The 475,230-nt window shown below is 43.6% G+C and overlaps 1 protein-coding gene and 2 pseudogenes across 2 annotated transcripts; all 3 read right to left on the reverse strand.

Moving 5' to 3' along the window:
• Window positions 1-241: 241 nt before the first annotated feature.
• PLXDC1 (plexin domain containing 1) lies at window positions 242-424,575 on the reverse strand. Of its 2 annotated transcripts, XM_089657329.1 has the most exons (13): window positions 424,326-424,575; window positions 257,014-257,177; window positions 208,753-208,896; window positions 206,860-206,929; window positions 206,633-206,755; window positions 176,899-177,017; window positions 115,962-116,061; window positions 96,362-96,457; window positions 40,401-40,482; window positions 36,729-36,789; window positions 36,415-36,535; window positions 13,905-14,059; window positions 242-2,920 (listed from the first exon to the last, which is right to left on the reverse strand). In XM_089657329.1, exons 1-13 carry the CDS (start codon window positions 424,408-424,410, stop codon window positions 2,801-2,803), a joined length of 1,440 nt encoding a protein of 479 aa, XP_089513455.1. In that variant the 5' UTR covers window positions 424,411-424,575; the 3' UTR covers window positions 242-2,800. The 2 variants fall into 2 exon arrangements, with proteins under 2 accessions (XP_089513455.1, XP_089513456.1); XM_089657330.1 differs by lacking the exon at window positions 13,905-14,059.
• Window positions 399,530-402,475, reverse strand: LOC149441453 (uncharacterized; annotated as a pseudogene).
• Window positions 403,320-405,551, reverse strand: LOC149441454 (uncharacterized; annotated as a pseudogene).
• Window positions 424,576-475,230: the final 50,655 nt, after the last annotated feature.

A 475,230-nucleotide genomic window follows, 5' to 3' on the forward strand; every position in this document is an offset into this window, starting at 1 on the left:
CCTCTCCCCCATTTTCTTATACCTTTTGTATGTCAGCATCTCCAACCACACAACCTCACCAGAGATAAATACCTTAACCAAATCGAAAGACACAGCTCTGATAAGTTAGATCAGGGATACTTTCCCTTCTTCCTTTTTTTAAGTCCTCGTGCTCCTGTCTACAGCTCTTTTTTTTTTTACACCTCCTTTCAGTAGACTCAGGACCCCCACATGCCCAGTAATAATGGAGGCATACACTTGGTTTTAATTGTACAGTTTTTATTGTATGTGGACTTAAAGCCATTTCATGACAACACAAATCTCTGTAATTTAATTGCAGTTTGTTCTTTCAAAAAATCAATAAAAACCTATTGGAAATGAGAAATTTGACAATATCACCCTTGTATGCATACAGTAAACACATAATCATTGAAATAGCTTCCCATTATTTTCCTGTCAAACTGAAAGTGATGATTATTATTTGTACTTGCACTGCTAGTATGATAATTTATAAAGACTTCCTTGTCTCCTGTATGTTGCTGAGTGCATTGCACTTGTGTGCCAACCATGAAACCATATCAACAAAAAATCTCCCAAAAAAATCTATGCATTACATGCAAGGTCAGTGCAATGTTAAATCGCTTACATCCCCTCCCCTCCAAAAAAATAAAATGAAATATTGTAGCTTACAAGGCTCTAGTTAAGGTAGATGCATCCATTTATTTTTTTCCTTTATTATCACCTAGTAATCCTGTGAATGACACACTTCCTGTCCTAGGGTTGTTACTGAACCTATGGAGGGAGCCTGGTTGTCACGGTGGGAGGGGATTAGATTTGTAAATTACAAAAGGAGGATACCAGTCAATTCAGCTTACAGAAAGTGACAAGGACATTGTTTTTCTAGCAAGATCTTAAAGTATTTTTTTGTACTTGTTAAAAATATTGTTAGTCTAAAAAAAAAAGCAGCCACCACATCCAAGGACTGGTAAGCTGTAATATATTACATATTTGGTTTTGGGTTTAGCTATCCTTTAAAATCAAAATATGGTAATTACACCATGTTGCCACTGTGCTCTTCTAGCAATGCTTACTACAATAGTAGTGAATGGTATCTGTAAAGTATATTGTAAAGTATCTGTAAGCTTGAACACAGACTGTGTATACATGTCTACTCACACTGTATGTATCCACTCATACAGTTTGTGGTCTTACTGCATGAGTCTGTGCTCACTAGGTATTTGTTTGCTCTGATTGTAGGTATCTACTCTTGCCGTACATGTCAGTTTTGACTGCAAATACTGTATTTTTGCTATAACTGTGTGTCTGTGTGCTCCATTTCTGTCTGTTCTAACTGTATGTTTATTTTGTTTATGGCCGTGTGTGCTCCCATTTCCTGTGTGCGTTAAATGAAGGCTGCCCACAGCCAACACTTCCCAAGCATGCGATTATGCCAGAGTCTCTGTACACCAGTGAGGGCACTGGATGACCCAAAAAAGTAAAGATAATGCAAGACTGCTAAGAAGAGTGTGTGGGAGAGAGGGAGAACAAAAAGGTGCTGAACGAGTCATGGGGGATTGTATGGAAGAATTCTCCAGGACTGCTATCAGGATATGGATAGATGATCTGAAAAGGATATCTTGGAGGGGCAAGTGAACAGCAAAGCTGGCCAGAGATGGATCAACATTTTTGTGATGGATGATCTGCTTCTGTACAAACTCCCTGCTGGAAAAATTTCCTCTTGATCAGCACTGCAGGCTATAGTCTGCAGTTCTGATCAATGTATTGTGGCAGAAAGAAGTCTCCCCGCTGTCAAAATACAATGACACAGCAAGAGGATTCCCCTATCCACTTTGAATGTGTGGATGGGGGAATTGGGTCAGTTTTTTTTGTTCATCTGACTACTAATCTAGCACATGGATTTAGAACATTTTCACTGAAGGTGTAAAGCTTAGTGTATACAAGAACCCTCCAGTGATTGGCAAAAAATGGGAAGCGCACTTCTCTCTATTTTATACAAGATAAAAATGATTTTACATTGCATAGTTATGCAGGTTTTGGTTGACTTTTCTTCTGTATTGTCATTTAATGATATTCATTGTAAGGGCTCTTTCACATGCCTGAAAAATTGACAGGTGAACCTGATCAGAAGCTCCATGTAGCTCTATAGACAAGCAGATAACGAACTTGTGTCAGCCTACCTCTAGGCATGTCCAGACTGCGTCATTTTCCATTCTTCTGGACCTACTTTTAATTTGACATTTCAGAGGTAGCCTGATGTAAATGGACATCGGAATCCATTTACATCCAGCCGCCCATAGAGTTATCTCAGGTTCACTCATCCATCAGTTTAGCTCCGATTCAGGAGGGGATCTACTCATGGATCCCCTGCTGATTGGAGCAGACCCCATTCTGTGTGAAAGAGCCCCTAGTCCCCATCACAGATTGTCTGATATATAATTATATATTTATATATAGCTGTTACAAATATGCTGTGATTTCTGTTGATTGTGTTGAAAGATTCAGGCAGAAAGTTACATTATAATGCTTTGATGATCAGAAGCTCTTAAACTGTAATCTCAATCAATGACATTGTTTTGTGGATTGTGACACTTATAAATGGTAGACTGCTTGTTCAGAGAACTTTGTAATCTTTTCATGTAACAAATACTAATAAAAAGCAACATTCTACAGGTGATGTGTAGGAAAGAGTCTTCTTCATGCAGATTTTAAAAATTGAGTGGTGTTATTTTCCAGCTTGTCTATAACGAGAATAGGGAGGATCCAGCCTTCCATCTTTTCCACCTTCAAATAGTTCAAGGTTTCATGGTTTTGTCTCCAAGAAGTCATCTTTATCAAGTCCTGGGGTAGGGTCAACCACAGTGTATACACCAGGACTGCCATGACTGGTGAATTTCATGACTGCCCACTGCTGGCGATGATACTGCAAACATAAGGTTTAAAGTTTTGCATTATTTCTTCAAAATATTTGCATGTTTTATATTTATAAATCATTTAGCAAGATCAATGCAATTAAAATTGAAGTACAGAAAATGCCCCAGATCCTTGGCCAACATTTGTGGATTGTTCTACTAGTTTTCTTGGATCCAAACTTGTAACGTTAGGGTGGCCCTCAGGGACATTGTGATTGATGATATCTGAGGTGACATACTGTACCTCTCGTGCAATGTCACAGATTGCTAATCAGTCAAAACTGCACATGGTAGAAGTAATGTGTGCCTTGAATGAATAGAACTAATGCAACTATAGGGCTAAAGGTGCCAATTAAAATTTTTTCACTTGCAATGTGCCCATGAACTTGCTGGGGGAATAGCCCACTTAAGGAAGAGTTAATTTGCTGCTACTGCCTCAGTTCCCCCTCCCTCCTGTTACATCATAGTCCTCTCCTCTTCTGGGACTAATAATAATCTAAATACTGTTCAAATGAACCAGCTCCTCTGCCCCTCACCTCCCTTCATAGCCTTTTATACAGCTTTCAGGGAGGAGCAAAATGGAATCCCAAAGAATGTAACTTGAGTGACAGTTGCGAGTTAAATAGGGCTGCTGAAATCACATCCAAGATGGATGCGCCCAACCTTTTGCAGATGTACGCAAGGGAGGCTTTTGTAAGTAAATACCATGCATAAAATATGTTCAATGCTCGTATAATCGTATTAAAATGATCATTATTGAAATGAATTATCTGGCGATAGTGTCACTTTTAAGAGAATTAACATGCAACCTTTTTATGCCTTAACCAAAGAGACAGCAATATTTAGATAAGGTTGGAGTTGGACATGACATTGGAAGATTGTAGTCTGTCCTCTTAGAAGTGCGCTTCTTGCACGCCCTTGAGGGTGTGCAGCTGTGCAATCTCTGACTGATCGGGGTATCGGGTCACTGTGATTGGCCCTGGTACTACAGTATCTCACAGAAGTGAGTACACCCCTCATATTTTTGTACATATTTTATTATGTCTTTTCATGTGACAACACTGAAGAAATGACACTTTGCTACAATGTAAAATAGTGAGTGTACAGCTTGTATAACAGTGTAAATTTGCTGTCCCCTCAAAATAACTCAACACACAGCCATTAATGTCTAAACCACTGGCGACAAAAGTGAGTACACCCCTAAGTTAAAATGTCCAAACTGGGCCCAAAAGTGTCAATATTTTGTGTGACCACCATTATTTTCCAGCACTGCATTAACCCTCTTGGGCATGGAGTTCACCAGAGCTTCACAGGTTGCCACTGGAGTCCCCTTCCACTCCTCCGTGACAACATCACGGAGCTGGTGGATATTAGAGACCTTGCACTCCTCCACCTTCTGTTTGAGGATGCCCCACAGATGCTCAATAGGGTTTAGGTCCGGAGACATGCTTGGCCAGTCCGTCACCTTTACTATCAGCTTCTTTAGCAAGGCAGTGGTCGTCTTGGAGGTGTGTTTGGGGTCGTTATCATGTTGGAATACTGCCCTGTGGCCCAGTCTTCGAAGAGAGGGGATCATGCTCTGCTTCAGTATGTCACAATACATGTTGGCATTCATGGTTCCCTCAATGAACTGGAGCTCCACAGTGTCGGCAGTACTCATGCAGCTCCAGACCATGACACTCCCAACACCATTCTTGACTGAAGGCAAGACACACTTGTCTTTGTACTCCTTACCTGGTTGCTGCCACACATGCTTGACACCATCTGAACCAAATACGTTTATCTTGGTCTCATCAGACCACAGGACATGGTTCCAGTAATCCATGTCCTTAGTCTGCTTGTCTTCAGCAAACATTTGTTTGTAGGCTTTCTTGTGCATCATCTTTAGAAGAAGCTTCCGTCTGGGATGACAGCCATGCAGACCAATTGGATGCAGTGTGCGGCGTATGGTCTGACCACTGACAGGCTGACCCCCCACCCCTTCAACCTCTGCAGCAATGCTGGCAGCACTCATACATTAATTTTCCAAAGACAACCTCTGGGTATGACGCTGAGCACAAGCACTCAACTTCTTTGGTCGACCGTGGCGAGGCCTGTTCTGAGTGGAACCTGTCCTGTTAAACCACTGTATGGTCTTGGCCACCGTGCTGCAGCTCAGTTTCAGGGTCTTGGCAATCTTCCTATAGCCTAGGCCATCTTTATGTAGAGCAACAATTCTTTTTTTCAGATCCTCAGAGAGTTCTTTGCCATGAGGTGCCATGTTGAACTTCCAGTGACAATTATGAGAGAGTGAGAGCGATAACACCAAATTTAACACGCCTGCTCCCCATTCACACCTGAGACCTTGTAACACTTATGAGTCACATGACACCGGGGAGGGAAAATTGCTAATTGGGCCCAGTTTGGACATTTTCACTTAGGGGTGTACTCACTTTTGTTGCCAGTGGTTTAGACATGAATGGCTGTGTATTGAGTTATTTTGAGGGGACGGCAAATTTAAACTGTTATACAAGCTGTACACTCACTACTTTACATGTAGCAAAGTGTAATTTCTTCAGCGTTGTCACATGAAAAGATAGAATAAAATATTTACAAAAATGTGAGGGGTGTACTCACTTCTGTGAGATACTGTATATGATCACTGTGATTGAAAAGTCTCAAACAGGGGCTGTCATTCATGATGCCATTGCTTACTACTGTGATCTCTGTGATTGGTGACAGTGATCACATGGTACAGGGCCAATCACAGCAGCCCTATACCGCGTTATAGCTGTGGCCAATCACCATAATCACAAAAATAACATTGTGAATGGGTGCCAAACACAGTTAAAGATAGATTGCTTATGCAGTGATCATCCCGGTATAAGCAATCACAGTGTAAAAAAAAGTCCTGATGACCCCCAAAGAGCAGTACAGTGTCACTATGGTGACACTACACTGTTATGCTGACAGTATGTGGAAAGAAACGTATAAAAAAATATAATTTTTTTACATACTGTTACCAGAGCAAGTGCAGTGTCACTATCCTGACATTATATTGCTGTGGTGTTAATCATGGACAATGGCTGGCTGCTCTGATATCACTGTATGTCAGTGCTGCCAGCCATTGTCTCTGATCACTGCCACAGCAGTACAGTGTCACCAGACTAGTGCTGCAAGTTAGTATCCCTAATCACTGCCACCCGCTCACACCGTCCCTAATCACCACTGCACCAGTCACAGTGTCCCTGATAACAACCACACCAGTCATATTGTCCCTAATCACCACCACACTGCTCATATTGTCCCTAATCACCACCACACTGCTCATATTGTCCCTAATTAACGCCACATCACTCAGATTGCCCATGATCACTGATACACCAATCACAATGTCCCTGATTACTGCCACACTAATCACAGTGTTCCTGATCACCACCACATCAATCACAATGTCCCTGATTTTGCCACACCAATTACTGTGTCCCCGATGACCGTCACATCAGTCCCAGTGTCCTTGATCACCGTTACACCAGTCATGTTGTCCCTGATCACTGCCACACCATTTATATTGTCCTTGTTCATTGCCAGACCAGTTACAGTGTCCCTGATCATGGCCACACCACTCAAATTGTCCCTGATCATTGCCACATCTGTCCCAATGTTGCCAGAAAAGTGTATGCCAGCAAGAGTGTTTCTTACCATTGCCACACCAGCCGCAGTGTCACTGCACCAGTATAAGCTGGCATAGGTGTCCCTGATTGTTGCCACACCAGCCCCAGTGTCACCAGATTTGTGTAGGTCAGCAGAAGTGTTCCTGATTGCTCCCACGCTAGTCTCCATTGTTAACAGACCTGTGTAATCCAGCAACAGTGTTCCTGATCGCTGCATGTACACTTGTGCAGTGCGGCCTCTGTCTGCCACCTGTATTAACCCTGGCCTGTTTATTGACTACGTTTCAGTTTGGACCAATCCTTTGCCTGTTTTCTAACCATGTATCTGCCTGCGGCCTGAACTGACCTGCATATCCCACTAAGTACATTCCTGTGAAACACCAATCCCAAACATCCCCTGCAGACAACTGTACTCCTGCAACCACAGGAATTCTTGAGCAATTGAGCACCACTCTGCATGTTTAACCCCCCCCCCATCCTTCCCAGCTCAGATCCCCGCTCAATCCTGTGCCCCTCCGAGGATAAATTCCCTGCCCCCCAACCCAAATTTCCCTTCTAGCACAATAACCCCCCCAATCATCCCTCATTCCACAAATTCCCATTCCCCCCCCCCCCAAGTTTCCCCTCCTAGCACAAACACAAATACCCCCAAATCATCTCTACTAGCACAACAGTCACCCCCCCCCAAAAAAAAAAATCCCTGTTTAGCACAGATTTCCTCCCTATCATATTTCCTTCTCTAACACAAACCCTCCAAATCCCCCCTATATATATATATATATATATATATATATATATATATATATATATAAAGATAAACTGGGGGCGGGTCAGAAAGTGATGGAAGGGAAAGGTAACATGCTATGTCGTGACACCAAAGAAATGTAGCAGAACACATTTTGGCCTAATTTTATGAAGAAATTTTATTTATTTGCAAAATTTTAAAACAAAGACTAAGAACATTTTTTATAATTTTTTTATTTACGTAGCAAAAAATAAAAAGAACCCAGTGGTGATTAAATACCATAAAAAGAAAGTTATATCTGCATAACATAAAATAATACAAAAAAAACCTCATTTGGGTACAGTGTGGCATGTCTGAGTAATTTTCATTGAGAATGTGATAGCGCTAAAAACTGAAAAAAAGGCTGGACAGGAAGGGGGTCAAAGTGTCTGCTCATGAGGTGATTAAATAAGTTTTCAGACTTCAAGGAGAAATCACTTGCTCCCTCACTGATAGCAAATTGGGGGTGCCACACTTGGAACCACTGTCACTTGCTTAACAGAACAGTCATGGAGCTTCAAGGCTACTACCACCACTTAAAGGGTAACTCCACTTTCATGAGGGAAAAAAGCAAATAAAAAAGAAAATTACCATTGTATATAGAATTGCTACACAAGCCATATAGTAAGTCAATGTTCTTTAAAAATTACCTTTCCTTTTCAATCTGCAGCATTGTAATTTTTTTAATGCAATACAGCCACCTGGAGGTAATCTATACACAGATAGTATACAGAACACCCCCAAAATGTCATTTTCTGCTCATGTGATTGGCTCACTGATTTTCCCAGAAGTCTGCATAAAGATACAAGTCAGCTTTGGGGCATCGTCTGCAACAAAAATGCAATTTCTGGTGAGATACTCCCAAAGGGAAGTCAAGTCTATGGGATTCAAAAGTCACTCCCATTCACATTTGCACATGGACACAGACACACAAACTGTTATTACTTTAGAATAACAAAAGGTAGGAATCTGTAACAAAGTTTGTTAAAATCCCTGAGAGGATTTTTTTTTCCTCAACAAAAGTGGAGTTACTAAGTTGCTTGGTCTTCTTTGGCCATCCTCTAAAACCTTTTATTTTTTGATGAGATACTCTTGATACTACCCAAATTTAAAACCAATGTGTTTCTAAAGACAGGATGAAACATGAGACGAAAGCTTAGCAGCTTTTACATAATGTTTATTGTAAGATATGCTTTTTTTGCTTTTCATCTTGTATTTATTATAGATAATATATTCAGGATATTTTATGATGTACAGTAGTATCATTTTTCCTAGGTTTTATGAAGATGGTTATATTTGTATACAATATTTTGTTTAGTTTTATTAGTTCTGAAATTCTTAGGAAATGTAAATGCACAGAAGCGGTTGTCATAATTCATGTTGTGTGCAGTCTGGTGACTTTTGGAACACGGGAGCAGAGTTTTCAATGTGCAGCACATTCAATCAACCAAAATGTTAAGATCACTGACAGGTAAAGGGAATAACTGATTATCTTGTTACAATGGCATCTGAAAGTTGTTGGGATAAATTAGGCAGCAAATAAACATATTGTCCTTGAAGCTGATGTGTTGAAAGCAGAAAAATGGGCATCAACAGCTGGTTGAGTATGGAGCTGCATAGCCGCAGACCAGTCAAAGTGCCCATGCTGGCCCATGTCCACAACCAAAAGTACCTACAATGGGCATGTGAGCATCAGAACTGGACCACAGATCAACAGAAGAAGATGGTCTGGTCTGATAAATCATGTTTTATTTTACAGGTACGCTGGTCTTCACAGCCCAGTGCTGACTAATTTTAAGAGTGCATGCAGCAGAATGAGACACAGGTTGCTGCAGCTCTCTAACCATCCACTGGGTGGCAGGAAAAATAGCAAAAATAACATAAAGAGAACACCTGACCTTCCTAGTATAACAAAGTTTTATTGTAAAAAGTGTATTAAAAACTTCATCCAATGCACTCACATGAAGTATAGAGTAAGTGGGCACATCAAATTGTTATTGACCGCACACAAAGATCACTGGAATAACAGGTAAGGGGCTGAGGCAAGGGGCACCCAGAATAGTTGTTACGATGATGCATTTTGGAAGTGTGACCTTCTTTATCAAGTCTCTCACAATGAGGTGACTTGATGAAGGAAGCCACACCTCTGAAAAGTGTAGTCATAGAAACCATTCTAGGTGTCCCCTTCCAGAGCCATATAGTTTATGAAGCTGGACAGCGAATGTGGCCATCCAGGAGAGGAGGTCAATAACACTCTGATGTGCCCACTTACTACTTCATGTGAGTGCATTGGATGAAGTTTTTAATATGCTTTTTATATTAAAACTGTGTTACACTAGGGTGGTCTTTTTGTTGTTGTTTGTGCACCATTCCTATACGTGCCTCCTGTGCAGGGCACAACTACTCACTAAAAACTGATCTGACTTTCCTACTGTGAGGAGTATTGATGAGCAAATCAGATGTAATTTGATTCATTCAGAGTTTGGTATTCAATCAAAAAAGTTGATTAAGGTGACTTTTGATGTGCATCGCAATAAAGTGGGTGGGAGGTGAATTTTGTGGCCCATTGGAGGGCTGCTGGAAAAGTTGTATAGCATAGGAAACATCACTGCTATGAGAGATGCTGCAGCAATGCAAAAAAAAAAGTGCACAGTGAGGGATGGGGTCTTTTCATATGGCTTTGAGGACGACATGGAAAATACCTTTCAGTTACAAGCTATGGGGATGCATTAACCTCCCTGGCGGTATTCCCGAGTGTAGCTCGGGGTAAAGTTTTAGTACCACAAGCGGTAACCCCGAGCTACACTCGGGAATACTATGCGGCGCTGCTCCACGATCCCTCGATCACTTACCTTGTCCTGTGCTCCCGCGATGTCCCTCCTGCAGTGTCCCCAGCAATGTAATCCGGCGGATGCCGGCATCTGTCTTCTGGGTTCCGTCCCCTGTGAGCGTCGGGACGTATGGGGGACGGAACGGCGGGAAATTAAAAAATGACAAAAAGTGACATTCACTAAAATCAAATAGTATAACATTACTGTATCAAACCATTTCACATATATTTTGTCCCTAGTGCTTTGTCCTGTGCCCTGCCTACATTTTTAGTGTTCTTTCTGCCTGGAAACTGAGAAACGTCCATGCCATCCAAAAAGCGTCCCTTTAGGTCAAAAGCGATTTTAGACCAGCTAGAGAACAGCGATTGTAAATCAGAACCACTTGCAGAATTGAGTGATGATTCGTGGGGAAATTCGTCATCAGACACTGAAAACGATTTCGCGACTTTACTCAGTGATGTGCGAACTTGGCGCTATATTTCAAATTTCAATGTTTTTGGTTTGATTATATTATTGAATTAAATGTATTATTATATTATTATTTTTATGATTATTTATTAAATTATAATTTATGATTTTGTGTTTCAAATTTTATCATGCCCGGGATGTTTACTAGACTCTTGTTCAGACAGATTTCAGTGAGTTATTGCTAAAAATTACAGGCCTACAATAAAAAAAAAACATATTTCCATGCAAAAAAATGGTACTGCTTTCAGCACCAAAAATCTGAAATAATCATACCGCCAGGGAGGTTAAAGCAGAACTTCACCCAAAAGAGGAAGTTCAGCTTGTTTACATCCTACTCACTTCCACTGCCACATTTGGCACTTTTTGGGGGCAAGGGGGAGCAGGTACTTGGCTTTGACAGGTATACACTCCCACTTCCGGGTCAAATGCGCCATGGCAATCTGAGCGCGGAAGTTCGCACCCACCCCCCTTCCCCCGCAGCTTGTGCAGCTAAGTGCCCTTATATTAAAAACCAGCAGCTACAGTATTTGTAAGTAAATTATAAGTAAGCAGCTACAGTATTTGTAGCTGCTTACTTATAATTTTTTGGGGGGAGCCTGGACCTCCACCTTAACCTTTTTGCTGCCAGTGCCTTTTATTTATTTTTTCTACAAACATGTAAAATGCACAATTTAGGCCTGAGGTTTATTTAAAAACAGCAAAACATTTAATATTTTCATAAACCGGAGACCCGGGACAATAGAATGCTGGTAGTTGAGTAAAAAGATACCAATCATGTCAATCCTTAAATTGTGCATGCCCATGAAACAATAGCAAACTCAGGAACTCAAAATTGTCAATAGACGATGCTTTAAAGGCTCTTACAAGTTATCAGTTTGGAGATAACCGTGAATGATGGCCCTAGAATTATTGCTTTCACTCTAGCATGTGCGGAGATACCTAACATGTGTGAAACAATCGTAGGTGCACTTGACATGTAAACTTATGTTAGTATATGCATGGACATGGAAGCAGGGACTTTAGACAACCTTGTGACATTCAGCATTAACGTTTTCTACCTAGCTGGTCAGAACTAGTCCTTAAAGGAGCTTATTCCCCGTTTTCACAGCTCTACTCACTGCTTCACAGCTTTACTGAGAAGAAACCTTTTTGTATTTGGATGTTAAATGTCTTTCCTTCAGATGTAAAGCGTGACCCCTTGCTTTTTGTAATGACCCTAAAGTGAATAACCCTACACCCAATTCACTATATTACCACGTATGTACGAGAGGTGTTTAAGTCAAACCAGGACTTTTAATTTTATAGGTATAAAAGGGATGCTAGCATGGTGGTACTGCATGCAGTAGTAAGTAGCAAGTGTGTCCCATCACTGATAGGCGGCGCACATGTTGCAAGCCAGTCCAGAGACAGTTTATCAAGATGGCAGAGAACAGTGTTAGTGCGTGCATGGAACAGCGTGTGGTGATGAAGTTTCTTGATGAAGTGAACGAATGGTGCAAATGTTTCAAAGATGGCTATACGTCTGATGATCCCAGCCGTGGTGGCTCCCAGTCCACATCAGTCATTCCTGTGAACATTCAGCATGTGGAATGCCTGATCCTGGATAATCGATGCATAACCAGTCGTGAAATTGTACAAGAGATAAATCTTTCTGTGGGAACAGTGAACACAATCATTCACAAATGTCCTAGGATGGTTCAGGCATACTGACAAATCTTTCTATGCTGTAGCTTTCCAGGCATTAGTTAAACACTGGGATAAGTGTATAAATGTAGCAGGGGAGTATGTTGGAAAATAGATCCAGTTTCCACTCCTTGAAATTTGTTCTTTTAATATATAAACTTAAAAGTTACAGTTTGACTTGAACACTCCTCATGGGGACTCTCATAGTGATCATACACTCCCCATTCTTAATCACCTCTTTTTAAAAGAGAATAAATTCAGTTCCTCTTTCCTCAATGTGGAGCTCCTCCATGCCTCTTATTAGTTTGGTTGCCCTTCTCTGTACTTTCTCCAGTTCCCTAATATCCTTTTGAGGAACTGGAGCCTAAAACTGAACATTGTGATTGACGTTGGATCTACTTGGGGATAATGTCAAGTGATTTGGAGGGCCTGTTAGCAAAGGAAAGGAAAGAAACAGGTTAAAAAGACCCTCTTGTTGGAGGGCTTCAGATCCACATCTACCACTTCTGGGGTACCTGGAACCAGGAGGGGGACCCCTGTCTACCTATCATTTGGGGCAAGAGGGCTCTCTGGACCTGGAGAGATATATTACTACACCCAAGGCTGATGTCAGTGTTTAAGAGGGATGATCTATGTGTTCTCTGGATCTACATGCCTGGCTGGTCATCTGGATAAAATTACACACATGCGCATTTAAAATGTGCGGTCGGTGAGTGCGCATTTTTTCTGTTTGATTGCAGTCACCCATGAGGAGGAGGCCTTCACATGTTTGATTATTTTATTGTGAAAGGACTTTATGAACTATCTCACTTTTATCCATTTAATTACATTACAGCGCTGCACTATATATTTTATGTTTCTGTTATGAGGTCCAGTGATTCCTTGGAGTGTTTCAGCAGCCGATTTTTTGAGCGCTCGCTTTACTTTTAATTTATTTTAGGAGAAAAAGATGCTGTGAGCAATGGGCTAGTCAGATGCTAAATCCTAAAGAAAAGAAGTCACATGGAAGAAGAGACAAAAGGGGAAGGAAGTAAAATAAATGATGACTGTGAGGAGACAAGCTACAGGTGGAGTGTAACTTCAGAAGCAGATGTTATAGAGAAGTGGAAGATAAATGAACAGAGCAAAAGAGGAGGCAATAGGCAAAAAAGAAAAAGTTGACATGCATTTAACAATTCTTCTATCTCTACACCAAACACCCAAATCTTTCCCTCTACTTCTCAGCTTTCTATCAGTCTCAGTTTGTTTACACAGGCTATCTCCCTTTAGTCTAACATGAGTGCTGCTGCTAGACACATCCACCTTGCCAACCATCAGTTCATTTCTTGCAGTTATTTGCTTTTATATTGCTCCATTTTAGATTGTAAGCTCTCAGGAGTAGAGGCCTAATGATCTTATATTAAATTGTATTGTAACTGTACTGGCTTTCTTTACTTTGTAAAGTGCTGAGAAACAGTTGGTGCTATGTAAATCCTGTATAGTAATAAATCTCCATAGCACTAAACTGAAAGTGCCCATCTCTTTTCTAGATAATCAAAACATGACAAGGACTTTAGATGCTAGAAATAACTCTCACCTCCATACAACAGTGTTTTCCTTGTCTGCCTTTTTGATGGTTTATATAGATCACTACCAGAATTATGATGGTAATAAGCAGCACTGCCAGGATGATACCCACAACTGTACCAGAATGCACATGGGATCCACTTGGTTTTGGAGGCTCCTGCGGCTCTAAAACATTTGGAACAAAACACATAATCACATCATTATTCTACTAGAAGTCAAATGTTTTTGTGATTTCTTGTGAACTTACCGTCTTCTGCATACTGTGTCAGTTTAATCTATAAAAAAAATCAGATGGTCCTGCAAACATTTAATTCATAGTTCCACAGAACAATCCAAATGAAGTATATGATTGGGAATTGATACTGAAAATTTAAACGAAATGTGGAGCTGTTGGCCATCGCAACCAATCATTATCCAGCTGTCATGTTACCCTTTCAGGTGAAAAAATTAAAGCTAAAACATTTGTAGTGTAGGTTTTTAATAGGTATTGATTTACAACAAACTTATTGATAGTTTTATGTTATCAATTATGTATAAATCACTTTCATCTATAAACAACTGTCTAATGTATATTGAGACATCTGATCTCATTATTCTGTGGAAAGTTAGGAACATCTCTCTCTCTGTTCTGTGGTGTGGCTCAAACTGGTTTTTAACTAGTCTTGGGCTGCTGTATATATGGCTGGAAGACAAAAGGCTATTGAGTTGGATTCAGAACTGAAGAAGAAGAGTGTGAATCAAGTGGACTATCGCCTCCAGGAACTTCAAATGAAGTTGTGAACTCCTCTGGATTAAACACGCTGTATTTATCTACTTTATCATCTGCAATACAACTTTAAACCAAGCTAAGTAAAATTCCTTTTATTGTTATACTTTTGAGTTGTCTGAAATTATTGTATCATATCCACATATCTGAAAGGTTAAGCATAGGAACTTTGAAGTAACTAACTCTTTATTATAATATTATTGGAGTCTGGATTACGCTAGGAACTTTTAAGTAATAAAGTATAACTCTTTATTATAACATTATTGGAGTCTGGATTATGCTTAGCCCTTATGCTCTTCAGTGCTAGAGTCCTATGTGTTCCAATATACAGTACATATGTACGGTACATGAATTATGTAGGCAGGTCAAACCAGGAGCATACTGGTAGACCAATTGGTTTCAGACCAAATTAGTCCAAGAGCTTTTTTAACCACTTGCCTACTGAGCACTTTCACCCCCTTCCTCCCCAGGCCAATTTTCAGCTTTCAGCGGTGTCGCACTTTGAATGACAATTGCGCAGTCATGCAATACTGCACCCATATGAAATTTTTATCATTTTTACACAGATAGAGATTTCTTTTGGTGGTATTTAATCACCACTGGGTTTTTTATTTTTTGTTAAACAAACCAAACACAACTGAAAATTTTTTCTTAGTTTCTGTTATAAAATTTTGTAATTGAGTAATTTTTCTCCTTCACTGATGTGTGCTAATGAAGTTGCAGTGATGGACACTGATAGGCTGCACTGATGGGCACTGATGAGGAGGCACTGATGGGCATTGACAGGAATCACTGGTGGGCATTGACAGACATAATTGATGAGCACTGAAAGGCAGTACTCATATATGGCACTGATAGGTGGCACCGACTAGCACTGATAGGAGGCACTGACTGGCACAGATAGTTGGCACTGAAAGGCAGCTCAGATGGGCACTGATATGTGGCATTGATGTGCACTGGTAGGCACTGATATGTGACATTGATGGGCACTGACAGGTGGCATTGATGGATATTGACAGGTGGCACTGATGGGGCATTCCTCAGTCCCCTCTGAGGAATGCCGATTACCAGCTCTCCTCACCTCACGAGCTGTAAGCGTGAGGAGAGGAATGCCGATAACCAGTATTTCCTTATTTATATGCAGTCAGCTGTGATTGGACACAGCTGATCACATGACCGAGCCAAAGTCATCGGCTCTTTCCGCTGATTGGTGATCCACTGTGTCCCAGGGACACAGCGCACCACTGATCACCGTGCTGCGTGCCCCCGGGGAACCACCTTGCGTCTGTCATTTCCTTATATGGCAGGCGAGAGGCGGTTAAATGTATAAATAGATTTTTTCTTCATTAAGGATGACGTATCACATCTGGATGAAATAACTTTTTGTAGTTTAGAATTTCAACTGTTGAACATCAGATTAGAATATAACCTGATTCTAGATGACATCCATCAGTGTGAGTGCAAATGAGAAAGTCTAAGGCCCCATTCACAACTGTGATTAGTGACAGACTCCCTGTAGGAGACTCAGCAGGGTTTATGCAAACTGCTGAGACCAGGAAGCACAATAGTAAGCAATAACAGGCTCACAATGTCCACAGTGATTACCTGCAGATGATTGTTTGCATCTAGGGCTTATCATCAGCACATGCACATGTCTGATTACAAGTAAATGAGCATGAATGGCTGTGAACTTCCTACCCACTTCCAGCCTGTTCACTGAATCTCCAACAGAAATTTGATGTTTTTTTTAACTTCCTCATTGGAGCTTCCTTTTTAAATTGTTACCTGGCTGTGCAGGTATAATCCTATTCATACCCCACTGTGCTGCTGAGACCTATGGCGTTCTCTCTTAGTCTCTGCAATGTGCATGCTCTCTTTTTGCACCATAAATTGACCAGATTTTAGGGGGCTGCCCTGGGAAAATGTCCTTGGTTAAAAGACAGTGTCTCTGATATCTTCTTAGCTTTAATAAAGGTGTCCCTGACGGGGTAATCCATTTTAGCAATATTTCTGTGACTGGCTTGGAGGAGGGAGAGGAGGGGTGTGTCTGCTAACACTTGTTTCTGGGATTATATTAATGATGTTATGTTGCTATTATGTGGTCTGGTCTGCCTGGTTCCTCTCCTCTTGGCTTGTGTAACTTTTTTGTGGGAGGTAATGAGGTGGATTATTTGTCACCTTGCCCGTGTTTGTGATAGTGACCTGCAGAGTACACTTGGGTTTGGAGCTGGTAAATCAACACTGCATTGGAATACAGGGCCGGAACAAGGAGGTGGGTGTCCCCATAGCAAGCTGCTTGGTATGGGGGGACTCAGCAGGAGGGAGGGGTCAGGAGCGCTAGCAGTGGACCCAAGAAGAGGACGATTGGTGCTGCTCTGTGCAAAATCATTACACAGAGCAGGTAAGTATACCACGTTTTTATTGTGTGTTTTTTAAAATCTGTCTTTAATATCACTTTAATATCCATAAATCTCTCACCAAAATATTAATTGTGTTATGCCAGCCAGGAAGGCCCTATGCACTCCCCCCCGCCAGAAGAACACAATAGTGCTTCAGGAGACATTCTCCCAGCAAAACTGACTGGAAACACCCGCGGTGGAAGGAAAGAAAATTGACTCATCAATGAGTTGCTTTAGTCAGCTACAATCTTTATCAGAGAAGCACTGGTTCCTCCTCATAATTAGAGAATTTGAAGCAGATAGTAAGTCCTTGTCTTCATTTCTAGTGAAATGAGTACCTATTTCAAAAGATCAACTGTAATATAGTGAATTTGTTCCTCAAGTAAAAGAAACATGGCTAAATAAAAAGTCCATGATAGGAATGTGTAGATGTGGACATTTCAACTTGTGATTTTGTAGAAAGGGGAAATATTTTTTATAATAGTACGGGTACTAAGATATTCAGTGAGATACTTTAGTAACTGTGAAACCACATATATACTGTGTATAACAAAAAGACAGCTAAAGATTAGATTTGAAGAAAATCTTATGTATATTAAGAAAGAGAATTTTTCAATCCAATTGCAGAGCATATATAACGGAAACATGTTGGTAAAACAGTAAGAATTAAGATAATGGGATCTATAAGCTCACTATTTCACAACAGAGGAAGGATTTTTATAGAGGAGGCTGCATGGATATATATTCAATACCACGCAACCTAATGGTATTAATACATATCTCAAATTGCACTGTTTTATGTAGGGAATGAATAAGAATTAAAAAATCAACGGCAGTTTGTGAGCCAACTTTGGTTATATTTGGAAAGGGACAATTATTTGTGTGCTTTAATTATTGTTGCACTTGTACTGTATATATTGACCTGTCTTCCTTTAAGGGGAGGAAAAAGAAAGTTGAAAGCATGTATATCCTTATTTAATGAATTAATGTAGCCAATAGGCTTCACCCTGAAGAAGTCTTGTGATGTAAAGTAAGGTTACTATTAGTCCCCCTTTTTCGGGGACCTTCCCAGCTGTAAGGAGTCAGTTCCCAGGAAACGGGCATCCCCCAGGAGTCTGGCAGTGTAGACTGAATTTTGAAGATGTGCAGGTGCCAACCTGAAATTAGTACTGCTGGTACAGCCTGAGTGTACATGACAGGTTTGGGCTGGGCTGCATGGGCTGCACCAGCATTTTCAAATTCCCAAATCATTCCTCTATTGTTGATGCTCAAGGCATTTTGTCTGTCTTCCTTAAATGTCTTACCTCTTGTTCCAAACATTTGTGACTTACTGTTTCAGGCAGATTTCATTTTAAAAATCTGGTATACCTAATGTAAAGACAAAACACTATGGGGGTTATTTACTAAAACTGAAGAGTACAAACTCTGGTGTAGCTCTACAAAGAAACCAGTCAACTTCCAGGTTTTATTGTCAAAGTGTCACTGAATAATCTAAAGTTAGAAGCTGATTGGCTACCATGAACAACTGCACTAGATTCTGAGTGCACCTGTTTTAGTAAATCTACACTATTGTGCTTCCATGGGGGCAGAGTGATCATACAGCTGCCTGATTTTATGGAAATGGGGTGTTTTCTGAAAGCAGTAGGCCTGTGTACGACCTAGTAAATTAGGTTCCTTTCCTCAAGAAAAGAAATCCAGAGAGGAATAAATAGGCGGTTTCCTGTGGCAAATTTTGGTTGTAGCAAAACAGCTCTAACAGTGAGAGGGGCTTAAAAATTGAGCCTACGTGCAGAGTACAAGGGTCAGATGTATCTAATCAGGGGTGAGCAGTGGATAATGCACAAAGTACAGGGGTCAGAAGTATACAGGTGCTGTGACGGAACATGGCGCACGACCACCGCCCTTCTCACCAACTCCTGACCGAAGGACCAGCTGATCTCACACCACACTGTCACTTGTGTAACAATGCCACTCTCAGCTGAGCCCTGCACAAAGATTTTCCAGCTCGCGGGACCACAATCTATGTGCCAGCAGCCTGAGAGCGATTGTTACTGGGTCAGGTTAATTACACAATTAACCCTTCACACTGCCATCACCACCTTTTTACAGAGAAGGAGGAAACTCACAAATCTTAGCAGTAACACTATGATATTAGCATAAGCGTCTGCAACACAATGTCACCACAGAAAGATGTATTCAGAGGATTATCACATACAGTAGCACTCTTCAGAGACAGGGATTCTTTAGTTTGCATTAAAAGCTTTAGAGACAGTTCAACACTTTTCAGAAAATAGGATTTATTACTAAAATTGTCAAAATGGTGCAATTAAAATATTTACAGAAAAGATGTAACAAATAAATAAAGAGAGCAATAAAACAACAGAGAAATAAAAGAAAGATGTTTCAGAAGGCAGAATACTTGCAAAAGTCCTTGGTTTGAGCAGAGTCCAATCGTCTGAACAAAAGGTTGCCTTTGCTCTCAAGATGGTTCCTGATCGATGTTAAAAAGGAGAGCTACCTTTTCTCAAGGCTGTCAGTCTTTTTCTATTATCTCAAAGGGGTGTCTCCTGAGAACAAATAGCCAATCACTCCATTTGGGGATGGGTGTTAGGCGGTGACCAAGGTTAGGACCAAATCCCTACCAAGTTCATACTATGGTCAATAACCTTAAATAGGTACAGGTAGCATCCTAGCAACTGGCAGATTAATATTTAGATTTATGTTCAGAATGCATAGATACCAATCTTAGCATATCCTGCCACTCCTGGATAAAAGAAATTGCTTTCTACCCTCTTGTAGGCACTACAAAGGGATGTAAGGTGGCATGTGACTCATATTAAAATGACCTATCCGAATATATACTTCATATCAATGTGCCCAGTTCCTGCTGAAGTTTATGAATTTGTATAAAAAATGACTCATGTGGAATGTACGTTTTATGGCACGGTCTGCTCTAATGGCCTACAGGTCATAACTAACTGAGTTATTGTTTTACGACTGGGCAGAGGAAAGTGGTTTTCAAGCAGACCTTCTGGAACCAGACTAATTAGCGGTTACAGCCATGGAGCTCATGTAGCTGTGTTTATTTAGGACGATATGCACTTTTGAACTCAGTTCACTTACAGACTCACATTCCATTCAAAAGGGAGGAGGGAGAACAGGAGAGAACATGGAAGGGACCTAACAAGATGGCTGTCAGTGTCCATATCTCTATGCGCACAATTGTCACAGGTGCATATCAATAAATTAGAATATTATCAAAAAGATTATTTATTTCAGTAATTCAAGTCAAAAAGTTAAACTCATATATCATATAGATTCATTACACACAGAGTAATATATTTCAAGCATTTCTTTCTTTTAATTTTGATGATTATTATTGTTATTATTATACAGGATTTATATAGTGCCAACAGTTTGCTCCGCGCTTTACAATATAGCGGGAGACAAAACAGCAACAATACAGTTCAATACAAGAGCTATTGGCGGGCCCTGCTCCTTGGAGCTTACAATCTATGGCTTACAGCTAATGAAAAATAAAAATTCAGTATCTCCAAAAATGAGAATACTGTGAAAAAGTTAAATATTGTAGACTCATTGGTGTCACACTCTAATCAGCTAATTAACTCAAAACACCTGTAAAGGTTTCCTGAGCCTGTAAATGGTCTCTCAGTCTGGTTCAGTAGGTTACACAATCATGGGGAAGACTGCTGACTTGACAGTTGTCCAGAAGACAGTCATTGACACCCTCCACAAGGTGGGTAAGTCACAAAAGGTCATTGTTAAAGAATCTGGCTGTTCACAGAGTTCTGTATCCAAGCATATTAATGGAAAGTTGAGGGGAAGGAAAAAGTGTGGTAGAAAAAGGAGCACAATCAACAGGGATAACTGCAGCCTTGAGAGGATTGTGAAGCAAAGGCCACTCAAGAATTTGGGGAGTTTCACAAGGAATGGACTACTGCTGGTGTCAGTGCTTCAAGAGCCACAACACACAGACGTATCCAGGACATGGGCTACAACTGCGCATATCAAGCCACTCCTGAACCAGAGAAAATGTCAAAAGCGTCTTACCTGGGCTAAGGAGAAAAGGGACTGGACTGTTGCTCAATGATCCAAAGTAAACTGGAGGAAAAGAGGCACATAATCCAAATTGCATGAGGTCCAGTGTGAAGTTTCCAGAGTCAGTGACGATTTGGGGAGCCATGTTATCTGCTGGTGTTGGTCCACTGTGTTTTATCAAGTCCAAAGTCATCACAGTCCTCTACCAGGACATTCTAGAGCACTTCATGCTGCCCTCTTCTGACCCGCTTTATGGAGATGCTGATTTAATTTTCCAGCAGGACTTCGCACCTGCCCACACTGCCAAAAGTACCAATGCCTGGTTTAATGATCATGGTATCACTGTGCTTGATTGGCCAGCAAACTCGCTTGACCTAAACCCCATAGAGAATCTGTGGGGTATTGTCAAGAGGAAGATGAGAGACACCAGACCCAACAATCCAGATGAGCTGAAGGCCGCTATCAAAGTAACCTGGGCTTGCATACCACCTCAGCAGTACCACAGGCTGATCGCCTCCATGCCATGCCACATTGATGCAGTAATTCATGCAAAAGGAGCCCCGACCAAGTATTGAGTGCATACTATACTGTACATGGACATATTTTTCAGTAAGCCAACATTTCTGTATTAAAAATATTTTTTTTATTTATGTAAAATTCTAATATTCTGAGATACTGAGTTTTGGGTCTTCACTAGCTGTAAGCCATAATCAAAATTAAAAGAAAGAAATGCTTAAAATATATCTCTGCGTATAATGAAACTATATATTATATGAGTTTCACTTTTTTTTATTAAATTACTGAAATAAATGAACTTTTTTGATAATATTCTAATTTATTGAGATGCACCTATATATATCTCAGTGTACAGCATCCACTATAGTTCATTTCACCACCATGCGCTATGGATAGCACAGCAGTACCAATTGAAATATCAAGAGAAAACGAGCGCTAGATCTATGTGAAAGGAGCAGCTGGCATGAAAGGTAATAACCTCAAAAACCTTCTGTAACACACAAATATCATACATCATGCAGCGCTTAAATGGATCAACAATGTCCTTAATGAATATCAGTATAGCGTCTTTGTTTAAAAGAAGAAACAGGTATTCCACAATATTACAGATAGGTGAAGAATCGTGATGATATAATAGATAATAGTATGGTGACTTCGGTGGTAAATACAGTGGGGCAAAAAAGTATTTAGTCAGCCACCAATTGTGCAAGTTCTCCCACTTAAAAAGATGAGAGAGGCCTGTAATTGGCATCATAGGTAGACCTCAACTATGAGAGACAAAATGAGAAAACAAATCCAGACAATCACATTGGCTGATTTGGAAAGAATTTATTTGCAAATTATGGTGAAAAATAAGTATTTGGTCACCTACAAACAAGCAAGATTTCTGGCTCTCACAGACCTGTACCTTCTTCTTTAAGAGGCTCCTCTGTCCTGCACTCATTACCTGTATCAATGGCACCTGTTTGAACTTGTTATCAGTCTAAAAGACACCTGTCCACAACCTCAAACAGTCACACTCCAAACTCCACTATGGTGAAGACCACAGAGCTGTCAAAGGACACCAGAAACAAAATTGTAGACCTGCACCAGGCTGGGAAGACTGAATCTGCAATAGGCAAGCAGCTTGGCGTGAACAAATCAACTGTGGGAGCAATAATTAGAAAATGTAAGACATACAAGACCACTGATAATCTCCCTCGATCTGGGGCTCCACGCAAGATCTCACCCCGTGGGGTCAAAATGATCACAAGAACGGTGAGCAAAAATCCCAGGACCACACGGGGGGACCTAGTGAATGACCTGCAGAGAGCTGGGACCAACGTAACAAAGGCTACCATCAGTAACACACTACGCCGCCAGGGACTCAGATCCTGCAGTACCAGACGTGTCCCCCTGCTTAAGCCAGTACATGTCCAGGCCGTCTGAAGTTTGCTAGAGAGCATTTGGATGATCCAGAAGAGGATTGGGAGAATGTCATATGGTCAGAAGAAACCAAAATAGAACTGTTTGGTAGAAACAGTTGCATCCAAAGAACACCATACCTACTGTGAAGCATGGGGGTGGCAACATCATGCTTTGGGGCTGATCCATGTACAGGACAGAATGAATGGGGCCATGTATCATGAGATTTTGAGTGCAAACCTCCTTCCATCAGCAAGGGCATTGAAGATGAAACATGGCTGGGTCTTCCAACATGACAATGATCCCAAACATACCACCCGGGCAACGAAGAAGTGGCTTTGTAAGAAGCATTTCAAGGTCCTGGAGTGGCCTAGCCAGTCTCCAGATCTCAACCCCATAGAAAACCTTTGGACGGAGTTGAAAGTCCGTGTTGCCCAGCGACAGCCCCAAAACATCACTGCTCTAGAGGAGATCTGCATGGAGGAATGGGCCAACATACCAGCAACAGTGTGTGCCAACCTTGTGAAGACTTGCAGGAAATGTTTGACCTCTGTCATTGCCAACAAAGGATATATAACAAAGTATTGAGATGAACTTTTGATATTGACCAAATACTTATTTTCCACCATAATTTGCAAATAAATTCTTTCCAAATCAGCCAATGTGATTGTCTGGATTTGTTTTCTCATTTTGTCTCTCATAGTTCAGGTCTACCTATGATGCCAATTACAGGCCTATCTTTTTAAGTGGCAGAACTTGCCCAATTGGTGGCTGACTAAATACTTTTTTGCCCCACTGTACAAGTGATGCGATCCAAATCCACCAGGGGGAGCCGGCAGTCAAGGTGTCATCCAAGATCCACAGCTCAAAATCACAAATGTGTGTGATGTAGATGGAATCTCCCAGAGGGTGCCAGTGGTTAGCATATCATCCCAAGGGCTCTTAAAAAGGTGGGCTCAAAGAAAAAAGAGCCCAAGCACAAAAAGTTCCATAGTGCAACACTGCTTTATTTAAATTGTGTATAAAATATATAATATAGTAACACTTACACTTTAAATAGCCTATTGGCACCTGGCCAGGTGCAGTATCCACGTGGTAGAGTCACAGAGAGCAACTTCCTGACATGTTTCGTGCGATAGCACGTTATCAAAGGAAGCTGGCTGCTCTCAGTGACATTTCTTATATAGTGTGGGCGGCGCATGCGCATTAGGTCATCGTGACGTCATCGTCGTCCGTTCGCGCATGCGCAGATCGTCCGCGCGGCGGACATTTTAAAGGAGCCTAAAATTACATTGACTTCTATGGAGGACATAAATGTTCCATGGAAGAAGCATGGAAACTCCCTCTCATCTACTTCTTTACAAAACAACCACTGATTGTTGAATACTCACACAGTGGAATGAACATATATATCATTATTTCAACGTCAGAGATTGTTTAAATCTCGTCATCTAAATGTCAGGGGGATTATGTCCTATTATATTATAAATATAGTTATTAATTTGTGTGTATAGTATAGTGGTGGACCTACAAGTCCCAATTCACTGGAGAAACCTATGGCATGCGCAGACCCACAAATATAATAAATGTATAGCTACCAGAATGACAAATAATAATCATTAAAAGTAATTCTAAAAAATGTAATTGTATAGCAATAAATTAATAATATGATAAAAAATCTGATAAAAAATCATGAATATCTAAAATTCAAAAAATGTAAAAAATTATAGATACCCAGACAATTTTAAATATACCAATATATAAATAATGAATATAAAAAATGATGATAATAAAAAGCTCTCTAAATATACATAACACAGCATGATAATTAAAAAATGCAGAATATATAGTCAAGACCATATTAGTTATGTAAAAACTGTTCATTGTTGTATATCACCGCTATGTTCAGCAACATCGGAAAGGGAAACAGTTTTTTTTTTATACATAAGTGTATAAATAAGAACTAAAAATAATATAATCAAATAATAATGATCACTGAAATATAAAAACTATATGACGCTTGTGAGTAAATCACCTTACTGTCATAATGGATGTTTAAAAATAGTAATATAATAAAATTTTATAAAATTCATAACCATAGACCTTTAATTTAAAACAAGTTGTTCCCATGACTAATGTAATTAATTATAGAATGAAGAGAATCAACTGGTATCAATATAACAGTTGATATCTAATTCAACATTCAAGCCAAGTGGTGCCGAGGTACGCAGCAGATATATCCATTTAGTTTCAAGCCTCGACACTGCACGACGTTTAAAAATACCTCTCCAATGACTATTTACAATGTCAATCCCAAAAAATTTCAGACAATGTGGATTTTTCCTATGGGCTTCCTTAAAATGCATCGATACTGAGTGATCTTTATACCTTTTTTTATATTGGTTAGATGTTCCCTAAGTCTGTCCCGCAACCTTCTTGTGGTTCTACCAATATATTGTTTCCCACAATCGCACTCAAGAAGATACACTACATGAGTGCTGTAACACGTATTAATCCCTGGATATCATATGTTTTACCGGTAGTATTGGAATAGAAACTCTTAACTGGTTTTTTGTGTGTTCCATTAAAAATGCACAGCATACATTGATTGCAGGGGTAGAAACCTTTATGTGTGAAACTGAAGGAGAGATTTTTGGGTGGGTTAACAATGTTCGGTGCTAGGATATTTCTTAGCGGAGGGGCTTTCCTGAATGTAATTTCTGGATGACTCGGTAATGATTCACCCAGTACAGGGTCATTCCTAAGAATGGACCAGTTCTTTTTGATGATTCTTGATACCATCCTGTGTTGCACCGAGTAGTTTGTGATAAAGGGACAGAATCTATCGTTATTGCATAGGCATAGGCTCACTAACGTCACGCATTGGGGAGTACATAGATTTTTTTTTGCAACTGTTGGTTATCAGTACTTCAGCATTCCTAAAGGATACCAAACAGATTTTATTGGACATAAAAAATATTACTTTACAATACCCTACTTATTTAGTGATGGCTGACGTAGCGTCACTATATAGTAATATAAGACACGCGGACGGTTTAGCTGTAGTGGACCTTTACTTAAATAAAGCAGAGGATATCTCAATATTACAAAAAAATTTCATTCTAGAACTCCTGGATTTTGCCATGACACACAATTATTTTTGGTTCGGTGACGAATATTATTTACAAACCACTGGCATTGCTATGGGGGCAAAATTTGCCCCCAGCCTAGCCAATTTGTTCATGGCCAATTGGGAGGAAGAGATTATTTACTCTAGAGATTGGCCAGACCTCATTTTCTATAAACGCTATATAGATGATATTTTACTCCTGTGGAAAGGTGACGAATTTACGTTAGCAAACTTTTTTAACACTTTAAACTATAATAATCTCAATATTAAACTTATGTATGAATACAGCTATAATGAAATAAACTTTTTAGATCTAACACTTTTTAGAGAGGGGACGAGTATTTTAACTAAAAGTTTCTTTAAGATCACTGATAGAAACAGCTTTATCCCAAAAACCAGTTGCCATCATCCCAGATGGCTAAATGGGATCCCCAAGGGACAGTTTTTACGCATTTGCAGAAATTGCGATAAATTAGAAGATTATACTGCCAGACATTAACATTCTCAAATCACAATTCGCTGAGAAAGGTTATAATACTGACATTTTAGACAAGGAGATTGAAGAAGTTGGTAATTTGAATAGAGAGAACCTTCTTGGTCCTGGAATTAAACGCAATAACTATATATTCTGCATTTTTTAATTATCATGCTGTGTTATGTATATTTAGAGAGCTTTTTATTATCATCATTTTTTATATTCATTATTTATATATTGGTATATTTAAAATTGTCTGGGTATCTATAATTTTTTACATTTTTTGAATTTTAGATATTCATGATTTTTTATCAGATTTTTTATCATATTATTAATTTATTGCTATACAATTACATTTTTTAGAATTACTTTTAATGATTATTATTTGTCATTCTGGTAGCTATATATTTATTATATTTGTGGGTCTGCGCATGCCATAGGTTTCTCCAGTGAATTGGGACTTGTAGGTCCACCACTATACTATACACACAAATTAATAACTATATTTATAATATAATAGGACATAATCCCCCTGACATTTAGATGACGAGATTTAAACAATCTCTGACGTTGAAATAATGATATATATGTTCATTCCACTGTGTGAGTATTCAACAATCAGTGGTTGTTTTGTAAAGAAGTAGATGAGAGGGAGTTTCCATGCTTCTTCCATGGAACATTTATGTCCTCCATAGAAGTCAATGTAATTTTAGGCTCCTTTAAAATGTCCGCCGCGCGGACGATCTGCGCATGCGCGAACGGACGACGATGACGTCACGATGACCTAATGCGCATGCGCCGCCCACACTATTTAAGAAATGTCACTGAGAGCAGCCAGCTTCCTTTGATAACGTGCTATCGCACGAAACATGTCAGGAAGTTGCTCTCTGTGACTCGACCACGTGGATACTGCACCTGGCCAGGTGCCAATAGGCTATTTAAAGTGTAAGTGTTACTATATTATATATTTTATACACAATTTAAATAAAGCAGTGTTGCACTATGGAACTTTTTGTGCTTGGGCTCTTTTTTCTTTGAGCCCACCTTTTTAAGAGCCCTTGGGATGATATGCTAACCACTGGCACCCTCTGGGAGATTCCATCTACATCACACACATTTGTGATTTTGAGCTGTGGATCTTGGATGACACCTTGACTGCCGGCTCCCCCTGGTGGATTTGGTTCGCATCACTCGTATATACTGGCTGAATACTAATACTAATATTCCTGGTGGTGTTTAACAACGGATCCGAGCTCTAGATGTCCAACCTTAGATGACCTCATTCCATCAATTATATGCGCGATATTAAGCGCTATCTGGTTAGTGCATTCTACAGCTATATTTACCACCAAAGTCACCATACTATTATCTATTATATCATCACGATTCTTCACCTATCTGTAATATTGTGGAATACCTGTTTCTTCTTTTAAACAAAGACGCTATACTGATATTCATTAAGGACATTGTTGATCCATTTAAGCGCTGCATGGTGTATGATATTTGTGAGCACAGCAGTACCACCTACTATATATACATGCAGTTACATTGCATACACACCATACACAATGTATACATACTGTATTCTCTGCATACATATTATACACACTGCATACACACCTTGCATACTGTATACACATTATACTTAGTTACTGGGATATGCATATACAGTGCACTACATACAAATTATATACATACTTATGTAAACATACACTCCTGTCACCTGTGTCAGCTGCTAGCAGCCCATTTCAGGGCTCCGAATACTAGCAGAAACTGCAGCTCAGGAAAATAGCACTCCTCTACTCCATTTGACAGCCATAGGTCACCCAGACAATTTCTCTCTCATGTTTGCATCTTCTCTGCTATCTCATGAGGCACCTCCTCCAGATCCCTGCAGTAAACCTAAACAGGCATATTTTTAGATGTGTCCGCTCTTTGCTCTTCCCTGTCAGCTGGTAGACATGGAAGATTGGGCTGTGCTGGCTGTTAGACACTGACATATCTCCAATGTGTGCAGTGAGCAAGAGCACAGTGGGCGCCATCGTTCTTGGGGTTAATGTGCCCTGGAAGATATACCACTGGAAATGGGCCCACTTTGCACCTATGTGCTGGCAGATCTGGGTAATGCCTGCACAGCAATGACAGTGGTCTGATGAAGAAAGAAGTACAACCTAATTTTCACAAGCTATTTTCCTGTCACTGGAGTGTGCTATATAATCTGCAAATTAGAGATTACAGTATGTTGACATGGGGTCTAAGAGTCATCTGCAATTGTTGGAAAATCTGTACAAATATGTTTTTGGTGAAGCCAATAAAGTGCTGTGATTCTTTGATGCATAAATGGAGTTTATGGATGACGGGTATCCCTGCATAATGGTAGAGTTGTTGATACATAACAGAAAAATAAGAGAAAAATCTTTTGTTCTACCATACCTGTTGAGGATAAACCAGTATTTATGGACCTGGATGACATGAGAATGGAAACCCTTTGCAACTCCCTGACAGGCCTTGCCTTGCAGCATGCCATCTCTGCTGTCTGTTTGCCAGACGTTGCGGGTATGGACCAAGAATATGAGTAAAGCACATGAGTCGATCCTCACTGATGATTCAGCTTTGAAACTAAAAAAGTCAGAACTCTGTTGCCTTAAACTACTGTTGATGGGTGTGTGGATATCATGTATCTCCGTACATATCCAGAATGAGTCTCCTGTTTGTGCATTTGTGGATGACTCTGGCTAAAATGTTGGTCGGCTAAAAACAGTGCAGAAAAAACTTGCTTTTTGATGGAAAATGTCTCTTTGGTACCTCCCTGAACATCTTTTTAAGGATGTCAAGAGAAAGAGAAAGAAGAGTACTCTTTTGCCCCAGCAAAAGTCTCAGGCTGGAAAACCTCCTACATCTGAAGATCAGCAAAGTTTCTTTTGTTTCTCCCACACCTTTAAGTCCAAGCCCAGTACTTAGCATATTCACCAAGGTGCTAGTCCTCTTCTAGCCTTGCTATGATGACAGTCATCCTCATTGTGGGATACCTGGACAACTGCCCACTGTGGCAACAGTCAGCACTGAGTTTATCAGTCAATATCTAACAAACTGTTCAAACTTTACAGTGGTCAAATTGGATCCTGATTATCCAGAAGTCAGCATTGAAAACAATGTATCCCTTGGAGTATCCAGGTCTCTAGATACCACTCAGTCCAAGGTATTTCTTCCACAAGACAAACTCCTAACTCTGTGCTCCCATGTTCAGACTCTGCAGTCTAGGTGGTGTCCAACTCTCAACTTTTGCATGAAGGTTCTGGGCTTGATGGCAGCTTTCTTTGAGGTGGTTTTGTTTGCCCAATCCCATTCCAGACCATTGAAAAACAACATCCTAACTGAGTGGGACAATAAGGTACAATTTCTGGATTAATTGATTCATCAGACATTCAGGACCAAGTTGCCTCTGGCCGGATGGCTCACAGATTCAGCCCTGGAGTCATGGATATCCTCCCTTCTATCAATCTAGAAGATTCACACAATGGATGCCAGCCTGGCAGGCTGAAGAGGAGTCCTGGACATCCTTTGACACAGCAAATTAGTCACAGGAGAAAGTTCACCTCCTGAACAACATAATGGAGCTCAGAAATATATAGTTATCTCTTCAATGCTGGACTTCGGGATTGCAAGCTCATCTGAACAAGATTTGGTCAGACAATATCACAGCAATGGCGTACATCAAAGATCAGGGAGGAAACAGATGTCTTGTAACTCAAAGAGAAGCTGACCAGATTCTAGATTAGTTGGTACTTTACGTTCTAGCCCTGTCAGCCGTGCACATTCCAGGCATGGAAAATTGGAAGTTTGGACCCAGCAGAATGGTCTCTTTCCTGGAGGGGTTTCAGTACCTTTGTCATGGTGGAGAACACTGGACGTGGACCTACTGCCTTCCGGATGTAACAAGAAACTGAGAAAGTTTGTCTCCAGAACCAGGGATCCTCTAACCATGGCAGTTGAATGCTCTGGTGCAAAAGGAAACAGCAGGGCACCAGATCAGTGTGAATTAAAACAGTAGACATTTATTCAAGAGGCACTTACATGTAAAATACTCCACAGTCAGTATCCTGATTCAGTGCAGTTAGCAAAGATTGCTCTCTCTCCAAAGTTGTGAAGCCAATAATCGCTGTAGGGAGTGAGGAGAGACCCGCTGGGGATGGAGGTACACGGCATCCCTCCGTGCGCTCCAGCCAAATGGCTGGGGTGTCTGACAGGTGTCATGAATGACAAGTGGGCGGGTCGCAATGCTTTTCCGAGGCTCCACCTCCTTTTTTAAGCATTGAATGCTCTGGTGACTGCATGGGATCAGTTTAACTTGATCTACACCTATCCATCGATGAAAATCCTTTCTCTTCTGTTCCATATGATTGAGATAGAGAGCATTCCTGTGATTCTCATTGTGCTGAACTAGCCTAGACAGATGTGGCACTTGGACCCCATCAGACTCCTGGGAAACGCTCCATGGGACACTGCCATATTAGTTCAGTCTTTTGTTGGAAGGATCATTTTACCATCCTGCTTCATGTTTGCTGGCTTTAACAACATGGCCTAAGTCCTAAAGGATACGGACCTATATGATTTAGTGATTACCACCTTCTGAACAGCTAGGAAATCTACCTTTCACAAGGTCTACTATTGCACTTGGAAAGCATACAATCAGCACTTTGAGTAATATCAAAGGCCATATCTTGGCTCTAGTGATTCTTTTTCAAAGACTACTTACTCTCATTCCTTGGTGAAAGCCTTTGTACAGGGTGTTGAGCACAAACATTCCACATGCTTATTTACCTTTGACTCCCATGGGATTTCAACCTGGCTCCATGGTCTTTCAAAACAAAAACACCCTCTGAATCTGTCAAAGATATTATTACCTGTCAACATTCTCCCACAAGGTTGACTTCCTCATTGCCATCACCTCTGCAAGGCAAGATTCTAAGTTATTTAAAAAATGGCCCGCGCTAAGGTCACAAATAGACTAAATAAACTGTACAATCTTTAAAGTGATAACACTCAGCAAAATACAAATACAATATTAATATTCAGTCCCAACATGTGAATAATTGGTGCAACGGTGCTGTATCTTTAACTGTGATACTCTATACTGAAATGACAAGTGCTTCATTGTGTTCACACTGGTGCCCCACACAGATGTAAACTCACCGTCATTTCATGACCATCTATCTCTAGGTAAGTCACACTCACTTTTTGGGACTATCCCAGTTTGCAATCCGGACCTGATGGCCGATATTCCTTTGCCTTATAACTGTGGTTTCTCGTAGTAACCAATAACTTTCCACTAGATCTGCCTCCTCCACAGGCAGTATTTCATATTTTCAGCATAAATCAAAACAAAACCAGACATCCCATAGTGTAAAACTGTATAAATCTTTAATATGGGGTCAAACTTCATTCAGGAAGGTTTTGATCTAGCAATGACTAACAAATTTTTCTGGTATGACGGCTAATACTTTAATCAAATAAAAGGAGTGTCCATGGGGGCTAAGTATGCCCCCAGTGTGGCCAATGCGTTCCTCAATAAATGGGAGGAAGAAGAGATCTATGGAAGGATATGGCCTCACTTATACCTTTACCAGAGGTATATCGATGACATCTTGGAGATATGGGCAGGTAACAAAGACTCACTGGACCAATTTATTTCCCACATTAATGGTAACAAATATGGGATTAAGTTTACTGTTAATATTCAATCCAGATTTTCTTGACCTCACCCTATTCAAACATAATAATACACTAGGGACCAGAACACTTTTCAAAAACACAGATAGGAATGGTTATATACCTGTTAAAAGTTGTCATCACCCTCAGTGGAAAAAGGCCATACCTAAAGGACAGTTTATGAGGATTAAAAGAAATTGCCTGTTACAGGAAGATTATGTTAAACAAACTGATGTCCTCATAGAGAGATTCCAACAAAAATGCTATCCTGTAGATGAATTTAGAATAGTAAGAGAAAAAGTAGGTACCCTGGATAGATCCATTCTACTCCAAGAAAAATGTAGACCATCCACAAATAAAGGAGAACTAGCCTACATCACAGGGTTTAACTAACAGTGCAATGCTGTGGAGCGAAGCTTTAATAAACACTGGCCTATCCTATGTAAGGATCCCACATTAAAAACTATACTCCCCAGAAAACCATCATTCATCTATAGGAGATCACCTGGGTTGAGGACGAAGTTGGTACATAATATTCCAAATCCCCCTAAAAAAACTCTTTTTCATTTTTTCAAGAAGCAGGTTTTTTTTAGATGTGGAAAATGTGAACCATGCAAAACCACTCAAAAAATGCCTAGAAAGATTAAAACGTTTATGTCCCATCAATCTTATAACATCAAACCCTTTATCACTTGTCAGACTAAACATGTAACCTATATGTTGATCTGTACATGTGGCTATCATTATATAGGGAGAACAACCCGTAAATTTACAAAGAGGATCAGTGAAGATATTAGAAATATAAAAAAAGGTTACCCTAAGCACAGTGTATCCAACCATTTCAGATTGGCACACAATAAAGACCCCTCTCAATTATCCTTCCTTGCCATAGATAAAGTAGATAGACATTGGCAAGGATCACACATGACTAGAGAAATTTAAAAAATGAAACCCAATGGATTTATGAACTCCAAACATTAGCGCCAGAAGGGTTAAATGTGGAAATTGATGAAAATTGTTTTCTGATGAATTTCTAAAGAAAGTATACTTACCACTGAATATTGAGGTCTTTTGATGCTTATAAATAAAATTAATTGTATTAAATTTTATAAAAAATATAATTTTTTTCAGTTTATAGATAATTTATATTATTGGGGTATTTTACAATTATTTTGATCGCCATGGACATATATATATGTAACGTAGGCATATAGTGATATTTACAGCAAATATAGTATTTTGTACCTTTAATATATGGGGGTAATTCCCCCCCATAGTGTCATGGTTTAATATGGTAATTATATCCACTATAATGACATTATGGATAGAGTTACATTTAGAATGTTTATATTTTATATTTATTTCAATTTTGGTATTTAATATTAATTATTTTATACAGATTTTTTCTGAGATTAATATACATAATGTTTCATAATAAAATATTCAAAGTTATTTCTGAATGCAGAGACGCAGCAGGGATAATTTTTTAAAATAAATTTAAAAATGTTTTTGAATCTTGCTGTTTATAAATGCACTTACCCTATTTGTGAGCATTAACATGCATTAGGGAACCTTCCCCTTTAAGAACACCTTGCAGTGACCTTTTTCAAAATGATATTATATATATTTATATATATATATATATATATATATATATATATATATATATATATAAAAATAATAAAATTGTTGTTTATGTATGTTTATGATTTATGTAGGCACTGGCTGTATTCAGCAATGTTGCAGTCATTGATAGCAAAAAAAAAAAAAAAGGGCCACAGCTGCAATATAATTGGAAATTCAATTGGTGATTGAAGAGTATAAATACCCTCTTCAATATGGTGGATTTTGTACTTCCGAGGATGATCTATTGGTTGAAACTAGTTGAGGGCTTATGACACAACTTCTGCTGATGTCACTTCCGAGATTTGGAACACATGCTGGAATGCGGTGGCCATCTTAATTTCCATTCATAATATACAAAGCTGAATACATCTAGTGCCAGGAAAGGCACTTTTTTGTGAGTGGCATTTCTATTGTTTGACCCCATATTAAAGTTTTATAGAGTTTTACACTATGGGATGTCAGGTTTTGTTTTGATTTATGCTGAAAATATGAAATACTGCCTTTGGAGGAGAGGAGTTGCCTAACATTGATGCAGATCTAGTGGAAAGTTATTGGTTACTACCAGCAACCACGGTTATAAGGGCAAAGGAATATCGGCCATCAAGCCCGGATTGCATACTGGGACAGTCCCATAAAGCGAGTGTGACTTACCTAGAGATAGGTGGTCATGAAATGACAGTGTGTTTACATCTATGTGGGGCACCAGTGTGAACGCAGTGAAGCACTTGTCATTTCAGTATGGAGTATCACCGTTAAAGATACAGCACCATTGCACCAATTATTCACATGTTGGGACCGAATATTAATATTGTATTTTGCTGAGTGTTATCACTTTAACCACTAGCCTACAGGGCACTTATACCCCCTTCCTGCCCAGGCCAATTTCCAGCCTTCAGCGCTGTCACACTTTGAATGACAATTGCGCGGTCATGCAACACTGTACCCATATGAAATTTTTATCATTTTTTTGAGACAGAGCTTTCTTTTGGTGGTATTTAATCACCTCTGGGATTTTTATTTTTTCTTAAACAAACCAAAAATCACTGAAAATTTTGAAAAAAAAAGTTTTTTTCTTAGTTTTTGTTATACAATTTTGTAAATACATGATTTTTTTATTCTTCACTGATGTGCGCTAATGAGGTTGCAGTGATGGGCACTGATAGGCTACACTGATAGGTGGCACTGATGAGGAGGCACTGGTAGGTTGCACTGATGGGCATTGAAAGGCAGCACTGATACATGACACTGATATATGGCACTGACTGGCACTGTTAGGTGGCACTGATGCACACTGATAGGTGACACTGACTGGCACTGATTGGCATTGATAGGTGGCACTGACTGGCACTGATGGGTGACATTGAAAGGCAGCTCAGATGGGCACTGATATGTGGCATTGATGTGCACTAGTATGCACTGATATGTGGCATTGATGTGGCACTGATGGGAACAGACTGCTGGCACTGATGGACACTGACAGGTGGCACTTCCAGGGCCACACTGATCATCATTGCCCTGAAGATCAGTGTACATGTCCCCTCTGCGAAAAGCCGATTACCGGCTCTCCTCTTGAGCTGTCAGTGTGACAGCTCGAGAGGAGAGAAATGCCGATAACCGGCATTTCCGTGTTTACATGTGATCAGCTGTGATTGGACACAGCTGATCACATGACCGAGCCAACATCTTCGGCTCTTTCCGTGATCCGCTGTGTCCGAGGGACACAGCGCACCGGCAATCGCAGCGCTGCGCGCTCCCTGAGAAAGAATAGGTCACTCTCAGGAGCTCAGTGAATTTAAGCATGGTACCGTGATAGGATGCCACCTGTGCAATAAGTCCATCTGTGAATTTTCAGTGCTACTAAATATTTCACGGTCAGCTGTTAGTGGTATTATAACAAAGTGGAAGCAACTGGGAACAACAGCAATTCAGTCTCAAAGTGGTAGACCACGTAAAATGACAGAATGGGGTCAGCGCATGCTGAAGTGCACAGTGCTCAGAAGTCACCAACTGTCTGCAGAGGAAATAGCTACAGACCTCCAAACATTGTGTGGCCTTCAGATGAGCACAACAGGGTGTAGAGAGCTTCATGGAATGGGTTTCTATGGCCACGCAGCTGCATTCAAGCCTTATATTGCCAAGTGTCGAATGCAGTAGTGTAAAGCACGCCCTATTGAACCCTATGGACTAAGACTGGGATGCCATTAAAGTTCATGTGCGTGTAAAGGCAGGCATTCCAATACTTTGGACAATATAGTGTGTATATGTATGTGTGTGTGTATGTGTATATATATATATATATATAATATTTTTACGGATAAACTTTAAAGTAAAATAGGTATTCATGCTTGAAAATTGCTGATGTAATTATGCAAATTAGCAAGTGCAGTTCATGTTGTTTGGATGCTACAACCACAAGTCTAGATGCACAGTAATTACCTTCTGTGGTGAGGCTCATGGACACCGTTGGAGTTGACAAAGTGTCATTTGTTCTTGGAGGTTTGGAGGTATCAGCCACAGTGTAGGAATTGGTGTACTCATCACAGGATAAGTTTTGGGACTTTAAATTAGTTGAACAAAAAAAAAGTAGTAATATATTAGATTGTAATTATAATGCAACATTCTCTTGTACTTTTTTCCTTTTACTTATTCTTATAATATTCTATTTTTATACTTATTTTTTGTGTTGGTATACTAATATTGTATATGGTTTTTTTTATTCATAATTATACAGTGATGAATCTACCACTCACTTCTTGATCACATTCATAAGTTAGCCAGTCCTGCCGGTGTCGATCAAAGCCACTGGAGCACCTGAAGATATAAACACATGTCAGTTAGATATTGTGACAAATAAAATGAGGTTGCCTTTGTCTCTGTAGGGCAGCTATGTTCCTACATACAGTTGGGCCATGGGGAATGAACAGAGCCATCCTCTAACCAGGAAGTCAGATCAAGGCAGTATTTAAGTACTCTGGAGATTTGAAGGAGGTGGATGAAATCAATAGAAGGTACTTGTTTGAGTGAAGAATACATATTTGAACAGATTTTTATTATAAACTAGAGTTTAGTATCACTTTGTGCACCTAACTCTCCAAAAGTGCAATAACTGGGAAGCTACTCAGATATAATGCAGCATTATGCTAAGCCTATTAGCTACACTAACAAAAAATATATATAAGCTAAAAATTATATATATATATTCTTATATCACCATGCTAAATGTGAGATAATGTACATCAATAACATAATATAACTCAAGCCGTGACTGGAGCTGCTATTTTAAATAAATATAAATTAAAGAAACTTAAATAAGTGTAAAACCACCATAAGCTGTGCTCACTAATGAAATGCAATCCTCAAATAAGTGTGAAATATAAAACAATAAAATTCATATATAAATAATACATTTAGCAAACAATAAAAAATAAATAACACTTCCACCAAAATAGTGCAAAAAGTGAAAACAAATCAGTTCATATCATAAAGTAAAGTCCAAATCTTTCTTTCAAGAAATATCCACATCTCTGATGTACTCAACACCACATCAAAGTGCAAACGCACCAGATGCAGGTGATTAATCAGCATTGAATCAGACACCAATAGATGTGGAGATTAATTAAACCAGATCGGCTCAGATGTAATAATTGTCACTCGTCAAATGGTTAATCCAGCTCAGACTCCATCAAGGTAAGTATTATTCAAATTCTATATGTGGGTAAATAAAGAACACTCGCCATTGCATAATGCCGTTTAAAAATTTATTGCCAACAGATACCCCCCCCCTTAGTCTAAAACTCACATTGTATAAAAGTACAAAAAGCATTCAGTAATAGGTGTAGCTGCAGTGAAACAGCTAGCTGATTTAGTGTGGGTCTCACCACCCGCTCTGTAGATTACAAGACTTGTAATAGCGGTCAAATGCTCCAGCCACGTGGTCGCGGCGTACATTGTGACGTCACTGCTGATCACGCGTTTTGTCATACGACTTCCTCTGAGGGTGTGATCACCATGACCTTCAGTCTTATATAAAGCCACTCCCAATACCATAGGTAAACCAATTAATCTTCTACTGCCATCTTGTGATAGAATATATGATGGCATATACTCAATAAGTCCTATCTACATGGACAAATACTAGAAGATAAGCGTATTAAGCTCAATAATGCCATCATGTGGACAGACAACAAAGTGGTTGTCTTATAACCCAAAATACATCACAAAGAGGGACACCATCATAAATACATCATAATATATTCAACTATAGACAAAAAATCATATACATATAAAAAAATAATTTCAATATAAATAAATGAAAAAAAATAATCACTGATAAAAAAAATTTAAATCTAATTCTACATTTAAACCATTGGGAGTCAGAGCATCAGTGAGGTAAATCTACCTCGTTTCACACTTTGAGAGTTCTCTGACTCTGTTGGACCCTCGCCACATCCGGGGAATAGTGTCCATTCCCCAAAATTTGATACAGGAAGGATCTCGATTATGATGTTTTCTAAAGTGCATAGATACATTATATTTATAACTTTTCAATATATTATTCAGATGTTCCTGGATCCTAATCCTTAGATGTCTTTTGGTGTGGCCTATATAAATCAGGCCACAAGGGCATTCCAGAGCATAAACTACATGTGGTTTCACATGTGATAAAGGTAGATATATCAAATCCCTTTCCATTGGACCTAGATGAAAATTTAGTAAGTCCCTTATACCTATTCATTACTGTCCTGCAAGCTGAACATTTTCTACACAAGTAAAAACCTTTTTTATCCCAAAACATTTCAAGTTTTTTGGAAGGATCCAAAATCTTTTTACCACTATATCCCCAAATGTAGGGGCTTTTCTATAGATAAATGTGGGTTTATCAGGTATCAAAGGTCCAAGTAATCTATCTATTTTTAATATGTGCCAATGCCTACTAAATATGTTTCTACTTCTTGTATAGCAGAATCTGTTTATGACCATGGTTGAAGACATAACAGTCTTCCCATTCCGCCATAAACAGATTGGCTATACTCGACGCAAAACGTGCGCGCATAGCTACTCCTCTTTTTTGAAAGAAGAATTCTCTGTGGTACCAAAAGTATTTATGAGAGAGACAAAACTCCAAAAAGCTATTCAGAAATCTCTTTTGAGTGTACGGGATGTCCTCTCTCCTACTTAAAGCCCAATTAAGGGCTAACGTTGCATCTTCATGTTGAATGATAGTATATAACGAGGAGACATCAGCTGTCACCAAAAACACTTCAGGGTAATCAGCTAACTTAATCTTCTCTAGATAATCTAATAAATGTTTAGTATCACACAGATAAGCTTTAGTAGAGCAAATACTAGTTTGTAAAAACACGTCAAGGTATTGTCCCAGTCTAGCTGAAACTGAGCCAATACCATTGACTATTGGTCTCGCAGGTGGGTTACAATGATCCTTATGAATTTTAGGTAAAGTGTAAATAATCAATATCCTACTAGAGCTTGGAAATAAATAATTTCTCTCTTTTTTATTTAGGACCCGAGTTTGATATCCAGAGTTGATCAATAACTTTAATTTTTCTCTATAGCTAATAGTAGGATCTTTATAAAGTTTAACATATGTGGCTGAATCAGACAGCATCTCTAATAACTGATTATGGTAAAAAGGTTTATTTAGAACTACCCCCCTCCCTTATCTGCTGGACCTATGATGATATCTTTAAGTTTCATTAAAGATTCTATCACTTCTTGTATATATCTCGGATTAACACTCTTTTTAAGTGCCATGGATGCTAAATCCCTTAAAACTAAATTCTTAAAGACATCTATGTGTTGATTGGATGGGATGGTAGGATTGAAAAGAGATCTGTTCTTTAGACCACTATTCACACCATCCCACTGAATCTCTACACTAGATTGTTTATTGATGCCTACTCCCAAAAAATATTTTTTCAGAAATCACGGTTTTGGTGGATATTTCTTGAAAGAAAGATTTGGACTGTATGATTTTTTTCACTTTTTGCACTATTTTGGTGGAAGTGTTGTTTATTGTTTATTTGCTAAATGTATTATTTATATTTATGTATGAATTGTATTGTTTTATATTTCACACTTATTTGAGGATTGCATTTTATTAGTGAGCGCTGTTTATGGTGGTTTTACACTTACATTAGCTACACTAATTATAAAATGCTACCACTTTTTTAACTCTTTAAATAGCTATTGGAAGCTTTCATTAAAAACTTTTTATTTAAAAAAAATAAAACAGCCTCCAAATTGATGCTTATTGTTCAGTTAGACAGATACTGTACATCTTCTAAATAACTGCTTGGACAACATCAAAGATTCAGTAGTCAACAGGTATATGTGGCTTCCAAGCTGCTGGTTGGGATCAGGGATTTAGAATAGTTTGATATACACAAGCCATACATGCTTACCTTTGTAGTACATGACACCAGCTGCAGTTGAAAGAAGGAACAGAGTTCACACATTGCTCACAAGTGGACTGCTGTACGCATGCTGAAAAGAAGAATAGGACACTTACTATTGTCATCAGCCAGCACTCCCTACTAGGGCAAAGCAGCAATGCATTGTATATGCTTCCCTTTGCCTCCTTCCACTTCAATCACCATTGGGAACAAGGAGGACAGGTCTTGTGTACTCTCTAATTTGCTGTGTTTGGAGCCCATTCAGGGCCCAGGACTCCCTCCTCGCTCCCCCAAGCCCATCTGACTGATCGCTAAGCATCAGTGCAGTCATATGTGAGAAAGAGGAATGAATAAGTGGCTCTCTGTAGAAAAATGTAGATTGTCACTTTTCTTCCAAAAAGAGCAGCGGGGGGAATGAAGAGAAGGTCAGGATAATTAGCAGTGAGGATCAGAATTAAGTTACCTTTTTCCATTTCCTTGCACGTTTATAACAAAAACTTAAATAGAGAAAAGTGATGGACTTTAATAAAACATTAAAATCATATTGATAGTTATAGGTAACACACATCAAACACACAATATTTCTCTTCCCAGTCATGCCCATCTGGCAGGAAACCACTTCTAATGCTATACATTAACAGCCACTAATAGCTAGTCAATAAGGATGAGTGAAATTGGGTTGGTTCGAGGCAAGTTCAGTAAGCACTACAGAAGTTTGGGTGCCAAATCCCAACCCCATTGAAATCAAGGGATGCCGAAAGATGAAAAAAAAGAGTAGCCATTTTGTAGGCTTATAAGCAAGTGATTATCAAACAAATAGCTTGGTGGGTTAGGCACTGCCCTGGGAATTGTGCCAAGGAAAAAAGAACATCTGTTTGGTGGGGAGCAGCATTTTAATAACATTTAACTTTTTCCTGTCCGCCCATAGACTATAGATGGCAAAGGGGAAGCTTTGCTGATGCGGGCTAACGTACCTGTACATCAGCGGCTCCTACGCAGCTCACAGAGCGAGCATCTGGAAGCCCAGTGATCAGTATATCGCCTGAACACAGCGGATCATATTACCGATGTGTCTGGGCAATCACATGGTGTTTTGTGTCCAATCAGAGCAATCACATAGTAAACATAGCAAAGTGAAACTAAAGATAGCTTCTCTCTGCTCTCACTGTGACAGTAGAGAGAAGTGATCCTGTAGCCTGTTAGTGTACAGCAGCCTATCAGGCTACTTGTACACTTACAGACTGCAGTGCAAGCCACTCCGGTGTCCCTGGTCACTGCCCCTGTGTCCCTGATCACTGCCCCAGTGTAGGGACAATAAACAATGCAACCAGCCCTGTCCCCTGTCCTAGTGTATATAAAAATACCACCATATAACATACCAATGTCCTGATCACCACCATATGCCATACCAACACCTTGATCACCGCCATACTAGCACCTGATCTACACCATACCAGCACTCTGATCACCACCATATCCCATACCAGCATCCTGATTTCCACCATACCTCATACAAGCATCTTGATCACCCCATACCAGTGTCCTGATCACCACCATACCCCATACCAGCGTTCTGATCATCACCATACCTCATACCAGTGTCCTGATCACCATCATACCCCATTCCAGTATCCTGATTACCACCATACCAGTATCCTGATTACCGCCATACCCCATACCAGCACCCTGATCACTGCCATACCCCATACCAGGGTTCAGATCATCCCATATGCCATAGCAGCGTGCTGATCACCGCCATACCCCATACCAGCTTCCTGATCACCCTCATACCTCATACCAGTGTCCTAATCTCTGCCATACCCCATATCAGCATCCTAATCACTGCCATATGTCATACCAGTGTCCTGCATTTTAGGGTCTCAACTGCTCAATTTTCAGATATACACTATATTGCCAAAAGTATTGTAACAACCCTCCAAATCATTGGATTCAGTTATTCCAATCACCTCCATGGACAGAGGTGTATAAAATCAAGCACCTAAGCATGCAGACTACTTCTACAAACATTTGTGAAAGACTGGATCACTCTCAGGAGCTCAATGAATTCAAGCACGGTACCAGGATAGGTAGCCACCTGTGCAATAAGTCCATCTGTGAAATTTCCTTGCTACTAAATATTCCATGGTCAACTGTTAGTGGTATTATAACAAAGTGGAAGCAGCCTAATCTGTCAGGACATGGAGAAGTTTTGATCTCTCGGGTAGAGGACATAATCAGAGAGGCAAACTCTAGGGAACGCCATGTTCTCTAGAGGCAGGTTAAAGCTTTGTAGGAGAAGGCTATTGATATAGGAAACCTCCTCAGGCATAACAACTTGCAGATCCTGGGCCTTGCAGAGAAGGGTTCCCAGCCTATTGAATTTGCTGAGAAGTTCCTAACCATGGTACTGGGCTTCGAAGACCTCCTCACCCTCCAGAACAGTTTAACAAGTTTTCACTTTTTGAGTCTTCCAATTGCACCATGAGGGATTACTTGGTCTCTTGTCTGGCTCCTTCCACCGGACACTGTTTTTGCCGTGACTAGTTTTGTTTAGGGTCAAGGCCCCTGCTCTGCTGGCCTCTTGGTTCTGAGTCAGGCTGAGCATGGTCAGGGTAAGCACAGTTGCATTTGGGATATATTGTTTGCATGTTTTTTCTGTTCTTGTGTGTTGGCTCACACTATTTTTGCTGTCCCTTGATTCAACCCTTCCCTCCAAATTTTCGCCATGGCATTGCTAAGGTTTTAAACAGTTAAGATTCTAACATGGAATGTCTGTGGGTTGAACTCCAAATTTAAGAGAGCACGCCTGTTTCAATATCTAAAACCACATACCCCCATATCATTTTACTACAAGAGACGCACCTAATGGGCAGTAAACTCCTAGCGTTAAAAAAAACCCTTTAATCCGAGAATGTTTTCATACTACTTATTCTACATTCTTTAGAGGGGTCTCAGTTCTTATTAGTAAGTCGCTCCCCTGTACAGTGGAAGCAGTGCATATGGACCCTCAGGGAAAATATATAATTGTGGTGTTGATGCTATGGCACCAGCACTATGTTATAGCTGTGTTGTATGTTCCCCCTCCTTTCTCGGACTCCCTCCTATATACTGTGCTGGAGAAAGTAACCATATTCCCCTGCTAAACTGTTAATAATGGGTGACTTTAATGCTATTTTATCCCCAGATTTAGATAGACCTATGCCCGGACAGCCTGCTTCAGGCTACCTGGTGTCCAAGGCACCATCAGCAGACCTTTTATGGAAATTTGGAGATGGCGGCATCTCTCCTCTAGAGCCTATTCACATTTCTCTACATCACCCCGGGTGTCATCCCACAGACTTGGCCTTTTCCAACCCCATGCTGCTGGTGAAAATCCAGGATGCATGCCAGGTATCTCCCTAATGGTCTTTTCAACCACTTGTCCATGGAGTTAACCTTACAGGGTTGATGCTACATATTAGTTCCTTGTGGCACCTACCAGACCAATGGGTCTCACACCCTGACATTTCTGATAAGCTGCCCTCCCCTTTAAGGCATACACGGGGGTGCAATATGTTTCAGCCATTGACGCAGTCCACAATGAGCAGGCTTCTTGCACCTAAGCTCTCCAGGATGGAACTCGATTTGCTGTTCAGGCTGATGAAAATGCTACAGCTGCCACATGATTTTGATGTCCTCATATCCACCAGGCAAGAACTCCATCTACAGGTGTCTTAGGTCATGAGGCTTGATCTTAATAAGTGTAAACAAACCTTTTTTGAGCAAGGGGATGGAAACTGGAAGTTTTTAGCCATGTTATCTCAGCATGACATGCCCCTCACTATCATCCCTGAGATCAAAGCTGAAGATGGGTCGGTAATCACCTCCTCAGAAGGCATTCTGCAGGAGCTCAGGAAGTACTATAGCCACCTATATTCTTCCTCCTTGCCTTTTAGATTCTTACCCTTCCTGCATGTATCCTCTTCTCAATTCAGTAGGCTTGGGCTGGCTTTCAGATAAGGAAGAAGAATTTTTGGTACACCCCATTACAACTGAGGAGGTCTTTGCCATCATTAACTCCTTCTGTCATTAACTCCTTAATTCAGGGGGTTGAACATAAATATCAAGTTCAAATTTTAGGAACTGCAACCATTTTTATACACAGTACCCTACATTTTTAGGGGCTCAAATGTAATTGGACAAATGAATATCATAAATAAAATGTTCATTTTTAATATTTTGTTGAGAATCCTTTACTGGCAATGACTGCCTGAAGTCTGGAACCCATGGAAATTACCAAAGACTGCGTTTCCTCCTTTCTGATGCTTTGCCAGGCTCTAACTGCAGCTGTCTTTGGTTGTTCTTTGTGGGTCTTTCTGCCTTTAGTTTTGCCTTCAGCAAGTGAAATGCATGCTCAATTGGGTTGAGATCAGGTGATTGACTCAGCCATTGCAGAATATTCTATATCAAAATTGCAGCACTAAAAACACAAATGGCAATATATCTGACATAAAATGCAATGTAAAGTGACAAGTGATATTTAAAGCGCTGAATATGAGCGCAATAAAGTGACAGTAGTGCATCTTAAAATAGACGAGTAACAGTGACATAAACGCACATCATAAAGGTATAGCAGTTCACGATGAACTTTTCCTTATAGGTGCTTATAACATCCAGTGTATGGGGATATTGGTCGCTTCTCACTGGAATTGCATAAATAAGGTGCTCGTGACTTCTGTGGATAAGAAAAAGAGGTGTGCTAGCACTCACCAGACGCACAATCAAATTGCGCATGTAAATGACATTCAGAAGGGCACTAGTGGTCATCTAGGAACCGGTAGGGATAAGGCACTTCTCAGGTACTCAGTACACCCTGGAAACGGACTCCAGATCTCTCAGTGGGACCCTCACAGCACACTGGGACAGCTCCTTGGTAAAACCTACACCCGACTTCATAGCAGGTCAGCAACACTGGATATCCACCTTTAAGCAGCTTCCGGAATAAGCCACCAATAAAAGCTAAGATGGTGTAGTATATTTTATTAAGCCAATGGTATAGCAGCTTAAAATATTATTGCAGCTGTTATCAGATATTTGCAGTAAATACAGCTGCTTAGTCCAGTATATGTAAAGAATATATGCAGAGTTGCAAAATTATATCAGCAATGCAATAGATTTATGCTGGAAATAGCAGAGATTCCACTAGAAAAAAAAACCTAGTGAACCTGGCAGCATGTGATGTCAGCGCAGCAAGCTCCTCTCTGACTCGTTTCGTGCACCAGCACATTTCTAGTGGAATTGTTTATGATGTGCGTTTATGTCATTGTTACTCGTCTATTTTAAGACGACGCACTACTGTCACTTTATTGCGCTCATATTCAGCGCTTTTAATATCACTTGTCACTTTACATTGCATTTTAAGTCAGATATGTTGTCATTTATTTGTGTTTTTAGCGCTGCAATTTTGATATCAATGATTTAGAGGTTTTTTCCTTTTGCAAGCTGCTTTTATTTATTTATTTTGTCTAAACAGCGCTCGCTTGATTATCATTTTAGATTGCAGAATTTTCCACTTCTTTTCATTCAAAAGCTCCTGGGTTGCTGTTGCAGTGTGTTTTGGATCATTGTCCATCTGTACTGTGGAGTGCCGTCCATTCCACTTTGCTGCATTTGGCTGAAAGTGGGCTGACAGTATATCTCTAAACATTGCAGAATTCATCCGGCTGCTTCTGTCTTCTGTCACATCATCAATAAACATCAATGACCCAGTGCCACTGGAATCCATGCATGCCCATGCCATCACACTGCCTCCACCATATTTTACAGATGACATTGTGCGCTTTGGATCATGAGCTGTTCCAAGCCTTCTCCACACTTTTTTTTCTTCCCGTCATTCTGGTACAGATTCATCTTAGTTTCAGCCGTCCAAAGAATGCTTTTCCAGAACTGGTCTGGCTTTTTTAGATGTTTTTTGGTAAAGTCTAACCTAGCTTTTCTATTCTTCAGGCATATGAATGGATTTCACCTTGTGATGGACCCTCTGTATTTGCTCTCCTGGAGTCTTCTCTTGATTGTAGACATTGACTGATATGCCCACCTCCTGGATAGTGTCCTTCACTTGTCTTGATGTTGTGAAAGGGTTTTTCTTTACCATAGAGAGAATTCTGCGATCTGAATTCGAGAATTCTGAAGACCACTGTTGTCTTCAGTGGACGTCCATGCCTTTTTATGTTGCTGAGCTCACCAGTGCGTTTTTCTTTCCTCAGAATGTACCAAACTGTTGATTTGGCCACTCCTAATGTTGCTGCTATCTCTCTGATGGATTTTTTTTTTCATATTGAAGCCTTACAATGGCCTGTTTCACTTGCATGAAAAGCTTCTTTGAACGCATATAGGTTCACAGCAATAGATTCCAAATGTAAATATCACACTTAGAATCAACTCCAGACCTTTTAGCTGCATAACTGATGACGAAATAACGAAGGAGTAGCCTACACCTGGCCATGAAACAGCTTTTGATTCAATTGTCCAGTTACTTTTGGTCCCTTGAAAAAGGGGATGAGCTGTAATTCCTAAACCCTTCCTCCAATTTGGATGTACGTACCCACAAATTAAACCTGAGTGTGGGCACTTTCAGCCCATATCCATTATATAACTATAGCTTGAATATGTTTTGGTAAATACCAGAAAAAAACTAAAATTGTGCCTGTGTCCAAATATATATGGACCTAACTGTATGTAGACTCTTCACCGGTATACATGTCTCTCACTTTAACCAGGGTACCAGAGTAGTGGCCTCCCTTGATATCGAAAAAGCCTTCAATACAGTAGAGTGGTTATACTTATGGGAGGTTCTCGGGAGAATGGGTTTTCCTCTCTGCTTTATAAAATGGCTACGTACATTCTACAAGCACCCCACTGCATTCATCAAACTGGGAGGTTGCTTATCTCGGCTGTTTGTGCTATACAGAGGAACTCAGCAGGGCTGCCCACTGCGCTTTTTGCCATCGCCATGGAATCTGTGGTGAAGGGCCCTCACATCTCCCCCAAAATCAAGTGCCTTAAAATTTGTCTGGCTTTGGTGGCGACCGGAGCAGCCGCATAGTTCGGAGCTCCGGCGCCAGCATTCTAATCCGCTGCCATCCGTGCAGCTGGGGACTCCAGCGGGGCTGCAGAGGCTCTGGGCAGCATCCCCTGTGTCTGGGTGTCGGGCTCCGGGCAATATTGCCTCCGTCCGTTGTGGAGGATATCCGCGGCCGCCTGATCCGGGCTCCGTCGCCTCGGACCTTCATCCGCAGTTATTCAGGCGGCGGTAGATCATCGGAGGGCATTGGAGGCGCCCTCTACATCCCCTAGATCAGATAGGAGGAGTGCCGTGGTATATTGCCGCCCCCCGTTGCGGCGGACGTTTGCGGCCTAGTGCGGCCTACTCTGTCCTAGATCTCATCCCAAATGGGCCGCAGTGAGTACAGGAGGCAGGGGGGCAGACGGTTACTGGCCATCGGGTCCCCCTCATTGTCCCAGGAGCTACCTCCCTCTGTAGTCTCGGCCTCCGCTGTGCTTGGATACCTGCTGAGGCCTATATACCACCTCCCGGAGGGGTGCTGGGGCTCCCTTTGTCTGGCCTAGATGACCTTGGGATCACTATCAGGGGACGTTTGTTCTGCACGGGCCCTTGTCCCTCTCAGGCCCGAGGGTGGGAGCTGGAGCTGACATCTAATCTTTGAGTTTTATCACTAATGTCTACCACGGCCTATGTCTATTCTACACCTTCACGGTTACTAATTATTTTTACAATATAAAGTTTCTGCGGATAAGCCTGACAGCCTCTATGTAACTATAACCCTAAACCTGTTTTGGGCGTTATAGGTCTCCTGGGGTTATTTTCTTCCTTGGCTATCCAATTTTCAGTTGATCACCCCCAGGGGACTTCCTGTATGCCGTCCACCAAGAAAAAAGGGGACAAGCTCAAAAGTCCCTTACAACATACCTACTTAAAACACACGAGATTTGCAGCACGTCTCCAGAACGAACATCCCCGTCTGAGCCTACGCAGGATACCACAGCTCACCCATTAGCTCTGATCAGTGAATGTACACAGCAACTCACAAAGGGGGACTTGGAATCTTGTTTGGAAACTATGTATACTAAACTAGCAGCTAAATTCCAATCAGAACTTCATAAGAGCACTAACGTCCTATCCCAGAAAATAGCCTCATTGGGCTCCAGGACCAACCGCTTGGAAACCAAACATGATGAACTCAGCTTGGCTTATAGTGAACTGTCCAGAGATCACGACCAATTACAGACGGCCTTTTCACAATTACAGGCACAGGTGGAGGATCTTGATAATCGCAATCGCAGAAATAACTTGCGAGTCATGGGTATCCTGGAGTCTGTGTCTGACCTTTCACAAGCTATAACCAAATTATTCCAATCACTCCTTCCGGATCGCAACCCTGGGTCCTTCGCTTATGAGCGTATCCATAGAGCCCTACGCCCTAAACCTCCTAATGATAAACCACCTAGGGACATTCTATGTATGAAGGATTTCCTGACCAAAGAAGACATACTTAGAGCTGCTCGTAATACCCCAACGATCACCTTCGAAGGTTCAGTTTTACAAATTTGTCCAGATGTCTCACCAGCTGGAAAAACGTAGAAAAATTTGAGAAATTACAGCTGCCCTTTTCTCGGCTCGGATCCGCTATAAATGGGGCTTCCCCTTTTAAGTTGATAGTCCCACATAATGGCAGCACATACAGTTGCAAGAAAAAGTATGTGAACCCCTTGGGATTACGTGGAGTTTTGCATGAATTGGGCATAAAATGTGCTCTGAACGTCATCTAAGTCACAACAATAAAAGAACACAGTCTGCTGAACATAATACTACACAAACATTAGATGTTGCCATGGTTTAATTGCACATAACATGTAAAAATTCACAGTGCAGGGAGGAAAAAGTATGTGAGGCCCTAGCTTAATGACTTCTCCCAGAGCTAATTGGAGCCAGGAGTGAACCAACCTTGACTCCAATCAGTGTGATGATATTGGGTGTGTTGCTGACAGCTGTCCTGCCCTTAAAAAACACACACCTGTTTTGGGTTTACTGGTTTCAAGAAGCACTGTCTGATGTGAACCATGCCTCGCAGAAAAGAGCTCTCAGAAGACCTACGATCAAGAATTGTTGACTTGCATGAAGCTGGAAAGGGTTACAAAAGTATCTCCAAAAGCCTTGATGTTCATGTGTCCACGGTAAGACAGACTGTCTACAAATGGAGAAAGTTTAGCACTGTTGCTACTCTCCCTAGGCATGGTCGTCCTGTAAAAATGACTGCAAGAGCACAGTGCAGAATGCTGCATGAGGTAAAGAAGAATCCTAGAGTGTCAGCTAAAGACCTACAGAAATCTCTGGCATATGCTAACATTATTGTTGACACATCTACAATAAGGAAAACATTAAACAAGAATGGAGTACATGGGAGGACACCACGAAGGAAGCCATTGCTGTCCAAAAAGAATATTGCAGCACGTTTGAAGTTTGCAAAAGAGCACCTGGATGTTCCACAGCACTACTGGCAAAATATACTGTGGACAGATGAAACCAAGATTGAGTTGTTTGGGAAGAACACACAACACTATGCATGGAGAAAAAAAGGCACAGCACACCAACATCAAAACCTCATCCCCACTGTAAAACATGGCGGAGGGAGCATCATTGTTTGGGGCTGCTTTGCTGCCTCAGGGCCTGGACGGATTGTTGTCATTGATGGGAAAATGAATTCAAGAGTTTATCAAGATATTTTGCAGGAAAACGTATGACCATCTGTCCGCCAACTGAAGCTCCGCAGAGGATGGGTGATGCAACAGGACAATGACCCAAAGCATACAAGTAATTCAACAAAACAATGGCCGCAACAGCACAGAATACGCCTTCTGGAGTGGCCCAGTCAGAGTCCTGACCTCAACCCGATTGAAATGCTGTGGCATGACCTTAAGAGAGCGATTCACACCAGACATCCCAAGAATATTGCTACACTGAAACAGTTTTGTGAAGAGGAGTGGTCCAAAATTACTCCAGATCGTTGTGCAGGTCTGATCTGCAACTACAGGAAACCTTTGGTTGAGGTTATTGCTGCCAAAGGAGGGTCAACCAGTTGTTAAGTCCAAAGGTTCACATACTTTTTCCTCCCTGCACTGTGAATGTTTACATGTTATGTGCAATTAAACCATGGCAACATCTAATGTTTGTGTAATATTATGTTCAGCAGACTGTGTTCTTCTATTGTTGTGACTTAGATGACGTTCAGAGCACATTTTATGCCCAATTCATGCAAAACTCCACGTAATCCCAAGGGGTTCACATACTTTTTCTTGCAACTGTATATAGCCACATTCCTTTTCTGAAGACAGAGAAATCTTGGCCAAATTGGGCCTGGCGGACGCCCCATCTCCTCAACGTCCACCTTCTACCCCTCGGGTCTCTCCTATCTGGCATACTCCATCTCCACGAAGAGATAGGAGAGTCCGTCAAGAACCGGGTTGAAAAGATTTTGTTCACCTGCATGTCACCCATTGTTTTGATAAGTTCTCTGAAAGATGCTGCAAATGGGTATATGTTTATATATCATTAATTCTGATCTAATATATAGCTATTTAGACCTATAAAAATTCAATACGGGTCTTTGGGGCCCTTTTCTTTTTATTGCCACCCCTATGTTTATGGAGGTTTCTGACAGATGACCCCATTCTGCAATCTAGCCTGGTCGGAGATGTCGCCGCCTTGATGAGGAATGGCATCTCCACTTCCTGGGCTTTTGGGTGGTGGGATTTGGGCAGTTTGGCCCTTTTTGATAATATAATTTTCTATTTTCTCAGAGAAAGCTTTTTGGTCCATCTGCTCTTCAGTATATTATAACTGAGACGGATACCGAGATACAGGGATTTCACTCATTTTGTTTCCCACACATCGTTAGGATGTGAATTTTGGTGGTCCCTGTTCAGAGGTTTCTATATTTCTGATAACTATGTTTGCTCTCCCATAGCAATCTGGATGTGTTAAAGTTTAACAAGGGTCTTCGGACCCTCTTAACACCGCCCATTAGTTTATGGTTTCAAAACTCTTGAACACATTACTCCACCCTGTCTCCGGCATGGCCGGAGGTGCCACCGCCTGATTGTGGCGACTCCGTTTTCCGTGTTTTACGGAAACAGGGTCTGGGCCCATTTGGCCCTTTTGATGTTTGAAATTTTTGTTATTTCAGGTTTGGCAAATTGCCCACCTGATCCATTTCTCTTACCTATCCCCTTAATTGTAGGAGCTATTATGGCTCCCTCTCTATTACTTCTTATATTTTCTTTTTTTAAAACTTTAGTACATGATGTTGGTTTTGTGCCGGCCTGGGGATGTCGCAACGCCCATATTGGGGTCTGGGTATCCCCCAGATTGGTACTATTGTTTATAACTAAATCTGATATGGATTTACAGATTCTTATCTCTAGTCTAATAATCCTAGGAGATGTCGTTTCCATTTTTATTTTTATGTTGATAGCTATAATGTTTGCATATTATGGGAATTCAATGTATTTCACATAATGTCCAGGGTTTCAACTCACCAAATAAGCGCAAAACAGCCTTCCTCCAATATAGAAGACTAGGAGCTAAAATCGTTTTACTACAGGAAACCCATTTTGCTGCCGCAAAACATCCGACATATTTTCACAAATCCTATAAGCAGGGGTATTATACCTTATATTCCTCTAAATGTAGAGGAGTAGCTATTTTTCTACATAACTCATTCCCCTTTGAGGTTCAACATGTGTATCGTGATCCGGATAGTAGGTTTATCATTCTTAAAGGCACCCTCTTGGGTCGTGAACTCACGATTGCTAATCTTTATGCACCGAATTCAGCACAAGCCTCCTTTTCTAAATTTTTTTATATTTTGGATAGGTTTTTGTCCCCTCATCTACTGGTGGGAGGCGATTTTAACCTAGTAGCAAACCCTCTTTTGGACCGAAGCTCTTCCTCACAATCCTCCCCAGGCTTTCCCAAAATCCCTTACCAAAAAATTGGATACCCTCCAGCTGGTTGACACTTGGATTTACCCTCTGGTTTACCCAGCTGGTTTACCCTCCAGCTGGTTGACACATAATGCGGGAGCCAGAGTTTATTCATTTTATTCCCACCCACATGACTCTTATGCTAGATTAGATTATATCTATTGTACCTCTATTTTATTAGCTAACTCTAGGAAAGCTTGCATTCACTTGAGCCACTGGCCAGATCACAATATTATAGCCTTATCAATCACGTTTATAGGATTGGCACCTACCCCCTACTCTTGGAGACTTAATGACTCGATGCTTACGGATATTGACTCTCGCCAAGAGTTGGTTGCTTCCATTCGGGAATACTTTCAGTCTAACTCTACCCCTGATATATCTCCAGCCACATTATGGGTAGCTCATAAGGCGGTCCTACGTGGACGCCTTATCTCTATGGCATCTTCCAGAAATAGAAAACGATGGCAGCAAATTCTACAACTTACCCGAGAATTAGAAGCACATTATAGAAGTCACATTGGTAATCCATCGCTTCTTAACAAACAGTATCTCAAAAGCATTTAGAATTGCATACCCTACTTTCCCAAAATACTGAAAGCTCTCCGTTGGTCGAAGGCCTCGTTCTTGTTGCACAGTAACTCCGCATTCACTATGTTTGCAAGGAAACTGAATCACTCTCTATGCCCCCCGCATATTTATAAGCTGTGCACTAACTCGGGCAATATTTCATCTCTGCCCCAAGAGGTTTTGGGTATTTTTGAAAAGTTTTTTATTCTAACCTTTTAGCTCCTCCATTGTTGAATTCTGTTCCACCTTCCGATTCATGGTTGGATTCTATACCCCTCCCTGCTCTCACACCCTCTCAGATAGCTTCTCTTAATGCCCCTTGTACCCTAGAGTAACTTGTGCGATCAGCGCGCTAAAAAGTTCTACTGAGCCGGGTCCTGACGGATTCACTGCTAGTTCTTATAAACACTTTGCCCCAACTTTGGCTCCCCATTTGATAACTTTATTTAATGATGTCTTGCGATGTGGTAAGTTCCCAGAGGAGATGCTGTTAGCTAATATGTCTTTAATACCCAAACCACAGAGAGACCACCATTTACCACAAAACTAAAGACCAATCTCAGTAATATTGATTTGAAAATATTTAGCCGCATTTTGGCAAACAGGCTGGCCCCTATTATCTCCTCTTTGGTCTCTCTGGACCAATCGGATTTTATTCCAGACAGATTTATTACTGATAACATTCGCCTTACACTAAATGTTATTCAAGATGCTAATTTACACTCCAAAGAGGTTCTGTTGCTCAGCCAGAACAAAGACAAGGCCTTTGACAGTGTTCATTGGCCCTATTTGTTTTCCTTGTTACAGAAAATGGGCTTCAGTGATGAGTTTTTGGCTGGTATACACGCCCTATACGTGTCAGGGACCATTGCGACGCATGGGTCTACACATGCGTAGGCGTCTGTCAAGACATGCAGGTAGCAGGGCACTAGGACCCAGGCGCACCTGTCGTCTTGACAGTACTAGGCAGGCACTGGGACCTAGGCGGCGCCTGTCAAGTGCAGGGCGGGCTACTTAAACTAGCCCTGCACAGGCACTTGTTGCCGAATGGTCTTTTGTATCCTGTTGCCTGTGTTGTGAGTACTCTGATCTGGATTGTCTGACCTTGTTGCCTTCTCCTGTCCTGACCCCTTGGCTTGCCTGACTCTGCTCCTGGATGTTCCCTTATAGATCTGATCTTTTGGTATTGACCCTGCGTGTAACCTGACTATCCTTTGCCTATCGTCTTGTGCCTCACCGACCCGCTAGTTACCGACCCGGCTTGTTTGACTCTGACTTTGCTCATCCGTCCATCCATCCGTCAGGGATCCCTGGGCTCCCTCACATCAGACTCTTAACCCGCTGGAGCCCTTGGCAGACTCCTCTACCTCTGGTAGAGATACCTAGCAGCTGCGACCTGGTCCAGGAGCGCTCCAAGTCCATCCCCACCATCAGGGGCCCTGGTGAACAAGTGCTCTGGTACTTAGACTCCGCACTCTGGGGAGGCTCTATCAGGGGACTGATAGAGGTACTGTCAGGCGGTCTGTTACAATACGATTCTCCTAAAATGAGAATAAGGCTTCCTGGTTGTAATTCTGATTTTTTTTTTTACATTGGGTAGAGGCACCCGTCAGGGCTGTCCTCTATCACTCCTTTTTGTTTGCGCTGGTGTTGGAACCCTTGGCAATAGCAATTAGATCACATTCGGATATCTCTGGCTATCCATTATTAGTTTCACATTTCAAAATATGCATGTATGCTGATGATGTTATGGTTTTCCTTACTAATCCGTTAACTTCATTGCCTAATTTATGTGCTGTACTGAACGACTTTGCTATAGCGTCAGGTCTCACTGTTAATTTTACCAAATCGGCGATTATGCCTGTAAATGTTCCTGATTCCCTAGGTGCATCTCTCCATAGTTTGTTTCCATTTCGTTGGGTTACGGATCGGATTTCCTATTTGGCTATCTATCTCACCCCTAGATACCAGGATATATTTGCTGTTAATTATCCACCATGTATATCACATCTCTCTACTCTATTAAAGAGTTGACATGGTTACCCTATTTCCTTTCTAGGTAGAATCACAGCGGTTAAAATTAATATTTTTCCTAAACTACTTTATCTTTTTCGAGCACTTCCAGTCCCAGTCTCAAACGTTTTTGGATCATTTTCAGCGGACTATTTACAACTTTATCTGGGGTAATAAACGTCCACGTTTTACCTCATCGGTTTTGTACCGCTCTCAACGGATGGGAGGTCTCGGGCTTCCCAATTTTTGGCTATATTATCTCTCAGCTCGCTTTGCGCAGTTATCACAATGGGCAACAATTAACCCTCAGATCCCGTGGATCAAATTTGAATCTCAATCTATACGCCCATTTTACTTACCGGGTATTCTGTGGTCCAAAATTTCCCCTCGATCACTTACTTTTCATAACTCCATAGTGACTCATTCACTGACACTTTGGTCCCAATACAAATTTAAATTAAACCTGGTCTCTTCTGTCCCCCCAGGTGCCTCATTTTTTGGTGAACCTACTTTTACTGTAGCCTTCTCCTCTCCTTAAGCGTTTCGTCGGTGTTATGATCACTTTCATTAGATTATCTGACTTTCAAAGAGGAGGATCTTATATTACTTTTGATATGCTCTACGCGTGTTTTGATGTTCCTCTTCGTGAATACCACCATTACCGACAGATTAGACATTTTTTTTAAATCACATTTTAGCCTTATACCCTCTTCTCAGATTTCATTTTTTGAACGTATCAGCCGTGACTCTCCTGGGGGTGGGGGTCTTATTTCTGATCTTTATCACCAATTTTTGATCTGTTCCTCGCCTACACCTCCTTTATATAGACAAAAATAGGAGGAGGATAGCGGTATCATTTTTTCAGATGAGAACTGGGATTCCATGGTGGATAACATATGTAAGTGTTCTAGATCTCTTTCAGTTCGAGAGACTGCCCTTAAGGTTTTAACCAGATGGTATTATACCCCATCAAGACTACATGTATTGTTCCCACAAACATCCCCTTTATGTTTCCGGGGCTGTGGCCTCACAGGTACCTTGGTTCACATATTTTGAGACTGCCCGACCATATCTCTGATTTGGCGCAAGTTATCTGAGGTGGCTACCTCATTGGTGGGTATCCCAGTGCAATTGTCTATACAGACCTGTTTATTGGGGGCTCATAACACAGGGGTCTCTAATGACATTATGAGATTGATACATACTATTTGTATTGAAACTTTGTGGGCTATTGCCTCACATTGGAAGTCCAACACTGTACCCTTAGCCTCCGTTTTGCATAGAGTTGATGCTGTGATGCTCATGGAGCGTATTCATTATACCCTATTGGATAAGATGCGCTTATTTGATAAAAAATGGGAATCTTGGAAGGATTATAGACATTTATTACATGTTTAATTACATCCCAAGTGAGGATTGACTGGTATATACTGCTGACAGAAGTAACATTTAGCCTACTTAATCGTTCACACATTTCATGTACTTGCAATCTACTTTTTTTTCTATTTCCTCTCTTTCTTATATTAATATAATTTTATGTATTGGACTTTTCAAAAGTGCCTTGTTTTTGCTGTTAATATCATTTGAAACTGTACTGTTTTACAGTCTATTTTGCAAAATAAAAACGTTTGTAAACAGAAAAAAAAAATTGTCTCTCTTTACAGAGAGAGTGGCCCTGTACGCTAATGACCTGCTCTTTTTTTTTTTTGTCACTGACCCAACTTTGCAAATCGCTTTCCAGGTTCTCAACACTTTCTCTGAGGTTATGGACCAAGTCACAACTCTTCCCAATAGACCCCGGGGCATGGGCCCTTGCCCCTCCTGATGTCTCAATGCTACAGATTTTGTTGATTTGAACTTGATGCCAATTCAAGTCACAGGGAAATTTGCCATTTATTGTTATTAGGTCACATTAATCTTCTTAAATTGAAGATAATACCTAAATTTACTTACCTATTTATACACTCTCCCCAGCGGACACCCAAAATGTTTTTTGCCAAACTTAACCAGTTGCTATCCTTTCTGTGGGGTCCTTGCTCGCCACATTACAAGTCATTCACTTTAATGAGGCACTCTTCACAGGGGGGTTAGGCTATGCTGGACTGCTATAAATACTACCTGGTCTCACAATTCGTTACCGCCCATTGGTGGCTCTGCCCTGACACATCTAACACTGCCACGGCCCTAGAGGTAGTGGTGATGTCCTCCCTAGAGGCCCTTCAATCCATTCTTTTTCAGGGTGCAAGGGCTCATTCCCCCTAACTCCACTTATGCTTACCACCCTCATGGCCTGGAGGGTGGGACTAGGCTTTGAATCTCGCAGTCCACAGACAGTTGCCCTGAATATTGCCCTTTGGCTCAACCCTACTTGGACTACAAAAAAAAAATTATTTCCCACCAGTAGACCAATGCAGACTGCTTTCTTTCTCCACAATTCATATCAATTACAATGTTCCCACTTTGCACTTTTTCAGATACTGGCAATCAGAGTGGATTTGATTTAAATCAAACTGATTTAAATCACGATTTAAATCACTAGTCAGTAAGGCTTGATTTAAATCATAGTTTTCCACATAAAGACTAATTCTTGCTGGTATAACTTTAATATGCAAGTAGATGAAGATTTTTAGAATAACAACTTTTCATATTAGTTTTTTTTTATCCCCAGTTTAATAGGTTAATCATTCATATTTGGACAACTTTTCTGTTGTACTTAGGAAGGAGAAAAATAATCATTACCTTAATAATAACAATTTAAATAGATTTATTCAACTGAAACAATAACATTACAGCATATGTTATTTGCTTAAACAAACATCCATGTTTGTTAACTAATTTCTCTAAACAAAATACCGTATTTTTCACTCCATAAGACGCACTTTTTTCCCCCAAAAAAGGGGAAATGTCAGTGCGTCTTATGGAGCAAATATGGAGTGGCTGGTCTGGTATTTCCACCGCCGCCGTGTCAGAATACCAGGCCAGCTGCTCAGCTCTGCAGCGGGACCTTACCTGTTCCTCTATCCAACGGCGCGCTGTCTTCCCGGCTTCTGTAGTGTGGGCGTTCGGCTTGACAGCCAGGTGCCAAGTGCGCATACACAAGAAGCGGTGCTCTTTGTGAATGGTAAGGCTGCACCTGGGACACATGACAGGTCCCAGAAGCCGTTGGACCAATCACAAAGTGCAGTGCTTCTCGCTCATGCGCACTGGGCACCCGGCTGTCAAGCCGAGCGCCCACACTACAGAAGCCGGGAAGACAGCGCACGGATGGATAGAGGTACAGGTAAGGTCCCACTGCAGAGCGGACACTAATTAAAGAACAACTCCGCGAAAGTAAGAGCGGGTACCTGTCAAATTCAGGTACCCGCCCCCCCCCTCCCCAAAGGTCAGCAGTCATCTCCTGTACTGTCCACAGTCTCTGGTCATCCATGTACTGTCCACAGTCCCTGCTCATCCCTTGTACTATGTCCGCAGTCTCTGGTCATCTCCTGTACTGTGTCTGCAGTCTCTGGTCATCCCCTGTACTGTGTCCGCATTCTCTTGGTCATCCCCTGTACTGTCCTCAGTCTCTGGTCATCCCTGTACTGTCCGCAGTCTCTGGTCATCTCCTGTACTGTGTCCGCAGTCTCTGGTCATCTCCTGTACTGTGTCTGCAGTCTCTGGTCATCTCCTGTACTGTGTCCGCAGTCTCTGGTCATCTCCTGTACTATGTCCGCAGTCTCTGGTCATCTCCTGTACTATGCCTGCAGTCCATTGGTTCCGAATATTTATTTTCCTGTTTTCTGCCTCTAAAACCTAGGTGTGTCTTATGGTCAGGTGCGTCTTATGGAGCGAAAAATACGGTATATATATTTTAAGAGACTTAGACTGTCAGCCCCTTCCTCCTCACACTTAGTTTCACTTTCTTCTTGTGCAGATCTATTCCACTCCAAACAATCAGAAAAATATTGTTTCTAGTCTATTCACTGAACTTGAAACTTAGCACTGAAGGAGTTGATTCTGTATTCATAGGTTTGTAGAAGTTAGGATTAAGGTCTTTTTCTTAACTCTGTTCATGTTATTACATTTTTGCTGTGAAGAAGAGGCATATGATCTCCGCTGAGTCAAATTCAGTTTTGAGAACTGAAAAAGTAAACCAAGCATCTGTGATAATATCTTGTAGGCAGAGAAACTGCCCAATAATCTTACAAAAACCTCTGGAAGAGCATGACATTGTGAATGGCTTAATGGAATTTATTTACCAAAAAAATTAAACATATACAGCCTTATTCTACAAAATTAAAAAACTAATCTTTATTTCATGATGGAATAACCTTTGGATGGTAATATATTTTCCTCAAAAGCATTTTATTTAAAAAAATCTGATTTAAATAAAAAAAATCCAATTTTAAATTAAAAAAATCCGATATAAATAAAAAAAATCCAATTTTTAAAAAAAAAATCATTGATTTTTATCCACCCTGCTGGCAATTATCCCATGCCTTTGTTAGCAAATTTTTTTGCTCCCGTTTAACCTTCTCTATTTTAGACTGAGGAGGTCCTTCGGATGGAATGCTCTGTTAAACCTATGTCTATACTCTATAATCACCTGTGCATGGTCGCCTTCACTTACTTGACCCTACTTTGGTGAAGATTGCTGGCTGAAATACCTGGCCTCAATGACTGGTCTTAGAGCTGGGACTTTCCCTTTAACCACTTCAGTACTGGGTAGTTTTACCCCCTTGTTGCCCAGGTCAATTTTCAGCTTTCAGTGCTCTCACGTCATGAATGGCAATTGCTCAGTCATGCAGCACGTACCATATGAAATTTTTTATAATTTTTGAGATAGGTGGAGCTTTTATTTGGTGGTATTCAATCACCACTGGGTTTTTAATTCTTTTGCGATATAAGCGGAAAAACACAAAAACATTTTGAAAAAGAAAAACACGTTTTTCTTAGCTTCTATTTTAAACTTTTGCAATTAAGTAGTTTTTCTTGATAAAATTAGGCCAAAATTTATACTGATACATTTCTTTTGTATAAATAACACAAGTGTATATTATTTAGTCTGGGTGTAAGTTAGTCTACAAGCTATTGTACGTATCATTGAAAATTGATCAATCCTGCACTGACTGCTATCTAATTTCATTCTAAATTGCCAGGACAGTATAGATACCCCCTAAATGACCCTTTTTGGAAAGTACACAGTCCAGGGTATTTAGTAAGAGGCATGATGAGTTTTTTGAAGTTGTAATTTTTTCCCACAGTTTTTTGGAAAATGAAGCAACAAAATTTGGGGGTTTTTTTTCACAAAATTGTAATATTATCAATTTATTTATCTTACATGGCACAGGCATACTTGCAATTGCACCCCTAAATACATTTTGCTACTCCCCCTGAGTATGTTGATATAACACATGTGAGGCTTTTTCACAGCCTAGCGACATAGGGAGACCCGACATCCAAGGAACACCTTCAGGTGTTCTAGGGACATAAATTACACATCAAATTTCCAGACTACATATCACACTTTTGAACATGTTCGTTTTTGTTTTGGTTTTTTTGGGGGTTTTTTCCCACAAAATGTGGAAAGAACATGAATTATTATTATTATTTTTTTTTTTTACAGTTTTCAACTTATAAAATATTTCTAACACACAGCATGGACATAGCAAGAATTACACCCCAAAATACATTCTACTACTTGTCCAGAGTATGGCAATACCACATGTGTGATACTTTTCACAGCATAGCCACATAGAGCCCCAACATCCAAGGAGCTCCTTCAGGTGTTCTAGGGACATAAATTACACATTACATTTCCAGACTACCTATCACACTTTTGAAAGTCCTGGAGTACCAGGAAAATGAAAACCCCTACAAAATGACCACATTTTGGAAAGCAAACACCCCAATGTATATGCTATGAGGCATAATGAGTCTTTTGAACATGCCATTATTTTTCCACCCATTTTTGGAAAATGTGGAAAGAAAACAAGGAATTATTTTCTTTACACAAAGTTGTCAATTTATAAGATATTTCTAACACACAGCATGGACATACCAAGAATTACACCCTAAAATACATTTTGATACGGCTCTTGAGTATGGTAATACCACTTGTGTGAGACCTGTGGTTTTAGAAGAGCACTTGTCCACAGAGGAGATCATGGGTCCAAGAAGCAAGCAGCAACAGCCAAAGGGATCATCCAGGCAACAGATAGGAATATGTTTGATAAACAGGAAAGGGTCAGTACAGGCAGCAGGAAGAGATATGGTCAGCACAGCCAAAGTATTGGTCCAGGCAGCAGACAGCAACATGGTCCATTAAAATTCCTGGATCATTACAGGCAGCAGGCAGAGATATAATCAGCACAGCCAAAGTATTGGTCTGGGCAGCAGGCATGAACATCAGGATTAGAGCCTTGATCAGGTATGACCTGGGCACAGGGGTAGAGGCTTCTTCTCACCCCCTTCTCATCTCTTCAAAGCCTCCGGACTCCAGACCCTGAATTACAAAACCCTGAGAAAAAACAAACTGGTTTTTCTCTACACGGAACACTACTCTGAACCCCCTAACACAGGGCTTAAAATTTCAAGTCCTGAGCTACTAGCCAGGCCTTAGAGTTACTTGCCACCAACAAACACACACAGACACCTGTACACACAAACAGACATGTACAAACACATACACAGAAACATGTACACGCATTAACGGACACATACACACATACAGACACATGTATACACACAGGCACATACAGACACGCATACACACAGATACATGTACATACACAGAAATACACACGCACAGACACATGTACGTACATACACACAAACACACACACATGTACATGCACACAGACACATGTACACACACATACATGTACATACACGCAGACACATGTACAGATACACACATGTACATACACACAGACACTTACAATTGTACATGCACACACAAACACACATGTACACGTACACCCCCCCCCCAAAAAAAGTTGCAGTACTTCATTGTTCACTCACAGATCCGGGTACTTCACTCTAGGGGGAGGCAGAGAGCACAGCACACACTCCTTGCTTTGCTTTCACTGCGCTCAGCGATTGAGCAGTCTGACGGCTCCCAGTGCCAATGACGGATCCGGCCTGAGCTCCGAGCCTGCTCAGCAAGACGGCCCTGGGGGACACACTCACCTCCACCATAATTTCCACTCACCATTGGCGAGCAGGCAAGTGGAAATGTCAAGCCCTGCCCTAACATATATGAGACCCCTGTTTTATCTTGAATCCCACTACTACAGTAGCAGGGCAAAAGATCAGTCTAAGTGGCAGGCAAAAAACATGGTAGATTTCAGGCCAAGGTTAGTGCACGTAGAGGCATTGTTGACAAACAGTCCAGGGCCAGTTCAGTTGGAAGGCAGAAACATGGTTTAGAAACAATCCAGATGACAGGCAGAGGCTCTGTCGATAAACAGGCCAGGGTCAGTTCAGGTGGAAGGCAGAAACCTGGTTTACAAACAATCCAGATGGCTGGCTGAGGCATCAGTGATAAGCAGGCCAGGGTCAGTTAAGGTGGAAGGCAGCGGAATGGTCAATTGAAGAAGCAAGAAAATGATCAGCACAATTATTAGAAATGGCAGGCTATTAGAAATATGTGCACTATACCTAATATTTTAGTGACGTGTGGTACCATTGGAAGCTCTCGGATGGTGCAGAGGGACATTGAGGACAATAAAAACTAGTGTCTCTCCTCTGCTGCATACCTGACATTTTTTTGCCACCTTCAGCCTGTTTTTGTGGGTGGAATGTTCTTTCTGTGAGCAGACATCATGAGCAACATTTTACAATCAGAGGAAGGAAATACATTTGAGGAAGGTAGCGGGTCTTTCCGTTGACTTTTGTTAGGTGACATACGCATCCTGGATACACTCAGGCTTTTGGATAGGACCGCATCCTCCATAAATTTCCACTTAAACAGGTCATACACATCTCTTATCCCTCCACTTAATGGCCAACACTTCCTTGTTCCTCAGACTCGCTGATCCCCCCCCCCCCCCCGTTTGGAGCCTTGTGGTCATCAGACTTTGTGGGAAGCCCTTCTTGTTTTTTTGGGTGGTACTGCAGGCCAAGGTTTCCTGGAGGTACAGGTGGCAGAAAAGGGGCAGATTTGTGTAGAAGTTATCAGGTGAACGTGATGCCCCTATTTGAACACTGGAAATGCCAAATCCCAGACATTTTTCCACTTGTGCCAATGTAGGTTGGACACTCAGGCAGCTGGAGCTGGGAATCTTTACCTTCAAACTCATGGAAGGCATGCATCTATCCTGTGGCTTGTTCACACAGCTTGTTGAGCTTCAGTCCATACCTGCCCCTTTTACTGGGAATGTATTGCTTGATTCCCAACCAGCCAATGAAGTGGACAAGGGAATCGTCCACACAGATGTTTTGGTCAGGGACATAAAATTCAGCAAATCTCTAATTAGTGGATGAATTTTGTATAGTTTACACTGCTAGGTTGCACTGATGGCTGTGGTGACAAGTACACTGATAGGCTGCACTGGTGGCTGCAGTATCAGGTACACTGATAGATTGCACTGATGGGTGCAGTGACAGGTACACTGATAGTTTGTACTGAAGGATGCGCTTGACAGATACACTCATGGTTGCTGTGACAGGCTTTACAGTGATCAAGGCACGGTACAGAAGGGGTTAAATCGGTAACTCACTGTTCCCAGGTTCTCCTTCTTACACAAGATCTGTGTGTGAGGAGAAGAAGCCGGTAACAAGTTACCGGTCTTAGTTTACATTTGTTATCTCCTGTGATTGGACACATGGGCGATCACATGTCAAGAGAGTCAATGGCTCTTTACCCTGATTGGTAATACACTGTGTCCGGGCATGATATCATGTGACGTCCACCCAGAGAGAAGGTCCCGCTCGGCCATCAATCTGTTAAAGGTAAGGCAGGAACTCTTTAACCTCTTCCATACAGGGCACTTTTACCCCCTTCCTGCCCAGGCCAATTTTCAGATTTCAGTCCTGTCACACTTTGAATGACAATTGCGCGGACATACAACACTGTATCCAAACTAAAATTTTATAATTTTCTTCACAACTAGAGCTTTCTTTTGGTGGTATTGTAATCACCTCTGGAGTTTTTATTTTTTGCTAAATTAACAAAAAAAGACAAAAAAAGACAAAAACTTTGAAAAAAGTTTTTCTGTTTGTTATAAAAGTTTGCAAATAAATAATTGTTCTTCATAAATTTAGGCCAAGATGTATTCTGCTACATTTCTTTGGTAAAAATATCCCAAATTAGTATTTATTATTTAATCTGTAGAAAAGTTATAGAGTTCACAAACTATGGGATATACAGTATCTGAAAATTGATCAATCCTGAAGTACTGACAACCAATGTAATTTCTTGAGGTCGAAGAATGTCAGAACAGTACAGATCCCCCAAATGACCCCTTTATTGCAAAGTAGACAGTCCGACGTATTTCATAACAGGCATGGCAAGTTTTTTGAAGTTGTAATTTTTTGGTTATTTTTCGGAAAATGAAGAAATTAAAAAAAATAATTTTCACTATTTTTTTTTTTTTTTTACATACTGTCACCAGTGCAGTACAGCGTCATCATATAAGTGGCATGGCGGTGATCAGGGACACTGACTGGTGACCGTACGAAAAAAAAAAATTTGTTTTCAATTTTTTTAAGATTTTTTTTTTTCATATTGTACTATTACCAAAGTAGCATAATGTTACCGTAGTAACATTGTACTACTTTGGGGAAGTGATCAGTATTTTTTTTTTCTTTTACACAATTTGCTTATAGCAAAGCATTACTTTGCTATAAGCAAGCATTTACCTGAATAAAATCAATTCATTCAGGGTTTGTTTTTTTTTTTTTTGTGTGTGATTAGCTGTGATGGCATGAAAGGAAGCCATCCATTGTATACAACTGTCATTTGACCTGCTGTGATTGGTCACATGGTACTGACAACGGGGCCGGTACACAGATCTGTCAACGACCATGTCCGAGGTACACGGCCAGTGACAGATCGCGCGGCGCTGTGGGCATGCGCACTGAGAGTTCCGGAGAGGACGCCATATGGCGTCCACTCAGAGGGACAAGCTGTTTGCCTGGCCGCCATCTGGCTATAGGCTGGGCGGCAATTGGTTAAACAACTAGTCTCTCTCAGGGATAAACTTTTTCAATTTAAGATAGTTCACAGAGCTTATTTCAACCACTACAGTGGATCCGAATACCCCTCAAAACTGCTAGAGATGCTCTCAACCCCTGGGGGTTTTACTCGTGTCTTCTGGATATGCCCTGCCATTGCCCAATACTGGGAGTCAGTAGTTCGGATTATCCACTCGGTCTCGGGCATAGCCTTCCCTCCTCCCCACATGTATGCTGCATACTGGGCCTAGTTGAGGATATAGCCAACACAGTGGCCGAATGGATATTATTGGGGCTTGTCTTATCCTACACAAGGAAAGCTATCACCAGGGGTTTTTTTCTGCTGTTCTGGCACCTCCACCAGAGACAGTGTGGGAGGCACTGGGAGCAAAGCCCACTGCATCATCAGAGTGATCATATGGTGGAGCAGGTGGGTGAAGCAGGTGGGTAGGAGGACGGAGCAGGCTGGTGGGCAGAGCAGGCAGGTGGGTGGGCGATACAGCTTAACTCCTGCAACAGCCTGAGAGAGTGGAAGGCGAAGTGATCTGCACTCTGCTACACCTCTCCCTGACCAGAAGCTTGTTTTGGTGCCACTATGCCAGTGAAGTTGCTGTGTAGAAGTGTGGAGCAGATCGACCGTGTGGGAGACAAGTCTCTGTGGTATATGAACTGCCAATGCTGATGATTGGGAATTTGCCTGTGACTGTTTCTTTGCTGGATTGGGCTGTTTGCTGAATGGAGGCTGTCTCTTGTTGGATATGGGGCTGTCTGTGTGCTGGATATGGGGCTGTCTGTGTGCCGGCTGTGGAGCTGTCTGTGTGCCGGCTGTGGGGCTGTCTGTGTGCCGGGCTGTGGGGCTGTCTGTGTGCCGGCTGTGGGGCTGTCTCTTTTCTAGATATGAGGCCATCTCTTTGCTGGATATGAGGCCATCTCTTTGCTGGATATAGAGCGGTCTCTTGCTAGACATGGGGCTGTCTGTTGTTTGATATTGGCCTGTCTCTTTGCTGGATAAGGGGATATCTCTTGCTAGATATAGGGCTGTCTCTTGAAGGATATGGGACTGTCTGTTTGCTGGACTGGGCTGGATTGGCTGCTGGATTGTTTGCGGTATGTTGCTGCTGGAATCTGTTTGTTGTATGGGGATGTCTCTTGCTGGATATGGGCCTGTTTCTTTGCTGGAAATGAGCCTGTCTCTTTGCGTAATATGGGGATGTCTCTTGCTGGATATGGGGATGTCTCTTTGCTGGCTATGGGCTTCATGATAAGTCTACAGCTTTGATGTCTGATACTTCTTGCTAAAGTGGTGATTGTCCATATTTAATAATGATTGGAATGAGGGAGGGGTGTTTTTTGAAGCCCTGTTTGGTCTCCAAGATTACGGCGTGAGTCTCACAAACACACACACACAAACACAGGTATTGCAGTTTTAAAGTGGTTGTAAACCCTCACATATACCCAGTGAAACAGGCGCAGACTGGGACAAAAAATAGGCCCGGGCATTTTGGACTGAGCAGCCCCAAGCCCGGGGACCCTTCATAGTTCTGCCACTGATGTCAGTAGGTTTTTATTACATTTTTTTACAATTTAAAATTTTATTATTTTTTATAGGAAAGAAAGGGAAAAAAAGGAGGGAAGGAAGGAGGGAAAAAAAGAAGGAAAAGAAGGAAGGACAAAGGAAGGAGGGAAAGAAGGAAAGAGGGGAAAAAAGGATAGCGGGACGGAAAGAAGGAGGGATGGAAAGAAGGAGGGATGAAAAGAAGGAGGGAAGGAGGGAAAGAAAGACGGAAAGCAGGAAGGAGGGAAATAGGAGACAGAGAGAGAAGGAAGGAAGAAAAGAAAGGAGGGGGAAAAAAAGGAGGGAAAGAAGGAAAGCGGAAAGAAGGGAAAGAGAGTGATGGGAAAAAAAGAAGGAAGGAGGGAAAGAAAGAGGGGGGAAAAAGGAGGATAAGAATGAAAAGGGAAAGAAGGAAAAAGAGGGAAAGAAAAAAAAAGGAAGGGAAACAGGAGAGAGAGAGAGAGAGAGAGAAGGAAGGAACAAAAGGAGAGAAAGAAAGAAGGGGGGAGAGAAGACATAATGCTGGTGGGGAGTGTGGGCAGAACCAACACAGGAGGAGAGGGTGGGAGGAGGAGGGGCAGAGAACCAGCTTTCTCTCTCCTCTCCTGGAAGGAGGGAAAGGAGGGAGGGAAAGAAGGAGGGAGGGAAATAAATAAATAAGGAAGCAGGGAAATAGGAGACAGAGAGAGAGGTAAAGAGGGAAGGAGGTAAAGAAGAAAGGAGAGAAACAAAGAAGGAGGGAAGGAAGGAGGGAAAGAAGCAAGTAAAGAAATAAGGAAGGAGGAAAAGAAGGAAGGAGGGAAATAGGAGACAGAGAGAAGGAAGGAGGGAAACAAAGTAGGAAAGTTAGAAGGAGGAAGGGAAAGGAGGAGAGAAGGAAAGAAGGAAGCAGGAAAAGAAAGAAATAAGGAAGGAGGGAAAGACGGAAGGAGGGAAATAGGAGACAGAGAGAGGGAAGGAGGGAAAGAAGGAAGGAAAGAAAGAGGGACAGAAAGAAGGAAGAATGGAAAGGAGGGGAAAAAAAGAAGGAAGGAAGGAGGGAAAGAAGGAAGGAGGGAAATAGGAGACAGAGAGGGAAAGAGGGAAGGAAGGAAAGAAAGGAGGGAGGGAAAGAAGGAAGGAGGAAAATAAAGAGGGATGGAAAGAAAGAGGGACAGAAAGAAGGAAGAATGGGAAGGAAGGAGGGAAAGAAGGAAGGAAATATAGAAAGAGGGAAAGAAAGAAGGAAGGAGGGAAATAGGAGACAGAGAGAGAAAGAAATAGAGTCGGAAGGAAGGAGGGAAGGAAAGAAAGGAGGCAGGGAAGGAAGGAGGGACAGAAAAAAAGAGGGACAGAAAGAAGGAAAAATGGAAAGAGAGGGAAAGAAAGGAGGGGAAAAAATGAAGGGGGGGAAGAAAGGAGGGAAAGATGGAAACATGTAGGGAAAGAATGAAAGAGGGAAAGGAAGGAGGGAAATAGGAGACAGAGAGAAACACAGAGGGAAGGAAGGGAAACAAAGAAGGAAGGAGGGCAAAGGAGGGAGGGAAAAAAAAGGAGTGGAAAGAAGTAGGAGGGAAAGAAAGGGGGACAGAAAGAAGGAAGAATGGAAAGAGAGAGAGAAGGAAGGAGGGAAAGATGGAAACACGTAGGGAAAGAATGAAAGAAGGAAGGAAGGAGGGAAATAGGAGACAGAGAGAAAAACACGGAGGGAAAGGAAGGAAGGGAAACAAAGGAGGAAAAGAAGAAAGGAGGGCAAAAAAGGAGGGAAAGAAGGAGTGAGGGGAAAAAAAGGAGTGGAGGAAGGAAGGAAAGAAGGAAGGAGGGGAAAAGGAGGGAAAGAGAGGGACATAATGAAGGAAAAATGGAAAGGAAGAAGGCAAACAAAGGAGGAAAGGAAGGAGGGAAAGAAAAGGAAGGAGGGAAAGATGGAAACATGGAGGACAAGAAAGAAAGAGGGAAAGAAAGACAGAAGGAAGGAGGGAAAGAAGGAAACATGGAGGGAAAGAAAGGTGGAAAGAAGGAAGTAGGGGAAAATAAGAGGGAGGGGAAAAAAGGAGGGAAAGAAACGAAGGAAATAAAGAAAGAGGGGAAGGAGAGGAAAAAAGAGGGAAAGAAGGAAGAATGGAAAGAAAGAGGGAAAGAAGCAAGAAGGCAAAGAAAGGAGGGAAAGAAGGAAGAAGGCAAAGAAAGGAGGGAAACAAGGAAAGAGGGAAAGAAGGAAGAAGGCAAAGAAAGGAGGGAAGGAAGGAAGGAAAGAAGAAAGAAAGAAGGGGGGAGAGAACACACAAGGCTGGTGGGGAGTGTGGGCAGGGCAGACACAGGAGAGGGCAGGAGGAGGAAGGGCAGAGTACCAGCTTTCTCTCTCCTCTCTCGTCTGTGGTGGGTGGGGAACTGTCTATGCTGACAGATCCCCCGCAGCAGCAGGGAGGGGGGAACCTGGCGGCAGTGCTGCAGGAGATGAGGAGGGGGGTGGCCACGGGGGAGCATACAGGAGCACATGGCATGCAGGAGATGGAAAGGAGGGGCGGCTGGGCGGCACATAGAGGAACCGAGAAATACACAGATCGGTTCCTCTGTGTCGTCCGGCCTCCCGTCTTATCCAGGTGGCAAATGCCCGGTGTGCCCTATGGCCAGTCCAGGCCTGCAGTGAAGTGACTGGTCTCAGGTAATACACAGAGAGTAAACAAATCCTCCTATATACATTTTTCATTGTTTATTTGGGGTCTTCTGTTTTCTACATCCCTTCAAAAGGTTTGAATTTAGATAAAAATCCTTCTTAATCTGTCAGTATCACAGAGGAGGGGGTGGGGAGCTGCTCTTTTAAACTGTGTGAGAGCTGATTGGAGGAAGGAACAAATCCCCCTCCACACACTGCATTGTGAGTAGATAAGCTGTGTGCTGAGCTCTTGGGTGTCGGGAGCATCAGAGAGAAATTTATTTATGACAGGTACTATAGCACCGTCAATTTACACAGCACTTTACATATATTGTAGTGCATTCACATCAGTCCCTAACCCTTGAGTTTACAATCTAAAGTCCCTAACTAACATTCATACATACACATATTAGAGCAAATTACCCTACCATCATGTCTTTTGGAGTGTGGGAGGAAACCGAAGTACCTGGAGGAAACCCACGCAGGTACAGGGAGAACATGCAAACTCTGTGCAGGTAATGTCATGGTTAGAATACGAAGCAATGGCCCTAGTGCCACCAGACAGAAGTGTAACCACTTAGCCATTGTGCCACTCTGAGCTTTGGCAAAAGACAAGCAAACACTACAGATCTACAGTATGTGCTTTGTTCAGATTTCATGGTTGAGGTTTACAACCACTTCATGTTTAGTTTTTTTCTTTATTTTTGTTTAGGGTTTTCTTTTTGTAACCTGCAAGGTGTGCAGCTGGTGCCACAGGGTCCGCACAGGTGTTGGCCCCTGCATGGGCAATTTTTGTACTATTCAAATTTTCAATAAAAGGAATTTTAAAAGTGTAACATTAAAAATGCTAAATTCCTTTGAATAACTTCTAAAACTATAGTACACCTGCACTCTAATGTCAATGTAATGAGCCCCAGCTGCTGTCCAAAAACTATCCCCCTGATATTCAAAGTACAATGAATTAATGTTGAAGTACTAAAATGTTAAAAATAAGCAATATTACTACAACCTAAATATAATAATTAATAAACTACATACCTCTATAAAGTGTCACTGTGCTTATTAAATGGATCTTCTACTGTATATTTATAAAAAAAAAGTGCTATAATGCCATTTCTATTTAAAGTGAATCAGCAAGTATGGTTCCTCCAATCATAAAAACATAAAAACTGAAGCACTCACTGAATATATTGACTCCTTAAACTAATAATAGGGTCCAGTTACACTTGTTTTTATATCTATAATTACTGCTCCTTATTTTTTTTTTTCTTCCACAAACTCCACACTGGTTTATCAGGTAGATTGGCCCCTTAATATGAGTAAATAGCACTATGTTAGTTATGTTGTATAATGTCCAGAAATGCCAGACAAAATGCATACAGGACAGAGACAGAAAAGAGCTTCCATTGTGTACAACCATTTATTAAAACTTGAGCGGGGGTCAGCAACCAGTAGATTGTGGTCTACCAGTAGACTTCGGACAGGTGACTGGTAGATCATGGTTAGGGCTTGCTGAGCTGCCATCCCAGAGCATCAGAGTGCAATGCTGAAGGACTACTTGTAAAGTTGTAGCTGTAGTAGGGAGCAAGAGCCACATAAGTTGATGTCTCCTCTGTAGTGCTGGCTCCTACACCCTGTCATGGTTTGGTGGGTGTAGCACCTTGTCAAGCATGACCCATTCAAGGCAGCGGTGTGTTGCTTTCTCACCACCTACTTTAATCCCTTGGACCCCGCAGAAGCATGCAGTTGAGGGGCACTTGCAGAGTGGCCCCATTTACTTGAATGGGTCTCGAAAAACAACAGGAGGTGTATTTCTGGCTGCGGAATGTGTACACCTTTGGTTGCTGCCTCAGCAGCTAAAGGGGGTAGGGATTAGGGGTGGTACAACTGTGAATCAACCACAGGGTTTTACCACCTCCCAACTTTACATGTGAACGGGCCCTAAGAGTACCACTAGCGGATGCAACTAAGGTATCACTCACAAGTGCAGCAGGCACTGCTGCTCCTCTTGAAAGCAATACAAGTGTGTTTGATAGGTGGTGAGGAGGTGATATGTTGCCTCCTCACCACCTGATTTAAACCCATGATTGCCGTGCAATACATGCAATAGTGACACGGTAGTACTGCAATTAGACACTTAAATCAGGTGTGAGGAGGTGACACTGGACGACACTGTGCCCGGTGATCTTTAACTTCTTCCATGTTGTACAGGTAGATCTCCACCTCTTTAAGGTTGCCTACCCCTGAACTAGAGCATACTTAAAATCAAATCACGCACATGGTCCTGTGCTGTCCCAACACCCAAGATAACCTTAATTGTTTGAAAGAAATCTTGCGAGCCAAAAAATATAAAAATTCCTGTTGTTGGATCGCAAACCTCTAGCACATAACTACCAATGTGAAAAACGTAAAATAAAGATAAATAAAGTATTGCGCTCACAACCCTTCAATCAATACATATAAACAATTAAAAAATGTGTATTGATAAACATGAATACTTGTACTTGTGAATCTATTTGAATCCACTCAAATAAACAATATGCATAAGACAGTGAAAAAGTGAACTAATAAATGAAATAAAGAATATATGAAAAAAATATAATTATATATAATAACGTCCCACAAAAAAGTGACTTTGTGCTGGGGAAATCTTCAATATCATAAAATCGGTGACTGCTTGTGCCTCCTCCCTCAAGTGAAGATATGCGCTCACCTCATAGATAGCCTGCAATTAGGCTATTAAAGCTTGCGGTTCACCTCCTTTGGAACCTACTTGATTAAGAACTCCTGTTTGTGAGATATCCATGGAATGCGACATGTACTATGGAAAAAATCTCCTCTCATGGGGTGCCACTCTAATATCTTCCTGTCTCCATCCGGTTCTCCATAAACAAGAAAAATCCTGACATGGTGCTTTATCGTTTTAAAAGTTTTAATTTGCTGACAGGTGGCACTCACATATATTCGTATAGTGGTAGTACAACTATTGTTCCAGACCGCCGCTGACTGTCGGAGCTGTGCGCTCGTGGTCCGGCAACCGGACTGACTCCCTCCGAGTGACGTATACAGTCCCACCCCTACGCGTTACGCCACTGGTCACGTGGCTTCATCAGGGGGACTTCATCAAAGTGAATCAAATCCCCCTGATGAAGCCACGTGACCAGTGGCGTAACGCGTAGGGGTGGGACTGTATACGTCACTCGGAGGGAGTCAGTCCGGTTGCCGGACCACGAGCGCACAGCTCCGACAGTCAGCGGCGGTCTGGAACAATAGTTGTACTACCACTATACGAATATATGTGAGTGCCACCTGTCAGCAAATTAAAACTTTTAAAACGATAAAGCACCATGTCAGGATTTTTCTTGTTTATGGAGAACCGGATGGAGACAGGAAGATATTAGAGTGGCACCCCATGAGAGGAGATTTTTTCCATAGTACATGTCGCATTCCATGGATATCTCACAAACAGGAGTTCTTAATCAAGTAGGTTCCAAAGGAGGTGAACCGCAAGCTTTAATAGCCTAATTGCAGGCTATCTATGAGGTGAGCGCATATCTTCACTTGAGGGAGGAGGCACAAGCAGTCACCGATTTTATGATATTGAAGATTTCCCCAGCACAAAGTCACTTTTTTGTGGGACGTTATTATATATAATTATATTTTTTTCATATATTCTTTATTTCATTTATTAGTTCACTTTTTCACTGTCTTATGCATATTGTTTATTTGAGTGGATTCAAATAGATTCACAAGTACAATATTCATGTTTATCAATACACATTTTTTAATTGTTTATATGTATTGATTGAAGGGTTGTGAGCGCAATACTTTATTTATCTTTATTTTACCCAAGATAACCTGCCTAATACTGTTGTCGAATATCACCTCTCTGAAGTGCTTGCATGCGCTCCAAAAACTGGAAGTGATATTACAAGCCAAAACCCTCCAATGCGTTTCACCATCCAGGAAATCATCAGGAGCTCATGACCACTCCTGGTAAAGTCCTGCATGATTTAACATGTTGTCATGGTTTTATGAACTATAAATGGATTAAATTGGCATTCATTTATCATCATTTCATTATATTTATTATATAAATATATATACAGTTGTGCTAAAAAGTTTGCATACCCTTGAGCAAGCAAAACCCATTTCTTTTATTTCTTATGGGATTAATATTCAACTGTAGGCCATACCAAAGTGGCACAATCATAAAACGGAACATGACAACAAGTAAACAAAATGACACCTGTTCAAAAATGTGCATACCTTTCGTTCTTAATACTGTCTATTGCCCCCTTTAGCATCAATGACAGCATGCAATCTTTTTTTAATAGTTGTCTATGAGGCCCCACATTTTTGCAGGTAGTACAGCTGCCCATTTGTCTTGGCAAAATGCCTCCAGGTCATAAGTCTTTGGTTGTGTTATGGAGGGTAGGCAGGGCAGAACACACCGAGCAGATGGCAAATGCACAAAGCTTTATTGAGACAAAAAATGACAGGCACTCAATGGGGAGATTGCAGGGAGGGTGACCTTGCCAATAGGGGGACAGCAAGGAGGGGCTAAAACACTTGTAGTCCAGTACCATGGGCAAAGGAAAAAGTCTCTGTAGCAGATTGTAATCCAACAGGGGTGGTAGGGGGTCATGACAGGAACAGTTCAGGTAAAACAGGGGAAAGCATACGCTCACTGATCCGACAGGGTGCCTGGTCTCCCAGGGATACGAAAGTAGGACACAGGTACCTGTTGGGGTCTGGAATAGGCGAGTGGTCTCTTTGTTTGGGCTGGGGGTCTCGGGCAGGCTGGCTTGTGCAGTTTCCCCCTAGGCCAGGGTCTCAGGCAGCTGGCAGGCGATCCCCCCCCCCTAGACTGGGGTCTTAGGCAGCTGGCAGGCAATCTCCCCCATGGTGGGGTCTCAGACAGCTGGCAGGCAATCTCCCTCTGGACTGGGGTCTCAGGCAGGGCTTGGGTGTGGTCTCCCCCTTGGCTAGGGGTCTTGGCAGAATCTAGCCATGATGGTCCCACCCAGCTGGGCTCCCTCGATGGCTGCGCAGCAGAGAAGATTACCGGAGCGCCCAGCATCAGTCTCTTAAGCTGATGCAGGACGCTCTCCAGTCATCCTGGCAACTGGGGTGGGCTGGAGCTGGCATGCCTCGTCGCCTGGCAATGAGGCACACCCCCTGGACACGGGCCACACTTCTCAGGAGCGCGACCTTTGTCCAGCGACATCCGCAAGCGCGGCACTTCCTGTGCCCGTGCTGCAGATGACAGGGTTGGGGTGGCGTCAGTCTGACGCCGCATCCCAGAACATCCCTGCAGGAGGTTCGCACCTCTCCGCAGAGAGGTGTGAACCTCGCTACCTTCTCCTCTCCGGCCGCGCCGGAGGAGGAGAAGATAGTGGCAGGGGTGGTGAAAGCCGCACCTCTCATCCTGCGCGGCAGGATGAGAGGTGGAGGGGGGTCATTTGACAACGGGGAGAGAAATAGGCTGGAGACGGGATAACAGTGAGGGGGCCAAGGTGACAATGGCTTTTGGGGAGATCAAGAGGACCTGGCGGAGGAAATAGTTTAATGGAATTTGGGGACATTTAGCAAGGTGGCAGGGAGGAGGAAACTACGTTAATTGAATTTGGGCCATTTGGCAGGATGACACGGAGGCCATACAGTAATTAAATCTGGGGACGTTTGGCACAAAGAATTAAAGAGAGGATTAAGCAGAAATTAATAATTGGCAGGGCCCCTATACCGTGACAGGTTGTCTTGCATGAACCTTACATTTGAGATCTCCCCAGAGTGGCTTGATGATATTAAAGTTAGGAGACTGTGATAGGTGCTCTAGAACCTTCACTTTTTTGCTTGGGTGTCATGTTAGCCTGCAGTTTCTTAGCGGGTGTCTTCTCTTATTCCTTGTCTGCTACAGACACAACATCTTCTTTGGGTTGGGGTACCAGAGAGGACATCCGGTAAATGCTTCTAATGCATCCTGCTCACTGCATCTGGATTTGGGGTTTGGGCCACAGCACCTTGTGAATACAAAAGGACCGTGATGATCTCTTCCTGAAATTTTAGTAAGGATCAACTACACCCAGTTGCTTTGTAAATTACAAACTCATTATATACATCTAATTGAAATAAATAGACACTTTTTTCTACCAGTGTCTGACTCTGCGGGAAACTAAATACCATGTTAAGGTTATAGGCGTAAATACAGAGAGGCTTCACAACAATGCTAGATGCCATGAAAATTTGGACCGTCGTGTCTGCATGAATGGAAGACAGAATGAAAACACCTTGTTTGTCCTTCCACTTCACTGTGAGCAATTCATTATTTTACTAGCAGCTTTCTCCCCCTTTCTAAGCCAGGTGTTTACAAGCCATTGAGGGAAGCCTGGGCAATTAGGTTGCATGGTGCCACAGCAGCCAATTCCAAGATTGCATAAGTGTCTAAATAGTGGCATGTTTGTATAGAGGTTGCCCATGTACAAGTGGTACCCTTTGTGGAACAAAGACAAAACCAAGTCCCATACTATCTTGCCACTTCTCCCTATGCAGTCTGGGCAGTCAGGAGGCTCTACTTCACTCTTTTCCCTCATAAACTCTAAAATAAATATGTATAGCCTGTTGCCTTCTCACAGAGCTTATATGAGTGTGACACCAGATCTGGCAGACTTGCTGGGGAGATACTGCTAAATTGCAAGGTGGCCAGTAAAATGTATGAGGGACACGTCTGCGCAGATATCTTGTTGGGTCATATACGTACAGTGAAGGAAATAAGTATTTGATGCCCTGCTGATTTTGAATGTTTGCCCACTCTCAAAGAAATGATCAGTCTAAAAATTGAATGGTATGTGTATTGTAACACTGAGAGACAGAAGAGCAACAAAATATTCTAAAGAAATGCATGTCTAACAAATTATGTACTTATTTGCATGTTCATGAGGGGAGATAAGTATTTGATCCCCTATCATTCAGCAGGATTTCTGGCTACCAGGTGCCTTTCATACAGGTAACAAGCTGAGATTAGAAGCAGTCTCTTAAAGGGAGTGCTGCTAATCTCATTTTGTTACCTGTATAAAAGACACCTGTCCACAGGAGCAATCAAACAGTCAGATTCCAAACTCCCCACTATGGCAAAGACCAAAAAGCTGTCCAAGGAGATCAGGGACAAGATTGTAGACCTACACAAGGCTGGACTGAGCTACAAAACTATCACCAAGCAGCTTGGTGAGAAGGTGACAACAGTTGGTGCAATCATTCGCAAATGGAAGAAACACAAAACAACTCTCAGTCTCCCTAGATCTGGTGGACCATGCAAGATCTCACCTCAAGGAGTGTCAATGATCATGAGAACAGTGAGGAATAATCCCAGAACTACATGTGAGAATCTTGTCAATGATCTCCAGGCAGCTGGGACCACAGTCACTGAAATTCTGCAGTACCCCCAAGGTCCCTCTGCTCAAGAAAGCACATGCCCAGGCCCATCTGAGGTTTGCCACTGAACAACTGAATGATGCATAGGAGGACTGGTTGAAAGTGTTGTGGTCAGATGAGACCAAAATCGAGCTCTTTGGCATCAACTCAACTCGCTGTGTTTGGAGGAGGAGGAATGCTGCCCATGAACCCAAGGACACCATCCCAGCTGTCAAACATGGTGGTGGAAACATGCTGCTTTGGGGGTGTTTTTCTGCTAAGGGGACAGGACAACTGCACCGTATCAAAGGGACAATGGACAGGGCAATGTACCATCAAATCTTGGGTGAGAACCTTCTTCCCTCAGACAGGGCATTGAAAATGGGTCGTGGATGTGTGTTCCAGCATGACAATGACCCAAAACACATGGCCAAGGCAACAAAGGAGTGGCTCAAGAAGAAGCACATTAAGGTCCTGGTGTGGCATAGATAGTCTCCAGACCTTAATCCGATTGAAAATCTGTGGAGGGAGCTGAAAGTTCGAGTTGCCAAACATCAACCACCAAACCTTAATGACTTGGAGAGGATCTGCCAAGAGGACTGGGTCAAAATCTCTCCTGAGATGAGTGCAATCCTGGTGGCCAACTACAGGAAACATCTGACCTCTGTGATTGCCAACAAGGGATTTGCCACCAAGTACTAAGTCATGTTTTGTGAAGGGGATCAAATACTTATTTCCCTCATGAACATGAAAATCAGTGCCAAATTGTTAGACATGCATTTCTTTTGAATTTTTTGTTGCTGTTATGTCTCTCAGTGTTACAATACACCTACCATTCGATTTATAGACTGGTCATTTCTTTGTGAGTGGGCAAACATTCAAAATCAGCGGGGGATCTAATACTTATTTAATTCACTGTATCTGCAAATTTCTCAGTGAGGTATTATTATTATTATAATTATACAGTATTTATATAGCGCAGGGTGGATAAAAATCAATGATTTTTTAAAAAAAATTTAAAAAATCAGATTTTTTTTATTTAAATTGGATTTTTTTTATTTAAATTGGATTTTTTTGAATAAAATGCTTTTTGAGGAAAATATATTACCATCCAAAGGTTATTCCATCATGAAATAAAGATTAGTTTTTTAATTTTGTAGAATAAGGCTGTATATGTTTAAATGTTTTGGTAAATAAATTCCATTAATCCATTCACAATGTCATGCTCTTCCAGAGGTTTTTGTAAGATTATTGAGCAGTTTCTCTGCCTACAAGATATTATCACAGATGCTTGGTTTACTTTTGCAGTTCTCAAAACTGAATTTGACTCAGCGGAGATTACATGCCTCTTCTTCACAGCAAAAAATGTTATAACATGAACAGAGTTAAGAAAAAGACCTTAATCCTAACTTCTACAAACCTATGGATACAGAATCAACCCCTTCAGTGCTAAGTTTCAAGAAGTTCAGTGAATAGAATAGAAACAATATTTTTCTGATTGTTTGGAGTGGAATAGATCTGCATTAGGAGAAAGTGAAACTAAGTGTGAGGAGGAAGGGGCTGACAGTCTAAGTTTCTTAAAATATATATATTTTGTTTAGCCAAATTAGTTAACAAACATGGATGTTTGTTTAAGCAAATAACATATGCTGTAATGTTATTGTTTCAGTTGAATAAATCTATTTAAATTGTTATTATTAAGGTAATGATTATTTTTCTCCTTCCTAAGTACAACAGAAAAGTTGTCCAAATATGAATGATTACGCTATTATACTGGGGATAAAAAAACTAATATGAAAAGTTGTTATTCTAAAAATCTTCATCTACTTGCATATTAAAGTTATACCAGCAAGAATTAGTCTTTATGTAGAAAACTATGATTTAAATCAAGCCTTACTGACTAGTGATTTAAATCAGTTTGATTTAAATCAAATCCACCCTGATATAGCGCCAAAAAGTTTGCTCAGCGCTGTACATTAGTGAGTACAGTACATGAGACAATACAGTAACAATACAATACACGAGGGGTTCGAGGGCCCTGCTCCTTGGAGCTTACAATCTAGGAGGGAGGGGATAGTGGTACAGGAGGAAATGGCTGTGGGGGATGGAGTGGTAGGAGTGGAGGAGATCGGCTGTTAGGTGTGGACAGGGTAGGCTTCTTTGAAGAGATGGGTTTTCAGGGTGCGCCTAAAGGTGAGGAGGGTAGATGACAGTCTGATGGATTGGGGTAGTGAGTTCCAGAGGATGGGGGAAGACCTGGAAAAATCCTGGAGTCGGGCATGGGAGGAGGAGACCAGGGAACTCGAGAGTAGGAGGTCTTGTGAGGAGCAAAGAGTATGTGTTGGTTGGTATTTGGATATCAGGTTGGTGAGGTAGTTTGGAGCAGTATTATGAATAGCTTTGTACGTCACTGTTAGTAGTTTGAATTTTATGCGTTGGGCAATCGGAAGCCAGTGGAGGGAATGACAAAGTGGGGTGGCGGATACGGAGCGGTTGGTAAGGTGGATGAGTCTGGCTGCTGAGTTCAGGATAGACTGAAGCGGGGAGAGTCTGTGATGAGGTAAGCCGGTGAGGAGGGAATTGCAGTAGTCGAGTCGTGAGATAATAAGGGAGTGAATGAGTTGTTTAGTAGTGTTTGGGGTTAGGAACTAACATATTTTGGAGATGTTGCGGAGGTGGAGCCTGCATGAATTTGCCAGCGATTGGACATGGGCTGGAAGGACAGATTGGAGTCTAGAGTGGCACCTAGAACTTTTGCTTGCGGGGTGGGACTGATGGTGGCGTTATTGGTCGTGACGGAGAGGTTGGGGGGGGGCACGGGCTGGGGGGAAAACTAGGTATGTGACAATTGTGTGAAATAGAGGCATGGATGCTGCACATGATAGCCATCGTGTTATGCCTCAGCCATTTTGTCTCTCCTCCTTCCTCCCTTTTGAAATGGAATTTATAGCTGCAAGTTGAACGGACTTAAAAAAAAAGGCCTCTGATGGATGAAGCTCCAGGGCTGTAAACCACTAGTCTGGTGCAGGAGGACTGCTTTGAAAACCACTTTCCTCTACCCGATCGTAAAATAATAACTCAGTCAGTTATGACCTGTTAGGCCATTAAAGCTCTAGGATACAGAGCGTGCCATAAAACGTACATTCCACATGTAACAATTAATAAAGTTCAGCAGGAACTGGGCACATTAATATTAGGTACAGTTGTGTTCAAAATAATAGCAGTGTGTTGAAAAAAGTGAATAAAGCTCAAAATCCTTCTATTTCCATACACACAAATGCATTGGAAACATTACACATTCTATTCCAAATCAAAACATGAAGAAAAATATATCACGTTTGTGTTGTTTCTCTAAAAAAATTGAAGAAAAGTGAATATTAGACTGTTCAAAAAGCAGTGTTTGTATTCTTTACAAACTCAAACATTCATTATATAAACTGAAAAATGTTTGAAGATTTTGCTTTCCTTTGAATCACTTAATTAATATTTAGTTGTATAACCATTGTTTCTGAGAACTGCTGTACATCTGTGTTGCATGGAGTCAACCAACTTCTGGCACCTGTGAACAGGTATTCCAGCCCAGGATGATTGGACTACATTCCACAGTTCTTCTCTATTTCTTGGTTTTGCCTCAAAAACTGCATTTTTGATGTCACCCCACAAGTTTTCTATTGGATTAAGATCCGGGGATTGGGCTGGCCCCATAACGTCAATCTTGTTGGTCTGGAACCAAGAATTTGCACGTTTACTGGTGTGTTTGGGGTCGTTGTCTTGTTGTAACACCCATTTCAAGGGCATTTCCTCTTCAGCATAAGCTCTTCAAGTATTCTGATGTATTCAAACTGATCCATGATCCCTGGTATGCGATAAATAGGCCCAACACCGTAGTATGAGAAACATCCCCATATCATGATGCTTGCGCAACCATGCTTGAATTCAGTGTTTGGGGGTCGTTTGACAAACTGTCTTCGGCCACTAGACCCAAAAAGAACAATCTTACTTTCATCAGTCCACAAAATGTTGCGCCATTTCTCTTTAGGCTAGTCAATGTGCTCTTTGGCAAATTGTAACCTCTTCAGCACACTTTAGACCTTCTTTGATCTTCCTGGAGCTGATTGTTGGCTGAGTCCTTGCCATTTTGGCTATTCTTCTATCCATTTGAATGGTAGTTTTTTTCGCTTTCTTCCATGTCTTTCAGGTTTTGGTTGCCATTTTAAAGCATTTGCGATCATTTTAGCTGAGCAGCCTATCATTTTCTGCACTTCTTTATGTTTTCCCCTCTCCAATCAACTTTTTAATCAAGGTACACTGTTCTTCTAAAGAATGTATGGAATGACCCATTTTCCTCAGAATTTCAGAGAGAAATGCACTGTAACCAGCATGTACAACATTTTCTGCCTTCCTTCCTTAAATAAGGGTAATAATTGCCACCTGTTTTTCAAAGAATGAATCACCTCACTAATAGAACTCTACACTGCTATTATTTTGAACATGCCCCTTTCAATTAGTGATTCAATTACACAGAATCAGCAGCATGCATGTCATGACTGTTGGGTCTGTTGGATTTATATTACTCTACTACACCTGCTAGTACATTATTTGCCATGTAGAAATATAATTTCTACCAAAAACAGTGATTGATCAGGTTAGTGATGTCTGACTGCTATTATTTTGAACACAACAGTATATATTTGGATAGATCATTTTAATGTGAGTCAAGCAAGGACTTACATGACTATATTACCATGTAGGATAGGTAAGAAAGCAGTATCTTCCCTCCTGGGTGACAAGGGTATGCTGTGTTTGGTATCCCTGGGTTTGAAATATAATTTTGAATATTAATCTGCCAGTTGCTAGGATGCCACCTGTACCTATTGGAGGTTATTAACCTTAGTAGTAAGGCAACTTGGTCATAACCTTGGTTACCTCCTAGCACCCATCCCCAAACCGGATGATTGGTCATTTTTTCTCAGGCAACACCCCTTTAATATGATAGAAAAAGACTGACAGGCTGGAGAAAAGACAGCTTTCGTTTAACATTAATCAGGAAACATCTAATGGACTTGAGAGCCAAGGCAATATTTTTGTTCAAACAATAGACTCTGCTTAAACCAAGGACATTGCAAGTATTCTGCCTTCTGAACTCCTTTCTTTTATTTCTCTGTTTTATTGTTCTCTTTACAGTGGGGCAAAAAAGTATTTAGTCAGCCACCAATTGTGCAAGTTCTCTCACTTAAAATGATGAGAGAGGCCTGTAATTGACATCATAGGTAGACCTCAACTATGAGAGACAAAATGAGAAAAAAAATCCAGACAATCACATTGGCTGATTTGGAAAGAATTTATTTGCAAATTATGGTGGAAAATAAGTATTTGGTCAATATCAAAAGTTCATCTCAATACTTTGTTATATATCCTTTGTTGGCAATGACAGAGGTCAAACGTTTCCTGTAAGTCTTCACAAGGTTGGCACACACTGTTGCTGGTATGTTGGCCCATTCCTCTATGCAGATCTCCTCTAGAGCAGTGATGTTTTGGGGCTGTCGCTGGGCAACACGGACTTTCAACTCCCTCCAAAGGTTTTGTATGGGGTTGAGATCTGGAGACTGGCTAGGCCACTCCAGGACTTTGAAATGCTTCTTACGAAGCCACTCCTTCGTTGCTCGGGCGGTATGTTTGGGATCATTGTCATGTTGGAAGACCCAGCCACGTTTCATCTTCAATGCCCTTGCTGATGGAAGGAGGTTTGCACTCAAAATTTCATGATACATGGCCCCATTAATTCTGTCCTGTACATGGATCAGTCGTCCTGGTCCCTTTGCGGAGAAACAGCCCCAAAGCATGATGTTGCCACCCCCATGCTTCACAGTAGGAATGGTGTTCTTTGGATGCAACTCAGCATTCCCTCCTCCAAACACGACGAGTTGTGTTTCTACCAAACAGTTCTATTTTGGTTTCATCTGACCATATGACATTCTCCCAATCCTCCTCTGGATCATCCAAATGCTCTCTAGCAAACTTCAGACGGGCCCGGACATGTACTGGCTTAAGCAGGGGGACACATCGGGCACTACAGGATCTGAGTCCCTGGCAGTGTAGTGTGTTACTGATGGTAGCCTTTGTTACGTTGGTCCCAGCTCTCTGCAGGTCATTCACTAGGTCCCCCCGTGTGGTCCTGGGATTTTTGCTCACCGTTCTTGTGATCATTTTGACCCCACGGGGTGAGATCTTGCGTAGAGCCCCAGATGGAGGGAGATTATCAGTGGTCTTGTATGTCTTCCATTTTCTAATTATTGCTCCCACAGTTGATTTGTTCACACCAAGCTGCTTGCCTATTGCAGATTCAGTCTTCCCAGCCTGGTGCAGGTCTACAATTTTGTTTCTGGTGTCCTTCGACAGCTCTTTGGTCTTCACCATAGTGGAGTTTGGAGTGTACCTGTTTGAGGTTGTGGACAGGTGTCTTTTATACTGATAACAAGTTCAAACAGGTGCCATTGATAAAGGTAATGAGTGCAGGACAGAGAAGCCTCTTAAGGAAGAAGGTACAGGTCTGTGAGAGCCAATAATCTTGCTTGTTTGTAGGTGACCAAATACTTATTTTCCACCATAATTTGCAAATAAATTCTTTCCAAATCAGCCAATGTGATTGTCTGGATTTTTTTTCTCATTTAGTCTCTCATAGTTGAGGTCTCCCTATGATGCCAATTACAGACCTCTCTCATCTTTTTAAGTGGGAGAACTTGCACAATTGGTGGCTGACTAAATACTTTTTTGCCCCACTGTATATCTTTGTAACATCTTTTTCTGTAAATATTTTAATTGCACCATTTTGACCTTTTTAGCAATAAATCCTATTTTGAAAAGTATTGAAATTGTCTCTAAAGCTTTTAATGCAAACTAAAGAATCCCTGTCTCTGGAAGAGTGCTACTGTATGTAATAATCATCTGAATATACTTGTCTGTGGTGACAGTGTGTGTTACAGACGTTTATGCTAATATCATAGTGTTACTGCTAAGATTTGTGCATTTCCTCCTTCTCTGTAAAAAGGTGGTGGTGGCAGTGTGAAGGGTTAATTGTGTAATTAACCTGACCCAGTAACAATCGCTATCAGGCTGCTGGTACTTAGATTGTCGTTCTGCGAGCTGGAAAATCTTTGTGCAGGGTGCAGCTGAGGTGGCATTGTTATGCAAGTGACAGCGCGGTGCGAGATCAGCTGGTCCTTTGGTCACGAGTTGGTGAGAAGGACAGTGGTCGTGCGCCGCATTACATTACAACGTAGTTTATGAGGGGCCGGATGTTGTAGAGCTGATCATATTCAGGGTCACCCTGAGGACAACAGAGTGTTTTTTATCACTAAAATGCATGAAACACGTTACCCTCTCATATCAATACCTTACCATTGCAGCACAGAACACTGGCATATGATGAATTGGGTCTATGGACCAATTTGATTACAATTTATTCTTTTTTGAAATGCCCATATTAAGGGATAAGCCCCAAAAAGTTTTAACTTCGGAAACCATGATAGGTTTCCACAAAAATGGCCTGGAAAAGTTGAATTTGAGTGTGCAGCGATGTATTGTGCATATAAATTTCTTTTGCCCACAATCAAATTACACAAGTATTCAGGATTTGCAAGCACATGTGGAAGGACACTATGTGCGCTTTGGCCCAGTGTTCGAAATCTTGGTAGCTGCAGGACAGTACTTGTGCTAGCCACCGCACCAGCTTGGACTGCACTTATGGGACTCACCACGTCACCAAGTGATACTGCAGTGCTGGTGTGTAAAATGCCAGAATGTACTAAGCCGTTGGTGCTTGCCAGGTCACCAAAAGGTATTGTGGCACTAGTACTTGGACCCTGCTGCATATGAGGCAATTTATGCATTCCTAACACTCCAGCTACATGGGGTCGATTACACTTGAACGTAAGAGGGACCTTTTCTTCATTATCTGTGCTTCCTGACAGGGTGCAGCTGCTCTCTTCAGGTTTGTATTTTGAGGCACATTCTATCAGTGAGGCTTCCCTTTCGCTCTCATCTGACATGCTCAGAATCCTGTAGGTCTCTTCACTAGTGTACCTTTTTTGGGACATTTTTGGCACTACATTTACAGGTACCGAGTGCGACTCATGAGAAAAAGAGCTCCTGGCTGTCAGGGACTGCTTGAGCTGCTACAAATAAAATTCACCTGCTACTGCTAGCAGAGATCAGGCCTGATCTTTATAACACTGCGGTTTTGTGTGCAATGTATCAAGTGACAGCGATCTACTGACACTGTACTTGGGGGGGGGGTGATCAACAACCTATAGTGCGAGTGCGATAGTGTGCGGGCAGTCTAACGCTAACTGGCCCTGGCTGGGAGGGACACTAACTGATCCTGATGCTAGTGCTATCTGATGTTTCTAGTGGCAGTAATACAGTGATCAGTGAAAAATAATGTACACTGACACTGTACTAATGGCACTGGCTGGATGACACTGGGGTCACAGGAATCAAAGGGTTAATGAGGGCTATCGAGGGGTTAACCAATTGTTGCCTGCCTGCCAGCAATGTACTGTGGCAGCCGCTACAGGCAAACCAATATACCCCTAATATTTCTGGGTTCAAGTGCACGTGCTGATCCCCATGGTCATTTGCTGCAGGAGCAGTTTATCAGCGGGTCCCACCCAATAATTTTTGCTCAGGACATTGATATTTTCCTGCAATAAATGAAAAATAAGACATACGCCTGTATTTGTAAATAAAGGCACAGGATCTAGCTGGTTCTTCTCTTCCTGGGCCCTTTTTGGTCCAGGAAGAGAAGAGAGACATATCACATTGTTAGTAATAGCACACTGCACCCACACATCTAACAAAGGCACATTTAACCAACTGAAGACTGCAATATGTATATTTACAGTGGTATACTGGGATGATGCCTGCAGCTAATGCATCATCGCATATTGTTTTCTTACAGGAAGCGATCGGCTTTTATGTAAAAGCCATCCGAGTGGCTAATTATCTGCTAGATTGCCTTTGCAGGCTGTGGGAGAGGTTGTCCCCACACCCCCCTCTGTAGGTGCCCCTCTGGGATCTCATCCCACTAGAGAACCCAGAACTGAAGTCGGCATTTAAACCAGTTTACCATATAGCCATTGCAGGACTGGAAGGTCTTCAATGAGCTCTGTGGTATAGGGAATTTGAAGCGACAAGTACTGTCATCACTTTCCCTTTCCCCAGATGTAAGCAGTGCCATTTTTAAATCTTGAAAGCAGTTGATCACACTAATCTTGGTGTTATCAAATGCTTTTAAGAGAAGATGACATCTAGGCCCTGATTTATTAATGTGCCTAGGTGCATTTCCGTGGGCTAACATCTACTCTTCAATAGCGACCATCTACTTTTAGACGGCAAAGACATTTACTAAGGAAACAGTCAACAAGTAGACGTGAAATCGAATTTACTAACCATGCACAATCCAGGAATCAGTCTAAGAAAGCAGACTTGCTAAGAAGCACGTCTAACACAACGAAAAATCACTGCAGAAACATGTTCACATTGAAATTTGCTTTCACAAATATCGGGACTTCACTTTAAACAATATCTTACATTTCACAAAAATGTTTAAATGTGTAAAAAATAGTTTTTTAAAGGAATTCATGACAGTCCAGAACTAGACGCTTTTCCAGCGTCTATGCGCAGATATAAATGTGCATGTGCAGAGCACATTTTAGCCATCTGCCGCTTTCTTTTTAGATGCTGTTTAATAGTAAATCTCAGTGTGGAGTCCTCTGACAGACGGCACTCGATCACATCTACTGTGTTTAACAAACAGCACTATTTGTAGCTAGGCATATCTTTATGTATTCTAATTTGATTTCCTTAGTTCTATTGATTCTGTTTTTGTTTCTTATCCTTTATAATTATTTCTGTAATGGTTTTACATATTTTGAAGGTCTAGATAATATATATTTTGACAGCGGAATCTAAAAATAAATGTTGGCAATTAAAAAAACTTTTAAAAAACGGTGTGGGGTCCCCCCTCCCATCCATACCAAGCCCTTCGGGTCTGGTATGGTTCTTAAGGGGTAACCCCACGCCAAAATTAAAAAAAAAAATGGCGTGGAAGTTTCCCCTCTAAATCCATACCAGACCCGAAGGGCTTGGTGTGGATAGGAGGGGGGACCTATTTATTTATTATGGTGCCGGTTTTTAAATGTAATTCTCTCTTTTTTTTTTTTTTTCTTCACTATAGATCAGAAATTCAGATGTCACTTCCCACAGCTAAAAGAGTTTTTTTCTTTTGAGTTTATATCCCTAAAGGAACAATGTTTACCTTTAGTTTATTAAAAGATACAAAGTTTTCTGTAACTTTGGGGAAAGTGATAAGCTTGTGAACTATAGTGAAGAAAAAAATAGAGGCTGGCATTTGCATTTAAAAATCAGCACTGACAAACACTTTGTATTGAAAAAAAAATTATTAACAATTGTGTAAACCGAGGCATTATTTTCAATGGATTTTCATTCGTAAACTGAAAATTACGTTAACCAAGGTGTTGGTAAACCGAAGTAAGCCTGTATTAGTATTGCAATCCTTTGTATTGGGATACATAGAACCAACATGTATCTGAATTGGCAACATAGTACAACATATGTGTCACATTTGAGATATCTGGCTAGTTACACTGACCTTGCCCAGGGACTTAGGGTTGAATCACACCACAGAAATACAGGCTGGATTAGTGTTCAACAGTTCAGTGGATAAGTGGTTAGCACTGCTGCCTCACAGCACTAGGGTTGTCAGTTTGATGCCCAACCACGGCAATGACGTTGCATGATCTCCCTGGGCGGCTACCCTAACATAGATGTGCTGGTGGCAGCATCTTTGCTTTCTGTCTAAATGATCCCTAGAATGTGAATTAGAATGAAGCCTTGTCTGTTCAAACACCTTTTAAAGCTGCAACTTATGTGAATGTCAAACCATGGGATGAGATAAGGGCCTGGACTAATGATTGATTTGATAATGCTGGTTTGCACTCCGCCCCCTTATGGGTAGGATTTGGCAAGCCAAGAGCTGAGAGAGAGAGAGAAAAGGATCTAAAAAAAAAATTAATAAAATAATGGCATGGAGTCCCCCTCCAAATGCATAACAGACCCTTATCCGAGCATGCAGATACTGCATGCCTTCAAAGATTTATTTCCTTTGTTGAATTGCCTGCTTTGTTCACACTAGATGCTATTTAAAATTGTGCTTTTTGTTGGCAATTTCACTGTGTTTTCTGTAGATTTACCAATGAGTTACAGTCAGATCTATAAATATTGGGACATCGACACACATTTTTGGCTCTATACACCACCACAATGGATTTGAAATCAAGCGAACAAGATGTGCTTTAACTGCAGACTGTCAGCTTTAATTTGAGGGTATTTACATCCAAATCAGGTGAACGGTGTAGGAATTACAACAGTTTGCATATGTGCCTCCCACTTGTTAAGGGACCAAAAGTAATGGGACAGTTGGCTTCTCAGCTGTTCCATGGCTAGTTGTGTGTTATTCCCTCATTATCCCAATTACAATGAGCAGATAAAAGGTCCAGAGTTCATTTCAAGTGTGCTATTTGCATTTGGAATCTGTTGCTGTCAACTCTCAAGATGAGATCCAAAGAGCTGTCACTATCAGTGAAGCAAGCCATCATTAGGCTGAAAAAACAAAACAAACCCATCAGAGAGATAGCAAAAACATTAGGCGTGGCCAAAACAACTGTTTGGAACATTCTTAAAAAGAAGGAATGCACCGGAGAGTTCAGCGACACCAAAAGACCCGGAAGACCACGGAAAACAACTGTGGTGGATGACCGAAGAATTCTTTCCCTGGTGAAGAAAACACCCTTCACAACAGTTGGCCAGATCAAGAACACTGTCCAAAAGGTAGGTGTATGTGTGTCAAAGTCAACAATCAAGAGAAGACTTCACCAGAGTGAATACAGAGGGTTCACCACAAGATGTAAACCATTGGTGAGCCTCAAAAACAGGAAGGCCAGATTAGAGTTTGCCAAACATCATCTAAAAAAGCCTTCACAGTTCTGGAACAACATCCTATGGATAGATGAGACCGAGATCAACTTGTACCAGAGTGATGGGAAGAGAAGAGTATGGAGAAGGAAAGGAACTGCTCATGATTCTAAGCATACCACCTCATCAGTGAAGCATGGCGGTGGTAGTGTCATGGCGTGGGCATGTATGGCTGCCAATGGACACTGGTTCTCTTGTATTTATTGATGATGTGACTGCTGATAAAAGCAGCAGGATGAATTCTGAAGTGTTTCGGGCAATATTATCTGCTCATATTCAGCCAAATGCTTCAGAACTCATTGGACGCCGCTTCACAGTGCAGATGGACAATGACCCAAAGCATACTGCAAAAGCAACCAAAGAGTTTTTTAAGGGAAAAGTGGAATGTTATGCAATGGCCAAGTCAATCACCTGACCTGAATCCGATTGAGTATGCATTTCACTTGCTGAAGACAAAACTGAAAGGAAAATGCCCCAAGAACAAGCAGGAACTAAAGACAGTTGCAGTAGAGGCCTGGCAGAGCATCACCAGGGATGAAACCCAGCGTCTGGTGATGTCTATGCGTTCCAGACTTCAGGCTGTAATTGACTGCAAAGGATTTGCAACCAAGTATTAAAAAGTGAGAGTTTGATTTATGATTATTATTCTATCCTATTACTTTTGGTCCCTTAACAAGTGGGAGGCACATATGCAAACTTTTGTAATTCCTACACCATTCACCTGATTTGGATGTAAATACCCTCAAATTAAAGCTGACAGTCTGCAGTTAAAGCACATTTTGTTTGTTTCATTTCAAATCCATTGTGGTGGTGTATAGAGCCAAAAATGTTAGAATTGTGTAGATGTCCCCATATTTATGGACCTGACTGTATTGTGTTTTCAATTGTGTTTTGCATTGTGATTTCTATTCTAGTCTATATGTGAAATCGCTACAAAATGCCGAAAAAGTTAGACAAGAACTACTTTTGAAATTGTGCTGCAGCAAATCGCTTATGTTAAGACACTCACATCCACATTCATTAGATCCGATATCAGGTACAATTTCAGTTCCCAAATCGCACCTGAAATCGCACATCCTGGATGCGACTTGGCATGCGATTTCCATACCCTGCGACTTGCAAATCGCATGACAAATTGCACCTGATGTGACCGGGGGCTAACACCACAGTCACATCTAATCCGATTTGGAAATTGGGCAACTTACAGTGAAGTTGCACAATTTCAAAATCAGATTGGATGTGAATGGAGCCTATAGTGGACAATAGGGTGCGACTTGGCCTATGATTTGCAAGTCGCCTGGCATGCAAATTGCATGCCAAATTGCACCCGATGTGACCTGGGGGCCACCCCGGTCACATCAAAGTGGATTTTGAAGTGGTGCAACTTACACTACGGTCACATCATGTGACTTACAGTGAAGTCGCATGATTTCAAAGTCGAGGGACATGCTGATTTAAAGTGCGATTTGCAAGACATCTGACACAGATCTCTGCAAATCACATAAAAAGTAGTGTATTCATTGCTTTAGAATTTGTTGCGGCTCCAACCAAGTTTGCACCACACCAATATGAACGCTCTAATAGCGGTCATATTGAGTGTGACTTGGCATGTGATTTGCATGACATGCGACTTGCAAATCGTATGCCAAGTCGCACTCTATTGTCTGCTATTAGAGCGGTCACATGGGTGCGTTTCCGACACTGATTTCTAAAGTAGTACATGTACTACTTTTGTGGCGATTTGCATAGATATCTGTGTCAGATGTCTTGCAAATCGCAAGGAAATTGGCATCTTCACTGTAAGTCGCACGATTTCTGAATCAGCTTTGATGTGACCGGGGTCTAAGGCCTTTTTATGTTTGATATCCTGAGTGTTTTTCTGATTTATGGGAAATCCCGCATACTAGCAAAAGTGAATTGACATTTTCAGTATTGCATGCGTGGTTATGTGACTGCCTTAACTCATGCGATAATCTGGAGTGAATTGTGCCCATAGTGCCAATAAATATTGCCATGGAGTTCCCCTTCACATCCCTGTTCAATGTTCTGTTGTATGCTGCAAAGGTACTCTTCACTGTGGCTTTCTTTCTGACTGATTTATGGGGCTTGTATACCAAGGGTTAACGCAGGTGGGAAGAGGATTCATCAGGTGCAAACACTTTCTCTGACCAAATGAATGACAGTGGTGGGTGTGGCCTATATTATATGAAGAGTTGCAGTAGTGGGTGACTCTCGCCTTGTAATAGGCCAGGTTATTTTCACCAAGTCCTTGCCTGTGGTGGTTTGGGGAGGAAGAGATATTGTGGTGAATTGCCCCAGACCACACTCACGCTGTGTTTTGATGTGGGCTGTAAATGTTTTGAATTTTTTTCCTTCTAAAGTGTGTTTGTGTGTTATTGTACAATGATTGTGTGTTTATTGTCTTTGCATTGTAATCCTAACACGTCAATTGCTCTGCTCTTCCAGATCTGCACTTGGCTATAGTTTCCTTGCTTATTTAGACTGAAATGCAGTTTTCATACAAACCTGATGAGAAATGTATGTGTGGGTGATTTGGGGAGGTGAGAGGTGTTTGTTATTTTGGCACGTATATTTTTATATTGATATTTTGATCTGAAGCCTGTTTTGTGGATCGATATGCCCTACTAAGTGATTCATATTTCCTGCTGTAACCTGTGAAAGCACAGTTCATTAGAAGTATAGTCTTTTAGATTGTAAGCTCTTATGAGCAGGACCATTCTATTTTAGCAACATAAATCCTGCTTTTATTTTCCCACCAAGAAATTGACTACCTACTTGTTGCTGCTGTTCAAAAAAAATGTGGAATATGTATTTGATCAATAAACGTTTGGACTATGTTTATTTTTGGGAGGGGTTATTTCATGTTCAGGTTCAATATACTAGCACACCGAACATTTATATTTCATGAGCTATATAATATGCCCAAATTTACCTTGTTAGAGTGCACATATGCAAGTATGTCCAAACTAACAAACCAAAAGCCCCCTATTGCATCACAAGACCATGTTATGTTCCAATGAATAGGTCGTGTTCATTGTGCAGCTAGCTATTCTTTTATTACAATCCTCTTAACAGTAATAAATTAGGCCCCCGATTTATGTTGACTTTGGGCCTTTACTGGCAAACATATATTCACCAATGCCAAATACACAATAGAGCTGCAAACATATATTCACCAATGCCAAATACACAATAGAGCTGCAAACATATATTCACCAATGCCATATACACAGTAGAGCTGCAAACATATATTCACCAATGTCATATACACAGTAGAGCTGCAAACATATATTCACCAATGCCATATACACACTATACCTGCAAGCATATATTCACCAATGTCATATACACACACAGTAGACCTGCAAACATATATTCACCAATGTCATATACACAGTAGAGCTGCAAACATATATTCACCAATGCCATATACACACTATACCTGCAAGCATATATTCACCAATGTCATATACACACACAGTAGACCTGCAAACATATATTCACCAATGTCATATACACAGTAGACCTGCAAACATATATTCACCAATGTCTTATACACAGTAGACCTGTAAACATATATTTACCAATGTCATATACACAGTAGAGCTGCAAACATATATTCACCAATAACATAAAATTAGTGCAGCGCTAAAAGTAGTGATATTAAGAAAGATATAAGTCCACTGAAAAGTCTTGGTATTGGACGTGTCCAGTGACAAATGAGGATTCAAAATTGGTGATCCGTGTGGAAACGGCTGAAAAACGCACTCACCAGAAGCAAGACACATAAACGCAGTGTGCATCTAGAGCTCATGGATCCTCAATCCAGAAGGGGATAGAGCTGGTCCAGTTACAGGAATGGTGGATCCCTCCTCTGTGGATGCAGCAACAGATCCTCCTCTCCCCAATAAGGTGTAGGATTCCAAGATCAGGATTCTGCAAGCAAAAGCTCCTGTAAAAGCCTTCTTTCTGTAGACATTCAAAAGCATGCCCAGATAATGAATCGAAGATTTGGTAAGCATGCACATACAAGATGGTGGCACACAGCAATAGTTTCAGGGCTTTTGAATGTCTACAGAAAGAAGGCTTTTACAGGAGCTTTTGCTTGCAGAATCCTGATCTTGGAATCCTACACCTTATTGGGGAGAGGAGGATCTGTTGCTGCATCCACAGAGGAGGGATCCACCATTCCTGTAACTGGACCAGCTTTATCCCCTTCTGGATTGAGGATCCATGAGCTCTAGATGCACACTGCGTTTATGTGTCTTGCTTCTGGTGAGTGCGTTTTTCAGCCGTTTCCACACGGATCACCAATTTTGAATCCTCATTTGTCACTGGACACGTCCAATACCAAGACTTTTCAGTGGACTTATATCTTTCTTAATATCACTACTTTTAGCGCTGCACTAATTTTATGTTATTCCATTTTAAGTACATATTGGTTGCTTAGAGTGCTTAGCCGCTTTCAGGACTAGCGCTCACTGTTGTGTTTTTCTATATATTCACCAATGTCATATACACAGTAGACCTGCAAACATATATTCACCGATGCCAAATCCACAATAGAACAGCAAACATGTATTTGCGAATGTCATATACACAATGGAACCGCATGGAAAATTGCTATGGTGCACAAATAAATGCCAAGATGGCTGTTGGAGGAGGCGCTAGAGCAGCTGTCAAACCAGAAATACGTCATCACGTTTGCGGAAGGATGTTTGCACACACCCGGAAGTGGTAGTGGGGAGTGTTAGTGCATGGGAGTGTAGTTAGGAGAGTTTAGTGGTAATTTGCAAGTCTATTTTTTGGCTTTGTGAATTGTTCTTTTGTGAAATTCCGAACCACATCTGGACATGGCGAGATCGCTGTTCTCGACCAAGGAGCTGATCCTCATTTGCAGGGGAAACTTAATTATTGTATTTTCAGTTGAAAACATGTCCATTTCCTAGATACATTGAGGTACATAGCAGAAGTTTAAGGTATTCCATAGAAGAAGTTATTGTTCTTCCTAACTATACAGGTGGAACAGACACAAGCATACACCCAGGGCCACTGTTAGATATCATGGGGCCTCGTACAGCATGCCTGACAGCCCCCCACCGTCAGAGAAAATATCCAAATTATATTTATGGTAAAAATACACTAAAAACATTATTAATGGACATAATCCCAACGATATTCCTGTGAAATCTAAATGATAAAACTGTACTGAGTTCATAAATAAAGCTGTGTGTGTAATTGAGATCTTGGAGCTCATTCACATGGTTGCTGTGGCCTGTAGAGTGTGAATCAGTGGTTTGTTTTTGTGGCTGTCACCGTTTGCAGGTAACCTATGTTACACTATGGAAATGCTGCAGGTCCTAATTTGACAAGCATATGGGTGCAGGTGTACAGCCCTGAACACAGACAGTGAGCATTCAGGGCCACTTCCCCACACCTGCACACCTGTCAGATTAAAACCTGTGTTCATACAGCTGCTGTGTCCCCATAGTGTAACAGGTGGCTCCAGCCACATGAACAACCCACTCATTCATGCTGTACAGGCCAGAGGACCTGTGCGAATGTGGCATTTTTTCCTTTGGCATTTTTTCCTTTTTTTTTCCTCAGCTAATTACTTTCAATGGGCTGGCTAACGTGTGGGAACATGCAAAAATACTGCAGGCATATTATTTTAAAAGTGTGTTGCACCTAACCGCACAGTAGTGTGCTGCCATGCGTTTTGGTGGCTGTGAATGCGTCTGTGTTTACTAGACGTGTGGAGGTACAATTAGGATTCAGCATGGTACCTGCGCACATCTGCAGTGAGCATTGCATTTCTTTGCTGTGCAGGAAAATGCATGCTCTTGCATGCATTTCTGCACCACAAATGGTGTGAAGAAGTCCTAAGGGCCAGTTCATACTATAGAAACAATCTAGATGTGTTCCAGATGCGTTTTTTGCATGCACTTTTTTGATGCATGTTCCAGTGCAATTTGGTTGCATTTTTGGTGTGTTCCAGTGCATTTTGGATGCATTTTTTGACGTGTTCCAGTGCATTTTTTATGCATTCCAGTTAATTTTTTCCCCTCTCTTTTTCTTCAATTTAATTAGGGACATGTGCATTTTTAGTGCATTCCAGGGCATTTTACCACATTCCAGTACAGTTCTATGCATAAACAATGCAGCCTGTTAGACTTTTGGCAGCACCTGCAACGCACTGGAACTGCAAGCGCTGATGTGAACTATGACATTGACAACCATATAACCTTCTTTTTGTGCATTTTGGATACCTGTAATGAAGTTAAACGCCTGCCAGGCATTTGAGGAGCAGCACCATAGACTTGAATGGGAGGCTTCAACTCCTCCTGACTCAACATGAGGCGCTAATTTTGCCACAACACAACACTAATTCTTCAGTGTGCTGCCATGTGCAGAATTTTCATAGGTGTTTGAGAAGCATTAAAAACATTACATTCCTTGTTACAACAATAAAAGTGATAAAAAAAATTTGAAGAATCATTTTTTTTTTAAAAGTGCCCTGTTTGCTCTCGCGCAAAGGCGAACTACGTAAATAGCTATTGCACCACACGTGTGAGGTATTGCCATGAACGTCAGAATGAGAGCAATAAATCTAGCACCAGACCTTCTCTTTAACTCTCCACTGGTAACCTGTAAAGGCTTTTAAAACATCGCAATGGAGATTTTTAAACACTGTAGCTTGGCTCTATTCCGTGAGCATGTACATAAGTATCTATTTACTTGGCGTAACACCATCTTTTATATTTTATAAAAAAAAAATAGGTGTTATATTGTTTTTGTTCATTAAAATTTATTTAAAAAATTTTTCAAAAAAATTTTAGGTAAAAGAACTGCTGCGCAAATACACTGACATAAAAAATTGCAAAACCCACAATTTTATTCTCTAGGGCCTCTGCTAAAAAATATATCATATTTGGGGGTTCTAAGTAATTTTCTAGACAAATTTTTACATTTACACAAAAAGCATCAGAAAAGGCCTGGTCTTCACACTTGTTTCTTTTCTAGACTAAAGTAAGCGTAACTTTTTTTTGTACTACACATATTTGAACTCTGATTTTTGTTTTGAATTCAACATTGCAGATGAAACTAAAATTGAATTCTTTGGCCTCGACACTAAACACTATGTAATCCGTGCACGCTTGCACATTGTGGCAAGTGCTCCTGCAATTTTTGTAATTTATCATCAATAAACATGTATTAAGCTTGTATGTACAATTACAGTAAACCTGGTATAAAACCATATGTTTTGGTACTGCAGGTACATTTCCAGTCAATAACAGCACCATAATCCAGTTGAAATGTCTTTGGTCCTTTCGTAACATGTCATTGCTTTTGCACAGAATTGTGTTACTTACACCACTGGTGGTGCATGATTGAGTTTATAAGTACATATGGATAGAAAATGGATTGAGGAAAAATATAGGTGAATAAAATAAACAGGATTCAGCTATTTGCAAAAGTAGACTTTGTTTCATTTTGTTTGGTTTACATTACTTGGAAGAGGGGTGAATTCCACAGCTGTCTGATTCTGAATCTTGGTAAGATCCAGTTGAACCCGATGATACTCATAGATAGTCCGTCGTTGTGATTCTGCGGAAAGGATGAAATATCAAAGTAGATTTAAAAATAAACAATTTTTTTTTTATGTTTTACATTGCAAAAATAGTGCTAACATGATTTGCAATTTACTTACTCATAAGCCATTATTAAGTTTTTGTCACTTTTTTCACATGCGCTGAATCAAATGTGGAGGATACTTTCCACCACATTGTATTCCAACTCAGTCACTATAATCTTTCCTGTATTGCTCTTTTTTTGGGCATTCTTTATTTGTGTGCCAAATCAAAAGTGTGGAGCACCTAATTCGAAAACAAAGCAAGGTCAAGACAGTTAAAATGTATGTATAGCTAAAACCTTTTTTTTTTGGCCAGAGTAGGGAAGGTTTAAAACCCCTGCCAGTGAATAAGGGAAAGCTCTGGTGACTTCCATCACCCTTTATTGCTTAAGCTCAAGCAACCTTCTTTCAAACATTGGAAGATAAGTCACTTGTAAATGATACAACACTTGCAGCATGCATTCTGTGGCTCTTGTTTTGCACTATTGCCTATTTTGGGGTTGATTTACTAAAACTGGAGAGTGTAAAATCTGGTACAACTTTAGTTTTGTTCAGTTAAGCTTTGACAAAAAAAATCCTGGAAGCTGATTGGTTTGTATGTAGAGCTGCACCAGATTTTCTGTTAGTGCGGTCAGCAAGCGGCTCATAGCAAAAAGTGACCAATATTGTTTTTTTTCTCAAAATTGTCGGGTTTTTTTTTGTTTTTTTTTAGAGCGCAAAAAATAAAAACCACACAGGCGATCAAATACCACCGAAAGAAAGCTCAATTTGTGGTAAAAAAGGACGTAAATTTCATTTGGGTGCAGGGTTGCATGACCGCGCAATTGGCAGTTAAAGTAACGCAGCGCAGTAACACAAAAAATGGCCTGGTCAGGTGGGGGGGGGGGGTAAATTCTCAGGAGGGCAAGTGGTTAAATGAGATGAAGAAAAAAAAGAATAGAAAAGACTCACCGGAACACATCAACACATCATACATGGTGTGTACAAAAACACATCCGGAATGCAGAAATTGTAGTGTTAACCAGCCTTATGTCTATAACCTGTAGCCACTATTTTGGGGCTTTCCATGAATACTTCTTTGTTTTTGTCTTATCAATAACACATTTATTGTATTCATTTAATATCCAAAAGTATAACAATTCTAAAAACATTCTAAAATGATGGGTAGCTCTGGCAAACGCATAAAGTATCTGTCATGTATCAGTTAACTCTACCGAGTCCAAAAACTTAGAAGAAATAAATCTTTCTGAATGTTTTACTTCAGCAAATAAAAACAAGGAGCAGGGCCCTCAAATCCCTCTTGTGTTGAACTGCATTGTTGCTGTATTGTCTCCCGTTATATTGTAAAGCGCTGAGCAAACTGTTGGCGCTATATAAATCCTGTATAATAATAATATATAAAACCTCACTTATGTATACTGTAACTTCATAAATGCTGTCATGAAAGACGTTTGTATGTGGGAAATCAGCAAACAGTGTGGCTGAGGTGAGATGGTTTTCTACTGTTAAGGAAGAGTGAGAGGCCAAGTTGTTCCTGTCCTATTCTCAGCTCTGAAACATGAGACAATGACCTCAGTTTATCAAAGTAGTTGAAAATATTTACATAAATTGTGTTTACATAGTTGGTATGGTTGAATAAAGACACCCATTTCAGTGTGTGTGTGTGTGTGTGTATTTATGTCTCTACCATTTCCCATATCCCTGTATACTGCATTCATTAGGATGGTCCTATGAAAGTTTTTTTTTTTAAATTATCCACACTCACATCTGACACCACCAACTGTAGAGTGGAGTTCCACATCCTTTCCACTCTAACAGTAAAGAACCCCTTACATAGTTTAAATACTTGCCCTCCAGAGGATTTACCCCCCTTAATGACCAGGCCTCTTTTTGCTACTCGGCGCTGCATTAATTCAACTGATAATTGCGCAGTCATGCAATGCTGTACCCAAACAAAATGTATCTCCTTTTTTTTCACAGAAATAGAGCTTTCTTTTGGTGGTATTTGATCACCCGTGTGCTTTTTATTTTTCGCACTATAAACAAAAAAAGACCAAAAATTTTGAAGAAAAACAATATTTTTTACTTTCGGCTATTAAAAAAATATATATAGTAAACTCAAAGTTAGTTATAAATTTAGGGCAAAATATATTCTGCTACATGTTTTTGGTAAAAAAAATCCCCAATAAGTGTATATTGATTGCTTTGTGTGAAAGTTATAGCGTCTACAAACTATGGTATAGATAATGGAATTTACACCCTTTTTTTTGCTATACAGCGCTGCACTAGTTTAACTGCGCGGTCATGCAATACGGTACATAAATGAAATTTATGTCCTTTTTTCACACAAATAAAACTTTCTTTTGGTGGTATTTGATCACCTGTGCACTTTTTATTTTTGGCGCTATAAACAAAAACATTTTTGAAGAAAAAGTAAAAAAAAAAAAACTATTTTCTCATTTCGGTCATAAAAAATAATAAAAAAAACTAAAATTTCGTCATAAATTTAGGTCAAAATGTATTCTGCTACATGTTTTTGGTTAAAAAAAATCCCAAGAAGTGTTTATTGATTGCTTTGTGTGAAAGTTATAGCATCTACAAACTATGGTGTAGATAATGGAATTTACAAAGCTTTTACTTTCTGACTGCCCATCACATTTCTTGAGGTGCTAAAATACCAGGACAGTACAAACACCCCCAAATGACCCCTTTTCGGAAAGTAGACACCCTAAGCTATCTCCTGAAAGGCATATTAAGTCCATGGAAGATTTATTTTTTTTCCACAAGTTTCTGGAAAATGACAAACTTTTTTTTTTTTTCTACACAAAGTTGTCATTTAAATGATGTATTTCTCGCACAAGCCATGGGTATATGTGGAATTACACTCCAAAATACATTCTGCTACTTCTACGGAGTATAGGGATTCCACATGTAGCAATTGTACATACAAATATGGATGTGAACATCCATTTTGGTAAAGACCCTCCATCTTGTATCATTTCTCACTCCAAGTCAGCTTCCCTCATCCCTCTCTGTTGAGTGACACGTGGTCTTTGTGTGCTGGGTTAAGGAGTGCACAGGACACAGCTGGATATCCTTCATGGTTGTAAACCCAATTAGCTGATTCCAGTGTGTCTGGCAAACTCTTGCTCTGAAGCTGATCGTAAAGCTATAAACCCGTCAGTCAGTGGACTTCAAACGCATTCTGAAATAGCAGTAAAACCTGCATCCCATGTGAAAACACTTTTTCATACAATTTTTTGTAATTTCTCGTAGGTAATACATACCATAAAACAAGACATATATATTCAGAGGTAATTTTAATACAAAATCACCTGATACCTTACACCCCTAGATTACATCTACCCGAGAGCAGAAAGTGATATCTCCTTAACCGTCCCAGCCAGATATGTCATATGTGATGTCTGGACTTTCAGAATATCGTTCTGCATATTATCCTGCCAGTGGATAGGATGCCACATGTACCAAGGGAAGGTTATTGACCCTGGTATAACTTGGGAGGGATTTTGGTTCTAGTCTGGGTCTCCGCCTAAACCTCCCCCTCCCTAAATGAGGCGATTGGCTCTTGGCTTCAGTAGACGCCCCCTGCTGGAGTACTACAAAATAGGCTGTCAGGCCTGGAGAAGTAAGATGAAGAATTCTCGCTTTTTAACATCAGGAACCAACTTGGGAGAACGGTACCCTTTTGTTTAGGACCTTGATCTGCTTAAACAAAGCTGACGGCAAGTATTCTACCTCTCTAAACTTCTTTCTGTTATCTCTCTGTTGTGGTATTGCTCTCTGTATTTATTTACAGTCAGGTCCATAAATATTGGGACATCGACACAATTCTAACATTTTTGGCTCTATACACCACCACAATGAATTTGAAATGAAACAAAAAAGATGTGCTTTAACTGTAGACTGTCAGCTTTATTGTGAGGGTATTTACATCCAAATCAGGTGAACGGTGTAGGAATTACAACAGTTTTTATATGTGCCTCCCACTTGTTAAGGGACCAAAAGTAATGGGACAATTGGTTTCTCAGCTGTTCCATGGCCAGGTGTGTGTTATTCCCTCATTATCCCAATTACAATGAGCAAAGGTCCAGAGTTCATTTCAAGTGTGCTATTTCTCACCGAAGTCTCTCACCAAGGCTAATAAAAAGAATAACTAAAAAATAATTGTAATAAATATTTAAAAGTAAAAATATGAGTGTGAAAAATTAATAAAATGGATAAAATAACTACTGACACCATCCACCCCCCCCCCCAAAAAAAAGCATTTTGAATAAAAATATAAAATGTAAAAAAATATAATTGTAAAAAAAAATAAAGTACTGACACTGTACACTGCCTTACTGACATGATCCACTACTCCAACCTCCTCCTACCCACTGCACCGTCCCCCCAGAAGCACTAAGATGACACGTATTTAAAAGAACATTTCAAAAAATAGTAAAGAAAATAATAAAAACAAAAATTACTAACACTGTCAATTGCGCTACTGTCACCAGTTATTGCTCTCTCAAGCATTTAAAAAAAATTTGTAAAAATAAAATATAAATAAAAACCAACTGACAAAATCCCCTGCTCTGCTGACACCATCCGTCTACTACCCCACTTACACTGTCTAATGCCCCCCAAAATAATTTTGAAAAAAAAATAGAAATAAAGAAATAATAAAAATAGAACTACTGACATGTACCTGATGGTGGAACCTGAGATGTAGAGGAGGGCCTCCCTTGCGGCTCTGGCTCAAGGGCCCTAGTAATGTGACAGAGGTGCATGAGTGCCTGATGGGATTTCCGTGGAAATGATGTGCGTCAGGAATGCAGGAGCGGCTGGAGGATGGCACACTGGCAGAGGTGCAGGATTGTTTAGGCAGCCGGTGCTCTGGCAGATGTAGGTGCAGGACATTGGCTGGGAAAGCCGGTAGAAGCAGGATCAGTGTAAGCAAGGTCACGTGGTCCAGTCCAGCAACAAGCGGGCAGAATAGGCAAGCAGAAGAATAGTCCAGAGGGCAGGCAGAGGTCGAGGCAGGTGGAGTTCTAATGAGGTCAATGACAGGATCAGCAATAGCAAAACAGATAGCAGGATACACAGGAGCACAGGGTTCACACCAAACGGCATTGAGGCAGAGTCCCATCTCAGTTTAAATAGCCCGCCTGGTGCCAAAGTGCATTCGCGAATATGCACCCGCACGCACTCTCACGCACAACCATGTGTGCACACCCGCCAACCGGCCGTGAACGGAGCCAACAGGAGAGAAATCATGGGGTCTAAACAGACCCCTGACACCTCCTCTTGAGACAGGGAAAGGGACTGAAGGACAGAGATTCCCCAGGCCCTTTCTTTGTAGCCTCAGGTGAACAGAAGATAAATGGACAGTAGTGTATGGATGCAGGAAGGAAGAAAAGAAGGAAGGGGAGGGAATGCATGGAGGAAGGAAGAAAAGGGAGGAAAGGAAGAGTGGAGGGAGGGGATGGAGAAAGGATGGAAGGAAGAAAAGGGAGGAGGGAATGGATGGAGGAAGGAAGGAGGGAAACAAAGGAAAGAATGTGAGGGAGAGGAGGGAGGGAAGAAGGAAGGGAGAAAGGAAGGAAAAAAGGGAGGGAGGGAATGGATGGAGGGAGGAAGGAAAGGAGAGAGGGAATGGATGGATGGAGGAAGGGAGGAGGGGAAGGATGGGGATGGAAAAAGAAAGAAAAGAAGGGAGGAAGGATGGAAGGAAGGAGATAAAGAAAAGGAAGAAAGTGGATGGAGGAAGAGAAGGAAGGAAAGAATGAAGGAAGAAAGAAAGGGGATGGAGGAAGGAAGAGAAGGAAATAGATGGAGGAAGGAATAAATAGAGGAAGGAAGGGGAGAGGGAATGGAAGGGAGGGGAGAGATGGAAGGCGGGGAGGGGATGGAGGAAGGAAAGGGAGGGAGGAAGAAAGGAAGGGAAGGAGAAAAGGCAGGAAATGGATAAATGAAGGAATGGAGGCAAGGGAGGAAGGAAAGGAAGGGAGGGAGGGGATGGAGGAATGAATAAAGGAAGGAAAAAAAGAAGGGAGGGGAGAGAAGGAATGGAGGAAAGGGAGGCAAGGAAGGGGGCAGGGAGGAAGAAAAAAAAGGGAGGGAGAAAGGGAATGAATGGAGGAAGGAAAGAATGTGAGGGAGGGAGGGAAGAAGAAAGGAAAGAAAGAAAAAAAAGGAAGGAAGGGAAGGGAGAAAAGGCAGGGAATGGATGGATGGAGGAAGGGAGGTGAGGAGGGGATAAAGGAAGGAAGGAAATGGAAGAAGGAAGGAAGTAACGGGAGGGAGGGAATGTACAGTATGGCGGAAGGAAGGGAGGGAATGGATGCAGAAAGGGAAGGAAGGGGAGGGAGTGGATGGAGTAAGGAAGAAAAGAAGGGAGGGGGGCAAATTAATGGAGGAAAGAAGGAAAGATAAGGGAGGGAGGAAGGGAAGGGAATGGATGAAGGAAGGAAGGAAGGAAGGGAGGGGACGAAATAGATGGAGAAAAGAAAAGGGAGGGAATGGATGGAGAAAGGAAGGAAGGGGAAGAAGGAAAGATGGAAGGGAGGTAGTGGATGGAGGAAGGAAGGGGAAGGAGGAAAGATGGAGTGTGTGGATGGAGGAAGGGAGGCAATGGATGAAGAAAGGAAGGAAAGAAAGGAAGCTAAGTGAGGGAGAAGGGAAGGGAGAAAAATTAGGGAATGGATGAAGGAAGGAAGGAAGGGAGGGGAAGAAATAGATGGAGAAAAGGAAAGAAGAAAAAGGAGGGAATGGACGGAGGAAGGAAGAAAAGGAGAAAGTGAAGAAAGGAGGGGGAGGGAATGGAGGAAGGAAAGGGGGAGATGGAGGGAGTGAGGAAGAAAGGAAAGGAAGTCAAGGGAGAAAATGGAGGGTGGAAGGAAGGAAGAAAAAGGAGGTAGGGGAGGAAGGAAAGATGGAAGAGAGGGAGTGGATGGAGGAAGGAAGAAAAGAGGGAGGGAGAGAAGGAAGATAGGAAGGAAGACAATGAAGGGAGGAAATGGATGGAAGAAGGAAGGAGAGGGAATGGAAGGAAGGAAGAAAGGAAAGGAAAGAGAAAAAAAGGGAGGGAATGGACGGAGGAAAGAAGAAAATGGAAGGAGGGAATGGATGGAGGAAGGAAGGGGATGGAAGGAGAGGGAATGGATGGAGGAAGGAAGGGGATGGAAGGAGAGGGAATGGATGGAGGAAGGAAGGGAGGGAATTGATGAAGGAAGAAAAGGAGAAAGGGAAGAAGGGAGGACGGAAGAAAGAAAAGGAATAAGGAACAAAAAGAGGGAAGGGAGGAAGGAAGGCAGAAAAGGAAGGGAGGGAACTGATAAAGGAAGGAAGAAAAGGAGGAAGGGGAGGGAAAGAAGTAAAGGAAGAGAAGGGAAGGGAGGAAGAAAGGAAAGAGAGGGGAGTGAGGGGATGGAGCTAGAAAAGGAGGGGAGAGAGGGAGGGAAGGAAGGAGGGGGAGGGGATGGATGGAGGAAGGAAGGAAATGAATGGAGGAAGGAAGGAAAGTGAGGGAGGGGAGGGAGTGGATGGAGGAAGAGAAGGAAAGAAAAAAAGGAGTGAGGGAATGGATGAAGGAACAAAAAAAGGAAGCAAGCTTTCTGACTGCCCATCACATTTCTTGAGGTGCTAAAATACCAGAATAGTACAAACACCCTCAAATGACCCCTTTTCAGAAATTAGACACCCTAAGCTATCTGCTGAGAGGCATATTGAGTCCATGGAAGATTTATTTTTTTCCACAAGTTTTTGGAAAATGACAAAAACATTTTTTTTTTTTACACAAAGTAGTCATTTAAATGATTTATTTCTCGCACAAGCCATGGGTATATGTGGAATTACATCCCAAAATACATTCTGCTACTTCTACTGAGTATGGGGATACCACATGTGTGAGACTTTTTGGGAGCCTAGCCACATACAGGAGCCTGAAATCCAATGACCACTTTGAAAGCCTGAAGGTGCGTAACTTCCTCATTACACTTCCTCACTACCTATCACAGTTTTGAAGGCCCTGACATGCCAGGATAGCCCCAAACCCACCCCCCCAAATGGCCCATTTCTGGAAAGTAGACACCCCAAGGAATTTAAATAGAGGCAAGATAAGTATTTTGCAGATCTCATTTTTTCTCACAAGGTTTTAAAATATTAAAAAAATTAGAAAAAATGTTTTTGTTTTTTTCTTCATTTTCCAAAAACTTGTGGCAACAAATGAGATCTGAAAAATACTTACCGTGGTTTTTATCAAATTCCTTGGGGCGTCTACTTTCCAAAAAGGGGTAATTTGGGGGGGTTAATTGCTATCCTGGCATTTCATGGCCTCCGAAACTGCGATAGGTAGTCTGGAAGTGTAATGAGGAAATAAAGCCCTTTAAAAGCCTGAAGGTGCTTATTGGATTTTGGGGTCCTGTACTTGGCTAGACTGCCAAAAAGTCTCTCACATGTGGTACCCCCATACTCGGGAGAAGTAGCAAAATGTATTTTGGGGAGTAATTCCACATATAACCATGGCATGTGTGAGCAGTAAATCATTTAAGTGACAATTTTGTGTAAAAAAATATATATATATTTATTTTTGTCATTTTCCAAAAACTTGTGGTAAAAAAATAAATTCTTCTATTGATTCAACATTCCTCTCTGCAAATAGTTTGGGGTGACTACTTTCCAAAAAAGGGTCATTTTGGGGGGTGGATGCGTTTTATGCCCAGCATTAGAAGTTTATGCCACACGTTATTCACTCTTCTAACCACCTGAAGACCAAGCCTTTTTGTTCACATGAAAAAAATCTGTATTTTTTGCTAGGAAATTAATTTAAACCCCCAAACATTATATTTTTTTTAAAGCAGACACCCTAGTGAATAAAATGGTGGGTACTACAATTTTTTATGGCACATAGTAGTCGCGCAGCGATTCTTCAAAAGCAATTTTTTTAAAAAAAATACACTTTTTTTACTTTTAATGCACAAAAACACAATATATTGGCCAATTGTTTGGTAAAATATAAAAGATAATGGTATGCCGAGTAAATAGATACCAAACATGACATGCTTTAAAACTGCGCATGCCCTGTTCAATGGCGACTTTAAAAGCCACCATTTTAGATTTATAGAGGAGGTCTAGTGTTAGAATTACTGCCCTTGATCTGACGTTCACGGCAATACCTCACATGCATGGTGCAACCGCTGTTTACATAACGGCACAGGGTCAAGGCTTGTCACCTATCACAACCCCCTGATGAAGCCACGTGATTGAAGGCGTAACGCATAGGGGAGGGGCTATGTCATCACTCGGAGAGGAGCTGCACAACACGATAGACGGCAGGTGTATGACTCAGAGGCCAGCAGAGGATTTCCAATGGGATATTGCGTTACTTAAACCTGTGTAATGTGAGTTTAATACTTGGATGGTGGGAATAAAAAGTTTTAAAGGGTAAAGCACTATGTCCTCTATTTCTTCCTGCATGCGGAGCAACACAAGGAGAGGATAATTAGGAGGTCTGGGATAACAAAAGGAGTGTGTAATCCCTGAGGGGATAATCAGCCACCAGAGGATACATCCATTACTCCTAAAGGAAGGATCTCCCTCTTTCACCAGCAAAAGTATATGTCTAGCAGGTTCCAGGGAAAGTGAACCGAAAGCGTGTATAGCCTAATTGCAGGCATCAAAGGAGGTGAGCGCACATCTTCACTATTTGAAGGATTCACAAAAGTCACAAATTGAAGAACAACAAGCACCAAGTCACTATATATAAACAATTGTTTATTCAATGGGACTATTATTTTGATGATATTTGGATTCATACTAATCACTATTAATTATTTATGAGAATTTGGTTATTTTTATTTATGGGGGATAATCTAAATGCGTTTTAGTTGAGGGTTATTAGTTGGTTTAATATTTTTTTATTATATTAAATGAGGGTATTATGAATATAAATGAAATTGATGGTATTAGTAAGTACATCATGTCACTAATAGATGATTTATGAGCACTTGGTAAAAAAAATTTTAGAGGAGTATTTCATGTGGAATTATTTTGATATTTATTAGGAGGAGATTGATTAGTTGAAACTATCTATTTAAATATTTTTTGGTATTTACACACTTTTATTAGTTATTTGTATCATAATTTGAATTAATTTAATGGTAATAATTTAATTATTATTTATTGAGAAGTATTTAGGAGCGCAACATATATTTGAAGTGATGAAATGCTTGTAGCTTCTGAATTCTTAGACTATAGAGATGATTGGCACCATTCTGGTCTTCAATCAGCTCTATTGTCAGCTGGCAGAAACACCGGCTGCATTCTCAGGTTCCCCTGATGGCACAGGACTGCCCGAGAAGGCTGTGGAAGGAAGTGTGGGAGGGGGGACATCATCTCCCACTGCTTGTAAAAGCAATCTTGCAGCTAATTAGCCACTAGGATTGCTTTTACATGAAAGCCGATCACCGGTTGAAAAAAACGACACCAGGATGATGCCTGCAGCTGTAGGCATCATCCTTGTATAACCATTCAAATCCAGTGATGTACCAGTACATCGCTGGTCCTTGTTGGTTATATATGCTATGTTTTTTTTTTTTTTGTATGCAGCCAGTGGACTGAATGAAAAAATGAGAAGAAATCTCTGCCAGAAAAAGTGTGTGGTATGCCCACCATTAGAATATACCGCCCTGCATCCACCCACTTCTAATGGTGGGCACACATTAGGTCACACTGCCACAAGTGCCAGTTCCAAGATTGAATAAATGTCTAAATAGTGGCACGCTTGAATAAAAATTGTCCACGTATAAGTGGTACCCCATATGGAGAAATGATGACACCAAGTCCCAAACTATCTTGCCACTGCTCCCCATGTAGATTGGGCATCTGGGCGGGCTCCACTTGACTATCTTTTCCCTCGTAAATCCAAAACTTATAAGTATAGCCTGTTGTCCTCTCACAGGTCTTCTACATCTTGATCCCATATCTGGCACGCTTGCAGGGGAGAAATTGTTTGAATGCAAGGCGGCCAGAAAAATTAATAAGGGACTCATCAACGCAGATGTTTTGCTGGGGTGTATAGACATCTGCTAATTTTAGGTTAAGGTGATTTGCGAGGGGCTGAATTTTGTGGAGCTGGTCAAATTCAGGGTTACCCCGAGGATGACAGAGTGTATTGTCGCTGAAATGCATAAAACACATTATACTCTCATATCTATGTCTGGCCATAGCAGCAGAGAACACGGCATATGATGAATCGGGTCTGCGGACCAATACAACCGCAATTCATTTCTTTTAGTAATGCCCATGTTGAGGGTTAGGCCCAAAAAAAATGTAAATTTGAAAACCGTAATGAGTTTCCATGCGAATGGTCTGGCAAAGTTTTGAATTTGGGTTGGCGGCAATAAATTGTTGTGCATATAAAGTGCTTTGATCCACAATCAACGCATACAGATATTCCATGAAAAACAGCTCCAAAAATCAAGGAGGTATGTGAAAGACCAAGATGTACTAGACCGCTGGTACTCGACAGTTCACCAAAAGGTAGAGCGGCACTAGTACTGGCACTTTGCTGCATATGAGAGTCATCAAGTGCTGACCTGATCAAAGATATTGACCCGTTCAGACACTATACTAGCAATGGAGGTTTATTGTACATGAGCGTGCTCCTGACAATCAAGGGGTTAAATGTGATGACTGGTGTAGTGACGGGCAATCTGACGCTATCTGGGAGGGGTGTGAAAACCACGGGAGCGCGAATCACGTATATATATATATATATATATATGTGTGATTTTGCGTACCCATACCGCCCTGTAGCAGTATTTCTGCTGTAGGGTGGTCAGGAAGCAGTTACAGAACTTGTGTTACGGCGCTGCGTTACTTTAACTGACAATTGAGCGGTCATGCAACACTGCACCCAAATTAAATGTACATCCTTTTTTTCACACAAATTGAGTTTTCTTTCGGTGGTATTTGATCACCTGTGCATTTTTAATTTGTTGCGCTATAAAAAAAACGCTGACAATTTTGAGAAAAAAAAACAATATTTTGGACTTTTTGCTATAAAATATGTCCAGTAAAAAAAAATCAAAATTCATTCTGCGACATGTCTTTGCTAAAACAAAAATCCCAATACGTGTAAATTAATTGGTTTACGTGAAACTTATAGCGTTTCCAAATGGCGGGAAAGATACTGGGATTTTTAATTTTTTTTTATCCTAATAATGGTGGCGATCAGCGACTTATGGCAGGACTGCGGGACTGCGGCGGACATTTTGACACTGGGAGGGAACTGACTTGGGGTCACTGACATCCCCAGTGACACCAATACAGTGATCAGTGAAAAAAAAAAACACACTGACACTGTACTAATGGCACTGGGGAGGAAGGGGTTAACATTTTTTTTCACTGAAAGGGTTAGGGGAGTGTTTTACTAGGGGGCGGGGGTGTGTGCTGGACAGGGGCAGGCTGATCGGGAGAGAGAAACTCTCTTCTCTCCCTCTTCAGCTTGTCAGGGAACTGACAGATAGCAGGGCTGTGTGTAAACAATGCAGCCCTGCTCTCTGTCAGCGATCACCGCTAATCCCGGGGAAACGGCCGGCAGCCACCGGCCGTGACCCGGTGGCTGACACCCGCTGCTGACACCTGCGGGACATGTAGGGCGGGCGCGTGCCTCGCGCACGCCCCCTCCCTGTTTTGCAAAACTATGTTTTAAAACGTGGTTTTGCCCAGCCGTGCCGCCCTGCTACCGTTTTAAGGCGGTGGCTGGGAGGCAAGTGGTTAAAGAAGTAGTTTTTCATGTATAAATCAAGGTTGCCTTTAAAACCACGCCAAATGTAATATTTATTATGTATGTTAAAATGTATATTTATACTATATAAATAGGCATGATGGTAACCACACCCTGAGCTACATTGAATTATTTTTTTTCAGAAAAGGAGGAAGGGAATAAGCGAGGAAGGAAGAGAGGTGAGGGAATGGAGGAAGGAAGCGGAGGGAGAAAAGGGAGGGAAGGAAGGGAGAAAAGGGAGGGAATGGATGGAGGAGGGAAGGAAGGGAGGGGAGGGTGGAAGGAAAGAAGGAAGGGAGGGAGTGGATGGAGGAAGAAAGGAAGAAAGACAAGGGAGGGAAGGAATGGATAGAGTTAGGAAGGAAGGAAAAAGAAGGAAGACAGACAAGGGAGGTAGGGAATGGATGGAGGAAGATAAAAAGGAAAGACGAAAAGGGAGGGAACTGATGGGAGGAAGGAAGGATGAAAGGAAGAAAACGGAGAGAGGGAATGGATGGAGGATAGAAGGAAGGAACAAAGGGAAGGAGGGAATTGATGGAGGGAATGGATGGAAGGAAATGAGGGGAGGGAGGAAAGAAGGAAGGGAGGGGATGAAGGAAGGAAAGAAGAAAAGGGACGGAGGGAATGGATGAAGGAAGGGAGGAAGGAAGGGAAGGGAGAGAATGGATGGAGGAAGGAAGAAAGAAGAGGGAGGGAGGGAGGAAGGGAGGGAGTAGATGGAGGAAGGAAGGAAGACAAAGGAGGGGGGATGGAGGGAAGGAAGGAAAGAATAAAGGAAGGACTCACATGGATGATTCCTGGCTTACTGGTACATTCAGAAGCATCACACAGCTTCTGGCTGCTCAACACAATTTCCTGCCTACACATCTTTCTCAGAAGCTGCACAGACTGGAGAGTGGGCGGGGACAGGGGGAGGCAGAGCAGATCCAGGCTCTCTCCTCTGCCATTGTGGGCACTGTCAGAGAAGACAGGGCTTCAGAGACCTGGGGGGGGGGGGGGAACACACAGGGGGGCCCAGAAGGGAAATCGATGCACAGTCAGTGATGATCTGTGCAGTGGTGGGGGCAGTTACAAGCACTGATTTCCCTGTATGGATTTCAATGAAGCAGCTGGAAGTCGTTTCTCCTCCTCTCCCTCCCACGGCTTTCAGCTGCTTCATTGAAAGCCATACAGGGAGATCAGTGCTTGTAACTGTCCCCACCGCTGCACTGATCATCCCCGACTTTGCTCCTGATACATCTCATCCATGGGTGCAGTTTGTTCACAGCACAGTGAGCCTCCCCAACCCTTGGGATCCATGTGCAGTGAACATCCTGCACCCATGGATGATATGCCACTGGTCCCCACCCACAGTCTGAAACCTGTCCTGCTATGGGAGGAAACCCTCCCTTTGATTTGTCCTATTCCCATTTTTCCCATTCCTGTTGCTCTTGCCTACAGAATATGACAGATGCTATGTTGAGATGTTATTGTTTTGTGACACAAACATTATGATATATATTGTATATATACTGTCACGTACCTGCTCGAGTCTAAGTGGACAAGAGGGTTACCCTACACCTCTTTTCCTGTTTGCCCTGGGAATAATGACAGGGTATAACAGGTCACAGAGTGGCATTGGTACTTGTAGGAGATGGTTCAGGATATCTTGTAAGCAGATTAAAAACTGGAGCAGGCCAGCTAGCAGTAGGAAGATACTGGATCTCAGATGTGTGGTCAAATGAGCAGAGGTCAGCAACAGTCAGCAGGAGTGCAAAGTCAGGAACCAGGAGCAGAGTCAGAGCTAGGCCAAGGTCAGTATTAAGCGAGCAGAAGAAGTACTGGAATAGCAGGCAGGAAGAAAGGTCAGGTCATAAGCCAGAGTCAGCAACAGAGGTTCAGGAACAAGCAGGATGAACAACCAGAGTCAGAATACGATGAGCACAGGATCAGGTCACAAGCAGAAACAGCTGACGACCACTTAGCACTAAACCTGAGTCCTGTAAGGCTTTAAATAGGTCACTAGGCGCCAAAGTCCATCAAACAAGCAGACTCATGCTCATGTGTACAACGGTAATGAGCATGCACACGTGCCCATATAGATGCACGCAGGGTCCTAATGTTGTGTCCAGTTCTATAGACTGTTCTGCGTGCATGCACAGTCCTTTGAGCATAGGCGTAAAGATGTGGATTCTGAGGAAGCAAGCTATTCACAAAACAAGCAAACTTGAAATGCCACACAGAAACTACTTCCATATACTTAATGTATTTCTGTGTATGAGCCACAAAAAAACTAATCTTTTTGAATCATATTTTGTGCAATAAAGATTGTGAAAGTTTTATTCATGTATATGTGCATGATCTCTTTGTTGCACATTTAAAGTCACATACTCCTTTTTTCCCTGTGCATTATGGGTGGGAGGAATTACACTGTTTACATTGAGGGATGGTGTTCAAACAGATATAAGTAATCATAGGAGGATTTCACTATTATTATACTCTGTGGCTAGTATATGGAGTAGCTTTTCAATGGTTCAAAGAAACATATCTTGAGTCCAGACCAGGGTTGCCCTCCAGTCATAGCCAGCGCCAGGGTTCTGAACTATGAGCAGTCAAAGATTGCCAGGATCAGCACATGTTAAATGCATAAAACAGCAGAGTACACCATACAGGAGCAAAGGGGACGTGTTTCTCACTGACAGGCTCTGGCCTCCATGAACAAGATGGGTCCCCATTCTCAAACCTAATTCCTACCATGTTACTGAAGCCTTTTAAATTTTCGGTTTGGGGCAGACTTAGAGGCCAGCAATAGCAAGGTTTCTCTTGCAAATGCCAACCAAACCTAAATCGCATTGCCGTTCCTCAAGATTGTTCGCGGAGACCAGTGCCTGCCAGTGAAAGACACCTCCTCTTCTCCGGACCTAACAAGTGACAATAAAGGCAATCCTGGTCTGCTCATAAATCAGACCATTGGCCACAGCTAGAGTCACCCTAGCCTGAACTCCTAATACATTCCTTTGGACCAATAGATGCAACTCCATATACTATTCTATATTTGTGTACTCACAACCCCTTTGATCCATTCATTCTTTCATTGCATTTTACTATTAGTAGCATGGGACTAGTAGAATACAAGATGGAGCTATAAGATCTTGTAACAGATGCACAAATGTTTATTGAAATGCTATTTTCAATAAAAAGTACACACACGACATAACTTACAATGTTCCTGCTAAATCTAAAAGATACAATAATGTATCACCACACAGCAAATTGCAATGCACAAATGTGTTGTAATACACCGCAACACATATGGTTGAATAAATTGAATAAATGTAATTTTAAAAAAAGAAGAAATCAAGCACTGTGATGTATTATAACACATCGCAGTGAATGTGCACAATGAACACCAGTGCACTCCCGTTATGTGCGCAATATTGCATATCCGTATAGGTAAAGGACACACAGTGAGCGCTCTCAAAGAAACAGCAGCTGAACATCCAGGATAAACGCATGTAAAAATCCTCAGTAAAACATATACATATAAAAATGCAGCGCTGTAAAATGATCAAATCATGCAAATCAACACAATAATAGTCCTGAAAAGGTGCTCATTAATTCCCAGTGCCAATGGAAAGAATGCAAACTAACCAGAAGCGCATTTAAAATACGCATGTGTGTAAGAAATCCTGGAAATTCCCCTCTCTCCCTCTGGTCAGAAAATGGATATGTGCTGAAATGGATGACGATAACGCCCTCTAGTGGGAAAACAAAATCCTGCAGGTCAGGAAGCTCCCAGGATAGGATATTCCTCTTCAATGGAACCAGGGCTGGGACTGAAATCACTCTGTGGCTGTGAAATTGGGAGAAAGACCCCTCACAGAGAACACAGAGAGATACTCATAGTGTAGTATATTACTTCAATTTATTTAAAAAAAACAATTAAAACATATAATCAGGTGGCAAGTGAAAGTGACCCACTGACCCTATAGGAGGAGCCTGTGGACGTCGTTGACACTACGCCGCCGGTGCCATGTGGAGGCCCGGCGGCCACCTATAGTTTTAAGAGGGTCAGTGGGTCACTTTCACTTGCCACCTGATTATATGTTTTACTTGTTTTTTTTAAATAAATTGAAGTAATATACTACACTATGAGTATCTCTCTGTGTTCTCTGTGAGGGGTCTTTCTCCCAATTTCACAGTCACAGAGTGATTTCAATCCCAGCCCTGGTTCCATTGAAGAGGAATATCCTATTCTGGGAGCTTCCTGACCTGCAGGATTTCGTTTTCCCACTAGAGGGCGTTATCGTCATCCATTTCTGCACATACTTATTTTCTGACCAGAGGGAGAGAGGGGAATCTCCAGGATTTCTTACACACATGCGTATTTTAAATGTGCTTTTGGTTAGTTTGCATTCTTTCCATTGGCACTGGGAATTAATGAGCACCTTTTCAGGACTATTATGGTGTTGATTTGCATGATTTGATCATTTTACAGGGCTGCATTTTTATATGTAAATATTGCATATCCATTGGTGTCAATTGACCCTTAGGGTGTTGGTGCCCTGCAGTGAACTTCTGTCATGTGATATGCAGTGCTTTTGTTTAAGAATTTATGGAGAATACCAGAGGAAGGAAGTTACAAAGCTACAGGTCCATCCAGTTCAAACTACACTCACCATCTACTTTATAAGGTACAGCTTGCTTGTACCAGGTTGGACTCCCTTTTGCTTTCAGAATTGCCTTAATTCATCATGGCATAGTCTCAACAAGGTGTCAACAAGGTTTTGGAAACATTCCTCAAAGATTGTGGTCCATATTGACATGATAGCATCATGCAGTTGCTGCAGATTTGTTGGCTGTACAGCCATGATGCGAATCTCTTGTTCCACCACATCCCAAAGGTGCTCTATTGGACTTTGATATAGTGACTGTGGAGGGCATTGGAGTACAGTGAACTCATTGTCATGTTCAAGAAACCAGTTTGAGATGATTTGAGCTTTGTGACATAACCTGCTGGAAGTAGCCATCAGAAGATGGGTACACCGGCACCCTGTGTGGTCTTCTGCTGCTGTAGACAATCTGCTTCAAGGTTTGATGTGTTGTGCATTCACAGATGGTATTCTGCATACCTTGGTTGTAACAAATGGTTATTTGAGTTACTGTTGCCTGTCTATCATCTCGAACCAGTCTGCCCATTCTCCTCTGACCTCTGACATCAACAAGGCATTTTTGTCCACACACCTGCAACTCACTGGATTTTTTCTCTTTTTTGGACCATTCTCTGTAAACCCTAGAGATGGTTGTGTGTGAAAATCCCAGTAGATCAGCAATTTTTGAAATACTCAGTCCAACCCATCTAGCACCAAAAACCATGCCACATTCAAAGTAATTAAAATCCCCTTTCTTCCCCATTCTGATTCTCAGTTTGAACCTCAGCAAGTCGTCTTCACCATGTCTAGATGCCTAAATGCATTGGGTAGCTGCCATGTGATTGGCTGATTAGAAATTTGTGTTACCAAGCAATTGAACAGGTGTACCTAATAAAGTGGCTGGTGAGTGTATATATTGCGTAGTCAGTCAGGTTGAGAAGACAGAAGTCCATGTAGTTCAACCAATAGAAAAAAAAATACATACAGTAGATCAAATAGAAAACCTCCATATACGGGACCCTATACACACAGTCGATCCAGAAAAAGGCAAAAAAAAAACCCACTGTACTTTTGAAAATACTTTTTGGCTGTTATGCTGATATAAGGTCTTCAGGATTTCCTGAGTCAAAAGATCAATGAAGTATGAAATTCTGGATTTTTTACTTCGGACTGAACAAGCTTGTTCCTGTTGTGTGACTCTCTGTGAGACTGCTAAGCAACTGATATTTTTAAAAGGCTGTCAGCAATGGCAGTCCTAATATAAGGCTCAGTGCAGGTTTACATGAAAGAATTGGATATATTACTAGGACTTTTTAATATATGTACTGCTGATGTCAGGGATTTGTATGTTTGAACATGTTATCCTGTGTTTTATTTTGTTGTCTTCCAAATAGTTGCAAAATATTAAGGGTTATGTGGCTCTAAACTTATGTAGAGCCATATCAGTTGCTTCACCTTTAGTTTTGCTAAAATATGCATTCATAGTTGGACATTGGCTTTCTTATTATCCCGTGTTGTTCAGTGCTGTTCACTAACTGTTATTATATATCTTAGCCATTGAGTTTCTGGCAGACAAAATTTATTAATATCCCACCAAAATAGGCATGTCTGGAAGTGATCTTGATTAAAATATAATTCCATATGCTAATGATATGGTGCTATACCTAGCCTACAGTCCATTATACCTGATGGATCCTGGCTGTTTTTTCTAATCTTGAAGAAACCAGAATTAATGTGGCCCTTATCAGTGTATTTTTGGCTGTCTGTGTACCTTCAAGGAAATATTCCTTCACTTCCTGTGCAACAAAAAATCCCCCAAAGTGAAGGAATTTCCCATCTTAGACATTTTAAACAGGTGCCCTATTGGATGATTTCAACTTACGTCTTGTTCTGAGGATATCTCCAAAATGTTGGATTTCCCCTTGCTTTTTTTGGTTACATAGACAGACAAAGAGAGCAGTGAAGGGTCGCAGTGGGTCTAACCCTTCCCTACTCTTCAAAATTTAAAAAAAAACAAAAAAACAAGCATTATACCGTCCTCCATATTTCTGGTCTCACCTGCAGCGTCTGACAAGGGGTTAAGAACCACAAATGCATCGGAAAGACCCGCCTTAACAGGATGCTGAGCAGGACTGATGTTTTGTACTGGCAGAGGAATCTGTAACAAATCACACACATGCTCAGTTCCCAGACAAATGTGAGATACAGGGAATATAATTATATGTAAAATGAGAACACTCTTCATTAGCCACATTTGGCACAAGGGAAATATTCAAAGCAAATACTGTTTTCATTTTAATTATACAGTGCCTTCAAAAAGTTTTCATACCCCTTGAAATTTTCCACATTTTGTCATGTTACAACCAAAAACGTAAATATATTTTATTGGGATTTTATGTGATAGACCAACACAAAGTGGTACATAATTGTGAAGTGGAAGGAAAATGATAAATGGTTTTCTACATTTTTTACAAATAAATCTCTGAAAAGTGTGGGGTGCATTTGTATTCAGCCCCCTTTACTCTGATACCCCTAACTAAAATCTAGTGGAACCAATTGCCTTCAGAAGTCACCTAATTGGTAAATAGAGTCCACCTGTGTGTAATTTAATCTCCGTATGAATACAGCTGTTCTGTGAAGCTTTCAGAGTTTTTTTTCAGAGAACATTAGTGAACAAACAGCATCATGAAGGCCAAGGAACACACCAGACAGGTTAGGGATAAAGTTGTGCAGTTTAAAGCAGGGTTAGGGTATTACAAAATATCCCAAGCTTTGAACATCAAACAGAGCACTGTTTAATACAGCAATGGGCAAACTACGGCCCGCGGGCTGTATACGGCCCGCCGGACCTTTTAATCCGGCCCGCGGAGCTAGGCTCCCGCTAGGCTCCTCTCACAGTCCGCCCTGAAGACCGGTGTAGCATGAAAATCTGTCTCCTATGAGGATGTCCCCCTCGACGTATCTGCGCATGTGCCGGAGATCGCCGATCGGCTGCTAATGCCTGAAACTGGCACATGCGCAGATACGTAGAGGGGGACAGATCCTCATAGGAGACAGATTTTCATGCTACACCGGAACGGCGCGGGAACACGGCGAGAGGAACGCGCGGAGCAAAGGTAAGTGAATTGACACAGGGGGGACTTGGGAACTTAATAGGGGGGATGAATTACTATAGGGGGGATGAATTACTATATGGGGGATGAATTACTATAGGGGGGATGAATTACTATATGGGGGATGAATTACTATGGGGGATGAATTACTATATGGGGGATGAATTACTGTAGGGGGGATGAATTACTATAGGGGGGATGAATTACTATATGGGGGATGAATTACTATGGGGGATGAATTACTATATGGGGGATTAATTACTATATGGGGGGTGAATTACTATGGGGGATGAATTACTATATGGGGGATGAATTACTATGGGGGATGAATTACTATGGGGGATGAATTACTATATGGGGGATTAATTACTATGCTTACTATGGGGGAATATTACTATACTTACTATAGATGACACATACACATCATTCATCTAATCTTGGTCCGGCCCCCGGGTCCAATATATGAACCCATTGCGGCCCTCAAGTCAAAAAGTTTGCCCACCCCTGGTTTAATACATCATTCGAAAATGGAAAGCATATGACACAACTGCAAACCTACCAAGACATGGCTGTCCACCTAAACTGACAGGCCGGGCAAGGAGAGCATTAACCACTTCAATAGTGGGCACTTTTACCCCCTTCCTGCCCAGGCCAATTTTCAGCTTTTAGTGCTTTCGCACTTTGAATGACAATTGTCATGCAATACTGTGCCCATAAAAAAAGTATAATTTTTTCACAAAAATACAGCTTTCTTTTGGTGGTATTTAATCACCACTGAGTTTTTTTATTTTTTGCTAAATAAACAAAAAAACCCTGAAACTTTTGAAAAAAACACCTAATTTTTCTTTGTTTCTGTTATAAAAGTTTGCAAATAAATAACATTTCTTCATAAATTTAGGTCAAAATGTATTCTGCTACATTTCTTTGGTGAAAATACCCCAAATTAGTGTATATTATTTAATCTGTAGGAAGGTTATAGAGTCCACAAACCATGGTATATATATACAGTTGCAAGAAAAAGTATGTGAACCCCTTGGGATTACGTGGAGTTTTGCATGAATTGGGCATAAAATGTGCTCTGAACGTCATCTAAGTCACAACAATAGAAGAACACAGTCTGCTGAACATAATACTACACAAACATTAGATGTTTCCATGGTTTAATTGCACATAACATGTAAACATTCACAGTGCAGGGAGGAAAAAGTATGTGAACCTTTGGACTTAATAACTGGTTGACCCTCCTTTGGCAGCAATAACCTCAACCAAACGTTTCCTGTAGTTGCAGATTAGACCTGCACAACGATCTGGAGTAATTTTGGACCACTCCTCTTCACAAAACTGTTTTAGTGTAGCAATATTCTTGGGATGTCTGGTGTGAATCGCTCTCTTAAGGTCATGCCACAGCATTTCAATCGGGTTGAGGTCAGGACTCTGACTGGGCCACTCCAGAAGGCGTATTCTGTGCTGTTGCAGCCATTGTTTTGTTGAATTACTTGTATGCTTTGGGTCATTGTCCTGTTGCATCACCCATCCTCTGCGGAGCTTCAGTTGGCGGACAGATGGTCATACGGTTTCCTGCAAAATGTCTTGATAAACTCTGGAATTCATTTTCCCATCAATGACAACAATCCGTCCAGGCCCTGAGGCAGCAAAGCAGCCCCAAACCATTATGCCCCCTCCGCCATGTTTTACAGTGGGGATGAGGTTTTGATGTTGGTGTGCTGTGCCTTTTTTTCTCCACACATAGTGTTGTGTGTTCTTCCCAAACAACTCAATCTTGGTTTCATCTGTCCACAGTATATTTTGCCAGTAGTGCTGTGGAACATCCAGGTGCTCTTTTGCAAACTTCAAACGTGCTGCAATATTATTTTTGGACAGCAATGGCTTCCTCTGTGGTGTCCTCCCACGTACTCCATTTTTGTTTAATGTTTTCCTTATTGTAGATGTGTCAATAAAAATGTTAGCATGTGCCAGAGATTTCTGTAGGTCTTTAGCTGACACTCTGGGATTCTTCTTTACCTCATGCAGCATTCTGCGCTGTGCTCTTGCAGTCATTTTTACAGGACGACTACACCTAGGGAGAGTAGCAACAGTGCTAAACTTTCTCCATTTGTAGACAGTCTGTCTTACCGTGGACACATGAACATCAAGGCTTTTGGAGATACTTTTGTAACCCTTTCCAGCTTCATGCAAGTCAACAATTCTTGATCGTAGGTCTTCTGAGAGCTCTTTTCTGCGAGGCATGGTTCACATCAGACAGTGCTTCTTGAAACCAGTAAAACCAAAACAGGTGTGTGTTTTTAAGGGCAGGACAGCTGTCAGCAACACATCCAATATCATCACACTGATTGGAGTCAAGGTTGGCTCACTCCTGGCTCCAATTAGCTCTGGGAGAAGTCATTAAGCTAGGGCCTCACATACTTTTTCCTCCCTGCACTGTGAATGTTTACATGTTATGTGCAATTAAACCATGGCAACATCTAATGTTTTGTAGTATTATGTTCAGCAGACTGTGTTCTTCTATTGTTGTGACTTAGATGACGTTCAGAGCACATTTTATGCCCAATTCATGCAAAACTCCACGTAATCCCAAGGGGTTCACATACTTTTTCTTGCAACTGTATCTGACAATCGATCAATCCTGATGTACTGACGGCCAATCTCATTTCTTGAGGCCCGAAAACGCCAGGATAGTACAAATACCCCCCAAATTACCCATTTTTGGAAAATAGACAGTCCAAGGTATTTAGTAAGAGGTATGGTGAGTTTTTGGGAAGTTGTAATTTTTTGTTACAATTTTTTGTAAAATGTAACAATTGAGTACTGTCTGTGATACTTTTTTTATTTGCACTAACATACAATTGTGAGGACAAGTTTTCGGGGAATGCCCCGTTCTTCAGGTCCAAGCAGTACTGATCACAATGTATTAGCAGAATGTTAAGGGATGTATGGGATAGGAAGAAGAAAAAAAAAGAGAACAGCGATAAGACACAGCAAAAGCAAAGTCTGGGGGGGGGGGGGGGGGGGAGACAACACTCACAGAGGCAGTCATGCTTGAGGTTGAGGTGATCCCAATATTTTAGTTCTTAAAGGAAATTTCAAATCCATTCAGGAAAGAAAAACTTTTGAACTAAGAATGATAATTCTATTTGACACAAGAGATAACGGCCTGAATTTGGACATGGGATTCCTCACTGATTATCCAACATTTTTATGACTATCACCTCAACCTCAAGCCTGACTGCCTGTTAGTGTTGTCTCCCCCCCCCCTCTCCCCAGACTTTGCTTTTGCTGTGTCTTATCTCTGTTCTTTTTTTTCTTTTTTTTTTCCTCTTCCCATCCCATACATCCCCTAACATTCTGCGAATACATTGTGATCAGTACTGCTTGGACCTGAAGAAGGGGACATTCCCCGAAAGCTTGTCCTCAAAATTGTATACTAGTGCAAATAAAAAAAGTATCACGGACAGTACTCAATTGTTTCTGTCGCAATTGCACTAATACGGCTACAATCACCTCTTGTAAAATGTAAATATGTAAAAAAAAAAAAAAAATCTAATTTTTTTTTTAAACATATTGTCACCAGTCCAGTACAGCGTTATTATATAACTGGTTTGGCGGTGATCAGGAACACGGACTAGTGACAGTATGTAAAAAAAAAATAAAAATAATAATTACATTTTTATTTTTTTAATATTTTTTATTACTTTAGTTTTAATTTTTTTTACTATTTTGTTTTTCAACACACTGTGACCAAAGCAATACAATGTTATCATAGTAACATTGAACTACTTTAGGCAAGTGATCAGGATTTTGTTTTGTCTTTTACACATTATGATTGCTAATACCAATATATTTCATTGATATTTGCAATAATTTATACTGAAAGAGACTGATTTATTCAGTCTTTTGTTGTGATTAGCTGTGATTGGGCAAAGCTCATCACATGATACAGTTGGGCTATGATTGGCCCTGTCTGTACCATGTGACTGCTGTGACCAATCACAGCTAACAACACAATTGTATACAATGAATGGCATGACATGAAGCCATCCATTGTATACAATTAACATGTGATCTGTTGTGACTGGTCACAGTGGTTACATGACACTGGCAATGGGCTGGCTGGTGTAGTGATATGACAATGGCTGTGTCCCACGTACACACAGCCAGTGACAGATCTCTCAGCTGCGTGGCCCCATGGCTGCGTGAGCAGTTCCTTTTGACAGGACGTCATATGACGCGCAGTCACAGGGAGGAGTTTCCTGCCCGGCCATCAATCTGCTATAGGCCAGGTGGGAAGGTGTTAATCAGAGAAGCAGCCAAGAGGCCCATGGTAACTCTGGAGGAGCTGCAGAGATCCACAGCTCAGGTGGGAGAATCTGTCCTCAGGACAACTATTAGTCGTGCACTCCACAAATCTGCCATTATGGAAGAGTGGCAAGAAGAAAGCCATTGTTGAAAGAAAGCCATATGAAGTCCCATTTGCAGTTTGCGAGAAGCCATGTGGGGGATACAGCAAACATGTGGAAGAAGGTGCTCTGGTCAGATGAGACCAAAATGTAACTTTTTGACCTAAAAGCAAAATGCTATGTGTGGCAGAAAACTAACACTGCACATCACCCTGAACACACCATCCCCACCGTGAAACATGGTGGTGGCAGAATCATGTTGTGGGGATGCTTTTCTTCAGCTGTGGCAGGGAAGCTGGTCAGAGTTTATGGGAAGATGGATATAGCCAAATACAGGCCAATCTTAGAAGAAAACCTGTTGGAGTCTGCAAAAGACTTGAGACTGGGGCAGAGGTTCACCTTCCAGCAGGACAATGACCCTAAACAGACAGCCAGAGCTACAATGGAATGGTTTAGATGAGACCATATTCATGTGTTAGAATAGCCCAGTGAAAGTCCAGACCTAAAATCAGTTGAGAATTTGTGGCAAGACTTGAAAATTGCTGTTCACAGACGCTCTCCATCCAATCTGACAGAGCTTGAGCTATTTTGCAAAGGATGGGCAAAATTTCACTCTCGATGTGCAAAGCTGGTAGAGACATCTCCAAAAAGACTTGCAGCTGTAATTGCAGCGAAAGGTGTTTCTACAAAGTATTGACTCCGGGGCTGAATACAAATGCACACCACACTTTTCAGATATTTATTTGTAAAAAATTTTGAAAACCATTTATTATTTTCCTTCCACTTCACAATTATGTGCCACTTTGTGTTGGTCAATCACATAAAATCCCCAAAAAAATACATCTACGTTTTTGGTTGTAACATGACAAAATGTGGAAAATTTCAAGGTGTATGAATACTTTTTCAAGGCACTGTAAATGCATTCTGGTTTGATCACTCACTTGAAGTTGTACCTAGCATATTTGACACCAAGGCAGATTATATTTTAACCCCTCCATTATACTCTATGTAAAAATAATTTACAGTAATAATCATGAACTTAAGCTAATACTAATTCCTAATAATAGCCAGAAAAGAAAATGGAGAAAGTGTTTTTTTTCTTCATTGGAATGCTGTAAAAGTGGCAGTAGGGATGAGCGAATGTGTCTGGATTTGGTTCATGAATCTTGCTTGGAGTTACAAGTTTGCAAACTTTGCATTAGCTCTGTTAAAGACAATGGGCTCCTTTCACTAAAGCAGATCACATGTGGTTTTTAGGTGCCCAGACACTATTTCCCTAAATATCGCATGCGATCCTGAAATTGTCAATTCTCTATGCCGTTTTGTGGTATTTACTGCAAAATGCTCGGTATATACCACATAAAGGTTTAAAGTCAATTCACAATGGAAATAAATTATTAAATGCATGAGCTAAATAAGTAGTGGTTCAGGCATATGGTATTTAAGCACTTGCCCTCCAGAGGGTTTACCCCCCCCCCCCCCCTTCCTGACCAGGCCATTTTTTGTGATACGGCGCTGAGTTACTTTAACTGAAAATTATGCAGTCATGCAATGCGGCACCCAAATGAATCTTACGTCTTTTTTTCCCCACAAATAGAGCTTTCTTTTGGTATTTGATTGCCTCTGTGTTTTCTATTTTTTGCATAATAAACAAAAAAAGACTGACAATTTTGAAAAAAAACCTGTATTTTTTACTTTTTGCTATCAAACATGTCCAGTAAAAAAAATTAAAAAATCAAATTTCGTCATAAATTTAGGCCAAAATGTATTCTGCTACATGTCTTTGCTAAAAAAAAATCCCAATAAATGTAAATTAATTGGTTCACGTGAAAGTTATAGAATTTACAAATGGCGGTATATATACTGGAATTTTTTTTTGTTTTGTACTAGTAATGGCAGCGATCAGCGGCGGGCATTCTGACACTGGGGGGAACTGACTTGGTGTCCCTGACAACCCCAGAGACACTAATACAGTGATCAATGCTAATAAAAAGCACTGACACTGTACTAATGGCACTGGGCAGGTAGGGGTTAACATGTGGGGCTATCAAAGGGTTAACTGTGCTGTTTCACTGTGTGCTTTACACTGTAAGCACACTGCTTTGTATGGCTCTACTATGCAGAGTAGTGTGCAGGAGCTGAGAGGGGAGAGATCTTTGTTGTTTATCCCATCGGTGATACTCGGTGATCGCTGGGTGCCGGCAGGGAATCACCGGCCGGGACCCAGGGATTGACACCAGAGGCCACGAATGACAGCACAGGTAGGGGGTGCCACCTACCCGGAACTGCAATATCACGTATATATACACAAGATTTTGCACACCCGTATAGCCCTATAGCAGTATTTCTGCTATAGGGCAGCACAGAAGCCATTAAGGAATTAAAAAATATAATAGCCAATTAGGACTAGTCTGTTTGGATCATTGCTTTCAACAGTAATGGATAGAAACCTAAATATGTAAAAACACAGAATCATTGCGGTTGATTTACTTAAAGTCTAACTAAAGGCAACGTTTTTTTAGTTTTGGACAGAGTGGAGATGGATTAGAACCCATGTTATGCTGTCATTGCTAAGATTCACCCTAGCAGGGGACACAGACTGACTTCCATCATCCAATCCAATCTAGTGCAAGCAAAAATGCAGCTTTTTAAAATTTTCCTTGCATTTATCCTTTGTAAAGTGAAGCTTTACCTCATTTAACCTCCTTGGCGGTATTCCCGAGTGTAGCTCGGGGTAACATTACTGTACCAAAAGCGGTAACCCCGAGCTACACTCGGGAATACCATGCGGCACTGCTCCGGCATGTGTTCTTCACTTACCTTACCCTGCGCTCCCACGATGTGTCCCCTGCAGCGTCCCCGGCCATCTCCTCCGGCCGATGTCGGCATCCGGCTTCTGTGTCCTATCCCTGTGACGTCGGGACGTACGGGCGCGGCCGGCGGCGGGAAATTTAAAAATTTTAAAAAATGTCATTTTTTTTTTTTTACATTTTACACAGTAAAACAATGCTGTTTCAACCTATTTCACATACATATTGTCCCTAGTGCTTTGTCCTGCGCCCTGCCTGCATTTTGTCTGTTCTTTCTGCCTGGAAACTGAGAAATGTCCATGGCGTCCAAAAAGTGTCCCTTTAGGTCAAAAGCGGTTTAGATCAGCTAGAGAACAGCGATAGTAAATCAGAACCACTTGCAGAATTGAGTGATAATGATTCGTGGGGGAAATTCGTCATCAGAAACTGAAAACGATTTTGCGACTGAGCTCAGCAATGTGCGAACTTGGCGCTCTATTTCACATTTCAGTGTTTTTGGTTTGATTATATTATTGAATTAAAGTTTTGATTATTTTTATATTATTTTTATGATTATTTATTAAATTATAATTTATGATTTTGTGTTTCAAATTTTATCATACCCGGGATGTTTACTAGACTCTTGTTCGGACAGATTTCAGTGAGTTTTTCCTAAAAATTACAGCCTACAATAAAAAAAATACATATTTCCATGCAAAAAAATGGTACCGCTTTCAGCACCAAAAATCTGAAATAATCATACCGCCAGGGAGGTTAATAAGCTCTGGAGCAACTTGCAAATTACACAGTCCATGTAAAGTAGAACTATAGGAAAAATCTTTTTCATTTTGGATAGAGTAATGGAGGGTTAGAACCCGTCAGTTTTTTTGCCATCTGTTTCCCATAGGGGAGATTTCCCTTACCTTCCTGATCCATAGCTAAACGGGGAGGAAGAGGAAATCTAAAAGGAATTCCTTGAGGATCCCTAGGTTATCAGAACCAGTGTCCCCACTAGAAGATTTCCCCTCTATTACTTTTCTGGGGACAACCCAAAATTGGGGCTTTTCTTTTCTTTTCACTGTCAATGATAATAGTAAATAGGACACTTAGAGAGAGTAAATCTCCCTAATGGGAAAAGACAGCAGTAAAAACCTAATAGGTGTTCTAATACCTCTCCATCCTATCCAAAAAAAAATCCTTTAGTGATACTTTAGGTAAATACAAAATATCTTTCTAAATATCAAATATTAAATGAAAATAGTATAAAAAAAAAAAATCACACACCTATATAAATACCCTTTTTGATACTATTTCCGTTCAATATTTGACATTTAGAAAGATATTTTGTATTTACCTAATTTAACATAGTTGTTTTTGATACAGCATGTCCTGTGAAAGCAGCTTCCGTTTGACTTGTATTCCAGTCACCTTTTTTTCTTTTGTATTAATACATATGCTGCAGGGACCGCACTGACTTAGTGAGTTGGCATATTTCTACAGTTTAAACCATTTTACCTCATTATTAGTAATAAAAACTGAAATGGGTTCTACTCCTTCTCCACTGTATCATCCCACTAGATATCGTATGAGATAAAATACTGCATGGTTTCATGAGAAAAATATGACATATTTCGGAAAAATACTGCATATGATATCTTGGAAGTGCTTTTTTAGTGAATGGCAAAAAATCCTTTGAAAAAAGCTAAGCAGTATTTTACTACATTTCCTAAAGTGGTAGATACCGCTTCGTGAATGGAGCTCTATAAATGGGAAGGCGGGAAAAGAGAGGAGGTGAATCTTGTCATTTAATTCTGATAATTTTGGAGACCTAATAAGCATAATTCTATATAATTATAGCAGACCTCAAAATTTCAAGTCCTGAGCTACTAGCCAGGCCTTAAGAGTTACTTACCACCACTTACTTGTCCCACCCAACCCCTACTATGCCCCACCTCTATTTCCACTCCTAAACAAGCCCTTGTAAATTATGTCATGACAAAGAGAAGGCAAATTTATTAAATACCTTCTTCAGCTCTGTGTATACTAAGGAGCATGGGGGAGCTCTTGTCTATAATGGGCATGGTATTGACACAGCTCCAGATGATCCACATTGGCTCACAATTGATATGATCCAGGTGAATAGAGCACCTCGACCGGATGCAATACACACACTGGTCCTTAAAGAATTGAGCTAATTTCAAAGCCATTGTTTCTAATTTTTAGGGATTCTTTAATGACTGGCATAGTACAACTGATTCGCCTATTTAAAAAGGGGTCAAAATCTTTACCAAGTAATTATAGAACTGTTAGTTTAACTTCTATAGTTGGGAAGATACTTGAGAGTTTAATAAAAGGCCACGTGAGTTCTTGCTTGAAAAAATATTTTAAGCAACAGACTACAAGGATTCATGAAAGACAGAAGTTGTCAAACAAATCTGATTTCTTTTTATGAGGAGGTGAGCAAAACCTTGGGCAGAGGGGTGGCTGTGGACGTGGTATACTTGCATAGAGGGGTGGCTGTGGACATAGAATACTTGGACAGAGGGGTGGCTGTGGATGTGGTATACTTAGACTTTGCAAAAGTGTTTGACACAGTTCCCCACACACGACTAATGTGTAAGATAAAGGCTACAGGCTTGGACAAATCTGTATGTAAATGGATAGAAAAGTGGCTAAAAGATCGTATTAAGAGAGTAGTGGTTACTGATTCATACTCTGAATGGTCTAGGGTTGTCAGTGGTGTACCCCAAGGTTCAGTGTTGGGACCCTTACTTTAATATATTTATAAATGATATAGGGTCTAGGATTAAAAATCCCATTTCAGTCTTTGCAGATGACACCAAGCTGTGCAGTGGAATAACGTCCTTACAGGATGTCTACAACTTACAAGCCGACCTCAATGTACTGTGTAATTGGGCAAAGGAGGTTTAATGTTGACGAATGTAAGGTTATGCACTTGGGGGTTAAGAATATGCATGCATCATACATACTAGGGAGGGGGGTACAACTGGGGGAATCAATGGTGGAGAAGAATCTGGGGGTTCTGGTAGCTTAATAATGGCATGCAATGCCAAGCTGCGGTTTCTAAAGCGAGCAAAATCCTCTCTTGTATTAAAAGAGGTATAGACTCCAGAGAGAGAGATATCATATTACCCCTGTACAAATCATTAGTAACACCTCATCTGTAATATGCAGTTCAATTTTGGGCACCAATTCACAAAAGAACATTGGGGAACTGGAGAAAGTACAGAGAAGGGCAACCAAACTGATAAGAGGCATGGAGGAGCTCAGCTATGAGGAAAAAGTAGAGGAACTGAATTTATTCTCTCTTGAGAAGAGGAGATTAAGGGGGGATAGGATCAACATGTATAAATACATCTGTGGATCATATAGTGAACTCAATGTAGAGTTATTCACCCTGAGGTCCTCACAGAGGACAAGGGGGCACTCTTTACATCTGAAGGAAAGGAAATTTAATCTCCAAACACGGAAAGGTTTCTTCACAGTAAGAGCTGTGGAAGCTGTGAAAATGTGGAATAGACTCCCTCAAGATTTGGTTCTGGCCAGCTCAGTGGATTGCTTTAAAAAAGGCCTGGATTCTTTCTTGGATACACAGAATTTAATTGATTACTAACATTTATAGGGATCCAGGGAATATCCAATTGTCTCTCAGGGGATAATGAAGGATTGTTTTCCCCTGCAGGAGCAAATTGGAGCATGCTTTGCTATTTTTTTGCCTTCCACTGGATCAACAGTGGGTGTAGAATTGTAACTTTTTTTATATGGTTGAACTGGATGGACTTTTGTCTTTTTTCAGCCAGACTAACTATGTTACTATGTAACTATGACATTACACCATTAAAGGTACAAAAATAAATATTAACAACTTTAACAATATTGACATAAAGCAATGTAAACTTAAAAGGAAAACAAACAAGTGCTTTACATCAATAGGGAAGCAAAATGATGCACAGAGCGGAGCTCAGTGGTGTGACACATGGTGCAGGGAAGAAATAAATGGAAAGGAAAGGAAAGGAAGGGAATGAAGGATGGGTAAAGAGGCAAGAAAGGGCAGAAAGAAGAGAAATGAAGGAAGGGGAGGGAGGGAAGGAAAGGAAAGGAGGGAAGGAAAGGGATGGAAGAAAGGAAAGGTAGGGTAGGGAGGGAATACAGGAAAGAAGAGAAGGATAGGTAAAGAAGCAAAAAAGGACAGAAAAAAAGAGGAAGGAGGAAAGGAAGGGGAAGATGGGGGGGGGGAGAAAATGAAGAGAAGGAAGGGGAGGGAAGGAAGGAAGAATGGAAAGAAAGGAAAGGTACAGAAAGGAGAGGAAGGAAGGCTGGAACGGAGAGGAGAAAGGGAAGAGATGAAGAAGAGGATGGATGGAAGGAATGAAGGGAGAGGAGAAAGGGAAGAGAGGAAGGAGGAAGGAAGGGAATGAAAAGAAGCGAAGAAAGGGAATGGTGGGAAGGGAAAGAAAGAAGGAAAGGGAAGGGAGGAAAGGGAAAGAAGGAAGGAAGGAGAGGGAAGCAAGGAATGAAAGAAAAGGAATGGGAGGGAAGGATGGAAGGAAAGAAAGGAAGGAGAGGAAGGATGGAAAGAAAGGAAAGGAACAGAAAGGAGAGGTGAAGAAGAGGAGGTAGGGAAGGAAGGGGAGTGAAGGAGAGGAAGAAAGGAAAGGCACAGAAAGGTGAGGAAGTAAGAGGAAGGAAGGAATGAAAGAGAAAAGGAAGGAAAGGGAAGGAGGGAAGAAATGGAAGAGAGGAAGGAAAGAAAGGGAAGGAAGGGAAGATAAGGAAGGGAATGAAAGAGGAAGGGGATGGAGGGAAGGAAGAGGAGGGAAGGAAGGAGAGGAAGGATGGAAAGAAGGGAAAGGCACAGAAAGGAGAGGAAAGGAAGGAAGGAAGGATGGAAGGAAGGAAGGTAGAGGAGAAAGGGAAGAGATGAAGAAAAAGATGGAAGGAAGAAATGAAGGGAGAGGAGAAAGGGTACAGAGGAAGGAAGAAAGGAAGTAAAGAAGGGAATGAAAGAGGAAAGGAAGGGGAGGGAGGGAACAAAGGAAGGAATGAAAGAGGAAGGGAAGATGAAAAAGAAAGGAAGGAAGAAATGGAAGAGAGGAAGGAAGGAAAGAAAGGGAGGGAAGATAAGGAATGGAATGGAGGGAAGGAAGAGGAGGGAAAGAAGGGAAAGGCACAGAAAGGAGAGGAAAGGATGGAAGGAAGAAGAGGTAAGGAAGGGAGAGGAGAAAGGGAAGAGATGAAGAAGAAGATGGAAGGAAGAAAGGAGAGGGAAGGAAGAAATGAAGGGAGAGGAGAAAGGGAAGAGAGGAAGGAAGGGAATGAAAGAGGAAAGGAAGGGAATGTAAGGAAATAAAATAAGAAGGAAGGGTAGGGAGGGAAGAAAGGAAAGGAAGGAAGGGAATGAAGGATGGGTAAAGAGGCAAGAAAGGGCAGAAAAAAGAGAAATGAAGGAAGGGGAGGGAGGGAAGGAAAGTAAAGGAAAGAAAGGAGGGAAAGAAGAAAGGGAGATGAGGAAGGGAAGGATGGAATGAGAGTAAGGGAAGGAGAGGAAGGAAGAAAGGAAGGGGAGGGAAGGAAGGAATGAAAGAGGGAAAGAAGGAATGGGAAAGGAAGGAAAGAGAAGGTAGGGATACAAGGAAGGGAAGGAACGGTACAAAGGCAAGAAAGGACAGAAGGAAAGGAGGAAGGAAGGGGAAAGAGAGAAGGAAGAAAGGAAGGGAACAAAAAAGGGAAGGAATGAAAGAGGAAAGGGAAGGGAGGAAAGTGAAGGAAGGTAGGGAATAAAAGAGGGAAGTAATGAAAGGGGGAAGGAAGGAAGGTTAGGGAGGGAAGGAATAAAAGAAGGAAGGGAATGATGGGTAAAGAGGCAAGAAAGGGCAGAAAAAAGGAGGAATGAAGGAAGGGGAGGGAGAGAAGGAAAGGAAGGATAGAAGTAAGAAAGGGAGAGGAGGAAGGGAAGGAAGGAAGCAAGGATGGAATGAGAGGCAGGGAAGGAATAAAAGAGGGAAAGGAAAGAAGGAAAGAGAAGGTAGGCAGGGATGAAAGGAAGGGAGGGAAGAAATGGTACAGGAGAGAAAAGGAATGAAGGGCAGGGAGGGAAGAAAGGAAGGAAGGAGAGGAAGGAAGAAAGAGGAGGAAAGGAAGGAGGGGGAGAGGGAAGGAAGAAGGAAAGGGATGGAAAGAAGGAAGAGGAAGGGAAGGAGGTAAGGAAGGAAGAAGAGGAGGAAGGGAGGGAAAGAAGATATGAAGGAAGGGAAGGTAAGAAATAAAGGAAAGGCACAGAAAGGCGAGTTAGCAAGAGGAGTGAGGGAAGGAATGAAGGAAGGATGGGTAAAGAGGCAAGAAAGGACGGAAAAAGGAGAAAGGAAGGAAGAGGAGGGAAGGAAGAAAAATAGAGGAGGGAAGGAAGCAAGGATGGAATGAGAGTAAGGGAAGGAAGGAGAGGAAGGATGGGAAAGGAAAGGAAAGGAAAGGAAGAGGGAAAGAAGGAAAGTGAAGGGAGGGAAGGAATGAAGGGTAGAGAGAGATGGAATGAAGAAAAGGAAGTAAGAGGAGTGAAGGAAGGAAGCAGAGGAAAGGAACAAAGGATGGAAAAGGAAGGAAGAAAAGGGAGGATGGGGAGGGAAGGAAAGAAGAAAGGGAATGAAGGAAGAGAAGGGACAGAAGGAAGCAAAGGGACAGAAGGAAGTGGAAGAAAAGGAGAGGGGGAAGGGAAAGGAGGGAATGAAGGGTAGGGAGGGAAGAAAGGAAAGAAGCATAGAAAGGAAGGAAGGGTAGGGAGGCAAGGAAAGGAAGGAAGAGAGGAAAGGGAGAGGAGGAAATGAAAGAAGGGGACGGAGGAAGGGAAGGAGAGGAATGCAGGAGAAGCAGGGAAGGAAGGAGAGGGAAGGTAAGGAATGAAAGAGGAAAGGAAGGAGAGGGAAGGAAAGAAATAGTAGGAAGGAAAGAAAGAGAGGAGGGAAGAAAAAGAAAAGGAAGAAGGAAGAAAAGCAAAGGAGCTAGGAAGAACGGAAGAAAGGAGAGGAAGGAAGGAAAGGCACAGAAAGGAGAGTAAAAGGAGTGAAGGAAGCGGAAGGAAGGAGAGGGAAGGAAAGGAAATAAGGGGATGAGGAAGGAAGGGAATGAAAGAGGAATGGAAGGAAGGGAATGAAAGAGGGAAGTAATGAAAGAGTAATGAAAGAAAGGGGAGGGAGGGAAGGAAATATAGCAAGGGGAAGGAAGGAAGGAAGGGAATGAAAGAGGGAAGGAAGGAAAAAAAGGAGAGGAGGAAGGGAACGAAAGAAAAGTCACAGAAAAGAGTATGCAAGAGGAGTGAAGGCAAGAAGGAAGGAAACAGAAGGAATGAAGAAAAAAAGGAGGGAAGGGAAGGAAGAAAATGGAGGAAAGGAAAGGAAAGGTAGGGAGGCAAGAAAGGAAAGAAGGATGGAAAGGAGGAAGGAAACAGAAGGAAGGAAGGGGAGGGAGGGAAGGGAAGGAAAGATAGGGAGAGAAGGAAGGAAGGAAATGAAAGAGGGAGGGAATGAAAGAGGGAAGGAATGAAAGAAGAAAGAAAGGAAAGAGAGAGAAGGAAGGAAGGAGAGAAGAAAGGAAGGAAGAAAAGGAAAGGAGAAAGGGAAGGAAGGGGAGGGAAGGAAAGAAAGAAAAAAGAGTAAGCAAGATTAGTGAATGAAGGAAGGAAACAGAAGGAATGAAGGAGAAGGAAGGAAAAGAAGGGAAGGAAGGAAATGGAGGAAAAGAAAGGATGGATGGAAAGGAGGAAGGAATGACGGGTAGGGAAGCAAGGAAAGGAAAGAAGGAAGAAAGGGAGAGGAGGAAGGGAAGAGAGAAAGGAGAGGAAAGGAAAAGAAATGAAGGAAGAGAGGAAAGGGAGAGAGGAAAGGAAAGGCCTTTCAACTGCTTGGCCTGGTATAGATTTCTTTTTATAGTGTATGTCAATCTAAATCTAATTGTTTGTGGACCACTTCCAATGCATGTGAAAATTTTCTCTCTTTATACTATATATATATATATATATATATATATATATATTGTGACGATCTGTCACGATATAAAAAGGATATTTCACCTGAGATTCTCAACAAGGCAGGCTGAGGGGCTCCAGGGTACTTGTTTGATGCAGGAGAAAGTGGCTTTTCACTTTCATCATGTCTTTGTAAAGTCCATTTTGGGACCTGGAGTCTGGAGATTTCAAAGTGATTTGGGAGGGATGAAATCTCCAATCCTGGGACCAGGTTTTGGGAATGGCCACGAAACTGATTGGGCAGGTGTGCCTGGCTCTCTTCTAGAGTCAGGACCAGGGTTCTGGGCTCCACCCCGGCAGACAGGAGGTCATTGCCCTGGAGTCAGGAGAGCTCCACCTAGGAGAGGTGGAAGCCAGAGCAGCAAGGGGCTGCTGGCTGTGTGCAAGTGGCTGATAGCTGTGTGCAAAAAGCCATATTTTGGAAGGAGGCTGTGTGCATTTAAGGAGTCCAACTGCTGTGTGCTGGGACTAGCTAGTGGTCTGGGAGACCCATATAAATAGAGGTACTGCTAACCAGCAGGGCTGATAAAGAGAGCCAGGATGATGAATATTTTGTTTGTATTGATGGTGGATACCCCTGCGTCGGAAACCTGTTATGTGGAACTTTCTTTTAAATAGGGCAAAAACAGACTTTAAAAAAGAAGCAAGTGAGTGACTGTGTGCTTAAAAAGCTCTACCCTTGGTGCTAGTTCCCACAATATATATATATATATATATGTGTGTGTATATATATATATATATATATATATATATATATATATATATACACACACACACGCACCCCAAAACACAGTGCATACCTAGTGATCTTGCCAGCTCCCTCAAAACCCTCTTACAGAAGCAAATCCATGCTAGTGTAGTCAGTTTGCGTCTGATTCTCACCTAGGAGTCACAGGATGCTGTGCCAATGCATTGTGTGAAACATCTCCTAGAATATGTGACAATCAGCAGAAGCTGACAATCATTACAAGGATTCTCTGCCACTACCTCTTGAAGCCCGGGAATACAGCTTTAGAAAGTGGTCATGTGTGTACAGAAGGAAAAATGGTGAAACTCTCTGCACTCAGGATCCATGTGATGCTATCAGAGTGCTGAGAGCTCCCATATTGTTTATTCATGTGTTGAAGCGCAGACTGCTCCCTAATTCACCTGCACCCAGCGAAATCAGAGTGGGAATAACTAGACTTGGAGTAGATGAGATTGTTTAAAGGAAAAGGGTATTTAGTATTTATTTTTACATTTTTATTAGCATGGATTGCCTAATAATAGTATATTACATATGTAGAGATCTCCTAGATTGTAAGCTCCAAGGAGCAGGGCCCTCGAACTCCTCGTGTATTGTATTGTTACTGTGCGGTCTCGTGTACTGTCTCCCATTATAATGTACAGCGCTGAGCAAACTGTTGGTGCTATATAAATACTGTATAATAATAATAGAGATGGTATACCAACAGCCCCCGGCAGGTGACACAGGTTTACCTCAGTCACAGAATCTAAGCACCAAAGTTCTTGATGATAGAGATGGGCCAGGAGACAAAACGGCCTTCAAAGCTCTTAAGTGTGGACTGGTACCATGTTGTGGATCTCAGGATTGTCCCACACCGGAGAAAGTGAGGACATAAAAGCTACAATATGGAGACTGTAGGCTAGGGAATCATCAAGAAAATTGTTAGGTCCAGGCAGGCCTTAGAGGCAGAGAGCATGCAAGAGAGAAGTCAGGTCCAGGCAGGGGTTGTGGTAGGTGGAAAACAAGAGGGTAGTCAAGTCAATCTGCATCAGGAATGGTCAGTCAACTTGTGGGTAAGTATTATAACTCTTTGTAGTAAGAAGTAGGTGGTGAGAAGACACAAAACCAGCCACTTCCAGGGCTGACCTTTGGGTCAGAGGTCACACCCAGCCGTCTTTCAGGGGATTTCAGAAGTCCCTTTCTGTCTCCTCATCCTGCTTATGTCTTTCTTCTAGCAGCCCTCTGGCAGAGAGTTCCCCTGATGTATACTACAGTCTTAACTATGTTTATATCACTACCCATTCCCTTCTCATACCCTTCTCCGCTAGGTCTTGGAATACATTTACAAATATATGTAAAAATATACGTTAAAATGGCTTTTTTTATATTTTAAAGAAAAATCAGAAGAATATATTTAAAAAATATATATATATATTTTTAAATATATGTTTTTTAAAATATATTCAGGTTTTTTTTACATAGAAAAAAGTAATTTTAACATATATTTTTACATATATTTGTAAATGCCTTCCACAAATGTAGATTTGTATTTTTAAAGACATACAGTATATTTTAAATGTATTTTTAAAAATATTTTTCATATATTTTGTAATAAAACGCATTTCAACATGAGATATACAGTTGCAAGAAAAAGTATGTGAACCCCTTGGGATTATGTGGAGTTTTGCATGAATTGGGCATAAAATGTGCTCTGAACGTCATCTAAGTCACAACAATAGAAGAACACAGTCTGCTGAACATAATACTACACAAACATTAGATGTTGCCATGGTTTAATTGCACATAACATGTAAACATTCACAGTGCAGGGAGGAAAAAGTATGTGAACCTTTGGACTTAATAACTGGTTGACCCTCCTTTGGCAGCAATAACCTCAACCAAACGTTTCCTGTAGTTGCAGATCAGACCTGCACAACGATCTGGAGTAATTTTGGACCACTCCTCTTCACAAAACTGTTTCAGTGTAGCAATATTCTTGGGATGTCTGGTGTGAATCGCTCTCTTAAGGTCATGCCACAGCATTTCAATCGGGTTGAGGTCAGGACTCTGACTGGGCCACTCCAGAAGGCGTATTCTGTGCTGTTGCAGCCATTGTTCTGTTGAATTACTTGTATGCTTTGGGTCATTGTCCTGTTGCATCACCCATCCTCTGCGGAGCTTCAGTTGGTGGACAGATGGTCGTACGTTTTCCTGAAAAATGTCTTGATAAACTCTGGAATTCATTTTCCCATCAATGACAACAATCTGTCCAGGCCCTGAGGCAGCAAAGCAGCCCCAAACCATGATGCTCCCTCCGCCATGTTTTACAGTGGGGATGAGGTTTTGATGTTGGTGTGCTGTGCCTTTTTTTCTCCACACATAGTGTTGTGTGTTCTTCCCAAACAACTCAATCTTGGTTTCATCTGTCCACAGTATATTTTGCCAGTAGTGCTGTGGAACATCCAGGTGCTCTTTTGCAAACTTCAAACGTGCTGCAATATTCTTTTTGGACAGCAATGGCTTCCTCCGTGGTGTCCTCCCATGTACTCCATTCTTGTTTAATGTTTTCCTTATTGTAGATGTGTTAACAAAAATGTTAGCATGTGCCAGAGATTTCTGTAGGTCTTTAGCTGACACTCTGGGATTCTTCTTTACCTCATGCAGCATTCTGCGCTGTGCTCTTGCAGTCATTTTTACAGGACGACTACACCTAGGGAGAGTAGCAACAGTGCTAAACTTTCTCCATTTGTAGACAGTCTGTCTTACCGTGGACACATGAACATCAAGGCTTTTGGAGATACTTTTGTAACCCTTTCCAGCTTCATGCAAGTCAACAATTCTTTTTCGTAGGTCTTCTGAGAGCTCTTTCTGCGAGGCATGGTTCACATCAGACAGTGCTTCTTGAAACCAGTAAACCCAAAACAGGTGTGTGTTTTTTAAGGGCAGGACAGCTGTCAGCAACACATCCAATATCACCACACTGATTGGAGTCAAGGTTGGCTCACTCCTGGCTCCAATTAGCTCTGGGGGAAGTCATTAAGCTAGGGACTCACATACTTTTTCCTCCCTGCACTGTGAATGTTTACATGTTATGTGCAATTAAACCATGGCAACATCTAATGTTTGTGTAGTATTATGTTCAGCAGACTGTGTTCTTCTATTGTTGTGACTTAGATGACGTTCAGAGCACATTTTATGCCCAATTCATGCAAAACTCCACGTAATCCCAAGGGGTTCACATACTTTTTCTTGCAACTGTATATATATATATTGAATATGGCCAAAATTGTAGCATTTCAAATATATGGCAATATATTTGGGAAGAATATTTTTAAAATATATTTCAAATATATTTTTCTTCCATGTGAGTTAGTAGATCACAGGCTCAGCAGTAGCATGCAGTGCCAAGCTACAGCAAGCAAAGCTAGCAGACTATATAATATAAACGGTATCTATTTGAGAGCTAAAACTAGAATTCCTCCGCTTTACAAACTCTAGTTCGGCCCCATCTTCAGTATGCCATTCAGTTCTGGTCATCATTGCTCAGGAAAAATGTGCTGGAACTGGAGTTCAGCAAATTAGGGGATTGGAGGACCTCAGTTAGGAGGAACAACTACAAGCATTAATGTAGCACTATAAACCAAACTTTTTTTTTTTTTGCATTTTGGATACACGAAGGGACTGTTATAACCCCTGTCAGAATTATTTTCACCATCTCCCCTGTCAGAATTATTTTCACCATCTGTGTCCCTTTACTGAGTTTTCCATTCACTTCTTGTTCCATAGCAAAACAGTAAGTGAGAGTAAATCTCTGCAAATTAAGGGAATTCCTTGGGGACCCGCAGGTCACCAGAACTAGTGACCCCATTGGAAGATTTCCCCTCTATTACTTTGGTGGGGATTTTCTTTTACTTTCACTTTCAATGATAATGGTAAGCAGGGCAAATAGAGAGGGTGAATCTCTCTAATGGGGACACAGCAATAAAAACAGACAAGCATTCTAATTCTCCACTCTATTCCAAAAAACAAAATAAATACTTTAGTTATACCTTAAACTTAGGCAGGTCAGAGATTATGTGATTTTCTTTCCATGGTTGCAGGAAAGAAAATTGCACAATTTGCTCCCTCCCGCAGAGCTATTGTGTTCTCCTGGCGGGCAGGGGGGGTGGGCAATATCGTCCCTGCCGTGAGAACACAGTGATTATTGCTAGAGGCTAACTGCATGCTAGAAATCCAACATGCTGGTTGCAACCAAGTCGATCGATGGATCAACTTGGGTACAATTAGTCTGCCCACGCTGAAACAGCCGAGATTATCCCCGGACACCCGGTTCAGCCATGTGAGGGGGTTGTGGTCGGTGACGATGGTGAACTCCCGGCCGTACAGGTAGGGCTGTAGTTTCTTTAGGGCCCAGACTATGGCCAGACACTCCTTCTCCACTGTAGCATAGGCAACTTCCCGGTCTAGTAGTTTGCGGCTGAGGAAGGCAACGGGGTGTTCCTCCCCAGCCTCGTTGACTTGGCTGAGGACAGCCCCTAGACCGTAGGTGGAGGCATCTGTCTGTACGAGGAAGCGTCTGTTGTGGTCAGGGGCGGCCAGGACGGGGTTTCTTGCCAGGGCGGATTTGAGGTCACAGAAGGCGGATTCACAGGCCGAGGTCCAGGTCACCATCCGGGGACTGTTCTTCCGGGTCAGGTCGGTCAGGGGCTGGGCCATGGAGCTGAAATTAGGTACAAATTTACGGTAATAGCCGGCAGTGCCGAGGAAGGCCATCACTTGCTTCTTGGTCTGGGGAGTGGGCCAGTCATAAATGGCCTGAACCTTGGCTGGCTCAGGTTTCAGTGTCCCCCCCCCTACTCGGTGCCCGAGGTACTGTACCTCCGCCATTCCCAACTGGCACTTGTCTGGTCTCAGTGTCAGCCCGGCCCTACAGATGCGGTCTAGGATGGCCCCCACGTGGGTCAGGTGCTCCTCCCACGAGTTGCTAAAGATCGCTATGTCATCTAGGTAAGCGCACGCGAACTCTTGGCATCCCTCCAGTAGCTGGTCCACGACCCGCTGAAAGGTGGCGGGGGCGTTTTTCATGCCGAAGGGCATGACGAGGAATTCATACAGGCCGAACGGGGTAATGAAGGTGGAGCGCTCAACACCCTCTTTTGTGAGGGTGATTTGCCAGTAGCCCTTGCTGAGGTCTAGGGTGCTCACGTAGCGGGCCCCGGCCAGACGGTCCAGCAGGTCGTCTATGCGGGGCATGGGGTAGGCGTCACTGACAGTGTAGTCATTCAACCTCCGGTAATCCACGCAAAAGCGGGTGGTCCCATCCTTCTTTGGCATGAGCACCACCGGGGAGGCCCAAGGACTGCGGGAGGGTCGGATGATACCCAGCTGGAGCATCTCGGAGAGTTCTGCTCGGATGGCCGCCTTCACAGATTCGGGGACTCTGTATGGGGCCTGCTGGATGGGTTTCTGACTGTGGGTCTCCACGTGGTGGAGGGCTAACCCGGTGCGACCTGGGGTGGCCGAGAAGGCGACGGCCCGGTCCGCTATCACGGCCCGCATCTGGGCCGTCTGGCGGGGGTTCAGCCGAGCCCCCGTTGGAATCTGATTTAGGGGAGTGGTGACTTTGGTGGCTTGCAGGAGATCGGGCAGGGCTCCCTCATCTGCTCCGCCCGTGGAGGCGGGGCAGACAGCGAGCACGGGCAGAGCCCGGTCATGGTACTCTTTCAACATGTTGATGTGGACCGTGCGCTGTTGGCGGTTGCGGGCGTCAAGACCAATGACGTAACTAGTCTCGTCTATCTTGCGGAGGACCTTGTAGGGTCCTTCCCAGATGTGCTGGAGCTTATTCTGGGGGTTGGGGACGATCTTGAGCACCTGCTGCCCTTCAGTGAACTCGCGGCCGCGTGCCTTGCGGTCGTACCAGACCTTCTGACGTGTCTGGGCTGCCTGGAGGTGGCCGTGGGCCATGGTGGCCAGGCGGGTCAGCCTTTCCCGTAGCTCGAGAATGTAGGGAACGACGGGGGTACCCGTGTCCTCTATCTGCCCTTCCCAATGTTCCCGGAGCAGGGATAGGGGACCGCGGACCTTCCGTCCGTACAGGAGTTCGAAGGGGGAGAACCCCGTTGACTCTTGCGGTACCTCCCGATATGCAAACAGCAGGTGTGGAAGGAGCTTCTCCCAGTCCGCCTCCCCATCAACGAAGGACCTCAGCATGCTCTTCAGTGTGCCATTGAAGCGCTCGCAGAGGCCATTGGTTTGGGGGTGATAGGGAGTGGTCCGGATCGCCCTTACCCCGCACGTGCGCCAGAGGGATTGGACCACCTCGGACATGAACTGGGTACCCTGGTCCGTCAGGATCTCGCTGGGGAAACCCACCCGGGAGAAAACGGTGACTAGGGCCTCGGCTACTTTGGGGGCGGAGATGCTGGACAGGGGGACAGCCTCGGGGTAGCGGGTAGCGTAATCCACTACCGTGAGGATGTACCGCTTGCCGGCCTTACTGGGCCGGGCCAGGGGCCCCAGGATGTCTACAGCTACCCGCTGAAAGGGCTCATCAATGATGGGTAAGGGGCGGAGCAGTGCCTTGGGGTGGTCCCCTGGGCGTCCCCTCCTCTGACAGATGTCACAGGTCTGACAGAAGTGGGCTACGTCCTGGGTGATACCTGGCCAGTAGAAGGCTTGGGTCAGCCGCAGCCCCGTTTTCCTCTTACCCAGGTGGCCAGCTACTGGAATGTCGTGGGCTATCTGGAGTAGTGGGAACCGGAACTGTCTGGGCACTATCAGTTGTGTGGGGCTAGCAGAGGGTTGACCCGGGCGGCTTGGGCCTGCTGTGCGGTACAACAACCCCTGCTCCCACCAAAGCTGGCCCCCATCTCCCTCCTGCCGCCCTGCGGCGGCCTGGGTCCTAAACTTAGCCAAGGTGGGGTCTGTGGCTACCTCCCGCTTAAAGGTCTCCCGATCCCAGGTCAGGGGAAGGTCTGAGTCAGGTAGGGGTTCACTCACCAAGTCCATGCTGGGGAAAGGTCCTGTGGTGGCTTCGTCTGTAGGAGGACCTCGACCTGCTTGGCGCCGGGTCACCGCCCCGACATACTGGCATCGTAGCTCCCCTAAGTCATTGCCGAGTAGGACAGGGCCGGGTTGGATGGCTTCCGGCAGGATCACTCGGGGATCAGCGATGGTCAGGAAGGCCCCCGTATCACGAAAACTGGTGGCGGGATGTCCATCTACCCGCACGGCCTGCAGGTGGCGTTGTTTCTGGGTGGAGTATGTAGCCCCCGGGGGGTGGACACTGTAAACCCCCCAGGGTTGGTTGGCGTCTGGGGGGCCCATCCATTCGCTGGGAGGCGGGGGCAGTGGTTCTTCTGTGGGATGAAGTTCCAGGTAGTGAACCGGACGGGTAGAACGCCGGCTTCGAGAGGTGGGGCAGTTAGCTTGGAGGTGCCCTGGCTGGTTGCATCCATAGCAGCGGCGCTCCATGGGGGGCCCCGTGAACCGAGCTCTGGGGGGTGGCCCTGCGGGATTGGCAGTGGTAGGTGGGGGGCCCGTTTTGGCAGAGGTGGTGGGGGGCGGGGCCCTTGACGGTTCAGGGGCCTGCCGTTTCCAGTGTGGCTTGATGGCCAGGATCTCATCAGCCAGGGCAGCGGCCTTTGCAAGGGTGGTAGGGGCTTTCTCTCTTACCCATCCGCGCACCTCCGCCGGGCATTGGTTGTAGAATTGCTCCTTTAAAAATGCTTGAATGATTTCTTCTGCGGTGCGGGCCTGTTCCCCCTCTAGCCACCTCCGACAGCACTGCGACATCTTGTGCGCATACATCCTATAGGACGGTTCTGCATGGCAGGGAAGGTCACGGAAGCGCGCCCGGTGCACTTCTGGGGTCACCGCATAATATTCCAACACAGTCTGTTTGACCCGGGCGTAATCCCGGCCATCCACATAGTCCAGAGTGCGGTAGGCCGCAGCTGCACCCCCTTCTAACAGACCCACGAGGTGCCGTATCCAATCCGTGCTTGGCACCTCCATGAGCTGGCACTGCTGCTCAAAGTCCTGAAAGAACCCCTCCACATCCCCGACGGCTTCGTTGAAGGGTTTAAAGTCTTTGCGGCTGACCCGGGGAGGGGGGTATCCCGCGGCCCTGGGGCTGGACAGGCAGCTTGGGTCACGGTGGCTCCCTTGGCTCTCTCTTTCATGCGCCCTCCGGATAGCCTCTCGCTTGTCCTCTGCTGTGGCATCTGACCCCAGGAGGGCGATCTCTTCCTCCACCCGAGTAAGCCAGGGGCTCTTGGGCCCTGGATCCTTGCGTGCTGGGGAGGCTGGGGTTGATCTGCTTTTTCCTGGGGCGTCCTGGGGGTCCGCCTCCTCAATGGCAGTGATCAGATTCTCTTTGGCTAGGCCCCTCCAGGAAAGGGCCAGCTCCTCAGCCCTCTCCTGCAGACATGCCACAGTCCACTTCCTGTATTCGCTGTGCCGGGTCTGTTCCTGCATCCGCTGGCTTTCGCTGTCTGTCATCTCCTCAGTGTCCTGATCCCACCGCTGCCAACCAGTATGTGACGGAGGAAAGGCAGGACAGAACACACAGAGAGGATGACAGATGCACAAAGCTTTATTGAGACAAACAGATGGCAGTCCTTCAATACGGGGGTGGCAGACAGGGTGGATTTGCCACTCAATGGTAACGAGGGTCCCCACCCACTTATAGTCCACTAGGAGAGCCAAGGGGGTGTCCCTGTAACAGGGGTAGTCCGACACAGGAGAGGGGTGCGAGGAGTCACCACCGTAACAGTTCAGGTAGCAGTGAGGAAGCAGGTACTCACAGAGAACAAGGGGTTCAGTCCAGGCTGGGGATAGATCCAGGCAGATTCACGGGGACAGCAGAAGATTCCTCCACAGTGCAGGGATTGCAGGCAACACAGACAGTCCAGGAGATGAGGAGGAGGACGGGGGATGAGAGGAGCTGGCGCTCAGCACAGCCTTCCCTCACACACCCAGCCAGGAGAACACCCAGGGGGGTTTCCTTGCTCTCTCTTAAGTATTGAGCTGGTAACCTGATACTTCCTGTCGGGTTACCATGGCAATGGTCAAAGTTGGACGAGAAGTGGTTTACCCAAAACTGTGTATGGGGTCTTTATTGTCAGAGCGGGCATCTTAGCAAAAGGATATGGGAAATGGTATTAACATAAACACACACATACACCCACACAGGTTGAACTGGATGGACTAATGTCCTAATTCAACCTTATCAACTATGTAACTATGTACTAATCATCTTTTCTGAGAAATATTTAGCATCTCCACCATAAACCCTACATCATTTTTGATGCTGCAACCAGTACATTATATCCAACTTCACTTCAGTGGAGCTTTACTCATAACAACTTGATAAAAATATTCTTTAGCAAGGAACATACATTCCACATTAATAATTATGCTACCAAAATGAGTGTGTGCTGTATATTGCCTCCAGCATTGCTCCTGTTTCTTCATGCTGGAGGCAACCTTCTAAATCATAAAGCAGTACTAAACACATTGATATCATAATTTCAAAAAACAGCTACATTCCTGGAATGCCAGGATTGCTGTCACGTTTGCCATTTGATGGTCTGCCAAATTGTCAAACCATCAAATGGCTGGTGTCATAATTGGTCACATGTGCAGAATCTTGGCAGTTGCAGATCAAACAGAAGCAGCTTCTTTGGTTGTAAAGGATAGGATGGTTTAATTCAGCTTTAAGCCAGGTTCATAGGGGATCATGGGGCCCTATACGGTGTCCACTATACGGTGTGGAACACCGCATTTAATTTGCGCAAGAATCGTACCCCATTCCTGAGCAAATTACATGCAAATGTCTGTGCTGTCCGATTTGAGCCATACATTTTGTATGGCTCAAATGGCATTGCATCCGCATCAAAAAGGTGCAGGACCCTTTTTTAAATCCGCACCTGAATCGCATCATATGGGTGTTCTCACCCATGCGATGCGATTTCTGGCAATTGTATTGTGTTTTACGATCTGCTTTAGGGTGTCATTAATTTATCATTGACTCCCGCACCAGATTGCATGAACGTGATGCGATTGTAATGCAGTGCGAGACACGCACAGGATTCGCAGCGTTTCCCACACCGCATTGGTGTGAACCCAGGCTGTGTCAACAGATTGGCATCTACAAATTCTGCAGGGCCTAAAAATATAGAACAATTGTGCATGTGCAGAGCAGGGTTAGACATTGTATTACTGGATGTTAACCAGTATAGATCAGTGGCCACTAAATGGTGGAAAGCAGTCCAGAAACGGACTGAGGGACAGTCCTGTCCGGACCTCAGCCACGCCACTGCCACCACTGGGTCCCCTCCCCCCAGCCTTCACCCAGCCACTGACGCCATCTCCACAGTGGGCAGGGCGCAAGGAGCTGCAGATCGGGACCAAGGGGTGGGACCTGCCCAAGCCACCATGTCAACCACCCAGCCCGCCAACATGAAAAGACTCCAGGCCCCCACCTCGAGCCTCAGAGAGCAGACGTCTCCACACACCAACAAGCCGGGCAATCACCAGCTCCCGCCCCCCAGTCCCGACCCGCAGCCCCCCACACCCTGCCCACCGCAAGGGCGACAGCGGCGGCTGAGCAGGAGGCCACAGCACTGCCACGGTCCAGAACAGACTACTCCCTCGGTGGGTGGGGAGTGAGGAGTTGCAGATTGGGCCCGAGGGGCAGGAGCCAGCAACCACCCAGCCAGTCAACATACAAAGACCTCCGTTCTCTGCAGCTCGAGACGGAAAGCAGATGCCCCCCCCATACCAGCAAGCCAGGCAATCGCCCACCTGCCAACACAACAACCTAGGCAGCTCCTGCCCCCCACACCCCGCCCACCATGAAGACGACACCGGGCCATAGGCCCAGGAGAGGACACCCCAGAAGGATTAGTATCTCTGCCCTGCCTAAGGTACCATAGGACTCTACAGGGGAAGTCTTGCATTAAAACGGTCTCTGTGTTGTGTTAAAGGGCACTATGTTGTTAGGGGTGCTGTGTTGTGTTAGCGGCGTTGTGTTGTGTTAGGGGTGCTGTGTGTTTTATGGGTACTATGTTATGTTAGGAGCGCTGTGTTATGTGAGGGGTGCTGTGTTGTGAGGGGCGCTGTGATGTGTTAGGTGCAGGGGCGGACTGACCATTCGAGCACTCGGGCACTGCCCGAGGGCCCAGGGTCAGTAGGGGGCCCCATGAAATGCCCCTGGTACCTTTTTTATAGGCTTTTTTGAGTGTGGGCAAGGACATAGGGGCCCCATGATCCCCTATTGCCTAGGGGCCCCATGAGTTGTCAGTCCGCCCCTGGTTAGGGGTGCTGTGTGCTTTAGGGGTGCTGTGTTATGTTAGGGGCCCTGTGTTAGGGGCGCTGTGTTGTGTTAAAGGGTGCTGTGTTGTATTAAAGGGTGCTGTGTTATTAGGGGTGCTGTGTGTTTTAGGGGCGCTGTGTTGTGTTAAGGGATGCTGTGTTGTGTTAGGGGTGCTGTGTTATGTTAGGGGCGCTGTGTTGTGTTAAAGGGTGCTGTTAAGGGTGCTGTGTGTTTTAGGGGCACTGTGGTGTGTTGGGAGGCACTGTGTTGTGTTAGGGACGGTGTGTTATGTTAAGGGTTGCTGTGTTATGTTAAGGGGCACTGTGTTGTGTTAGGGGCACTGTGTTGTGTTAAAGGGTGCTGTGTTGTGTTAAGAGACGCTGTGATTTGTTAAGGGGGACTGCGATGTAAAGGGGGGCAGTGAAGTGAAGGGGAAAAGAGGACACTATGGGATTTCTTTAAAGAAGGGACTGTGATGTAGAGGGGACTACAGTGTGAAAGGTACGCTAAAGATCATAATGTACCAGGGGAATGTGATGTGTGATATTGCTAACAAGATTCAGACCTCTGCTGGAAGGAAATTTTGCTGACCGGACCTCCGTAACTATTAGTTCAAGACCCCTGGTATAGACACTTATTTTTAATGTTTTACATAACTGTTATGTTTCACATGACAGTCTTATGCCTTTAAGTGTTCTTTGTATTTTGTCTCTCCTCCTCTCCTTCCTTTGGTTTAGTTCATGCTGTATAGATAGCTCCACCCCTTTGTTCATGTTTCCAGTAATGCACCTTAGCTTCAAGCCTCATGTCTCATGGAGTAGATCACATTATGATCTTTTGACCTATCCGATGTTCATTGTTGTAAGATTCTCTCAGTTTATGGAATAAACTTCATAAGATCTTCAAGGTGTCGTCTGGATCGAGTCACTGCTTTATTTATACAAATAAGATTGGAATTATTGCTATCTCATCACAACCGTAAATTAGAGATCACACTTTCATCGCTTAGATTGGAGAGACAGAATAGTCAAAAGATCTGTGAAATGTCTTTGTAGGATCCTTGCTAGCATTGGATACACAGTGAGATGTTATATGGACACTAGAAATAGCAGCTAGCAGACAGTGAAGCCATCTCTACACAAGCCTGTACATGTCTGCAAGTATATCTCAGCATAACACTCATCAGTGTCAGTACAAATTATTGATGTGAATGTTTTACAACTGCAAGTTTATTCACTGCATCTGTATGCATTAGCACATGGCTTTGTCTGTGAAATCTTATGAGAAAGTGAAAGAAAACTTTTCTGCAACACTTGCCTAGGAAACCAGAGCTCAACCACAGAAAAAGTGATACATTTCAGTGTTGATTGGAAGAACTTTTCCTGTCAACCCCTCTCCTTGCTAACATGATGTTTCAGGAAAGTAATATACAGTCTGGGTAAACTAATATACAACCAGAATCAGAATTTCTTCCAGATCAGGAATTAAATCCTGAATCAGACAAAAGAGAAAAACGCTTAAAAAAAACAACCTGGAAGGTGCAAGAGAATATTAATGCTGGCAAGGAAGAACTGCTGTCTAATAATAATGACTTCTGGTCTAATACTGTTAAATGCATGTCTGCTCTCTCCCAACAATCTCATGAGCCAATACAACTAGAGGGTGCTATCCAGCAATTGAATGTTGCTTATGAGAATTATCAAAGACTGTGTTAAATACATTGATCTCTTAAAGCATTGGAAGAATTAATGAGTTTTGAGGAGCTCAAACTTGAAAGAGACAATCTAGTGGTGTGAACAAAGACAAAGGCAGAAGTGAGAATAACACAGCTCCATGAATCCAGATCTTATTGCTCTGTATCTACTAGACGCTTCTCAAGATCTTCCAAATTTCTACAATCAAGGTCTTCTACACTCAGTCAACAACTAAGAAAAGCCCATGCTGTTGCTGAAGCTTCTAAAATTCAGGCAGCTTTCGCCCAAAAGAAAGCAGAAATGGAGGCTCAGGCCGCAGATAAGAAAGCAGAAATGGAGGCTCAGGACACACATACGAAAGCAGAAATGAAGGCTCAGGCCGCAGAAATGGAGGCTCAGGCCGCACATCAGAAAGCAGAGAATGAAGCTGAAGCCACACGCCAAATGGCAGAAATTTAAGTTTTGAAAAAAATCTTGTGAGCATGCCACAGCCATGGCAAGGTTCTTAGAACAAGCCGCTAGTGAAAACAAAAGAGACAACAGTTCCAGGCACTCAGTTGTATCTTATGTCTCAGATTCTTCACACACCTCTCCAGAACGTCAACTCCCTGTCACAGCAGCCAACATACTCAATCAAGGTTTCTTCTCTGCACCTACTGTAACTCAAGACAATTTCCCCTTATATCCTCCAATACATCAGACTGCAGCATCTCAGCTAGTCGCAGACACTGGTATGTATTTAATAGACCATTAACCTTACTTTGGCACCAACAGAGTACCTCCTAGCAAACGCACTACTCTACAAACCAACATGCCAATTGACTTTAAGCCAGTACCGGCATTGAATGCCTTAGCAGCAACATATGTTCCCAAGTCACTCCATGTAAGTCCACCAACCATCACAACCAACTCTGTTCCACCTGCAGTCATGCACCCAAAATCTGAAAACACGGACATGTCACAGTTTGCTAAATACATGCTCCACAGAGAGCTTGTTAACCTCCCTGGCGGTATGATTATTTCAGATTTTTGGTGCTGAAAGCGGTACCATTATTTTGCATAAAAATATGTAGTTTTTTTATTGTAGGCCTGTGATTTTTAGGAATAACTCACTGAAATCTGTCCGAACAAGAGTCTAGTAAACATTCCGGATATGATAAATCATAAATTATAATTTAATAAATAATCAAAAAAAATTATAATATAATAATAAATTTAATTCAATAATATAATCAAACCAAAAACACTGAAATTTGAAATATAGTGCCAAGTTCGCACATCGCTGAGCAAAGTTGCAGAATCGTTTTTAGTGTCTGATGACGAATTTCCCCACAAATCATTATCACTCAATTCTACAAGTGGTTCTGATTTACTATCGCTGTTCTCTAGCTGGTCTAAAACCAATTTTGACCTAAAGGGACGCTTTTTGGACGCCATGGACTTTTCCCAATTTCCAGGCAGAAAGACCAGTCAAAATGCAGGCAGGGCACAGGACAAAGCACTAGGGACAAAATGTATGTGAAATGCTTTGAAACAGCAATTTTTTGCTATGTAATAATCGTTTTTAAAAAAAAATTAAATTTTTTAAAACTTTCAAATTTGCCACCGGTTCCGGCGCCCGTATGTCCCGACGTTACAGGGACCGGATCACTGAAGCCGGATGCCGGCATCGGCCGAAGGAGATGGCCGAGGACACTGCAGGGAACACATCGTGGGAGCGAAGGACAAGGTAAGCGCTGCAGGGAATCCCTGAGCAACGCCGCATGGTAAGCCCGAGTGTAGCTCGGGGTTACCGCTTGTGGTACTGAAATTTTACCCCAAGCTACACTCGGGAATACCGCCAGGGGGGTTAAGACAGGCCTCACCAAGTTTGATGACAAGCCTGAAAATTTCAGAGGCTGGAAATCCACCTTTAAGGCCACAATGAGTGCCCTAGATATCAATGCCACCTTTGAATTAGATCTGCTCATCAGATGGCTAGGTCCCCAGTCTACTGAATGCATCAAGAGGCTCAAAGCAGTTCATATTAACAATCCTGCTTAAGGCCTTAATGCTGCTTGGGGCAGACTTGAACATACTTTTGGCAGCCCAGAGCCATTGAAGAAGCTTTATTCAAAAGGTTGCAAAGCTTTGCAAGGATTTCTTTTAGCAACAATCTAAAGTTTCAGGAACTCAGCGATGTTCTATTAGAGTGTCAGGAATGGACTGGCCAGCAATAGTGGGACTCACCTGCCTTATGAGCTGCAGTACCAGGGCTGGCCAGCGGGTGCTCCCAGCAATCAGAGACTCAACCTTGCAGCCAGTCAAACACCTGGAACTAATTTTACTGGTGTATTTAAGGGACATTCAGACCTGCAGACTCTGCCTTGGTGTTGTGTTTCTCCTGGGCCCTGTTTCCTGTTCCTGTTCCTGTCTGATTCTCTGCTGACCCTGCTCTGATCCCTGGCTTGTCTGACCATTCTCCTGCTCCTGATCCCTGGCTTGTCTGACCATTCTCCTCTGCCTGACCCTCTGTACCACGCTGCCCGCTACCTGCTGAACCTGGCTTGTGACCCCGACCATTCTCCGCTTGCTCCCCCTGTACCTACCTGCCCGATTGATATTGACCCGGCCTGCCTGACGACGCTTGCATTGTATGTACTGTTATCTGTGGGTGGTTGGTTTGGTTTGTTTGCACTGTGTTATGTTTTAGTATTGCACTGCGTTTATGTTTGTATTGTTAGTGTTAATAAATTACATTGTTTATAACATATCTGAAGCCTGCGTTTCCCTGCGTCAGTCACATACCTCTGGTCATACCCGGGAGCCCTGACATAGAGCTTCAACTTGCTAAGGCTGACATCAACTTACCTGGTCTCAGTTACCTTGACACCTCTCATGGCATCAAATCTATTGTTCTCAAGCTACCATATAGAATTCAAGAAAGATGGGCAGTGCTTGGATCAAAGTATAAGGAAGAACATAGAGTTGCCTTTCCTGCTTTTTCCTACTTCTGCAAGTTCATCAAAAGAATTGCAGACACTAAGAATGTCCCAAGTTTCTCATATGGGGACTGTAACTCTCCCAGTACACTCTCTCCAAGATCTACAAACACACGTATGTCGCAGAGACCATAGAGGTCCAGGGTTAGTAAAAAAGACTAATGTTCTACCTGTGCCTGCTACAGTTCTTGAAAAGACTGATCAAAACAAGAAAATTGAGGACCCAAATCGCCAATGTCCAATACATAACAAACCACATCAACTTAAGAAATGTATCGGCTTCAGAATGAAAACTCTCCAAGAATGTAAGGAACTTTTGAAGAAATTTGGGGTTTGCTACAAATGCTGTGCCTCCACAGAACACTTTGCGAAGGACTGTAAAATGATCATCAAATGTATAGCGTGTGACAGTGATGACCATGTGCAAGCTCTTCATCAATAATCGCACAACTCTACTACGCTCACAATCTTCCTGAGGCAAAGCAAGGCGGGGAGCGCCCAGATCAAGCAGCACCTACCACCTCAGTGTTCTCTACATGCACAGAGATTTGTGGAGAAGGATTCTGTGACAAATCCTGTGCAAAGATATGCTTGGTACGTGTATACCCCAAAGGTCAACCTGAAAAGGCCATAAGACTGTATACTATTCTGGATGATCAGAGTAACAGATCTATTGCAAGAACAAAGTTGTTTGAACTTTTGAACATAACTGCAGATGCTCTGTCTTATACCCTAAGCCAGTGTTTCTCAACTCCAGTCCTCATGGACCCCCAACAGGTCATGTTTTCAGGATTTCCCTCAGATGAAACAGCTGTGGTAATTACTAAGGCAGTGAAACTGATCAAATGACCTGTGCAAAATAATGGAAATCCTGAAAACATGACCTGTTGGGGGTCCATGAGGACTGGAGTTGAGAAACACTGCCCTAGGCACTTGTGCCGGCACTACAGAAGTCTTAGGTAGGAGAGCCAGTGATCTTGTTGTTGCTCCTCTGAATGACAATGTGGAAATATCTTTGCCCACTATCACTGAGTGCAACCAGATTCCAAACATCAAAGAGGAGATCCCTACTCCTGAAGCTGCCTTTCACAATTCTCACTTAAAGGACATAGCCGACCAAATACCAGCCCTCGACGAAAGGGCCGATATCCTGCTGTTACTCGGTCGAGACATCCTAAGGGTGCATAAAGTTCGTCATCAAATCAACGGTCCACACAATGCACCATATGCTCAGTGTCTGGATCTAGGATGAGTCATCATAGGCAATGTCTGACTAGACAAGGACAGAAGGTCGTACTCAGTCTCTTCCTTTAAAACACATGTCCTGTCAAATGGGCAAACAACTTGTTCTGCACAACTACCACATAAATATATTGTGAAAGAAAGGCTGTTTGAAAAAGGAGCACAACAGCACATCATACAAGACAATAAGAAAGCTCTTAATCTCTGGAATGACAACATTGGCAACACATTGTTCGAGGTAACCACTAAAGACAATGAGCTGGCAGCCACCATAGAAGACAAAGAATTCTTGAAAACCATGAGTAAAGAGTTCTACCAAGTTGATTCCAACAGTTGGGTAGCACCTCTACCATTTCGTACCCAAAGAAAGAGACTACCAAACAACAGAGTACACGCAGAATCATGGTTTGTTTTTTTAAATCACAGTTTGAACCTGAAGCCTGAGATGAAAAAGCACTTTGTGGACTTTTTGCAGAAGGTGTTTGAGAGAGATCAAGCTGAGCCTGCACTTTGTCTTACGGAAGGAGAAGAATGTTGGTACCTACCATACTTTGGTGTCTACCATCCTCGCAAGCCTGATCAGATTAGGGTGGTTTTTGACTCAAGTGCTCATCATGAAGGCATCTCCGTCAATGACAATCTTCTCACTGGGCCTAATCTGAACAAAAATCTTATAGGAGTTTTACTTCACTTCAGACAAGAGCCAATTGCTGTTATTGCTGACATTCAGCAGATGTTCCACTGTTTCATTGTCTGTGAAGACTACAGAAACTTCCGATGGTACCGCAATAATGATGTCAATAGTGAAGTCACAGACTACTGGATGAAAGTACATGTTTTCGGTAACAGTCCTTCTCCTGCAGTAGCAATTTATGAACTAAAGAAAACAGCTCAACGGGGTAAGAAAGAATATGGATCTGATGCAAGACAGTTAGTTGAAAGGAATGTAGACGACAGACTCAAGTCTCTACCCAAGGAAGAAGAAGTTATTGACCTTCTTACTAGAACCCAGAACATGCTTGCCACTGCAAACCTCAGAGTTCACAAAATCATCTCTAACAGCAAGAAGGTCATGATAGCCTTTCCTTCTGATGACCATGCTGTCAGTGTGAAGAAACTCCAACTAGGATCTGACCTTTCTGTTACACAACGCAGTCTGGGATTGCTTTGGAATGTTAAACAAGACACATTCACATTTCAAGCATCAGCCTGTGACAAGTCCTTCACAAAGCGAGGAGTTACACCACTCCTCTCTCACCATTCAGGGTAAGATACTGCTGAGACAACTTACTTCTGAAAGGTTTGACTGAGATACCCCCTTACCCAATGAGAAACAACAAATGTGGGAATCCTGAAAACAGTCTCTAAAAGCATTAGAACAACTCCAGATACCACTCTCTTACACCCAAGCATCCTTAAAGAATGCCACCAGAAGAGAGATTCATGTCTTCTCCGATACATCCAACGAAGCCATTGCTGCAGTGGCTTATCTTCGAGCTACAGATCCCAGCGGTGAAGTGGGTGTAGGATTTATCATGGGCAAGACCAAGCTCACACCAAAACCTGCACATACTATTCCAAGGCTCGAACTATGTGCAGCTGTGTTAGCTGTGGAAATTGCTGAGCTTATAGAACTTGAAACAGATGTTGAAATAGGCTCCTTTGACTTTTATACAGACAGCAAAATAGTGCTAGGATATATACACAATCGCACAAGACAGTTGTACGTGTATGTCAGCAAGTGGAACGCATAAGGAAGTTCTCTACGCCTGAACAATGGCACTATGTTCCCACTAGCCTCAACCCTGCTGACCTACTACTATCTACTATTGCATTTCTGGACACATCTTGGCTATATCCACCATGAAAGAAGGTTCTGCACACCTTTATTTCAGGCCTATAAAGGAACTAGTACTTCTTTTGCCCAAAGAGGAAGACAAGTCATCAACTTGATTTAAAGGGAGGTAAGAAGGAATGGTGCTAAAGTAAGTGGTGAATCCTCCTGCGCTGCTCTACCTGCTTAGGTTTGAAACAGCTGCTAACATCCAATCCTCACCTTTTGATGGATAAATGGATATAATTATTGTAACAATGATGTATAATATATATTATGACCCTTTCATATAGTACAAAACCGCTTCCAAAGTACTTGATATTATTATAAAATCAACCAAGCTAATATCAGTGACATTTGAAGGTGATTGGTGCAGTATAAATCTAGCATAAATAACCATGTGATACTTGTGTTTGCATGGTATATATCCATTTAGATTCAATTTTACTTAGTGTACAGACTTTTTGGCTCCCTTGCCAGTGTTTCGTATAGCATTCAATGCCCCAAAATTGTAGTTCTGATGGGTCTGGTTGTGATATGTTGCAAAGTGTTTGGACACACTATGCTTGGGGATCCCTTTATTGATATTTTGAATATTTTCCCTTAATTGCTTCCACAATGGTCTTTTGAGCAGATAGATTAGCATTTTTAAAAGATAAAGAAAATTATCAGAACTTAATGGATGAACCCACCATTATTATGGATTTTAACAGTCAATACAAAAAAGTAGAACAAATCTTTAGGAGGCATTGGCCAATTTTAAAAACGGATTTGGTGTTAGAAAAAATAATATCACAGCAACCTAAAGTCGTATATAGAAAGGCACCTACGTTAAGAGATAAACTGGTTAAAAATGCAGTGAATCCACCTATTAGAGAAAAAAGATCACGTTTTTAGATGCAGAAGGTTTTTATCCATGTAGAAAGTGTTATGCATGCAAAGCCACTAAAGGACATAACAAGAAAAGGCTCACCTTTAAATCAAGAAGTAGTGGAGAGGAATTTAAAATTAAGCAATTTATAACATGCAGGACTGAAGGAGTTGTGCATGGTTTGCAATGTACAGTTGCAAGAAAAAGTATGTGAACCCCTTGGGATTACGTGGAGTTTTGCATGAATTGGGCATAAAATGTGCTCTGAACATCATCTAAGTCACAACAATAGAAGAACACAGTCTGCTGAACATAATACTACACAAACATTAGATGTTGCCATGGTTTAATTGCACATAACATGTAAACATTCACAGTGCAGGGAGGAAAAAGTATGTGAACCTTTGGACTTAATAACTGTTAACCCTCCTTTGGCAGTAATAACCTCAACCAAACGTTTCCTGTAGTTGCAGATCAGACCTGCACAACGATCTGAAGTAATTTTGGACCACTCCTCTTCACAAAACGGTTTCAGTGTAGCAATATTCTTAGGATGTCTGGTGTGAATCGCTCTCTTAAGGTCATGCCACAGCATTGCAATCGGGTTGAGGTCAGAACTCTGACTGGGCCACTCCAGAAGGCGTATTCTGTGCTGTTGCAGCCATTGTTTTGTTGAATTACTTGTATGCTTTGGGTCATTGTCCTGTTGCATCACCCATCCTCTGCGGAGCTTCAGTTGGCGGACAGATGGTCGTACGGTTCCCTGCAAAATGTCTTGATAAACTCTGGAATTAATTTTTCCATCAATGACAACAATCCGTCCAGGCCCTGAGGCAGCAAAGCATCCCCAAACCATGATGCTCCCTCCGCCATGTTTTACAGTGGGGATGAGGTTTTGATGTTGGTGTGCTGTGCCTTTTTTTCTCCACACATAGTGTTGTGTGTTCTTCCCAAACAACTCAATCTTGGTTTCATCTGTCCACAGTATATTTTGCCAGTAGTGCTGTGGAACATCCAGGTGCTCTTTTGCAAACTTCAAACATGCTGCAATATTATTTTTGGACAGCAATGGCTTCCTCCGTGGTGTCCTCCCATGTACTCTATTCTTGTTTAATGTTTTCCTTATTGTAGATGTGTCAACAAAAATGTTGACGTAGATGACGTTCAGAGCACATTTTATGCCCAATTCATGCAAAACTCCACGTAATCCCAAGGGGTTCACATACTTTTTCTTGCAACTGTAAATGCGGATTTCAGTATATTGGACGCACCAAAAGACCATTGTGGAAGCGATTAAGGGAACATATTCAAAATATCAATAAAGGGTTCCACAAACATAGTGTGTCCAAACACTTTGCAACATATCACAACCAGGACCCATCAGAACTACTGCATCAGGTAAAGAAGAATCCCAGAGTGTCAGCTAAAGACCTACAGAAATCTCTGGCACATGCTAACATTTTTGTTAGCTTTACTTAGCGTTTTGTACAGGGTATTGTACAGAAAGAAGGTGCATACATACTTGAAGTACCTGCTATAACAAGACAGATAGGTACCTTGAGAAAATACCACATTTCCATGATTAAAGTGATTGTAAAGGAATTTTTTTCCTTTAAAATAACAAACATGTTATACTTGCCTCCTCTCCTCAGGTCCCTAGCTGGTACTTATGGCCCCTCCCCTTTCTGAAAGCCCCCATAGCAAGCTTGCTTTTGAGTCACGCTGTGTGTCCAAGCTGTGATTGACATGAGCCAATGGCTCCCACTGCTGCCTCAATGACCAGTAAGGAGAGAGAGTGGAGAGAGCTGCTGCTTTTGGGAACAGGGCTGGATCAAGATCAGACTCAGGTAAGTATAAGCGGGGGGCTGAGGAAGAACTGCATATAGAGGGTTTTTTTTTACCCTAATGCAGCTAATGCTAATGCAAGGTAAAAAAAAAACCTTCTGCCTTTAGAACCACTTTAACCTCCCTAGGTATTCCCGAGTGTAGCTCAGGGTAAAGTTTTAGCACCAGAAGCGGTAACCCTGAGCCACACTCGGGATTACCCTGCAGCATTGCTCCGGGATCCCTTCTGCACTTACCTTGTCCTTCGCTCCCGCGATGTCCCCCCCGCAGCGTCCCCGGCCATCTCCTCCGGCCGATGGTGGCATCTGTCTTTCGGGTTCCGTTCCCTGCGACGTTGGGACGTACGGGGGACGGAACCAGCGGTAAAATTTAAAAATGTCAAAAAAGTGACATTTACTAAATACACTAAAATCACATAGTATAACATTACTGTTTCAAACCATTTCACATACATTTTGTCCCTAGTGCTTTGTCCTGTGCCCTGCCTGCATTTTTACTGTTCTTTCTGCCTGGAAACTGAGAAATGTCCATGGCGTCCAAAAAGCGTCCCTTTAGGTCAAAAGCAGTTATAGACCAGCTAGAGAACAGCGATAGTAAATTAGAACCACTTGCAGAATTGAGTGATAATGATATGTGGAGAAATTAGTCATCAGACACTGAAAACAATTTTGCGACTAAGATCAGTGATGTGCGAACTTGGCGCTCTATTTCAAATTTCAGTGTTTATGGTTTGATTATATTATTGAATTAAATTTATTATTACTATATTATTTTTTATGATTATTAAATTATAATTTATGATTTCATGTTTCAAATTTTAACATATCCGGGATGTTTTCTAGACTCTTGTTTGGACAGATTTCAGTGAGTTACTCCTAAAAATTACAGGCCTACAATAAAAAAATGACATATTTCCATGCAAAAAAATGTACCGCTTTGAGCACAGAAATACTGACATAATCAGACCGCTAAGGAGGTTAAGGTGGTGCATGTGATCCTTGGCAAATTTTCCTGTCATCATGTTTATGAGCTATTACAATTTGAGTTTGTTAATCTAATCTTTCACTTTAATCACTCATAACAGATGAAAGAACAGAGAATGTTATGTAGTTTATAAACCTTATGTTGTTTTCAGATATTCTGTATTTAGAAAGTACTGAAAAATGCTCATAAAACGCTTCTGGGGAGATAACACGTCTGGAACCAACTATCATTTCCAATATGAACGTTAATTAGACATAACCTGATTAGTCAAGGGATCCAAACAAAAGCTCAAAAACAGCAAATTACATGTTTTTATACACCCCCACTCAAGGGAGGAAGACAGACTGCTGGCATTAATACTAGTGGACAAATCTTTGCTGTATAAAAGAACTCTAAAATGCCACTACCGAAGAGCACATGCGTGGGTGGCTACATACCCCACTACATACCACTCTCCCTTCTTTTGGGATCGATAGGCTCATCTGAAGTCAGTGGTGACTGCTCCAGGTGGCTCCCGTGGCCTGAATCACAGGGCAGGAGGAGGAGGAAAGATGGTGCCCAGCACCGGCTCTCATGTTTCTGGAGCTGCTGATAAAGAAAAACCTTTACCTCATTGGAGCAAACTTAAAGCTCAAGGTCCTGGAAGCTATACAGCTGGCCCCTCTACCAGCTCCTCAACAGTGATTGAGCCGCACATGTCTCCATGCCCTGTTCCCAGCCCGGCTAAATACCAGTCCCAGGCTTCAACCTTGTTGCCATTATTCCCATGCCTCCTCTGCCCTGGACAGGAAGATGTCGGACATATTCCTTAGTCAAACCAGCAGCCAGGACCCTAACCTGGATAGTCTGGTCCCTTCCCCTGCATCCCAACCTGCTCCTCCACAATATTCAGGGGATTCAGTACTTATTGCTCGTTTTGCTGATTTACTACAGCAGGAGCTGGAAAAAGCCACGACTAAATTGGCATCTGAGCTGAAACAAGATTTTCAAGAACTGGGACATCGGTTAGACAGCACTGAATATAAACATGATGACACAGTCCATCGAATAGACCAAAATTCTAACATGATTAATGAATTGCAGGATCGTTTGGAAGAAGCATAGTTTAAATTTGAAGATTTTGAAAATAGAGCCAGGTGCAACAATTTTCTTATACAGGGCCTTCCTGAAGCGGTGAAGGATGTCTCCTTTATTGCACGATCTCTAATGCTGTCTGTGATACCAGATATAGATTATATCCACATGGAGGTAGACCACATCCATAGAGCTCTGGTCCCTTTAAAACTGGATGGACCTCCCAGTGATGTTATCGTGAAACATAATTTTTTTAAAGTGAAGGATGCGATATGCCAGAGAACATCCTGATCTAGAAATTGACGGCTATAAAATCCATATTTTTGCAGATAACTCCCAAGCTACTATCCAAAGGAAACAAATTTACCTACAATGGCAAATCTTATCTTCTCCACATTTCCTGAGGGTTAAAAGGTCCTACTACAGTTGGGTTTCCTATCTCATAGCCCTGCATCTCAACGTCAATCCAGATCTAGAGGTCCCCCCCTCCACTTTCATCTTTTTGGTCACCTTCATCAGCAAAGAAGCCAGCTAAGTCTCATCGTGTGACATGAAAACTTGCCCTTTTCCACCAATGGTTCCTACTTCCTGGCAATGGCCTCTCTGAGGTCCCGATCCTGGGACACTGACCACTGCATTTGTCTGTTTTTTAGTTTTCTTGCTTAAAGTAACCTGAACTGGGTGGACTTAGTTCTTTAGTCATTGTTTTGCTGCATAGGCTTGGGGATTAACCTGGCCTCTGTCAGTCATTTCAGTTTGGGTTTATGGTTTCTATTATATACTTTGTTTGACGTGTTTTTTTTTATATTGCCTTGGGGCCTACCCCTTTATTTGTATGTTTTTGTTAGGGGAGGGGTCTATGCACTCTCCCTCATTGAAGGACTCTTTCTTTGGTAAAGAATCCTTTCCTTCTAGAACTATGGTTCTGGATGGTTCTTATAAGTATTATAAACAACTATTAATAGTGCAGCGCTATAACTTTGTAAAATACTTATACACATATATGTAAACATGCAATATTTGTGATGCCCCTATCATGGGGTTTTTTCTGTGTCCACTCTCGGTGCTGTGAGAAATACTATACAGTGAAGTCCACACACTATATCGGACTCTTGAATGACTCTTTTGTGCATGTGCTCCACACTAAGTGCAAACAAACGGGGTGTCAATCCACAGTGACAGGGGTGCCCCCTCACCTTCCTGCCCAGGCCCCTCAGGACCAATGAATCAAATGATGCCTTATTATTCCTCCACAGACCGTCAGATCCTCCTCAGCAGTAATGGTGGGACCCTTTCTTTAGAAATGGAATTTAGAACCTCTCCAAATACGTTCCATTTCAGTAGGTGTAAAACCGCTTTTTCACCACGCTATGGGTGTACTGCATGCATGGATTCTGATAAGGTGTACCAAAATGGTGCCTACGTCAGACGTGACGTCACGGCGTCAGCTGCGTCACCGCTACGACTCCTCCCACGAACGTATCTACGCCTTACATCACGACTGGACCACGTGACTTCGTCAGGATATACCATCTTATAAGTATATTACTCTGCATTTTGATATGGTATTGTTGGATGCTGGGCAGTCCTTGGTATCATTATCTTCTTTCTGCTCCTTTTCTCATGTTCTTTTTTTTCTTTTTTACTGAGGGTCCACCAAGGTTCTTGTCGGCTTCCCAGGATGCTGGATTCTTCTGGTCAGTGGGTGAGTTTATATGTCTATCATGATGTTTTCTCGTTTCCATATCCAGGATGACAAAAAGTACCATCCGACTGCTTTCCCACTTTCCCATAATGTGCAAGGGTTGGGATCACCCTCGAAATTTATTAAAGTCTTCACATACTATAGGTCTTTAGGAGCGGACATTATAGTATTACAGGAAACACATTTTGCCTCTTCCTTTACCCCCCGTTTCCTTCACAAAGACTTCCCTGCTTGTTATTTCATAACGCTCCCATCAAAAAAAGGGGAGTGGCACTCTGTCCATTCAGACAACTATCTTTTATAGACACAAAGGTGATTAAAGATAAAGAAGGGCATTATCTATTGGTGAAAGGACATCTAGGAGACAATTTGGTTACCTTTCTGGTTTACTTTGCCCCCCATACAAACGAAGTGGCTTTTTTTCACTTGCTAATTCATTCTTTGGCTCTTGAATTTGAGGGGGGTATTATCTTGGAGGGAGCCTAATTTAGCTCTAGACCATGTTCTGGACAAATCTTATGTTGCCACGCTCCGGTCTAACCCTAAACAGAGCAGGAAATTCACCCATTATATGACTACAATCTGGTTGATGCCATTTTTCCAGCCCCATCAGCGTTATTCCCGCATTGATCATGTGTTTCTCCTTTCAGGACTCCTACCAAATTTACATTCGGCCAAAATCGTCCCTACGCCCTGGTTGGATTACGACATTGTGTTGCTGCCATTTTTAAACTTAATGGCTAAACTAGCTAAGCCACACTGCGACTAAATGAGTCCCTTCTTAGCAACGACTCTTATTGACTAGGCATTCTCACCCATTTGAAAACATACTTTGATATCACTAAAGCAGAGGCCACCTCCGTAGAAATTAATTGGGCTGCACACAAGGCCTCCGTCAGGGGTTTTCTAATCCCATTGTTCTCTAGATTAAAAAAGGCTTGGGATGAGGCAATCTCCTCCAAAACTGTGGTATATTGAAAAAAGCCCATTTGGAGCTCAACCTCTCCCTCACTGCTAAAGCTGAAAAAAGGTTGTGTTGGACCAACCACAAGTTTTCTACTTGGCGGGATAGACCTGGTTCCTTATTATCGGGGGGGGGTCATCTCTCCCAGGACCCTCAAAAGGTTCTTGCTGAATTTCATGCCATCTATACTACTTTGTATAGCACAACTCAGAACACTGCCCCCTTCTCTATTTGAAATCTGCCTCTATGGTCCCTTGAAGACGCTCGTAAGGATCTGATGAAATTGCCCTTTTCATGTTTGGAAGTTCAGAAAGTCATGCAGGCGTTATTTTCTAATAAATTGGCCGGCCCTGTTGGTCTCCCTAATATCTATTATAAAAGATCTTCTGGTCCCACACATGACCCTTTATTTTAATGCACTAAGGGACAGCAGTTGTCTACCTTTAGACAAAAATAAGGCATACATTAGTGTTCTTCCCAAACCCAACAAGGATGCAACTGATGTGCTTATTTATCGTCCAATATCACTTATTAACTGTAAGCTCAAAATTCTCACTAAGCTTTTAGCTTTACGTCTTAATACCTTTCTGGGACAATATATTCGTAAGGACCAATCGGGTTTTATCACTGGATGTCAAACCCTTGACCAGATACGATGCTCTTTTGCTTTGATTTCTGCGGAATCTATTTGGGATGCCCCTCTTTCTAGAGATCCCTTTGCTCCTTTCCCTTGATTTACATAAGGCCATTTATAGCTTGAATTGGGACTATTTACTACTTTAGAAAAGTTGGGATTTGGTTCAGTGTTTCTTTCCTCATTAAAGATTTTATATAGCTCCCCATCTGCCCAGGTCTCTATTAGGGGCAATCGGTCCTCTCCTTTTCCTATTTGTTGAGGTACTAGGCAAGATTGCCCTCTTTCCCCTTTGCTTTTTGCTCTGGCAATCGAAACTCTAGCGGTGGCGCTCCGTTCACATCCTAGAATACATGGCATTCAATGTGGTCAACAGGAACATAAATGTGCCCTTTTTGCTGATGATGTCCTCATGTTTATTACCTCCCCTGTTGAAACTCTACCCAACTTAATGTCTTTAATGCAACAATTCTTTTAGCTCTCTGGGCTTTCATTGAATTTCCAAAAAACAACAGCCCTCAAAGTATCTCTATCTCCCTCTGTGGTGCAAACTTTGTGGACTACTTATAATTTCCAGTGGGCCCAGCACTCTCTCTGTTGATACTCTTTACAAGGCTAACTATCCCCCTCTGTTTAGGAGACTTATGGAAGATCTCCATCCCTGGGGGGGATTACTCTCTGTCATGGTTTGGCAGAGTCAATTCCATCAAAATGACCCATTTACCTAAAATACTCTTCCAATAGCTGTCCTGTGAGGCGATCTGCAGCATCTACAAGCTGACATCCTTCGTTTTGTTTGGGATAATAGAAGATCCAGGATGAATAAACCAACACTTTATGCTTCAAAGCCCAGAGGTGGGATTAGCCTACCTAATCTACTGTATATCCCTACTACCAAGCGGTAGTTGCCCAGTTTGCATATACTACGGCTAGGGGGGCTACTCCCCTTTTGGGTTTTCTTTGAAGCTCTCTCCTGCTGTCCTTTAGCCTTTGGATCATTACCTTGGCTTCCTATTCATCGATGCCCGTCTATTTTTTAGAGATAGAGTATGTCATCTGACTTCCTTGTCCTCACCACACACACCATTAGCACCTGTCTTTTGCAACCCTGAGTTCCATTCAGGGCTAACACAGACCTTGTTTAAATGGTGGATTAATAAGGGATTCCTGGTGATTTATTTGAATGGGAATCAGTTGTATGGCACAATTTAAGGGTAAATTGCAACTGCCCCTTAGAGAGACCTTTCGATATAATCAAATTGCATCATTCATTTGGTAAAAACTCAAATGATTGATCGACCCCTTCACTCTAACTTTGTTTGAGTTATCTTACCAGTCACGGAACGCTCCAAGGGGAAGAATATCTGCGGTATACACATCTCTAACATCTTCTATGACGCAATGATGGGAACAGGACTTGAACCTCACACTTGATTTGACTGAATGGCAAGATATAGCCTATGCTCTGTCTAAAATATTGATTACTATAGCTTTGATAGAAGCTAATTATAAAGCGATTCTACGTTGGTAACTTGTTCCCATGTGAGTCGCAAAAATGCATCTGTTTGCGTTGCCTCATTGTTTCCGATGCTGTGGCCAACTGGGAACAATGTACCATATCTGGTGGCAATGCCCTGTGGTCACTAGATTCTGGATTCGGATTTTCAATTTTATTTACTCGATGATGGGCGTAAATATCCATAGATCTCCAGAACTGGCGCTTTTTCAGATATTTTCAGAGACGGTGCCCAAAAAGTCGGCAAAGCTAATCTCATATATGTTTTTGGCAGCAAGTACTGGAAACAGTCGGTGGTCCCGCTTGACTATGTCAAGGCTAAATTAAACTGGATTATGGTCGATGATAGACTTACCTGCATTCTCCATACTAACACTGGGAAGAACCTGGGATCCGTGGATCCGCAACATAACGATGGCTTAAATGTTTTGAGCCGACCCTCCTTTTATTTACGTTCTTGTTTTTGGATTTCCTTTCCTCTCTCCTTTTTTATTGTTCACTCTCTCTGGGGTTTTTCTTTTTTTTTCTCTTTTTTCCCTTGAGTCCTTATATGGCTTGGGATCCATTCATACCCTCAGGGTGGTTAATGTTAGCAACCGCCTGGCGGTACCACTAGCAGCCCACAGGACAGGATTCCCCAGAGCACGGAGTCTAAGCCCCAGCCTGCTTGTTCACCAAGGCCCCTGATGGTGGGGATGGACTTGGAGCAGACTGGAACAAGGTCGCGGCCTCTGAGTACACCCGTCTGCGGTAGAGGAATCCGCCGGGGGTCTGTGCAGGTGGAGAGCCTGACGTGAAGAGTCAGAAGGCGGAAGCAGGGATGGCTGGATCCGTGCCAGATGGATGGACGGATGAGCGTGGTCAGACAGGCCAGGTCGGTAACAGAGAGGTCAGCGTAGTACAAGGCAGCAGGCAGAAGAATAGTCAGGTCACTCGCCGGGGTCGGTACCAGTAGTTCAGATCAGGTAGGGGTATCCACAAGAGAGGTCAAACTTAGCCAGGGGTCAGAGCAGGAGAAGTCAGCAGAGGTCAGGTCCAGGCAGGTCAGCAACGAATCTTCAAACAACAGGATACAGGTACACAGGGATAAGACCATACGGCAATGTGTGTAGGTGCAGGGCAGGTTTCAATAGTGCGCCCTACCCTGCCATTGGTGTCAGGCGAGCAGCCGCGATCGCAAGTGCGCATGCGCGGCCGCCGCTGTCCTTGTCCTAGTGTCCGCCGGCTAGAATGGATCGGCGCTCTGCGCATGTGCGGAGCCATTTCGTAGCCGCGATCCCTGACATTGCCCCCCCCCTTCGGCATCCTCCGGATGCCCAACCGATCTCTCCTCCGTGGGTGGCCACGATAAAACTCCCGGACCAGTCTAAGGGCATGAACATTTTGGGCCGGTTCCCATGAGTTCTCTTCGGGACCATAGCCCTTCCACTTGATCAGGAACTGTGTCTGGCCGCCTCTCTTCCTGCAGTCAATGATTGTCTCAACCTCGAATTCCTCCTGTTCATTGATGGTTATAGGTTCCGGCAGCCTGGACCTTCGGTCCGGGAAGGGATCTGGCATTGCTGGCTTCAGTAGCGACACATGAAACACTGGGTGAATCTTGAAGGTTCCTGGGAGTACCAACTCGTATGCCACCTCATTGATTCTCCATTTCACCCAGAATGGGCCCATGAATTTCGGCCCCAGCTTTTTCGAAGGACAAGACAACCTCAAATTGGTAGTGGCTAACCAGACCTGATCCCCTGGTTGCAAGCTTAGCTACCCTCTTCTCTTCCTGTCGAATGCTCTCTTACTGTCCTCCTGGGCCTTCGTAATGGCTTCTTGAAGTACCTTGTTATTGGCTGAGAAAAAATCCAGCATATTCTGTGTAGCTGGAACCGGGCTTTCCGGAATCAGGTCAGTTAAAAATGTGGGGTGAAACCCGTAATTGGCAAAGAATGGGGATTGCCCCGTAGCAGAATGATTTGCGTTATTATACGCGAACTCCGCCAATGGCAAGAGTGCCAGCCAGTCGTCTTGAAGAAAATACGTGTAGCACCTCAAGTACTGCTCCAGCGTCTGGTTTGTCCTTTCTGTCTGCCCATTCGTCTGTGGGTGGTAGGCCGATGAAAGGGACAGCTTGATCCCCAGGACTTCACATAATGCTCTCCAGACTCTTGAGGTAAATTGGACCCCCCGGTCCGAGACGATGTCTTCTGGAATCCCATGAAGCTTGACTACTTCTTTTACGAAGATCTGCGCTGTTTCCATAGCCGAAGGCGTACTCTTTAGTGTAAAAAAATGGGCCATTTTTGATAATCGATCAACGATTACAAAAATCGCTGAATGGCCTTGGGATGGTGGAAGCTCCACAATAAAGTCCATCGAGATCATCTGCCATGGTCGATCAGGTATGGGTAATGGTCGTAATAAGCCCCAGGCCTTACTTCTGGTGGGCTTATTCCGCTGACACGTGGCGCATGTCTTTACTTAATGTTCACAATCTCTTGCCATGTTTGGCCACCAACATGTCCGCTGGAGTAGTTCCAAGGTTTTTGCAGTTCCAAAATGGCCTGCCAAAGGGTGATCGTGACAGTGCCCCAGAACTAGGGTTCGGACCTCCTCAGGTACCACAATTTGCCCTTCTTTCCAGAAGAGACCCTCCTTGCTCTGTAGAGATACCCCGGGTGGGCTTGGCATTCCCATGGATGCAGTCTGTAGTCTAGAGCGTAGTTCTGTTTGGAGAGCGAGAAAGTTTCCCGTGGACAGGATAGTGTCGGGTTTGGAGATTCCTTCTGGGTTCTCAAACATATATGTGATAGAGCGTCGGGCTTTGTATTCTTGGACCCGGGTCTGTACGTGATGTGGAACACGAATCTGGAGAAGAAGAGTGCCCATCTTGCTTGGCGTGGTCTCAGACGTTTGGCGGTCCTCAAGTATTCCAGATTTTTATGGTCCTTGAAAATAAGGATTGGATGTGTTGCGCCTTCCAGCAGATACCTCCACTCCTCCAGGGCTGTTTTAATAGCCAGGAGTTCCCGGTCTCCGATGTCATAGTTTCTCTCTGCCGGCGTCAGTTTCCTTGAGAAGAAGGCCACTGGGTGCATCAGTTCCTTGGCACCTTTTCTCTGGGATAGAATGGCCCCTACCGCGTTCTCCGAAGCATCCACTTCCAGGATATAAGGCAGAGAGGAGTCAGGGTGACTAAGAATCGGGCCAGAAGTGAATAGTTCCTTTAAAGTCTCGAAGGCTGCTTGAGCCTCGGGTGTCCACAGGAAACGGGTCCCCTGCTTGGTGATCTGGGTAATGGGAGACACAAGGCCCGAAAAGTTCTTAATGAACTTTTGGTAAAAGTTTGCAAATCCAATAAAGAGTTGTACGCCTTTCTTGTCCGTAGGTACCGGCCATTCTAAAAACGCCGATACCTTTTGGGGATCCATCGCAACCCCCGTGGTGGAGAGAATCAGCCCCAAAAAGGTAATGCTGCGCTGCTCAAAGCTGCACTTGTCAGCTTTAGCATACAACCCATGTTTATCGCAACCGTTCCAATACGCTTTTGACATGACCCCTATGGTCATCAAGAGAAGAGGAGAAAATCAGAATGTCGTCCAAATAAATCACCACAAAGACGTTCAGATAGTCTCGGAACACGTCATTAATAAAGTGTTGGAATGTTGCCGGGGCATTGCACAGTCCGAAGGGCATGACAAGGTACTCGAAGTGCCCAAAACGCGTGCAGAAGGCCGTCTTCCACTCGTCTCCCTCCCTTATGCGAACCAAGTTATACACGCCCCTTAAATTTAGCTTGGTGAATACGACTGCTGTCTTTAGTCTTTGGAGTTGTTCTGGAACCAAGGGAAGGGGGTAACGATTTTTATGGTAATTTTATTTAGGTCGATTCAGGGCCTTAGAGACTTATCTTTTTTTTCCATGAAAAAGATTCCTGCTCCGGCCGGTGATGTGGAGGGGCGGATAAACCCCTTCTGGAGGCTATTGTCTAGGTATTCCTTGAGGACCCCCAATTCCCGCTCTGATACGGGAAATATTCATCCGAAAGGGATCTCAGATCCTGGTAGGAGGTCGATGGGGCAGTCATAGGTTCGGTGAGGAGGGAGAGTGTCAGCCCCCAGATTACTAAATACGTCCAAGTAGTCGTGGTAGGCCGGGGGAATGACCTGGATGAGCTCGGTGTCCCCGTCAATACACAGGAGAGATTGGGGAGCCAGGGTGGTCGGGGCATGACAATGATCCTGGCAGTAGGATGATGGGAACTGGATAGATCCTGTTTCCCAATCAATCTGGGGATTGTGTGCCCGTAACCAAGGGAGTCCCAGGATTACTGGGAACAGGGGGGATGCAATGGCATCCAAACGGAGGAACTCCCGATGATGGTTAGCCACCGTGGTACACATAGGTGGGGTTTCCCGGTCCACTAGCCCTGACTTGATGCGTGACCCATCAGCCAAGAAGATATTAAGCCCCCATTCCTTGGTTTGGAGGGGGATCCTCTGTTGGCTGGCAAATTCTAAATCTACGAAACAACTACATGCCCCGGAGTCAATAATTGCGGTTGCTGACACGGTCCTCCCAGGCAGCTAAAAGGAGATGGGAATGGCTAGGTAATTAGCATGGGTACCACATCTAGAAGATACAGTTGAAAAGACGGCATCACGCTTACCCTGTTTCGCTAGAACGTACCATGTGACCTACCTCCCCGCAGTAGAGACATAAGTTGAGTGCCCGTCGCCTTTGGTGTTCCTCCACTGATAGTGCTGGTCGTGCCAACCCGAGCTGCGTTGGTTCGGGCATCTCCTCAGGTATCGAGTTCCGGCTTCCTCCTGGTGGAGTCTGGACGGGAGTACGGGGAAGTACCCATGTGGGTCTCTGCCCTGGGTTAGACCTCTCTGATCTGCGTTTCCGCAGTCTGCGGTCAATCTGTATGGCCAGGGTGATGAGATCCTCCAAGGAGTCAGGTAGACCCACCCTGGCTAGCTCATCCTTAAGGGACTCCGACAGACCCATGCGGAACTGGTTTCGTAAAGCGGCATCATTCCATTTGGTGTCCCCCATCCAGCGTCTGAACTCGGCTGTGTACTCTTCCACTGCCCGGCGTCCCTGCTGGAGGAAGTACAGGGCCGATTCTGCGGAAGCTGTCCGCTGCGGATCATGGTATGGTACTGCCATTGCATCAAAGAAGTTGGTCACGATCTCCAGGTGAGGATCATGGTTCTCCATTAGCTGGAGAGGCTCGTCCTGGAGTAAGGAGACAACAAACCCCACCTTCACCGATTCCGTAGAGAAAGTCCGGGGCTGCAGGCTAAAGTACAGCTGACAGGCAATCCGGAAGGCCCTGAATTTAACTCGATTCCCGCTGAAGCGTTCTGGTAATGGCACACGAGGTTCCAGCGGGGGCAACGTAACTACTGCCCGGTCGGGCGGTTCGGAGGGTTCTCTGGTTGCCAAAGGAGCACCCGAGCCCTGGGATGGGGATGCTGGTGCGGCCAATGTCTGGATCCGGTCCCCTAGATGTATGTAACCCTCCTGCAGCATTTTGACGGCTTGCGTAAGTGCCGTCAACTGCTGACATATGTCTCCGAGTGGGGATGGCCCTCTTCCAGGCTCCGTCATGGCCGTATGGTTCTGTTAGCAACCGCCTGGCGGTACCTCTAGTAGCCCACAGGACAGGATTCCCCAGAGCGCGGAGTCTAAGCCCCAGCCTGCTTGTTCACCAGGGCCCCTGATGGTGGGGATGGACTTGGAGCAGACTGGAACCAGGTCGCGGCCTCTGAGCACACCCGTCTGCGGTAGAGGAATCCGCCGGGGGTCTGTGCAGGTGGAGAGGGGAAAGAACAAAAAGAGGGCGCACAGGCCTAGTGCATTACCATAAAAAATGTTTAATAAAAAATAAAGTAGGTGTTGTACTCACAAACGACAATATAGTCAAGGCACATCATAGAAGAACAGCTGGATCAACACCGCGCTGAGTAACAGTCCACAATAGGGAGTTTAGACATCCAAAAGGCTGACGCGTTTCGAGGACTTCCTCTTCCTCAGAGCCACTCTGAGGAAGAGGCAAGTCCTCTGTGGCTCTGAGGAAGAGGCAAGTCCTCGAAACGCGTCAGCCTTTTGGATGTCTAAACTCCCTATTGTGGACTGTTACTCAGCGCGGTGTTGATCCAGCTGTTCTTCTATGATGTGCCTTGACTATATTGTCGTTTGTGAGTACAACACCTACTTTATTTTTTATTAAACATTTTTTATGGTAATGCACTAGGCCTGTGCGCCCTCTTTTTGTTCTTTCCCCATTCAGTATATTTGGATTCCCCCGGTCCATTTGAGGGCAGCAAGGTGTGCATGTTCCAGGACATTCTTAATGTGGTTGTAGCATCGAGTCCATCCCCAAGCGCAGGAGCATTTGTGTTTGCTGGTTCTTTGTGCAGGTGGAGAGCCTGACGTGAAGAGGCAGAAGGCGGAAGCAGGGATGGCTGGATCCGTGCCGGATGGATGGATGAGCGTGGTCACACGGGCCAGGTCAGTAACAGAGAGGTCAGCGTAGTACAAGGCAGCAGGCAGAAGAATAGTCAGGTCACCCGCCGGGGTCGGTACCAGTAGTTCAGATCAGGTAGGGGTATCCACAAGAGAGGTCAAACTTAGCCAGGGGTCAGAGCAGGAGAAGTCAGCAGAGGTCAGGTCCAGGCAGGTCAGCAACGAATCTTCAAACAACAGGATACAGGTACACAGGGATAAGACCATACGGCAATGTGTGTAGGTGCAGGGCAGGTTTAAATAGTGCGCCCTGCCATTGGTGCCAGGTGAGCGGCCGTGAGTGCGCATGCGCGGCCGATGCCGTCCAGGTCCTAGCCGGCTAGAATGGATCGGCGCTCTGCCATTCGTAGCCGCAATCCCTGACAGTTATGCAGTGTTTTTTCATTCCTCCCCATTTCCCTTTGCCTTGCCCTCTCCCCCTTTTCCCTTCCCTCCCACAATTGTTATCTCCCTGTACAATTGTTATTACGTTATCATGTGCTTATGTAATGTTGATGACATGTGATGTTTTGTTGCTAGTTGGGTTCCCTTTATCTTTGTGTTTTTGTAAGCTGGTCTAGAATTCTTCCTCCATCATTGTCTATCATTACCTTTAGTGACTATTTGACTTAGGCCTGAGACCATAATAATTTCCTGTTTGCTTATTTGATTATGTATCTCTTTTTGTTGGTCACTTGAAGATGGATTCCCGTTCCCATGTAATGTGTCTAGGTAATGTGTAGATATTAACTGATTTACGTTTCCATCCTGTCTTAGTGAATGCAAATACAAAATTAACTTGTGAAAATGTGTAATTATTTTCTTAATGAAGGTAGCATTGAGTTCCTTTTTCAGAATAGTATGATCGGAGGGATGTTCATAAAAAAAAATTTTCTTGTACGTTTATGGACCTCAAATATGCATTTCAGATCTTCCATTTCATAGATTCATGATATAAATCTCCTACACAGTTTGTCTGCTTACTTCTCAAATCATCTACAGTGGGGATCGAAAGTTTGGGCACCCCAGCTAAAAATTTGTATTATTGTGCATAAAGAAGCCAAGGAAAGATGGAAAAATCTCCAAAAGGCATCAAATTACAGATTAGACATTCTTATAATATGTCAACAAAAGTTAGATTTTATTTCCATCATTTACACTTTCAAAAAACCAGAAAACAAAAAAATGGCGTCTGCAAAAGTTTGGGCACCCTGCAGAATTTATAGCATGCACTGCCCCCCTTTGCCAAGCTGAGACCTGCCAGTGTCATGGATTGTTCTCAATCATCGTCTGGGAAGACCAGGTGATGTCAATCTCAAAGGTTTTAAATGCCCAGACTCATCTGACCTTGCCCCAACAATCAGCACCATGGGTTCTTCTAAGCAGTTGTCTAGAAAACTGAAACTGAAAATAGTTGACGCTCACAAAGCTGGAGAAGGCTATAAGAAGATAGCAAAGTGTTTTCAGATGTCAATATCCTCTGTTCGGAATGTAATTAAGAAATGGCAGTCATCAGGAACAGTGGAAGTTAAAGCAAGATCTGGAAGACCAAGAAAAATATCAGACAGAACAGCTCGCAGGATTGTGAGAAAAACAATTCAAAACCCAAGTTTAACTGCACGATCCCTCCAGAAAGATCTGGCAGACACTGGAGTTGTGGTACACTATTCCACTATAAAGAGATACTTGTACAAATATGGTCTTCATGGAAGAGTCATCAGAAGAAAACCTCTTCTACGTCCTCACCACAAAAATCATCGTTTGAACTTTGCAAATGAACATATAGACAAGCCTGATGCATTTTGGAAACAAGTTCTGTGGACCGATGAGGTTAAAATTGAAGTTTTTGGCCGGAATGAGCAAAGGTACGTTTGGAGAAGAAGGGGCACAGAATTTAATGAAAAGAACCTCTGTCCAACTGTTAAGCATGGGGTTGGATCAATCATGCTTTGGGGTTGTGTTGCAGCCAGTGGCACAGGGAACATCTCACGAGTAGAAGGAAAAATGGATTCAATAAAATTTCAGCAAATTTTGGATGGTAACTTGATGCCATCTGTGAAAAAGCTGAAGTTAAAGAGAGGATGGCTTCTACAAATGGATAATGATCCTAAACACACCTCGAAATCCACGGAGGATTACATCAAGAGGCGTAAACTGAAGGTTTTGCCATGGCCTTCACAATCTCCTGACCTCAACATAATTGAAAATCTATGGATAGACCTTAAAAGAGCAGTGCGTGACAGACAGCCCAGAAATCTCAAAGAACTGGAAGACTTTTGTAAGGAAGAATGGGCAAAGATACCTCAAACAAGAATTGAAAGACTCTTGGCTGGCTACAAAAAGCATTTACAAGCTGTGATACTTGCCAAAGGGGGCAGTACAAGATATTAACTCTGCAGGGTGCCCAAACTTTTGCAGACGCCATTTATTTGTTTTCGGTTATTTTGAAAGTGTAAATGATGGAAATAAAATCTAACTTTTGTTGACATATTATAAGAATGTCTAATCTGTAATTTGATGCCTTTTGGAGATTTTTCCATCTTTCCTTGGCTTCTTTATGCACATTAATACAAATTTTTAGCTGGGGTACCCAAACTTTCGATCCCCACTGTATATTATGGAAACTCCTACATAAACTAAGGAACTGCTAAAACTGTATCTCTCTAAATCAGAGTTTGTCAACTAGGGTTCCTCCAGAGGTTGCTAGGGGTTCCTTGAGTAGTGAGTAATTTCTGTCCATGACACCACTGATCTTTTTAACTATCTGTAAGACGGTAATTTTTCACAATGACGACAAGTGTAAGAAGCATTCTTCCCACTGACCATCACACTAATGTATTATGAGTTCTAGATATTGTCTTTTTTAGCAGGGGTTCCCTAAGACCAGAAAGTTATTTCGAAGGGTTCCTCTGTGCTGAAACAGTTGAGAAAGCCTGCTAAATAGTCTAAATAGTGTGGATGGGTGTTTTTCTGTACTCTCTTTTGATATTTTATTAAACTTTTAAGACAAAACAGTGTGATACTACAAAAAAGCTTACAGACTACAGTGGGGCAAAAAAGTATTTAGTCAGCCACCAATTGTGCAAGTTCTCTCACTTAAAAAGATGAGAGAGGCCTGTAATTGACATCATAGGTAGACCTCAACTATGAGAGACAAAATGAGAAAAAAAATTCAGACAATCACATTGGCTGGTTTGGAAAGAATTTATTTGCAAATTATGGTGGAAAATAAGTATTTGGTCAATATCAAAAGTTCATCTCAATACTTTGTTATATATCCTTTGTTGGCAATGACAGAGGTCAAACGTTTCCTGTAAGTCTTCACAAGGTTGGCACACACTGTTGCTGGTATGTTGGCCCATTCCTCTATGCAGATCTCCTCTAGAGCAGTGATGTTTTGGGGCTGTCGCTGGGCAACACGGACTTTCAACTCCCTCCAAAGGTTTTGTATGGGGTTGAGATCCAGAGACTGGCTAGGCCACTCCAGGACTTTGAAATGCTTCTTACGAAGCCACTCCTTCGTTGCCCGGGCGGTATGTTTGGGATCATTGTCATGTTGGAAGACCCAGCCACGTTTCATCTTCAATGCCCTTGCGGATGGAAGGAGGTTTGCACTCAAAATTTCTCGATACATGGCCCCATTCATTCTGTCCTGTACATGGATCAGTCGTCCTGGTCCCTTTGCGGAGAAACAGCCCCAAAGCATGATGTTGCCACCCCCATGCTTCACAGTAGGAATGGTGTTCTTTGGATGCAACTCAGCATTCTCTCCTCCAAACACGACGAGTTGTGTTTCTACCAAACAGTTCTATTTTGGTTTCATCTGACCATATGACATTCTCCCAATCCTCTTCTGGATCATCCAAATGCTCTCTAGCAAACTTCAGACGGGCCCGGACATGTACTGGCTTAAGCAGGGGGACACGTCGGGCACTACAGGATCTGAGTCCCTGGCGGCGTAGTGTGTTACTGATGGTAGCCTTTGTTACGTTGGTCCCAGATCTCTGCAGGTCATTCACTAGGTCCCCCCGTGTGGTCCTGGGATTTTTGCTCACCGTTCTTGTGATCATTTTGACCCCACGAGGTGAGATCTTGCGTAGAGCCCCAGATGGAGGGAGATTATCAGTGGTCTTGTATGTCTTCCATTTTCTAATTATTGCTCCCACAGTTGATTTGTTCACACCAAGCTGCTTGCCTATTGCAGATTCAGTCTTCCCAGCCTGGTGCAGGTCTACAATTTTGTTTCTGGTGTCCTTCGACAGCTCTTTGGTCTTCACCACAGTGGAGTTTGGAGTGTACCTGTTTGAGGTTGTGGACAGGTGTATTTTATACTGATAACAAGTTCAAACAGGTGCCATTGATAAAGGTAATGAGTGCAGGACAGAGAAGCCTCTTAACGAAGAAGGTACAGGTCTGTGAGAGCCAATAATCTTGCTTGTTTGTAGGTGACCAAATACTTATTTTCCACCATAATTTGCAAATAAATTCTTTCCAAATCAGCCAATGTGATTGTCTGGATTTTTTTTCTCATTTAGTCTCTTAGTTGAGGTCTCCCTATGATGCCAATTACAGGCCTCTCTCATCTTTTTAAGTGGGAGAACTTGCACAATTGGTGGCTGACTAAATACTTTTTTGCCCCACTGTATATTATGAAACTGTTATGCTACTGGCCAATTTGTACAAAGCCGAGAGCTTTAGTTTTACTTTTTTTCAAGAGTAAACTTTTCTATAGCTTTTAGATCTGTTGTGGCTGTGTCTCCCACTGTTCACTTCAGGCCTTTTTTACTGGATAAAAAAATTGTGTGCTACAGCCAAAACTAAAGTATTTTTTTTTAAATTGTAATGTATGAGACTGGGGTGCTGCTGCTGTATTTAAGCCAAGCAATAATGTAAAGGTAAAAAAACAAAAAAAAAGCAAAATATGTGTTGCAAGAACACAGTGTTGCTGATGCTGTATGTGGGAATTGTACTGTTTTGTAATACCACAGGCAGCTTAAAGGCATATCCCAAGCATGTAATTTTAAGAATTGGTGTTTTTCCCTTTTTTTTAATCCTTGCCTATTAGCAGTTAAAATGTTCAAAAGTGGTTATCAAGATTCACCTCCCAAAGACTTCAACATGGTTTAGTTTTTAGTTCAGACTTTTAAATTTTTTTTTATCTAGGATTTGTCAAACAGCCTACAAACAGTGCAGGGACAAGGCCATCCAGCACCTAGGGCGAACATGCCAAGCTGCGCACCCCCCCCCCCATCCCCAATGACCAACTATCTCAGACACATGATCATTATACCTGCAAATAGAGTGCAGAGGTCAGGATTTGATAAATTACAATGTACTGGGGTCAGGAGCAAAACTATTATATAGAATACATCAGGAGAGGAAAACGTACAAAGTGCAGGGGTAAGGTGTATGAAATATATAATGTGAGTCAAGAGTGGACAGACTACAGACTGCAGAGACCAGGCATATATACACCCTCATCACTCACATATATACATTAGAATATATACCTTTTCATTATAAAGGTTTAAGAGGAGGAGAGGGGGGCAACCTGAATACAGGTGTAAAATGTAACGACTTCTGCCTAACTGGGAGGGCTACACACAAATCAAATTTCAGCCAGTCCTGGCTGAACAAGAAGAATTTTGATCTGTGTTTACCTAACTTTACTGTTATCCTTGCCTCAGCAGGCTCCCTGCAGTGCTGTGACTGGTCCTCTGCAACTTCTGTGTAAGTTGTGACTGGTTGTGGTCACATTCCAGCCTCCTCATCATACCATATTGGGTCAATGTCCCCATATGATATGTGATGATGTCAAGGCTTAGGGAGGAGGAGATGAGCACTGGATCTGGCTGGAGTATGGAATCAGGGAATCAGGTAAGTGAAAGAAGTCCCCCCCCCCCCTTCCACTGCACTGCAAAAGTGGACTTCTTTCCTTTCTTGTAGTTGGGCTGTGTTAAGCCATGCCATGCTTTGCTGTTTATGCTCTTTTTTTAAATAAGTTAGTTATTATAGGGACTTTTTAGGTTCTACATAGATTTAATCCACATATACACTATATCTTATTAAAAAGAACAATTTTCTCTAGCGTGTATATGGATGAAATCTTTGTAGGTAGCAGGTTTAAAGCACAGTATGGAATGCAGAACAGTCGGGACTTACAAGTGGAGAGGATGCATTCTGCCATCCATGTTCTAACATCTTCACTCTTCCAGCATTGGGGAGAGCTCTGGTATGTGCTGAGCAGGAACCAATGATCAGTGCTGCAGTTCTCTTCCTGCTCTGCCTACCCATCTGTCACTGGGACGGCAACAACCCTGATCAACGGGGGCAGACTGACAGCAGCTCAAGGAGAGAGCCCAAGAGACAGCGAGTTGTTTTTTTTTCTAGAAAGGGGCATGGCTGCTGCCGCAAATAGGTTGCAGGCATGTTAGGGTGCATCCATTCAGTTTTTGGCCAGGCAACACTGGGTATACTTTGTCACAAATAGATCATTTTATGGACAGGCCTTTCTGCTCACAACCTGGTGCCCCCTCCCACATGGGGCCCAGAGCACTTGTCCCTCCTGCTCACCCCTTGTCCCCGCAAACCTGGGCACATTCACTCATCCCTAATCAATTTGAATTTTAATTGCTGGAAGCAATTACAGTCAAACCCGCATGAATTATGTGTTTTCATCTAATATTTAGCCTTTGTAATTCAGTGTAATTTACTTTTACACTGTTTACTCATCCATGAAAAGGAAAAACAGAGAGCAAGCACAAGAGTTGTTCAAGTTGCACATGGGGTTACAATACTACCACCAATTCTTCAGGGCTGAATTTCACCTTTTTTTAACTCTAGACCACCCCAACAACTGCTGTTGACCCCCCCCTTCCCAAACACAACACATATAGAGTCAGTACTATACTGACATGTAGTAACTGGAAACATCTACAGTATGTAGAGACGTACTCAATTCCATACTGAAGCAAACAGAAACATTACAGAAACAGAATCACAGAAAAATTGACAAGATGGATACACTTTTTATGAACATAAAAAAGAAGCAACAAATAGGGCCTCCTGAAAAAAAAAATGTAAAAGAGGTATTATACAAACCTGTCCCATGTCCTTTAACTCCCTTGCAGACCTGTGTTGGCCAAAGAATCTTCAGCATCTGTTACACTTCCAGGTGTATTGTTCTTCCTATTCTCTGTAGTTTTAGCTGTACTTGTCTGTTAATTCACCGGATTTATTTACTTGTCAACATAGTAATTCACCGGATTTATTCAATTGTCAATATAGTTAACATAGCTTAAAAGTTTTATTTAAATATATAAAAAAATATATACTTATTTATATATATATATATATATATATGTATGTGTGTATATATATATATAAATAAATCCGGTGAAATAACAAACAAGTACCGTTTTAGCCACCGGTAGTGATGTACTGTTGGGCCTGGCAGGTGAATCCACCTAGGGACCAGGCATCTGATACCCCCCAATAGTGTGTCAAACACTGATGTGTACAATAGAAGCTTGTAGGGATATTTATTTTTTCCTGACAGATGATTTAACAAGAAGTTGCATAAAGACTTTTTTTTAATTCACACACCCAAGCTTCCATTATATAGGGTTGATATTGGTGCCTCTGATACTCAGAACATGACCCTGGAACAGATGGAGGCTTGGTATAACATATTCCACCAACAAGTCTTTGAAGCTGCAGTATATAGAATATGTAATAGCCAAAAAAAAAATGCATGAAACAATCCATGCATATCGCATGCTGCAACAGTGCATTCGCCACTTATGCTAATATAAAAGATATGAAATGTAATACAATTATTTATTTAAATATTGTATTGAGCATATTAAATAAATATTTAATTTACCATAACTTGTTCACAGTAGACCTCAGACATAGCAGCCCACCATAAGTACAGCTTGTAGAAAACTAACTCATTCAGACACACTCAGTCTCACAGCCACCCAGGAAAGGTCTCAAGTTTGAGTTTCAGGCAGGTATTCATTTGGACATTAACAGGATGCCACAGCACTGCCATTAATAATGTCCAAATCAATCAGACAAGGCAACAGGTCTAGATAGTAGGGTTGCACCGATTCGATATTGATACTGAGCATTTGCACAAATTGTACTTGTGCAAATGCTCCGATATCTAAAACTGATAAAATGAATGGGCTCGTATCACACAGCAAAGAACTGCATGTAATTTGAACAGGAATGTGAATAGCTCAAATTGTACTGCAAATTGCACCACACCTGCAGGGAAACCACACATGATTCGGACAGAAATCGCACCAAATTCCTGTTCAAATAGTATGTAATTCTTTGCCATTTGATTTGAGCCCATTCATTTTGTATGGGCTCAAATCACACCATAAAAGGTACTGGTACTTGGTATCAGTGAATGCTTGAGTACAAGTATCGGTACAAAAACTGGTATTGGTGGATTCCTACTAGATGGTAGTCCATATTCCAACTGTGGCGTTCTTCTTTGTATCTGATGGGGTGGGCTTGGTAGCCACAAATTGCACAGGAGGTGTTTTTTTCTTATGTTCACTTAAAACTACCTTTGGATTTATAGCATTTTGAGTGATTCCTATCTATGGGACATTTTTTACTGGGTCGCCTCTGCAATACTTTTTCTTTTAAATGAAAATACCTACAAATAAGACACTGGCACAATACATGCTTCTGCAGGGAAACATAATTTCAAGTAGCTCTTACCTCTTTGTAACCAAACACAATTCTTCCATCATTGTATAGGGCAGCTTGAAAAGTGAACCCTCCAGCATCTTCTCTCTCATGAAGGCGTACTTTGTCCCACTGAATCACAAATGAGGTCCCTGAACAATAGACAGTACTGAAAATATTCCTGCTTGATATACTCAAAAAGGTGCATTCAGCATGTCAGGTTATAGTTTATGTTCACTAAAACTAACATATCAGTTCTAAGTAGGCTTGAATTGTCTACTGATATTTCTTAATTTTTCTTGGAACTGCAGAGCAAATATTTCCCAGTTAGTGCTTCTGTGTCTTACAACCATTGCTGGCTGTATGAAGGGAAAGCAAGAGCATCTTACACTACTTGATGTCTTCAACATAATGGTAATTAGTAATATAGGCTCAGGCTGTAGTTGGGGGGAGATATTATGTCCCTGGCATGTGAATGGAATGGAATGCCTCTCTTTATAGAGTAACTCCACTTATCTTGAGAAAAAAAATTTACATTATAGAGATTTTAACAAACATTATAACAGATTCCTACCTTTTTTCTTAGGAAAATACAGTGCCTTGAAAAAGTATTCATACCCCTTGAAATATTCCACATTTTGTCATGTTACAACTGAAAACATAAATGTATTTTATTGGGATTTTATGTGATAGACCAACACAAAGTGGCACATAACTGTGAAGTGGAAGGAAAATAATGGTTTTCAACATTTTTTACAAATAAATATCTGAAAAGTGTGGTGTGCATTTGTATTCAGCCCCCGAGTCAATATTTTGTAGAACCACCTTTTGCTGCAATTCTAGCTGCAAGTCTTTTTGGATATGTCTCTACCAGCTTTGCACATCTAGAGAGTGACATTTTTGCCCATTCTGCTTTGCAAAATAGCTCAAGCTCTGTCAGATTGGATGGAGAGCATCTGTCAACAGCAGTTTTTTTTATTTTTAGCTTCTTTTAGAGCTACTACTACAAGAAGGGGAGCCTGGAGACCCACCATATGAGAGCCTGCAGTTGGGAATCCATGTGTCATTTGATTACCTTAGCGTTATTTGACCACCCAGAGTGAGGGCCAACACCTTCTGGTGAGTGGGAAATGTGTTTATTACTCACAAGTGGTGGAGAAGAACCTATTGGATCTATGTGACACCCTCCTATGGTACTCTTATTCATTTACAATTTTTGGACTTTACCATACCCTGTATTAGATTCATTATTACATGTGGTGTTGGGAGAGCACTTTATATATATTTGTATTTCAACTTTCATGTTATATGACACTTATTTATATGTTATTTCATTGAGCAAGAGCCTGTCTATTTATGGTTTTGGTATTTAGAGTGTGTATTCACTTAATAGGGGAAGCTGCCACTACTGCCTTTTTTGGCAGAACTTATAGCTTTATTTTAGTATTCGTACAAGGATACAGAGGCACCATGATATTGTGTTTTTTTTAATTAATATTTATCAGTAGTAACACTAGGGGAAGTTGATCCAGGGAATATCTGATTGCCCCCCGGAGGATCAGGAAGTAATTTTTTCCCCCACTGGACCAAATTGGATCATGTTTTAGTGTTTTTTTGCCTTCCTCTGGATCAACTGTGAGTATAGGATTGTGTATATGGGGGTTTTCAATATAATTGTTTTCTGTATTGGTTGAACCAGATGGACTAGGGTCTTTTTTCAACCTCACTTACTATGTACCCATGTGTCAGGGATCCCGGGTCCTCGGCGGCGCGCGCATGCGCAGACCGCCGATCCGTCCCAGCCGGCGAGCGCAGAGTCCTCGGCGATCGTGGCGGCCGCACATGCGCAGTAGCGATCGCGGCCGCACCAATGGGAGAGCAGGGCGCTCTAATTAAAGCTGCCCTGTGCATCTCCAAGTTGCCGCAAGGTCTTGTTCCTGTCCTGTAAGTACGCTTCCTTGTTGCCAAACTCTGCCTGTTCTGTTTATGCTGACCTTCTCCTGCTCTGACCCCGGCTCGTCCCTGACCATCCTTCTGCCTGACCCTCTGTACCGCGCTGCCCGCTACCTGCTGAACCTGGCTTGTGACCCTGACCATTCTCCGCTTACTCCCCCTGTACCACGCTGCCCACACAATACCGACCCGGCTAGTCTGACCTCGCCTACTCCTGATAGTTGCCTGTCCATCCCGCTCGGATCGGGATCTGTCATCCCATCCATCCAGTTCGGATCGGGATCTGTCATCCCATCCATCCCGCTCGGATCGGGATCTGTCGTCCCCTTCACAGCAGGCTCAACCCGGGCACATACCCTCAGCGGGACCCCTCTGCCACCGCCGGGGGTGCCCAGGGACGCGACCTGGTTTCAGTCTTGCACCAAGTCCATCCCCACCATCAGGGGCCCTGGTGAAAAGGCAGACTGGGACTTAGACTCCGCGTCCTGGGAAACCCCGTGCCGTGGACCACTAGAGATCCCGTTGGGCGGAGCCTGACACCATGTAAGTTTCACACATAGGGAAGTGCCAAGACCATATAAGGACTAAAATGTGGAGCCCAGTAAACAACCTAACAGGGCTAGAGGCTGTAGAGATGGAAATCCACAAAGGGGAACAGAAGTACCCGCAGTGATGAGCTTTTAGTTCAACCTCCTTCAGCATTAAGCAGTTGGCCTATACAGGTTCGAAGAGAGGCAAAAAATAGATCAATTGCCCCCTCGGTGTGCAGCTTCAGAGAGATCAACTGAAGCCAATGTCAGACTAAAAGCATATAATCTGTCATGTAGATTTAAACAATGACCATATAAAGGTCCAGGAAAAAGGCTTATCATTTGCTCCCACTGATTGAGAATTGTTGAAATGGATGAAGAAAATGAAAATTTAGCATTAGGAAAGGAGCATAAAGATAAGGAAAAAAATGCCTATCTTCACCTATTGTAAGGATGTTGAAAGTCTCAGACTCTTGGAGTCCTTACAAAATGAGAACGATGGTGGAGCGATAGAGGTATTGGGACCATTCAGTGAAATGAAGCCAAAGAATGATCATAGTCCTCACTTTTCTCATGGAGGAAATACTCTTGTTTGTTAAACTGGTTGGGGACAATATAAATCAGTTATGGGAGAGAGTAAAGGAAAATTGTTGGGGTAAGAGCACATCTAACTTGCCATTTAAAGAGAGAAAAGCAGTGGAAGAACTAAGAGCCAATAAAGAACTGGTGATAAAACCTGTGGATGAGGGCAGGAATACAGTATAGTACCAATAGACAACCTGTTTCATTTAAAAATGTTTTACAGAAAAGGGTTGATGGACCACCCCTGAGCCAAAGTGCTGCTATATCATTATTAGATACAACAAGGAATTCTCAAAATTTCATTTTATTGTACATACTTGTCAACATAAAATCATTTGTATAAAAAGTAATGCATCAATACTCTGGTCTTAGAATAACATGTTTCTTGTATCCCCGAGATTCAGGTACATTACAATGACTGTGCATATAGAACATTGCAATAAACTTTATTTTCAGCCACAAATCCCCCAACACATTTCAAATGATTTTCACACTCTTCATCAGGGGGTAACAGGGGTATCTATATCAAGAAAAAGGAACATGTAATAATGGACAAATATAAAAATGTTGCTGAACAAAACCTATGTGTTTCAGGAAGTCTCAAACTTGCAAAACAACTCAGCGTTGTAGAGGAAAATACCAGTTAATACAGCTTCAAAAGTTGAAATAAAGACACCTGTAACAACAACAATATAAATATATAATGGTATAGAATAAAAAGTAATTAAAAAAATCCAGTCTTGACGTCCACTTGTAAAACATTCTGCTCTCACTCCCAACTTCTCATGAAGAAATGCCTCCTTGGTCCTAGCAAAGAGGTAATGGCAGCAAAGGGAAGGAAGATTCCAAATATACAGTTGTGTTCAAAATAATAGCAGTGTGTTGAAAAAAGTGAATAAAGCTCAAAATCCTTCTAATAGCTTTTATTTCCATACACACAAATGCATTGGGAATACTACACATTCTATTCCAAATCAAAACATGAAGAAAAATATATCAAATTTGTGTTGTTCCTCTAAAAAAAATGAAGAAAAGTGAATATTAGACTTCAAAAAATAGCAGTGTTTGTATTCTTCTTTACAAACTCAAACATTTACTATATAAACTGAAAAATGTTTGAAGATTTTGCTTTCCTTTGAATCACTTAATATTTAGTTGTATAACCACTGTTTCTGAGAACTGCTGTACATCTGTGTTGCATGGAGTCAACCAACTTCTGGCACCTGTGAACAGGTATTCCAGCCCAGGATGATTGGACTACATTCCAGTTCTTCTCTATTTCTTGGATTTGCCTCAGAAACTGCATTTTTGATGTCACCACACAAGTTTTCTATTGGATTAAGATCCTGCGATTGGGCTGGCCACTCCATAACATCAATCTTGTTGTTCTGGAACCAAGATGTTGCTCGTTTACTGGTGTGTTTGGGGTCGTTGTCTTGTTGGAACACCCATTTCAAGAGCATTTCCTCTTCAGCATAAGGCAGCATAACCTCTTCAAGTATTCTGATGTATTCAAACTGATCCATGATCCCTGGTATGCGATAAATAGGCCCAACACCGTAGTATGAGAAACATCCCCATATCATGATGCTTGCGCAAACCATGCTTCACTGTCATCACAGTGTACTGTGGCTTGAATTCAGTGTTTGGGGGTCGTCTGACAAACTGTTTCTAGCCACTAGACCCAAAAAGAACAATCTTACTTTCATCAGTCCACAAAATGTTGCGCCACTTCTCTTTAGGCCAGTCAATCTGCTCTTTGGCAAATTGTAACCTCTTCAGCACATGTCTTTTTTTCAACAGTGGGACTTTGCGGGGGCTTCTTACAGATAGCTTGGCTTCATATAGGCGTCTTCTAATTGTAACAGTACTCACAGGTAATTTAGACCTTCTTTGATCTTCCTGGAGCTGATTGTTGGCTGAGTCCCTGCCATTTTGGCTATTCTTCTATCCATTCAAATGGTAGTTTTTCGCTTTCTTCCACGTCTTTCAGGTTCTGGTTGCCATTTTAAAGCATTTGCGATCATTTTAGCTGAGCAGCCTATCATTTTCTGCACTTCTTTATATGTTTTCCCCTCTCCAATCAACTTTTTAATCAAGGTACGCTGTTCTTCTGAACAATGTCTGGAACGACCCATTTTCCTCAGAATTTCAGAGAGAAATGCACTGTAATCAGCATGTACAACATTTGCTGCCTTCCTTCCTTAAATAAGGGCAATACTTGCCACCTGTTTTTCAAAGAATGAATGACCTCACTAACCGAACTCCACACTGCTATTACTTTGAACATGCCCCTTTCAATTAGCGATTCAATTACACAGAATCAGCAGCATGCATGTTATGACTGTTGGGTCTGTTGGATTTCTATTACTCTACTACACCTGCTAGTAAATTATTTGCCATGTAGAAATATTATTTCTACCAAAAACAGTGATCAGGTTAGTGATGTCTGATTGCTATTATTTTGAACACAACTGTATATGCTGTATGGGCACAGACTGCCAAACTGTGTGGGTTCCGTTTGGTCTGTACAGACCAGCCCACCCCCCACAATGTTATCTCAAATAATTTAATTGTTAATGTATGACAAGGCCCGATCTAGCAATGTGGGGGTGCAGAAAAAATGTCAGGGGGCAGGGGATGGGTGTAACGTACCTAGTGGTAGAACCTGAAGTGCAGAGGAGGGCCTCCTTTGCAGCTCTGGCTCAGGGGCCCTGGTAGAGTAACAGGGAGTGCCGGAGCACAGAGGTGCACAAGTGCCTGGTAGGACTTCTGTGGATGGATGTTGACGTGCATCAGAAATGCAGGAGCAGCTGGTGGATAGCACACACGCAGAGATGCAGGAACGGCTTGGCAGATGACACTCAGGTAGAAGTGCAGGAGCAGGATACTGGCAAGGATAAGCCTGTGTGCACAATCATGCACGGGCATTTGCAATCAGCCACTAGAAGGGCTAACAGGGATTCTGCGCCCGCGCATACATATATGTGCATTCCCTGACATTGTCCCCCTCCTTACGGGCAGCCTACGTATGCCCAACTGGACACGTTTCTCAGGATGCCTGCAGAAAAATAATTGAATTAATTCTTTGGTATGAACATTAGTCTCTGGTTTCCAAGAGTTCTTTTCTGCCCCATACCCCTTCCACTTAATCAAGTATTGTACCTGGTTCCTTCTTTTCCTGCAGTCCAGGATGGTCTCCACCTCATATTCCTCCTCTCCATCAACGATTACTGGTTACGGGGGACCTGTATTGTGACCTGGAAAAGGACCAGGGACCATGGGTTTCAGCAAGGAGACATGAAATACAGGATGAACCTTTAAAGAGTCAGGCAGTACAAGTTAATAAGAGACATCATTGATTCTTTTCTTGACAGGGAAAGGTCCCAACTTCTTCATCGGGCATGCCAACCTTAGATTGGCTGTGGATAACCAGACCCGTTCTCCAGGTTCCAGAATTAATTCACCCCTTTGTCTCCTGTCAAAGACCTTTTTATTGTCCTCCTGTGCTTTGGCTATAGTTTTTTGCAGGATCCTATTGTTCTGCTGGAAAAAATTGCAGATTCTGGTAGCTCATTGTAAAGAAATGATGGGTGAAATCCATAATTTGCAAAAAACGGGGATTGCTTAGTTGCTGAGTGGATGGCATTATTGTAGGCAAACTTGGTCAAGGGCAATAAAGATACCCAATCATCCTGAGAGAAAGAAGTGAAGCAGCGGATATATTGTTCCAGGGTTTCATTTGTTCTCTGTCTGCCCATTGGTCTGTGGGTGATATGCAGATGAGAATGAAAGTTCAATTTTTAGGGTCTCGCAGAGTGCCCTCCAAAATCTGGATGTGAACTGGACCCCTCGATCTGATACAATATTAGTAGGAGTACCATGTAGTCGCACTATCTCCTTAACAAAAACCCTTGCCGTTTCCGATGCAGAAGGTGTACCCTACATGGGCAGAAAATGGGCCATCTTACATAATCGATCGACCACCACAAAAATAGTAGAGTATTCCTCAGAAGATGGAAGTTCCACAATAAAATCCATGGCAATCATCCTCCATGGTCTATCAGGGATCGGAAGGGGCTTGAGCTAACCCCACGCCTAGTTTCTGCTGCTCTTGCTACAGGTACACTTGACACAGGAATTCACATATGATTTACAATCCTTGCCCAGGTCAGACCACCAGAACAGGCATTGAACAAAATCAGTGGTCTTGTGGATTCCAAAGTGCCCTGCTTGTGGGTGGTCATGGCACAATTCCAGCACCGCTAAACGGAGTTCTTCAGGCACAAAGATTTTGCCCTCCCACCATAGCAATCCTTCCTTGGCCAACATGGGAACTCCCAGAGGTGAGGAGGCTACTACAGATGCCTGCTTAATCTAAGTGATGACATCTGCCTGCAACAATAAAAAGTTCCCAGTTGACAGGATGGTATCTGAGGAAGGTAACTGCTTAGGGTCTTCAAAGATGCGTGATAACGTATCTAGTTTAGTGTTTTTAGCCCCAGGTCTGTAGGTAATATGGAACACAAATCTAGAGAAAAACAGTGCCCACCTGGCCTGAAGAGGTCTCAGTCTTTTGGCTGTCTTCAGGTATTCCAGGTTCTCATGATCGGTGTAGATCAGAATAGGGTGAGCTGATCCTTCCAGAAGGTACCGCCATTCTTCTAGAGCAGACTTTTATTGCCAGCAATTCACGGTCACCAAAATCATAATTCTTCTCGGCAGATGAGAGCTTATGTGGGAAGAATGCAATGGTATGTAGTAAAGTTTTTAAGCCCTGGCGCTGTGACAGAACCACCCCAAGTGCATTTTCAGAGGCATTCACTTCCAAGATATATGGTAGTGCTGGATCAGGGTGACTCAAACTGGGTGAGGAAGTAAATAGACCTTTCAATTTTTCAAAAGCAGCCAGCGCCTCTGGGGACCAGCAGAAACATGCACCTTGCTTGGTTAACTGTGTGACTGGGGCAGAAAATCCCTTGATGAATTTTCGGTAAAAGTTGGCAAAGCCGATGAAGCGTTGGATTCTTTTCTTATCTGTAGGAGCAGTCCAGTCCAAGATGGCAGCCACTTTCTGGGGGTCCATTTTAATTCCCTCTGTGGAGGTGATCAGTTCTAGGCACTGGATACTGTGTTGCTCAAACTCACATTTCTCTGGTTTGGCGTGTAATCCATGTTGTGAAAGCCGGCCCAAAACCTTTTTAATGTGAACACAGTGTAGTTCTGGAAAAGCAGAAAAGACCAGTATATCGTCAAGATAGACAATGACCAAAATGTCTAGGAAGTCTCTAAAAATGTAATTGACAAAGTACTGAAACGTTGCTGGTGTATTACACAATCCGAGAGGCATCACTAGGTATTCAAAATAGCCGAACTGAGTGCAGAAGGCCGTTTTCTATTCATCCCTTTCCCTAATTCGTACAAGGTTATAAGTGCCTCACAAGTCTAATTTGGTAAAGACTGCAGCAGCTCTAAGTTTATGGAATAGCTAGGGGATTAGTGTAAGGGGGTATCAATTCTTCACCGTAATCTTATTTAATTCTCTGTAATCCACACAGGACCGAAGAGAATGATCTTTTTTCTCCACAAAGAAAATTCTTTTTCCAGCAGGAGAGGTAGATGGCCAGATAAATCCTTTGCTGAGGCTGTCATCCAGGTATTCTTTTAGGGTCTCTAGTTCACGTTCAGACAGGGAAAAAATTCGACCAAAAGGAATTTCTGCCCCATGTAATAGTTCGATGGGACAGTCAGAGGATCTGTGAGGTAGCAGAGTGTCAACTCTTTTCTTGTTGAAGACATCCAAAAATTCATGATATACTTCAGGAATCATCAGGCGAAGATCATTATCAGAGTCCATATAGAGTAGCGTGGAAGTCTGAACTGTATCCCTTGTCAGGCAATGCTCCTGACAATGTGCAGATTGGAGGTCCACTTCCCCTGTGGCCCTGTTGATATGGGGATTATGTGCCTGAAGCCATGGCATTCCCAAGATGACAGGGTATAACGGTGATGAGATGACATCCAGTTCTTTGTGGGCAGGGAAGGAAGTGAATACTGGTAGCAATTCTATTTCCTGTGTTACAGTCCCAGATTTAATACTGGTTCCATCGGCCAGATAAACAGAGTCCTTGAGCCTTAGGTTGTAAGGGAAACTGATGTTGTGCTGGCAAGGACTGGTCTATAAAGCAGCTGCAGGTCCCAGAGTCAATAATGGCGGATACCGGAAGGACTCTTCCTGGGAGCTGGAAAGTAATGGAAAGAGTTACTTGAGCTGAAGCAAGCAGTGCAGATGGTCTACTGGTGGAAAAGATGGATAGGCACTTACGTAGTCTGGCCGGGCAATTCCACACATAGTGACCTGCTTCTCCACAGTAAAGGCACAAGTTGTTCAGTTGCCGCCTCTGGCGTTCCTCTGGTGACAGTGACGGGTGCAGGAGGATACGCTCAGGCTCATCTGATACAGGCGTTGTCGCAGGTGCTGCTGAAGGTGCTGGACTGGCAGAAGATGGTACCCTAGATAGCATCTATACAGGATGGGATCAGCCAGAGGATCTCTCCAGGCGTTACTTTCGGAGCCTTCGGTCGATCTGCATTGACAGGTCAGTCAGTCTTTCTAAAGAACTTGGCACCCCCACTATGGCTAGTTCATCTTTCAGGCGTTCCGAGAGTCCCAGGTGAAATTGGTAGTGCAGGGCTGCATCATTCCAGCTTGTGTCAGAGCTCCAGCATCTAAATTCAGTCACATAGACCTCTATTGCCCTACAACCTTGCTGGAGAGCATGAAGAGCCGCCTCTGCCAAAGCCGAACATTGAGGATCATCATATAGTTGTGCTATTGTATCGAAGAAACTTTTTAGAGTGGTCAACTTGGCATCTTGCTTTTCCAAGAGATGAGCCGAGGTTTGGGATTCTCCTTGTAATAGAGAAATTACAAATTCCACTTTGGTATCTTCCAGTGAAAAGGTGAGGGGCTGCAACATATAATATAACTGACATGCATTGTGGAATGCACAAAACTTAGTCCAATCCCTGAAAAATCTCTCTGGTGTGGGAACCCTTGGTTCAGGAGGAAGCAACATGATGGTAGAGGAGGCTGGTGCAGTGACATGGGATGTAGAGGGAGCTGAGGTAGAGCTGGAAGAAGCTGTAGTGGCCAAGGTTGCGGGTGCAGGCAGGGCTTGGAGGTGACTCTCGGGCTGGTATAACCTTCCTGAAGACTCTTGACAACCTGAGGCAGTGCGGAGATATGCTGGCAGATTTCATCAAGCGGGGAGATCCCTCTTTCAGGTTCTGACAGGTCTGTTTGGTACTGTAATGTACCTGGTGGTAGAACCTGAAGTGCAGAGGAGGGCCTCCCTTGCAGCTCTGGCTCAGGAGCCCTGGTGGAGTAAAAGGGAGTGCCGGAGCACAGAGGTGCACGAGTGCCTGGTAGGACTTCTGCGGATGGATGTTGACAGGCGTCAGGAATGCAGGAGCAGCTGGTGGATGGCACACTTGCAGAGATGCAGGAACGGCTTGACAGATGACAGTCAGGCAGAAGTAAAGGAGCAGGATACTGGCAAGGATAAGCCGGTTCAAGTGCAGGATCAGAGTAAATCTCACAAGTGTAATAAAAGCGCCACACCCTTAATACTTTAAAGCAGCAATTCCACCTCAAAGAAACCAAATAAATTTCTTAGTGCTATAACTTAAATCAAGGAATGCGCTAAAACCACAAACTATTCCTAATTTAGTGTAGAAACATTAGTGCAAAAGATATATATATCTATTATCAATTAATATCAAAAAATATCAAAATTATGTGCAAAACATAAGTAATTTAAATAATTAAGTTTGTGAATATAAAAAAAACAAAAATGTCCAATTCTGAATTTCTTCAAATGTCCAAATAAATCCTTTCCAAATTCAGGTGCTCTCAAAGAAATTGTGCCAAAATCCACCACCAAAAGTAAAGTTGGGTAACTCACCAGAGCTCCATGCTGATCAATCTCTAGATCAGCAAAAAACGCTTTTTGCTCTGGGAGCAGATGAAATGAATCAACTTCTCAGGTGTGATGATCAATAGCTACACATTCATCCATAAGGTAGGTATCCACCACTCAATATAATGGTTCCAGGAGCATTATATCACTCTCTCTTTTTATATCTCTCCACCGAGGTCATGTTTGGGAATGAAAGAGAAAAATCATGGTGCAGCCAGTTTTTTTATAAAAGTATCCAACAATTTAATAAAGATTTACACTCACAAAAAGGGTGTCTTCACCGACACCAGTATAACAGCATAAAACAGCAAATGGTATAACAGTCTCCTGTTCCCCGTACACTCACTACAGCGCTCGTGACTTAATTTTCTCCACAAACGTCAGCATCCAGTAAGCCCTCGGCAGAGGTGGCTGCCTGCCCGCTGAACCATACTGCAAACAGCTGCCCTCTCCTTGCAGGTTTGTAAATGTACAAGTAAATGTACTGCCTAGCTAAATTGATGATCTGGTCAGCAGGGGCCCTGCGAAGTGGGGAAGGTTGCCTGTTCTGCCCGCTCGGCGCGCTCCCAGCACCAAGACCGCGGTGTCACTGAGAGCCCCGGGTCCCGTTCTAACGATCGGGACCCGGGACTCCCGATTCCGGGTCACGTGATCGCTGTGATAGCCTCTGATTGGCTATCACAGTGATCAATCACTGTGCAGCCCGGCCCCCTTGTTTTCTCTCTCTCTATGAATGGAGAAGAGAGATACATTGTATCTCTCGAACTCCTGACACAGAGAGAGAAAAAAAAGTTTGTAAAAAAAAAAAAAAGCTAAATAAATATTAAAAAATAAAAGAAAAGGGGGCGCATGCGCGACCAGGGATGATGGTGGACGCTGCTTGCTGAGCTCCGCTCATCCCCGGCCAAATAGTGACTCACCCGCTCCGCTCCACGGCGATCCCGCCGCTTCGGGTGAGTCACATAGTCAAAGCACCCGGCACGGCATTAAGGGGAGGTGTCCATGGGGAAAATAGGGCGCTGGAAGCCCCCCTCCCCGCACCCACAGGACCCGCGGCCCTCGCCGCTTCGGCGGTTTCTCTCTAGGCCGCAATCCCCGGCCTCAAGTTGTGACAGGAGTCCGAGGAACGATCCCGGACCCCCAGTGGCCGCAGAAGGTACTGCACCTTGCTCCAAATCAGAGCAACTGACAGCCTCTGCTCTGATTCCTCCTCATATGGAGGATTCTGACTCACAAGCCACAGAAGGAGGGGACATGGACCACCCTACACCAGGGTATCTTCCAGCCCCCAGCCAAAATCCTCAGCAGGCTACATCATCTGCACTCACAGTCTCCGCATTGGACGATAAGCTGCAGGTCTTTTTGCGCAACATTACCGCCTCTATTGCCGCTGAAGTTGGTAAATTGGCTATAGATCTCAGAGGGGAAATAACCCAAATTGGAGACCGCACGGATAAATTGGAAAACAAATTTGATGAATTGGTGCAATACGTTCATGTCCTTGAGGAAGATAACGCATATCTGAAACACTCCATGTCCCAGATGCAGCTCCAACAAGAGGACCTGGAAAACAGGGAACGGCGCCAAAATATCCGTATTCGCGGTATGTCCGAATCTATCACTGACGCACAACTACACCGCCACCTACTGTCCTTCTTCATCGCAACTGCACCAAAGGTTCCAGAGACAGATTGGCGAATGGATAGGGCTCATCGCTCTCTGGGCCCTAAACCTGTTGAGGGCACCAGACCACGAGACGTTATAGTACGCTTACACTACTTTCAAAGTAAAGAAGCCTTACTATTAGCGGCTCGACAAACATCTTCTTTGGAATTCAAAGGTGACAGACTCCAGCTCTTCTGCGACCTTTCTCCGCTTACTCTTGCCAAACGGCGTGCTCTGAAGCCGATCACCACACACCTCCAGCAACACCGAGTCCTGTATCGTTGGGGGTTTCCCTTCAAGCTGGTTGTCTCTATGGATAATACCCAAGTTGTTCTCCGGGATCTTCATGAGGCGGACTTTTTTCTGAAACAGCTGGGTCTTCCTCCTCTGTCGGATGATGTGTCCTCATTGCCTCCTACTCCTTCTCGTCCCTCCATCACTCCCAACAAGATCTGGACACCGGTCCGCAGAGATCGGAAGAGACTCTTGCGCACCCCGCAACGTCCACGTTCCTCTCGACCAGGAGATCCGCCTGCCTGATGATTCTCTGGGGTGATCATCTGTGGTGAATATGGTGTTGATCCCTCTCCCCTGCTCTATACATGGGTTCTATACCGGTTTTGTTCTCCTGACTGGCCAAACCCTTGCTGGGTGCTCTTTTTGCTTTTGTTTCTTCTGGTCGGGTTGGGTGACCCCCCTGTTGAGTCGGATGTCGTGCTGCCCCCGATTTTGTCTAGCCACTGGCCTAGACGACTTGGGCTTAGTTGACGTTCCCAAGTTTATATCCTTGTGGATATCTGTTTTTTATTATGTTTTTCTTTTTTTTGTGTTATCTGATTGTTTTATGATTTTTGTGTTTTATTCTTCTACATCGATGGTATTTCAATCATTTTTCATTCTACTACAAGTGCTTCAATCGTTGTTATTTTATAATGGCTTTGAGGTTTTTGTCATACAATGTCAAGGGCCTTAACTCCATTCAAAAACGGTGGATGGCTTTGAGGGAGTTTCGATCCTCAGGAGCAGACATTATTTTTGTACAAGAGACCCATTTCAAATCAACTGGCTCTTTTCGTTTTGCCTCGAGATTTTTTTCCCAAGCTTATTCAGCCTTTGATCCCTCCGGGAAGGTCGGGGTGGCAATTTTGATTGGGTCACAGTGCTCCCTTCGGGTTGTTTCCTCCAGGGTTGACCACCAGGGTCGCTTCATTATTTTGAACTGTATGCTTGGTGACACTCCCCTTGTTTTGTTGAATTTATACGCCCCAAATACGGGTCAATTGCAATTCCTTTCCCAAACACTCGCTAACCTAGATTCCATCTCCACTTCGCAGGTGATTGTTGGAGGGGATTTCAATTTGATTTTTTCCCCCCATAAAGACAGGAAGTCCCTTTTTGAGTCCACCCCCTCGAAGCGGCAATGCTCCTCTTCAAAATCTTTTCGTAGATTGATAAGGGAACATCGTCTCTTTGACGCTTGGCGGATTAAACATCCCCTCCATAAACAATTCACTTTCTACTCCACCCCTCACCGTAGTTTCTCCCGCCTAGATCACTTTTTTATCTCTGCCCCACTGCTTCCGCTCCTGGTTTCTTCCGAAATCAATCCCATCACTTGGTCTGACCATGCCTCTCTGACTTTAAACCTTTTATTTCCTCCGGTCATTCTCAAACCATGTCATTGGCGCCTTAATGAGACTTTTCTTTCCACAGATCATCTTAGAGATGAGTTGTCCCAGGGACTTGACACCTATTTTGCCCACAATGTTGGCTCCGTAAGCTCTTCCTCAACTCTGTGGGAGGCCCACAAGGCAGTCTTTCGAGGACTCTGTATTTCTATGGGTTCTCGTTTAAAAAAGTCTTCGGCGAGTGCTAGAGCCTCTCTCATACATCAACTGGTTTTGGCGGAGCGACGGTTGTTGGCCAAGCCGTCCATTTCTGGACTCCGGAGGGTAACATCTCTACGGGACCGAATTAAAGTTCTCGACTCCAATAAGACTGCACAATCCCTCTTGTGGATTAAGCAGAAATTTTACGAATTTTCTAACAAGCCCCATCGTATGTTGGTCAATCGACTCAAAGCTCAGTCGTGTTCTGCGTTACCTGATCTTTTAATGCAACCAAATGGAAACCCTACCTATGACCCCCGGGTCATGGCAACCCTTTTTGGCTCATTTTATGAGAAACTGTATAATTGTCTGTCCCCAGATCTTCATCCGCCCCTCACACAGTCATCGTTTGATCGTTTTTTTGACCCCCTGTCACTTCCGAGACTATCATCCTCAGACATTGCTACCCTTAATGCTGATATTACGCTAGAGGAATTATTGGACACAATTAAACATCTCCCCTCTCGTAAAGCCCCGGGTCCGGACGGACTGCCTTACTCCTACTATAAATCCTTTATTGGTATCCTGGCCCCTCATCTCCTCTCTTTTTATCGAGATCTTTTCAAGGGGATCACACCCCAAACTGATTTCTCCCGGGCATATATCTCGGTTATCCCTAAACCCGATAAAGATCATTCTATTGTGGACAACTACCGCCCCATTGCCCTACTCAATTCCGACTACAAGATTTTCACTAAAATTTTGGCCAATCGATTGTCCAGAATTATTTCCAAACTCATACATAGGGACCAAGTGGGCTTTGTACCTGCCAGACATGCTGCAGATAACACCAGGAGATCCATTGATCTGATTGACTTGGTTAATCGATCCTCCACCCCTACTGTGTTATTGAGCTTAGATGCTCAAAAAGCTTTCGACCGTTTAAGTTGGCCTTACATGTTCAGGGTCTTGGAGAAATTTGGTTTTAGGGGCCCATTTGTAGCAGCCTTGAAGGCCCTTTATTCGTCCCCCTTTTCGCAGGTCAGATTAGCTTCTTTTCTTTCACTCCCCTTTCGGATGTCAAATGGCACACGTCAGGGTTGCCCACTCTCTCCTTTGCTGTTCATTCTTTGTCTGGAACCACTAGCTATCGCCATCAGGTCGAATCCAGATATTCGCGGGATACAATCCCATTCCCATGAGTACAAATTATCGTTGTTTGCTGATGACATCCTCCTTACACTTACGTGTCCCCATACCTCCTTACCAATTTTGCATAAGACCCTGAAACAATTTGGGGCTATATCAGGCTACAAAGTCAACACGTCCAAAACTGAGGCACTCCCAATACATGTCCCACCTGCCGTTTTATCTTCACTTCAGGAAGCCTTTCCCTACCGGTGGTGCACCCATTCTTTAAAATATTTAGGTACTAATCTTACTTCCTCTTACCAATCCATATATGAAGCCAATTTCCCTCCACTATTTATAGCAATTTCTCGCTCTCTGAAACACTGGGATGCCCTGCCCATCTCTTTTCTCGGACGCATTAACGTATTAAAAATGACCGTGTTACCAAAACTTTTATATTTGTTTGCAACCCTCCCCATCCCCGTTCCTATGTCCAAACTGCACTCCCTTCAAAAATCTTTCTTGCATTTCATTTGGCATAACAAGCGGCACAGGATTGCACGTTCTGTTTTGCTCTCTCCGCGCACTAGGGGGGGATTGGGGGCGCCGGATATAATAACATACTATTATGCAACTCACCTTCGTTTTCTCTTGTCATGGTCTACCCATCATCCTCCCAACACTTGGACTGAGATCGAATCCTTGCAACTGTCCCCAACTCATCCATGCTCCCTCCTTTGGTCGACCTCAGCAGTGGATGTCTCATCCTTCCGCCACCTATTCCTTGGTCCCATGCACTTTTCTATGACTGTTTGGCAGAAATGTAAGGCTAAATTTTCACTGGCCTCTGACTGCTCCCCACTGACAAATATTCTCTATAATCCTAACCTTCCAGACAATATGGCCATATCCCGGATGTCCCTCTGGGTAGCAGCTGACCTTTTTCAACTGCATCACTTGATTCACCCGGTGACTCGTAAGTTATACTCATTCGCGGATCTTCAGAAAAAAGCTCTTTTACCTCCCCAACATTTTTATATTTACCTTCAAATACGCCATTTTTTTTCTACCTTATCACCCTTATTGATTCTGGGGAAGCCTACTCCCTTCGAACGTTTATGTATGCAGGGTCCCCATCAAAGGGGTATTATCTCTAATACTCATAAGCTTCTTATGGATGCCCCCCCTTTAGCCAATGACACTCACCTCTACATGCGTAGGTGGTCTCAATTTGTACAATGTGATATTGATTTATTAACGTGGAAGAAAATTTGGGAAAATGCATCTAGATCTTCTGTCTGTGTGGTTTTTAAGGAAAATATATACAAGATCATGATGTTATGGTACAAAACACCTGAAGTTCTCCATGCTTATAATCCGAGTGCTTCTCCTGTCTGCTGGCGCTGTAGTAGAGACCTGGGTTCTCTCTATCATATTTTTTGGACATGCAGCTCCATTATTCCTTTTTGGGAAGAGGTCCGCTCCTTGTTGCAATCGTTGTTACATATCTCTCTCCCACTTGACCCATTACATTTTTTGCTGGGTTTACCATTCCCGGGTCTACCTAAACCATCCAGAAAACTTGCTGTACATGTTCTGACAGCAGCCAGGAGAAGCATTCCTATGTGTTGGTTATCTTCTACTCCCCCTTCATTGCAGACTTTGTACAAAATTATTGCTGATGTAAGACAGATGGAATATTTGACTGCATTACATGGTTGTTCGTTTGCTGTGTTTGAGATGATTTGGTGCCCCCTGATGAAGTCACGTGTACCCGTGACGCAACGCGTTGGCACGCCCTGACGACACTTCCGGTACGCGGTGACGTCACTTCCGACGTACGCGCCATATTGGGACTCCAGGTACACCCGCAGTACCAGGACTACCAGGACTACATGAGGACTTGTCATATGTTTTTAATCTTATGTGGAAATGTGAGTAGGAACTCTGTATCTATGCTTTATAATTAAAATTACAGTATCACGCTATGGGAGTTTTTGTTTTGTGTTTCTGAGCATCGCCTGGTGGTATATTACCACCATTAACAGCGGCTGGAGGTGGTTTTGGAATACAGTACTTGAGGTGGAATCTGCTGTGGATCTGTGACCGGCTGACATCTGAGGGTTATACCCTATATATTATCAAGGCGTATTGGCCCTTGTGGTCGATGCGGGGAGGTGAGGAGGCACTCAGACCATTGTAGGATTGTGGCACTATTGGCACTCTCACGTTCTGAAGAATCACCGTTTTTGTTTGAAGTGGACTGCATTTATTCACTTTATCACTTGCTGCAGTGTGTTGTCCCTTTGCATGATTATATATTAACCATCATAGATATATGGTCACGTTTCTCCCCACAGGGGATTGACAGGGGGTCATCCTTGCATGCATGTATTTGTGTCATATATATATATATATATTTATGTATTAGTTTTAGGGTTATGTCCATTTATCTAATGGCATTTGTTTAGCGCTGCACCAATTTTTATAATTTATAGAACCAGGGAGGCATTTCTTCATGAGAAGCTGAGAGAGTACAGAAATTTTTACAAGTGCACTTCATGAGTGAGTGAAGGAGGGGGAAATTAGTCTTATCAATTCTATACCATTTTATATTTATATTGTTCTTGCAGTTCTTGAAGTCTCTGTTGGTTATCTCCCCGGGGTCCTAATACCCAAGATTTCTACCATTTTGTTTAGTTCTTTGAACTTTTTCTTTTGGGCTCATTAGCTCCCTTTCTATACCCTCTTGGGCAAATTGGATATATTGTGGTGCCCCCTTGTGGGCAATGGTACAGTAGTGGTGGTGGGTTGGTTTGGATCCCTAGGGTTAGACTGAACAGTATTTCCTTCTATGGGTTATTTTGTAACATGCATAGATTTTGTGCAGCAATATTATTGTATTTGTCATTATTGCTTGTTCGTTTTTCTTGATATAGATACCCCTGTTACCCCCTGATAAAGAGTGTGAAAATTAATTGAAATGTTTTGGGTGATTTATGGCTGAAAAGAAAGTTTATTGCAATGTTCTATATGCACAGTCATTGTAATGTGCCTGAATTTCAAGGGTACTAGAAACATGCTATTTTAAGACCAGAGTATTGCTGCATTACTTTTTGTTTAAATGATTTTATATTGACAGTTGTGTACAATAAAATGAAATTGTTTTTATAACACTTAATTTGTGTTTTGGCTGCAAGAAAGTCCAACGGGATAATTCCTTGTTGTATTTAAAGTAATTCTAAAGGTTTTTTTTGTTAATAACAAACACATCATACTTGCCTGCTCTGTGCAATGGTTTTGCACAGAGCAGCCCCAATCCTCTTCTTTTTGGGTTCCCTGCCAGCGCTCCTGGATCCTCCCCCTTTACCAGTGCCCCCAATAGCAAGCCATTTGCTCTGGGGCACAAGCTCCCAAGCCCCGCTCTATGCAACCATAAGACACACACAGCCGAGGCTCGCCCCCACCCCCACTCTCTCCTCATTGGCTCACTGGCTGTGATTGACAGCAGTTGGAGCCAATAGCTCCCAATGCTGTGTGTCAGTCAATGAGAAGAGAGAGACAGTAGCAGCACACAGAAGGTTTTTTTACCACCATGCATAAAATGCATGAAGATAAAAAAAATCCCTTCAGCCTTTACAACCACTTTAAAAATGTGTTTGGACATGTTAAGTAATCAAAGAAATTATGAAGTACCGACTAGGGATCCAACACAAAAATATTTGAAAGAACTACAACACATTTTGAAGGCATGGTTGGATAGTAAAAGACTATCCAAGGATAAATGTAATTATATCAATTATAACCCCACTATATCGACCTTTTACTCCTTTTACTCTCTCCCAGAAGTACATAGACAGCTAGAGAGACCCCCAGGATGGCCCATAGTGGCAGATAATCAAAATATCACAGAGCAGGTAATCAATTATACAGATAACATTTTAAGACCCTATACATGCATAGCCTTCATATATTGAGGACACTAGGAACTTTGTCAATAAGCTGTCAGATTTGATGATTTCAGAGGATGTGTACCTAGCCAGCTTGAGGCTGGGTTTACACTGATGTGGTTCAGAATTTGCAATGTTTTCTGTGCGAATTCTGCAGCTTTTCAGAATCGCACCCAGTTCATGCGAACCGATGCGGGGGTGTATGTTAAGTTAACAACACCCCGAAATTGGTCCGCAAAACACGGTGCGATTTGCAGAATCGGATCGAATAGGTGTGAATACCCATGCAATCCGATTCTAGTGGGGACCCAAAAAAGGGTCCTGCACCTTTTTGGTGCGGGTGCGGTGCAGTTTGCGCTATACAAAATGTATGGCTCCGATCGCACCGCACACATCGCATGTGATTTGCGTAGGAATGCGGTGCAGTTCCTGTGCGAATCACATGCGATGTACCGCACCGCATTATTGTGAACCTAGCCTGAATGTGGAAACTCTATATAGCAACTCTCAGTATACTGAGTATTCTCAGTATAAGAGAGGAGGTTTTTTTTTGCAGCTGTTCATGTTGCAATTGAGTCTCCTAGAAACCTGCACTAGGTCTTTTCCAGCCCAGGTGTTTAAACATTCTCACACTGCTGTTTTTTAATGAGAAGTGCTGCTAAACTATTCCTCTAAAATCATATCTGGGAAAGCTATTGAACACTGCTCAGTGCACTTGGGAATCATCTGAGCAAAGACATCTTTGAATATCCGCCTGCCTTGACCATTTGCCTATTTGACTAAGACACAGGTGTCAAACTGGCAGCCCTCCAGCTCCAGCTACAAGTCTCATGAGGCACTGCAAGATTGACAGTTACAAGCATGACTTCCAAAGGTTGAGGCATGATGGGACTTGTAGTTTTGCAACAGCTGGGGGCCGTCAGTTTGACACACCTGGACTAAGAACATGCCTGCAGATTTTGTATCATGTTTTGTTTCTGGCTGCTGTCAGTTGTTGCCAGTTTGAGTGTAACTGAGAGCCCCACCCTATGAGTCATCTATAGTAAAGTCTATTATCCCTTTCAGGTGTTCTAGTGCAGTGGTCGGCAAGCCGCGGCTCGCCAGCCACATGCGGCTCTTTACACATTTTAATGCGGCTCTTCTGTGTGCCGGGCGCCCGCTCCCCTCCCTCCTCTCGGGCGGTCGCCCCAAAAGTCAGGACTCTGCAGCTAGCCCAGCAATGGGCAAACTACGGCCCGCGGGCCGTATACAGCCTGGCGGACCTTTTAATCCAGCGGAGCGTGGCAAACATTGGCTGTCAGGATGTAGGCGGGGCAGCGTGACAAACTCCTCTCCTCTCACAGTCTGCCCTGAAGACCGGAACGGCGCGGGAACACGGCGAGAGGAACGCGCGGAGCAAAGGTAAGTGAATTACTATATGAGGGATGAATTACTATGGGGGATGAATTACTATATGGGGAATGAATTACTATAGGGGGGATGAATTACTATAGGGGGGATGAATTACTATATGGGGGATGAATTACTATGGGGGATGAATTACTATGGGGGATGAATTACTATGGGGGATGAATTACTATATGGGGGATGAATTACTATATGGGGGATGAATTACTATATGGGGGATGAATTACTATGGGGGATGAATTACTATATGGGGGATGAATTACTATATGGGGGATAAATTACTATGGGGGATGAATTACTATATGGGGGATGAATTACTATATGGGGGATGAATTACTATGGGGGATGAATTACTATGGGGGATGAATTACTATATGGGGGATGAATTACTATGGGGGATGAATTACGATATGGGGGATGAATTACTATATGGGGGATGTATTTTCAGTTTTAAAAATGTGGCTCTCAAAATAAATTTCAATCGTGGTTTTGGCGAGATTTGGCTCAGTTGAAAAAAAAAGGTTGCCCACCACTGTTCTAGTGAACACCTAGTGGTTCCTTACATCCTGTACCTCATCCATCTTTAGGGTTTGCATTTGCCTGATGACACAGAAGGTCCACTACTTTCCGTGACAATGTGCTTGTTCAGATTTGTCATTTGCAGGATACCCTAAAAGTGTATCTGATGGTGTTCTGTCACATTGCGAAAGGGGGTCCAAGTGTTCATGGCCGGTCTTAGGGATCCCCTAGCTGATGCTTACTGGTCAAACCATGGACTACATATTTATATCTTTCATCCACTCAAAACTGCCTTCATATCTTCAATGGAGGATTAAGCTGCATCCTTGGTAGAAATTTTCTTTTTCTCTTTGGGCTGGGTTAAATGGTGCAGTACTAAAGAATAGTTTTTCTCTCTAGCTCCTTCTCATTTGTGTCTGTGCCCAATATTCTATCATGCGTTTCAGTCTCTTACGTTATTGGCATGATTATTGACACCCAAGGTATAAGGAAACATAGCCTGTTGGAAGATGACATATCTAGGTTGTGTGTGCAAGCCCTTTCCTTGTTCAATCTGTTCATTCTCCAGCAGGCAAGTAATGGGCAAAATCACATTACTGTACAGAGAGGCAAAAGCTGGACATACACTAGCAGAATTAATATTATATTATTAATATTATACAGTATTTATATAGCGCCAAAGGGTTTGCTCAGCACTGTACAATAGCAAGGGGGACAGAACTTCAGACAAGACAGAAACAATACAATACACGAGGGGTTCGAGGGCAATGCTCTTTCGAGCTTACAATCTAGGAGGGAGGGGAAAGTGGTACAGGAGGAAATGGCTGTGGGGAATGAAGTGGTGGGAGGAGTGGCGGAGTTCAGCTGTTAGGTGAGGGTGGGGTAGGCTTCCCTGAAGAGGTGGGTCTTCAGGGTGCACTTGAAGGTGATGAGGGTAGGTGACAGTCTGATGGATTGAGGTAGGGAATTCCAGAGGATGGGGGAAGTCCTAGAGAAATCCTGCAATCGGGCGTGGGAGGAGGAGACCAGGGAGCAAGAGAGTAGGAGGTCCTGTGAGGAGCGAAGGGCACGGGTAGGGTAGTATTTGGGTATCAGGTCGGTTATGTAGTTTGGGGCGGCGTTGTGAATGGCTTTGTAGGTCAGGGTTAGCAGTTTGAATTTGATGCGCTGGGCAATCGCGAGCCAGTGAAGGGATTGGCAGAGGGGGGTGGTGGATGTGGAGCAGTTGGTGAGGTGGATGAGTCTCGCCGCTGAGTTCAGGATCGACTGGAGTGGGGATAGCGTTCATTTGGGTAGGCCAGTGAGAAGGGAGTTGCAATAGTCCAGGCGTGAGATGATGAGGGAGTGTACGAGTTGTTTAGTAGTGTCTGGGGTGAGGAATGTACGTATCTTGGAGATGTTGCGGAGGTGGAACCTGCATGATCTTGATAGCAATTGGACGTGGGGTAGGAAGGAGAGGTGTCAGTCCAGGGTGACACCCAGGACTTTGGCATGTGGGGTGGGAGTGATGGTGGCGTTGTTAGTAGTGATGGAGAGGATGGGGGGGCGCGGGGTGGGGGGAAGACCAGGAGCTCTGTTTTGGACAGGTTAAGTTTTAGGAAATGGAGCAACATCCAGTCTGATATGTCGTTCAGGAGGTGGGCGATGCGGGCGGAGAGTGAGATGGGGGGTGGAGAGGTAAATTTGTGTGTCGTCGGCATAGAGGTGGTAATTGAAGCCGTGGGAGTTAGTTTGCCAAGGGAGGAGGTGTAGATGGAGAAGAGGAGGGGTCCGAGGACAGAGCCTTGGGGGACTCCGACAGAGAGGGGGAGGGAGGGGGAGGTGGCAGTGTTATAAGTGACGCTGAAGGAGCGTTGGGAAAGGTAGACGGAGAACCAGGAGAGAGCAGCGTCCCTGATGCCAAGGGAGTGCAGTTTAGTAAGGAGGAGAGGGTGGTTGACAGTGTCAAAGGCCGCGGAGAGGTCAAGGAGCAGGAGGACAGAATAGTGGCCATTAGCTTTGGCGGTTAGTAGCTCGTTGGTGATTTTAAGTAGGACGGTTTCGGTGGAGTGCAGGGGACAGAAGCCAGACTGTAGAGGGTCAAGGAGGTTGTTATCAGTGAGGTGGGATTGTAGGCCAGGCGCTCAAGGAGATTGGAAGTGAATGGCAGCAGGGAGATGGGTCTAAGGTTGTTAAGGTCAGTGGGGTCAAGGGGGGGGTTTTGAGTATGGGGGTGATGTGCGCGTGTTTTAGAGGGGAGGGGAAGGTGCCAGTGGAGAGGGAGAGATTGAAGATGTGGGTGAGGGAGCGAAGGATGGAGGGGGGTTGACTGGAGGAGCTGTGAGGGGATAAGGGCCAGGGGGCAGGTGGTGAGGCGGGATTCAGTGAAGACCTTAGAGACCTCTTTAGGGGTAGTTGGGCTGAAGGAGCGGAGTGTTGGGGAGGTGATAGTGTGCGGGGGGTTAGGCATAGCGGGGGGGAATTATATTGGAAGTTTTCCATATTAAAGTGTTACTAGACCCACAACAGTAAAATCAGTCTGCATATGCAGTAAAGCATGCTTGATATACTCACTGTGTAACCTAAGGGGTTAATCTTCTGCATTTTGTAAAACACTGTTTGATCCTGACTTCTCTGATCCTCCCCTTCTTCCAGTATCCCCCTCTCTTCTTCTGATAAGACATATTGTGTGGAGTCACTCTGCACATGCTCAATTTGGTGTGTATTGCTAGAGAGGTTTTTTTTTTTCTTCTTGGGAGAGTGCATGTGATCAGCACAGGGCCAATCAGCATTGTCCAGACAGATGTCAGGGGTTCTGCATCCTCCTAGAGCAAAATTAAAACTCCTACAAGCTTTAAGCAGTGCTCGGCTGGACACTAATAGAACAAGACTGCTCTAACTGCTGATGTGAAAAGGTATTTAGCAGTTTATATTTATCCATGTTCTGTGAACTGTGAAAGACCAGTTATAGTGAATGCAGAGTCTTTAGTTGCACTTTAAGAATGTTTGTTTGATTTTGTAATCATTAGTAGGGTCAGAATGGCATTTGTTTTTGATTTTGTAATCATTAGTAGGATCAGAATGGCATTTGTTTTTGATCTCACTGACAAGATAATTTGATGAAGTAAGATGATACATTTGATATATTTCTCTTGAACAAACAGTATATGTGGTTTTCATTTGGTGAAGTTAATTTCTCTCAAAATAAAATGTTAAATGCAAACAAAAAATGTTAAAGTACTTTCGAACAGTTGTCAAGCTCTTGGATGTATTGAGAATTTTCGTACAGTTTTTTGTATGTTAATTTGAAAATCTATTAGTGTATGGCCAGATTAACATAATCTAGGCCATATAGTTTATGAGTGTGGACATGCCTGCTGTCCGAGGTGAACATGCAGGCACTCCATCAAGATCGATAATAAAACAATCAGTTCCTCCCCTCATGCCAGGGTACTAGGTGTAATCCTGGACTCCCATCTGTCCTTTCAGCCCCAAATCCAATCACTGTCCAAATCTTGTAGACTTCACCTCTGTAAAATCACCAAGATACACCCATTCTTAACCTCTGAAACCACTAAGCAACTTATTCACTCCCTTTTTATCTCTCGCCTTGGCTATTAACGCCTTAACTCCCTCCTCACTGACCTACCTAATCGCAGGCTATCCTCTCTTCAGTCTATCATGAATGCTGCTGCCAGACTCATCCACCTTAGTAACCGTTCCATGTCTGCCATCCCTCTTTGCCAATCCCTCCACTTGCTTTCCATCTAATAAAATTCAAAACATTAACAATAACATATAAAGCCATTTGCAACTCTGCCCCAAATTACATCACCAATCTTGTCTCTAAATGTCAACCGAACCATCCTCTCCGCTCCTCCCAAGACCTTCTGCTCTTTATTTCCCTTGTTTCCTCCTCTCATGTTCGTCTCCAGATCTTCTAGAGAGCCTCCTCCATTCTCTGAAACTCTCTACCCCAACCTGTCCGACTATCACCTACTTTGCCCACTTTTAGGGGATCCCAGAAAACCTCTCTTTTCTTCAGGGAAGCCTATCCTGCCTTCAGCTAATAACCGAATCTTCTATTTCTCCCATCAGCTCACCCCCCACAGTTATTACCTTTTGTAACACCAGCCCCTCCCTTTTAGATTGTAAGCTCCCAGGAGCAGGGCCCTCCTTACCCTCTTGTATTGAACCGTATCGTTGCTGTATTGTCTCCCTTTATGTAATTATTTATTTACTGTAAAGAACTGAGCAAACTGTTGGCACTATATACTATATGATCCGCTGCTCATATTCCAGGGAGAAGTATATACCAGCATACAAACTTTTAGCCGCTATTTGGAGTTAAACCTTTAACGCTGCTTAGACATATTTTTTTAATTGAAAAATGTGTTCTTTCTTGTAGTATAATAACATGGGAGATCACACAGTACATACTGCATACAAAAATATGAAAAAACTCAATAATACAATGTGTAACCATACAATGGACAACATGTTATCATATTATAGCGGCTGGTATCTAGGTTTGTTCCTGACAACATTAATCAACCGGTTGAAACACATATGACAATAATTAAGAGAAGACCTAGTAGGTGATAGGGTCTCTCATCAGTACAGGTACATCAATGAGAAACGAATGGCCCAATAGTTAAAAAAAATCCATTCCTTGAGTAAACTTAACATATATAACGTGGGACGAAGGTAATATAAAAGGTGGTCCACAGCTCTCTAAAAGGCGTGTAACTCAGAGTCACCCACATGTAGCCAAGGTCTGCAAGCAACAATCCCAGATTTTGTTATAATTGGATGGGCAGCCTCTATGAACATACATACATTTCTAATAAGATTAAGTATTATTAATTTCTTGAATCCAGGAAGCAACTGTGGGGGCTGCAGCCCTCATCCAACTTCTTGCAATTACTTTTTAAGCAGTGAATAGGGTATCATGTAGAAAGGTTTTAGTGAACTTGTCCATGTCAGGGTTAAGGTAAAATCATAAGAGGTACAGTTTAGGGTGTAGAGTTAGCAGAGAACCCATTGGGGTTGACTTACTAAAACCTGTGAGTGCACAATATGGTGCAGCTCTGCATAGAAACCAGACAGCTTCCAGGTTTTATTGTCAATGCTTAATTAAACAAGCTGAGGTTAATTTTGCACTCTCCAGTTTTAGTAAAATCAGCTCCATTGTGTCATACATAAATTTCACCACCTGTGTCCAGAATTCCTGGATAATAGGGCAGGCCAATAGTAAATGATGTAGTGTACACAAGGGAATGGGGGTTTCGATCCTGCCAGTATCTGGCAAGGCAAACTAGGGTTGAGGCTTGATGAAGGATGTAAAGTTGTGTAAGATTGTGTTTAGGCAATACCATCTTGCATCTATCAAGGACCTCAATCCAGTCTTCATCATCCATGTCCCCCACATTAGCTTCCCAATGCTGCTTAATCCTGTAAGCTAAGGCAGCAGCAGAAGGGAGAAAATAATATAATATCAAATGTAGATAATAATTTTTGTAGTTCCCTCCCTAAACACATCCATAAAGGGGTTGGACACAGGTGGGGTTTAGGAGGTGGGAAATTGGGATCTGCAAGGCATGTCATATCTGCAGGTATGGGAAAAACATGTCATTAGGTAAGGATAATTCCTCTTTCAGTTGATTAAAGGTTTTAAGGCCTCTAGCAGATAGGACATGGTGCAGTAAATACAGTATATACTCTTAGATACCCAGAGATCAGCATTGGAAACAGAAAGAAGTTCAGGTAAGCACTTATCGTGCCATAGGGGAGTAAAGTCATGATATTCTGGGAGGTTTAGTTTGGTAGAGGCCAGGTCGCAGAGGGGTAACTAGAACCTTGAGGGCACCAGTCCTTTACTCCTGTCGCGGGGCCCTTTATTACAGTCCTGCATTGGGACCTTTTCACATGTTCACAACACCTTTTCTTCAAGCCAAACCAGAGCGGTGCACTGCATTTTTTTTCATATGTATACGCTATACATATTTTGTGATTTAAAAACATTTCTAATCACATGGATTTATTCACTGAATGCACAGGGTTCCCCTTTGCAACCCTGGTAGTTCCGCCACTGCCAGGTCACATGGACATTTTTAAATGCTTCTACTTCTACTTGCTTTGTGGGTATATGTGTTATTTTGCTTTGGAAATAATTAATACTTACAAATTGAGAGCACTAGATATTGTTTATTCTGTGTGTGTGTGTATGTGTGTAGATGTGTCTGTATGTGTGTGTGTGCGTGCGTAGATGTGTTTGTATGTGTGTGTGTAAGCATATGGGTGGTTTGGACAGGATTATGTGTTTATTATGGGTGGTAGAGTATGGAGCAGTTGAGTTACTACTAGGTTGGATAGAAGATAGGATATGCTTGGTAGAGTTATGGTTTGGTGAGTGAGAAATTATGAGGGGTTATGGTTGTATGCGGTGCATGGTCTAAAAATGATGGAGTGTTTAGGGGGATATTGGGGACCCAATGTCATTTCATGAAATAAGTTTTGAGGGAATGTTTAGGGGCAGAATTAGGGGCTGGGCATGGTAGGGGTTGCATGGGGCAACAAAGAACCTGATACTAAGGATCCTGATGTAATGTGGAGGGACTCTAAGAACCGTGATGTGGGGGGACTCTAAGGACCCTGATGTAATGTGGGGGACATTTAACAATGTCATTTCATGAGATCATTTTGGAGGGTATGGTTAGTGGTGGGGCAGGGTAGGGGTTGGGTGGGGCAACTGGTGGTGAGCAACTCTAGTAACTCAGGACTTGAAATTTTGAGCCCTGATCTAAGATTCATAACATACACATATGAGAACAAACACTAGAAAGATGAAATATTTGGGGTCACATATACTTTAAGGCTAGGTTGATACTAGTGGTAGTGCTTGCCACCCCTCTGAAAAGTGTTCAGAGCCATTTCAAAAGGAGGTGAAAAAGGTGATATGCCTCCTCCCTAGCACCTGTTTTAACCCTGTAACTGCAGCATTACCACACTACAGCCATGTGCATTGCACGCGGTTGCAGGTCGGTTGGTGCACAGCCCCACTCTCCAAATGTGACAGGGGGAATGTGTTTACTGCAGAGCAAAGCACCTAAGCCTCGCAAGTGTATAATCCTGTCTTGCTGCCTTTTCAGCTTGAAGGGGAATGGGGGGGAGGGCAATAAAAACACAAAGACATTATATCTACATTTTATCAGATCAATTAATTTAATCCTTATTGGATTAATTAAATTCTTCAGTTTTTTGTCCCGGAGCAGACTTGCATCCTTCAAGGCTGTCTGACTCCTGCCCCCCCCCCCCCCCTTATAAGAGCCTTGGGTGGAAGTTGGTGGTAATAGTGCAACCTGGGGTGTGATGAAAAAACATAATAGGCTGTGTCCCCAGTGGGGTCTGGGTGCTGTGTCAAAGGTTTTACCAAGATTGGACTGATCCGAATACACTGTTGATATTATTGTAATAGAAGGCAGTGAAAAGGTTGACTGAAGAGTTAATTGAAGAATTTGAAGTAAATAGTTAAGCATAGAAATATCTTCATAAGGAAGAGGAGGTCCACCACCTAAAGACACCAGAAAAAAATGAGGTCTCCCAGAGTGGGGGAAGGCAACAGGGATATGTCCAAGGGGGCATGTCCAAAGGCTTTGCCTGTGCCAATCACCTTTAGAAAGCAGCCTTTAAACTAGTATCTATAAATATCCAGTCTGTGTCCCTGTATTGTACATGTAAGATAACAAAATTAATAAATATTCAGACTATGTAACCATACCTAGAAGATACTCAACAAAAATACATCCTGAGTACATCTAACATCCCTGAATATGGGTGTAACCTGTAATGTGTTATGAATGGTGAACTTATCCCTTAAAGAAGGTGAAGAGAAATGTGAGGCACTTACACCTCTGCTTGAATCCTACAAAATCCTCTCCCCTCTATTGGCAGTTAACATTACTGCTGCAAAGCCAGTCATTTAGCACTCTCTGCCAAAGGGGAAGATCAGTGACCTGAATTAGCGGTGTCTGCCTTGGTAGCATTCTGAGCCCTTACAGCATAGCTTATATGTGTCATTTTACTGTTACCCAGTAGGTTAAAAGTAATGAGGTTGGTATTTCTTTATATTGTTTGCGTTATTAAAGCAACTTACGTGGACACCATAGGCCCATTTTAATACATTTTATATATAACAGTTATCTCTATATTTCAATTAACATCACAAAATTTCCACTCACCATTATCTCTGTAAGCAATTTTTGATTCTGTTGAGTAACTTGGATTAAAATTTGCCATCAGCGGTGCCACATACTGTGTTGCAGTCAACATGCGGTGTAAGACGTCACCCATAAAGATAAATCCTGCATGAAAAACAGAAATGTGGTATCCTGCATTAGCCTGTCTATTTCAGACACATGTTCCTTAATATTTTAAATAGAAGGGAAAGTGTATTTGTTAAACCTGCCTCCAGTAGCTATTGTGATGTGCCTCAATAGATGTCCATAGAAGGGGAAATCAAATGAAAGAGTGACTCTCTATAAGAAAAAGAAAACGAAAGGGAGCTTATGCATTAGGAGGAGTTAGTCAGAAACATAGTATTCATTACATATAGTACACCTTTTAAAGCAATAACTACTTGTCCTATGTCTTAACATCAACCATATGGCTGTAAGTATGAAAGCTTTGTATGTTGCCAGTAATGATCAGGTAGTAAGGGGTATACTGATCCCAGCCTCTGAATTGGATCAACTTCTTAAGCTTTACTTTGAACCACTGTGAGAGGTTTCTCCTTGTTACCATCACTTCAGCAAGATTGGTTTCTGAGTTGCCAGCTTTGTCCTGCAAGGTGTCCTACTTATCCTTTTACAGGGAAAACATTGTTTTAAGAATTTATGCCTAATAAAACATACCCTTTGGATCTCAATGAGAATGTTTCACTTCTTTTCTTCCTTCTATTGGCTTTTCATCCAAAGGATATGGACCTTCATGTGTTGAATGAGGTAAGAGTTATCAAGTAACCAACAATATACAAAAGAAAGGGATTTTAAGGTGCTCTAAAGTTTTTAATGATGAATATCTCCTTTTTTTGGTGTGTCTATATATGTGGATTTATTGTGGTGTTGATTATACTCCTATTGGAATTTTAGGGTGTTTGGTGTGGTCCTTCCCTGTGTCCCTTGGGATAAATAGCTGGCGACATAAAATCCTGTTTTGTTTGAGGCGAGTGAGTTTGCCTATGAGTTTATGGACTCTTCATTTTTAAAATATATATATTTGTATGGGTTTTTTTCTTTTTTTTTTGTATTTATTTATTCATTTTATTATATTGAAGTGTTGATGTGTTTGTTAGCAGGGAGGTCCGTATTGGCAGGTTGCAGCTTTCTTTCCCTCTTTTGGCTCCATTTTGAACTCTCCTGGAGATATGAGAGTGGATGCTTGTTTGCTCTCTGTAATGAAGATACACCTGGTAAGAACAGCCCTGGCAGGTTAACCCTATAAAAACCCATATCTAGCAGGCATACTGATTATGTATGATCATGATGTATTGATGACTTCTGTACTATTTTTGTGCTTTCGTTAATTAAATTTGTTTATTGTTATATTTTATTTCCTCCTAGTGGCAATTATAATCAATTATTTGTAAATCTCCTGAAGAAGCCAAAAATTTGGCGAAACATGTTGAGTGGGAATTGTTGCATTGTGAATTCTAAGCCATATGGAGCGCTTTGTTGGTTTTAAGCTTCCACAACTACTAATGTGAATTTTCCGCAATGAACCTCTGGAGAAAACAATTTGTTGAAGAGTACAGGAAAAATTTGGGGAGTTTATACCCCATGTTTTTTTTTTGTTTAGGCAAGTTTTCACTAAAATTTTAATGATTAAGGTACTGGAGATTGTTAACTAGGATTTACACACACACACCCCTATATTATCAAATTGTTACAAAGACATTTATCCCCACTGGAAATTTTTCCATAACCTGCTCTGCAGAAAACTCTAAACTGTAAGACTCCCCCCCAACCCCCACTTTGTTTCAGTGATATTGGTCACAAGGACAAATAAATGGAAGTATCCTTATTGGAGTATATGGTTCAAACAGTTCTTCCCCCTGTTGGAGATGCTCGGCAATCACTGGGCGCCAGCAAGTATTACCGGCTGGGACACGGTGATTGACAGCCGAGGCTACAAATGCTACTTCTGCTATAGGGCGGATGGGAAACGGTTAATGGCCATGGTTAGATTTCTTTATATTATTTACAGTTAGCAACCTGAACTTCTGAAATGTATTAGACGAGACCATAGTATTTTAACTTTATAATGTGTCCAGGGTAAGAGTTAGTATGGTGGGTCATCTCACCGAGGCTTGCCTGTGTGCTTTGGAGAGGAGGCTATGCACTCTAGCCTTTTTGCTGTTCTCTTGCAGTAGATCCACCCATAAGTCCTGGCTTTGCAATTCTGAATTCCCAAAAACTCTTGATGCGTAGTACATGTGGCTGTCCTCCTACAAAGAAAAGTGGAATAATTATGTTAAAGCATAGTAATAAATTAGCTACTATATATATTTATATATATATATATATATATATATATATATACACACACACACACACACACACACACACACACATACATACATAAACACATACTATATATGTAGCCAGGTGCTTGGCTAAGAATGGAGAGTGGGAGAAACACTGACTGTAGCTCTCTGTAGCTGCTGTCCTGAGGTGCTGGACTGGCTAACAGCTATATCAGCAAGGGGAAGGGAGCTGCTGAGCAGGAAGATTTAAATAGACTGAGGCAGGCAGCACTGCGCAGTGGGAACCGTAGTACATGGGAGAGAGACTCTACTGTAATCAAGAACATGTGAACTATTTTCCAAGGGGAGAGTGCCAGGAGGAGGGGAAAACCCGTACAGGACACAGTGTAGTCTTGTTGGGAGGTAGAACAGAGAGTGCACATCGCTATCCAGTGTGCACGAAGACTGCTTATATTGACAGCCTGAGCTAGATCCGGAGTGCTGAGTTTGGGATGCAGACAGCCAGAGTCACTTGGGTGGAAAGCGGAGAGTGGAGTAATCACTGTGTGTGACTGGATGCTGAACTTTAATAACACTGGGGCTGATGAGCTGATGCTGTGGGGATTTACTATCTGCTGCTAGAGAGGCTGAATCCTCTAGGAACTGACCTTATGGCCAACTAGTAGCTTTACCGCTGCCTTCAGGCTTAACTGGGATTATTTTCATGTGCGCCAAAGATACAACCGGACCCAACACTAGCCGGCTGAGTTAGAACTAAAGACTGTCCCTTTACAGCTGCTACAGACACCTATTGCTTATACTAAGAGGTACTTCTCAGGGGACATTGCACCATACCCTAGCCATTCGAATGCACTATAGACTAGTTATAGTAATATTCACATTGCAGTTACTGCTTACAAGCTCTGTTTATTGCTCACATTCCTGAAAAGAAATGACATCATAATAAGACCAGCAGATAAGGGAGGTGGTGTTGTTATGGATAAGGAATATTACACACTCCAATTACAGGAGATGCTAACAGATGTCACAACTTATAAAGTATTAAAAAAGGATCCCACTTGTAGTTATAAGGAACAGCTAAAATCACTTATAGAAGAAGGATATCGAAATAAAATGATTTCAAATAAGGAGAAAAAATATTTGGTGCCCAGTAGTTTGAGAATTCCAGTTATATATACATTGCCAATAGTACATAAAAATGCAACACAGCCTCCAGGTCGTCCTATAGTGAATGAAACTGGTTCAGTGATGGCTAGATTGAGGGAATATTTGGATACATTTTTGCAGAAAAGTGCTTTGGATACTAAGGCGTATTTGAGAGATACGAAAGATCTATTACAACATCTTGAAGTTCTGCAATTAAAGGAGAGGAAAGATATTTGGTTTGTAACTGCAGATGTTAATTATATACGATCATCAGTCATGATGACACCTTGTTAGCCCTGAATTGGGCCTTAAGTCAAAGAGCAGACCTCTCTCATAGGAACAAAGTGTTTCTGGGTGAAGCCTTAGACTTCTGCTTATCGCACAGCTACTTCTGGTATAATAATACTTTTTACCAACAACAGAGTGGAGTAGCTATGGGAGCAAAATATGTTCCCACTCTGGCCAATATTTTTATGGCGGAAAGGGAGGATAGATCAGTTTTTCTCCATCACCCACAAGAGTTGCTGATTTACAAAAGATATATAGATGATCTCATTCTAATTTGGGAAGGATCAGAGACATCTCTATGTACCTTTATGACCAAGTTAAATGATAATAAGAAATACATTAAATTGGACTATCAAATGAGTACAGATACTAGCAATTTCTTGGATGTTACAATACAGAGGGTTAATAATATGGTCACTGCTAAAGTATATTTCAAGCCAACAGATAGGAATTGTTACCTATCAATTAGGAGTGGTCACCATCCAATGTGGCTTAGAAATATACCTAAAGGGCAGTTTATGAGGGTTAGGAAAAAATGCACTCTAGATGATGACTATAAAATGCAGTCAGAGGTTATTAAAAATAAGAATTTTTGTAGAAAGGTTATTCAGAGGAATTTTTGGAATATAACTTGCAGAAAGTATTGAATGTCCCCAGATCTTTATGTTTAAATAATAATACTAAAGAGGGTAACACTACACAGTGGAATTTTTATACACTTTTCATTCAAAGTATAAAGAAATAGAACATATTTTTCATTGGCATGTACTTTTGATGGATAAAATATTAGGGCCAGTATTACCAACAAGGCCCAAATTTATCTATAGGAGGGCACCAAATATGGGGGAAAGAATTGTTAAGAAAATTTTAGATGCACCTAAAACAGTTTCTATGTTTCCATCTGAAAAGCCTGTAAAAAGTGTAAGGCATGTTGAACAGCTATGGCAATGTAGTTAAATGTAGTTGTTTTGATTCAAATAAACATGAATTTAAGATACCTGAATTTATAACATGATACTACTCATGTGGTATATGCCATTAAGTGCCCCTGTAATCTTATTTAAATAGGTCGGACTGAAAGTGAGGATTGCTGAACATATAAAAAATATTAAAAAGGGATAATTTTATCATAATGTGTCAGATCATTTTGCCAAGTTTCGCAGTAAAAATCCTAAAGTACTTAAATTTTGGGAATTGATTGGGTCCCTCCCAATTGGAGAGGATCCAATAGAGTAAGACTTCAGTCTTTAAAGCCAGGAGGGCTGAATGTGGAAGTGGATATTAACTGCTTTATTAGTGATGTATAGGAGCACATTAAAATCATTAGTGAATTTTATTTTATTTTTATTTTATTTTCATTTTTATGTTTGTTTATATTTTTTTTTCATTTTTTTTAATTTTAGTTATTTTCTATTTTTATTTGATTTTATTTGTGTTTTTCATTTACTTTTGTTTAATTTAAGATGATTATAAATAGATACATAAAAGAATTATATTAATCAGTAAGAGAGTAATTAAAATGAATGTCTGTAAAAGATTTTATAAATGTTAATGATGGTGTTCATATATCTTGATGTATCCAATGATAGTAATGCTTCATTGTTTGCACGTTGTTTCAGTATCTGTAGTATCATGTAATCTGTCATTATATATGACATATGATATTTCTGTTATTGTTACATTGTGTTAACAAAGAAGGAAACTATAGTATTAATGTTTTATAATGTTTGATATGTTTTGCCCTGTTATAATATATGCAGGAGCCTAGTAGTTGCCAGTAACTGACATTACTTCCTGTGAGATGGAAGTGAATCAATTAAACATAATTATCAATCTGGTGATCTAATTAGTGTCCCCTGAAATAAGCGGTTAGTCGCACCACAACGTCACCCCTATGAGTAAGTCAGGATATGATGAAACGCGTCAGTGCGTGACGGTGCCACAGACCAGAAGTGAAGTAGATCTGGAAGTGACGTGACGGCATTCTGTCCGACAATTCTGGAGGTGGTGAGAGCACCATGCGGTATTTGCTTGTCACAAAGACATATCATTTGGGCATGTTGATTTTTTTAATGTTGTAAGTGCAATACTTTGAACAAATAAAGCCATTTATCTTGGGTAATATACCATTGCAGCTGATATTTTTCTTCTCTTTTCATGATATGGTGGAGTGGTGTTTTTGAATTATCCTGGCAACCAATCATTGAGTGGGCTATTCTTGGAGGAACCTCCTGGTCTAATTAATGGATATCTTCTTGATTATGCTTTAACAAAGGCAATATCTGGTGAGTACACACCTGAGTGGGGGTGCATGGTGGGCACAGCACAAAGTTTCAACACTTTAAAGTTTTTTGCGTCACATTAAATTATTTCAGCACTGGACTTTAATTTCTTCTTTTTTTATCACAGGACTTTTTTTGAAGTTATATATATTTTCAAGTCATGGGATTTGTGTATTATCACATCATGTGTCATATTTATTAAATTGTTTATTTTTATTTATGTATTTTTTGTTACAGAAATAATGGTGAAGACAAAGAATGACACAATATATGAATGATAATTGATGTTGTCAGCACCTGTGGTAGTGAGCTCTTGATCCACAACTTGGGGTTCCCCAGGGCGCGGAGTCTAAGCCTTAGCCTGCTTGTTCACAAGGGCCCCTGATGGTGGGGATGGACTTGCAGCAGGCTGGGACCAGGTCACGGCCCCCAGGTACACCCAGTTGAGGTAGAGGAGACCGCTAGCGGGAGCAAGGTACAACAGTAGAAGACACAGGGAATCCAGTAGGCAAGCCGAGGTCAGGACAGGCGGAAAACAAGCAGGGTCAGGAACGAATCCGGGATCGGTACACAGATAGACTATAAGGATTCACAGTAGTAACACAAGGGAGCTCCAACAACAAGACATTGTTCAGGCAAAGTGGGACAGACTGAGCATGTCTTAAATAGACAAGCCAACTGGAAGGCGGGCCAGGAAGTGATAGAAGGGAAGGACATAAAACACAGAGGATAGCAGACGACGCCCACAGGTGAGCACAGACAAACACACATGTGAAGGAATCAAGAGCAGCAAAGAGGTAAGAATAAACACACAAGAGGCTGCAGGCTAACTTGTGACAGATGTTTGTTGATAGCATTATGAAGTGAATGCACCGCTTGTATTCACTAAAATTGGGGTGATACTGATAATTTTGGATGTCACAGTACTTGTTGGCATTCATGGTTCCCTCAATGAACTGTAGCTCCCCAGTGTCGGCAGCACTCATGCAGCCCCAGACCATGACACTCCCACCACCATGCTTGACTGTAGGCAAGACACACTTTTCTTTGTACTCCTCACCTGGTTGCCGCCACACATGCTTGACACCATCTGAACTAAATAAGTTTATCTTGGTCAAATCAGACCACAGGACATGGTTCCAGTAATCCATGTCCTTAGTCTGCTTGTCTTCAGCAAACTGTTTGCGGGCTGTCTTGTGCATCATCTTTAGAAGAGGTTTCCTTCTGGGACAACAGCCATGCAGACCAATTTCATGCAGTGTGCGGCATATGGTCTGAGCACTGACAGGCTGACCCCCCACCCCTTCAGCCTCTGCAGCAATGCTGGCAACACTCATACGTCTATTTCCCAAAGACAACCTCTGGATATAACGCTGAGCACGTGCACTCAACGTCTTTGGTTGACCGTGGCGAGGCTTGTTCTGATTGGAACCTGTCCTGTTAAACTGCTGTATGGTCTTGGCCATCGTGCTGCAGCTCAGTTTCAGGGTCTTGGGAATCTTCTTATAGCCTAGGCCAGCTTTATGTAGAGCAACAATTCTTTTTTTCAGATCCTCAGAGAGTTCTTTGCCATGAGGTGCCATGTTGAACTTTCAGTGGCCAGTATGAGAGAGTGAGAGCGATAACACCAAATTTAACACACCTGCTCCCCATTTACACCTGAGACCTTGTAACACTAAGGAATCACATGACAACGGGGAGGGAAAATGGCTAATTTAGCCCAATTTGGACATTTTCACTTAGGGGTATACTCACTTTTGTTGCCAGTGGTTATTTTGAGGGGACAGCAAATTTACACTGTTATACAAGCTGTACACTCACTACATTACATTGTAGCAAAGTGTAATTTCTTCAGTGTTGTCACATGAAAAGATAGAATAAAATATTTACAAAAAAGTGAGGGGTGTACTCACTTTTGTGAGATACTGTACAGCGGGGATCGAAAGTTTGGGCACCCCAGCTAAAAATTTGTATTAATGTGCATAAAGAAGCCAAGGAAAGATGGAAAAATCTCCAAAAGGCATCAAATTACAGATTAGACATTCTTATAATATGTCAACAAAAGTTAGATTTTATTTCCATCATTTACACTTTCAAAATAACAGAAAACAAAAAAATGGCGTCTGCAAAAGTTTGGGCACCCTGCATGCACTGCAGAATATATATTCTATACAAACACCTCTTTATTAGGTACACCTGTTCAATTGCTTGGTAACACACATTGTTAAGCAGCCTATCACATAGCAGAAACTCAGTGCATTTAGGCATCTAGATGTGGTAAAAATGACTGGAGGAAGAAAGGGGATTTAAGTGACTTTGAACGTGGCACGGTTGTTGGTGCCAGACAGGCTGGTCTGAGTATTTAAAAAACTGCTGATCTACTGGGATTTTCACACACACCATCTCTAGGATTTACAGAGAATGGTTGGAAAAAAAGAAAATAATCCAGTGAGCGGCAGTTGTGTGGACAAAAATGCCTTATTAATGTCAGAGGTCAGAGGAGAACAGGCAGACTGGTTTGAGATTATAGAAAGGCAACAGTAGCTCAACCAGTACCAAAAATAACCACTCGTTGCAACCATAGTATGCAGAATACCATCTCTGAACGCACAGCACATTGACACTTGAAGCAGATGGGCTACAACAGTAGAACACCACATCGGGTGCAACTCTAGTCAGCTAAGAACAGGAAGCAGTGGCTATAATTTGCACAGGTTCACCAAAATTGGTCAATAGAAGATTGGAAAAAAAACTTTGCCTGGTTTAATGAGTCTTGATTTTATCTGTGACATTCAGATGGTATGGACAGAATAAGAGTAAAGAAAAACTATCATAAGAAAATAACATGCGGGGATGAAGAAACAGGGCAACATGTAGCTCAAATAAAAACAACATATCGCAAGAGATACAGTATACGGTACACTGTCAAGCACGGCTTTTTTTCTCACAATAAGGGGCAGGAACTCAACCATGTTCCCCACAAAACAACCCTCCTCTGAGGGTGTCCTTTGCTTGCAACTGCATATGCAGGACTTTGATAGATCAAACAATGGACTCTGCTGGAAACTCCATTTTTTTCCTCGTGCCTCTTTAGAGGTCCCTTGGATGGGACAGCTCTACCTCCTACAAGTGGGACCTTCCTTGGTATTACTTAGACACTTTTAGGTTTATCAGGGAGCAGGGGCTACATGGAGTTAAGCCCGAATTGTGGAAGCCAAAAGCTGTCTACAAGTTGATCAGACCCAGGTACACTGTGGAGACTGTTTCAGGCCTACCTCTAGCTATTTGCAAGGTGGTCTGGAGGAATGTTTCTTCAAATAGATTCACCAACAGGCACAACGATCTGGCATGGATGGTGATCCAAGGGAGGTTGCCACTAAGGGCATTTATGCATGCCAGAAACTTGAGCATATACAGGCACTGCCTCTTTTGCATCTACTAGGCACATTTTTTGGGAGTGCCGCTTTGCTCAGAATTTGTTGAGGGCCTTGGAACCAGAACTCATAGACTTTGTACCACAGACAGCCATCACCCACTTCAGGGTGTTGAACAGACTACTTTATGGTGCATTTGCACAGGAAAACTTTGATGGTTCCTAGTGATTGATGTGTTGCTTTAAAGGTGATACTGTGGCTGCAGGTAGTGATTAACTAACTTCCCTCCACCCTATAGCAGTTTTACTGCTACAGTGCAGACTCCTTGTGCAAAATCACATATAAATTCATGATCCGTACTCCAGTACGGGTGTCCGCTGGCCTGCAGGTGCTGTGATTCGGTACAGCACTGATCACTCACCAGACTCAGGCCAATGATGTTTGACCTGGACCTGCTGATCGTTTGTACTGAATCAGAGCTCAGCCTGTGCCTGTGCTTACATTACACAGGTACAGGAAATGATGCAATCTTATCTTCCCTCCCACATTCCATTCCAGAGAGAGAGAAGAAAGCAGATCCACGTGATTCCAAGCAGCACACTTTTTTCTACTGATCACTGTATTAGTATCACGGGTGACTTCAGATAGCGTTAGCATCCCTTCCAGATAGTATCAGATTGCCCGCCACTGTATCAGTCATCACATTTAACCCTTTGATTGCTAGAAACATGCTCACATATACAATAAACCTCCACTGTTAGTGTAGTGTCTGAACAGATCAATATCTTTGATCAGAACTATACCAGTGTTCACAACAGTATAGTGTCCCCAAAAATGCAGCGTTAGCAGAAGCAGCCTTGACACCTGCCAGCACCTGCGTTTAGCCCCTACGCCTCCCCCCCCCAGTAAATGCAGTGTCAGCAGATTACTGTCACTTGACACATTGCACACAAAACTGCTGGGTTAGCAAGATCAGGTCTGATCTCTACTAGCACTAGCAGGTCAATTTTTTTGTAGCGGTTCAAGCAGTCCCTGAGAGCCAGGTGCTCTTTTTCCCTTGAGTCACACTAGGTACCTATAAATTTAGTGGCCAAAATGTCCAACAAAAGGTACTCTAGTGAAGAGGCCTACAAGATTCTGAGTATGTCAGATGAGAGCAAAGGAGAAACGTCACTGACAGAATCAGTCTCAGAATACAAACCTGTAAACAGCAGTGGCACCCTGACAGATAGCTCAGACGATGGAGTAGAGGTCCCTACTAAGGTCAGGTGTACCAGACCCCATTCCCAGGTTGCTTAGGTGTTACAATTGCATGATGATTCTCATATGCAGCAGAGTGCCAGTACTAGTGCCACTGTACCTTTCGGTGAACTGGCGAGCACTAGCGGCCTAGTACATCCTGGTCTTTTACATACCAACACTGCAGTATCATTTGGTGATGCGGTGAGTCCCATTAGTGCAATACAAATTTATGCCGTGGCTAGCACAGGTAGTGTCCCGCAGAAACAAATAATTCAAACACAGGCCTGTAGAGCCCATAGTGTCCTTCCAGATGTTCTTGCAAATCCTGATTGGCAGCCCACAAATTCTGCAGCACCTATACTTCCCCCGTCTCTGCCAAACCCAGAATTCAGTTGGAAACAGCAAATTAAACTACTTCCCTTGATTTTTTGGAGCTGTTTTTCACGGAAAAGATCTGTATGGATTGATTGTGGATCAAAGCACTTTGTATGCAAAACAATTTATCTCCGCCAACCCAAATTCAAATCTTGTCAAACTATTTTCATGGAAACCTAATACAATTTCCGAATGTTAAGTTTTTTTTTCGGCTTAACTCTCAACATGGGCTTTACTAAAAAGAACGATTTGCAGTTGTATTGGTCCACAAACTGGATTCATCATATGCCCGTGTTCTTTGCTGCCATGGCCAGGCATACAGTAGATATGTTAATATAATGTGATTTATGCATTTCATTGACAATATACTCTGTCCTCCTTGGGGTGACCCTAAATATGATAGGCTTCACAAAATTTTGCCCCTCGTAAATCACATTAACCAGAAATTTGTAGATGTGTATATGTCCCAGCAAAACATATGCGTTGATAAGTCCCTCACTGATTTTTCTGGCTGCCTTGCATTCAAACAGTTTCTCCCCAGCAAGTGTGCCAGATATGGAGTCAAAATGTATAGGACCTGTGAGAGGGCAACAGGCTATGCATGTAATTTTGTCAGGGATCCAGGTATGACCAGAAATGTGTGGACTGACACAGGGAAGTAACAGGCTTCAGGAATGATATAATAATATAATTTATTATTAGCTACCCAAATATACAACGCTCAGTAAATAAACCAACCTTCCACTAATCTTAGTATGTGCAGAAACACAGGCGCAGTCGGGGCTGGAGAGGTGGAAGGGTCAGGCCAGCCATATGGTTCTGTTAATGACCGTCTGGCGATACCCCTAGCAGTCCTCAGGACAGGATTCCCCAGGGCGCGGAGTCTAAGTCCCAGTCTGCTTATTCACCAGGGCCCCTGATGGTGGGGATGGACTTGGAGCAGACAAGAACCAGGTCGCGGCCCCTGAGTACACCTGCTCGTGGTAGAGGGATCCGCCAGAGGTATATGCAGGTAGGAAGCCTGATGTGAAGAGGCAAAAGGTGTGAGCAGGGATGGCTGGGTCCGTGCAGGATGGATGGATCGTCTGGGTAGCGTAAGGCGTAGTCAGGTAGGCCAGGTCAGCAATGTGCAGGCAGCGAGGTACCGAAGGAGCAGGCAGAGAATAGTCAGGGTCACAAGCCGGGTTCAGAAACTCACGGGCAGCGTGGTACAGAGGATCAGGCAGAGAATGGTCAGGGTCACAAGCCGGGTCCAGTAACTTACGGGCAGCACGGCACAGAGGATCAGGCAGAAGGATGGTCAGGCAAGCCAGGGGTTAAACAGGAGACAGTCAGCAGGGTCAGGAACAATGCAGAGTCGGCAACAAATCAGATAGGCAGAGGAACAGGAACACAGGATACAAGGTACAGGGGCTCATGGGAAACATACACCAAGGCACTGATCACAGGCCTGGTCATTCCTTAAATACACCTCCTGCAATCAGCGCCAGGTGTTGGCTGACTGCAGGATTGAGCTTCTGGCTGCTAAGAGCACCCGCTGGTCAGCCCTGGTACTGCAGCCCACACAGCAGGTGAGTCCCACCACCAGTGCTGAGTCCATTCCTGACAAATTTTTGAATTTATGAGGGAAAAGATAGTCATGTGGAGTCCCCTGGATGCCCAGACTACATGGAGAGCAGTGGCAAGATAGTTTGGGACTCGGTGTCACCCTTTTTCCATATGGGGTACCACTTATATGTGGACAATTTTTATGCAAGCATGCCACTATTTTGACATTTGTACAATCTTGGAATTGGCACATGTGGCACTGTGCGACCTATTTGCTGGGGCTTCCCCCCAATGGTTTTTAAATACCCAGCTTAGAATGGAGAGAAAGCCTGCTTGAAAAATGATGAGTTGCTTGCAGTGAAGTGAAAGGACAAACGGGATGTTTTCGTCCTGTCTTCCATTCGCGCAAATACAACCATCCAAATTTACACAGCAGCTAGTGTTGTTGAGAAGCCCCTCTGTGTCCACAACTATAACCTTAACATGGTAGGGGACGACCGGATGATGAAGCTGTACTTAGTCTTCCATAAAGCCAGAGGCTGGTACAAAAAAGTATCTGTATATTTTCAACTGGCTCTGTACAATGCTTTTACATAGTTACATAGTTAGTCTGGCTGAAAAAAGACAAAAGTCCATCCAGTTCAACCATAATAAAAAAAAAAGTTAAAGTAAATAAGTAGAAACGTAAAAAGAAAAAAAGTAAAAAAATAACAAAAACAAAAATAATTGTTGTTTTATTGAGTTACTGTTCTATTGGTACTGTTTTATTGTTAACCGTTGTTTTCTGTGCAGGAACGCCATTCAGTTGCAGCACCGGTCTGTTTATTTTGATAGCAACAAGGTGTGTTCTCAGAATATACGTCAGTGTGTGCAGCACAGTTAAAAAAGCACATACAGGTGTACCTCGGTTTATGAATACCTCGGTTAACATTATTTTTGGTTTACGAATGAAATCCATTGAAAATAATGCCTTGGTTTACAAATTTTTTTCGCAATACAAAGTATATGTCGGTGCCGATTTTTAACTGCAATGGCTGGCTATTTTGTTTCCTTCACTATAGCTCACAGAATTAGCTGTCACTTTCCCTGGTGCTAAAGGATACTTTGTTTCTTTTATCTCAAAAACAAACTAAAAGGAAACATTGTTTCTTTTAACTCTGGGAAATAAACTAAAAGGAAACTCTTTCTTTTGGCTGGGGGGAAAGTGACAGCTGATTCTCTGAGCTATAGTGAAAAAAAAAAAATGGTAATTACAATTAAAAACTGGCACTGGCCTATAATGACAGACTTTTTTTTTTACTTTTTTCTGACCTCCGGAACGGATTAATTGGTTTTCAATGCATTCCTATGGGAAACCGCGTTTCTGTTTACAAATTTTTCGCAATATGAAACATCCCAGAGAAGTTGTAGACCGAGGTACACCTGTATATGCCCAAGCTTGGGGGCTTGGGGTGGTCAATGGGTGGATCGCTCTTATGCTTTGGCATATATGTTTAAAATAATTTTTTGGCAGAGATTTCTATATCCACACCGATCAATGTGAATAGAGAAATCTTAGGTTCTTTTTTTTTTCATTCAGACTGCAACATGGACCAGTGACGTACTGGTACATCACTGGACTTTGACTGGTTACAGAATTGCTTTTACATGCAGAAGGAAGATATATACATAAATATATACACGTGATTTGCATTTCCGGGTAGGGGGTGCACACGCTGCCCTACCCACGCTGCTATGTCAATCACTGGCACTTGTCAGGGAAAGATGATGGGAGAAACCTGTGTGTAAACAACACAGGTATTTCTTCTGTCAGCATGGACATGCTGTTTTGTATCTCTCTGCACAGCAGAAATAGAGCAATCCTGAACACATTTTTCAACATCCTTCCGCAGTGAGGGCCACCCGTAATGACGCTGCAGGAAGGCAAAGGTGCGTTGCACTCCAGGATGTCCAGAAAGTTTAGAGTCGTGTGCCCATTTGAGTAGCTTGGAGTGAAGGGTGGGTACCACAAAGGTCTTTCCGAGGGGGATGTGTTTAGGCTGAAGATAAGTGGTGGCCAGGATATGATTGGCAGAAATTATAGGCTCTGCTTCAACATGACACTCAGGGCTTTATTTACTAAAGCTGGAGAGTCCAAAATCAGACTCCCTTCTGCATAGAAACCAATCAGCTTCTAACCTCAGCTTGTTCAATGAAGCTTTGGCAATGAAACCTGGAAGCTGATTGGTTTCTATGCAGAAGGGAGTCTGATTTTGGACTCTCCAGCTTTAGTAAATAAACCCCTCAGAGTCAGCAACGTCAAATGATCTGGACAAGGCATCTTCATGGGCATTTTTGGAACCAGGCCAGAAGGTAATGTCGAAGTAAAATCTGGCAAAGAAGAGAGCCCATCACTTTTGTCTGGGGTTCAAATGCTGGGCGGATTGGATATACTGGAGGTTCTTATGATCAGGATACGATGTGGAGATCCCTTCAACAGATGTTGCCATTCTTGCAGTGCCAGCTTTATCGCCAGCAGTTCCCGATCTCCGATGGTGTAACTCTTTTCAGCATCCGAAAACTTCTTAGAGAAGAAGGCACAAGGATGGAGCTTACCATCATGCATTTGGAGAAGGACGGCCCCCACTCCCAAAGATGAAGCATCTACCTCCAAGAAGAAAGGCTGAAAACTGTCCAGACGTATGAGAATAGATGCAGAGAGGAAGGTGGATTTTAGTATTTGGAATGCCTCAACTGCCTCAGGAGGCCAGGAAGGTGGATTTTAGTTTGTGGAATGCCTTGACTGCTTCAGGAGGCCAGGTTCTGGCGTTGGAACCCTTCGGATCAAAGAAGTGATTGGGGCCACCAGCGAAGAATAGTCAGGAATGAACTGGTGATAGAAGTTGGTAAATCCCAAGAAGCGCTGTTTGGCTTTCAAACCGGAGGGCTGAAATAGTGGGATCTTGACGCTCCCACAGTGGCGAGTTCCAAGCCAGTGCTTCACCCGAAAGGAGGGAAATCATGTATGCCACCTTGGAACAGTCAGTAGGAAAATGGTCGGATGCTAGTTCAAAGTGAATAGAGCACTGATTGATGAAGCCTCGACAAGCTTTGGGATCACCAGAGAAGTGAGCTGGTGGAGGCATCAGGAGTCTCGGTGGACTGTGTTCCACTTGAAGCTGCAGGAACCAGAGCAGGAGCTGGGACAGGAACTAAAACAGAGGGTGAGGAAGTGGACACAACCTGCAGCTGATCCAACCGAGAGGAGACTTCCTGCAGACAGTGCATAATTTGTTCTTAATAGGCCTGCTGGACATCGACTCTGCGCCAAACACAGAAGTTGTTCCAGGAGAGGCTGCAGTGTCTCCGAGGAGCTCATGGCCTGAGCAAACTGTCAGCACCTGTGGTAGTGAGCCCTTGTAGATAGTCAACCTGGGGTTCCCCAGGGTGTGGAGTCTAAGCCCCAGCTTGTTTCTTCACCAGAGCCCCCAATGCCGGGGATGGACTTGCCGCAAGCTGGGACCAGGTTGCGGCGCCCAGGTACATCCAGCTGAGGATTTGGAGACCACTCGCGGGAGCAGATTACAATGGGAGGAGACAAACAGAATCCAATACACTAACCGAGGTCAGGATGGGCAGAAGAGAAGCACGGTCAGTGAACGAAGTCGGGGTCAGTACACGAGAGTCAAATGCAGGATACAGGAGATGGCAACACACAGGAACTCAGACAACTAAGAAGTTGCTCAGGCAAAGTGGCCTAGACTGAGCATGTCTTATACAGGCAGGCAAACAATGAGGTGGGCCAGGAAGTCATGAAAGGGAAGGAAATAAAACCCATAGAACAGCAGACGACACCCATAGGTGAGCACAGACAAAGCACAGATGTGAAAGGGATCAGGAACAGCACTGCAGCAAGGAGGTAAGAATACACAAACAAGAAGCTGCAGGCTAACTTGTGACACTGGCATTTTAGCACCTCAAGAAATGTGATTGGCAGTCAGAAAGTAAAAGTTCCAATATCCATACCATAGTTTTTAGATGTTATAGCTTTCACATAAACCAATTAACCACTTGCCATCCTGAGGATTTACCCCCCTTAATGACCAGGCCACTTTTTGCTATTCGGCGCTGCACTATTTCAACTGATAATTGCGCAGTCATACAATGCTGTACCCAAACTAAATTTACATCCTTTTTTTCACACAAATAGAGCTTTCTTTTGGTGTTATTTGATCACCTATGCACTTATTTTTCACGCTATAAAAAAAAGACCGCACATTTTGAACAAAAATATTGTTTGCTTTGTGTGAAAGTTATAGCGTCTATAAACTATGGTATAGATACTGCAATTTATGCCTTTTTGTTTGCTATACAGCGCTGCACTTGTTTAACTGATAATTGCCTAGTCATGCAATGCTGTACCCAAATAACAATTATGTCCTTTTTTTCACACAAAAAAAGCTTTCTTTCAGTGGTATTTTATCACCTGTGCACTTTTTATTTTTGGCACTATAAACAAAAAAAAATCAAAACTATATTTTCTCATTTCTGTCATAAAAAATATCCCAAAAACTCAAAATTCGTCATCAATGTAGGCCAAAATGTATTCTGCTACATGTTTTTGGTTAAAAAATCCCAATAAGTGTATACTGATTGCTTTGTGTGAAAGTTATAGCATCTACAAACTATGATATAGATACTGCAATTTACAAAGCTTTTACTTTCTGACTGCCTATCACATTTCTTGATATGCTAAAATACCAAGACAGTACAAACACCCCCAAATGACCCCTTTTCGGAAAGTAGACACCCTAAGTTATTTGCCGAGAGGCATATTGAGTCCATGGAAGGTTTATTTTTTTTCCACAAGTTTTTGGAAAATGACAAACATTTTTTTTTTTTATGCACAAAGTTGTCATTTAAATTATATATTTCTCACACAAGCCATGGGTATATGTAGAACTACACCCCAAATTACATTCTGCCACTGCTACCGAGTATGGAGATACCACATGTGTAAGACTTTTTGGGAGCCTAGCCACATACAGGAAGCTGAAATCCAATGACCACTTTGAAAGCCTGAAGGTCCTCATATCACTTCCTCACTACCCATCACAGTTTTGGAGGCCCTGAAATGCCAAGTTTGCACCAAACCCCCCCCCCCCCAAATGATCCCTTTTTGGAAAGTAGACACCCCGAGGAATTTAAAAAAAAAGGCATGGTGAGTATTTTGCAGATCTCATTTTTTCTCACAAGGTTTTGAAATATAAAAAAAGAAAAAATATGATTTTGTTTTCTTTCTTCATTTTTCAAAAACTTGTGGTAACAAATCTTATCAAGTTCCTTGAGGTGTCTACTTTCCAAAAAGGGGTCATTTGGGGGGGGGGTGCTATCCTGGCATTTCAGGACCTCCGAAACTGTGATAGGTAGTCTGGAAGTGTAATGATGAAATAAAGCCCTTTAAAAGACTGAATTGGAATTTGGGGTCCTGTACTTGGCTAGATTGCCAAAAAGTCTCTCACGTGATACCCCCATACTCGGGAGAAGTAGCAGAATGTATTTTGGGGACTAATTCCACATATACCCATGGCATGTGTGAGCAGTAAATCATTAAATGACAATTTTGTGTAAAAACAAAATTATTTTTTTTTGTCATTTTCCAAAAACTTGTGGTAAAAAAATAAATTCTTCTATTGACTCAACATGCCTCTCAGCAAATAGTTTGGGGTGTTTACTTTCCAAAAAGGGGTCATTTTGGGGAGTGGGGCATTTTATGCCCAGCATTAGAAGTTTATGCCACACATCATTCACTCGTCTAACCAATTGAAGACCAAGCCTTTTTTGACACTTTTTGTTGCCATGAAAAAAATCTGTATTTTTTTTAAAGCAGACACCCTAGTGAATAAAATGGTGGGTGCTGCAATTTTTTGTCACATACATTTTTAATATCCATAGGCAATGATTTAAAAGCCTTTACAAGCTACCATTTTAGATTTACAGAGGATGTCTATTGCTAGAATTACTGCCCTTGATCTGACATTCGCGGCGATACCTCACATGCATGGCGCAACCGCTGTTTACATACCGACACATGGTCAACGCTCGCACACACAGGTGTGCGCGCGTGGGGGGCGAGGGTGCTTTTTTTTTCTTAAGTTATTTTGATTTTTTAAATTATTTTTACACTGTCCCTTTAATTTTTTTTTTTTATCACTTTTAATGCTATCACAGGGAATGCAAATATCCCCTATAACTTCAATGGGCATTGTCATATATTCTTTTTTGGGAAATCTGTGGTCTACCAGACTCTAGATTTCTCCTCTGCCCTTACATTATCTAATCTCACCAAGATCGGTGTGATCAGATGTTTTCCCAATTTACAAATGGCGCTGTTTATATCCTGCGAAACTGAAGTGATGAAATGCTCGTAGCGTCCGATTTCTTAGACTATAGAGATGATTGGCACCATTCCAGGCTCCAATCAGCTCTATGGTCAGCTGGAAGAAACACTGGCTGCATTCTCAGGTTCCCCCGACAGCACGGGACTGCCCGTGAAGGCCGTGGAAGGCAGCGATGGAGGAGGGGCATCATGTCCCACTGCTTGTAAAAGCAATCCTGCAGCTAATTAGCCACTAGGATTGCTTTTACATGAAAGTTGATCGCTGGCTGAAAAAAATTATACCAGGATGATGCCTGCAGCTGTAGGCATCATCCTGGTATAACCATTCAAGGTCCAGTGATGTACCAGTATGTCACTGGTCCTTGTTGGGTATATATGCTATGTTCTTTTTTTTTTTTTAATGGAGCCTGTGGGCTGAATGAAAAAAAGAGAAGAAATCTCTGCCAGAAAAAGTGTGTGATATGTCTAACATTAGAATATACCGCCCTGCATCCACCCACTTCTAATGGTGGGCACACATTACGTCGCACGGTGCCACATGCTCCAATTCCAAGACTGTGCAGAAGTCCCAAACTATCTTGCTACTACTCCCCATGTAGTCGCGGCATCCGGGGGCTTCACATGACTTTTTTCCCTTGTAAACCTGAAACCTATATGTATAGCCTGTTGCCCTCTCACATGTCTTGACCCCATATCTGGCACGCTTGCTGGGCAGAAATTGTTTGAATGCAAGGCAGCCAAAAAAATGAATGAGGGACTCATCAACGCAGATTGTTTGCTGGGGAGTATAGACATCAGCAAATTTTTGGTTAAGGTGATTTACGAGGGGCTGAATTTTGTGGAGTCGGTCAAATTCAGGGTCACCCCGAGGACAACAGAATGTATTGTCGTTAATGTATAAAACGCATTATACTCTCATATCTATGCCTGGCCATGGCAGCAGAAAACACGGGCATATAATGAATCGGGTCTATGGACCAATACAACCGCAATTCTTTTTAGTAATGCCCATGTTGAGGGCTAGGCTCAAAAAAAATTAAATTCAGAAATCGTAATGGGTTACCATGCTATTGGTCTGGCAAGGTTTGAATTTGAGTTGGCGGTGATAAATAGTTGTGCATATAAATTGCTTTGATCCACAATCAATACATACAGCTCTTCTGTGAAAAATAGCTCCAAAAAATCAAGGGGAGTAGTTAAATTTGCTGTTTCCACCTGAATTCCAGGTTGGGCAGTGAATGGAGGAAGTACTGGTGCTGCAGAATTTGTGGGCTGCCAATTGGGATTTGCAAGCACATCTGGAAGGATACTGGGGCCTCTACGGGCCTGTGTGCGAATTCTTGGCGGTTGCGGGACAATACTTGTGCTCGCTACCACACCAGCTTGCACTACACTTATGGGACTCGCCACATCACCAGTGATACTGCAGTGCTGGTATGTGAAAGACCAGGATGTACTAGGCCGCTGGTGCTCGCCAGTTCAAGGTAGAACAGCACTGGTACTGGCACTCTGCTGCACATGAGAGTCATCAAAATTTACCGGCAAGTGCTAGCAGAGATCAGGCCTGATTCTGCAAACACTGCAGTTTTGTGTGCAATGTATCAAATAACAGTGACCTACTGACACTGCGCTTGCTGGGAGAGAAGGGGTAAGCGAAGCGGCTAAATGCAGGTGCTGGCAGGTGCCAGGGCTGATCCCACTAACTTTGTGTTTTTGGGGACACTATACTAATGTGAACGCTGGTATAGTGCTGATCTGATTAAAGATATTGATCCATTCAGACACTATATTGGCAATGGAGGTTTATTGTGTATGAGCGTGTTCCTGGTAATCAAGGGGTTAAATGTGATTACTGGTCTACTGATGGGCAATATTACGCTATCTGGAGGGGTGTGAGATAGTGTATATTTACACGTGATTTTGCGCACCCGTGCTGCCCTGTAGCAGTATTTCTGCTATAGGGCGGTCAGGAAGCAGTTAAAGAAGCAGTTTGCGTTATGGCGCTGTGTTACTTTGACAATTGCGCGGTCATGCAACTCTGCACCCAAATTAAATTTACGTCCTTTTTACCCACATATTAAGCTTTCTTTCGGTGGTATTTATTGCCTGTGCATTTTTTATTTTTTGCGCTATAAAAAAAAAAAAAGACAGTTCGCTCAGCGCTGTACATTACAATGGGGGACAATACATGAGACAGTACAATAACAATACAGTGCGATACACGAGGGGTTCAAGGGTCCTGCTCCTTGGGGTTTACAATCTAGGAGGGAGGGGATAGTGGTACGGGAGGAAAAGCTGTGGGGGATGGAGTGGTAGGAAGAGTGGAGAAGATCGGCAGTTAGCAGAGGGTGGGGTAGGCTTCTCTGAAGAGGTGGGTTTTTAGGGTGCTCTTAAAGGAGAGGAGAATGGGTGATAATCTGATGGATTGGGGTAGGGAGTTCCAGAGGATGGGTGATGCCCTGGAGAAGTCCTGGAGGTGGGCATGGGAAGAGGAGATCAGGGAACTAGAGAGAAGGAGGTCTTGTGAAGAGCGGAGAGTGCGTTTTGGGTGGTATTTGGATATTAGGTTGGTGATGTAGTTTGGGGCAGAATTATGGACAGCTTTGTACGTCAGTGTTAGCAGTTTGAATTTGATCCATTGGGCAATCGGAAGCCAGTGGAGGGATTGGCAGAGGGGGGTGGCGAAAACGGAGCGGTTGGTAAGGTGGATGAGTCTGGCCGCCGTATTCAGGATCGACTGAAGTGGGGATAGCTTGTTGTGAGGCAGGCCAGTGAGGAGGGAGTTGCAGTAATCAAGTCGTGATATGATGAGGGAGTGGATGAGCTGCTTAGTAGTTTCTGGGGTTAGGAATGGGCATATTTTGGCGATGTTGCGGAGGTGGAGTCTGCATGAGTTTGTTAGCGATTGGACTTGGGGCTGGAAGGATAGATTGGAGTCTAGTATGACACCGAGTACTCTGGGTTGCGGGGTGGGCTTGATGGTGGCATAGTTAGACGTGATAGAGAACTCAGTGGGGGGGGGGGGTGCGCGGGCTGGGGAGAAGACTAGGAGCTCGGTTTGAAGAGGTTCAGTTTAAGGAAGTGGAGCGACATCCAATCTGATATGTCGTTTAGTAGGTTTGTGATTCGGGCAAAGACTGAAGGGGTGAGGCGAGGGGTCAAGAGATAGATTTGCATGTCGTCGGCATAGAGGTGGTAGTTGAAGCCCTGAGAGTGTATCAGTTGGCCAAGGGAGGAGGTGTAGATGGAGAAGAGAAGGGGCCCGAGAACAGAGCCTTGAGGAACCCCAACAGAGAGGGGGAGTGGGGGGGGGGGTGGTAGTGTTATAGGCAACGCTGAAGGAGCGTTGTGATAGGTAGGATGAGAGCCAGGAGAGAGCGGAGTCTCTGAGGCCAAGGGAGTGTAGTTTTTATTGAGGAGGAGGGGGTAGTCAACTGTGTCGAACGCCGGAGAGGTCGAGGAGTAGGAGCACTGAGTAGTGGCCATTAGCTTTGGCGGTTAGCAGGTCGTTTGTGAGTTTGAGTAAGGCTGTTTCGGTGGAGTGTAGGGGACGGAAGCCAGACTGTAGGGGGTCGAGGAGGTTGTTGTCATTGAGGTGGGAGCTTAGGTGAGTATAGACTAAGCGCTCAAGGAGTTTGGATGTAAATGGCAGCAGGGAGATGGGTCTAAGGTTGTTCGGGTCGGTGAGGTCCAGGGAGGGCTTTTTTAAGTATGGGAGTGATGTGTGCATGCTTCAGAGGGGAGGGGAATGTGCCAAAAGAGATGGAGAGATTAAAGATGTGGGTGAGGGAGCGTAGGATGGAGGAGGAGAGAGATCGTAGGAGTTGTGAGGGGACAGGGTCGAGGGGGCAGGTGGTGAGGCGGGTTTCAGAGAAGACCTTAGTGACTTCAGTGGTGGTGGGGTCGAAGGAGTGGAGTGTTGAGGGGGCTACTGTGTGAGAGGAGGTAGGTGGGGTGGAGGTCTGAACAGTGGTGAGGCCAAGGGGGAGAGGTGTTGAGGGGGTTGCTGTGTGAGAGGAGGTAGGTGGGGTGGAGGTCTGAGTAGCAGCGATGTCCCGGCGAATAGTGTCAATTCTGAGAAAAAAAACTATATTTTGGACTTTTTGCTATTAAACATGTAAAAAAATAAAAAAATCTAATTTCATCATCAATTTAGGCCAAAATATATTATGCAACATGTCTTTGCTAAAAAAAATTCCAATACTGTACTGTTGTCATATCAATTATGATGTCCACACAGAAACAGTTCATAAGATAAATCTGTTGTCTTAAATTATGATGGAGGACGTATGACCAGTGTATATTTATAAATTGTACCTTTTACTGAAACAACTAGTCCAACAGTTCTTTTCCAGAGAGATTTGTTTGCAAATGACCTCCTTTGAAATGTAACAAGTGACCACTGAGTCCTTGGCTATGCATTTGTTGTGTAAAATACATCTAGCTCAGTCCTAGAATATACCACATACAGTGTGTGTATACTGTATAAACACATATATTACAATATTCCTACAAATATGTGTAAAGTAATTGGTTTATGTGAAAGTTATAGCGTTTACAAATGGTGGTATAGATACTGGAATTTCTTTTTATACTAATAATGGCAGCGATCAGTGACTTATGGTGGGACTGCTGCGGACATTCTGACATGGGGGGGACTGACTTGGTGTCACTGACATCCCCAGTGACACCAATACAGTAATCAGTGCTAAAAAAAAAAAAAAAGCACTTACACTGAACTAATGGCACTGGGCAGGAAAGATTTAACATTTGGAGGTGATCAAAGGGTTAACTGCGTGATGGAAGTGTTTTACTAGGGGGCGGGGGGGTGTTTCACTGTAAAGCACACTGATCGGGATGGCTGTGCTCAGACATCCTGAGCAGTGTGCCCAAATTGACAGGGAGGAGAGCTGTTGGTAAACAATGCAGCCCTCCTCCCTGTCAGTGATCGCTGGTAATCACTGGGCGCCGGCGGGTAATCACCAGCCGGTACCCGGTGATTGACAGCTGGGGCTGTGATTGGCACCGCCCACCTGGAAATCCAGAATCACATATATATGTGATCCTGTGCACAGGGGCCACCCTGCAGCAGTAAATGTACTGTGGGCGGTCCCTAAGCGGTAAATATACACTTATTGGGATTTTTTTTTTTTTTACCAAAAACATGTAGCAAACTGCATTTTGGCCTAAATTTATGACGAAATGTAAGTTTATTGGTTTAATCATTTTCCAAACTAGTTCTAGTCTTCACCTCTGCTGACTACACTGTTAATATAACCCATATATGCCTCCTGTGACTTTCACATTACCCCCACTTAGGCTTATCAGTGCTTACCCAATGCACTGAATTAGTGTACATAGGTAAATGTTATTAATACTTTTCATATTTCTTCACTTGATATTCTGTGAAGCCACTAGGTGGCAACATTTGCTCAGTCTTCAACATTATGTTTAAAACCACAGGTTTGCCTATATAAGAGTTTAATATCAAGCTTCTACTTTTGTCTCACTTTAAATCTTTCTTACATTCCTTCTTTTCCTCTTACATATCTTTCTCTTCTTTCTTTCTTCTTCTTTAGTCCTGATCTGGAATACTCTTTATTAAGAAATCACACATACACACACATTAACTGTGGATAATGAATGCATTATCTTGCTCACCTGTAAGGGGTTTAAGAAAAATTAAAGCAGAAAGATGCCCACCTTGAATCCAGCAACACGCCATTCCTGGAACTCCCAGCTGGATGCTGACATCTTTGATGGCCAGCTTCCGGGTCTGTATTTCCGGCCGCTGCCATTGGCTGGGTGGAGATTGCGTCACTCCCATGCATGCGCGGGAGTTCCGTCAGATTCAGAAGTGATGAATTTGTGCAGTGAGCTGCGCTTGCGCAGCTTACTATACAGGGGAGGATAGGCAGGTACAAAGCTTTAATGCAGAGCTATCTTCTGCATTAAAAATCCTGCCTGTATGCGTGTTTTGAAATCCCAGTTTAAAGTTCCACTTTAAGAAAGTATCTATGGCATTCCATAGGCCATTTAAAGTGACATTCCAGCTTAACCCCAATTACTCTTGAAAAAGCCCCTTCTTAACAACTATGCTTACTAACCATTGTTAGAAAGGTTATACTTACATATTTTCAGTCTGCTCCAGTCCAGTCACAAGACCTCCTCTGTGTCAGCCAGCACCAGCTGCAATGGCTAGTAATGCTTGGAATGGGGATCTCACCTGTAGGCTTCAATGGCCCATCCATTGTTGGTACTCCCCCCTCTCCCCTGCAGTGGTGCTGGCGAAACAGGGGAGTACTATAATGTGACTGGACTGGAGTGGCCTGAAAACAGGTAAGTATACACAGTGCATTTTTCTTACACAGATTAGTAAGTATATGTGTTAGAATGGGTGAGGGCAGAGCCGGTGCTACCACTACATAAACTAGGCAGTTAGGGCGCAGCCACAGCCAGGGCCGCCAATAGGGCAGTACAGCCGGTCCTGCTCTAATATTAATTACAGTGATCATCATAAATGAGTACACCCCAACAGATTTGTCAGAAAACCTTTACTTTCCTTTCAGAATCAACATTTTCTATGGGACACTATACTACAAAATACTCCCACAAATGCGGGCCATTGACTGCAAACAAGATTTGTTACTTTGCCCACACAAAAAAGTATTTCCTAACAAATCAATTCAAGACTATGTTGTAAAAATGAATACACCCCAATGAAAGTCTTAGGAGCAAAGCTAAATTTTAGACAACAAAATCCTATTTAAGAAGAATTCAACTACAGGGGTGTCTAATTATTCATTAAACAGGTGTCCAGCAGACAGCTGATTCTAAAAGGGTGTTACTTAACAAAGAAATCCCCTTCCCATTTCACGCTGTCAGCAATGGCAACACATGGAAGAAAAATGTCACAAGGCCTGAGAAAGAATATAATTTCTTTACACAAGAAAGGCGAAGGCTACAATATCAGCAAAGCTTTACTTATCAGTCAGAATACTGTAGCAAAAGTGATACAAAAATTTAACAAAGATGGAACTGCAACCATCTCACAGAGACGTCCATGTTGTCCATGGAAGTTAACACCTCGACAGGAGCGTCTTCTGATGGAAAGGGTTGAAGGAAATATCCATGAAGTTCACTGCAGTTAGCTAAAGAAGTAAAAAAGCCAAACTGGGGTGCTTGTTTCCCATGACACAATATAGTGTTTATTGCAGAGGAATGGCATGCATGGGTGTCGTCCTAGAAGGAAGCCTCTCCTAAAGCCCATGCACAAAAAATTCTCCACTAAAATTTGCAAGGCTCCATGCTGAAAAAGAAGTCTACTGGAACTTTGTACTCTGGAGTGATGAGACCAAGATAAATTAATGTTTTTAGAACTGATGGCTTTAAAACTACATGGCGTTGCAAAGGTGAGGAGTACAAATAAAAATGCATGGTGCCTACAGTGAAACATGGTGGTGGCAGTGTCCTTCTGTGGGGCTGCAAGAGTGCTGCTGGTGTCAGGGAGCTGCATTTCATTGATGGCATCATGAATTCACAGATGTACGGATCTATTTTGAAAGAGAAGATGCTACCTGTCACGTACCTTACTTGTGAGCCTGATGGCAGGAGGAAGGCCTCTTGTACAGCTCTGGTTCAAGGGCCACTGAAGGTGGAACAGTAACCACAAGAGCACGGCGGGGTATGAGTGCCTGTCCAGTCCTGTAGTCTGTGCAGGGATTGCTGGCACTTTGCTGGGAGATGGGATGGATTGACCGGCTGGAGGCAGAGCAGGCAGGCAGGCAGTGAAGCAGGCTGGTAGCAGACTGTATGCAGGGTCAGACAAGCTGGGGTGGTAACAGATAAGCGGAGCAGACATGAACAGTAAACAGGAGAATAGTCAGGTCACAAGCCAGGGTCAATGTTGGTGGGAGCAGATCAGGCAGAGGCAGAGTCCAAGAAGCAAGCTGGGGTCAATCACAGGTAATCAGTCACAGGGACAGGATCAGGCACAGGAATACAGGAGGGGGAGCTGCAGATCAGACAGCACAGGCTAATAGTGCTCCTGGGTTTAAATAGTCTGACTGGCACCAACATTAGCAACGAGCTGTCGTGTGTGTGCATGCATGAAATCAAATGTACACAAATATGAGCAGCAGAACGGGCCCTCGCACATCTGCGCCGGTGTGCACTATGGAGAGCAACTTCCTGACACTACCATTGCTCTGTGCCCTTGGTAATCGTGCACTTTTCCAACACAACAAGGATCCAAAACACACATCTAAGGCCACTGTTGCATTTCTGAAAAAGTACAGGGTGAAAGTGATTCAGTGGACAAGTATGTCTCCTGATCTGAACCCAATAGAACACTTATGGGGAATTCTGAAGAGATAAGTTGAACGTCACTCTCCATCCAGCATCCTAGCCCTAAAAGAGGTCATTCTTGAAAAATGGAAAAAGATCGATGTTGCAATATATCGCTAACTTGTTCATTCCATGCCTAGAAGACTTGGTGCTGTCCTTACAATGGAGGTCATACAAAATACTAGTTGTAGTAGTTTTTGTTGTGGGGTGTATTCATTTTTGCATCAACTAATTGGAGTAAAACTGAAGATTTTGTTATCTGTTATATTATTAACCTTACTTTCATGTAATGAGCTAAACAAATGTTCTATAAAACTCAAAAGTTTGGAAATTGTTCTTGTGTTCATTGAGATATTGATTAAAATATTACTTTTTAAAAGGGGTGTACTCATTTATGCTAAGCACTGTATATTTTCTGTGGGCCCCATCAGTACACCAGAGGTGCCCAGGAGGCAAGGAGCAGAGAGGGACTTTTTTAAAAATTTCGGGCGCAGGCGGCTAAAGCCACTCTTCATTTTGCAATATTGATCAGTGGTGGCCAGCCACAGTTGCTCACAGCCTTTCACAGGCGTAGTGATTCTTTCGCTGCAGGAGTGACTATCCCTCCTCCCCTGAGGAGGGCAGAAGGCTGTAGCCCAGCAGTGGAAAGGGATTCAACAGAGAGGTGGCCGAGGGCACAGGTAGCAATGGGAACCTGATGCACAGGTAGCAATGGGAACCTGGTGCACAGGCAGGCTCACAATTTCTGTTTTCTGAGGCACAGACAGAGATACAGCCATACTGCAAGGGAATTCCCGTGAGACGGCTGGCAAGGAGGAGCCATACGTGGTGACGTCACGCCGCCGAGACCACGAGGAGGTCCGGCGGCCATCTTGCATATGGTCAGTCTGAGCTTTTTACACTGATGTTTGCTGTTTTCATCATATCTACAATAAACGTATTTTGCTGAACATACTACACTATGGGCATTCTTCTTCTTGGCTCTTTATGAGCTAATACCATCCTAGAGCCCATTCCTTGAGGACGGTAGCTGTTTTGGCTGATTACCAGGGAGGAAGGAGATCTCTTGGACCAGACCAGGCTGCCCACTACCTTTAAGGGGGACCTCCGGCTTATTGTCATATACATTGCGTATTATAATTTGCCATCTGGTGAGTGTGCATTTTTAACAAACCTTTAACACATCACCTGAATTGAATACCCAAGAATACATAGGTTACCATCTAGAGACTTTTTTGAGTTATTATTCATTTTTATTTCCTGAACTGACACGCGCTCTCTTCATAAGAGAGCTGTTTGAGATATATAGACTTTTTATCATCACGTGCACAGCACCTATATATATATAATTTATCCTTTGCACCTATATTAGCATGCTATTCATTTAAGCATAACCAGCTTATATGTTTTTATGATTCATGCTTCATTGGTATATGTTTATTTAAATAATTTAGCGCTGCACCCCCATGTTTATTTGTTTTTTGGAGGTATTTGAAGGTTGCCTTTGGTGTATCAGCTGCTGTAAGGGACCGCCTGGCAGTACCACTAGCGCCCCACTGATCAGGCGTCCCCAGAGCACGGAATCTAAGCCCCAGAGTACTTGTTCACCAGGGCCCCTGATGGTGGGGATGGACTTGGAGTACCCTGAGACCAGGTTGTGGCTACTGAGTAAATTTGTCAGTGGTAGGAATAATCGCCAGGGGCTCCCACGGGGGAGAGCCTGATATGAGGAGGTCGGGTGATCCCAATGGGATGGATGGATGGCTGAGCAGGTGTGAGGTCAGACAAGCCGGGTCGGTAGCCGTGGGGACGGTGCGGTACAAAGCAGCGGGCAGAGAATAGTCGGGTCACTCGCCAGGTCAGCAACAGAAGGTCAGATCTAATAAGGGGTATCCAGGAGAGAGGTCAGGCAAGCCAAGGGTCAGAGCAGGAGAATACAGCGTGGTCAGGTACAATCCGGGTCAGCAACTTACAATACACAGGTTCGCAGATACAGGAATACAGGAAAGACCAGAAGGCACTGAATGACAGCTCAGGGCCGTTTAAATATTGCGCCCTGCGCTGTCATTGGTGCCAGGCGTGCGCCCGTGGCTCCTACTGCACATGCGTGAACCCGGACACCGCGGCCGGCCAGGACCTAGTGCCCGCATCCCTGCACAGGGCGGCACACTGCGCCTGCGCCGGGACCAGCACCGCGGGGATCCCTGACATTGCCCCCCCCCCCTACGGGCAACCTCCGGATGCCCACCCGATCTCTCCACCATGGGTGATCACGAAGAAACCCCCGGACAAGTCTACGTGCATGGACATTTTGGGCAGGTTCCCAGGAATTGTCCTCCGGACCATAACCCTTCCATTTAATTAGGAACTGGGTCTGACCCCCCCCCTCCTTCGGCACTTCAGGATTGCTTCCACCTCAAATTCTTCTTGTTCTTCAAAAGTTATGGCCTCCGGAGGTCTGGACTCTCGATCTGGAAAGGAATCTGGGACCACTGGTTTTAGCAAGGACACGTGGAATACTGGATGAATCTTGAACGTTTCAGGAGGATGAGCTCATATGCCACCTCATTGATCATTCGCTTCACACAAAAAGGCCCTACAAACTTTGGTCCTAATTTCTTTGACGGACATAACATTTTCAAATTTGTCGTTGACAACCAAACCTTATCTCCAGGCTGCAGCACCAGGTCCCCCCTTCGTTTCTTATCAAACGCCTTCTTGTTATCCTCCTGGGCCCGAGCGATGGCCTCCTGCAGTAATTTGTTGTTGGAGGAGAAAAAAGCAAGTGCATCTTGTGTTGCCGGAACTGGGCATTCAGGGACCAGATCAGGGAGAAAGACAGGGTGGAAACCGTAGTTTGAAAAAAACGGGGATTGCCCCGTTGCTGAATGGTTTGCGTTGTTATAGGCAAATTCTGCCAGGGGTAAAAGTGGTAGCCAATTATCCTGTAGGAAGGATGTGTAGCAACGCAGGTATTGCTCCAGGGTCTGGTTAGTCCTCTCTGTCTGTCCATTGGTCTGCGGGTGGAATGCGGAGGAGAGGGATAATTTGATATCCAGTGCCTTGCATAGAGCCCTCCAAAATTTAGATGTGAATTGGACCCCTCGATCTGATACAATGTCTTCTGGGACTCCATGTAGTCTTACAACTTCCTGAATGAAAATTCATGCAGTCTCGGATGCCGACGGAGTATTCTTCAATGGTAAGAAGTGGGCCATCTTAGACAGTCGATCGATGACCACAAGGATAGCGGTGTGGCCTTGGGACGGAGGGAGCTCGACTATAAAGTCCATTGTGATCCTTTGCCATGGTCGTTCGGGTATCGGCAGTGGCCGCAGCAGTCCCCAAGCCTTGTTCCTTGATGGTTTGTTCCTTTGACAGATGACACAGGATCTCACGTAAAGTTTGCAGTCCTTAGCCATGTTCGGCCACCAGAATGAACGTTGGAGAAGCTCCAGGGTCTTTGCTGGGACAAAGTTTCTTGCCATCGGATGGTCATGACAATGTCCCAAGACTAGGGTTCGGACCTCTTCAGGAACCACGATCAACCCCTTCTTCCATAGGAGTCCCCCCTTGTTCTGGAGGGACACCACAGATGGGGCGGACATAGCCGTGGATGCGTCCATTAGTTTTGACCGAAGGTCTGTCTGGAGGGCCAAGAAGTTTCCTGCGAACAGAATGGTATCAGGTACTGGTTCTTCTTTGGGGTCCTCGAACATGCGTGACAGCGCATCGGGTTTCGTATTCTTGGAACCAGGTCTGTATGTAATATGAAATGCGAACCTGGAGAAAAACAGTGCCCATCTTGCCTGCCGCGGGCGTAACCGTTTGGCAGTTCTCAGGTACTCAAGGTTTTTATGATCGGTGAAAATCAAGATTGGGTGTGTGGCTCCTTCCAGCAAGTACCTCCACTCTTCTAATGCCGTTTTGATGGCCAACAATTCTCAATCGCCAATATCGTAGTTCTTCTCGGCTGGAGTAAGCTTCCTTGAGAAGAACGCTACAGGATGTAGGAGTTCTTTGGTGCCTTTTCGCTGGGACAGGATGGAGCCTACTGCATTCTCTGACGCATCTACTTCCAGAATGTATGGCAGGGAAGCGTCCGGATGGCCCAGAATGGGTGCCGTGGTAAATAGTTTTTTCAGGGCCTCAAAGGCTCTCTGGGCCTCCGGTGTCTATCTGAAACGGGTTCCAAGTTTGGTTAGCTGAGTTATGGGGGAGACCAGACCCGAGAAGTTCCTAATGAATTTTCGGTAAAAGTTTGCGAACCCAATAAAACGCTGGATGCCCTTTTTATCTGTGGGCACAGGCCAATCCAAAATGGCAGAGTCCTTCTGAGGGTCCATCGCGACCCCCGTGGTGGAGATAATCAGACCCAAAACGTAATACTAGACTGCTCAAAGCTGCACTTGTCAGCTTTGGCATATAACCCATGCTGGCGCAACCGCCCTAACACTTTTGCCACATGTATCCTGTGATCCTTAAGTGAGGGTGAAAAGATCAGTATGTCATCTAAATAAACGATTACAAAAATGTCGAGGTAATCTCTGAAGATATCGTTTACGAAATGCTGGAATGTGGCTGGGGCATTACACAGCCCAAATGGCATGACCAGATATTCAAAGTGCCCAAACCGGGTACCGAACGCCGTCTTCCACTCGTCCCCCTCCCTTATGCGAACCAGGTTGTAGGCCACCCTTAGATCTAATTTGATAAATATGGCTGCAGACTTCAGGCTCTGAAATAGTTCTGGGACCAGGGGCAAAGGGCAACGATTTTTAATCGTGACTTTGTTCAATTTGCGATAATCGATGCAAAGTCTCAGAGATTTGTCTTTTTTCTCCACAAAGAAGATTCCCGCCCCTGCTGGTGAAGTGGAGGGGCGGATGAACCCCTTTTGGAGACTGTCCTCAATATATTCTTTAAGGACCCCCAATTCACGATCAGATAGGGGAAAAATCCGCCCAAAAGGAATCTCGGCGCCCGGCAACAGGTCGATGGGACAGTCATAGGGGCGGCGGGGGGGCAGGGTATCTGCCCCTCGCTTACTGAAAACGTCCAAGAAGTCATGATAAACTGCGGGAATAACCTGTTTTAGGTTAGAGTCCCCTTCGGAGCACAGGAGGACCTGGGGGGTTGCTGGGCCCGAAGTGCGACAGTGTTCCTGACAGTATGGAGAAGGGAACAGGATAGACCCGGTCTCCAAGTCAATCTGGGGGTTATGGGCCCGCAACCAAGGGAGCCCCAGAATGACTAGGAAAAGGGGTGACGCAATGGCATCTAGGCGGAGGAACTCCTGATGCTGATTGGCGATTGTGGTGGCGATGAGTGGGGTCTCCTGATTAAACACTCCTGATTTAATCTGGGAGCCATCTGCCAAAAATATGTTAAAACCCCTCTTTCTGGGATGAAGGGGAATCTCCTGCTGGTGAGAGAAGTCTAAGTCCAGAAAACAACTGCATGCCCCCGAGTCAACTATGGCTGTCACCTCCACAGTCTTTTCTGGAAGCTGAAAGGAGAGGGGCACAACTAAGTACTGGGAAGGGCTGATACTGCCAATAGATAGGGAAGAAAAGGAGGTTGACTTACTCATTTTCAGAGGGCAGGATCGCACCATATGACCGGCTTCACCGCAGTAAAGGCAGAGGTTCTGGGATCTTCTCCGCTGGCATTCCTCGGGCGATAATTTAGGCCGAGCCAGACCCAACTGCATCGGTTCCTGAGCGTCTCCGGGCGGTGGGCTCTGGGTATTCAGTCTGGTTAGTTGACCGGGGCCTTGGATTGGAGCCCATGTATTTCCGCGGCCCTGACCGGACCTCTCAAATCTGCGTTCCCGCAGTCTCCGGTCAATTTGAATCGTCAGTGCAATAAGGTCTTCTAGAGACTCTGGTACTCCTACTCGGGCCAGCTCATCTTTTAGGGATTCTGAAAGACCCATACGGAACTGGTGCCACAGAGCGACCTCGTTCCAGCTTGTGTCCCCCATCCAACGCCTAAATTCTGAGGCATACTCCTCCGCCACCCGGCGGCCCTGTCTAAGCGCGTATAACGTTGCTTCGGCGGAGGCTGCCCGCCATGGGTCATCGTATAGGATGGCCATAGCCTCAAAAAAGTCATTCACCGTCTCAAGGTGAGGGTCATGGTTTTCCCTTAACCGATGGGCGCAGTCCTGGGGTTCGTCCTGTAATAAGGAGATTATGAATCCCACTTTAACCGACTCGGTCACGAAGGTGCGGGGTTGTAAGTCAAAAACAGGAGGCACGAATTGCGAAAAGACTGGAAGCGAGTGCGGTCTCCGCGAAACCGTTCCGGTAAGGGTACTCGGGGTTCCGCCATAGGGGGCGGCGCAGAAGCCCCCCTGGCTGGTCCAGGAGCCTCTCCAGCCAGAGGTGCAGAAACAGGGGCCTGTGGGGTAGGGTCAGATACAGAGAGGGTCTGGAAACGGTTCTCCAGATGCATGCACTTGTCCTGTAAGGCCGCCACTAGAGATGAGCAAATCGAAGTAGGCGAAGTGGAATTCATTTCGAATATTAGGAAAATTTCGATTCGCGTCGAATCCGAAAATAAGCAGACTTCGGATGTGCGGCGACGGAGCGGGGATGTCTGGGAAGGCGCGCAGACAAGGCGCGCTGACCCATAATGCATTCATTCATGACATGTGATCGCATTAGCCAATCAGCAGCCAGCCAGCCAGCACAGTGTAATGGTCGAGCTATAAATGGCGGTCATTTTAGAATTCTCCATTTGCCTCCAGTCATTCAACAGAGGCAGACCTGGCTGTATTCAGGGAGAGAGTTAGGGACAGAGAAACGTTACTTAGGGACACAGAAACGTTAGTTAGGGCCACAGAATCGTTACTTAGGGCCACAGAAACGTTACTTAGGGCCACAGAAACGTTACTTAGGGCCACAGAATCGTTAGTTAGGGCCACAGAAACATTACTTAGGGACACAGAATTGTTACTCAGGGACAGACAGAATTGTTACTGAGGGATACAGAATTGTTACTGAGGGCCACAGAATCGTTACTTAGGGCCACAGAAACGTTACTTACGGCCACAGAATTGTTACTTAGGGACAGACACAGAATTGTTACTGAGGGACACAGATTTGTTACTGAGGGCCACAGAATCGTTACTTAGGGCCACAGAATTGTTACTTAGGGACAGACACAGAATTGTTACTGAGGGACACAGATTTGTTACTGAGGGCCACAGAATCGTTACTTAGGGCCACAGAAACGTTACTAATGGCCACAGAAACGTTACTTAGGGCCACAGAATTGTTACTTAGGGACAGACACAGAATTGTTATTGAGGGACACAGAATTGTTACTGAGGGCCACAGAACCGTTACTAAGGGCCACAGAAACGTTACTTAGGGTCACAGAATTGTTACTTAGGGACAGACACAGAATTGTTACTGAGGGACACAGATTTGTTACTGAGGGCCACAGAAACGTTACTTAGGGCCACAGAATCGTTAGGGCCACAGAAACGTTACTTAGGGACACAGAATTGTTACTCAGGGACAGACACAGAATTGTTACTGAGGGATACAGAATTGTTACTGAGGGCCACAGAATCGTTACTTAGGGCCACAGAAACGTTACTTAGGGCCACAGAAACGTTACTTAGGGCCACAGAATTGTTACTTAGGGACAGACACAGAATTGTTGAGGGACACAGAATTGTTACTGAGGGCCACAGAACCGTTACTTAGGGCCACAGAAACGTTACTTAGGGCCACAGAATTGTTACTTAGGGACAGACACAGATTTGTTACTGAGGGCCACAGAAACGTTACTTAGGGCCACAGAAACGTTACTTAGGGCCACAGAAACGTTACTTAGGGCCACAGAATTGTTACTTAGGGCCACAGAAACGTTACTTAGGGCCACATAATTGTTACTTAGGGACAGACACAGAATTGTTATTGAGGGACACAGAATTGTTACTGAGGGTCACAGAACCGTTACTTAGGGCCACAGAAACGTTACTTAGGGCCACAGAATTGTTACTTAGGGACAGACACAGAATTGTTACTGAGGGACACAGATTTGTTACTGAGGGCCACAGAAACGTTACTTAGGGCCACAGAAACGTTACTTAGGGCCACAGAATCGTTACTTAGGGCCACAGAAACGTTACTTAGGGCCACAGAATTGATACTTAGGGACAGACACAGAATTGTTACTGAGGGCCACAGAATTGTTACTGAGGGCCACAGAACCGTTACTTAGGGCCACAGAAACGTTACTTAGGGCCACAGAAACGTTACTTAGGGCTACAGAAACGTTACTTAGGGCCACAGAATCGTTACTTAGGCCCACAGAATCGTTACTTAGGGACACAGAAACGTTACTTAGGGCCACAGAAACTTTACTTAGGGCCACAGAATTGTTACTTAGGGACAGACACAGAATTGTTACTGAGGGACACAGAATTGTTACTGAGAGCCACAGAACCGTTATTTAGGGCCACAGAAACGTTACTTAGGGCCACAGAATTGTTACTCAGGGACAGACACAAAATTGTTACTGAGGGATACAGAATTGTTACTGAGGGACACAGAACCGTTACTTAGGGCCACAGAAACGTTACTTAGGGCCACATAAACGTTACTTAGGGCCACAGAAACGTTACTTAGGGCCACAGAATCGTTACTTAGGGCCACAGAAACGTTACTTAGGGCCACAGAAACGTTACTTAGGGACACAGAATTGTTACTCAGGGACAGACACAGAATTCTTACTCAGGGACAGACACAGAATTGTTACTGAGGGACACAGAATTGTTACTGAGGGACACAGAATTGTTACTCAGGGACACAGAATTGTTACTCAGGGACAGACACAGAATTGTTACTGAGGGACACAGAATTGTTACTGAAGGACACAGAATTGTTACTGAGGGACACAGAATTGTTACTCAGGGACAGACACAGAATTGTTACTCAGGGACAGACACAGAATTGTTACTGAGGGACACAGAATTGTTACTGAGGGCCACAGAACTGTTACTTAGGGCCAAAGAAACGTTACTCAGGGACACAGAATTGTTACTCAGGGACAGACACAGAATTGTTACTCAGGGACAGACACAGAATTGTTACTGAGGGACACAGAATTGTTACTGAGGGACACAGAATTGTTACTGAGGGCCACAGAACTGTTACTTAGGGCCACAGAAACGTTACTCAGGGACACAGAATTGTTAATCAGGGACAGACACAGAATTCTTACTCAGGGACAGACACAGAATTGTTACTGAGGGACACAGAATTGTTACTGAGGGACACAGAATTGTTACTGAGGGACACAGAATTGTTACTCAGGGACAGACACAGAATTGTTACTGAGGGACACAGAATTGTTACTGAGGGACACAGAATTGTTACTGAGGGCCACAGAACTGTTACTTAGGGCCACAGAAACGTTACTCAGGGACACAGAATTGTTACTCAGGGACAGACACAGAATTGTTACTCAGGGACACAGAATCGTTTAATTAAAGAGTATGTCAGACAACATGCAGAGGAGTGGCAGAGGAGGCAATGTTTTAGGAGCGAGCAGACGTGGCAGCAGAGGAAGGGGTCGAGGCAGCACTATTCGCAGCCAGAGGCCAGTGCTCCCGGTGTCATCCAATACAGTGAGGAAGAGTTTACAGAGGGCGGTCAGGAACGGGGGGAGACATCCGCCTCTTCAGCAGCCAGGCGAAGAAGTAGTGGCGAGGAGAGTGGCTCGGTAGCCGGTCTAGAGACAGGTCTGTCTCCTGACCCACACGCAGCCGAGGGGGCTAGTAGTGAGGCGGAGACCCTAATTGATGATGATGAAGCTGATCGCACTTGGCAGCCTCGTCGTCATCAGGCTATTGCTTCCGCATCATCAGGAGAAGAGGGTGGCAGCTTGGCAGCGAGCAAAACAGTCGGTGGGTTGTCTCCATCGCCACACTCTGCCATGTGCCACTTTCAGGTCTCCTCACACACTGCTGGTGTGTTCCATTTTTTGTCATAGGGTGCTGGCAGATTACGGGCCTCCCATAGCTGCTGCCAGGCCCCTAATCTGCCATGGGCCCCTGTACCGCCTCCTCATGCTGCTGCCAGGTCCACAGTGTCTCATGCCATGTGTCACTTTCAGGTCTCCTCACACTGCTGGTGTGTTCAATTTTTTGACATAGGGTGCTGGCAGATTACGGGCCTCCCATAGCTGCTGCCAGGCCCCTAATCTGCCATGGGCCCCTATACCGCCTCCTCATGCTGCTGCCAAGTCCAGAGTCTCTCATGGGTCCCTGTACGGCCTCCCATTGCTGCTGTCTCCATCGCCACACTCTGCCATGTGCCACTTTCAGGTCTCCTCACACACTGCTGGTGTGTTCAATTTTTTGACATAGGGTGCTGGCAGATTACGGGCCTCCCATAGCTGCTGCCAGGCCCCTAATCTGCCATGGGCCCCTATACCGCCTCCTCATGCTGCTGCCAGGTCCAGAGTGTCTCATGGGTCCCTGTACGGCCTCCCATTGCTGCTGTCTCCATCGCCACACTCTGCCATGTGCCACTTTCAGGTCTCCTCACACACTGCTGGTGTGTTAAATTTTTTGACATAGGGTGCTGGCAGATTACGGGCCTCCCATAGCTGCTGCCAGGCCCCTAATCTGCCATGGGCCCCTGTACCGCCTCCTCATGCTGCTGCCAGGTCCACAGTGTCTCATGCCATGTGCCACTTTCAGGTCTCCTCACACTGCTGGTGTGTTCCATTTTTTGTCATAGGGTGCTGGCAGATTACGGGCCTCCCATAGCTGCTGCCAGGCCCCTAATCTGCCATGGGCCCCTGTACCGCCTCCTCATGCTGCTGCCAGGTCCACAGTGTCTCATGCCATGTGCCACTTTCAGGTCTCCTCACACTGCTGGTGTGTTCCATTTTTTGTCATAGGGTGCTGGCAGATTACGGGCCTCCTATAGCTGCTGCCAGGCCCCAAATCTGCCATGGGCCCCTATACCGCCTCCTCATGCTGCTGCCAGGTCCAGAGTCTCTCATGGGTCCCTGTACGGCCTCCCATTGCTGCTGTCTCCATCGCCACACTCTGCCATGTGCCACTTTCAGGTCTCCTCACACTGCTGGTGTGTTCCATTTTTTGTCATAGGGTGCTGGCAGATTACGGGCCTCCCATAGCTGCTGCCAGGCCCCTAATCTGCCATGGGCCCCTGTACCGCCTCCTCATGCTGCTGCCAGGTCCACAGTGTCTCATGCCATGTGCCACTTTCAGGTCTCCTCACACTGCTGGTGTGTTCCATTTTTTGTCATAGGGTGTTGGCAGATTACGGGCCTCCTATAGCTGCTGCCAGGCCCCTAATCTGCCATGGGCCCCTATTCCGCCTCCTCATGCTGCTGCCAAGTCCAGAGTCTCTCATGGGTCCCTGTACGGCCTCCCATTGCTGCTGTCTCCATCGCCACACTCTGCCATGTGCCACTTTCATGTCTCCTCACACTGCTGGTGTGTTCCATTTTTTGTTATAGGGTGCTGGCAGATTACGGGCCTCCCATAGCTGCTGCCAGGCCCCTAATCTGCCATGGGCCCCTATACCGCCTCCTCATGCTGCTGCCAGGTCCAGAGTCTCTCATGGGTCCCTGTACGGCCTCCCATTGCTGCTGTCTCCATCGCCACACTCTGCCATGTGCCACTTTCAGGTCTCCTCACACACTGCTGGTGTGTTAAATTTTTTGACATAGGGTGCTGGCAGATTACGGGCCTCCCATAGCTGCTGCCAGGCCCCTAATCTGCCATGGGCCCCTGTACCGCCTCCTCATGCTGCTGCCAGGTCCACAGTGTCTCATGCCATGTGCCACTTTCAGGTCTCCTCACACTGCTGGTGTGTTCCATTTTTTGTCATAGGGTGCTGGCAGATTACGGGCCTCCCATAGCTGCTGCCAGGCCCCTAATCTGCCATGGGCCCCTGTACCGCCTCCTCATGCTGCTGCCAGGTCCACAGTGTCTCATGCCATGTGCCACTTTCAGGTCTCCTCACACTGCTGGTGTGTTCCATTTTTTGTCATAGGGTGCTGGCAGATTACGGGCCTCCTATAGCTGCTGCCAGGCCCCAAATCTGCCATGGGCCCCTATACCGCCTCCTCATGCTGCTGCCAGGTCCAGAGTCTCTCATGGGTCCCTGTACGGCCTCCCATTGCTGCTGTCTCCATCGCCACACTCTGCCATGTGCCACTTTCAGGTCTCCTCACACTGCTGGTGTGTTCCATTTTTTGTCATAGGGTGCTGGCAGATTACGGGCCTCCCATAGCTGCTGCCAGGCCCCTAATCTGCCATGGGCCCCTGTACCGCCTCCTCATGCTGCTGCCAGGTCCACAGTGTCTCATGCCATGTGCCACTTTCAGGTCTCCTCACACTGCTGGTGTGTTCCATTTTTTGTCATAGGGTGTTGGCAGATTACGGGCCTCCTATAGCTGCTGCCAGGCCCCTAATCTGCCATGGGCCCCTATTCCGCCTCCTCATGCTGCTGCCAAGTCCAGAGTCTCTCATGGGTCCCTGTACGGCCTCCCATTGCTGCTGTCTCCATCGCCACACTCTGCCATGTGCCACTTTCATGTCTCCTCACACTGCTGGTGTGTTCCATTTTTTGTTATAGGGTGCTGGCAGATTACGGGCCTCCCATAGCTGCTGCCAGGCCCCTAATCTGCCATGGGCCCCTATACCGCCTCCTCATGCTGCTGCCAGGTCCAGAGTCTCTCATGGGTCCCTGTACGGCCTCCCATTGCTGCTGTCTCCATCGCCACACTCTGCCATGTGCCACTTTCAGATCTCCTCTCACTGCTGGTGTGTTACATTTTTTGTCATAGGGTGCTGGCAGATTACGGGCCTCCCATTGCTGCTGCCAGGCCCGTAATCTGCCATGGGCCCCCGTACCGACTCCTCATGCTGTGACGTTGCAACAAGGTGGAATTCAACCCTACATATGTTAGACCGCCTTTACGAACAGCGAAAGGCCATCACCGATTTCCTGATGTTAAAAGCGGATAAAGGTACTCCCTGTGTAACTTAGATGTCAGCCATTGGCAGCTCATGCGTGACACCTGCGCTTGCTCAGGCCCTTTGAGGAGGCCATGCTATTCGTGAGTCGGCAGGACTATGGGATGAACGACGTCATTCCTCTGTTGCACGTCCTGGAACAAATGCTGTTAACAATGGCTGGTCAGGGTGCGGTAGACGTGGCGCACAGATCTCAACGCCACATGACCCCTGTGGGGGCAGGACAGGAAGAAGAGGAGGAGGTAGAGGAGGACATTGGTGCTCAGGAATTATTGAGTGAAATGGGTGGTTTTTCCACTCAGCGGACAGGAGTGGAGGAGCAGGAGCATCTGGTAGAGGAGGAGGAGGAGGAGACAGAGGACCCAGACGCACCGTGGCAGTATGCTGTGGAGATGGAGGCAGGGAGTCCCTCGCATTCCTTGGCACAAATGGCCCATAGCATGCTCGCTTGCTTGCGTAGCGACAGCCGAATAATAACCATCAGACAGAGGGATGACTTTTGGCTGTCCACCTTGTTGGACCCTCGCTACCGTTCAAAAATGGTGGCCTTTTTCACACCTGCTGAGAGGGAGGCCAAAATAACGTACTATAAAAACCACCTATGTAGTCAGCTGGTCTCTGCCTTTCTGCGCCAACGTCCATCCTCAGACACTGTGGGCCCTGTGCGCTCGCGTTCCGCTGCCATGGCAGCAGGGGAGGGGTGGGGTGGTAGGAGCAGTGGCAGCTCCACCAGCAGCAGCTGCCTCAGTCTGCAGTCGATGATGAGTAGCTTTCTTCACCAGCGCAGTGAGGAAACTACTAACCAGCCGCAGCAGCAGCAGCAGCATCAGGTGGACCTGGAGCAGGACCTCAAACAACAGGCTTAGGCCTACTTGGACAGCACCCTGCCAACCGAGGTAGACAATCCCCTTGACTACTGGTCAACGAAACTTGACCTTTGGCCCCAACTAGCTGAATTTGCCCTTGAAAGGCTGTCATGCCCGGCCAGTAGCGTGGCATCGGAGCGCGTGTTTAGTGCGGCAGGAGGTATTGTAACTCCGCGGAGGACACGACTGTCCACCCAAAGTGTGGAGAGACTCACGTTTGTGAAAATGAATCAGGCGTGGATTAGTCTGGATTTCAAACCACCAGTTCCTGACACAACTGACTAAATCCGCCATGAATCATGCCCCAAACATGTGCCACTTTCAGGTCTCCTCACACTGCTGGTGTGTTCCATTTTTTGTCATAGGGTGCTGGCAGATTACGGGCCTCCCATAGCTGCTGCCAGGCCCCTAATCTGCCATGGGCCCCTATACCGCCTCCTCATGCTGCTGCCAAGTCCAGAGTCTCTCATGGGTCCCTGTACGGCCTCCCATTGCTGCTGTCTCCATCGCCACACTCTGCCATGTGCCACTTTCAGGTCTCCTCACACTGCTGGTGTGTTCCATTTTTTGTCATAGGGTGCTGGCAGATTACGGGCCTCCCATAGCTGCTGCCAGGCCCCTAATCTGCCATGGGCCCCTATACCACCTCCTCATGCTGCTGCCAGGTCCAGAGTCTCTCATGGGTCCCTGTACGGCCTCCCATTGCTGCTGTCTCCATCGCCACACTCTGCCATGTGCCACTTTCAGGTCTCCTCACACTGCTGGTGTGTTCCATTTTTTGTCATAGGGTGCTGGCAGATTACGGGCCTCCCATAGCTGCTGCCAGGCCCCTAATCTGCCATGGGCCCCCGTACCGACTCCTCATGCTGCTGCCAGGCCCGTAATCTGTCATGGGCCCCTGTTGTCGCTTGTTGGCATATTCCGCTCGTTCAGATGCTCCTTCTCCTGCTACTCCTCTTCACGGATTCCGTCAGCAGTCTTTCTTGGAATCCGTTTCCAAGAGACAACAGTTTGCGAGCACGCACCCGACGGTGCAGAAGCTGAACGTCCTCCTGTCCAAGTTGCTGCTGCCAGGCTCGTAATCTGTCATGCGCCCCTGTACCGCCTCCTCATGCTGCTGCCAGGTCCAGAGTGTGTCATGGGCCCCCGTACCGACTCCTCATGCTGCTGCCAGGCCCGTAATCTGTCATGGGCCCCTGTACCACCTCCTCATGCTGCTGCCAGGTCCAGAGTGTGTCATGGGTCCCTGTACGGCCTCCCATTGCTGCTGTCTCCATCGCCACACTCTGCCATGTGCCACTTTAAGGTCTCCTCACACTGCTGGTGGTTTCCATTTTTGTCATAGGGTGCTGTATGGCCTCCCATTGCTGCTGCCTCCACCGCCACACTGTGGCTCCACACTCTGGTTTTGGCCCCGTGACTGCCCAAATGAGTGAAGTGTGCGGTGATTCTAAGATCGACGGCACTCATCTGCATATCATACTGACTGTCAGTATTATTTCTCTTCCCCAGCAGACTCCAAGGGCATTTAAATTAAAGGTACAGTGTTCTGCACTAATATAAAGGCTCTCTGAAGCCTAGAAACACTCTTTTATAAGTTAAATTCGCAGCGAATATATTCGACTCGAATCGAAATTTTTCCACGAATTCGCCGAATCAGTCGAATTGAATTTTTGAATACTTCGCTCATCTCTAGCCGCCACGGCCTGTGTCAGGGCCGACAAGTGCCTGCAAATGTCTTCCAACGGGGAGGGCCCTCCTCTAGGCTCAGTCATGGCCTTCTGGTACTGTAAGGGACCGCCTGGCGCTACCACTAGCACCCCACTGATCAGGTGTCCCCAGAGCACGGAATCTAAGCCCCAGAGTACTTGTTCACCAGGGCCCCTGATGGTGGGGATGGACTTGGAGTATCCTGAGACCAGGTTGTGGCTACTGAGTAAACCTGTCAGTGGTAGGAATAATCGCCAGGGGCTCCCACGGGGGAGAGCCTGATATGAGGAGGTCGGGTGATCCCGATGGGATGGATGGATGGCTGAGCAGGTGCGATGTCAGACAAGCCGGGTCGGTAGCCGTGGGGACGGTGCGGTACGAAGCAGCGAGCAGAGAATAGTCGGGTCACTTGCCAGGTCAGCAACAGAATGTCAGATCTAATAAGGGGCATCCAGGAGAGAGGTCAGGCAAGCCAAGGGTCAGAGCAGGAGAATACAGCGTGGTCAGGTACAATCCGGGTGCCAGGGATCCCCGCCGCGATGGGCTCGGCGCAGGCGCAGTGCACCGCCCTGTGTCAAAATGTGGGCACTGAGACCTGGCCGGCCGCAGCGAGGGAGTTCGCGCATGCGCAGTAGGGACCGCAGGCGCGCGCGTGGCACCAATGGCAGCGCAGGGCGGGATATTTAAATGGCCCTGAGCTGTCATTCAGTGCCTTCTGGTCTTTCCTTGTATCCTGTATCTGCGAACCTGTTCTAAGTAAGTTACTGACCCGGATTGTACCTGACCTTGTTGCCTGCTCCTGCCCAGACCCTTGCTTTGCCTGACCTCTCTCCTGAATGCCCCCGTTTGGATCTGACCTTCCGTTGCTGACCTGGCGTGTGACCCGACTACTCTCTGCCCGCTGCCTTGTACTGCTCCGTCCCCACTGTTACCGACCCGGCCCGTTTGACCCTGCACTTGCTCAGCCATCCATCCATCCCGACGGGATCACCCGACCTCCTCACATCAGGCTCTTCCCTGCGGGAGCCCCTGGCGAATACCGCTACCACTGACAGGCGTGCTCAGTAGCCACGACCTGGTCTCGGGGTACTTCAAGTCCATCCCCACCATCAGGGGCTCTGGAGAACACGTACCCTGGGGCTTAGATACCATGCGCTGGGGACGTCTGGCCAGTGGAGTGCTAGTGGTACCGCCTGGTGGTCCCTTACACCGGGTCAGCAACTTACAATACACAGGTTCGCAGATACAGGAATACAGGAAAGACCAGAAGGCACTGAATGACAGCTCAGGGCCGTTTAAATATCGCACCCTGCGCTGTCATTGGTGTCAAGCGCGCGCCCGCGGCTCCTACTGCGCATACGCGAACCCGGACGCCGCGGCCAGCCAGGACCTAGTGCCCGCGTCCCTGCACGGGGTGGCGCACTGCGCCTGTGCCGGGACCAGCGCCGCGGGGATCCCTGACAGCTGCTAGTTGGTTTTTGGCGCTCGCTCCATATCCATTTTTTTCCTGCAAAGTACAGTCAATCCATGAAGAAGTATCCATCCAATGAGGTGCTGTGCAAGCTGTTCTGCATGCAACGTCACTTCCTCCCAGCTCCCCAGTCAGTCTCAAATAAAACTTCAAAACAAACTTCAAAATTAAACTCCACACAGAGCTAATCCTTGGCAATGTTTGCTCTGTTTGGAGTTTAATTTTGAAGGGCGCAAAATAGTCTAGCACCAGCCCTGGATGAGGGGATTGTTTTAAGATTAGTTAGGGTGTCAGGAGCCGACTGGCGGTAACCTCTAGCAACCCACAGACCGGAATTCCTCAGGGCGCAGAATCTAAGCCCCAGCATGCTGTTTCACCAGAGCCCCTGAAGGTGGGGGTGGACTTGGAGCAGTCTGAGACCAGGGCGCGGCCCCGAGTACAACCGGCTGCGGTAGGGGTAGTTGCCAGTGGCAAGTAACAAGTGAGAGCCTGCTGTGAAGAGGCAGAGTGTAGCGTAGTCAGACAGGCCAGATCGGTAACAGCGGAGGCAGACGGTACAGAACGGCAGGCATAAAGGATCTATGGGTCACAGGCCAGGTTCAGCAACAGGAGGTCAGGGTAACAGGAGAAGGCAGAACAATGGTCAAGACAAGCCAGGGGTCAGAGCAGGAGAAGGTCACGGAAATCCGGGTCAGGCTGGGTCGGCAACAAGCAATCTCTCAGGAACAATAACAGGAACAGCAGGATAAAGACCATACGGCAATTTGTGCACTCCACAGGTCTGTTTAATTAGGACGCCCTGCGCCGTCATTAGTGCCCGGCGCGCAGACGTGTGCGCGATTGCGCATGCGTGGCCGCAACTGCCGCCGCGGGCCCCTGGGTCCCAGCGCCCGCATGTTGCTGCGCCTAGGCAATTCGCGCCTGCGCAGTCCCATGCGCCGCGGCGGACTCCGGGATTCCTGACATAGGGTTAAACTGGAATTCCACTTTATTCCCAAGATACTTGACTCATTCATAAAATAACTCCAGACACTTTATTTTCCTCAAGCTCAAAATTCTTTACTATGGCTAACTAGAAAATTCTTTACTATGGCTAACATACTCTCCTAACCCAGACCAGGCACATTTCTTCTCTGTTGTCTCCAGCCTTGAAAATTTGGAAAACAATCTAATTTTCGAGGGTAACCTAAACCCACCTCTAGTATCAAGTTCTACAGCTGGATACTTCTTTGGGTTCAACTGGACTTTTCTTTGGGTACATCTTCTTCATCTTTAGCTACTCTGAGATTAAGCGCACATTTCAAAAACTACATTTTGTAGATGTTTGGCATGTATTACCTACTGAGAGAGATTATAGCTTTTACCCATGTTCCCATAATTCATATACTGTAGTGCAATAGACTATTTCCTGATTTCCTGAAACCTTTTTGGTGCATCTCACAAAGCCTCTACTGGCCTTAGAATAAGGTCCAAAGATATGCTCTATACTAATGAATGAGTATATCCAACACAAGTGTTCTGTGGTGCACAGTGCAAACTCTCAAAACAGGATGGTGAGAAAATCAGTGACTTCGGTGACCATGTTCATCCCATAGAGATGAATGTAGATTGCACTAACCAGAAAGCGCAATGGTAATGCGCGTTTGAGTGTTAACCAACTCCTGGTCATCCGCCTATGGGAACTGGATCACAGCGAGGGTCGTCTGGCCTGCGTCAGCTAAGCAAGTGTTGCAACCTCAGGGTCTCCAGGTACCAGGGGATAAGTAATCATCTCACCAGCAGGGGGAGCTTGTTTCACCATGCATGTAGTGGCCACCAGATCATCATTATATGCCTTGAAGGAGGGGGGGCTAGGGAGTAACGAGCCAGAACACAGAAAAATCTGATAGTGTAGTACTTTAATGACAGCCACAGGGATATGGTACACAAGTAAGAATGCACTACTCACATGCAGTAGTAAGAAGCTGGCAATGGAGAAATAAAAAAATGGCCGTCGGCCGTCCACGAGGGCTGTGCGGTGTGACGTCACAGGATATAGGGCACCTCCCTTCATCCAGTGGCGTAACGCGTAGGGGAGGGGCTCTGACATCACAACGCCCAGTCGGCTTGTCACGGCGAGCACAGCAAGTGTGCAGTGCACACAAGGAGTTTACTAAGGCTTGTTTTTCATGTGAGTGGGGTTACTGGCTTTGGAATAATGTGGTTTTAAAGGATTATTATTATTATTATTATACAGTATTTATAAAGCGCCAATAGTTCACTCAGCGCTGTACATTACAAAGGGGGACAGAACATGTGACAGAACAATACCAATACAATGCAAAACATGAGGGGATCGAGGGCCCTGCTCTTTCGAGCTTACAATCTAGAAGGGACGGGATAGTGGTACAGGAGGAGATAGCTGTGGGGGATGGAGTGGTAGGAAGAGTGGAGGAGGTCAGCAAGTTAGCAGGGGGTGAGGTAGGCTTCCCTGAACAGATGGGTTTTCAGGGTACGCCTAAAGGAGAGGAGAGTAGGTGATAATCTGATGGGTTGGGGAAGGGAGTTCCAGAGGATGGGTGACACCCTGGAGAAGTCCTGGAGGCGGGCATGGGAGGAGGAGACCAGGGAACTAGAGAGAAGGAGGTCTTGTGAGGAGCGGAGTGTGCGTGCTGGGCGGTACTTGGATATTAGGTCAGTGATGTAGTTCGGGGCAGTATGGTGGACAGCTTTGTACGTCAGTGTTAGGATTTTAAATTTGATCCGTTGCGCAATCGGAAGCCAGTGGAGGGATTGGCAGAGGGGGGTGGCGGAAATGGAGTGGTTGGAAAGGTAAATGAGTCTGGCAGCGGTTGGAAAGGTGAATGAGTCTGGCAGGATAAAGCACTATCTCTGGCTTTCTCTTCTTTTTGGCACTATATATGTGGAGTATTGGAGTGGATAAAAGGAGGAATAGACCCCTGGAGGTGAGAAGGAGAAAAATCCATCCACCATTTATCCTCGGACCATGAGATACTATTAAGTGGAGAGATACCAGGTGGATAATACCAGGTGGATGATTAGAAAACCACAGCGTGGAACCATCCAAAGGAAGTTAGGAGCTCTAGTATATACATCTATCCTGTTAGGATAAAACAGCTATTTTAGCCCACAAAAATGGGCTGGAAAAGGAGATGAGCGCACAATAGAGCATTATTCATGCCGCAGCCATCTAAGTGTCTGGAATATATCCATCTTTTGTTTTGATAAGATTTCATGAAAGGAGGACTTTTCTTTATTATATGTTTCTGGACACATGTAGATGGGATATATGATTTATGGTGTGAGGAAATTGATATTTTTTTGGATATATATATTTTTTATTTTAGGATTATTTAAATAATAATTTATTTTTTTTTTTTTGACACAATTGTAATTTTTTATGGATTCACTCTATTTTCAGTATAATTATTAATTAGCACGGGAGTGCAGCACCATTGTTTGATCATAAAGGGTTAACTGTGTGATGGGAGTGTTTTACTAGGGGGTGGGGGATGTGTGCTTCACTGTAAGCACACTGATCGGGATGGCTATGCTCAGCCATCCCGATCAGTGTGCCCAAACTGACAGGGAGAGCTGCATTGTAATCGGCGGTGCGGGTAGGGCGGTCGCGTGCCCCCTACCCAGAAATGCAAAGTCACGTATATATACATGATTTTGCATAGCGGTGCCACCTTGACCCAGTATAAGCACTGTGGCTGGTCGGCAACCAGTTAAATTATAAATACAAAGATAACAGGAAACATTTTCATACTGTACATGGTATAGCAGGTGTATATCAGGAATATGAAATGTTGGGTTTACACTTTAACCACTTTAAGTCTGGACACTTTTACCCCCTTCCTGCCCAGGCCAATTTTCAGCTTTCAGTGCTATCACACTTTGAATGCCAATTGCGCGGTCATGCAACACTGTACCCATATGAATTTTTTTGGCATTTTTTGAGACAGATAAAGCTTTATTTTGGTGGTATTTATTCGCCACTGGGATTTTTTTTTTTTTTGCTATATAAATGAAAATGTCCAAAAATTTTGAAAAAAAGTGTTTTTCTTTTACAATTTTGTAAATAAATAATCTTTCTTCATAAATCTTGGCCAAAATGTATTCACTTATCTTTTTAGTAAAAAAAAAAAAAACCCAAATTAGTTTACAACCAAAAATTATCATTTTTTTAAATTATTTTTACATTATTTTATTATTTATGTTTTTTTTTCTTTACATACTGTCATCCTAGCAGTACAGTGTCACCATGGTGACAATGTACTACTTGTGGGGGGTTATGAAGATTTTTTTTTTTTACACTGATTGATTTTACACTCATAAAGGCTGTAAAACCAATCATTTCTCCTTCTCTCTGGCTGCATTCTTGCAGCCATTTAGAAATACTGTGTATTCTGTGATTGGTCACAGCTTGTCACATGGTACAAGGCTGTTGTGAATAGCCTTGTACCATGTGACCTCTGTGATCATTTCACACGTAGTAAGCAATGATGTCAGAAGTGACATCTTGCTTACTACTCTTCATGTGATCGGGACCTCGCACAGAGGTCCCATACAATGATCAGTGTTCCACTTAGTCCGGACGACACAGGACTGGATCGCGGTGCTGCTCGCTCCCAGCAGGGGGCGGGGAGGCCATTTATAAACGGCCATTTGCCCCTGTGCTGCTCCCGTCCAGCCATTTATATACATGGGCCGGACGGGAAGTGGTTAAGACACATTCAAGGCTAGCTTTAGGGTGGTGGTTTTAGGCAATAGTGTGTTTGTGCTGCTCATATTAGTCAGTCACCTTTCATTTTATAGATTGCCTTGGAAAACACTACAGTCTGACACTGTTCTTACTTTAAAAAATTACCCTAGCTGTGTATGCCTGGATATTTTTTAAATTCTAATACTAAAACTTTTAATGATCCTGAATATGAAAGGTATAAAACTTTATAAGCAAGATTAATTCCATCAATTCTTTACCCAGCAGATGTAATCCAAAGTCCCCTTATTACTAAATAACAGCAAAACTGCATACAACCTAACACCTACCTATATACAGTATCTCACAGAAGTGAGTACACCCCTCAAATTTTTGTAATTATTTTATTCTATCTTTTCATGTGACAACACTGAAGAAATGACACTTTGCTACAGTATAACAGTAGTGAGTGTACAGCTTGTGTAAATTTGCTGTCCCCTCAAAATAACTCAACACACAGCCATTAATATCTAAACTGTTGGCAACAAAAGTGAGTACACCCCTAAGTGAAAATGTCCAAATTGGGCCCAAAGTGTCAATATTTTATGTGGCCTCCATTATTTTCCAGCACTGCCTTAACCCTCTTGGGCATGGAGTTCTCCATAGCTTCACAGGTTGCCACTGGAGTCCTCTTGCACTCCTCCATGACAACATCATGGAGCTGGTGGATGTTAGAGACCTTCACCTTCTGTTTGATGATGCCCCACAGATGCTCAATAGGGGTTAAGTCTGGAGACATGCTTGGCCAGTCCATCATCTTTACCCTCAGCTTGCTTTAGCAAGGCAGTGGTCATCTTGGAGGTGTGTTTGGGGTCATTAGGGAGGGGATCATTAGACATTAATGGCTGTATGTTGAGTTATTTTGAGGGGACAGCAAATTTTCAGTTATACAAGCTGTACACTCACTACTTTACATTGTAGCAATGTGTCATTTCTTCAGTGTTGTCACATGAAAAGATATAATAAACAATTTACAAAAATGTGAGGGGTGTACTCACTTCTGTATTACAGTTTTTTTTTTTTAAGGGCTTGCTATTTTCCCAACAATTTCCCTTTCATCCAAACAACTGTAATGGAAAAAAATCCAGGCATTTATTTTTTTACATCTCAAATTGCTTCACCAAGTCATTAATATCTATAGAGACCCAAGATATGTTTAAATTATACAATATAGATTTTCAGATTCCCATGGCTTGAGCAGTAGAAAAGAAAAAACTTAGTTTAAGTGACAGCATACTAGTACTCACAAGGATCTGTGTCTGGTTATCTGGTAGAGTGTCGACAGATAGGCTGTCACCTCCTTTAAAGTCATGGCTGACATGCATGCTACTCCCATTTTGTCTGTTGGCAGTGTCACGTTGCAATCTCACTACATTTTTATCCAAAGTACTTTGAGTCAGGTGTCCAAAACCTGCAAAATATAAATGTACATTTAGCCGTGGTTAGATATTTAATACTATATATTTTGATACTGAATAAAAGAAGAGAGGTTTGGATAAAGCTGCTGTACTATTTGCATGTATATTGGTAACCCTACAAAACTCTAATGCTCTTTTAGAAAAACAGCAACCCTTTCTGAAAAAATGGGTGGCATAACTTTACCAGTAACATATATGTAGAAACATTTAAAAAAAGTAGAAGTTGTGTTCTGTTAATCCTTCTCCGCAGTATGTCATACCCATCAATGATAAAGGTGAGCACAAACACAGCATTCTAGCTTCTGACTTCCACATTCAATTATTTTGGTCTTGTGGTTTAAATCAATAATTGCATCTTAGCAGCTCTACCTCCTGAACTAAATCAACATTGTGAATAGGTTATATCTGGAAACCGTCTTACCATCTTAGGGTTTATTAGGCTTTGTATAGATATTATCCCAAGTTGCCTTGGAGCAACCTGCTTTGGTTACCTTCAAAATTCCATTAGAGGAAAATAATGACAATATGTATGTATTAGGGATGGTGGCAACCGCACCCACAGTTGGTTGTCTTCAAAATCCCATTAGAGAAAAATAATGACAATATTTACTCCAAGTGGGTTATAAGACAACCTTCTTAAATTTGCATTTCAGCTTAAACCTAACTATTCTTAAAACTGTCCTCTCCCCTCTCCCAACACCTATTCTGACTAACCTGTGTAAGAAAAAACTGTATACTTACCTATTTCTGGGCCACTCCAGACAGATCATGTGATCTCCATATGCCCGCCAGTGCTGGCTGCATTGGAGAGGAGAGGGCTCTGGCAATGGCTGGTAATGCCTGGGAGTGTAACATCACAAATAGGCTTCAATGGCACAACTGTTGTTGCTGCTTCCTCCTTTTCCTGCAGCCACGCTGGCTGACAGAATAACAGAAGGAAGGTAGCTAGATCACATGATTGGATTGAAGTGGCCTGAAAGTAGATAAGTATAAACCTCTTTCTTAAATATATAAGTGAAAAAGTCAGCGCTTTGTGGGAAAATGATAAATCAGCTGCTGGAACTGAAAGGTAAAAATATGCCTAAACCTTGTGATATGTTATAAGTAGTGATGGGCCGAACACGCCCCTGTTCAATTCACAGTGGAACAATCGAACCTAACAAAAGTTTGAACGTGAACTTCAAACCAGGACAATTCACTAAGCGGTATCTTACCGCATCCGAGTATGCGGTAAGATACCGCACAGCATTTAAAAAAAAAAAACCCTACTAAAATACCACAAGTCATGCAGTATTTTAGTGAACACATTCTTTAATGTTTCAGCTGTCAGCAGGGTTCCCCGCTGTTAGTTGAATGTAAAAAGAGTTTTCGGCAATTAAAACATTTGTTAAAAAACGTCGTGGGGTTCTCCCCCAAAATCCGTACCTGACCTAATCTTTTTTTTTTTTTTTCTTTTATAAATATTTATTAGTTTGTTAATTCAAATACAAATCACATTCACATTTCTATTGAAAAAAAAGATATTCAAACAACATCTTCCTATTTGCATAAATTATTATTTAAATCCCTCACCTCCACCCTCCCACTTTCCCCTCCCCCCTCCCTCAGCCTCCCATTCCCCTCCCACCCTCTCCCACTCTGCGTTCTCTTTCTTCTCCTTTACACCATACATTTCTGTTATTTCTAAATCCATTTCTAGGATATAGGACATATATTTCACTTTTTCTTTATACTCTTCCCAATTTTTCCATTTCACACTATACATCTCCATCTTATCTATATGCATGTAATACAGTTTTTCTGTCCCACAGATCTGGTTCATTCTGCCCATCCAATCCTCCTCAGTTGGCACCTCTTTTTTTTCCCATAACCTAGGTATCAAGCTGCACTCAGATAATGCCATATCCCCGAAACCTTATATAATTTCACTGGGAGCTCTGTGATATGGAGAAGACATAACTCTGGGTCTAATCCTATATTAATTTTAGTGATTTTCCTTACTAAATAGACTATTTTCCGCCAAAACACCTGTATTCTTGAGCACTCCCACCATATATGATACCACGTGCCCACCTCTCCGCATCCTCTCCAACATAGCCATGAGATTTCCCCATTCAATTTATGTTCTACATTAGGTGTGATGTGCCATCTCATCAAACACTTCTAATTTATTTCCACCTCCCTCATACTAATGTTTTCGTGAATTAATCTAAGCATTTTCCTTTGCTCTTCCTCAACTATTTCTCTTCCCATGTCTTTCCCATTTCTCTATATATATTAGTTTTGTGTCAGTGTCTAGTTCAATTAATATCTTGTGTATTTTTGCAATTCCGTGTCTCCCGTCTCCCCGTGTCTCCAACAATCTCTCCAATGGATTCCACTCTTTTCTAGTTCTTATAGGCTTTGGGAGACTCTTGAAGAAATGTTTCAGTTGGTAATATCGTAATCTATCCATCTTATTGAAAACTTCTCCCTTTTTTTTCTCCATTTCTCTGTATGATTCCTCCCCAACCATTATATCTCTCAATTGCGCCTCTTATTTTATGATCCATTTCCCTGCGATGTTTTCCTGTCCAGGGGTGAAATATTTTGTATTCCTTAGTGGCATTAACTGTGAACTAAAAACCCATCCCTTTTGTCTGTGTAACATTTCCCACACTCTTAAAACATTAAAAGTATACGTGCTTGTGCTATCCTCTAATCCCCTATATTGTGCAGGTACCCATATAATCTTACTTAAATTTGTTCCACTCAGTGTATTTTCAATTTTGACCCAACTTTTCTCAGGATTATGAGTCCAATCAAAAATTCTCGCAATTATCACCGCTTTATAGTATCTCTTAAAATCTGGTACACCCAATCCACCTCTTTCTTTACTTCTAGTCAGCGTTTCATAGCGTATTCTAGGCTTTTTATTTCTTCATACATATTTTATTATAATTTTTTTAAGTTCTTTAAAATATGCCTCTGGAAGTTTGATTGGAATCATTTGAAATTTATATAATACTTTGGGCACAATTACCATCTTTATCAGGTTTATACGACCTATCCAAGACGGGTTTCCAGCTCCCACTCTCTTCAACTCTTCCTTAACCACTTCCCGACTGGCCGTTGCATATAAACGGCCGGACGGTGGCAGTACAGGGTCGGGTGGCCGTTTATGAACGGCCTCCCCGCACCCTGCTTGTGCGCGCTCCCTGGGAGCGATCTGGTGCCCGCTGTGTCCTCCGGTGAAACACCGATCGTCGGACGGGACCTCTGTACGAGGTCCCGATCATGTGATCACTGATTGGCCAATCAGTGATCACATGCAAAGTAGTAAGCAAGATGTCACTTGTGACATCATTGCTTACTACGTGTGAAATCTGTGAATGATCACAGAGGTCACATGGTACAAGGCTATTCACAACAGCCTTGTACCATGTGACAAGCTGTGAGCAATCACAGCTCACTCTGTATTTCTCAATGAGTGCAGGAATGCACACAGAGAGAAAGAGAAATGATTGCTTTTACATCCTATATGGGTGTAAAAGCAATCATTGTAAAAAAAAATAAAAAATCTTCATCACCCTCCACAAGTAGTACAGTGTCACCATGGTGACACTGTACTGCTAGGGTGACAGTATGTAAAAAAAAAAAAATAAATAAAAAATAATAATATAAAAAAATAAAATAAAAATGTAAAAAAAAAGTTTAAAAATTATAATTTTTGGTTATAAATAGAGATGAGCGAAGAAATGAAAAATTCGATTCGACTGATTCGGCGAATTCGTGGACAATATTCGATTCGAGTCGAATAAATTCGCTGTGAATTTAACTTAAAAAAGGGTGTTTCTAGGCTTCAGAGAGACTTAATATTAGTGCAGAACACTGTACCTTTAATTTAAATGCCCTTGGAGTCTGCTGGGGAAGAGAAATAATACTGTCAGTCAGTATGACATGCAGATGAGTGCCGTCGATCTTAGAATCACCGCACACTTCACTCATTTGGGCAGTCACAGGGCCAAAACCAGAGTGTGGAGCCACAGTGTGGCGGTGGAGGCAGCAGCAATGGGAGGCCATACAGCACCCTATGACAAAAATGGAAACCACCAGCAGTGTGAGGAGACCTGAAAGTGGCACATGGCAGAGTGTGGCGATAGAGACAGCAGCAATGGGAGGCCGTACAGGGACCCATGACACACTCTGGACCTGGCAGCAGCATGAGGAGGCGGTACAGGGGCCCATGACAGATTACGGGCCTGGCAGCAGCATGAGGAGTCGGTACAGGGGCCCATGGCAGATTACGGGCCTGGCAGCAGCAATGGGAGGCCGTACAGGGACCCATGACACACTCTGGACCTGGCAGCAGCATGGGGAGGCGGTACAGGGGCCCATGACAGATTACGGGCCTGGCAGCAGCATGAGGAGTCGGTACGGGGGCCCATGACACACTCTGGACCTGGCAGCAGCATGAGGAGGCGGTACAGGGGCGCATGACAGATTACGAGCCTGGCAGCAGCAACTTGGACAGGAGGACGTTCAGCTTCTGCACCGTCGGGTGCGTGCTCGCAAACTGTTGTCTCTTGGAAACGGATTCCAAGAAAGACTGCTGACGGAATCCGTGAAGAGGAGTAGCAGGAGAAGGAGCATCTGAACGAGCGGAATATGCCAACAAGCGACAACAGTGGCCCATGACAGATTACGGGCCTGGCAGCAGCATGAGGAGTCGGTACGGGGGCCCATGGCAGATTACGGGCCTGGCAGCAGCTATGGGAGGCCCGTAATCTGCCAGCACCCTATGACAAAAAATGGAACCCACCAGCAGTGTGAGGAGACCTGAAAGTGGCACATGGCAGAGTGTGGCGATGGAGACAGCAGCAATGGGAGGCCGTACAGGGACCCATGAGAGACTCTGGACCTGGCAGCAGCATGAGGAGGCGGTATAGGGGCCCATGGCAGATTAGGGGCCTGGCAGCAGCTATGGGAGGCCCGTAATCTGCCAGCACCCTATGACAAAAAATGGAACACACCAGCAGTGTGAGGAGACCTGAAAGTGGCACATGTTTGGGGCATGATTCATGGCGGATTTAGTCAGTTGTGTCAGGAACTGGTGGTTTGAAATCCAGACTAATCCACGCCTGATTCATTTTCACAAACGTGAGTCTCTCCACACTTTGGGTGGACAGTCGTGTCCTCCGCGGAGTTGCAATACCTCCTGCCGCACTAAACACGCGCTCCGATGCCACGCTACTGGCCGGGCATGACAGCCTTTCAAGGGCAAATTCAGCTAGTTGGGGCCAAAGGTCAAGTTTCGTTGCCCAGTAGTCAAGGGGATTGTCTACCTCGGTTGGCAGGGTGCTGTCCAAGTAGGCCTAAGCCTGTTGTTTGAGGTCCTGCTCCAGGTCCACCTGATGCTGCTGCTGCTGCTGCGGCTGGTTAGTAGTTTCCTCACTGCGCTGGTGAAGAAAGCTACTCATCATCGACTGCAGACTGAGGCAGCCGCTGCTGGTGGAGCTGCCACTGCTCCTACCACCCCACCCCTCCCCTGCTGCCATGGCAGCGGAACACGAGCGCACAGGGCCCACAGTGTCTGAGGATGGACGTTGGCGCAGACAGGCAGAGACCAGCTGACTACATAGGTGTTTTTTATAGTACGTTATTTTGGCCTCCCTCTCAGCAGGTGTGAAAAAGGCCACCATTTTTGAACGGTAGCGAGGGTCCAACAAGGTGGACAGCCAAAAGTCATCCCTCTGTCTGATGGTTATTATTCGGCTGTCGCTACGCAAGCAACCGAGCATGCTATGGGCCATTTGTGCCAAGGAATGCGAGGGACTCCCTGCCTCCATCTCCACAGCATACTGCCACGGTGCGTCTAGGTCCTCTGTCTCCTCTTCCTCCTCCTCTACCAGATGCTCCTGCTCCTCCACTCCTGTCCGCTGAGTGGAAAAACCACCCATTTCACTCAATAATTCCTGAGCACCAATGTCCTCCTCTACCTCCTCCTCTTCTTCCAGTCCTGCCCCCACAGGGGCCATGTGGCGTTGAGATCTGTGCGCCACGTCTACCGCACCCTGACCAGCCATTGTTAACAGCATTTGTTCCAGGACGTGCAACAGAGGAATGACGTCGTTCATCCCATAGTCCTGCCGACTCACGAATAGCGTGGCCTCCTCAAAGGGCCTGAGCAAGCGCAGGTGTCACGCATGAGCTGCCAATGGCTGACATCTAAGTTACACAGGGAGTACCTTTATCTGCTTTTAACATCAGGAAATCTGTGATGGCCTTTTGCTGTTCGTAAAGGCGGTCTAACATATGTAGGGTTGAATTCCACCTTGTTGCAACGTCACAGCATGAGGAGTCGGTATAGGGGCCCATGGCAGATTAGGGGCCTGGCAGCAGTTATGGGAGGCCCATAATCTGCCAGCACCCTATGACAAAAAATGGAACACACCAGCAGTGTGAGGAGACCTGAAAGTGGCACATGGCAGAGTGTGGCGATGGAGACAGCAGCAATGGGAGGCCGTACAGGGACCCATGAGAGACTCTGGACCTGGCAGCAGCATGAGGAGGCGGTATATAGGGGCCTACGGCAGATTAGGGGCCTGGCAGCAGCTATAGGAGGCCCGTAATCTGCCAGCACCCTATGTCAAAAAATTCAACACACCAGCAGTGTGTGAGGAGACCTGAAAGTGGCACATGGCAGAGTGTGGCGATGGAGACAGCAGCAATGGGAGGCCGTACAGGGACCCATGACAGACTCTGGACTTGGCAGCAGCATGAGGAGGCGGTATATAGGGGCTTATGGCAGATTAGGGGCCTGGCAGCAGCTATAGGAGGCCCGTAATCTGCCAGCACCCTATGTCAAAAAATTCAACACACCAGCAGTGTGAGGAGACCTGAAAGTGGCACATGGCAGAGTGTGGCGATGGAGACAGCAGCAATGGGAGGCCGTACAGGGACCCATGACAGACTCTGAACTTGGCAGCAGCATGAGGAGGCGGTATATAGGGGCCCATGGCAGATTAGGGGCCTGGCAGCAGCTATAGGAGGCCCGTAATCTGCCAGCACCCTATGTCAAAAAATTCAACACACCAGCAGTGTGAGGAGACCTGAAAGTGGCACATGGCAGAGTGTGGCGATGGAGACAGCAGCAATGGGAGGCCGTACAGGGACCATGACAGACTCTGGACTTGGCAGCAGCATGAGGAGGCGGTATATAGGGGCCCATGGCAGATTAGGGGCCTGGCAGCAGCTATGTGAGGCCCGTAATCTGCCTGCACCCTATGTCAAAAAATTTAACACACCAGCAGTGTGAAGAGACCTGAAAGTGGCACATGGCAGCAGAGTGTGGCGATGGAGACAGCAGCAATGGGAGGCCGTACAGGGACCATGAGAGACTCTGGACTTGGCAGCAGCATGAGGAGGCGGTATATAGGGGCCCATGGCAGATTAGGGGCCTGGCAGCAGCTATGTGAGGCCCGTAATCTGCCTGCACCCTATGTCAAAAAATTTAACACACCAGCAGTGTGAAGAGACCTGAAAGTGGCACATGGCAGCAGAGTGTGGCGATGGAGACAGCAGCAATGGGAGGCCGTACAGGGACCATGACAGACTCTGGACTTGGCAGCAGCATGAGGAGGCGGTATATAGGGGCCCATGGCAGATTAGGGGCCTGGCAGCAGCTATGTGAGGCCCGTAATCTGCCAGCACCCTATGTCAAAAAATTCAACACACCAGCAGTGTGTGAGGAGACCTGAAAGTGGCACATGGCAGAGTGTGGCGATGGAGAAAGCAGCAATGGGAGGCCGTACAGGGACCCATGAGAGACTCTGGACCTGGCAGCAGCATGAGGAGGCGGTATATAGGGGCCCATGGCAGATTAGGGGCCTGGCAGCAGCTATGTGAGGCCCGTAATCTGCCTGCACCCTATGTCAAAAAATTAAACACACCAGCAGTGTGAAGAGACCTGAAAGTGGCACATGGCAGCAGAGTGTGGCGATGGAGACAGCAGCAATGGGAGGCCGTACAGGGACCCATGAGAGACTCTAGACTTGGCAGCAGCATGAGGAGGCGGTATATAGGGGCCCATGGCAGATTAGGGGCCTGGCAGCAGCTATGTGAGGCCCGTAATCTGCCTGCACCCTATGTCAAAAAATTAAACACACCAGCAGTGTGAAGAGACCTGAAAGTGGCACATGGCAGCAGAGTGTGGCGATGGAGACAGCAGCAATGGGAGGCCGTACAGGGACCATGACAGACTCTGGACTTGGCAGCAGCATGAGGAGGCGGTATATAGGGGCCCATGGCAGATTAGGGGCCTGGCAGCAGCTATGTGAGGCCCGTAATCTGCCTGCACCCTATGTCAAAAAATTTAACACACCAGCAGTGTGAAGAGACCTGAAAGTGGCACATGGCAGCAGAGTGTGGCGATGGAGACAGCAGCAATGGGAGGCCGTACAGGGACCATGACAGACTCTGGACTTGGCAGCAGCATGAGGAGGCGGTATATAGGGGCCCATGGCAGATTAGGGGCCTGGCAGCAGCTATGTGAGGCCCGTAATCTGCCTGCACCCTATGTCAAAAAATTAAACACACCAGCAGTGTGAAGAGACCTGAAAGTGGCACATGGCAGCAGAGTGTGGCGATGGAGACAGCAGCAATGGGAGGCCGTACAGGGACCCATGAGAGACTCTAGACTTGGCAGCAGCATGAGGAGGCGGTATATAGGGGCCCATGGCAGATTAGGGGCCTGGCAGCAGCTATGTGAGGCCCGTAATCTGCCTGCACCCTATGTCAAAAAATTTAACACACCAGCAGTGTGAAGAGACCTGAAAGTGGCACATGGCAGCAGAGTGTGGCGATGGAGACAGCAGCAATGGGAGGCCGTACAGGGACCCATGAGAGACTCTAGACTTGGCAGCAGCATGAGGAGGCGGTATATAGGGGCCCATGGCAGATTAGGGGCCTGGCAGCAGCTATGTGAGGCCCGTAATCTGCCTGCACCCTATGTCAAAAAATTAAACACACCAGCAGTGTGAAGAGACCTGAAAGTGGCACATGGCAGCAGAGTGTGGCGATGGAGACAGCAGCAATGGGAGGCCGTACAGGGACCCATGAGAGACTCTAGACTTGGCAGCAGCATGAGGAGGCGGTATATAGGGGCCCATGGCAGATTAGGGGCCTGGCAGCAGCTATGTGAGGCCCGTAATCTGCCTGCACCCTATGTCAAAAAATTTAACACACCAGCAGTGTGAAGAGACCTGAAAGTGGCACATGGCAGCAGAGTGTGGCGATGGAGACAGCAGCAATGGGAGGCCGTACAGGGACCCATGAGAGACTCTAGACTTGGCAGCAGCATGAGGAGGCGGTATATAGGGGCCCATGGCAGATTAGGGGCCTGGCAGCAGCTATGTGAGGCCCGTAATCTGCCAGCACCCTATGTCAAAAAATTTAACACACCAGCAGTGTGAAGAGACCTGAAAGTGGCACATGGCATGAGAGACTCTGGACCTGGCAGCAGCAGGAGGAGGCGGTATAGGGGCCCATGGCTGATTAGGGGCCTGGCAGCAGCTATGTGAGGCCCGTTATCTTGCAGCACCCTATGTCAAAAAATTTAACACACCAGCAGTGTGAAGAGACCTGAAAGTGGCACATGGCAGCAGAGTGTGGCGATGGAGACAGCAGCAATGGGAGGCCGTACAGGGACCCATGAGAGACTCTGGACCTGGCAGCAGCAGGAGGAGGTGGTATATAGGGGCCCATGGCAGATTAGGGGCCTGGCAGCAGCTATGTGAGGCCCGTAATCTGCCTGCACCCTATGTCAAAAAATTTAACACACCAGCAGTGTGAAGAGACCTGAAAGTGGCACATGGCAGCAGAGTGTGGCGATGGAGACAGCAGCAATGGGAGGCCGTACAGGGACCCATGAGAGACTCTGGACCTGGCAGCAGCAGGAGGAGGTGGTATATAGGGGCCTATGGCAGATTAGGGGCCTGGCAGCAGCTATAGGAGGCCCGTAATCTGCCAGCACCCTATGTCAAAAAATTCAACACACCAGCAGTGTGAGGAGACCTGAAAGTGGCACATGTTTGAGGCATGATTCATGGCGGATTTAGTCAGTTGTGTCAGGAACTGGTGGTTTGAAATCCAGACTAATCCACGCCTGATTCATTTTCACAAACGTGAGTCTCTCCACACTTTGGGTGGACAGTCGTGTCCTCCGCGGAGTTACAATACCTCCTGCCGCACTAAACACGCGCTCCGATGCCACGCTACTGGCCGGGCATGACAGCCTTTCAAGGGCAAATTCAGCTAGTTGGGGCCAAAGGTCAAGTTTCGTTGCCCAGTAGTCAAGGGGATTGTCTACCTCGGTTGGCAGGGTGCTGTCCAAGTAGGCCCAAGCCTGTTGTTTGAGCTCCTGCTCCAGGTCCACCTGATGCTGCTGCTGCTGCTGCGGCTGGTTAGTAGTTTCCTCACTGCGCTGGTGAAGAAAGCTACTCATCATCGACTGCAGACTGAGGCAGCCGCTGCTGGTGGAGCTGCCACTGCTCCTACCACCCCACCCCTCCCCTGCTGCCATGCCAGCGGAACGCGAGCGCACAGGGCCCACAGTGTCTGAGGATGGACGATGGCGCACAAAGGCAGAGACCAACTGACTACATAGGTGGTTTTTATAGTACGTAATTTTGGCCTCCCTCTCAGCAGGTGTGAAAAAGGCCACCATTTTGGACCGGTAGCGAGGGTCCAACAAGGTGGACAGCCAAAAGTCATCCCTCTGTCTGATGGTTATTATTCGGCTGTCGCTACGCAAGCAACCGAGCATGCTATGGGCCATTTGTGCCAAGGAATGCGAGGGACTCCCTGCCTCCATCTCCACAGCATACTGCCACGGTGCGTCTGGGTCCTCTGTCTCCTCCTCCTCCTCCTCTACCAGATGCTCCTGCTCCTCCACTCCTGTCCGCTGAGTGGAAAAACCACCCATTTCACTCAATAATTCCTGAGCACAAATGTCCTCCTCTACCTCCTCCTCTTCTTCCTGTCCTGCCCCCACAGGGGTCATGTGGCGTTGAGATCTGTGCGCCACGTCTACCGCACCCTGACCAGCCATTGTTAACAGCATTTGTTCCAGGACGTGCAACAGAGGAATGACGTCGTTCATCCCATAGTCCTGCCGACTCACGAATAGCGTGGCCTCCTCAAAGGGCCTGAGCAAGCGGCAGGTGTCACGCATGAGCTGCCAATGGCTGACATCTAAGTTACACAGGGGAGTACCTTTATCCGCTTGTAACATCAGGAAATCGGTGATGGCCTTTCGCTGCTCGTAAAGGCGGTCTAACATGTGTAGGGTTGAATTCCACCTTGTTGCAACGTCGCAGATCAGGCGATGCTGTGGAATTCCGTTCTGCCGCTGCAGCTCAATGAGGGTGTTCTTTGCGGTGTAGGAATGGCTGAAATGCATGCACAGTTTACGTGACATTTTAAGGATGTCTTGCAGTGGGATGGTGGATTTTAGGAACCGCTTGACAACCAGATTGAACACGTGAGCCATGCATGGCGCATGGCACAACCTTCCTTGACGCAGAGCAGACACCATGTTCTTTCCGTTGTCAGTCAACATGGTTCCGATTTTTAGTTTGCGCGGAGACAGCCATCTGTCGATTTCTCTGTTCATTACACTCAGCAGTTCCTCCCCTGTGTGACTACGTTCGCCAAGGCATACCAGGTGCAGCACAGCGTGACACCGTTGCGCCCTGCACATGTGATATGCCGGTCGGGTAATGGGACTTGGCACGGGGGTGGCGGCTGAGGACACGGCGGAAAAAGAGGTGGTAGAGGCGGACATGCTTGCTGGACCAAGGACGTGCAAACGTGGAGGCAAAAGCGTCGTGACCTGTCCAAGTTGCTGGTGCGGCTGTGCCGGCACCACGTTCACCCAGTGGGCCGTAAATGACATGTACTGTCCCTGACCGTAGTTACAGCTCCACACGTCGGCGCTGCCGTGCACTTTGGCAGAGACCGACATGCTCAAAGACTGGCCCACCATCTCTTCTACATGTGAATGCAGGGCTGGCACTGCCTTTTGGGCAAAGAAATGACGGCTTGGCACTCTCCACCGCGGCGCGGCACAAGCCATCATTTCTCGGAAAGGTGCTGAGTCCACCAGTTGGAAAGGGAGGGACTGCAGCACCAGCAACTTGGACAGGAGGACGTTCAGCTTTTGCACCGTCGGGTGCGTGCTCGCAAACTGTTGTCTCTTGGATACGGATTCCAAGAAAGACTGTTGACGGAATCCGAGAAGAGGAGTAGCAGGAGAAGGAGCATCTGAACGAGCGGAAGATGCCAATGAGCGACAACTCCCCTCAGCAGAGGTGTTGGAGCCTTGACTGGCTGATAGAGGGCGATTGACGACGTCGGGTGACGGAGCAAGTAACGGAGCGGGTGATGGAGCGGGGGCTGGGGCAGGCAGAACCGCCGTATGTTTATCACGGTTTTCCCAGGCCACCGAATGGTGACGCTGCATATGCTGACGCAACGCTGTAGTCCCAACATGGGCCCCCTGGCCACGCTTGCATTTCTGGCCACATAGTCGACATACGGCTACGTTTACTTCCTCGGGCGGCTTGAGGAAAAATTGCCACACCACCGAGTAGGAAACTTTGCCCCCGCTACTCTTCACTGGCTGACTGCTACTTCCTCCGTGCGCACCGGCACCACTACTGGCCGTGGTGGTAGGCTGCAGTGGAGCTGGTGCTCTACTCCGTGGACGTTTGGCTCCACTGACACTGATGCGACCCTGCTGCTGTCTCCTGGGCAACCCACCGACTGTTTTGCTCGCTGCCAAGCTGCCACCCTCTTCTCCTGATGATGCGGAAGAAATTGCCTGATGACGACGAGGCTGCCAAGTGCGATCAACCTCCTCATCATCAAGTAGGGTCTCCGCCTCACTACTAGCCCCCTCGGCTGCGTCTGGGTCAGGAGACAGACCTGTCTCTAGACCGGCTACCGAGCCACTCTCCTCGCCAGTACTTGTTCGCTTGGCTGCTGAAAAGGCCGATGTCTCCCCCCGTTCCTGACCGCCCTCTGTTAGCTCTTCCTCACTGTACAGTGGGGCTGAGCCCACAGCATGCGATACTTCGCTTGGTGAGGGAACAGCAAAGGACAGGGGCAGGTAGAGGACACGTGATTTCAGTGGGCTTGGTCCCGGGCCATGCCAACTAACGGTTGTGTCTGACGTACCCACCGACCGTTGGCTGTAGGTGTCAGAGGTGACCTGGGAAGAGGAAGACGACCGAGCCAACCAATCAATGACGGCAGGGTTGTCGGTGGAGACACGACCGCTGGATGACACCGGGAGCACTGGCCTCTGGCTGCGAATACTGCTGCCTCGACCCCTTCCTCTGCTGCCACGTCTGCTCGCTCCTAAAACATTGCCTCCTCTGCCACTCCTCTGCATGTTGTCTGACATACTATTTAATTCAACGATTAGGTGTCCCTGAGTAACAATTCTCTGGCACGCAGTAACAATTCTGTCTGTCCCTGAGTATGAATTCTGTGGCCCTGAGTAACAATTCTGTGTCTGTGCGAGTAACAATTCTGTGTCTGTGCGAGTAACAATTCTGTGTCTGTGCAAGTAACAATTTTGTGTCTGTGCGAGTAACAATTCTCTGGCACTCAGTAACAATTCTGTCTGTCCCTGAGTAACAATTCTCTGGCACTCAGTAACAATTCTGTCTGTCCCTGAGTAACAATTCTCTGGCACTCAGTAACAATTCTGTCTGTCCCTGAGTAACAATTCTCTGGCACTCAGTAACAATTCTGTCTGTCCCTGAGTAACAATTCTCTGGCACTCAGTAACAATTCTGTCTGTCCCTGAGTAACAATTCTCTGGCACTCAGTAACAATTCTGTCTGTCCCTGAGTAACAATTCTCTGGCACTCAGTAACAATTCTGTCTGTCCCTGAGTATGAATTCTGTGGCCCTGAGTAACAATTCTGTGTCTGCGCGAGTAACAATTCTGTGTCTGTGCAAGTAACAATTTTGTGTCTGTGCGAGTAACAATTCTCTGGCACTCAGTAACAATTCTGTCTGTCCCTGAGTATGAATTCTGTGGCCCTGAGTAACAATTCTGTCTCTGTGCGAGTAACAATTCTGTGTCTGTGCAAGTAACAATTTTGTGTCTGTGAGAGTAACAATTCTCTGGCACTCAGTAACAATTCTGTCTGTCCCTGAGTAAGAATTCTCTGGCACTCAGTAACAATTCTGTCTGTCCCTGAGTATGAATTCTGTGGCCCTGAGTAACAATTGTGTGTCTGTGCAAGTAACAATTCTGTGTCTGTGCAAGTAACAATTTTGTGTCTGTGAGAGTAACAATTCTCTGGCACTCAGTAACAATTCTGTCTGTCCCTGAGTAACAATTCTCTGGCACTCAGTAACAATTCTGTCTGTCCCTGAGTATGAATTCTGTGGCCCTGAGTAACAATTCTGTCTCTGTGCGAGTAACAATTCTGTGTCTGTGCAAGTAACAATTTTGTGTCTGTGAGAGTAACAATTCTCTGGCACTCAGTAACAATTCTGTCTGTCCCTGAGTAAGAATTCTCTGGCACTCAGTAACAATTCTGTCTGTCCCTGAGTAACAATTCTCTGGCACTCAGTAACAATTCTGTCTGTCCCTGAGTAACAATTCTGTCTGTCCCTGAGTATGAATTCTGTGGCCCTGAGTAAGAATTCTCTGGCACTCAGTAACAATTCTGTCTGTCCCTGAGTATGAATTCTGTGGCCCTGAGTAACAATTGTGTGTCTGTGCAAGTAACAATTCTGTGTCTGTGCAAGTAACAATTTTGTGTCTGTGAGAGTAACAATTCTCTGGCACTCAGTAACAATTCTGTCTGTCCCTGAGTAACAATTCTCTGGCACTCAGTAACAATTCTGTCTGTCCCTGAGTATGAATTCTGTGGCCCTGAGTAACAATTCTGTCTCTGTGCGAGTAACAATTCTGTGTCTGTGCAAGTAACAATTTTGTGTCTGTGAGAGTAACAATTCTCTGGCACTCAGTAACAATTCTGTCTGTCCCTGAGTAAGAATTCTCTGGCACTCAGTAACAATTCTGTCTGTCCCTGAGTAACAATTCTCTGGCACTCAGTAACAATTCTGTCTGTCCCTGAGTAACAATTCTGTCTGTCCCTGAGTATGAATTCTGTGGCCCTGAGTAAGAATTCTCTGGCACTCAGTAACAATTCTGTCTGTCCCTGAGTATGAATTCTGTGGCCCTGAGTAACAATTGTGTGTCTGTGCAAGTAACAATTCTGTGTCTGTGCAAGTAACAATTTTGTGTCTGTGAGAGTAACAATTCTCTGGCACTCAGTAACAATTCTGTCTGTCCCTGAGTAACAATTCTCTGGCACTCAGTAACAATTCTGTCTGTCCCTGAGTATGAATTCTGTGGCCCTGAGTAACAATTCTGTCTCTGTGCGAGTAACAATTCTGTGTCTGTGCAAGTAACAATTTTGTGTCTGTGAGAGTAACAATTCTCTGGCACTCAGTAACAATTCTGTCTGTCCCTGAGTAAGAATTCTCTGGCACTCAGTAACAATTCTGTCTGTCCCTGAGTAACAATTCTCTGGCACTCAGTAACAATTCTGTCTGTCCCTGAGTAACAATTCTGTCTGTCCCTGAGTATGAATTCTGTGGCCCTGAGTAAGAATTCTCTGGCACTCAGTAACAATTCTGTCTGTCCCTGAGTATGAATTCTGTGGCCCTGAGTAACAATTGTGTGTCTGTGCAAGTAACAATTCTGTGTCTGTGCAAGTAACAATTTTGTGTCTGTGAGAGTAACAATTCTCTGGCACTCAGTAACAATTCTGTCTGTCCCTGAGTAACAATTCTCTGGCACTCAGTAACAATTCTGTCTGTCCCTGAGTATGAATTCTGTGGCCCTGAGTAACAATTCTGTCTCTGTGCGAGTAACAATTCTGTGTCTGTGCAAGTAACAATTTTGTGTCTGTGAGAGTAACAATTCTCTGGCACTCAGTAACAATTCTGTCTGTCCCTGAGTAAGAATTCTCTGGCACTCAGTAACAATTCTGTCTGTCCCTGAGTAACAATTCTCTGGCACTCAGTAACAATTCTGTCTGTCCCTGAGTAACAATTCTGTCTGTCCCTGAGTATGAATTCTGTGGCCTTGAGTAAGAATTCTCTGGCACTCAGTAACAATTCTGTCTGTCCCTGAGTATGAATTCTGTGGCCCTGAGTAACAATTGTGTGTCTGTGCAAGTAACAATTCTGTGTCTGTGCAAGTAACAATTTTGTGTCTGTGAGAGTAACAATTCTCTGGCACTCAGTAACAATTCTGTCTGTCCCTGAGTAACAATTCTCTGGCACTCAGTAACAATTCTGTCTGTCCCTGAGTATGAATTCTGTGGCCCTGAGTAACAATTCTGTCTCTGTGCGAGTAACAATTCTGTGTCTGTGCAAGTAACAATTTTGTGTCTGTGAGAGTAACAATTCTCTGGCACTCAGTAACAATTCTGTCTGTCCCTGAGTAAGAATTCTCTGGCACTCAGTAACAATTCTGTCTGTCCCTGAGTAACAATTCTCTGGCACTCAGTAACAATTCTGTCTGTCCCTGAGTAACAATTCTGTCTGTCCCTGAGTATGAATTCTGTGGCCCTGAGTAAGAATTCTCTGGCACTCAGTAACAATTCTGTCTGTCCCTGAGTATGAATTCTGTGGCCCTGAGTAACAATTGTGTGTCTGTGCAAGTAACAATTCTGTGTCTGTGCAAGTAACAATTTTGTGTCTGTGAGAGTAACAATTCTCTGGCACTCAGTAACAATTCTGTCTGTCCCTGAGTAACAATTCTCTGGCACTCAGTAACAATTCTGTCTGTCCCTGAGTATGAATTCTGTGGCCCTGAGTAACAATTCTGTCTCTGTGCGAGTAACAATTCTGTGTCTGTGCAAGTAACAATTTTGTGTCTGTGAGAGTAACAATTCTCTGGCACTCAGTAACAATTCTGTCTGTCCCTGAGTAAGAATTCTCTGGCACTCAGTAACAATTCTGTCTGTCCCTGAGTAACAATTCTCTGGCACTCAGTAACAATTCTGTCTGTCCCTGAGTATGAATTCTGTGGCCCTGAGTAACAATTCTGTGTCTGTGCGAGTAACAATTCTGTGTCTGTGCAAGTAACAATTTTGTGTCTGTGCGAGTAACAATTCTCTGGCACTCAGTAACAATTCTGTCTGTCCCTGAGTAACAATTCTCTGGCACTCAGTAACAATTCTGTCTGTCCCTGAGTAACAATTCTCTGGCACTCAGTAACAATTCTGTCTGTCCCTGAGTAACAATTCTCTGGCACTCAGTAACAATTCTGTCTGTCCCTGAGTAACAATTCTCTGGCACTCAGTAACAATTCTGTCTGTCCCTGAGTAACAATTCTCTGGCACTCAGTAACAATTCTGTCTGTCCCTGAGTAACAATTCTGTCTGTCCCTGAGAATGAATTCTGTGGCCCTGAGTAAGAATTCTCTGGCACTCAGTAACAATTCTGTCTGTCCCTGAGTAACAATTCTCTGGCACTCAGTAACAATTCTGTCTGTCCCTGAGTAAAAATTCTGTGGCCCTAATAACGTTTCTGTGGCCCTAAGTAACAATTCTCTGGCACTGAGTAACAATTCTGTCTGTCCCTGAGTATGAATTCTGTGGCCCTAACTAGCGTTTCTTTGTCCCTAAATAACGATTCTGTGGCCCTCATTAACAAGTCTGTGTCCCTGAGTAATGGTTCTCTGTCCCTAAGTAACTTCTCTCTGTCCCCAATTCTCGTTTCTGTGGCCCTAACTCTGTCCCTGTCCCTAGTACAGAGCGGTCTGCCTCTGTTCAATGACTGCAGGCAAATGAAGATTTCCAAAATGGCCGCTATATATACCTCGACCATTACACAGTGCTGGCTGGCTGGCTGCTGATTGGCTGATGCGATCACATGTCGTTGAGGAATGCATTATGGGGCAGCGCGCCTTGTCTGCGCGCCTTCCCCGACATCCCCGCTCCGTCGCCGCACATGTCAGCCGCCATTTTCTGAAAAATTTCGATTCGCGCGTCCGAATTAGGCTGTTTTTCGGATTCGGCACGAATCGAAATTTTTCCGATATTCGACTCGAATTCCACTTCGGATACTTCGATTCGCTCATCTCTAGTTATAAACTAATTTGTTTTTGGTTTTTTTTTACTAAAAAGATAACGAAATACATTTTGGCAAAGATTTATGATGAAATATTATTTATTTGCAAAATTTTATTAAAAAAACACTTTTGTTCAAAATTTTTGGACTTTTTCATTTACATAGCAAAAAAAATAAAAATCCCAGCAGTGAATAAATACCACCAAAATAAAGCTTTATCTGTCGCAAAAAAATGGTAAAAAATTAATTTGGGTACAGTGTTGCATGACTGTGCAATTGTCATTCAAAGTGTGATAGCGCTGAAAGCTGAAAATTGCCCTGGTCAGGAAGGGGGTAAAAGTGTCCGGTCTGGAAGTGGTTAAGCTCGTTTAGTAGTGAAATATAGTTAGCTTTATACAGGTTTTTAGTTGAGGCTGATAATTTTATCCCCAGATACTTTAATTCTTTATCTCTCCAAACAAAAGGGAATTCATCTTGTATTTTTTCTTTTTCACTATTTTTAAGATTTATATTTAAGATTTCGGGTTTTGTCGGATTAATTTTTAAATTTGATAGTTCCCCATATTCTTTTAGTACTTTCATTAAGTTTGGGAGTGATGTTCTAGGATTTCCAACATAGAACATCAAATCATCCGCATAAGCCGCCACCTTATGTTCTCTATCTCCTATCCTTATTCATTTTATATCTATGTTCTTCCTAATTGTGGACAATAATGGCTCCAATGATAAAACATACAACAGTGGGGATAATGGACATCCCTGTCTTGTACCATTTGACATCTCAAAAAGCTCCGATCTTCTTCCATTTACCATGATGGCGGCAGTAGGCCCTCTGTATAGCCCTCCAATCCACTTTCTCATTCTGTCTCCCATCCCCAACACTTCCAAGGTGTCCATCATGAAACCCCAACTCACTCTATCAATGCTTTCTCAGCGTCAATCGACATCAGTATCATTGGGGTTTTCCTTTTTTTACCTTCCTGCATGAGCAACAGTGATCTCAAGCCGTTGTCTCTACCCTCTCTCCCTGGGACAAACCCCACCTGATCTCCATGTATCCACTCTGGCATCAGATCTTTCAGTCTATTTGCCAAAACCTTTGCGTATAGTTTAGTATCTACATTCAATAGCGCTATTGGTCTATAACTCGCACACTGCGAGGGGTCTTTATCTTCCTTCTGAATTAAAACTATATTAGCCTGTAAGGATTCTCCCCTTATCTCCATCCCATTTCCCAGAGCGTTCATATATGACTTCAACTTGGGTATTAGTAACTCTTTATATTTTTTATAATATTTTACCGTATACCCATCTGGACCTGGGCTTTTCCCCACCGCAGTACCTTTTAACGCTATTTTTATTTCCTCTAATGTGATTTCTGCTTCTAGAGAGTTCAATTGTATTTCACTTAATTTCGGTAGACCTGCCTCCTTTAAGTATGTCCTTCTTTTTTCTCTATTTACTGTTTCAGTTTTATTTAATATATTCTGGGGTGTAATATTATATAGCTTGTTATAGTAATCTTTAAATACTCTAGCGATGTCTTTAGTTGAGTGTACAAACTCACCCTTGGGATTTCTTATTTTCTCTATATAATTCTTATTATTCTTTTTCCTTAAAGTTCTCATTAAGTACTTTCCCGGCCTATCTCCCCATCTATACCTTTCACGTATTACTTTATTAAAGACTCTTCTTTTTTCCTCCTCCATTACATTCTCTAGTTCTTCTTTCTTCTTTATTATTTTCTGCATTATCTCCTTAGATCTTTCCCTTTTATGAGCCTGTTCAAGATCATATATTTCATTTAGCAATCTATTGATCTTTTCTCTCCTTTCTTTTTTCTTTTTTGCCCCTATTGCAATGAGTAGACCTCTAATGTAGGCTTTGTGGGCCTCCCATACTGTTGCAACCGACACATCCTCCTCTTCATTCTCCTCAAAAAACCATTTAATTTCCCTCTTGATCTTTCGATCAATCTCTTCATCCATAAGGAATGCCTCATTCATCCGCCAGACATAGCCTTCTCTCTCCTCTCTACCCCATCTTGACTTCATTGCAACAGGGGCATGATCTGACAAAGTACTTCCTCCAATTTTTACTTCCACTACAGACTCTATAAATCGATGTTCTACCAATATATAATCCAATCTAGAATAAGTCTCATGTACATGTGAAAAAAAGGTATAGTCTCTATCTTTCATATTCCTTATTCTCCATATATCCACTAATTGACACTCATGCATCAATTTCTTTAATAGTCTTAAGGGCCTGCTCTCCTCCCTCCTCACACAGGAAGTAATATCCATCCGCGGGTCCATACAGACATTAAAGTCTCCAGATATTATCATACAACCCCTTTTGAAGTCCATCAATCTCTTCAATACTCCTCTCAAAAATATCTCCGGCTTCTTATTTGAACAGTATATGCTAGCTATTGTATACTTAATTCCCTGTAGTTTACCTCTCAAAAACAAGAACCTTCCCTCCGGATCCGTTATTCTCTTCTCCACCTCAAACCTTATATTCTTTGCAAAACCTATAGCAACCCCTTTTGCTCTTTTAATTGGTGAGTCCGCATAATACCATGTCTGGAAATATCTAGTCTTCAGCCTAACCTTTGACTCTATTTCTAAGTGTGTTTCCTGCAAAAATATCACAGAAGATGTTCTATGTTGTAATTCTTTAAATAGCCTGAATCTCTTCCCAGGGCAACTCAACCCCTTTACATTATAGGTTATAAATTGGATATTCTTCCATCTTACCCCACACCTCTTAACTCCGTTTTCCTCCTTCCCTTCCTCTTTCTTGTTTCTCTTATCCCGCAGAGTGCTACTGTCCCCCAACTCTTATTTCTAACCTTTTCCCTCCACCCCTCTCCCAATAACCCCCTCCACCCCCCCATTATTCCCCCCTCCCATATCCACCCTCCCTCCCCCCTTCCCTCCCTCCCCCCCTCAGGCCTTCTATTTGCCTCTGAATCATTTGTGGAAAAAATCCCACCTTTGATCCCATCCTTGGGGTTCAACTCTGCCTATGTACCGCTCACCTTCCCCCCCTCCTCCCCGGTGTCCCTTTATCTACTAATTCTCTATTTTCCCTTCTAACTAGCTGCCACTCCTCCTTCTCACAAATACATGACTCTCCCTCCTCTACTTCCCATCCCGGTAACTCCAGTCTCTGCAGTCCAAATTTATCGCAGAAATCTTTCATATCTTCAGGAAATCTTAAAAATGCTGTAACTCCATCCCTCCATCTGATTAGACATGCTGCACGTCCCCATCTGTATTGCACATTATTTTTTTTCAGCTCTTCCAATAAAGGTTTTAATGACCTTTTTCTTCTCAAGGTCCCAACTGCTAGGTCTGCAAATATTTGGATATTTTTCCCTCTATATGAGATATTTGTTCTTCCTTTAATCTTTTTCCATATCACATCTTTGTCTCTATAATTATGGAATTTAACAATTATGTCTCTTGAAAAGCCTTTTTTTTGTTGAGACTTCCCAATCCTAAACACTCCATCCAGTTTAAATGTCTCCTCTCCAGATCCATCCATTATAGAGTTCAAAATTTTTCCAGTTATCTCCTTTAAATCTTCCCCTTGTAACAGCTCTGGGACTCATCTTATTCTAAGAATATTTTTCCTTTCCCTATTTTCTTGATCCTCCATCATATAAGCAATCTTTTTTGTTCTTTCCTGGTGTCTATTATCCATTTCTCTAATTTTGGAATTATTTGGGCATGATTTTTAACCTTTTCCTCCGTTTCTTCCACTCTAGTCAACAACTGCCCCATTTCTTTCCGAATTGTCCCCATCTCTTGCTTTATTGATTTTTTCCAAATTTTTAAACATCTCCGCCATTTCCTTTTTATTTGGAATTTGTAGATCTTTTTCCGTTTCTCTCGCCTCCATTCCTTCCATTGATTGCTGTCTATTATTAACCGTTCCCAGGGATAATCTCGGGCTGTTATCCAAACTTATTTCCAGTTCACTCTTTTCACTTAATCCCTGAGATCTTTCTGGGGTCAAATTACCCTGCGACGTATACTTCTTAATCGTGCCAGTTTGGGAATTCTTGGGCCCACCCCCTTTAATATTTTTGCCTTTCATGTTACTTTTGGGATATATATATTTTTTTTTTTCTCCTTTTCCACACCTTCAGATCCTTCAGACCCTCTCTAGGAATCCCCTATTTCAGTATATTCTAATACAGTCAACAACAAGGCGGAGAAAAAAAAGAAAGGGAAAATCTCCAGTACCTAAGGAGACCCGCAGTTCTCACTCACCCTCCACCATGGAGCGGCCTCTGTTTGCAGACTTTCTTATCTGGCCTTCTTTGTCTGTATCCTCTCCTTAGGGGATTCCTGTTAGGTGCCTTTTGCTTATCCTTGAGTTTCTTTGGGTTCCCTGGGGACAGGTTGTAGATGAGAAGCCAGAGTTTCACCGGCTCCCTAGGACGCCGGCCGGCCTCTCCTTCTCCCAGCGCTCCTCCACGGCCGCCCACGTAGTCACGCCGCTTCTCTCGTCACCTGGCAACCCTGTCCTTCCTCCGGAGTTAGCGCGAGAGGACCCTTGGAGAATCGGAGCCTCGCCACCTCACTCAGACAAGCCGCCACACTGTCTCCGGGAACCCCTTCCAGGCACGTGAGTCTCTGTCCGCCCTCCAGCACAGCTAGCTAGATTGTTGGGACCCCATTAGGGAGGATTAGCGGGGGAGGCTAACGGGGAGTGCTTACTCCACACTCTCCCGTTCCGCCATGTTCAGGCCCCTCCCCATTCTCCCATACCTGACCTAATCTATTCTATTCTAATTTGAATTTATTCTACTTGAAATTCGAATTTCGGATGATAGTTATATTCTATTTTATTCTATAGTTTTTCTTTTCTATTCTTTTTTTCTGTTGTTTTATTTTCGATTCCATTATTTTTTTCTCTTCTAATCTATTCTTTTCAAATTTATTCTATTCTATTAGTGCAAACAAAGAGTAGTGCTAATGAAAATTAAATTATCAACATGTGACAAACAAAAAACATATGGGAAAATGTATATAAAAAATATTACCAAATTAATATATAATACAAAATGCTAGTGTCCATATAAAACACATGCAAAAATCATATATGTGACATTAAATCAAACTGTCCATACAAGTTATGTCTACAGTATATAGAAGGGAAAAAGACAATATCCTTCTGGAGAAATCCAATCCACAAACTGAGTAGGAATTACCTTTCATTCATTTGTAGAATATAAATCACCAGCAGCAAGAGACATTCCACCACCCTGTCACATGGTTAAAAAGCACCTCTTACAAGAAGAGATGGACCATCACATTATGAATGGTCATGGTACGCTCAGCACATCATGGTCGAGGACAACTCCACCACGCCTTACACACGCTCTCAACAACCGATGCCACCAATGGATGAAAAATAAACATTCTCCCATCATGAAGTATGCATAAAAAATCTCTTCTTTTATTTAATAAAAAACTGTATTCACATAAAATGAAGTAGCAACAAAAAAGATCCTTACAGTACAATAAAATCAACATAGCAGGCTGACAGCTCTGGCATGAACAACGCTGAATTGGATAAGCAAACAGCACGGACCAACGCCAATACGTGATAACGCCAGGAACAAGTAATGCCAAACATGTTTCATCAGACTGATGTATATATTATACTGTATATATGATTTTTGCATGTATTTACAGTATATGGACACTTTGATTTGGTGTTATATATTAACATGTTAATATTTTTATATCATTTTCACATATGTTTATTGTTTGTCACATGTTGAAAATTAAATTTTCATTAGCGCTGCTCTTTGCACTATTTGATTAACTGCTTGTTTATTTTTAATTGATGACCTAGCACAGATTTTTTTTTTTATTTAGTTTTTGCTATTCTATTCTTTTCTATTATTTTATTTTCTCTTCTATTCTGTTTTATACTACTCTTTTCTATTTTATTTTGTATTATTATCTCTTCTGTTTAATTCTATTCTTTTTATTCTATTCTTTTCCATTCTATTCCCTTATTTTCTATTTTATTATTTTATTTTCTATTCTAATATTTTATATTCTATTCTGTTCTTTTATTTTCTAGTCTGTTCTGTTCCATTCTTTTCTATTATATTCCTTTATGTTCTATTCTATTCTTGTTTTCAGATTCGAATTTGATTTAGTTTTGCTTGTTTTCGACTTCGATCCAAATTTCAGATGTAATTTAGTTTTGTTATTTTGGATGCGTTTAAAGTGGTTACTATGGTAATTCAGAAAATTCAGATACTTCCAAATCTCCAAATAACAAAAAATGTGTCCGAATTTCTTTTCAGAATGAAATGAACCGCACATGTCTATCCGCGAGAAGTTCTCAGGGGTACTGTCACAATTCAGCAATGTTGTTTTCAGTGTTGTTCTCAATGCATGCTGACAGTCAGTACTGTCAACGCACATTGATACCCGATGCCTCCAGTTGCAGTTGCTGTGAACTCAGGGCAGTGCTGGGAGGATTGTAGAGAGCTGAAGGATGGCTGAATACAGACTGAGGCTGGGAGCACAGAGTAGGAAGCCATGGCTGATTAGGAGGTGAGATCAGTTGTTGAGTCTGTGTATGGCAACTACAGTATGTGATGCAGAGTGTGGGGGGAGGGGAAATGGGGGCTACTGTATATATACTGTAAGGCAGCAGTAAATACAGAGTGGAGGGGACGCAGAGAGAGCAGGCATATATCTGAAGCAGGAGGTGACAGGAGGGGGCAGCTGGGTCAGACTGAATGTAGGAAGAGGTGAGATCAGAATAGCTTTATGTTATGCCAGAATTGTCCATAAAGCTATAATGATCTCACCTCCTGCTACATTCAGTCTCATCCAGCTAAATGCTCCCACTCTCTACTCTACCTCTTCACAGTTTGCATTCAGTGTTGTCATACACAGGATGTCACCTCCTGATCCAGCCACGTGTATCTGTCAGTGCATATTGAAAACAACATTGGACTGATATACAATCCTCACAATATTGATTTGCAGTGGAACCCCATTTGAGAAACCCTGTTTTATGGATTTGCAGAGTGGTGCAGGGAAGCATAATGGTAATTACTATACTGTTCCCCACCGGTCCTCCTCTTCAGTCTGTCCCAGGCTCTCTTACTGTATGTGATATTACCTGGGATAGATGAGAGGATGGCTAGTGGGGATATAAGGGAAAAGGCATGTTACAACAGCAGCTTTCCTGCGCTGCTCTGCATGTGGAGGAAAACAACTTCTTGTGTGCTTATCTCAAGTTTGACCCACAATTGAGTATCTGTGCAGAAAACAGCAAGCCCAGGTTTCAGGAGAGAAGTTTTTTCTTTATATTTATTCTATTATTTAATGCTGTTTAATGGTTATATCTACAAATCGCTGATCAGATCCAATGTTCCACGAGTTGTAGATCTGAAATTTTTTTTCAAATTTCACACTTTTTGCCAAAGGTTCCTCCAAGGTAAAAAGGTTTAGAAACCCTGCTATAAAATCTGAAAGAAAGTTATAAGCAATGTACTTTTTTGGTTTAGGAATTTAAAAGGTTCTTAGGAACACTTAGGAGTCTAGGCATGAATGTTATGGTGTCATTCCTGATGATATAGGAGCTACACATATTTAAGAACATACTTCAGCTTTCTCCTGACTGTGCAAATGTTTGTCATATCTGCACGGAAAACATTTTATACATAGACCTCATGGACTTTGACATGAATGAAGGTGTCACACTATATCATCTGCTTTGTATTTTGAAATGACTGAGTATATTTTAAGGCCTCATGCACACTGGGCATTTAATAAAGCCCCTGTGAATGCCTGAACTGCAGGTATTGCAAACGTGTTTATGCACATTTAGGCGTCACATGTTTACAAGTGTTAATAATTAATACATTCCCTATCAGGTGTCTGTGATAGTGAGTCTTTGTAGATCACCAACTCAGGGTTTCCTAGTCTATGTCTCATCCTACTTCTTCAGCAGGGTCCCTGATGGTGGGGATGGACTTGCATCAAGCTGGAACCAGCTTGTGGCCCCCAGGTATGCCCACCTGAGGTTTCGGAGAACACTAGTGTGTGCAGAGTACAACAGCAGGAGACAGAAGGAAAACTAGGAAACAAGCTGAGGTGATGGTGGGCAGCAGGCAAGCACAGATGATAGATGAAGCCAGAGTCAGTACATGGGAAGTCAGACACAGAATACACATGAAAGTAAGCAAAGAGGCGCTCAGAGAACTGTGAAGTTGCTCAGTCAATGCAGACTGCACTGAGCATGTGTATATATAGCAAAGCAAACTGGGAGGCGGGCCAGGAAGTGATGTAAGGGAAAGGAAATATAAACCCACAGGGGACGCCCATAGGTGAGCACAGAAGCCAGACAACACATGTAAAAGGAATCAGAGAATTAGGAGAAGCACTGCAGCAAGGAGCTAAGAATTAGGCAGGAAGATTGCAGGGTACATCGTGACATTCCCCTGTCTTTATTTTCCACTAATGCCCACAACACATAGCAAAACAATGGTTTCATTTTTTTAGAGCTATTGTCATTGAGAGCAGAGAAATCCCTGTGTGAGCAGAGAGCTAGCTGTCTTTCTAGACTGCCTTCAGTATGGATCCTGTTATCAGCAAGATTGAGAAGACCAAGAAAATTGGAAAATAAGAGCTGCAGTGTTGCTACTGGACACATCCTTTGCTGTCTCAGCGTTTATCTTCAGGATACTTCTCAAGCATGTATGGGAGCTGAAAAAATATCCTGAAAATTGTTTAACTTTACGCAGAAGTATGTTGGCACCTTTGATGACTTTCTTTAATGGCTGCGACCAAGATTCTCCCACACGGACACCAAGATGAGGATAAGTGTGTCATCTGAAGAACATCTCCTGGTGATACTCAGGTATGTTATGTAAATAACCAGCAAACTCAAATGCTCCTGCGCTTGGGGATGGACTCAATGCAGGCTACAACCACATTAAGAATGTCCTGGAACATGCACACCTTGCTGCCCTCAATAGATCGGGGAAATCCAAATATACTGAATGAGGAAAGAACAAACAGAGGGTGCACAGGCCTAGCGCATTACCATAAAAAATGTTTAATAAGAAATAAAGTAGATGTTGTACTCACAAATGACAATAAAGTCAAGGCACGTCATAAAAGAACAGCTGGGTCAACACTGTGCTGAATAACAGTCCGCAATAGGGAGTGTAGACATCCAATAGGTTGACACGTTTCGAGGACTTGCCTCCTCCTCAGAGCCAACTGACCAAATGTCTGCTCCCTCTTTTATATTCTCACTACTAGTTGAGCCAAAGGTCACATGGGCCGTCCTGGACACGCCCCTATGCAGGGGGAGGGGTCACAGGCAATTAACATAGTATAAGTAAACACAAAAGATCTATAAAAATATATATGTATAAATAAAATCACTGAAACTAGTGACAATCATAAAATCATAAGAACCATAAGAAGTGTGCAAATAAAAAATAAAATTACAGATATATATATATATTAAAAATCCTTCCCTGGTGATGCACTTCACCGCTCGCATTTAAATAAATGGATGAACGACACTACGATGCTGCCTAGTGCTCTGCTTGCCATTGACAACCATAGGACATGGATTTAATGAAGAGAGTAGATCTGGAACCCAGCAGTGACACTTATTAATTCATAGAAATGCAACCTATGTGATGAAACTTAAGCATGTGTGGCAATGCAGTGCACCAAGGATGGATATACATATGTGATACTATATACGGGGAGAAAGGAGATAAATCACTAGTATAAACCTAAATGTTAATATAAAGCGTTGCAAAAAACTTCTTAATATGGTTTACAAAGTTAAAATAAAATGAAATACGTATTGTTACAATATAATATAATATCTGGTAAAATTGGTACAATGTATGTGTGTATGCATAAACATGGAAGCATAAGAATATATAAAATATATACAAAATAAATAAAAAAAATTAAAAAATGTGTAAAAGATATATATCTTTTACACACACACACATACATATATATATATATATATACAGTTGCAAGAAAAAGTATGTGAACCCCTTGGGATTACGTGGAGTTTTGCATGGATTGGGCATAAAATGTGCTCTGAACGTCATCTAAGTCACAACAATAGAAGAACACAGTCTGCTGAACATAATACTTCACAAACATTAGATGTTGCCATGTTTTAATTGCACATAACATGTAAACATTCACAGTGCAGGGAGGAAAAAGTATGTGAACCTTTGGACTTAATAACTGGTTGACCCTCCTTTGGCAGAAATAACCTCAACCAAACATTTCCTGTAGTTGCAGATCAGACCTGCACAACGATCTGGAGTCATTTTGGACCCCTCCTCTTCACAAAACTGTTTCAGTGTAGCAATATTTTTGGGATGTCTGGCGTGAATCGCTCTCTTAAGGTCATGCCACAGCATTTCAATCGGGTTGAGGTCAGGACTCTGACTGGGCCACTCCAGAAGGCGTATTCTGTGCTGTTGCAGCCATTGTTTTGTTGAATGACTTGTATGCTTTGGGTGATTGTCCTGTTGCATCACCCATCCTCTGCGGAGCTTCAGTTGGCGGACAAATGGTTGTACGTTTTCTTGCAAAATGTCTTGATAAACTCTGGAATTCATTTTTCCATCAATGACAACAATCCCTCCAGGCCCTGAGGCAGCAAAGCAGCCCCAAACCATGATGCTCCCTCTACCATGTTTCACAGTGGGGATGAGGTTTTGATGTTGGTGTGCTGTGCCTTTTTTTCTCTACACATAGTGTTGTGTGTTCTTCCCAAACAACTCAATCTTGGTTTCATCTGTCCACAGTATATTTTGCCAGTAGTGCTGTGGAACATCCAGGTGCTCTTTTGCAAACGTCAAATGTGCTGCAATATTCTTTTTGGACAGCAATGGCTTCCTCCGTGGTGTCCTCCCATGTACTCCATTCTTGTTTAATGTTTTCCTTATTGTAGATGTGTCAACAAAAATGTTAGCATGTGCCAGAGATTTCTGTAGGTCTTTAGCTGACACTCTGGGATTCTTCTGTACCTCATGCAGCATTCTGCGCTGTGCTCTTGCATTCATTTTTACAGGACGACCACGCCTAGGGAGAGTAGCAACAGTGCTAAACTTTCTCCATTTGGAGACAGTCTGTCTTACCGTGGACACAGGAACATCAAGGCTCAAGGAGATACTTTTGTAACCCTTTCCAGCTCCATGCAAGTCAACAATTCTTGATGGTAGGTCTTCTGAGAGCTCTTTTCTGTGAGGCACGGTTCACATCAGACAGTGCTTCTTGAAACCAGTAAATCCAAAACAGGTGTGTGTTTTTTAAGAGCAGGACAGTGGTCAGCAACACATGCAATATCATCACACTGATTGGAGTCAAGGTTGGCTCACTCCTGGCTCCAATTAGCTCTGGGAGAAGTCATTAGGCTAGGGCCTCACATACTTTTTCCTCCCTGCACTGTGAATGTTTACATGTTATGTGCAATTAAACCATGGAAACATCTAATGTTTGTGTAGTATTATGTTCAGCAGACTGTGTTCTTCTATTGTTGTGACTTAGATGACATTCAGAGCACATTTTATGCCCAATTCATGCAAAACTCCACGTAATCCCAAGGGGTTCACATACTTTTTCTTGCAACTGTATATATATATATATATATATGAGCTAAGAGACAGAAGGGGGGATAAGAGAGAGAGAGGGAGGGTGAGAGAGGGGGGTAAGGGGGGGGGGAGAGAGAAGAGGGTGAAAAAGAGGAGGGGAGGGGGGAGGGGAGGGGAGAGAGAAAGAGGCAGGGTGAGAGACAGGGAGATAAGAGGGGGGGGTGAGTGAGAGAGAGGGAGAAAAAAAGGGGTAGGTGATCAGCATGTCTGCTACTAACAATTATGGTACTGTCCCCCTATAATACGAAGTTATAATGAGCACACAACCCGGTTAGAACACATGGAGGGTCCCCCATTATAGTACAATGTGCCCCCCCCCCCACTAAAGTGAATACAGAGCCACCACTACCTCCCCACAGATCTCCTCTCAGGCTCCCCTAAGCCATTTATACTCTGGCTCTCCCCCTTCCTCCCACCATTACCCACCATTCTCACACAGGTCTGGGAAGTGTCCTCCTCCGGCTCTCTTGGACACTGGCCAGTCATGGCCTGGTTGCACTGGCTCCCACCCTCTCCTGGGTGGAGTTGTCCTGGTTTCCAGAGGTAGAGCCCTGAACTGATGCCCACACCTATTCTAAAAGGACTGTGCAAACCTGAACAATCAGTGTGCTGGTTTCTGCAAAAAATGAAGCCAGGATTGGAGACTTCCTCCATCCTATGTCTCCACAAAGTCCACAACACAGAGATGTAGTGCTACAACCATATACTCCATGTGAAACGTAAGACCAAGACCACAGCTAGACAAGCTGTCAAATCAACATCCACAATTCAAGAGGTCAGCATCTGGGTAATACAATGCACATAAAAACTTCTTTATTCCATACCCATAGGGATGCAAAGAGATCCAAAACACAAGTAATGCTGATGTGTATCCGCCCTTACAGGCCTTAGTTGTAGCAAACATGAATAGAACATGTATTACCCAGGTGCCAATCTTTTGATTTGTGCATTCACAAAGCCTCCAGGCCCCAAACTAAGTTTTTTTACAAACCTCTGAGAAAACTGAAAATCCAGTTTCCACTAAGTGTCATAAGCACCCCAGAGCCCCTCAACCTGCTTGGCTGGGAACCCTGGTTTCCAGGACCAAAATCAGGTTTTTACCAATCTCTAAGAAAATTGAAAATTCAGTTTCCTCTATATGTCACAAGCACCTCGATCTGCTTGGGTGAGAGGCTTGGGTGTCAAAAAAACTTTTTTTTTACTTTGACAGGGCACTGTACTGTAACAATACTAATACATTTTTGTTGTTGTTTAAAAAAACACAACTTAAAACTGTCTGTGATACTTTTTTTTCCATTTTGAACCAACATTTACATTTTCAGGACAAGCTTTTGGGGTGTTCTATTTTTCTTGATTCAAGCAATGATACAATAAGTCCTAGCAAATGTTAAGTAGGACAATCCCTGAGTAAAAAAAACACCACCACCCCACATGCAGTCACAACAATAGTAATTAAATTGGGAAAGTTTATATAGCAGTCATATTTTGGGGTGCATTCATTTTGGTCAACACCCCATACCACCTTAACCTCCAACAGTGCCTCCCAGTCAGTCAATGTACATTGCACTGTTCCCTAGCCCCCTACAGAGCCCTCAATCCCCACAGTTCCCCTCTACTATCCAAAACCTCATCCCCCACAGGGAACCCCAGTCTGCTGCAGATTCCCTAACCCCTTTTAACCATAGCACACTTCAAAGCCCCCTATATTTTTCCTCCCACTGACATCAACAAAAGGGCATTTTTCTTCCTACTGAACACTCACACCAAAGCAATCTTCCTTCTACTGCCCATCAAACATCAGACCATTCTCACTCCCCTTAATGGCATTTCCTCCTCTTACTGACCATCCACACCGACCTCTTTTTACTTCTTCTAGAGAAGAAAATCCACTGTGATAACTATAGTGCCAAGGAATAAATATCCCACAGAGAAAGTCTGCAAATACATGGATAATGTAATAAGCCTTTATGAACAAACTCTGCTAATGTATATAGAAAATAAAAGGGAATTTTTTTAATGAATTTTTGGTGAGTTTGGAAAGGCTCAGACACGACTTGAGAATAAAATCATGTACTACCATGATAAGCAGCTCCACATACGACACGACGATAGGGGTTTCTCTTCCCAGTTTTCAGGAGTGCTGTAAGGCCACTTCTCTATCCTCCATTCCCAGCCCTCCTACCCCTGTGGTAATCTTGTCTTCCTTCCCTCTTTCTTGGCTGTGGAATGGCCTCAGATGGAATACTCGCTAAGCATTTCTTTTAACATAGACGTTTTATTAGCATGGAAATGCATCAGCCTTGCCTTTTAACATGTTTCACTTTTGACCATACATCCAAATTCACCCTTTTTTTTTATAGACTCCGCCACCTGCCCCCTCTACTCACGCCAGTTGACTTCTTTTGAATCACTCTGTACTAGTCAACAGCCACAATGACACATTGGGGTTGATTTACTAAAACTGAAGAGTGCAAAATCTGGTCTGGTCAGATCTGCATTGAAATCAATCAGCTTCCAGTGTTTTTTTCAAAGCTTAACTGAACAAGCTGAAGTTAGAAGCTCAGGGATGTTGAATTTATATCACCCGACGCCCGGGACATGTAGTTCTGGGTGTCTGGCAGGTAGCTTTTTTCAACATTCAGCCCTGCTGAGCAGCAGGGCTTACCTGTCAGTTGAAAGCATTTGGACGGCAGCGATGCCGCCCGATTGCTTTCACACAGTCCACCACGGTGCCGCGCCCCCCCCCCCTTTCCCCTGCTCACCAAGTCTCCTGGGCTCCACTTACCCATCTGCGGGCCGGGACTGGCTCAGTGTGCATCGGAGACTAGAGGGGAGGGAGGAGAGCAAACACGTCCGCTCCTCTCTTCTTGTCCTGACCCGGAAGTGACGTCACTTCCAGGTACCAATGAACCTTTCACCATAAAATCATCACATAGGGAACTTTTTGTCCCCTATGTGATGAAAATAAAAAGTTAACCAAAACAATTTTTTTAATAGTTAAAAAATGATAGTTGCACCCAAGCATATAACATCTCCACCAAAAAAAAATGTAAGGTCCCCCCCCCCATATATACACACGTACAAAAGTTAAAGAGCCCACCTACGCATTAAAATGTTCATTGCAAAACATATGTTACATATCGCATGCCAAATGCCAAAATGAGAGCAATAATTCTAGTATGAGACATCCTTCGTAACTGTATACTGGTGATCTATAAGGGGCTTTAAAAGGGTCACCTCTAGAAAATATAAGGTACTGAAGTTTGTCGCCATTTCTTGCACACACACAAATTTAAGGTTTGACAGGTTGGATATCTATTTACTCACTGCAACTTCATCTTTTACATTTTACAAAAAAATAGGGTAATGTATTGCTTTTTTCTGCCCTAAAATTAATTTAAGTGTATTTTTTACTGAAATTTTGCATTTCCTAGACCTTTACCTTTGCAATAATATTGTGTGACACAAAAAATTGGAACTACCACTATTTTATTCTCTTGGGTCTTTGCCTTCAGAAAAAATGTTTGGGGGTTGTGTAATCTTCAAGCCTAAAATCATTTTTTAAACGTTTTCTATAATGGCTCTGGCATCAAAAAGGATAAAGGATAAGCCCGGCACTCCCCTTCCCTGACAAACACCCAATCAGTTCTCATTACACTGCACGGTCTTTCTTCTCCCTGCTAGTTCCCGGGTGCGGTGCTGGAGACAAGCAGGGAGGGGAGGAGACATACAGCGCAATGTTAAAAAAATTACATTTTAGGTCACCACAGAGCCCTTTTTGATTTTAAAAGTCCCAGACATTCCTAATATCACCTCCAATTTAAATACGGTTTTGGTTAAAATGTATTTTTTTTTTTTATCGGGACAAATAGATTGTAATACGGGACAAGTAGATTGGGACACCAATTTAGTCCACGGACAAGTAGTTTTTTCAAAAATTTCCACACCCCTGAAGCTGACTGGCTACCATGCCATGTAGCTGTAACAGATTTCCTGGAAAAGGGATCTTGGCTTGGAGTTGTGAGATGATGACTGGATGGCTTTGGTGCATAAAGGATCGCTCAATGTCTCAATCCAGGAAAATCAATACAAACTCACGTCACACCGGTACAAGACATCTACCCTATTACATAAAATGTCTCCTGCGATTTCAAATTGATGTTGGCCTTGTTCATAAACAATATACAGTATATTACTGCTGCTCATTTTACAACATTCTAATTTTGTGGAATGGGCAGGTTGTCTTATTGGATGAACTGGTCATTACATTGAATATCAATATTATCAACATTTTTCTTTACAAATAAGAGTAGAACTTTCTACATATGTGTGTTGAACTAAAATACGTCGAAAACCAACATCAACATATTTTACCACTGGACAAGATACCAGCTCATCGAAGAGGGGTATTGCAATTGAGCAGTTCAAGGAAGCTTAAAAGAGAACTATGCACTTATCAAAAAAAAAATTCTATATATATACAGTGGGGCAAAAAAGTATTTAGTCAGCCACCAATTGTGCAAGTTCTCCCACTTAAAAAGATGAGAGAGGCCTGTAATTGGCATCATAGGTAGACCTCAACTATGAGAGACAAAATGAGAAAAAAAATCCAGACAATCACTTTGGCTGATTTGGAAATAATTTATTTGCAAATTATGGTGGAAAATAAGTATTTGGTCAATATCAAAAGTTCATCTCAATACTTTGTTATATATCCTTTGTTGGCAATGACAGAGATTAAACGTTTTCTGTAAGTCTTCACAAGGTTGGCACACACTGTTGCTGGTATGTTGGCCCATTCCTCCATGCAGATCTCCTCTAGAGCAGTGATGTTTTGGGGCTGTCGCTGGGCAACACGGACTTTCAGCTCCCTCCAAAGGTTTTCTATGGGGTTGAGTTCTGGAGACTGGCTAGGCCACTCCAGGACCTTGAAATGCTTCTTACGAAGCCACTCCTTCGTTGCCCGGGCGGTATGTTTGGGATCATTGTCATGTTGGAAGACCCAGCCACATTTCATCTTCAATGTCCTTGCTGATGGAAGGAGGTTTGCACTCAAAATCTCACGATACATGGCCCCATTCATTCTGTCCTGTACATGGATCAGTCGTCCTGGTCCCTTTGCGGAGAAACAGCCCCAAAGCATGATGTTGCCACCCCCATGCTTCACAGTAGGTATGGTGTTCTTTGGATGCAACTCAGCATTCTCTCTCCTCCAAACATGACGAGTTGTGTTTCTACCAAACAGTTCTATTTTGGTTTCATCTGACCATATGACATTCTCCCAATACTCTTCTGGATCATCCAAATGCTCTCTAGCAAACTTCACAGGGGCCCGGACATGTACTGACTAAGCAGGGGGACACATCTGGCACTGCAGGATCTGAGTCCCTGGCGGCGTAGTGTGTTATTGATGGTAGCCTTTGTTACGTTGGTCCCAGCTCTCTGCAGGTCATTCACTAGGTCCCCCCGTGTGGTCCTGGGATTTTTGCTCACCGCTCTTGTGATCATTTTGACCCCACAGGGTGAGATCTTGTGTGGAGCCCCAGATCGAGGGAGATTATCAGTGGTCTTGTATGTCTTCCATTTTCTAATTATTGCTCCCACAGTTCATTTGTTCACACCAAGCTGCTTGCCTATTGCAGATTCAGTCTTCCCAGCCTGGTGCAGGTCTACAATTTTGTTTCTGGTATCCTTCGACAGCTCTTTTGTCTTCACCATAGTCTAGTTTGGAGTGTGACTGTGAGGTTGTGGACAGGTGTCTTTTATACTGATAACAAGTTCAAACAGGTGCCATTGATACAGGTAATGAGTGCAGGACAGAGGAGCCTCTTAAAGAAGAAGGTACAGGTCTGTGAGAGATAGAAATCTTGCTTGTTTGTAGGTGACCAAATACTTATTTTCCACCATAATTTGCAAATAAATTATTTCCAAATCAGCCAAAGTGATTGTCTGGAGAACTTGCACAATTGGTGGCTGACTAAATACTTTTTTGCCGCACTGTATACATGGATACAGCATCCATCTAAAGCTGCATCTATCCTCCGCCAGTTCTGCAGTGAGAACTGAGCAATCAAGCACCGCTAATCACTCAGTTGTCCTATCTGCTCTAAGTAGAGAGCCATGACTGTAAGTCACTGGCTCTCTGCTCTGATTTTCTGTACTCACTGGAGCACTGAGCTGTAGAGGGGGAGAGAGGGGATGGCTTAGAGGATCACTGAGAGGCTGAGCCAGGTGCAGGTCCAGGCTTCTGGTTGGATCCTGACCATATGGTCAGGATCTTTTCAGAGCCTGGACTAGCTCTGTGCTCTGTGCTGTCAGCCAACAGTGGGCTTTAACAGACTCTTGACGGATCGCTGAGTGGCTGAGCCAGTCTAGACTTCTGGGTGGATCCCAACCATATGGTAGAGATATTTTCAGAGCTTGGACCGGCACACAGGAGTGCAGAATGAACTGCACTCCTGTTACCTACAGCAGAAGTATAGAAAAAATAGCTTTCTCGTTTAACCACTTGTCCTCCTGAGGATTTACCCCCTTCCTTGACCAGGCTATTTTTTGCATTATGGCACTGCATTACTTTAACTGACAATTGAGTGGTCATGCAAAATTGCACCGAAATGAAATTTACGTCCCTTTTCCCACAAATTGAGCTTTCTTTAAGTGGTATTTGATCGCCTGTGCGGTTTTTATTTTTGCGCTATAAGCAAAAAAAGACAGACAATTTTGAGAAAAAAACAGTATTTTGGACTTTTTGCCAATAAACATGTCCAGTAAAAAATTTTAAAAAATAAAATTTCATCATAAATTTAAGCCAAAATGTATTCTGCGACACGTCTTTGCTAAAAAAAATCCCAAAACATGTAAATTAATTGGTTTACGTGAAACTTATAGCATTTACAAATGGTGGTATAGATACTGGGATTTTTTTTTTCTATTAGTAATGGCGGCAATCAGCGACTTTTAGCTGGACTACAGCGGACATTCTGACACTGGGGGGAACTAACTTGGTGTCACTGACATCCCCAGTGACACCAATACAGTGATCAGTGCTAAAAAAAAGTACAGACACTGTACTAATGACACTGGGCAGGAAGGGGTTAATGTGAGGGGCGATCAAAGGGTGAACTGAACTATATGCTGGGAGTGTTTTACTAGAGGGTGGGGGGGTATGCTTTACTGTAAGCACACTGCTTGGGATGGCTGTATTATGCACAGCCATCCCGAGCAGTGTGCTCGAGCTGACAAGAAGGAAGACTGTAAACAAAACAGTCTTCCTTCCCGTCGCTCGCGTGCGCTCCCTACCCGGAGCTGTAAAATCACGTATATATACGCGATTTTGTGCACAGGTTTCGCTGTGTAGCAGTATATCTGCTATACAGCAGCGTGGAAGCGGATAAATTGATGTCAAACCCTCTTTTTGTAATAATGTTCTTCCTGTACAGCATAAAGAAGTAAAGCTAACCTGATGTTTCCCTGATGCTCCTTAGTGAATTATTTTCTACTTTATTTCTCTATATTTTAAGGAAAGCTTACTGAGTGGACTGGTACCAGCTGATCTGTGTAAGGCTAGTGTGGTATCAATATTCAAGAATGGGTCGAGATACATAGCTGGAAACTACAGGCCTGTCAGAATAACAATAGTTTGTAAACTATTGGAGGGGATGATAAGGGACCATATCCAAGAATTTGCAGATAAGAATAGTATCAGTAGTAACAAGCATAGATTTATGAAAGATCATTCTTGACAGACCCACCTATTAACATTCTATGGGGAAGTGAGGTGTAATCTGGATAAAGGAAGGTCTGTGGATGTAATGTATCTAGACTTCATCAAAGCATTAGACATAGTACCCCAGAAATGCTTAGTACACAAATTGAGGTCTGTTGGCATTGATGATAGTTTATGTACCTAGATAAAAAACTGGTTACAGAGGCGCGCCCAAAGGGTGGTGGTAAATAGCGTATCTTCTGAATGGTGTGCAGTTAAAAGTAGGTACCCCAGGGCTCTGTCCTGGGACCAATCCTGTTTAACTTGTTCATAAATGATATAGAGGTTGGGATAAATAGTTCAATCTCAGTGTTTGCTGATGATGCAAAGCTAAGCAGGACAATACCTTCATAACAGGATATAGCAAGGCTACAGAAAGACCTGAATAAAATGGAGGAGTGGGCAAACATGGCAAATTAGGTTCAATGTATGGAAATGTAAAGTAAGTATTATTATCATAATACAGTATTTATATAGCACTGGGGGGGGGGGGGTGGCTAAAAATATGAATGCAAGCTACATGTTAGGGGGAGAACTCTGGAGGACTTGAGGATGGAAACAGGTCTGGGGGTCCTAGCTGATGACAGAATCAGCAATAGTATGCAATGCCAAGCTGCAGTAAGCAAGGTCAGCAGAATATTAACATGCATTAAAAAGGGTATTTACTCAAGAGGTAAAACTATAATTCTACCACTTTACAAAATTCTGGTTTGGCCACACCTCGTATATGCTATCCAATCTGGTCTCCGGTCCTCAGGAGGGATGAACTGGAACTGTATGTCCATCAGTCATGAGGAACAATTACAGACATTAAGCTTATTCTCCCTGGAAAAAAGACACCTGAGGGGATATGATAGCGATATACAAATATCTTAATGGTGATTCCAGCATTGAGAGGAAACTATCCAATCTCAGGTCACTCAAGAAGACACATGGCCACTTAATGAAGCTGGACGAGAAGCGGTTTAACTTTAAAGTGCTTAGGGGTTTTTGTTTTTTTTTACTGTTAGGACAATAAGACAGGTATATGGGAAGTGGTAGAGACATAAATATATACACACACCCACGCAGGTTGAACTGAATGGACTGGTGTCTTTATTCAACCTTACCAATTATGTAACTATATAATTAATTCAGGTCACTTTCACCAATCTCTTCCTCCCTGCACTTCCTATGAAGCTCTGATCCCGTGCCCCCCAGCCTTAGGGCTACATACGGATGTCCTAACGGTGGCTGTGCCTGCATGCACCTGAGTTCTGGGATCAAAGTACGGGCAAGGCTGGCAGTTGGAGAATATACAGTGGGGCAAAAAAGTATTTAGTCAGCCACCAATTGTGCAAGTTCTCCCACTTAAAAAGATGAGAGAGGCCTGTAATTGGCATCATAGGTAGACCTCAAGTATGAGAGACAAAATGAGAAAAAAAATCCAGACAATCACTTTGGCTGATTTGGAAATAATTTATTTGCAAATTATGGTGGAAAATAAGTATTTGGTCAATATCAAAAGTTCATCTCAATACTTTGTTATATATCCTTTGTTGGCAATGACAGAGGTCAAACGTTTCCTGTAAGTCTTCACAAGGTTGGCACACACTGTTGCTGGTATGTTGGCCCATTCCTCCATGCAGATCTCCTCTAGAGCAGTGATGTTTTGGGGCTGTCGCTGGGCAACACGGACTTTCAACTCCCTCCAAAGGTTTTCTATGGGGTTGAGTTCTGGAGACTGGCTAGGCCACTCCAGGACCTTGAAATGCTTCTTACGAAGCCACTCCTTCGTTGCCCGGGCGGTATGTTTGGGATCATTGTCATGTTGGAAGACCCAGCCACATTTCATCTTCAATGTCCTTGCTGATGGAAGGAGGTTTGCACTCAAAATCTCACGATACATGGCCCCATTCATTCTGTCCTGTACATGGATCAGTTGTCCTGGTCCCTTTGCGGAGAAACAGCCCCAAAGCATGATGTTGCCACCCCCATGCTTCATAGTAGGTATGGTGTTCTTTGGAAGCAACTCAGCATTATCTCTCCTCCAAACATGACGAGTTGTGTTTCTACCAAACAGTTCTATTTTGGTTTCATCTGACCATATGACATTCTCCCAATACTCTTCTGGATCATCCAAATGCTCTCTAGCAAACTTCACAGGGGCCCGGACATGTACTGACTAAGCAGGGGGACACGTCTGGCACTGCAGGATCTGAGTCCCTGGCGGCGTAGTGTGTTACTGATGGTAGCCTTTGTTACGTTGGTCCCAGCTCTCTGCAGGTCATTCACTAGGTCCCCCCGTGTGGTCCTGGGATTTTTGCTCACCGTTCTTGTGATCATTTTGAGCCCACAGGGTGAGATCTTGCATGGAGCCCCAGATCGAGGGAGATTATCAGTGGCCTTGTATGTCTTCCATTTTCTAATTATTGCTCCCACAGTTGATTTGTTCACACCAAGCTGCTTGCCTATTGCAGATTCAGTCTTCCCAGCCTGGTGCAGGTCTACAATTTTGTTTCTGGTATCCTTCGACAGCTCTTTTGTCTTCACCATAGTCTAGTTTGGAGTGTGACTGTTTGAGGTTGTGGACAGGTGTCTTTTATACTGATAACAAGTTCAAACAGGTGCCATTGATACAGGTAATGAGTGCAGGACAGAGGAGCCTCTTAAAGAAGAAGGTACAGGTCTGTGAGAGATAGAAATCTTGCTTGTTTGTAGGTGACCAAATACTTATTTTCCACCATAATTTGAAAATAAATTCTTTCCAAATCAGCCAATGTGATTGTCTGGATTTTTTTTCTCATTTTGTCTCTCATAGTTGAGGTCTACCTATGATGCCAATTACAGGCCTCTCTCATCTTTTTAAGTGGGAGAACTTGCACAATTGGTGGCTGACTAAATAATTTTTTGCCCCACTGTATGTGCCTGGGTGGAGGAAAAAATAAAAAAGTACAGATCCTACTAGGTCCCATATTTGTATTTATATGCAGAGGGGGAGGGAGCACACCACAAAAGTAGTATATCAAAAAAACTTGTATAAAAAAAATGGATTTTGCTCAATACCTCAACCCCGATCAAAATTGTTTGTTTTCAATAAATGTAAATATACTGTATATCTAAAGATGAGTGGATGCCGACCGTTATCTTTGACTTACAAATTCCATTTGTTAGTTAAAAAACAAAAACACACTAAACATATATCCATTAAAATCTCTAGAGTCACATCTAAGGACTAATAGAATATCTCCAAATCGTGTCTATATGTCTATATATATATATATATATATATATATATATATATATATATATATATATATATATATATATACAATTATCATATATTCAAATCAGAACAATTTAAACAACCCCAAGCTCTCAGAGAAAAAAGAGACAGCTATGAAAGATAGAAAGAGATAGGTAAGGTGGCCACATACTAAATTAACAGCATGCTGGACAAACATTCACAAAGTCCATTCTCAGAACAGTTGGCAGGGAGTATATTGGATGAATTGTTGATGAAGATCTAACAATAAATTGTGAAAAAAAGCAAGCCAGATTAACTCAAATGTTCCTTATACTTGGAATCACGGCAACTATTACTGCGTTTAGAATTTCATATATGGACAAAGCCAGATGCGTGTATTATAATCATAAATGTCCATCCTGTAGGGAACAAATGGATGTGGTCCAGAAGAGGAGCTGCAGAAAGCTTCTTTCTTTTCTGCTTGTCCTCGTGCCAGCTAGTGTAGAAGTAACCTAGGGCACATGCATGGTAGTGCAATGCATGATTAGACATATAGTCCCAAAGATTCGGTCATTTGATAGCCGGGAGCGAGCTTCCCTAACAGTAAGTTGTTCTGAATGTTAGAGGATTGCTGAGGATGCTTCTAAAAGGCCTTAGTAGATTGTTTTGTTTGCTAAATAATTTAAAACAAAATCATGTTTGGATGCTTTGTTTAACCTTCAGCTGTGATTAAGAAGAAAAAGTTTAACCTTTAAAACCACTTTAAATCAATATAAATTAGTATAATATAGAAAACATCCTTTGGTGGAGAATAAGAAAGCCATGATGTGAAATAGACAATAACAAATACGAAACCAACAATGACCATACTGCTGCTTTAAAAACAATATACATAGCACATTCAGAAAACACAATGCAAAAAAAAAAAGCTTGGAAGAGAGCCTGGTTATGTCACAAGCCATTTGACCAGTCTCCCCCTGAATCATTTTTTGCAGCTTTTTTCTCTGCAGTTTACTTAGCTGAATACAAGTAGCGGTATCCGCATTCCACTATAAATGCTCCTAAAATGTGTGGGTGCAAGAGAAAATATTTAACATTCAGTTTTGTAGTTTGACTGGTTTCTATCCAGTAAAATCCCAATAGCCTAACATCAGGCCTGTCAAATTAGGTAGAGATTAGATTGATAAAAATATCACTTCCCACAGGCATTCAATCCCTCTGAGTTCTCATTTTAATTAGGTGTGCAAAGAGAACATCAATCATATGTACCTAATTATTGTTGCTATAAATATTACTGAGGTCAGAGGAACTGAAATAAATGAATGCCTCCCAGATGTCTGAAACTTTGCTGCTTTTGGAATAGTCAGAAAAAGTAACTTTTTGCTACATGTCATGCAATACATTTACAATGTATTATCTAATGTAGCAGTGGTCAACCTGATAAATACAGAGGGCCTCAAGCGTGACCCTCAACATGTACACTGTGCCACATAATAGAAATTGTACTTAAATTAGAGAGCAAAGAAACCGATAAACATATTGCATATCGTCACCTCCTGCTGATACTTTACTCACCAGCTGACCCAAACACCAGGACTGGACTGGAAGGCATGTGCAATCGTATTCATCCCGCTCCCATCTTACTTTCCTCACCCTCCTTCTCCTAACCTCTGGGGATATCTCCCTGAACCCTGGTCCTCCACTATTTCACCCCCACACCAGGCACCCTCTTTCTTCCAGGAATAGCCGCAATCCCCTCAATTTAATATCAGTCCCCGTGCTCCCAAAAACCACCCTCCCTTTTTCATGCGCACTATGGAATGCCCGCTCTGTCTGTAATAAGCTCACCTCTGTCCATGACCTTTTTGTCTCCTGCTCCCTTAACCTACTAGCAATTACAGAAACCTGGCTTCAAGCAGCAGATTCTGCTTCTCCCGCAGCACTTTCCTATGGAGGCCTTCTCTGGACCCACTCATCCAGACCCAGTGGTTGGAAAGGTGGTGGAGTTGGTTTGCTTCTATCCCCACTGAGCACCTTTCAAGTCCTCCTTAACCCTCCCTCTCTATCCTTCTCTTCTTTTAGACTCACTACATTTGGCTGTTTTCTCCCATTTCTCTGAGGATTGCAGTGATCTATCAGCCTCCTGGACCGGTGTCGCGCTTTCTTGATAATTTCTTCGCCTGGCTACCCTACTTTCTCTCCTCTGAACAACCCACTATCATTCTTGGAGATTTTAACATCCCCATTAATGTGAACAACCCAGCTACATAACTCTTCAACCTAACCTCATCTTCTGCCTTAACGCAATGGACACAGTCCTCCACTCACTCTGATGGGAACACATTAGACCTTGTTTTCTCCCATCGTTGTACTCCCTAAAAATTAAAAAAAAAACCCTTTCCTCTCTCTTATCACAATCTCATCATCTTCACAGTGTCATCATCTTCAAACACCTATCCCTCCAAGCAGCAAACAATTACCCGCAGAAACTTTCACAACTTGAACCCTGCCCCTTTCCACTCTGCAACTGACCAGCTCTATGACAGAATCTCTCCCCTGTCCTTCCCTGACCTGGCCACTGCTGTCTACAACAGTTCGCTTTCATCCACATTAGACTCACTTGCTCCTCTAACAACACGAAGCATCAGGCCCCGACCATTACAACCTTGGCAGACTGATGACACCAGAAATCTTAAGAGACATAGTTATGCGCTGGAGCCACTGTGGCATAAAACCAAATCTCACCAAGCTTTAACCCTATATAAATCTGTTTTCTTAACATACAATTCCTCCCTCCATGCTACCAAACAAGCCTACTTTGTCACTCTCAATAGCTTGTCATCCAGTCCTCGTCGTCTCTTCTCTACTTTTAACTCTCTACTTTCTCCACCTCCACCCAGTACCTCACTCACTGCTTATGAGATTGCAAATCATTTCAAAAATAAGATTGATGCAATTCGTAGGGGTATCTCCACTGCACAGACGTCCATCCCAGTTAGCATACCTTATACTAAACCTCCCTCAACACTTTCCTCTTTTGACCTTGCTACTACCGAAGAGATCACTAAGGTTTTCTCAGAAGCCCATCTCGCTACCTGCCCCCTGGATCCTGTCCCCTCACAACTACTACGGTCACCCTCTTCTTCCATCCTATGCTCCCTCACTCACATATCCAATCTCTCCCGCTCTAACGGGGCCTTCCCACCCCTCTAAAGCATGCACACATCACTTCCATACATAAAAAGCCCTTCCTGGACCCCACCAACCTTAACAACTTAAGACCCATCTCCCCGCTCCTGTTCACCTCAAAACTCTTAGAACGCTTAGTCTACAATCGCCTGAGCTTCAACCTCACTGACAACAACCTTCTTGACCCCTTACAGTCTGGCTTTCGCTCACAACACTCCACTGAAACTGCCCTACTAAAACTCAATAATGATCTACTAACTGTTAAAACCTATGGCCACTACTCCGTACTCTTACTACTTGACCTCTCCACAGCTTTTGATACTGTTGACCATCCCCTCCTCCTAAAAAAAATTCCACTCTCTTGGCCTCCAAAACTCTGCTCTCTCCTGGTTCTCCTCCTACCTATTGCAGAGGTCCTTCAGCATTACCTATAACTCTGCCTCCTCCTCTCCACTCCCTCTTTCTTTCGGGATCCCTCAAAAGGTTCTGTCCTTGAACCCCTACTCTTCTCCATCTACACCTCCTCCCTTGGTCACTTGATAATCTCCCATGTCTTTAAGTACCATCTCTATGCTGATGACACACAAATCTATCTTTCTACTCCTCACCTCACCCCTTCAGTCTCCTCTCGCATTACTAACCTACTAAGCGACATATCGGCATGGATGTCACTCCACTTCCTCAAACTCAATCTTTCAAAAACTGAGCTCTTAGTATTCCCTCCAGCCTGTGCCCCCTCCCCTGACTTCTCCATCAAGATCAATAACACAACCATCAGTTCCTCTTCTCATGCCAGGGTTCTAGGTGTAATCCTAGACTCCCATCTGTCCTTTCAGCCCCAAATCCAAACGTTCTCCAAATCTTGTAGACTTCACCTCCACAACATATCCAAGATACACCCATTCTTAACCTCGGAAACCACTAAGCAACGTATTCACTCCCTTGTTATCTCTAGCCTTGACTATTGTAACTCCCTCCTCATTGGCCTACCTCATCACAGGCTATCCCCTCTTCAGTCTATCATGCTGCCAGACTCATTCACCTTACTAACCTTTCTGTATCTGCCACCCCTCTCTGCCAATCCCTCCACTTGCTTCCAATTGCCCAATGGATAAAATTCAAAACATTAACAATAACATATAAAGCCATTTATAACTCTGCCCCAAATTACATCACCGATCTTGTCTCCAAATATCACCCAAACCATACTCTCCGTTCCTCGCACGACCTCCTGCTCTCTAGCTCCCTTGTCTCCTCCTCCCATGATCATCTCCTGGACTTCTCCAGAGCTTCCCCCATCCTCTGGAACTCTCCACCCCAATTTATCAGACTATCGCCTAATGTGCTCACTTTTAGGCGATCTCTTCAGGAAGCCTATCCTGCCCTCAGCTAATAATGGAATCTTCTATTCTTCCAACCAGTCCATCCCCCACAGTTACTACCTTTTGTACCACTAGCCCCTCCCTCCAAGATTGTAAGCTCCAAGGAGCAGGGCCCTCCTATCCCTCTTGTATTGAACCGTATTGTTGCTGTATTGTCTCCCTTTATATTGTAAAGCGCTATATATATCCTGCATAATAATAATAATAATATTGATTGTTGCACATATACGTATGGAGTTGCAGTAACTTGTCAACCACCTCATATTCTGAAGTTTGTTTTCCAGCGGGGGGGGGGGGGGGTATTGATAGCCTTCACAGGGCCCTATGATCACAGGGCTGACTCCATCTACAGCTAGGAAAATGGATCTGGGATTTGCAGCTTCAGCTGCTTTTTTTCTTCTGGACCCTGCAGGCTGTGGCCAGCACTGAGGAAGTCAGTGTGCAGATAAGGGGATGTTTATGGGCCAATTCCATCACTGTCCTCCTATACAGCTCTGGCACCAGGTTGAGTCCCCCCCTATGTTGAGAGCATGTGATCAGCCCCCTTTCCTGGCCACGTAGGTTGCATGCTTTGATAAGGCTGTGGTATGGACTTTGGAGGGGGGGGCTTACTTTTTTTTTCGTGCTCTTGCATGAGGTTGTCCCGTAAAAATCCATACAAGACTCGACCGGTCCTAAAGGGGACCACTTTTTTTTTTACACAATTCCAGTTGTTAGTTTATTTTTAGCTGTCAGCCAGGGATTCTGGACTGTCAGCTGAATGTAAACAGAGTCCCTGATTGTTAGGAGGCTGGCAGGTGCTGGTTGATAAAACCACTGGTAAATATTTTACTTCACTCTGCAAGGTTTGTTTGGCTGTTCATACAAGATTCTCTATAGCTGTTTCCCTCATGTTTTGTGCCCTGCTGGTCCAATGTTCTTTGCCTGTTAACTCATCAGCAGTTAGAGCAGTCTTGTGCCTTCAGCAGAGCACTGGTTAAAGCTTGTAGGAGTTTTCTTTCTGTTCTAGGAGGATGCAAAACCCCTGACCTCTATCTGGACAGTGCTGATTGGCCCTGTGCTGATCACATGCACTCTACCAAAAAAAAAACAAACCCTCATTAGCAAGCAAACTGAGCATATGCACAAGGGCTACGGGTTCAGTCTGTCTTATCAGCGTGGACATTTGAAAAAGAGGAGGGGCAGAGAAGAAAGGATCGAACAGCCATTTTACACAATGCAGAGGATTAACCCCTTAGGTTCCACCGTGAGTATAAGCATGCTTTACTGCATGTACAGACTGATTGTACTGTTGTGGGTTTAGTAACACTTTAAAAAAAATTTCTCTTAGGATCGAATGTTAAGAGTTTTTACATTCACCTGGCAAAAGGCAATGAAGAGACTATTCTACAGATATTATAAACATTATGAGAAGAGAAAATTTGAACCTAGGCACCTTACCAATATCATATGTTATATCTAATGACCGGCTGGCTGAATTGCATAACATGCTATGGTTCAGTGATTATTTACATATGGTTATTATGAGTATTGCCAAGAAACTGGGGGAGGGTGTGATTTTCCATTATTTCCTGTGCAACAAATAAGGAATGAATTAAGCGATTGATATGAACTTAGCCAGCTAATACATAGTTCATATGGGAGTAAGAACTATGTAAGAACTAGTAAGTCTGAATTTATGAGACGTTTTTATGGGGTATTATTATAGAGTGTGATTTGATATGAATCAATAAAGTATAAATGTTTAAATTTTTTGTTTTGTCCATAAGAAGTATTATTTAGTGTGAGCGTAGGTTCTAAGTCCTGCTTATAAAACAATTTTCCCCACTTTATGAAATTGAATTTGGGATAGGAACCAAGACTGATATATGAAATCTAAAGTGATTCTATAGTCTGAAGTTATTTTACCTTCATGCATTCTATGCATTAAGGTATAAAACCTTCTGTGTGCAGTAGCTCCCCCAGCCCCCAAATCCTCACCTAGTCTCCCTCCGATCCAGCAGTGTTCTCAACAGCCTCTGCTGTCTGGGGACTCTTCCTCCTCATTGGCTGGGACAGCAGTGGGAGCCGATGAGGAGAGAGCAGTGGCTCGGGGACGAGCTTGCAGCTGTACCCCCAGGGCGAGCGGCTTTCCCTGGGAGGGCTCTGCTTGAGGGGGAGGAGTGCTGGTGGGGACCCAAAAAGAAGAGGAACAGGGCTGCTCTGTGCAAAACCACTACACAGAGCAGGTGTGACATGTTTGTTATTTTTAACAAAAAATAAACAAAGCTTTAGTGTCACTTTAATGTGATAAATAAAGTAGTTATATTAGTGTAGTCTGGAGGAAAAAAGATTTAATCTCCAAATACGGAAAGGTTTCTTCACAGTGAGAGCAGTGAAAATGTGGAATAGACTCCATCAAGAGTTGGTTCTGGCCAGCTCAGTAGATTACTTTAGAAAAGGCCTGGATTCTTTCCTAGATACACAGAATATAATTGGATACTAACATTTATAGGTAAAGTTGATCCAGGGAATATCCAATTGCCTCTCAGGGGATCAGAATGGAATTTGTTCCCCTGCTGAAGCAAATTGGATCATGCTGTGCTAGGTTTTTTTTTGCCTTCCTCTGGATCAACTGTGGGTATAGGAATATAACTTTTTTTTTATGGCTGAACTAGATGGACTTTTGTTTTTTTCAGCCAGACAAACTATGTGTAGTACCCTCCTAGATGGGTGCTAGGATAAGTAAATTATAGTTGGTTCCTCTGTCTAATTACGCTTTCTACTTAATAGAGAGAGCTGCAATTGTTTAGTAGTGCTTGTTCAGTGTTTTCAATTCCTGCAAGTTCAGCCCCTGGCTTTTCCTGTATCCAAGTAACCTAGGAACGTTCTAAATGTATAGGTGGAACTTATGCAGAACACAGTATGAATATTATTGCCACTCCAGCCAACCTCAGGGAATGCAGCCCTGAGGAATGCTGGGAGAGAGTATGCTGCCATGTGGCTTCAGGTGAGAGAGAGTGACCCTGGTTCTTCAGTATGCTGACTGAGGGGAACTGTCTGCCAAAGACCTGTCTAATATCACTGGAGGGCATCACTTCAAAGATTGGCTACTATTTTGCCTTTGGACCTTTTGAGTACAGACACTGTGGAATTTTGAGTACTCTGTGTGCTTTGTACCCCTCTGGTGCTTTATAGTCAGCTTGGGTCTGAAACAAGGGGATATGGGCTGGTGTCCTAAAGAGCACTGTCCATTTAATCCTACCCTAACATTAGGACTTTACTCAAGGCTGCTACTTATGAATGTTCTGTCCTCAACTGCATTTATTCTATTCCTGGAGTATCCCTATCCAAGCTCTCCACATACAAAACAACAAAAACAACAACCCCTAGACTGATCACTGAAGACAACAAGCGAACGTGTGTGTGCACTTGGCTGTGAAACTGCCTTGTGCCTGGCTATGGGCTGAAATTAGACCTGGACATACTAGAGCGGCCCCAACAGAGTAAGCACTACTTTAGTGTTTGTAATAGTATTTGTTTTGTTGTTGCTGTTATCGATGGGCATTAGGTTGCACAAAATAGAAGTTTTTTGGGTTTTTTTGCACATCATGTACAATGCATGTGGTTTTTTCGAGGCCACAATGGAGTAAGGAGAGACAAGGCAATTTTTATTAAGAATTAAAATTTAGAGTGTATTCTTGACAGGACAAAGGCTATAAATACTGTGAGCAGCACTACCCCCTTTTTGGTTTTGCATCCCCCTTATTTCCTGTACAGCCAAGGAACATGCATTTTCCAACTTGTATCCAGACACAAAGAAACAGGGCTTGGTTTTTAGTACTTAATAGGGATTTCCACTTTCATTGGGAAAAGTAGTTATGGGATGACCAATTTGACTTGATGAACAACAAAACTGAGGACAACTTCCTTCTCTAGCATACTGCAGCAACAACCATTTGACTGTATTCCGTCTGGAACAGCAAGAGTCTTTAGAAGATAATCCCCTCCTAGGAATCTGGTGTCCCTGGGTGGATTTTAGCAAAAAATCCCAACTTTTAGGAGCTCTAGGTCCCCTTAATGAAAGAGATACCAGCCCATCTGGTCCCAAGGCAAGGGATTGGGTAAGCAATAAACTGTCCCCTGTAGGCTTGCCAAGAACTTGCATGTAGCAGACTTCTCCCTTATAGATACTGGGGGTGCAGAGGTACTCACACTGTCCTTTTTCTGCAGCTATGGATAGAACTGCTTTCAGGCATTCCGCTGGGCTGGTTCTTTTCCAGGCTGTGCAGGCTGTCCTTCCCTGGTGGACTGCAGGGCAGTGCAGCTTCCTCTTTCAGCTTTCCTCCTTTCTCCAAACTCCAGCATAGAGGCAGAACCCCCTTCTCCAGGGCCCCCTCCCAGGCTACACAGCAGCATACCTCAGTGCTCCATCTTGCACCTGACTCCTCTGCTGGCCAGGCTCTGTCATATTCATGGGCCAGCCTGCCCCACTGCCAGGCCTCCTGCCTGGGATTGGTCAGCCTTCCACAAATATGCATATCAGCTCATCCTCACCTCCGCCTACTGACTACTAGAAGCTTCTCCAAGCTTCTAGAGCAGGGGGAGGTATCAGAGGGCTGACCTGTAGCGTCCTCTAGCTTGACCTGAATTAACCCTCTTACTCATATCCAGGCTTCTATTATCTACATCTATATCCACTTTAAAGTGATTCTAGGCTTTTTTTTTCAAGAAAAAACAACAAAATATGTCTATGCTTGCCTGCTGTGTGTAGTGATTTTGCACAGAGGAGCCCGGATTGTCCTCTTCTCGGGACCCCACCAGCGTTCCTAGCCCCTCCTTCCTGTCGGGTACCCCCACAGCGAACAGCTTGCTATGGGGGAACTCGCTGCACCACACCATGTGCCCATTCACACATGGAGCTGTGGCTTGTCCCGCCCTCTCTCTCTTCTCATTGCCTCAGTGGCTGTGATTGACAGAAGAGGGAGCCAATGGCTCTCGCTTCTGTTTTAGCCAATGAGGAGAGGGAGTCCCGTGATAGCCGAGACTCCATTGCACATCGCTGGATCAAGAGGGGGCTTAGGTGAGCATTGGGGGGGGGGTTGGGGGGGATGCTGCATATAGAAGATTTTTACCTTCAGGCATAGAATGCTTGAAGGTAAAAAACCTTGAGCCTTTAGAACCACTTTAAGACCAAGCCTTTTCTGACACTTTTTGTTTACATGTAAAAATCAGTATTTTGGGATAGAAAATTACTTAGAATATCTGAAGATTATATATTTTTTAAAGCAGAAGCCCTAGAGAATAAAATGGTAGATGTTGCAATTTGTTTATGACACAAGGTATTTGTGCAGCGGTTTTTCAAACTACATTTTTTGGTGGAAAAGTACACTTTTTGAATTTTGATGCAGAAAAACACAATATAATACCCAATTGTTTGGTGAAATTTAAAGGTGCTGTTATGCTGAGTAAGTAGATACCAAACATGTCATGCTTCAAAATTGTGCACAGCCGTGCAACATCGACAAACAAAGTACATTTTATTATGCACAGACAACATTTTAGAGCCTTTACAGGTTACCACTTTAGATTTACACAGGAGGTTTGATGCTAGAATTACTGCCCTCAGTCTGGCGTTCATGGTGATATGATAAAATGTACTTCGAGGCAGGCTTACAGGAAGGAACAATGGTCCGTTGGAGACACCCAGCTGTGGTGAGAGGTCCAAGTAATCGGAGGCAATAACAGGGCTTGCGCTTGTCACAGTGAAGCCAGTGTTGTATGATAAAAATGCGTCATAACCCAGGTGCAGGGTGGAACGCACAGTCAAATGTGAGCATGATAGCTTATGGCTTTTAAGTTGTATATGTCTCCTAAATAAAAAAAATGTTTTTTACACTATTGGAGCCCTTTATCTCCTCTGTTTTATTAAATCCCTGATCGTGGTGAGAGAAAGGACAGGTGGTACCTTGGATGATTAACCCCATGGGGGAAAGCGCTGATTAACCTACTCTAGCAGGGGGTCAATTCTGTCCGGTGAGTTTTCGCATGTGGTGGCTCACTGCTGAACAAGAGAGCACTTTTTGAAGGACACTTTATGGTTAAAAGTATTTGGTTTGCAACTTTTTCAATTGTATTGCACAAGATAAACAATAGCTGAAAATAACACTTAAAGGACGTTATTTATTAATGGATGCTTTTATTTAAAGTTGCATTACATGGGATATTATATATCCACTTGGCGACTGTAATATGTATATAAATGTTGCAATTATTTTTTGGTTTACCAGGGTTATGGCTGAGGAAAATCAGCCATAACCCCAGTATTTTTTTTATTGAAAGTGATCCAGCCACTGGATTGCTTTCTGTAGCGACGAGAGGGGGGGATTGCCGGTGTTTCTCTGGCTTACCGTTAAAACCAGAGGGCTCAAGAAATGATCCTACTGTGTAGCCCAGCCGGCTGAAGATGGAGGTGATGAGAGACTCTATGGTCTCTGAGCACCTCTATCATGATGGACTACCGGAGTGATGTCATGACGCCACTTCCGGTCAGCGGCACATGTAAACCATTTTTTTTCTTTTTTCAAGCAAAAGTTCCAATTTTTAGGAATAAAAGCGATATAGAAAAAAAAAATAAAGGGACAGTGTAAAAAAAACCCCACACAAATAAAACATAGGGTTTGCAGAAGCAAATGCATACGTAAATCCCGCTTGCATATGTAAACGCATACGTATGTAAATTGCGCACTCATAGGTAAACAGTCACATGTGAGGTATAGCCGCGAGCATTAGAGCAAGAGCAATAATTCTAGATCTAGACCTCCTCTGTAACTCTAAGCAGGTAACCTGTAAACATTTTTAAAGCTGTGCCAATGGAGATTTTTAAGTACTGTAGTTTGTCACCATTCCACAAATGTGCACAATTTTGAAGCGTGACATGTTAGGTATCCATTTACTCATTGTAACTTCCTCTTTCATATTTTACAAAAAATTGGGGCATATATTTTGTTTTTTTTTTAAATTCACTATAGTGTATTTTTTCCCAAAAAATTGCGTTTGAAAAAAAAAATTGTTTGGGGGTTATAAGTAATTTTCTAGTAAAAAATACGGATTTAACCGCCTCTCGCCCACCATATAGTTCAATGACGGATGCAAGGCGGTTCTCTCATTCTGGGATGATGTCATATGACGTCCTCCCATTCTCACCGCGCATGCGCGGCTCCGGGAGCACGCATCGCGGCAATCGGCGGTGCGCTGTGTCTCTCAGATACAGCGGATCACCGATCCACGGAAAGAGCCGAAGATGTCGGCTCGGTCATGTGATCAGCTGTGTCCAATCACAGCTGATTGCATGTAAACAGGGAAATGTCGATTATCTGCATTTCTCTCCTCTCGAGCTGTCATGTTGACAGCTCGTGAGGAGAGCCGGTAATCGGCATTCCTCGGAGGGGACATGTGCACTGATCATTATCAGGGCACTGATGATCAGTGTGCCCTGATGATCAGTGTTGCCCCAGCATTGCCACCTTTCAGTGTCTATCAGTGCCAACTCTCAGTGCTCATCCATGCCACCTGCCAGTGCCCATCAGTGCCACATCAATGATACATATCAGTGCCTACCAGTGCACATCAATGCCACATATCAGTGCCCATCTGAGCTGCCTTTCAGTGTCACCCATCAGTGCCACCTAGCAATGCCAATCAGTGCCACCTATCAATGCTGCCAATCAGTGCCACCTATCAGTGCCAGTCACTGCCGCCTGTTAGTGCTGCCTATCAGTGCCACCTAACAGTGCCAGTCAATGTCACCTAACAGTGCCAATCAGTGCCGCCTATCAATGCCAGTCAGTACCGCCTATCAGTGCCACCTATCAGTACCACCTATCAGTGCCGCCTATCAGTGCCATATATCAGTGCTGCCTTTCAGTGCCCATCAGTGATGCCTGTCAATGCCCATCAATGCCACCTACCAGTGCCTCCTCATCAGTGCCACCTATCAGTGTCCATCAGTGCCGCCTATCAGTGCCCATCACTGCAGCCTCATTAGCGCACATCAGTGAAGGAGAAAAATCACTTATTTACAAAATTTTATAACAAAAACTAAGAAGAAAATGTTTTTTTCAAAATTTTCAGTGGTTTTTGGTTTGTTTAAGATTAAATACCACCAAAATAAAGCTATGTCACAAAAAAATGATAAAAATGTCATATGGGTACAGAGTTGCATGGCCGCCCAATTGTCATTCAAAGTGCAACAGCGCTGAAAGCTGGAAATTGGCCTGGGCAGGAAGGGGGTATAAGTGCCCTGTAGGCTATTGGTTAAACTTGTGCAACACCATCCTAGTAAGGTGGTAGGATTTGTATAAGTATAGGACAAGTATAGCTGTGTTTCTGTGCTTAACAGAGAGACTGTTAGGTAAATCTAATTGGGCTGTTTGCTTAACAGAGTGCTGTGATGGATTAGTCAGGTCTGCTCATGATGCTCTGGTGCCACTGAGTTTGCCTTCTGCCCACCTTCAGGAAGCTATGAGAGCCTTCCAGAACCTGGGAGGGAACTAGGCAATTGAGCAGCATAATTATGGATACAGCCCTGCCCAATTGCAGGGGAGGGTGGCTCCATTGCATGCCGCTTGCAGAATGTCTGCTTTACAGAAGACCACATGTGAGGAGTAGCAATGTGTGCTTGCCAGAGCTGCCTTAAGAGGTGGTGAACTTCCAGCATGGCTGACTGACACCAGGGTGCGTTTGATCCTCTATGGGAGTCTGGCCTTGCGCAGCAGAGAAAACAGAGACCGCTTGGGACTGGTATGTGGCAGATGTCAGTGCATGACTGTGAAGCTGCATGCTTGGGGCCGGTGTGGTCATTGAGGAGATATGCTGCTTGATCAGGTGAATAGTGACTGCCAGCCTAAAGTGCTATTAGTGAATTGGGAAACAGGGTACAGCACAGAAGCGCCACCTGCTGCAGCTTCCTGCTCAGCTACCAGGGGAAACAGTGAAGCTAGATGGATGCCACTGGGGCCGGGACCAGCGGTGCATACCCGTACTAATATCTGCTAGACCAGGGAGACTAGTATTGTCTCTGTGCGAGACACCTACCCAGCAAGTTGCCTCAGCAGCAGTTACTATTAACCACTTGCAAGTGGGGACCTAAGTCGCAACAGCCTACAGAGATCAGATGCTAGCATCTTTGAGCTCTTCAGGAGAGGAGGAGCCAGAAGCTCTTGATATGGGGTCACCCAGCTTCCAATACCACTACGGATCACTGGAAGAAGAGATAGGAGATTGGGAGCCAGTTGAGGAAGCTGAAGGGGTACATGAGGTTGCAGAGGAGGGGGGCTCCCAGTGTTCTGACCTGTTTGATAGGGAAGATGACATCCGTCCAGTGTACTAAAAAACTGGGGTTCTGTGAGGCTTATGCAAATTGGAAGCCTGATCTGTTTCCCCCCTATAAATTATGTTCAGGCTCGAGCTGAAAACGAGGCCTACAGCATCCTCATTCAAAAGGCCACAACACCATATGCCCCACCTGGGAGAGGTGACAGGCAAAAGCTACCAAGAATCTCTCACCTCCAGCGCATCATGCAGTGGAAAGTAGCCATGGAGCATAGGTATGACTATCCCTATGTACCAAGAAAGGTCAAGGAGGAAATAGAGTCCAAGAGGGATTCATGGTGTGACGAAGCAATATGGGACTTTATGTACAAGCCCTTTTGCAACAGTAGCAGGCAGGCTGGTAGCAGGCAGGCTGACAGCAGGCAGATGACACAGCGGAGCAGGCTGGTAGCAGGCAAAGCTGGATGCAGGGTCAGACGAGCCGGGTCGGTAACAGGTGTGCAGGTAAGCATAAACAGCAGGCATAAGAAGGGTCATGTTACAGGCCAATGTCAGCAGCAGAGAGGCGGATCAGGCAGATACTGTAGGCAGAGACAGAATCCAAGAAGCAAGCCGAGGTCAGTGCAGGTAGCGTTCAAGCAAGGTCAGGATAAGCCGGGTCAATCAAGGGTATCAATACAGGAACAGACACAGGAACACAGGGAGAGCTGCAGATCAGACAGCAATTCACTAGTGCAGCTGCTGCACCTATATAGGCCAATAGGCGCCAGAATTAGCCAATGCGCATTTCCAGGAACGCACGCTGTGCATATGTGGACGCCCACACACAACAGTATGAGCACCTGCAGGCCCACGCCTGAGCATTCACGTGCGGCTACGAGACTCAGCTATGCCACGGCCAACATGTCCCTGACAGTGGGCCAGCAATGTCTAGGGTCCTGATGGAAAAATGGTCCAGATACCTCACGCGGATTTTTACTGTTGAGAAATATTGTCAAAAGTCGCTACAGTTACAGTTGCAATCAGGGCAAACCCTCTATTCCCAAATCCCTTTCCCTTCTATCCTTGCAAATTGAAGAAGGGTGCATCTGGGATTGTCATCATCTTAACGAGAAAAGGACTTTTACTATAAGGACCTCTCCTATCCAACACCTAAGATTACAACCTGGAGGGGGTAAACCCCTGGTTCTCAGAGTATTTATATAGTTAGGATAAGTATAGCTGTATTTCTCTGCTTAACAGAGAGACTGTTAGGTAAATCTAATTAGGCTCTCTGTGTAACACAGTGCTGTAATAGATTAGTCAGGTCTGCTCATGATGCTTTGGTGCCGCTGAGTTTGACTTGAGTTCTGCCTGCCTTCAGGAAGCTATGAGAGCCTTCCAGAACCTTGGAGGGAACTAGTGAAATGAGCAGCATAAATATGGATACAGCTCTGGCCAATTGCAGGGGAGGATGGCTCCACTGCATGCTGGGAGTGGTGTTTATGTTCTGTGAGCACATGGGTTTAGCGTCTTTCCTGGGAGAGGATTGAACCAAGCCAGGTTGGAGGCAAGCTTGCCTCACCTGCCAACTTGCTGCCATGCGGACCTCAGGTGGGCGACCTAAGGGCCTGAAGTTAGGAAGAGTGACCCTGGTTCCACAGTAAGCTGACTGAAGGGAATTGTCTGCCAAAGATCTGTCTGGGATCACTGGAGAGAGTCGCTTGGAAGATTGGAAGGAGGTTGCCATTCTGTCCTTGGACTTGTGAGTACAGACACTGAGAGATATTGGGGACTCTGTGTGCTTTGCTATCCCTCTGGTGCTTGATAGCATGAGTCTGAGAGAAAAAGGGAACATGGGCTGGTGTTCTGAAGAGCTGGTCCAACTGTTGTTACTGCAAAGGACTTTGCTCAGTTCTATTACTTTTGGACTACCACAGTCTGCCGTAACAGGCCTGTACCTGAGGAACTCAGCCCTGCAAGTACTGCTACTGCTAAAGGGACTTTGCTCACTCCTAAACTACTTGTTACTACACGCTAAAGTGAAATCTTCAATTTTCTGTCAGCCGGAACTTCAACAGTGCTCAATTAAGAGATCAGCTAGATGTCCTCAGTGTGAATAGTTCTAATTTTGGAGTATCCTACTACAATTCCCAATCCCTATCCCTAGTTCTACAATAAAACTCCAAAACTTCATCCCCTAGACTGGTTATTGAAGACAACGAGTGAAAGTATGTGTACCTGGCTGTGGAAAATACTTTGTGCCTGGCTATGGGGTGAAGAAAGGAGGAAACCTGGGCAAAAATACAAGCAGCTCCAGAAAATGCTTGGTCTTCATGTGGGTATTTAATGATTTAGTGTTTTTCACAATTGTTGTTTGTTTGTTTAAAGTGCTGTAATTAATGAAGACATTTTATGTAAACACACAGTGTTACACACAGCAGCTAACATTTTTAGATATTTAGGTAATAATTGCAGTCACTGAGCGCAGGTGTTTATTAGGAATTTATAATACCAGGATGATGCCTTCAGCTGCAGGCATCATCCTGGTATAACACCCTTAAGTTCAGCGCCATACCAAAGCAGCTAGAGTATGGTACATTTTGAATGGAATAAGCAGCATGAAGATTTTCATCCCAAAAACAACATCTAAGTGTTTGAATATCACAGAAAAAAGGAACAAAAAAAAGGAACAAATATTATGCAGACTACATACACAACATTTCAGCAGTTGGAGTAGGCCACATTTTAAAATTAAAAACATGAAATATGTAGCGCTAATAAGTAATAATGCAACAATTCATGTACAAAGAAAATCACAAATGTAAAGTGCGAAATATAAAGTGTTAAGTAAAAAGTGCATCATAAAATAGTCCACAAGTATTAAGTGCCAAATGTGGGATACCCAGTATAAAGTGCACCAAAATGACAGTCCAGTTTACAAATGTGTCTTCATAAAGGTACAATCTGCTTGCCAATTATTTATTTATCTATTAATTTTAAGTACTTATATAGTCCTGTCATTTACGCAGCACTTTACATATACAGTTGTGTTCAAAATAATAGCAGTCAGACATCACTAACCTGATCAATCACTATTTATGGCAGAAATGATATTTCTACATGGCAAATAATTTACTAGCAGGTGTAGTAGAGTAATAGAAATCCAACAAACCCAACAGTCATGACATGCATGCTGCTGATTCTGTGTAATTGAATCACTAATTGAAAGGGGCATGTTCAAAATAATAGCAGTGTGGAGTTCTATTAGTGAGGTCATTCATTCTTTGAAAAACAGGTGGCAATTATTGCCCTTATTTAAGGAAGGAGGGCAGCAAATGTTGTACATGCTGGTTACAGTGCATTTCTCTCTGAAATTCTGAGGAAAATGGGTCATTCCAGACATTGTTCAGAAGAACAGCGTACCTGGATTAAAAAGTTGATTGGAGATGGGAAAACATATAAAGAAGTGCAGAAGATGATAGGCTGCTCAGCTAAAATAATCGCAAATGCTTTAAAATGGCAACCAAAACCTGAAAGACGTGGTAAAAAGCGAAAACTACCATTTAAATGGATAGAATAGCCAAAATGGCAAGGACTCAGCCAACAATCAGCTCCAGGAAGATCAAAGAAGGTCTAAAGTTACCTGTGAGTACTGTTTCAATTAGAAGACGTCTATGTGAAGCCAAGCTATCTGCATGAAGCCCCCGCAGAGTCCCACTGTTAAAAAAAAGACATGTGCTGAAGAGGTTACAATTTGCCAAAGAGCACATTGACTGGCCTAAAGAGAAATGGCGCAACATTTTGTGGACTGATGAAAGTAAGATTGTTCTTTTTGGGTCTAGTGGCCGGAGACCGTTTGTCAGACGACCCACAAGCCACAGTACACTGTGAAGACACTGCAGCATGGTTGCACAAGCATCATGATATGAGGATGTTTCTCATACTACGGTGTTGGGCCTATTTATCGCATACCAGGGATCATGGATCAGTTTGATTACATCAGAAAACTTGAAGAGGTCATGCTGCCTTATATTGAAGAGGAAATGCCCTTGAAATGGGTGTTCCAACAAGACAACAACCCCAAACACACCAGTAAACGTGCAACATCTTGGTTCCAGACCAACAAGATTGACGTTATGGAGTGGCCAGCCCAATCCCCGGATCTTAATCCAATAGAAAACTTGTGGGGTGACATCAAAAATGCAGTTTCTGAGGCAAAACCAAGAAATACAGAAGAACTGTGGAATGTAGTCCAATCATCCTGGCCTGGAATACCTGTTCACAGGTGCCAGAAGTTGGTTGACTCCATGAAACACAGATGTACAGCAGTTCTCAGAAACAGTGCTTATAAAACGAAATATTAATTAAGTGATTCAAAGGAAAGCAAAATCTTCAAACATTTTTCAGTTTATATTTTGAATGTTTGAGTTTGTAAAGGAGAATACAAACACTATTATTTTTTTGAACAGTCTAATATTCACTTTTCTTCAATTTTTTTAGAGGAACAACACAAATTTGATATATTTTTCTTCATGTTTTAATTTGGAATAGAATGTTTACTGTTCCCAATGCATTTGTGTGTATGGAAATAAAAGCTATTAGAAGGATTTTGAGCTTTATTCACTTTTTTCAACACACTGCTATTATTTTGAACACAACTGTAGATACTTATAAGGATTTAGAGGTTTTTTCCTTTTGCAAGCTGCTTTATTATATTGATATATTTATTTATTTTAATAGCGCTCACTTGAATATTATTATTTTGAACCTATAGCAACCTGTGAGCGGTAAGGAGGTGCAGTTATTTCTGACAACCAATCAGTGAGTGTGGACCAGTTCTTTATGTTTACATTTATAAGGTTTTTTTTAGATAAGTCTGTGTTTGTTTGCTTGCTATTTGGAATGTTGGGGTGGAGAGCAAAAATGCATGGTGACAGGGTGCAAGAAAATGTTTGCCCAGGGTCCAGTCAATATTAAATATGGCCCTTGTGAGGACTGGATTGGAAGCTGCTGCAGCTGGAGCACGTCAGGTGGTGGGGGACCTGCTGACGGAGTCACTCAAAGCGGCTGTGTGACATACAAGAGACAGGTTAAATACATTTTGATTCTTAGCAAAATACACTGCCAATTTTACCTTTTTGTATCATTTGACTACAGACCTGTTTGGTGGCGATGAGTTACTAGCACATTTTCATTGCACTTTGTACTGCTTTATTAAAAACATGTTTTATACAGCTCACACAACGATTTACTTTTAGCCTGGAGCAGCTCCACTGACCACGGTGTATACTAGTGGTCTCCAATCTGTGGCTGGATGCGGCCCTTTGCTTGATTTTATCTGGTCCTTGGGGCATTATTCCCCCCCACTGTCAGCAACAGTGGGGCAATGGTTCCTGCCACTGACACCAACAATAGGGCACTTTTCCTCGCACTGCCACCAATGATGGGGCACTATTCCTTCCACTGATACCAATGATGGGGCACTATTCCTTCCACTGACACCAATGACGAGGCACTCTTGCTTCCACTGACACCAATGATGGGGCATGTGATGAACACGGCGTCAGACCCCCAGCCCTTCTCACCAACTCGTGACCGAAGGACTAGCCAATCTAAAACTGCGCTGTCAGGTGCGTAACAATACCACGCTCAGCTGCATCCTGCACAAATATTTTCCAGCTAATGGACCACATTCTATGTACCGCAGCCTGAGAGCGATTGTTACTGGGTCAGGTTAATTACGCAATTAACCCTTCACACTGCCACCACCTCCTTTTTGTTCAGAGAAAGAGGAAACTCACCAATCTTAGCATTAACACTATGATGTTTGAATCAGCATCTGGATACACACTGTCACCGCAGGCAGATGTATCCAGAGGTTTTAAAACACACAGTAGCGCTCTTCAGAGACAGGGATTCTTAGTTTGCATTAAAGAGCTTTAGAAGCAGTTCAACACTTTTCAGAAAATAAGATTTATTACTAAAAAGGTCAAAATGGTGCAATAAAAGTATTTACAGAAAAAGATGTAGCCAATATATATATATATATATATATATATATATATATACAGAGAGCAATACCACAACAGAGAGAAAACAGAAAGAAGTTTAGAGAGGTAGAATACTTGCCGTCAGCCTTGGTTTAAGCAGATCAAGTTTCCTGAACAAAAGGGTATCGTCTCCCAAGTTGGTTCCTGATGTTAAAAGGGAGATCTCTTCATCTTACTGCTCCAAGCATAACAGCCTTTTTCTAGGAACCCAGCAGGGTGTCTCCTTAAAACAGAGAACCAATCGCCTCATTTGGGGAGGGGTGTTTTAGGCGGGGAACTCAGGCTATGACCAAATCCCTCCCAGTTTATATCATGGTCAATAACCTTCCCTAGGTACATGTAGCAGCCTAGCCACTAGTAGATTAATATGCAGAATGATATCCTGAACGTTCCGACATCAAACATGCCATAGCTTACTATTTCAGCTGGAACTATATGGCTTTCTGCTCTCCTGTAGACTTTAACTAGGGGTGTAAGATATCAGGTGACTTGCATTAAACTGAGCTATCCGAATATATGCTTTTGTTTCATTGTAATTATTTCCTATCTTAAGATATGAAATTATATGGAAAAGGGGTTTTAAATAGGATGTCTGTTTTACTGTTTTCTCGGAATGTCTTTCATGTTCAGTGAAGGACTGGTTTATAGCTTTACGATCCTCTCCAAGCAAGAGTCTCACAGACATACTGGGCCCAGGATAATTGGGGTTTATAATCATGAAGCTATCCCGCTCTGCCTAATGCTGTGATCTCAGCATACATACATACCACATTCCTGAGGGAGGGAGGATTGGAGGGAGAGAGAATGATACAAGATGGAGGATCTGTAGCAAGATGGATGACCGCGTGCACACTCTTCCTCCCACCGACACCAATGATGGGGCACACTCTTGCTCCCAGTGGCACCAATGAAAGGGGCATTACTCATCCCCCAATACCAAAGATGGAGCATTGTTTACTGCCACTGACACCAATACATTTCCTACTCCCACTGGCCACAGTCTGGCCTTTTGTTGAGAAAGTTTGGAGACCCCTGGTAAATGTCATTGAATCCAGATTCAAGATGCCATGCTTTATACACTGCTCAAAAAGTGAAAGGAACACTTTGAGAACACATCAGATCTCAATGGGGAAAAATATCATGCTGGATATTTATACTGATATGGACTGGGTAATGTGGTAGGGACGTAAGGATGCTCCATCGTTTGATGGAAATAAAAATGATCAACCTACAGAGGACTGAATTCAAAGACACCTCGAAAATTAAAGTGAAAAAAATGATGCTGCAGGCTAGTCCAGTTTGCTGAAATTTCATTGCAGCAACACAAAATGGTCCTCAGTAGTTTGTATGGCCCCCACATGCTTGTATGCATGCCTGACAATGTCGGGAAATGCTCCTGAGACAACGGATGGTGTCCTGGGGCATTTCCTCCCAGATCTGGACCAGGGCATCACTGAGCTCCTGGGCAGTCTGAGGTGCCAACCTGTTGGCATCGGATGGACCAAAACATGATATCCCAGAGGTGTTCTATTGAATTTAGGTCTGAAGAGTGTGGGGGCCATTCAATGGTATCAGTTCTTTCATCTTCCAGGAACTGCCTGCATACTCTTGCCACATCAAGCCGGGCATTGTCATGCACCAGGAGGAAACCAGGACACACTGCACCAGTGTAGGGTCTGACAATGGGTCCAAGGATTTAATCCTGATACCTAATGTCAGTCAATTTCTAGCCTGTAGAGGTCTGTGCATCCCTCCATGGCTATGCCTTCCAGACCATCACTGACCCACCATCAAAATGGTCATGCTGAACGATGTTACAGGCAGCATAATGTTCTCCACAGCTTCTCCAGACCCTTTCACGTCTGTCACATGTGCTCAGAGTGAACCTGCTCTCATCTGTGAAAAGCACGAGGTGCCAGAGGCGGACCTGACAATTCTGGCGTTCAATGGCAAGCTTAAAAGAGTGATCTCATAGATAAAGAGACAGTACAATTTTTGAAAGTTGAGTACCCCAGTTTGCCAATCTTTTATGCATTACCCAAGGTGCACAAATCAGTGACGGACCCCCCAGGGAGACCCGTCATTTCAGGAAATGGATCCCTGACTAAATCCATCAGTGAATATATAGATAAAATATTACAACCTTTTGTGTGCAATCCATTTTCCTATGTGAGGGATACCCTCCACTTGTTGACACTTTTACATGATGTAGCGATACCAGCAGGTACGATATTGTTCACATTGGATTTTGAAGCACTTTACTCTTTTATACCTCACAATAAAGGTATACAAATGATTGAAAAAATATTACAGAGTAGACCAATAAACAAACAAGGACATAATGAATTTATAATAACTTTTGAAATTCTTATTGACATAACAAATTCCAATTTCATGACAAATACTATTGCCAGACTCAAGGCACAGCCATGGGCACTAAGTGTGCCCAGGCTTATGTCAATCTTGGAGATTGGGAATCTTGGGTATTTGCTGGGAGGGCGTTGTTGGTGTGCCTGTCAAAGATTTTGTCCTGGTATAGATACAGTACATCGACGATGTCCTCATTCTTTGGAGGAGCACAAGGGAGGAGATAGGAGAGTTTATGGAACAGCTTTCAGTCAATCCCTACAATCTTCGCTTCACGAGTGATTGGCACTAAAATAAAATAAAGTTACATTCCTAGATTTGTCAACAGAAATAACATCTCAATTAACCATTAAGACTACTCTATACAGGAAGCCAACTGCTACAGTTTGTTACATGCAGACAGCTTTCACTCACATCCTTTAACCGCTTCCCAACTGCCCTATAGCAGATATACTGCTACAGGGCGGAAGGGGTGCGCAAAATCATGTATATATACAATGTCAAGATGTCTATTTGACTGGCGAATCGCGGACTTTCTCTGACTTGCTCCAGTCGCAGGATACAATCTTGGTATAAAAGTGTTATTTCTGTTTTTATTCGCTTTTATTTTATAGTGAATAGCCAATTGTGTGTATTACTGTATTTTCTGTATTATCTGTATATTTTTATACTTTGTACATATTTTATGCACTGCCCACTTTCGGGATATTAAATCATAAAATTAATAAGTGACTTCTGGGTACTTAAGCTCGGGCTCATATCTCCGGAGAGATTGTTGTATTGCAGTGTATTGCAAGTTCATTGCCTATCTGTACGCAATTGCACTGCGTGTTGGCAGATTGTAAATAGCAGATCTGCCAGATGGAGATCTGTGTGTGTGGTGGCCCAGCAGACCAGTCTGTGGACAAATTGTTGGGTGGTGGCAAGCTACTGTTTGCGTGTCTGGTGTGGGGGTGTGTGGACAGTGGAAAAGTGATTAACACTGGGTTTCTAGCCTGTAGGTTAGCTGGGAGAATCCTAGAAGGGTGTTCCAATTGCTAGACTGCTCCCCAACCCTTAGAGTGCACCAGATTGTATATAAGATTCGTATCTGCCTGTGTGTGGTCAGCCAGCTGGATTGGAGTGGAGTCTCCCTCTAGTGGTGGCCAGAGGTAGTTCAGGCTGTGAAAGTGTATCACGGCCAGTCTTATATGCTCAAAGTAAGTCCCCCTCATTCCCTCTTTACCCCAAGTCACGGCCAGACGTGCATGGCTCAGTTAGCTAGTTGCCGTGGGCGTGCGTGTGCAGTTAGGATCCGTGACATTGTAGTAAAAAATAAATGATTCTATTGACTCAACATGCCTCTCAGCAAATAGTTTGGGGTTTTTACTTTCCAAAAAGGGGTCATTTGGAGGGAGGGGGGAGTGTTATCTTGGCATTTTATGCCCAGCATTAGAAGTTTATGCCACCTATCACTCACTCTTCTAACCATCTGAAGACCAAGCCTTTTCTGACACTTTATTCACATGAAAAAAAAAATATGTATTTTTTTCTAGAAAATTACTTTGAACCACCAAACATTATATATTTTTTTAAAAAACAGATGCCCTTGAGAATAAAATAGTGTGTTTTGCAATTTTTACTTGTGTAGCGATTTTTTTCAAATGCAGATTTTTTTTTTGAAAAAAAATGCACTTTTAAAAATTTGAATGCGCAAAAACACAAAATATCGGCCAACTGTTTGGAAAGATATCAAAGACAATATGCTTTAAAACTGCACACGCCCTGTGAAACGGCGACAAACTACATACATTATTAATATCTATAGGCAATGCTTAAAAAGCCTTTACAGTGCTAGAATTGCTGCCCTTGATCTGACATTTACGACGATACCACACATGCATGGCGCAACCGCTGTTTACATGCCGACACGGGGTCAACGCTTGCGTACGCCATTGCCCACATGCGCGGGGGACGGGGGTGCTTTTTCTTTTTATATAATTTGATTTTGATTTTTTTTTCATTATTTTTACACTGTCCTTTTTTAATTTTTTTTTTTTTTATCACTTTTTGTCAGACACCACCCGGCGGGATCTCTAGTGATCCACAGAACGGGATTCCCCAGGACGCTGAGTCTAAGTCCCAGTCTGCCTTTTCACCAGAGCCCCTGATGGTGGGGATGGACTTGGTGCAAGACTGAAACCAGGTTGCGACCCCTGAGTGCACCCAACCATGAGAGAGGGGTCCTGCTGAGGGTATGTGGCAGGGGTGAGCCTGATGTGAAGAGGCTGACAAGTCCAGGTCCCGAGCGGGATGGATGGATGACAGTCAGGAGTGAGCATGGTCAGACTAGCCGGGTCGGTAACGGTGGAGGCAGGTAGGTACCAAGCAGTAGACAGAGAGCAGCCGGGTCACGAGCCAAGGTTCAGCAACGGGAGATCCAATAGTAATATAAACAACAAGCAGAGGAACAGTCAGGGACGAGCCAGGGGTCACAGCAGGAGAAGGTCAACACAGTTCAGGACAAGCAGGATCGGCAACAGGAACGCACTTCAGAAACACAGGTACAGGAACTAGACCTTGCGGCAACCTGATCACCGCCTGGCCAGTTTAAATAGTGCGCCCTGCACCGTTATTGGTGCCAGGTGCACGCCCGTGTGCACGAGTGCACATGCGCAGCCGCAATTGCCGCCACGGACGCCCAGGTACTAGTGCCTGTGCGCCACGGCGAGACCCGCAGTCCCTGACATGGCCCCCCCTACGGGCAGCCTCCGGATGCCCAACTGACCTCTCCCAGATGGCTGGTTCTGAAAGAATTCCCGAACGAGTCTTGGGGCGTGAGCAGTTTGGGCCGGCTCCCACGAATTCTCAGCCCCTTACCCCTTCCATTTAACCAAAAACTGAGTTTGGCCTCTCCTCTTCCTACAATCTAGGATTGCCTCTACCTCAAATTCTTCTTCTCCGTTGATGTTTACCGCCCCCGGAGGTTTAGACCTTCGATCTGGAAAGGGGTCTGGTGTCGCTGGCTTTAATAGTGACACATGGAAGACCGGATGAATCCTAAAAGATTCAGGGAGCGTGAGTTCGTACGCCACCTCACTGACTTTACGTTTTACCCGAAATGGACCCAGGAACTTAGGTGCCAGTTTCTTTGATGGACAGGACATTTTTAGATTTGTTGTGGCTAACCAGACCTGGTCCCTTGGGTGCAAGCTTAATTCTCCCCTTCTTCTCCTATCAAAAGCCCTCTTATTGTCCTCCTGGGCCTTTGCCATCGCCTTTTGCAGCACCTTGCTATTAGAGGATAAAAAATTTAACATGTTCTGCGTGGCCGGGACCGTGACTTCCGGAATCAGATCCGGTAAGAATACGGGGTGGAATCCATAATTCGCGAAAAAGGGAGCCTGCTTTGTAGCGGAATGACTCGCGTTGTTATACGCAAACTCCGCCAGTGGCAGGAGGGTCAACTAGTCGTCTTGGAGTAAGGTGGTATAGCACCTGAGGTATTGTTCCAGGGTCTGATTCGTTCGCTCCGTCTGGCCATTGGTTTGTGGGTGATATGCAGAGGAGAACGACAGCTTAATCCCAAGCGTTTCACATAGAACCCTCCAGAATCTAGATGTGAACTGAACCCCCCTGTCTGACACGATATCCTTAGGTATCCCGTGGAGTCTCACCACCTCCCTAATAAAAACCTGTGCTGTCTCAAGGGCCGTGGGTGTGTCTTTTAAAGGTACAAAATGGGCCATCTTGGACAAGCGGTCTACGATCACAAAGATCGCTGTGTGGTCCTAAGAGGGTGGAAGATCCACAATAAAATCGATGGAGATCATACTCCATGGTCTGTCAGGTATTGGTAATGGGCGTAATAGGCCCCAGGCCTTGTTCCTAGTAGGTTTATTCCTCTGGCAAATGGTACAAGTCTTAACATATAACTCGCAATCCTTGGCCATATTGGGCCACCAGAACGTACGCTGCAACAGTTCCAGGGTCTTATGTACTCCAAAGTGCCCAGCTAACAGGTGGTTGTGGCAATATCCAAGTACCAAGGTACAGGCTTCTTTAGGAACCACAATCTGATCCTCTTTCCAAAGAAGCCCCTCCCTATTCAATAAGGGAACACCGGGTTGACCCGGCATACCTACGGATGCGGTCTGCAGTTTAGAACAGAGCTCGGATTGTAGGACCAGAAAATTTCCCAAGGACAGGATGGTATCAGGTTTGGGAATCTCTTCAGGGTCCCCGAACATGCGGGAGAGCGAATCGGCTTAGTATTTTTTGACCCTGGCCTATAGGTGATATGAAAGGGAAATCGTGAAAAGAAGAGTGCCCACCTGGCCTGACGTGGTCTTAGGCGCTTTGCCGTCCTCAAATATTCCAGATTTTTGTGATCTGTGAAAATTAATATTGGGTGTACGGCCCCCTCTAGTAAATACCTCCACTCCTCTAGTGCTCCTTGATCGCCAGGAGCTCCCGGTCCCCGATATCGTAATTCCTTTCTTCAGTAGTCAGTTTTCTAGAGAAGAAGGCCACCGAGTGCATGAGCTCTTTAATGCCCTTCCTCTGCGACAGAATTGCCCCAACTGCGTTCTCAGACGCATCTACCTCCAGGATGTAGGGTAAGGAAGGGTCAGGATGGCTCAGAATAGGGGCTTCAGTGAACAACTTCTTTAAAGCTGCGAATGCTTCCTGCGCCTCAGGTGTCCACTGGAAACGGACCCCCTGTCTGGTCAACTGGGTAATTGGGGAAACCAGGCCTGAAAGGTTCTTGATAAACTTCCTATAAAAGTTTGCGAAGCTCATGAAGCGTTGGACCACCTTTTTATCAATGGGTACTGGCCAATCTAAGATAGCCGAGACTTTCTGAGGATTCATGGCTATTCCTGTGGTGGAGATGGTCAGACCCAAAAAAGAGATGCTATGCTGCTCAAAACAGCACTTGTCTTCCTTGGCATATAGGCCGTGTTGGCGGAGCCGTTCCAACACACACCTCACGTGACCTCTATGGACCTCCAATGACGGGGAAAAGATCAGGATATCGTCCAGGTAGACGACAACGAAGATGTCCAGATAGTCCCTGAGCATGTCGTTTATGAAGTGCTGGAAAGTGGCGGGTGCATTGCATAGGCCGAAGGGCATGACCAAATATTTAAAATGTCCGAACCTGGTACGGAATGCTGTTTTCCATTCATCCCCCTCTCTGATACGGACTAGATTGTATGCACCCCTCAAATCCAGCTTAGTGAAAACGCAAGCGGATTTCAACCTTTGAAAAAGTTGAGGGACCAGAGGTAGCGGGTAACGATTCTTGACAGTCACTTTATTCAAGTCTCGGTAGTCTATGCAGGGTCGTAGGGATTTGTCTTTCTTCTCCACAAAGAAAATGCCAGCCCTAGCTGGTGACCTGGAGGGCCGAATAAACCCCTTGAGGAGGTTCTCGTCTATATACTCCTTTAGAACCCCTAACTCCCGCTCTTACAAAGGGAATATCCACCCAAATGGTATTTCTGAACCTGGGAGAAGATCAATTGGGCAGTCATAGGTTTGGTGCGGGGGCAGAACATCTGCCCCCGCTTGCTAAACACATCCAAGTAGCTATGGTAGGCCGAAGGAATGACTTGGACCAGTCCTGCATCCCCATCTAGACATAGGAAGGCCTGCGGAGCCGGGGGCGTCCTAGGGAGGCATTGTTGCTGGCAATAGGGTGACTGGAAGTGAATTGATCCCGCCTTCCAATCAACCTGCGCATCGTGGACTCGTAACCAAGGGAGTCCCAGGATAACCGGTAATAGAGGGGATGCAATGGCATCCAGGTGGAGAAATTCCTGATAATGATTTGCCACTGTAGTGCAGATAGGTGGGGTTTCACGGTCCACCACCCCTGACCTGATACGGGACCCGTCAGCTAAAAAGATATTTAACCACTTGACCTCCAGAGGATTTACCCCCCTTAATGACCAGGCCTCTTTTTGCTACTCGGCGCTGCACTAATTCAACTGATAATTGCGCGGTCATGCAATGCTGCACCCAAACAAAATTTGCGTCCTTTTTTTCACACAAATAGAGCTTTCTTTCGGTGATATTTGATCACCTGTGTGCTTTTATTTTTCACGCTATAAACAAACAAAGGCCAAACATTTTGAAGAAAAACAATATTTTTTACTTTCAGCTATAAAAAATATATGGTAAACTCAAAGTTGGTTATACATTTAGGCCAAAATGTATTCTGCTACGTTTTTGGTAAAAAAAAATCCCAATAAGTGTATATTGATTGCTTTGTGTAAAAGTTATAGCGTCCACAAACTATGGTATAGATACTGCAATTTACGCCATTTTTTTGCTATACAGCGCTGCGCTAGTTTAACGGACAATTGCACGGTCATGCAATACGGTACATAAATGAAATGTACATCCTTTTTATTCCCACAAATTGAGCTTTCTTTCGGTGGTATTTCATCGCCTGTGCGGTTTTTATTTTTTGCACTATAAAAAAAGGCTGACAATTTTGAGGAAAAAAAACAATATTTTGGACTTTGTGCTATAAAACATGTCCAGTAAAAAAAATGTAAAAATAAAATTTAGTCATAAATTTCTGACAAAATGCATTCTGCGACATGTCTTTGCTAAAAAAAAAACCTAATACGTTTAAATTAATTGGTTTACGTGAAAGTTATAGCATTTACAAATGGCGGGAAAGATACTGGGATTTTTAGTTTTTTTTTATACTAATAATGACGGCGATCAGCGACTTATGGCGGCGATCAGCGACTTATGGCGGGACTGCGGTGGACATTCTGACATGGGGGGGGTACTGACTTGGGGTCACTGACATCCCCAGTGACACCAATACAGTGATCAGTGAAAAAAAACCCTGACACTGTACTAATGGCACTGGGGAGGAAGGGGTTAAGTTTATTTTTCAGGGAAAGGGTTAACTGTGTGAGGGGAGTGTTTTACTAGGGGGCGGGGGTGTGTACTGCAGGGAACATCGCTGATCAGGAGAGAGAAACTCTTCTGTCCTGATCAGCCTGTCAGGAGCTGTCAGGGAACTGACAGAAAGCACAGCTACTGCAGCTGTGCTCTCTGTCAGCGATTGCCGCCGATCGCCGGGACATAGCCGGTAATGCTGTGATCGGCGGGACAGGTAGGGCGGCGGCGCGCCTCGTGCGCGCCCCCTACCTGTTTACAAAGCGCATGTTTTAAAACGTGTTTTTGCCCAGATGTGCCGCCCTGCCGCCGTATTTATACAGTGGCTGGGCGGCATGTGGTTAAACTCACCTCTTTCATCTGTAAGGGGATCTGCTGCTGAGCTGCAAAGTCCAAATCTATAAAGCAGCTACATGCTCCAGAGTCCACAATTGCCGTAGTTGCCACAGTTTTCCCCGGCAGCTGAAGTGAGATAGGTACTGCTAAATAACTGGTGTTGCTTCCATCTTTAGAAGTAACCGTAAAAAAAACTGCAGAACACTTACCCATCTTGGCTGAACAGGTACGCACTACATGGCCTGCTTCCCCACAATAGAGGCAAAGACGGTTTACCTGACACCTCTGGCGTTCCTCAAGCGTAAGTGGAGGCTGAATCCTTCCCGATAACCCGAGTCCCGATGTATCCACGAACTCCTGATTCCGGTTGAACCATAGAGACTTGGGCTGGGTTGCAGCATGAGGTGATATCCAGGCGTTTGTCTCTGATCTCGGTTGGCCTTTTCCCGCCTGCGCTCCCGCAATCGGCAGTCAATCTGAATAGATAAGGTTATCAAGCCCTCAAGAGTATCAGGTATGTCTACTCGGGCCAGCTCATCCTTCAATGTTTCAGCTAAACCCATGCGAAACTGGTGATGCAGGGCCGCCTCATTCCATTGGATGTCACTATCCCAACGCCTGAATTCGGCTGCATAGTCCTCCACTGCTCGGTGACCTTGCCTCAGTGTATGCAGGGCCATCTCGGCCGTCGCAGCCTGCTGTGGGTCATCGTACAAAAGTGCCATCGCTTTAAAAAATGACGTTACCGTTTCTAACTGTGGGTCTCGGGTCTCTAGTAGTCTGTGGGCCCAGTTTTAGGGTTCATCCTGTAAAAAGGAAATAATGAACCCGACCCTCACGGTTTCTGACGAAAACGTTCGAGGCTGGAGGTCAAATTATAGCTGACCGGAATTACGGAAACTCCTGAATCTACCTCGATCTCCGTAAAAACGTTCCGGTGTGGGAACACAGGGTTTCGGTGCAGGTATCGAAACTAGTGTCCCCCCAGAGGGTTCTCCAGACTGCCTGGTAGGTGTGGCTAAAGTCTGTATGCGGTCACCCAATTCTGTATAACCCTCCTGTAGGGCCCTAACCCCTTCTGTGAGGGTCGCCAAATGTCGACATATGTCATCCAGAGGGGAAGTTCCCCTTTCAGGCTCAGTCATGGCCGCAAGGTACTGTCAGACACTGCCCGGCGGGATCTCTAGTGATCCATAGAACGGGATTCCCCAGGACGTGGATTCTAAGTCCCAGTCTGCCTTTTCACCAGAGCCCCTGATGGTGGGGATGGACTTGGTGCAAGACTGAAACCAGGTTGCGACCCCTGAGTGCACCCAACCGTGAGAGAGGGGTCCAGCTGAGGGTATGTGGCAGGGGTGAGCCTGATGTGAAGAGGCTGACAAGTCCAGGTCCCGAGCGGGATGGATGGATGACAGTCAGGAGTGAGCGTGGTCAGACTAGCCGGGTCGGTAACGGTGGAGGCAGGTAGGTACCAAGCAGTAGACAGAGAGCAGCCGGGTCACGAGCCAAGGTTCAGCAACGGGTGATCCAATACTAATATAAACAACAGGCAGAGGAACAGTCAGGGACGAGCCGGGGGTCAGAGCAGGAGAAGGTCAACACAATTCAGGACAAGCAGGATCGGCAACAGGAACGCACTTCAGAAACACAGGTACAGGAACTAGACCTAGCGGCAACCTGATCACCACCTGGCCAGTTTAAATAGTGCGCCCTGCACCGTCATTGGTGCCAGGCGCACGCTCAGGTCCTAGTGCCTGCACATTGGTGCGCCTAGACAATCTGCACATGCACAGACCTGTGCGCTGCGGCGAGACCCGCAGTCCCTGACATTTTTATTGTTATCACAGGGAATTTAAATATCCCCTATGATAGCAATAGACAGTGACAGGTATTCTTTTCTGAGAAAGCTGGAGTCTCTTAGACTCTAGATATCTCCTCTGCCCTTAAAGAATAAGTTCACCTTTTGGACAAAAATAATAAATGTACATGTTTTTGCAGGTAAAAAACTGTGTATTTATTATTTTTGTCCAAAGGAGCCTGGAAAGCATTAAACCAAAGATCAGTAGATCGCTGATGCCATGCAGGTCCCCTGCAGACCTTTCAGAATATCTGCTTGACCATACATCGCGTACGGCAAGCAGATATCCTGACAGGAAGCTTGAATGAACTACCACAGCACTCCACACTATCTGTCAAAGGTAGGTGTGGTGGCAGGCATGGCTGCGGCTATAGGAACATGTTACATGTTCCACCCTAAAAATGGGTGGAACATGTAACATGTTCCCAAAGGTAAACTTATCCTTTAAATCCTCTGATCTCATCAAGATCTGTGTGACCAGATGCTTTCCCAATTTAAAAATGGCGCTGTTTATATCCGTTGAAACTATAGTGATGAAATGCTCGTAGCTTCTGATTAGCCCCATTCCGGTCTCCAATCAGCTCTATGGTCAGATGGCGGAAATGCCAGCTGCATTCTCAGGTTCCCCGATGGCATAGGCCTGCCCGAGAAAGTCGTGAATGACCCCCTCCTCCCGCTGCTTGTAATAGAAATCCTGCAGCCATATTTTTCGCTCTAGAAGACACACTTTTTTCCCCCCAAAAAAGCGGGGAAAATGTCAGTGCGTCTTATGGAGCGGCTGGTCCGGTATTTCCGCCGCCACCATGTCAGAATACTTGGCTGGCCACTCAGCTCTTCTCTGCTGCAGGACCTTACCTGTTCCTCGGTCCAGCGCTGTACAGTCTTCCTGCACCTGCTTCTTCCCATGCCAGCTTCTGTGACAGCCGGGTGCCCACTGCACATGCGCGAGAAGCACTGCACATTGTGAATGGTCCGGCATCTTCTGGGACACATGACAGGTCCCAGAAGACGCCGGGCCATTCACAAAGCGCAGCGCTTCTCAAGCATGCGCAGTGGGCACCCGGCTGTCACTAAAGGGAGGACAACTCTGCAGAAGTGGGAGCAGGTACCTGTCAAATTCAGGTACCCACTCCCCCTCCCTCCCCAAAGGTCCACAGTCTCTGGTCATCCCCTGTACTGTCTGAAGTCTCTGGTCATCTCCTGTACTGTCTGCAGTCTCTGGTCATCCCCTGTACTATGTCCGCAGTCTCTGGTCATCTCCTGTACTGTGTCTGCAGTCCATTGGTTCAGAATATTTTTTTCTTGTTTTTCTCCCTTAAAACCGAGGTGCGTCTTATGGTCAGGTGCGTCTTATGGAGCGAAAAATACACTAATTAGCCACTAGGATTGCTTTTACATGAAAGCCGATCACCGGCTGTAAAAAACAATACCAGGATGATGCCTGCAGCTGCAGGCATCATCCTGGTATAACCACTAAATGTCCAGTGACATACCAGTACGTCGCTGGTCCTTGTTGGGCATGTTGTTATGTCCTTTTTTTTTCAATTTTTATTCAACCTGTGGGCTGAATGAAAAAAGAGAAGAAATCTCTGCCAGAAAAAGTGTGTGGTATGCCCACAATTAGAATATACCGCCCGTTGCTTTTGCTGATAGAATAACCACTTGCATTTACCCCCCTTAATGACCAGGCCTCTTTTTGCTACTCGGTGCTGCACTAATTCAACTGACAATTGCGCGGTCATGCAATGCTGTACCCAAACGAAATTTACGTCCTTTTTTTCACACAAATAGAGCTTTCTTTCGGTGGTATTTGATCACGTGTGCGCTTTTTATTTTTCACGCTATAAACAAAAAAAGACTGAAAATTTTGGAAAAAAAAAACTATATTTTTTACTTTTGGCTGTAAAAAAATATATTGTAAACTTAAAGTTAGTTATAAATTTAGACCAAAATGTATTCTGCTACATGTTTTAGTAAAAAAAATCCCAATAAGTCTATATTGATTGCTTTGCGTGAAAGTTATAGTATCTACAAACTATGGTATAGATACTGCAATTTACACCATTTTTTTGCTATACAGTGCTGCACTAGTTTAACCATTTGCTGCCTGGCCAATGGCCGTTTGGCGGCTTCAAATGTGTTGCTGCATTCCGGGTGCACGCCATTTGGCATGCTCCCGCACGTGCGCAGTTTGCGCTAATGCAGAGCGGCGCAGCAGCGCGATCTGTCACCGGCCGTGTACCTCGGACACGGCCGATGACAGATCCGAGTACCGGCTCCCGTTGCTGGTACCATGTGACCTGCTGTGACCAATCACAGCAGGTCACATGACAGTTGTATACAATGGATGGCTTCATTCATGCCATCCATTGTATACTAGTGCCTAGCTGTGAATGGTCACAGCTAATCACATGCACATGTCATGTGATTAGCTGTGACCAAATCACAGATAAGCACAAAAAAAAAAAAGAAAAAGCTGAATGAATCGATTTCATTCATTAAATGCTAATTCTTTGCTATAAGCAAATTGTGTAAAAAAAAAAAAATACTGATCACTTCCCCAAAGTGGTACAGTGTTACTATGGTAACATTCTACTACTTTGGTCATAGTAAAATATGAAAAAAAAATCTTAAAAAATTTTTTAAAAAATGTAATACAAAATTAAAAATAATAAAAAAATATATTTTTTTTTCATACTGTCACCAGTCAGTGTCCCTGTTCACCGCCATGCCAGTTATATGAGGATGCTGTACTGCACTGGTGACAGCATGTAAAAAAAAAAAATAGTGAAAATAATTTTTTTAATTTTTTAATTTTCTGAAAAATTATGACAAAAAAAATACAACTTCAAAAAACTCGCCATGCCTCTTATGAAGTACGTCGGACTGTCTACTCTGCAAAAAGGGGTCATTTGGGGATATCTGTACTATTCTGACATTCTTGGACCTCAAGAAATTAGATTGGCCGTCAGTACTTCAGGATTGATCAATATTCAGAACTATACCATAGTTTGTGAACTCTATAACTTTCCTACAAACTAAATAATACATCCTAATTTGGGTTATTTTCACCAAAGACATGTAGCAGAATACATCTTGGCCTAAATTTATGAAGAACAATTATTTATTGTTTTTTATAACAGAAACAAAGAAAATGTGTTTTTTTTTCAAAATTTTTGGTCTTTTTTTGTTAATTTAGCAAAAAATAAAAACCCCAGCGGTGATTAAATACCACCAAAAGAAAGCTCTAGTTGTGTGAAGAAAATGATAAAATTTTAGTTTGGGTACAGTGTTGTATGACCGCGCAATTGTCATTCAAAGTGTGAGAGCGCTGAAACCTGAAAAATGGCCTGGGCAGGAAGGTGTAAAATTGCACGGTATTGAAATGGTTAACTGACAATTGCACGGTCATGCAATAAGGTACATAAATGAAATTTATGTCCTTTTTTCACACAAATAGAGCTTTATTTTGGTGGTATTTGATCACCTGTGCAGTTTTTATTTTTGGCGCTATAAACAAAAAAATTTTTTTTTAAAAAACATTTTCTCATTTTTGTCATAAAAAATATCCAAAAGAACTAAAATTTCATCATAAATTTAGGCCAAAATGTACATATTTTTAGTTTAAAAAAATCCCAATAAGTGCATATTGATTGCTTTGTGTGAAAGTTATAGCATCTAAAAACTATGGTATAGATAATGGAATTTACACAGCTTTTATTTTCTGACTGCTCATCACATTTCTTGAGGTGCTAAACTACCAGGATAGTACAAATACCCCCAAATGACCCCTTTTCGGAAAGTAGACACCCTAAGCTATCTGCTGAGAGGCATATTGAGTCCATGGAAGATTTTTTTTTTCCACAAGTTTCTGGAAAATGACAAAAACTTTTTTTTTGTTTTTTACACAAAGTTGTGATTTAAATTATATATTTCTTGCACAAGCAATGGGTATATGTGGAATTACACCCTAAAATACATTCTGCTACTTCTACCGAGTATGGGGATACCACATGTGTGAGACTTTTTGGGAGCCTAGCCACATACAGAAGCCTGAAATCCAATGACCACTTTGAAACCCTGAAGGTGCGTAACTTCCTCATTTCACTTCTTCACTACCTATCACAGTTTCGAAGACCCTGAAATGCCAGAATAGCACCAAACCCCCCAAATGACCCCTTTTTGGAAAGTAGACACCTCAAGGGATTTAAAAAGAGGCATGGTGAGTATTTTGCAGATCTAATTTTTTCTCACAAGGTTTTGAAATAAATACTCACCATGCTTCTTATCAAATTCCTTGGGGTGTCTACTTTTCAAAAAGTGGTTATTTGGGGGAGGTTTGGTGCTATCCTGGCATTTCAGGGCTTCCGAAACTGTGATAGGTAGTCAGGAAGTGTAATGAAGAAATAAAGCCCTTTAAAAGCCTGAAGGTGCTTATTGGATTTTGGGGTCCTGTACTTGGCTAGACTGCCAAAACGTCTCTCACATGTGGTACCCCCATACTCGGGAGACGTAACAGAATGTATTTTGGGGAGTAATTCCACATATACCCATGGCATGTGTGAGCAATAAATCATTTAAATGACAATGTTGTGTAAAGAAAAAACTTTTTCTTTGTCATTTTCAAAAAACTTCTGGTAAAAAAATAAATTCTTCTATTGATTCAACATGCCTCTCAGCAAATAGTTTGGGGTGTCTACTTTCCAACGAGGGGTCATTTTGGGGGGTGAGGGCATGTTATGCCCAGCATTAGAAGTTTATGCCACACATCATTCACTCTTCTAACCACCCGAAGACCAAGTGGTTTCTGACACTTTTTGTTCACGTGAAAAAAATTTGTCTTTTTTGCTAGGAAATTAATTTAAACCCCAAACATTATACATTTTTTAAAGCAAACACCCTAGTGAATAAAATGGTGGGTGCTGCAATTTTTTGTCACATAGTACTCGCACACCGATTTTTCAAACGCAATTTGTTTTTTTGCAATATACTTTTTTTACTTTTAATGCACAAAAACACAATATACAATATACAAACACAATATATTGGCCATAGGCAACGTTTTAAAAGCCTTTACAAGCTACCATTTTAGATTTACAGAGGAGGTTTAGTATTAGAATTACTGCCCCTGATCTGACGTTCGTGGCGATACCTCAAATACATGGTGCAACTGCTGTTTCCATACTGGCACAGGGTCCGCGCTCACGAACGCAGGTGCACGCATGCGTGTGGGGCGAGGGTAATTTTTTTTTAAGTTATTTTGATTTTTTAAATTATTTTTACATTGTCCCTTTAATTTTTTTTTATCACTTTTAATGCTATCACAGGGTATGCAAATATCCCCTATAACTTCAATGGGCATTGTCATATATTCTTTTTTGAGAAATCTGGGGTCTATCAGACTCTAGATCTCTCCTCTGCCCTTACATTATCTAATCAAACCAAGATCTGTGTGATCAGATGCTTTCCCAATTTACAAATGGCGCTGTTTATATCCTGCGAAACTGGAGTGATGAAATGCTCGTAGCTTCTGATTTCTTAGGCTATAGAGATGATTGCCACCATTCTGTTCAGTATAATTAACAAGGGACTCATCAACACAGATTTTTTTGCTGGGGAGTATAGACATCTGCAAATTTTTGGTTAAGGTGATTTGCGTGGGGCTGAATTTTCTGGAGCCGGTCAAATTCGGGGTCACCTCAAGGACGACAGAGTGTGCATAAATGCATAAAACACATTATACTCTCATATCTATGCCTGGCCATGGCAGCAGAGAACATAGGCATATGATGAATCCAGTCTGTGGACCAATACAACCGCAATTCATTTTTTTTAGTAATGCCCATGTTGAGGGTTAGGCCCAAAAAAAATATAAATTTGAAGGAAGGATACTAGGGGCTCTACGGGCCTGTGTGCGAATTCTTGGTGGTTGCGGGACAATACTTGTGCTCGCCACCGCACCAGCTTGTACTGCACTTATGGGACTCGCCACGTCACCAAGTCATACTGCAGTGCTGGTATTATTATTATTATACAGGATTTATATAGCGCCAACAGTTTGCTCAGCACTTTACAATATAACGGGAGACAATACAGAACAATACAGTTCAATACAAGAGGGTTAGGAGGGCCTGATCCTGGGAGCTTACAATCTAAGAGGTATGTGAAAGACCAGGATGTACTAGACCGCTGGTGCTCGCTAGTTTACCAAAAGGTAGCGCGGCACTAGTACTTGCACTCTGCTGCATATGAGAGTCATCAAAATTTACCAGCAAGTGCTAACAGAGATCAGGCCTGATTCTGCAAACACTGCGGTTTTGTGTGCAATGTATCAAGTGACAGTGACCTACTGACACTGCACTTGCTGGGGGAAAAGGGGGAGGGGTAAGCGTAGAGGCTAAACGCAGGTGCTGACAGGTGCCGGGGCTGATCCCGCTGACGCTGCATTTTTGGGGACGCTATACTAATGTGAACGCTGGTATAGTGCTGATCTAATCAATGATATTGATATGTTCAGACACTATGCTAGCAATGGAGGTTTATTGTGTATGAGCGTCTTCCTGGCAATCGAGGGGTTAAATGTGATTACTGGTGTACTGACTAGCAATCTGATGCTGTCTGGGAGGGGCGTGAAAACCACGGGAGCGCGAATCACATGTGTATATATATACAGTGGGGCAAAAAAGTATTTAGTCAGCCACCAATTGTGCAAGTTCTCCCACTTAAAAAGAAGAGAGAGGCCTGTAACTGGCATCATAGGTAGACCTCAACTATGAGAGACAAAATGAGAAAAAAAATCCAGACAATCACATTGGCTGATTTGGAAAGAATTTATTTGCAAATTATGGTGGAAAATAAGTATTTGGTCAATATCAAAAGTTCATCTCAATACTTTGTTATATATCCTTTGTTGATAATGACAGAGGTAAAACGTTTCCTGTAAGTCTTCACAAGGTTGGCACACACTGTTGCTGGTATGTTGGCCCATTCCTCCATGCAGATCTCTAGAGCAGTGATGTTTTGGGGCTGTCGCTGGGCAACATGGACTTTCAACTCCCTCCAAAGGTTTTCTATGGGGTTGAGATCTGGAGACTGGCTAGGCCACTCCAGGACCTTGAAATGCGGTATGTTTGGGATCATTGTCATGTTGGAAGACCCAGCCAAGTTTCATCTTCAATGCCCTTGCTGATGGAAGGAGGTTTGCACTCAAAATCTCACGATACATGGCCCCATTCATTCTGTCCTGTACATGGATCAGTCGTCCTGGTCCCTTTGCGGAGAAACAGCCCCAAAGCATGATGTTGCCACCCCCATGCTTCACAGTAGGTATGGTGTTCTTTGGATGCAACTCAGCATTCTCTCTCCTCCAAACACGACGAGTTGTGTTTCTACCAAATAGTTCAATTTTGGTTTCATCTGACCATATGACATTCTCCCAATCCTCTTCTGGATCATCCAAATGCTCTCTAGCAAACTTCAGACGGGCCCGGACATGTACTGGCTTAAGCAGGGGGACACGTCTGGCACTGCAGGATCTGAGTCCCTGGCGGCGTAGTGTGTTACTGATGGTAGCCTTTGTTACGTTGGTCCCAGCTCTCTGCAGGTCATTCACTAGGTCCCACCATTCTTGTGAACATTTTGACCCCACGGGTTTAGATCTTGCGTGGAGCCCCAGATCGAGGGAGATTATCAGTGGTCTTGTATGTCTTCAATTTTCTAATTATTGCTCCCACAGTTGATTTGTTCACACCAAGCTGCTTGCCTATTGCAGATTCAGTCTTCCCAGCATGATGCAGGTCTACAATTTTGTTTCTGGTGTCCTTCGACAGCTCTTTGGTCTTCACCATAGTGGAGTTTGGAGTGTGACTGTTTGAGGTTGTGGACAGGTGTCTTTTATACTGATAACAATTTCAAACAAGTGCCATTGATACAGGTAATGAGTGCAGGACAGAGGAGCCTCTTAAAGAAGAAGGTACAGGTCTGTGAGAGCCAGAAATCTTGCTTGTTTGTAGGTGACCAAATACTTATTTCCCACCATAATTTGCAAATAAATTCTTTCCAAATCAGCCAATGTGATTGTCTGGATTTTTTTTCTCATTTTGTCTCTCATAGTTGAGGTCTACCTATGATGCCAATTACAGGCCTCTCTCATCTTTTTAAGTGGGAGAACTTGCACAATTGGTGGCTGACTAAATACTTTTTTGCCCCACTGTATATATTGTGGGAACTCGCTTCAAGTGGTAGAGCTCTTCTTCAACACACAGCAACTCGCATCTGTTTAAGGGCCTTTTTGCCCAATTTTATTTACAAGAAAGTTCAAATAAACAAGAATTCTTCCCACGCAGGGGTATCCATCATCAAGCAAATTAATAGTATTCAGCCTCCTGGCTTGCAAGCAGTTTTAAGTCTGCCTCCTGCAGACTCTTCTCAAAAGGTTCTTTTGGCACCCAGCGAACCTTTAGCACACAGCTATTCTGTAGCAGCCCCTTATTGCTTTTGGCTTCCACCTCTCCTAGGTGTAGCCCACCTGACTCCACGGCTGAGACCTCCTGTCTGCCGGGGTGGAGCCCGCCTGACTCCTAACTGCTGGGGTGGAGCCCAGAACTATGGTTAGGCCTCTACAAAAAGGTCTGCACACACCTGTGCAATCAGTGTGCTGGGGGTTCTCAAAACATGGACCCCGGATTGGAGATTTCATCCCTCCCAGATCTCTTCGAAATCTCCAGGCTCCAGATCCCAACAAACTTACTGAATAAATGAGGAAACCGAAAAGTCAGTTTCCTCTGCAATACATTAACTCTCTGGAGCCCCTCAACCTGCCTGGTTGAGAATCCAGGGTTTTCGACTTGAGTTTGACCGTGGCAGGACACCGCACTGCCACATATCCCCCCCCTTTGTTTTGACCCCGTAGGGGGCGGAACACACAAACCTAAAACCCTTGCTTTAGACCTTCTGTGTGGGCTATCACCTGTAAAGGTCCAATCCTGGCTGACTTTATTTTCATCAAAGGGAGACACTACTCCCTGCCCCAAGAGGTGACTTCCCCTGTCTCCCCTAACTTGGGCTCTACTACTTCCCCGTGCCTTTTTACGAGTGCGCTTCCAAAAGCGCGGTCTTTCTAATTTTCTTAAGACTATGCTAGTCCTTTTACCACTAGGGGGTTTACAAATCTCAGTACCCTTTGTAATCTGGGGTTGACTCCTAAGCTTTAAATGCCTGGTACCTGTCATATTACAACGTGCTCTCTCAAATTCCTCTAGACCATCCCTTTTTGCTTCATTTACTTTTACAGGGGATATATTTTTAAACCCTTTAGTAACAGACATGGGCTCTTTTATTGTGGCATCAAACTCTTTTAACATCCCCTCGTTAAGCTTTGGGCCATTTCCCTTAGACCTTTCATTCTTATAACTTGGGCGTTTACTGGACCTTTGGAAAACTTTTCCAGAGTGACCTTCCTTACATAATTCTGCATTTGGGTAGACGACCCCAACCACATCACATTTACATGCGTCTTCTGACTCCACGGCTGAGACCTCCTGTCTGCCGGGGTGGAGCCCGCCTGACTCCTAACTGCTGGGGTGGAGCCCAGAACTATGGTTAGGCCTCTACAAAAAGGTCTGCACACACCTGTGCAATCAGTGTGCTGGGGGTTCTCAAAACATGGACCCCGGATTGGAGATTTCATCCCTCCCAGATCTCTTCGAAATCTCCAGGCTCCAGATCCCAACAAACTTACTGAATAAATGAGGAAACCGAAAAGTCAGTTTCCTCTGCAATACATTAACTCTCTGGAGCCCCTCAACCTGCCTGGTTGAGAATCCAGGGTTTTCGACTTGAGTTTGACCGTGGCAGGACACCGCACTGCCACAATATATATATATATATATATATATATGTGATTTTGTGCACCTGTGTTGCCCTGTAGCAGTATTTCTGCTATACGTATGGCGTTCAGGAAGCGGTTACATAAGCGGTTTGTGTCACGTGCTGCGTTACTTTAACTGACAATTGCGCAGTCATGCAATGCTGCACCAAAATGAAATTTACATCCTTTTTTCCCCTCACGAATTGAGCTTTCTTTTGGTGGTGTTTGATTGCCCGTGTGTTTTTTTTTCTTTTTTGTGCTATAAAAAAAATAGACCGACAATTTTGAAAAAAAAACCAATATTTTGGACTTTTTGTTATAAATCATGTCCAGTAAAAAAATTTAAAAATCAAATTTCGTCATAAATTTCGGCCAAAATGTGTTCTGTGACGTCTTTGCTAAACAAAAATCCCAATACGGGTAAATCAGTTGGTTTACGTGAAAGTTATAGTGTTTACAAATGGCGGTATAGGTACTGGATTTTTTTTCTCTATACTAATAGTGGCGATCAGCGACTTATTGCTGCAATCAATGACTTATGGCGGTGATCAGCTACTTATGGAGGGACTGCAGGACTGCGGCGGACATTCTGACAATGGGGGGGAACTGACTCGGGGTCACTGACATCCCCAGTGACACCAATACAGTGATCCGTGCAAAAAAAACCACTGACACTGTACTAATGGCACTGGGGAGGAAGGGGTTAACATTGGGAGGCAATGAAAGGGTTAACTGTGTGAGGGGAGTTTTTCACTAGGGGGCGGGGGTGTGTACCTCTCTGTTACACACTGTCCCAGGAGGCTGTGATCAGTGATCCCGGAACAGTGTGCTGAAGCTGACAGGGAGGAAGCGCTCCATTCTAAACACAGCAGCCTTCCTGCCCGCCTGTGTTTGCCTGCAGGCTCCGGCGGGTAATCACTGGCTGGCACCCGGTGATTGACACTGGCGGCTGTGATTGATGTCGTGGGTATGGTGGTCACATGCTTCACGCACGCACCCTACCCCGGAATGCAGGATGACATTTATATACGTGATCCTGCGCACAGGGGCCGCCTTGTAGCAGAATATGTACTGCGGGCGGTCCCCTAGTGGATAAACAGATTGGTGCTGCAGCTTAATGACATTCATGTAAAGAAAACATCAATGGTTAACAATACAACAGTAACTCAATAAAACAACTTTTTTATTGAAATATGTGCCAAAAATATTATAAAATATATATGCCAAAGCATAGGGGCCATCCACTCACTGGCCACACCAGGCCCCCATGCTTCAGCATATATGCTCTTTTTTTAAATGCGGATGAAAAATCTCATCCAACAATGCTGCACAAACGTACATGGTGTCACGCCTAATTTCTTTGTGACTTTTGGGTTTGGGTACAGAATGGCATCAAGAAAATGCCTCTCATGCAGCTGGCTCACTGCATCTGTGATGGGGATTGGGCCATAGCACCTTCTGCATACAAAAAGACCGTGATGATCTCTTCCTGGAATTTTAGGAAAGATACACTTCTTCTAGTTGCTTTGTAAAGCATAAAAGCATTTTACAGAGCTAATTGAAATAAATATACAGGCACTTTGTTTGTACCAGTGTCTGGCGTAGGGACTAAAAACACAGGTGCTGTCATGTTCTGGGGCTGATGCCACTAACGCTGCGTTTTTGGGGACACTATACTAATGTGAACGCTGGTATAGTTCTGATCTAATCAAAGATAATGATCGGTTCAGACACTATACTAGCAATGGAGGTTTATCGTATATGTGAGCGTGTTGCTGGCAATCAAGGAGTTAAATGTGATGACTGATGTACTGACGAACAATCTGACTCTATCTGGGAGGGATGCTAACTGACACTAACATTATCTGAAGTTGCTGGTGACACTAATACAGTGATCAGTAAAAAAATCTGTACATTGTACTAATGACACTGGTGAGAATGCCTAAACATTTGTAATTGCAACAATTTTCTAGGTGAAGTGGTGCATTATCTGACAGAAATGCAGGGGTGCCAATATTTTTGGCCATGACTGTATATCTTCATAAAAAACCTCCTGTACAGCATAAGCACACTTTATCTTTAATAGCACTCTCCAATCTCCACCTTTCACTCCACAGTATACATGTTACAGAAAAAACTATCAAGTGCTTTATCCTTAAAAATATATTTTATTCCTTCTTCCCAGCTTACAAAATGATTTATGAACTATTTGTTTATATAATTCTATTTGTTTATACAATTATGTTGATGGTGTATTTTTAGAGAAAGCACATCCTATGCATTTAATATGTATATTTTGAGGTATTTTGCACATTTATAGGGTCTTAACATTTATCTAAAGGTCAGTACCGTATATACTTGAGTATAAGCCGAGTTTTTCAGCACATTTTTTGTGCTGAAAAACGCCCCCCTCGGCTTATACTCGAGTCAACGTCTGCAGGGGGCTGCTGTCTCTTACCTGGCTCCGGTCCCACGACGATACGGTCCAGGAAGCGCGGCTGCTCCTTCATTCGGCTCGTCCACTGGATGTTCGCGCGGCTGCTCGGCTTCGCCTTCTCACCGGTGATTGGCCGCCAGAACTGTAGCTCAGGAAAGGCACACAGGCGGCCAATCACCGGCGAGGAGGCGGAGCTGAGCGGCCCCGCGAAAATCGAGTGAAGGAGATGCAGGTAAGTGTGCTGTGCTTAGGTGCTGCTGCAACCACATATGCTGGCTGCAGCAGCACCATACTGGAACAGGGGTCAGCAAGTGTCAGTGGGAGGAATAGTGCCCCATCATTGGTGTCACTGATACCAATGATGGGGCATTATTCCTCCCACTGACACCAACGATGGGGCACTTTTCCTCCCCCCCACTGATACCAACGATTGGGCACTATTCCTCCCCACCCTACTGACACCAATGATGGGGCACTATTCCACCCCCCACTGACACCAATCATGGAGCACTATTCCACCCCCCACTGACACCAATCATGGGATACTATTCCTCCCCCCCCACTGACACCAACGATGGGGCACTTTTCCTCCCCCCCACTGACACCAACGATGGGGCACTATTCCTCCACCCCCCCACTGACACCAATGATGGGATACTATTCCTCCCACTGACACCAATGTTGGGACACTATTCCTCCCACTGACACCAATGATGGGACACTATTCCTCCCACTGACACCAAAGATGGGGCACTATTCCACTGACACCAATAATGGGGTGCTATTCCCCCCACTGATACTAATGATGGGGCACTATTCCTGCCACTGATACCAATGATGGGGCACTATTCCTCCCACTGACACCAATGATGGGGCGCTATTCCTCCCACTGACACCAATGATGGGGCACTATTCCTCCCACTGATACCAATGATGGTGCACTATTCCTCCCACTGATACCAATGATGGGGCACTATTCCTCCCACTGACACCAATGATGGGGCACTATTTCTCCCACTGATACCAATGATGGGGCACTATTCCTCCCACTGATACCAATGATGGGGCACTATTCCTCCCACTGACACCAATGATGGGGCACTATTCCTCCCACTGACACCAATGATGAGGCACGATTCTTCCCACTCGTGTTCCCACCCTCGGCTTATACTCGAATCAATAGTTTTTCCCAGTTTTTTGTGGTAAAATTAGGTACCTCGGCTTATATTCAGGTCGGCTTATACTCGAGTATATACGGTACCTTTGTAGAAGCAGCAGTTCTATTTTTTTATATTGTTTGGCACATTTTTGTTATTTATTGGTGGTATTCGAGTGTGGGTTATAAGTGATTGATTGCAATAAAACATTATAACTTTATTAAAATATAAATTAAATATGTGCTGGGCTCTTATTCTGATCACAAATAATACTACTTTTTATAAATATATAATATAATAAAACCACATTGTATAAAAATATATACAATTAATTTGATACAATAGTTTATAAAATATAAAAATTAATGTCCCTCTGCAAATATATAGCCTTATATCCTCTATACTCTGGGCCAATTAAAGATCACTTAAAAACCAGTTAAGATTAAAATTTCGTACTGAGGCCCCTGGGGGCCAACATTTTTAATTCATGTATCTACCAGGGCTCTCTTTCTTAATGCACAAATTTTATTAGACCCCCTCCATTTTCTTTTTATACATTTCTATACCCCAAAATAGTAAAGCAGCAGAAACTTTATTGTGGGAGGTACGGAAATGATTAGAGATGATGCTTTTGATAGCCTAGTGCTATTTTGTAGACATGTTCTTTTATCCGATGCTGCAATGTCCTTTTAGTTCTACCTATATATTGGATGCTGAAATGCATACACTAATCCTTCAGTGCCACATGAAATAAAATCCTCTATAGTATTTTTCTATTCTATTATTTTCCAGCGGTTGCACTATTAAAGTTTTTCGCCTATTTTTACTATTATGCTTTACCCTCTTGCAACTATAGGATCTACTGCAAGCATAGAATACTTTACCTTGGAAAAATGTATATGGTCTCTGTGCTGGAAGGTCAACCACATTTTTCACCAATGTATCTCTTAATGTAGGTGCAATTTTGTACAAAATCTAGGTTTATCAGGGATAAGATTTTTAAAATGTTTATCTTGCTTTATGATCTCCCAATATTTTTGAATAATCTACTCAACTTTTTTATATTGGGCATTGTAATTCAGAACCACTGCTATGCTCCACTCTGTGTATGATTCTGCGTTCTAATATTAACATTTTCCTTTTTATTTTCCTAATTTATTCCCTTTCTCACTCTATAAAATTCACATCATAACCTTTATTCCGAAACATCCTTCCCAATCTATCAGTCTGTTCTTCAAAGTCAGTGTCTTTAACACTGTACTACTCTGTGCCTAGGAGGATGAGGAGCAGGATGATGATGATGACTTCTTGGTTATCCACTCCACCACTTCCTACGCATGCTATGACTGTATAGCATGCTCAGTGCCAAAAAAAAGACAGACGTGGCCTAAACACCACTTTGGCCTGTGGATGCAGAAACTACTTGCCACTTAGTAAATGCACATGAAGAACCTCTGCCACCCATACAGGTAGGTAACAAAGAATTGCCCAATTTTGTTAACAACTATGTCAATGAGGAGATTGAGGATGTGGTGCTTTGGTACACTTTACAATTTTTGATTTGGTGAAGCAACAATTACACTTAATATTCACTGTTTCCCAAAACGATGGACATGTGAAGTGTCCTGCATAAAATGGTTGATGGAGAGAAACTGCCACAAATTAAAAATCAAGATATTTGCTGTTGATATCTCCCAGATTCTCCCAAACGGGGCCATATAAGAAAATGCTGCCTTGGGTGCTACCAAGAGTGGGCAGAGGGGACACCACAGGGACTTATCCAAGAAAAGATTTCAGGTCTTGTACCAATCCCTGTGTAGCAGAATAATATAACAGTAGAAAGAAAAAATACTAGATCCAATTCTGCCCATACTTCCACATACCATATAAATGTAAACTTACTTCGCCAAAGATGGAAATCAGAAATGGAGACCAGACCAGGGGCCAGTTGGATTGCAAAACCTCCATATACTGGGTTTGGAATGACTAAACAGGTGTACGAGTTGTGACTATATGCAAGAATATATAGCTTCCATCACAGGTGGTTGATATCTGCATAAGAGAGTCATAAAAATTGCAAACTAAAGGACATAGCTGAAAAAGATCCCAGAAAGAAATTATATACCCAGCCAAATGGAGATAGCAATAACATACCCAATATGGGAGAGATGGAACTGCTTGTCTTATAATGGCACAGGAACAATGTTAGTATTTCTCACGGCGTCTTATGCTAACTAAAATACTAACATCGGTCCTACGCCATTACCAGACAAACAGTTTTGTCTCTCCCATATTGGTTATGTTATTGCTATCTCCACCTTGGCTGGGTATATAATTTCAAAACTGTATTCAATGCGATCCATGATTGCTGTAAAAATGTTTGACCACTTTTCTCGTATCATTTTAATTATTTTTTGTACAATAAAATTTATTTTAAATATTTTTATAAAAATTCTTTTTGCCTCTGTGCATTAAAAATCCCCCAAAAAAGAGGGTTTATTTTTTACTATATTTATTATATTCTTTATTATAGAATTATATTCTTTATTATATTTTGGTGTACTGGTGTGGGAGATTTTTTTTCTTGGCACTAGCAAGGTGTAACTAATAAAGTGGCCAGTGAATGTCTATGAAAGGTGTGACCATTGATCTGCATATGACATCACTTACAAGCCTTACAAGTGAATTTCTTTTTTAAGAAAATGTATTCCTAGTTAACCCCTTGGCGCCGGCCACATGCAAATGTGCGGCCTCCCGGCATCTGGGCCTTGACGCTGAGCGGCCACACATTTGCATGCAATAAAAAAAAACATACGTGCTGAGAGCGCGCTTCCTGCTCACTCCCAGCACACATGTCCGGTACTTACGGAAAGGTCCCGATCTCCTCTTGTGTTCGAGTCCTTTCCCGATCATGTGACCGCCGTGATAGCGAATCGTGGCCCCAAGACCCCACCCCGCCTCCTGGCTTCTGAAACCCTTAAAGGGCCGTGAGGCGCCGGCGCCAAGGGGTTAAAAACTTAGTTAACCCTACTCAGCCCTATTACTGCCTTATTACATCCTTCCTTTTTCCCCATAGTTATTTTTCTGATAATGTTTTTAACCATTAATACTTTCTTTTTATTTTCATTCATTTTTCTTGCCAATCTTTTTAAGAGTAACATAAAAAATAGCATTTTTAATTTTGCAAATAACTTTGGCATGCTTTGTACCTGAAATAGGTTAGTTTTGTTTTAAACAAGACAAACTTTAAAATATACTTTTTATTTACAGTAAAAGTACTTTTTTAAATCTAACACTCATCAAATAGAATTTTTTTTTTTTAATTTTGACCTCACATTCCATAGAATAAATATATATATAAATACATTTTTTTTTGCAAAACAATGTTGCCAAAAGAAAGCTGTACAAAAGGTAAAAAAGACAAAGTTATCGCCACATAAACAGGTCTCTAGTGCTCTGGTCCATAAGACCTCATGCACCTGAACATTTTGAGGCGCAGAAGTGCTCAAACTTCTTACAATTTCCCGTGCTCAGCGAGCCATAGGTAGTTCTTGCAATGGGCCATACAAGTGAATGGGTATACTGAGCTGTACTCGTGTTAGTGCCGATGCTCCTTTGTCGCGTGTTTTGAAGTATGCTATACACGTTTGTACAAGTAAATGCCAATTTACAGGAGCATCAGTCATTACACAAGTATGGCTGCATACAGCCATGAACTTTTATCGATTCCTATATGCTGCCTCTGTATGCTGTATGCAGTCATGGGAAAGTACTGGGAATTTTAGGCTAGAGCAGTTTTGAACCTATAAATGTCCATATACATGAGGCCTAAGGGTAAAGGTATGAGAGCTGAAGTGGTTAACAGTGCATCTTTTCCAGATTTTAAGTTAGAGTAGATGCAAAAGTGTAATAAGCATTAAAAAATGTTTTGTGAAACTAAAATTGGGGATTTGTGGAGAGGAGAGGAAATGCATACTGTTTGGGCACACTGCACAATTCTGTGTGGGTGAGAACTGCACTTATAATAATGGCTTAGACAAGTCCACTACTGTTCACATTGCTGTTAAACATGGTGTGGGGAATTCAGCAAAGCATTATAACCCTTTTTCTGGAGGTATGGTCCCTTTAAAACAGTAGTCTCTAAACTGCGGCCCTTTGCTTGCTTTTATCCAGCCCTTGGAGCATTATTCCCTCCACTGAGCATAGTCCCTGCCACTGACACCGACAGTAGAGCACTATTCCTCCCACTAACAACAACAAGGGGGCGCCATTCCTTCCATTGATACCAATGATGAGGCACTATTCCTCCCACTGATACCAGTGATGGCACACTATTCCTTCCATTGACACCAAAGATGGGACACTATTCCTCTGACTGACACCAATGATGGGGCAGTATTCCTCTCACTGACAGTGATTACAGAGCACTATTCCTCCTCTTAATATATGATTCCAACAATGGGGCACTATTACTCCCATTAATACCAATGATGATGTATTGTTTACTCCAGCTGACACCAGGACATTTTCTTCTCCCACTGGCCACAATCTGGCTCCCTAAAGTTTGAAGGACAGTAAACTAGCCCTTTGTTTATAAAGTTTGGAGACCCTTGCTTTAAAATGTTCTGCACCAAATTCATGAAAAGTATTGCAACAATTTTATTAACAGTTGCAACAAATACAAGAGAGTCATGTATTTCCTATTTGCAGCAGTTTTTCAATCAAACTGGAAGTAATTAATACCAGTTCAAGGCGACTGTCATGTAAACAGGCAAGAGTTATGGGGAAGGGGGTGGTGGTGTTGTGTATTTAACTTTATTATTGTGTTTTGTATTTACTTTATTGTATGCTAGGATGCAGGCCACCAGTTGGTCTAAAAAGCGGTTATGGAATCCACCCATCGCTATCTGTTGTCAATCACATAGCAGGCTGATCTGATGGGCAATTAGTCTCAAAATTCCTCACTGGGCTCTGCCAACCTAACACCTAAACTTACTGTTGAGAAGGTGGAACCTGATGGGGAACTCTGAAATATTAATTCCCCATTAGGTCTGCCTTGCCTGTGATTGATAGCGAGCAGATTTCATAGCCACTAATATTCCGAATATTGGCTACAGAACCTACCCACTGCTGTCAATCCCAAGCAAGGTGGACCTCTTGGGGAACTAACCTCTCTAAATTCCCCACAACACAAATAAATCTTCCCAGCAATGTGCCTGCCCCTTTGTTACCAGAGGTGTAACTGGAACACAATTGCACAATGGAGGCTGGGGATGACATTTTGCATCTGCTCTTTTCAGTGCTATTCCACATTATTTTCATAAATGCCTTAACAGGATCATCTGCATCTCCCTATCCCAGAGACAGCTCCCCTCATTCCATTTGATGGGAAATCACATTGTACCCTAGGTAATTCAGCAGCAGTTCAAGTGATCTGAATACCGGCTTCTGTGAGACTTCCAGCAGCTGCAGTGGTCCTCATGGAGATGATTCCACCTCTTCTCTGATCCTGGATAAATCAGTGCAGTTGTTTGTTTGACTGAGACACGCCTATGGCGACAGAGCGCTTGTGTGTGCATTACTTAAATCTGTGTTTAACACTGTCAATAAAATTCAGTTCTACACTATATGGCTGCTGCCTCCCCTCTCTCTTTTCACAACTACTGAGTCCCCAGTCTGTATGAGGAGGCAGTCTAGCAAAGCCAGTCAGCTTTTAACTGTTGCATCCATCCCACACCACCAGTTTTTTTGCTTTTAAGCTTTGTGGTAATTCTGATTTGCACATATTTTCAGTTCTTAATGTTATGTTATTTGGTTGAGTTTTCATAAATTTTTTTTTATTTCTAGGCTGAAAAGCTGCCCAACATTTAATTTATCTGTAAACATCATGTAAAACATCTTTTCCCAGGTAATGAAAGCTTGATAGGCTTCCTGGGTGCGCCTGAGCGGCTAGTGCACCAAGAACAATTTTTCTGTTCTTTATCTCTGGGATCTGTAGAGCTGCCTGGATCTGTAGCTGAGTTTGATTAAATTCCAGAGCAACCCAGGACCAGCTGTTATAGTTACTCCAGATTATGTGGTAGCAAACATGGACCTCTGGCAATCCTAGTTCAGAGTGCAAATTGCTTCTGTTAGTTGCTGTTGAGTATGCTCCAGTAGTTAGTGTCAGAAGGTTTAACATTCTGAGTGATAAATATTTGTTCACACAGCCAATCACTGAGGAATGTTGCTAAGTGGTGTGAGCTTGTGAAGTAAAAATATTTGGGACCGATCTTTCCAGAAGCGCTTCCTGAATTTTTGTCCAGAAGAGCTGTTACTTCAGCCTTAAGGAAGCACTTTCACCCACTTAGGAGAAGTGGAGAGTGACTGGCTAAGGGAAAAATACAACCAAGAAACCTCTCAAATATCCTGCCCTAGACGTATTCAAGATACCACTAGAACTTTGTCTCCTAGGGAGCTGAATTCCACTAAGACTGGTCATACAGGAGTCCTCTTTTTTTTTTCAACCAGTGGGATGAATGAAAAAAAATGACTTGATTCCCCCATCCACAATCCCCAATCCTCTCGCTGAGCCTTTGTATGTTCAGTTTGTATGCTATAGCTGGCACAGCTGATCGAGAGACAGTTTTCCAACAGGCTGGTTGTACACAAGTCCATCAACAAATGGACTTATGTACAATCAGCCTGCCCGTACATGGATTGAAATTTGGGGGCAGCACAGTGGCTAAATGGTTAGCACTTCCACCTGGCAGTACTAGGGTTGCTGGTTCGAATCCCAGCCACGGCACCACCTGCCTGGAGTTTTCATGTTCTCCCTGTGCCTGCGGGGGTTTCCTACGGGTACTCCAGTTTCCTCCCACACTCCAAAGACATGCTGGTAGGTGAACTGGATCCTGTCTAAATTGGCCCTAGTATGTGTATGTATGAATGTAAGTTAGGGACCTTAGATTGTACACCCTTGAGGGTTAGGGACTTATGTGAATGTACAATATACAGTGAGGAACAGAGGTATGTGAACACCCTGCGATTTTGCAAGTTCTCCCACTTAGAAATCATGGAGGGGTCTGAAATTCACATTGTAGGTGCATTCCCACTCTGAGAGACAGAATTTAAAAAAAAAATTCAGGAAATCAAATTGTATGATTTGTAAAGAATTTATTTGTCTTGCACTGCTGAACATAAGTATTTGAACACCTAAGAAACAGCAAGAATTCTGGCTCTCAAAGACCTGTTACTGTGCCTTTAAAAAGTCTACCTCTACTCCACTCATTAATCTAACTTAGTAGCACCTGTCTGAGCTCTTTAAAGACACCTGTCCACCCCACAGTCAGTCAGTTGCCAACTACTACCATGGGCAAGACCAAAGAGCTGTCAAAAGACACCAGAGACAAAATTGTGAACCTCCACAAGGCTGAAAAGGGCTACTTGGCAATTGCCAAGCAGCTTGGTGAAAATAGATCAACTGTTAGAGCAATTGTTAGAAAATGGAAGAGGCTAAAGACGACTGTCAGTCTCCCTCGGACTGGGGCTCCATGCAAGATCTCACCTTGTGGGGTATCACTGATGATAAGAAAGGTGAGGAGTCAGCCTAGAACTACAAGGGAGGAGCTGGTCAATGACATGAAGAAAGCTGGGACCACAGTTTCAAAGGTCACTGTCGGTAGAACACTACGCCGTCATGGTTTCAAATCATGCATTGCACGGAAGGTTCCCCTGCTCAAGTCATCATATGTCCAGGCCCGTCTGAAGTTTGCCAATGACCATCTGGATGATCCAGAGGAGGCATGGGAGAAAGTCATGTGGTCAGATGAGACCAAAGTAGAACTTTTTGGTCTAAACTTCACTTGTCGTGTTTGGAGGAAAAAGAAGGATGAGTTGCATCCCAAGAACACCATCCCTACTGTGAAGCATGGGGGTAGTAACATCATGCTTTGGGGGTGCTTTTCTGCGAAGGGGACAGGACGACTGCACTGTATTAAGGAGAGGATGAATGGGGCCATTTATTGTGAGATTTTGAGCAACAACCTCCTTCCCTCAGTCAGAGCATTGAAGATGGGTCGTGGCTGGGTCTTCCAACATGACAACGACCCAAAGCACACAGCCAGGATAACCAAGGAGTGGCTCCGTAAGAAGCATATCAAGGTTCTGGAGTGGCCTAGCCAGTCTCTAGACCTAAATCCAATAGAACATCTTTGGAGGGAGCTGAAACTCTGTGTTGCTCAGCGACAGCCCCGAAAACCTGACAGATCTAGAGGAGATCTGTGTGGAGGGGTGGGCCAAAATCCCTGTTGCAGTGTGTGCAAACCTGGTCAAGAACTACAGGAAACGTTAGACCTCTGTAATTGCAAACAAAGGCTTCTGTACCAAATATTAACACTGATTTTCTTAGGTGTTCAAATACTTATGTTCAGCAGTGCAAGACAAATAAATTCTTTAAAAATCATACAATGTGATTTCCTGAAATTTTGTTTTTAAATTCTGTCTCTCAGAGTGAAAATGCACCTACAATGTGAATTTCAGACCACTCCATGATTTCTAAGTGGGAGAACTTGCAAAATCGCAGGGTGTTCAAATACTTCTGTTCCTCACTGTATATATGTGAAGTGCTGCGTAAATTGACGGCGCTATATAAATACCTGATATAAATAAATAAATAGCTTAAGAGTACTTTCAAGAAGATGCAAAAGCCAGGCCTATATTAAGATCTCTGAGTTTTGTGGTATCCTGTGTTCCCTCACCCTCCTTTCCATATTTCTACAAAGTTTATCAAATAAATCCTTTTGCAGGTTATTGGTGCTTGTGTTATTTCCAGAAACACCATGAAAAAAACAGTACTGAGGTGAATGTGCTTCTGAAATGATATTTCCAAGGAGGGAATCTTCTTTAGACTGGAAAAGGATGGAAAAACACAATATCAACTGCTCTGTGGCAAACTAGTGATTGTAGTTACTAGTTATTGGATCAGACAAAACAAGACTTTTTGAAAAGAGATATCTGTACTTATATCTGTAATGATGCTTAGAACCATAAAATAGTCAACAAATGAACCGGCAATCACGCTTTTTGAGAATATGTCTCTCTTTGCATACCATTTTGTAGATCGCACTTGATATTGTTTGTTTTATCAGACATTCTTGGAGGAAAACTGATGTTATGTGGTCTTGGTAATGAATTATGAATTGCAAGTAAAAATCTAATGTACACTAGGAATATTTCAGTCACTGTTTTTTGGAACATATTATCTGATTAAGTACTTTACTGCCAGAAATAATTATTTTATTTTTGCTGATTTTGAGACTGAATAATAGAGTATTGTAAATGTTTCCTTTTATCTTTCTACAACATATATGGGTATATTTCTAACCTTTAGTAGCTCAAAGAATAGTGTAGGAGGAGAAAGAATTTAAAGTGCACAGTCAAAAGTGCTGGATTCTTCTTGACTATCTTGTGTAAATTCTTAACAGGAGATAAGTAAATCAAATGGTATGATTACCTTCTCACAGCCTGTCAGTGTCTGTGCTGTAAAGTATGTGGGTATGGCGCCACTACAGGCATTTTATTTACCGATTCTTATGTGCGCTACAGTCTTGTGGAACTTCTGGATTTATGTTTTCCAGCAAGATGCATGCACTGTGGGAGTGTGTTGAGATCATGTCTGTGTACTAGTTATGTATCAGTGATAGCAGGGCATAGTTTTCTGTAAAATAAACCCTTTTTTCTTAAACCACTTGCCCTCCAGAGGATTTACTCCCCTTCCTGACCAGGCCATTTTTTGTGATACGGCGCTGCGTTATTTAACTGACAATTGCGCGGTCATGCAGCGCTGCAGCCAAATTAAATTTGTGTTCTTTTTTTCCCCACAAAAAAGGTTTTCTTTTGGTGGTATTTGATCACCTGTGCGTTTTTCTTTGTTTTTTTGTGCTATAAACAAAACAAACCAACAATTGTGAAGAAACAAAAACTATATTTTTGACTTTTTGCTATTAAACATGTCCAGTAAAACAATTTAAAAAATTTGATTTGATTGCCATAAATTTAGGCCAAAATGTATTCTGCTACATGTCTTTGTTAAAAAAAAATCCCAATACACGTAAATTAATATGGTTACGTTAAAGTTACAAATGGCAGTATGTATACACTGGAATTTTTTTTTTTTTTTTTACTAGTGTAGTGATGTGATAATTTATTTGCCCATTTTCCAGTGTATACTTCTATTATGCAGTGTTTGTTTTGCTCTTTCCAATATGGCTGCTATGTTCTCTGTGCACTGAGGATGAGGTAATCAGCGAGAGACTTGTGAAAAAGAGGGAAGTGTGGATTTGCTAGGAGAGAGAGAACTCAGACTGTATGTGTTGCAGCCTCCCCTCAATGAGACATGCAGAAAAGACTGTTAATGCTTTAATGTTCCTGTTTGGAAGATACTTATGTTGGATGGTTCACTGAATGTTATTTCTTCAATACATGGACTTTCATATACAATGCTGTGTTGATTATTGTCTGTGGATGATACATTTCTCAGTTGGGATTTCACGTGTTATCCACAAGCCCCAATTGAGTGGAGGCACTAGCGCTTGTTAGAGATCTTGTCCTGATCACACAGATTATAAGGATTCTGCCCCTAATTACTATACAGGTGGCGCCATCATACCCCAGTAGCCACAAAAAGTTTACAAATAGCGCTAAACTAGTAATGGCGGCGATCAGCGACTTATAGAGGGATTGCGGGAGGCATTCTGACACTGGGGGGGAACTGACTGACTGCCACTGACATCCCCAGTGACACTAATACAGTGATCAGTGCTAATAAAAAGCATTGACACTACTAATAACATTGGGCAGGAAGGGTTTAACATATGGGGCGAACAAAGAGTTAACTGTGTGCTGTATGTGTTTTATTGTGTGCACTGTGTTGTGTTTTGTTTGGGAGACATGCTGTTTTGTATCTTTCTGCTGTGCAGAGAGTTACAAGACAGCATGTCCATGCTGACAGGAGAGAGACCTGTGTTATTTACACACAGGTATCTCCCCTGTCAGCTTTCCCTGATGAGTGCCAGTGATTGACAAAGCGACGCAGGTAGGGCGGCACGTGCGACACCCCCCCCCCACCCGGGAATGCAAAACACACACACACACATACATATATATATATATACAGTCATGGCCGAAATTGTTGGCACCCTTGATATTTTTCCTGAAAATCAAGTATTTCACACAAAAAAGGTATTGCATTAACACATGTTTTGCTATACACATGTTTATTCCCTTTGTATGTATTGGAACAAATATAAAACAGAGGCAGAAAAGCAAATATGACATAATGTCACACAAAACCCCAAAAATGGGCTGGACAAAAGTATTGGCACCCTTAACTTAATATTTGGTTGCACACCCTTTGGAAAACATAACTGAAATCAGTCGCTTCCTATAACCATCAATAAGCTTCTGACACCTCTCACCCGGAATTTTGGACCACTCTTCCTTTGCAAACAGCTCCAGGTCTCTCTTATTGGAAGGACACCTTTTCCCAACAGCAATTTTAAGATCTCTCCACAGGTGTTCAATGGGATTTAGATCTGGGCTCATTGCTGGCCACTTCAGAACTCTCCAGCGCTTCTTTGCCATCCATTTCTGAGTGCTTTTTGACGTATGTTTGGGGTCATTGTCCTGCTGGAAGACCCAGGATCTTGGACGCAAACCCAGCTTTCTGACACTGGGCCCTACAGTGCGACCCAAAATCCTTTGGTAATCCTCAGATTTCATGATGCCTTGCACACAGTCAAGGCACCCAGTGCCAGAGGCAGCAAAACAACCCCAAAACATCATTGAACCTCCACCATATTTTACCGTAGGTACTGTGTTTTGTTCTTTGTAGGCCTCATTCCGTTTTCGGTAAACAGTAGAATGATGTGCTTTACCGAAAAGCTCTATCTTGGTCTCATCTGTCCACAAGACGTTTTCCCAGAAGGCTTTTGGCTTACTCAAGTACATTTTGGCAAACTGTAGTCTTGCTTTTTTATGTCTCTGTGTCAGCAGTGGGGTCCTCCTGGGTCTCCTGCCATAGCGTTTCATTTCATTTAAATGTCGACGGATAGTTCGCGCTGACACTGATGCTCCCTGAGCCTGCAGGACAGCTTGAATGTCTTTGGAACATGTTTGGGGCTGCTTATCCACCATCCGGACTATTCTGCGTTGCAATCTTTCATCAATTTTCCTCATCCGTCCACGACCAGGGAGATTAGCTACAGTGCCATGGGTTGCAAACTTCTTGATAATGTTGCGCACTGTGGACAAAGGCAAATCTAGTTCTCTGGAGATGGACTTGTAACCTTGAGATTGTTGATATTTTGCCACAATTTTGGTTCTCAGGTCCTCAGACAGTTCTCGTCTCCTCTTTCTGTTGTCCATGCTTAGTGTGGCACAGACAGACACACAATGCAAAGGTTAAGTGAACGTCTCTCCTTTTTATCTGCTTTCAGGTGTGATTTCTATATTGCCCACACCTGTTACTTGCCCCAGGTGAGTTTACAGGAGCATCACATGCTTGTAACATTCTTATTTATCCGCAGTTGTGAAAGGGTGCCAATACTTTTGTCCAGCCCATTTTTGGAGGTTTGTGTGACATTATGTCGAATTTGCTTTCTTTCCTCCCTTTTTTTGTTTTGTCCCAATACACACAAAGGGAATAAACATGTGTATAGCAAAACATGTGTTAATGCAATACGTTTCGTGAGAAATACATGATTTCCTGGAGAAATATCAAGGGTGCCAACAATTTCGGCCATGACTGTATATATATATATATATATATATATATATATATATATCCTCCTGCTGCTTGTAAAAGCAATTCTGTGGCTGATTAGCCACTAGGATTGCTTTTACATGAAAGCCGACCCCTGGCTGAAAAAAAACAATACCAGGATGATGCCTGCAGCTGTGGGCATCTTCCTGGTATAAGCACTCAAAGTCCAGTGATGTACCAGTACATCACTGATCCTTGTTGGACATATATGTTCTTTTTTTTTTTTTTGCAGCCTGAACGAAAAAAAAAAACCTAACACATTCCTCTATTCACATTGATTGGTATGGATAAAGAAATCTCTGCTAAAAAATTATTTTAAGAATAAGTGCCAAAGCATAGGAGCGATCCACCCTGACAATGGGGGGAACTGACTTGGTGTCACTGAAATCCCCAGTGACACCAATATTAATGGCACTGGGCAGGAAGGGGTTAACATGTGGCGCGATCAAAGGGTTAACTGTGTGCTGTTTTACTATTAGGCTGTGTTTCACTGTAAGCACACTTCTTTGTATGGCTCTGCAATACAACGCAGTGTGCAGGAGCTGACAGGGGAGAGATCTTTATTGTTTATACACAGGTCTCTCCCCCATCGGAGATACTCGGCAATCACCGGGTGCCGGTGAGAAATCACCGGCCAGGACCCGGTGATGGGCAGCCGAGGCCACAAATAGCCCCCTACCTGGAACAGCAAAATCACAGAAAAAAGAGGGTTGACAATTACCACAGTAGACAATCGGCTCACGTACCAGTCCATAATATTACAGTTCAGGCACCGAAATGCCTCCTCATGATCTGAGTATCAAAATGATTGAGTATGCGAGGATACCAGGTCATTGGTTCTGACTCCTAGAATCAGGACTGTCATGGGCTTATATCCACTGCTGTGGAGCTATCTTACAGCCAACAAGCCCACACATTGCAATGGAGGAGGGGGGAGTATTGGGGAACATACTGACTTTGGGGGAATTATACGGGGGGGCAGATTGACCTGGAGAGGGGGGGATTATACTGGGAGACAGATTGACCAGGGGGGATTATAATTGGGACAGACTAACCTGGGGAGGGGGGGAGGAAGGATTATATAGGCGGACAGACTGACTTTGAGATGTTTACTTGGGGACAGACTGTTTGATTTTACCACACCCCTTAAACTGCATTACTCTTTTACTTAGTGGGCCCAAAGTTGCCCTAGGCCTTTATCAATCCTAGCAACACCCCAGGCACAATCAAACCATGCCCACTCTTCACTGCGGGGCACTAAGCACACCACATTATTTTTTAGCAAAGCCCAAACTATGATCTTGCACACAGGCCCACTGATTTCATGAAATGCCCGTCCTAGAGGTAGCGAAGTTACACTGCAGCAATACTTTGGTTGCGGTCCTCCAACTTACCCAAGCAGGCTGCAAGTGAGAACAGGATCAAACTCTCTTGTAGTGCTGTGGCACTGGACTCAAAAGGCAGTGGGTTACACAGGGGAAATGGCCAGAGAGCACAGAAATACACTGAGAGATAAATGAGAAACACAGACTGTGAGTGTACAGGTGCTGAAAATAGGGCTGGCTGAAACTCACAAGGAAAACAGATTGGTACATCGTCTCAACATATGTTAAAGTTGCCATACGTTGAGACGATGTACCAGCCGGTTTTCAAAAAGCAATAGCAATGTAACGGGATTTACAGTAACTCCAGTGTTCCATCACTTCCCAAAGGTTCACAAGGGAAGCACTCCCATTGCTGGTAGATCCATTGTCACCAGCATTGGGTCCCTTGGTGAACCTTTGGGAGAGTTGATGTCCTTCAAGCTTTAGTAGTGAGCTTACCTACTTATTTAACAAACACTAAACGTGTAATTAAAAAAATGAAAAAGCACAGTATGGGACATAAACAATAAGTAGTTTGCATGTGATGTCACCTTCTTGTATTTCTGCATACCCCATAATTTGAGATTGCAAGCTTTACAGCATCATTTGAATCATTATACCAGTTATTCTTGAAAACTCAAAACATTAATTGTAGAGGCAGGTTTTTCTTTTGACACACAACTACTTTTTGTTTGATGGTATTTATTATCTTCAGAGATGTGGTGTATGATGTGAATTCATTTAGAGATAAGATTTACTTCTTTGCTCATTATATTGGAGATCTTCTGTTTATTGTAAATAAAAGATTTGCATATAGGAGCATTTTTAGAATATCTAAATAGGAATGAGTGCAATCTCAGATTTACGGAAGAAGAACAGCAATTGCATATTAATTATTTGGACATAACCCTTTGTGCCTCAACTGCAGAGCAGTAGCATTTGGACAGGCGTATAGGAAGCCAATTTCCAGGAACTCTCTCCTCATTTTGAATACCTTCAGTACCATCCAAAGTACGCTCTTAGAGCTATACCTAAGGGACAATTGTTCTACCTTACAGAGATTTGAAAATGAGGCGACCATAATTGAGGAGAGGTTCTTGCAACACAGTTCTATTCCTAAGATTTTTAAGGACACTTATCAAACTAAAATTACTCCATGAGAAACTTTTTTGAATGAGAAAAAGACACAGGACAAAAGAGTCTATTGAAACAAAAGCAACCACTAGTTGTGTTTACAACTCATTATAGTCTAGGACTCAACAACCTAAAACATTGTTCCTAAGTATTTGCCAATCCTGTATGGAGATAAGGATCTGGGGAACAATTTATCATTGGGTATTCAGTATGTGGCCAGAAAGGCACCCACCATAGGAAATATAATAATATCTCCTAGTTTGTTTTCTTCACAGCACGATACCAATACATGGCTGAGCACTAAGGGAATGTACAGATGTGGACATTCTCATTGCTCTAGCTTGTGCTTTGTTACAAGCAGAACGTGGGAAGAACTACAAAACGGGTATATGACTGTGTTAGGGGCCATCTCTGGAATATCAAAACTACTAAAAAGACTGAAGATCATGCAATTTTCTTATCTTCCACCATGGGTGCAAGGAAAGAAAATTGCTTGATTCCCAATCAATACAGTCAGTGTTGATGGGGGAATCCCTCTGTTGTGGGCTTTTGGAATCATGTCAAAAATATGACTTTTATCAAGACATAATGTTATATAGCCAACAGCTCAGCAGAACCGGATGTTAAGAGTTAATTTTGTCTTGGTTAAACCTTCAAGAATTCTAGTTAAAGAACTGAAGAGAACAGGGAATTAAGACTTTTCCAAGACAATGGGATTGTTTAAACTGTCAACAAGGACTATTTGTATATGGAAGTGAGAAGAATGCATCTACAGAAAGTCAAACACATAGGACTCTGACTTGTAAACATTTCAACAATAATGAGACGGGAACTCAACTGTTTGAAAGCTTAACCAAAACCTGTAGAGTGTGATGAACCAACAAACCTCTGAAACTATTACTATCTACTATTGTTCACCAAGGGTGAAAGCATTAACAATTGTTTACCATGAGTCCGATACAAGGGCTAGGCAAACAGAGATTTTTCCCTACACAGAGGAAATGTTGATGCTGAAACCAAGGGGTGAAATTCAGGACATTTAAGTTTAAAAGTTCACTGTATATCATTACAAAAATGTACTACAAAAACAGATTATAAATAAGATGTCATAGACTTTAAACACCACTAAATACTCAGCAATGGGAACTATATATCACTAACTTGAGTATTGAGATGATGGGAAGTAAGATGTATTATAAACTAGCATTAGTTACATGTCTTATCAGGAAACAAACAGGATGATACTTCAAGGAGGAATAACCGAATATACACCTATATTCCATGGTCCCTATTTAGAATATCATAGGTATGATCACTGCTATATCTGGATAGAGCCGTATATTTTATTCCTGAAATTACCTGAAGATTCCACCCAAGGTATGAGTCATCTCAAATACTCACATTGTTCTGTGATACATGACCGCCACCTGGCGGGCAGGTGAGAAATAGCTTATGTACACACATTTCTCAACTAGCCAATCAGGAAGCCTGGTGGGAAGGTATCTTAGAACAATGGACTAGTGGATATAAAAAGCCCATGTGCTGTAACATAAAAAAAAACCTCATGAAAAAAAAGGAAACCCTCATAAAGACCTCATGGAAAGACCTGACATCTGAAGAAGATCTCTGCTGAAATAACTACTCTTCCATCTTTTCAAACTTCCTAAAACTTTAAACCTCTAAACTTATAACTTCCTACATTCTCCCCTATTGAATCTTTCACTTGCCTATATATCAGTCTAAAGGCGTTCCACTGCCAGCTAAATCCACGGGAGAGTTGCCTAGTCTGACGTCCGGGTGTGGTGAGATGTTTATTTGATTTGTATTAATTATTTCCTCTGTTGTGTAGAATCATAAAAATTACCGTAGTGTATTACAACAATATTGGATAGTTAGATATATGTAGTCAGATACTGTGTTACTGTTAAAAAAAATTGTTGATTGCCCTATTATAAATTTTTCCATATTTCATAATTTATTGAATATTAATAACCAGAGTATCACATATCAAGGGCTTACTTCTTGCAGGCCTATGGCCACGGCGTGTAAGAATATAACCTTTGAGATATTCAAAATTATTAATTATTAATAAATTTAATAAAAATCATATCATTTAAAATTTGTGATTGATGTAATTAGTTAGAGACCTTATTATTGTGTCTTACATTGGTAGGATATATTTTTGATTGTGTGTACCAATATTCATTTATCACCAGTCTTCTGTGTTTTGTGTTAATATATATATAATTTTTGTACATAAATAAATTTTTATATTTATCTATTATAAGGCAAATTTTGTGTGTATGGTACGAAATCATATTGGCTAAAAGAATTCAAGGTATAATAAGTGGTGATCAAATTATCAAGGTGTCCAAATTATTGGTTTACTAAATATTTGCCGTATTTTAACGGCTGGAGGCACTGTAATATTTCATCTAAGGGAAAGGGACACGCCCTTTATAAATAATATATATCCTTACATAAACCACCACAACATAAATTTGGAGGCACTGCTGAGATCCATAGAAATCGTACCATAACACAAAACGCACTGGTGATTGTATATTTGTACACGTTATCAAACATATATTTTGTATCAAAATGGCATCCAGTAATCACGGATCCACCTCTTCCAAGCATAACGAGGAAAATATGGCGGCTCAAGGCATTGAGCAGGAAGTTATGAAGCCAGCTCGGAAAGCTGCCGGTGCTTGGCAGAAGTATGTTGAAAATGAAGTAATAAATTATCTCCGCAAGAGATTGAATTTGGGGGATAGTAATAATGAATTTGTGGATGAAGAAAAAGAGCAGGCCATGAGCACCTTTGAGGACCTGTTTAACCAAAAGGGCCAGGTTGTCGGGTTTTTAATGGCATTTGCTGGAACAGAAAGTGATAGAGGCCGTGACAGACTTCTCCTAGAAGCTTGGCCCATGTTATGGTTCATGACCGCTGGAGCTGCCCAGCGGACCATGACTCTAAGGGAAGAGTTGTCAGAGGCCCGCCTCTTGTTAGAAAGCAAAAATCAGGATATTGAGTCTTTGAAAGGGAAGCTTGGTCATGCCGGTATTCGTTTAGACGAATCCGAGAAACATTATGATAGATTGGTCGGAGACTTTCGAAGTGCTCAGGACCTGTATGAAAGAAACTTTCAGGAGTTAAAACAACTTCAAGAGAAGTATCAGGACTTAAAAGATGAGGTGGAATACTTCAGATCAGAGAGGTTATCTCCTGTCAAAATTAAAGTTCACCCAGGGGATAAGCATGACCAGTCAGAACTTACCTTGATAAAATCTGAGCAGAAAACTCTGGAGGAGCAGATTATAAGGTTGACGGCCCAAATAAATTCTGGGGTCCAAAGACGGACCAACCCAGTCAAGCCAGAGGCTGATGAGCGGAGATACCCGCATCACAGCGAAGTATCTGATAGTGAGTCAGGGTCAGAATATAGGTCACCTCCTAAGCTTTCAAGATACACTCCAGAGCGCTCTGAAGAAAGATATGAGGTTTCATATAGGCAGGAAGGGAAATCCCAGGGGTCATTCAGGAGATATGACACCCCAAAGGTCATTAAGTTCCTGAAGGACACTGTTCCTATGTTTTCTAAGAAAGGGTCCCTTGAAATCACCGAACACATGAAAACATATGAACAGACGTTAGAGATTCTGGGCATTAGAGATGACCACACCAAAATAGAATTGCTGCCATGGGTGTTTGAGGAGAAATACCGGCAATTCTTTGAGACCTTGAGGGCCTATTCCAATCAGTCCTGGAGAGAGGTTAAACATAAGTGCCACATGGAATTTGGGCCTTATAAAACTGTAACCTCTGCCAAGGCTGCGGCCTACAATTTAAAGTGTGGTCCTCACCAAAGCCCTGCAGAATTTCTGGCTGTCCTCAGAAATGCCTATTTCCTGGCTGAAAAGGATCCCAATCCTAACCAGCCAGAATTCAAGACACTATTCTATGAAGCATTACCTGCTTACATAAAATTGGGACTTGCAAAGGATTACAGAAAGGGATGCTCTCTTGATTGGTTGGTGAGAGAGAGTGACTATTTATTCTCGATCCAACAGTCCAGTGAGGGCGGGATAAAAAGAGAACCTAAAAATAGCCCCAAGATAGTAGCAGCCACTACCGTCTCCCCTCCAAATCCAAATTTGCAGGCAGAGAAGAAATCATATGCGGAAGTAGTCCGTGGGGGTAAAACCAATGGTTCCCCTAGATTTGCACCTCAAACCCAGCAAGTGAAGGAGGTCCATAACTTTGCACCCCAAAACCAGTGGGTGAGAAAGGATAGGCAAAAGCCAGGGAACTACGGTAGTGGAAGTGAGAAGAATAAAAAGTATGGTAAGGGCCAGTACAGTGATGAAAATCAAAGGAGGCAATGGTATCCTCAGAGGTTCTATTATCCTCGCCAAAACCAACATGGGAATTTTTATGGGAACCCCAATTTCAACAGGAACCATAATTACAATAAGAATCCCAATTTTAATAAAAACTCCGATTTCCAAAGATTTCCTCCACGCCAAGAACACCCTCAGGCTCAAAGGGGGGATACAGTACCCCAGGCTCCCTTTAATAACAGGGAGACCCCAAAACCTCAGAGAGAACAATGGCGTCGGGACCAGAGCAGTAGTTCTGACTCTGAGTCTCATTACCAGTCTCGTCCAAAATACAAGCGCAAGTATAAGAAGAGGGAGAATCAACAGAATGACTCCTCTGAGCGTATTGGACAAATAGAGGCACAGGTCAGCAAAATGGCTGAACAGATGGACAGGCTTGTCACTCAATTTCCATCCAATCCTTTTTTAGGAGCAGCTCCTGTGACCAACCAAGGGTCACAGAATTAACAGGCAACCAAGCCTTAAACCAACAGGGGAGGACACTGAGTCAAATGACAGGAGATGTGTGCCCCGTCCCTGACACGCCTACTAATGGAGAAGCTAGTTCTCAGGCAAAGGGGGACCAGTTGTTGGTTATTAATGATTCTCCTGTTTTTCAGTGTCCACCTATTGCCCCTAATATAGTCGCGGCATCGGAAGTCGTCGGGATTGACAAGCCAGACGGAGCACCAACTTCTAGTTGTGCTTCTGTCTTGAGACAGTCCAAGAATCCCACCAGGGAGGATAAGGGTAATGTGTCCACCACATGCGGTGAGATAAGAGCCAGTCATATGTTATTGAAGGGCCCACAGATCTTCAACCACACTAATTTCATGTGTGAGCTGACTGAATCTGATGGAAGATATTATGCCACGGTGCAGGTGCAGGATGCCAGTGATCTTTCGATTGTCGGCTTAATAGACACTGGATCCCAAGCAACCATCATGTCACAGGAGCATTTTGACAAAGTGGCGAATGTCATGCCCACCAAGCCAAGACTTAAAAGTTTTGACAGCTCATTGATTGGTGTAGGTGGAGACCCTTTACAAGTCATGGGTACCGCCTGGCTGAAACTGAAACTGGGTAATAAGGAACTTAGACACCCCATCATCATTGCTAGCATATCACAGCACCACATGATAATTGGGATGGACTTCCTAAAAAGGCTGAACACCATAGTTGATTGTGTGAACCAAGTCCTGTGGTCACAGGTAAATACCCCAATTAAATATGGGAAACTTAAAACTCCCCATTCCCGACAACACTGCCACCTGGTGGAAGAAAGGCCTGGATCATTAGAAATCCATTTCAGGAACAGCCAACTTCCTGATGTAACGGTTATCAAACCTGATGACTGTAACCCTATCAGAAGAGATGAGGAACACATTTTTAGAATTCCCCAAGATAAAATCAAAGATATTTCCCTCCAAGATGACATCCTTACGATATCTTTTCATCAGGAGGATAAACCAAGAAAAGGGGGAGATCACACCCAATTCTTGACAGGTATTGAAAGGGTTAACAGCGACTTGTTTATCCCCATCCGGATAAATGGTCTTAATAGGTCAAAATATGCCAAACTAGATTTGAGACAGGAACACAGCTTTGTAAGCCATGGGTTGATAAAACACCTGACCGAAATGGAAATGATCCGTTTCTCCACACCTCAGCGTCATTGGATTTCAGACTCCCTTGATGACTCTGATGATCACAATTCAATGGCTAGGTGTCTCTTAAACGTCACTGTAGGAAACAAAACAGCCGCCCATGTGTTCCTAGTCTTGGATAATTCCCAAACTAAAATTGATTTTGGCAACGATATATTACATCGCTTTGCAATGCAAGTCGACCTAATTAATGACTGTTTATGGAGTCGACTAAAGGGGGACCCCGAAAAATACCAAAATCTGGACTTAGCTTTAAAATCCCAGCAACAGATGCCTTATGCTGTTGAAGTCCAGGTAGCCCAGAAGATTACAATTCCTAAGGGCATAAATAATTTCATACTCCCCATCCAAGTTAAAAAGGGACAGAGACTGAAGGGGTCAGATGCATTAGTATGCCTCTCCCATAAAATGCAGGGGGAGGGACTGAACATTACACACACGCCCCTAGTCAACACACATCAATCCCCGATGTACATTTACGTACATAATCTGTCCAATCAGGACATCGTCTTACCCAAAGAGACCCTTATTGGTCTAGCGGTAGAGACTGAATATTACACCTTTGGGGTTACTAACCAGGTGATTGGACTCATCCCCGATGAATATTTGTCGGAGGAACAATTAATTGAACAAACATTCCATTCATTACCAGAGGGTATTTTCACCATAGAGTCCATTTATCCATTCGATTCTAAAGATGGCACCTGTCGAATCGAAGAGACATCAATTGTCTTTGATCACCCAATCAAAGAACAAGAGTACCCCAAAGAACCTGGATGGCAGGAGAACACACACACACATCACATACCCAATGACCTCACCACGAAACTTGAAGAGGCATATGAGATAGGTCAGCCGGAAAGCTTTCCTGGATTCAAGGAGTTAGTGGAAGAGATGGTGGCCCTCGCCGACGCGTGTGCCAGTGATCTCGACCGACAATTGCTCCGAGAGCTTCTCCTTGAATTCCAAGAGATCTTTGCCAAGGATTCTTACGATTGTGGGACTACTGACCTACACATCGCTAGGATCCAAACAGATCCAGATGCCCCACCAGTATTCGTAAGACAGTATAGGTTACCATTAGCTTCCTATGAATCTCTAGCTGAGATTATCAGGAAGTTACATGAAAGGGGTATAATTAGGCCCATCCACAGCTCCTACAACCACCCGATCCTGGGTATTTTAAAACCCAATGGACAATGGCGTTTATGCGCTGATCTCCGTCAGCTGAACAAACGTGTGTACATGTCAGGATGGCCGGTCCCATACATAGACCAGTGTCTCGCCCAGCTCCAAGGATCCCAGGTTTTCACAGCTTTGGATTGTGCACAGGGGTATTGGACCATAAAGGTGAGTGAGGAAGACCAATACAAACTGGCTTTCAGTTTTGGAAATCGACAGTATTGTTGGGTACGAATGCCTTTCGGATTCATAAATTCCGGACATGAATTTGCTGTGTTCATGCACAAGGCCATGCCAGACGCCTTCGAAAGGGGGACGTTGGCATATGTGGACGATATCCTGATCAAAAGTACAGATATGACCAAACATATTACAGAACTTCGGCATGTCCTGGGCCAATTAAAAGCAGCAGGAGTTAAACTGTCCTTACAAAAAGCCCAGTGGTGTCGCACGAAGGTAAACTTCCTAGGCCATGAAGTTACTGCTGAAGGTTTGAACCCACAAAAGAAGAAAGTTGAGGCGGTTCTGAACTGTAAAGTCCCTACTAACCTTAAAGAATTGAGATCATTCCTAGGTATGGTAAACTACTCGCGTAAGTTTATTGACAATTACGCCGAGATAAGCAAGCCACTGCTTCACCTACTGAAGAAGGATGTCGAATGGTCGTGGGGTAAGAAACAGGAGGACGCCATGAAGGAATTAAAGGAACGTCTCACACAAGCGCCGTGTCTCGGATATCCCGAAGGGGGTAAAAATTTCTATCTAGAGACAGGGTTTACGCAGGTAAGTATGAGTTCTGTTCTTTACCAGAAACGTGATGATGTCAGTAAGGTGATTGCCTATGCCAGTAAAACTTTGTCCCCGGTTGAAGTAAAGTTCAGTGACTGTGAAAAAGCTCTATTGTCCACCGTGTGGGCATTACAGAATTTTCGCAGTTACATTCAGGGAGAGAGAATCATTGTTGAAACGGCACACCAGCCTTTACAGTATTTAAAGAGTGAACGTATCAAGGGAGGAAATGTGTCTAATAGCCGCATCACTGCTTGGACTTTGTCTTTGCAAGGGTGGCCTCTTGAAATTCGGTACAAACAGAACAAGGAAAGTCCAGTAGCCCAGGGCCTAGCCGAGCTCCATGATTGTTCCGCAACTACGCCTGCTATGGAGGGCCCGGACACTGACTTTCTGGAAGAACAACTGTTCTCTCCTTACAAGGTTTACGATGAAGAATACTGTAAACAGCTGCCGTGTGTATATGTGGATGGTTGTGCTTTTCATCACAAGGATGGGGAACAGCTCCAACTAGTGGCAGGTATTGGAATCGTTTGGACCCAAGGTGTCACCCCAATTTCTGTGGGATACAAACTTGGACCAAAAAGCAGTCAGGTTGCTGAACTTACTGCAATTCTTAGAGCAGTTGAGATGGCTATAGAGTTCAACATCAGAGAGTGTGCCATCATAACCGATTCCAATTATGTCAGGAATAGTTTTGTGGAGTATTTCCCTAGGTGGAAGCGAAACAACATGAACAAGAGTAATCACAAACCCGTGAAACATGGTAAGCTCTTTTGTCACATCGATGAACTGGTAAGGTCCAATGATCTCACCCTGCACTTCAAGAAGACCAAAGGCCACTCCAAGGTTCTAGGTGCCGAGAAAGAAGGGAACGATCTGGCCGATTCTCTAGCCAAGGAAGGGGCAATCACCGGTGAACTGTTAGACATTGATCAATTTTTAGGTACCGTACAGGTTGAAGCTGTCACCAGGCAACAGGCCAGAACAGCTGGTGATCCGAATGCATTACAGTGGAGTCACGATTCTCCTAGTGAGGATTTAATTACTGCCCAAAAAGAAGACCCAATAATTGGCTTGTTTTATAGTCATATAGAAGATCCCAACCAAAATCCCATAAATAAGGAAGTATGTAGTGGGAAGGAGGATTTACGTATCTTAATGAAATCCAAATCCCAATTCTCTTTATACCAGGGATTGTTGATACGAACCTCAAAGGGTGGCGTACAACAATGGGTCGTCCCACTTAAATTTAGAGGTTTGACGCTACAGCATGCCCATGATGCTCCCACTTCCGGTCATCGTGGAGAGAAGATCACGTATGAGATCCTGCGGGATTATGCCTACTGGCCTCATATGTTACGTGATGTGAAGGAATACTGCCAAGGTTGCCTAATATGTCCCCAATTTCAACCTACCAAGCCAACTCACAGAGCACCTCTCCAGAAGAGGGGGATATGTATGCCTTGGTCAGACCTTCAGATGGATTTTATTGGGCCAGTAACAAAATCTTCACGAGGAAATCGGTATATGTTAACAGTTACATGTTTATTCACCAAGTATGTCGAATGTATACCAGCACCAAATAACAGCTCCGAGACATGTGCTGCATTGCTAATAAATCATGTATTTTCTCGTTTTGGTTTACCTCAGAGGATAGAGTCTGATAGAGGATCGCACTTCACTAGCGAAGTGATGGCCAAATTGTGGAAAATTTTGGGGGTTAAAAGGAAATTGCATATCGCCTATCGGCCAGCCTCTAGTGGTGGTGTAGAACGATACAATCAGACCATCGTTAATGTCCTTAAGAAATTTGTTAAGGAAACAGGCAAAGATTGGGATGTCAAACTCCCGCTGGTCCTGATGGCGTTGAGGGCTACTCCGAATACAGTTACAAAAATGTCATCTTTTGAACTGATGACAGGTAGACGGATGGTACTGCCCCAGCACTTATTGTATCGCACTACAGATCAAAATTTGATCAATGCTACCACCACACACCAGTACATAGAGGATTTACGTAAACATCTGCAATATGCTTTTGCCTTTGCCCAGCGAAATTTGGAAAGAGCTGCAACTAGTGCTAAGACATACTATGATCTCAAAACCTCCAAGAAGGAATATGAGATTGGTGACAAGGTCTATCTATACAACTTTGCAAGAGACCAGATCAAGGAACGGAAATTCCTTCCATCTTGGAAAGGTCCGTTCTCTATCATTGATAAAATCTCTCCGGTCGCATATAAATTGCAGGTTACCCGGTATGGTGAAATCAGTGATAGATGGGTGCACATCAATCAATTACGTGCTTGCCATCCGAAGTCTCAATTGCAGTTGTTGGAAGACTAAACCCACCAATTCCTATCTGGAGATATTGAGATCATTCTTAAACTTCCTTTAAACATATAATTCATATTTTGCCTTACAGGATCCAGTAACGTAATTTTATGTATATCCCATACTTAAACTGTTCATTTTAATAATTTAGAAAGGAAGGCCCAGACTATGACCAGACCGGCGATCGGAGGTGTCAATGACCAGACCCTAGAAGGAAGCTATAATGTCCTGTGGGAAAGACCAGATGCCAGAGATCGATCCGGAGACGATAACCTGATGTCCCAGGCCACCAAGGGCCAGTCCAGAGGAAAAGACCCGCCTAGGAGACCGTCTAAGAGACCTGTCGTGCGGAGGACCCATGGACCCCAAGGTGGATGTGCCAGGCCAGGCCGGCCTCATCACAAGACCAGGATCGTCATCGGAAGTGTCCATCTAAAGACGCCGAGTCAAGTTGAGGAACAACCCGCATGACCGCTGCCATTTTATTATCGGAAATTTTTTTTTTTTATTTCATTCACTTCACCGGAGAAGACGAACAATCACTCTAGCCAAAAGCCCCACTCATGTTTTGCGACACAGACACCCCTATACACGTGCCTGTACCCCAAACAAAGGGGGATTTTGTTGTGGGCTTTTGGAATCATGTCAAAAATATGACTTTTATCAAGACATAATGTTATATAGCCAACAGCTCAGCAGAACCGGATGTTAAGAGTTAATTTTGTCTTGGTTAAACCTTCAAGAATTCTAGTTAAAGAACTGAAGAGAACAGGGAATTAAGACTTTTCCAAGACAATGGGATTGTTTAAACTGTCAACAAGGACTATTTGTATATGGAAGTGAGAAGAATGCATCTACAGAAAGTCAAACACATAGGACTCTGACTTGTAAACATTTCAACAATAATGAGACGGGAACTCAACTGTTTGAAAGCTTAACCAAAACCTGTAGAGTGTGATGAACCAACAAACCTCTGAAACTATTACTATCTACTATTGTTCACCAAGGGTGAAAGCATTAACAATTGTTTACCATGAGTCCGATACAAGGGCTAGGCAAACAGAGATTTTTCCCTACACAGAGGAAATGTTGATGCTGAAACCAAGGGGTGAAATTCAGGACATTTAAGTTTAAAAGTTCACTGTATATCATTACAAAAATGTACTACAAAAACAGATTATAAATAAGATGTCATAGACTTTAAACACCACTAAATACTCAGCAATGGGAACTATATATCACTAACTTGAGTATTGAGATGATGGGAAGTAAGATGTATTATAAACTAGCATTAGTTACATGTCTTATCAGGAAACAAACAGGATGATACTTCAAGGAGGAATAACCGAATATACACCTATATTCCATGGTCCCTATTTAGAATATCATAGGTATGATCACTGCTATATCTGGATAGAGCCGTATATTTTATTCCTGAAATTACCTGAAGATTCCACCCAAGGTATGAGTCATCTCAAATACTCACATTGTTCTGTGATACATGACCGCCACCTGGCGGGCAGGTGAGAAATAGCTTATGTACACACATTTCTCAACTAGCCAATCAGGAAGCCTGGTGGGAAGGTATCTTAGAACAATGGACTAGTGGATATAAAAAGCCCATGTGCTGTAACATAAAAAAAAACCTCATGAAAAAAAAGGAAACCCTCATAAAGACCTCATGGAAAGACCTGACATCTGAAGAAGATCTCTGCTGAAATAACTACTCTTCCATCTTTTCAAACTTCCTAAAACTTTAAACCTCTAAACTTATAACTTCCTACATTCTCCCCTATTGAATCTTTCACTTGCCTATATATCAGTCTAAAGGCGTTCCACTGCCAGCTAAATCCACGGGAGAGTTGCCTAGTCTGACGTCCGGGTGTGGTGAGATGTTTATTTGATTTGTATTAATTATTTCCTCTGTTGTGTAGAATCATAAAAATTACCGTAGTGTATTACAACAATATTGGATAGTTAGATATATGTAGTCAGATACTGTGTTACTGTTAAAAAAAATTGTTGATTGCCCTATTATAAATTTTTCCATATTTCATAATTTATTGAATATTAATAACCAGAGTATCACATATCAAGGGCTTACTTCTTGCAGGCCTATGGCCACGGCGTGTAAGAATATAACCTTTGAGATATTCAAAATTATTAATTATTAATAAATTTAATAAAAATCATATCATTTAAAATTTGTGATTGATGTAATTAGTTAGAGACCTTATTATTGTGTCTTACATTGGTAGGATATATTTTTGATTGTGTGTACCAATATTCATTTATCACCAGTCTTCTCTGTTTTGTGTTAATATATATATAATTTTTGTACATAAATAAATTTTTATATTTATCTATTATAAGGCAAATTTTGTGTGTATGGTACGAAATCATATTGGCTAAAAGAATTCAAGGTATAATAAGTGGTGATCAAATTATCAAGGTGTCCAAATTATTGGTTTACTAAATATTTGCCGTATTTTAACGGCTGGAGGCACTGTAATATTTCATCTAAGGGAAAGGGACACGCCCTTTATAAATAATATATATCCTTACATAAACCACCACAACACCTCCCTCAGCACTATTGTGTTCTGCTAGCAGGGAGCCTTCCCTGCCAGCAAAACACAATGTTGCTAAAGCTGGTGGAATTAATTATTCAGGAAAAACCTGACAGGCTGGTTGTACACAAAGTGATCAGTAATCGACTTGTGAACACAAGTCAATCAATAGATTGACTTGTGTACAACAAGGGTGCCCATACAGTCCCTGCTGAACAGACTGAATTTCAATCCATGTATGGCCAGCCTAAGGTAGTGAAACATTTTGTAGATTTCCATAATGGGGGTTTAACTTTATTTAGGATTAAAATTATAGAAAGAGTAGATAATACCAGAGGGGGAGATCAATATCAATAACACAATAATCATTCCCTCCCCTCATGCCAGGGTACTAGGTGTAATCCTATACTCCCATCTGTCCTTTCAGCCCCAAATCCAATCACTGTCCAAATCTTGTAGACTTCACCTCTGCAACATCTCCAAGATCCACCCGTTCCTAACCTCGGAAACCACTAAGCAACTTATTCATTCCCTGGTTATATCTCGCCTTGACTATTGTAACTCCCTCCTCATTGGCCTACCTCATCGCAGGCTATCCCCTCTTCAGTCTATCATGAATGCTGCTGCCAGACTCATCCACTTTACTAACCGTTCTATATCTGCCACCCCTCTCATTTAATCCCTCCACTGGCTTCCCATTGCCCAACGGATAAAATTCAAAACATTAACAATAACGTATAAAGCCATTTATAACTCTACCCCTAATTACATCAACGATTTTGTCTCTAAATTTCACCCAAACCGTACTCTCCGCAAGACCTCCTGCTCTCTAGCTCCCTTGTCTCCTCCTCCCATGTTCATCCCAGGACTTCTCCAGAGCTTCCCCCATCCTATGGAACTCTCTACCCAGTTTATCAGACTATCACCTACTCTGCTCACTTGTAGGCGATCTTTGAAAACCTATCTCTTCAGGGAAGCCTATCCTGCCCTCAGCTAATACTGGAATCTTCTACTTTTCCAACCAGTCCATCCCCCACAGTTACTACCCTTTGTACCAATAGCCCCTCCCTCCTAGATTGTAAGCTCCTAGGAGCAGGGCCCTCAAATCCCTCTTGTATTGAACTGTATTATTGTCAGGGCAGGAACGCTGGAATGGGCAGGCAGGCCTATGGTACGGTCACGCTGCGACTGACGACAGCCACTACCCACAGACCAGAGTCCCTCAGGGCGCGGAGTCTAAGCCCCAGGCTACCCTTCACCAGGGCCCCTGATGGTGGGGATGGACTTGACGCAGCCTGAGACCAGGTCGCGGCCCCCGAGTGACCCCAGCTGCGATAACGACTGCCGCCAATGGCGTACAGCTGGTGGGAGCTAGATGGGAACACGAGTAGAGTAGTCAGACAAGCCGGGTCAATAACAACGGAGCAGACAGTACTAGACGGTAGGCAAAGAATACTCAGGTCACGGGCCGGGTTCAGCAACGGGAGGTCAGATAAAGGGTTAACGCAGAGAGTAGTCTTGTCCAAGCCGAGTCGGTTACCAGGAGAGCAATGGGAACAACACAAGAGCTTGCAACAGGGCAACATACAGGACACAAGTGCAGAGCACACTTGCAGACAGCATGTTTAAATGTGCTCAACCACACCGTTCTGAGGAGGAGCCGCAGAAGCCTGAAGGCATAAAGGTTCCCACCATGCTTTGCAGAAAACCAAGATGGATGCCAGCTCATGGAGATGCACAAGCTCTGAAGAAAGGTAGGACCTTGACAATTATTACTGTATTGTCTCCCGTTATATTGTAAAGCGCTGAGCAAACTGTTGGCGCTATATAAATCCTGTGTAATAATAATAATATTAATCATTTTTCTCTCCTGAATAAGAAAGTGGTATACTGGAATTTCAAGATGGATGCTAGAATCCCTAAAGGCATGAACTTTGACTGTTATGTAACATATTTTATGCATAGAACTTCCCCTTATCAGAGGAGCTTTACAATATCCTATTCTTTTTCCTATATCACCTGATATGGGATTTGGGGATGTTCCCTTGCTTCTTTTTGTGCATGGGGCTCCCCCTTCAAATCCATATTAGGCCCATTTTGTATTTTAGGAGGAACCCTATGCCCTGGACCGTCCTTTGCCTGTTAGCCATTACTGTCTAACATTTGTCTCTCATTAACTTTAATGTGATTCAGCATCTGAACTTCAGTAAAGTTAATTGAACCTGCCCTGAACCGAAACCAGATACATTGAGCTCATCACTATATAGGCACAAGCAGCAGTGTAGTCCGGCGATCATCCTGAACTTGGTAACCAAGAGTTACAGGTTTAAAGTGGAGAGTGATAGAGTGTTAGGTGTATTTACAGCCAAGGGTTGGTACACTAGTAGTGGTAATAAGGATGCAGTGTAGTAGTAGCAACAAGAAGCAAGATACTGGCAAAAGCACAATATGCTGGCAAACAGGAAGTGCAGTGGCATAACTAAAAAAGGAAATTCAGGGGAGGAGCAAGAAGTTCAGAGAAAACTCTTGTATTTATGAAGACTGATAAAGAGATCAGGCATGAAGCTATCTAGAACTTCAGGTAGCACAGTAGGAAGAACCAATGCCAGGCATAAAAGAGACCCTGGGTTTGGATCTGGATCTTAACACGTGTGCTCTCTATTGAGTCTCCAGACACCTTGCATAGGCATAGGAATTGATTGATCAGCCCTGCAGATGAGCCAACTGATTTGTCCCCTGGCTTTCACACTCACCTGTTCCATGCTACAGGTCTTTCCTGCTGTGTGCAGCTGCCCAAGGGATGCTGTCTTAAAAGGCTAGTATGTGCTTTGCTTAGTGTGCTAGCAGCCGGATCACCCTGTGTCCTCTTTGAGTGCTTTCCTCTGCCTCTACTGATCTCCAATGTCCTTAGTGTCTTCAGTGTTTCCCAGCTTGCTATCAGCCTTTTCTCCCTGCCTTGTGTTCCCCAGTCTATATATCCTGCAGTTGTCACTCCATACACTCCCACCTGCATTCTGTCTTCCTTCAACACCGTGTCTCTTTGCACATCAGCATCCATCTTGAAATTCCAGTATACCACTTTCTTAGGAGAGAAAAATTATGTCCCCCTCTGGGGTTATCTACTTTTTTTTTATAATTTGAATCCTAAATAAAGTTAAGTCTCCATGATGGAAACCTACAAAATGTTTCACTACCTTAGGCCGGCCATACATGGATTGAAATTCAGTCTGTTCAGCAGGGACTGGCCAAATTTTGATCCATGTATGGGCACCCTGGTTGTACACAAGTCAATCTATTGTTTGACTTATGTACACAAGTGGATCTACTGATCACTTTGTGTACAACCAGCCTGTCAGGTTTTTCCTGAACAATTAATGCCACCGGCTTTAGCAACATTGTGTTTTGCTGGCAGGGAAGGCACCCTGTCAGCAGAACACAATAGCGCTGTGGGAGGGATTCCCCGATCAACACTTACTGTGTTGATTGGAAATCTAGTAATTTTCTTTCCTTGCACCCATGGTGGAAGATAAGAAAATTGCATGATCTTCAGTTTTTTTAGTAGTTTTGATATTCCAGAGATGGCCCCTAATACAGTCATATACCCATTTTTTAATTCTTCCCACATTCTGCTTGTAACAAAGCACAAGCTAGAGCAATGGGAATGTCCACATCTGTACATTCCCTTAGTGCTCAGCCATGTATTGGTATCATGCTGTAAAGAAAATAAACTAGGAGATATATTTCCTATGGTGGGCGTGTATATTGAATACGGCCAAAATTGTAGTATTTCAATTATATGTCAATATATTTGGGAAGAATATTTTTAAAATATTTAAAATATATTTTTCTTCCATGTGGGTATACTATTGCTCTGCAGTTGAGGCACAAACGGTTATGTCCAAATAATTAATATGCAATTTCTGTTCTTCTCCCGTAAATCTGAGATTGCACTCATTCCTATTTAGATATTCTAAAAATGCTCCTTTATGCAAATATTTTATTTACAATAAACAGGAGATTTCCAATATAATGAGCAAAGAAGTAAATCTTATCTCTAAATGAATTCACATTACAAAAAATATGGTGCTTCTCCCACCAACCCACAATTAGTGTTTTGAGTTTTCAAGAATAACTGGTATAAAGATTCAAATGATGTTGTAAAGCTTGCAATCTCAAATTATGGGGTATGCAGAAATACAAGAAAGTGAAATCACATGCAAACTACTTATTGTCTATGGCCCATACTGTGTTTTCTCATTTTTTACTTTACTACACACGTTTAGTGTTTGTTAAATAAATAAGTAGGTAAGCTCACTACTAAAGTTTGAAGGACATCAACTCTCCCAAAGGTTCACCAAGGGACCCAATGCTGGTGACAATGGATCTACCAGTAATGGGAGTGCCTTCCTTGTGAACCTTTGGGAGATGATGGAACACTGGAGTTACTGTAAATCCCGTTACATTGCTAGTGCTTTTTGAATAATAACCTCAAGCTCCTGTTTAAAAACTGAAGTAGGATCCTCTTTTAGTTTTTATTTGTTGTTTTTATTTGTAAGACCTGGACTTTTTTGTATCTTTGGACTCAGTATCTTCTGAAAATGTATTTATTAGCTTTCTTTTTCTATTCTTATTTCTAAAATGTGAGCCTGCAGAAGATGTGGATGGAAACAAAGAGTCTCCCTCTATATCTGAGAAACTAATGCTCTTATGAATAATTCTATAGAATTTGTTCACAGAATAGAGGTGCCTTCTTTTTCTGGGCAATGTTCCCCAAAACCCCCACATCCAAATTATTTCCAATTATACACATTAGAATCATTATCATCCAGTTTTTCTCTCATAAAATTGGTTCCTTCCGTACTAATAATTTCGCCTTCTAAAATATTCAATCTAACATTTAATTTATTATCCAAAGCCTAAAAATCTTGTGCTCCTTTATGTAAGTCATCCACACACGTTTGTTTATACTGTACAATTAGTCTCACCAGCTTAAAACAAATGTATTAAGAATAGTAGTCCCTTCTACTCCATGTCCTATATTTCTCATCTGTGACTTCAAAAGAGGGAAATTGTGTTATTCTAAGACTTCTAGGAATTCTCTCCTCTTTAGAGTATTCAGTAAGGTATGCCACATCCCACCACGAGCACACCTCTTTAGTTAGTAGCCTATGTCATTTCCAATATGGATTTGCATAAGCTTCTTATTAGTTTTTCCAAAAACGTGCAATCTTTTAGTAAGTCTCTCATTATCCATACTTAGAGTTCTGATGGATCTATTTAACTGGGGAGTGGTCTCATGTCTAAAATAATAAAATTACTCTTAATGGTTATATTTATAAATATCAGACACATTGGATAGTGATTGTGTGTTAAAAAAGAGATAAACAGGGAAAATGAATAAACCTGAAAAGGCTAAAATATTGCCTGGATTTTGTTTAAATGAAGAGAACATAAAAATACCGTAAATCCAAACAATATAGATAAAGATCCAGCTCAAGATTCCTTTCATAAGCCGCATTTGCCATATCAGCTCCTTCAAGGTGGCAAGACGAAGAATAAACTCGGAGATAAATTTACTCCAAACATCTATTTGTTATTGTAATGAAAAAAAAAAAGTCTTCAAAACTAGCAAAGTAGCAAAGACAAAATGTCCAGACACTATGGGCACTTCAGGATCGATAAAAGTAACAAAAGCATAAACACATACAACGATCAGCCATAACTTTATGACCATCCACTTAAGTAGAGCACCCTTTTGGTGTCAAAACATCCCCTTTTGCCACCAAAACATCCCTGCCCTGGCAAGGCATGGATGTCACTAGACCTCTGAAGGTATGCTATGGTATCTGGCACCAAGCCACCAGCAGCAGATCATTTAAGCTCTGTAAGTAACATGGTGGGGCCTCTGTGGATTGGACTTGTTTTTTCAGCACATCCCACAGATGATCGATTGAATTGAGATCTGAGACTTTGTAGACCAAGTCAACACCTCAAATTCACAGTTTTCCTCAACCCATTCTTAAACCATTTTTGCAGCGTGGCAGGGTACATTACCCAGCTGAAAGAGGCCACTGCCATCAGAAAATACCATTTCCATGAAAGGGTGTACTTGGTGTGCAACAATATTTAGGTAGGTGGTACAGGTCAAGTAACATACACATGAATGGCAAAACCCAAGGTTTTCCAACAGAACATTGCCCAAAGCACCGCACTGCCTCTACTGGCTTGCCTTCTTTTCATACTGCATCCCGGTGCCACCTCTTCTCCAGGAAATGATGCAGACGCACCTGGCCATCCACACAATGTAAATGAAAACATGATTCATCAGATCAGGCTACCTTCCTCCACTGCTCCGTGGCACAGTTCTGATGCTCACATGGCTATTGTCAGATGCCATTGTAACACAGTAATCACTGTTATTCACTTAACCTGTCAGTGGCCATAAAGTTATGGCTGATCAGTGCATATGGCTGTATCAACCAGCTATGCACACTCTAGGCTTAGTAAAAATAGCAGATGTGAGTAAAGCGTCCAAACATTGATATTTAGCAGCTGTGCATACTTTAAAATTGGCAAAAGCAGCAGCAATAAAAACAAGGCACCTCCTTCCCTTCATTTTCTTTTAATTTTTTAATTTCCCCCTTTCTCCCTCCCCTCCACTTTCCCTCCCCCCCTTTTCCCTTTCTACCCCCTCCCATCCCCACTCCCCATCCTGCCTACCTCATCCTTCTCCCTCCCCCTCTTTAAATTTGTCCTTCATCCATGAGTCATCCATTTCATGCAAAGCTGCAAGTCACGCACACTTTTTTGTTTCAAGTTAATGTCTAATTAAAAAGTATTAGAATTTTTGGATGCAACATTCCAAAAGAGCTGCAGATACTGAGATCATGTCCCTGCCACTCCACTGGGGTTTTTTTTAGCCATTCCCCCACCTTCTCCTACTAACAGAACTACTTGCTCTTTACAGCATATACTAAGATCTCTCTTAAAGACTTTCAAGCACGATAATCTGCAAAATTCTTAAGAAGTCCATGTCCTTAAATAGACAGTGCTTTGTTTTACCAATGGTCAATATCCATCAGTTCACTGTCTATGCTCTGACACTCATCATTTCACTACTAAAAGACATATACTCACACCAAAATTTACCATGGAGTAAATACCAGGTAATCAGTTGTAGCAAAATGGACTACATTCAAAATAAAAACCATAATAATTAAAACAAGGAGATCTTTAGGGCACCCACTCACTCTTGTGCTAGCCTGCATTGATCTCCTTTACTGAACACCAAAAGGACTCTTTTCAGGGCTCTTCCCTCATCTGCTAACACCAAATCCATGGTAGAAATGCCTAAAATATTTATATTTCAATAAAAAGTTTGCCTCTCTTCAAAAAGCCATCAAAACAGCACTGGACACTATTACCTCCCACACAAACCACAGGAATTATAACAACCAATGAGCGAGTGGAAAGATCAACTACTTACAACCCATAAGAAATCAGAAGCCTAAGCACTTCATATCACTTCTGAGAGAAATTGAAGAACAAAAGTAATCAACTTGTAAGCAGGTTAGCATTAGTTAGGTAGGTGCTGTCCTGGACAGTAGGGCAGAGGTTAATATTTTCACCTTCCTTTGGCGGGATTCTTCAGTCCAATCCACTGCATCTGTGAGTATAAATTGGGGCAGTGGGCTGGATCTAAAAGAGCGTGTGTGCAGTGGTGTGTTTATTTCTTATGCTGTCCTAGGCCCCCCTGGGGTTACCACCCTCTGCCACCCACCACGCCCCCTTTCAACACCCAATCACCTGCCATCCACCCCTCTCCATCGCTGCCACCCTCCGCTACCACCGCAAACACACGATCACCCGATTAAAAGAGCTAACCTGCACAAGAAGCAGCCGGCCATCCTTGCACCCTCAGGCAATGCGCAGCCTCCTCACCAGGTCCCCATTGCTGCCATTTTTCTGTGGGACGGCCCCACCCCCCTGAAAATTGGCACCTAAGGCAAACACCTTGTTTATCTTGCAATAAATACGCCGTTGCATGGGTGGCTGGTGGCCTGTCCCCTTGGGTGAGTCTGGAGGGTTTGCTGTGAGAGAAAACCAGTTTCCCTTCCAGACCTTGGCAGTCTCCCCGGAACCCAGAGGACAACAGCACCTGAGAAAAGTGTAGGGATAACACAACTATCTTGCACATCTTAAGAAGACTTGGGGTTCACCCCAAAGAAACTAACTTCTGGAACTTGCCTCTGCTGGATGTGGCAACTACAAGGACTCGCCTCTGCAGATATGATGGGACAACACATAGCCTGCTTACGATTAGGGACTTAGGAAAATGGACTGTTCTGTTGAAGTTATGTTGGACTTTGTATTGTTGCACTTTAACCAGTATAGCATAAAGTAAATGTGTCTGTACAGGAAAATGGAAATAAAAATATAACCCAGATGGTATAAAACCCTGGTACAGAGTTTTCTCCCTATGTATCCAACACAAGCTGGAGATGTAGTGCTGAACCAGGCACCTTATTACATACAGTATATGGTGGATCACCCCGGCCATTCAATCTTACTGCACTGAAGTCCATGGCATTACATCCTCAGTTACCACGTACACCTTGGAATTCTCTCCAGCTCAGTTCCTACTGCACTTTTCCCCCCTTCCCAAGAAAGTATACTTCAAGTCCTTAGCAATGCATTTGGTAAACACAGCCAAACTTTGCATCTCATTACATTGGGGCTCACCCCCACCTCACTGGATTTGAATGACAGCAACAGGAGCCACTGGCTCCCAATGCTCTCAGTAAACCCGTGAATTCAGGATGAGAGAGCGGGACTGCTGGAAGGGACAGTGCTGGATTGAAAGTGGTGTCAGGTAAGTGTTTGGGGGGTGGGAGGCACAGACAGGAGAAAGTTTTTACATTAAAGCAAAGAATGCATCAAGGTAAAAAAAAAAAAAAACCTGCCTAGAGAACCACTTTAACCCTAGTTTTATTTAGTTCTTGCTTCATAAGTAACATTTTCTTTCCTGTTCAAGCTTACAGTTGCAAGAAAAAGTATGTGAACCCCTTGGGATTACGTGGAGTTTTGCATGAATTGGGCATAAAATGTGCTCTGAGCGTCATCTAAGTCACAACAATAGAAGAACACAGTCTGCTGAACATAATACTACACAAACATTAGATGTTGCCATGGTTTAATTGCACATAACATGTAAACATTCACAGTGCAGGGAGGGAAAAGTATGTGAACCTTTGGACTTAATAACTGGTCGACCCTCCTTTGGCAGCAATAACCTCAACCAAACGTTTCCTGTAGTTGCAGATCAGACCTGCACAATGATCCTGGAGTAATTTTGGACCACTCCTCCTCACAAAACTGTTTCAGTGTAGCAATATTCTTGGGATGTCTGGTGTGAATCGCTCTCTTAAGGTCATGCCACAGCATTTCAATCAGGTTGAGGTCAGGACTCTGACTGGGCCACTCCAGAAGGCGTATTCTGTGCTGTTGCCGCCATTGTTTTGTTGAATTACTTGTATGCTTTGGGTCATTGTCCTGTTGCATCACCCATCCTCTGCGGAGCTTCAGTTGGCAGACAGATGGTCGTACGTTTTCCTGCAAAATGTCTTGATAAACTCTGGAATTCATTTTCCCATCAATGACAACAATCTGTCCAGGCCCTGAGGCAGCAAAGCAGCCCCAAACCATGATGCTCCCTCCGCCATGTTTTACAGTGGGGATGAGGTTTTGATGTTGGTGTGCTGTGCCTTTTTTTCTCCACACATAGTGTTGTGTGTTCTTCCCAAACAACTCAATCTTGGTTTCATCTGTCCACAGTATATTTTGCCAGTAGTGCTGTGGAACATCCAGGTGCTCTTTTGCAAACTTCAAACGTGCTGCAATATTCTTTTTGGACAGCAATGGCTTCTTCCGTGGTGTCCTCCCATGTACTCCATTCTTGTTTAATGTTTTCCTTATTGTAGATGTGTCAACAAAAATGTTAGCATGTGCCAGAGATTTCTGTAGGTCTTTAGCTGACACTCTGGGATTCTTCTTTACCTCATGCAGCATTCTGCGCTGTGCTCTTGCAGTCATTTTTACAGGACGACCACGCCTAGGGAGAGTAGCAACAGTGCTAAACTTTCTCCATTTGTAGACAGTCTGTCTTACCGTGGACACATGAACATCAAGGCTTTTAGAGATACTTTTGTAACCCTTTCCAGCTTCATGCAAGTCAACAATTCTTGATCGTAGGTCTTCTGAGAGCTCTTTTCTGCGAGGCATGGTTTACATCAGACAGTGCTTCTTGAAACCAGTAAACCCAAAACAGGTGTGTGTTTTTTAAGGGCAGGACAGCTGTCAGCAACACATCCAATATCATCACACTGATTGGAGTCAAGGTTGGCTCACTCCTGGCTCCAATTAGCTCTGGGAGAAGTCATTAAGCTAGGGCCTCACATACTTTTTCCTCCCTGCTCTGTGAATGTTTACATGTTATGTGCAATTAAACCATGGCAACATCTAATGTTTGTGTAGTATTATGTTCAGCAGACTGTGTTCTTCTATTGTTGTGACTTAGATGACGTTCAAAGCACATTTTATGCCCAATTCATGCAAAACTCCACGTAATCCCAAGGGGTTCACATACTTTTTCTTGCAACTGTATATCCCCTCTGCTCAGGTAAGAGGAAAAAAAGAGTTCTCTGTCATGTTAAAGTGGTATTAAACCTTTATTATATTGCAGTAAACCAATGTGGCAATGTGGTAATTGAATTTGTTTTCTTTTTAGGCTTTCTTTCTTTAATTTTCACATGATGATCCAGCCAGTAAGTCTGATTTTTTTTTCTCAAAAACAAGATGACTTACAGATGTAGCGGTTACAGGGTTGAGACAAACCATTTACTACTGACTGGGATGCCTATAATGGTTAAATACTTTATCCCAAAAGGTAAAACACTGTTTGCTGTAACAACAACTTGAGAAGTGTTAGCTGGGGTTTGGCTTCAATTTGTTTACTGTATCTAAATCTGCTAGTCCATCTAATACTTCCCTCTCCCCAGGTTAACAATGTTATAGTCCAAAGGTGCCCCTGTGCTCCTTCATCCAGAGTGGAGGCTATCTAATACAGGAGGTGTGTAACTTGCCAGATTAACAGGTGAAAACAGATCTAGAAAACCCTAAAAGAAGAAAACTGATGCACCTACCACATCTAATGATTGATTAGCTGCACTATACAGTGAAGGAGCATGGGGGGCACATGCTCATCATCCCCCTTTCCTAGTCTGCCAGTTTGAATGCTTGAATAAAGGTCTGGTGTGTTTTTCTTTCTAGATTTTTGTGTGGAGGTTCCCCCTTAAAATACATACTCTAAGGGTCTGATATCCCCACACCATTTTTTTTTGTTCTGGAGATCCCCCTCAACATCCATACCAGACCTTCAAGAGTATGGTATGTATTTCTGGGTCAACCCTATGACCATTAGATTTTTTTGTGTGGGGTCCCCATGGGGTTTCTATTACCACCTCTACCAGACCCTTATCTAGGATAAGGGTTTGGGATAGATGAACGGAATCCCAAGCTAGCTTGATTATAAATGGTAGTAAGTGGCTGAATACGTCAGTTGCTGACAATGTTAACAGCATTTTTTCTCTTTCAAAATGTCTGTTGTGCTATAGTAGGTTGTATACATCATGCAGATGTACCACTTCGCAGGCAGGTGTTAAGAACATCCCCCAGGCAAGTTATTTAACTTTTATTGTTTCAAACAGATTTTTTAAAAATGTGTTTTAGTTTGGTACGTTACCCAGGGCAGTACCCCCTATATCATTTGTGTGACAATGGTCAGAGCTGATTTTTTTAACATTCAGATTAGATACCCAAACTGTTACCCTGTAATATTTGCTGAACCTGCCTTGAACCAGACCCAGGTACATTTGCCTCATCTCTACTCAACTACTTTCAACCAAGGAATATAAAAAATTTGGTTATACTTGGTGACCTTAATGCTATACCAAATCCCATAATAGACCAATCTCGCCCATCCAGCACTATACACTTTGATTCAAATGAGTGCCTACATTCTTTATAACAACTAATCTCCTTAGTTGATGTCTGGAGACTTCACCCAACAGAATGAGATTATACATGTTGTTCAAAAGTCCATGCAACTATTTTCTTTTATTGGATTTCCATTAAGTAACATTGCTATAGCTTCTTTCTTCCTTTCCACAGTTTCACTATTTCTGACCATAAAGGATTTTAGATCTAAACCCGATACCTAGAAATTTCCTGTGTATCTTGCCAAATAATGTCAGAAGGCAGTGACCCTTTTGAATGTCTTCGTTACCACATATACAGAATAACAATTGCTATACACCAATAATAGGTTACCTTTCTAATCTTGGCCTGAAATTCCATACTTAAAACTCACAGATCCAAGGTTGAAAACAAGCATCATGCTAACAAATTTCCACATTTTGGCCTTTGCACAATAATGGAAACATCTTTACTCCGCTCTTCCTTCATGGCCATCCCTACATCAACAATTAATAGACAAATCTAAACTACCTAAGCGTACTTCTACCTGATAAGAACAATTTAACTTACTAATTACTACAGCCAATACCTGTATACAGTATGCTGTCAAACATTCAGCAAATAAAGCCCCAGGACTAATTAGTTACCGAGCTGATTTTTAGATGCTTCCATCTATAAAGAGGTCTCTGGTTCATATTGAGCTTCATAATGCCATCCTTACTCATAACACTTAATATTCTGAATTTAATAAAGCCTACACAACCCTTATTTTTAAACCCAGGTAATAAACCTGAGCATGTCTAATATTATCGCTCCATTACTCAATACAGATTACAAAATACATACTAAAATTATGACAGACTGAATCTGAACACATATTCCAAGATTCACTGACAACAAACATTCAATATTAGGTATACATACTGCCATTGAGGTTATGGTCCATGGAAAGTGTTAATCTCCATCATCTCCCCATACAATGCTTTTAAGCCTTGACACTGAAACCGCCATAGTAGGTGTATAGAATGGCCTCTTTTAAGCCATATCCTTTCCTCTAGACCCTTTGGGCATATTTTTCCCCCCTATATCCAGCACATCTACCATAATCCTCTGTAGTGCTACTCCCATAGGAGCCATAGGAATACTGTCCAGGTCTTCCCCACAAGCTTTCCCCGCAGCCAGGCACACCGGCTACTTCACATATTTTTCAATGACCAGTCTAAGGGTGTTTTTATTTTTGGAGAACTTGGATGGGATTGAGGGAATTAGGTGGGATACTCCAAAAAACAAGAAATTTGTACACTTGAGGACTTAGGTATTCTTCAGGATGAGCTATAATAAAGTTTATGCATGCAGCAAACAGTAGACTTCACCTTTAAGGTGGTAGTAGTAAAGTAGTAGTAATAGTATTAGTAGTCGTCTTTAGCTATAAATCTCTCTTAAAGCCCCAAGAGAAGAGCCCCTTCAAGTAGAAGATTGGATGGACAAAGCTCTTCAGGACACCAGCCAGTGTCCCCACAGGCAACTAGGCACCTTTGGACAGCAGCAATGTCAATTTGGGAGCAGGAGAGTGTTAGATGCACTAGCAGATTTAGATACACTAACAAATTGAAGCCAAACTCTCACACTGCAGTTATACAAGCAGTTACAGCAAACAGTTTTTTTTCCACCTTGGATAAAATGTTTTATTTAATCAATAAATGATAGCTGATCATTGTAAGCACCACTATCAGCGGTAAATGTTTTTTCCCCACACTCTGATACATTTACAGGACAGCCTTTTCTTTAGAAAAACACCAGACTCATTGACCAGATTACCAGGGGAAAATAAAGAAAATAGAGAAAACTAATACAGACACCACATCTAAGAATTGGTAAGCTGAAATCTATTAAATATTTTTCTTTTGGGGTTATTATCTCTTTAACAAATATGGTAGCATTCCGGATTTAAAAGAATAGGTCCTTCCTCTTATTTTAAAACATTTGACATATATATTGTCCGGTAAGTTTATTTGGAGCAGTAGGAGAGGAGAGCAGGTTTAAGACTCTGTACTGTACAGCAACCTTCTAGTAACAAAGGGTTTAATGTACCTGATCTTGAATTGTATATCCTAGCTTCTTTTACTAGATATATACAGTAAAAGATTGGAATCATGACACTTGAGCATATATGGACTCTAACCTTGACCAAAACATGTTGCCTCTCATCACTTTATTATATGTCCTCTATATCTATAAGGAGTTACTACCTTGATGACCTCTCTACTAAATGGCTTTCGTGGCATAAAATTTGTACACCGTGTCTTTGGAATAGTCATGCATCACTTTTCCTCCCGATTCATAAAAACCCAACTTTCCAGAATACATGAAATGCTTACTCCCATACAACAGTGTAATAAAAGTATTGAAAATGTTAAGTGCTTACCTAAAACCACCACCAATTTACTGTTATCCTCAAAGTCTGCATTGGACATATTCCCCAAACAACCCATTTGTCTTTTTAAAAGTGAGGTCTTATCTTATTTCTGAAAAATTAGAAGTTGTTTCTATATAGTAAATCTTACTGGCAGCTACCTCACTGATACAGATATTCCTACAGTCATCCAGTATAGAAAATCCATATAAATTATCAGCTGGCACCTTTTTTTTTTATCTCTTAGTATATCAGACCATAGTAATTTGTATTGCGGAAACTGATAAAATGTTGCTAGTTAAAACAAAGTATATTTTCCCGTGTATGCCATTTACTGCCTGCACAGGAGACTCCAGCACTGCATATTGTGCAGCTGCAACATACTGTAACCTATCAAAACCAGAGCAGCGAGAATCTGGAGCAGTTGTGCATTACAACCAATCAGCTTCTATCTTTCATTTTCAAAGCTTAAATGAACATGCTGAAGATAGAAGCTGATTGCTCTGTCGTGTACAGCTGCTCCAGCTTAAACACAATCCCCCAATGCCTCAAGTGGACTCTTTCTCCAAACATTCAGTACATGTCAAATTCTCAGCTAATGCTTAATTTCCTTTAACATATGAAACAAAAGGTACAGTAACATAGCTGTTTCAGTGATTGATATTCTGCAAATGAAAACAGTGTTGCCAGTTTGAAAAGAGCAATTGTACACACATGAACTGGCAAGTGCTAAATGTTCAGGAAACTGCAAAGGTGGTGATGTTGTGCAGGTATCAAACACACTGCCGCTGACTGTTCACTATTAGCTGACAGTACTCATTCCTCTACACATGGGTAGTAGCTCCAGGGGATGGTGAACTGAAATTAAAATCCAAGAGGGAAAGAAGTGATATTGCTATTTTTCTTGTGCCCTGTGACTTTTGCCTTGACTAAAAGATGTTAACCTTGACTCCATATCTATAAACAGCTACTAAATTAGAGGTGACCCCCTCCAATATATTAACTGGCTTGCTTGGCAGAAAATTCTTCTTGAAAATGCAAAATTGTCTTTTGGATAGTCATACATCACTTTTATTTCCGATTTGGAAATACCCTGACTTTCCAGACTCCATGGGAATGCCTACTCTCAAACAGTTACTTAAAGTGTTACTAAACCCACAACAGTAAAATCAGTCTGTACATTCAGAAATGCATGCTTGTTAGATTCACTCATCTGCATTATGTAAAAAGGCTGTTTGATCCTGTCTTCTCTGATCCTTCCCTTCTTCCAGTGTCCCCCTCTTATCTCCTAAAAAGACGTATCAGGGTTGATTTACTAAAGACAAATAGGTTGTGCACCGCAAGTGCACTATATGTGCAATTAGAAGTGCACTGCAAGTACACTGAAAGTGATGTTGCTCTAGATCTGAGGGGAACATGCAAGGAAAATAAAAAAAAAACTGCATTTTTGCTTGCACATGATTGGATGAAAGAAATCAGCAGAGCTTTGCCTCATTTTAGAGCCTCCCTCAATTATTAGGCAACTGCCCTTGCAGTGCACAGTATATTTACCTTTAGTAAATCAACCCCATCATGAGGAGTCACTCTGCACATGCTCAGTTTAGTGTGTATTGCTAGGGAGGTTTTTTTTTTTCCTTAGGAGAATGCTTGTGATAAGCACAAGGCCAATCGGCACTGTCCAGACAGAAGTCAGGGGTTCTGCATCCTGCTAAAGCAAAATGAAAACTCCTCCTGCAAGCTTTAACATGTGCTCTGCTGAACACTGATAGAAGCCACAAGACTGCTATAATTGCTAATTAGGCATTTAGCAGTTTATATTTACTAAAATAATTGCACTTCCATGTTCTGTGTACTGTGGGAAACCAGATGGAGTGAATGCAGGGTCCTGGGTTTAGTAACACTTTAACGAAGTTATTCATGATAAAAAGTGCCTAACTACTGCACCAGCAGCAAACTATTATCCTCAAATGCTGTATTGCGGAAATTCACTTTTTATCTAACAACCCATTTGTAATTTTTAAAGTGAGATCTTTATTTTTGATTTAAAAACAAAAAGTTGTCCCAAAAAGAACATTCTTCTACAATTCCTTCTAAAAGTCACAATGTTTTGAGAAATGATACATAGATTTTTTTTATCACTTCCGCATATCTCAACATTAATCTTATTCCATGGGTCTTAGCTCCTCTTCTTGTTGTCCAAAGTGCCAAGCGGGTGTGGACTTGTACCTTGCATTCTGCACACGTCCCAAGATCAAATGACTTTGGACATCCAGTTACCGATTAGCTTTTAACTCCAGAGTTTGAACTTTTTGACATATCAGAAAACCTGGTACTAGGCTCTCCAAGGGCTGTAAACAACCCCTTACTAATACTGTATCTCTCTGGTATCTAAAAAAGACCTTTCTGCAGAAGTGGATTTATTCTGAGCTCCAACTATTATTTTATTCATAGAAACGTTAACTTTGCATGAAGTGGGTGGACACAAATAAAGAAACTCTGGTCCAAATAATTCTTTGACATATGGAAGTCATTTTAAACCCTAGTTGTTACATAGTTAGTCAAGTTGAAAAAGGTTCACATAGTTCAACCAACAGAAAAAAAAAGGAAATGGAAAACCTCCACATTTAGAACGGTATACCCACAGCTGATCCAGAGGAAGGCAAAAAAAATATCCAAAAATATTGGTCCAATTTGTTCCAGCAGATGAAAAATAAATTATTTCCCATACCCCCAGAAGGCAATCAGATAATCCCTGGATCAACAGTTTCTGGTGTTATTACCTAGCATTGTTAATCCAGTTATTTTTGTTCACGTAGGAATGTGTCCACATCTTTTAAAAAACAATTTACTGAGCTGACCAGAAGTAGTTTGTGAGGGAGCTTTTGCCACATTTTTCACAGCTCTTACTGTGAAGATGCCTTTCCCCTATGTGGAGGTTAAATCTCTTTTCCACCGGGACATAAAGAGTGCCACATATTTAAACACCTGAAAGTGAATAACTCTACAACAAATTCACTATATGGACCACTTATGTATTTATACTAGGTCATCATATCCACCCTTAATCGCCTCACCTCAAGAGCCTACACTATAAGCACAAGTACCATCTGCCTGCCTGCTGTAACTCCTATCCTGAAGCATTCCCTTTGGCTTCATATAGCTATATTGTACAGTAAGCAAATAGAGAATTTGCTGCAGTGTGGTTTCTCAAGAAATTATCTGCTAGTCTCATGTTTGCTGTTATCCTCCTTTGTGCTGTTAAGTTCTCCTGGATCCCTCCCGATCCCTTTTATTGAAGCTCTGACCTCTGGTATGTCATTTTTGGAAGCCATTGTTTTACGAATGTCTACATTGTTTATGTGACTGTGGGGAAGGGAGCTTGGATGGGGACTGGAAGTCTTGGGATTGAGGTCACAGCAATCTGATTTGTTTCTTCCCAAGAAAAGTCTAAAGTATTGAGAAACCAGCGGTATGACACTACAGACACCACCACTACCACCACCAGATAAGACAACCAGCTCATCTAACAGTAAGTTGTTATATTTCACACCAATACACCAAACACACACACACATATTGTATATGCAGCCTACTGTATAAGGTAAGTGGGCAAAAAAAACATGATTTTTCTTTTCTTTTTTTTTTAGACCTTCCAAGACTCCAAAACCAATCTTCACACGTAATGCATCTCTAACTGCAGCTATGTTTTGATAACATTTTTCACAAACTCTCAAAAGATCAGTTTCATTAGCAACTATAACTTTCCTGACTTTTGTCATACACAAAGGCATCTGCATCACATAAGGCATTAGTAGGTTAGGTTATAAAGTCAGTTACTGAAATTTAAGAGGGCTCATTAAGGGCTGGTTTGGATGTAGTTTTCCCAGAGAATTGTGACAATATATTAAAGGGCTCTTTGATTTCAGTTTAAATTTTTTTACACATTTAACAGCTGCTGTTGCTAACAGAACAGTTCAGGGTGTGTGTTTTAGGTTACAGTGTGTGCAGTTGCACTTTACAAATGGAAGGGGCAATGCCTGAGCCTCCTGGCAAAAAATGCAAGAAACTGAGGTATTGCTGCTTCTCAGGCTCTCATGGCTAACAGATCTGCTGTTCAAATACTGGTTAACAGCAGATGATGATTCCAAACAAAATGCTAAGTGTCTGTCAGGGCTCTGTCCACAGCAGAGATACTCGGAGACCTGGCATTCCGGCCAGTACCTTGCATGGCTGCAGAAATGAACGCTGGAGAAAATCTATGCACATTGGCGAATGGACGCGACCCGGCACACGCATGCACACTGGCGCATAGTTATGCACGCATTAGTTCAGTTTGGTGCCAGACTGCCTTTATAAGGAAGCCCATCAGTCCCTCAAATTGCTGGTTGATTTCTGGCTCCCCAGTACCTTTGTATGTGTTCCCTTGCTACTGTGATCTCCTGTTACCGATTTGGCTTGTTCTTGGACCTGTCTTCTCTGCCTGACTCCTAATCTGACCTCGGCTTGGCTAATACATATTCTCACCTGCTCTCCTGATCTTACCTCGACTTGGCTAATAGATATTCTCACTTGCTCTCCTGTGTATGACCCCGCAAATCCTATTGACTACGTCTGCTCCAACTAGTTGCGTCACTAATCATGTGACTTCATCAGGAACCTGATAAAGTCACGTCATTAGTGACGCAACTAGTTGGACGAGAGACGGAGACGTGGTGACATCACTTCCGGCGGAAGGGCCATGCCATCTTGATACACCCATAGGAGTACACCCAGGAGTTCCTATGAGGATCTGTGAGATTTTTTTTCTTATAACTCATATGAGTGAGCATTTTAGTATTCTTTTATATCAATAAATGAAACCATATCACACGATGGAAGGATTTTTCTTCTTGTTTTATAAACATCGATGAGGAAGCTGAGGTACAAATAGATCATATGAAAACCATTCGGATATCAGGAGAGGTGATACCTGTTCGGAAGGGGGATACCGCCACTGTTTGCGATACTGAATCTGACGTGGAGGATTGAGCAGTTGGCTGTGCTTAATAGCAAAAAAGCATTTTGACCCCGTGGGGTCGCGTCATGAAGGTGAGGGGGCAATTTTACTGGTGAAGGATTACACTTTTTGTTCACCTGCCTGATTTATATTGATCGCTGGAGGTTTCTATATATCCAACCATTTTGAAGATTACACACATGGACAATTTGTTTACTGTTTATTAATAAACATCCTCTTCCTGTAGCTCCTGCGGTGCTGATTGTTGTGGGCAGAGGGCAACCACGCCATTCCCTGATGCCAGCTCTTCTGCTGGAGGTGGGCCGGCTGGTTCCTCCTCAGCAGAAAAGTCAATCAAATCCCCAGTCTCTGGAACTGGTGTCTGGGGATAGGGGTTCACCAACTCCTGTCCGTGGAACTCAGAAGATGTTACCAGTGCTGGGCAGAGTTCAGTAATGTTTGGCCCTGTTGCCAGTTTTTCTGCTGGAGGCCTACCAGGTTGTTTTTCCTCAGCAGAGAAGTCTATCAAATCCCCAGTCTCTGGAATTTCCACTGACGATTCTTGGGCATGCTGCCGAACATGTTTTAGCAGTTGCCTCTATGCCCTTTTCAGATGCAGTTCTTTCTTCAGCAGGTATTCCAGATCTGGTTCAAGCTCTGAGACCCATGTGAGACCGAACATAGCCTCTCTGTCTTCTCGCAACTCCTCCAGGGTAGGTTCTCCTTCATCGCCAAACACAAAATGATCTGTAAGGCTCTCCCACAGCAATCCAGGGCCACCAAAGTCATATCCCTCAGGAGAGCATTCTGTTGTCAACCCTAAATATTCCTGCTCTGCGTACCATTGTAGAGTCCATATCTGTTGTCCAGCTCTATCTACTGCTGGACAAGCCTGTCCAACTCAGTCACCCATTGTTCCTGGGGTCGCTTTCCCAGGAATGGCATCCTTAACTTCCGATGATCCCTGGCCCGTTCCCCTGGGGTTGGATAGCACTTGCCCTTGTCCATACCAGCAACCTGGAGGGCTCCTCTCCAAAGCACCTCCCAAATCCGCTGCCTGAGCTCCAGGTACTGATCCGTAGACAGTTCTGGGGTATGTTGCAAGAACCATCTGCAGCAGCCCTGGGAACTCTGATGCCAGGTCCATATCTCCACTGGGGTGACAGACGTCTCCTTTCCTGATCTTGAATCCCGATGGTGGTTTGGACGTGTTCACAGCTTTGAAGCACAATCCCGCCGCTTGCCACCAATGTAACGGAACCAGACCCAGACTGCACTAGGGTATTTCCATTAGACTCTCGCTTCCCTGTCGAACACAGATCCACGGACACCACCGCTGACCATACAAGATGAGACAGCACCAGACTTGTATGAAAGACAGGAAATAGACTTCTTTATTTTAACATAGATACAAGATATATAAACAGGGCGAGGAAATACACACCCAGACAGGAAACACATCAGCAGACCATCCCTTCAGGGGGAAGGGCTGCCGGAAACATTACATCCCATAAGAGTTTGCTAGAACAATGGGATGCAGCCGCATGGCAGTGAACAATGAACAACCTTCACACCAATATACAAACATTACATCCCATAATAGTTTGCTAGAACAATGGGATGCAGCCGCATGGCAGTGAACAATGAACAACCTTCACACCAATATACAAACATTACATCCCATAATATTTTGCTAGAACAATGGGATACAGCTGCATGGCAGTGAACAATGAACAACCCCCACACCAATATTAGAACATTTCACCCTGTACCCCTAACAGGCACAGGGTGACTTACACATAATAGGAACATGGGGAGCTGAGACAGGGGTCTCCCCACCTCTCCAAAGGGGGCTGTGTTCCATGGGCCCCCCACCCAAAGTCACTCCTGTCACAATCACTGCATAAGATTGTATAATAATATGAAGAATTGAGTTTGGGATAATTACACACAGGAGGATTTACTAGGGGTGTAACTGAATCCTCATTTTTGATTTAATTATTTATATAAGTATAGGTGTGGGAGCGTAGTACCAATTTTGTTACTTTTATCCGGAGCTTTAACCACCCATGTCATTCTCCCCATATCATTGAAGGTGGCTGGTAGGGAAGTCAAGCTACTTGGCAATCGTTGACTCGGGAGCCTGAAGCTGTTTCTTGGACATCAACCTTGCCAGGGACTCATGTATTCCTCTTCATCCAAAGAAACAAAGACTTGATGTACTACTAGCTGATGGCACTACTCCTAGCTCAGGACCTGCTACCCAGGAAACCATCCCCATCCTAGCAACAACTGACTTCGGCCACCAGGTGTTCATTCGTTTTGACGTCATCAGGTCTCCCATGTTTCCAGCCATCCTAGTAATACCTTGGTTGCAAGCTCACAACCCACAAATCAACTGGCCCAAAAGAGAAGTCACCTTTCCATCTAGTTACTGCCTTCAGCACTGTGGTGCCACCACACCCACAAATTTTCCTGTGTGCCTCTCTGTTCAACCTACATCAGATGCCAGTCAATCTGTTCCCCCTGACTACCTTGACTTCTTTAATGTATTTGACAAGAAAAATGCCGGCACATTGCCAACTCATTGGTCTTATGACTGCCCAATTGAACTGCTTTCGGGCGGATTTTCCCATTTTTCAAACTTGAGTTGGAAGCCCTCTGGCAATACATAGATGAGAACCTAGCCAAAGGATTCATCCGCTCCTCTTCCTCACCTGCTGGGGCAGGTATTTTCTTTGTTGAAAAAAAGATCAGTCTCTCACTGATTACAGAGAACTCAACAGAATTACCATCAAGAATTGGTATCCACTTCCTCTTGTTCCCAAGTTATTTCAGAGGTTTCGGAAAGCCCGAGTATTCATTAAATTGGACTTACGGGGGGCCTACAATTTAGTCCGCATTAGGGAAGGCGATGAGTAGAAAACAGCCTTCAGAACACGCTTCGGACATTTCGAGTACCTTGTGATGCCATTTGGACTATGCAACGCCCCTGCAACGTTTGAACACTTTGTAAACAATATTTTCAGGGAATACCTCAATCTTTTCTTGATCGTCTACTTGGATGATATTCTGATTTTCTCCGACTCACTTGAACTCCACCGAGACCGTGTTAAAAAAGACTACTCTGAGGACGCATGGCTTGTACGCAAAAGCAGAGAAGTGCAAGTCTGAGAAGCAGTCTATCCAGTTCTTGGGGCTCATAATCTCCACTGAAGGGATCTCAATGAACCCTCAGAAAGTCTCTGCAATTTTGGATGGGCCTGCACCTTCTGAAAGGAAAGGGGTCCAAAGATTTGTAGGCTTTGCCAACTTCTATTGAATGTTTATCAAAGACTTTTCAACCAACATTGCCCCTATTACTCAACTCACTCGCCAGCATACACATTTCCTCTGGAGCCAGGAAGCACAAATAGCATTTGAGCAATTAAAAGCTCGATTCACCTCTGCTCCTGGTTTACAACATCCGGAACCAGCACTTCCCTTCATCCTGGAGGTGGACGCATCTGAGTTTGCTACAGGAGCTGTGTTCTCTCAATGCCAAGGCCCAAAGGCTCTGCTTCATCCGGTAGCCTTCTGCTCTAGGAAACTGAGCCAAGCTGAAAGACACTATGATGAGGGCGATAGGGAACTTCTGGCAATCAAAGTAGCTTTTGAAGAACGGAGATACCTCTTGGAAGGTGCTAGCCACCTGATTTATGATCTTCACATATCATAAAAATCTGGAATATTTAAGATCTGCAAAGCGCCTAAGACCTCGGCAGGCTAGATGGGCTCTATTCTTCTCCAGATTCAACTTCCACATAACCTATTGCCCAGGATCCAAGAATGGGAAGGCAGATGCTCTATCCTGTATGTTCCCTGACCCAGTTGAGCCTTCACCCCCCAATACTATCTTTTATGCCCCAAATTTTTTTCTGATCCAACGCAGTCTAAAGTTGTCTATCGAACAGGCCTACGCACTATGCTCTGAACCGGAACAGGACTCATTAAGGAGGCAGGATGGTTTACTATGGCACCAGGATAAGATCTTTGTACCCCAGGAGGTACGATCCCAAGTTTTCAGGACATTCCATGACCATCAACTTGCTGGACACTTTGGGGTTCGTAAAATGATGGAACTGATCCAGCGATCCAACTTTAGTCAGGACTGCAGAACCTATGTAAAATCTTACACAGTGTGTCTGCATAGCAAGGAAGACAAAACCAAGGCATGGGGGTTATTGAGGCCCCTGGCTATCCCTAATTGCCCCTGGGAAATGATCGCAATGGACTTAATTGTGGGCTTGCCGCCCCGAGGGGTTTTACTACTATTCTAGTAGTGATAGATCGGCTATCCAAAATGGCCCACTTCTTGCCAATGATGGGTATCCCATCTGTGCCTGAGACTGCACATACCTACATCAAGGAGATCGTTAGGCTACATGGACTGCCCAGTAACATTGTCTCAGACCGAGGGGTGCAATTTACCTTCAGGTTTTGGAAATCTCTTTGCAAGGCCCTGAAAGTGGAACTTTCATTGGCAGAATTTGCCTAAAACAACTCAATCCATTCAGCTATGAACCAATCGCCATCCTAGGCCAATTATGTATTCCACCCTTCCTGCCTATCGGATACCATACTTGAAGCTTCAGTACCCACAGTACAAGACAGACATACCATTGTACAAGACAATTATCGAGCTCTCCAAGAGTCTATACAAAAGGCTCAGGCAGACTATAAAAAGTACTTTGAAAGAAAACGGAGGGGAAACCCTTCTCTGAAGGTTGGAGACAAAGTTTGGCTGTCAACAGTCAACCTGAAACTTCCTTGCCCATCACGAAAGTTGGGACCAAGGTACATCGGCCCTTTTCAAATCAAATGTGAAATAAACCCAGTAGCATATGAATTATCTCTTCCAGAACCATACAGGATTCATCCAGTCTTCCATGTTTCCCTGCTCAAACCAGCTGTTCCTGATCCATTTCCAGGAAGAGTGGAGCCACCTCCACCGCCGATAACAGTTGGAGAGGAGGCGGAATATGAGGTAGAGTCAATCCTGGACTGCAGGAAGTGGGGGAGACAAATCCAATACCTAATCAAATGGAAGGGGTATCCACCTGAAGAAAGCTCCTGGGAACCAGAAGGCAATGTACATGCCCCCACACTTCTCCAAGAGTTTTGTTCCAAATATTCAGAGAAGATGGCCCAAGTGCCTGTCAGGGTTCTGTCCACAGCAGAGGTACTCAGAGACCTGGCATTGCTGCCAGTACCTTGCATGGCCGCAGAAATGCATGCTGGCGAAAATCTATGAGCATTGGTGCATGGACGTGAGCTGAAACACGAATGCGCACTGGCACAGTTACGCATGCATTAGCTCAGTTTGGCGCCAGACAGCCTTTATAAGGAAGCCCATCACTCCCTCCAATTGCTGGTTGATCTCTGGCTCCCCAGTACCTTTATCCGTGTTCCCTTGCTACTGTGATCTCCTGTTATCGATTGGGCTTGTTCTTGGACCTGTCTTCTCTGCCTGACTCCTAATCTGACCCTGGCTTGGATAATAGATATTCTCACCTGCTCTCCTGATCTGACCTCGGCTTGGCTAATAGATATTCTCACCTGCTCTCCTGATCTGACCTCTGCGTGGCTAATAGATATTTTCATATAAGACATCAAAACAGCGCAAATATATAAATAAATATACACTCCAGTGAAAAATTAAATAAATAATAATTGATTAAAAATATAAAAAATTAAAATTAAAAGTCCCACTCCAAATCAATAAAGTGGAAAAAAAAACATTCATAAAAGTCCTTTTTCCAAAAAAAACTTTTGACACGTGTTTCCACCGCTGTTTTTTTCAAGTGTGGGAGATGCTTGGCATGTAGAAGTATGAAGGGGGCCAAAAATAAGAGTTACACGCATTTTCAGTCACAAACTAATGGGATGTCTCATAAGATAAGAGAATTAATTTCATGTGATAGTACTTACTTCACATATTTACTGGAATGTCCTTGTCATCTCCAGTATAAAGGTAGGACCACAAGAAAATTATCCACAAGATTAGGGGAACACATTAGGAACATAAAATAAGGGTTATAAATATCATAGTCTATTGCATCATTATAGAATATTTCATAATAGAGATCCATAATCGTTGATGTTTTGTGGCATGGATAGAGTCAAAACCCCTTGGAGAGGGGGTGATATGGTTAAATCTGTGTCACAGAACGAAACAAAATGGATATATCAGTTAGGCACGTTGGTACCTAATGGGTTAAATGTAGATAGCCACATAAACTGTTTTTTGTCTAATTGGTAATATCTCTATCTGGGTGCCTACCTAGTTGAGAATGCAGCTATTTAATTTATTTTCATTTTATTTTATTTATTAGTTATTTATTTTTATTTTTATATTTTTTCATATTTTTTAATTTTATTTTTTTTATATTATAGAATTTTTTCTATATTTTTTTCTTTATTTCCTATTTATTTCTTTTTTCTTTATTTTTCTTTTAATTTTAATTTATTTTAACTTCATATTTAGTTTTTTAAAGTTTTTTTTTAAGTATTTGTCTATGATAAAGATTTTTATAATTATAATAAAATATTCTGTTCGTTCAAAATCAGTATGAATGTATTTTGGGGGAAGCCTGTTAATGTGGTTTTTGAGGGAAGCATTATCCTGGCGTTGTATACTTATTCATGTAAGGTATATTGCAATGGAATCCCACTGTGGTAAAAGCTGACTGCTGAATGGGGTTTAAGATTAGCATACAGCCTATCAGGCATAAAGGGGAGGATCCTGCATCTATTATATATAACGCGTTGGCTTGAATGGCGGTGTCTGTGAAAACGCCCTGGAGGAGGGGCAAAACGCGTTGACGCATTTCTGGCTTCGCCGTCCAACGTACCACGTCACTTCCGGCGTGCGGTGTTACCATCTTGCTTGTGGGTGATTCTTGTGCTGTCATTTGTTGCTGACCGTGAGACCTCAAAAATACCCTGGTGATGCGGCATTTTGGCTCCATTTGAAATACAATAAATGCTGATTATACTTTTTAAGAATGTGAATGGTTTGGTACTTGGAAATTGATTCTGCCCGAGTATTGCAGTATTACACTATAGATTTGTTTTTCTCCCTGCATTATTCAAAACTTTTTCTTGGAGAGTGGTGTCTAGTGATCCTGGAGGTTGAAGGCTGGCTATATTCCTGTCTGGAGTTGGGGAGATCCAATAATATCTGGGGATTGGAGGCTTATTGACTGGGTCTAGGATCCCAAAAAAACCCCTAAAAGGTGTTTTTTCACCAATATCTGGTGAGTGCGGTGTGGTATTTGAGCACTATTTCGGTGGAAACACAGGTCAAAAGTAATATTTCTGGAAAAATGACTTTTATGGATTTTTTTTTCACTTTAATGATTTGGAGTGGGCTTATTAATTTCATTTTTTTATATTTTTTATTTATTTAATTTCTCACTGGAGTGTATATTTATTTATATATTTGCACTGTTTTGATGTCTTATATTATTTTCTGGTGTTTACACTAATGAGCAGCAGCATTTATTTATTTAGTATATAATTTCACGGTTTTGGCACTGGTGATTTTTTATATATAATAGATATTCTCACTCATTCTCCTGTGTAGGACCCCAGCTATCCTATTGACTATGTCTGCTGCAATCTCCACCTGGCATCTGACCTTGGCTTTGAACGGACTACTCTGTGGTCCTCTGCTACCCTGAAGGCCTGCATACCTCTCACAGGCGCCACCTGTCTGCAGACAACATTCCAGTGCATCAGTTGTGCTCCTGGGAAGCCCTCTCTCCATTGGCCTCTAACACCAGGTATGTGATAGTGCCTGTGCTGCACACTGTCTGTGTTACAAACACAAGCCTACTGCTGCGCCAAGGCAAGCCAATTCTGGAAATGTTACGTTTGCTAAGCAAAGCACAGAATCAGAAGCGTTGGCTCATAACAGAAACACTTGTTTAACTGAGTTGAAAATAGTTCATTTTATTGCCCCTCACAATTTTCAACTACTGTTGTTAGATGATCCTACTAATGGAATGGCTGACTATGTTCCAGACTCCAAAATAGCAAGTTCCCTCTGTTGTAAGCGTAACAAAGGCTGCATACTAATCAGAAACATCATTGGCAAGTACAATAAACAGCTGTTGTGCCAAAAACTTGCCTGTTGTCATGTTTCATTACTGAATGACAAAACTATAGACATATCAACAACCAAAAAATTAGCCATGGTGGTCATTTATTTTGATGAAGATCCTGGTAAAACCCAGTATCAGTTCTACTGCCTTGTTGATCTAATTGAAGCTACTGCTGCTGCTATTTTTGAGCAGATTAAACAATGTTTTCTGTAAGATGGTATTCCCCTGAAAAATGGTATGGCACTTGGTACAGATGGTGCAAGTGTAATGGTTGATCCAAGAAACTCTGTACTATCCTGCTTTAAAATAGATAAGCCTTTCATCTTTCACATTCATTGTACTTGCCATATTGCTGCCTTGTGTGTTGCAGATGCCTGTAAAGCCATATCTAAAACTACTGAACAACTTTGCAGGGACATACATAACTTCTTTGCACAAAGTTGCAAACGCATACAGATGTATCACAAATTTCAAGAAATTGTCAAAGCAGATTGTCTTTAGATTTTCCAGCTTTGTTCTACTAGATGGTTTTCTATGCTTGATTGTGTCAGCCTCATGGGAATGCAGGCCGCACCTTTTCTCCCTCTCCCTTCGAATACCCAATATATAACTATCTAAATAAATAGACACACACAATCTTTAATAGCAAAATTTTGGCCGCGGCACTTTATTGGTTTAAATAAATAAATAATAACAAATAATATAAATAATTAATAATCAAGTTTATACTTCTCTTATCAAATAACAATCAAATAGCTCAGTCGTTAAGGACTCGAGCTCAAACTGAATAAATATAACAACAGTACCACACCAGCCAGGCTTGAAATTTCAAGACTGGCCTACCCCACACACGCGTCCATCTCAATGCTATTTTGCGATCCCAAATTAAAAATGTGTAAACCTACTTCACTTAAATGCACCTCATCTGATCTGTATATTCCCCTAAAGCCTCCTTCTAAATCCAAGTGTCTATAGGAGGCATGAACTTTTCCATAGACTTGTTCAAACGACATCTAATTTTTTCCAAATTTTTAAATTTTGGATAAATTAGCCAATTAAGACGAGGTACTATCGCAGAGAAAATAATTGTGGTATTCGGAGATGATAATTTGCAGCGATGTAAGTCACACTTCATCATAAACATTAGATCCAGAGTATTTATATTACCAACATCATTTCCCCCCAAGATGAACGATTAAAATATCTGGAGCAGGCCACACTTTAAATAACCTGGAAAGATGAAAGAAAATATTAGACCAACGAAGACCTCTTATTCCTTTCCATAAAACTAGGATTTTTTGGGGATCCAAGGACAAATTAGCAGTGTAACATCGTTGCACAGCTCTTTTATAAGCCCAATAAACAAAAGAGTGTCCCAGGATCCATATATATCTTCTATCACCTAAAATTAAACAGAAAGATTAGGTCGAACATAAGTCTTAAAACGGTGAGACTCCCATCTGCCCAGTCTTTTTATAATCGTTTCGTCCAAACCCAATCTTGGGGCTTCAGTTGCTGCTCCTATTCTAAATGAATGTGACGTGAATCTAAATTGTTGAAGCCCTAACGTATTTATGCAGGCTTTAAAAACAAAATCAAATTGATAAGATGGGAACAATCCTCATGAATGAGGAAAAGACCATTACAGGTCGGTCTAATAGATAATTTTTTTTATGATAACTAAAGGGCAAATTTTAGCATCCCCACATGAGTAAAGTGATATCCATGTACCTTTTTTTAAACTGGTCTGTTTTTGAATGGGGAATAAATAAACGTATCCCCGACTCCAAAAGTACTACATTATGGTACATTAAACCAGCAGATGACTTTTTATTGTGCGGTAATAACTCTGAAATTTGCATGGCTCCAAAGAATGCTAATATAAATGACGTATTAAATAATACACTTCGAATTCGGAAAAACAAACGAATGAAGTGGCTGTTCAAATATTTTTTTACCTCCCTAACGGTATTCCCGAGTGTAGCTCGGGGTAAAATGTCTGTACCAAAAGCAGTAACCCCGAGCTACACTCGGGCTTACCATGCGGCGCTGCATAGGGAGTCCCTGCAGCACTTACCTTGTTCTTCGCTCCCGCGATGTGTCCCCTGCAGCATCCCCGGCCATCTCCTCCGGCTGATGTCGGCATCTGGCTCCTGTGTTCCGGTCCCTGTGACGTTGGGACGTACGGGCGCCGGCGGGAAATTTGAAAATTTAAAAAAAATTTCATTTTTCAAAACGATTTTACATAGTAAAACATTGCTGTTTCAACCCATTTCACATACATTTTGTCCCTAGTGCTTTGTCCTGTCCCCTGTCTGCATTTTGATTGTTCTTTCTGCCTGGAAACTTAGAAAAGTCCATGGCATCCAAAAAGTGTCCCTTTAGGTCAAAAGCGGTTTTAGACCAGCTAGAGAACAGCGATAGTAAATCAGAACCACTTGCAGAATTGAGTGATAATGATTTGTGGGGAAATTCATCATCAGACACTGAAAACAATTTTGCGACTTTGCTCAGCGATGTGCGAACTTGGCGCTATATTTCAAATTTCAGTGTTTTTGGTTTGATTATATTATTGAATTAAATGTATTATTATTATTATATTATTTTTTATGATTATTTATTAAATTATAATTTATGATTTTGTGTTTCAAATTTTATCATACCCGGGATGTTTACTAGACTCTTGTTCAGACAGATTTCAGTGAGTTATTCCTAAATATTACAGTCTACAATAAAAAAACTACATATTTCCATGCAAAAAAATGGTACCGCTTTCAGCACCAAAAATCTGAAATAATCATACCACTAGGGAGGTTAATAAATCAATTGTAATTGGCCTTCTAGTATCTGTGAAATGATGTTACTTCTTGTAACCTTTAAGGGCCTGCTGTACTGAAAAGAATGAATTGCACGGGGCTAAATTTCAGAGTTTAAAAAAAATGACACTCCTGCCAATATTTTTACTATATGGCTATAGGAAAAATTCAAGTGCATTAAGGAACATAGAAAGCTCAAAATTGCTGCCTCAGAAGGAGAATCAAACTGAAATCCAAAATCTTTGGAGAATTGTATCCATTTATCCCATTCGGCTGAATAATCAACCCATGTACTCTCTGCTACTGAATTTTTTATAGATTCTGTCAAGACTTCTAAATTAGGTCCCATAGATGTTCTGGACATGCAAAACCTTCCTTGTCCGCACTGGGCAGCAATTGCCAAAATCTTGATCTCTGAAATCGAGATAAAGCATTCGCAGTTTGATTCTCCTTCCCTGGTATATGTCTAGCTTTTAGCCAAATATTCCAACGTAAACATAAAAATACTAAGTGCCTCAGTAATTTTATAACAAAAATTGATTTGGATAATAGATAATAAAGGAGTCATTTACTCAGTAAATTGCTTGAGTGTATTAAAATCTTCTTATTAGCAAAGTGCTCTCCCCAAATTTCTAATGCCACTACTAAAGGGAATAATTATAATAATACTATGTTTTTATTCACTTTCATGTAAATCCATTTAGCAGGCCATTCTACACAGCACCAATGCGTTTTCCAAACGGCAGCAAATCCACATGACCCTGCCGCATCTGTGAACAATTCCAAATCTGATGAAATTATAAATTCATCCTGAAAAAATGACTTACCGTTGTAAATGTCAAAAAATTTTAGCCATACTAGCAGGTCCTCTTTTAAGTCAGCAGTTAATCTGACATGAGAAAATGGTAATTTAAGACCTGACATAGCTAATGAAAGGCGTCGAGACAATATCTTGCCAACTGGCATCATTCTTGTTGCAAATGCTAATAGTCCCATTAAAGACAGAATCTCTTTTAACAAAACTTTTTCCGTCTCAAAAAGAAGGAAATAATAGATTTGATTTTATCTATTTTGAACACAGGCAAATGAAATTGTAAAAGTTCTGTATCGATAACTATTCCCAAAAATTTAATTTTTGTAGATGGAAAAATTGTTTTTTCTGTGGCCAAAGGTACGCCCAAGTGCTGTGTGACCATACTAAATAATTGTAGCATGAAAGAACAAAGAGATGATTCTGCTGGACCTATAAAAAGTAAACCTTCCAAGTAATGCAATATGCCGTCAAATCCTGCTTCAAAAGAAAAAATCCATTGAAGAAAAGTAGCACATTTTTCAAAATAAGCATATGAAATAGAGCATTCCATAGGAAGACACTTGTCATAATAATATTCTCCTTCAAAATATATTCCCAAAGAATTAAAAGAAGAAGGGGCTATTGGCAACAGACGGAAAGCTTTTTATTATCAGCTTTTGCAAGTAATGCTGCTTTCCCAAATTTTCTTATCTTATATATTGCTTCCTCGAAAGTGCAATAAGAAACAGATGACAACTGTGGATCAATTTCATCATTTAGAGATGATCCTTTTGGAAAGGATAAATGATGTATCAGACGGAATGAATTTGGCTCTTTTTTTGGTATAATACCAAGTGGTGATATTCTAAAATTTTTAAAAGGTGGATTTTTAAATAGTCCTGCCATACGGCCTTCTAGAAGTTCTTTGTTTAATTTTTCCCTAACTATATGTGGAAATTGTGAAACGGACTTCAAATTGTTAACTAAAATACAAGTAACTGGAAACCGTTTGTAAAGCCTTCAATTAAAAACTTGACTATCTCCTTGTTTGGATATATTTACAGCCAATGAAGCATGTTTGTTAATTTCACTGGTGTGTAAGCTTTTTGGAAAGTTATCTCTTTGGTTTTGAAATGCAACATTTCTTTTGTAACATTTAAGAACAGAGTGTTGTCCTGAACAAAAGGAGCATTCATGTTTGTATTTACAAGAATTTCCCCACTTACACTGGCTTTCGTTTAAAGCAGGCATGTCCAAAGTCCGGCCCGCGGGCCATTTAGGGACCGGGGGTCAGTTTAATACGGCCCTCCAACAGCCTTCCCTGCTCTGTGTAATGTGGCCCTCCCACGGCCCTCCCTTCTATGGCAGACAGTCTTCTGCTTGAGAGCAGAGGGCAGTGCGCATGCCTGACTGTGGCGCGTTCTCCCTGGACTGTGTAAATGCGGCTGTCGCATGGCCCTCCCTTCTGTGGCAGACAGTCTTCTGCTTGAGAGCAGTGCGCATGCGTGACTGCGCCGCGCTGGGAGCGACAGAGGGCGGTGACGTCAGGGCTGGGCTTCCAGCGTGAAGTGTGTTTCTCTTCCCCTCCCGGCTGCCGAGCAGAGACTTCAGCTCCAGCTACCTTTTTCACCCTTCACATTAGTGCAGGTAAGTTTTTTTAAAATTTATTTTCAATACATTGTGAAAACTCAGCTGTCAGTTGATCTTAATGTTATGAAATGAAAAGTATGTCGTTTGCAATTAACTTGGCATAAAATAATTTATTTGCATTTAATTGTAATGGTTCAAAGAATGTTCGGAAAAATGTTCGGCCCTCCACCATGTTCACTTCATCCAATCTGGCCCTCTTTGAAAAAGGTTTGGACACCCCTGGTTTAAAGCATAGCAGTAACCTCTTTTATAAGGAGAGATGGCAGGTGTAGATTGTTGTTTTACATATGCAGGCTTTTGTGGAAGAATTAGATTAAGCTACAATCCTACATCTTTCATTCCCCATTTTAAAGAAGGGTACATAGATAATTTTTGTCTAAAAGACTCGTCATAGTGATACCAACCTAATCCGCCGAAGCTTTTATATGCTTCCAACACATGTTCCAAATGTTGGAATAAACCGCTGCAGTATTCTGGGTGTTTTTCGCCCAAAACACTAGAATAAATAGTGAAAGCCTGTAGCCAAATGTTAAATGATCTCACCATTGGTCTCCATCTGTCATCAGTTTTTTCATCCAATTTTTTTTCCAATTTATGTGTAAAAGCAGGGCCCTCCTATCCCTGTTGTATTGAACTGTATTGTTGCTGTATTGTCTCCCGTTATATTGTAAAGTGCTGAGCAAACTGTTGGCGCTATATAAATCCTGTATAATAATAATAAAATCTTTGGAAGATGGGAGTAAAGATAAAATATCTAAAAAAATCCCTATCCAAATTTTTTCTTTTATCGGAGCTGAGAGGTGATAACCTAGCGGCGATATTTCACAAGGCAATACCTCCTTTTAGACACGTCTCAGGAACTGCTGAATTATTAATAGACAACTTAGGTGTTGTAGACTGTACCAAAGGCAAAGTATTGCTTGCAAAATTTCCTATAGAATTATTGATGGGAAAAATATTATCCCTTGAATCGGAATTACCTAACACAGTTGACCAAACAGCTGCATAATTAGTATCAGTATTAACAGAAACAGGAATATTGTTAGCTTTTTTTTAAAGAATCCAAAATACAATGCAATATATCTGTTAACTCACCACTAGATGTCTGTCTCAATGGTTTGTTTCATAGGAGCCCTGTGCTGATCAATTCTCCCCCCGCTGGTTATGGTCGGGATAACATGCACAGGCTCTTCCACTGTGTCAATCACCTGACCTTCACGCCCTGAGGAAAGCAGAGTTGGTTGCCTAGCAACCTCTTCAGTGGCCGCTGCCTCCACAGCCACCTCATTTGAAGCTGAGTGTTCGGCCCTCCTACTTGGCCCTCTGGGCGGTGATGGGGACTGCACCCTCCTTCTTCTCACGGGGATTTACTCTGCTGCATCCCACACTTGATGCCGCCTCTTCCTGCTGCTCCGGACCGGCCTCCTGTTGACCCGCAGAAGGATTTAAGCGGTGCAACGGGCCACGCCGGTTCTCTCAGCGATTCTGTGGACTCCTAGCTGCTGGTCTTCCTCTGTCCCAACGACATCCTGGTGAGTCTTCAGCCTTATTTTCCACTGTCTCTTCCTCTTGCTCCTGCCTCTCCTCATCCTCTTCAGCCATCTGTAGCCATTTTCTGAACCATTCTTCTCCTCCGCTGGTTCCCGCTCGCTCCAACACTCATCTCATCAGCGTCTTCATGGTCAGGTGCAGGTTCCCTAGAGCTCTGACACGGACCAGCTTGCAATCTCTTGCCGATGGAGCTCCTATATATATAAAGTGGGGATCGAAAGTTTGGGCACCCCAGCTATAAATTTGTATTAATGTGCATAAAGAAGCCGAGGAAAGATGGAAAAATCTCCAAAAGGCATCAAATTACAGATTAGACATTCTTATAATATGTCAACAAAAGTTAGATTTTATTTCCATCATTTACACTTTCAAAATAACAGAAAACTAAAAAATGGCGTCTGCAAAAGTTTGGGCACCCTGCAGAGTTAATATCTTGTACTGCCCCCTTTGGCAAGTATCACAGCTTGTAAACGCTTTTTGTAGCCAGCCAAGAGTCTTTCAATTCTTGTTTGAGGTATCTTTGCCCATTCTTCCTTACAAAAGTCTTCCAGTTCTTTGAGATTTCTGGGCTGTCTGTCACGCACTGCTCTTCTAAGGTCTATCCATAGATTTTCAATTATGTTGAGGTCAGGAGATTGTGAAGGCCATGGCAAAACCTTCAGTTTATGCCTCTTGATGTAATCCCCTGTGGATTTTGAGGTTTGTTTAGGATCATTATCCATTTGTAGAAGCCATCCTCTCTTTAACTTCAGCTTTTTCACAGATGGCATCAAGTTACCATCCAAAATTTGCTGAAATTTTATTGAATCCATTTTTCCTTCTACTCGTGAGATGTTCCCTGTGCCACTGGCTGCAACACAACCCCAAAGCATGATTGATCCAACCCCATGCTTAACAGTTGGACAGAGGTTCTTTTCATTAAATTCTGTGCCCCTTCTTCTCCAAACGTACCTTTGCTCATTCCTGACAAAAAGTTCAATTTTAACCTCATCGGTCCACAGAACTTGTTTCCAAAATGCATCAGGCTTGTCTATATGTTCATTTGCAAAGTTCAAACAATGATTTTTGTGGTGAGGACGTAGAAGAGGTTTTCTTCTGATGACTCTTCCATGAAGACCATATTTGTACAAGTGTCTCTTTATAGTGGAATAGTGTACCACAACTCCAGTGTCTGCCAGATCTTTCTGGAGGGATTGTGCAGTCAAACATGGGTTTTGAATTGTTTTTCTCACAATCCTGCGAGCTGTCCTGTCTGATATTTTTCTTGGTCTTCCAGATCTTGCTTTAACTTCCACTGTTCCTGATGACTGCCATTTCTTAATTACGTTCTGAACAGAGGATATTGACATCTGAAAACGCTTTGCTATCTTCTTATAGCCTTCTCCAGCTTTGTGAGCGTCAACTATTTTCAGTTTCAGTTTTCTAGACAACTGCTTAGAAGAACCCATGGTGCTGATTGTTGGGGCAAGGTCAGATGAGTCTGGGCATTTAAAACCTTTGAGATTGACATCACCTGGTCTTCCCAGACGATGAATGAGAACAATCCATGACACTGGCAGGTCTCAGCTTGGCAAAGGGGGCAGTGCATGCTATAAATTCTGCAGGGTGCCCAAACTTTTGCAGACGCCATTTTTTAGTTTTGTTATTTTGAAAGTGTAAATGATGGAAATAAAATCTAACTTTTGTTGACATATTATAAGAATGTCTAATCTGTAATTTGATGCCTTTTGGAGATTTTACCATCTTTCCTTGGCTTTTTTATGCACATTAATACAAATTTTTAGCTGGGGTGCCCAAACTTTCGATCGCCACTGTATAATGAGCCCCACTTTTTAGAACTTTCCACTAGTCATGTGACCTTCTGGAAATTTCTCCCAGGTCACGTGCTACTTGTTTTTCCGCTCAAACTCTCTTTAAAATTTAGAGGCACAGTAACCTTATATATATTGTGGGGTTAGCTCAGGTGGGGGATCTCCTTCCCTGGGAAAAAAGGTAGAGCGCACAGCAGGCTTTCTTCAAAATCTGACTGGTTGTCAGTTTTATTTAAAAGGTTTGCAAAAATATCAAAATAAACAAAACATCAAAATAACCCTGGCCTAACTAAACAGGAGACGTTTCCTCTCTCAGAGGTGAAGGGCTTCTCCCTGTCACCCAAAACAAAACAAAAGCAAACCTTTTCTTGTAGGTATAGTAGACACACACAGCTCTCTCAGAATACCTCTCTGAGTCCCAGGCCAGGAGCGACTTCTTGCTCCAGCCCTGCCCTTTTTACATCACCTGTTGGTGGTCATCAGTGGAGCCCAAACTCTGGTCCGGACCCACCTCCTCAACTGTGGCCCCGAAAACCCGGAGTAGACTCCACCTAAACTTCCAGGTATGAGCATATGCGAGGTGACACATAGCGTCCCTCTATCACCTCGCCGTTCATACATGTCACAATATGTATATACATATCTAATTTTTTTTTTAATGAAAAGAGGGAGGGGTGGCCGCCTACCCATGTTATTGGGCCCAAATGATTGAGCCCTCTTAATGCATTCTTCATTAAGATGAAGCCCTGTTAAGTTATTTTCAGCCAAGTAATAATGCAGCTTGGTGACTGTGGAAAGGATAAGTCTCTTGCTACAGGATCCTATCACTAAGTGCTAGTTTCTGTTTCTTCAAGCAGTTCAAACTTCACCCAATTCAATCACATTTTTCAGAGCAATTCTCCTATTTTACCTGATTTGTACTTGAAGTACTGCCAACTAGCTCCAAGGAGCAGGGCCCTCCTATCCCTCTTGTATTGAACTGTATTGTTGCTGTATTGTCTCCCACTATAATGTAAAGCGCTGAGCAAACCGTTGGCGCTATATAAATCCTGTATAATAATAATAATAACTACTAAAAAGTCTTATGCACTACTCTATCAGGACAAACCTCTTAGTTGCTCTTGAAAAGAATGCACTAATTGCATTTGACCACACTAATAGTGGAAACTTCAAATAAACAGACAGAATTTTCAATGGCTACCAAACAAGGGAACATCTGTCTACAGTAGATTCTTTGTCAGCTGTTCAACAGTTCATGGTCCAAACAACAAGAGCAGTAACTGCCATTAAAAACGGATGCCCACTGGAAACAGAATCATTCAGCTGTTGGCTTTGCTAAAACCTTCAAACAGGTTGACTATTAATTCTGGGGACATTATTGAACTAACAAAGCATTTTCTACAAATTATTCCCTTATCGGATTTTGACATACTGTATACTGAATTTATTGAATACAAAGTGACAGATTTCACTGATGTTCCTCAGACTCACGCATATGATTCTTATTGGCACATGGTAGGGCAAAGCTGTATCTTTCAGGGCAATCTGAAAGTACCTAGATTCCCACTTCTGGTTAAATTTGCAAAAGCTATGCTTTCCTTGCCCCATGGGACTGCTGAGGTATAACATGTGTTTTCATCTGTGAAGTTAAGGAAAACCAGGGCTTTTTTTCAGCGGGAATGTGTATGTAATGGCAAGAGAATGCTGGAGGGTCTATTGATGCTGTCTGCTATGGAATCTATTTCTGCTGGAGGGGATCTATTGTTGCTAGGGCCTCTTATGTTTCCTGGGGAATCATTCGTTGCTGGGAGGCAGGTCCATAATTGCTGGCTGCTGGAGGGTCTATTGATGCTAGCTACTGGGAGATCTGTTGTGGCTGCCAGGGGTCTATTGTTGCTGGGGTGGATCTATTGAGGCTGGGGGTGTCTGTTGTTGTTGGCTACAGAGGATCTATTCTACTGTTTTTCTTGTTATCATTAACAAATTCTATACAAATGACTTAGCACCATAAATACTTGGTTCTATATTCTCTAAAGGGGTTGGTACTGGGAGGTGGGTATAGGGGCAGAGACAAGGGGTGACTCGGAAGATGGAGTTCCTGCACCTATTCTCTGAGAAAGAAAAGCCCTGAACAAACATTTCACTTCACTGCTGGGAGGACTGCTGTCAGCAAAGAGAGATCCCAGAAGAATTACTCAGGAAATGCTTAAACATGTTGATTCCACAATGTATGATCACAAGGTAGAAAATGCATCCAAACCTAAACGTAAACCATTGTGTTTTCTCTGCTGCTGCTGGTAACATGTCTAAGGATGACAATAAAGATGTGGTGGTGTAGGATTAATGCAGACAATCACAACTTCACTATATGAGCTTCTTCATACATATTGTACAACAGGAATGATATGTTTATACTGTAAAAGCATTAGAGATACTTCAGAAAATATAAGTTAGTGAGCGCAATCCGACAAGCGACCAATGCACTAAAAGGAACCACACGTCTGGAAACAAAGTGGATTTTTGAAATGAAATCCCTGACCCCGCGTGGCTTGAATGTGGAAGTGGACCTTAATTGTTTCATTGACAATAGTTGACCACATATATCATTGAAACATTTGTACTACCCATCTGACAGGGACATTACTTTATTTTTAATTTTGGTTTAATTTTTATTATTGGATGCTTTGGGATGTGTAATGTAATTTTCTTGTACCTCTGCCTGTTATACTAATTTTGTAGCGATAATAGAGTATTTCAAACATACATTACCGCTTTAAATGTGCCAGGTTTTGGAGCAGATTACTGAGCTAGAATCTGTACCGAAACCAGTAAGGTATTTCAGTAAATTAGCGGCCGTATTTTTTATCTATGCACAGTATTATATTCATAACGGATATTACTGTCATATCAGTTTAATGGGTTATTATAATTATAATTTTAATTTAAAGTTTGACCTATGACTATTCCCAGATAGAACACTAGGTGGTGCCTCTACATCTTATTAGTCACATAAGAGATGTATGGGGTACAAGAGTTTTTGTTGTATTGATTTTTTGCTTTTTGGCCGGTTTTCACTAGGACACTGGAATGGGTCCTCATAATTTGGGTGTCACCCCCAGTAAGATCGGCGACCGTACGGCCATGTTTGAAGGTTTTAAGTTCTCTGGCAACTCTGGGGTTAGGACACTGAGTTGTGTCCTCGGTTCTCAGGTGTTGCCTCCAGCAAAATGGCGGCCGCGCATGCGCATTACAATGCGAACATACGGGAGCTTCTAACCAAGAAAATGGCGCCGGCACATGCACAGTGGGACATACGGCGGCCATTTTTAGCAACCCGGAAATCACCGGCAAAATGGCGCCCGCACATGCTCAATATGCCGGTCTACGGCAAAATGGCGCCAGCTGGATTATGCATTTTTCTATCCTATATATAGGGCTAATATGGCGTCCGGCGTGCATGGCATCACCCCTACTGCAGATGTGTGTTTACACGAAACGCGTCTAGGAGGAGCCCCTGCACGCTTTGACGCTACGCCTCCGGATCAGGAGGTCTGGCGGCCCACATTAGATGTATACTGGTCAGTGTTTTTGGGTGCTTTTACTGCTCATAGCAGTTTCATACTATATACAGTCATTCATGTATGTATTTCTGCTCAGAATTTAATGCAGTAAATTTATAGTTTTAAATACTACACTATGAGCACCTTTATTCTCCATATCTGGCACTGAGCCTCCATGTCTCAGCCCCAGTGATTTAGGTATTGCTGCAGACTTGATGAAGTAAATACTTGGAGATCAGATCGGTATCCTTTCTTACACCACTGAGGGTCCATCAGAGGATTCCATTTCCGGGCTGTCTTTATTCAAGATCCTAGGATGCATGTGATACAGATATGCGTTTATTACTGGGTTTCTGGTGAGTAGGCAATCTATTCATATTATCACAATTATCACAACGGGAGACCGGATTGCACCTACAACGTCTGATATTTCACTGTGGACTGAGGAATCCATATATTTATATTACAGTGGACTTATTTTAATATTAATATTATTTTACTATATTAATATTATTTTACTGTATTTTTCTTTGTCATTTAATTTTATGTAGCGCTGCACTCCTTGTACTTTTGAGTTTATTAGAGATACTTGTACGTACGTACATAAATACTTGTACAAAAATTACAGTTTGAGTTATGAAAATATTGGTTATGGTTATGGTCACTCCAGGCCCCACTGGTCCCTGTACCCCTTCCACCAGTCCCAGGGTCCTTCCCTCCAAGCCTGGGTGGAATGTTCTGCAGTATGTCATAGGATTGATAGAATGCTCTGCAGTGTGTCATGTGATGGGTGGAATGCTCTGCAGTGTGTCAGTTGATGGGTGGAATGCTCTGCAGTGTATCATGGGATGGGTGGAATGCTCAGCAGTGTGTCATATGATGGATGGAATGCATTGCAGAGTATCATGGGCTGGGTGGAGTGCTCTGCAGTGTCATGGGATGGGTGGAATGCTCAGCAGTGTATCATGGGATGGATGGAATGCTCTGCATACACATATACAAAACAGATATAAAACACACATACAAACACTTACACATGCACATACATACAGTATATATACACCTTTTTAAAAAAATCAGCAGTACAGTACCTTCAGACCATATGCGAAGCTCAATGATACCGCTCTGAAGCCAGGTAAGCAAGACAGATCACCCCTCCGGTATGGGAATGAAGGGAGCAGCATCCTTAATCAGTTTCAGTGGCTAGGATGAGATAAGGGGGAGTAGACGCCACTCAGGACCAGCCCCAGGAGTCCAGCGTGTAGGTGTAGAGTGGCCTAACCATGCCCTCTGATGTGTTTCTCCCTGCCCATCAGGGCTTGGTCACAGAGGTGTAAGGAAAGTAGGCTGCTAAGGTATACAGTATGTACTCAGCATCATTGGCGGTGAATTGAATCAGGTGTGTGTGTGAGTAAAGGTGGGGAAGGGAAATCAAACAAAGAAATAGGTAAAAAATGTAAGAAAGAAAGAAAAATCAAGGAAAAGAGAAAATCAAACAAAAAATATGTATAAAACAGGAAATTAAAAAAAAAGAAAAACATTACAAAGTATGAAATGAATATAATAATGAATTGTAGACTAAATAATAATAAAAAAAAATCAGAAGGGGGGGGGTGAAAGGGAAAAACAAAGAAAACATGAACTATAAATAAAAAAAATGCACGAGAAAACAATGAGGAAAAAAAAAGAATGAAAAACAAAAAAGGGAGAAAAAAATGGAAGTAGATAAAAAACACTGCAAAAACTGTATTGATGAAGAGAACTGAAAAGAATACGCGCTGTGGAAAATGCTCTCAGTCAAGCACCCTAATGAAGGTGCATCTTTATTAAGTGCGATAAAGTAGCAAATATAATAAAATTTGACCAGCCTGAAGTGAACAGTGTGACAGTTTGGCTTTTATGTTGGAAATGTGATCACGCATTCTATCACAGAGGTGTCTAGTTGTACCCATTGAGGCTGTAAATAGAACTTTTGATCAAACAGAAAAAAGTTATGTTTCAACAGGAAAGAGACACTCTAGGACAGTGGTTTCAACCTGTGGGTCGCGACCCCTTTGGGGGTCGAACGACCCTTTCACAGGGGTCCCTAAGACCATCAGAAAACACATATTTCCGATGTGTAAAGAGCAGCTACTGTGTAGAAAGCAGCTACTCTGTTAAAAGCAGCTACTGTGTTGAAAGCAGCAGTATTGGAGGTAAAACGACACTCATGAATTATAATTACTGGGTAAATAATTTTATGGTTGGGGGTCACCACAACATGAGGAACTGTATTAAAGGGTCACAGCATTAGGAAGGTTGAGAACCACTGCTCTAGGATGAACCATTTCAGTTCATTTTTGGTGTACAGGTCCATATGGTACTTCAGGGCTTGAAGGCTTAAGCCATGTGGAATACAAGAGTATGGTGATTGTACATCACAAGTTAACCACCTCAATTCTCCATCCAAGGAAACTTTTCAAAGACCTGAATGATATATTTTGTGTCTCGAATATAAGATGTTAGGCAGTCACTAAAGGCTAAAAGTAAACTGTCCATGAGATTACCCAGATGATCTCCAAGAGAGCCTATGCTCGCCACAATGGATCTTCCTTTGAGTGACAGCTCGGTCTTATGCACTTTTGGTATCCTACTTTCCTGTATAAACAATTGGAAAATATTATACAGGAGGCCGCTAGTTTGAACATATTAAAACCAGACAAAGTAAAAAAAACTTGTGCCTGATTCTCCTGTAATACCTATATTCCATCACTTACCAAAGGTGCATAAGACCGAGCTACCACTGATGGGCGGGGCGAAACGTGTCAGGGGGCATGGCTAACGTGGTGCTGAGACCACTCTACACCTACACATACATGCTGAATTCCTGGGGCTGGTCCTGAGTGGCATCCACTCCCCCTTATCTCATCCTAAGTACAATACCTTCAATCACACAGCCGGGTACTGCACTGTAGGGGAAGGCAGAGAGCACAGCACTCGGGAAGACACCTCTCCCTCCTTTGCTTTCACTTTCTTGAGTGTGTTCACTGTCTGACCGAGCTCCCAGTGCCGATGTACAGTTTGGCTGAGGAAGGGAGTTCAGTCTGACAGCCATTCTCTACCAGCCGCACGGGCCTCGTCCCTGGAGCAGGGCTGCTGTCGCCATTGCAACCCCTGTAGCTACGCCACTGCCCCAAGATATTTTCTAAGAGGTATGGTGAGTCTTTTGAAGACTTAATTTTTTTGTCACAAGTTTTTGGAGAACGGGGAATGAAAATTAAAATGAATTTCTATACACAAAGTTGTCAATTTAATGTTTAATGTTAAGATATTTTTCGCATACAACATACTTGTACTTACACCCCAAAACACATTCTGCTACTTTCAGTGTCTGGACTGATTATATACCAGACATTGTATCTTGTGTATCACACAAATCAACCAATTGTATCAAAATCAATGTACTGTATAGTTGCCTCTATATGAGTAGTCAGGGAATATAGCTTAGGGTAGCGTCACCTATAGCAGTACCAGTTCCTATAAGTCAAGCAAGCTTAGCCTAATGGTATTTGGCTACCCCCAGGAATGCCATGTTCACGGGCCAGAAAGTACAGGAGGCTAAAAAAGGAAGAACACAAGGATTCCTCTGGCTCCAAAAGTGCTGTTGTCCACAGGTTATGGCTGGGACTGGTATCTCCCAGGAACATAGTCAGTCGGGCATGCAGGTGGGGCAGTTCAGGCACAGACAGAGACATGGTCAGCATACAGGCAAATGATTGGTCCAGGCAGCAGGCAGAAATGTGGTCAATAAACAGGCAAATCAGGATCACTGATTCTAGCCACACTGGTCTGGCGACATGGCGACACTGTGGCAGGTGTGGTGGTGATCAAAGAACTGTGACTGGCTGCACTTTTAGGGCTTGTTCACACATGATGCTGGGGGGCAGTAAAACCTTGCAGTTGAGCTGCAGTTTTACCTCCCCTCCACCACTACCCACTTTAGCTGCAGAGTCAGTGGCTGGGTGTGTACACCTGCCATAGTTGTGATGCTTTGCTTCGCAGCTATGGAAAAATTATACCCCCTGTACACAAGCCGATCATAACCCATTCAAGTGAATGGGGTTGCCTGTGCGTGGTCCAAGTGGTCCAGGTGCTGAGGAGGTGATACAATGCCTCCTCACTGCCTGTAAAATGCTCTCTGAAGAGTGATCCAAACATGGAAGGCTCTTTAGAGAGCATCGCACATGTGAAAAAGTTTTTATGGTCACACGACTGCTGTGGTGCTGATCACTGTGACTAGGGAATCACTGTAAAAGCAATTGTTTTAACTGTCATGAATAGCTTTCTTTCATGACTAATTGTTTACAATTGTAATTGTTGTGATTGACTACAGCTATCGCATGGTAACGGGCTGCTGTGACTGCCCTGTACCATGTGATTACTGTGACCGTTCACACAGATTACAATAGCAAGCAAGCTTTCAACAGCCTAACCAAATAGCGACAATCTACTGTAGGTGAATGAATACATGGACATAGGGGAATCAATCAGCCTTGACATCACAAACTGATGTGTGAGCCCACCATTACATTTTGCGGTGAACAAACAACACAGTGAACACAACTACACTAATACCTAGTTAAAACAAGAAAACAGTTTTAATTTCCAGTGCTTTTAAGTTTCAATTATATACACCCAGTTTCCAGTGCACTATTTGAAAAAACTACAAAATCAGTGTAGCACTGTGACCAACATAATTACTTGTAATACAAGCCTTTTACTCCCCGTCACCAACTTCAGGGGTGCTCAGACGGGAATTGTGCAAGTGGCTACCTTTTATCATCTCGAGTTTCTCATACAGGTACGTCACACCATCTTACTGGCATATGGATCAATTATTTGATGATACACAGGAAAAGGGACAGAAAAACAAAAAGGTGAGAAGCTGATTCAGTTTTTAACATTTTTAGAAATAGGCTCTGGGCTGAGAAAAGCCTGCTGTGATTGTGTCCCTGGAGTGGTAGTCCAGGGGTGCCAGCATAATTCACTTTGGGGTAACTCACCGTTTTTAGTAAGGCACCACTTCTGCATGCTCTTTATCACATGTGCTTCTTGGGTTTAGCTGAAACCGGAGGAGTCCTTATACCAGCTGGAAGGCCCGCCATAGTCCTGCACTTTGGCACCCATAGCACTTATATATTTTTGCACAGCACAATGCACTTTACTCACTCCCAATTAATAGGATGTAGGTCCTTGGACTTGCCCTGAAAGTCTTGGGGGGCCCGAGTGCACATGGTCAGGTTTTCCCCCTCCCATGGGATCTCCCTTCACTGGAGCACCAGCTAGTACTTAGGTGGACCTTCTCTCGGCAGGTCCCCTGAAGAATGGAGTCTGCTTGGCTTCAGCAGGGTGGACCACAAGTATCCCAGTACATGTTAGGAGTCTTTCGCTCCAAAGGATCAGGGCCAGAGTCCTTTCTCTTCGGAGAAGGACCATGTGTACACTCTAGATCAAAGTATGTAGAAAAGAATAGAGCGAGCGCTAAATGCAGTAAATGATATTAAAATTATATATATTCAAATGAATTAAAAGTAGCTAGCACTCAGGGTATAGGTATCAGTACCAGAATCCCAAGTTCCAAAATATTAGTGCAGCGCTAAAAAATGCATGTCATAAATTCCATCAATGCATGTGACCTAAACGCATATGTGAGTAAGTGCTGAAAGTGCAATATTAATATAACTAGTTCAAGATGACATAAAATGTAATAAAAATAAGTTCATCAGAGCATTTGTGAATTTAAAACATCTCTTGTGCAAAGATATCAGCTGAAGAAATGTCTATGATTGGCACATGAAGTTATCCGTGAAGAGTAACTGTGTAAAAGCTTGTAAAAGGAAATCCACCCTTGGTACGGATGTATACTCACCAGACCATAAATTATAATGCGCATTGATTGTAATACAGCGCACATCTGGGGATGCAGCGGGGGGTGGCAGATGCGGAGCGGTTGGTAAGGTGGATGACTCTGGCCGCTGAGTTTAGGATAGACTGAAGCGGGGATAGCCTGTGTTGGGGTAGGCCGGTGAGAAGGGAGTTGCAGTAGTCCAGACGTGAGATAATAAGGGAGTGAACAAGTTGTTTAGTAGTGTCTGGGGTTAGGAACATACGTATTTTGGAGATGTTGCGGAGGTGGAGCCTGCATGAGTTTGCCAGCGATTGGACATGGGGTTAGAAGGACAGGTTTCAGTCTAGAGTGACACCTGGGACTTTGGCTTGCAGGGTGCGACTGATGGTGGCGTTGTTGGTCATGATGGAGAGGATGGGGGGGGCGCACGCTGGGGGGAAAATTAGGAGCTCAGTTTTGGAAAGGTTTAGTTTGAGGAAATAGAGCGACATCCAGTCTGATATGTCGTTCAGTAGGTGGGTGATACGGGCGGAGACTGCAGGGGTGAGGTGAGGGGTGGAGAGGTAAATTTGCATGTCATAGAAATCCTTTTTCAGTAATTTACTGATGACACACAGAAGGCTGAGGTTACGCAATGATGACTTCAGCTGTGCCAATTTGCAATGTTCTATGTACAAGCAAGTAGGGAGGAGCTCAGGCATACTCTGGACCCCCAAAACTATCCCGCCAGTAAGCAGTTATTGCGACTGCCAAACATACGCACCGAAGACATTCCCCACAGCAACTGCAGGTATACAAGCAGTGGGAAGAGCCACGGCCACTTATGATTGACACTGCTGTGCTATAGGGTAAATGTCATATTCATCTGTATTCTCTCTATTGCCATGTATGACTGCTAATTAACACTGCTATGCTATATGGTAATTGTCTGCGAACAATATCCATCTGTACTATCTCCATGCCATGTATGCCCGCTCGGCTCTTCTCTGCAGACCTCCACCTCGCCACCGCTGAGTTAGAATACCAGGCTGGCTGCTTGGCTCTACTGTGTAGAAGAACCTGTTCCTCGGTTCAGCAGTGTCCTGCTTCCATCGGCCGTCTTCTTTTCATCTTCAGTGTGGTCCGCAGTCTCTGGTCATCTCCTGTACTATGTCCGCAGTCTCTGGTCATCTGGTCATCTCCTGTACTATGTCCGCAGTCTCTGGTCATCTCCTGTACTATGTATGTCCGCAGTCTCTGGTCATCTCCTGTACTATGTCCGCAGTCTCTGGTCATCTCCTGTACTATGTCCGCAGTCTCTGGTCATCTCCTGTACTATGTCCGGGGGGGGGGGGGGAGGACAACTCCACAGAAGTGGGAGAGGGTACCTGTCAATTTCGGGTACACGCCCCCCCCCCCAAAGGTCTGCACTCTCTGGTCATCTACTGTACTATGTCCGCAGTTTCTGGTCATCTCCTGTACTGTGTCTGCAGTCTCTGGTCATCTCCTGTACTGTGTCTGCAGTCTCTGGTCATCTCCTGTACTGTGTCCACAGTCTCTGGTCATCTCTTGTACTCTTTCTGCAGTCTCTGGTCATCTCCTGTACTCTTTCTGCAGTCTCTGGTCATCTTCTGTAGTATGTCCGCAGTCTCTGGTCATCTTCTGTAGTATGTCCGCAGTCTCTGGTCATCTCCTGTACTGTGTTTGCAGTCTCTAGTCATCTCCTGTACTGTGTCCGCAGTCTCTGGTCATCTCCTGTACTGTGTCCGCAGTCTCTGGTCATCTCCTGTACTATGTCTGCAATCTCTGGTCATCTCCTGTACTATGTCTGCAGTCCATTGGTTCAGAATTTTTTTTTCTTGTTTTCCTCCTCTAAAATCTAGGTGCGTCTTATGGTCAGGTGTGTCTTATGGAGCGAAAAAAACGGTAATACCTTTTATGACTTTGGGCTGTGGCTGGTCTGTTTTTTTTTTTTTTTCCCTCTTTCCCCTCCCCTTCAAGTGTCTGTTATTAAATCCTAATTTCAACAATTGACAAATGTTTGCCAGTTCCATCTCCCTAAAATTTTTTTCAGCTTATAGGGAAGTTGCAAACAGGGTTTAGTCGCAGACACCATGTTTCTTTGTCACAGTTTCAATGCCGCAGGATAACTAAAGCAGGATAACTAAACCTGTCTGAAGATATAAGAACTCTGCTCCACTCTGAAAGAACAGCAAGCAAATCAACATTTGATATTTATTTTCCTATGAAGTCTGTTTCCCACTAATATGCTCCCTCTACTCTTCCTTCTCACGTTAGTGTTCTCTGTCCTCAAATTGTCCTTACTTTACCCCTCATCTCCACCCCACAGCTTATACATATCACCCTTACGCCTACCCGCTCCCTTTTTCTGACCCAAACACCAGGGCAGTGAAATATGTGCGCTAATATACACCCTGCTCCCATCTTACTTTCCTCACCCTTCTTCTCCTAAACTCTGGGGACATCTCCCCCAATCCTAGTCCCCCGTTTTCTAACTGCACCCCCCATATCCAGCACCCTTCCTCCTCTGGCAACAGCCACAATCTACTCAGTTTAATTCAATCTCATGTGCCCTCTGAAACGCCAGGTCAGTCTGTAACAAGCTCACATCTGTGCATGTCCTTTTATCTCCCATTGCTTTAACATACTTGCCATAACTGAAACCTGGCTTCAAGATTCTGACTTGGCTTCTCCTGCTGCCCTCTCCAATGGTGGCCTCCATTGGACTCACCCAGACCTAGTGGATGGAAAGGAGATGGAGTTGGATTGCTTCTATCCCCACAGAGCACCTTCCAGGTCCTTCCTACCCCTCCCTCTCTTCTTTTGAGAAGCACTGTATTCATCTTTTTTCTCTAATTTCTCTGAGGATTGCAGTGATTTATCAGCCTTCTGGACCAGTACCACACTTGTGTCATGACTTCTCTGGCTGGCTACCCTACTTTCTCTCCTCTGAAATACCCACTACCATTCTTGGTGACTTTAACATCCCTTTTAACGTTAACAGCCCGGCTACAGCTCAACTTCTTAATTTAACCTCATCTTTTGACCCAACACAATGGACATACACTTCCATTCACTCCAATGGTAATACCCTTGACCTTGTATTTCTCATCTCTGATGTATCTCTGATCACAACCTCATCACTTTCACAGTATCCTTGTCTCCAACCACCTACTCCTCCAAACAGCAAATGATTACTTACTCTCCCCTTTCCTGTCCTAACCTGTTCACCTCTCTCAACAGTTCACTTTCATCCTCACTGGATGTACTTGCTCCTCTAACCACATGAAAAATAAGGTCCCAACTATTACAACCTTGGCAAACTAACAAACACCAGAAATCTCAAGAGATGTCATGCTTTTGAATGACCGTGGCTTAAAAACAAATCTTTGCAGGACTTCACCCTATATAAATCTGCCATCCTAAAATACAATTCCTGCCTCCATGCTGCCAAACAAATCTACTTTGTCTCTCTTATTAATAGCTTGTCATCCAGTCATCGTTGGCTCTTCACTACCTTTGCCTCTCTACTTTGTCCTCCATCCCCTTGTCCCACTAATTCGCTCACTGCGCAAGAGATTGCCAATCACTTCAAAGACAAGATTGATGCAATACGTGAGGTCACATCCACTATACAGATATCTTGCCCACTTAACATACCTTGTCTAACAGCAGTTAACACTTTCCTCTTTTGAACTGGCTACTACTAAAGAGGTTACCAAACTTTTCTCAGATGTCCACCTAACAAACTGTCCCCTGGATCCTGTTCCCTCACAACTACTATGGTCACCCTCTTCTTCTATCCTATGCTCTCATTCACATCTTAAATCTCTCCCTATCTACTGGCACCTTTCAATCCTCCCCAAAAGCATGCACAGACCACTCCCATATTTCAAAAGCACTCACTGGATCCCGCCAACCTGAACAACGTAAGACCCATCTTGCTGCTTCCACTCACCTCTAAACTTTTAGAACGCTTAGTCTACAACCGTCTTAGCTTCTACCTCACTGTAAACAACCTTCTTGATCCCTTACAGACTGGCTTTAGCTTGCAGCACTCCACAGAAACTGCCCAACTAAAACTCACTAACCATTTACTAACTGCTAAAACTAGTGACCACTACTTCAAACTCTTACTTTTAGACCTCTCTGCAACCTTTGATACTGTTGACCACCCACTCCTTCTCAATAAACTCCACTACCTTGGCCTCCAAGACTCTGCACTATCCTGGTTCTCCTACCTATCACAACGCTCCTTCAGTGTTACCTATAACTCTGTCTCCTCCTCTCCACTTCTTTTTTCTGTAGGGGCTCCCCAATGCTTGGTTTTTCTATCCCCTTCTCTTCTCTATCTTCCTCTCTTGGTCACCTGATAACCTCCCATGGCTTCCAATACCATCTCTATGCCGATGAGACTGAAATCTGTTTCTCTACTCCTCACCTCACTCGTCTCCTCTCGCATTATCAACTTACTAACTGACATATCAGCATGGATGTCGCACTACTTCCTTAAACTAAATCTCTAAAAAACCAAGCTGATATTTCCACCCCCCCCCCCCCCAGTTCGTGCCCTCCTCTATGACTTTTCCATACAGATCATTAATGTAACTATAAGTCCGTCCCCTCAATCCAGGGTACTAGTTGTATTCCTGGACTCTGACCTATCCTTTCGGCCCCAAATCCAATCGCTGTCAAGAGCTTGTAGACTTCACCTTTGTAACATTGCTAAAATTCTCCCCTATTTAACTTGTGAAACTACCAAGCTACTCATTCACTCCCTTGTTATCTTTTGTCTTGACTATTGCAACTCCCTTCTCAGAGGCCTACCTCTCCATAAGCTATCCCTTCTTCAGTCTAACATGAATGCAGCTGCCAGACTGGTCTACCTTACCAACCGCTCAGTGTCTGTTGCCCCTCTCTGCCAATACCTCCACTGGCTTCCGATTGCCCAGCGTATTAAATTCAAAGTGATAACAACAATATACAAAGCTATTCACAACTCTGCCCCAAGCTACATCACCAATCTTGTCTCCAAACATCACCCAAACCGTCCTCTCCACTCCTCTCATGATCTCCTGCTTTCAAGTTCCCTTGTCTCCTCCCATGCTCGTCTCCAGGACTTCGGCAGAACCTCTCTCATCTTTTGGAACTCTCTACCTCAATCTGCCCAACTATCCCTTACTCTGGCTATCTTTAGGCAATCCCTCAAAACATGTCTCTTCAGGGAAGCCTATCACGCCTCCAAATTAAACATTTATCACTTCCATCAACTCATCCCCCACAGCTATAATCTTTTGAACCACTTGCCCCACCCTAGTAGATTGTAAGCTCTCATGAGCAGGGCCCTCTCAATCCTTTTGTTTTTTATTGTATTGTAACTGTACTGTCTCCCTTTATATTGTCAAGCGCTGCACAAACTGTTGGTTCTATATAAATCCTGTACAATAATATTAATAATAATCATATTAACTGCTTCCCATCCGTCCTATAGCAGAAATACTGCTACAGGGCGGCACGGGTACGCAAAATCGCGTATATATACGTGATTTTCACTTCTGGGAAGGGGCCCGCACTGTGACTGTCAATCACCGGGTCCAGGCTGGTAATTACTTGCCGGCGCCCGGTGATTTCCGAAGATCTCTGACAGGGAGGACTGTTTTGTTTACTAACAGTTCTCCTCCCTGTCAGCTTGGGCACACTTCTCTGCATGGCTGTGCACATCACAGCCACCCAGAGCAGTGTGATTACAGTGAAGCACACTGACACAGCCAGTGTCACCCCCAAGCACACAGTAAACCTCATGATAGATCACCCCTCATGTTAACCCCTTCACTCCCAGCACACAACACTCCCAGCACACAGTTAACCCTTTGATCACCCCTCATGTTAACCCTTCCTGCCCAGTGCCATTCATACAGTCAGTGCTTTTTTTTTTAGCATTGATCACTGTATTGGTGTCACTGGGGATGTCAGTGACACCAAACCAGTTCCCCCCAGTGTCAGAGTGTCCACCGCAGTGCCACAGTCCCACTATAAGTTGCTGATTGCCACCACTACTAATAAAAATAAAATGAAAATTCCACTATATATACCACTTTTTGTAAACACTATACAGTAATTTTCATGTAAACCAATTAATTTACACGTATTGGGATTTTTTCTTAGCAAAGACGTAGCAGAATACATTTTGGCAAACAATACAAACGCACAGGCAATCAAATACCACCAAAAGAAAGCTCAATTAGTGGGAAAAAAGACGTAAATTTCATTTGGGTGCAGCGTTGCATGACCGCACAATTGTCAGTTAAATTAATGTAACCCAAAAAATGGCCTGGTCAGGAAGTGGAGTAAATCCTCAGGAGAGCAAGTGGTTAATATGATTGGCAGTCTGCAGTGTCAGCTTCCTGGTAGGATAGCTAAGGAAGGATGGACTAGTATCTGAACATGCCTTACCTTGAGAGGACAAGGGTGCACTCTTTACGTCTGGAGGAAATGAAATTTAATCTCCAAATATGGAAAGGTTTCTTCACAGTGAGAGCTGTGAAAATGTGGAATAGACTCCCTCAAGAGTTGGTTCTTGCTAGCTCAGTGGATTGCTTAAAAAAAAGTCCTGGATTCTTTCTTAGATACACAGAATATAACTGGATATTAACATTTATAGATAAAGATGATCCAGAGAATATCCGATTGCCTCTCGGGAGATCAGGAAGGAATTTTCATTCTTTGGATCATGCTTTGCTGGGTTTTTTGCCTTCCTCTGGATCAACTGTGGGTGTAGGATAATAACTTTTTTTTGGTTGAACTGAATGAACTTTTTTCAGCCAGACTATGTAACTATGCCTGATATCATCCCTTCAGGCAAGTAAAAAAAAACTTGGCAACGTTGTTCTCACTAATAAGGGAGACAGCCTTTACTTGCCCCAAATGCCGAATCAATTGCTAGTAGCTTTTTTCACTGCTATTTGTATTGACAAAACATCCATTCTGACAAATAATTCATTTTACACATGCAGCTCACTGGGTTTTGTTTGATGGCATGTTGAGAGAATAAGTGAAAACATAACATGATGAAAATGGAAAAAATGGGATAAGAGCTAAAAGAAGGGAGAGGAGAAAGAGGGAGAGGAGAAAGAGGGAGGGGATGGGTAGTCCCTCCTTGGAGCGAGCTGAAGACTAGGACAAACAACTATAAACAAGCACCGTGACAGTACAAGTGGAAGACGGGGCCTCACTACTGCCTCCAGTGTTTATAATCACATGCACTTTGTGCCAAACATCTTTGTTTCTTTAGCTCCTATAATAATTTATTGCTAAGCAAAAATCTGTAATGTGACCAACATAAGCCCGTCAGAGAGCAGATTTGTTTTTAGTATTGGAAAGGAGAATATAATATATCAGAACGACTAAAAAGTTACTTCTTACTCCTTGAAAAGTATACATTAGTTTGTCTAAACATACTGCAATGCTTCTCAATACCCCCCAGATATTCACTATATAAAGTTACAGAAAGGACATGCTGCTTTGACAGAAGACTCATGGATCAGATTGGATATAAACAGAAGCTTACCTGATGGAGGTGAGTATTCCCAGCTGTTACATGTCCATTCAGAAGATCTCAGCAATGTCAGGATAAAGATACTGACCCAACACATATTCACACTGTCCTAAAACCAGAATCTTTCAACCAGCCTTCTCCAAAAATGTGCTTCTTCTCTTCAACATGCCCCAGTACAAGACAGGCAGCTTGTCATTTGGAAGAGGGTGCTGAGGGTGATTGCTTTGTCCTTTCTGAGGTAAAGTGTGAGCTCTGCTTGTAGAAAGCACAAAACACAGGCAGGGATGATAGGCGTTACCTCACTCCATCTACTGGACAGCTCAGTCATTACAACTGCTAAGCCCAATCAGCCAAAATTATACAAATGTTTCCAAAGTTCCTAAGAATTCATTTGTTCTCCATATGGCTGAAGACAAACACAATATTTATATTTTCATAGCTCAGTTTTAAAACTGTCTCTACTTGGGCTAGGTAGGCTTTTTCTTATCTCAATCAGCAGATTTATATTTTCTGGATAGAGAACGCAGGCCCTAAATATGCTGAGAATTCTACTACATAGACATTTGTGTGCGACTGATATATATACATACATACACACTATATTGCCAAAAGTTTTGGGATGCCTGATTTTGCACACAGATGAACTTTAATGGTATCCCAGTCTTAGTCCGTAGGGTTCAATATTGAGTTGGCCCACCCTTGGCAGCTATAACAGCTTTAACTCTTTTGGGAAGGCTGTCCACAAGGTTTAGGAGGGTGTCTATGGGAATGTTTGACCATTCTTCCAGAAGTGCATTTGTGAGGTCAGGCACTGATGTCAGACGAGAAGGCCTGGCTCACAGTCTCCGCTCTCATTTATCCCAAAGAGGTTCTAACGGGTTGAGGTCAGGACTCTGTGCAGGCCAGTCATGTTCCTCCACCCCAAACTCGCTCGTCCATGTCTTTATAGACCTTGCTTTGTGCACTGGTGTGCAGTCATGTTGGGTTGGAACAGGAAACAGCCATCCCCAAACTGTTCCCACAAAGTTGGGAGCATGAAGTTGTCCAAAATGTCTTGGTATGCAGATGCCTTAGGAGTTCCCTTCACTGGAACTAAGGGGCCAAGCCCAACTCCTGAAAAGCAACCCCATACCATAATCCCCCCTCCACCAAACTTTGCCAAGAGAATGGTATTTGCCTGACTGCATTGTACTAAGTGTAACCGCCAAACCCAGACACATCCATCGGACTGCCAGACAGAGAAGCAGGATTCGTCACCCCAAAGCAGGGGCAGACTGACAACTCATGGGGCCCCCGGGCAATAGGGGATCATGGGGCCCCTGTGTCCTTGCCCAAACTCAAAAAGCCTATGAAAAAGGTACCAGGGGCATCTCATGGGGCCCCCTACTGACCCCGGGCCCTCCGGCAGTGCCCGAGTTTCCAAATGGTCAGTCCTCCCCTTCCCCAAAGAACACATCTCCGCTGCTCTAGAGTCCAGTGACAGCATGCTTTACTGCATCTGATGCTTTGCATTGCACTTGGTGGTGTAAGGCTTGGATGCAGCTGCTTGGCCATGGAAACTCATTCCGTAAAGCTCTCTACTCACTGTTGTGTTAATCTGAAGGCCACATGAAGTTTGGAGGTCTTTAGCTATTGACTCTACAGACAGTTGGCATCTTCTGTGCACTGTGTGCTTCAGCATGTGCTGACCCCACTCTGTCATTTTACGAGACCTACCACTTTGTAGCTGAGTTGCTGTTGTTCCCAGTTGATTCCACATTTTTTATAATACCACTAACAGTTGACCATGGAATATTTAGTAGCAAGGAAATTTCACGGATGGACTTGCACAAGTGGCAACCTACCACGGTAGCACACTTGATTTACTGAGCTGAGAGCGAATGATTAATTCACAAATGTTTGTAGGAGCAGTCTGCATGCCTAGGTGTTTGATTTTATACATCTGTGGCCATGGAGGTGATTGGAACCTGAATCAAATGATTTGGAGAGGTGTCCCAATACTTTTGGCAATATAGTGTGTATATGTGTGTATATATATGTATATATATATATATATTGGGATTGGGGTGATTAAGCTGAAGCGGTAAGTGCGTTTTTCAATGAGTTGGGTTAGTTCAAACTGTACTTTAGGGCATGGTAGCCCACTTTTACTTAAAGAAAAGCAAAGTTCACAGGTGCATCAGTTACCCATAGAGGTTTTTTCCACATAAATATGAACAAACAAAATACTGAGCCACCTGGCTCACTTGTTGGCAGCACTGCTGCCTCTACCACCAGTCCCTTTGACTGCGTTGTCCAGCTCTCCTGGAACACTTGGCTCTTTAGCCTTTAGTCGCAGTGCCCCGCTGCGCAGTCCACCTCTGGCCTATGGATTGGGGTTCTTCTGATACCCTTGATAGGTGCCGACCTGACTCCTGAAACTGAGACCTGCTGTCTCCTGGCTTCTGGCTGGGGTGCTTCTGACTCCTCGGTGAGATCCTCTGTCTCTTGGCTTCTGGCTGAGACACCTCTGACCCCTTGGTGAGACCCTCTGTCTCTCGGCTTCTGACTGGGGCACCTCTGACCCCTCAGTGAGACCCTCTTTCTTTTGGCTTCTGGGTGGGGCACTTCTGACCCCTCAATGAAACCCACTGTCTCTTGGCTTCTGGCTGGGGCACCTTTGACTACTCAGTGGGACCCTCTGGCTCCTGGCAGGGGCCCACTGACCCTGGGTTGGGACCTTCCATCTCCCACACTGGGAGCGATCTCCAAACTGCCCACAGCCCTGAGCTTTCCTCAGACCTGTCTTCGTAACAACCCCTGCACACCTGTGCACTCAGACAGGTTGCAGGCATTTGGCAAAACCCAGACACAGGATTGAAAGTTTGATACAGAATCCAGAGAGCCAAAAAACACAGCTTTCTCTGCTCAGAAACAGCAATCTGGAACTTTGCATGAACCCTAAATGTGAATCCTGTGTCACATTATCCTATATTCTCAGTGACAGAGCCTCCCTTGGTCACAAAATATATATACTGTTTATTAGGGTTGTGTCAATACTGAGTACTTGCATGGGTACTCATGTGTAGGCGATCCACCCCCAGACTGCCATCACTTCTGTCCTATACCCAAAGGGGTCATTCCGACATCTCATCCAGCCCTGTGATCACCGCAAGCTGCCGTGCTTTTGACATGCAATATACAGTATATTATGTACTTTTAACATGTGAGTTGTTATAACATTAATAAGCTGTTTGTTTGCCCATTGCTGCACTTCTTAGATGGCGCTTCCCTGTCTTTCTATACTGGGATCACACAGGAGCGGTAGCGAAACAGCATGTGATTTAGAATCACACCACATTCCTGTTCAAATCGTATGCGATTCTTTGCAGTTCGATTTGAGTCCATTCAATTTGCTCAAATTGCACCTCAAAGGTATCGGTACTCGGTATTGGTGAGTACTTGATTGAAAGTATGGGTACTCATATGAGGGGACAAAAAAATGTATACACACTTCAACATGAAAAATATATGCATAAAACTTTTGATTTCGGCGAACTATTGCATGAACATCATTGACTAGAGTGTCCATAGGAATTGCTCTGCATGATGTTTCAGTTTCTTTCCATAGTCATTGTAGGTGGTTTTCTACAATATACCATATCCTTTAGTGTTCCCCACAGAAAGAAATCAAGGGGTGTTAAGTCCGGGGGATGTGGGGGAAATCAACAGCACCTCTATGTCCTATTCAACGTCCTGGCAGAATGTCATAGAGAGAGGCTCTCATGTTTCAGTGGTAGTGAGGTGGTGCAACACCAGATCCGAGGAAGCAGAACTTGTTGCTGTGCAATGTCTCCCATATCTTTACTTGTGCACATCACACAAAGTGCCATCAGTTTCAAACTGATCACAAATTCATGCACTTGTTAGTCGTGTTGGTGATTCTGTTTCAAACTTCGCCATTGTCGTTGAACTTCACACACATTTTCAAATTTACAATACCACTTTAAAATGGTCTAGCATTGTTCTAAAGTCAAGCATACCTCTGCCATTTTCTTTGACTTTCTCCTTAATGTCACATGATGACATCAATAATGATGCGACTACTGATATCTTTAGGGGAAACATATTACCACACATTGTTGACATAATTCAATTTAGATTTTAAAAAAGGGCATAGATAACAACTGTTGAAGTGTGTATACATTTTTTGGGCCACTCTACATATGTAATATACAGTATACTGTTATTATTCCTCCTCAAGACCTCATGGACAAGTGAGAACAAAACCTCACCACATGTTTATTAAACACGTTGAGCTTATTAAAACAGTACTGATTCGCAAATTGTTAAACCTGATGAGGAGATCCAATTGATCTCAAATAAATTCTGTGAACACTTGGAGTCCCCTATTTATACAATTGAAAATGCTAGGTTGGAAAATCAAAACAATCATATGGTACAAAATAAAGAGGAAGAATTCACAAGGGATTTGGTAGCCTTTCAAACTGGACATACCTATAAATGGAATGTGGCTAAAAAGGTTGGGCATATGAACAAAGAAAGGATGATAAGTTTGATGGCAATGTTTTGGATAACTCAACATCTTCTCCAGTTGTTTCTTTATAGGGCAAAGACCCATGACCTAAGTGACCTAACTGGAGAGTTAGAAGAAATACAGACAGAAATGGTGGTGATGAGTTACATGGTGTGTCAGCTCCAAATGAGCAGGTCCCATACAGTCAGGGCTGGATCTACCCTGTCCAACGTGTGGGTGCAGTAAAAAAATGTCAGAGGGCAGAGGATGGGAGGTCAGCAGGGTAGTGTACAGTGTTTCACCAGGACAGAGGATAGGGTTATCACTTTGTAGGGCAGGGAACAGAGGCCATTAACTTGTAGAGCAGTGTACAGGAGTCCACAGGGCAAAGAACAGGAGTCAGTAGGAAAAAAGAGAGAGGTCACTGCTGTTAGAGCAGAAGATAGGTGTCACTGCTGGCAAGATAAAGGTAGGAGTCTCTGCTGGCAAGGCAAAGGGCAGAGGTCAGAGGTTACTGCTGGCAGGGCAGAAGACAGGGGTCACTGTGAGGAGAACCCAGCAGTTTAGGGGTCACTGCTGGCAGGGTTCTCAGCAGAACTCCTCTCATCCCTGCACAGCAAACAGCCTGGGCACAGGCAGCAATTCATTACACATAGCTGAGATTGGATTCCCTTACACACAATCATGATCTGTACAGTGTGTAGCTGGCTACCATTCTGACCAGGGAATTTCACAGGTCAGAATTGCAACATAGCACCCAGATACACAATGTGCAGATGGTGGTTGTGTATAAGAATCTGATCTCAGCTGTGCAGGGAGGAGGAGCTCTGCTGCCTTTCCTCAGGCTGTGTGCAGTGCAGAGATAGGAGGAGTTCAGCATAGTTGCCAACATTTTAAAAACATTTCCAGGGTCACCTTTTTTTCGCCATGTGCCCAGAAAGCCACTGTAGATAAAGAATGTACTTAAATTAGGGATGAGGCATTCATTTAAAACGGGTGGTTTTGAAAGCAGTATATCAATAACCTAAGTTCAGCATAGTGGCAGGCTAGAGCAGTATAATGGCAGTATAGTGGCAGATTTGGGCAGTATAATGACAGGCTGTGATGAACTAGAAGCGCAGAGAGAGAGCACACGGAGACAGATCACATTGAACCCTGCGGGATTTTATTGGGGAGGTCAGGGTACTATGTGGTTAATCCAGTACACAGGGTGCGGCTCTGAGCAGAGAGGGTTAAGTCCAACACAGGGCAGAGGTCCGGGCACAATGGGGTTAATCCACTCACCAGATAGCAGTGTAGAACCTGCGGGTGGAGAGGGCTGTAGCAGCCTTGCAGTCCATCAGTGAAAGAGGCTTGGGGGGGGTCTGTGGGGTCTGACCACAGCACAGACCTTCCACACCAGCAGGCAGGGGGACCAACCAAAAACAGAGAGAGACCAGGGTCCGTTAAGGCTTTATATGTGGTGTCAGGTGTGTTCTCATTGCCTTGGAGACAGGTTACCATGGCAACGAGCCCTGCCTGCCAAACAATATGGTAGTGTGACAAGGGCACTCCTACCTAAAAAAAGAAGGTTACTGAATGATCCACGCGGAGTAATATGGATTCAAAAAATCCAGGCAATACTTTATTTGATCACATAGATCATAAGGAGGTTAAACATGAGCACGGTGAACATGTCAAACAAAATAAAATCATGTTAAAAAGCACTTGGCGTCTTCATTATAGGGTCATCTTAGCAAGTAGAGCACCATATAAGGCAATATAGAGTAATGGTGAGGTAGTTTCGCCTAGATTTCCATGGATTTCCAGGTTATATTGGAGTAAGCCATGTATTCAGCAGATATGTTCCCAATATATGTCAGGAGCCTCCTGGTAAATGGAAGCTGGAATACAAAAATACGCAATGTGTATAAGAAAATGTAAGAGCTGAATCGCATCCAAGCCTCACCAAGCCTCCCTCTACAGTAATTCGTGGACACTTCTATTACCTTCTCAGTTATGAGACTGTCATACCGACTTCTCAAATGTAGGGACTTCCTGGGTAGCCACCCCAAGTGAAACAAAGTCCACAGTACCAGATGATTCTGAGGATATATATAAAAAGATAAGTGTATATATCACAGGCATCAAGTAACCCCTGAAAATAAGAACCATACTATGAGTATATTACCATCAATGAAGATCAAGAAGACTCCCGTCGACTTGAAATAGGATCAGGTCCTTGATGCTTGTTTAGAGATGTATAAGGGGGTGGGAAGCCAGGTAGTCACAATACGTAAATTCCAGACACATATAGTGTATATATAGCAGGCCGTGTGTACCTGAGTCTATATACCCAATGAAGGGTTTCCAAAAATTACTCAATCTGAGAAAATTGAAGCGGTTTCATTATGATATGGCTATGTCACAGCATACAGTGCCAAAAAATAGGATAGCGTGTATATATATATATATATTATCCTCCAAAGAGGATTTCCAAAGAATTCCCCGAGTATGCAGGGTAAATTAGGCCCGTATAACATGCCTTCTTAACTCCATAAATGCTCTATAAATCTAAACAGCTGTAAGCTTAAATAACTTGCCACCGGTGGAAGGTATATTCCCCTGGGGGATTGCCGTTTGCGAGCCGCTGTAATAGTAGCCTTATGGTAGTTTTTCAGAGGGCCTCGTGCCTTCCTAGCAAGGAGCTGTGACACCACCGTTCCTTCCCACCTCGTGGGCGCCGCACCCTGTGAAGACGCCGAGCGTAGTGACGTCAATACGTTGACGCGTTTCGTCCGCCAATCACCGCAGACTTCGTCAGAACTGGGAGGGGACTTCAGTCCTTTGCCTTATATGGTGCACTAATTGCATACCAAAGAATCTCCACCTCGCCATCTTGTGTTGAAAGAGTATCACTACATTTGAAATATCCAAAGTGAATTAAAACACATATATTAAATTTAAATTGACTGCTGGCAATAGCAAGGGGAGACCATATTACTGTAAATCAGATCATCTTTGAAGAGGATACTGGAAAGAACTTATTATTATAGTAATTATTATTCAAAGAGGGAGACATCCAGACAGGGTTCAATTTCCTAATTTTAATATTGATCTAATTGTTATAGGAGTTTAATGTATAGTGGGAATAAGGAGAATCACATAGTTAGATTCATATTTTCTCCAGATAAACCAATGTTTCATTCCCATATATAGTGCCCCAGTACAGGTTATAACTCAAGGTATATTAAAGGTTCCAAGAAATTCAATTCAAAAAAACTCCAAAATTGAGTTCTGTGTTTAGACCATATGGGACAAGTGCACCCAGGGTATAAATCCAGAATTTTTCTTTTTGTAGGAGGACTTTATCAAAGTCCCCCCGACGAGCTGAAATATTCAGCAGGAAAAAACCTTTCACTTTCAAACCTTCTGTTTTACCCCCGTGTACTTCTTTGAAGTGTTGTGCCAGTGGGTTCTCTTTCTCTCCCTTTCTTACATTCCTATTTTCATTTCTGATATCTCTCAGATGTTCACCAATCCTAGTCCTGAGGTTCCTTTTTGTTTTTCCTATATACATCTTCTTGCATGGACATTCTATCATGTATATTATTCTACTACTGGAGCAATTAATGAAGCTTCGTATCTGGAATGCCTTAGATTTATCATTGTTGTAGAACTGATTAGACTTATGTACAAATGGACAAATTTGGCAGTGGCCACATGGGAACATACCACATAGGCCAGTCCTCCTAGTTAACCAGATTCTTTGTGGTGCCCTCTGAAACTCTGATTGTACTAATATATCATTTAAGTTCCGAGCCCTTTTCGCTACCATTTGGGGGCTCTCCCCTACCACTCTTGCTATCTGTGGATTTTGAGTTAGTAAGTACCAATGAGAGTCCAGGGCCTTCTTAACTTCGCCCCATTGTTGTCCAAATTTAGTTATGAATCTTACCGGTTGATTTGCCGAATTCGCCCCTGCCTTTGATTTTGATTTATTTATAAGCTCCTCTCTTGTTCTACCAAGAGCTCTTCTTTTTGCTCTTCTTAGGGTTCTATGTGAATAACCTCTTTCTCTAAACCTCTTGTAGAGCTGAATAGATTCATTTCTATATTCAGCTTCTTCTGTACAGTTCCTTTTTATTCTCTGAAACTGACCAATGGGTATTCCCTGTTTTAAACTTTTTGGATGATAGCTATTAGCATGTAAAAGTGTATTGGCCGCTGTTTCCTTTCTAAACGTTTTGGTGACTAATTTATTTCCGTAGATAGAAATTGATAGATCCAAAAATGTTATTACCTCTCTATCTACTGTGTAAGTAAGTTTGATATTCCTATCATTCTCGTTTAGGAATTCCATGTATTTTTTTAGCTCATCTATACCTCCATCCCAAACCATCAGGACATCATCAATGTATCGCAACCATGTTATTGCATGTTGCTTATAGGGAGTGGAGGGATATACCAACTCCTCTTCCCATAACCCTAGATGTAAACATGCAAATGCCGGGGCCCAGGGTGCTCCCATGGAGGTACCACATATTTGCTGATAGAAGGAACCCAGGAACTGAAAACAGTTATGGGTCAGCATAAACTCCAACAGGTCCAAGATAAATTCATTTTGAGTCTCCATTTCAGGGAAGTATGTCTCCAAAAAATGGGCCACAGCTCTCCGTCCCCAGACGTGTGGAATAGAGGTATATAATGATTCCACATCAATGCCCACCAGAAATGCACCCTTGGGTACTTTTACATTTAGAATCTTTTTCAATACATCTCCCGTATCCCTCACATAGGATCTGAGTTCCAAGACAAGATCCTTAATTAGATCGTCTACAAATTTACCTATTGGTTCCAACGGACCACCGATAGCCGATACTATAGGGCGTCCCGGTGGTTGAGTAGGGTTTTTATGTATTTTTGGAATTACATAAAAGGTGGGGATGTTATCGGCGTCAACTGTCAACATGTCACATTCCCGTTTAGTTAATAAGTTTGCTTCACGTGCCAGTTCCACTTTTTTATTTAGGGCAACCACGAGTTTGGGGAAAGGATTATTGTGTAGTTTACGATATGTATCCGGACTCTTCAACTGTCTAAGTACCTCCTTTTCATATTCCGCACTCTCTAATAATACTACATTTCCCCCTTTGTCACTTTTTTTAATCACAATATTTTTAGCATTCTTAAGTTCCCTCAGGGCTGTTCTTTCACCCCTAGTAAGGTTATCGGTGTTCCTCATTGTCCAGTCTATTTTTCCAAGGTCATCATGTACTAGGTCTAGAAAAGTACTTAGCCATTTATTTTCCCTAATATTCGGCATTCTTTTAGATGGAGTTTTAAGTCTAGTGTGTCTTTTCCACTTATTTGAGACATCCACCTCCCCAGTCTCACCACTTATAGGGGTCTCCTCAAGAAGACTAATAAGATCAGAGGAGACCCCTATAAGTGGTGAGACTGGGGAGGTGGATGTCTCAAATAAGTGGAAAAGACACACTAGACTTAAAACTCCATCTAAAAGAATGCCGAATATTAGGGAAAATAAATGGCTAAGTACTTTTCTAGACCTAGTACATGATGACCTTGGAAAAATAGACTGGACAATGAGGAACACCGATAACCTTACTAGGGGTGAAAGAACAGCCCTGAGGGAACTTAAGAATGCTAAAAATATTGTGATTAAAAAAGTGACAAAGGGGGAAATGTAGTATTATTAGAGAGTGCGGAATATGAAAAGGAGGTACTTAGACAGTTGAAGAGTCCGGATACATATCGTAAACTACACAATAATCCTTTCCCCAAACTCGTGGTTGCCCTAAATAAAAAAAGTGGAACTGGCACGTGAAGCAAACTTATTAACTAAACGGGAATGTGACATGTTGACAGTTGACGCCTATAACATCCCCACCTTTTATGTAATTCCAAAAATACATAAAAACCCTACTCAACCACCGGGACGCCCTATAGTATCGGCTATCGGTGGTCCGTTGGAACCAATAGGTAAATTTGTAGACGATCTAATTAAGGATCTTGTCTTGGAACTCAGATCCTATGTGAGGGACACGGGAGATGTATTGAAAAAGATTCTAAATGTAAAAGTACCCAAGGGTGCATTTCTGGTGGGCATTGATGTGGAATCATTATATACCTCTATTCCACACGTCTGGGGACGGAGAGCTGTGGCCCATTTTTTGGAGACATACTTCCCTGAAATGGAGACTCAAAATGAATTTATCTTGGACCTGTTGGAGTTTATGCTGACCCATAACTGTTTTCAGTTCCTGGGTTCCTTCTATCAGCAAATATGTGGTACCTCCATGGGAGCACCCTGGGCCCCGGCATTTGCATGTTTACATCTAGGGTTATGGGAAGAGGAGTTGGTATATCCCTCCACTCCCTATAAGCAACATGCAATAACATGGTTGCGATACATTGATGATGTCCTGATGGTTTGGGATGGAGGTATAGATGAGCTAAAAAAATACATGGAATTCCTAAACGAGAATGATAGGAATATCAAACTTACTTACACAGTAGATAGAGAGGTAATAACATTTTTGGATCTATCAATTTCTATCTACGGAAATAAATTAGTCACCAAAACGTTTAGAAAGGAAACAGCGGCCAATACACTTTTACATGCTAATAGCTATCATCCAAAAAGTTTAAAACAGGGAATACCCACTGGTCAGTTTCAGAGAATAAAAAGGAACTGTACAGAAGAAGCTGAATATAGAAATGAATCTATTCAGCTCTACAAGAGGTTTAGAGAAAGAGGTTATTCACATAGAACCCTAAGAAGAGCAAAAAGAAGAGCTCTTGGTAGAACAAGAGAGGAGCTTATAAATAAATCAAAATCAAAGGCAGGGGCGAATTCGGCAAATCAACCGGTAAGATTCATAACTAAATTTGGACAACAATGGGGCGAAGTTAAGAAGGCCCTGGACTCTCATTGGTACTTACTAACTCAAAATCCACAGATAGCAAGAGTGGTAGGGGAGAGCCCCCAAATGGTAGCGAAAAGGGCTCGGAACTTAAATGATATATTAGTACAATCAGAGTTTCAGAGGGCACCACAAAGAAATTGGTTAACTAGGAGGACTGGCCTATGTGGTATGTTCCCATGTGGCCACTGCCAAATTTGTCCATTTGTACATAAGTCTAATCAGTTCTACAACAATGATAAATCTAAGGCATTCCAGATACGAAGCTTCATTAATTGCTCCAGTAGTAGAATAATATACATGATAGAATGTCCATGCAAGAAGATGTATATAGGAAAAACAAAAAGGAACCTCAGGACTAGGATTGGTGAACATCTGAGAGATATCAGAAATGAAAATAGGAATGTAAGAAAGGAAGAGAAAGAGAACCCACTGGCACAACACTTCAAAGAAGTACACGGGGGTAAAACAGAAGGTTTGAAAGTGAAAGGGATTTTCCTGCTGAATATTTCAGCTCGTCGGGGGGACTTTGATAAAGTCCTCCTACAAAAAGAAAAATTCTGGATTTATACCCTGGGTGCACTTGTCCCATATGGTCTAAACACAGAACTCAATTTTGGAGTTTTTTTGAATTGAATTTCTTGGAACCTTTAATATACCTTGAGTTATAACCTGTACTGGGGCACTATATATGGGAATGAAATATTGGTTTATCTGGAGAAAGTATGAATCTAACTATGTGATTCTCCTTATTCCCACTATACATTAAACTCCTATAACAATTAGATCAATATTAAAATTAGGAAATTGAACCCTGTCTGGATGTCTCCCTCTTTGAATAATAATTACTATAATAATAAGTTCTTTCCAGTATCCTCTTCAAAGATGATCTGATTTACAGTAATATGGTCTCCCCTTGCTATTGCCAGCAGTCAATTTAAATTTAATATATGTGTTTTAATTCACTTTGGATATTTCAAATGTAGTGATACTCTTTCAACACAAGATGGCGAGGTGGAGATTCTTTGGTATGCAATTAGTGCAACATATAAGGCAAAGGACTGAAGTCCCCTCCCAGTTCTGACGAAGTCTGCGGTGATTGGCGGACGAAACGCGTCAACGTATTGACGTCACTACGCTCGGCGTCTTCACAGGGTGCGGTGCCCACGAGGTGGGAAGGAACGGCGGTGTCACAGCTCCTTGCTAGGAAGGCACGAGGCCCTCTGAAAAACTACCATAAGGCTACTATTACAGCGGCTCGCAAACGGCAATCCCCCAGGGGAATATACCTTCCACCGGTGGCAAGTTATTTAAGCTTACAGCTGTTTAGATTTATAGAGCATTTATGGAGTTAAGAAGGCATGTTATACGGGCCTAATTTACCCTGCATACTCGGGGAATTCTTTGGAAATCCTCTTTGGAGGATAATATATATATATATATATATATATATATATATATATATATATATATATACACGCTATCCTATTTTTTGGCACTGTATGCTGTGACATAGCCATATCCTAATGAAACCGCTTCAATTTTCTCAGATTGAGTAATTTTTGGAAACCCTTCATTGGGTATATAGACTCAGGTACACACGGCCTGCTATATATACACTACATGTGTCTGGAATTTACGTATTGTGACTACCTGGCTTCCCACCCCCTTATACATCTCTAAACAAGCATCAAGGACCTGATCCTATTTCAAGTCGACGGGAGTCTTCTTGATCTTTATTGATGGTAATATACTCATAGTGTGGTTCTTATTTTCAGGGGTTACTTGATGCCTGTGATATATACACTTATCTTTTTATATATATCCTCAGAATCATCTGGTACTGTGGACTTTGTTTCACTTGGGGTGGCTACCCAGGAAGTCCCTACATTTGAGAAGTCGGTATGACAGTCTCATAACTGAGAAGGTAATAGAAGTGTCCACGAATTACTGTAGAGGGAGGCTTGGTGAGGCTTGGATGCGATTCAGCTCTTACATTTTCTTATACACATTGCGTATTTTTGTATTCCAGCTTCCATTTACCAGGAGGCTCCTGACATATATTGGGAACATATCTGCTGAATACATGGCTTACTCCAATATAACCTGGAAATCCATGGAAATCTAGGCGAAACTACCTCACCATTACTCTATATTGCCTTATATGGTGCTCTACTTGCTAAGATGACCCTATAATGAAGACGCCAAGTGCTTTTTAACATGATTTTATTTTGTTTGACATGTTCACCGTGCTCATGTTTAACCTCCTTATGATCTATGTGATCAAATAAAGTATTGCCTGGATTTTTTGAATCCATATTACTCCGCGTGGATCATTCAGTAACCTTCTTTTGTTAGGTAGGAGTGCCCTTGTCACACTACCATATTGTTTGGCATGCATTTTCTTGGGTTTATGGATCCACACTTGTATAAGTGAGTCGGAGATATGACAATGACACCAGCTATTTGTGTCATTTTAGGTGGCTTGTTTCTGTTCTATTTTGGCAACGAGCCCTGCCCCCTTGACGTGGGCCCGCATAGGGAGCCCAGACTTTGTCTCTGGCGGGCACAGAGGGCGGGAGAGTGGGATCACGCCGTGCCTGTGGAGACATTGAGGGAGCAACAGGAGTGGAGTCTGATATGCAGACTTCCTGGCGCTTGGCCAGAGGGGCAGGATGCCACCTCAGCAGGGGGCAGACTCCTGGTGGCAGCGCAGTGAGGGGACACTGTGGGGGTGTGGTGAAGGTGGCAAGCAGTTAAAGGGGGGGGGACTAGCTCTGTGACACAGGCTAAGGCAGTATAGTGGCAGGCTAGGGCAGTACAGTGCCAGCAAAGTGGCAGGTCAGAGCAGTGTAGTGCCAGGCAAGAGCATTATAGTGGCAAGTAAGGGCAGTGTAGTGGCAGATTAGATAAGTATAATGACAAGCAGTATAGTGGCAGCCTGGGGCAGTATAGTGGCAGGCAGGTGCAGTATAGGGGCAGGCTGGGGCAGTATAGGGGCAGGCTGGGGCAGGATAGCGCAGTATAGTGGAAGTCCAGGGCAGTATAGTGGCAGGCTGGGGCAGGATAGGGCAGTATAGTGGCAGGTTAGAGCAGTATAGTGGCAAGCTAGGGCAGTTTAATGGCAGTATAGTGGCAGGTTAGAGCAGTATAGTAGCAGGCTAGGGAGGTGTAATGTCAGTATAGTGGAAGGTTAGGGCAGTATAGTGACAGATTAGAGCAGTATAGTGGTTAGTTAGGGCAATTTAATGGCAGTGTAGTGGCAGGCCAGGGCAGTATAGTGGCAGGCCAGGGCAGTATAGTGGAAGGTTAGGGCAGTATAGTGACAGGATAGGGCAGTATAATGGAAGCTTAGGGCAGTATAATGGCAGGTTGAGGCAGTAAAGTGGCAGGTTAGGGCAGTATAGGGATGGTATAGTGGCAGGTTAGAGCAGTATAGTGGCAGGCTAGGGCAGTATAGTGACAGGCTAGGGCAGTATAGTGGCAGAGTAGGGCAGTATAGTGGCAGGCTAGGGCAGTATAATGGCAGGTTAGAGCAGTATAGTGGCAGGCTAGGGCAGTATAGTGAAAGGTTAGGGCAGTATAGTGGCAGGCCAGGGCAGTATAGTGGCAGGCTAGGGCAGTATAATGGCAGGTTAGGGCAGTATAGGGACGGTATAGTGGCAGGTTAGAGCAGTATAGTTGCAGGCTAGGGCAGTATAGTGTCAGGTTAGAGCAGTATAGTGGCAGGCTGGGGCAGTTTAATGACAGTATAGTGGAAGGTTAGGGCAGTATAGTGACAGCCCAGGGCAGTATAGTGGCAGGTCGGAGCAGTATAGTGGCAAGTTAGAGCAGTATAGTGGCAGGCTAGGGCAATTTAATGGCAGTATAGTGGCAGACCAGGGCAATTTAATGGCAGTATAGTGGAAGGTTAGGGCAGTATAGTAGCAGGTAAAAGCAGTATAGTGGCAGGCTAGGGCAGTTTAATGACAGTATAGTGGCAGGTCAGAGCAGTATAGTGGCAGGCTAGGGCAGTATAGTGACAGGCCAGGGCAGTATAGTGGCAGGTTAAAGCAGTATAGTGGCAGGCTAGGGCAGTTTAATGACAGTATAGGGGAAGGTTAGAGCAGTATAGTGACAGGTTACAACAGTTATAGTGGCAGGCTAGAGCCGTTTAATGGCAGTATAGTGGAAGGCTAGTGCAGTATAGTGGCAAGCTAGTGCAGTATAGTGGCAGGCTGATGCAGTAAAGTGGCAGGCTGAGGCAGTAAAGTGGCAGGTTAAAGCAGTACAGTGGAAGGTCAGAGCAGTATAGTGGCAGGCTAAGGCAGTAAAGTGGCAGGTTAAAGCAGTATAGTGACAGGCCAGGGCAGTATAGTGGCAGGATAGAGCAGTATAGTGGCAGGCTGGGGCAGTATAGTGGCAGGCTAAGGCAGTATAGTGGCAGGATAGAGCAGTATAGTAGCAGGCTAGGGAGGTTTAATGACAGTATAGTGGAAGGTTAGGGCAGTGTAGTGACAGATTAGAGCAGTATAGTGCCAAGCTAGGGCAGTTTAATGGCAGTGTAGTGGAAGGTTAGGGCAGTATAGTGTCAGGCCAGGGCAGTATAGTGGAAGGTTAGGGCAGTATAGTGACAGGCTAGGGCAGTATAGTGGCAGGCTAGGGCAGTATAATGGCAGATTAGGGCAGTATAGGGGTGGTAAAGTGGCAGGTTAGAGCAGTATAGTGGAAGGCTAGGGCAGTATAGTGAAAGGTTAGAGCAGTATAGTGGCAGGCTGGGGCAGTTTAATGGCAGTATAGTGAAAGGTTAGGGCAGTATAGTGGCAGGCCAGGGCAGTATAGTGGCAGGTCGGAGCAGTATAGTGGAAGGTCAGAGCAGTATAGTGGCAGGGTAGGGCAATTTAATGGTAGTATAGTGGAAGGTTAAGGCAGTATAGTGGTAGGTTGGGGCAGTATAGTGGCAGGTTAAAGCAGTATAGTGGCAAGCTAGGGCAGTTTACTGGAAGTATAGGGGAAGGTTAGGGCAGTATAGTGACAGGTTAGAACAGTATAGTGGCAGGCTAGGGCAGTTTAATGGCAGTATAGTGGAAGGTTAGGGCAGTATAGTGGCAGGTTAGGACAATTTAATGGCAGTATAGTGGAAGGTTAGGGCAGTATAGTGACAGGCTGGGGCAGTATAATGACAGGTTAGAGCAGTATTGTGGCAGGTTAGAGCAGTATAGTGGCAGGCTAGGGCAGTATAGTGGCAGGTCAGAGCAGTATAGTGGCAGGCTAGGGCAATTTAATGGCAGTATAGTGGAAGGTTAGGACAGTATAGTGGTAGGATGGGGCAGTATAGTGGCAGGCTAGGGCAGTATAGTGGCAGGATGCAGCAGTATAGTGGCAGGATGAGGCCGTATAGTGGCACGTTAAGGCAGTGCAGTGGTAGGTTAGGGCAGTGCAGTGGCAGGCTAGTGCAGTATAGTGGCAGGTTAGTGCAGTGTAGTGGGAGGCTGGGGTAGTATAGTGGCAGACTGATGCAGTAAAATGGCAGGCTGAGGCAGTAAAGTGGCAGGTTAGAGCAGTATAGTGGCAGGCTAAGGCAGTATAGTGACAGGTTAGAGCAGTATAGTGGCAGGCTAGGGCAGTATACTGACAGGCCAGGGCAGTATAGTGGCAGGTTAGAGCAGTATAGTGGCAGGTCAGAGCAGTATAGTGGCAGGCTAGGGCAGTATAGTGACAGGCCAGGGCAGTATAGTGGCAGGTTAGAGCAGTATAGTGGCAGGTCAGAGCAGTATAGTGGCAGGCTAGGGAAATTTAATGGCAGTATAGTGGAAGATTAGAACAGTATAGTGGTAGGATGGGGCAGTATAGTGGCAGATTGAGGCAGTATAGTGGCAGGATGGGGCAGTATAGTGGCAAGCTGAAGCAGTATAGTGGCAGGTTAGGGCAGTGCAGTGGCAGGTTAGGGCAGTATAGTGGCAGGCTGGGGTGATGCAGTAGCAGGCTGGGACAGTATAGTGGCAGGCTGTTGCAGTGCAGTGGTAGGCTGGGGCAGTGCACTGGCAGGCTGGGACAAGATAGTGGCAGGCTGGGACAGGACAGTGGAAGGCTGGGGCTCTATGTAGTGATAGTGTGCTCAGTCACATACAGTACAGCATGGTTGGGGTTGAAGACTTCCCAGGGCTTGGCTACTGTATCATGGCCAGATCTAGGGAGGTGCTGGGGTGGGCTATGCCCCCCCAAATTTCAGCTGCGCCCCCTCAGGCAACCCATGGACTTCAAATGTTCACCAATAGAAGCTGTCTGCAGCAGCTCACACAGACCAGACAGCACACTACCCCCTTCCCTGCACTCACAGGAGAGGAGATCGATGTGTACTGCCTCCTCCTGCCCCTCCTCTCCTGTCTGCCCCACCCACACTCCAATTCACAGCTAGTGCTGTGACTAAGAAGATGTGTGGGTGGGAAATTTGAAGCACTGCAGCCAGCTACATGGTAGCTGCAGGACTGATTCCTCTGTCTGAACCTGCATAGACCAGCCTGGGTGAGTGAGCTGAGCTCTAAACAGTGGAACTCTCCCCATCTCCCTAACTTCTCTCCCCCCTCTGTCTCCCCACCTTCTCCCCCACCTCTCTTTCCCCTCCCCCCCCCCTCTTCTTCCCCACCTTTCCTCCCCCCTTTAACTCCCTCCCTTCCCTCCCCCCTCTATCTTCTTCCCTTCCCTCCCCCCCTCTATCTGTACCCCCCTTCTCTCCCCCCTCTATTCCCCCTTCTCTCCCCCCTTCTCTCCTCCCCCCCATCCCCTCTCTCCCCCATCTATCCCCATCCCCTCTCTCCCCATGTGTCTCCCTCCCTCTCTGTTCATGTTACACACAGGGACAACTTTAGTATTATTAGGGATGGCTGACAATCTGAAGGCTAGATAAACTGATAGAGATATTACTCCCACGTTTGTGACACTTCTGTTTAACCCCTTCCTGCCCAGCCCCAGCATCCCTTTAGGGGATTGTTCACAGGAACTTTGGTCTCTGAAGAGTGATCTGCATGCAGACACTTTTTTAAAACAGACACTTTTCTCCTATCTGCAAATATTCATGGACAAGAGAAAGGTGCCTATAAAAAATCCCTTTGTCGTGGGCTCTGACTGCCAGACTCTGATGTAAGGGGGCACTCTGCTGGACTCTGATGTAAGGGGGCACTCTGCTGGACTCTGATGTAAGGGGGCACTCTGCTGGACTGGGCACACTAGACTTTGTCAGAGTCTGATTTAAAGGGGACTCTGCAGACAGTAATGTAAGGTGGTTTCACTCTGGGGACACTGATGTAAGGGAGGACTCTGACGTGAACGTGGCTCTCATCCTGACTGCTACACTCCATATATTGTTTTGTTTTTTACTTATTCTGACCCCTGTACTCATTACGCATTGATATACAGTACATAGACCTGAGCAAGGTGTTCATTTTCTGTACAGTTGCTGGAGTTTAATGAAGTTCTTTTTTAAGGTAGACTAAGTAAGGCGGCCCAGACATTAGTCATTTTTTTTTCATTCAACAATGTGTTGAATAAAAAAAAAAAAAAAATTACTTGATTATCTCACCCACAAGTTCAATGTGGAAGGGGAATCACCTGCGCTGAGGTATTGTGACAATGAAGAGACTTCAATGCCACCAGAATACACTGATCAGTGCTGCCAGCTATAGCAGGCGCTGCTAATTGCGCAGAAATTTTCTTAGAGGCTGATTGTACCGAAGTCGATTGGTAGATCGACTTCTTTACAAACAGCCTGCCCATATATGGATTGAAATTCAACCGGTCCCTACTGAAGCAGATGAATTTTGATACAAGTATGGCCGCCTAGGGCAAAAATAGCCTTTTTGTGTGCATAAAAACATGAAATGGAAACAATTAATAATATTTTTTAATAATTAAAAAATAAAGGTTCGCCTTTAAAAACATTGTATATGTCCTGTGCACTGCTGACCCCTGTACAATGCCATACTGACCCCTTTAAACTCCCCTGCTGACTGACAGTCCTCTGCCCTGCTAACCCCCCCTACACTGGCCTACAAACTGCTGACCCCTGCAATACACTACCATACTGAACCCTGCCCTTCACCCATCCTCTGCCATGCTGACCTACTGACTGCAGATTCCAGCCCTTTGCTCTGATAAATCCTGTCCTCTGCCCTGCTGACCCTCAGTATACTCCGCTATGGATTCCTGTTTTTTGTGCACTGCCCTTCTGACCTCCTATCCTCTGCCCCCCTGACATTTTCTACTGCACCCATATCAGACTGCCTAGATCCAGCCCTGTACTGTATCCACTTCTCCTCTTCCTGAGTGAAGGAATCTGTGTGAAGAGTGGAGGAGGCAGCCACACCCCGTCCCTGCCCACCACCGACTGCCTTGGAAGACAGTGAAGATAACCAAGGGATAGTCAACCTATATACACTTCCACAACCATTACACGATGTGGATAATCTGTTACCAATAGAATGGCCATTTAGCTCGTCTGATAGCATATGCCATAGTACTTCGCAGGTATACTGATTACTTGTAAAGGAGGCTGAACCTACAACAGCTCCATATTTAACCACTTGCCCTCCAGAGGATTTACCCCCCTTAATGACCAGGCCTTTTTTTGCTATTCAGTGCTGCAATATTTCAACTAATAACTGCAACTGTACCCAAACAAAATTTACGTCTTTTTTTTACACAAATAGAGCTTTCTTTTGGTGGTATTTGATCACCTGTACGCTTTTTATTTTTTGTGCTATAAAATTTTGAAAAAAAAATAATTTTTGACTTTTGGCTATGAAAAAATATATAGTAAACTCAAAGTTATACATTTAGGCCAAAATGTATTCTGCTACATGTTTTTGGTAAAAAAAAAAATCCCAATAAGTGTATATTGATTGCTTTGTGTAAAAGTTATAGTGTCTACAAACTATGGTATGGATACTGCAATTGATACCATTTTTTGCTATACAGCGCTGCACTAGTTTAACTGACAGTTGCGCGGTCAAGTAAGACGGTACATAAATGAAATCTACGTCCTTTTTTCTAAAAAAAACCCCGATATTTTCTCATTTCTGTCATAAAAATATCCAAAAATGTAATCATAAATTTAGGCCAAAATGTATTCTGCTACATGTTTTTGGTAAAAAAATCCTAATAAGTGTATATTGATTGCTTTGTGTGAAAGTTATAACGTCTACAAACTATGGTATAGGTAATGGAATTAACACAGCTTTTACTTTCTGACTGCTCATCACATTTCTTGAGGTGCTAAAATATCAGAACAGTACAAACACCCCCAAATGACCCCTTTTTGGAAAGTAGACACCCTAAGCTATTTGCTGAGAGGCATATTGAGTCCATGGAAGAATTTTTTTTTTCCATAAGTTTTTGGAAAATGACAAACTTTTTTTTTTTACACAAAAGTTGTCACTTAAATGATATATTCCTCACAGAAGCCTGGGGTATATGTAGAATTACACCCCAAAATACATTCTGCTACTTCTATTGAGTATGGAGACACCACATCTGTGGACTTTTTGGAAGCCTAGCCACATACAGGAGCCTGAAATCCAATGACCACTTTGAAAGCCTAAAGGTTTGTAACTTCCTCATTTCACTTCCCCACTACCTATCACAGTTCTGGAGGCCCTGAAATGCCAGGATAGCACCAACTCCCCCCCCCCCCCCAAAATGACCCCTTTTTGGAAAGTAGACACCCCAAGGAATTTAAAAAGAGGCATAGTGAGTATTTTTCAGATTTCATTTTTTCCTCACAAGGTTTTGAAGTATAAAAAAAAAAAAGAAAAAATATGTTTTTGTTTTCTTTCTTCTTTTATCCAGAAGGATGCTAGAGGCTCTATGGGCCTGTGTGTGAATTCTTGGTGGCTGCAGGACAATATTTGTGCTCGACATCGCACCAGCTTGTACTGCACCTTGCCACGTCACCAAGTGATACTGCAGTGCTGGTATGTGAAAGACCAGGATGTACTAGGCTGCTGGTGCTCACCAGTTCACCAAAAGGTACTAGCACTCTGCTGCATATGAGAATCATCATGCCATTGTAACAACTCAGCAACCTAAGATTGGGGTCGGGTACACCAGATCTTAGCAGGGACCTCTTCTCCATCGTCTGAGCTATCATCCATCGGTGAGTCTTCCCCTTCGCTCTCACCTGACATGCTCAGAATCCTGTAAGCCTCTTCACTAGAGTACCTTTCCATTGACATTTTGGCCACTAAATTTATAGGTACCTAGTGCGACTCACAGGAAAAAGAGCACCTAGCTGTCAGGGACTGCTTGAACCGCTACAAAAAAATTTACTGGCAAGTGCTAACAGAGATCAACCCTGATTCTGCAAACACTGTGGTTTTGTGTGCAATGTATCAAGTGACAGTGACCTACTAACACTGCACTTGCTTCGGGGGGGTAAGCATAGGGGCTAAACGCAGGTGCTGGCAGATCTTGCTAACGCTGTGTTTTTGGGGACACTATACTAATGTGAAGGCTGGTATAGTGCTGATCTGATCAAAGATATTTATCAGTTCAGACACTATACTAGCAATAGAAGTTTATTGTGTATGTGAGCGTGTTCCTGGCAATCACGGGGTTAAATGTGATTACTGGTGTACTGATGGGCAATCTGATGCTATCTGGGAGGGGCGCTAACTGGCGCTAATGCCAGTAAATAATTTTAAAAATCAAATTTCGTCATAAATTTAGGCCACAATGTATTCTGCAAAAAAAATCCCAATACGTGTAAAGGAATTAGTTTACGTGAAAGTTATAGCATTTACAACTGGCAGTATAGATACTGGAATTTTTTTTTCTTTTCACTAATAATGGTGGCGATCAGTGACTTATAGCAGGACTGCAGGCATTCTGACACTGGGGGGAACTGACTTGGTGTCACTGACATTCCCAGTGACACCAATACAGTGATCAGTGCTAAAATAAGCACTGACACTGTACTAATGGCACTGGGCAGGGAGGGGTTAACATGCGGGGCAATCAAAGGGTAAACTGTGTGCTGGGAGTGTTTTACTAGGGGGCAGTGTATTGGTGCTTCACTGTAATCACACTGCTCTGGATGACTCTGCACAGACTTCCAGAGCAGTGTGCCCAAGCTGACAGGGTGGAGGACTGTTAGTAAACAAAGCAGCCCTCCTCCCTGTCGCTGATCGTCAGTAATCACCAGCTGGGACCCGGTGATTGACAGCCACAGCCACGAATGGTGACGCGGGTAGGGTGCGCGCCCCCTACCCGGAAATGCAAAATCACGTATATGTACATGATTTTGCGCACCCGTGCCGCCTTGTAGCAGTATTTCTGCTATAGGGTGGTCAGGAAGCAGTTAAAGAAGTGGCAGCATGATTTTGGTATAGGACTTCATGAGCATCAGAGAATGAAAATATTACAGTTGGCATGTTTTTCTTCAGTTGATGTGAGAACAACTGAAATGTGCTTTACGTTTTTAGCATGATGATATGTGACTCCAGTAAGAGCTCAAAGATTCAGGCAGGGTGCATCGCCCTTATGTTGAAGGGGATGTGATTCACCTGTAACCTTTGTGCATATGTGGTGGTTTTGCCCCAAAATACAGAGCTTTTGGCAAAATATAGCCCACAAAATTCAAAAAATAATGGGTAAGCAGATTCCAGTGGAGCTCTAGAAAATTCTGTTCCATGGTATGGAAACATTGGTGGCCCAGTATAAGTAGTCTCTTCTCCCCCATCTACTAAATGCTGCCAAAGGGCTAATTCCTAAGTATTGGCAAACACAAAACCCTCCTAATGTGAAGGAGTGCCTAAAATAGATTATACATGTGGAACTGAAATATTAATGCACATGTGGGAGGATACTTTGGAGAAATGTAAAATTATATGGCAAAATGGTTGGCATTTAATAAGTCAGAGAATTTCATTCAGCTATTAAGAAATTATTCATTGTCCTAAGAAGGATAAGTAAAAGAGCCAGAATAAAGAAATATAATTAGAAGGTATTTGTTCCTATCTGGTTGGTTTTAATGGAATCAAATAGGATCCAGAAGTTTTTTTTTTTTTTTGGGGGGGGGGGGGGATTAGTATATATTATTATATATTGTATGTATTAATCGCATCATGGAATTGTTGGTATGCTTTTTATAATACGTGTCTACTTATATACTTAAAAAAAGTGAAAAGAACACACAGATCATAGATTTTGTGATGGGTGTTCAACCACTACACCAGATACACATGTAGCGATATGGCTAGTCCAGTTCGCACTGATGGCCCCCCACAAATAGCACTAATCAAGCAGAGAATGTTTTTTTAGAAATGGATCACAATAACAAGGAACGTTCCAACACTATAACAAATCCAAAGGGAGAAAGTGTGGATCATTATGTAATCAGAATCATGCAGGACCATGAGTAGATTTTCAAACCATTAATCTAACTGTTTAATTTTTCGTAAGAGGAGCTACAATTATTGAGACTAGGTTTTAGTTTTTGTCCTACGACTAAAATTGATCACTTCAATCTTATCAAGGATCTAAATCTTTTTGCCTAGAAACTAAAAAAAAGAAGTATGGGATTTTTCTTTCTTTTATTTATACTTACCTAGGTGGATGTAGCATTGTTCTGATGCTGCATTTGTCCTCCACCGGCTCTAAGTGTGAGAACTCAGCGATCACCTGATTGCAATCATATGTTCTCACAGCTGCTCTGAGCAGAGAGCGGTGACTGTTAGTCACCGCTCTCTGCTCTGCCACCCCCTCACTGGAGCATTGGGCAGTGGAGGGGGAGGGAGCGGCTTGATCTTTCCCCAGCCTGGAGCCTGGAGTGACATCAGCCAAAAGCAGGCTTCAGCCTACTATCAGCTGAAAACGGGTCACAGGAATGCAAAATGAACTGCACTCCTATGATCCACAGCTTTGGCTGTACTTCTTCTTTAAGTTTTAAATATCTATTTGAGGCCCCGCTTTGAAACGCAGAGAGCTACCATGAGTAAAATGCTAAAAATGTTAACAGAGCTTGAAAGGAAAAGTGGTTATGGTAATTTTGAGGCATTGGTCAAATATGAACATACATCTAATGGGGTTATTGATGATCTTGAGGATATGGCTCCACCAGCTGAATATAAAGTTATATCTAAGAAATTTGCAGCCCAAAGTAATGTTAGGGTAGACTTGTTCTTAAAACTAGTTGTAGCTCCACCCCCGTAGGGGCCGCTGGAAGATGATGGTCCCCAAAGATTGCCTTGACTTTGCAAGCCTTCTGACACCTCTGACACCCTGGGTTCAGACATGGTTCACTTGGGATCGCACTTGCAACCACACCAAATTGTAATAAGGCAAATAAATATTTACTAGAAGTTTTCCAAGTCAACAAACAAAAGTCAAAAGATTTTTAATGAAGATACCTCTTAGTATAAGCCTTTTAGTCTCAAAGGATTTAGAGAACAGATGTGCAATGAGGGAGAATCAAACAGCAACTACAAGTGGGCCCTTAAGGAACCTATGATCCCAGGTATAAAAGGAGACAGGAAGACTTTCCTGTGTAGGTCTTATCTCTTAAAGTCCTGTTGTGCAGTAAACTATTTCTGAGTGTGAATTCCTCCCTAATATACACAGAGGTGAAGCACAGAGTCCTTTAAATGAATATGTAAAGAGAAGAGAGAAAAGTCTTGGCAATGGAATGTGTCCAAAATCTTCAGCTAGCTCAATCAAGGTTCAGGGGACTGCTGTGCAATGGCAACCAGCAATAAAGAATATCATGTGCGAATGTTTGGCGGTCTAAGAAAATTAGGTAAAGGTGTCTGCATGCAGTGTCTTTTGGAAGAGTTAACTTAGTGTGGGCTTCTGCCTGCTCACCAATCCTGAAGATACTGAGGCTCAAGCGATAGAGAAGTCCCAGAACAGGCTCTTGAAGAATCTGCTTCCAGTGAGAGGTGCCAGAAACATGCACCTGGTGATGCTGAGGTTGACAATGCAAGTAACCCTAGGCAGTCTCTTGATCAGCAGGGGAGCTGGAAACAGATGGTCTGCCTGCAAGGATGTAGCTCACCGCTGGAGATTCCCCATGCTGTCTAGGCCACATGATCTGTTCTGATTATCCAGAGAGGCCAGGCCCCTACTTTCAACTTGAGGCAGTTGCCCCAAGAGAGCTTGTTTCCGGTAACAATAGTCTCACTTCCCAGGCAAGCAAAGTGGTGGGTTACCACCTGCGCCCGCATGTGGAAAGTCTGTCCTTATACTTGAAAGACACTATACATTTTCTTACTATCCTGAATGGCTTCTACATTGTTCAACATACAATATTGGCATCTATTGATGTTGAATTACTGTATTAATGTATTCCACATATGAATGGATTGAGTATAGTCGACATGTTTTTAAGCAATAAAAGTAAATGTATGGGGTACTGTAGCTGGTATTGTATTTGTTTTGGAACTCCCTGAGTTTATCCTGATACATAACATCTTCATTTTTGGCTGTCCCCATTACCTCCAGGTGCCACATCGTATGCTAACCAGTACCTGGAGGGATGGGAGCAGTTGATCTTTACGTCGGATGCAGGGGCGGACTGACAACTCATGGGGCCCCCGGGCAGTAAGATATAATGGGTAGAGATGAGCGAAGTATTCAAAAATTCGATTCGACTGATTCGGCGAATTCGTGGAAAAATTTCGATTTGAGTCGAATATATTCGCTGTGAATTTAACTTAAAAAAGGGTGTTTCTAGGCTTCAGAGAGACTTAATATTAGTGCTGAACACTGTACCTTTAATTTAAATGCCCTTGGAGTCTGCTGGGGAAGAGAAATAATACTGTCAGGCAGTATGACATGCAGATGAGTGCCGTCGATCTTAGAATCACCGCACACTTCACTCATTTGGCCAGTCACGGGGCCAAAACCAGAGTGTGGAGCCACAGTGTGGCGGTGGAGGCAGCAGCAATGGGAGGCCATACAGCACCCTATGACAAAAATGGAAACCACCAGCAGTGTGAGGAGACCTGAAAGTGGCACATGGCAGAGTGTGGCGATAGAGACAGCAGCAATGGGAGGCCGTACAGGGACCCATGACACACTCTGGACCTGGCAGCAGAATGAGGAGGCGGTACAGGGGCCCATGGCAGATTACGGGCCTGGCAGCAGCATGAGGAGTCGGTACGGGGGCCCATGGCAGATTACAGGCCTGGCAGCAGCAATGGGAGGCCGTACAGGGACCCATGACACAATCTGGACCTGGCAGCAGCATGGGGAGGCGGTACAGGGGCCCATGACAGATTACGGGCCTGGCAGCAGCATTTGGAGTCGGTACGGGGGCCCATGACACACTCTGGACCTGGCAGCAGCATGAGGAGGCGGTACAGGGGCGCATGACAGATTACGAGCCTGGCAGCAGCAACTTGGACAGGAGGACGTTCAGTTTCTGCACCGTCTGGTGCGTGCTCGCAAACTGTTGTCTCTTGGAAACGGATTCCAAGAAAGACTGCTGACGGAATCCGTGAAGAGGAGTAGCAGGAGAAGGAGCATCTGAACGAGCGGAATATGCCAACAAGCGACAACAGGGGCCCATGACAGATTACGGGCCTGGCAGCAGCATGAGGAGTCGGTACGGGGGCCCATGGCAGATTAGGGGCCTGGCAGCAGCTATGGGAGGCCCGTAATCTGCCAGCACCCTATGACAAAAAATGGAACCCACCAGCAGTGTGAGGAGACCTGAAAGTGGCACATGGCAGAGTGTGGCGATGGAGACAGCAGCAATGGGAGGCCGTACAGGGACCCATGAGAGACTCTGGACTTGGCAGCAGCATGAGGAGGCGGTATAGGGGCCCATGGCAGATTAGGGGCCTGGCAGCAGCTATGGGAGGCCCGTAATCTGCCAGCACCCTATGACAAAAAATGGAACACACCAGCAGTGTGAGGAGACCTGAAAGTGGCACATGTTTGGGGCATGATTCATGGCGGATTTAGTCAGTTGTGTCAGGAACTGGTGGTTTGAAATCCAGACTAATCCACGCCTGATTCATTTTCACAAACGTCAGTCTCTCCACACTTTGGGTGGACAGTCGTGTCCTCCGCGGAGTTGCAATACCTCCTGCCGCACTAAACACGCGCTCCGATGCCACGCTACTGGCCGGGCATGACAGCCTTTCAAGGGCAAATTCAGCTAGTTGGGGCCAAAGGTCAAGTTTCGTTGCCCAGTAGTCAAGGGGATTGTCTACCTCGGTTGGCAGGGTGCTGTCCAAGTAGGCCCAAGCCTGTTGTTTGAGGTCCTGCTCCAGGTCCACCTGATGCTGCTGCTGCTGCTGCTGCTGCGGCTGGTTAGTAGTTTCCTCACTGCGCTGGTGAAGAAAGCTACTCATCATCGACTGCAGACTGAGGCAGCCGCTGCTGGTGGAGCTGCCACTGCTCCTACCACCCCACCCCTCCCCTGCTGCCATGGCAGCGGAACGCGAGCGCACAGGGCCCACAGTGTCTGAGGATGGACGTTGGCGCAGACAGGCAGAGACCAGCTGACTACATAGGTGGTTTTTATAGTACGTTATTTTGGCCTCCCTCTCAGCAGGTGTGAAAAAGGCCACCATTTTTGAACGGTAGCGAGGGTCCAACAAGGTGGACAGCCAAAAGTCATCCCTCTGTCTGATGGTTATTATTCGGCTGTCGCTACGCAAGCAACCGAGCATACTATGGGCCATTTGTGCCAAGGAATGCGAGGGACTCCCTGCCTCCATCTCCACAGCATACTGCCACGGTGTGTCTGGGTCCTCTGTCTCCTCCTCCTCCTCTACCAGATGCTCCTGCTCCTCCACTCCTGTCCGCTGAGTGGAAAAACCACCCATTTCACTCAATAATTCCTGAGCACCAATGTCCTCCTCTACCTCCTCCTCTTCTTCCTGTCCTGCCCCCACAGGGGTCATGTGGCGTTGAGATCTGTGCGCCACGTCTACCGCACCCTGACCAGCCATTGTTAACAGCATTTGTTCGAGGACGTGCAACAGAGGAATGACGTCGTTCATCCCATAGTCCTGGCGACTCACGAATAGCGTGGCCTCCTCAAAGGGCCTGAGCAAGCGCAGGTGTCACGCATGAGCTGCCAATGGCTGACATCTAAGTTACACAGGGAGTACCTTTATCCGCTTTTAACATCAGGAAATCGGTGATGGCCTTTCGATGTTCGTAAAGGCGGTCTAACATATGTAGGGTTGAATTCCACCTTGTTGCAACGTCACAGCATGAGGAGTCGGTACGGGGGCCCATGGCAGATTACGTGCCTGGCAGCAGCAATGGGAGGCCCGTAATCTGCCAGCACCCTATGTCAAAAAATTCAACACACCAGCAGTGTGAGGAGACCTGAAAGTGGCACATGGCAGAGTGTGGCTATGGAGACAGCAGCAATGGGAGGCCGTACAGGGACCCATGACACACTCTGGACTTGGCAGCAGCATGAGGAGGCGGTATAGGGGCCCATGGCAGATTAGGGGCCTGGCAGCAGCAATGGGAGGCCCGTAATCTGCCAGCACCCTATGTCAAAAAATTCTACACACCAGCAGTGTGAGGAGACCTGAAAGTGGCACATGGCAGAGTGTGGCGATGGAGACAGCAGCAATGGGAGGCCGTACAGGGACCCATGAGAGACTCTGGACCTGGCAGCAGCATGAGGAGGCGGTATATAGGGGCCTATGGCAGATTAGGGGCCTGGCAGCAGCTATGGGAGGCCCGTAATCTGCCAGCACCCTATGTCAAAAAATTCTACACACCAGCAGTGTGTGAGGAGACCTGAAAGTGGCACATGGCAGAGTGTGGCGATGGAGACAGCAGCAATGGGAGGCCGTACAGGGAACCATGAGAGACTCTGGACCTGGCAGCAGCATGAGGAGGCGGTATATAGGGGCCTATGGCAGATTAGGGGCCTGGCAGCAGCTATGGGAGGCCCGTAATCTGCCAGCACCCTATGTCAAAAAATTCTACACACCAGCAGTGTGTGAGGAGACCTGAAAGTGGCACATGGCAGAGTGTGGCGATGGAGACAGCAGCAATGGGAGGCCGTACAGGGACCCATGAGAGACTCTGGACCTGGCAGCAGCATGAGGAGGCGGTATATAGGGGCCTATGGCAGATTAGGGGCCTGGCAGCAGCTATGGGAGGCCCGTAATCTGCCAGCACCCTATGTCAAAAAATTCAACACACCAGCAGTGTGAGGAGACCTGAAAGTGGCACATGGCAGAGTGTGGCGATGGAGACAGCAGCAATGGGAGGCCGTACAGGGACCCATGACAGACTCTGGACCTGGCAGCAGCATGAGGAGGCGGTATATAGGGGCCTATGGCAGATTAGGGGCCTGGCAGCAGCTATAGGAGGCCCGTAATCTGCCAGCACCCTATGTCAAAAAATTCTACACACCAGCAGTGTGTGAGGAGACCTGAAAGTGGCACATGGCAGAGTGTGGCGATGGAGACAGCAGCAATGGGAGGCCGTACAGGGACCCATGAGAGACTCTGGACCTGGCAGCAGCATGAGGAGGCGGTATATAGGGGCCCATGGCAGATTAGGGGCCTGGCAGCAGCAATGGGAGGCCCGTAATCTGCCAACACCCTATGTCAAAAAATTCTACACACCAGCAGTGTGTGAGGAGACCTGAAAGTGGCACATGGCAGAGTGTGGCGATGGAGACAGCAGCAATGGGAGGCCGTACAGGGACCCATGAGAGACTCTGGACCTGGCAGCAGCATGAGGAGGCGGTATATAGGGGCCCATGGCAGATTAGGGGCCTGGCAGCAGCAATGGGAGGCCCGTAATCTGCCAACACCCTATGTCAAAAAATTCTACACACCAGCAGTGTGTGAGGAGACCTGAAAGTGGCACATGGCAGAGTGTGGCGATGGAGACAGCAGCAATGGGAGGCCGTACAGGGAACCATGAGAGACTCTGGACCTGGCAGCAGCATGATGAGGCGGTATATAGGGGCCTATGGCAGATTAGGGGCCTGGCAGCAGCTATGGGAGGCCCGTAATCTGCCAGCACCCTATGTCAAAAAATTCAACACACCAGCAGTGTGTAAGGAGACCTGAAAGTGGCACATGGCAGAGTGTGGCGATGGAGACAGCAGCAATGGGAGGCCGTACAGGGACCCATGAGAGACTCTGGACCTGGCAGCAGCATGAGGAGGCGGTATATAGGGGCCTATGGCAGATTAGGGGCCTGGCAGCAGCTATGGGAGGCCCGTAATCTGCCAGCACCCTATGTCAAAAAATTCTACACACCAGCAGTGTGTGAGGAGACCTGAAAGTGGCACATGGCAGAGTGTGGCGATGGAGACAGCAGCAATGGGAGGCCGTACAGGGACCCATGACAGACTCTGGACCTGGCAGCAGCATGAGGAGGCGGTATATAGGGGCCTATGGCAGATTAGGGGCCTGGCAGCAGCTATAGGAGGCCCGTAATCTGCCAGCACCCTATGTCAAAAAATTCTACACACCAGCAGTGTGAGGAGACCTGAAAGTGGCACATGGCAGAGTGTGGCGATGGAGACAGCAGCAATGGGAGGCCGTACAGGGACCCATGAGAGACTCTGGACCTGGCAGCAGCATGAGGAGGCGGTATATAGGGGCCTATGGCAGATTAGGGGCCTGGCAGCAGCTATGGGAGGCCCGTAATCTGCCAGCACCCTATGTCAAAAAATTCTACACACCAGCAGTGTGTGAGGAGACCTGAAAGTGGCACATGGCAGAGTGTGGCGATGGAGACAGCAGCAATGGGAGGCCGTACAGGGACCCATGACAGACTCTGGACCTGGCAGCAGCATGAGGAGGCGGTATATAGGGGCCTATGGCAGATTAGGGGCCTGGCAGCAGCTATAGGAGGCCCGTAATCTGCCAGCACCCTATGTCAAAAAATTCTACACACCAGCAGTGTGTGAGGAGACCTGAAAGTGGCACATGGCAGAGTGTGGCGATGGAGACAGCAGCAATGGGAGGCCGTACAGGGACCCATGAGAGACTCTGGACCTGGCAGCAGCATGAGGAGGCGGTATATAGGGGCCTATGGCAGATTAGGGGCCTGGCAGCAGCTATGGGAGGCCCGTAATCTGCCAGCACCCTATGTCAAAAAATTCTACACACCAGCAGTGTGTGAGGAGACCTGAAAGTGGCACATGGCAGAGTGTGGCGATGGAGACAGCAGCAATGGGAGGCCGTACAGGGACCCATGACAGACTCTGGACCTGGCAGCAGCATGAGGAGGCGGTATATAGGGGCCTATGGCAGATTAGGGGCCTGGCAGCAGCTATAGGAGGCCCGTAATCTGCCAGCACCCTATGTCAAAAAATTCTACACACCAGCAGTGTGAGGAGACCTGAAAGTGGCACATGGCAGAGTGTGGCGATGGAGACAGCAGCAATGGGAGGCCGTACAGGGACCCATGAGAGACTCTGGACCTGGCAGCAGCATGAGGAGGCGGTATATAGGGGCCCATGGCAGATTAGGGGCCTGGCAGCAGCAATGGGAGGCCCGTAATCTGCCAACACCCTATGTCAAAAAATTCTACACACCAGCAGTGTGTGAGGAGACCTGAAAGTGGCACATGGCAGAGTGTGGCGATGGAGACAGCAGCAATGGGAGGCCGTACAGGGAACCATGAGAGACTCTGGACCTGGCAGCAGCATGAGGAGGCGGTATATAGGGGCCTATGGCAGATTAGGGGCCTGGCAGCAGCTATGGGAGGCCCGTAATCTGCCAGCACCCTATGTCAAAAAATTCTACACACCAGCAGTGTGTGAGGAGACCTGAAAGTGGCACATGGCAGAGTGTGGCGATGGAGACAGCAGCAATGGGAGGCCGTACAGGGACCCATGACAGACTCTGGACCTGGCAGCAGCATGAGGAGGCGGTATATAGGGGCCTATGGCAGATTAGGGGCCTGGCAGCAGCTATAGGAGGCCCGTAATCTGCCAGCACCCTATGTCAAAAAATTCTACACACCAGCAGTGTGAGGAGACCTGAAAGTGGCACATGGCAGAGTGTGGCGATGGAGACAGCAGCAATGGGAGGCCGTACAGGGACCCATGAGAGACTCTGGACCTGGCAGCAGCATGAGGAGGCGGTATATAGGGGCCCATGGCAGATTAGGGGCCTGGCAGCAGCAATGGGAGGCCCGTAATCTGCCAACACCCTATGTCAAAAAATTCTACACACCAGCAGTGTGTGAGGAGACCTGAAAGTGGCACATGGCAGAGTGTGGCGATGGAGACAGCAGCAATGGGAGGCCGTACAGGGAACCATGAGAGACTCTGGACCTGGCAGCAGCATGAGGAGGCGGTATATAGGGGCCTATGGCAGATTAGGGGCCTGGCAGCAGCTATGGGAGGCCCGTAATCTGCCAGCACCCTATGTCAAAAAATTCTACACACCAGCAGTGTGTGAGGAGACCTGAAAGTGGCACATGGCAGAGTGTGGCGATGGAGACAGCAGCAATGGGAGGCCGTACAGGGACCCATGAGAGACTCTGGACCTGGCAGCAGCATGAGGAGGCGGTATATAGGGGCCTATGGCAGATTAGGGGCCTGGCAGCAGCTATGGGAGGCCCGTAATCTGCCAGCACCCTATGTCAAAAAATTCTACACACCAGCAGTGTGTGAGGAGACCTGAAAGTGGCACATGGCAGAGTGTGGCGATGGAGACAGCAGCAATGGGAGGCCGTACAGGGACCCATGACAGACTCTGGACCTGGCAGCAGCATGAGGAGGCGGTATATAGGGGCCTATGGCAGATTAGGGGCCTGGCAGCAGCTATAGGAGGCCCGTAATCTGCCAGCACCCTATGTCAAAAAATTCTACACACCAGCAGTGTGAGGAGACCTGAAAGTGGCACATGGCAGAGTGTGGCGATGGAGACAGCAGCAATGGGAGGCCGTACAGGGACCCATGAGAGACTCTGGACCTGGCAGCAGCATGAGGAGGCGGTATATAGGGGCCTATGGCAGATTAGGGGCCTGGCAGCAGCTATGGGAGGCCCGTAATCTGCCAGCACCCTATGTCAAAAAATTCTACACACCAGCAGTGTGTGAGGAGACCTGAAAGTGGCACATGGCAGAGTGTGGCGATGGAGACAGCAGCAATGGGAGGCCGTACAGGGACCCATGACAGACTCTGGACCTGGCAGCAGCATGAGGAGGCGGTATATAGGGGCCTATGGCAGATTAGGGGCCTGGCAGCAGCTATAGGAGGCCCGTAATCTGCCAGCACCCTATGTCAAAAAATTCTACACACCAGCAGTGTGTGAGGAGACCTGAAAGTGGCACATGGCAGAGTGTGGCGATGGAGACAGCAGCAATGGGAGGCCGTACAGGGACCCATGAGAGACTCTGGACCTGGCAGCAGCATGAGGAGGTGGTATATAGGGGCCTATGGCAGATTAGGGGCCTGGCAGCAGCTATGGGAGGCCCGTAATCTGCCAGCACCCTATGTCAAAAAATTCTACACACCAGCAGTGTGTGAGGAGACCTGAAAGTGGCACATGGCAGAGTGTGGCGATGGAGACAGCAGCAATGGGAGGCCGTACAGGGACCCATGACAGACTCTGGACCTGGCAGCAGCATGAGGAGGCGGTATATAGGGGCCTATGGCAGATTAGGGGCCTGGCAGCAGCTATAGGAGGCCCGTAATCTGCCAGCACCCTATGTCAAAAAATTCTACACACCAGCAGTGTGTGAGGAGACCTGAAAGTGGCACATGGCAGAGTGTGGCGATGGAGACAGCAGCAATGGGAGGCCATACAGGGACCCATGAGAGACTCTGGACCTGGCAGCAGCATGAGGAGGCGGTATATAGGGGCCCATGGCAGATTAGGGGCCTGGCAGCAGCAATGGGAGGCCCGTAATCTGCCAACACCCTATGTCAAAAAATTCTACACACCAGCAGTGTGTGAGGAGACCTGAAAGTGGCACATGGCAGAGTGTGGCGATGGAGACAGCAGCAATGGGAGGCCGTACAGGGACCCATGAGAGACTCTGGACCTGGCAGCAGCATGAGGAGGCGGTATATAGGGGCCTATGGCAGATTAGGGGCCTGGCAGCAGCTATGGGAGGCCCGTAATCTGCCAGCACCCTATGTCAAAAAATTCTACACACCAGCAGTGTGTGAGGAGACCTCAAAGTGGCACATGTTTGAGGCATGATTCATGGCGGATTTAGTCAGTTGTGTCAGGAACTGGTGGTTTGAAATCCAGACTAATCCACGCCTGATTCATTTTCACAAACGTGAGTCTCTCCACACTTTGGGTGGACAGTCGTGTCCTCCGCGGAGTTACAATACCTCCTGCCGCACTAAACACGCGCTCCGATGCCACGCTACTGGCCGGGCATGACAGCCTTTCAAGGGCAAATTCAGCTAGTTGGGGCCAAAGGTCAAGTTTCGTTGACCAGTAGTCAAGGGGATTGTCTACCTCGGTTGGCAGGGTGCTGTCCAAGTAGGCCCAAGCCTGTTGTTTGAGGTCCTGCTCCAGGTCCACCTGATGCTGCTGCTGCTGCTGCTGCTGCGGCTGGTTAGTAGTTTCCTCACTGCGCTGGTGAAGAAAGCTACTCATCATCGACTGCAGACTGAGGCAGCCGCTGCTGGTGGAGCTGCCACTGCTCCTACCACCCCACCCCTCCCCTGCTGCCATGGCAGCGGAACGCGAGCGCACAGGGCCCACAGTGTCTGAGGATGGACGTTGGCGCACAAAGGCAGAGACCAACTGACTACATAGGTGGTTTTTATAGTACGTTATTTTGGCCTCCCTCTCAGCAGGTGTGAAAAAGGCCACCATTTTGGAACGGTAGCGAGGGTCCAACAAGGTGGACAGCCAAAAGTCATCCCTCTGTCTGATGGTTATTATTCGGCTGTCGCTACGCAAGCAACCGAGCATGCTATGGGCCATTTGTGCCAAGGAATGCGAGGGACTCCCTGCCTCCATCTCCACAGCATACTGCCACAGTGCGTCTGGGTCCTCTGTCTCCTCCTCCTCCTCCTCTACCAGATGCTCCTGCTCCTCCACTCCTGTCCGCTGAGTGGAAAAACCACCCATTTCACTCAATAATTCCTGAGCACAAATGTCCTCCTCTACCTCCTCCTCTTCTTCCTGTCCTGCCCCCACAGGGGTCATGTGGCGTTGAGATTTGTGCGCCACGTCTACTGCACCCTGACCAGCCATTGTTAACAGCATTTGTTCAAGGACGTGCAACAGAGGAATGACGTCGTTCATCCCATAGTCCTGCCGACTCACGAATAGCGTGGCCTCCTCAAAGGGCCTGAGCAAGCGGCAGGTGTCACGCATGAGCTGCCAATGGCTGACATCGAAGTTACACAGGGGAGTACCTTTATCCGCTTGTAACATCAGGAAATCGGTGATGGCCTTTCGCTGTTCGTAAAGGCGGTCTAACATGTGTAGGGTTGAATTCCACCTTGTTGCAACGTCGCAGATCAGGCGATGCTGTGGAATTCCGTTCTGCCGCTGCAGCTCAAGGAGGGTGTGCTTTGCGGTGTAGGAATGGCTGAAATGCATGCAAAGTTTACGTGACATTTTAAGGATGTCTTGCAGTGGGATGGTGGATTTTAGGAACCGCTTGACAACCAGATTGAACACGTGAGCCATGCATGGCGCATGGCACAACCTTCCTTGACGCAGAGCAGACACCATGTTCTTTCCGTTGTCGGTCAACATGGTTCCGATTTTCAGTTTGCGCAGAGACAGCCATCTGTCGATTTCTCTGTTCATTACACTCAGAAGTTCCTCCCCTGTGTGACTACGTTCGCCAAGGCATACCAGGTGCAGAACAGCGTGACACCGTTGCGCCCTGCACATGTGATATGCCGGTCGGGTAATGGGACTTGGCACGGGGGTGGCGGCTGAGGACACGGCGGAAGAAGAGGTGGTAGAGGCGGACATCTTTGCCGGACCAAGGACGTGCAAACGTGGAGGCAAAAGCGGCGTGACCTGTCCAAGTTGCTGGTGCGGCTGTGACGGCACTACGTTCACCCAGTGGGCCGTAAATGACATGTACTGTCCCTGACCATAGTTACAGCTCCACACGTCGGCGCTGCCGTGCACTTTGGCAGAGACCGACATGCTCAAAGACTGGCCCACCATATCTTCTACATGTGAATGCAGGGCTGGCACTGCCTTTTTGGCGAAGAAATGACGGCTTGGCACTCTCCACCGCGGCGCTGCACAAGCCATCATTTCTCTGAAAGGTGCTGAGTCCACCACTTGGAAAGGGAGGGACTGCAGCACCAGCAACTTGGACAGGAGGACGTTCAGCTTTTGCACCGTCGGGTGCGTGCTCGCAAACTGTTGTCTCTTGGAAACGGATTCCAAGAAAGACTGCTGACGGAATCCGTGAAGAGGAGTAGCAGGAGAAGGAGCATCTGAACGAGCGGAAGATGCCAACGAGCGACAACTCCCCTCAGCAGAGGTGTTGGAGCCTTGACTGGCTGATGGAGGGCGATTGACGTCGGGTGACGGAGCAAGTAACGGAGCGGGTGATGGAGCGGGGGCTGGGGCGGGCAGAACCGCCGTATCTTTATCACGGTTTTCCCAGGCCACCAAATGGCGACGCTGCATATGCTGCCGCAACGCTGTAGTCCCAACATGGGCCCCCTGGCCACGCTTGACTTTCTGGCCACATAGTCGACATACGGCTACGTTTACTTCCTCGGGCGGCTTGACGAAAAATTGCCACACCGCCGAGTAGGAAACTTTGCCCCCGATACTCCTCACTGGCTGACTGCTGCTTCCTCCGTGCACACCGGCACCACTACTGGCCGTGGTGGTAGGCTGCAGTGGAGCTGGTGCTCTACTCCGTGGCCGTTTGGCTCCACTGACACTGCTTCCACTGACACTGCTGCGACCCTGCTGCTGTCTCCTGGGCAACCCACCGACTGTTTCGCTCACTGCCAAGCTGCCACCCTCTTCTCCTGATGATGCGGAAGAAATTGCCTGATGACGACGAGGCTGCCAAGTGCGATCAACCTCCTCATCATCAAGTAGGGTCTCCGCCTCACTACTAGCCCCCTCGGCTGCGTCTGGGTCAGGAGACAGACCTGTCTCTAGACCGGCTACCGGGCCACTCTCCTCGCCACTACTTCTTCGCCTAGCTGCTGAAAAGGCGGATGTCTCCCCCCGTTCCTGACCGCCCTCTGTTAGCTCTTCCTCACTGTACAGTGGGGCTGAGCCCACAGCATGCGATACTTCGCTTGGTGAGGGAACACCAAAGGACAGGGGCAGGTAGAGGACACGTGATTTCAGTGGGCTTGGTCCCGGGCCATGCCAACTAACGGTTGTGTCTGACGTACCCACCGACCGTTGGCTGTAGGTGTCAGAGGTGACCTGGGAAGAGGAAGACGACCGAGCCAACCAATCGATGACGGCAGGGTTGTCGGTGGAGACACGACCGCTGGATGACACCGGGAGCACTGGCCTCTGGCTGCGAATAGTGCTGCCTCGACCCCTTCCTCTGCTGCCACGTCTGCTCGCTCCTAAAACATTGCCTCCTCTGCCACTCCTCTGCATGTTGTCTGACATACTCTTTAATTAAACGATTATGTGTCCCTGAGTAACAATTCTGTGTCCCTGAGTAACAATTCTGTGTCTGTTCGAGTAACAATTCTGTGGCCCTAAGTAACAGTTCTGTGGCCTTCAGTAACAATTCTGTGTCTGTGCGAGTAACAATTCTGTGTCTGTGCGAGTAACAATTCTGTGGCCCTAAGTAAAGTTTCTGTGGCCCTAAGTAACAATTCTCTGGCACTCAGTAACAATTCTGTCTGTCCGAGTAACAATTCTCTGGCACTCAGTAACAATTCTGTCTGTCCCTGAGTAAAAATTCTGTGGCCCTAAGTAAAGTTTCTGGGGCCCTGAGTAACAATTATCTGGCACTCAGTAACAATTCTGTCTGTCCCTGAGTAACAATTCTCTGGCACTCAGTAACAATTCTGTCTGTCCCTGAGTAAAAATTCTGTGGCCCTAATTAAAGTTTCTGTGGCCCTAAGTAACAATTCTCTGGCACTCAGTAACAATTCTGTCTGTCCCTGAGTAACAATTCTCTGGCACTCCGTAACAATTCTGTCTGTCCCTGAGTAACAATTCTCTGGCACTCAGTAACAATTCTGTCTGTCCCTGAGTAAAAATTCTGTGGCCCTAAGTAAAGTTTCTGTGGCCCTGAGTAACAATTCTCTGGCACTCCGTAACAATTCTGTCTGTCCCTGAGTATGAATTCTGTGGCCCTAACTAGCGTTTCTTTGTCCCTAAGTAACAGTTCTGTGGCCCTGAGTAACAATTCTGTGTCTGTGCGAGTAAAAATTCTGTGGCCCTAAGTAACAGTTCTGTGGCCCTCAGTAACAGTTCTGTGTCTGTGCGAGTAACAATTCTGTGTCTGTGCGAGTAACAATTCTGTGGCCCTAAGTAAAGTTTCTGTGGCCCTCAGTAACAGTTCTGTGTCTGTGCGAGTAACAATTCTGTGCGAGTAACAATTCTGTGGCCCTAAGTAAAGTTTCTGTGGCCCTAAGTAACAATTCTCTGGCACTCAGTAACAATTCTGTCTGTCCGAGTAACAATTCTCTGGCACTCAGTAACAATTCTGTCTGTCCCTGAGTAAAAATTCTGTGGCCCTAAGTAAAGTTTCTGGGGCCCTGAGTAACAATTATCTGGCACTCAGTAACAATTCTGTCTGTCCCTGAGTAACAATTCTCTGGCACTCAGTAACAATTCTGTCTGTCCCTGAGTAAAAATTCTGTGGCCCTAAGTAAAGTTTCTGTGGCCTTGAGTAACAATTCTCTGGCACTCCGTAACAATTCTGTCTGTCCCTGAGTAACAATTCTCTGGCACTCAGTAACAATTCTGTCTGTCCCTGAGTAAAAATTCTGTGGCCCTAAGTAAAGTTTCTGTGGCCCTGAGTAACAATTCTCTGGCACTCCGTAACAATTCTGTCTGTCCCTGAGTAACAATTCTCTGGCACTCAGTAACAATTCTGTCTGTCCCTGAGTAAAAATTCTGTGGCCCTAATTAAAGTTTCTGTGGCCCTAAGTAACAATTCTCTGGCACTCAGTAACAATTCTGTCTGTCCCTGAGTAACAATTCTCTGGCACTCCGTAACAATTCTGTCTGTCCCTGAGTAACAATTCTCTGGCACTCAGTAACAATTCTGTCTGTCCCTGAGTAAAAATTCTGTGGCCCTAAGTAAAGTTTCTGTGGCCCTGAGTAACAATTCTCTGGCACTCCGTAACAATTCTGTCTGTCCCTGAGTATGAATTCTGTGGCCCTAACTAGCGTTTCTTTGTCCCTAAGTAACAGTTCTGTGGCCCTGAGTAACAATTCTGTGTCTGTGCGAGTAACAATTCTGTGGCCCTAAGTAACAGTTCTGTGGCCCTCAGTAACAGTTCTGTGTCTGTGCGAGTAACAATTCTGTGTCTGTGCGAGTAACAATTCTGTGGCCCTAAGTAAAGTTTCTGTGGCCCTCAGTAACAGTTCTGTGTCTGTGCGAGTAACAATTCTGTGTCTGTGCGAGTAACAATTCTGTGGCCCTAAGTAAAGTTTCTGTGGCCCTAAGTAACAATTCTCTGGCACTCAGTAACAATTCTGTCTGTCCCTGAGTAACAATTCTCTGGCACTCAGTAACAATTCTGTCTGTCCCTGAGTAAAAATTCTGTGGCCCTAAGTAAAGTTTCTGTGGCCCTGAGTAACAATTCTCTGGCACTCCGTAACAATTCTGTCTGTCCCTGAGTAACAATTCTCTGGCACTCAGTAACAATTCTGTCTGTCCCTGAGTAAAAATTCTGTGGCCCTAAGTAAAGTTTCTGTGGCCCAGAGTAACAATTCTCTGGCACTCCGTAACAATTCTGTCTGTCCCTGAGTATGAATTCTGTGGCCCTAACTAGCGTTTCTTTGTCCCTAAGTAACAGTTCTGTGGCCCTGAGTAACAATTCTGTGTCTGTGCGAGTAACAATTCTGTGGCCCTAAGTAACAGTTCTGTGGCCCTCAGTAACAGTTCTGTGTCTGTGCGAGTAACAATTCTGTGTCTGTGCGAGTAACAATTCTGTGGCCCTAAGTAACAGTTCTGTGGCCTTCAGTAACAATTCTGTGTCTGTGCGAGTAACAATTCTGTGTCTGTGCGAGTAACAATTCTGTGGCCCTAAGTAAAGTTTCTGTGGCCCTAAGTAACAATTCTCTGGCACTCAGTAACAATTCTGTCTGTCCCTGAGTAACAATTCTCTGGCACTCAGTAACAATTCTGTCTGTCCCTGAGTAAAAATTCTGTGGCCCTAAGTAAAGTTTCTGGGGCCCTGAGTAACAATTCTCTGGCACTCAGTAACAATTCTGTCTGTCCCTGAGTAACAATTCTCTGGCACTCAGTAACAATTCTGTCTGTCCCTGAGTAAAAATTCTGTGGCCCTAAGTAAAGTTTCTGTGGCCCTAAGTAACAATTCTCTGGCACTCAGTAACAATTCTGTCTGTCCCTGAGTAACAATTCTCTGGCACTCAGTAACAATTCTGTCTGTCCCTGAGTAAAAATTCTGTGGCCCTAAGTAAAGTTTCTGGGGCCCTGAGTAACAATTCTCTGGCACTCAGTAACAATTCTGTCTGTCCCTGAGTAACAATTCTCTGGCACTCAGTAACAATTCTGTCTGTCCCTGAGTAAAAATTCTGTGGCCCTAAGTAAAGTTTCTGTGGCCCTAAGTAACAATTCTCTGGCACTCAGTAACAATTCTGTCTGTCCCTGAGTAACAATTCTCTGGCACTCAGTAACAATTCTGTCTGTCCCTGAGTAAAAATTCTGTGGCCCTAATTAAAGTTTCTGTGGCCCTAAGTAACAATTCTCTGGCACTCAGTAACAATTCTGTCTGTCCCTGAGTAACAATTCTCTGGCACTCAGTAACAATTCTGTCTGTCCCTGAGTAAAAATTCTGTGGCCCTAATAACGTTTCTGTGGCCCTAAGTAACAATTCTCTGGCACTGAGTAACAATTCTGTCTGTCCCTGATTATGAATTCTGTGGCCCTAACTAGCGTTTCTTTGTCCCTAAATAACGATTCTGTGGCCCTCATTAACAAGTCTGTGTCCCTGAGTAATGGTTCTCTGTCCCTAAGTAACTTTTCTCTGTCCCCAATTATCGTTTCTGTGGCCCTAACTCTGTCCCTGTCCCTAGTACAGAGCGGTCTGCCTCTGTTCAATAACTGCAGGCAAATGAAGAATTCCAAAATGGCCGCTATTTATAGCTCGACCATTACACAGTGCTGGCTGGCTGGCTGCTGATTGGCTGATGCGATCACATGTAGTTGAGGAATGCATTATGGGTCAGCGCGCCTTGTCTGCGCGCCTTCCCAGACATCCCCGCTCCGTCGCCGCACATGTCAGCCGCCATTTTCTGAAAAATTTTGATTCGCGCGTCCGAATTAGGCTATTTTTCGGATTCGGCACGAATCGAAATTTTTCCGATATTCGACTCGAATTCCACTTCGGATACTTCGATTCGCTCATCTCTAATAATGGGGCCCCCGTCCCCCCGCCTACACTCAAGCCACACCTACACAACACCCTATCTACATATTGCAGCTCAGCTGCATAGAATGGGCATTTAAATATTTACTGCAGCTAAGTCTGCATGAATGTTCCCGGCTTCTTTCCATAGAAGCCACTGGACACTTCCAGGTTTAAAGATTGCTGCCATGTGGGGGAAATGAAAGTTAGAGGGGAGTGAGAGGGTTAAAAAGAGGAGGGGTGAGAGAGAGAGATAGAGGAGTGAGAGAGGGAGGAAAGGATGAGAGAGCAGGGGTGTGTTTTAAATTGCTCTAAAAATTGGGCATGGCTTACAAGAGGTGTGGTTAAATAGTGTCTGAGATAACTTATATAGTGCAGAATGAGGTAATGTTAAATAAGGAATGTACAATGTGGTGTGTATGACAGTGGGTAGTATGTACAGGGAGAGGAGTGCGGAGTGTATGGCTGTGGGTAGTATGTGTAGGATGGTGTCAGTAGGTGGTGTCAGTAGTTCTTAATTTTTATTAGTATTATTTTTTATTTTTATTTTTTTTACAATTTTATGATTTTTTTTTTACAAATTAATGTTTTATTGTTTTTATCATTTTTTTTTTTCAAGATGCTTTTGGGTGGCCAGTGGATGGTGTCAGTAGAGCAATGGTGTGGTTTCAGACTTTTTATTATCTAATTTTTAACAATTTTATTTTTTACAATTTATTTCTGTATTATTTTTTTCACACTGATTTTGTGGCGGAAGTGGACAGTGTCAGTAGGGAGTGAACAGAGAGCACTAGTATTTGTTGGGCTGTCATTATATTGGGATGAATAAACAGAACATGTACCCCCTTATATCGGAAGGAAGGGAATGGATGGAGGGAAGGAAGGAAGAAAGAAAAGGGAGGGAGGGAATGGATAGAGTAAGGAAGGGGAGGGAAGGAAGGATGGGTGGGAGGAAAGAATGAAGGGAGGGGATGGAGGAAGGATGGGAAGGAAGAAAAGGGAGGGAATGGATGGAGGAAGGAAGGAATGAAGGAAAGAAATAAAATGGATGGAGGAAGGATTGAAGGAAAAGGAAGGGAGGGAGGAAAGGAAGGAAGGGGAAGGAATGAAGGAAGGAAGGAAGGGAGGGAGGAAGGAAGGAAGGAAGGAAGGAAGGGAGAGAGGAAATGGATGAAGAAAGAGGAGGGAAGGAAGGAGGGGTGGGAGGAAAGAATGAAAGGAGGTTGATGGAGGAAGGAAGGGAAAGAAGAAAAGGGAGGGAAGGAATGGATGGAGGAAGGAAGGAAAGAAAATGGATGGAGGAAAGAATGAAGGAAAAGGAGGGAAGGGAGGAAGTTAGGGAGGAAATGGATGGAGGAAGAAAGGGGAAGGAAGGAAGAAAGGGAAGGTGAGGAAAGAAGGAAGAAAGGGGAGGGGAGGAAGGAAGAAGGGAAAGAAGAAAGAAAAAGGAGGGAATAGATGGAGGGAGGAATGAAGGGGAGGGAAGGAAGGGGACGGAAGGAAGGAAAAATGAGGGAGGGAATGGATGGAGGAAAGAAGGAAGGAAGGAAGGAGAGGGAAGGAGGGGAGGGAGGAAAGAATGAAGGGAGGGGATGGAGGAAGGAAGGTAAGGAAGAAAAGGGAGGGAGGGAGGGAATGGATAGAGGAAGGAAGAATTGAAGGAAGGAAAGAAAATGGATGCACAAAGTAATGAAGGTAAAGGAAGGAAGGGAAGGAACGGGAGGGGAGGAAGGAGGGAATGAAATGAAAGGAGGAGAGGGAGGAAGGAAGGAAATGAAAGGAGGAGAGGGAGGAAAGAATGAAGAGAGGAGATGGAGGAAGGAAGGAAAGAATGAAGGGAGGGGATGGACAAAGGAAGAAAAGGGAGGGAGGGAATGGATGGAGGAAGGAAGAAAATGGATGGAGGAAGGAATGAAGGAAGGGGAAGGAAGGAAGAAAAGGGAGGGAGGGAGAAAGGGAATGGATGAAGGAAGGAAAGAAGGGAGGGAAGGAAGTAAGAAAAGGGAGGGAGGGAATGGATGGAGGAAGGAAGGAATGAAGGAGGGTGAGGAAAGGAGGAAGGAAGGAATGAAGGAAGGGGAGGGAAGGAAAGAAGAAACAAAGGAAGGAAATGAAAGGAAGGGAAGGGAGGGAGGAAAGAATGAAGGAATGGAAGAGAAGGGAAGGAAGAAAAGGGAGGGAGGAAGGAAGGACATGGATGGAGGAAAGGGAGGGAAGGAAGCAGGGGAGGGAGGAAGGAAGGAAATGAAAGGAGGGGAGGGAGGCAGGAAGGAAAAAAAGGGAGGGAATAGATGGAGAGAGGAAGAAAGGGGGGGGGGAAGGAAAGGGCGGGAAGGAAGGGAGGAAAGAAGAAAGGAAGGAAGGATAAAAGGAAGGAATGAAAAAGGAGAGAGGGAATGGATAGAGGAAGGAAAGAAGGAAGGAGAGGGAAAGAAAGGAGGGGTGGGAGGAAAGAATGAAGGGAGAGGATAGAGGAAGGAAAAGGAAGGAAGAAAAGGGAAGGAGGGATGGATGGAGGAAGGAAGGAAGGAAGGAAGGGAGGGAGGGAGGAAGGGAGGAAGGGAGGGAGGGAGGAAGGGATGGAGGGAGGGAGGGAGGGAGGAAAGAAGGAAGGGAGGGAGGGAGGGAGGGAGGGAGGAAGGGAGGAAAGAAGGAAGGGAGGGAGGGAGGAAGGGAGGAAGGGAGGGAGGGAGGGAGGGAGGAAGGGAGGAAAGAAGGAAGGGAGGGAGGAAGGGAGGAAAGAAGGAAGGGAGGGAGGGAGGAAGGGAGGAAAAGAAGGAAGGGAGGGAGGGAGGGAGGGAGGAAGGGAGGAAAGAAGGAAGGGAGGGAGGGAGGGAGGAAGGGAGGAAAGAAGGAAGGGAGGGAGGGAGGGAGGAAGGGAGGAAAGAAGGAAGGGAGGGAGGGAGGGAGGAAGGGAGGAAGAAGGAAGGGAGGGAGGGAGGGAGGAAGAGAGGAAAGAAGGAAGGGAGGGAGGGAGGAAGGAAGGAGGGAGGGAGGGAGGAAGGAGGAAAGAAGGGAGGGAGGGAGGAAAGAAGGAAGGGAGGAAAGAAGGAAGGGAGGGAGGAAAGAAGGAAGGAAGGGAGGAAGAAGGAAGGGAGGGAGGAAAGAAGGAAGGAAGGGAGGAAAGAATGAATGAATGAATGGAGGGCATGGAGGAAGGAAGGAAGGAGGGAAGGAAGGGAGGAAAGAATGAATGGAGGGCATGGAGGAAGGAAGAAAGGAGGGAAGGAAGGGAGGAAAGAATGAATGGAGGGCATGGAGGAAGGAAGAAAGGAGGGAAGGAAGGGAGGAAAGAATGAATGGAGGGCATGGAGGAAGGAAGAAAGGAGGGAAGGAAGGGAGGGAAGAATGAATGGAGGGCATGGAGGAAGGAAGAAAGGAGGAAGGAAGGGAGGGAAGAATGAATGGAGGCATGGAGGAGGAAGAAAGGAGGGAAGGAAGGAGGGAAGAATGAATGGAGGGCATGGAGGAAGGAAGAAAGGAGGAAGGAAGGGAGGGAAGAATGAATGGAGGGCATGGAGGAAGGAAGAAGGAGGGAAGGAAGGGAGGGAAGAATGAATGGAGGGCATGGAGGAAGGAAGAAAGGAGGGAAGGAAGGGAGGAAGAATGAATGGAGGGCATGGAGGAAGGAAGAAAGGAGGGAAGGAAGGGAGGGAGGGAGGGAGGAAGGGAGGAAAGAAGGAAGGGAGGGAGGGAGGGAGGAAGAGAGGAAAGAAGGAAGGGAGGGAGGGAGGGAGGAAGGGAGGGAGGGAGGGAGGAAGGGAGGAAAGAAGGAAGGGAGGGAGGAAAGAAGGAAGGAAGGGAGGAAAGAATGAATGAATGAATGGAGGGCATGGAAGGAAGGAAGGAAGGAGGGAAGGAAGGGAGGAAAGAATGAATGGAGGGCATGGAGGAAGGAAGAAAGGAGGGAAGGAAGGGAGGAAAGAATGAATGGAGGGCATGGAGGAAGGAAGAAAGGAGGGAAGGAAGGGAGGAAAGAATGAATGGAGGGCATGGAGGAAGGAAGAAAGGAGGGAAGGAAAGGGAGGGAAAGAATGAATGGAGGGCATGGAGGAAGGAAGAAAGGAGGGAAGGAAGGGAGGGAAGAATGAATGGAGGGCATGGAGGAAGGAAGAAAGGAGGGAAGGAAGGGAGGGAAGAATGAATGGAGGGCATGGAGGAAGGAAGAAAGGAGGGAAGGAAGGGAGGGAAGAATGAATGGAGGGCATGGAGGAAGGAAGAAAGGAGGGAAGGAAGGGAGGGAAGAATGAATGGAGGGCATGAGGAAGGAAGAAAGGAGGGAAGGAAGGGAGGGAAGAATGAATGGAGGGCATGGAGGAAGGAAGAAAGGAGGGAAGGAAGGGAGGGAAGAATGAATGGAGGGCATGGAGGAAGGAAAGAAAGGAATGATGGAATGAAGGGAGGGAAGAATGAATGGAGGGCATGGAGGAAGGAAGAAAGGAATGATGGAATGAAGGGAGGGAAGAATGAATGGAGGGCATGGAGGAAGGAAGAAAGGAATGATGGAATGAAGGAAGGGAAGAATGAATGGAGGGCATGGAGGAAGGAAGAAAGGAATGATGGAATGAAGGAAGGGAAGAAAGGAATGGATGGGGGAGAGAGAGACAGAGAGAGAGAGAGAGAGAGAGAGAGGGGAGGGGGGAGAGGGAGAGGAAAGGGAAGAGGGAATGAAGGAAATGAAAAGAGGGATGGGGGGAAAGAATGAAAGGAAGGTAGGGATGAAAGAATGAAGGGAGGGGATGGTGGAAGGAAGTAAAGGGAGGGAGGGAATGGATGGAGGAAGGAACTACGGAATGGATGGGGGAGAGAGAGTAGGGGGTAGAGGGGGGCATAGAGAGGGAGGGAGAGGGGGGGGGGAGGGAGGGGGGGGGAGAGAGAGGGGGGAGGAGAGAGAGAGAGTACACTCAAAAGCATCACAGAGCTTCCGGCTGATCTGGACAGGGGAGTCAGAGCAGATCTTTAATTTTTTGGACGAGCTCAGTACAGTCCCTCCTTAGTTTTGTTGATCATTTTGAATGACAATGACTGGAACTTACATTTACACTTAATTGGGACCATGGAGTTTTACCCTTTCTGGATCTGATGATCCATAATCAAGATGATGAATCAAGCCATATCTACTAATCTTTTCTGTAGACCAAAAGCTGAGATTGCTCTTCTGCATCACAGTGCACACCCTAGACATTTAATTGAAGCAATTCCTGTAGGCCAATGCCTGTGTGTCTGCAGGAATTGCTCCAATGACTGGGATTTTGAATCTCAGGCACAGGAATTAAGGGACCGCTTTTTATAACACCGATATAGCAAAAAATGTTTGAAAAAGGCATATAGTAGAGCGAACAACAGCCTGTGTGACCTCCTACTTTTGCATGGGGATAAAATGGGGGAGTTGACTAAGATTAGACAAGTTGTCAGGTTTAGCAAACAGAGCCAAGACATACAACAGATTCTGCAGAAACACTGACATATTTTGATGGATGACTCTGTCCTGAGGCATTTTGTGGATGACCATCCTCTCCTTTCTTTTCGATGTAGGCGGTCGCTCGGTGCACAGCCATTTCAAAAGAAATGGAGGAGGCAATCCCTGTAGATCCCACCTAGGGGCACTTTTAGATGCGGCCACTGCTCTTTTTGTAAATATATGAAAATATCAAGTGGTGTCATCAGGGGCGGACTGACAACTCATGGGGCCCCTGCGCAATAGGGGATCATGGGGCCCCTGTGTCCTTGCCCAAACTCAAAAAAGCCTATGAAAAAGGTACCAGAGGCATCTCATGGGGCCCCTTACTGACCCCGGGCCCTCGGCAGTGTCCGAATTTCCAAATGGTCAGTCCGCCCCTGGGTGTCATGCATATCAGGTTGAACAAATTTGTACCTAGCACTTCTAACTGCAAAACGACTTCCATTGTGTATCTACTGATATGTGGTGCCTTCTACGATGGGTAAGACAAGCAGAATGTTTTGGCAGCACACTAGGGACCACAAGAGGCCCATAGTAAGACATTTTTCTGATAAACATGGATACCAATTTCATTCACTACAATTTTTTGGCTCTGGCTAGTATTCATCCACATACACCGAGTGGTGACTTTGACCAGAAATTTCTACAGACTGAAGCTAGATGGATCTTTAGGCTTCTTGCCACTTATCCCCCTGGCCTCAACAATGCCATCAGTTATGCCCTTTTTTTAGAGGAGGCCAAACTGTCTGTCATATGACAATCTTTAACATATACAGTAGGTACTTTTATGAAGATAGATTGTGTGTCAGAGGTGGTGGACAGAGTTAAATATTATATTTAATTTAAAAAAAATTTCTGTTGGTGTTTTCATGTCTGTGGGTGTTTTCATTTCTCCTGTGATTTTTGTTTTTCCTTTGTCCGCTTTTTCCTTTTATTATTCTTTATTATTTTATTATTTTTTATTCCTCCTTTTTTCTGTCTGTGTTTCCATCTCTGTGGGTGTTTTCATGTCTCTTGTGATTTTTGTTTTTCCTTCTTCTCTTGGCATCCCTCCTTTTTACCCCTTTTTTTCTTTTATTACTTTGTATTTTATTTTTTATTTATTCCGGATGATCTTGTATTAGGAGAACACCAGTCTTCAGCAGTCATTGCAGCAGTCTTTTGTTGGTCTGTCTCCCTTGCTACTATAGACAGCACTGCCACTCTACTGGTATCTTGGCAACATGTTGTGTTTTGTAGGGGGTGGTCCTTGGGAGGCTGAGCGGATACTTAAAGGGAGGGGCAGTATGTGACCCTATGTCAGGGCAGGAACGCTGGAATGGGCAGGCAGGCCTATGGTACGGTCACGCTGCGACTGACGACAGCCACTACCCACAGACCAGAGTCCCTCAGGGCGCGGAGTCTAAGCCCCAGGCTACCCTTCACCAGGGCCCCTGATGGTGGGGATGGACTTGACGCAGCCTGAGACCAGGTCGCGGCCCCCGAGTGACCCCAGCTGCGATAACGACTGCCGCCAATGGCGTACAAGAGGGCATGGGCATGGCTTACAAGAGGTGTGGTTAAATAGTGTCTGAGATAACTTATATAGTGCAGAATGAGGTAATGTTAAATAAGGAATGTACAATGTGGTGTGTATGACAGTGGGTAGTATGTACAGGGAGAGGAGTGCGGAGTGTATGGCTGTGGGTAGTATGTGTAGGATGGTGTCAGTAGGTGGTGTCAGTAGTTCTTAATTTTTATTAGTATTATTTTTTATTTTTATTTTTTTTACAATTTTATGATTTTTTTTTTACAAATTAATGTTTTATTGTTTTTTATCATTTTTTTTTTTCAAGATGCTTTTGGGTGGCCAGTGGATGGTGTCAGTAGAGCAATGGTGTGGTTTCAGACTTTTTATTATCTAATTTTTAACAATTTTATTTTTTACAATTTATTTCTGTATTATTTTTTTCACACTGATTTTGTGGCGGAAGTGGACAGTGTCAGTAGGGAGTGAACAGAGAGCACTAGTATTTGTTGGGCTGTCATTATATTGGGATGAATAAACAGAACATGTACCCCCTTATATCGGAAGGAAGGGAATGGATGGAGGGAAGGAAGGAAGAAAGAAAAGGGAGGGAGGGAATGGATAGAGTAAGGAAGGGGAGGGAAGGAAGGATGGGTGGGAGGAAAGAATGAAGGGAGGGGATGGAGGAAGGATGGGAAGGAAGAAAAGGGAGGGAATGGATGGAGGAAGGAAGGAATGAAGGAAAGAAATAAAATGGATGGAGGAAGGATTGAAGGAAAAGGAAGGGAGGGAGGAAAGGAAGGAAGGGGAAGGAATGAAGGAAGGAAGGAAGGGAGGGAGGAAGGAAGGAAGGAAGGAAGGAAGGAAGGGAGAGAGGAAATGGATGAAGAAAGAGGAGGGAAGGAAGGAGGGGTGGGAGGAAAGAATGAAAGGAGGTTGATGGAGGAAGGAAGGGAAAGAAGAAAAGGGAGGGAAGGAATGGATGGAGGAAGGAAGGAAAGAAAATGGATGGAGGAAAGAATGAAGGAAAAGGAGGGAAGGGAGGAAGTTAGGGAGGAAATGGATGGAGGAAGAAAGGGGAAGGAAGGAAGAAAGGGAAGGTGAGGAAAGAAGGAAGAAAGGGGAGGGGAGGAAGGAAGAAGGGAAAGAAGAAAGAAAAAGGAGGGAATAGATGGAGGGAGGAATGAAGGGGAGGGAAGGAAGGGGACGGAAGGAAGGAAAAATGAGGGAGGGAATGGATGGAGGAAAGAAGGAAGGAAGGAAGGAGAGGGAAGGAGGGGAGGGAGGAAAGAATGAAGGGAGGGGATGGAGGAAGGAAGGTAAGGAAGAAAAGGGAGGGAGGGAGGGAATGGATAGAGGAAGGAAGAATTGAAGGAAGGAAAGAAAATGGATGCACAAAGTAATGAAGGTAAAGGAAGGAAGGGAAGGAACGGGAGGGGAGGAAGGAGGGAATGAAATGAAAGGAGGAGAGGGAGGAAGGAAGGAAATGAAAGGAGGAGAGGGAGGAAAGAATGAAGAGAGGAGATGGAGGAAGGAAGGAAAGAATGAAGGGAGGGGATGGACAAAGGAAGAAAAGGGAGGGAGGGAATGGATGGAGGAAGGAAGAAAATGGATGGAGGAAGGAATGAAGGAAGGGGAAGGAAGGAAGAAAAGGGAGGGAGGGAGAAAGGGAATGGATGAAGGAAGGAAAGAAGGGAGGGAAGGAAGTAAGAAAAGGGAGGGAGGGAATGGATGGAGGAAGGAAGGAATGAAGGAGGGTGAGGAAAGGAGGAAGGAAGGAATGAAGGAAGGGGAGGGAAGGAAAGAAGAAACAAAGGAAGGAAATGAAAGGAAGGGAAGGGAGGGAGGAAAGAATGAAGGAATGGAAGAGAAGGGAAGGAAGAAAAGGGAGGGAGGAAGGAAGGACATGGATGGAGGAAAGGGAGGGAAGGAAGCAGGGGAGGGAGGAAGGAAGGAAATGAAAGGAGGGGAGGGAGGCAGGAAGGAAAAAAAGGGAGGGAATAGGATGGAGAGAGGAAGAAAGGGGGGGGGGGAAGGA

The sequence above is a fragment of the Staurois parvus genome, unplaced genomic scaffold, assembly GCF_062004578.1.
Source record: "Staurois parvus isolate SC_StPar_1 unplaced genomic scaffold, SC_StPar_1.0 ptg000983l, whole genome shotgun sequence".
Taxonomy (NCBI): Eukaryota; Metazoa; Chordata; class Amphibia; order Anura; family Ranidae; genus Staurois; species Staurois parvus.

What these genes read in the sequence shown, in the direction of transcription:
- PLXDC1 (XM_089657329.1), bottom strand. Translation starts at nt 424,410, where the DNA reads ATGTGTTGGGTCAGTATCTTTATCCTGACATTGCTGAGATCTTCTGAA. An exon ending in ATAACCAGACACAGATCCTT is followed by an intron (nt 208,897 to 257,013) that starts GTGAGTACTAGT and finishes TTTTCTTTGTAG; the next exon opens with GAGGACAGCCACATGTACTA. An exon ending in CATCACAATAGCTACTGGAG is followed by an intron (nt 206,756 to 206,859) that starts GCAGGTTTAACA and finishes TTTTTCATGCAG; the next exon opens with GATTTATCTTTATGGGTGAC.